The sequence below is a fragment of the Sarcophilus harrisii genome, chromosome 1 (assembly GCF_902635505.1).
Source record: "Sarcophilus harrisii chromosome 1, mSarHar1.11, whole genome shotgun sequence".
Classification (NCBI taxonomy): domain Eukaryota; kingdom Metazoa; phylum Chordata; class Mammalia; order Dasyuromorphia; family Dasyuridae; genus Sarcophilus; species Sarcophilus harrisii.
The window spans coordinates 339,434,904-340,011,619 of NC_045426.1; the positions used below are offsets into that span (position 1 = coordinate 339,434,904).

Consider the following 576,716-nt stretch of genomic DNA (forward strand, 5'->3'; position numbering starts at 1 on the left):
ATATAGGCATATAGAATTATCTTGCTGCACAAGAAAAATCAGATCAAAAAGGGGGAAAAATGTGAAAGAAAATAAAATTCAAGCAAACCACAACAAAAAGAGTGAAAATGCTATGTTGTAATCTGTTATGGGCCAGAACTCTGAACTTGAAACAAAGGATTCTTACAAAGTACTAAGTCAGTGGAATTGATAGAGAAAATAGTTATCTAATTTAGCATGATTCAGTATGACTGATTTAATCCTACAAGGAGGTGTTATGGGCCAGAACCTGAAAAAAGGTACTAAGTGGAATTGAGGAGACAATGATTAAATCTAGTTTAGCACTGATTTAATCCTACAACAAATAATGGTTTCCTAGTGATATAATGATTGGTGTATACTCAATGTAGGGCATATAAGTAAGAAGCTCTCAGGGCCAGAGAGACAAACACATTAGAAGCTCTTGGAACCTCAGCCAGGATTCAGTCGGGGAGATTCAGAAGCCAGAGAAGGCAGGAGGGAGTTCAAGCTCTCAGAACGAAAGCCATACTGAAAGGCTCTCCAGAAAGCTGCCCAGCCCCAGGAAAGAGATAATAAAGGATCTGGACTATAAGAAAGCTAACCAGGCCCCAGGAAAGGAGAAAAGACTTGGAAAGAGACAATAAAGGATTTGGACCTAATCCCTGGCTGCACTTGTGGTGATTATTGAACAGAAAAGAAGGCTGCCTCCAGAGACCCCAAGAAAACCTCAACAGAGAACATTACATTTTAGAGCGAATATTGTAGTAATCACACTCAGTTCCCACAGCCATCTCTCTGGGTGTAGATGGTTCTCATCATCACAAGATCATTGAACTGGCCTGAATCATCTCATTGTTGAAAAGAGCCATGTCATCAGAATTTATCATTGTATAGTCTTCTTGTTGCCATGTATAATGATCTCCTGGTCCTGCTCATTTCACTTAGCATCAGTTCATGTAAGTCTCTCCAGGATTTTCTAAAATCATCCTGCTGCTCATTTCTTATAAAACAATAATATTCTGTAACATTCATATACCACAATTTATTCAGCCATTCTCCAATTGAAGGACATCCACTCAGTTTCTAGTGTCTGGCCATTACGAAAAAGGCTACCACAAACATTTTTGCACATGTGGGTCCCTTTCTTTTTTTTTTATGATCTCTTTGGGATACAGGCCTAGGAGAGACATTGCTGAATCAAAGGGTATGCACAGTTTGATAACCCCTAGGGCATAGTTCCAAATTACTCTCCAGAATGGTTGGATCCATTCACAATTCCACCAACAATGTATCAGTGTCCCAGTTTTTCCATATCCTCTCCAACATTCATCATTGTCTTTTCCTGTCATCTTAGCCAATCTGAGAGGTATGTAGCGGTATCTCAGAGTAGTCTTAATTTGCATTTCTCTGATCCATAGTGATTTAGGGTACTTTTTCATATAACTAGAAATTATTTCAGTAGACATCATCTTTCTTTCTTTTTTTTCATAATTATAACTTTTTATTGACAGAATCCATGCCTGGGTAATTTTTTACAATATTATCCCTTGCACTTACTTCTGTTCTGACTTTTCTCCTCCCTCCCTCCACCCCATCCCCCATATGGCAAGCAGTCCTATATGTTAAATAAGACATCATTTTTCAAGCAATTATCAAAGGCAATTGTCCTGATCTTCTGGTACCTGGGGGTAAAATAGAATTGAAAGACTTCACTGATCACTTCCTGAAAAAGATCCCAAGATGAAAACTCCCGGGAATATTATAGCCAAATTCTAGAACTCCCAGGTTGTGGTGTTCTTTTTCCAAAACACAGCCAGGTGATAAAAGTTTAGATCTTTTATTGTGCCCTTCAATATGGCCCAGTTAGCTCAGAGGCCTATCTCTCTGCTTGGTTCTAAGAGCTCTTGCAGCTTTGTCCTTTGCTCCTGCCTCTGCTTTCTTCAGCCTCCAGCCAGCACCAAGTTGGAAGATGCAATGAATCTCTTGCCTCGAAGATAGGGCTTGTGGGCTTCCTCCCAGAGTGCTCCTCTCTGACCCCAGTTAATTTTGCCAAGAAAAACTCTCCCCAGCTCTAAGAGCTTCCTGTATATATATGATCTCCCAAAGGTTAACTCCTCCTTCTGGAGAGAGAAGAATTCTGGGTTATCTCCTAGAGTGCTCTCTGGCCCTAAGGGAGATGTGAATTCGGATATCTTATACTAAGCCTGAAATCTCCCAAATGTGTGAACTCCATTGAGTTAAATACTTCTTGCTTCTATGAGCTCTCTAAAGGTGTGAACACAAGCATTGTTTCTATCAGTTGTACTTAGTACCTTGTTTCAAGTTCTGGCCCAAAATATCTCCTTCTAAGATCAAATCAATCATGTTGAATCATGCTAAATTAGATAATTATTGTCTCTATCAACTCTAATGGCTTAACACTTTGTAAAGATTGCAACACCAGGTCAAGAAAAAAATACTGCAAACATTCAGAAACAAATAAGTGGAATCACAGTCAGAATAACACAAGATTTAGCAGCTTCTACATTAAAGGATCAGTAGTGGGTTTTGGAATGTTTTGGAGAGCAATGGAGTTAGCATTACAACCTAGAATCACTTATCCAAAAAACTGAGTATAAGTCTTCAGGAGAAAAAGTGACTATTTAATGAAATAGAGGACTTTCAAGTATTCATGATAAAAAGACCAGAGTAGAATAGAAAATTTAATTTTCAAATACAGGACTCAGGAAAACCATAAGGAGGCAATCAGGAAAGTATCATAAGGGACTTAATAAAATTTACCAGTTTAAATTCTTACTTTGGGAGGTTACTTGTAACTCACTAGAACTTTCTCATTATTATAGCAGTTAGAAGAAGTATATATAAACAAAGGATACAAATGTGAATGAATGTAAGGGACAATATCTAAAAATAAAATAAAATTAAGGGGTAAGAAATGAATGTACTGGGAAAATAGGAAAGGAATTGGTAAATTATCTTCCATAAAAGAGGTAAGAAAATGCTTTTGCAATGAAGGGGAAGAGCAGGAGTGAAGGAACACTAATCTCATCAGAATTGGCCGAAAAAGAACATAATATATACACTCAATATGGGCATAGAAATCTATCTTATCCTGCAGGACGGTAAGTGGAAAGTAGATACAGTAAGGGGAATGGGTGATAGAAGAGAGACATACTGGGGGAAGGGACAGTCAATAGCAAAACCCTTTTGAGGAGGGTCAGGATGAAGGAGAAAGAGTATAAGATAAATGGGGGAAGATACAGTTAGCAATATTAATAATTGGGGAAAGAATTTTGAAGCAAATTCTCTGATGAAAGCCTTATTTCTCAAATGTATAGGGAACTATACATTTATAAAGTGTCATTAAAAAAAAGAGCCATTCCCTAATTGATAAATAATCAAAAGATATGAACTATGCCCAAAGGGTTATGAAATCAAGCAAATCCTTTGACCTAATAGTCCTACTACTAGGTGTGAATCCCAAAAGAGTTTCTAAAAAAGAAAAAGAAAAAGGACCTATATTTATGGCAGCTTGTTCTGTGGGAAATGATGAGCTCTCAGAAAAACCTGAAAACTCCTCCATAAACTCAAGAAAAATGATATGTACTGTATAGAAAATAATAGCAATATTGTATTAATAATATCAATAATCAGTTGTGAATGAGTCTGTTATTTTCAGCACTGAATGATCTATGACTATTCTTAAGGATTTAGGATAAAAAATGCTATCCATACCCAGAGAAATAAGTGGTTGTTTCTGAATTCAGATTGAAGCATAAAACTTTGTTATTTTTTTGGGGGGGGGGGAGAAATCTAAGTTTTCTTTCACAACTCGACTTAAATGGAAATGTTTTACATAACTTCACATGTGCCTTCTTAATGGATGGGGATGAGGAAGAAGGGAGAGAATCTAGAAATCACAGTTTTTAAAAACAAATATAAAAATTGTTTTAAATAAAACTGGGAAAAATACAAATATTTTTACATGTAACTGGAGAAAACAAAAATATTAAATATACAAAAAACATCATCTTGATGCCTTTTTCTTTTTAAAACATTATTTCCCAATGTCTCTCCCTTTTCTCAATAGAACTATCCTTTGTCATAAAGTAAAGCAAATAACACTTTGGCTATGTCTAAAAATGCAAGCCTCATTTAATACCTATAATTCACTACTAGGAATCAGAAGGATTTCTTTAATATCAGTCTTCCCAAGTTCTTGTTGAATACCTCATCTGCTGAGATGTATCTAAAACGGTTCTCAGAGGAAAAATAATATCCCTAAAAATAAATGTTAACAAAATAGGGGAGAAACAGGGTTAGTGAACTGTGTATGGAAAGTCACCAAATTAAAAATAAGGGCAAAATAAGAAATTTTTAATTTAGAGAAAAAATAAACTAGAAACTAAGAAAAAAGGCCAACTATAGCACTAATAAATAAAATTAACATCTGGTTCTTTCAAAATCAACAAACCTTTAGCCAACTTGATTTTTAAAAATATGGAAAACCAAATAAAATAAATGAAGCAAGATTAAATCATAACAAAACCCAAAGAAAATAAAAAGAATGACAGAACCCATTATGTTCAGTTATAAACTTATGTCACTAAAAACTGAAAGGAAACAGAGGCTTACTTACAAAAATACAAAGTATCATCATCTTAAAAATTACAGAGTGCTTAAACTGACTAATTAAACATTAGGTGGTTTCTAAAATCCTTTCCAGAATGATTTTTTCCTTTTTTAAAAATTAAAGTTTTTTTATTTTCAAAACATATGCATGGACAATTTTTCAACACTGACCCTTGCATAGCCTTGTGTTTCAGATTTTCCCCTCCTTCCCCCACTGTTAAGGACCATGCCTAAGTGAAGGGGTGTGTCAATTCTCCGAGAGCCTCCATAGCTGTGAATCATAAACTTGAAGGGGATGCAAAGCAGCCTTCGAAGATGTTTCTTGTGGATTGGGAATGAAGTGAACTGGAGGGAAGAGGGAAGAGGAGAAAGGTCAGAGAACAGCAACGGCCTCTCAGTCACCTCGTCTCCTCCTCCTCCTCTTCCTCTTGTTCTTTCTCCTCCTCCTCCTCCTCTTCTTCTTTCTTCTTCTCCTCCTTTTCCTCCTACTCCTTCTCCTCTTCCTCCTCCTCCTTCACCTCCTCGTCTTCCTCTTCCTCCTCCTTCTTTTTCTCCTCTCACATGAAGAAAATCCATTCTACAGGTCTGAGTTAGAATTCCAACAGCCATTAGCAGGTGGCTCCCATATCACAACACCCCACCCTTCCCCTACAAGGCAAATAATTCAATATATGTTAAATGTATTGAAATATATGTTAAATCCAATATATGTATATATATTTATACAATCATCTTGCTGCACAAGAAAAATCAGATCAAAAAGGAAAAAAATAAGAAAGAAAACAAAATGCAAGTAAACAACAATAAAAAGAGTGAAAATATTATGTTGTGATCCACACTCAGTTCCCACAGTCCTCTCTCTTCTGAATGTCTCTCTTCATCACAGGATTATTGGAACTGGCCTCAATCATCTCATTGTTGGCAAAAGTCATGTCCATCAGAATTGATCTTCGTATAATCTTGTTGTTGCCATGTATAATGATCTCCTGGTTCTGCTTATTTTACTCAAGATCAGTTCATGTAAGTCTCAGAGTGATTTTTCAAGATCCTTTGATGTGAAGATGGGACCAGTGATCTAAATGGTATTATAAAATTTCTGTTGGAGATTACAACTTCTTCTCATCCTGTACCATTCTTGTTTCAGTCATTCCATAAATTCTCCATAGAAGAGAGTTCTTTAACCTTGTGTATGTGAACTAGTTTTTTTTTAATTTATTTTGACAATTATATTTCAGTATAATTGGTTTCCTTTGTAATGCTATATATTTTATTGTAAACATTTAAAAATATGATTCTGAGAAAGGGTTCATGGTCTTTATCAGCCTGCCAAAGGAGTCCAGGACATAAAAAAATTTAGAATCCATGTCATAGAGGATCTACTTAACACATTGGAATTTGTCATCTGATCTTTTCTTTTAATAGTTCACAGGTAACAGTGCAGCACCTGGGCTGTCCATCTGTTATTCCTTTCTCTCCTTAAATAACTAGTTCATCTTTTCTAGCCATACATGTCCTTGATGCTGTCCCTAATGCCATTTCTTAAACATGCAGTACCTTTGTTGAAATATGGTAACCATATATCATTTTGTACATCTTTCTAGTGCTCTCTAGGTCATTCCAAATCCATATCATTTGTAAAAGGTATTGACAGAATTAATAGTGTTTAAAACAAGAGAAGATTTATTCTGGACCTCATTCCACCCCTGGAATATTATCTTTAGAAGGAAATTGATTTTTAAGCATGACCAAGGGAGGACAATCAGGATGGGGAAGCATGTGAAACAAATGAAGATCAGTTTTTGGAATTAAATACATTTAACCTTGAAAGAGAGACTCATGTTTGCTGTATTTAAAACACTTGAAATGTTCACAATATCATAGAATTTTAGTTGAAAGTCAAACATGAATGAATCTCTTCAATAAAATGTCCAAAACGCAGAAATAAGAGACTAATTTCAACAAAAGGAAGACTTAAACCTATCTAGTCTTTATTTGAAGCTAGTGATGGGAAACCCATTATCTTCTGAACAAGAGATTTCATGTGGGGTTTTCAATTGTTGACTTGTCATTCTCCTCACTTTGGCAATACTTTGGACAACCACAAACAATTTCCTTTCCCTTGTGTTAGTAACCTCTACTTAGTCTATTATCAACTTACCTTGTTTTACCAATTACTTCCTTTTCCTTTGCCCTTCTTGACTTCAAGTCCTTTTACTCCTCCTTTTACTCTTCAGGTTCTTATTCTCAAGTCTTTCTTTTCATTAAATCGTTCAGCTTGAATGTTTCACCCTTAGCTCAAGGGCTCCTTCTGCTCTAATCCTTCTTTCAACTTGTCCTTCCTCCTACTTCACACCCTCAACTCCATTCAGTCTCTGGCTTTCTTCACAATCCCAAAGTCCACCAAACCACCTTTACAATTCTTTTTTAAATAGTATTTTATTTTTCCAAATACATGCAAAGGTGGTTTTCAACATTCATCTTCACAAAACCTTGTATTACAAATTTTTCTTCCTCTCTCTTCCCCTTTCCCCTCCCCAAGTCAGTAAGCAATCTGATACAAGTTAAACACATACAGTTTTGTGTATTTTTCTTTTTTGAACTCAAAAGTCTTATACTCAATCTACTCCCATTGGATTGTGAGTTCTTTGAAGGCAGAGACTGTCCCTTGCCTCTTTTTGTATAGTCAAAATGCCTCACATATGATAGGTGAAGAATACATTTTTAATTTTTGACTGACTGAAGCAGTCTTTTTATGAACATACCAAGGCATGATTTTTCTGGTCCCAGTGGGCAGAATTGAATTGGGGTGGAGAGAGTCCATTCAACAATGAAATGAACTGCTTTATAATGTGATAAAGCATCCAAATAAAAACTGAATGACCACCTGTCAAAAATGCTGTAGAAAGGATTTTTTAATTGGCTAGAAGATTAGACTAGATGCCTCTTAAAGTCCCTTCCAGCTGGAAGCTTTGGATTCCAAGTTAGAGGTCAGAACACTGGAGTAAACAGATTTAGCCCTTCCAGAACACAAACTCATTGAATAAATTCCCTCTCCTCAGAAAGGGTTAGAATGCCCCCTCTTATATTGTCCTCTGCTTCAGAGGAAGCAAAGGTAAGATCCAAGGTAATGGTAAGGGAAAGCTTGAAGTTGTGCACACAAATCAGGCAGGCAGAAATGGCTAGGACTCTCTCAAGGTCTGGATGTTCATCTAATTCTTTCTTTTGGATCAGAGCTAAGGCTCATCAGTTTTCCTCTAGTTCTTGGAATGTAAAGAAACAGTCCCTCCTGCAGATATTAGTTACTGCGCAGTTTCCGGTGAAAGAAGAGTGTGAACTAACCATGTGACCCCCACCAGCGGAGGTCCAAATCAGTTCTAGACCCCCCTTCTTTTTAAACAAAGACAGGGAAGTGTCTAATCCTAGTGCAACTAGCCCAGTCCCGCCAATCACTTAAGTGTGGGGAAAAATACAAGAACGGCATATCAGTCCTTTTCTCCCCATCCCATCTCCCCCAAACCAACAAAAGTCAAATATTACACACGCATCCTCTTTTGACAAAGAGAACTTTTGTTAACCTTCCAGCGTTAAGAGGTCTCTGCTTGTCCCTTAGTTACAGATCTTTATTAATATTGTGCGGGATCAGGGAGGTCTCGGGAGTGGAGGGGGGAGGTTGGGGAAGATCCTCTTCTGTTGTATACAAACTGATTTCATCTTTCCGAGTCCCAGTGTCCTCGGTTAATTATGGATAATATTTCCATAACTCACTTTCGAGGATTATTGTTACTAGATTGAGCGCAGAAGTCCTGCCCCTATTCCTGCTCAAAGACCAGGTGTTTGGTCGGGGAATAGAAAAAGCTTTAAAGATCTAATCTCCAACTACTTTTAACTTCTCTCTCTCTGTATCTGCTTCTGTCTGTCTTTGTCTCTCTGTCTCTCCTCTGTCTCTCTCAGGTAACGGAAGGGTTTCTGTCCCCAGACTCCTCTCCATCCCACAATTCGTCCTATTCTGGACAATACAAAAGAGAGTGGGAGAGGCTGAGTTGGATAATCAGACCCAATCCTAAACCACAATCACTAAGGAGAGGGTTTTGGGATTGGGGAGGCTAGGGTACTTAGGTGGAAGGGACAACAGCCATCCCTAGAGAAGGAAATGAAAAAGCTATTTCAAAGGGGTGGGTCTGAAACTTGAAACTCGGCTTGTGTTCCCACCCATACTCCATTCACTCCCCGCCCCGCCTCCCACCCCTTTGGGATGGAGGTGGGAGGCTAGTGCTTGACCAGGCCCGCCCAGGTCCCTGTCCGTCCCTTCCTCCAACTCGCCCTTTACTTGGGGTCCGGGCCGGGCTGAGGGCGAGCAGCCCGGCCGCCCGGGGCTCAGGGCTAGGGGCCGGACATGGGCTTCTTCCCACGCTGCGCGCTGCGGAGCCTCCTGGCCCTCGGCTGCGTCCAGGGGAGTAGCCCCAACTCGGGTACGAGGCCGCTACTCCGATCCCTGCCCCACCGAGGAGTGCCTAGTTCCATTCCGCACTGCTACAGCTCTGGTGAGTGGGAAAGGGAGTCCCCGGCCGCCCAGGAGGACGTGAAGGAGCTGCTGGGGTGGGGATGCAGAAGCTAGGGTTCTACCTTCCCTCCACCAACCGCCGCTCCTTTCCCTCTACCGCCTTACTTTCTGGAGAATTGCGAAGAGCTCCCGACTCAAACTCTATCCAATCCCTCCCCTTTTCCAGGCCCACCCAATCTTCCGGGATAATTGCAAAACCAGCTAATGGGCTGGCCGGCCAGCATCCTTCCCTGTGGCCTGCTTCACTTTCTTAACCCAGTTAAGTCATAGGGAGAAGTCTTCTGCGCTGGGCTCTTTGTTCCCTGGTCTGCATAGGCGCCCACGTGGACAGTGGACAGTGTAGAATATAGGCTCTCACAGCCAGCATTATAAATCGAGCCAGAAAATTAGTTCCTTCTCTCCAAATCCTTGCCCTATGGTCTTTGCAGCCTACTTTTCAGCACCGAGTCAACCATACCTCTCCCCCTCCCCAAATCTGCTGTTTGTCCTTTGTTTCGGCTTGAATTGATGACTCTCCCCTTTTCTTATAGCACTGCACCCCTGTTTTATTGCTAGATTGGAGGTCTGCAAACCTAATCAACTTGTTGAGAGTAGGGGAGCTAGGTAATAAAGTGAGCAGTGAAAGGGAAGCAGGGCCAGGTCCCTGGAATCACAGTAGCTCGAAAATTGGAAAGAACCTGGAAGGACATCTGGATTCGAATGAGAAATTTCTTTACAACACATTCAATAAATTACTTCGATTAAGTCCTCTAGAGAGGAAATGTTCAGTATCGCTGAGGAGGCCCCTGTCAGCTTTTGTATAGCTCTAATTGTTAGGAATTATTCTTGTTCTCAAATTAAGCCTACATATGCTTTTCTAAAAGTTTCACTCATCATTCCTAGCTCTGCCCTTTGGAACCAAGCAGAACAAATTTAATCCCCTTCCCACACTAATAATAATAATTGCTGTTGTAATTGTCCAATTGACTATGTATGATCCCATTTGGAGTTTTCTTGGTAAAGATACTGGTTTACCATTTCCTTCTCCAACTAATAAAAATAACTAACATTTATATAACACTTAATTATTTATATGAAACATTAATTTCTATTACATGCAGTTTGTTTCCCAAAAGTGTAGGTTAAATTTAGCATGGTAAAAACAAAATTACTCAAAATTTTCGAATCCTTCCAGGCAACTTTTGTCTTCTTTTCTGTAAACAGCACTTAAGGACTACAAAGCACTTTACATGTTATTTTATTTGATTTTCACAATAAATAGAAGTAGATACTATTATTATTCCCATTTTGCTGGAAACTAGAGCTGAGAGGGATTGTCCAGGATCACAAAGCTGAGATATGAAGTCATGTTTTCTTTGAGCCAAGTCCCTCACTCTATCTACTGTGCCATTTTGCTGCCTCTTGAAGGCAGATATATTTTCTCTTAATCTTCTCTTCTCCACACTATACAACTTTGGTTTTTTTAACTGGTATGTTCTCAAGATCCTTCATCATCCTAATCAACTTGCTCTCTTCTGGATGAGTTCTACTTTATCAATGTTCTCCTTAAAATGTGGCACCCAGAAGTAAACACAGTGTCCTAGATAAGGTCTGAGCAGCGCCAACTCCATTATCACCTTAAATCATCTTGAGTACTATATATCTCAAGAAGACTGAATGTCGAATTTGGTTTTTGGGGTTGGGTTTTTTAGTGGTTACCATATGGAGCTTGGGGTCTATTAGAGCTCTCAGGTCTTCTTCATAGCAACTGATTTCTAGCTATGCTTCTCTCATATTATATTTCTTTTTTTTTTTTCTTTTTCTTTTTTCTTTTTTTTTAATTTAATAGCCTTTTATTTACAGGATATATACATGGGTAACTTTACAGGATTAACAATTGCCAAACCTCTTGTTCCAATTTTTCACCTCTTACCCCACCCCCACCCCTCCCCTAGATGGCAGGATGACCAGTAGATGTTAAATATATTAAAATATAACTTAGATACTCAATAAGTATACATGACCAAAACATTATTTTGCTGTACAAAAAGAATCAGACTCTGAATTATTGTACAATTAGCTTGTGAAGGAAATCAAAAATGCATGTGTGCATAAATATATCACCTTATATTTCTTAAGTTACCAAATGTAAAGTATAAGACTTTATATATATATATATATATATATATATATTTCTTTTAAATTTCATCTTCATTTTTTTGCTCAACATTCTAGTTACTTGGATCCAAACTGTCATTCAACTTGTAAACTAGCTCTCTGTCTCTCTATCTCTGTTTCTCTTAGAATATAAATTTTTAAATATTTTTTTAAAACTAAAAAATTACTATCACTTCCCAATAACGTCTTCTCTTTTTTCCCCACTATGGAAAATCTACTTTATATCAAAGAACTATAGCAAAAACAAATCAACATATGGTCTTATCAGATAGTACATGCTTCATTGAACTTTTGTAGTCCACAACTTCTCTTATTGAGGCATGTTTTATTATCAATTATCTGAAGTCACTAGTGGACTGAGAGATCTGAAATCTGATGATTATTGATTCATGTTTTTCCATGGTCTTTTCCTTTACATTAATTGTGAAATTGTTCTCTTGTTTCTGCTTGCTTCAATCAGTTTATACAAATCTTCCCAAGTTTCTCTAAACTCTTCATGATCATCATTTCTTTTCTTTTCTTTTTTTTTAAGCTTTTTATTTACAAAACATATGCAGGGGTAATTTTTCAAACACTGACCCTTGTAAAACCTTGTGTTCCAACTTTTCCCCTCCTTCCCCCCACCCCCTCTCCTAGATGGCAAGTAGTCCAATACATGTTAAATATGTTAAAGTATATGTTAAATACTATATATATATATATATATATATATATATATATATATACATACATATTTATACTCTTATCTTGCTGCAAAATAAAAATTGGATGTAGAGAGAAAGAAAAAATCTGAGAAGGAAAACAAAAATGCAAGAAAAACAACAGAAAGAGTAGAAATGCTATGTTGTGGTCCACACTCATTTCCCATAGTTCTCTCTCTGGGTGTAGCTGATTCTCTTCATTACTGAACTATTGGAACTGGTTTGAATCATCTCATTGTTGAAGAGAGCCACATCCATCAGAGGTGATGATCATCATTCTTACAACACAATAACAATGTTACATTAAAAAGAGAACACAATTTGTTTAGCCATTCCCCAATAAAGGAGCATTTGCTTTTTTCATTATTTCTTTGAGCTTCTTGTCATTTGCCCATTTGATAAGCATCTATCTATGCCTTTACTCAAATTACTGATAAAAACTTTCAACAGCACAGGGCCAAGGATAGATTCTTGGGACATTTATTTTATACCAACAGCCCTGGGAAGTGGGTTCTGTAATTATCATTTTACTGATGAGGAACCTGAGGCAGACAGAGCTTAAGTGACTTGCCCACAGTTACCCAACCAGTAACAACAAGACAGATTTTTCTGGCCCAGATTTCATCTGTTGTGTCTCCTAGTTTCCTCTAAACATAATCTAAGGATTATAAAAGGAAGGGACTTTAGAAGTCATCTAGTTCTTCTCTTTTATTTTTAACAGATACAGAAATTGAGGTATATAGAAAGGGGGAGGTGATTTGTTTAAACTCAAATGGTTAGTAAATAGTAGAACTGGGAATGAAATCCAGATTTTCTGATCCTAAGTCTAATAATGTTCCACATCTGCAGAAGCTACTCTTCTACCTTATCCAGCAGGTTGGATGAATCATTCATCCATTCCTCCCTAACTGTCTATAAAATGAAGACAACATCATTTGCTAAGAAGCTGAGCTGCAGAAAGGCCACATTATTGAGGCTCTCACTTTGAAGATTACCAGGTGTGGTTCTGCTTTTTTTGTATCAGGAGAGATAGAGGTCTCCATAATCTGACAGATGGTTTGCTTATTTGGAGTTCTCAAGGCTTTCACCTTACTAAAAGCGTAGTAGATTCTCACCTTTGTCTGCCTTCTTTGAATTGAATTGAATTTAATATCTCTAATTTCCTTTTCCTTGCGCCAAAACACAAAAAGACATTGGCCTTGAGATCCAAAAAATGCTGGAATGCTAGGGGAAAACAGGTTGAGACTGGGCAGGTTTAGGGGAATAGAAATGCTGTTATTGTGAAGGAGCTGAATTTTATAACCTTCTGTGGATGTTCTGTCCCTTATATTAACTCAGCTGCCTCTTCAAGACCAGGAGATAGGATCATATAATCTTAGAGCTAGAGCTAGAAAGGACCTCAGAGGACATCTAGTCCAATTCTCACTGTAGATTAGGAAACAAGCCCAGAAAGGTTAATTGTTATGCCTAAGGTTATAGTATTGCAATATTGCAATTCATGTCCTTTGACCCCAAAATCAGTACTTTTTTTTTTTTTTTTAACACACTGCTTCTCAACTCTGAGACTTCATGGAATTTGGGAATTAGGGCAGTATACTGTAATACTTACATACTACAAATCATGGTATAAGCAATGCAAAGGATTCTGGAAATTATACAATCCAACTTCTGCTTTTTTACATATGAGGAAATTGAGGCTCTGAGGAAGGAACCCACATTAGTGCCAGATTTATATAAGCCCTCAAATTTATATAAATACTCATCTAAGAGTTAAGAAACTGGAATTTCAGTTATCAACTTATTCACTAAGTAGCTAGCCACAAAACATGATCTTTGAAAATTTTCCTAACCTTTATGCCTCATTTTCCTCATCTGAAACTAGGAGAGGAATAAAATCTCAACCTTGCTTCTTGCCTAATATTGTTGTTGTGAGGATCAAATGAGTTAATAGATGAAATGTCTCCTTGAAAAGTTAAAAATTATATGCAAATTCAAAGATATTATTTCCCAAAGCCGTAAGCAAAAACTGGGTCAAACCCCACACATTCTGTCATAGTTCCCAGTTTCTAGTCCTTTGGACCACATACAGAAGGCTTTGTGTCCTCATTCTTGCCCTTGACCGTGACAGGTTAGTTCTGTGTTGGGCACCTTGTAAAGGTTCTTAGAAAAACTGTTTGGACCCTTATGCAGAATGGGATATTGTACCTTTAGAATAGATCTGACCTTTTTTCTTAATTGAATATTCAAATGGATTTGTTATCCCTTCAATTCACATATCCTCTCTAAACTTATAGATTGAAATCCACCAATGTCAGTTCTTTTTGTGCAACTCTTTTTCATTTCCTCCCATAAGACCTGGTACAATCTTTTTTTGTTTTGTTTTGTTTCTGGACATTTTTATCAGCATCTCTCATTCTTGTCCTGAGACCATCCCATAGATTTCTTTGATCATAGCCTTTACTCTAGTTTGATGGTATTTTTCATAACTTCTTTACAATGTCCATCACTTCCTCCCTCAGAGATGCTTAGGATACAATCTTTCTTTGTAGATTATGCAACCTTATAAAAAAAAGATAGTTTTGTTTCAGAGAGACACTTGGGGTCATTAAAAGACCTCTGCATTTTCCAAAGACAATTCAGCCCACTACTCCTGTTCAATTCTGGGTTTTTTCCTCATAGCTGTTTTTTTTTTTTTTTTTTCAACCACTTATCTCTTCAAACTGCTTTCAGACAATTATGTGGTAATTCTTGTTATGGAGGGTGGGGCTTTAGGGGAATGTTGTATGATTAGGTTCAGTCTATCCCTTATTATCCCTGTTCATCTTATCTCCAAGTTGCTGTTTGGGGGGCCTAAAGAATGCACAGGAGGACTTGATCTAAGACAGCCTGGTTTGGAGTAGCAGAAGGGCAGTTAATCTAACGCCATTCTCCTTAGTATTTCCTTGTAGTTTTGCAGATAAACTGTTAAATCCTATATGCTGAGAGCTTCCTCTTAGTTTCCATTTCACACTTACCAGTCAGCTTAGAATAACAGAAAGAATAATAACTTTCAAATCAGGAGACCCAGCTCCATCACTTACTGGTTTTGTGACTGGACAAATTGCTTCAACTTCATCCACTTCTTCATGTATAATGGGGATAATGCTGCATGACCTTAAAGGGCTATTAGTGAAAGCTCTCATCTGTATAGTACTTGCCTCACAATGACCTTGCCAAAGAGGTAGTCTAAGTACTATTAAACTCTTTTTATAAATGAGGAAACTAAGACTCAGAGAAGTAATAATAATAGCTAACAATTATATAGTACTTTAAATTTGTAAAGCACTTTACATAGAAAGTAATTTGATCTTTAAAATTATCCGACAAGGTAAGCGCTATTGTTACCCCAATTTTATAGATGAAGAAACCAGAGCATTAGTAATAATAATGTTGTTGTTCAGCTGTGTTCAACTCTCTGTGACTCCATTTGGGATTTTCTTAGCAAAGCTGCTAGAGTGGTTTGCCATTTCCTTCTCCAACTCATTTTACAGATGAGGAAACTAAGGGAAACAGGGTTAAGTGACTTGTCCAGGGTCATACAACCATAAGTTGTTTGAGGTAGGATTTGAACTCAGGAAGATGAATCTTCCTAATTTCAGGTCTTGTAGTCCATCCATTGTGCCACTTTAATAATAATAGCTAATGTGCATATAGCACTTTAAGATTTGCAAAACACTATAAATTCGTTTGAACCTTGCAACTATCTTGTGATGTAAGTATTATTTTTATTTTACAGATTAGGATGTGAGTAGTTAAATAACTTTTTCAACATCTTACAGCTAGTAAAGATTTGAATTGGTGTCTTCTTGACTCTGGGTCCAGCACCCTATTTGCTTTACCACCTAGCTATTTCACCTGTAATGATTTACCTTATCAGGGTGAAATATAAACACATGCAGATAGGTAAGAATTGGGTGGCAGGATGATGCCATAGAATACTCTAACCCTGAAAGAAGACAATCGTATTTTTAGATACAATTAAAAGCTAGTATGGTAAGCTAGTTTCTTCAACAAAAAGCTAATGAAAATGGGGATTTGGGATAATAAGTTGGGTTGGACTGGCATTATATAGTCCCGTTTACCTTCATCTGAACTTGGACCCAGGAAGCTAAGATTGAGGTATGGAAAAAGAGGAACTATCATCTTAAAGGAGATAATCTTTGCATCTGCTTCAGTACCTATTACACTTCTTAAAAAGATTTTCCCTAATTAAGGAACTACAGTTCTGTATTGATATTAAAATAATAAGGTTTTAGGAAGAATTTTGCTTTAGGATTTGACATAATGTTAGTGGATGAAAGAATAGGTTTTGGTCAAAATGGAAGTATCTGGGCTGAGTCACTGAGTAATCACTATGACTTATTTACTTGTATTAAAGAGATAATATGGAGAAAGAAGAGTCAGGAGCCAAGAACGAACTTCCATGATGGGGGGGGGGTATCCCTATGCTCAAAACCTCCAATCTATTTCTATTTTGAGACAGCAGGACCAAGTGACCCAGTGGACAGAGCACTGGGTTTAGAATTAGGAAGATTCATCTTCATGAGTTCAAATTCGCCCTCAGATAGTAGTTATGTGACCTTGGACAAATCACTTAACCCTATTTGTCTCAGTTTCCTCACATATAAAATGATCTGGAGAAGGAAATAGTAAACCACTCTAAGATTTCTGCCAGGAAAACCCCAAAAGGGGTCATGAAGAATCTAACATGACTGAAATGACTCAGTAGCAAGTCAAGAGTAGAGCTTTTTGAGATGAACTCTGGATGCTTTCCCTGGTATCTATAATAGCCTTTTCTTTAAATCCTGCTGCTAACAAGTCCCTAAGAAGTTACCCATTCCTGTAGCTTAAGGTGGGATAAGTTATAAGAGTATAGTATAGTCCACAGGATTTAGCAAGCCAAAAGAAAGCATTATACAGTGAAAAGGGCAGTGGTCTTAGACCTTTGGGTCTGAGTACCAACTTTTCCCTTATTTGCTTATGATAGTGGGTAAGTCATTTAATTTCTCTGAGCCTTGATGTCCTCAATTGTAGAGATAATGATATTTGTCCCATCTATGTGAAGATGTTTTTATGGAATCATGTTTTATAAACTGTTTAGTATAGAAATGTGATTATATTAGTGTCTTAATATTTAGTGGTATATTTTGTTTTTACATCACCTTTATTTCAAGATACTGTGTATCTTTTTCTCCATCTTTACCCAGAAAGCCATTCCTTATCAAAGGATAAAAAAGAAAGAGGAAAAAAAGCAGTTTAACAAAAATTCATCCAAACAGCTGTGTAGGTTCTGCTCCTCTAGTTTTCCAACTCTGCCAAGGATAAGGAAGAAGGGACATTTTTCTCATTTCTTCTTTAGGGCCAAACATAATCAGTCAACAAGCATTTTTCTTTTTCTTTTTTTGGCTGAATCAGAGTGTAGCTTATTTATTTAATTTTAAAATTTTCAATAGTATTTTATTTTCCAAATACATGTAAAGATAATTTTCAACATTTGTTTTTGTAAGATTTTGTGTTCGAAATTTTTCTCTCTTCCTCCCTTCCTCCCTAAGACAGCAATCTGATATAGGTTAAATATGTGCAATTCTTTTTTTTTTTTTTTTTTTAATTTTTTTTTAATTTTTTTATTTAATAGCCTTTAATTTACAGGATATATACATGGGTAACTTTACAGCATTAACAATTGCCAAACCTCTTGTTCCAATTTTTCACCTCTTACCCCCCCCACCCCCTCCCCTAAATGGCAGGATGACCAGTAGATGTTAAATATATTAAAATATAACTTAGATACACAATAAGTATACATGACCAAAACATTATTTTGCTGTACAAAAAGAATCAGACTCTGAATTATTGTACAATTAGCTTGTGAAGGAAATCAAAAATGCAGGTGTGCATAAATATAGGGATTGGGAATTCAATGTAATGGTTTTTAGTCATCTCCCAGAGTTCTTTTTCTGGGCATAGCTAGTTCAGTTCATTACTGCTCCATTAGAAATGATTTGGTTGATCTCGTTGCTGAGGATGGCCTGATCCATCAGAACTGGTCATCATCTAGTATTGTTGTTGAAGTATATAATGATCTCCTGGTCCTGCTCATTTCACTCAGCATCAGTTCGTGTAAGTCTCTCCAGGCCTTTCTGAAATCATCCTGTTGGTCATTTCTTACAGAACAGTAATATTCCATAATTTTCATATACCACAATTTATTCAGCCATTCTCCAACTGATGGACATCCATTCAGTTTCCAGTTTCTAGCCACTACAAAAAGGGCTGCCACAAACATTCGTTGTGCAATTCTTTTAAACATAATTCCTTATTAGTCATGTCAACAAGCATTTCTTAAGCACCTTCTGTGAGCTAAGCACTTTGCTAAATGGTGGGGATACAAAGAAAAGCTAATAATCATCCTTGCTTTCGAAGAGTTCACAGTGAATTGTGGGAGCCAACTATGTACAAACAAGTTAGGAAATTATCTCAGGGGGAAGACATTGAAATGGAGGAAGATTGTGAAAGGCTTCTTGCAGATGTGACTTTAGCTGAAGTTTGATGGAAGCTAGGGGAGCTAGGAGGTGGAGATGAGGAGGGAGAAAGTTACAGGCATTAGGGGATGGCAAGTGAAAATACTGAGTCAAGAGATGGAGAGTCCTGCATAAGGTGAGTGGAAAGTGTTGAGGGCATGGGCAGGAGGTTATGATGAGCTTTAAAAGTGAAGCAGAAGATTCTGTATTTGATCCCCACAGTAATAGGAAGCTGCTGAAGTAAATTAAATGCGGGTGAAATGGGATCACATAAACTTAAGGAGGATCAGTTTAACAGTTTAGTGACAGATGGACTGGAGTGGGATATCTACCAGGCTACTGCAAGAATCTGGGCATAAGGTGATGAAGGATTACACTAGAGTTGTGGCAACTTAGAGGAAGGAAGAGGCTATATAGGGGAAGTATTATGAAAGTAGAAACAACAGGATTTGGCAACTGATTGGATATGGGAAGAGGGTTCAAAAAGAATGAAAATTTGAGGATGTCACCTAGGTTGTATCATGTGTGACTGGGAATATAGTGATACTTTTGACAGTGATCAGGAAGTCAGGAAAAGTGGAAGATGTGTGTATGTGTGTGTGTGTGTGTAGGGGAAGATGAGTCTAGTTTTGTTCATGTAATATGTTCATGAGACATCCAAATTGAAATTTCCAATAGTCAGTTGGAGATGAGAGACTGGAGGATCAGAGAGAGGTTAGAATTAGACAAATAGATCTGGGAATTATCTGCATAGAAATAATTGAATTCACAGAAGCTAATGAGATCACCAAATGAAATAGTACAGAAGAAGAAAAGAAGAGGACCCAGGACAAAAGCTTTATGGGCCATCCAAGATTAGTAGGTATGACCTGGATGATGATCCAGCAAAGGAGACTGAGTAGGAGCAGACAGAAGGTAGAAGGAAAACCAGGAGAAGAATAGTGTTACAAAAACCTAGAGAGTAGTGTTGAGAAGAGGGTGATAATGGTATCAAAGGCTGCAGAGAGGTCAACAAAGATGAGTTTTGAGGAAAGGCCATTAAATGTGGCAATTAAGAAATCATTGGCAACTTTGGAGAGAGTATTTTCAGTTGAATGATGAGTTCAAAAGCCAGATTGTAAAGACTTAAGAAGAGAGTGAGGGGCAAGAAAGTGGACATGCCTCTTTTGTAGATGGACTTTTCCGGGAATATAGTCAAAGTGGACAGTTATTGTTCTAAAACTGGGGAAAGATGGAAGGGTTTTTTAATAGCAGTTTATTTTTCCAAATACACGTATAGATAATTTAACATTCATTTTTGTAAGACTTTGTGTTCCAAATTTTTCTCTCTCCCTCTCCCCCTCCCCAAGACAGTGAGCAATCTGATACAGATTAAATATGTGTAATTCTTTTAAACATATTTCCATATTTGTTGTATTATACAAGAAAAACAAACAACAACAAAACATGAAAATATTATGCCTTAATCCACTTTGAGGTTTTTTGAAGATGGGGAGACATGGGCATGTTTGCAGGCATTTTTAAAAACTCTTCTTCAGGAATGAGCTTGGTCATTTTGTTTATATAATGTTCAAGATTTTTTCTTGTTATTGAAGTTTATATGTAGCTATGATGTAAACTATTTTCTTAGTTATAACTTATTTAATTTTTCATCATTTCATATAATGCTTCTCTTTTATGTAATGCTCATGCTTCTCTGATTTTGTCATATTTCTCATTTTTTATCATGCCTCATAATTTGTTTAGACATTCCCCAAGTAATGGCCATCTATTTGTTTCTAGTTCTATAAAAAGTGCTGCTATAAATATTTTAGTATGGATTGGCCCTTTCTTTCAATCATTGACCTCCTAGCGTATATGCCTAGCTGTGTGGTTTCCGGGTCAAAGAGTAAGGACATTGAAATAAGACAGTATTATTGTTGGTTCCCAGCATTTGCTGCCATGCTAGTTACAGTAAAAATTCCCTGAATCTATTATTATTTCTCAGAGATTAAGTACACATGGAAAAAACTACATTCCATTTTCTCCTGTGTTCTTGTTCTTTCCCTCCCTCCCCTCTTTTTTTTCTCTCTCCCCCTCTCTCCCTCTCTTTTTCTTTCCCTTCCTTTCTTTCCCTTTGCTCTCTCTGTCTTCTCTGTCACTCTTTACCCTTCTCTTTTCCTCTCTCTTCCTTCTTCCCTTCTTCTCTCTCTCCACCTACTCACTCTGCCTTGTGCTTTGTTGCCTGTTTTGAGATGAACTATTTATTAGGGGATAATCTAGTTGATTTTCCTCAACCCCCAACATTGGTCTCTACCATTCTTTAATTTTAAAAATACTGATTCATTAAACAGTGATAAGGAAACTGAAGGATAACTCTCTGTCTCCTTCAGTATGTTGGAATATAGTACCTTTCCCTCAGTCTTGAGATACAGGACACAAGTATAAAGAGAAGAGGCAGAGATTTGGCTTTGTTCTACTCTGGGGAACTGTGCTACCTCTGCATAAACCTCCAGGTCTCCCCATGGATGTGTTCCTAATTAGCCTTCCTCTTTCCCAGCAAAGCTGTCTTAGTAACTGGGCAGACTACGTCATTGGATGGTATTTTTAGGACTGCTGGGTTGCTCTGGAAAAATTGTCGTTTTGTGGCTGTGCCTTTTGCCCAGCTGGGAGCCCTAGACTAGCATGTAATCAGTTAACGAATCAAAAAACATTTATTAAGCACTTACTATGTGCCAGACATTGTGCTAAACATGCATGTTGCTGTCACAAGCATCTGGACTCTAGACATTCTTCTTCAGGGCAGTCCCAGATTGAAGTCTTCTCAAAATGACAGTGAGATGAGAGAGATCCTGAAACATCTCAGCAGACTTTAGGCAATATTTCTGCTTCCTTGAGATGTAGCCTTCCACAGTGGAGTTTTCCATGGACATTGAATAGGTTTCCTGAAGAGAAGGAAAAAGAGAATTTCTTTGTCAGAAAAACTGAGACCAAGTAGCTCAGCCTATGTCTCCCCTTCACTCCAGGCCAGTGGGAGAGATGAAGAGACTTCTGGTCCTACAATTTCTATTTGGGGGAGGAGGGTTGTTCAGGAAGACTAGCATCTCTGGTGTGAGGGCTTCTGGTTTTAGGGTTTCTCACCCACTTTTGGTGTCCACCTGATTCATTCACCTCTCACCTGTGGCTCCAAGTAACTGTAGCATGTTCAGTGACTGCACCTCAGCAAACATCTGGGTAGATAGGCTAAACCAGTTTGAGGATAACCAATAAGCCTCAGATTTGTTGGTGAGTTAAAGGGACATACTTCAAGCATGTGAAGACTTCCTGGGGGAATGGGCAGATGAGAGTAATTTGTTCCAATTACCATGAAGCTGGAGCAGGTACTGTGGAGTGCCTCGAGCTTGATCAGATTTAAAAGATGCCAAGGTCTTCTATTACATCTCAGGCCATTGCCATTCACCTTGATTTTGGTCCTGCCACTGGACTTTGATGACTTGGGAAGAAAAAGTGAAGCAGATGACTTTTTTTTAAGGCATTGAGATAAAATGACTAGTTCAGAGTCACAAAAATAGTTAAGGCTAAAAATTTTGTGCAACTCTGATTCATTTAAATCCAATTCACATATAAGTCAAGATATCTGTTTCCCCTCTCCCAGCCTACAGACAATTGCAATGGATGTAATTGATTCTCTTTGAAAATGAAGAACAAATGACAGATTTTCTGAGTAGGAAAGAACTTTTGATCGCATCTCATCCAACCCATACTTGAATACTTGAATATTTCCAATTTGTTGTTTGTCCTCTGCTTGAAAACTCAACAATGTGGAATCCAAGATCTACTATCATAGTCTCTTTTCTTTTTTTCCCTCATTAATATTTTTTCCCCAAGTATGTGTAAAGATAGTTTTCAACATTCTTCTTTATAAGGTTTTGAACTTCGAATTTTTCTCCTTATCTCCCTGTCCCTAAGATAGCAAACAACCTGATATAGGTAACAAATGTTATATATTTCCATATTAGTAATATTGTGATATTAGACTCAAAACAGAAAGAAAAACCATGAGAAAGAAAATCAACAACAACAACAACAATAAAGGGAAAATAGTATGCTTCGATCTTCATTCAGACCCCATAATTCTTTCTCTGGATGTGGTCAACATTTTTTATCATGAATCCCTTGGAATTGTCTTGAATTATGGAATTGTTGAGAAGAACCAAGTCCATCACAGTTGATCATCCTATAATCTTGTTACTATGTACAATAAATATTCTCCTGGTTCACAGTTCCCTTTCTCTTTTGGACAGCTCTCACTGCTGACTTGATATTAGCTTCTTTGCTATTTCCACATATGATTTCTAGTTCTTCCCTGAGGTCAAGCAGAACATGTCTACTCTTTTTCATATGATGCCCCTTTGAATGCTTAAAAGTGTTCATATCCCTGCTACCTTCCACCACTTACTTCTCTCCTGTCTTCTCCACAACAATGGTTCTCCAAGTATGGTCCAGAAAATCTGGGGATCTCTGAACTCCTTTCAGAGGGGTCTACAAATTCATAATTAGTTTTTATTTCTTATGTGGTAAATATCTATAAATATAACCCACATAAACAAAAACTCTTTGGCCAGATCCTCAATAATTTTTAATAGTATAAAGGGAAATTGAGGACAAAAGTTTGAGAACCACTCAAACTTTGTTCTAGAATAAATTTCTCTTTAACTGCTTCAAGGATTTTCATATGATATGGTTTTCAGTTCTCATACTATTCTCATTATTCTTTTCTATCTTGTTAGAAAGTCTCTAGAATCCAACATTCCAGATGTAGAGAACAGTGGGAATATTTGACACTACTTCTATCAATGCAACTCAAGATGGCATTAGCTCTTTTGATTGCTTTATCACATTGTTGGATAATGTCAAACGCATTTACTAAAATCTCTAGATCCTTTTTATTTGTAACATTATCTGATCACATTGTACTTGTATTTTGTACTTATGCAGTTGATTTTGTTGAACCCAAGCATAGGACTTTACTTCTCCTCATTGAATTTGATCTTATTCAGACCCCAGCAGGCCCAAGAGTTCAGTCCTGGTGATGATTTTCTGTTTCCTTTTCCTATAGGGGGACTTACTAGAACCCAGGAACGGACACTGATTGCAGTAAAGCCAGATGGTGTTCAGCGGAGGCTGGTTGGAGATGTCATCAGGCGCTTTGAGAGACGAGGGTTCAAACTGGTGGGCATGAAACTCCTACAGGTAACAGTGCCTGCCGTGGGTGGGTCTCAGAATCTCCCTGTTGGGGCTCTGTTACTTGCTTAAAGGTGGGAACTTTAAGTTAAGTCTCCAAAGCAAAGCACCAGTACTGGCCAAAGCCAGACTTTCCTGCATGATGCCCCAGCCTCACTTGCCAGCTTAGCCTGCCATCTTCAGAGACTCTAGGTCTTTATGCTGACTTGATATTAGCTTCTCTACAACTTCCACATGTGGTTTCTAGTTCTTCTTTCTGAGGTCAAGCAGAATCTCTTTTCATGTATTTGCCCCTTTGAATATTAATGACTTTCTAGTTGCTATTTCAGCACTCCATTCTCCTTGGTTCCAATGAAGTCCATCATTTCTGGTACAAGTGTCAGGGCTGTGTGGAAGAAATATCATGGAGTCTCTCCAACTTGATCCTTTTGCTTCTTTTTTATGCCTGCAAGGGCCAACGACATTTAGTTTTCCATCAGCAGCCATTTTTAGCTCCCGTTTCCCTCATTGGCAAAACTGATGTGTTCTGGGAAGGTGTGGTGTTGGGAAGAGGGGTTGCTGGTATAGGAATCCCCTGGCTTTTTGGAACTTTGGAGGTACTACCATTCAATCAATCAACCAGCATCCTTGAGATACATGGATCAGGTTCTGAGAAGGCTAATCCTCTACAAGTTCTCTTGTTGCTGTCTGGTTCCAGAACTCTTCCCAGTTCTCTCTCCATTGCCTTCCAGGCTCCAGAGAAAGTTCTTGCTGAGCATTACCATGACCTAAAGAAGAAGCCCTTCTATCCAAACTTGATCAATTATATGAGCTCTGGTCCCGTGGTTGCTATGGTAAGATTAGACTGGGTCTGGGTTCTACTAAGAGGGAAAGTGAGAAGAAGTGGGGCTTCCTTTGGGGTGCTGGAAGTTCAGCCAATGCCACTAATGCCGATGGAAGGGACACAACTATGCTCTTTTGTTGGTCTTTTCCCATATGTTTTAGTCCTCCTTATTTGTCAAAAAGAGATTGCGTGGTGTGAGCAGGTGCACTTCAGTCAGTCAGTCAGTCAAAAATATGGTAAGTTAAGTGCTTAGTATGTGGGCCAGGCATTGTGCTAAGTTCTAATGATACAAAGATAAGCAAATACATGATTCCTGCCCTCAGGTTGCTTGCAACATGCAAATGACTATCTTTTTTAAAAATTTCAATAATGTTTTATTTTTCCAAATGTATGTAAAGATAGTTTTCATTTTTATAAGACTTTGTGTTCCCAGTTTTTCTCCCTTTCCTTACTTCTCTCCTCTTCCCAAGAAAGCAAGCACTCTGATACAAGTTAAATATGTACAATCCTTTTAAACATATTTCCACATTTGTCATAGTATTTATTTATTTAGTATTTTCCCCAATAACATTCAAAACAAAAATAATTTTTTACATTTGTTTTTAAAATTTTTGAGTTCTAGGTTCTCTTTCTTATCCCCACCCACAATTAAGAAACCACTTGTGAAATTATACAAAACATATTTGTCATATTGTGCAAGAAAAATAAGACCAAAAGGGGAAAAAACCATGAGAAAGAAAAAAACAAAACAACAAACAAAAGTGAAAATACTATGCTTTAACCCACATTCAGTCACCATAGTTTTTTCTCTAGATGTGGTTGGCACTTTCCATCACAAGACTATTGGAATTTTCTTGAATCACCTCATTGTTGAAAAGAGCCAAGTCCATCATAGTGGATCATATAGTCTTAGTGTTACTGTGTACAAAGTAATCCTGGTTCTGTTCTCTTACTCAGAATCAGTTCATATAAGTCTTTTCAGCTTTTTTGAAATCATCCTGCTTATCATTTCTTATAGAACAATTAATATTTCTTTTTTTATTATAATAACTTTTATTGACAGAATCCATGCCAGGGTAGTTTTTTACAACATTATCCCTTGCACTCACTTCTGTTCTGATTTTTCCCCTCTCTCCCTCCACCCCCTCCCCTAGATGGCAAGCAGTCCTATATATGTTAAATATGTTGCAGTCAGTATATCCTAGATACAATATATATGTGCAGAACCAAACAGTTCTCTTGTTGCACAGGGAGAATTGGATTTAGAAGGTATAAATAACCCAGGAAGAAGAACAAAAATGCAAGCAGTTTACATTCATTTCCCAATGTTCTTTCTTTGGGTGTAGCTGCTTCTGTCCGTCATTGATCAATTGAAACTGAATTAGGTCTCTTTGTCAAAGAAGAACAACAATATTTCATTACATTTATATACTATAATTTATTTAGCCTTCCTCACCTGATGGGGATCTACTCAATTTCCAGTTCTTTGCCACTACAGAAAGAACTGCTACAAACATTTTGCGCATGAACATTTGTCTTTTTCTCTCTTTTATGATCTCATGACCTAATAGTGAGACTGCAGGATCAAAGGGTATGCACAGTTTTATAGCCCTTTGGACAGAGCAAATGACTGTCTTTACATAATATATGGAATCTTTATACAAGATATGGAAAGTGAATCAAAGGTCTTAGGAAAAAGGAGTAAAGGTGGGGGGGAGCAGGGCAGGGTTGGGAAAGTCCTCCTGAAGAAATTAAGTTTTAAGGGAAGCCAGAAAGTAAAAGTGAGGAGTGAAAATATTCCTGGCAGTGGTATGCTGATAAATGTTTAATAACTGGCTCTCCAAGGGGAAAATATACCCAGCACACACTTTTAAGTTGAATTTGCATCATTAACATTTTGTCTATCACTTTCTTAAATCTAGACCAGGGTTTCTTAAACTTTTTTTATTTGCAACTTCTTTTTACATAAGAAATGTCTATTTGACTGTGGATATACAGGTATATTAAATAGGGATACAAACATTTACTTATAATAAATCATAATGTCATGATCCCCACTTTCAGTTAAGTTACTCATAGTATATGAATGTTTGGTCTAGACAATCAATAAAAGAATTGTAATATTTGCCACGTTTTGAGATGTGAATGTTCACTTTGAAAATTTAACAATTAGAGGCCAGTTTCAATGATCTTGTGATGAAGAGAGCCATCTATACCCAGAGAGAGAATTGTGGGGATTGAATGTGGATCACAACATAATGTTCCACTCTTTTTGTTGTTGTTCACTTGCATGTTGTTTTCTTACTTCTTTTCTTTTTGGTCTGATTTTTCTTGTGCAGCAAGATCATTGTATAAATATATATACATATATTAGATTTAACATACATTTTAACATGTATAACATATATTGGATTGTTTGTCATCTAAGGGAGAGAATGCAGGGAAGGAGAGGAAAATTTGGAACACGAGACTATGCAAGGGTCAATGTTGACAAATTATCCAGATATATGTTTTGAAAATAAAAATCTTTAATAAAAAAAAGAAAATTTAACAATCAGCTCTTGAGAGTTGTTCATTAAGCTGACTATAGCACACCCCTGATGTTACGGGAGCCACTTGCTAGAAGCTGAGAGAGAGATAATTCTGATCAACAGAACAGCTCCCTTCATATGAGAGGATGATAACACTACAGGGAGGCTGAGAGGCAGTTGCATTCTCTGACTTCTCTCCTTTCCCTCTTCCCTCTGATTTATTTCATTCCCAATCCACAAGCAACATTTGCGTCAGTAAAGGCTGATTTGCAGTTCCTTCAGGGGTGTTATGATTCACAGCTGTGGGGCTCTCGGACAATCGACCTGCTCCTTCACACTTAGGTGTGATCCTTAACACCCTGATTCCAAGCATGGGACATAGTAAAAGGCACAGGGTTGGAAATCATGGTATATGAATGTGATGGAATGGAATATTATTATAAGGTGAGAAATTATAAAAGAAACACTCTCAGAGATCCAGAAAAACATAGTATGAATTAATGCATAGTGAAGTGAACAGAGCCTGGAGAACAATTTATACAATAACATCCAAAGGTCAGACAACTTTGAAGAACTCCAAGAATTCTAATTAACATAATACCCAATCCACAAGATTTATGAGGAAACATGCTCCTGATCTTCTGACAGAAGTGATGGACTCAGGGTAGAAATTGAAACCTATTTCTTGACATGACTGGTACAGGAATTTATTTATCTATACATCTTTCTTACAAGGGTTTTGTTTTGTTTCTTTCCCCTTCCCCCCTTCAGTTGGAGGAGGGAGTGTAGTAAAAAGTAGGAAGTAGAGATTTTTATTTGTTGGAAAAAAATATTTAAGAAAAAGGGGGAAAAAAAGACACCGGTTTGGGAGATGTGAGGAACAGCAAGTAGGCCAGTATAGCTTCAGCAAAGAGTTCATAGAAAGTAGTAAAGCATAAGCAACATAGAAAAAAGGAAAAGGGCAGGCTGTGAAGGGCTTCACATCCTGAAGAGAATTTTATATTTGATTTTAGAGGCAATCAGTTCTTCTGGACACCAGAGTAATTGTTTCATTCACCAAACATTTATTAAACATTCATTATATGCAAAGCATTGTACTAGCAGATGGGCAAAATGCAAAGCTCAAACAAAACAAGGTCCTACCATCAAGAAAATCAGTCTATGATTAACTATGATGGACTTAGCTCTTCTCAGCAATGGGATGTTTCAACACAATTCCAATAGACTTGGGATGGAAAATGCTATTCACATCCAGAGAAAGAACTATGGAGATTGAAGGCAGATCAAAGCATAGGATTTTCACCTTTTTTGGTTGTTTGCTTGCTTTTTCTTTCTCATTTTTTCTCTTTTTGTCTGATTTTTCTTGCATAACATAATAAATATGGAAATATGTTTAAAAGGATTGTACATATTTAACCTATATCAGTTTGCTTATTGTCTTGGGGAGGTGGGAGATAATGGAAGAAGGAAGAAAAATTTGGAACACAAGTTTTACAAAAATGAATGTTGAAAACTATCTTTACATGCGTTTGGAAAAATAACATGCTCTCGAGAAGAAGTGAAAAGAAAAATCACAATCCATACTCTGAAGGATTTTTGGTGAAAAAAATGCTGTCCATGACCAGAGAAAGAACTGATTGTGTCTGAATACAGATTGAAGCATAGTTTTTTTTAACTTTATTTTTCTTGAGGGATTTTTTTTGGTGGGAGGGAGAAATCTATGTCTTTTTCCACAACATGGCTTTTATGGAAATGTTTTGTAGAACTTCATATGTGCCTTCTCAATTCGAGAGGATAAGGAAAGGTAGGAGGGAATGTGGAACTCAATTTTAAAAACAAATGTTAAAAATTGTTTTACATGTAATTGGGGAAAAATAAAATATTAAATAAAAGAAAAAAAAGAAAATTGTAGTCAAATTAGGAGGGAAAAATACAAATATGGGTCATTCTAACATACACAATTATATGATGAGTATATTGGACAGGTGTAGAACAAAATTCCTTCCCTACTCCAATGTCCTTAATTTTTTTTTGTCTTCCATATTTCTACCTGCTCTTACTGGGAGTGTTGAATTTGGTTAGTTTTGGTCAACTACTCCATGAAGATATGCTCAATTCTATGATTCGACAAACATTTATCTCTCACTTAACATGTGCTAGGTGCAAAGGGTATGAAAATGAAAAACAGCAGCATCTCAGTGCTTTCTTAACACTGGAATTTATTATACATATAACCTGGCATATTGTATGTGTCTAATGTGCAGTTGCTAATTTATTGATTGCCTCAGAGCTAGAATGTATGAAGTAAAGGATGATGATGATGATGAAGATGGAGCAAAATTACTGTAGGAGAACTTCAAGGGGAAAAGAATCCACTTTAGTTGGCAGAATCAGAAAAATCTTCACAGAGAAAGTGGAACTGTGAAGGCAGAAAACAGGCTGAGGGGAGTGCATCTTAAATTTTCTGTGGAAAATTGTACAAATCCATGGAAATAAGAGACAGATATTGCAGACATCCAATTTCCTTTCAATTATTGATTTTGATTTTTTCAATATTATTTTATTTTCTCAAATACATGTAAAATAGTTTTCAACATACATTTTTGTAAAACTTTATGTTTTACAAAGTTTTGCAAGGGTCAGTGTTGAAAAATTATCCATGCATATTTTTTGAAAAAGGTGAAAATACTGTGTTTTGATCCAGTCAGTCTCCACAGTTCTCTCTCAGAATGTGATGAACATTTTCTATCCCCAGTCTATTGGAATTGCCTTATTCAATTCCCTTTTATAGAAAAGAACTTGTGGGTCTTTTTGGTGTTACAGGTCTGGGAAGGCTACAATGTGGTTCGCACTTCTAGGGCCATGGTAGGAAACACTGACTCAGCAGAAGCTGCCCCTGGAACAATCCGGGGAGACTTCAGCGTTCACATCAGCAGGTACTGATGGGGAAGCTCTGGCAGACTGGGCAGTTTGAAAGGGGGGAGACTGAGAAGAAGCAAAGAAAGAGAGCAATATCACCAGCAAACCTAGGGAAGAAGGGGGTGATTGATAGCATCTCAACTAGGTGGCCCCATGAGTAGAGCACTGGCCTGGAATTCGGATTCAGTCTTAAACACTTTCTAGCGCATGACTCTGGATGGTCACTTAATCTCTCTTGACCTCAGTTTCCTCATCTTTAAAATAGGGATAATAATAGTATCTACCTCCCACGCTGTGAGGATCAAATGAGAATATAGCTTAAAGCATTAAACATAGTGCCTGGTACATAACAAGCACATAACAGATGTTTGTTCCCTTCAAAGCTTCAGAGAGGTCCACGAAGATGAGGAATGAGAAAAGGCTATTCAATTTGTCAATTCAGGGATCATTTGAAACTTTGAAGAGAGTAGTTTGAGTTGAATGCTGAGGTCCGATGTTGTAGAGAATTAAAAAGAGAGTGAGAGGAAAGGAAGTGGAGACACCTGTTGTAGATGGATTTTTCAAGCATTTTAGCCACAGTAGGGAAGAGACTCTAGGTCTCTAGCTAAGACAATAATTGGTGGGATGCATGTATCATGAGGGTTTTTTGAGGATGGAGGAATATTATGTAAATATGAATTATTCAAATTACTTGAAGGAAAGAAGTATAGCTATTCTGGTGAGCTGAAGACAATACCAAAATGGAGTTTAAGTGGGAGAAAACAATGCCTTGTTTTTCTGACCATTTATTTCTCCATCTGTTTAAGTTGATGACTAGTGTAAAAGAACCAAAGGTCTAAGGGTGGGTTAGGATTGGGAGTACAGGGGATAATACCAGCCAGCAGCTACATGAAGGCCCCCAGACTTGTCATTTATCCTTGTTGCTTGTTTCTCTGGTACAGGAATGTTGTCCATGCCAGCGATTCTGTGGAAGTGGCCCAGAGAGAGATCAGCCTGTGGTTTCATAGCAGTGAGCTGGTGGACTGGAACTGCTGTAGTCACAGCAACCTGTACCATGTGTGAGGGAGGGTCTCAGCCCACCTCCCACACACACTGACTACAATCCAGGAGCAACTACCTCTGCCAATGAGAATGCTATATTCCTTCCTGTTGAAGCTACCTGCCATTCCCCTATGCTAACTTCCTCTCCCTGCCCCCCTCCCTCCCCCAGACCTCTCTGATACTAGTTATGTGCCTTTTCATTCTGTGCCCCAAACCTCGAAGGATTGAGTCTAATCCTTCTCAAGACCACAGTGCCAGTCAACCTCGGGGGTAATTGCTTGTAGCCAGAGATAATGATGACTATTAAAGGAGACACATTAAAATTCAGTCTTGTTTCTATAAATGGGCATCAAGTTCTTCCTTCACATTTTAAAGTGGGGGAAAGGGGAAAGGAAGAAGCATTTATTAAGCACTTACCCTGGGTCACATACCATGCTAAATGCTTTACAAATATTTTCTCAACCCTTTGAGGTAAGTGCCATTATTATTATCCCCATTTTACAGATGAGGAAACTGAGGCAGATGGAGATTAAGTGATTTGCCTAGAGTCACACAGTTGTGAAGTATATGAGGCTGGATTTAAATTCAGTTCTTTTCCTAACTTCAGACCCATTGCTGTATCCATCCCAACACCTAGGCGCCTCAATGTCCACAATTGCATGTTAAACTTCTTTGTATCCCCAAGAGCTCCTAACAAATTACTTTGTGAGTGGAAAACACATACACATCAGAGTTTGTGGAATGAAGCTAAAGCCCCAAATATTCTCTTTCCTTCTCTCTGATGGACTGAGGGACTCAGCCTGGGAACCCAGATATCACAAAGCCAAGTGACTGAATTCTCAATTATTTTGTAGTGCAGTAGACATTATGAAAAAAAGCAAACTCAAGTAGCATCTGAGCTCTCTGTGACAGTTTACATGCATTAATTCATTTATCTGCAACAAAAAACCCAATATCCAATTTCATATCCTTTGATTTCAAGTCTAGGTCACTTTGTGAGATACCCATATATAAGAGGCAACAAGGTGGTTCCTATGGATGGAGCTCTAGGCCTGGAGCAGGAAGACAATTCAAATGCAGCCTCATTCACTTCCTAGCAGGGTGACCATATGAAAATTACTTACTGTCTTTTTTCTTCTATTGTTTCATCTGTAAAATGAAGATAATAGCCCATGTCTCCCAGAGTTATGACAATACAAGATATTTGTAAAGTGCTTTGCAAGCTTTTGAATGCTATGTAAATGCTAGCGCTATACCATGCTACTCCCTGAATTAGGGTTGTTACTTGTTATTTAGAAAAAGGATTATGTAGGAATGAGCGTGATAAGGTAGCTTTTACCGTACCCTGAATGCAGATATACTAGACAAGATGATATTTTCTTCCTAAACATGTGACCATCTAAAAGAATTGAGCCAATTGAAAAAATAAAATACTATTCAGAGAAAGAGAAAAAAAAAGTCAATCCCTTTTCTTAATATTTCCCTCCCTACCTCTACACCATCTACCTCCTACCTGGACCGTTACTAAGTAAAGAAGGGATTTGCTAAATTGGAAGAAACCTCAAAGGGCATCTAATAGATCTGCAAAGTATGTTCATCTTACTTAATCCTCATAAACAATCCTCTTAAAGATTCCCTCACTATCCTGGTTGCCCTTATTTAGGCATTCTCCAATTTGTCAATATCTTCCCCAAACTGGAGTGCCCAAGAGTAAATGTCAATTCCAGTTGATATATGTTCCAACAAGGCCAGAGAACAGTGTGGAACTATCATCTCTCTTCCCTTCTCCTGGAACTTTCTTAATATAGCCTATTTACATATAAAATATAGCATTCATTTTTTGGGGGGGAGCTATCATATCACATTTTATATATATATAAAATCTTCATTAAAAAGGGGAAAGGACCTATTTGTCTAGAATATTCATAGCAGTTTTTTTTTGTTGGTGGCAAAGAATTAGAAATTGAGATGCCCATCAAATGAGGAATAGTTAAACAAGTTATGGTATATGAATGTAATGGAATATTATTATTGTGCTATAAGAAATGATGATCAGACAGACTTCAGAAAAACCTGGAAAGACTTGCATGCACTGATGCAGTCAGGATCAACTATGAATGACTTAGCTATTTTCAGTACTGCAAAGATCCAAGAAAAGTCCAAAAGACTATGATGATAGAAAATCTTATCCACATCCAGAAAAACAACTGATGAAGTCTAAATGTAGATTGCATACTATATTCACTTTGGTTTTTTCCTTTTTTTTCCTTTTATACTCTTTCTTCTTTCACAATAAGACTAATATGAACATATGCTTTACATGATTGCACATATATAATCTGTCAAATTGATTGTGGTCTTAGAGAAGGGGAAGCAAAAAAAAAATTTGGAACTCAAAATTATTATTATTTTCAAGTAATAGCTTTTTATTCTCAAAAATATATGCAAAGATAGTTTTCAACATTCACCCTTGCAAAATCTTGTGTTCCATTTTTTTCTCCCTCTCTTTCCCTTACCAACTCCCCTACACAGCAAATAATCCAATATATATTCAACAATCTATGCAATTCTTCTATACATATTTCCACAATTATCATGCTGCACAAGAAAAATCAGATCAAAAGGAAAAAAATAAGAAAGAAAACAAAAAGTAAGCAAACAACCACAAAAGGTGAACATACTATGTTGTGATCAGTCCCCACAGTCCTCTCTCTGGGTGCAGATGGTTCTCTCCATCACAAGTCCATTGGAACTGACTTGAATCATCCCATTGTTGAAAAGATCCACATCCATTAGAATTAATCTTGGCATAATCTTGTTGTTGCTGTGTACAATGTTCTTTTGATTCTACTCACTTCACTTAGCATCCATTCATGTAAGTCTCTCCAGACCTCTCTGAAATCATCCTGCTGGTCATTTCTTACAGAACAATAATAATCCATCATATTCAAATACCATAACTTATTTCCCTTCATCATTTCTTATAGCACAATAGTACTCTATCACAGTTAGATGCCACAACTTGTTGAATTATTTTCCAAATGATGGGAATTTCCTCAATTTCCAATTCTTTGCCATCACAAAAAAGAATTGTTATAAATACATAGAAGTTGCTTCCCTTTTTCTTTGATCCTTCTTGGGTAGAAATCTAAGTAGCATTATTGCTGGATCAAAGGGTATATACAATTTTATAGCTGTTTAGGCATAGATTCAAATTGTTCTCCAGAATGGTCAAACCAGTTCACAACTCTACTAAAAGTTTATTAATGTATCTATTTTCCCTAATTCTTTCTAACACTTGTCATTTCTGATAGGTGTGAGGTGGTACATCAGAGTTGTTTTAATAGGCAATTCTCTAATCAATATTTATATGGAACATTTTTTTTCACATGACTATAGATAGCTGTGATTTTTTTTCTTTTGAAAACTGCCTATTCATAGCCATTGAAAATTTATCAGGGAATGGCTCTTATTTTATAAATTTGACTCAACAAAAATAATTCAAATATGGAGGAGTCACAATTAAAATCACGGAAGATCTAGCAGCAGCTACATTAGAAGACCACAGATCTTGGAACATTATATATTGAAGAGTAAAAGAACTGGAGTTACAGCCAAAAATATCACACCTAGCGAAGTTAAGTATAATACTGAATTTTAAAAAAGGATATTCAATGAATCACCAGACTTTCAGGATTTTGTTGCAAAAAGACCTGAACTTAATAAAAAATCTTGACATACAAGATCCAAGAGAAATATCAAAGACTAATTACAAGGGACTCAATAGGGAAAAACTATTTTTATACATGAAAATGTAGACAATATATCAAATATTATCATTAGTAATTGGGTAGTTCAAAAGAAATATTGGGGTTGAGCTGAGTATTATGTGATTCTAAAAAAACCAAGTAGGAAAAGGTGAAAAGAGTAATTATCCTATATGAATGAGGTACAAGAGGAAGAATTGATTTAGAAGAATTAGATGGGGAAAAAGGACTGATTGTTTTGGAATCCTGCTGTCATTGGGAATAGGTTAAAGAGGGAATCTCTCTCTATATATACATTTACACAGATGTATATATACATATATGTATATATGTACATGCATAAAAATCTAAATTCAGAGAGAAATGAGAAGGTATGGGAATAGGGAGGGGGGGACATGAAAAAGGAGGGATTTTTAAAAGGAATCCTACTCACATCAGATGTGGATTAAAGAGAGAACAACATATACATTTAGAGGGGAATAAAAATCTAAACTCATAAAGAAATAAAAGGCTAAGGGAATAGGATAACAGGAGAGTATAGAAGGATGTATAGATTAACAGGAATGGGATAAGATACTAGATTACTGGGAATATATACATGGGTATATAAGAGAGAACTATATATATTTGGAAGGCTATAAAAGTTTTCTACATTCAGACAGAAACAAGAGGGCAAAGGGAAAGGGCAGGAGGTTAGGTTAAGTAATAGGAGGAAGAAGTAACTAATAGAAGTAAAGCATAGAAGTCAGCAGGAATAGGAAATAAAAGATACACTCAAATATAAAAGAAAGATCAAAAATAAAATTTAATATGTAAAAAAAGCAGAGATAATAATCATTATTCAGACAAAGGTAAAGAGAAAAATAGGGAAACTACACTATATGCTGACCATATTGAAGTTTTAGATTATTTAATATAACTAGATAGTATAAGATTGGAATATTGCTGTGGTGTATAAGAGAGGTATGGAAGGACTTGAATTTGTGAAGAAAAATGTTATCTATCTTTAGAGAACTAAGACAAACAAGTACAGTATGGTGTTACATAGATGTATATGAATGTATATGTGTACAATAATAGATATCTCTATATACATATGTACGTGCATATTTTGTTTGTGTATATATATTTATGTATATGAATGTATGTGAACACACGAATATCTGCACTTAATTTTAACCTTGGGAGGAAGAGAGGGAATGAATAAAGTAAAAAATACACAGCAAAGAACAAATGAAATACAAGAAAGCAAAGAAAAGATGGACAGCTCTGAACACAATGTAGAGTATACTTGAAATGGAAATTTATTGCTTTATATTTTGAATACTCTCATGTTCTGCTGTTAATATGGCATTTTTTTCTTTTTTTCTATTTTGTATGTAAGTTTAAAATAAGAAAATAAATAAAAAATATTTGACTCAATTCCTTATATATTTGAAGAAAAAAATCTTTACTGAGAAAAATGCTATAAAAGAGTTTTTTGTTTTTTTTTTAATGTTACTTCATTGTCTATGGCCCAACTTCTTATATAGTTCATGATCCCATATAGGGTCTTATAATTGAATGTGGGGATTACAAAATCATGATTTATTATAAATAAATATTTAATTTATATGCCTATGTTACATAGCTATATATGCAGAGTAAAAAAGAATTGCAAGTGGAAAAAGTTTAAGAAGCCCTGATTTATGGTACCTTTTATCAAAATGTATTTTCCCTGATTATTTCCTATAATGAGGTCTATTTTTGCTTTTGTTTTGTCTGAGATCATGATAGATCATGATTGCTATCCCTGTCTTTTTTATTTCAGCTGAAGCATAATATATTTTGCTCCATCTCCTTATTTTAATTCTGTATGTGTCTCTGTTTCAAGTGTATTTCTTGTAAACAACATATTGTTGGACTCTGGCTCCTAATTCATTCTGCTCTCTGCTTCCATTTTATGGCTGAACTCTCATATTCACAATTATGATTGCAAACTGTATATTTCCCTCTATTCTCTTTTCTATTTATATTTCTCTTTTTTTATTCTAGCTCTCCTCAAAAGTCTGTCTTCTTTCTAATCACAGACTCTCTTAATCTATTCTCCCTTTACCATTCCTCCTTTTCTTTTTCTAATACCCTTCCCCTCCTATTTTCCTGTTGGGTATGATAGATTTCTAAGTCCAACTGAGTGTATACGTATATGTATGTGTACATCTCTCTTTGTGTGTATATGTATTTCTTTCCTCTTTGAACCAATTCCAATAAGAAACAGGTTTGAGCATTGTCTGCTACTCGCCATATCCCCCTCTATTGTAAAAGCTCGTCCTTATGTACCCGTTTATTTGAGATAATTTTCCTGTTCTGCCTCTCCCTTCCTTCTCCCCTTGTACTCTTCTTTCTCAACCTTTTGTTTTTCTTAAATTATCCCATATTGAGTCTGTTATAATTTCTCTTTCATGTTTACCTTTTTATGCTTCTTTTGAATCTTGTATTCAAATATCAAATTTTCCGTTCAGTTCTGTTTTTTTTTCCATTGGCAATGCTTGAAAATCTTCTTTTTCTTTATTGTTTCTTTGTTCATATTTGTACAGTTTCTGTCTTTTTTGACAGATATACTCACAAGAATTTTACACTGTCTAGTTATATTAAATGGTACAAAACACTATTGAATAATTTGACATATAGTACAGTTTCTTTATTTTTCTCCTTTAAATAAATTTATTTTAGCTTTAACTTTGTATGAAATCATAGTTACTACTATCCTTGCTTTTTTATATATATTTTTTTCTTCTGAAGAATTATACTCAGTTATGCTATGTGGGTTATTATTGGTTTATAAGCTCTTTGTTCCTTTAACATGGAAGCTGTTAAATCTTATGTGATATTGACAGTGATTTTACAATATTTGAATTGTTTCTTTCTGGCTGCTTGAAATATTTTTTCTTGAGATGGGAGCTCTGGAATTTGGCTATAATTAATATTCCTGAGAGTTTTCATTTTGGGATCTCTATCAGGAGGTAATTGGTGGATGCTTTCAATTTATATTTTATCCTCTGAATCTAAGATATCAGGGTAGTTTTTCTTTATAATTTCTTGAAATATGATGTCTAGACTCATTAGCTTTCAGTTACCCAATTCTAATTTTTAAAAAATTATTTTCTTCAGTGAACTTTTGTACTTCTTTTTCCCATTGGCCAATTCTGCTTTTTAAGGAACTTTTCAGTGAATTTGTATACCTCGTTTGTGGCAGCCCTCTTTGTAGTGGCTAGAAACTGGAAACTGAGTGGATGCCCATCAGTTGGAGAATGGCTGAATAAATTGTGGTATATGAATATTATGGAATATTATTGTTCTGTAAGAAATGACCAACAGGATGATTTCAGAAAGGCCTGGAGAGACTTACACGAACTGATGCTGAGTGAAATGAGCAGGACCAGGAGATCATTATATACTTCAACAACAATACTATATGATGACCAGTTCTGATGGATCTGGCTATCCTCAGCAATGAGATCAACCAAATCATTTCCAATGGAGCAGTAATGAACTGAACCAGCTACGCCCAGAGAAAGAACTCTGGGTGATGACTAAAAACCATTACATTGAATTCCCAATCCCTATATTTATGCACACCTGCAGTTTTGATTTCCTTCACAAGCTAATTGTACAATATTTCAGAGTCTGATTCTTTTTGTACAGCAAAATAACAGTTTGGTCATGTATACTTATTGTGTATCTAATTTATATTTTAATATATTTAACATCTACTGGTCATCCTGCCATCTAGGGGAGGGGGTGGGGGGGTAAGAGGTGAAAAATTGGAATAAGAGGTTTGGCTATTGTTAATGCTGTAAAGTTACTCATACATATAACCTGTAAATAAAAGGCTATTAAATAAAAAAAAAGAATTTGTATACCTCCTTTTTCATTTGACCTATTTTTCTTTTTAAGGAGTTCTTTTAACCTATATGATAAATACTACACATTGTTTTTAAGATCAGCTCTTCTTTGTTTCCTCATTGGTTTTCTTTTATTCTCTCCTGTATACTTTTTATTTCATTCCCTCCTTGCCCCAAGATAGCTAAAATTCGGTGTGGAGATACACACACACACACACACATTACACAGACATATACACACAAATATATACACATAGATAGCTATAAACATACATATATATGCACATATATGTCCATGTGCATATATATGTATATAAATAGATATCTGTATATATGCATATGACTGTACTATGCTTATTTCTGTCATCTGTTTCTCTGAAGGTGGTAGCATCTTCTTTCATAAGTTCAAGTCTTTCCATGTTTTTCTAAATCAACCGACTTATAATTTCCTATACTACAGCAGCATTCCAAGCTCATCACACTCTGACAGATCGTCTATCAAAGTTTCCCCCAAATTTCTTGCATTCCTTTTATTCTTAGCTGCATCGGTTTTATTTTTGCAAGAAAATTTTAATTTAAAATAATCAAAATTATCCATTTTATACTTTGTTGTGATATAGGAGTCACCTGCTAGTGGCTGCTGGAGGTCTAACTCAGACCTGTAGAATGGATCTCTTCATGTGAGAGGATGATGATGATACAAGGAGACTGAGAGGCAGTTGCGTTCTCTGACCTTTCTCCTCTTCCCTCTTGCTTCCAACTTATTTCATTCAATCCACAAGGAACATCTGTAAAGGCTGCTTTGTAACTCCTTCAAGTTTATGATTCACAGCTGTGGAGGCTCTTGGAGAATTGACCTGCACCTTTACCTAGGCATGGTCCTTAAAAAGACTTCAACAATACTTTCACCTTATGATTTAAAGTCTGATACGACTGAATTTACTTCCTTTACATCTTTTCCCCCTGTTTTTTTTTTTTTTGGGGGGGGGGTTTGGAAGTCTTTGACCTTTTGTTCTTCTAAATTAATTTTGTTATTTTTTTCTAACTTAGTAAGATAATTTTAAAGTAATTTAATTGTGGCGTTATTACAGAAATAGATTAGTTGGATAAAATTGTCATTTAAAAATTTATTTGACTTTACTTACCCATGAATAATAAATATTACTTCAATTATATATATAGCTTTATTTCTATTAAAAAAAGTGTTTTATATTTATATTTATATAGTTCCTATGTCTGTTTTGATATTTCCTACTGTCTAGTTATGTTAAATAGTCTTAAACAATAATGAATTTGCTTAACACATAGTATAGTTTATTTTCTCCTTTGATTAAATCTATTTTAGCTTTAATTTTGTATGAAATCATAATTACTACCCTTGCTTTTTTTATATAATAAATTCTTCTCCAGTCTTTTTTAAATGTTTTTGTCTATTTAGTTCTCGATTTTATAGCATTTACTGAAAGCAACGTATTGAATTCAAATTTTTAATCTGCTATAACTATCCATTTTATGAATGAATTTATCCTATTCACATTGTAAGCCATAATTACTTGTATGGTGTTTTTTCTTTAGTGAATTTTTGTGTTTCTTTTTACCATTAGGTCATGTCTATTTTTTCAAGTGCTATTTTCTTCACTATATATTTTTTTTCATTTTACCAATTACCTCGTTTTACCAAATTGTTATTCTCTTTTCATAATTTTTTTTTTGCATGATTCATTCTTTTTCCAGTTTTTCCTCTACTACTCTTATCTCTTTCTTTAACTCTTTAAGAAATTCTTGTTGGGTTTGTGTACGGTTAGCATTTTCTTTGAAACCTAGTTGTAACCATTCTCAAATTGTTGTCTTCTTCTGAGTTTGTGTCTTCCCTGCCATTATAATAGCTTTTTATTGTCAAGTTTTTTTTTCTTTAGTTTGCTCATTTCCTTTGCCTATTTCTTAACTTTGAACTTTACATTGAAGTTGAGCTGTGCTCACCTGAGGGTGGGGAGGAATTCTTCCTTGCTTCAGGTTTTTTGTGTTGTTTTCATAACTAGTTCTGGGAGTCTGTAAGCTTTTGGTGCTTCCAAAGTAGTGTGATCCAGGGAGAGGTGTGGTCACTGCTCTCCTGGGCTCCAATGTGGTCTTTACCCAGGAAAGACCTACTCTGAGGCTGTAAGCCATAGAGCTGTTCTTGACCCTGGAATTGTAACCAGGTCCCTTATTCTCCTGCAGCCAGCCATAAGTGTTGGTCCTCCTCTCTAACTTGGAATTGCAACCAGGGCTCCTACTCCCTTGTAACTGATGACAAGCACTTCTCTCTACCCTAAAACTGTGATTTAGATCTATATATGGGCAACAGAGTTACCACCAGCATCAGCTATTCCTAGAGTCAGCAAAGGCTGAAATCTCTTTCTGAGCTCCTTACTATCTAGAGGCTGAGAGCTCCTGAAGCTGCTGCTACTATCACCAACACCTTGCAAGTCCATAATGGTGTTGCCACTGTTGTGCTCCAAGCTGGCTCCTACTCTGGTGTCATAAACTGACTTCCTAAATTGTCTTAGGTTAAAAATAATTCACCCTGACTTTTATTACCTCTGCCACTCCAAAATTCAAATTAAAGAATTATTTTAAAGTTGCATGGAAGAAAATGTTGGGAAAAACTGACTGGATTGTTGACTCTAATCTGTCATCTTGGCTCTGCCCCACTTACACTGATATTGAGATCCTCTAAAACACCCAGATCAGTACCAGTCCTGAAGTCAGGAGGACCTGAGTTCAAATCCTGCCTCAAACATTTAATACTTCCTAGCTATATGACCTTGGGCAAGTCACTTACTTAACCTCAATGATCGCAACAACAAAAAATAAAATATCCAGATCTTTTTTTTTCAAAACAACTTTTATTTTTTCAAGTTAGACATGAATGCCCCATCTCATACTTGTGAAATTAATTTTTGAACCTAAGTATTTATTTGAATTGGTCCTTTAATCTAGCCTATTTGACCCTGATTCTGTTATATATTATGTTAGTTATTCCTTTGAATTTCCATTCGTTTGCAAATTTGATAAATGTCATTTGTATCTGTATCCAAGTCATCACAAAAATCTCAAATGGTATAGGACCAAGGACGGAGCTCTGGCTCACTCCATCAGAAATATCTATCCACATGAACATTGTGAGTAACATTCTATGTGTCTCTATGATGATGTTAAACATTTCTCAAGCATTTGGATTAATATTAGCATTTACTATTAGCATTATTTCCTTATAAATGTTGACTTATCCAAGCATAGCAACACTATCTATACCTATACAAAAATAAAGCGTTGGCCCAGGTATCTATTCTGACATTCTCTGTACTAAAGTCCTTTATAGTTATGATAAGTTATTTTTAAAGTTAAGATAATATGTTTTTAAATTTTAAAAATTAAGGATGTCTTTTGTTTTAACATAAGACTAATTTCCAAATGTATCCTTTCCTCCTCTATTCACCTTACCACACACACACACACACACACACACACACATTCCATATCATCCCCCAATTTCTGTACTTCACAGATAAGATATACTTTTGAAATTCTTCTCTGAAATAATCTGGTAATTTTAATTACACAGATTACACAGAATTCAATTATCTTTTATTGTTTTTGTTCTGTTTACATTGCTATATTGTGTCCATTATTCTCCTGGTTCTACTTACTGTATAATGTATAAGATCATATAATTCTTCCCATATACTTTTACATTTTTTCAGAATCCTCATTTCTTATAACACTATAAATATCCCATTACCTTTATATACCACAACTTCAGTCACTTTCCAATTTGAATTTAGTCCAATTTCCAATTCTGCCACTTCTCCATTTTCCATATGCCTACTTTGTTTCCAGTTCTTTGTTTTCATTAAAAGTCCATTTCTGATTATTTATGTTTCTATGATTCATAAGTTCAATGTTGTATTTACATACACCAAGGGTCCTTTAAATTCATTTTGTTCATGAATATACTACAGTTTCTACAAATATCCACATGAGGGCAGTGTTATCCTTCAACACTATCTATTGAGACTACTGCAGTCTCTAAGAGGTGAAGGGGTCTGCCCAAATGTGTTATTTGCAGGGCTTGGAGGAGATACTTAGTTTCTCTGAACACTGTCCTTGAAATTCCTGGAATTGTTAGTGTGAATGGGCTCCTCATCTTAAATCAGTTTAGAATCCACCTAATTATATTATCATTTGATTCACATCCTTCCACTTTGTCCACCCGTATAACAGGAGATTTCCTTTCCTTTTTCTCTCCTTTCTTGCCTCCCTCCCTTCTCTATCTCCCCCACTTCTTTGTCCCCATAGGGTATTATGCCTTTACTTGTGGGTGCTCTGCTCCAAAGAAATATAAATTTTGATGATTGAAACTAGCAACATGTCTTGAAGCTTATGAACTAGATTTCTTTTTTATGGACCAAGCCTTGACCCCAAATCATAAAATAGGTTCCAGTCCAAAGCTCACCCCTGATCATTGTCTGAGCTGAAATGGTTTAGAGTGAGTGTAAATAGCAATTGTTTCTGTTTTGGCCAGAAACCTTGAAGGTCTTTCTTCCTTAGATTGATTTTTTTTTTTTTTTTGATTAGGTGAAAGAGGCCATTCTTTGCCTCATTTTTTACCCAGCCTTAATCACTGAATGGATATTGCCCAAGACAAATTGAAATTTAGGAAAGACCTTAGCTTAAAAAAGCCAATGCTTCCATTTGCCACTTGACCCATATGGCTTTGAAGGAGAGAATGAGAGTGGTGATTTTGTATAACCCTCTCTCACTTAAATAATTCACTTGCAAGACATGACATCTCCTACTTGGCCCTTTTTGAGAATAAATGACATAAGAAAAGGTGCTCTAAATCAGTTTTGATCAGAGAGATGAAAATTAAGAGAACTCTGAGATTCTGCTACACATCTCTCAGATTGCCTAAGATGACTGGAAAAGATAATGATGAATGTTGGAAGGGATGTGGGAAAACTCGGACACTGATACATTGTTAGTGGAATTGTGAATACATCCAGCCATTCCGGAGAGCAATTTGGAACTATGCTCAAAAAGTTATCAAATTGTGCATACCTTTTGATCCAAGCAAGGTTTCTATTGGGCTTATCTCCCAAAAAAAAAAGATCGTAAGCGGGAAAGGGACTCACATGTGCAAAAATGTTTATGGCAGCCCTTTTTGTAATGGAAAGAAACTGGAAACTGAGGGATGCCCATTAACTGGAGAATGGCTGAATAAATTCATAAGGTATATGAATGTTATGGAATATTATTGTTCTATAAGAAATGATCAGCAGGATGATTTTAGAGAGGCCTGGAGAGACTTACATGAACTGATGCTGAGTGAAATGAGCAGAACCAGGAGATCATTGTACACAGCAACAGCAATATTATACAAAAATCAATTCTGATAAATGTGACTTTTTCCAACAGTGAGATGACTGATGCCAGTTCCAATCATCTACACCCAGCAAGAGGGATTGTAGGTTGAATGTGGATCACAACATAACATTCTCACTCTTTTTGTTGTTGTTTCCTTGCATTTTGTTTTCTTACTCATTTACTTTCTTTTTTTTTTTTTTTGATCTGATTTCTCTTGTGCAACAAGAGAATTGTATAAATATGTTTATACATATTGGATTTAACAAATATTTTAACATGTATAACATATATTGGATTGCTTGTCATCTAGGGGAGGGGGAAGAGGGAATGAGGGGAAAATCTGAAACACAAGGTTATGCAAGGATCAATATTGAAAAATTATCCGTGCATATGTCTTGAAAATAAAAAGCTTTGAAAGAGAGAGAGAGAGAGAGAGAGAGAGAGAGAGAGAGACAGAGAGACAGAGACAGAGAGAGAGTGAGAGAGAGAGAGAGAGAGAGATTGAGAAAGAGAGAAATGACAAAGCAACAAAATGAGATTTAGTCAATTAGTCAACAAGTACTTAAGTGCTTACTATATGCCAGGCACCATGTTAAGTATTGGGGATTCAAAGAAAGGCAGAAACATTGTCCCTTCCTCAAAGAGTTCATGCTCAAATGGAAAAAACTACATATGAATAACTATGTACATACAAGACAAATAGGGAGTATTTGGAAAGCAATCTTGGGCAGCAGCAGGGTGGGGTGTAGAAGGAGTTGGAGAAGCTTTCTGCAGAAGAAGGAATTTGAGCAGTCTTAAAGGAAATCAGTAAAACTAAGTGTAGAAGGTGAGGAGGGAGAGCATTTTAGGAATTCCAGGCAGTGCAGATGGATGGGTCAGGAGTATCTTATGTGAGAAATAGAATTAAGCCAGTGGAGTTAGATTGTAAGAAACAAAATACCTTACCAAGAACTCCACTGACTAACTGATAGGAAAGATTTATTTCACATTCTTGCAAGAATAGATGCCTAGGTAAGTGGATACACCTTTAAAACTCAAAGGCAGCATTTTATCTCCCATCCTGAAGCACAAGTCCCTCCCCTGATTCCTCATTAATTGTATGTTTCAGAAATTATTCCACATGAATCTCCACCCTTCATTACAAAAGCTAGTCCCTACTCCCAAGGAGCTTACATTCTTTTGGGGGAAGATAACTAACCTCCACTCTTGACTAGTCTTTGATGTCCTTGTGGGTTTCAGTTTTCTAATTTGCTTTCATTTCTCCAATTTAATTTTCTTAACTGTGGAAACCAAATAAATACTCATCCATTTCTCACAGATTATAGAGTAGGTAGACAGGAAAGTGCAAGAAAACTGGAAATGTAAGAAAGTATCAGTTTTTGACAGGTTTTAAACAAAGAACTTTATATTTGATCTTCAAGATAATAGGAAGTTACTCGAGTTGATTGGGGAGAAATATGGTTTGACCAGTGTTTTAGGAAAATCACTTAAGCAGCTGAGTAGAGCAAATAAATACCCATACATTTTTTTCAGAAAAGGAAAAGATAATGATAAATGTTGGAGGAGATGTGGGAAAACGGGAACACCAATGCATCATTGATAGGAGTTGTGAAATGACCCAACCATTCTAGAGAGTAATTTGGAACTATGCCCAAAGGGCTATCAAACTATGTATGCTCTTTGATCTAGCAGTGTCTTTACTGGTCTATATCTCAAAGAAGTCACAAATGAAGGAAAAAGGACCTACATGTGCAAAAATGTTTATAACAGCCCTTTTTGTAGTGGCAAAAGGATCTGGAAGTTGAGTGGATGCTCATCACTTGGGGAATGTCTGAATAAGTCATGGTATATGAATGTAATGGAATTTTATTGTTCTATAAGCAATGATGAGCAGGCTGATTTTAGAAAAATCTGGAAAGATTTTCATGAACTGACTCTAAGGGAAGTGAATAGAACCAAGAGAAGATTGTACATAGCAACAGCAAGATTATGCAATGATCAGTTCTGATCGATGTGGTTCTTTTCAACAATGAGGTGATTCAGGCCAATTTCAATAGACTTGGGATGAAGAGAGGCATCTGCACCCAGAAAGAGGGTTATGAGGGCTGAATGTGGATCACAACCGTAGTATTTTCACCTTTTTTATTGTTGTTTGCTTGTTTTTTGTATTCTTTGTCATTTTTTCCCTTTTTAATCTGGTTTTCCTTGTGCATCATAATGATAGAAATATGTATAGAAGAATTTCATGGTTAACATATATTGGATTACTTGTCATCGAGGGAAAAAAATGAGGGGAAGGGAGGGAGAAAAAAATTGGAATACAAAATTTTGCAATGATTAATGTTGAAAACTATCTTAGCATATATTTTGAAAATAAAAAGCTATTATTAAAAAAAGAAATAATGAGCAGGCTGATTTCAGAAAAGCCTGGAAAAACTTATATCAATTGATGCTAAGTGAAGTAAGCAGAATCAAAAGAACATTTTACATAGCAACAAGATTATGGGATGATCAAATGTGATGAATTTGGCTCTTTTCAACAATAAAGTAATTGATGGTAATTCTAATAGATATGTTAGAAAACGCAATCCACATCCAGAGAAAGAACTATGGAGACTGAAAAATTTCACACACACGCACACACACAGACACACACACACAGAACTCCAACAGATAGATATCTGGACAAATGAAGTCCATTATCATGAACAGGTTTTTGGGAGGATCAAATGAGACTTATTTTTTCCTCCTGAGAGGCAAAGTACTATAGTATTAAGAGTACGAGAGATGGATTCAAGAAAAATTTATATTCAAATCCTTCCTCTGGTACTTAATAACTGTGGAAATATAGGTAAGTCACTTAACCTTTCTAAGCTGCAATTTCCTCATTTTTAGAATGGGAAAAATGGCCCTACTACCTCCCTTATAGCATTGTTAGGAGGAACAAATGAAATTCTGCATTTAAAATTGTTTGTATAGCTAAAGTGCTATATAAATGTTGGTGTTATTATCATCATCATCATTGTTGTTGTTGTTGTTATAATTATTACTTTATATCTTTATGCCAGATGTGTGATCTGTTTCCTGAAGCCTCTTATATTTCTTCATTCCATACACTCCAATGACTGTATTGTTTCTCTCTTTAACACAGTTGTTACCCAAAGGCACTCCTCCATGTTTTTCCCTTCTGCTTCTTTCATTTTGTCACCAACTCGTGTTCTTTGTATCTAGTACTGGTCCTATGCCTCCTACTTCATCTATTGTGTTCCTTTTGAGATCGATCCCCTTATGGAGCCATAGACTAAGTCATGTATCTCATTCCAACAAATTTTGATGATGCATATGAGATAAAATTTGCTTCTTTGCATTAGTATCTCTAGTTTATCATGGTTGTTGCCCATACTTGGTGTAGTTGTAATTGTGTATTAAGCATTACTGATGAGGGAACTAAGGCTGAAAAAAGTGAAGTGCCTATGGTCTGGAACTACTGAGAGTCTAAGGCAAAATTGTCATGTTAGCTCCTTTCCTGGATTTTGTCATCTGTGAATTTCTGGGTGTTGTAGGGCTTATATTACCTTGGCTCCATTTACCTCTGAAAACATTTTCCTATGCAGCCAGAGGTAGTAGTGGCTTTTCATAGCTAATCTTGCCACAATGATAGGTTCCTCTGGCCTAGATGGTGAGCTCAGAGGTAACATTGAAAACCTGAGATTGAGTTCTGGTTCTGCTACTTGGTAATCTAACACTAGACAAGTGCCTGAACACCTCTGAGCCTCAGTTTTTTCATCTATAGAGTGAAGGGGCTGCAGTAGATGGCATTTAAGGTGTTTTTCAACTCTATAACATCTATACATTGTTTGAGTTGTTTAATTTGTTTCACTGAACATTAATATTTATTTTAGTATTAGAATGTATTTGCATCCAAGTACAACAAAATTCTCCTTTGCCCAATTACACAAAATTGGGGATGAGGGGTTCACAACATCTATGCACTATAACTTATTCAGTCATTCCCCAGTTACTACTCAGTAATAATCTCTTCATGTTATTGATCCTCTTCAAAAATGAAGGATGAATAACAAATAAGTTCTTATTTCTATGTTCTAAATCCCCTCTAGATCTCTTATTCTATATCCTAAGACCCTGTCAGCTCCTATATTCTCTGATTCCATGATTTAGAAGCTGTTCATGTCTTTACAAGCTATTTTAATGTCCAGTTGTGACTCATTCCACAAACACTTTGTAATTTCTTCAAACTTCCTCACGAGGGCAGTGCTATCTTCTAGGTTTTATAGAACACATCCATAAGAGGGAAAGAGGGAAAGAGGCCTATTTATCTCCAAAAGTATCTCAACTGTAACAGAATTAATTCTCTTACTCCACATCCCCAATCCACTGCTTTTTCAGGAAACTGAGATGATATTAGGGTTCTCTCATTTTTTTGCACCAAGGATTAGTTTTCCCTAAAAGGCAACAAACCTGTCCCTGGAATGTGACTGTCAGAGTTCCCTGACACAACTTCCTGGTCATCTAAAGGTATAAAGAGTTCTACCCACCATTATACCATTGAACCAAGCTGCTATCATATCTGAAACCATATGGTTCCCTCTCCAGGAAATCCTTCCTTACTTTGCTAATGCCTTGCCAGAAGATTTTACTTTATGTACTGAATTGTTGTAATAGTAAGAATATCTTAACTTTTGTATAAATAGTCTAAAAATCCTAATGTTTTAGTTTGTTCTATCTGGGCTTCATTTCTTTCCTCTCCTTTGGCTATCAACAGCAATGGCAAATGATACCTATAAGGTATGGCTACCTGCTTATAAATTCTCTAAAATAAATTAACTTTTAAGAAAGTCAGTGATGATTTACCTTACAGTGCTTCAGCTTTGTAGTCTTTTACTTTTAAGTAGACATTATAATTAGTTTCTCTTGAATTGGATTGGATTGGGATTGGGAGACAGCAGAGATTCTTTTGATCTTATATGGGAAAAATTATTTACTTCTGGAAATCCTGTTAAGCTTATTTATGAATATGTATTTGTTTACTAGTTTTTACTTGTGTTTATTTTAAATAATCAGATCCAGAAAAAATGTTGAAAGAGAAGTTAATATCAACACAGTCTTTTTTATTGACTGACATGAACTCACCATATCTTTTCTTCCACTCTTCATTAGAGATAACAAATAATGAAGTGTTCTAAGTATAGAAGCAGCAGGAGACAGATCAAGTATCTGATTTTTTTCAAACTATATTATTGGATGCATAATAGATATCTCCTTTTTTCCTTTTAAGTTTTTATTAACTTTTCTTCTCCTTCTTTCACCTCTCTCCCAAATCCTTACTGAATTCTAATTAAATAAATAAAATGCAATGTTTTCCAATTAATAGTCTATGTTAATAATCCTGAATAGGCTGAGCAGACTACCAAGAAGGTAATTAAAATAGAAGTCATATACCTTTAAATAAATGTTTGATGATAGTCGTTTGAGTTTGTAATGGGTTTTTTAAAAATAGTATTTTATTTTTTCCAATTATACATAAAAATATTTTACAGAAGTTTAAGTTCCAAATTCTTCTTCCTCCCTTTTTCTTCTTTCCTCTTCCTAAAACAGTATGCAATTTGATTTAGGTTATGATGTGGTTTAGGAGAGCAATTGCTAGTTCCAAATGATGAGTTTAGCACCAAATGATAACATTGTAGGCACTAAATGGTGTTTGGTAATGTGACGAATTCACAATGACCATTCTCTTTGGCAATAGGTAGGTTGATTTAGAAGAGGTAATAGACAAAATGAAGAGATACAATAGACACCAGGAGTGGTAAATATGAAATAGAGTTGGGAGAATATATAGTTAGCAAAGAAAGGGGTTTTAACAATTAATGATGGAAAAGGCAAGCTTCTTAGTAGGATTCACAATTAACCAGAAGAAAGGGAACAGTCCATGAGGTGGGCCCTTGGCAGGCCAGGCTAATTAGTGAAAGATGTTTAGAACCCTAAAAGAGTTATTTAACTATAGAAGGAGAAAAACTAGAGGCATGGTAGGAGATGAGAGGAGAGATACCACATAGTATGGGGGGGGGGGGGGGGGGGGGGGGGGGGGAGGGGGGGAGGAAAAACACCACAAGGCAGAGTGTTGTGGTGGGCTATTATCCAAAAGGGCTTCAACAAAGATGGTGTGAGCCATAGACAGATTTATAGAGGAAATTTAACCTCAGGGGTTTGGCACAACTTGGATTTCTGACCCGACATAGCAAGGAGGCTGCCAACAACCTCCACAGAGAGTAGGACTACTTATAACCTCATTAGTGCCCTTCCCTGCCTGCCCTAGGGAGCAATTCTAACAATTCTCTAGTCCCTCTCTGTCAACTGCAACCAGTTACTCAGGATCTTATCATTTTATATGTGCAATCATAGAAAACATACTTTCATATTAGTTATGTTGTGATGTTATGCCTCAGTTCTCTTTAACTGTTCTGACTTGGTTTCCCTGAACTAGTTTCCTTTGTCTCAGTTTCCTTAACTGTTCTGTCAAATCCCCTTAGTCTTAAAAAAACAAACAAACCCATTCTGGTCCATTAAGATTGGGAACCGTTTACTCTAAGGTTATAAATTGATAGCAAGATAAACGAGAGCAGAACTCCTGACCCTTTCCTGTCCTCAAGAATTTACAATATCCCTCTAAATTATTCCAAGATACCTCACTGACATCTTTATCTCTGGGTATTCAGACATCCTGTCTCTGGGCTTTTAGGATTTATGGTCTCCCCCCAACCTGACAGAAACTTTGGCGCACTTTGGGTTCTTTGTCTTTAGAGAATATTTAAGAGGATGGCTTTCTCCTATTCATTGCTGGAAGAGCCTGGCTGCTAGATGCAGCAGGCTGGATTCTTTGAGATGACAGTCTCCTCAGCCCTGGGACCAACATGGTTTCCTTGGTCCCAGTATATCTTTATCTCTATCTGACTGGATAATTTGAGACGAGAGTCCTGTCCAGTCAATTGTACTCTCCAATTAATAAAATATTGGAAACTCTCTAATCTCTCTCCTGCCTCAGTTTCTCCGGCATTACAGTGAAAGAAGAGACAGAATGAAAGGGAAAAAACATGAAAAGATAAAATCAAAATAGTATGCTTCAGTCTCCATTCAGAGTCCACTAGAGTCTCTAGGTGTACATAGCATTTTCCATTATGAATCTTTTGAAACTGTCTTAAATTATTGTGTTGCTAAGGAGAATTAAATAATTCATAAATTAGAACACAATGTTGCTGTTACTGTGTAGAATGTATCCCAGGTTCTGCTCATTTCAGTTTTCATAAGTTCATAAAAGTCTTTCCAGGTTTTTCTGAAATCTGCCTATCAAGCTTGTAATAAAATTAAAAAATTTAATTGAGAAAAATAAATATAAAAATAAAGCAGAATGTTAAGTTCTTTGAATTCAGGAAATGTATTTTTTTTTTTTTATCTTTGTATACCTAGAATGTAGCAACATTTTTTAAGATGTTTGGAATTAGTTGAATTGAATTGTTGATGGTGGCTCTAGGAAGAAAGGGAATCAACCTCTTCTATCTCTTAGAGTAGTCCTCTCTAATATTAATTCCCCAGAAAGAGTGTAAGAGCCATTATAATACCAAAAGAGAGACTGACATTTTAAAATAGGTAATTGGTGTGAGCGATTGATACTTTCAGGATAATAATACTCTGATGTGGATGGATTATCTGTTAGTTTTAGTCGATGAGATGTGGAGTTTGAGATATCAAAGAATCCAGAGGAAAATTTAAAACAATAAAAATTTTTGAGAGTCATTAGTAAAAGGTGAAGAGATATTTTACCTCTTCTGGTATGGGTGAAAAAACAAATTGAGTGACTTTTCTGAGATCATGAGATTCATCAGCAGAGCTAGCAGATGATCCCAGTCTCCTGACTATACTTCTCTTTCCAGGAAATCATGCTGCCTTAACTTTCTGTTAATACTAAACTGTACAGTCATTAAATGGAAATTATGTTGTTTTTACTGATTAGGTAATATGCTTACTTCAATATTACTCTCTAGGCAATTATTGAACAGAAAAGATATTTTTAGTATTTACGAAATGCTAGGTAGCTTGGTGGCACAGTGTGAGGAGCTCTAGACCAAAAATCAGGAAGATCTGAGTTCAAATACAGTCTCAGAAACTTACTCGCTGTATGATCCTGGGTAAATCATTTAACTGTTAACTGTCCTCAGTTTCCTCATTTGTAAAATGGGGATAATAATATTTACATCCCAGGATAATTGTAATGATAAAATGATATGTTGTTTGTAAAGTGCTTTGCAAATTGTAAAGTACTACATAAATGCTAGGTATTATTATTATTTAAAATATGAAAAGTAATGTTTCTTTTTGGTAGACATTGACTTTGTTCCATCCACTTTCAAATTGTACTTGAGCACATTTCCACTAGATAAACTTACTGATGCACATTAATATAATAATATAATATGAGGATAAATATTATTAATTTAATAAAATTAAATTTACTAAGTAATTTAATAATAGACCATCCTGTTTTAAAAGCCAAAAAAAATTTTTTTTGTTTATAGCTCTGTTACTATGGATTAAAAAAAAACAGATATCATATATGGATTGTTAAATTCTTTTATACTCCAGCAATTATTTTATATTCTTTTGTTTATTCAGCAAATATTTGTTGAGTATTCAAAATATGCATATCCATTATTATCCTGGGTATAAAGACAAATGAAATATGGTCCTTGATCTTGAAGCTTATCATCCTAGGTTATGAGATACTTATCTCAAAATTATGGGAGATAGGCAATGCTATCTGCATTTCTCAGGTGAAGAATTTGATGTCCAAAGAGGTCAGGTGGGAATGTCAAAAATGAGACCCTGATCTGCTGACTCCAAGGCTAACTTTCTTTGTATTATATCACAGCAGTGTGTGATAAATGCCTTATGATTTATGTGGGACAAACAAAATGCTGTAGGAGTTCAGAAAAAGCAAAGATTACTTCCAACTAGGTAGGGCAGGGATTTTTTTTTTAAAACATCTTCTAGGAAATGGCATTGAGCTGTCTAAATGGATGTTGATGAGGTGAGGTGGGGTGTAGTAGGGGAGATTATTCCAGGCAGGGAAAACAGCACCAATGAAAGGCCAGACAGAGGCAATAAAATATGGAAGATTTTTGAGAAATAGCAAATTGTATAAATTGTCTAAAGCATAAGGTTAGTATGGGAGATGGGTCATGAAAGTTTAAGATGGTAGAGGGGGTTAAATATGAAATTATAGACTTTAGACTTTTTTTGCAGTACACCAAACATTGAATTAGTGATACTATGTGCAGTCACTGTGCTAAACACTGGGAACAATTTAAAACCCCAGACAATAAGAAGCCACTGATGGATTTTGGACAAGAAACTGCAATGTTCTGAGCACTGATTTAGAAAGTGTGCAAGGTAAATTGGAAGGAGAGGCTTGAGGAAAAGAGACCGTTTAGGCAAGACTATCAGCTAACTGATAGTTACAAAACCAGTTAGTTTACAAAACTAAGGATTCTATTTTCTGCCTCCAAGCATTTTAGCAAACTGTCCTCCTTTCCTCCCCTCCACACCCTTGCTTGGAGGACACTTCTTCAAATCAAACTCTTAGAATCTTCACCTTCTTTACGACTCCGATTAAGTGCCACCTCCTTTATGAATCTTTTCAGATCTTTCCAATGGATGCTGTCTTCCTTTTCCAATACCTTGTGTTATACTTATCTGTGTATATGCTATATTATCCCTCTTTCTTAGTACAATACAAGCTCTCAGAAGGTAAGGATTTTTTCCTATCACACAGGAGACACTTAAAGTGGTGGGAAAAGATTAATGTCTATGAAAATCAGATTCACACGCTCATTGCTCTGGCACATTGGAATACTTTTAGATCCTGTTTTAGGTTTACTAGGTCATAGATCTGGAACAGGAAGAGGCCTTAGAGACCATTTAGTCCACCCCCTTCATTTTACTGTTGGGGAAACTGAGGAGCAGGGAGTTAAGTAATTTTCACAAAGTTAGCAGTGGACAAACTCCCTCTCTGGGATTGCTCCCTTGGTGATCTGGGGCCGGCAACCTCTTTGCCCTCTCTAGGTCTAAACAAGCTCATAAGTTAGAAAAGAGGTTTGTGCTGCAGCCCGGACTGGTTGGTTCAGGGTCACCCAGGGAGCTAGCCGGTTAGCTGTTCCTTTCAACTTTGCAAACTAATCCTCGGTGATGTTATCAGCCACAGCAGGACAAAGGGCACAGTCTCTGATCAGCCACAGCAGGACAAAGGGCACAGTCTCTGCTAACCCCTCCTCTAGGGATCACTCTGCAGCACGGGTTTCGCAAGCGGGAGATGCCCAAGATTCCAAAGGTCCGGGTGTGAGTAGTCGGCATCCTCCTGCGCCTGCGCCTCTCTCTCTCTTCCGTCCCGGGAAGACTATAACTCCCAGCAGTGACCAAGGCTTTGCAGATGCTTAAAAGAACAAGGGGGCGGGGTCAGAGGAAGCCTCGTCCAGTTCCGCCTCTTGGGACCGTTCTGCTAGAAGGGCAGGAAAGTGGGCGCGTGCAGTCTGCCTCGAGGCTCCTTAACTACGTTTCTACAGGTCTCTTGGTTTTCTTGAGGAATTCTCAGCGGTGACGGGCCTTCCCTTCTTTGCATCACATTGCCCTTCTGTCAGCTCAGGGGCAAAGGAGCCTCTCCACCTCCCCACCCCCACCCCCGCCATTCCCTACCAAGATCCACCTGTAGCACCCTGAGATAGACCGTCCCCTCCCTAACCCCCGCTCTCTGCCCCCCCCCCCCCACCTCTGTGCCCTCTAGCCCCTCTCCCCAGTCTGGGAATCTTTCCTTGTCCCTGGGTTCTGAGGGGTGGAACGGACGGTGCTAGTTTAATGTTGGTTGTCCCCTCTCCTGGGATTTCCCCTCCCCCCAATTCCATACCTCCCCATTTGCGGAGCAGTGTGGGGACTGACCCTGCTCTTTCATGGGGGAACTGTTCCCAGGTTGTTGCAGTGTCCCTTCTCCTAAGTGACCAGCAGCCCGGTGCCATGTCTCATCCACCCCACGACGTCTCCACTGATGACTGTCTCGGAAGTTATAGCTACCTCTTCTGCCCAGATATCCTTCGGTGAGCCCTCCTAACAATCTGCACTCCCCCACCCCAAGAATGGGCGGGTGTTAGGGAGAAGTGGAACATCTTACCTAAGACTGGGAAAGGATGAATGGCCTCTTAGAATTGGGGAATGTTATAGAAGGGCATCTGGCAGAAAGAACTGATGGAGTTCAAATATAGATGGAAGCAAACTCTTTTCACTTTATTTTTTTCATGATTTTTTTTTTATTCTTTTGGTCTATTCTTTCACAACACGATTAATATGAAAATATGTCTTATAATTGATATACATATATCTCATATTAAGTTTCTTTTATCAAATTTCTTACCAACTTCGGGAGGGAGAAAATTTGGAAAAGTGAATGTCAAAAGCTGTCTTTAAATATAACCGGAAAAAATAAAACTATTAAAAAATAAAATTACTACAGACAAAAAAGTGAAAAGGATTTCTGGCTGGAAATGGAAGTAGAACTTTATACTCTTAGACTGAGACTCTTAAATTGTGCCTCTGGAGAGTCATATAGAAAGAAAGAATTTCTGTGGCTATCAAACCTAAAAAAAAAAAACCACTTTTTTATTTTATTTTATTGAAAGACTATCAGTGAGGGAAAGAGTAAGGTAATGATTCATTTGATATCTTTAATGTAAACAACTTTAACTTTGGGTAAAAGAAGGTGGTGAAGTGGATAATATTTGGCTTCAGACACTTACTAGCTGTGTGATCCTGGGCAAATCACTTACCTCTGCCTCAATTTTTAATAATACTACCTATCTACCAGCTTTGCATACTTTTTTTTAATTTAATAGCCTTTTATTTACAGGTTATATGTATGAGTAACTTTACAGCATTAACAATTGCCAAACCTCTTGTTCCAATTTTTCACCTCTTACCCCCCCCACCCCCTCCCCTAGATGGCAGGATGACCAGTAGATGTTAAATATATTAAAATATAAATTAGATACACAATAAGTATACATGACCAAACTGTTATTTTGCTGTACAAAAAGAATCAGACTCTGAAATATTGTACAATTAGCTTGTGAAGGAAATCAAAAATGCAGGTGGACATAAATATAGGGATTGGGAATTCAAAGTAATGGTTTTTAGTCATCTCCCAGAGTTCTTTCTCTGGGCGTAGCTGGTTCAGTTCATTACTGCTTCATTGGAAATGACTTGGTTGATCTCATTGCTGGGGATGGCCAGGTCCATCAGAACTGGTCATCATATAGTATTGTTGTTGAAGTATATAATGATCTCCTGGTTCTGCTCATTTCACTCAGCATCAGTTCGTGTAAGTCTCTCCAGGCCTTTCTGAAATCATCCTGTTGGTCATTTCTTACAGAACAACAATATTCCATAATATTCATATACCACAATTTATTCAGCCATTCTCCAGCTGATGGGCATCCACTCAGTTTCCAGTTTCTAGCCACTACAAACAGGGCTGCCACAAACATTCGTGCACATACAGGTCCCTTTCAGCTTTGCATACTTTAAACTGATGTGTAAATGCTATCTGTGATGATGGATCAGGAAACATCCTTATTCTTGTCATTACTAACAGGCCTAGCCAAATTTGAAAGGATTATTGAATCATAGACCTAGAGCTGAAAGCACACTGCCCCTCTCCCCCCCCTTGCTTTATGGTCCATTCCTTCATTTTACAGATAAAGAAACTGAGTTCCGGGGAAGTAAAATGACCTGCTCAAGGTCACACAGTAATTGTCAAGAGATAAAATTTAAACCTAATTTCTTTAAAGACTTAATATTTTTCCTGCTCTTCCATGATGCATCAAATATAAGACAAATGAGGGGATGTCTCTCTGTCATCCAAGGACCAATCTAAGTTCAGAGAGGCTTAATATCAGTAAATTGGCTATCTTTATTTCTTTTTGGTTTCCATCCACTAAGGGGGTAGTAACTATGGGGCTTATAATCTGTATTGTTGGAGAGAGGCTACATCTTAATGAAATCATAGATCCTTGTGAAGTATTTTTATTATTCAGAAGGCTTAGGAAACATTTAAAATTTTTACTATTTTAGATTTTCATTTTTTTAAATTCAGAATTTAATAATCACCAAGCAAATGAGTATTTCTGTACATATACATTGTCAAACCAAAGAAGAGATTGTGCATGAAACTACAAATTTCTGTTATGGAGATCCTGCTTTTCTTCTTAAAAACTTTTTAAACTTAAATACAGCATTAGAAAAGAAAAAAAAAATTACAATGTATACAGCAAATCAAAAGAGAGCATTCAATATAAACTAATAAATTTCCTTTTCAAAAAAACCTAGATAATAATTACTACACATTCTTTTCAAAGCTGCCCTTCTTTTCTTTGCTTCCTTGTTGGTTTTCTTTTGTTCTCTGCTGTGCATTTTTTACTTTGTTTTTTCCTCCTCCCTAAAGAAGGTTATATAATTAAGCCTGGATATATACATAGATATCTATAAGCATACATTCACACATACAAATAAGACTGTACTATGCTTATTTCTATCTGTCATCTGTTTCTCTGAAGGTTCTCCTATCTTCCTTCATATGTGGAAGTCTTTCTAAACCAACCAGCTCTTCACTTCCTACACTACTGCAGTACTTACTATGCACTCTTATCACATCCTATCTGATTGTCTACGAAAGTTTTTTTCTCCAATTTCTACATTCTTCCTATTCTAGATTATCTAGATTTGATTTATACAAGAAGATTTTCATTTGAAATAATCAAAATTGTTCTTTTTACCAAAATACTGGGGAGAAGAGAAAGGAGAAAGGAAAGAGAAAAACATAACTTGGGGTAAATAAGATGGCAGGAAATACAGACTTAGTTATTTTAACTGAATGTGAATGGCCATCTTACCACTTCCACTTTAGTGGATAGCAGACTGGATTAAAAGCCAGAATCTTGCAATTTGTAGTTTACAAGAAACACATTTAAAGCAGATACATACAGAGTAAATGTAAAAGCCTGGAGCAGAATCTATCATGCTTCAGGCGAAGTAAAAAAAAGCAGGGATAGCGATCTTGATCTCAGATTAAGCAAAAGCAAAAGTAAATCTAATTAAAAGAGATAAGGAAGGAAACTATATCTTGTTAAAGGATACCATAGATAATGAGGCAATTTCAATACTATACATATTTGCACTAAGTAGTATAGCATCCAAATTCCTAGAGAAGTTAAGAGAACTGCAAGAAGAAATAAACAGCAAAGCTATACTAGTGGGGAATCTCAGCCTTTCTCTCTCAGAACTAGATAAATCAAACCACAAAATTTTAGAAAAGTTAAGTATGATAGATCTTTGGAGAAAATTGAATGGAGACAGAAAGGAGTATACTTTTTTCTCGGCAGTTCTGGAACCTGTACAAAAATTGACCATGTATTAGGGCATAAAACCCTCAAAATCAAATGGCAGAAAGGTAGAAATAATAAATGCATTTTTTCAGATTATGATGTAATAAAAACTCATGCAATAAAAGGCCAGGGGAAAATGGACCAAAAATTAATTGGACACTAAATAATCTAATCCTAAAAAATGAATTAGTGAAACAACAAATCATAGACACAATCAATAACTTCATCCAAGAGAATGACAGAATACCAAAATTTGTGGGATGTTGTCAAAGCAGTCATTAGGGGAAATTTTATATCTCTAGAGGCTTACTTGCATAAAATAGAGAAAGAGAAGCTCAATGAATTGGATTTACAACTAAAAAAGCTAAAATAATTAAAATTATTCTTTTTACACTCCTAACATGTTCTCTCTTATAGTTTAAAGTCTGATACTGTTGAATGTTTACATCTTTTTTTTTTCCTGGATTCTTTTGCTTTTCCAAATGAACTTTGTCCTTATTTTTAGTAATCTAATTTGATTGATATTGAATAAATAGAATAGTTAGGTAAAATTGTCTTTTTAAAAATTTCATTGGCTTTACCAGCCCATGAACAATAAATAATAACTTCAGTTATTTAGATCTGAGTTTGTATTAAAAGTGCTTTATGTTTGTGTTCATATAGTTCCTGTGTCTGTTGCTTTTCTTTTTTAAAATCTTTTTTTATTCTGAACCTAACACCAAATAAAATGGGAATTTCTATATACATTTTTAGAAAAGGAAAAGGAGTTGGTATATAACACTGACTCTATTAAGTGCAGTTAGCACTTTTAAAATGTAGCTTTAAGCTTTTCTATTTGTCTATGATTTTTTCTGACTTTTCATGCATTTTTAAAATAAGATAATGAGCCTCTCTTTTCTTCTTCTTTCCTCCCCTTCCCTCTTTCTTTCAACTTTTCTTCCTTCTCAAATCTATTGTTATTCCTCTCCTTCCCTTTTAATTAAAAAATTAAAAGCCTTTTTCTAACAGATTTGCATAGTCACTTGCTTTTCTTTTTAATCATGATAACTACAACATGCGATTTTCAGTGACATTTATTTGTTTTTTAATTATTAAAGCTTTTTATTTTTGAAGACATACGCATGGACAATTCTTCAACATTAGCCCTTAGAAAACCTTGTGTTCCAATTCACCCCTCCCACCCCTCCTTTCCCCTCTGTGTTGATCATTGTATAATCTTGTTGCCGTGCATAATGATCTCCTGGTTCTGCTCCTTTCACTTAGCATCAGTTCATGCAAGTCTCTCCAGGTCTCTCTGAAATCATCCTGTTGGTCGTTTCTTACAGAGCAATAATATTCCATAACATTCATATACTGTGATTTATTCAGCCATTCTCCAGTTGATGGGCATCCATTCAGTTTCCAGTTTCTTGCTACTACAAAAAGGGCTGCCACAAACATTTTTGTACATGTAGGTCCCTTTCCTTCCTTTAAGATCTCTTTGGGGATATAAGCCCAGTAGAAACACTGCTGGATCAAAGGATATGCACAGTTTGATAGCCATTTGGGTATAATTCCAAATTGCTCTCCAGAATGGTTGGATCAGTCCACAACTCCACCAACAAGGTAGTAGTGTCCCAGTCTTCCCACATCTCCTCCAATATTCGTTATTATCTTTTTCTGTCAGTGACTTTTTTTTAAAGAAATTTTCTTTTTTCTACAGTGACAAAGTGGCCTTTATCACTGGAGGAGGTTCAGGAATTGGGTTCCGAATTGCAGAAATTTTCATGCGGTATGTCTCTGTTTATTAACTTCCCACCTTCTCTGTCTTGACTAATTTTGCTGCCTAGGATTGGACAGAATCATGTTTGGTGGCTGGCTACTTTTTACTCTTTGACTAAATGTCCATCCCTCTGCAGGGGCTTCCCTCAGTGTCCACATGTTCTAGTCTTTCCCAGCCATTGCCCTTTTCAAATTATGTCAGTTATCAAATCATTGTAATTCTATTCCTATAGTATATCTACATTTGACTCATTATCTCTTTCCATTGTCTTCATTACCATCTGCCTGCCTTATTGCAATAGCTTCCTAACAGGGCTTCTTACCCTTTACTTTCTCCTTCTCGGTATCCTTTTTCCACATCCTTAATCATTTTCATTCATATATGTGATCATACCACTCCTTCCTATTGCTTCCCTGGAAAAACTTATAATCCTTTGCCTGCCATTGAGACTCTATACAGTCTGTCATCCTGTCATTCTAGTTTTACTTCCTACCACTTATTTTTTCTTTATAATAGGATGACTCTTTCCTGAATTCTCTTTGTGTTCTGTCCTTTTTGCTCATATTGTGCATGGAATGCCTTCCCTGACCACTTTCATGTTCAATTTCCTAGCATTCCTTTCCAAGCCAGATGAAATGCCAGTCCCCCTCCAAGAAGTTTTGCATAATCTTATGCCCCCTGTCACCTTGTTGATAAATGATTTTTCTTCCCTTTGTTCTCATGTAGCACTTTCTCTTTTATGTATTTATCATGGTTTATTTTATATTCCAATGCTTTATGTGTTTTATATCTCCCTACACCACTGTAAACTCTGTGGCTGCAAACTTAGTCATTTTTGTCTATTTGTCAGTTTGAAATGTGGTTCTCTGCACTTAAAAGATATGATGGCCCTTGCCTTACTTACCTCATAGGCCTCTTGGGAAGATCAAATAGAATAATGGATGGAAACAGTTTGTAAGCCGTAATATGATGTGCAAATCTTCTCTGTACTGTTATTGTTGTGTTGTTCTTTGTTTTTTGTTCTCAATACCTTGAATTGGGAGTAAATTGAGTTTAAGTTAGGCAGAACTGTGTAAAGTCTCTCTTCCAGACATGTCAGAGTCCAGGGCAAGATGAAAGTTAAGATGCCTATCTATGGTCCAGTGGAATTTAACTAGCCCAGGAATTCAAGTGTCAAAACTTAAGAACTACATGGTAACTTGGGGGCAGGAAGGACATCTTAGTGAACTTGTAAAGAGGGAAGAGAGTTTTGTAGCTTCTGTACCTGCTAAGTTCCCTACAGTTACATACAGTGTTGATGCAGATTATTTGTATCTCACATACAACAAACATTTATTAAGCACCTTCTGTGTTCAAGGTATTACATAAAAATCCGTGAATATAAAGACAATGAAAAAGGGCTCCTGCCCTAAAGGAGCTTGTCTTCTAATTAGGAAGGAGACTACATGTAAATAGATAAATATGTGCCTGACAGTTGGAAGGGAGACAGCACTATCAACTTTAAAGAAGGATATCCTGGAGGAGATACAACCTGAGAAGCCTTGAAAGGACTTGGGATTCTTGAGTGCATTCCTGACTTTGGGAATAGCTTCTGCAAAGGCAGAGAGGACTTAACCTGCTCTCTAGATTTGAAACAAGTTGGATTGGTCTCTTTCATCCTGTTGCTTGCCTTTCTTCCCAGGGGAAGAAAAAAAAGAGTTTCCCCCTCCCCCCTCAGCTACTCTGAATACAGACTGCTTTGAATCATGCCAGCAGGGCTAAGTTTTCCCCTTCCCTATCTCTTCCAAGTAAGATAAGGAGTTTTATTAGCAGACCTGTGTGTAGGCTGTTCTATATGTTGAGTTCTTGGTGCAAGTAATGTGTGTTGGGTATTTGTGAGGAGGGGGTCAACATTTGTTTATTTCTGAGCAGCCCTGGGAATGGGGATGGGGTTAAGTAAAAATTGTCCTGGATGATGCAGCAAATGTGGATACATTGGGAGCTGTAATCACAATCCTGCATACAAGCAGCCCAAGCTACAAGCTTGTCTTCTCACTGGAAGCAGCAGTGAGATTCGGCAAACCTTTGGGTGTCTGAGCAGCCTTTTAAAAGATCACACTGATCATTTCCATGTGTGAGGAAGGGGCTAGAAAAAGTCCCTTCAAAATTGTCTGTTTACCCAACTGTGGAGTGATTACCATAGCAGTCGGGGATCCCACTCTATGGTCAATACACTAAAAAACGAGCAAAAACTTATGAAAAGCTGGTTCCTCTCATCATTAGTACATGGAATATGCGTATGCTTATAGACAATACAAAATCTAGTAGACCTGAAAGAGAACAGCTCTTGTTGCAAGAGCATTCAATAGGTAACTCATTCAAATAGCAGTCCTGAGTGAAATAAGGCTGATAAATGAAAACCAGCTTACTGATGTGGAAGCCAGACACATATTTTGCTAGAGGGGCTCAGTGAAAGGGAGTGCCATGAAGCTGGTGTAAGTTTAGCAATCAAAAATAGTCAACAAGCTCCCTTGCTTTCCAAAAGGCGTGAACACCCTGCCACCATCATTAGTGCCTCTGCTCCCACCATGACCAACCCTGATGAAGTCAAAGAAAAATTTTATGAAAACCTGAAGACCCTTATCATTAGTGTACCAAAAGAGGACAAGCTTATAAAGCTGGGTGATTTTAATGTTAGAATAGACTCAGACTACCAGACATGTCAGGGAGTTCTTGGGAGGAATGGAGTTGGAAAGCAAAAGCAATGGTCATTTCTATTAAAGATTTGTGCATCTCATGACCTTTTCATCATCAATATTGTATTCTGTTTACTTAAACACAATAAAATTTTGTGGATGCACCCTCACAGCAAACATTGACATTTAATAGACTATGTGATTATAAAAAGAGACAGGATGTGAGAGTGATCAGGGCAATGTGGGGTGCAGGGTACTAGACTGATCATAAATCTATGATAAATCTTCTTCAAGATGAGTGTTGATATACCGCAAAAGTAGTGACCCTTGGGCAAAAAGACTACTAGAAGAATTAATGTCAACAGATTAGAGTGCTTCTCTGAGAGGGAACAGTTTGTTGCCAACTTGGAGGGTACGTTGAGCCAACACACATTTGGCAACAATGGAGTAGAAAAGGAGTGGGCAGCTTTCAGAGATGTGGTATACAACATTGCATTTGCTTATCTAGGTCAGAACACTTGCAAAAATCAAGATTGGTTTAATGAAAATGATTTGAGAAATTTAGACGCTGCTAATGAAAAATGAGAACTCCACAGGGCATACTAGCAGGATAGTTCATTCCTAAGAAGGTAGCATTCAATTTCATCAAAAGTAAAGTACAGTTGAAATTTAGAGAATTTCAAGATGAAAATGTTTTACAAACTTTAAAATGAATTAATAATATAAAAGTAGACATCTGGAAAAAAAAAAAAAAAAAAAGAATCCAAGGATAAGCAGCAAGGTTTGGCGTCACAGTATTTTGAAACTAAATAAAGAGAAAACAGCCAGGTGGGGCACCATCACACTATCATCCCTGATCCTCCAGAGGCCACCTGCTAATCCACAGTCCAAGAACACAGTGCTACATCCAAAGCTTTTTTACTGAAGGCTATTTATGGGCCAAACACCTATGGTGCATCTCATCTACTCATTGCTGATTCAGGTGTCACACTAAAAGGACATGATTCTAGAGAGATGGGTCAAGCATTTCTAAAGTGTTCTCAACAGATCATCATCAATGAATGCTGAAACTATTGACTGTTTACTTAAAGTTGAAATCATTCACTCCCTAGATGAATTTCCAACTGAAGAAGAGAGCTGGGATTTACAAGGTAGAGGGTCCATTGCTTATACAAAAACTGACTGAAATTTTCTATATGGCAAGAAGAAGTTATGCCCCAGGAGTTCAAGAATGCCTCCATTCTTCATCTTTGTAGAGTTAAAGGAAATAGATTGGCTTGTGACAATCACAGAGCAGGGGGTCTCTCTCTTAATCACTGCTGGCAAGATTCTTGTCAGAGTCCTTCTTAATAGGCTGACCCTACACCTAGGAAAAAAGTCATTTACCTGAGAGCCACTGTGGCTTCAGAAGGGGCTGGGAGACAGTTGGTATGATGTTTACTGCCTGACAACTTTAGGAAAAATTACAGGAGAAGAAAAGAGGTCTATATACAAAATTTGTAGATCTGATGAAGGCCTTTGATATTCTCAGTCATGAGGGCTTTTGGAAAATCATGTTAAAATTCAATTGCCCAGAGAAGTTCATCAGTATAGTTCATCAATTTCATGATGGCATGCTTGCCCTGGTTCTGGACAATGGGCAGTGCTCTTGAAGTTTCCCTTTCACCAATGGAGTGAAACAAGGCTGTGTGCTTATTCCCATGCTTTTTAGCATGATGTTTTCAACGGTGTTGTCCAACACCTTCATTATGGACAAACATGGAATCAAAGTCAGCTACCTCAATGATGATAAATTCTTCAACTTGAAAAGGCTACCAGCCAAAGCTAAAGTAAAGAGAATATTGGTGCATGATTTTTTTGTTTACAGATAATTGTGTAGCCTCCGAGGCTGAGATGCACCAAAGTATAGATCAATTCTTTACTGTTTGTGCTAATTTCAGCCTAACAATTAATACAAAGAAAACACAGGTCCTCCATCAGCCTTCACCCCACCATTAATATGTAGAACCATCAGTTATAGTAAATGGTGAAGTTTTGAATGCTGTGGATAAGTTTGCTTACCTTGGTAGTATATTTTCCAGAGATGTCCACATTAAAAATGAAATTGAATATGCATTGCCAGCACTAACTCAGTGTTTGGGAGGCTCCAAAGGAAAGCATGGGAGAAGAGAGGTATTAGACTGACTACCAAAGTGAAGGGCTTCAGAGCTGTTGTGCTAACCTCATTGTTGTATACCTGTGAAACCTTGGCAGTATACTAGCACCATGCCAGGAAACTGAATCACTTCTGTTTGAATTGTCTTAGGAAGAGTCTGAAGATCACCTGGCAGGATAAGATACCAGACACTAAGGTCCTTTTTTGAACTAAACTGCCAAGCATTCCAACTCTACTGTGGAGATTGACCACATTGTCTGAATGTCAAGTATATTCTTGCCAAAACAATTATTTTATGGAGAACTCACAAATGAACAAGTTCTCACAAGGTGGTCAGAAAAAAGTGTATCAGAACACTCTCAAGATTTCTCTTAAGAACTTTAGAATTGATTATATAACATGGAAGACACTGACATGATACTGCCCAGTATGGTGTGTCCTCATCAGAGAAGATGTTGTGCTTTTTGAGCAAAACAGAATTAAATAAACCCAAAAGAAATGCGAGATGTGTAAAATTAGAGAAGCTACCCCTAATGTTCATATGGACTATTTATGCCTGATGTGTGGCAGAACACTCCAAACTCATATTAGTCTGATGAGCCACAGTTGGACACACTAACTCAACTCTAATATAGTGATGTCATTTTTGTTCTCTTCAAAAATGAAGCACAATAACCAAGCCCATGGAACAAGAGATTTAATAATTATGAGGATAGTGCTCAGAGGCATGGAGCTCAGAACAATGAGGATAGATTTTGGTAGGCATTTATATGAATCAAAGGAATTGAATTCGTTTCATAAATGTTTATTAAGTACCTAGTATGTGCTGGAGACTGTGCTAAGTGCTGACATATCCAAACTTAAACGTCATGGTTCCTGTACTCAAAGAATTTACCTGTCTCTAGGGTGATGTGAAATCTATATAAATAATTATAATAAAAGTAGAGTATGATGAATGCCCAAGAGAATGCTAGGGGGCATCTCCTATATTACTGGCCCAAGGTGGCAAGGAACATTGTGGGCACATGTTCAAATCAGATGTGATGCAAATCTCTAAGCCTCCTTTGAGCTCTAAATTGATGGTACTTGTGTTGCATGGAGCAGAAAGCAGTCTTTGCCACTGAGGTGTTCACCATTGTGTTTTGGTAGAGGATGTATCTTTGTATTGACCAGGACAGCCCAAATAAGGTGGACATTTAACTGAGGATTCCAGATGCAGGGAACTCTTCCTAATCAGGACTGTACTTTAACTCCTAGCCCACTTGACCCTAACCCAGACCCTAGCCCTTTTTTTGCCCTACCTCCCTTGCTAAATCCCTTTGCTTCTGGGTGATGATGTATTTAATTCATTAGATCCTTTTCTAAGAAAGGATACCCCATATGCCCTCTTAGATAAATGATAAAGAAGGAATCCCCGAGTATGTTTTGTTTCCTGCTCTTTATTGTTCAGTCTTATCCTCTTGGTATCTGCCCCTGTATCACTGGTATTTGTTGACTTGAATTGTTTGTGTTTTATAGTCATGGATGCCACACAGTCATTGCCAGCAGAAACCAGCAAAGAGTATCTGATGTGAGTAGGATGTTCCTGACAGTTGGGACTTTTCTTTCTTCATTCTCCTTATTGATGGGGCAGGCATAGTGCAGTAGGTAGAGCATTGACTCCAAGGTCTTGACCTTGACCAAGAGCATTGACCTTGGAGTCAAAGGACCTGAGTTCAAATCCAGCCTCAGCATTGATCCACACTTAACACCGTACACTAAGATAAGGTCAAAATGGGTTCATGACCTAGGGATAAAGAATGAGATTATAAATAAATTGGAAGAGCATAGGATAGTTTACTTCTCAGACCTGTAGAAGAGGAGAGAATTTGTGACCAAAGAAGAACTAGAAATCACTATTGACTACAAAATAGAACATTTTGATTATATCAAATTGAAAAGTTTTTGTACAAACAAAACTAATGCAGACAAGATTAGAAGGGAAACAATAAACTGGGAAAACCGTTTTACAGTCAAAGGTTCTGATAAAGGCTTCATTTCCAAAATATATAGAGAATTGACTCTAATTTATAAGAAATCAAGCCATTCTCCAATTGATAAATGGTCAAAGGATATGAACAGACAATTCTCAGACAAAGAAATTGAAACTATTTCTAGCCATATGAAAATATGCTCCAAGTCATTATTAATCAGAGAAATGCAAATACCTGAGATACCACTACACACCTGTCAGATTGGCTAGAATGACAGGGAAAGATAATGCAGAATGTTGGAGGGAATGTGGGAAAACTGGGACACTGATACATTGTTGGTGGAATTGTGAATACATCCAGCCATTCTGGAGAGCAATCTGGAACTATGCTTAAAAAGTTATCAAATTGTGCATACCCTTTGACTCAGCAGTGTTTCTACTGGGCTTATACCCCAAAGAGATACTAAAGAAGGGAAAGGGACCTGTATGTGCCAAAATGTTTGTGGCAGCCCTGTTGGTGGCTAGAAACTGGAAAATGAATGGATGCTCATCAATTGGAGAATGGTTGAGTAAATTGTGGTATATGAATGTTATGGAATATTATTGTTCTGTAAGAAATGACCAACAGGATGATTTCAGAAAGGCCTGGAGAGACTTACACGAACTCATGCTGAGTGAAATGAGCAAAACTAGGAGATCATTATATACCTCAACAACAATACTATATGAGGATGTATTCTGATAGAAATGGATTTCTTCGACAAAGAGAAGCTCTAACTCAGTTTCAATTGATCAAGGATGGACAGAAGCAGCTATACCCAAAAAAAGAACCCTGGGAAATGAATGTAAACTGCTTACATTTTTGTTTTTCTTCCCAGGTTATTTTTACCTTCTGAATCCAATTCTTCCTGTGCAAGAAGAGAACTGTTCGGTTCTGCACACATATATTGTATCTAGGATACACTGTGACATATTTAACTTGTATAGGACTACTTGCCATCTGGGGGAGAGGGTGAAGGGAGGGAGGGGAAAAATCGGAACAGAAGTGAGTGCAAGGGATAATGTTGTAAAAAAATTACCCAGGCATGGGCTCTGTCAATAAAAAGTTATAATAAAAAAAATTAAAAAAAAAAAAAACAACAAATCCATCCTCAGACACAGAATACTTACTAGCTCCAATTGCCTCCTCCCCCCTGCCAAAAAAACACCAAACTATTCTTATTGATAGGAAATCTATTTCTCAGGGGTTCATTGTAGATGTGACAGTGTCCTTTTCAGGGATGATGGTATGATGATGCCATCACCTGGCTGTTTTCTCTTTATTGTGACCCCAAATCTTGCTGCTTATCCATGGATTCTTCTTTTCTGGATATCCTCTTTTATATTTATAGTTATATTATTTTATATTATATTTATATATTATATTATATTATATTTATTAATTCATTTTTAAGTTTACAAAACATTTCCAACTTTATAGCCCTGTCAGGTACATATTGCAAACATTCCTGCCAGTTTACAGATGAGCTTCTAGAAGTCAAATGACTTATCTCAGCAACACAACTAAAGAATGTTGAAATGTGGCTAAAACTCAGGTCTTTTGACTCCCAAATCCAGTGTTGTTGTTTTTTTCCCTCAGTGCACCTGGTTGCCTCACTTGCCATGTTTATTGAGTTACTTGTATGCTTTGTAGTAGTTGTAGAGTAAAAAAAATGTGGGGAAATAGAGATCATTGAAGCCCTGTGGGTGGAAGAAGGTAGATGAAACCATAGCACTCTCAGGCTGGAAAGGGAAAACTTTTTCCACTGAGTCCAGTGTCCTGGGTGCTATCAAACCTGTTTTATTGTAAGGGAAACAAAAAGGAACTTGGTATAGCCTCCCTTAGATTACTAGTAGAGTCAACAGAGACTAGAAGTATCCTTTTCTACTCTACTGCTTCTGTTTCCTCATGGATTCCTTCCTGGGATGAAAATTCTAATTTGTGTAGAACTTTACAAGCATTACTTAAAACTTGTGAATTAGTCACATGTTTCTAAGCTACTTTTATTATCCTATTTTTCTGATGAAGAAACAGGTTTAGAGAAGTGGAGGGATTAGTGAGTAGTAGAGCCATGACATGAAGGCAGGTCTTTTGGTTCTTGTTCTTTTTGCTATTCCAAGATCCCTCTCAGAGGTGTCATTGTGAATACATCATGGTGTGATAGAAATAAATAATAGGCCAGTGCCCAGATATTTTGTGTTGTCTTCTGATGCAGGCTGCCAAGAAATTGGTTGGTGCTACTGGTCAGCAATGCCTTGCTCTGTCTTTGGATGTCCGGGAGCCTCAGACCATTACTGCTGCAATTGATAAGACTCTAAAGAAATTTGGCAAGATTGACATTCTCATCAATGGTGAGTTCCCATGGAGAGAAGACAAAGGGCCTCAATCTTCAGTGGAACAAACTGAAGGAGGACATTCTTTGTCTTCATAAGGATATGAAACAATAGATAAGATTTAGGGATTGTATTTAGAACTTAAAAAGAGATCTAATGAAATTATCTAATCCAGCTCCCTCATTTTACAGAGGGGGAAACTAAGGCCCAACATTATATAGTTATTAAATAGCAAAGTCAAGATTTCAACTTGAGGTCTTTTGACTTCAAAGCTAACAATTTTTCCATTGTATTATACCCTGCTTTACAGAGTACCTAGTCTAAATTATATCCATGTAAGAATCCCTTTTAAAATTTGCTACCTCCATCCCATGCACCTAGTCATTCAGTCTCTATTTGAAAACTTTCAGTGATAGGAAACCACAGCTTTCCAAGGCAACCCTTTCCTTTCATGCTTTTAATTGTTGAAGAAGTTTGTTCTTATAATAGCTTTCTGGGAGCAAGTAAAATAAATCTGACTTCTATTTGATGGACCTTTAAACCCATTAGAAGAAAACTATCATTTCCCCTTAACTTCTTTTTAGGTTGTCACTCCCATTTCTTCCATCCATTCTCTGCCCTGGTCGCCTTTACCTAAAACTTTCTAAAATATGATAATCAAAACTCTCTATGATACTCTAAATGTAGTTTGACCATGGGAAAGTATAACAGAGTTATCTATCATATTTCTCCTTTTGGATACCTTGCCCTTTTCTCGTGAAATTTAGGGCAGCATTTAAAATTGTTAACTCATTTTGAGTTTGCAAGCTATTAAAACACACAAGCTATAGTCTAGGTACAGAGGACTTCCTTCCATCTTGTACTTATAAAGTTGATTATTTGAACCCAAAAGTAAAATTTCATATTTATTCATTTTCACTTTATTCCACTTGTCCCATGGGTTTTAGGGTGTCAAAATTTTTTTGAACTTTGATTCTGTATTCAATGTATTAGCTATCCTTCCCAACTTTGTGTCATAGTCACATTTGACAAATGTGCCTGTGATAAAAATTTTAAATAGCATAGGGCCAGAAACCCTGAGAGTCTTTCCCTCCCAAATTGATTTTTTTTAACTAGGTAAAAGAGGCCATTCTTTGCCTCATTTTTTACCTAGCTTTAATCACTGAATGGGCATTGTCTCAGTCAAACAGACCCGGGAAAGACCTTAACAACAGCAAGAAGTTGACATCTACCCACTTATGATTACTTTTTGAGTAGTCAATTAATTGTGCCAGCTAATATTTCGCAGGTTCTACCCTCTTTTTCTTTTAAAAATCTGTACCTCCAGGCCTTTGCACTTTGTTCTCGAAAATCCTTCAGAAATCATCAGTTCTAGCTCATCATGATGGCTGCTAATTCTTTCAGTACTCTAGAAGTGATTTATTTCATTCAGGTCTGGTATTATGGACATTAAAGGCACCTGGTCAAGCCAAGTAAGTAGTTATAAATGCTGACTATGTTCCAAAGAAAGGCAATAACAGACCCTGTCTTCAAGGAGCTCCCAGTGTAGTGGAAGACACAACATGTGAACAAGTACATATAAAAAGCATACAAAATGAATACAATCTTCAGAGAGAACGGCCTCGGCCTTCTATACTTTCTCCTTAGTTATCTCCCAGAACTTTATATAGTATCTGTGGTCCAGCATAAAAGCCACCTTGACAAGACTGGTTCTAGATCATAGGCAGATGATGCAGATATACCAAACTGCTTACCTGACTGGCCTATGTGGAAGGCTGAGGCTAAGATGAGGCTCCTTTTAGAGTAAGGTAAGATAAGAGCCCATGGAAAAAAAACTAAGGATCTGAAAGTATTTAGGAAAGGGATGACTATAGAAGCCACAACTATCAATGAAGGGAAAAATTGTTGGCAAGTTTTCTTATCATAGGGTTAAATAAAACCTGATATAAAGTTATACTTGGGCAAAGAGCATATGGCCCAATATCCTGCCCTTGATCTCCAGAGACTATTTGTGTTCTTTTGGGGGGGATAGTATCTAAGGGGACTGACCCTTGATCAGGAAGCATTTTGTTTTTATTAGACCTATGATTTCATTGGTTTAGGAAACTGCCTCTGCTTAGGGCTATCAGTAGCTGTTCTGTAACTTATTATCTTAAAGCAGAGGTTCTTACTTTTTTTGTGTGTGTAATGGATTCTTTTAATAGTCTGATGAAAGCTTTGAACTCATTAGAATAATATTTTTAAATGCATAAAATGAAATGCATAGGATTACAAAGATAACTGTTTTGTTAAACAGTAAAATAAAGATATAATTTTTTTCCCATTCTATTTCATAGAACCTCTAAAAATCAACATAGAGATGGATCCAAGATACAAATAGATAGGTCTTTAGGACCTTTAGGTCCCAGGTTAAGTATCCCTCTCTTTTGAGAGTTACCTCTAAGCATTAAGTTATTTGTTCAGGGTCAAATAGCCAGTATGTGTTAGAGCTGGGACTTGAACTCAGCTGGGACTCTGAGGCTATTCTTCTGTTCACAGTACTATGATGTCTCTTAGTATTTTAAAGTACTTTTAAGTAGGTATACTTAAAAATTTGTAGTTTAATATGTGCTTATTAAAATGATTGCCTAAGATCACCAAGAAAGGAGATCCACATTTTCTTACTTTGTTCAAGAATGCAAAAAGAGTCTTACAAACAACTTCATTCTCTAGGAAGTGATTTATTAATCTAATGATAGATATCATTAGATATCTATCAACAGCAACTTTCCTACTCTAGTTTGTTTTTTATTTTGCATTGAGTTCATCCAGAGATAAAAATTTTTCCTGATTCTTAGACCTGAATCCACAGGTTCATTTTCTAGGAGTAAATATTTGCAGATTGAATCCAGTTCAATACTGGCAAGATACACAGATGCCAGTATTGATAATTGCTCTTTTGGGAGTGTGTGTGTGTGTGTGTGTACCTTGAAATTTGTCCAAATTATTCCTTCTCAGTTTATTTTGCACTTATCTGTGCAAATGTTGTGTCTTCCCAGTAGAATCTAAGCTCCTTGAGGGCAGGGACTGTTTTTCATTTTGTCTTTGTATTCCTAAAGAGTTCGTAGTCTAAGAGAGACCATATACAAAAAACTATATATAAATAAGATTATTTCTTTATATTCTTTTCTCTAGCTGGCTAAATCGGTCTACTAAGAGTGTCTCAGACATCTCAGTGTAGTTTCAAGCTTTCGTAGTTTAAAACTGCACTGAAGACTTTTGATACACTTTTGAATATAGCTATAGGATAGATTGGAGGTAATCTCAGAGGGAAGACATTAAGATTAAAGGAGACTGTGAAAGACTTCTTGTATAAAATGAGACTTTAACTGAGATTTGAGGAAAGCCAAGAGTTGAGGAGGGATGTAACTCTAGGCATGGAGGACAGATAGTAAAAACATCCTGTGTTGGGAGTTGAGTGCCTTATTCAGGTAAGGGTTAGAAGACCAGAGTCACTGAATTGCAAAGTATGTGGAATGGGACCGAGTTGTAAAATCACTGGAAAGATGAGGTAGGACTTGGTTGTGAAGGACATTGGAAGCCAAACAAAGGATTTATATTTAATTATGGAAGAGGGAGCCATTAGAATTCATTGACTGGGAGGTAACATTGTCAGACTTGAGCTTAAGAAAGATCGTTTTGACAGCCAAGTGAAGAATGAACTGGAGTAGGAAGAGACTTGAGATGCCCACCACTGGATAGTCTAGGTATAAGGTGATGGGCGTCTGTGTCCCTGTACTGGCAGAATCAGGGTGGGTAGTGTGTGTGTGTGGAAGGAAAGGCTATTCAGGAGATATTACCAATATAAAAACAATGAGACTTGGCAACTGATTGGATATGGGAGGGGTGAGAGTAATTGGGGAAGACACCTGGGATATGAAACTGGGTGACTGGGAAGATAGTGATACCTTCATTAGTAACAAGGAAGTTGAAAAGAAGGTTTTTGGGGGAAGAAAATGAATTCAGTTTTGGATATGTCATGTAAAATTTCTTATCAAACAACATAGAGGGACCTGAAGGATATGGCACAGTGTGTTTTTGCTCTCCCAGAGGGACTGCTTGCATTTTTTTTCCTTCTTCTCTTCCCCAACTTTTCTCTCCCTTAGGTGCAGCAGGTAATTTTTTGTGTGCAGCTAGCAGCTTATCCTTCAATGCATATAAAACTGTGATTGATATCGATACAATTGGCACCTTCAATGTCTCCAAAATAATGTTTGAGAAGTACTTCCAGGTAGGATTTTGTTTATCTTTGATACATTATGGTCTTTAGGGGTTTTTCTGGGTTTTGCTCTCACTTTCATTCCCCCATCTTGTTTCAGGACCATGGTGGTGTGATCATTAACCTCACTGCCACTCTGGACTACCGAGGACAGGCGTTCCAGGTGCATGCAGGCACTGCCAAGGCAGCTGTTGGTATGGCCATCTCCTTAGGAGGATTTTCCTCTCTCTCATCCCACATTCCCTGGCTCCTCTATGATTGTCAGCCAGAGCAATAACAACAATCATCACAGTTCACGCAAGGTGTCCCAAAAGTGCATTTGCAGTTTTAAGCTCAATACCTTAAAATTTAAAACTTTTGGGGCACCTCCTTTAGTGCTTTAAAATTCCCAAAATGCATATAATACGTGATCTATGATCCCCTTTGATCCTTATAGCAGTAGTTGAAGATAGTTACCGCAAGTATTATCATCCCTATGGTACAAATGAAGGAACAGAATCAGAGAGGTTAAGTGATTTGCCTATACTGCTACAACTAAGAAGTGTCAGAGGTGAGATTTGAACCTGTGTTTTTTTGACTTTAGTCCCAGAACTCTTATCTCCTCTCGTAAGATTTCTTCTAAAAGAAAAGGTTGCAGCCTGAAGAATTTGACAGACCTGAGCCCCTTTAGCCATGTCTCACCCTTTTTCTTCCTTCTTTCTTTTCTTTTTCTTCCTTATAATATTCTTTTTGTTACCCTGTGTGAGAGTTTGACAGAACTTTATTTCCTACCCTGACTTTTGTCTTATGTTCCCCCTTGCTGTGATATAGTCCCTTTTCCCCTTCTTCACCTATTCTCTGTTCCCCTTGAGGTATTCTTGAAGCTTTTTTCATCTCAATGTTTTTATCCCTTTGCAGATGCAATGACAAGGCACTTGGCTGTGGAGTGGGGTCACAACAACATCCGAGTTAATAGTCTGGCACCAGGCCCCATCAGTGGCACAGAAGGGATGCGTCGACTTGGTAAGGCAAGGCTATGGGAACAACATCTTTCCAGTTTTATTGAATCTTCTTCTACTTATGACTTTACCCATGCTTGTTGAGAGGCAGTATGCTATAGTAAAAATCACTGGGAAACCAGAAGTCTCTGTTGAAGTCCTGACTTTGCCTCTTTCTCAGAGATCTTTTTTTTCCCTACTAACTTCTAAATAAAATTGAGCATTTGATCCACTTATGAATAAAAAAAAATTCTAGAAAGAGATCTCATAGGTTTTACAAAACTGCCAAAGGGAATCATGACATTAAAAAAGGTTATTAACCCCAAATTTGGGGGATATGTTCTTCTATTTTCTTGGAAATTTTCATCTGGCAAATTATAATTTTCCACAGCCTTTTAATGAATGCAGGTGAGTCTTTTCTTTATGCTATAGGCTTTGAATATACTTCAGTAAATAGCCAATCTTGTTGGTGTGAATGCTAATTCTGATGATATAGGTCATCACTTTTCTGTATTTCATTCTGTGTGATATTTAATTTTTGGCCATGCCTTTCCATATATCTTTTACAGATAATCTGTCAAACATTCTGGAGTCCTTCCTCTTGTTCTTTTAATATGTCATGAATACCAAGGCAGCACATGGTTATTATTATTTCTTAAACTTGCTTCATGATTTACCTGCTTTCTTTTCTAGTCATAAATGGTCTTGACAGTATTTTTTTTTCATGACACCTCTTCTATAGAAGTTACCCTTGGGAAGCTGATGAAATAGCCCTAAACTAGTATCTAGAAAGGTCCCTGACAAATGTCTGACTTATGTAAGGGTTATAATCCTGTTTTGGTTCAATCACATTATTATTTTTCATTCCTTAATATTTAACACCTGTCCTAGACATGATTCAATATGGAACTGTTGACAATGCAGAGAATTCTGCCTTTGTGTTCTCTCCCTTCCTCGGCCCACACATTTTTCAGCCTTACTGTTGAATTTGTGACTTGGACCCCCTAATTCTTTGTCCTATTTTTCTTTTCAGGTGGCCATCAACCCAACTGGGATAGAAATATTTTGAGCAGTCCTCTCCAGAGAATGGGGAACAAGACTGAGATTGCCCATGCTGCATTGTTCTTGGCTAGCCCCTTAGCATCCTATGTGACAGGCACAGTCCTAGTGGTAGATGGTGGGAGCTGGCTGACTAATGTCAATGATTACATGAAGTTGTTGGGGATTGATACTTATTACCCTTCCAAACTCTAGGTAACGTACATCCCTGCCCTTTCATTTCCCTTCTCCCTCTCCTACCCAGGTCCTCCTTGTAACAGACTGCCCATCTCATTGGTAGGAGAGGACGACACTGGTTTCTAGCAGCTAGTTGTTTGGAGTAGGGTTGGCCTGAAAGATCTGTTGAGGAAATGGGATGGCAGTAAAAAGAACCCTGAGAGAATATCACAACTTGGGTTCTAGTCTGAGCTGTATAATCCTGGGCAAGTCACTTCCCTTCACATTTGCCTCCTTTCTACGATGAGACAGATTTATACCATTGTCTAAAGGTCCTTTTCAATACTGACATTCTTTCATTCTATTTCTAAGTTGCCTTCTATCCCTCCTGTCTCTTAAGCCTCTTAGTTCACTTAAAGGTGTTCATAGACCACAATCTCTGGGGGTCTGTGTGTGTGTGTGTGTGTGTGTGTGTGTGTTATGTCTTTGGGGGTAGAGACTGAACAGATAGTTTGTTGAACTGATAGAATACTAGTAGGGGGAGGAGCCATAATAATAATAATAATAAACAATTGTATATCACTTTCTAATTTACAAGGTGCTTTAAGTGAGGTGAGTTAGCTAGAGGAAGTATCAATATCTCCATTTTATAAATGAGAAACTGAGGCTTATAGAAGAAAAGGTTTTGCCCAAGGTAATTGGAGCTGAGACTTAAAACCCAGGTCTCCTTCCCTCAAGTACAGCCTGCTTTTTACTCTACCACACCTAGTTCCTTTCCTGTTTAAGTTGGCAAGTTTACTTTCTGTGTTGCAGCCAGAAAATGGGGAAACATTTCTTAGTATATAGACTCTTTCATAACACTTGTTGGCTAGGAGCTTCTAATTTTCTCTGTTCAATCCTAGATTTAAGCTGATGGTTATTTGGGAAGAGTGAATGGCTGCTTTCATTGAGTTTCATAAAGGATGGCCCCTTCCTTTATTCATTTTCGGGGCTGCTCATTATTCATTATAGCTTAAATATCTAGAGTCCTTTTTTTTTCCTTCTTAAACTTTTGCCTTTTGATTTCTCAGAAGGGTCATTGCACTCACCATAAATTAACATTAAGAATTAGCATAATTTTAACATTACAATTCTACAGTAATTCTATCATTGCAAGTTAAAGTTATTAAACTTAAATCAATATTGTATCAGTAGAATATTTTAAATTAATATTAGTTGTTATATTAATATTATTCTTTATATGCTCAGATATTTCAAGGTATGTCAGCTAACAAAAATAGGAGATTATTGTAGTAAGAAGTGACATTTACATAAGAGCTTTAAAGTTTACAAAAAACTTTCTGCATCTCCACTCACTTGAGCCTTCTTTCAACCCTAGGAGATGTGTTCTACAGCAGAAATGTCAGATTTTGGGGGCCACAGAACTCTCCATTTTAGCCAGAACAGATTACAGTATAATTAGAAAATGTTTAACAAAACAAATAAAAATAGAATACAACATAGATAATGATATGTTGTGGTTTTCTAAGTATGCTGCATCAGGAATCAGGATTCATTTTTCTTTTGAGTTTGATACCACTTTGTATAGTTATTATTTACTATCTTTTTTTTTTTTTACAGATGAGGAAATTGAGAGCTAGAGAAGTAAAGGGGCTTATCTATGGTCACCTAGTTAATAAAAATACCTAATCAAGGGCAGGATTTTTTTTTTAATTCTGAGATTAGTAAGTACCCCCCAAAAGAACAGTTGAATATTCAAAGTGGAGCAAAAATACAAGATTATCTGTAAAAACATACATGGCCATTAAATGCAACTTCCTTTTTTTTTTTTTTTAAGTCTTTAATACCTTAAACATATTACTTCCAAATATATCTTGTTTGCTTCTTTTGAGTTTCCTTCATTTCTCTTCTATGTGTTCTAAAACATTCCTTAATGACCTCTTTCCTTTTATGTTTTGAAAATCTTATTGTTAGCTTTCCCCTTGAATTCATCCTCCCCAAATAAAAAATAAAAACACAATCCTTTGGAACAATCAAGTATAGTCAAGCAAAACAAATCTGCTTGTGTGTCACATTCAAAAATGTGCATCTCTTTTGGCACCTTCAGTCCTTCACTAGAAGCAGGATTTGAACATAGTTTCTCCAAACACTAAGTCTAGTGCTCCCCCCTCTGCAGTGTTGCCCCTGTTGTTCGTCCTTCACTCTCAAACAAGATCATGACATATTAAAAGTGATTCCATGATATGCAAGTGAATTGGATATAAGTGAGAGAAGGCTGTGTAAAAGGACCATAGATCTCTGGACAAAACTGAATGGGAATAAAAAGGAATATAACGTTTTTCTCATGAGGCATTGCATGGCTCCTATATAAAAACTGACCGTGTATTTAGGACATAAAGGCCTCATAACCAAATGCAGAAAAGAAGAAATAGTAGATGCATCCTTTTCAGATTACAATGCAATAAAAATTACATTCAATAATGGATAATGCAAAAATAGGTTAAAATTAATTGGAAACCAAATTATCTAATTCTTAAAAAATAAGTGGGCCAAAGAACAAATCATAGGAAGAATAGATAATTTCATTAAAAAAAATGAAGAGACAACATGCCAAAATTTATGGTACATAGTCAAAGTGTACTTAGGGGAAATTTTAAAATTCAATAAAATAGAGATATAGCAGATCAATGAACTGGGCATACAACTTTTTAAAAGGCTAGAAAAAGAACAAATTAAAACTCTGCAATTAAATACCAAATTGAAAATCCTGAAAATCAAGAGATTAAAATAATTGAAAGAAAATCATTGAACTAATAAACCTAGAAGTAGGTTTTATGGAAAAAAATAAAATAGATAAATCATTGCTAATTTTTTTTAAAGGAAATAAAACCAAATTGCTAGTCAATGAAAAGGAAATTAAGACAATTGTTAGGAACGGTTTTGCCCAATTATATGCTAATTTAACAATTTAAATGAAATGGGTGAACAGCTACAAAAATACAAATTATTCAGATGAACAGAAGAAGAAATAAAATAATTAAACCCAATCTTAGAAAAAGAAATTGAAAAAAATCATCATAGCACTTCCTAAGGAAAAATTCCCCAGGGGCGAGGTGGATTCACAAGTAAATGCTACCAAACATTTAAAGAATAATCCCAATACTATATAAACTATTTAGAAAAATAGGCGGCAGAATCCTACCAAATTCCTTTTATGACACAAATATAGTATTTATACCTAAACTAGGAAGAGCCAAAACAGAGAAAAGATATTATAAGACTAATTTACTTAATGAAGATTAATGCAAGAGATTACAGCAATCACAAGGACCCTATACTATAACCAGGTGGAATTCAATATTAGGTTCAATATTAGGAAAACTCAACATAATTGACCAGATCAATAACAAAACCTTCAAAAGCTATATAATGATTATCTTAGTAAATACAGAAAAAGCCTTTGATAAAAGACAACACCCATTCCTATGAAGAACACTATAAAGAGCATAGGAATAAATTTTACCTTAAAAATAATATTTATCTAAAACCATCAGTAAACACTATCTGTGGTGGAAATAAGCTAGAAGATTTCAGGGGTGAAGCAAGGGTGTCCATTATCATCACTATTCAATATAGTACTAGAAATGTTAGCTATAACAAAAGAAGAAAAAGAAATTGAAGGAATTGGAATAGGCAATGAGGAAACTATTTCTCTTTGCAGATGATATGATGGCAAACTTGGAGAATCCTAAAGCATCAACTAAAAAACTACCTGAAATTATTAACAACTTTGGTAAAGTTGCAGGATACAAAATAAAACTGCACAAACCAGCAGTTTTTCTATATTGCAACAACTCATTCCCAATTTATAAGGACACCAGTTTCCCCACTTTAAAAAAGAGAGACATAGTTGAACTGAGAACTGGGAAATCAGATTCCTTTTTGTCTCTGATTGGCTATCTGACACTCAAATATCGCCTCTCTCTGTCTGTGCCTTACCTCCTTCATTTGTTTGGGATTATATCAAGGGGCTGTGGAGTTGCCTGCACAAAAAGTTCATTAAACTGCTCACCTAGGGATTTGTTCATGGACCTAAGAACTCTTCTAAGCTTGTACCCAAGTAATCAGTCTAGATAAGCTCTTAGAGGAGTATCCCTAAGCCATCAGTTGCAATTCTTACCTTATGACCCACTTTAATGTCTGGGATAAACAATAGGTTTTAAGGATAACTTTCCCCTTTATCTTAGAAGTGTTTTTTGCAAGGGGAGAAGTGTTTTTTGCAAGGGGAGATGGGACTAGATTACCTTATTCATGTGTGATTTGTCTTAGTGCCATGGCTGAGGACTTTTCCAGAGGTGAGACTCTTACTGGGTCATTTCCCTCCATGGGCAAGTATGCTATGGCCCAAAGGAAGGATGAAACTTTTTAAAAGTTCGATTCTCAAGGTAATTTAGTTTCTACACTAAAGGAAGGAGTCTCTGATCCTAGTGCTCTAAGGAATACAAAGTAGAACTTGGCGTTCCCTTTCCTAGACACAAGTATACTCCCTAAGACAGAAGGAGCTACTGCTTGTCTTGAGAGTAATTTTCTGGTTATCCCAGGAAAATGCTGAGCATCATGGTAGTTCCCACCTCTTTGTAATCCTCAGGATGAACAGAAGGGCTCTATCACCCATAAACTCCTGAGTCCCCACCCTGAGGACTTTGCCAGCTACCTGGCTCCATCTGGCTGCACTTTCTGGACTTTGAAAAGAATAGATTGCTCTGACTTTTCATGTTCCCTAGCTCTCTGTGCTAAGGGTCACTGATTCTTTACCTTTCATCTTAGCCAACTCTGCCAGCTCTGCCTGGCTGAATTTAATCACTCTGGAACCACAGTCCAGTAAAGTATGCAAAACATTAGTGGTCATTTTCTTTTAATGCTTCCCAATTCCAGTTGTCACTTAGATCCTAGTTGTACAATGTAATGCTGACATTTGTCAACGTTTCTTACAGGTAGCTGCTCTGCTGAGATAAATGAAGGATTCCTAGTTCAGACCTACTCTTTGATCCAGTGCTACAGCTTTCTCCTGGAAGTCTGTCTTGTCCTCCTTTTTCCTTGATTCCCTCTGGCATGCCAAGCTATTTTGAGGCAAAGCTGCAAAGTGCTGAATCTAACAAACCTATTTCTCAGTCCTTCCACTCATAGGAGTTTTCTGGCAGAAAAGCTTGATGAATCTACAAATATCCCCTCTGCTGTAGTGGCCCTACTGCTGATTCTACCAGGCAGGTTATGGGTGCCAATTTGTGGAGCTGTTGACAAGATAAATTTGTATTAGAGGGTAGCATTGAATTGGATTAAAACAAACAAAACTCTCTTGAAACAAAATGTTGGCCATTCTAAGGATGTCTTTCATTAGCTTATGCTTTCAACAAATAGACACTCAGATAGGAAGTATATTAAATCTGTATTTTCTATGCCCTTGGAACAAAGAGCATTTATGGGAAAGATATCAGCCTCTTCTCCCAACCTTTGGTGCTGACTTCACCGTGCTGGGAACATTGTTCAAAACTTGCCTAATAATAAGAACCTCATTTTAACCTGGATCATCTTTGTCCTCCCTCTAAGGATAAATAGGGTGATTGATGAAATGGCCAAAATGGCCAGAACTTCAGGCTCCCATGACACTTGAATTCCCCTATTCCAAAGACCTATTGTTAGCTCTTGAATTCACTTCCTAATCCAAAGAGTGGGGCGTTAGGTTTTTTCTGCTGCCTGATAAGGTGGAAAAGGTTATTAAAAAGGAAAGGAAAGAGTTATTAGATTAGATGCTACCATAGACAAAAGGAAGAAGAAAATTGAGGTTGTAAGTAGCCTAGATGCAAATCCCACTGGAGTATTGCTTCAACTGTTCCCTTTGCTTAGTGTTGTCTTGAGATATTTCTTTGGAAGGAGAGAGAATGGCAGGAAGGAATGAAGTGTGACAGGATCTGCTGTGACCTCACAGACTCACCTGGAGCGCTTTTCCCCATTATTCAAACACTGTCAATTGAGAAATGCTTATGTCAAAGTGAGACTTAATACACAGTGGGTTTTTTTTTTTAATAAGACTTTGAAGGTGGTAATATCTCTTCTTGGGCAGAATCTACCCATTCCTTGAGTATATTAATAATATATTAGCAGAGGCACCCCTGGATTGCATATAGATTTTGCAAGGGGTTATTCACATGCTCTTGGTAACTGGGAGATGCCAGCAGCAGATAGATTGCTCTGACTGGAAGCTAATTAGAGCCAGGTGTGAGAATGAGATAAGAGTTAGCTGGTACACTATGCGATTGCACTGATTGCCTGGAATGTTGAGTGCTTCAGACATTATAGTAACAGTCTTTTCAAATGTAGAGAACTTTTGATTATTCTGGGACCAGTTACCTAGACCTGTGTTGTCTTATTCTTCTAGCTTCCCACTGCTTGCTGTTTTCCTACATATTAACACCTCTACCATTGTCTGGGTAGGAACCAAGAAAATAACCCTTTGATTTAATTGCAAATAGTTTAATATTGAAACTATTAACTACAGTGGCATTTTACAGTAACTTTGGAAGTTTTTTATCCATAAAATCCTGTGTGAAAAACTTAACCAAGGGGGAACTGAATTTATACTATTTGTTTACATGAGGCTACTTATTTAGGGAGTTGGGGGATAGTTATTGATCCCTTTTACTCTGGATGGCAGTCTAAGACTATTTTGCCATCTCCTTTTCAAATCCTCTTTTTTTCCTATTTATTTCTATCCCCTAGTACTCACTATTTATTCTCAGCTCCACTGGGGGCATCCAGTGCTATCAGCAGTAGATAGGCAATGGGTTTCATCCACTGTGTGTCACTGATCTTTGCTAGAAATTTTTCAGAGATTTTTTTCCTTGGTGCCATATACCACAACTATCAAGTACAGGGTATTCTATTAGTAGAAAGCATATCTTCCCTTCTTAAGGTGCAAGGTTGAATTATGAAGCCTCCCTGAGGTCTGATATTTTATTTAGGAAAGATTCAAAATGTTGGATAAGGAATATATATATAAATGATTATATATGCTGTTTTTCTCTTTGTAAAGAATAAAATTTTGTTTTTGAAGTTACTTAATAAATGTCATTGCATGAAAAATCATCTTCTATATTTTGTTCATAAGTTTAGATTTCCTTTTCTTTGTCTCTATCTATCTCTCTCTTTCTGCCTGTCTGTCTGTCTCTGTCTCTGCCTCCATTCCTCCCCTTATCCCCTAATCTCCCCACCATGGCTTTCATCTGTTTTAACTTCTGCTTAAAAGTTTCCTTCTCATAACATCCAGAATGAGTGATCAGTCTGTAACTACAAATGAAATTAATGGAAATCGAAGTAAAATGAATTGAAGTAATGGAAATCTGTATTATTATACAGAGGATAGAAATGGAAATCTAGCAGATTGACTCAAAACCAAGGGTGAACACAACTCAATCAGTTGCAAATAGTCCAACTACAAAATCCCATTTCTACTTTTTTCCAAATTTGTGCTGAACTAAAATACCCAACAGTATGTGACTGCCATTGGACTCTCCTAGTGTTTCCTTGGCATCTTTTTCAGCAATTCCCAACTGTCCCTTATGATTGGAACTCTAAAACCATCTTTTTCTGTTCCTTTGTCAGGAAATATTAAAACCAGCCCTTCTTGCTCCTTTTGTCAATCGCAATCAGTATACAAAAGGGTTAGCTTTACTACACTCTTCTTACCAAAATCAAGACAGTCATAATGTGAACTCTGTCAAACATAATTGCATCCAGAAAGAGTTAGTTCTCCCAGATTGTCCTGTTGGCATATTTAAGATAACCATGATAGAAACTCAGTTTTTCCAGGCAACCTTGTTGGAAATTCAGTTTTCCTAGATTGTCTTGTTAACATTTTTAAGACAGTCTCAACATCTCAATACTCATCCTTGTCACTCAATTCTGCCTTTCTTTCCCCCTCCACTCTTTGAGTTATAAAAAATCTCCCTCAAAAGCATGTCACAAAATTATCTTTGGATTTTGTTTGTGACTTTCTCATGAATAAAGGTACCTTTTGGCGAAAGAGAATGGCATTGTGATTTCATCACATGGCCTTGGATCTTTCGAATCAGAAATTGCTTTCCCTGATCCCTAACTTCTGATAATTTTCATCACTTACACTAAACATTCCTATTATTGGTCTCTAACTTTCTGGAACAGCCTTCACAGTATATTCTTAACACCAGCAACAAAAACAACTTTGTAATAATATCATTTTTTCTGTTGAATCAAGGATCATTGCTTTTAAAGACTCTTATTATGCCCTCTTTCTAAATTTTCTTGATATCTTCCCCTGCATTCCCAGCACCCCTTTTCCCTTAAATTATAGTCAACTGGTCAAACTCCCCAAAGTTTAAGTATTTACTTCTTAAGAAGAAAGGAGAATTTAACAGTTTATAATCAAGGTCCAAATAAGTAAGCAAAAATTTATCAATAGAGAATGAGTCTTTTGAAGAATGTGATAACTCTATTGTGATTCCTTCACTTATGAAATATATATATATATATATATATATATATATATATATATATATATTTCATAACATTTTCCTTAAAGGAAACTAAAAAGTGTGTTATTATTCATAAACCTGAAATACAATACCTATGCTCTTGGTATACATAACTACCGCTACATAACTACAGCTAGACTACAACAAAATAAGGTGTGGAGATTAAAGAATTCCTGTCCTTCAACTGTTAGTGTGTAAATGTTAGACAACTATTTACAATCCATTAGGATCACTAATCAGATGAAAATAAGCCTTTTATAAAAGCCTTTATTATTATAACTTTGTATAGCATTTTACGTGATAGTGGTGACCTGAACTGGGACTAGATTGGACCACACAGCCTAGTGAAAATGATGCTAAATTCAAAATCAAGAAGAACTGGATTCAAATTCTGGGTGTCTCACTTGCTCACCAGATGTTGGGGATTGGGCAAGTCTCTGAACCTCAGTTTTCACACCTGTAAAATCAATGATTCTATACCCTCCTGTAAAATAAGGATGAGTAACAAAACAACCCAAAAGCTTAAGTGACACTCCAAAGTATAGACCTCTATCAGAAGAGAAAGGAATCTTTTTCTTGTGGTTGGAGGTGTATAGAGAAGAAAGTTAAAATAGTCATTGTTGGGCCTTTTTGGCAATTTAGATGTTTTGACTGGATTGAGTGTCTAGATTAGTGGTGTCAAATTCAAATGGAAATGGAGGTCACTAAGCCTCTAAGGGCCTCATCTTGAATTAGTTTTAAAATATGTTATATGTATTTTTATTTTGTATTTATTTTATTATATTTCCAAATTATATTTTAGCAGACTGTGGGTTTGAAACTAATGATCTAACACCTCTAGTCTAGAGCTTCTAATTTCCAGAGTCTAGCCCCTTGAGAGTCAGAATGTGGTACTTTCCGTGGTTTTTATTATTTGGCACTGGACTTTACACATAATAGATAACAATAAAGAATTGTTGAATGCAAACAAAAGAAGGAAATTGAAAGGTGTATTCTAGATTGAGGAAAGTAGTTAACGATTTTGCTTAAAAATTGTCCTTAATTCGTATTTCTACTTGTATGTTTAAGTACTGGCCCCAGATGGCAGCACTAGACCTAAATAGTCTAGGAAAATCCTTGGTTTTCAGTCATTCGAGGCTATTTTTGTTTAAGAAAGTTTTGATTCCCTTCGATAGTACATTTTGCAGGGAGTCACAGTCATTGATAGTTTGCCATTCAACTAATCTTTCTCCAATAGTTCTACTTACTAGCACAGAAATTTAGACATAGGGCATAGAAAAAGAACTAAACAGAAAATCTGAGTCCTGGATCTTTCACTTAGTTGTGAAAGAAGCAAGTTTCTGAGCCAGTTTCTCCATCTGTAGAATGAGAATGTAATGAGACTGTAATCCTTTCCCTGTACTTTGCATTGTTGTAGCGGTCACGTGAAATAAAATAGGCACAGGGATGAGAACTGGGATTTCATTGGTATAGAGAACTCTGGGATGAGGAAACTCCCTCCACTAATGCAGCTTCACAGCTTCTATATGACAGAGAGAGCTACCCAGAACCCACAGACTTTTAGCCGACTTACTTAGGGTCACACAGTCAGTGTGGGACTTAAAAGTATAAACTCAGGTCTTCTTGGCTCTGAGGACAGCTTTCTATGTAAGAGCTTTTGCAGAGGTTATATGCTATATTAATGTGAATTGAGAACCATAAAATATAACTGTAATACAGATCATCTAGTCTACCTGTGACCTGTAGGTCATGCCTATGACCACAAAAGTAGTAAGTTGAGAGAGCCAGAACTTGTCTCTTGGACAAATTTGATGTTCTTTTTTGTTCCTCTTTTAAATTTTTTTTTATTATTTCTTTTTTTCTGATTATACATGTACATTAATTTTTTAAATACATATTTCTTTATGAATCATGTTGGGATAGAAAAATCAAAACAAAAGGGAAAAAACATGAGAGAAAAAAAGTGAACATTATATATGTTGATTTACATTCAATCTTCAAAATTTGATGTTCTTTCCAACATTCAATACAGCCAATGTATGGATATAGCTAACATTAATGGAACTATTAGTTCCATTATCATGGAAATGTGATAATCATGATAATCATGATAATTATGAGTATGAGCAAGAGGTGACCAATACATAGCCCATATGCTCTACTGGTATCCATGTAACTGGAAAAACAATAGGAAGACTTACAGTATAGTGAGTGGACTCCTCCTGTGACAAATTTATGGGGAGACAGGAATGAATCACACAAGTTAGGCACTAATGGGTTGCATTAAAGGAGGCAATACTTAATGCTCCCAAGATCACAGAACCTTTGGAGTATATAATAATAGTAATATTAGGTGATGTTAGAATCAAGAAGACTTGCCTTCAAATCCTGTCTTTTGTACATGCAGGTTGTATGACTGGGCAGGTGACAAAACTTCTTAATGCCCCAGGCAAGCCTCTTACAGCTCTTTAAGTTGCAAAGTAAGAAACTGGGCTGCCTTAGTGGAGGGACTGCCTAGTAGGAGTTCTGTAAACCAATGAAATCAGAAGTCCAGTCTAATATAGAAAGAATGAATGAAAGAAATATGTGTGCATATATGTATGTATATGTATATGAGAAATTGAAAAAATACATATATATACATACACACATATAAATATTTGTAGCTATGTATATATGTTACTGAGTAGCAGCAAGAGTAGCAATGTTGCTTATGGCAATAACTAACCCAAATCATTCACCAGAATGCTTTTGATAACATAAATGCTATGTATTCTCAATAAGAAATATTTGAGTTATTGCCTATGCTGTTACATCAGTCCTAATGGTTAAGTGGATTTTCTCTGACTTGAAAAACAGAGACATGTTCCAGGGAGAGAGCCCTGTCGCAAAAAGGCACCTTGATAAACATTGAAACCAAACAACTATTGGTAGTTTTCAATCAGGCTGGCAGTCGCTGCCAGGGTTTTGTTACTGCAGCTTTCTAAGTACTATTTTGGGAATAGGACCACATCCAGGTGGGACTGTGCTAAGGGATTTTATTTTTGAATTTGTTGTACTTGTGACTTAGCTCTCCATCCTCCCATCACACATACTGTTTAATGTCTCTGTCACCCCCAATAAGCATTAAAAGTGGTGGGCTGATGGAGGCTGCTCAGATGCTTTAAGAATAAGGAAAAAGAGAAAATCCATCATTCTTAGTTATGGATTTCAGGATCTACAGTCCCATTGTGAAGGACTCTAAGACTCTTTGATCATCCTACATGGCATCCTGGAGAAAGCCCTGACCCTAAAGTCAGGAAGACCAGAAGTCAAATGTGGTCTCAGACACTAACTGTATTATCCTGGGCAAGTCACCTTGTCTACTTCAGTGAAATGGGATAATTATAGAAGCTACCTCCCAGGATTATTTTGAACATTAAATGAAATAATATTTACAAATCTTAAATATCTGCAAACTCTATTTGCTATATAAGTGCTATTATTATCATTATTTTCCAATTCCAATTCAAAATTCAAATATCATTACGTTCTACCTAGTAAGCATTGACTTTGACCTTTTTTTTTTCCAGGAAAATGATGATTTGCTTATTACTATCTCTAGTTTAAAGGGAAGTTTCAGGTTTCTTATGTCTAATTTCTGGTAATCAAATGAAGGCATACAGGTTCTGAAGTTGGTGACAGTGGCCAGCAACCACACAGAAGATAGTGTAGGTTGATCAAAACCCCCAATACATATTTTAGCCCTAGATTTTAGGCAAGATTACAGAGCCTCTGATTAAGAAGAATGCCCTATACCTGGGTAAGACATCGAATGCAGTACAGACTTCTTAAGAAGACCCCAGCATTCCTTTGACTCCTAAGTCTGGGGAAAGTGCTACAAGAAATGGTTTTTTTTTCTTTTTCTTTTTTAAACCAAACAGAAACAACAAATATAGATCAGATCTTATTGGCTGAGCTATGCTACTCCCTCTGCCTGGAATGTATTCCCATCAATGATTCACATCCTTCCCATACTTAAAGTCCCAATTTAAGAACCATCCCTTTAATAAGAACCTTCCTGGACTCTAGAACCCCATGTTGACTCCACATTTTTCTAAACTTTGTCTCCACAGCTCATTTTCACTCTAAAATATTTCCTTTCCTCAACTTTCACATGTGTATACCTTGTGTCCCCAATGGGATTTTAAACTTTTTAAGAGCAAGAACATGTCTGAGGCTTCCTTTGCAACTCTAACCCACCTAAATGGTACACAGTAGGTGGTCTATTAAATACTTGTTGAATTGAAAAATTATCAAAGGGAAACATGAAGCAGTTACTTTGCCCACAGGCCAGAAATGAATCCACCCCACACACTTTGTTCCTATGCAAGGCATGTTGCCTCTATCCTTTAAGAATCAGGTAAAGGAAAAATTCTGAGCAACTCTGCCCCTGGAAAAGGATTTGACTAGAAGAGTCATCGCCTGGTTTAACATGAGCTGCCTGGTAGCTCCAGCAATTTGCCATAATGCTTTTGCTCATTTGACTCATTTTCATTTTAGGTATGATCCTGACAGAGCCATCTTATAACCACAGGCAGTAGGGAAAAAAAAAAAAGCTTTTTTTTTTTTTTTTTTGGCAAAGTGACTGTTGTCCTATACTTCTAAGTAATACATCTCTGTTGCTTAACTCTTGCCATTAGTAAATGTGTATCAGATGCTGTCTCTAGAAATGATTTAAGTTAAATTTCAAACACATTACAACTTCTGGACTAAATCCTGTATATGGAAAATTCCAGTTTGTACTTAGAATATATATTCAATTCAATCCAATGAACATTTTAAAACACTTTCTTTGTTCAGAGCACTGAGTTGGATAGTGGAGGGAGAATACAAGTTTTTGTTTTCATAGATCTTAATCTCTTAGAAAAATTTGAAATACACAGATAACTATAATGCATAATAAGTGCATAATACAGATATGAGACAAGTTCTAGTGAAAAGAAATATCCTTATTAACCATGGGAGTCAGGAAAGGTTTTGTGAAGGGAGGGGCATTTCATAGGATCTTAGGATTTGTAGCTAGGAGGGACATTAGAGATTTAATTGCTCAACCTCATTTTATTGATACAGGTGATAAATAGCAAAACCAGGATATGAATCCATTTTTTCTTCTAAATTCTGCACTTTTTCTACCTCAGACTATAAAGTCTAAATAGAAATTCAACAGATGGAATTAGAGAAGGCAAGTAAAGATTCTAGCATGAGCTAGTTTATGGAGAAAAGCAAGTAGAAGGTATGTATAGAAGGTAGTAAATTGTCCACTTTGACTAAAACTTAATAGTAGATGAAAAAGTGGCATTAGACCATGAAAGTACTTGACTATTAGACTGAGTTTAAACTGTACTAGAGCAATTTGTCTAGTTTTGAGCAAGAGAGTTGACATAAAGAGATATATACATAAGGATAAATTAGAAGTGAATATGAAGAATGGATTAGAGAAGGGAAAGTATGGAAGTAGGAAGACAGTTTTTTTCAGTAGTCTAAAGGGATAGCAATGAAGGCATGTACTAGAGTGGAAGAAGTGAGAACTGAGAGGAAGCAACAGATGGGACAGATATTTTGGGAAACAATTCCCTGGACTTGGTAATTGCCTGCATATTTCTCATTATTTGGGGCAGTCTTGAAGTTAACGAAAACCTGGCTTCAAACCTCTGAATGCCTTAGTTAAATCTAAATTAAATTCCAGAACTGTTTGACTTGCATAGAAAAAAAAAGGAAGCTCTCTATATAGGTATAAAATCACCTTTGGGCAAAAAGAAAATCTGTTTAGGAAATGTTGGATTCAAGGTGCTGAGCAAGATATCTAAGTAAATGGGCATTTTGAAGGGCAAATCTAGAGTTTGGAAGACAGATCAGGATAGACTTGGAGAATTGTGAGTCAATTATAGAGGTTGAAGCTATGAGTTCAAAAAGAGTATAGGGGGAAAAAAGAGTGTAGAGAGGGAGGAGAAAAGGGCTAAGTACTGAACCTTGAAAAATGTCCTCTCCACCTCCTTAAGAGGTCAGGAAAAAGACTAGAAAAAAGGAACTCTGAAAAGAGTAGGAGAAACAGAAAAAGGTAGTCTTTTAAAGGCTAAAGAAGAAGAAACCCTCCAGAAAGATATCTAATATATCAAAGAGTGGAGAGAAGTCAAGAAGGATGAAGACAAAAATGTTCATTGAACTTGACTATTAAGGGGGCATGGTGACTTTTGAAAGAGCAATTTCAACAGAATGGTGGAAACAGACATTTGACAGCAAAGGATTAAAGATAGAGTAGTAAGGAAGTAGAAGCATTAGATTTATACAGCATTTTCAAGAAGTTTGCTACTGAAGGAAAGGAAAAATGGGATGATAGGTGAAGTGGGTAGAAGGGTCAAGGAAAGACTTTTAAAAAAAATTTTAGAATGGGAGAAATTTGAGCATGTTTGTAAGCATACAGAAGGAACCATATTCAATTATTCAATAAACATTGTGCCAACTATATATGAGACTTTGATATGCACTGAAGGGACAAAAAGAAAAACAGTCTTTTAAAAAATTACATTCTACTGGATAATAGGGAAGACATCATCTACTCAAAGAAATATAAAGTATACACAAAGGAATACAATGCCATTTCAGGAGTAGAGGTATTAATAGGAGGATCATGGAAAGGCCTTATATTATATAGAAGAAATCAGGTTGAATTTTGTTTTGAAAGAAACTTGAGATCCTTTGAGGTCAAGATGAGGAAGGAACATATTCCAGATTTGGAAGATAACTTGTACATAAGGCATATATAGCAGCTTCCTTTATGCTTTGGGCATAGTGAAAGATCCTCAGCTTTTCTGCTATAGGGAGAATAATTGTAAACTCCAGCATAAATTCCAGCAGAATATAAGCAATTTGAGGAAAGCCATTATTAATTTTTGTTATTGTTCTTCTTTGTATCCTTAGTGGCCTGAAGTCAGGAAGACTCATTTTCACTGAGTTCAAATGTGACCTCAGATACTTACTAGCTTGGGCAAGTCATTTAATTCTATTTGCCTCAATTTCTCACCTGTAAAATGAACTGGAGAGGGAAATGGCATATTACTTCAGTATCTTTGCCAAGAAAAGTCTAAATAGGGTCATGAAGAATAGAACACAATTCAAAACAGCTTAACAATATTCCACATAGAGCATGTGCTTAATGTTTGTAGAATTTATGTGAATCTAAAATAATAAAGAAAAAAATTATTGTGGTTTAGTCTGGTTTTTTCCTATCTTTTAAAATCAAGTTCATTTAAGCAGGTAACAAAGACGATATGATTGTTACTGCCAAAGAAAGCCAAGCTCTGGACTATATCAGCCATCCACATAGTACTCACTGAGTGGGAGCTCTCACCTCAGACCGGAAATATAAACCTGCTATTTAAAAGTGCTTCTTGTTGTCATGGGAACCAGCACATTAGTTGCATCAGGGACTTTTCAGCATGCTCTTGTGATGGGGCTGCTGAGAAAACCGATTTGAGAAAATCATCACTTTAGGTAGTGAGGGTTGCTGAGGGGGAAAGCAGAGGCAGTAACAAGAACATTAGAAATACTACAGAGGCCATCTGGCCTGCTCTTTTTGTACCTCTGCTCTTCCCAGAAAAATAAGGATAATTATTTATATGGAATACCTGGGATTTGAGAGCCACCTCCACCAAAGATAATCTCAAACACCAGCAAATGACATATCTTTCTTTCCTTTGAAGACTGATGGTCAAACCCAGAAGGGAAGGTAGAGTTAGAGACGTGTTTAGCGCAGAAGTCAGAAGCCTAAAACACTTAATGCTTAATTACCACCTCTTCCCTGAAGGCTTCTGGATTTCTTCAGAAAAAAGTGACTTCTTCAATTGCCTTTGTTATTTTCGGGTTTTTTTTTTTTTTTGTTTTGTTTTTTGTTTTTTTGGCATCACCTATATTTCCTTGTATATCCCTCTCTTTTCCCCTTCCCAGAAAGCAAGACTTTAACATTAAGAATAAAAAAAATGAGGAGTGGGGGAGAATAATTCAGCAAAATTAACCAACACATTAACCAAGTCTAACATTTTCAGGGCTCCACACCCATAGTCCCTTACATTTGCAAAGAAGAGAAGATGATGCACTTTTTAGTCTCTTCTTTGAGACTAACCTTGGCAATTAGAATTTCATAGCGTTCAGTTTCAACTGTTATGTTGTTAATTTGCTTTCACAGAAACGTTATCACACATTTTCAGTAGAGTATGACCCCATATGGATTTTTCTTTGCAAAGATACTAGAGTGGTTTGCCATTTCCTTCTCTAACTTATTTTACATATGAGGAAACTGAGGCAAACAGGGTTAAGTGACTTGCCCACGGTCACACAGCTAGTGTCTGAAGCCAGATTTAAATTTATGAAGATGAGGTTCTATCCACTGTGCCACCTATATGGTGGGATGAACCCCAGCAAGACACCCTCGCTCCTTGGTAGCTCAGTGGATCATAGGGAGGGACTTTGACAGGAGAAGACTGTTGAATTTAAGTGGAATTTAAATAGACCTTTAGTGTATTAGGCCCTAGCTGAATTCCCAAAGCTACTTCCTGAGCAAGCAGGGAGGAGTTTGGAAAGGTACTGGCACCCCTCTTCTTCACTAACTCCTTTTGGGAACTTAGCCCACCATTTGGTGCAAACCCCTACTAACTCCTTTTAGGGTTAGCCTGCTTACTAAGTGTCACAATGGCTAATTCGTTAGGGACTTAGCCTGCCATTAAGGCATCTCCCCCCTCATTAATGGTGAATTTCACTAGAGAATTTAGTCCTCTAGTTCATCTCTGTTCCTTTGTTAATTGTTAACTCCCTTTTGGAACTTAGCCCACCAGTCAGTGGTGCTATAATACAATCTTTGCTTCTTGATTTGGCGATGTCTAAGCATGCAAATTCTTTTGAGATACCTTGTGGCACAAGCCCCTAACCCCACTATTTTTGGGGGTTGAACACCACATCCCAACACTGGTGACCTCTACAGGGAGAGTCCTGGAACCCCAATATATTTTGGGGGTTCAGTGCTTCCATACCCTGATACATCATTATAGATGCCCCACAAAACTTTAATACATTTATTCTAATTCACATATTTGTCTGAACATGTACATGTCTTATCTCCTACAGCTTAATTTGAAAGCTCCTACTTGACTGACTGACATTTATCTTGGTATCTCCCCTACATCTGGCACTATATTATAGGTAATAAGCATTTAAAAAAATTTTTTTAAGTAATGGCGTTTAATAAAATGTTTGTTAAATGAATAATGATCACCTGAGGCAACTGTAAATGGTGTTTTCCCATGGTGTTTTACTATATGTACCTCTTTTCTCACTCTTTTTTCCTGCTTTTTTCATGCCTCTATTTCTTTTATGCTACTCAAATTTTTTTCTCCTCCTACCTATGCCTTTGGTTTACAAAAGACACCCAAAGATACTGCTTAGCTCTGTCAGCTCTAAAGAGATTGTCAGTATCTAGATTGGTTAGTCTGTGTCCCTTCCCACAGTAGCTAGTAGCTGAGAGTTCTATGATTTGTAATCCTTAGGTGTACTGCAATGATCAGCCTATGACTCAAGCCTGGTAATTAATAATAGTCTAGTTACACAAGCCAAAAAGATAGGGTAGTTAGTTTATTGCAACTGGAAATTATAATGTACAGATGTAGAATGCTTCTGTAGAATAGGGAATATGGACTAAAGGATTAGATAAGGAATGAAAGAAGTTTGGAGACCCTTATTCAAAAATTGTGGTTTGGAGAGAATATTTTGACTTCTTAAGGTATCTAAAGTGATAATTGTCTGTCTCAATTAGCTCACAAAGCCGTATTCCCATGAAATCTCTCCTGATTAAGCCAGAATAAATCACTTTTTTAAATAGCATAATATAGTATAGTGTAGCATTACAGTAAAGGACATCTTTATTTAAGACAGCATGCAAGGTAAATAAGAAGAAATTAAATCAAATAGCGAGCTCTCTCACCCCTCATTTCCTAGTGTTACCTACTGCTTTCCAGCTTTCCAAGGAGTGAAGGCGATGAGTTCATTTATATTTTTAATACAAGATGAAGGAATTTTCAGTTTCACTAAGGCATACTGGTTGTTTCACTCACAGCCTAGTCTGTTAAAAAGATTGGGCTCCACTCTAATTTAAAAGAAATCAAGCCATTCTCCAGTTGATAAATGGTTAAAGGATATGAACAGACAATTTTCAGATGAAGAAATTGAAACTATTTCTAGTCATATGATAAGGTGTTCCAAATCATTATTGATCAGAGAAATGCAAATTAAGACAACTCTGAGATACCACTACATACCTGTCAGATTGGCTAGAATGACAGGGAAAGATAACATGGAATGTTGGAGAGGATGTGGGAAAATCGGGACACTGGTGCATTGTTGATGGAGTTGTGAACTGATACAACCATTCTGGAGAGCAGTTTGAAACTATACTCAAAAAGTTATCAAACTGTGCATACCCTTTGATCCAGCAATGTTACTACTGGGCTTATATCCCAAAGAGATCTTAAAGAAGGGAAAGGGACCTGTATATGCAAAAATGTTTGTGGCAGCCCTGTTTGTAGTGTCTAGAAACTGGAAATTGAATGTATGCCATTAATCGGAGAATGGCTGAATACATTGTGGTATATGAATGTTATGGAATATTATTGTTCTGTAAGAAATGACCAGCAGAATGAACACAGAAAGGCTTGCCTGAACTGATGCTAAGTGAAATGAACAGAACCAGGAGTTCATTATACACTTCAACAATAATACTATATGATGATCAATTCTGATGGATGTGCTGTTCTTCAACAATGAGAGGATCCAAATCAGTTCCAATTGATCTGTAATAAACAGAACCAGCTACATCCAGAGAAAGAATGCTGGGAAAGGAATATGGACCACAACATAACATTTCTACTCTTTCTATTATTGTTAGCTTGCATTTTTGTTTTTTCTTCTCAGGTTACATTTACCCTCTTTCTAAATATGATCTTTCTTGTGCAACAAGATAACAGTATAAATATATATATATATATATATATATATATAGTATTTAACATATACTTTAACATATTTAACATGAATGACTACCTGCCATCTAGGGGAGGGGGTGGAGGGAAGGAGGGGAAAAGTTGAAACAGAAGTTTCAACAAGGGCCAATGTTGAAAAATTATCCATGCTTATGTTTTGTATATAAAAATCTATTATTAAAAAAAAATTGGGCTCCAGAAGCGATATTCTATCTGCTTTCCTATCTTTTCCTTTCTTGCAACATACTCTGTTTCTGTTTCTCTCTTCTCTCTTCCCCTCTCTTCTTTTTCTCTCTCCATCTCTTCCCTCTCTGTGTATCTTTCCAGCAATACCCTCCTCACCTAGATCCCCCTTTCCTACCACCTATTTTACTTGGGAGTGCTAACTTCATGATCTAGAAATTAATCAGGGGTCCTTAAACTTTTTTAAATAGGGGGCCAGTTCACTGTCCCTCAGACTGTTGGAGGGTCAGACTATATAGTAAAAACAAAAACTTTGTTTTATGGGCCTTCAAATAAAGAAACTTCATAGCCCTGGGTGAGGGAGATAAACATCGTCAGTTGCTGCATCTGGCCCGCGGGCCATAGTTTGAGGACCCTTGAAGATATTGCTGAAGAGAAAGAGAGTCTTCCTTTTTCTCTCAGCTTCTATTGCCCAGATTTTCTTTTCTTTTCTTTTTCTTTATTAAGGCTTTTTATTTTTCAAAACATATGCGTGGACAATTATTCAACATTAGCCCTTGCAAAGTCTTGTGTTCCAATTTCTTTTTTTTTTTTTTTTTTAATTTTTTTATTTAATAGCCTTTAATTTACAGGATATATATACATGGGTAACTTTACAGCATTAACAATTGCCAAACCTCTTGTTCTAATTTTTCACCTCTTACCCCACCCCCCACCCCCTCCCCTAAATGGCAGGATGACCAGTAGATGTTAAATATATTAAAATATAACTTAGATTATGTTCCAATTTCCATCCCCTTCCTCCATGCCCTCCCCTATATGTATTGCCCAGATTTTCAAACAAGATTTTGGGAAATCCCCATCCCCCTTTCAAAGTAGATTTGATGAAAACTATTGAGTTCTGCACATGATTAGCGATAATATATTTTCCCTAAGACATATATTGTCTTATATAAAATTGACAAAATATTTTTTCAGAGGAGTAAATTATTTTTTCTCCAAGGGCAGGAGAGCAGCTGAGTCATTTATAGTGTGTTATGAAATCTTTTTAATTAAAGTATAGTCTCATATGTTTGTACAAGAAAAATGAGCTTCTTTTTTATCCCAACATAACTCTATTAAACTTATTGGTACCAAGTCTCTGATTTTGTCTTTTTTCTCCCCCTTCTACTTACATTAGTGGGAATTAGGAAATGGTAGCAATGGTAAAGTATGACAGAATATATCCTGTTGTGGCTCTAACTCCTCACATTTGTTGAGAAAAAGTAAGCAGCTGGAGTACTGGTCCTAGATTCAGGAAGATCTAAATTCAGTTTTGACCTCAGGCACTTACTAGATTGTGACCCTGAGCTAGTCACTTATTCTCTGTTTTCTTTGGTTTTCTTAACTGTAACAGTTTTCTTAACACCTACTTCACAGGGTTGTTGTGGTGAAGATCAAATAATAAACTATTTCTACTATATGTGTGTGTGTGTGTGTGTATCTATACACACACACAATAAAAGTGCAAAAGATGGGGTTGGCATAGTATGCATTATACCAATGTTTATTCTCCCTTCTCAGGCAGTACTGATCAATAAAAAAAAGCACTACTTAGAAACTTGGATTCAAATCCCAGCTGTGCACTTACTGTGACCTTGAATGTGAGCAAATCAATTAACCATTCCCGGCCCTGGTCCATCTTCATCTATAAAATGGGGTAAGACCATATGGTCTTGTGTGGAAAGGTGAAGAATTTACAGATTAAGCACATATTGATCAGAGACTGTTAACTAAAGTAGCTCAGGCCTGTAGGCCCCAGTCACATGATTTTAAATGAGACCTGGACTGCATTCCATTGTCCAAAGAAGGAATTAAGTGGCCGAAGCTGTATATCACCTTTTTCACTGCATTCCACTGACCAAATAGGGAGATAAAGGTTTATGTGACCAATCATGAGATTTTGGGGGTTCTTTGTCTGAAATGTATAAAAGTTGTAAGCATCTTCAAATGAATGACTCTCCTCCTGTGGGTATCTTTGCTGTCCTTTCGGGCCCACAGGCCAGGACGATCCACTTCTCGAGATTCTCATAAATTCTTTCTGTACATCATTTGGAGTGACTCCTGAGTAGTCAGTTTGGGTAGGTGCAATTGCCCCAAACAGTCTTTAAAGTCTTTCTTAGCTCGTCATTTATAATCTTGTCTACCTAGATTCTTTCCCTTAAAAGTGTTCTTTATTATCAACCTTAGTTTCACTAAAGAATGAACCAACTAGAAAGAGAAAGTCTGAGCTAAGAAAATCTTTGATGTAGTGTAAAAAGGATGGCAAAATAACTAGGTTTTGTTCTTTTCTTTTATTCCTTTTTAGATAATAGATAAAATAAAATTTTATTCTATTATAGACTGATAGTCAATAATCATTTATAAGCTCCTCTAAGCATCAGCCCATTGGGTTAAGCTTTGTGGATACTAAGAGAGAATGAAGGCAGCCTCTTCTCTCTAGGAATTTACAATCTAACAGAGGAGATAAAGCAAATAAATGCAAACAAGCTATATATTGTTCCTAAGGTTCCTTTTACTGATAGCATTCTAATTTCAGGATCTTTGATCTTTCATTTTCTTTTTTTCTGCGCCTCTTTTTCAAAGGGAAAGACACTTTGCAACGTTTTTATACACTTGATATATACAGTATAAATATGAGGTTATTTTAGCAAGACTGCACTAGCAGTGAGAGAGATTAGGAAAGGCCTCTTGCTGGAGATGGGAATGTCTAAAATGAAACCAAATAAACCAGGAGACAAAAGTAGGGAGAGAGAGAGCATTCCAGGCATAGGCCATCACTTGTAAAAAGACATGAGAAATTGGAAATAAGAGTGTCAGTGTGCAAGGAATACAAGAAGGGCATTGTTACTGGATTATAGAATACATCAAAGGAAAGACAGTGTTAGAAGGCAGGAAGGGACCTCACAGAAGATTTTATATTCTATCTTGAAAGTAAAGGAGTCATAAGAGTTTATTGAGGAGGGGGAGTGGCAAGGTCAGATTTACACTTTAGGAAAACTGATTTGGCAACTGAGTGGAGAAATCCTTAGGCAGGGTGACTCACCCACAGGCTATTGCAATAGTCAGGTTTGAAGTGAAAAGGGCCTGCTCCTGGGTGTAGCAATAGCAGAGGAAAGAAGGCCTTCATGCAAGAGATGTTAAGAAGGAACATCTGGTCTGCTCAGGATCTCTCATTTTATAGATATGGGAATGGAGAAGGCTAAAGTAATCCTATCAAAAAAGCATTTATAAGATTGATATAATAAGCAATGCTCTGGGGCAAAAGAGAGGAAATGAAACATTCTTCATCAACCAAAGTGATTTTTCTAAAGTCTTCTCCAAGATTACCTCCCATCTACTTTACAGGTATCTTGTATGAACCTATTTCTTTATATTTTTCTCTCCTCCATTAGAACTTCTATTCTGGAAGTCAGGGACTGTTTTTGCCTTTCTTTGTATTCTGAGTATTTAGTGAAATGCCTGAAATATAGTTAGGGCTCAATAAATGCTCACTCACTTACCGACAACATAAAGAATAAAATGGAAAATTTGTATGTTAAGAATTTTATGTTAAGTTGGGAATGTCTATTATGCTGTTTGTTTTTTAAAAGTGAATATTAATTTTTTTGGTTCTTCTATTGGTTATCTTTTTTTTTTATAATAATAGTCTTTTATTTTTCAAAATACATGCAGAGATAGTTTTAAACATTCACCTTGCAAAACCTTGTGTTCCAAATTTTTCTCCTTCCTTCCTCATCTTCCCCCTCCCCTAGACAGCAAGTAATCCAATAGAAGTTAAACACATTAAACATGCAATTCTTTAAAACAGATTTCCACATTTACCATGCTGCCCAAGAAAAATCAGATCAAAAGAGAAAAAATGAGAAAGAAAAAAAAACCAAGCAAGCAAACAACAACAAGGTTAAAATACTATGTTGTGATCCACATTCAGTCCCCATAGTCCTCTCTTTGGTAGTAACAAATTCTTTTGTCTCTCTCCCCTTCCAAACTTTTGTTTTCTTCTGTATAGTTTTCTTACTTTTGATGGCATTTTTCCTTCTCTATCACATGCTCCAAAATTGAACCTCTTTTCCACTTAAATCTTCCCCCTTCCAAATTTTGCTGTTACTTGAAGTGGCATTAAAAGTACCAGAAGAAGTAATATAAAGAAGAAATATGAAATAGATTTGGGAGAGCATAATTGTAAAAGAATATTAGATTTGGTCTGCAACATAGAACAGCCATCACAGATAACAGAGAGTTACTATTTTACTACATGAATAGCACACTTGCTCAAACCAAGCAAAACAAAGCAAGGCAGAGTCATAGTGATTTGAGTAATTTGCTTTTGGTGGTGGGAATCATAAATTTTAAAGTCTCAGAGGAAGAGGGGGAAATAAAGGCAGGATCCAGGGAGTAGTGAGGATGGGTAATGAGATATTGGAACTGTTTTAAAGACAGTCTGGAAAACTGAGTTCTCAGCAAGGTTGTCTCAAAGGTTGGAGACAGGATGGATGAATTAACAATAGCATCTACCTTCCCATCTTTCTAGACAAACAAGACAGACTGGGAGAACTGATCCGATAATGATTCTTGTTTTAGCCAGTTCCTTAGAACAAATGGTTTAGGGTTGTATCATTACTGTTGAAAGCACAACCATCCTCCTACTCCTTTAGGCTTGTAACCTAGGAATCCTTGACTTCTTACTATTTCTTATCCCCACATCCAATGCTAAGGCTTATTGATGTCAACTTTACAACATCTTCTCTTCTTCAATATTGCCACAATCCTTTTGGCTGATCAGCTCACCACAAGTTTCCTGGTTCCAATCAAGTCTCAATTTAGCCACCAAAATGATAAAACAAATGATAAAACACATTTCACCTTCATATTCAATAAACTCCAAAGGCTCCCTATTACTTCCAGGATCAAATACATAACCCTCTGTTTGAAATTTAAAATCCTTTATAATCTGCTCCTCTCCTCCTTCCAGTCTTCTGCCTCAAACCTCTTTGCATGCTTTTTGATTCAGTGAACCTGGCCTCTTTGTTCTTCCACAAACAAGATAATCTGTATCTTGGCTCCAAGGCATTTTCTCTGGCTGTTCCCCATTCCCTTGAATGTTTTCCCCGCCTTCCCATATCTGTTTCCTGGCTTCTCTTAAACTAAACAGTTCTCAAGTTTCAACTAAAATCTTACTTTCTATAAGAAACCTTTACTAATCTTTTAATAGTCACCCCTTTTATTTGTAGTTTTTTTTTTTTTTTACAACAAAAGAAATGCTACTGTTAATTATTTTTGAACATTTGAGGGTTTTGCTCCCACATCTTTCTGTCTAACCTCTTCTGTGTTATTACCTCGAAACAATGTTGCTAGTCAAAGGATGTGTGCTAATTTTTCCCCAAAATATTTGAATCAATTCACAGCTCTACAAATAGGACACTGTTCTCTTTTCATCTTTTGTCATCTTTGCCAAACTGAGGTTTCAAGGTGTTTTAATGCTTAGTTCTCTTATTATTAGTGATTTGGATATTAGCATATGGTTGTTCCTACTTGAGAACTCTCTGTATTCTTTTACCATTTATTCATTAGAGAATATATTGTCTTAATATTTTTGCATCTATTTCCTCCATATCTTGGTCATCAGACCAAGGATTTTATCCTTTTTTTTTTTTAATCAGGGAAGTTTGCTGCAAAAAAAAATTTTTTTGTCCAAGTTAACTCTTTCCCTTCTAATTCTTATTGCATTGATTATGCCTATGCAAAAGCCCATTTTATATAACTAAAAATGTCTATTTTATCTTCTGTGATCACTTCTATTCTTTGTTTAGTTAAGAATTCTCCCCCTATTCATAGTTATAAAGGGTATTTCCTTTTCTTCTCTAATTTAAAAAAAAAAAAATCATGTACTTGTGTCAGTTGTTTGCATGGAGAATGAAAAGAATGCTGTGAATAGGATCTTTACCCTCATAAAAAATTCAGCCTGCTACAGATGGAAAGCTTGCATTGATGTGGAAACTGTCTCCCACATAGTCTTGTAGCACCCTAATATAATCCATATGTGATAGTATGCTGTGTCTCTGGTTTTATCTACGTGGTAGCAAGAGACTTGTCCTGATTTTCCCTTTCACTAACATTGGTACAGCAGGAAACAAAAATCATGTGGCTTCAGGGATGATTAGAAGCTACTATTCTGCAAAGATGTTTTATCAGAGAACAAGAAAATATAAAACAGGACTTTCACACTTTCAAAGTGACATGTTAAAATGGGAAAATCATCAAACCTGAGTCAGGAGGACTTATATTGTTCCCTATAAACTCAAATTCTATTTTTAGTTGAGAAATGTATTTTAATTATCAAATCTAAAGCTGAGAAAAAAAAAAATTCCCCCACTGAATAAAATGTCAGTAAATACAAGTAGGTAACCACACTTTCCAAAATGGTAGTACCTTGGGAAGATGGTGTGATTTAGAAGTAAAAATAACTTTTTTTTTTGATATTTGTTATTTTTTTCACTCAATAGTATTTTATTTTTTCAGTTACATGTAAAGATAGTTTTTAATGTTCATATTTGTTAAGATTTTGAGTTCCAAATTTTTTCTTCCTTCCTTCCCTTCCTTCTCTCCCTTCCCAAGACAGCAAACTGATATAGGTTTTACATACATATGTGTGTGTGTGTGTGTGTGTGTGTGTGTATATAATCATTTAAAATGTTTTCATATTAATCATGTTGAAAGAAAATCAGAACAAAAGGGAAAAACCATGAGAAAAAAGCAAACAAAAAAAGATGAAAATAGTATGTTTTCTGTATTGGTCAACCTGCCATCTGGGGGAAGGGGTAGGGGAAAGGAGGGAAAAGCTGGAACAAAAGGATTTGCAACTGTCAATGCTGAAAAATTACCTATACATATATCTTGTAAATAAAAAGCTATAATAATAATAATAAATAAAAAATTTTTAAAAAGAAAATAGTATGTTTTCAATCCATATTTAGTCTTCATAGTTCTCTCTCTGGATGCAGATAGCATTTTCTATACCAATGCTATTGAATTGTCTTGGATCACTGTATTGTTGAGAAAAGTCTATCATAGTTATCAAGACATAATCTTGTTACTGTGTACAGTGTCCTGGTTCTTCTTACTTCATTCAGCATCAGTTCATGTAAGTCTTCCCAGGCATTTCTGAAATCATCCTGCTCATTATATCTTTTTTATGATCTCTTTGGGATACAGATGCAGTAGTGACACTGCTGGATCAAAGGGTATACATGATTCCAAATTGCTCAGATGGCTGGATCAGTTCACAAGCCCACCAGCAATGCATTAGTGTTCCAGTTTTCCCACATCCCCTCCAACATTTATCATTATCTTTTCTTTTGTCATCTTAGCCAAATTGATAGGTGTAACATGGTACCTCAGAGTTGTTTTCATTTTCATTTCTTTAATCAATAGTGATTAGAGCATTTTTTCATATGAGTATAAATGGCTTGAATTTCTTCATCTGAAAATTGTGTGCTCATATCCTTTGACTATCAGTTAGAGAATGACTTGTGTTCTTATAAATTTGACTCTTTTCTCTATTTATTTTAGAAGTGAAGTCTTTATCAGAAACGTTGGCTGTAAAAACTGTTTCCCAGCTTTCTGCTTCCCTTCTAATTTTGGTTGCATTGACTTTGTTTGTGCAAAATTTTAAAAATTTAATGTAATCAAAATTACCTATTTTACATTTCATAATGTTTTCTATTTCTCCTTTCTCCAAAGATCTGACAGGTAAGATTTGTTATTTTTAAAGATAAAATATGAATCTGACTTTCAAGGTTGAAAAAAGTCAGGATAATACTTGGCAACAAAGTATAATTCTTAAAATCATTCATAGTATATGGGAAAGACAAGGGAAGAATAGAGGAATGTGTCATCCCAGAACACTATCTACACACATATTTATGTAGTGCCTACTGTATAGGGTACTGGGGATTCAAAAGGATAAGAGGGAATAAACATAAAAACTAATTAAAAATGAGGTAAGAGAAACCAATCAATTAACCAGCCTTATATTCAGTCAAGGCATAAAATCAGTCAGATGATAAACTCTAACTCAAATACTTTCTAAGTGCCATTAATGTCCAAGACACTGTACTAGATGTGAAGTTGCAAACACAGAAATGAAATCACTACTGTCTTAAGGAGCTTAGGTTATATTGGGAGGAGAGATAAAACTATATGTCTATTAAGTTTTTTAAAAAAAGTAATTCAAGGAGGGAGAACCCATTAACTTCCCCCCAATCACATCCTACTAATGAGTGACAAGTGAGTGATAGATAATAAGCACAATAGGTGTTGAGGGTTAAGACAATTGGTGAAAAGCCTTATGGAAACTAAAACTAGATCCCTAAGGAAGGTAAGGTTATGCATAAGTTAAATTTAATAGGTAGGGCATTGCAGAAGACAAGAATTTGATTGAGTTTGTGCAGGTGGGGATGCATATCTGGGGAACAATGAGCAGAACTGAGATTTGGTTAAGGTGGAGGTTTCATTGGAGTATAGGAAAGGAAGGAGGTAAAAAAATAATGGCAGATTGTAGGGCCCTTCCTAGTTCTCAGAACTTATCAGTCACACACTCCAAACCTGTGACTCATTTCTCCTAGAACAGATTCCCCACTGAGATGCATATCTCCAATTTTCTATTCTCCCAATCCCTAACACTTCCTGGAATCTTTGTTTTGGGCTCACCAACATCATTCTGCTCTTCAGCACTTCATTTTGAACTGCCTCTTATGTTTCTTGTCTTAAATGTACATTAAGTTTCAACCAGCTACATCCAACAATAACAATGATGATGACGATGTTGGTGTTAAAGAATTACCTTTGAAGAAATTGCACTGCTCTCCTAGTTTGATTGCCATGATGATTCTTTTACTTTCTACCCATGAGGTTTTGCTGACCTACATATGCCTATCCTGGCAGGAAAAAGTCAAATTATGTTCTGCAGCAAATCTGCTGATTCATTGCCCCTATCCTTCCTGAATAGCCCTCTCTTCTAATATTTTTCCTTTTGTAGGTCATATTATCATCTCCAAGAAAAGGAGGCAAAGAAAGTAGCTCTTTCAATCAATTAATCAATAAACATTTATTAAATGCTTACTAGGTGCCAGGTATTGCAGTAAGTGTGTAGCATACAAAAAGAGTCAAAAGGCAGGGCCTGCCCTCAATGAGCTTAAAATTTAATGGGAGAGATAACATATATAGCAAACGATATGCAAGATAAATAGGAAATAATTGATAGAGGCAGATGTAGACATCAGATAGCAACTAATACTTAGTTTCCACTCTCTTTAGCTGTGCTGCCAGCCTTGCCCTACCCATGACCCAGTCAGTTCAAGCTCTAGTACTCTACTTCCAGTGTTAGAAACTGGGAGAAAGCAGGGCCACCAAGAAAGGGCAGCATAGCTCTATTCTGTCTTTATCTAAGTTCCATCTTTCTCCTCATGCAAGGCCCCCAGGTCACTCAGGAGTGTGATTGGTGGGTTCTATGAAAAAATTTCCAAACTGACATTTAGAAGAGCTGGGTTTTACTTCTTACTTTATGTGACCCTGGGCATGTTAGGCAATTTCATATTCATTTTCTCATTTGTAAAATGAGGACAACATAACTGGAAAAGATTATCTTCGTGGGGAAGAAGATTAGAATGGTGCAAATTGGGTTTTCCTCTGTTTGCCATCTCATTAACTGGGAATTCTGTGTTCCTTGTTTCCCGTCCAAGAAAAGAACAGGGAAGGGAGTATCATAAAGATAAAAGCAGATACATATAAATATGCATACATATAACCATATTACATTTCAGTTTAAAGCTTTATTTCATGTTGCTCCCTAAGTGATTGTAATCAAGAAGTCAATGTGTTTGTTATAGATCTGTTGGGAAAGGAATGAAGGTTTGTCATATTCTTGGGGGAAAGATTATTTGTGTGGCTTCCCATACTTTTTGTAAAATGGGGAGCCCCATAGCTTCTATGTGCCCAGCTCTGTGCTATACATTGTTATAGGGACAAAAAAAGAACAGATCTAGACTGTCCTTGGTTGCTAATATTCTAGGGACTTAAGCCCCTGTCTTTGGGGAGCTCAGTTTAGACGAGGAAACAAAAGTCACACATTAACATATATGCTGTGAGTATATACCAGATGAGGGCTATAAAGAACAAGTGAATTAGGAGGAAAATAAAACCACTTTAAACTCAGTTCGTGGTAGTTGTTGTTTGTCCTTCATTCTTAAAAAGGACATGATGTCAGGGAGGTTATGCCATGACATCCAAGTGAATTGGATTGAAGAGGGAGGCGACTGTGCAAAATCACCAACTTTATTCTCTCCTCTGGAACCATCTGGGTTCAGTGCCAAGACATAGATCAGGACAACTGGAAATGCCTCTATGAGATGATCAGGGCCTAAAAGAATTGGCCAAGTAGGGCTGAGTAGAAAAGAGAGAAGACATTTCAGTCAAGGGAAATGATATGAGCCGAGGCAGTGAGGTGAGAATATGCATGTTCAAGGACATTAAGGAGACAGGCTGTAGCAAAAGTGTAGGTGAGGGAAGGTGGGGGGGGGGGGGGGGGGATGTAGTCTTTTTCACCTGGTAGAACAAAGAGGGGTTGGAAAAGGCTTTCTATAAAAGACACGTTTTAGTTTAGTCTGCTCAATAAACACAAAAGGAGAAAGACCTTCCCCACACTTGCATAAGTAGAAATTCACATGTAGATTTAAAAAACAGATAAACCATATATTCTCAAGCCATGAAACCTGTCAAGTGATGAACTCCAACTCAAACACTTCTTAAGAATTCTTAATGTCCAAGTACATACCTGTACTAGGCATGGAGATGAAGTGAAATCTTGCCTGTCTCAAGGAGTTTAGATTCCATTGGGAGAAGAGTTAAACCTGTACTATATAAGTAAACACAAAGTAATTAATTCTAGGAGGAAAAAACCATTGGACTCCACCAAGTCCCCATCCCATTTTACTGGGGTGGATGTGGAAAGGCTTCCAAAAATGAGGTGCACAATTAAGACTTGCTGGCTTCCTTCTCCCACAGATCTCAGTCATTCTACATCTAAAGGAGAGAGTGATTCTTGGCAAAATAGTAGTAAAGGATTCTCTGCTACTGGTTGTTGGCAAGACTTGGTTAATTTAATTTGGTTTAGAATGCAACAAATTGAAAAGTTGATTACAATATGCTACAAAAATGATTCATTTGGAATGAATTGCTATTTTAGTTTTCTGTTTAAGGTAGAATTTTTTTTTTTTACTAAGCAGGAAAATTCATGTTTATATTGTTGTAATTTTATACCTTGACATTGGGTCAGTCAACAAAATAAGTTTTAGTAACCAGAAAATTATTCTTTTGGTATGTCGTAGAGGAGATTCTCATTTAGGTTCAGATTGAACTAGATGCCCTTCAAAATTCTGAAATTCTGAAACAATATACTATAACTGCACATTTATACATCAAACCAGCTTTCCCACCTTTCACAGAGCTCAAACATGAAACCTTTCTAATTGTGGTTATTATATCATTCTACACAAGACTACACATAGAGATAAGGTGAGGTAACCTTTCCTTTAATAGTTTGGCCTATTCTCAAGTCTGATGCTCTTCAATGGTTAAGATAAATTCATAATTATATAAATTATGCCATATGCTAATTTGTCAACACTGCCCTCCTGTTGAATAAGTTTGACACACCAACGAAATTCTTGTGAAAAGCTTATGTGGCCAAAGTCAGGAGCCTATTTTCAAATCCCTGGTGAAATAAGAAGCAGGTTTTTAGCTCCTTTGAACACAATAATAATTCACTTGTTTCAGTACTTGGCTCTTAAAACTTACAAAATAGAGAGAACATTAGCCCTGAAGTCAGGAGGACTTAAGTTCAAATCTGGCCTTAGACACTTAACACTTCCTAGCCGTGTGACCCTGGGCAAGTCACTTAACCCCAATTGCCTCAGCAAACAAATCAAAATAAAACAAAAACTTATAAAATAGTCTTGGGGCTTTTTCTATTATATATATAATATATAAAATTATATATATAATCGCCCATGACTTTCTGTGTCCTTCCTGTGATTCAAGGATGGGAGATGAGTCAGTTAATTATGAGGACTACACATAGAGATAAGGTGAGGTAACCTTTCCTTTAATAGTTTGGCCTATTCTCTTTTTTTTTTTTTTTAAATTTAATAGCCTTTTATTTACAGGTTATATGCATGGGTAACTTTACAGCGTTAACAATTTTGGCCTATTCTCAAGTCTGATGCTCTTCAATGGTTAAGATAAATTCATAATTATATAAATTATGCCATATGCTAATTTGTCACTCTGCCTGAAGCTGTCACAACCTTTTTTCTCTACTTACCTACCTTTTTCTTTCTAAAATGCCATACAACCCAGGCAGTATCTTACATGTTTCCCCAAGTTAATAGGGATGGAAATTCTGCTGGTCAGGGATTCTGTCATTCTTCATGTTCATCTAGTGCTAGTACAATACAGTGTGGTTATCCAACTACACTCTCATTGTTGTACTGAAAAGGGCTTTGGAATTGGTGTCAGAAGATCTAGATTCAATTATGAACTCTGTTGTTTCCTGGCTCTGTGCTTGGGGCAAGTTATTTAATCTCTGTGCTTCAACTTCAACTGTAAAACGGGGTTAATAAACTCTATCCAGTCTACTCCCACAAGATTGTGGTGAGGATGAAATAAAAATCACAAAAGAATCTCAGAATCCCAGAGCTGGAAAGGGTCCCTCCTAGGTTATCTCTACTGGCTGAACAGAATTTCTTCTTAATCTTTATGTGGGCTTGGCTTGAAGAGCTCTGGAAAAGGGGAACTCCTTATTTAATGAGACGTTCATTCCACTTTTTAAAAAAACAGTTCTGTTGGGAAGATTTTCTTTATTTTGTGTCAAAATTTACCTCCAAAGGACTTAGACTTATGTATTTCTAGTTCCGACTGTTGGGACTAAGCAAAAGTTGAATCCTTCAATTCAATTCAGTAGTCATTTATTAATGCCTACTTATTAATGCTTATTTATTAGTGCCTGTTATGTTCCAGGCACTGTGCTAAACGCTGGGGTGACAAAAATTAGGCAATAGACCGTCCCTTCCCTGTTGCTTGTTTGGAGACAGAGTTGCACAGTGGAAAGAATCCGGTGGATGTGAAGACCGGCGGGCAGGCAGCTCCCTTTACTGCTTCTTTCATCAGAGACGCCTTTCTCTAAGTCTTTTCCCTCATGCATACAATAGAGAGAACCCTGCTCACCTTATTACAAGGTAATTATAGAAAAGCTAAATTAAAATAATGCTAATAAGAACAGGAAAAACAAGACACTACCCTGACTGCTAGGTCTTCATTTAATAGACATTGACGACAGCACCTCCTCTGTGCAAGGCACATCCCCAGTTCTTCGTTTTGGAGAGTTTCTAGTTCTTTCTATTCCCTCCTGTTAGCCTCTTCTGTGTGAAAGCGCTTTGTAAACTTGTCAAGCAGCGGGACAAAGATGCTTTGCTATCTCAGGACCGGCAGCGGTCCGAGAGATCCCGGCAGCGCCGTTGTCTCGCCACCGTGCGGATTCCCGGTAGCAAGACCTTGGCCGTGACCTGCTCCCGGGCGCTCGAGCCAATAAGCTTCCGTGGCCCAGCCCGGTGCTGGGCCGAGGGGAGGGCGAGGGATGGAGAGGGAGGAATGCGGGCCGCCTCCCACGAGACCAGGGCAGAGCGGGGCGTGTCTGTGGTGGGGAAGGCGGACTCGGAGCTGCGGGGCCCGCCAGGACTTCGGAGGTCCTCTCCGTCTGCGGGGCGCCCGTGACGTTAGCGGAGAACGGGTGGTGGCGGGGGTTACTACGAGGGGGAAGCGGACCACAGACGCTCCAGCTGGTCGGGGCGGTCCTAGGCACTGAGGCCACGCCGCGCCGCACACCATGTCACTACAGAGGGAAGGCTGCCTCTCCTTGAGGACGGGGACAGTACCAATCCTCTAGGGAGGTGTGGGGGAGGAGGCTGGGAAGCAGCACGGTCCCGCATCTCCTATGCCTCAGCACCACCTCCGCGCACCCCAGCGCAAGGCAGTGAGGTGACGTCATCGCCCAGGCGGCGGCGGCGGCGGCGGCGGCGACCCCGCAGTTCTCACTTTCCTCCTTTCCCAGAGGGAGAACCACAGGACCGACTGATGGGTCCCCAGGGTCCAACACCTGGAGCAGCTCCATTTCCATAGTCCAACCTTCTTTTTCTAGGGCGTGGAAAGAAAAGCCCCGGTGTGTGAGGAAGGAGCCCTGTCAAAACTCTCACGTTTCCCTGTACCCCCTCGCTCGCTCGCGCCGGAGCCCGCCGCAGCAGGGCCTAAATCGTTTTCTCGCGCCGCTCTTTTATAGTTATCCTCGGAGGGGGCGGGGGCAATCCCGACGCCCATGAACGTGCTGACGCCACGCGGCCAGGAAAAGGGGCGGGGCTAAGATCGAGCTCCGCTGCCTCCAGACTCTCAGGCTACCCTCCGCCCCCTCAGCTTCGGGGATCGAACCGAGAATACAGCGGCCAGGTCGGTGGTCCTCTCCTCGGGCTCGTGGGCCCGCCACCGCTCTCCAAACCGATCTCGCCCCAGCCCTTTGCCTTCCTCCCTAGCCGTGGGCCGCCATGGGCCCCCCCCTGCCGCTCCCGGCGGGTGTGGAGAGATGAGGGGCGTCGGTGGTCAAGATGGATGCGGGGGCCCGACGGCCCCACCAGCGGCATCGCCTGCTCCCGGCGCTGGGGGCTCGGGCAGTCCCCGCAGGACAGGGACGCCCGCGCGGATGCAGTGATGCTCTCGGCGGCCGCCGCCGCCCGTCCTCCTTCTCCTCCTCCTCCTCCTCCTTCTCCTGCTGTGTCTGAGGAGGTCTTTTGTCTGCGTCCCGAGCCGCAGGGAATCACCCGCCGCGCTGAGCCGCCGTCGCGGGCCGCAGCCTCGCCTCGGTTGTAAGGGGTGGGGGCGGGGTGGGGGCTGCTTCTCCTTCGTGGGCCGCCCTGGCCGGTTTCCTTCCCATGAAAATGGAGCCGGATTTATTTGTGACTCTGTCTGCATCAGCTGGGACCACGTCGGACTCCTTGCTTACGTTTGGGGACCTGTTCCCGGAGCAGAAGGGGAAATACTTCCTCATGGACCTGGAGCAAGTGTCGGAGGAATCCCGGAGGCAGGTGCCTGGTCCCGACCTGGTGCTGCTCCCTCCAGAGACCCCCCCACAGCCCTCGGTGCTTCTAGGGCCTGTTCTGCAGGAAACGGGGTCTGTGGCTTTCCAGCAAGTTTTGGGGGAGGTGAAGCTCCACCAAGACTTATTTCCTGAAGGATCCATCAAATATTTGTATCGATTAGAAAATCAAGAACTCTGTCTTTTGGACCAAGAGACCAATAATACTTCTGTCCCTGATATCGATCAGGATTTACCTGTTAGTGACAAGCAGATGTCTTTGCTAGGTGTGGTTAATGACTCTTCTGAAGAGGGTTTTAATACAACTCTTACCTTGGTGCAGGATCCGGTAGTCTCAGACAGATTAACAGGTCCAGAAGAGCAAGAGCGGGAGGACCTTTATGCTCTTGATTTGGGCCCACCTCAGTCACCTCCACATGATTTACAATTGAGCATCGATTTTAGGGAGCAGGAATCATGTACAGAAAATTGCCTTCAAGAAAGTGATGATATTCTTCAGGATCAAAGAGATTTTTACTTAGGCATGGATCAGGCTGCTTGCCCGGATCCCAAAACCCAGCTTTCAGGACTTGATCCAGTTTTTTCCTGGACTAAAGAGCCAGAGGATTATGTGCCCGGAAGATGCCAGAAAAGTGTTTCATTAAGTGCGGAGGATTTAAATCATAGTTACCAAATTAGTAATGAAATAAACTTCTTTCCCTCTTTCACTACTTCCACTTTGTGTGATCTGAAGTTAGATATAGTTCAGAATAACCTAGGCCAATCCTCTGATTTCAACCAGACTGAAGCTATTCCAAATGAGCCTTCAGGGTGTCAAGAAGATGGCCCTCGCCTCAGAGCTGTATTTGATGCCCTAGACAGAGATGGGGATGGTTTTGTCCGTATAGAAGAGTTTGTTCAATTTGCCACAGTTTATGGTGCAGAACAGGTAATCTAAAATTTCTCTGATTTGGGTAACTGTTTGTATGTCCTTGAATATGTCTTCTTTTTGTTTTTATTTCATCTGAAAATTTATCCCTAGAAGAGCTTCTTCCATCATGAACAAATAATGTCACTAGTATATCCATTGACACTAAATATAGGGCAATCTTGAAATATATGTAACCAAGATAATAGCTTTAGGAGTTTTTTTCCTCCCTTCAAACTGGAGTATCCTTTATCTTTGATCATACTTTATTGAATCCTTTTCACCTTTTCCCCTCCCCCATCTTAAAATTTGGTTTTGTATTTTTCTCCCACAAATACAATAAGTATCTTCTAGAGCTAGTGAGAATAATTTTATCAACTTCAGAACACAAGGGTCTTAGATATAAAGTTTAAAGAGCCAACCTGAACCAAAAACCTGAAGTTAAATTGCTGTGTTTTTTTTTTTTTTTTGGGGGGGGGGAAACTGCGCTGTGAATTAATGCATTAAAATCTAGGACCTAAAAAATTCCAATTCTGTTGGAGCAGTTAAGGACCTATTAGTAGCTTCAAGTTTTGAACAGTTATTTAAAATGTATGGGTAAGAATTTTTCTAAATAATGGGTATTTAAATTTTATTTTGAGCCAAGAAAAAATAGAGTAATTTCCCCCTAACTTGTAATTTATTTTCTGTTTATGGGCCTTTGAATTAATTAGTAAATGCACAAATTAACAGATGATTAGTGTTGGAAGGGAAGGTTGAGTTTGAACCAGCTACCTCTGGAACCTCAGGCAAACTCCCTCTGCCTGAGCTACCAGGCAGGAAGCTCAAGGGCTCTGTACAGTCAGCAAGCAGCCTTTTGGCTTGGCAGCTACAGCCTGCAGTGATGCTGCTGCTGGGGGGGATTCCTCTTCCTGCCTGTCAGTTCTTCCCTCTTCTCTTCAGCTTAAGCCTCCTCACAGGGCTTTTCTCCAACAAGAGATAATCATGGCATATTGTAGATCCAAAGCTGGAAGGAACCTCAGAGACCATCTAGGGTGACTCCCTCATTTTACAGATGTGGGCACTGTAGCCCAGAGAATTTAAATTACTTGCCCAATCTCATCTAGTCTAACTCCCTCTTATTTTACATCCAAGGAAACTGAAGTCAAATAGTTATTTTTCTCCATGACTAAACTGGTCACTAATCATGGTATTTACATAGGCTCTTAGCTCACAGCAGATCTGTGAAGTAGGCTGTACAAGTATATCACCTTCAATATAGATAAGGAAACTGAGGCCCTGAGCAGTGAAGTGACCTGACCATGATCACATAGATTAGGAAGTATCATATGTGGGATTTGAATGATTCCAAATCAAGTAATGTATTACAACAATCTCCAGTGCTTCATATGCATACCTTTTATACATGCTTCTAGCTATAAATAGGAGTTTTCTTGTAAGTTTTATTGCAAGATTTTGTTAGTGATAGATAATGAAGTTTTTAGTTTACCTTAAGAGTTCCACTAGTTTTTCCAGAAACTTCTCATTAAACATTGCATATTGATTACATCTGTTGAAATTTTTTTAACGTTATTACCAAACCTTAACTTAAGTGGTTCTTAAGTTACCAACCTTTTCACAACTTAAAGCTCATCATTTCCAGATACATATTATGATTTGTGTATAAAGTACAAGATGTCAGTTCTTATGTGATCTTGCTAATAGCAGTGGTGTTGATTGTCTACCCACTTTTTTTTTTTTTTTTTTTTTTTTGTAAACTACAGGGTAATGATAGATAGATGGTATTGATAGAATTTTATATTTTGCTGGCCCCTTGTTCGGATGTCAGCATTAAGTTGGTCATTAAAGAATATTCACAATTTAAGCAGAAATCCTTTTGAATATAAAATATAATATCAACTATTCAGGAGGCTGTTTACTTACTGTAATAATCTTTGTAAATCAGCCCTACCTATAACAATACAATATTTTTGATATCTGTTGTCTAGAACATATTGTACATATAGGGCAATGTAACTATATCATGGTTCCTTGAGTAGGAAAATCTTTATGATGTTGTTACTTCTAAATGACATCAGACTCCCCTCCCTCAATTCCCACTCCTAACACTCTATGTGACAAAAAAGTATATTTAGATAAAACAAACTAATGCCTTGGCCATAAACCTCATTTCATACTTGGTATGATGGATACCTCCTATGTGTATTACTTTAAGTGATCTTAGGTAAGTCACAATCTCCTAGGGCCTCATTTTCCTAGTCTGTAAAATGGAATACATAGTTTTAGTGGCTCTTTCTAGCTCTAACTATATAACCTAAAAGACTCCCGATTAATCTTTGGGCCTAATAGTACATAAAATTTAGTGCCTTTTCTAGAATAGTTATAGATTGTGTTCAGAATGGTCAGATAAATTCTTAATTCTAACAATAGAGCATTGGTGTGCCTATCATTTCAAAGCCCCTAATATTTACCATTTTTGTTTTCTGGTACCTTTTTACATTCTGGAAGTATCTATTAATTTCACTATTATTAAATGACATATATCTGCTTTTGATGGTCCTCCTTGTGTAGTATTTCTATCTAGAATGAGAGTATAGCTGAGAAGCAACACATCTGCCAATTCTACATTTATCATATTGGTTGTCTCTATTAATAGTGTTGTGGTGTTTTTATTTTGAAGCCTTTCTCTTTTCTCTTTGCCATGTGGACTTGACAATGTCTTTGGTTTCTATATAATTGTGTGATGTTTTACTTTAACCATTTTGCCATAGAATTTAAGAATATTAGATAGGTTTCAGTTTGTACTTATGATCTTATACAGATCATTAATTTGCAGCATTGTGGGAAATCTTGGTGTATGGGAGTGAACATAACATAGAATGCTGACTTAGAGTCAGGAAATCCTGAGTTCAGATTCTGCCTCTAACACTAGCTGTGTGATCAAAAGCAAGTCATTTGTAAAATGAGGATAACAATATCTGTAATATTGTCTTACAGAGTTGTTGTAAGGCTCAGATGAGTTAATGTGTATAACTTGCTTTGTAAGCTTCAGAACAAAATATAGCTATTTTTCAGTTATTTTTATTATCAAATACGTCGATAAAATTTTCTTACATCTTTTTCTGACTTTAGAACTTTCTTATTTATCTTATTTGATTTCTGTAGATTATGTGTACTCATTTAGTAGCCAGAAAATACGTTGAGCAAAGTTTCATCTTATTGACTTCTAGATACTTAAAATTATATCCATTTGAAGGACTGTTTGTGTTCCTTATTGGTGAGAAAAGTTTGAATTGCTATTTGGTTGGTTAAAACAATGAATCAATTCAATAAATATCTCATAACCTAATTTGTGCAAACCTGAAGTATTACCTTCTTCATGGCATAAAGGTGACTCTGGGTTCTTAAAAGATGTGCCTGTGAGGCAAATTATACTAAGTTGGAAGACTTCAATTATAGACAGTCCTTGATAGTGTATATCTGTTGTCCAAAGACCAGCCAAGTTAAGTTCAGATAGGTTCACCACCAGGAAAATCACATGATGATGAATCTTTTAGCCATTGAACTTCTCAAAAATCATGTCTTAAGAGTCAGTTGTAATCTCTGTTGGTGAGGATCATCTGATGAAATTACAGTAATGAAATACTGAAGTATTTGCCAGACATTATGCTAAAATCTGAGAATATAAAGATAAAAGAAAAATACAGTTCCTTCTCTCAAAGAGTTTAATGATAATAAAAGAGATCAGATATGTATATAGATAATTATTATACCAGTTATACAAAGAAGGGAAAAGAAATTGTATATAGTGTTATAAGACTTTTGAAAAGGGAAAAATATGAAATATAGGGAAAATATGAAAATGACCACCAATACATTTTTCAGTTTATTTCTTTTGACGCAGGCGCTCCACATCTTTGCCTTCTGGTAAAATTTGAAGGCTGGTCTTGACTGTTTGTTGGGAGATTCTATTAGTGGCTACTTCTGCATTAATTCAGATTTCATCAAATTTCAGAAGTTAAAGATATTTCTGTGGAACATCATGAAACTCTTTAGGAAACATAATCAGACTTTGATTTTGGTTGATACTCTAAGTATATTCTGGTCAGGTTGCAATTTTAGAAATTTATTTATAAGTTTGGCTTACTAAGGTTGACTTCTTTGGGGGAAGGGAGCTAATATGGAGGCATAAGCAAAATTCTACCAGCTTTTATACTTGTCCTTGCCCTTCCCTTCCTATAATCCATTCATTTACCAAGAATCCAAAAAAGCTAAAAGGAAAGCAAGAGTGGTCTTTGAGTTGGATGGATGAAGTGGCTGTTATCTAGTCTTATAATCACAGAGAAAGCAAAAAATAGCTGATATTTACATAGCAGTGTTTTAAAAAGGTCAATCCTTACAACTTGGTAAGGTAGCTAATAATACAAGGGTTAGTATACTCATTTGATAGATTAGAAAACAGCAAGATTAATGACTTGGCCATGGTCATATGGCTAATAAAGGGCTTTTGATTCCAAGGTCATTGTCATTTTCATTGTAGCATGTTCCCCTTTACAAAAATCATTTTGGGCTTTTAATCTTGGATCTACTTTTTACTTGACAGTTTAACCAACACTGTTCTATAAACTGATCAATAGACAGAATAATGAAGGAAGTTTAGAGCTTACTTTAATCCATGTAAGTAAGTTAAAGGAAAAAACAAATATTTAAAGAGTTGCTTTTTAAAAACCAAGTCTTTCTAGTGCGATTTCATAAACAAAGTCTGGTCAAATGATAGACTAGGTTTATTGACTGTGACTCAAATTACTGGGTTACTTAATAGTTAACTTGATAAGTATTTTAATATGTAGACTCTAGCAAGTATCTTTTTTTTAAAGTTTTTTTTACCATTTTATTTTTGCCTCTCATTTTTGCTTATCCCTCCCATCTCTCACTGACTGAACCCTTCCTTGTAACAAATAAAAACTTTTAAGTGAGAATAATTCACATAGCATCTGATAGTATATATCAATTCTACCAAATGTTACATTTATTCATTGTTGGAGAAGATAATTAACTTTATTCACCTCTGTTACTGAAGAGCCTTGTATATGGTAGGCACAAATAAAATAAATTTCGAATTGAATTAGCATGTAAGTAATCTGAATTTGCAGACATCATGTTTATTATCTGATATAAGCAACTTTCTGAGTATATATATATATATATAAAATGAATGTCTTTTACTGTTTTCTTGACAATTTTATGCTGCATTTGAATTTTATTATGTCATTTTGTAACAGATTTAGTGTGGTATAATGTAACAAAGTTTCAAAAGAAATTAACACTTGAAATCGTGAAAAGAGAGGACTATAAGTGAACCTTTTAAAAAATAGATGGTATGATTTCTTCAGATTATAAATTGTACTTGTTTACTGTAAATTATGAAACTATGTTATAATAAAGGTTCACTTTTCTGATCCAGCCATTCTGGAGAGCAATTTAGAACTATGTCCAAAGGACTATAAAACTGTGATTGCCACCCTTTTTTTTTTTTTAATTTTTTTTTTTTTTACATTTTACTCAGTAGTATTTTATTTTTCCAAATATATGTAAAGATTGTTTTCAGCATTAATTTTTGTAAGACTTTGTGTTCCAAAATTTTCTCCCCTCTTCCCTTACCTCCTTACCCAAAACAGCAAGCTATCTGATTTAGGTTAAATATGTGCAATCTTTTAAAACATATTTCAATAACTGTGAATACTCTTTGATGCAGCACTACCACTATTGAGTCTGTATTCCAAAGAGATCATAAAAGAGGGAAAAGGACCCACATTAACAAAAATATTTGTAGCAGCTCTTGTTAGTGGCAAAGAATTGGAAAATGAAAGGATACCCATCAATTGGGGAATGGCTAAATGAGTTATGATATATGAATTTAATGGAATATTATTGTTCTGTAAGAAAAAATGAACAGATTTCAGAAAAGCCTGGAAAGACTTAAGTGAATTGATGCTGAGTGAAGTGAGCAGAACCAGGAGAACATTGTACACAGCAACAGCAAGGTTGTATGATGATCAGCTATGATCATAACTCATATGGAAACATGTTAAAATAATGTACATATATAATTTGTATGATTACTTGCTAGCATGGGGAAAGGGAATATAAAGGAGGAAGGGAAGGAAAAAATTAGAACTCAAAATCTTACAAAAATGAATGTTGAAAATCATCTTTCATGTAACTGAAAAAATAATATACTATTAAAATAAAATTTTAAAAAAAGTTCACTTTTGACCATTGGAATATATAGTCAATCATAACTTCTCAGGAAAAAAAACCGAGATTGAATATAAATTTTACTTAATTAAAAATACATGTAACCTGACAATCAGCATTCAACAAAGAAGGTCATATATATATAAGAAGTATTATGTGCTTTCCAATGATTTTGTTTGAAAAGTATTAATCATTGTCCTTTTTAATAATTATGGGAATGGAGCTACTATTAGGAACAATTCTGTTTATGCTCACTTCAGCAACACCATGTCTGGGAGTAAAATAACTCATTTTCCTTTCCTACCCTGCTAGGGTTTCTTTGCTACCAATATTCTAAGCCTTTCTGCTTGCATAATTCTTTTTAAAAAAATTTTGCCAAATGCAACTTAAAAATTTAACATTAATTTTTTAAAAAATTGAGTTCCAAATTATCTCTCTCCCTTCCTTTCCTATCTCCCATTGAGAAGACAGATAATTTCCTATAGGTTATACATGTGCAGTTATACAAAACATATTTCCATTAGTCATGTTGTGGAAAAAAAAAAAACAGCCTTACTCCTCCTCCCCATCCCCCAAAAAATAAACAAGAAAAATAAAATCAGAGAAAGTATACTTTCATCTGTATTCAGACTCTTATCAGTTCTTTCTCTGAAGGTGGATAGCATTTTTCATTTAAGTCCTTTGGAATTGCTTTAGATCATTTATGGTTGAGAATAGCTAAGTCATTCACAGTTGATTATCATACAATGTTAATATCACTATGCATACTGTTCTGCTCACTAGGCTTTATATCAGTTCATCTAGATCTTTCTAGATTTTTCTAAAACTATTTTGCTCATAATTTCTTTTCTTTTTTCTTATTCTATTTACATGCAATTTTTAACATACATTTAAATTTTTTTTTTTTGCATTCCAAATTCTCTCCCTCTCTTCTTCTCATTGAGAAGGAAAGAAATTTGATAATGTATTTGCAGTTATATGAAACATAATTCCATGTTACATTGTGTGAAAAAGCATAGATTAAAAAAAAAAACTAAGAAAAATAAAAAAGTAAAAAAAAAAGTATTCATCAGTCTATATTTAAGTTCTATTAAGTCTTTCTCTGGAGATGGATAGCATTTTTCATTACAAGTCCTTCAGCATTGTCTGGGATCCCTGTATTGCTAAGAATAGCCAAGTCATTCACAGTTGATCTTTGAACATCATTGCTGTTACTGTATACAGTGTTTTCTGGTTCTATTCATTTCACTTTGCATCAGTTCATATTGTCTTTCCAGCTTTTTCTGCTGCTCATCATTTCTTATAGCACAATAGTATTCCAGCACAATCATAAATTACAACTTATTCAATCATACCCCAGTTAATGGACATCATTTTATTTTCCAATCCTTTGCTAGCCTAAAAAGAGCTGCTATAAATATTTTTGTCTATATAGATTCTTTTCCTTAAAAAAAAAAAAATTTCCTTACAGAGCCAGTAGTAATATTGTTGGGTCAAAGGATATGCATGGTTTTATAGCTTTTGGGGCATAGTTTCAAATTGTTCTCTAAGGGATTGGATCAGTCATAAATCCACCAATGTTTTGGTACCCCATTTTCCACATCCTTTTTAATACCCTCCCCCAACCCTTTTTCTTATCCCCTTCCTGTTCTAATTCCCTATAGGGTAAAATTTCTATATCCCATTGAGTGAATATATTATTTCCTCTTTGAATCAAGTGCAATGAAAGGTAGACTAAAGTTGTCCACAATTTCCCTTTCATCTTTTTCTCCATAATTTACCCCATTCTGCTTCTCCTTTATCCCTTCTCCCAGTGTATTCCCTCTTTCCTGAATCTTAATTTAGTTTTTTTTTAATTTAAAACCTTAAATTTAGGTTTTACCATCACAATCAATTTACACACATACCCTCTGCTTTTGTATATATTCTTTCTAAATGCCTTAATAATGATGTTCTTAGGAATTCTAAATATTATCTTCCCAAGTAGGAATGTAAGCAATTTAACCTTATTGAATCCTTCTTTTCTATTAATCCTTTTATTCTTCTCTTGAGTCTGATAATTAAAAGTCAAATTTTTAATTCAGTTTTGTTCTTTTCATCAGGAATGCTTGAAAGTCCTTTATGTCATTAAATAAATTTCATTTCCCCCTGAAGGATTATACTCTCATTTTTATTAGGTACTTGATTCTTGGTTATAATCCAAATACATGTAATATGTAATATCATATTGCAGGTCCTCCAATCCTTTTATGCAAAAACTGTTAAATCCTTTGTTATCCTGATTATGGCTCCATGATATTTGAATTGTTTCTTTTTAGCTGCTTATAATATTTTTTCCTTGACCTGGGAGTTAGAATTTTCATTTTGGGATTTCTTTCAGTAAGTAGGTGAATGGTAAATCCTTTCAATTTCTATCTTACCCTCTAGTTCTAGAATATCAAGGCAGTTTTTTCTTTTTTTTAATTATAGCTTTTTATTTACAAGATATATTCATGGGTAATTTTTCAGCATTGACAATTGCAAAACCTTTTGTTGCAATTTTTCTCCTCCTCCCCACCCCCTTCTCCAGATGGCAGATAGACCAATATGTTAAATTGTTAAAGTATTATTAAATATGTTAAAGTATAGTTAAATACAATATATGTATACATGTCCATAGAGTTATTTTGCTGCACAAGAAGAATTGGACATTGAAATAGTATTGTACAATTAACCTGTGAAGGAAATCAAAAATGCAGGCAGAGAAAAATAGAGAGATTGGGAATTCTATGTAGTGGTTCACACTCATTTCCCAGAGTTCTTTCACTGGGTATAGCTGGTTCAATTCATTACTGCTCTATTGGAACTGATTTGGTTCATCTCATTGTTGAAGAGGGCCATGTCCATCAGAATTGATCATCATATAGTATTGTTGTTGAAGTATATAACAATCTCCTGGTCCTGCTCATCACTCACCATCACTTCATGTAAGTCTCTTCAGGCCTTTCTGAAATCATCCTGCTGGTCATTTCTTACAGAACAATAATATTCCATAACATTCATATACTACAATTTATTCAGCCATTCTCCAATTGATGGGCATCAGCTCAGTTTCCAGTTTCTGACCACTACAAAGAAGACTGCAGGGCAATTATTCTTGATAATTTCTTGAAATATGTCTAGCCTCTTTTTTTTAATTATGACTTTTAGGTTGTCCAATAATTCTTAAATTATCTCTCCCGAAACTATTTTCCAGGTTGTTTTTTTTTTTCCAGTGAAATATTTTACATTTTTAAATTCTTGTAATTTTGTTATATTATTTCTTGATGTCTCATGGAGTCATAATTTTCATTTGCCCCATTTTAATTTTTAAGGAATTATTTTCTTCAATGAACTTTTGTGCTTCTTTTCTCATTTGACAAATTCTACTTTTTAAAGTGTTCTTTTCATTGAGTTTTTGTGCAACTTTTTCAACTTGACCAACTCTGCTTTTTAAAGAGTTCTCTTTCATGGATTTTTGTGCCTCTTTTATCATTTTTCCTATTCTGTTTATTAGGTGCTATTTTCTTCAGTGTTGTGTGTGTGTGTGTGTGTGTGTGTGTGTGTGTGTGTGTGTATGTGTGTGTGTGTTTTGCCTCCTTTACCAAGCTGTTGCCTTTTTTTTTTCATTTTTTTTGTATCATTCTCATTTATTTTCCCAATTTTTTTCTCTGCTTCTTTTATTTGGTTTTTAAAATCCTTTTTGAGTTCTTTCAGGAATTCTTTCTTTGGGGACTGAAACCAGTTCATATTTTTCTTTGAGGTTTTACTTGTAGCTGATTTGACTCTGCTGTCTTCTTTTGAAGTTGTGTTTTGACCTTTCCTGTCACCATAGTAACTTTCTATGGTCAGTTTCTTTTTCTGTTGTTTGCTCCTTTCCCAGCCTGTTTCTTGACTTTTAACTTTATATTAAAGTTGGGTTCTACTTCTGATGTGGAAGGGCTACTATCTCAAGCTTCAGATTTCAGAGATAGTTTTTTTGGGGGGAGAGGGCGCGGGGGAGGTCTTGCAAATTTTTAGTTCTTTGAAAGTGGCATGATTTAAGGAGAATGTGTTTATTGCATAACTGGCCTGTGCTCTGATCTGTGAACAACCACAAGCACTATTTTCTGCCCTGGAAATGTGACCAAGATCCCTGCAGCCCTGCAGCCACATATTCTAGTGTACTTTTACTCCTCCTCACTGTAGGACTAGGACTTAAAATGCTAAGTATGGGTAATGCAACAGAGGCTAGTATCCAGTGCCAACAAATCTTTTTTCTCATCAGTTGTTTGAGCTCCTTACAGCCTATGGCCTGAGACCTGCAGGTGCTAGCTGATACATGTGCCCCCAAGGCCTGGTATTGGCTTGCTAAGATGTGGCCTGTGCTTGCACTATGCTTTACTCTCATCTTTCTGACTTTCTAAGTTGTTTTGGGCTGGGAAATGGTTTCGTCTCATCTCTTTATTGGTTCTGCTACTTCAGAATTTGTTTTGAGGCATTATTTTTAAAGTTGTTTGAAGGGGAATTTGGGAGAGTTCAGGTGAATACCTGCCATTACTTCATCATCTTGGCTGTGATCCCCTTTCATGATTCTTTGGATAAGAGTTGGGACCCTTCTTTGTTCTAGTATTATAGATAGGAGCTCTTTTGACTGATGTAACTAAGTTCTTAAAGGTTTTTGAATGTTGCATGTTGCTCCTTGCTATAGTCATAACCCTTGGCAAATAATAGATAAATACTGTTTTGGTCTAGAGACTAAAATATAAGGGCAATAAAGTGTGCTTTCAATGCTTAAAATTCAATATATAATTTTTTTGAGGGAGTCCAGACTTTAGTCATAGTAGTATTAAACTCAAGTGATATTACAGCCAATTCTTTTCTTTAGATCCCCAAAGCAGTCTAACTATTAATACATTTAGTCATTAGCTAACAAAATAATTATGGAGAAACTTAGGATTTTTTTTCTGTTGCTAAATTTCTTGAACCTTATACAATATTGAATTAATATGTTCAGTTGCCTGCTGTTACAAGATTGGTTATTCTTGTTAATTGCATGAATTTTCATTAGAAAATGCTTATGGTTTTCTTAAAACTTTGCTACTAAGACCATAACATTCTCCATTATCTCAACTACTATATTTCTAATTAATTTCCCAGGGAGAAATATGATACCATAAATAAGAGGGAAAAAGATTAAATATTTCAAGAGCTTTATTTTACTTATGCAAGAGCTTATGAAGGAAAAAGAATAGTAGAGAAGACTTCAATGAACTCTAAAGCTGATTGTTTTTTAGCAGAAAGAAGTTATTTGAATATCCGTTCATTAATTCTAGTCAAAATGCTTGGTGTTAAGTTTTACATAGTATTTCTGATGAATTTGTGACATCTCAAAAGGAAGAGTTGTTTCTTTCTTGAGTTGGCATGGCTTTGGTCACATTTTTGGTGGGATGCTTCTGTTTTTCATAATTTTTAGAATCAAAACAAAAATTGAGCCCAGCTGTGCTATCTTGGTTTAGTGCAAGCACTAAACTACTACTGGACTACTGGACATGTATTCCAGCTGCTATTTTGTACTGAAAGTTTCTTTAAAAAGTCCATAGATTGGGCAGGGCATGTTGTATAATACTGGGACATTTAACAGCCTTAAGATTTAAATTTTTAAAGATTTTAAAAGATTTAAAGATTTATAATATTGATGATTTTAAGGTTTTTTCTTTTTTTAATTAAAGCTTTTTATTTACAAAACATGTGCATGGGTAATTTTTCATTGACCCTTGCAAAACTTTTTGCTCAAAATTTCCCCTCTTTCAACCTACCCCTTCCCCTAGCTGGCAGGTAGTCCAATACATGTTAACATATGTATACATATTTATACAGTTATCTTGCTGCACAAGAAAAATCAGATCAAGAAGGAAGAATAAAACTGAGAAAAAACAAAATGCAAGCAAACAAAAACAGAAAGTGAGAATGCTATGTTGTGGTCTACACTCAGTTCCTATGGTCCTCTTTCTGGGTGTAGATGGCTCTCTTCATTACTGAACAAGTGGCACTGGTTTGAATTATCTCATTGTTGAAGAGAGCCATGTCCATCAGAATTTATCATTGTATAGTCTTCTTGTATAATGATCTCCTGGTTCTGCTCATTTCACTCAGCATCAGTTCATGTAAGTCTCTCCAAGCCTCTCTGAAATCATTTTGGTGGTTGTTTCTTATAGAACAATAATATTCTATAACATTCATATACCATAACTTATTCAGCCATTCTCCAATTGATGGCATCCACTCAGTTTCCAGTTTCTTGCCACTACAAAAAGGGCTGCCACAAACATTTTTGCCCAGGTGGGTTCCTTTTCTTCATTTAAGATCTCTTTGGTATATAATCCCAGTAGAAACACTGTTGGATCAAAGGATATGCACAGTTTATAACTTTTTGAGCAAAGTTTCAAATTGGTCTTCAGAATGATTGGATCCATTCACAGTTCTACCAACAATGTATCAATGTCCCAGTTTTCCCACATTCCCTCCAACATTCATTATTGTTTCCTGTCAGATGATTTTAAGTTTTAAAGGTGTGATAATTTGGAGAATTTTTAAATAATAAAAAACAAAGGTGATGGATTATTCATTATAGACTCATTATTGCCACAATGTGTTAATTTAGACTTTCTACTCACAGCATTTCATGACTTGAAACCCAGATAACACTATTTCTAGTCTTTTTCTTTTGGAAAGGAAAAGGATAAAAGATCTTGTTGAAATACTGTTTTGTTAAATGATCTACCTCCTTCTTCCTCATTTTTTCTCTTTCTCCACCCCCCAGCGTTTGGGATTTTCTCCTTTTAATATTTACTGAAATTTACATATGGTCTCAAAGCTGCTGCTTCTCCACTGGACGTCTTCAAAAAGAGACTTCATAATTTGATGTCGGGGATGTTGAAGAGGAAATTCTTTAAGTTAACATTCTCTAAATGTTAACCTCTGAGGTAGATCATTGGAAATGATCATTGCAATGGAAAATCCCTTCCAACTCAGAGATTAAGTATGAAGCTTATTTACTAAGTGATAAATATTTTTTAATTTATAACAGTATATGCTACTAAAATTACAAATCACCCAAATCTAAATCTACAGCTAAAAATGACACAGGTACCGGCAACAGATGTACAGATACTGTTGGGGAAATTCTGTTCCACATCACTAAGTAGATGCAAGAGGTACTCTTTGACCAACTCTAGGACAGTAGCTAGTGAGTAAAAACCCATTCCTCCCTTTTATATTTTTGATGGGACAGAGACACATAAGTAGACATAAATTGGTTGTAATTTACAATGCTGTTTTCTCCAAAAGTCAAAACTCTGTTGAACTTCCATATTTCTAGTGTCCTTTAGACACTACCGTTTATCTAGTCAATGAATTTTGTCACCTCACTTCCTCAAGGTTACTTAAAGTCCATATAACAAGTTAATAGCTAAATCTTGCTTATTTCTGCTTTTCTCTGATGTCTGTCTCTTTCTCTTTACTGACATCATAGTCATTACCATACTTCAGGCCTTCATCATCTCTCAACTAGGTTGTTAGAATAGTCTCTTCTCTACCCTCTCGAATTTATTCTTAGCACAGCTGTCAAAATGCTTTGCTTAATGCCAAGTCTGACCTCATTTGCCCTCACAATAAATTCCAATAACTACTAATTGAGTGTAAAATCAAATATAAACTCTTCTGTTTGGCATTTAAAGCCCTTTACAATTATGAACAATCTATCTTTCTAGCATTACATTCATTATCTTCCTTTCTTCATTCTATGGTTTAAATAAGACTAGACTTCTAGCTATTTCACATACATTTTCCATCTACACACCTTTGCACCAGTTGCCCCATGCCTTTAACATACTCCTTCTTTATCTCTGCCTCTTGTTTAAAATCCTTTGTTTCTTTCAATACTCAGCTCAGATATTGATTTGTACATGATATTCTGATCCTAAGCTCCAAAATGAAAAATTTACACATCTCCCCAGCTCCTAGTGCCCTCTGACTCCAAATTACTTTTCCTCTGTGTATGTGTGTATGTATTCTATTATATATTTATGTACATATTGTTTCCTGTAACAAAATCTATGTTCTCTGAGGGCAGGAATTGCTAGCACCTAGTACAGTGCGTGACACGTGATAAGTACTCAATCAGTGCTTGTTGCTTGAGTGTTGGAAGATACCCCAGAATTGATGAGATCACAGATACATCTAAGTACTTGAGAGATTGATTGGCTTGTATAATTGCAACATCTACAGATTTGTCTGAATCTTCAAATTCATGAAATAAGCCACAGGAAAAATAAAATAAGTATTTGGAAAAAGGGATGAAGAGTTGTACAATATGTTATGATAACATTTGCAGAATTCTAGAGTCAAGTATTGGAAAAAATGCAAATATTTCATCATGAAATTTTCATTTGACAAATGCTACCCTTCTCCCATATACAACTTGCTTTTTTTTTTCTTCCTATTAGTGATTTTCTTCCAAATCAGAGGTTTTGGTGTGTACTTTTAAGAAGTCATGGGATGACCCATTGGGCTGCAGTAACAGACAAAAAAACCTACAAAACCTTATACCACAAAGATTATATATGCCAGTGTTTTCTGTATGCAGAATTTCTCTAGTTATTCCCTGGCAAAGTATTTAAAGAAATTATCAAATTTAAAGATGCTAACTTTCTTTTATAAAAAAATAAATGCACCAAGTGTGATGACCAGTGTCTATAAATAGTATATTATCGAGAAGATATTTTCAAATAAACTTAGTAACTTGTCTTTCAAAGTAAAGCAAATTTATTTTTTTGCTATATTTTGTTTTTTATATTACCCCTTTCCCAATATATCCTTCCCTCTTCTCCAATCCATAGAGTCATTATAGCAAAGAATGAAAAGGGAAAAAAAAGTTTAGGAAGACTATGACTATGACTATCTATGGACTAGCAAGACTATGTCAATAGAGTTCTATAAGATATGCAGAATTCCATATGTAGTCAGTCATCCATTTTTGGCCAGAAAATAGGGACATGATTCTCATATCTGTTTTCTGGAGTTAAGCTTCGTCATTATAATTATACAGCATTCTTTCAATTTTCTTCTTTCCAAGTCCATTTTTGGAGCCATGTGAATACTGTTTTCTTCATGCTTATTTCACTTTATATCAATTCATAAAAATCTTTCCTTATCTCTTTATATTTTTCATATTTGTCTCAAATGGCACAGTAATATTATGTTGTGTATATGTACCACAACTTGTTCGGCCATTCTCCAGTTGATGGGCATCTACTTTATTTCTAATTTTTTGTTGCTACAAAAATACTGCTATAACTATTTTAGTCTATATTGTACCTTTCTTTGTATCCTTGATTTCCTTGGAGGTATCTATTTATGACTGGGATCTTTGGGTTAAAATCTATGACGTTTTAGTTAATTATCACTATAATTTGAAATTGCTTTTCAAAATGGTTGGATAAACGCACTATTCTGCCTTTTACTATGCCTGCCCTTATACAACCTTTCTCTCATTTATCATCATATTTCCTTTTTTTTTTTTTTTAACACCATCAATACCTGGATATGAGCTGAAACCTTATAATTTATTATTAGTAATTTGGAGAAATCTTTCATTAATAGTTTGCAACTCTTCTTTTGAATAGTTTTCTTATATTCTTTGATCCTTTATTCATTAGGAGAATGCTTTTGTTGTTATTATATGTTTGTGTCATTTCCCTATGTAGCTTGATATCAGATAAAGGTAATATTGTAATACTGAGTGAGAAAGAAACTATTTTTAGAAGAAATTTGTGCCATGGACATTTTGAAAATGAATCTTTGTAAATACTTCTATGGTTATGTGACTTTGTTACTAAAAATGTATGACACCTATGTGAATTCTCATATCTGTATAATTAAAACACATGGAAATAGATTTTTCTAAATTATTTAAAATCTTGCAAGTGAAGACTTTCAATGGACTTTGTGCCTATTTGTCAAAATATAAAAATACAGCACCTTTAAAGAATAACTGACATCCGGCAAGGCAGAAATTTATGAACTGAATTTCAACACAAACTTTGCATGATTGGTGGGTGTCATTATTTAGTAAACACAGCCACTCTTTAAATGAAAGAAGCTAGATTTCTTTCATTTAGAGCAGTGGTTCTCAAAGTATGGTCTAGAGAATCCTGGGGATCTCTGAAACACTTTTAGAGGGTCTACAAATTCAAAAGTAGTTTTTATTTCCAATATGGTAAATGTCTATAAATATAACCCAGATAAACAAAAACGCTTTGGAGAGATCCTCAATAATTTTTAATAGGATAAAGATACTGAAAAGAAAAGTTTGAGTACCACTGATTTAGAGCTACCTAGCTTTATAGAATACCTTTTTTTAATGAATGACAAACATGAAATTATCAAAATAAAATTAACTTAGACTCATGCACAAGTATATAATTTACAAATAAATATGAATAGATTAGGGTGAGAAGCAGCAAGTTGAAATGGATAGAGAGCCAGCCTCAAAACCAAGAAGACATGGATTCAGATACCACATTGGCAACATATTGAATGTATGATCCTGGGCAGTTTGATTAATCTTTCATTGCTAACCTTAAGTTAACAATCTTAAAACTGATGTTTTCCTGAAGATCCAGGAAAACTCCATGAAAATAATAATCTTATTTTCTAGTAAGCAGATTATAATTATATTTTTGGATATTTAGTTATATATCTTGAATAGAGATTGATGATAATTATAAGTGATTTTATAAACAGTGTTGTTGAAATAATTACTTAGTAAACATCTGAAAAGTCTAGGTATAATATCTTTTAAGGAACTGCTAACTGGAAAATTAGGCATTCTGAAAGACCCATTAAAACTTTTGAACATTATCCTCCCTTGCACCAGACTCATGTTTCAATTTGCTTCCTCACGTTATAGAATTAGGACTCTTGAGGGAAGAGCCTCATTTTTGTCTTTGTATCCCTAGTACCTAGCACAATACTGGCATATGGCAAATATCACACATGATTACTAATTAGCCTTGATTGTACATTTTGTTTTCCATTTTGGACCCCAAATTCAGCATGTCCAAAATAGAATTCATATTTCCCCCTAGAAAACCTTTTCCACTTTAAAAGCTTTCCTATTAATTTTGCTGTTTCTGTTAATTGACATCAGTAACTTGGGCTCAAAAACCTCTTCAGTACAGAAATTGACCCTCTCCTTTGTTGTCCTGATATCCATTTGATTACTGAGTCTTGTTTTTATCTCTAAAAAATTTCCTCTTTTCCAGGCAGCTAGGTGGCACAGTGGATAGAGTACTGGGCCTGGAATCAGTAAGACCTAAATTCAAGTAGACCTTGTGACACTGTGCCCCTGTGCAAATCCCTTATGTTTGCCTTAGCTTAACTACAAAATGATTTGGACTACCTTTCAAGTTTGTCCTGAAGATCAAAAGAAATATTTAGCACAGATTCTGCCACATAAGTAGGCATCATATAAATACATATTCCCTGCCATTGCTATAACAACCCTAGTTCAGGCTCTTATTACCTCTAAACTTTGAGGTAACTTAAGTTTCTCATTTCTCCAGTCCATTCTCTGTACCACTGCCAGAATGCTTAATGCTTAGCTCGGTCATGTGATTCCCCTGTTTAGAAACCTTCAGTAACTTCCCATTGCCAACAGGAAAGCACAGAATTCCTTTGCTTGGCATTCAGGACTTTTTACTGTCTAAACTCTGATCTGACTTTTTGAGCCAACTTTGTACTTTGTATCTTAGCCAGATTTGACTGCTTGCTGTTCCCTGAACTAACCTGGCCTTTCCTGTCTGTTTTTTCTTGCTCTATTCCCTGTGCCTTTAATCCCTTCTTCCTTCCTACATGCCCTATTTCTTCCCATTAAATTTTATCTAACCTCCTAGAATCAGTGGAGTTCACCTCTTTCCTCCTTTTCCTTCCTCTCTCCCTACCATATCGATGTTTATATAGCATTTTTATAATTCTCTTTTCTACTTTCTACTTTACTACATTATCATTGGGATTGTATTTATTTGTACATATCTTCTTATAAGCTCTTTTAGAGTAGGAGCCATGACTTATCAAGCATCTACATCACTTGCTTATAGTACCTATTACAGTAGATAATTAGTAGACATTGATTGAATTGAATTTTTGTTCCCATTGGATTTTTGGTGCCTTCATTTTAGCAAGTAATTTTAAATTTTAGGAGAATTGAGTTTATTGTTTTAAGGTTTGGGATTGTATTTATCTAGAGATAGTTTAGTCAGGCTTCCTTATAGTTCAGATCTTTTCTACATTATCCAAAATAGGCAATAAAGGGAAGAGACTGAAAGTACTTGGAAACACTTTTTGGAAATACATTATCTGCTTCAGGAAAAGCTCCTCATTAACTTGTTCCAAAACACAATACTTAAATTTGTAATCCCGAACTGCTTCCTTTCTTTTACCTTTCCAATTTTCTTTGGCTTCCTATTTGGCAGGGTGAAGGATAATTCCGTCATGTAGCCATTTTATAGTGTTGGAAAAATTATGTGAGACTCAGTTTATTCTAGTGATTCTAGTATATATTTAGAAGAACATGTGAAGAAAAAACAAACTACAATTGATGACATTCTGTTTTAATTTCTCCAAAGGAGTATATCATGAATGATATTTTTTTGAAAATATTTTTTAGGGTGTATGTAAGACGTAGCTAATTCCTATTTGTTTTATATTTACTAAGATACTTTGAGGATAAATTAGTGAAAATGCCTGGAGATCTTTGGAAGAATGATATTGCAGATTCAGAGCATAATTATTTCAAATAGAAATTTTCTATAGAACACTTTTGTGGTAGTACCTTAAACACAACTGTGTCTCTTTGCAGAGAACTACTATCTAGATTAAGATCATGTTTCATAAAACATTGGAGAGAGTATTTGGAGATTAGAAGAAATGAATTAATTAATATTAATCATCACAGTTTATTGAGCAGTTACTGTGTGTTGAGGATATCAGTTGTGCCAGGGGATTGCAATAGAAATTTAAACTAGCTCTTAACCTTAAAAACTTTATGATTTTAAAATGTTTGTGAAATAGGGGGAGGGAAAAAAATCTTTCTTTTTAAATTTTAGAAGAGTACACATAGAACTCTTTCAGTACTTTGAAATATTTGTCATTTTTCACTTTTTTTTGCATTGAAAATATTTCTTTTACAATAGTAGTTTCAAGTAGTTAATTTAACAATATCTTAAAGGATATTCAGATATATAATACATAAATTACCATGCTAAATCACAAAATTCATTTTTCACTTTAAACCAGTATTTAACAAGTTAGACTGAACTTTGCATTAATTCCATTTGAAGTTAATATTATCTAAAGATTGTCTTTGGTTCTTTCTAGGAGAGTAAATTGTTGTAATATAGCTGTAATATGTCTGTAATATAGACACAAAGCTATATTCTGATGTTAGACACTAGTAGTCTTATAAGTACATAGTGATAATAGTTTACACTTATATGATGACTTATAGTTTATTAAGCATATTTTTCTCACATGGAGCCTGTAAGTAAATAGTGTAAGTATTATTTTCTCTTTTAAAATTAGGACACTGAAGCTCAGCAAGTTTCAGTGTCTTCTTGTCTATGGTGATTATTAAGTTTTTAATAGTTACTATGGCTATTAAGAAACATTGGATCTGGGACTTGGGTCAGAATTTCCTAGCACTGTTCTCTGTTCTATGAATTGTAATATTAATTATTAAACATTGACAGATGTTTTTAAAAAAAAACCCTTTCTGAAATATTCTGGCAAATTCATCTACACTACCTTTTTTTTTGTTTGTTTGTTTGCTTAAAGACTTGCCTTTCAACAGCTAAAAGAAGAAAAAAATAACAAGTATGTAATTGCATTTTTTAGAGAAAACTAAATAAGCAAGTTATTTCTACAATCTAAGAAATAGAAGATTTTGCTTTATATTTATTGCAGCTAGGTAGTCCAGTGGACAATGCTGACCCTGAAGTCAGCAGGAAGCCACTAATTCAAATCCTGCCTCAGACTCTTCCTAGTTGTATAACCCTGTCCATATTGCTTAACTTCTATTAGCCTCAGTTTTCCTTTTTTGTAAATAAGTGATAGCACTTATCTCATTGGGTTGTTGTGAGGTTTCAAACACAGTAATTTATAAAGGTCCTACATAAATGCTCACTATTAATTATTATTAACAATTTTTTGCATTGTTACAATTGTAGTGATGCCCTGACTCTTTGGCGTGAATAGTCCTAAAATCACAATACCTTTGTTTTGTTTCACTTTCTAAAAGTTACATGCCTCCCCCTTTTAAAAAAGTTAACCAGTTTAAGGTACTTAGAACATTTTAACTATTTTGGAGCATTTATATTAACTCCCTTTTTATATTGGAAGCTAGAAATAGATTGTTCTTTTTATATCATATGGAAAAAAATTGTTTATTTTTGGAAGTTTTTTCTAAGGAGTTTGTGAATATATCAGAGTTTGGCTTTGAGAGGCAGCATTGGCAGAATGGCTGGAGAGCTGGCCTCAAAAATTGGAAGAACTTGGCATCAAGGTCCTCCTTTGACTGACATAGACATCTGGACTTTGGACTAATCACTTGATCTCTTAATGTTCAAGGCTACTCTCTGAAGGTAGAAAATGCAGAGAAGCTACTTTTAAAAATCCCTCTTCTAGTGTTTGGTTAAAATAATCACAAATAACTTAAACAGTATTGTTCAAAAGGAATAGAAAACGTTGAAGAGTCCATTTAAAAAAAATCAACATGGCCATTTCTTGTTAGGGGTAATGGGGCTGAGATAACGCATATAATGTCATTATAATTCATGAATATAATATATTCAACATGAATCCACTTGAACTCTTTAACTTAATACTAGAATGCCTAGGAAGTTTTAAAATTGACTGATAGGAATTTACTTCATCTTTAAATCTATCCTCAGACAAATGTAAAGGGCTGATAAGTAATAAAATGATCAAAACAGCAGAGTAGATATCTTCTTTTCATCAATTTGTGAATAACCTATTATTTGTATTTTTTGAATATTTAATAATAATTCTTTCTCTCCACTGCAATCGTCACATAATTCTTATCAAATATATAAAAGGTAATATTTTTCAAAAGAGAGAGAGAGAGAGAAAGAGAGAGAGAGAGAGAGAGAGAGAGAGAGAGAGTGTGAGTGTGTATGTGTGTGTGTATGTGAAGTATGCAATTAAAACCAGAAATACAAATCTCCAAATAGGTGTTTGGTGATAGGTGTTTGAGTTTGTAATTATTAATGGAAAATACAATATTATGATTTAATGTAGAATGTAAACTATTGTCCTAGGTTAGGGCTTTTTTTCCCTTTTGTATCTACAGTGCCACCCTATAGGTATTTAATAAAAAATAATTGAATCAAATTGGTAATGGTGACTTTAGAAATATTGTGAACTAATTTTCTCTGCCTTGTGGAGCCCTTCCCTGCACTAAAACTACAAGGTTTTTAAGTACTCCTGCAATAAAGGGAAGCAGCTAGAATTATAGAACTTTAAACAAGTATTTAGTGATGGAAATACCTGTAAGATTAATTTCTCTGATACATAATTTAAGAAAGTATTTATGTTCTTTGTTGTTGACTTTTTCATAATAAATTCACTTCTGAATATAACTCTTCCTCTCTTAGCCAACTTATTTTTTAAGAATTTAAAAGGGAAAAAAAAAAGCTTAGCAAAATCAACCAACCCCTCCACTATCTAATAGCATGAGCATTATTCTGAACTTATTGGATCTTCATTCCTTGCATGGAAGGAATAAAGAGAAAGAGCATTTTCTCATCTGCATTTCAGGAACTAGATCAGGGGTCCTCAAACTTTTTATATAGGGGGCCAGGTCACTGTCCCTCAAACTGTTGGAGGGTTGGACTATAGTAAAAACAAAAACTTTGTTTTGTGGGCCTTTAAATAAAGAAACCTTATAGACCTGAGTGAGGGGGATAAACGTCCTCAGCTGCTGCATCTGGCCTGCAAGCGTAGTTTGAAGACCCTTGAACTAGCTTGATCTTTAAAAATCCACAGAATTCAATTCAACATATTGTTCCTTCTGCTTACATTGAAAAACCATTATATATGTTTTCCTGATTTTCCTTATTTTACTGTGGTCTTAGTTCATACAAATATTTCCAAGTTTCTTTGCATTCTAATTATTTATTGTTTCTTATGGACCAATAATATTTCTTCACATTCATGACCATGTTTTGTTTAGCCATTTATCCAGTCAGTGGGTACCTCTTTAATTTCTAATTGTTTGCTTTGTGGGACGTTTTGAAAAGGTAGCATACAATTTGAGCTATTATGAGAGTCTACCTGGGTTTTATCCAGTGAAAATTTTAACAATTACTAGTGTAACAGTTAAAAGGCATTTTCCTTTCATTGTACAGGTGCAAAAACATACTAAAGGACTTATCCTAGGTCATGGGATCTATCTGCTGATAGATGATAGGGCTACCAGATGACTCTAGTCTCCTGATTGCAATTCCCTTTCCATAAATCTAGTTGTCCTGGACATCTGTAAATGTTATACCATGTAGTTCTGCCAGAGAAATAATCTTGTTCTCAGTGATAAGATAGTGTGTTCAATTTACCATTACCCCATAAGAAATCACAAAACATACTTTAAAAATTATTTCAAGCATGTTTTTTTATGTTTCTTTCCTTGTTTTTGGTAAACATTAACTTTCTTTTCAGACTTCACTTTAAAAATTTCCTACAGCATATTCTACTTAATAAACCTGTTAATCCACATTGTAATCTTAGAATAATTCTTACTAATGTGTTTTGTTTTATTGTACAGCACACTGTCTTTTTTAATGGTATTTTATTTTTCCAAATATGAAAATTTTCCATATTTTTCCATGTATTTGGAAACCTTGTATTTGCAAAACCTTGTGTTCCAAATTTTTCTCCCTTTCCCCTCTCCCCAAGACAGCAAATAATTTGATACAGTTAAACATTTTCAATTCTTCTAAAGATATTATCATATTTGTCATGCTGAACAAAAAAAATCAGATCAAAAGGGGAAAAATGTGAGAAAGAAAAAAAAGCAAACAAAAACCAAAAAGGTGAAAATACTATGCTTTGATCCACATTCAGTTTCCACAGTTTTCTCTCTGGATGTGGATAGCACTTTACATCATAAATCTATTGGAATTGCTTTGAATTACCTCATTGTTGAAAAGAGCCAAGTCCATCACAGTTGAACATCCCGTAATCTTGTTGTTACTGTGTACAATATTCTCTTGGTTCTGCTCACTTTATTCAGTATCAGTTGATGGAAGTCTTTTCAGGCTTTTCTGAAATCAGTCTGCTCGTCATTTCTTATATAACAATACATCCATATACCATAACTTATTCAGCCATTCCTCAACTGAGGAATTTTTAATTCAGTTTTTAATTCCTTGCCACCACAAAAAGGGCTGCTACAAACAGTTTTGCACATGTGGGTCCCCTTCCCCCTTTTGTGATCTCTTTGGATTACAGAATCAGTAGAGACACTACTGCATAAAAAGATATACATAATGTTATAGCTCTTTGGGCATAGTTCTAAATTAACACATTGTCTTAAGAGTCATGGACAGAGAGTATTTATTTTCAAGTGAAAATACTTGAATTTATGGGATACTTTTATATTTGGGCCATTCTTTAAAAGTATTTTGTTTATATGAATGTTCATTTTTTGGTCATTGAGTGCTTGCTATATGTAAAACACTGTGTTGTATTTAAAGATAGATATATGAGGGGCAGTAAGATAGCTCAGTGGATAGACCACCAGCCTGGAGTCAGGAACCTGAGTATCAAATTCAACCTCAGACATTGTGACCCTGGAGAAGTCACTTAATCCTGATTGTCTTACCAAAAAAAAAAAAAAAAAAAAAGGTGTGTGAGAAATTGGCTCTGAATTTGAAATTTATAGTACTTGCAAGGGGATCACAACTAACTCCAAGAACAGTCACATATTTGTAGTCAGGAAATAAAAGCATTATCTTCATTTTATTATAGAGGAAACTGAGGCTCAGAGAGATCAAGGGATTTCTCTTATTCACATAGCTGGTAAGGTAGAGTGCCAAACTGACTCAAATGCTGCCTTTCTGACAATAAGCCTGCTTTTTTTTTTTTTTTTTTTAAAGTTAAGTGCCACAGAATTCTTTCTTTTACTGTTATAGATAAAATGTTGGTGGAATTCAGAAAAATGAGAGATTACTTCCAGCTGAAAAAAAGGGATGGGGAAGGATAAAGAAAGGTATCTTTCAGGAAATGGCATTTAAATTAATGGGGCAAATGATGTTAGCATGTGGGAGATCATTTCAGGCAGAGTGAACAGCTGCAAAGATGCAGTGTTAGGAAAGCAACATAAGCTTTGGGCAAATGGATTTTTTAGGAAAGTAGTTGTAGATAAGGCTTGAAAAAGTAAGGTGGTTTTAGGTGAGATGGTTGAGTTTAGATTTTGCTATAATACAATGAACACTTATTAAATAATGATTACTAATGTAGTCATTAGTAATTATTACATGTAATCATTAGTAAGTAATCATAATTATATGGAAAGCCCTACACTATGGGGAAAAGACAAAGTTCATATAATAGGGAGACATGGAAGGATATTGAACTTGGCAAAAAAATAATCCAAATAATACTTTATTTTAAAAAATTTTAATAATAGCTTTTTATTTTCAAAATACATGCAGAGATAATTTTCTTTTTAAATTTTAAGTCACTTTTAATTTTTAAAATACATGCAAAAATAGTGTCCTTTTCTTTTCTTTCTTTCTTTCTTTCTTTTTTTTTCCTGAGGCAATGGGGATTAGTGACTTGCCCACGGTCACACAGCTAGGCAGTATTAAGTGTCTGAGACCAGATTTGAATCAGGTCATTCTGACTTTAGGTCTGGTGCTCTATCTACCTCGCCACCTAGCTGCCCCCAAAGATAGTTTTCAACATTCACCCTTGCAAAACCTTGTGTTTCAAATTTTTCTCTCTTTTCCTCACTCCCTCCACCAGACAGCTAGCAATCCAATATAGGTTAAATATGTCCAGTTCTTCCAAACATATTTCCACATTTGTCATGCTGCACATGAAAAAATCAGATCAAAAAGAGAAAAACAAAAGCAAACAAACAACAAAAAATGATGAAAATACTATGTTGTGATCCAACATTCAGTTTCCATAGTCCTCTTTCTGAAATGCAAATGCTTTCTATTTTTCAGAATAGGGATCTGTGGATGGGAGTTATGAGCCCTGCTAAAAGATAATTTTCAATATTCACTCTTGTAAAACCTTGTGTTCCAAATGTTTCTCTCTCCCTTCCCCCATTCCTCTCCCATAAATAACAAGTAATCCAATATAGGTTAAACATGTGCAATCCTTCTAAACATAATTTCTACACTAAATAATACTTTAGACATATTAATATGGCAGGCTATTTTGGGTAAATTAAAAGAGAGATACTTGAGGCAAAGAGAACAGTTGGTAGGCTATTGCTAAACTTCTTAGCCAGAAAGTAACAGTTTGGACATGTATACATATATTGTATTTAACTTATATTTTAACATATTTAACATGTATTGGTCAAATTGCCATCTGGGGGAAGGGGTGGGGGGAAGAAGGGAAAAAGTTGGAACTGTCAATGCTGAAAAATTACCTATGCATATATCTTGTAAATAAAAAGCTATAATAAAAAAATAAAAAATCATTAAGCCAGAAAAAAATAAACTTTTTAGCTGGTTCTCAAATTGGACTTTCTGTTTGAGCTTTCATCATTTGAATGGTTGGTATCCAAGCCTAGAATACAGCTCTTTCCTTGCCTCTTTTCTTAGAATCCGTTTTTCTGAGACTCAGCTGATAAAGTATCTTTTCTACCTGAAGCTTTCCCTGATATCTTTCTCTTCTTCAAATTTCTTGTATTTACTTATCTGTGCACATGTTATATTTGTCCTCTGGTAAATGTAAATTCTTTGTTGATAAGAAGCATGTTATGCTTTTGTTTTTGTCTCAGCGCTCCTAGAACCATAGATTTAGAGCTAAAAGAGATGTTAGAGGTCATTTCAGCCAAACACTCCCATTTTATAGATAAGGAAAGCAAAGTTCAGAGTGATTGAATAATTTGTCCGAAATCACAGAGGTGATAAATGCCAGCATGTTAAATGTGGAAATGTCTTGCCAAATCTATTACACTTCTTGTTTCTTACATACAGTAGGTGCTTAGATACTTCTTAAATTTAATTTAATTTAATTTAATTTCAGCGGCCTACATTATATGTTAAGTGGATCTGAATTGTGCTGGTGATATTGGGGATGAATGTTTTGTCTTAGAATCTAAGTTGCTTTAAGTACTCACTGAGGGAGTGCTTTTTTCTGTGTAGATGCTTTAATATTGGCCTTGTGCCCCCAGAGTACTGAGATCCTTTGTTGTGTCAATTCATTTAACAAACATTTATAAATGTTTTAAAAGTTATATTCCTATATTCAGGCCAGGTACTTACTATTACGTCTGGATTCCATCCTGTTGTTAGTAGTCTTTCTTTTCTAATGGTCATTTTAGTAAGCTTAAATGAAAGGGAAGAAGTTGGGAGAGATGACTTATATACTATATACATTGAGTTAATAATTATCTCTGTTAATCTGCATTTCATAAGTTATACCTTTTAAATAGTCCTATGAAGGATGCCAATACTTAAAAGTGAATTGAAAGATTTTGTATAGGAATAGGCAAAAGTCTACCCTAGATTAGTCAGGAGCTGATTATTTAATAACTTGGCATCTCTACATGTATATTCTAATTCCTAATGTATTTTGAATGTTTCAGCAATTTTTGCTTTTGTACTTCTGCACCTGGAGCACAAGGCAATCAAATAAAAAAAATGCAATAAATCATTTTTTCCTCTGTTCTACTTCGGTATGTTCTAGCTGAAGAGCCAATTTTTTCCTTCTGTGCCATCCAAAATTGTGGAAAAGTTATAACAAAAAGGTGTTTTGTGTATGCTTTTTTGGCTTAAAGTATGGTATCTGTGTCCAGAGCTAGCTGTTGAAATCAGCCTGATACTAGAGTTTCATTTGGCTACGTGATCAGAGAGCTCCTTTGAATGAGAAAAGGAGTTGTATGGTTATTTTTTCTGTGTAAGAATTCGCTTGAGGATCAAGAGAGACTGAGTCAGTCTCCTGACTAAAGTAGTTATCTCTGGAATGTCTTTTCCCCACTTCTCTCCTATCTTCTCTTCCTACCTCCATTTTTTCCCTTGCTGTTTACAGGGTTTAATTTCATTCCAATGTTTTGATGGTTGGTTAATCAGAATAAAACTTTTAAAAATATCTTGCATTTTATGGTATTGAAATGAAAGATTTACTGGGAAAGTCAATTCTGTGAATGCCAACTTCTCTGTAATGGTGACGACAGCAAAGAAGAGATAGCTAGACATTTTTTCTAGATATTTGTTTTTCTTTTTTGTTTACTTGGTCATCTTATCATGTAAAACAATTAATCCTATTCATTTGCTTGTTAGCAAAAATTTACATGATTATTTCTAATAAATCTTTGTTTTATAACTTATAGAATTTATTGTTTTTGTTATTAATATAATGTATATGATAAGATTTATAATGGAAAAGTGCTGTAACAATATAATTTGGTATCAGTTGTTCATAGAATCATCTCATTAAAATGGGAAGGAATTTTAGAGATACCTAGTCTGGTTTTTTTGTTTATTTGTTTGTTTTTTGTTTTTACAGTTGAGAAAACTGAAGCTCAGAAGAAGTATTTTTCCATCCAGACCTGTATTCTTTCTACCATATTACTAGTAAAATTTTTTAAGATAAGAATTAATTCAATGTAATAAAACACTTACTATATGTAAAACACTAGGCTAAGCCTTGGGGCTACAAATGTAAGCATAAGATAGTCCATGATCTCAAGGAGCTCGCAGTCTGTGGGGAAAGTGACATATGTGGGAGATTTTAGCTGTGTTGCTGGGATCAGGTTTCCTGGTCCTTTTAGTGTTGTAGCAAAGCAGATGCCTCTTCTTTAATGTTATTTCCACTGATCAAATCTTATCAATTTGTGATACTGAACCATTTGATTAATCTAAGGACTCTCTTGAGAAGAACTTTCTTTTCTGAGTCTTTCTTTAGTAGCTATGGCTGCAGCTCCTGTTGAAGCAGCTGCCAGGCTGTGTCTCCAATGGAGCTCCCTCCAGTGGCTGAGGGCACTGGGCTGGATTTTGGGGCACTAGTTTTTGGATTCTAGGTTCTGAGCTAGGTTGGATTCAGAGTCTGAGAGGAGATGCTGATCAAAGTGGAGATAGTGATCTGACTAGTTTGGCCCTTGCTGCCGCCTTCCCTCCCACACGTGCTTTGTTGCACCAGCTAATCTGGCTGGCCTGGCCTGTGTGTGTGTGGTGGTTGGTTGTCAGTTGGTGGGAGTGGCTGGTTCCTTCTCTGCATAGTGGATGATAGTTGTGAGAGCTAGGCTAAAAACAAAATTGGTGATATGAGAGGGTTTTGCTACTCCCAGGGCTCCTGGGCCTGTCTAAAAAATTCTCATTGAAGAACAAATAAAATATTAGAATGAAGAAAGTGCTTACCTTATCTGTTTGTCTAAATTTTGAGTTAATCAAGTTATAGATAAATGGGTTATTCATCCCTACACTAATCTGTCTGCTGACCTTAAGTTTTGGGTCTTCACTTGGCTTTTAGATATCTCAAATCAGAGGTTCCTTAATATGCCCCAAACTGAACTTTCTTCTTCTTTCCAAACTTATTCATTATTATTAAGAGCACTACTATCTTCCCAGTCTTCTAGGCTCACCACCTAAGTGTCATCTTTAATGGCTTGCTGTTTCTCATCTCCCATATCCAGTTTGTTGCCAAGGTTTGTCAATTTCACCTTTGCAATATCTCTCTCCTTGTGTTCTCTTCTGTCATCTGATACTGCTGCCACTTCGGTAAAGGCCCTTATCTCCTCATGCTTGCACTATCATGCTAGCCTCCCGGTTAGTTGGCCTGATACAACTCTTCCCCTACTCTACTTTGTCCTCCATTTAGCCACCAAAGTAATTTTCCTAAAGCCTGGGGTCTGATCTTGTCAGCCTTCTCTCCCTCATACTCAACAATGACTGACTCCCTGTTACTACCGGGATCAAATGAAAAAAAAAATCCTATGGAGTTCAAAGCCCTATAAGCTGCTCCCCCTTTTCAGTTTTCTTATGCTTTATACAGTACCACCTCATTTTCAGTTCATTGACATTGACGTCCTTGCTGTTCCCTGAATGAGATATCCATTTTTCAACTCTAGGTATTTTTACTAGCTGTCCTCCATACTACAAATGTTCTCCCTCCTTATCCTGGTTTTCTTAGCTTCCTTCAAAATCTCACACTCTATAGGAAACTTTTCCCATTGTCTCTTAATTCTAGTGCCTTCCATCTGTTCTTTTTTCCTATTTTACCTGCATAAAATTTGTTTTATATAGTTTTTTGCGTATTGTTTTCTTCACTAAGATTATGAGCTCTTCAAAGATAGGGACTATCTTTTGCCTTTCTTTATGTTCCCTGGATTTAGTTTAGCACAATAGTTGGCACATAGTAGATTTTGAATGAAGATTGATTATGGCCCTTTGATAGCTTAAAATTTTACATTTAGGCATTCTTAGAGCTTCATGGCATGCCATAGTCAAAATTCACCTAGGAAGAGAATTTTATATAATATGAAGTCATTTAATGTCACTGGGTCTATGACCTCATCATTGTGATGACTCTTACTCTTTTTTTTTTTTTTAATTTAATAGCCTTTTATTTACAGGTTATATGCATGGGTAACTTTACAGCATTAACAATTTTTTTTAGTTGCAAGCCCAATTCATTAATCTTTTCTTTCTCTGTTTTATTCAAGTAAGCCTCTAAGGATATAAAATTCCCTCTTATTACCGCTTTGCGCATCCCACAAATTTTTATTGTTCATTTTAATCTTGAGGGAAATTAAAATTACTATAATTCTGCTTCACCCAATCATTCTTTAAAGAGATTGTTTAGTTTCCAATTACTTTTGGGTCTATTTCCCCAACTTTTGTTGAATGTAGTTTATATTGATCAGATCTGAAAAGAAAGCATTTACATTTCTCTTTTTGCATTTAATTTTAGGTCTTATGCCCAATATATGGTCAATTTTTTGAATAGGTTCCATGAATGCTGAGAAGAAAGTATATTCCTTTTATTCCATTCAATTTTCCAAAGATCCAAATACCTAATTTTTCTAATATTCTATTTACTTTTTAATTTCTTTCTTATTTGTTTTGTGGTTTGATTTGTTAATTCTGAGAGTGCAAGGTTGAGATTCCCAGTATTACAGTTTTGTTGTCTATTTCTTCTTGCAACTCTCTTAACTTCTCCTTTAGGAAGTTGGATGCCATACCACTTGGTACAGCATTAACAATTGCCAAACCTCTTGTTCCAATTTTTCACCTCTTACCCCCCCACCCCCTCCCCTAGATGGCAGGATGACCAGTAGATGTTAAATATATTAGAGTATAAATTAGATACACAGTAAGTATACATGGTCAAACAGTTATTTTGCTGTACAAAAAGAATTGAACTTTGAAATATTGTACAATTAGCCTGTGAAGGAAATCCAAAATGCAGGCACGCAAAAATATAGGGATTGGGAATTCAATGTAATGGTTTTTAGTCATCTCCCAGAGTTCTTTCTCTGGGCATAGCTGGTTCAGTTCATTACTGCTCCATTGGAAATGATTTGGTTGATCTCGTTGCTGAGGATGGCCTGGTCCATCAGAACTGGTCATCATATAATATTGTTGTAGAAGTATATAATGATCTCCTGGTTCTGCTCATTTCACTCAGCATCAGTTCGTGTAAGTCTCTCCAGGCCTTTCTGAAATCATCCTGTTGGTCATTTCTTACAGAACAGTAATATTCCATAATTTTCATATACCACAATTTATTCAGCCATTCTCCAACTGATGGACATCCATTCAGTTTCCAGTTTCTAGCCACTTCAAAAAGGGCTGCCACAAACATTCGTGCACATACAGGTCCCTTTCCCTTCTTTATAATCTCTTTGGGATATAAGCCCAATAGTAACACTGCTGGATCAAAGGGTACACAGTTTGATAACTTTTTGAGCATAGTTCCAAACTACTCTCCAAAATGGTTGGATTCGTTCACAACTCCACCAACAATGCATCAATGTCCCAGTTTTCCCACATCCCCTCCAACAATCATCATTATTTTTTCCTGTCATCTTAGCCAATCTGACAGGTGTGTAGTGGTGTCTTAGAGTTGGATGACTCTTACTCTTGACATAAGTAACCTTTATCCATCTTTTTTTATGCTGTTCAGTTCTTGTCTTTTTCTTTGCATAAATCTTTAGAAGATGTATTCCAATGTACTAGGTACTTTCTTTTGGGTCTTTTAATGTTCTGTGTATTAACTAGTATTTATACTAACATGATATTTGCTATCAATACACGATCAGCCCATCTCTTCCAATTATATATTCCCTGGATATCTTTTATGGCACTTCCTGTGTTCACTTTTGTAGTGAAATCATATTTCTCTGTTTGAAAAGTACTTTTTCAATGGCATAAAGTTTGAGGTTATTAGCCTAACCTATCTCATGCAGTATTTCCTTTTTACTAATAACAACTTAGATTTACATATTGCTTTCTGGTTTGGAAAGCACTTACTAAGGTAAGTGGTATGATTTTTATTATGTAAGTGAAGAAGCTAAAGCAAGTGATTAGACCTAGTCACATGACTAATGAATATTTAAGCCAGAATTTGAAGCTGGACTTTTTCTGACTCTCAAGTCCAGCCTTCTTTCTGTTTTATCATCCTGTAATTCCCTAAGAGGTAGTCATCTATCTCTTTCTTCAACATCTTCAATGAAAGAGAACTCACTATCTCATCTATTGTTGGACAGCTCTTGTTGTTCATTATTGTTTATATCAAACTGAAAGGAGCTTCCCTATAACTAACTTCTCCCCATTTGTCCTACCTAGCTTTACCTTCTGGTAGCATTTAGAACAAGTTAAATCTTTTCTTCCACATTACTAATTTTTCTGATCCAGTTCTTTTTAAAAATCTATTATCTTTCTAACTAGTTTTTGCTAAAGATCTGTCACCTATTCCTCATGTAATATGATTTTGTCATTCCTCACTATTCCAGTCATGCCTCAGTTTTTGAACATGTCCATCTTAAAATTTGGTACTTAGAATTGAATACAGTACTTCTAGTGTCTCTATTAATGATTATTTTGCATGTTACTTCTCTAGCTCTAGACATTATGTTTCTTAGTATCATAAGATTGTATCAGCTTTTTTTTTCCTGGTCATGCTTTATTCATGGTTCTCTGACTCTGTAGTCAGCTAAAACCTCTAAACCTGACTTTTTCTTAATGGGAGGGATATTTCCCCTGGGAAAGAAAAATAAAGAAAAAAAAATTCTGCAAAAGCAGAGTTTTGGAGAACTTTTCTGCAGGTCAACCCTTGGTTCTCCACCCTTGGTTCTTTTCCCTTGTGGTAAAGCATTGTTTTCTCCAGGGCTTTTTTTCTGGAAGATAGTAAGGAAGAGAAGCTAGAGAATTTTTTTTGGTATAGCTTTATTTGCTACAGAGAATTTATTGTAACAAAAATTGGCAAAATACTAATATTATAGGTCATTTGCCAAGATATGGACATATTTATATATATATATATATATAATTCTTTGTAATAGCATTCAATTTTTTTGGTACTTTACTTAAAATAACTTGTTTATATACTACCTTTTTTATTCAATGATTTCAGAGCTTTTATGTGTTGAAAAATAGAGATCTTGATTAGCATGCTTTGCTTAGAATCATAGACTCTTAGGGTCAGAAGGGACATTAAAGATAATTTAATCTCTGAGACATGTTCCCCTCTATTGCATCACCAACAAATGATTATTAATCCTCTACTTGAAGATCTCCAGTGATCAGAATTTTACTATTTAGGAAATTATCATTCCATATTTTTGTAGTTTTAATTGTTATTCAAGTGCCTCTGTTTTTGCACAATATGATTGTACTTTTTTATAACTTCTACTTAGTGGTCCTGGTTCTGCCCTCTAGGGTTAAGCACAATAACTATAATAATATTCATTTTCTCTGAAAGAGTTTCAACTGCTTGAAGACCTTAATCATGTCCTTTTACATTTTCATTTTGAGACTTAAAAAATCACCAGTTGTTTCAACTGAGCCTCATGTAATATTGTTGCAAGCCCTCTCACAATTTTGCTTGGACAAATCACCATATTTTGGGAAGGACATAATTGAATGCTGTGCCCAACATGTAATCTTACCAGTACAGAATTATGTAATCAGTATCAGTCATTGTGAACATTGCTCTTTGGTGCTGTTGTCCTAATTAACTAATATCACCTTAGCTTTTTTGACAGCCACATTATTTTGTTGACTCATTGAGCTTAGTTTTTAAAAATTCCTTGGTCTTTTTCATGTGACTTGTCTAGCCAGTTCTTCTGCATTCCTGTACTTGGTAGAGTTGACATTTTGATTTGAAATTTATCCCTGTTAAGTTTCATCTTAATAGCTTTGGCTCATTGTTGCCATTTGAGATATTTTTCAGATTCCAGCCCAGTCATCCAGTGTATTATTAGTTATCCCTCCCAAATTAATGTTACTCACAAATATATCCCTATCCCAATGTCTTGTACTGGTGGTTACAGATGTTAACTATCCAAATGTCTAATATAAGTATTCATTTGTTATATAGAAAGTTTTTCCCTTTAGACAAAAGAAAAGGAGAGGAAGTGGTGGAGGGTTCAGAATGGGAGTGGACCTTTGTATACCTATATTAATTACTGTGCTATTTTGGACTTTGAAACCTTCAGAAGAGTAGAAATAAGGTTTCCAACATAGTATAAGATGATGTCTTAGACATATAGGCATTCTCATAGACTTTTGAATTGTAAAGTATTTTAGAAATTATTCATTTAATTTCCCCTACACCCATTTTCCTGAAAGAAAACTGAGTTCTATGCAAAGGAAATGATTTTTCAAGATCACATGGCTAGTTTATGGTAGTATTAGGATTTGAACCCATTCTTCTGACTCCTAGTTCAATGTCCTGCTTTAGAAATACTTTTTTGGTGATGATATTCCCTAAGGGGGAAAACAGTTTTCACATGCAACAGGACAATGACAGAATGTCAATTGGCTTAGGGGGAAAGGGATTGGACCAGTGATTTCACATGTATAGGGAACTCCCAAATTCAGGAAACTTCCTCTGCCAATGAAGGTTAATATCTTCTCTGAGACATAGAGTCATGGACAGTGAAAGACTGACACTACTTTTTAAAGCATCTAGACTTATGATTTCATTTCTAGAGAGAATACCTTCTAACAAGAGAATACCTTCTAACAAGACTCCCCCAAAAGACAGGCAGGCGAATATTTCTGCACTTTGTGATCTTAGAAAGTTGCCTTTAGTACTGAGAGATTAAATTACTGGCCTTGAGTCAAAGGGAGAATATGTCATTAATAGGACTTGAACTCAGTTCATCTTGACTGCCAGGCTTTCTTCCATGCCAGGATGGTTCTTATTTACACATTTTTACTATAGATGATTACCAAGACATTGATGTCATCAACTAACACTCTCAGTTCAGCTTTTAGGAAGAGTAGGATTTCATGACTTAACAAATAAGTTGTGGGAATCAAAATGTAAATTAAGTTTTTCAAATAAGTCGAGATTTTGTTTAGAAATAGGACAAATTAAAACAAGTCGAGAAAAACAAAAAGATATTTGACTCAAGAAGGGAAATAGCCATAGATGAAAATCTGAATGTCACCTGATAAAAATGTGACTTGTTTTAGTTGTTCAAGGCTGCTAGACTTTAAAAATATCCAACTTTTTTTTCAGTTCTTGTGAAAGACAGCTGATATAATGTGAATAATGGGTTCAAATACAGTTTCTGAAATATAATGACTGAGTGACCCTGGACAAATCACTTTAATTCTCAGTGCATTCTGGAGATGCTCTTTTCTGATGCTAGCTTTGTTGGTATGGGACCTGCTAGATTTTTTGTACAGTTTAGGGATAGGAGTCTCTTGTAATTTCTTATTGAATTTTTTCATTATTTAGGCTGATGCAAACTTCAGGGATTTGCTAGAGAAGGTATGTGGGAGTTGGGTGAATTGACTCCCATTCAGGTGCCCATCTTGACAGGAAATGTACCACATAAGGGATAACTTGATCCAGTTTGGGAAATTTCATATAATTCAGATACAGAAAAAATTGATGGAATGTTCAGTCAAGATATATACTCATTAGATTTTTTTAGTTAGTAGTCAATATCAAAGATATTTTGGATTTTAACAATAACAACAATAATAGTTGCCAACTCTTAAGTTGCTTTAAGTTTTCAAAATTCTTTGCACATGTTAGCTAATTAGGTCCTACAATCCTGTGAGGTCAGGGAAATTATTATCCCCATTTTATAGATGTAGAAATTGAGGTTACAGAGATTGTGACTTGTTTAGGGTTATACCCTGTAGTGTTTTAGGCAGGTTTCAAATTCAGGATCTTCTGACTTCAAATACAGCATTCTGTTTATTAATCTACTTAACTGATAGGCCAAAATGTAAGGGAAAAATTTTCTGACAATTAGAGGTGTCTAATAATGGAGTGAGCTACTATAGACGGTAGTTGATATTTTAACTCTTAAAGCTTTAAGATGAAGGTAGAAGAATCCACTTTTACAAAAGTTGTTTTGGCTCAGTTTCTGACTTTGTGGACTATATCTACCTTAGATACAATCTTAATCTTGAATTTCTTCTGATGTCCCGGCCTTCTCACCCTGAAACATTCATTGTTTTTTGTGACTTTCTTGTCCTGACACATCTCCCTACCTTTTTGGCTCTCATCCCATTGGTGAGTCCCTTTCCAGGTCTCCATTTTGGACATGCGGTCTAAGTGGCTAGGTTTCATTCCCTTCCCAAGGCTGAGCTTTTGACCTTCTTTCTCTTCTTCCTGATTTTCATTTCCCTTTTGTATGATCTTCCCCCAATAGAATTCAGTGGTCCTCAAAGTGTAGTCCAAAGAATTGTTGGGGTCTCTACAAATTCAAAATTATTTTTTATTTCTAATATAGTAAATAGCTATAAATATAACCCATGTGAACAAAAACTCTTTGAACAGATCCTCGATAGTTTTTTTTAACAGCATGAAGATACTGAGAACAAAGGTTTGAGAACCCCTGGAATAGATAATCCTTGAAGGGAGAACTGTTTTTCTTTTTGCTTACATTTGTATTCCCCAGTGTTTTGCACAATGCTTGGCATATAGTAAGTAACAGTGTTATATATGAAACCATGTAATGTTTCCTTATAATGTACAGCTTTTAAAAAACATATACTAGATTCAGCATGTTGACTCCAAAAACTGCTCCCTCTAAATTTCTTTTCTCTTCTGTGTACTTTTAAACAACTTTATTGAGCTACTAAAGCCTTTCTTAATATCTTTAATGATATATCACTTTTATCTTTTTTTCTCCCTTCTTCCTTTTAATAATGGAAAATAACTATTTTTGGCTGTAGTTATGAGACAGAGCTTAATAATATCACTGGTGAATATTACTGGTATGGTCTCTGGTCACACCAGACAAGCAGCTGGCATCCTAATTCTCCATTGAGCTTTACAAATGTTTACCTCCAGTTTCTCATGCCTGAAACTAATTTGTGTTTTAGTCACATGTGAAATTAAACTGAAACAAGGCCTCTGCTTTGTTTGAGTAATAAATTCAAGGACATTTTCATCTTTATGATGAAATACTGATTTCTCATTAAAAAGTAAAACCACAATCCAAAAGAAAAAAAACAAAAAAACAAAAAAGGTTGCACAGACAAGTCCTTGAAAATAATTTCAATGATTAGAAATCTGAAAAACTAGGAGAAAAAAGTCTTTAGCATTATATACCTTTCATTTGATCATTAAATAGCTTTTCATTCATTTTAAGTCTTTTTGCCTCTTAGAGATTCTGAAACAGATTTTTAATGAATAGGCTTGTCTCAGCAACTTTTTTTTAAATTTTTTTCACTTAAAGACAGTTGTAGACTTGTGCCAGCTAACCTAATTTTCTAAATTTACATAAGAAAATTTAATAATTTCTTATGTGGTATTAGTACTTTGTATATCAAACTGGTCTTTATTTTGTAGACTATTTTGGAGCTGTATTTGATTAATTTAGGATAAGGATTTTTCATGCCTTTAATTTTGATTCATACTTCAGTTTCATAATTGTTCAACATGTTCTATTTTGTTGCCAAAGAATTAAAGTTCATGATTTTACCATGATTATATAACCATATGTTATTCACCTCTATCTTAAAATAATTTGTTCTTTGATATGCAGATTTTAATACGAACAATTATTTTCTTAATTTTCCATAGTCAGGTTAAAATTACATGAAGAGAGATTTTATATTTTTAAAGTACTTCTCTTCCCCTTCTCTATTCCTTCTTCATCTTTGCCCTAAGGCCATTTTGTTGGATTGTATATTTCATGTACGTACTCTCCATACCTCACTGAAGAAATATTTGTTATGTGGAAATACAGATAGAGGAAAAGAGAACTAGGTAATTTGTTCAAGTTGACATAAGAAGCCAGGGACAAAGCTGAAGAGAACACTGCCAAATCTTGATTTGATTCGTTTGGTGTAACCACTTCTTCTATTTTTTTGAAGGTATCAGTTTTAATGAGGCCACATCCATTCAGTGATTAAGGCTAGGTAGCAGTTGTGCTGATCTATTTTTGGCCACTGGTTCTGGAGGAGAAAGTTAGGCAGGTGATCTTATACAACCCTTAAATCCAATTCACTTGCATGTCATAGCATCACATCCCTGATGTCATGGTCTTCTTTGAGAATGAAAGACAACCAACTTTTTTCTGTTCAGTATTTTTTTATTTTTCCAAATATATGTAAAGATAGTTTTTTAACATTCATTTTCTTTTTTTTTATTATATCTTTTTATTTACAAGTTATATGCATGGGTAATTTAACAGCATTGACATTGCCAAACCTTTTGTTCCAATTTTTCCCCTTCTTCCCTCCACCCCCGTCCCCCAAGATGGCAGGTTTTCCAATACATGTTAAATATGTTAAAGTATAAATTAAATACAAAATAAGTATACAGTTAACATTCATTTTCATAAAACTTGCTGTTCTAAAATTTTTCCCCCTTTTTCCCTTACTTTCCCCCCTTCCCAAGACAGCAAACAATATGATATAGTTTAAATAAGGCTTTTAAATCCCTTTTTAAAAAATCCTTTAAAACATATTTCCATATTTATTATGCTGTGCAAGAAAAATCAGACCAAAAAGGAAAAAAAACCAAGAAAGAAACAAACAAAAAGGTGAAAATACGACCTTTCAATTCATATTTAGTGTCCATAGTTTTCTCTCTCAATTCGATTGTCATTTCTATCCCAAGTCTTTTGGAATTGCCTTGAATTACCACATTGTTGAGAAGAGCCAAGTCCATTAGAGTTAATCATCACATAATCTTGTGTTCTTTTCTTGGTTCTATTTACTTCACTCAGCATTGGTACAAATAAGTCTTTTTAGGCTTTTCTGAAATCAATCTGCTAGTTATTTCTTATAGAACAGTAATATTCCATTACCTTCACATACCATTCTTCTGATGGGCATCAACTCAATTTCTAATTCCTTGCTACTACAAAGAATTGCTGCAAATAATTTTGCACACGTGGGTCCTTTTCCCTTTTTTATTATTTCTTTGGGATACAGACCTAGTAGTAAGACTGCTGGATCAAAGGGTATCCACAGAACAACAACTTTTGAAGGATAATTTTTTTTTTTGGCTGAGGCAATTGGGGTTAAGTGACTTGCCCAGGGTCACACAGCTGGGACGTGTTAAATATATGAGGTCAAATTTGAACTCAGGTCCTCCTGACCTCTATCCACTGCGTCACCTAGCTGCCCCTAAAAGATAAAATTCAAGAAATAATTTTTTTGCTCTGCTTTGATCAGAGTTCTAGCAGATATCCAGATTTGTAATTGCTATATTATTTTTCTGTGTTAGTTTACAGTCTGTTTCCCCAAATTTTTATTTATTTCTTCTTTCTCTCTACGTAGTTTGTAGTATGCTTCAGTGACAATATTGCTTCTGTTAAAACTTTCTTGGATCTTTCAAATGTTTTTCTCTATACACACCTTCTTGGTCCTAAGATTTCCTCATATATCTTCTTAATACACAATGCTGGATCTGTCCTTCTGGAAGCATATTCTAATTATGGGTCTTTATCTTACCAAATGTTATTGGTATCTGAAAGACTCTTAAGAGTTGGTAGAAGCATTAGAGACAATCTAGTTGAATTCATACCTGATCGAGAATTCCTTTCTTTCTTGACAAGTGTCCACACATCCTCTAATGAAGATTTCTAGTAGCAGAGAAAATACTTCCAAGTTCTAACCCATTTTACTCTTCAATAGTACTGTTAAATTTTCCTCTATTCAAGCCTCTATCTGCTTTTCTGTAACTTGAATAGTTCTGCCCTTTCAAATATATACTTCAAGAAAACTGTCATATCATATTGCACTGTAAGTTTTCTCTAGCTAACCATCACTTCCTTCAACTAATTCTTGTATGGAAACTTTTCTAATTGTTTCAGCATTCAGGTCACCCCCTTCTGAATATTCTCTAGCTTGCTTACTTTTTTCCCTCTAAAAATGAGAATCCTGAAACTGAGCACAGTTTTCCAGATATGGCCTGGGTAAAATATAGGGATGGGGGTGTATGTGTGTATGTTTATGTGTGTGTGTGTGCACGTGTGCATAGAGCCTGGGGAGAATATAGTAGAATGATTACTTCCCTCATTTTAGACACTGCATTTCTAATGTAGCTTCTTTTTTTACTGCTCTATCTTACCTTTAATTTATAATGATCTTATATTTCACTCAAATTATTTTTCAGATCTTTTTCACAGGCCAGTATTATCTAGCCATATTTTCTTATATCTATGAAATTGATTTTGGGGGGGAATGATTGATATATAAAATTTTATATTTGTCCTTATTAAATATAATTATTTTGTATTTAGCCCATCGTTCTAGTCTGTCAAAATTTGTTTGGATCCTGACTTAAATGACACACAATACGTAGCTGTAGCACAGGACATATACTTTTTTTGGAGGGGGTACAATTGGGACCTAGAACGGAAAGTTAAGAAGTTTTAAAGACTCTTGAATCCATTCTGAAGGAAGTCATTAGTGATGCAATAGCTAGTATTCAAGCTATAAAAATTTAAAGTATAATACTTTTCAATTTAAAAATCAATATTATTAGTTCAAACATTTCTGAGAGGACCTTAGGCATAAGATGCGTGTATTTTAAAATGTATTTTTCTTTTATGATAGCTAATCCACCTCCCCCCACATTTTAGTGATCTCTTCCATTTTCTTCTTTAGTTTTAAAAAATAATACAATATTCCTCAAGTTATTCTCTGCTCCTTATTTTTTTAATAAAAAATTTTTTGTGAAAGAACTTTTTTCATTGAACAGTATTTTTTCCCAATTACATGTAAAGAGTTTTTTCAACATACATTTTTGTAAGATTTTGAGTTCCAATTTTTCCCTCCCTCCTTCCTTTACTTTCCTCTGTCAGAAGATAGTAAATAATTTGTTATAAGTTATACATGCAGTCATTTTAAACATATTTTCATTAGTCATACTGTGAAAGAAAAATCTGAACAAAAGTAAAAAAACCACAAGAATGAAAAAAAAAGGTGAAAATATAAGGCTTTGGTCCCTATTCAGTTTCCAGATTTCTTTCCTTAGAGATGGATGAATTTTCCACCCAAAGTCTTCTGAAATTGTCTTGGATCACTGTAGATCTCCTTATTTGTAAGATTTTCCTTGAAATATATTGAACAAATAACTATACTTGAATATGTATTTTATATTTTTGAATACCAGAATGAGTTTCCAAAAAAGGTTATGAAATATCCTTCATTGGAAATCTTTAAAAAATTATCCAGTTTAGGATGAGCATTGCAAATGAACAAAGCAAATGTACACAGTAGGTATCTAATTGTAGAAGGTGACAGCATCAAATGTTTTCTGACCATTCAATGATAATTTATAGGTTTGAAACTGAGACTATGAAGTCCTCTATCAGACTCCTTGAGAACTGAAACTGTCTTTTTGCCTTTCTTTGTATTATCAGAGCTTAGCATAGTGCTCAGCATAGAGTTAGGTGCTTCATAAATGTTTGTTGATCTGATTGTACCATGATTACTGCACTCATTTGCTCACTCACTTATCTGACTCAGGTCAGATACCATCTTTTTATGAGAATTCTTTCTTATCCCCTTAGTTATTAATGTTTTCTTCTTACTCAAAATAACATATATATAATTATTTGCTTATATGTTGTATTGCCCCAGATGACTTTAAACTCCTTGAAGGGAGAGACTAGTTTTTGTTTTGTCTGTATCATGTCTTGTTTGTAACAGGTGCTTTTTAAATGCTTGCCAGCTATTTCACATTAGCTATCCCTCCCAACTTTGTATCGTCTCCAAATTTCATATACATATCTATACCTTTGTCTGAATCATTGACAAAAATCTTAAACAGCCCTTGGGGACAAGGACATATCTGTAGGCCTTCTATTTGAGAATTCCCTCCAAGGTAACATTGACCCATTCCTTAGTAAGCGTTCTTTGTGTTTAGTTATTCTGCCAGTTCCAAATCTATCCCATATGAGTCATGTTGGGAGAGAAAAATCAGAACAAAAAGGAGAAACCACAAGAAAAAAAACTGCAGGGAAAAAAAGTAAAAATAATATGTGTTGATCCACCTTCAGTCTCTATAGTTCTCTCTCTGGATACAGATGGTGTTTATTGTTTTGGATCACTGAATTGCTGAGAAAAATCAAGTCTATCATAGTTGATCATCACACAATCTTGTTGCTGTGTACAATGTTTTCCTGATTCTGCTTGCTTTACTCAGCATGGGTTTATGTAAATCCTTCCAGGCTTTTCTAAAATCAGCTTATTCATAATTTTTTGTAGAACAACAATATTCTATTACTTTTACATGCCATAAATTATTCAACTATTTCTTAATTGATGTGCATCTACTCATTTTCTAAGTCTTTTCCACCACACAAAGAGCTGCTACAAACATTTTTGTACAGGGGGTTTCTTTTTCCCTCTTTTATGTTTTCTTTGGGATATAGACCAGTAATGGAACTACTGGATCAAAAAGTATGCTCAGTTTGATAGTCCTTTGAGCATAGTTCCAAATTGCTCTCCAAGAATGGTTGAATCATTTCACAATTCCACCAACAAAGCATTAATATCCCAGTTTTCCCATATCCCCTCAAAGATTTATCACTGTCTTTTCCTGTCATCTTAGCCAATCTGACAGTGGTCAGATTGTGTGTGTGGTAAAGTGGTACTTGAGAATTATTTTAATTTCCATTTCTTTAATCAATAGTGATTTAAAGCATTTTTTCATATAACTACAAATGGCTTTAATTTCTTCACCTGAAAATTGTCTGTTCATATCCTTTGACCATTTATTAATTGGGGAATGACTTGTATTCTTATAAATTTGACTGAGTTCTTTATATATTTTAGAAATGAGACTTATCAGAAACACTGGCTGTAAAAAATTTTCCCCAGCTTTCTGCTTCCCACTTAATCTTGGCTGCATTGGACTTTTTTGTGCAAAACCTTTTTAATGTAATGTAATCAAAGTTATCTGTTTTGTACTTCATATTGTTCTCTGGTTCTTTGGCATAAATTCCTCTTTTTTCCAAAGATCTCATAGGTAAACTACTCTTGCTTATAACATTGCCCTTTATTATCATGTACTCCTTTTGACCTTATTTTAGTGTGGGATTTGAGATATGAGGTCTACACTGATACCACTAAGTTTTGAGGATGCTATGATGCCTTTTGGAGAGCACTGCTTCATTTTCTAAATAATTATGAATAATGTATTCTTGAATGTTAGCAATAGCAGTTAACAATAAAAGTATCCAAATTGGACAGTACTTTGAAGATGCCATTTTTCTTTCTTTTTTTTTTTTTCAAGGATTAGGACATCATTTGCCCTTTGCTACCCCTAATCTTCTCTCCTGTTCTATAATATCTTTCAAAAATCATTGACAATGGCTCAACACATATCTGTTTCTTTAGTACTCTGTAGCCAAGGGGTAAAAAAGTTGAATGGTTCAGCCTCTCATTCTCATAAGTTATCATACTTATTCATTTCCAGTAGCGCTTTCATCTCCCTTTTCATCACTGTCATATTTTAAACAAACTAACAATTTTTTTTACTATTTATTATTTATTTACTTGTTTATTTTTTATTATTTATATTTTTACTATTACTATTTATCTCAGCCTCATTCTGTATTGGTGTTTAATTGCACTGATAGAATTTCCACCAGACTGCCACTAAGTTTTTGTATTCATGTGTAGTTATTTGTCCTTTCTCCCATCACCTGAGAGGTTGCTTGACTGTACAGAGCTGGATTGGAAACCCAAACTTCTTGGTTTCTGTCCTCCCTCAGACACACCAGGGCTGTGTTATTTGAGACAGTTCACTTCCTCTTGTGAACTTCCTCATCGGTAGCCATCAAAGAAATTAAGTTGCAGAGAAGATGCTGATCTGCATTAATTATAGTTCATATCAGAGAAATCACAGGCCTAGTCACTAACATTTATTCCCTACCATCTCCTAAATATGTTTTTGAAAAATCTGAGTTTACTTGAATTTCCAATACATTTATAGTTGGATTTTTTAGGAAGTTCCTTTCCTCCTGCCCCCCCCCCCATCCCTTCCTTTTGATTAAAGTCATCTTCATTGCAGCTTAGAGAGACAGAGATTGTCTAAGGTCACTAATATCTTGAATTGGTTTTCAAGTGTTTGAAAAACCTTTCATACATAATTTGACAATTTCCTGAGAGTTTTGTAAAATAAGAAAAATCCTAGTTACAGCCTTTTCATTTTGAAACTCTATGAATAATAATAAACTCCAGCAGAGGCACTCTTTCTCTCGGCCTTCCCATTGTCACCTTATCTCCTACCTCTGAGCAGTCAAGACTCCAGCCAAGCTGGTAGAAGCATTGCACAAAATGCTTTCTCCCAACCCTTGCCTTTATTTCGCCCTTCTCCCTGCCTCAGACTTTAGCCTCATGAACCTGTCTTGATGGCAAGAATCTTCTTGCCAGCTACATGCTCTTCCCTTTGTCCTTTTCCCATCTGGCCCTCATATTCCATGGATTATGAAACAGAGGTACACTTCATATTACTTGGATAAGTAATGGATAAGTTGGGAGTTACCAACTACAAACTTGCTAATGAGATGGAGCATTAAGGTCTTACTATATGTTGTTTCAATCTATCCTAAAATCTTCTAGGTCTTTTTTTTAAACTTTTTTTTTTTGAACTAACAGCAAAATAAGAAAAAAAAGAAAATAGAAAGAGAAATATGGGAAAGAAAAATAAAAACAGAACAAAACATTATTATGTGTCTAGTAGAACATCAGGAAGGATTCAAAATATATAATAACAAATTTTCATTTCAAGAAAGTATATTTAATAATAGAAGAGATTATATTCATGAGTGCCCATCTTTACTTTCATGTAGGTAATTCTTTTGTTCTCTGCTGTGCACATTTTACCTTATTCTTTTTTTCTCTCTTTCATTACCTCCCACCTACCCCAAGAAGGCTACAATTAAGCACAGATATCTGTCTATCTATCTACATGCATATATACCACATATCCTTAGAAACATATATATATATATATATATATATATGCCTTTACCCTTATGTAATTATGCATCTAAAACAATATTAATATGGCTGACACAGGTAGATTTTTCTCTCGATTGAATCTTTAGTTTTACTTTGTCTAAGATCAGTGATTGCTAGCCCTACTTTTTTTTCCTAATAAATTCTACTCTTAATCCTTGTTATACTGTTTATGTACATCTTTTTTTTCTGTTTTTTTTAAATTAAGCTTTTTAATTTTCAAAACATATGCATGGATAATTTTTCAACATTAACCCTTGCAAAACCTTATGTTCCAATTTTCTCCTCTTCCTCCCACCCTCTCCCCAGATGACAGTAATCCAGTATATGTTAAACATGATAAAAATACCATGTTAAATCCAATATATCCATACATATTCATACAATTATCTTGCTACACAAAAAAATCACATCAAAAAGGAAAAAAAATGAGAAAGAAAATAAAATGCAAGCAAACAACAACAAAAGTAGTGAAAATGCCATGTTGTGATCCATACTCAGTTCCTACAGTCTTCTCTCTGGGTGTACAAGGCTTTCTTCATCACAAGATCATTGGAACTGGCCTAGATCATTTCATTATTGAAAAGAGCCATGTCAATCAGAATTGATTATTGTATAATCTTGCTGTTGTTGTGTACAATGATTTCCTGGTTCTGCTCATTTCACTTAGAATCAGTTCATGTAAGTCTCTCCAAGCCTCTCTGAAATTATCCTGATGATCATTTATTTTCTTTATTTCTTTTCTTTTTTTTCTAAGGCAATTGGGGTCAAGTGACTTGCCCAGGGTCACACAGCTTAGACGTGTTAAGTGTCTGAGGTTAGATTTGAACTTAGGTCCTCCTGACTGATCATTTCTTACAGAACAATAATATTCCATTACATTCTTATACCAGTTTATTCTGCCATTCTCCAACTGAGGGGCATCCATTCAATTTTCAGTTTCTAGTCATTATGAAAAGGGCTGCTACAAACATTTTTACATATGTGGGTCCCTTTCCTTCCTTTAAGATCTCTTTGGGATATAAGCCCAGTAGAAACATTGCTGGATCAAAGGATATGTCCATTTTGATAGACTTTGGGGGATAAATACTAAATGTTTAATAAATGCTTTTTTATTCACACTTAATAAATATTTTTTTTCATTCATTCATTCAAATAAACAAAACTATATGTGATTTTGTTGCCTTTAGAGTAAAACTAAAAATGTTGAAACAAAGACTCTAACTGTTTTTAAATTTTGTTACACAATTGTTTATAAAAAAAAGAAAAATAAAGACCTGAGTATTTTATATTCTTGACAGGTTATCATAAAAAATAGGAAATAAAAAGTGTTGTTGTTTTCTAAAGTTACATATATTTTTTAAAGTATATATATATATATATATATATATATATGAAAACTCTTTTACATTATTTCATTATGAGACTCATTATCAAGGAATCTCTAAATGGATTGATTGTAACAGGTTTAAGTATGCTATATTTAGTCCTTGAACAATTGTTTTTATCTTTTCCATGGCCAGAAACCTAGTATGATATTTGAGTAGCTAAAGCAAGCCCACTATAGCCCTTTTGATTGCTAGCAGTTTAAATTTTACAGTGAAATGTGATAGTAAAAAATAACCTACAGTAACTACCCTGATTTCTTCTTTTGTTTGAAGTAATTAACTAAAAGCTAAAGTGGCTTTGATTTGTTGTCAGCATGACTACCAAAGAATTGAAAGATTTTTTAATATGCTTTCGCTTCCCTTTTTGAGAGATGTAATTTAACATAATGTGACAAATTTAGAGTAGCCTATTTAGCAGCAAAATCATTAGCTATATAAGATCAGTTTAAAAAATGTGAGTTTTTCATTAGAAAATCTATTCAATTTATTGTTTTAGTTAGTTGGAAAAGATATTGACCAACTTATTATGTATATGTATGTATTTTGGCTTTAGTTATTGTTTTTACTGGTAAAGTTTAGACTTTTTAAAAAATGTGCAATCTCCTTTTTCATATTTTCAACAGCCTTCAAATAAATTTTAAGGACAGAACTTCCCATCAAATCTAAGTTAAAATAATATAATTAAATAGGTAAAGTAAATAGATAAGTATATTCATGACAATTTGAGGAACAAAGGAGAAAGTACTGACAAGTAAGGGGTCAAGAAATGATTTCTTTAGGAGATGAAACAGAAATGAATAAATAAGTTAAGATACAAATTTAACTTTTCAGGTCACTCCTAATTATAATGCCTCCATCCCTTATCTCCATGAAAAAGAACATTTAATACTTTTATAGCTAATACCCAGAGTAAAACATTCTGCACATAGAATTGCAGGACTAATTCCAAATGAATCAGCTATAAGAACACTTTTTTGTCTTTGTAGATCATTTAAAATTTGATTCCATCTCCCAAATTCTTTTGACTCACAAGGCCTTTAAAATATTATTAAATTACTGTTTCACTCTTTGTACCTCAACAGCTTTATTTTGGATTTCCTGATTTGTGTAAATTAAGATTTTCATAGAATTGCTAACTATATTTTAAGCTATTATTCCCAGAAACTTATTCTGACAATAAGCATTTGTCCTAAGACAATATTTATTTCATAATTATCAGTATTTGTATTTTTATAAGTGTATAATTATGTCAGTATCAACAATTCTTAGTACTAAATTTCCATTATAGGAAGAGTACCTTGAGTATTCAAAAGGCAATGCCAATGGAGTTTAAAATCTGGCACTTCTTACTGTGTTGGAAAGGTTTTGCTTTGGGCCATAGTGTGAACCAATTGGTTTTTTGTTGCCTGATTACTGACTTGGCTAACTTGGAAGAGGCTTATTCTAAAATTTTGGATATCTGGTAACATTTTTTTTTTCGCCACCACAATACATTAATAATTCTGAAAGATTATGATATGCCAGTGGAGTTAATAGTCATACCAACAAACTTATAGATCTTCAAATAATATTTAACCCTAAATATTGAAATTCCTAGGAATTCTTAGTCATAGTTTTTGCTGTACATAGGTTAAATAGTATGATTTAAGTTTTAGATAATACTTTAGGTGTGTTCTTGAATTCTGATGATACTCTTATCTCTACCTGACTTGCTTTTAAGAATAATGATTTGATATGGATAAGAGAATGATACTTTAAAAAGAAATCCTAGTAGTTAAGAAACCAGCTGGTAAATGGACTTTGAATTCCTGTGTTAGAATGTAAGAAGTATAAGTTCGGGGAGAAGATTGAATTCTGTATTAGAAAGTGGTTTTGTTTTAGGATTCAGCACTTCAAAAATCCATGATCTCATTAGTATAGGTAAATCCACCAGTGGCCCAGATTACAACCCCTCTTTAAAGAAGGTTGAATTCTAAATTGGTTTACCACCATGCCTAAAACAAAGGTTTTCTAATTTGATAGAAACTTTCAGAATTTGCAGTCTTGGCATAGCCTTCAAGGACATAGATCACCTCCATGCTGCAGGGGAGGTATTAGAAATAAGGCTACAATGGAATCTATTCTCCTATAATTGGTTGAAAAATTCAACTAATCTGTATTTCAATATTTTATATTAATTTTTCTTTATATGTCTCCTTACCTATAAAATAAATCAAATATTTTCATATCACATTATGGTGCAGAAATCTTAAAATATTGTTTATATTCATCACTACTAGAAATTATGATAGTTATTAACTTACTATTAGATAACTTTGTTATTCTGTATATTTTATTTCATGTATTTAAAAACATTATTCTGAAAATGTCATAAACATCACCACACTTCCAGAGGAATCCAAAAAACAATGAAAAAATTGAGAACCCCCAGAGTAAATGATTTCTAAGATCTTTTCCAGTCTAGATCTTTGATAATAGTTGTGGTCAGTTATTTTTTAGAATATTTGGCCAAAAGTTCAGTTTTTACACTTAGAATGGTTTGACAAACATTCATGAAAAATATCTCTTTTATCTTCATTTAGATATAGCTACATCTCAAAGATCACCAGAAACTCTTTACTTATTTTGGTTTCATGGTTCTCATCAATGAACATTAAAAGAGTATAGTTTACCAATTTATGGACTATAGTCACTGGATATGGGGGGAGAAGAGAAGGAGTTCTGTTGCAGTTCTTGATTGAAATCTTGGCCTCTATATGAGTTGGCATTTAATTTTTTGAACTAACCCACTTTTTAGATGGAATTTTTAAAAGCCTAGCTATTATTTTTGGATTATATGACCAACAAGATGGAGGACTAAACATTTTTTTCTGAGCCTCACAACCTTTCAAGCCTCTCTAAAGTAGGATTACTATGCAAGAAATAGAATATTTTCAACTCTTTCTCTCTGTGTCTAGGATACCAAGAACTCTAATAAGATAGCAAATCAGTAATCTAACAGCAGAGAAGGTAAAGGCTTCCAAAGTACATATCATTTTGGCCTCCTTAAAAGCACATATCATTGCCTTACTACTACCACCTACTATGTTCTTTCATCCGAGTTACACAAACTTACCCACAGGCTTACAATAAAATTCAACTTTATCCTTCTTCTCCCAGTAGTAGAAAATTAAAAGGCAGAATCTTGCTTAGATTGGGACAGTTAGAAGAGAACTGAGGGACAGAGTAAACTAGGACAAAGACATGTGTTGAGGGATTGTGTGTGACAGTCTATTAAGCCTGAGGGAAAGAACTATCTAATTGAAGTCAGTCCTGTCCCCCCAGAAATCACGTTGGACAGAAACTAAGAGATATGGAATGTGGGAAAAGGCTGAAAATGTCTTTGAGATCCAGTCCCCAAAGGAACTGTCATCAAGGGGAAAGAGTCAGGAAGTAAACAATATGGGAATAAAAGAAATTGTCATCACCAAAGACCTCAGGAAGAAAAAAATCAAATTAAAGGCCTTGAACATAAAATAATAACTGAAGGGAATATTTCTTCCAGATTAGCTAGAAGAATCCATATATCTGTGAAAAATATAGCAAGAAAAAGGAAAATGAATCATTACCTGATAAGATGGAGGACCATATGATTTCCCAGGAGAGGATGTTCCTGAATGATTTAAAAGAGGGAAAAAAAATTGTGATTTATGGTTTGCAAGCAGAAATAATTGCAGAATAAAACCAAAACAATAAAATGAACCTTGATTTTGTGGTGGCAAGTTTGACCAAAGAAACAAAAGAGAGTAATTGTTTGTAAATGAAAATGCAAGGGAGAGAAGGACATTCTGGAAGAAGAGAAGCGAAAAGCATCATCATAAAAGAAAACATCTCCTTGCAGACAAAACATACTGATGTTGAAGATCAAATGTATTATAGGTCTTCTAGAAGAATACTACAAGCTAAAGAAACCTGAGCATCATAATGGAAGAAATAATACAAAAAAAAAAAAAAACTGCTCAGAACTTCTAAATATAGAAAACAAAGTACCAATAGAAATAATTCATTGCCTCTTGAAAAAAAATCCTGTACCATAAATTCTGAGATATCTGGTAGTAGCTGAATTTAACAGATCCATTAACAAATGATAAATTCTGCAAACAGGAGAAAGACCTTCAAATATAAAGAAAAGGAAATTAGAATAACTCAAAAATGGTACATTCACCAGAAATTATAGGAAGGAATAGCAGGTGAGCAAAGGATCTCAAGATGCAAGCCAAGGTGACAATATCTTACAAGCCTGGACTTAACCTTCCCCCTCCCCCCCAGTTATATATAAAACATTTGTTTGGTCGTATGTGTACATTCATTTTTTGCATATTTCCATATGAATCATGTTGAGAAAGAAAAATCAGAACAAAATGAGTAAACCATGAGGAAAAAAAGAACAAAAGGAAAAAAAGTGAACATAGCATGTTTTGATTTACATTCAGTTTCCATAATTTTCTCTCTGGATGTGGATAGCATTTTCCATCCAAAGTTTATTGGGATTGCCTTGGATCACTGAACTGCTGAATAGTTGATCATTGCATAATCTTGCTTGTATACAATGTTTTCCTGATTCTACTTATTTCACTCAGCATCATTTCATGTAAAACTTTCCAGGCCTTTCTAAGATCAGCCTATTTATAATTTTTTTAATAGAACAATAATATTGCATTGCTTTCATATATCATAGCTTATTCAGTTATTCCCCAATTGATGAGTATTACTCATTTTCCAATTCTTTGCTACCACAAAGAGCTGCTACAAACATTTTTGTGTATATGGGTCCTTTTTCTTCTTTTATGATTTCTTTGAGCTACAGACCAATAATGGCACAGCTAAATCAAAAGATATGAAGAGTTTTATAGCCCTTTGGGCATAATTCTAAATTGTTATCCAGAATGATTGGATTATTTTACAACTCCACCAACAATACATTAATGTCCCATGGATTTAATTATTAATTAAAAAAAGAATTCAATGAAGAAGAGATGTGGGAAGTATTCCTACAAATTAAAATAGACTTGGTCAAATTATTTGCAAAGACAAAGGCAGAAAATTTAAATGGGGGAAAAAAAGAGAGTAATCTTATTTCAGTATTGGGAGGAGATATCACTGATGAATGCTTCCATATAATAAAAGAAATAATTTATAAAGAGAGATGTAGGCCTTGTTTATTCTGCTTCAGGTAATGGGAAGATCAGAGGTTATGGTGGCAACTGACACCCAGAAGGGTGGAAGGGTATGGACTCAGAGAGAAGTCTTCGAGGCAAATGAGGGTGAAATAATCCTGGTGAAACAGGATGATTTCAGAAAGGCCTCGAGAGACTTACATGAAGTAATGCTGAGTGAAATGAGCAGGACCAGGAGAATATTATATACTTCAACAACAGTACTATATGATGATCAATTCTGATGGACATGGCCCTCTTCAACAATGAGATAAACCAAATCAGTTCCAATAGAGCGGTAATGAATTGAACCAGCTACACCCAGCGAGAAAGAACTCTGGGAAATGAGTATGAACCATTACATAGAATTCCCAATCCCTCTATTTTTGTCCACCTGCATTTTTGATTTCCTTCACAGGTTAATTGTACACTATTTCAAAGTCCGATTCTTTTTGTACAGCAAAATAACTATATGGATACATATATATATTGTATTCAACTTATAATTTAACATATTTAGCATGTATTGGTCAACTGCCATCTGGGGGAAGGGGTGAGGGGAAGGAGGGAAAAAGTTGGAACAAAAGGATTTGCAACTGTCAATGCTGAAAAATTACCCATGCATATATATTGTAAATAAAAAACTATAATAATAAAAAAAAGGTTAAAAAAAAAGAAATAATACTGGTAAGAGCAAAAGAAAATAGTGAACTTTACAATCAAAGACATAAAAATGTACTGTGAATTTTTTTAATTGAGCCGCAACAGAAACTGTTTAGAAGGAGATGAAAATTATGTAGAAATTTTCATTTCATAAGGAATATGGCTACCAAAGAAAGACTAAACAAATATGAGGGCCATGAATCAAAGAATAAAAGTCTAGAGTAGACAAAAGGGAAGACAAATTGAATGAGAAAAATGGAAATGAGAAAGAGAAAATAATGAGAAAAGGGAATACTTTTAAGAAGAAAGCTACAGAAAAAGAAAAATTTTAAATTAATAAAACAAATTGAAGTGGAGAAAAAAGGGTTTTTACTTTGCTGATAAAGAAAAGGAGAGGCAGCTAAGTGGCACCAGTGGATAGAGCACTAGCCCTGAAATCAGGAGGACCTGAGTTCAGATTTGGTCTCAGATACTTAACACTTCCTAGCTGTGTGACCTTGGGCAAGTTACTTAATCCCAATTGCCTCAGCAAAAAAAAATAAAAAACAAAAAACAAAAAAAACCAGCAATGAGAGGAAGAATTAAATAAAAACTAGATAAAAGGAAGAAAGAAAAATAAATTGATAAGTTATGCAAAACTCTGGAGCTAGGGAAAAGAAGTAAGGTGAAGGGAAGAGAGGCAATGAAAATGGAGTTTCCTTAAAAGCAGGTTAAACTAAAATAACTGAAGAAATATAATACTGTGCATACTGTAGTATCTTCTATAGTTTCTACAGAGAACGAGAAAAATATTCTAATTTTTAGGGAAAATAATTTTATAGATATGTAGAGGAAAAGAGAAGCCTATTATAACTTTAAGTTTGAATGGATTAGACATTTCAACAAAATGAAAAAGAATGAGAGATTGGATGAGAAAAGAAAACCCCACAACTTGTTGCTTTATAAGGAACATATTTAAAAAACAGACATACACAGCATAAAAATGAGGGGCAGAAAAAATTATTGGGGACCATTCTGGTTGAGTAGTTGGTAAATTTCAAGTTCTCAACATTTCCCCCAGAAATAGAACAAATTTGCACCTCAGGGCAAACATAAACTGGTGAAAAATCTAGATTTGGTGCAGAACTGGGATCCTTCTGGTACAACCACCAAGATCTGAAGAAATGCAAATATCTCCTGGGGGACTGAAACACCAGATGGCTACCCTCAGGCTACACACCTTCAGGCTAGCTAGGCATGGCTGGAGCCTCAGCAGGAAATAGAGACTTTCATCTCTCAGACTGTTTGTGGAATTGGAATTTGAGTCCAGGAAGAAGGAATGAACCTCTGCTGATTAGGAATACCAGGGCCAGCTGTGCTGCTGAAGACATGGCCATGGCTGAGAGGGAATCAGCATCCAGTGAGTGCAGGAGGATGGAGCTCTTAATTTGGGGTTCCTGGTTAGAGGGGAGAACTGAAAGGAAGCTTAAGACTCCTTCCCTGTAATGAAGAGGGAGCCCAAAACTCTCTAAAACTCCTTCAAGGAGAAAGTCACCTTGAATCTGGCCTCTGTAGGGGACCCCACCCAAGAGAAACATCCTAACAGCTTCATTCTGTTTTCCTGAGAGAGGGCACCACCCCAATTGATAACACTCACTACTGATTAAGCTTTCCATTGAATTAAAAGATCAAGCCTATAAAGACTCATTCATTTCTATTCAAATTCCAGCTCAAGCTGACCAGCCCCCATCAGGAACAGGCCTTGGCTTGTAGTTAAGGCTTCTATTATAAAAAGAGCCAAAGAGCCAATTTTAAACTCACTCCTTGCAGAGGACCTAACATGCCATGCCATGCCATGCTATGCCAAGGAAACCTCTGCCTGCTGAAATAATATTCTCTTTCAGTATTACCCTTTCTTTATCTCCCTCATCTATTTCCCTAACAAGACTTTATACCTCTCTGTTAGAACCTTGCTGCTAAAGAATTCAACCTTTCTATTCATGCATAGCAAAGGCTGACTTCCTTTTACTAATCTAGGTTTTGGGGTTTGTAAATTCCTTTACAAAGGATCCATGCACTTCCAGAAGGGAGTTTCCACAACTCTCTACCTTGTGCCAAATCTGAAAGGGAGTGTAGGGGAACCAAACCTCTCCATTTGGTTCCCTGAACCCCAAACCTGCCACTAACCTTATCATTTAACTCCCTGACCACCAGGAACCCTAATCTCATCATTTTGGTTCCCTGAATCTAACCTCATCAGGTTCAATAGGCAACACTACATATATACTATAAAGGGTATAGCACCCTCCAAAATCTATTAAAAAATAAGGGTGAGGGAAGACGACAAGGAAGGAATCCTTGGGTGGGGGAAGTTAAGTAATAATGAAGCAGTTGTGAAGCAGAATTTAAGCAAGAGTCATCAGGGATAGGAAAGGCATGTGTGTGTGTGTGTGTGTGTGTGTGTGTGTGTGTGTATGTATCTACATATGTATACATAAATACATCTTTTCTTAACTATATAGCTTGCTTAGGTGTGAGGTGGGAATGAAAGGGGGGAAAAGAATAAAGTTAATAAAGTGTGCAGCAGAGAGCCTAAGAACAATTTACAAGGAAATAAAGAAAAAAATGGACATTCATGTATATAATTCATGAATATAATCTTCTACTAAAATATATTCTGTCTTGATCTGGTAATTTGTTGTTCTATATTTTGAATCCTCCCTGATGTTCTGCTGGGCACATAACAATATTCTTTTTTGTGTTGGCTTTTTTTTTTTTTTGTATTCCTTTTTTGTTTTTTCTTATTCTGTATTTTTCAAATAAGATAAGAAAAAATTATTGGACAATGTGGAATCTAAAAAAGAGTTATAATTATGCTATAAGACAAAACAAAACCATTTACAGCAAAAAATTATATTATAAAAGCTGTATTATACTGAACAAATGTACAAATAAAACAATATCAATATTAAATTTATATATACCAAAAATGTTTATACTAGCACTTTTGATAGTAACAAAAACTGAATAAAATGTCCATCAATTGGGGGATCACTAAACAAGCTGCAGAATATGAGTGTAATTACTCCTCTGGAAGAAATCATCACTAAATAGAAACAGGGAAAGATCTACATGAACTGATACAGTGAAATAAGCAAAGCTAAGAAATCAATATGCATAATGATTCTATCAATGTGATAATATATGGAAAGAATAACCATTAAAAAATGTTGCGGTCATCTTGATTGAGAGCTCAAAGTATCTGAGCCCTTTGATCTCAGAGGCAAGATGAATGAGGTGGGAGATTCATAGAGTGTGAAAAGAGCTGCAGTTTATTATGCCTTACAGCCTTGTTGATATACATTTTTGGAAGTGTGATCAGCACATGAACAATAGGCAGTCCCCATTCACCATTCAGAGAAGCAATTCGTGGCCTTTTCATATGTATAATATCTGCCAATGGGATGGGAGCCAATCCAGCTACATCAGCAACCTGCTTACAGGTGAGAGGTCCTGTTAAGGTATCTCTGCTTATGAGCAATTGTATGGTGATTTCCCATGACACACATCAGGGCTCCTTGCTCACCAAGGGCATTTCTGCAACGTGGCAGAAAACTTATTGTGCACCAAAGATCAAGATGGTCTCTGTACCCTCTTTCAGCAGGGTCCCATACCCTAGCAAAAATAATCACGTATTTGTTGCAAAATTGTAAAAAGTAAGTAGACCTTGAAAGAAGAGATGCCATTCCTACCCCACACTTGACAATTCCACAATTATAACATCTCTGTGCATATGTATATGTACGTTGTAATATATGCATATATACATTGCATATATTTTGGGTTTTTTGGATGTATTAATCATATTGTGTTTTAAAAAAATATTTATTATATGGAATGACTCTCTGGAAGGGAAAAATGAATAGAGAAATTATGGTGATATATAAAAATATTAATAAAAAGTATTATTTTTTAAATATCTGACCTTTGACTATTAAATGTACAGATCTAATTTTTGAAGTAGCTTAAAAATGCCCATAACTATTTCCTCAATCCAACTATGTCAACAGGGTTTTTGCATTTAATAAGAAGAATTTCATTGATGATGAAAATAATTAGAGGTTTCAGTTATGTTTCCTCCATTATAATTGGCTTATGACTGAACTGGTTCTCTATATTGAGAGTATTAGCACCAAAAGCAGTTCTGTTATGTGGGGATAAAATAATGAATGGTGGTTAAATTTATAAAATATACAATAGGATATTATATAGACTAAATTCAACAACTAGAGGTAAATTGTCTTTACAGTTTCATTGGTTTTATCCGTTTGTTATATGTTCTGTTTAGGAATTAATTCTGAAGATCTTCAAATTAAAAAAAAAAAAAACAGTCATTAGGGTTATTTTTTAAATTAGCAAAATTCTTTAAGGCCTAGCTTTTTTCTTTAATAACAAACGGTCCTATTTTAGTCATTGTGAGAAAACTGCTTCATGTATAAAATACAATAAAATTCTATTTTTATATAATATTTCTCTATATTGAAAGTATTAGCACCAAAAGCAGTTCTGTTATGCGGGAGTAAATAATGAATGGTGGTTAAATTTATAAAATATACAATAGGATATTATATAGACTAAATTCAACAACTAGAGGTAAATTGTCTTACAGTTTCATTGGTTTTATCCGTTTGTTATATGTTCTGTTTAGGAATTAATTCTGAAGAACTTCAGATAAAAAAAAAAAAACAGTAATTAGGGTTATTTTTAAATGAGCAAAATTCTTTAAGGTCTAGCTTTTTTTCTTTAATAACAAATGGTCCTGTTTTAATCATTGTGAGAAAACTGCTTCATGTATAAAGTACAGTAAAATTCTATTTTTATATAATATTTCAGTAGAAATGAAGAGTTTTACAAAATATAAGTAGTAAAGAATGGAATGCTTTATGAATCTTTTATGTAATGTAAACTATTTGATGCCTCTATCCTTCCCTCTTAATTTGTTAATAAAAAGAAAAAGGAGATATAATATTAATAATTGTATTATATAATGTCTTATGTTTTCAAAATACTTTTTATATGTATATATTTACCTATGTGTATATGTGTACACACATACATATATCTATATCTAATCTCATTTGATCTTTATAACAGTCTTGCAAAATATCATCCTCATTTTACAAAGAAGGAAATAGACTTTGAGAGGTTCATTGACTTGCTCATTATCACACAGTAAGAGAGTGTCTTTCTGGATTTTAAACTAAAGTTCCTTTTCCCAAGTTTGGCAGTTCATCCATCATGTCACATAGCTCATTGATATTCAGAACTGTTACTTTGGCAACTTACCTAAAGTTTTTTTAAGTGAAAAGTTTTTTTTTTTTTTTTTCCGACCCAATGAATTTGACTCATAATGCTTTCTATAATTATTGACAATATATTATTTATTGTTTGAATTCTTTTTACCAAAGATGTGCAATAGAATTTTTTTTCCTAATTCAATTAAGCACAACTTGTAGAAAAGAATTCTGTAATTTTTAATTCTCATAAGCCTACCTTATGAGGCTTTTACATCACTGCAAGTGGTTTTGCATATACTTTAAACTCGTTATGTGGTAGGAAGGACCTGTTATTGAAGGGATGTTAAAGGTGAATAACCTTGTTAAGGGTTCTCCGAGAGCCTCCACCGCTGTGGATCATAGCATCTGAAGGAGTCGCAGGGCAGCCTTTGCTAACACAGGTATTGCGGACTGGGAATGAGATAAATTGGAGGCAGAGGGAAGAGAAGAGAGGTTAGAAAACGCAAGGGCCTCTCAGTGGAGAGGTCAGAGAACAGCAACTGCCTCAGTCTCCTTATATCATCCTCTCATAAGAGGAGATCCATTCTGGGTTGGATCACTAGCAGCCACTGTCAGGTGTTCCTGTGTATTTCAGCAGGTCTCCTGTGTATATCCCAACAATTCTTTCTTTCTCTATTGGATTGGTAATCAAAGCATTATTCCAGTCTTGTTTAAAATGTGAAATGACAAGGTTTTTTCTTAATGTTAGTGGCTTTCCTTTGAGACTATCCCCCAGTTTATCCTATGTATATCTTTTTTTTGTCCATTGTTGTTTATGTATTATTTCCTACCTTAGATAGCAATTTTCTTGAACACAGGACCTTTTTTGTTTGTTTGCCATTAATCAACAATGCTTAGTACAGTACTTAGGAACATAGTAGGCACTTACTTAATGCCTATTGACTTACTATCTGGAAAATGTTTTTCAACTTATTTGTAGAAAATAGCATTTATGTGATATTTGTTTTAGTATCCTTGATTTTTTTCTTCCTATGATTCATTTTCTATGAAAATTACTAGTCTTGCTAAAATTCTTATATTTATGCATAAATAGACAATCTCCAAATATTCATCTTCTTGCCAGTTGCTAGGCTACTGCTGTTATAGAAACTTATTACTTAAAACAGAGTCTTGCAATCTCAAATATTTTATGCAAAGAAACATGATACTCTACTCTTATTTTTATTTTGCTTTGTTGTTTTTAAAAAAAAAACTTTTAAAAAATAGGATTCCTAGTAATTAACTAAAGAAGATTATAAACGAGGTTAAATAAAATGAACTAATATGTCTTTGAATTTAGAAGAAAAAGGTTTGTATTTATAAATAAAAATACAAATAGTATTCCCCATGCTTCCTTAAGAAATTATGTAGCAGCATGTCAGAGCATTTAGATTTATGTCCTAGCTCTGCTACTTATTATCTGAATGAACTTGGACAAGGGTTTTCACATCTCTGCTCAGTTTCTTCATCTGTAAAATGAGATTGGACTACATTGCCTCTGAAGTCCCTTTTAAAATCAATAACCTTACATAATCTTTGGATCTTGGACAAGTCACTTAATTTATGTGACCCTATTTTATTTCTATAAAATGAAGAGGTTAGATTAGGTGATGTCCAGTATCTTGGTTACAAATATACACAAATTACTATAGAACCCTACAACTTAATTGTGATTAGATAATCTGCCACTTAATCTGCAGTAGATACATAGGAAAAAAGCCTAGATATAAGAAAATTTTTGTATCTTCTGTGTCCACTTCCTCTTTTGTTTAAAATTTTAAAAAAATTTTAACCTCATTCTTTTTATTTTTCTTGCCTTCTCAATGGATGGGAGAAGAGTTAAAGGAATAAAGAGTTCAGAAATGAAGAAAAAAGAATTAAAAAGTTTCCTTGCTTAAAAAAAATAGATTTAAAGTTTTAAAAACATGAGAAAACAAAAAAATCATTTAATCCATTTTCTCATTTTATAGATGGGGAAATTGAACTAGAGATAGAAAGTAACTTATTCACGATAACACAGTTGTCTCCTGATTATTTGTCATCTCAAATAATGCTCCTATAGTCCCACCATAGGAATATGTAATATTTTGAAAGGAAATAAGATTAGAGTGGAATGTGGGATGGTAGGCTATAATAAAGACTGAAGGGAGTTGTTTCTAGGATGTTTTTATGCTTTGTCTTTTTCATTCATTGTTCCTCTCCATACCCTTTTCTTAACCCTTTCTTACAGTTTGTTAGAGTACTAAACTTGGATAGTGAGTAATTGTTACACTTTTTTATATTATATATGTAAGTTGTGTGTATAAATAAAAGGAAACATAAAGTTTTTCTTTTATTTCAACTCAATATTTACTATAACCACTGAGTAGCCTAATAAGATCAAATATGTGTATAGTATATGAGTTAATATTAGACTTGTATACCTATGTACAAACTCAGCAACTTTAGAAATGACTTCTGACTAGAATATTAAATTGAGATCCTAATTAGTTCCTAGCACCTATGGATGTTGGGTAGAATAATGTATGTAAACTACATGAGATGGAAAAGTACTTTTAAAATTATTAAATCTGTCATTGTTCTGAAGAAGAAAATATATATCTTAATCTAAACTGCACAATGTGAGGAACTGGATCAAGAATCAGGAAATACAAGTTTTGTTTTAATTTCTGGAAATAACAGTGTTGTACTAGTCAAATTACTTTCTTGCTCTGGATCAGTTTCCACATTTGTTAAATGAGATATTTGGATTAAATGATTCCTACCCCCCACCTTCTTTGTTTTTAAAAAGTAATGATTTTTTTTACACAGATATTCCCTTCCCCGCCCCCAGTTCCAAATTCTCTCCCTTATGAAGGCAAGAAAAATATAGTCCATTGCAAGTATGTATAGTCATGCCAACAACAAATTTTTGCATTAGCCTTTTTTTTTTTTTTTAAAGAAATTCTTCAGTATGCACTCTAAATTCATCACTTCCCTAGCTGGAAGTAGATAGCTTATTTCACCATGAATTTGTTTGGAATTGTGGTAGATCATTTTGTAGATGAGAATTATGAAGTCTTTCAAAATTGATTATCTTTACAATATTCCTGTTATTATGTAGATTGTTCTCCTGGCTTTGTTAACTTAGGACCCTTCTAATTTTATTAATTCTGCATTTTAAAAAAATAGCTTTTTACTTTCAAAATACATATAAAGACAGTTTTCAACATTTACTCTTGCAAAACCTTGTGTTTCAAATTTTTTCTCCCTCCCTTCTCCCCAACCCCTCCCCTAGACAGCAAATAATCCAATATGTTAAACATGTGCAGTTCTTTTAGACATACTTCCACAGTTATCATGCTGCACAAGAGAAATCACATCAGAAAGGAAAAAATGAGAAAGAAACAAAAAACAAGCAAACAACAAAAAAGGTGAAAATACCATGCTGTGATCCACATTCAGTCCCCATAGTCCTCTATCTGATTGCAAATGGCTCTCTCCATCACAAGTTCATTGGAATTGGTCTGAAACAGCTCATTGTTGAAAAGAGCCACGTCTATCAGAGTTGATCATCACATAATCTTGTTGTTGCTGTGTATAGTGATCTCTTGGTTCTACTCACTTCACTTAGCATCAGTTCATATACATCTCTCCAGGCCTTTCTGAAATCATCCTGCTGATTGTTTCTTATAGAACAATAATATTCCATAATATTCATATGTTATAACTAATTTAGCCATTCCCCAACTGATGGGCATCCATTCAGTTTTCAGTTCCTTGTCATGACAAAAAGGGCTAGTACAAACTTTTTTGCACATGTGGGTCCTTTTCCCTTTTTTATGATCTCTTTGGGATATAGACCCAATAGAGACACTGCTCAATCAAAAGGTATGTACAGTTTGATAGCCCCTTGGGCATAGTTCCAAATTGCTCTCCAAAATGGTTGGATCAGTTCACAACTTCCCCAACAATGTATTAGTGTCCCAGTTTTCCCACATTCTCTCCCACATTTATCATTATCTTTTCCTGTCATCTTAACCAATCTGACAAGGGGTACCTCAGAGTTGTCTTAATTTGCATTTCTTTAATCTATAGTGATTAATTCCACATTTTAAAACAATTCTTAAGACTACTTGCCTCGTATGTAAAGATTTTCAAACATTTCATTGAACAAGATTTTCAGAAAATGTAAGTTTATCAAGGATCAAGATATAATTTCTTGACATTTTCTTGTTGTAGTGAAGCCTCAGCACCCTTCTTAACACTCCAGCCACTGTCAATTCCCACATATCCCCTTTGTAATACTTTGTCACCTTCTTATCTCTTTGAAGCCTTCTAAATACCTTGGGCCTCTAGTTACCTTTGATTTCATTTTTTATTCCTTTGCCCCTAATCTTCTATCCTTATCTTGCTTTCTAGTGTGGACACTGACTCCCCACTTTTCTTTCTCTGATTTTTTTATTTATTCAGAAAGTCACCATTATTCTTGATAGTCATATTCCAAAAATTTGAGTTAATGTGTTAATCATTTTCTTGTATCTATTAATCTTATAAGACAGAACTTTTAGAGTATATAAATGTTGGACAAGATAGATTATCTTCTTTTGTGTAAACTTATACCACTTTGTTTAATTTTAATAGTTTATGTGGATTTATTTACAATCAGCTTAGTTGATAAATTCAAGAATTGGACTTGGGTCTGGAATATCTGAGTTTGAATCCTTTCTTACTAGCTACATGAACATGAGCAAATCAATTAACCTTAACTAAATGACTGATAAACAAATAGTAATAAAATCAGGCATGATGTTTAAACCAGTTGTATAGTGAATTTTTGCCACTCATGATCTCTGAACAAGAGTTACTATAACTTGTAAAACTTCAAAAGTTTTATTCTTCCCCTCAAGAAATGTGACTTATTTAATTAAGAGTATGTGGCCAATTTCTTTTCCCTAAATTCCAAGGAATTCAAAATTTTCAACAATTATATGAGTATGTTACTTGTAAAATAAAGAAAAGGCTATATAACATGGAATACAAAGAAGTATAAGTCACAATTATTATCTTTATAAAATTTATTTTTTTCTAGATTCTATGGTAGTGCTTATGGCCTCTTCCTTCTAACTTTCTCTATTCAAAAGAAAAATTTATTATTGTTTCAGAATAAAAGCATATTTTATAGGTCAGATTATTATTTTTATATAAAATGTTCAGATGCATAATACATATCTACTGAAAGTTTTTTCATTGTAATTTGTCAACACAAACAAATATAAAATTTTTTTAGTAAAATCATTTCCAAGCCTTCTAACCTTTAATTGAGCAAAAGCAAAATAATAAACAGCAAATAAACAGATAAGATACTTTTACTGTCACATTTGACCTTGCTCTTTCTTCTTTTTATCACCTCTTTCCTTATTTATTTCTACTTTACTTTCTAAAAAAGTACTTAATTTTTTATCACGTATTACTGATTTTATTTTATATCACCCTATATAGGTTTTCTAATGTTTACTTGTCTGTTTCATATTTATCATTTAAGTATTCCATTATAATATTCCATTATAATTATGTGTCATGATTTATTCAATCATCTTCCAATTATTAGATTTTAAATCATCTCTCATTTTTTGTTAATACAAAGCAGTTTTTCACATTCTTCTACATGTGTCTCTTTTTTTTCTTCCTCATAATGTTTTTGGTATAGAATCCTAGCAATGAGCTTCATATAGTTGAAAGGGTGTTGGTTCTAGAGTCAGAGAACCTGGCTCTGAATCCCATCTCTAAAACTTCCAATGTGGCTTTGAACAAGTCAATTAATCTCTATGGGCCTCACTTTCTTCATATTTAAATTGGAGAGGTTAAATTAGATAAACTCGGAAGTCATTCAACTCATTTATGATCCTGTGATCTGTCATCAGTTTTATGACTTATTACATAAAAGCATGCTACTCTCCAAAATATTTGCAGTAATTTGGTCCTATTAAAGATGTATTCCTATTTTCCTGCAGCCCGCCTCCCCCCCCCCATGTTGAACTTGACCATTTTTTATATTTTTTGATGTAATAGTTGTCAGATATTATAAAGTTTCTTGATCCTTACTTCTTTGATAATTAGGCTTAGAGAGTTTGAAATCTTTCTATGTGACTAGTGACAGTTTGTATTTTCTCTTTTGTAACTTTTCTATTTATGTCATGCATAAGCTATAGCTTTTTATTGACAAAACACATGCATGGGTAATTTTTCAACATTGATCCTTGCAAAAACTTCTGTTCCAACTTTTCCCCTTCTTCCTTCCAACCCTTCCCCTAAATGGTAGGTAGTCCCATACATGTTAAATACATGCATAACTTTTTAAATGAAATAATTTTGGTTAAGCTATAGTTCTCATTTTTGTGATTGCAGGTGAAAGACTTGACTAAATATCTGGATCCCAGTGGACTTGGAATCATCAGTTTTGAAGATTTTTATCGAGGGATTACAGCTATCAGCAATGGAGGTTAGTTTTAAAACTGTATTTCTAATTATCTCTTTTCTCATACTCTGCTTCTGTCACATTCCTTCACCTTTCAGGAACTATGCCTAAAGTTCTTCTGTGGTTAAATCTCATCCTACATCCCTCCAGTTTTTCTAAGCCTTACTTTAACATCAACCTCAGCACCATTCTTAACTATCTTCTTAACTACTCAGCCGCTGTCATTTCCCATATACCTCTTATGCAATACTTTATCACCTTCCCATCTCTTTGAAGCCTCCAAAATACTCTGGACCTCTAATTACTTTTGGTTTCATCCCTTACTTCTTTGCCTCTAACCTTCTATCACTATCCTGTTTTCCACTGTGGACATTGACTCACCACTTTTCTTTCTCTGATTTTTTTTTTTATTCAGAAAGCCACCATTATGTTTGATGGTCATATTCCAAAGATTTGAGTTAATTTGTTAATTATTTTCTTGTATCTGTTAACCTTATAAGAACGAATTTTTAGAGTACATAAATGTTGGACAAGATGGATTATCTTCTTTTGTATACACTTATATCACTTTGCTTAATTTTAATAGTTTATGTGGATATATTTACAATTAGCTTAGTTGATAAACTAGAGAATTGGACTTGGGTCTGGAACATTGACAAATTGATTAACCTCAACTAAATAACTGATAAACAAATAGCAACAAAATCAGAGAGATTATATATATATATATATATATATATATATATATGGGTCTAGATGTTAGACTAATAAGAAAAAAGTCAGAATTTAACTTTCCTCATCTTTAAAATGGGAATAATATTTGCTACTTAACTCATTAGAATGGTTATGTTGAAAGTAAAAGTAGATCTTAAAGCATTATAGAAATTTGATTTAGTTCTGATTATCAGAGTGCTTCCTGTACCCTCCAAGCATTGACAGCAGCATTGTGGTGGTAAAAATAACCCACATTCAGAAATGTGATCAGAATATTAGAAAGAGAGCCAATAATTTGTCTTTTTCAGGAAAATTCTACTGGTAGGAGGGGAAGTCCAAACAGTTTCCTATTGTTAATAATATATGTTTTTGAAACTCTCATCCCCATTCTTAGTCAGCCAAGGTAAGTTTGCTATACTAGAAGGAGTGCTGGATTTAGAATCAAAGGATTTAAATTTAAGGGCCTTTTTGACCTTGGGCATTCCACTTATCCTGTTTGGTACTCAGGTTTTTATCTGTAAAGTGAAGTGATTGGACTAGATAGTTTCAAAGGTCCCTTCAGTTCTACAGCTGTGATACTCAGTTCAGAGAGAGTACAAAGAGGAAGCCACCAGGTCCCTTGAAAAGGAAAAAGAAATCTAATTTTAGGTTGGCACATTATTTTTCTCCATGGAAAAGTGATTGCTCTCTCCTTACACTCAGGTCAGCTTTGTGAAGACTAAAGCATGGTTTATTTTTATAGAGCAACCAAATGAAAGATCTAGTTTAGAAGACTTCTTTTCTCAGTTATGTTTTACTTAACTAGAGAAAAAATGTTTCAAAGTAGAGCATAAAAGTATTTTCAGAATTTGTGTTATGATCCTCAGGAATGAAAGGAGAACCAGTGTTTTCTTAAAGTGTTTTTTAGATAAAGTAATCTTGATGATTTTGATAGTGAATCATTAGTTATCAAGTTGGAAGAATGGATAAGCCTTTTGGTGAGGGTTTGAATTTGAATCAACTTGAAAAAAGTGAGATATTGATAAATACTAGGAAATCTCATGTAGAAAGGAACATCCCAATTCTAAAAATGCCAATATATACTCAGAATTGTATGTGATTTTAAAGGAAGATTAATCATGAAAATATTGAAGTATAGTGTAATTCTAGCCTTTTGAAATGTTTTTCAGCTCAGATGGACTGATTTTTTTAAAATGCCTGTGATGTTCTTTATGCAAAAATGAAAAACTATTTAATCTCAGTAAAGTTGACTGTGGGGTAGGAAAGAAAGAAAAAATTAAAGCAGCTGAATAGGAAAGCTATTGATTAGATTTCATCTAAGGACTTTAAAATGCTTCACAGACTAGCATTTTTAGCATACAAAGGACAGATGGTATTTACAGTAAATTATTGCAACAAACAGAGAAAAAAGTGATTCATTTTACATTGAACTTTAAATCATTTTCATGAATAAAAGGCAAAAGATTTTTTTTTTAATCTTGGATTACTATAGTAACTTTTAGAAAAACAAAAATGAACCTTAAAACTCCTTGGGATTGGTTTTGTTTGTTCATTTGATTGATTTTTTTTGATACTAACAGAGCTAGGAAACAAAACTCTGAATTTGTGACCACTAAACTTGGTCCTGACCCATCTAATCTAGTCATTTCAATAATCTTTATTAGTTTCTAATGGTGGCCTCTATTGAGCTTGCACATGATCTAAGCAATCAAATTGACCACATCACAAAAATGCATTACATATAGAGTTGTTGTCTTTTTGTAGGGTAGTAGGAGCTAATTAATTCACTTATAGCTTAATGGTTATTAGGAAAGTTAAACATACATACCATAAGAGATTATGTCTAGAAAACAGATATTTAAAAGAGAATTTGAGCTTTAAAAAAATGTAGGTAGTGAAGGTTGCCAGCTATTAAATCAGTGAGGTTTTTGTCATTGTTGAAAAATAGCTATATTTCAGTTAAGGAAATTATAAACTGATAGATCACAGTATAAATTTGAGGGGAGATTAAATACTCAGTCACCTTTATAATAATTTGTAATATTTTATATATACTAGTTTTATGTTGAGTCACAATGTTCTGGCATCAGAGGTCAGTAGCAGTTGCTTCTGTGATTTCATCCAGAGTCATGTAATCCTGAGTCTGGCTCCTAGTATTTAACTTATGTTAATAAAAATCACGTTGCTAAGGAGATAATTGTAAGGTAAATTAAAGAAGAAATAGCAAAAGCTATAAATGTAGAAGACTTTTCTTGTAATATCCCTCCCTCCCTCCATCCATCCCTTGCTCTTTTCCTCCCTTTCTCCCTTCTTCCCTTCCTTCCTTCCTCCCTTCCTCTCTTCCTTTCTTCCTCCCTTCCTTCCTCCCTTCCTTCCTTCCTTCCCTCCTTCCCTGTTTCCTTCCTTGTAGAACAGGGATTGAATTAAGACAAGAAATCCCTTGGATAACTTGAAAGAATTAAAACTATCAAATAAACTTAATCCATGTAATGACTATTAAGTGATGGCTGTCCTGGAAAGGTAGGCTGGATTCAAATTATGAAGGGCTTGAATGCCTGGAAATAATATGAAGCCATGGAGTTTTTTGACTAGAGGAGTTAGATCTATATTTCCTGAAATGTCTCAGGTGACTGCCTATCTTACTTGTTCCAATCTCTATTTTTTAGAGTTATGAGAAAATATCTTTAAAAATTATTGAATTCTGAAAATATTATTCAAATTTATTCTCACCAGACTTAATCTAATTGAATTCAGGCTCTTCTGATTGAATAATAGAAAACTATATTTGTGATCCATTGAGAATATTTATGAACATTCTGTCATTTAAATTACATAAAAGGCATTTGGTATTGTGGGACAAATACACTGCACTTGAAGGAAATCTTGAAGAAACTTAACATTAAATCTTAGGATAGAGCCTAATCCTAAATTGTCTTCATAAAATCAGTAGCAAAAGATTATTGCTCCATAGTACCTTTTGTGTTGTAGAGTAGATTTACTATGATGCCAGTGAGTATAGGTAGTTAATATAGTGTCTGTGAGCATAGTATGGGTGAATAGGATGGTAGTGAGAGAATGCTATAATTAGAGAGGACATAAAGCGGAGAATTTCTGTCTTGTATTGTCTATTTCCTCCTATATAATTTTCCTGCTGGACTTCTGGGAGCCAAGATGGTGGAGTAAACAGTAAATCACTGTAACTCTTTGACAATCATTTCTAAACAGCCATAAAATAGCACCCTAAAACACTGGCAGACCACTGGTGAAGAGCATAAAGGTGAAAGACGAGAGAAAGCAAACTGTTAGAAAAATAGGATAGAGGGAAATAGTCAATTAGTAATCATAATTGAGCATGAATGGGGTGAACTCTCCCATAAAACAGAAGCAGATAGCAGAGTAAATCAAAAACTAGAATTTTTACAATATGTTGTTTATAAGAAACACTCTTGAAGCAGAGAGGCACACAAGAGATTAGAGTAAGGCACTGGAGCAGAATTTATTATGCTTTAAAAACTTTAAAAAAAAAAGCAGAGGTAGCAATGTCGATCTCAGACAAAGCAAAAGCTAAAAAAATAGGCCTAATTAAAAGAGATAAGGAAGGATACTAATCCCAAATATATCAAGAATTTAATTTATAAGAATGTAAGGCATGATCTAACTGATAAATGGTCAAAGGATATGAACAGGCAGTTCATATAGACATAGGAAGAAGTACACTAAATCATTTTTGATTAAAGAAATAAAAATTAAAACAACTAACGTACCATCTTATACCTATCAGATTGACTAATGTAAAAAAAAATGATAAATGTTGGAGAGGATGTAGGAAAATTGGGTTTCTAATGAACTGTTGGTTGAGTTATGAACTAGAGAACAATTTGCAATTATGCGCAAAGAGCAACCAAACTGTGCATACCATAGCAATAGCACTACTTGGTCTGTATTCCAAAGAGATCATAAAAAGGAAATAGAACTTATAAGTATAAAAGAATAATGGACTTTGAATGAAAACTGAAGCATCCTATTTTCCATGTACTTTATTTTTTTTTTCTTTTGATGTTTCTTCTTTCACAACTGTGACTAATATGAAAATGTGTTCTACATGATAATACATGTATAACCTATATCAAATTGCCTGCCATTTTAGGAAGAAGGGAGGGAAAAGAAGAAAAAAATTGGAACTCAATCTCTTAACAGAATAATTGCTAACAATTGTCTTGACATATAATTGAGAGAAAAATAAAATATTATTAATAATTTTCCTTAAAAATATTTTATCTTTGTTACGTCTTGCAGTTATGATATGTATAGAACCTTGAAAGCTTATAATTGTAGATTTAAATTTTTTATTAAAGGCACATTCTACTTAAAGCTGTTAATTGAATCTATAAAAAAGTGACTTTAGGAGAAATAATACTGAGCCAGATAGTTCCATTGGAACAGAGATAATAAGAGGAATTTACATTTTTCTATTTCTCTATTATTTTCTATTTCTATTTCTATTCTCTTTCTCTTGTTTGTCATGAACTCATTTAACTTCTTTAAGAAGTTGGATGCTATGTCACTTAATTCATTGTCTTTTAGCAAGATGTGGTTTTCTCTTTTTAACTCTTAATTACATCTCTTTTTGCTTTTGTTGCAAACAAACATCCTCTTTTGGAGATATGATTTGGTTATTGCTTAAGTCAGAATTCTTTTTTTAAATTAATGTTTTGCTGAGTTTGGGGGAAGTTTTTTCTTTCTTTTTTTTTTTTAACATATTTATATAATTATCTTGCTGCACAAGAAGAATCAAATCAAACAAGAAAAAAAGGTAAGAAGCAAAATGAAATGCAAGCAAACAACAAAAAGAATGGAAATGCTATGTTGTGAACCAAATTCACTTCCCACAATCCTCTCTCTGGGTGTAGATAGCTCTCTTCATCACTAAACAATTGGAACTGGTCTGAATCATCTCATTGTTGAAGAGAGCCACATCCATCAGAATTGATCATTTTATAATCTTGTTGCCGTGTATAAAGATCTCCTGGTTCTGCTCATTTCACTTAGCATCAGTTCATGTAAGTCTCTCCAGGCTTCTCTGAAATTATCCTGCTAGTCGTTTCGTACAGAACAATAATATTCTATAGCATTCATATACCACAATTTGTTCAGCCATTCTCTAACTGATGGACATCCACTCAGTTTCCAGTTTCTTGCCAATACAAAAGGGGCTGCCACAAACATTTTTGCACATGTGGGTCCTTAAATCAGAATTCTAAAGTCTTTTTCAACTAGACATTCAAACAATGATTATTTATTAAATGCTTTCTATGTGCCAGGTACTCTGCTAAGTGCTGGCATGTAGTTATTTAAAGTTGTTTTTCTATACAGTTTTCTTCTGCTCACTTTACTTTGCATCAGTTCATACTACCCAAAATTCTCAGAAATTATCTCTGTATTATTTCCTAAGATACAGTACTAGTAGTAAGGTATAGTCATTCCCTAATTATCTAAGAGGGCAGTACAAGGCACTCTCATAGATTCTAATTCTTGTCTTGTCTTTTTCTAATTTTTTTTTCTTTTCCTCTCTCCCAATTGCCACCTTAATTACCCTTCAGGAAATGTGTTTCACTTTCCACTATGCCCTTTCCAGCTATATCCTCCCTCTTTAACTACCTCAATCTCCCCCTCCTTGGTTGACTCCCTCTTTAGATTGATATATGCCTATATCTACATGTTTCAACATTTAATTATTTGTGTATGGATTTGTGGGTTCAACCTCTTTTTGCCCATTTCATGTAAGAGTTAAGTCCATCTAATGTCCACTCCAACTCTTTCCTTCATGTTTATATATTCTTCTCATGCATTCACTTATAAGGTATTGCAATTTCTTCCCCTTTCTCCTTTCTAAACAAGTGTATTCAGAACCTTCTGGTGTCTCATGAAAGAATGTTAGGAATTTGAGCTTCTGGGCCAGGGCTAGCTGAGTCTGAGTACTATATATTATGCTGATTGCCTTCTGGGGCTTTTCAAGGTCCTTATCCTGGGGCTCTTTCAGGAGACCTCTCCTTTCTTGCTACATATGTCCTTTTTTGGTCTCTTTGGGCCCCTCCTTGTTTGAGGCAACCTCCTTCCTATTACCTGTGACTTTTTATGCAGTTCTGATGGAAGACTTCACTTACTGCCATTTCTCATTACATTTATTGATTATTATTGGATTTGATGTGAACCTCATAGTTTTTATCTTGAGTAAATATGTGGGAGCTGAACAGCCTGCCTTCTGGTGAGGTAGCCATCTTGGTTAAAAGTTCCTTTTTTCTCTCTTGGGACCATACTAAAGCCAACTGCCTGTCCCTTCCCCCTCCTCCTCTCCTTTTCAAAGAATATCTATAAGGCATTTTTCCATTTAACTACAACTCTTGTTTTCTGGTTTCATTTATAGTGAAAGTGCCCATGATTTATTCCACTTATAAAATATCAATTTGTTAGTTGTTGTACAAGGATTTCACATTTAAAACACCAACAGTTAAACATATTCATGAATTGTATTAAAACTACCATATTTTTTAGTAATTCCCTCATTTCTTAATAATGAAATACTAACCTATAACTTATAAATACTAACATAACTTACATACTAACTGTAAACAGTTAGTTTGTAAGTAAAAGGTGATTCTAGGGGCCCATGACTCATTTTGTATTTTTATCTATTTCAGGGTTGCTATGCCCAAAGAATTTCTGACAGTGGCTAATACATGCCTATCTCCGTAAGACTGACTATCAAGACAACAGTTTTTATTGATAATATAGTCAGGGTCTTTTCATTTTATTGGAATTTGCCAGATCCTGTTCTTTGTATCTCCAGTTTTTATCACAATGGCTTGTACATAGTAGGTACTTAATATATGTTTATTGAATATTGATGTCAGAGTTTGTGCTTTGTTGATAGAGCCCTCAAGAACTTAGGTATCATCATCTCTGTATTTTGATGAAATCTTTAAGTAGGAAATCACAACTGTCATACCAAAAGGCATATGTTTAACTGTAACTACTAAAATCTATAATTTTTCCTACAGATCCTGAGAGCCAGTTGTATGACATCGGATATGTCCAAGAAGATCCCCCTGCCTGCCCTGATGAATTTGATGACTTTGTTACTTATGAGGCAAGTATCATGAAAAAATCAGGGGCTTGTGGTAGGAGGCATATTTAAAATAGCTTGGTGTCTGGCGTATAATAAGAACTTAAAAGTGGTTATTGAATTGAGTTTAGTGTTAAGTAAGGACTCCATAATTCAGTTAATGAAACAGACCAAACTGTGAAGAATGTTTTAATTAATTTGTTTGTTTTAAATTTGCTTTAACAAGAGTTTAATTTTAAATGTGAATGTGAATTGTTTTAGTACACAACTTAGAAAAACTTTGTTGTCATAATGTTTTTTGACTTTCATCAGCAGTGACTCTGTGTCATTTATCAGATTCTGATTAAGTACCTTCCTTGTGGAAGGTGTTATGCAGAAGCTTGGAGAGGCATAAAGATCTCTGTCTTACAAAGAGGAAATGTGGTCTAGTATCTGAAATGCTGGACTTAGAGTCAGGAAGGATCAGATTCAAATCACACCTTATGACACTAGCTATGGTATTAATCAGAGCCAAATAAGCAGATTGACCAACATTAAACTAAAACTTTGTGGCACACCAACATTGAGGTGGTGATTTATAGATGAGTGAGCAAAGATTATTGAGAAGTGTTCAGACAGGAAGGAGGAGAGAACCAAGACAAAATATTGTCATAAAATGTTAAAACAGAGAAAGTGGCCAGGGTAGTCAGTAGTGTCAAATTGTAGCAGAGAGGTCGGGTATGATAAGGACTGAGAAAAAGATCATTAGATTTGGTGATTCAAAGATCATTGATAATTTAACAACCAAGCTATTTAACTTCATTCACTTAGTCTGTTTCACCATTTATAAAATGAAAATAATAATACCTCAGAAGGTTGTGGTGAGGGTTAAGTGAAATACTGTATATAAAACATTTTGCAAGTTTTAAAGCACTATAATTACAGGTTGGGATTGAGAGATGATACATGTTTATATATAAAATATATCTATATATAGGTATGTATATGTATATATATACATATACATATGAATAAAATGCAAATTTGAATATTAGTGCTGGACACTAATCATTAAAAAGAATTGGGATTAGCTACATAGGAGGAATACAAAGTACTGTGTAATCAAATGAGAGCAGATTGATTTTGTTATTGTAGATCTAATTGAACCCTCACTAAAAGACTGAAAATATATGTGATATGCTCTCCTGTAACTGCTTAATTAATATTCACAATTTTTGGAGAAGAACATATAAGAGCTAACTTTTATAAACCCATGTTTTGAGATATTAATGAGATACCTTGTGTAAACTAATGTCTGTTGTCAATAGGATAGAGCAGAATGTTGTATTCTGTGATGTCAGAATCCCTTTTCTATTAGGTTACCAGAAAAGGGCAGCTCAGAGGACTGTGAGTTTTTATTTTATCAAAACTTTAAAACAAAAATTTCAACCATGTTAGGAAGATTAACTAATCCATGCTTTTTAACTTTGCCTTCTCTTCTCCTTCCACATGTAACCAGGACTATTGTTATAGTGAATTGTCACCTATAATTGTAGGCCTTTTGTTCTCTACTAGTGTTGAATTTTACAGCCTGAAAGCATAGTTACTGAAGATAAGTTATTAGAGTTATTCTTTTACCAAACTCTGCTGGCTCCATAGAATAAGAATAGACACAAGGAGAATTAATATCTGGCTGGCTTCAAATGTTTTTAAGAAAGACTTTAAAATGTACTTCATTTTGAAGATCCTTTAAGTTGTAAAGATTAACTTGTGATGTGGAAAAAGCATGAGACTTGGAGCTTGACTTTGGAACTAGTTCAGAATTTGCTGCATTCCAGGGCTATCTCCAATCATCCTAATCTGTATCTGGCCACTGGACCTAGGGGGAGAAAGTGAGACTGATGGCTTTGCATGACCCCTTTTCTAACTCACTTGTTTGTCATGGCATTACCTCCCTAGTGTCATGGTCCTCTTTGAGAACAAAAGACAAACAGCAAGTTTAGAATTTGCCATTTCCTGGATTTCTGATGTTGACAAATTATTTAACCTTAATTGGACCTTATGACCATCATTTTCACAATAACCATTTGTATAGATTTTAGGAGCAGATATGTATCTTTGGGTGGGGCATGGGAGTGAGAGTAGGGTTGAAAGAAAGCTGGTCTTTGAGCTGGGAAACCTGTGTTCCTGTCCCACCTCCAACACAGACTGGCTTTGTGGTGCTGTGAAGGGGATGCCTGGCACTGATAGGGGGAGTTTTCAAATTTAGGGGTTCCCTATAACAGTGATATTGCTGGGGCAGTCCCTCTTTATAGCTTGTACAGCTTTTAATATGCAAAGTACTTTATCTGCATCATCTCATTTGATTATTTTCTCATCCTTGTAAAGTAGTTACTCCTAGTGTGATTATCCCTGAGGCTGAGAAGGGTTAAGTGACTTGTTCATGGCCAATCAATCAAGTGTTTATTAAGTGCCTACACTTTGCTTGGCACTGCTGGTGTAGAGGTGAGATTTGAATGCAGGATTCTCCTGATTACAAGCCCAGCACTATTTCAGCCAGACTACAATGCCTCTCAAAAGGACCCTTCCAGCTCCCTGATATAGTTGTAACCAATATCCTAAATACTTAGAGAAGCCCCATATTTATTACTGTCAGGATTCAGATATCTCTGTTTTCATGTTCCAATGAAAGTGACATCACTTAGACATGCAGTTATTAAAAAGTCTTATGGAAGCTAGAGAAAGGGCTTTTAAAAATTGGTTATCCTGATTATCATAAGGAAACCAGAGGGTCAAAAAAGCTCATGGTGATTGGATTAGGCATTTAGATTCATCAGTCCTATGCTATCTCTGGATGAGAGTGAATTGAATTTCTTTCCCTAAGCACTGTCTTTAGAGGGAATCCCTATGCTACTACACCTGGGCACTAAGCTAGGAGATAGTCCTTTTATTGAACACTTTCCTGGTTCCATAGTATAAGAATAGACCCTTCACTGAAGAAGGAAGAATATTTAAGGACATCACAATAGCCTTACAATCAGAAAATACTCATTAAGTCTCTTCATTATATCAGACACTGTGCTACATGCTGGGTATAAATAGAATAGTGAGAAAGTCTCTGCCCATAAGCAGCTTCCATTCTACTTAGTGGATATAATATATTCACATGTAAGTAAAAATATGATCTCTTAAAAATAAATACAAAAATGATTTGGGAAGGTGGGGTTCTAAAACCTAGGGGAATCAGGAAGAAGTTCTTAACAGAAGATGGCACTGCAGCCAGCCGTGAAAGGGCTGGACTTTCACAGAGAGCAGTAATGGTGCATGGAGACAGCAGATGGAATGTCATGTATTGTGAGGAAACAGCAAATGAGCCAGTTTGGCCAGAGTGCAAAGTGTATGAAAGAGAGTAATATGTAATCTATCTAGGCTGGAAGGAGATGGAGCCACATGGTGAAGGACTTTAACTGCCAGAGGAGTTTGTATCATAGCTTGGAGTTCATGGGGAGCCCTATAAACTTCTTGAACAAGGCAGTGATAAGTTAAGAGTGGAAAGACTATTTTGGTAGCTGTATGAAGGAGGGTTAGATGTGAGCAAGACATACACATGAACCCAATTATTGAAGCTCTTAGTCCAGCCATAGATAATGAGCCTGGTTGAAGGTGGTGTTATGAATATAGAATAGGAAACAGTTGAGAAAGATGCTGAAGTAGAATTGATAAATTTGATGGATGTAAACTAATACCTCACCCCAAATCACCAAGGTCTAGAGGTAGGCTCTCCTCTTATTCTTTGACCCCTTCCCCAAAATACATAACTCTGTAGGTTTTTCCCCCCAGTCTGCCATTTTATATCTTGTTTTCCTCTGCAAACTGGTCCTTATTCATTTAAATCTGATTTTGCCTACATTACAATATTACATATTCTGCCTCTACCCTCATAAGATACACTGGTTTCAATAGCATCACCCCTTTCTTCCAAAAACAGCAAATCTCTACATTTATTGACCACTCATTGGCTACAAGTACATTAAAAGCATGAGTCATCATGCTTTGATGACTGAGTTGAGTCATCAACTCAGGCTTTAAAATAAAAAAATCCTGATGCCAAATAAAAATTTGGTTCCTAAGTACTGGTAGCTTCTCTTTTTGAAGTATTGCTTCCCTGAAATCTTAACAAGGGTAAAAAGGAGTTAAGCAATTGTTGTGGTACATCTAAAAAATAATATAGAATTGTTCTGGGCTATATAATTAATATAAGTGTAAATATATATGTATGTATTTCAGATGTGTATTTGAATTATCAAAATATTGGTTTGGTACTAGTGTAGTTATGTATAATTATATTTAACTATCATATATATACATACATATATAATTAATTATATATACAATTTAGTTGTATACATACATAATTTTATAATAGGTTCCATTCTTGAAATAAAAAAGAAAATGAGGGGTTTTTGGGGAGAGGAATGGGGAAATAGGCCTATAATTTTACCAGTATAAGGATTTCCCTGTATGAAAATTCTATCTATTGATGAGGATTGGCAGCTTTTTTGCTACTTAAAATTTTTGGTTAAATGACTTTTCTTATATAAAACTATTATTGTATGTCAGTGACAAAACTTGATCTCATGTTTTCCTCACTCGAAATCAGGTCCTCTATTTCTTTTAAGGAGTTGAAATAAAATTTTAGACTTAAAATAATTTAAAGTAACTCCAGAAAGAATTATCTTTCAGTGGAGCTAACCTTCTTCATTTTGAATCTGGATATTTAAAACTCTATTATAGCTAATTTTTTTTGTTAAATTTAATTTAGACTTTTGAAATGGTTCTTAAATGATATCTAAAATGTACAAGCAACCCACAATAGTGGTCTCCTAATTTTGAGAGAAGGAATTATGATATTTTATTATTTCTTCCTTATATTTTTTTCTATATGGGTTTTGGTGTCACAAAAACCTAACAATCTTATAAATTAAGATTTTCAGAAAACAAATCTCTTGAAAACAATATAGCATATTTTGAAAATTTAATTTTTATTTTCAGTCTATGGTTAAAATAGACCAAATGGATAAAATGCATTTCCAAAATATGTGGCAACAGAAATGAAAAATGTTCTCATTCTTACCATCTTTTTGATCCTCTATATTTAAAGTCTATGTTTTAGAGTCTTTTTCAGTAGATACCAAAGATCAGGACTTTTTAAACTTTTTCTACTTGTGACCCTTTTTCGCCCAAGAAATTTTTACATGACCCTAGGTATGTAGGTATATAAACCAAACATTTGCTGATAATAAATCATAATTTTGTGACTTATACATTAGTTACAATATGGAGTTGTAATCTATAGTTTAAAAAACTGAGCTATAGAGTAACTATATTGAATTTGACTTTACTCATAGACTGTATAGAGGACTAAAAATAAATTGATTTCATTTGAGCACTTATTAAATACCTACTACATACAAATTATTGCGTTGACTAGTAAGAAAACTAGTAATTATGACATTTCTGTCACTGGCTAATGAAAGAAAGATTTTATGACATGTAAGATTATAGGAATTAAACCTTAAAGATTATTCCAATTTTTTCATTTTACAAGTAAGAAAATTGAGGTCCACAGAAATTAAATGACTTGTTCAAAATAATAGAGCTACTACATAGCAGAGCCAGGATTTTATCTGATTGCCTGACTCCAAAGTCAGCATTCTCTCTATTCTTCCACGTTTCTCAGAGGAACAAAATGAGATCTAGAGGGTTTATACTTTGCCTAAGGTTATATAGATTATAGCTAGCAAGTCTTAAGGAATCTATCTTTTTTCATTTCAGCAAATATTTACTAAATAACTACAATGTATACTATAGTGGATGAGATGTACTATTTAGAGCACCTGTTCTCATGAAATTTATCACCCACTGGAAATATGTCATTCTTTTTAATAAACATAGGACAAAATAAGCATAAATCAATGAAAGAAATGTTAGATCAGGTAGTATATGATCATTCACAATGGAGGGAACCAGGAATGTGATGTGGTTATCCAGGTTTATGCCTAAGAAAGATGTCTGGAGTTGATATAAAAATGGTTTGAAGGAAGGAAAGTGAAGATGGGAAGGTATGCTAGGAGACTTTATATATAGTCCAGATGGATGGTACTGACAATCTTTTAGTTAATAGGATGGTAGCAATGGAAATAGACAATATGGAATGGATGTTTTATAGTAGGATCAATAAAACTTGATAATATATTGCATATGAGATAATAGAAGAAACGTTTATGGTAGCATTAAAGCTATGAGCTTGGGAGACTGAGTAATTAAATGGTGTTATTCCTCATAGAAATAGTGAAATCAGGATCAGGTTTGGGAGGAAAGGTAGTAAATTCAGTTTGTATTGTTGCATTGGAACTACCAGTAAGGCAAATCCTAAAGGCAAGTGAAAAATGTGAGCCCAGAGTTTGGGATAAGGCTCAGAGATCGAGATTCAGATTTAGTATTCCCGGTATAAAGGTGATAGTTTTAACAGTATGAGTATAATAAGGTCGCCAAAGGAGAAGATGGAAAGATAGAAGAGAAGTTGAAGAAAGGACATTTGGTAATACTTACCTTAACCCTTAAGAAAAGGAAAAGGAGACATTGTGGGATAAGGAGCATTTAGAGAGGAATGAGAATCATATGAGTGTGTTATGGTGTCTTAGACAGCTGGAAGTTTCTGTTCATCCTTTAAAATTCACTTCAAGTGCTACTCCCATAAAGTTATCCTTAATTTTTTTTTTATGCCCCAGCTCCTCAAATCAGTAGTGATCTTTCCCTCCTTAGGTGGCTAGTCTTTACTTGTATCTTCTTAATATATTTCTTATATATTATTTATTTGTTAATAATTCATATGCAAAATTCCTCAGAAGTAAAAAAACAAAATCAGACATCTTTCATTTAATTGCATTCCTTTCATCCATTCCTGAAGATTAAGATCCAAGTCAAACCAAAGGCCTTGTAGTTAAAATCTAGAACAGTTTTCTAAAAAAAATCATTTAATATTGGTTATTTCTAAGAACAGTAAAAAGATCCATTCTCTCTAGAATAAATTACAAATTGCCTTGACAAAATACAGGCTCTTTCAAAATACAAGTCCACTTTCTTCCATTACTTATCTATGTCAAAGTAATGGTAAATTGATTATAGGGAACCATATTGCTTTGGAAGAGTATGGTGTCAATATTACAGGTTATATTATTAGTTTATTTAAATTTTTACTGATTTCCTTTAGGCCCAAATTCCTTTAAGCTTTACCTGATTTCTTTTGAGTTTTTTGGGGGCTTCTGTTCAAGAACTAAATTTGCTTATCTTAGTGTAGTAATAAGTGTGTTAGACACTGCAATGCAATACTTCCCTCTACTGGTTACAAAGTGCTTGTTTTTAAGCAAGGGCTCATAGAAGATTAAATTTTAAGATTTTCTCAAATTTTGGGGAATAAATTGTATTCCTACAAAAAATTTGAAAATAAATTTTATTAAAAATATAGAAATACCTTTTTAAAATTTTGATTATTTTGAGTAGAATTAAGGAGAAAGCTATTTAGTAATGTATTGAGAGAAAAAATTGTCTTTTTGAAAGCTTTAAAATGCAAGCCTAGCTAATATCCTTTTATCTTTTAAATTAAATAGTAGTTATTTAGATAGAAAAAACATATATTTTATCAAGATAATTTGTAATTTATTATAGACAAATTAGGTACTTTACTTCTTCTTAAAGATGACCAACAAAGGAGGTTTTAAATTTTTATAGAACTATTCTGGTATTTAACAAGCTACTGGCTTTTGCTTTGACTTATATCATAATAATCAAGAACAAATTCAGTGAAATATACCTGATTTTGGTTATTTATTTATAAAGAATTTGTTGGAGATGCCCTGACTTGGTCATTTTTTTAAAGTATGCCTGATTATAGTATGATCATAATCTGGTACACTGGTTTCCAGATATTCTCTATTAAAAGAACCTTTTTACTACTTCTTTAATTATAGATTTCCCTGTCCCTAAAATAATAGTTCTTCACACCCTTCATATAAGAACTCTCATAGATACCAACAGAGGTAAGACTGGACAGCAGGAGAAGAAATAGATGATGTTGTTTAATCCCTTTTGGCACCTCACTTTCATAGCTGTGGTAGTTAAGGGGAAAAATTCAGGTTTTCTAAGTATGTCAGCAGAGTGGCAAGGTTGGAATGGTGAGAGTCATCTAGAATGTAGGAGAAAGAAGGAATTATCTGAAAGAGTTTCTGAAGGGAGTAATTGGCAAGGCACAAAGAGATCCAGGTCAAAGCAGAATTAATAGCATAGATAGCACACAGAAATTGTTTCTATTATGCTTTCTTTCTTCTTGACTCTCTCACTGCTGCTTTCTTGGTTATAGGGGGTGGGGAAGAATGTTAATAAAAATGATAGGGAAATGTGTCTTTGCTCACATCTTGTTACTTGAAGGTTAGTAACTCAAGAACAGAAGTCTTTCTGTTTTGAGTGCTGAGGCTAGTTTGTTAAAACAAAACTCAACATGGAGTACTTCCTGAACTTTGCTTCCCTCCTCCTTTGGTCAGAAATAGCTGGATGTTTAATAGAGCGTAACTGGGAGCAGATTAAATTTTTTTGAGGTGGTGATTCACCTTCAGGTGAACACACACGTTTCATATGGAAGAGACTCCAACACTACTGCCCAAAAGAAAGGCTAATAAATTCATGTTAGCTCAAGAAATCAGAACTTAAGTGCAATTGGAAATCTCCTAATGTTGCAGGTAAGAAGTTGTATCTGTCTTTAATAGAAAATAATTGATTTTGAAATAAATACTTTGTATAACCATTTCAACTCTCTCAAGTGTATAGTAATTTAAAAAAAAAAATCAATAACTGCCAAGCTGTAGGTGTCTGGAACTAATTACTGGGATTCTTACTTACTTTAGAAAAAGAGAAAAATTGTATATTATCTTTTCATACACAAAATATACTGAACCAGGATCACAAAATGTTCTTATTTTTAAATTATTTATTTGAAGCTTCTAACTCTTAATATTTATGGTTTTTTGAAGAATGAGCTAATAATGTTAACTAATTAATTACATTTTATCACGTGGCATACTAAATTTGTCCAAAATCAAGATAAATTGGGTCATGTGAAGAAAAATCTTAAAAGGTAGTAACTTGTTTAGTCAGCACTGAGTTTAAATATATTCATAAGTTTCTAGACATTACTAAATCTTAGCTATTCAAAACTCAATTAAGTTACTTTAGAGTTCAGAATATAGCCTATTTAAATACACAATATATTTTAAATAATTTTTTTCTACATGAAAGACATGTATCTACTTAGTTTGTGAAAGAGTTTTCCAAGTAAAAATGTATAGAGGGCAACACTTATTAACAAAGGTCTAAAATTAATTCAGAAAAGATAGAGGTTTGAAAGACTTCAAGGAAGTAACAAAAATAATCTTATTAGAAAAGTGGGACAAAAACATTTCTCTAATGTTAATTGGTTTGAAACTCAGGGGCTTTCATTAGGCCAATTATTAATTTTGATGCCCACAAATAAACTCTCTTCTCCTTTTCCAGCACAACTCATTTTAGACCTTGCACCTCAATCCTTTCATTCTTTCCCTTCAGTTTGTTGTTTCCTCAATTTTTCAAGGGGACTGTGGGCACCTTTTGTTATCTGATTAAATTTCCTAGACCTATTGTTTATGTTTTAATATTTGTTTCTCCATACTTGATCCTTCTGTCTCAGCTTTATATATTTATATTCCCACTGGAAGTGCTTTATCATATTCAGAAAGCATCTAATGTGGATATTTAATAAATATTTATGACAATTCTGGATTTAATGATCCCTGTGATGCTCATTTATGATTCTGAGGATTGATAAATGTGAAAGTGAATTATTTTGTAAATGAAAAGAAAAGCATTATATCAAAAATGTAATTTGTATTTAATTTAACTTTTTTGAATGGTAAGAAATAATGAAGCTTTCTATAAAAAAAAATGTGGAATTATCATGGGCAGAAATTAGTATTTTTTTTAACTTAAGAATTTACATTTATTGATATTCAAATGCAAAGAATTAGATTCTCATTTATGATGCTTTGAATCATGGTATCATATTGTGTTAAAGCTGGAAGGAACCTTTGCCCTTATCTATGCTTGCTCCTTCATTTTGTAGATGAGGAAACAGAAACTCAGAGATACGGTGTTTTGCCTAACGTTACAAAGGTAGGATGCAAAAGAATGAAGATTCCAAGATTTCTGCTTCAGATTTTGTGTAGAACAAGTCAAGATTGACTTAAAAAAAATTCTTACGTTGAAATTATTTCTGCAGTTAGCTGTTTCTTTTAAGATGTAAAGTAGATTAAAGTGTTACTTTTTAGAAGAACTCCAACTCAAAGTAATACTGGTTATTGATTGAATAGTTAAACATGATGTACTTGTAATTTGAATAAATACATTTATTCTTTGTCACATCTACTTGTGGAGAAAAAAATATTGTTTCAATAATAAAAATGATCTTTTCTTAACATATTCTTTGAGTTTATATGTTACTAAACCAAGCAAATGCTTATCTTGGCATCAGAGGTAGATGAGAGAAGAAAATATGTCATCAGTTTATTATGAAAAGTACTTCAATCTATAAACTTAAATGCTTTTAATTTTAAAAAATCTTTTAAGAGAACCATAAAACTATTCTTTGTTTCTGGTATTTGGAGAAAAATTGCCAAGATATCTTTTATTAGCTAGCTACTTTTCCCTTTCTTGATCAAGTAAGAATAGTGTTTAACGTCTCAGACAAAATTCCTGTAGCTTGTCTGAGGGTTTATTAGTTAATGTTTGAAAAGGAAAACAGTTCTGTTCTAGGGATTGATGTACTTGCCAAACACTAGGTGGGAAAACACAAACATGGTTTGTTAAGAAGGTTCAGATTGTGGGGTAGCTAAGACTTGTATTAAGTGGTGTTTTATAATTAGGTTTTGGGGGAACTTGAAAAGTTTGTTAAAATCTCTTCTAGCTCAGAATTCTATGACTGTAGTTCTTAAAAGCTTCCAGTAAGTGAATTATATTGAATATTTATCATAAGTACTTATAAAATTATACTTTAAAAAACAATATTCCCAAGAAAATGTGATGTGTTATCTACTATGTGGAAAGGGGGGAGTATTTCAAAAGTATAAGTGGTTTCTCAAAACAATTTTTAAAATTCCCTTTTCATTGAAATCTTATACTTTTTGTCCCCTGCTTCTATGACTCTAAATTTTTTTCTTTTAAAAAATTTTGAACTTAATTGCCAAAAAAGAACATTTTCACCCACATAGCAGAATATAAAAGAAAATTCTTAGTTTTTGCACAAAATCAATGTAACCAAGATTAGGAAAGCAGAAAACTGAGGGAAGATTTTTTTGCATAAAGTGTCTTTGATAAAATCTCCATTTCTCAAATATATAGAGAATTGAGTCAAATTGATAAGACTACAGTTGATTAATAGTCAAGGGATATGAACAGTCAGTTTTCAAAGGAATCAAAACTATCTATAATGATATAAAAATACTCTAGACCATTATTGATTAGAGAAATGCAAATTAAAACCACCTCACACCCATACAATTGGCTAATGTGACAGAAAAGAAAAATGATAAATGTTGGGAAGATATGGGAAAATTGGGATGCTAATGCACTCTTGGTGGAGTTGTAAGCTGATCCAACTATTCTGCAATTAGTTTGGAACTATATTCAAAGTGCTTTAAAACTGTGCATACTCTTTAATCCCACAATGCCACTATTAGATCTGTATCCCAAAAAGATGAAAAAACAAAAGAGGAAAGATCTATTTGTATAAGTATATTTATAACCACTCTTTTTGGGGTGACAAAGAATTGGAAATTGAAGGGATGTCCAACGATTAGGGAATTGTTGAACAAGTTGTGGTATATAATTTAAATGAAATATTGTAAGAAATGACAAGCAGGATGATTTCAGAAAAAAACTGGAATTAACACAAACTGATGCAAAATGAACTGAGCAGAACTGGAAGAACATTGTCTTCAGTAACATCAATATCATAAGATGCTCATCTGTAAGTGATTTGGATATTCTCAGCAGTACAATAATCTAAAACTGTTCTGAAGAATTCATAATGAAAAGTGCTAACTCCAGAGAAAGAACTGATGTATACACAGATGGATGAATCCAACCTGAAACATACTGATTTTCATTTAATTGTGTGTGTATATGTGTTTTCATTCATAACATAACTAATGTGGAATGTGTTTTGTATGATTATACATGTATAACCTATGTCAAATTGCTTACTGTCTTAGGGAGAGTGGAGGAGAGGGAGGGAAAAAGATAATTTGGAAATCAAAATTTTTTAAAATGGATGTTGAAAATTGTTTTTACATGGTAATTGGGGAAAAATAAAAATGCTATTTTTTTTAAAAAGAGTGGATTCTATAGGAATCTTGATCTCCAAGTCACACGATTTGCTTAAAATTAAAAAGTATATACATACTACTTTCAAAACTGTCCCAGTTGTCTGTTTCCTTCTGAATTTCCATCTGTTTTTTTCTGTGCATTTTTTTAAATGTTATGTCTCTCATTTTTAAAGATACTATAATACTCCATTATATTCATATACCATAATTTGTTCTCTATTCCTAAGCAAACTATGGCACTCTCTGTAGTTCTCATGTTCTTTTCCCCTTCATTTTTTCTTTCCTCTTCTGCATCAGGAAATTGGTTTTGCTTATCTCTATTCTTTCCTTGGTATTATACTCCCTCTTAAAACATCATTATTCCTGCCATCCCTGCTTGGCTCCTTGTTGAGATTCACATATTTCCACATAAAACTTTGTAAATATGTTTGTCAGTTCAACCCTCCTTTGTCCATTTCAAATAAGTATTAGGTTCATCTGAGGCCCACTTTCCCATCTCTTACTCATGGTTGTATATACTTCTTCTCATGCAACCAATTATGGGAAATGGTATATTTTCTTTACTGGTATATTTCTTCATTTATTTTTCCTTTTTTAAAATTTTCAGTTCCAAATTCTCTGCCTGCCTCAACCCTTTCCTTTACTCATTGAGAGGGTAAGAAATATGATACCCATTCTACATGTGGAATCATTCAAAATGTATTTCTATATTAGCCATGTTACAAAAAAAGAAAGAAAGAAAAGAGAAAATAAAAAATATACTTTAATCAGCAGTTCAACAGTTCTTTCTCTGGAGATGGATAGCATTTTTCATCATGAGTCTAAAATTGTTATAGGCCATTGTATTAATCTAAGTAAGTTAGTCACTTCACTTAGTTCTGCAGTTTTATTTGCATATAATTTGGCCAAATAGCTCCTAATAATTGCTTTAATTTCATCTTCATTGGTTGTGCATTCACTCATTATTATTGATACTGGTAATTTGGTTTCTTTCCAAGGCCTTGTGTTGGTATCCATCTCTTTGGGTTAGCCCTGTGTTTTCAGTGCCCTTTTTCAAGACATCTCAAGACAGTGTTAGGGCTTTCAGAAACACTGCACCTGGGCTGTCCTGGTCTGAATGTTGCAACAGCACTTAGCTTTCTGGTTATTCTGGCCCTTTCTTCTGAAGTCTTTTGCCCTTTCTGTGTCCAGACACATAAGTCTGCAGGTACATGATGAGTCTGTCTTTTTAATCTGCTGGATAGCCCAGTGATGGCACTCACTTTATTGAATTGGGACCACTTTCTTATTGTCTTAGGTCTTCTGGCTGATTTTCTTATATACTTCTAGGGTAGAAAAAAATTACATATGGTGTTTTGTCATTGGTTTTCTTGATTTTTATTCAGTTTGGTGTTAATATAAGGTTTTGTTGGAGTGTGTATGTGGGAGTTGGGCATTTTCTCGTTCATGTATTAATTTTGGCAGGAAGTAATAATTTTTTCTTAAAACCTAAGGATTGCTTTTTTCTTTATGGTAACATTTATTTTTCTCATATGAACTTGTACCTTCCTGGTTTTTAATGTATGACCCTGCTTCTTGGCATAGAATTGTTTCTCAATTTACTCATTTGACTGGCTATTATTTTATGGTTTGTCTCTTCTGCTCTGCCCATGTATTTCTAAGATGATTTTATTGTTTTCCTTTCCTTGAGGAGTCAGGCATAAGAAATAGGTAGTTAAATAGGGCAACATTGCATAGAAAGATTGATATGTTAAAATAATTAAATAATAGCAAAAAGTCCATTAAAAAAAAACAAACCTTTAAAAGACCAAACATATTCCTTAAACATTTGAATATTAGAGTGATAGCTGACCTATTCTAAAAGTTGTCATAAATGGTAATTGCTTGATTGCTTTTGATTATGAGAAAGAGTGAACATTTACTTAGAAACAGAGTAGAACAATAGCAACACAAGGGGAATATGTTTAAAACTTGCAGTTTAATAAAACTATTGCTCTCTTAATTAGCCTTTACATTGAAAATCCCCCTCTCCCCTAAAAAAAAGTACAGGTGCTTGCCTGGAAAGGAAACTTCATTGCTGTCTCTGAACATTAAAAAAAAAAAAAATTGTCCCAGATGGGTGTTTTCAGAGCTAAGTAGTTCTCTCACAAAATAGATTTTAAAAATCACAGAATGGTAGCACTAAAAGTAATTTTAAGGATCATTTGGGCCACCCCATCATTTTACAGATGAGGAAAAGAAGAACAGGAGAGACAGATTTACCCAACTCCATGCAACTAGAACTAAGTCCAGAACATATATTTCCTAATTTCCTGTTAGTGTATTTTTCATTATATCAATTTACCTCTTTTAAATACAATGTCTAGGTGATTCCTAAATTTTTGATTTTTAAATGAATTATGTATTTACTCTTTTTATTTAAAAAAAATGGGGGACCTGTACTGGACAGGTAAATCATGGAAATAAAAATTACCATTACATAGCTTGAGTGTATTTTAAAATTTGTATTAATATCTTTTTATTACCTCTATTTCCAAATATATCATTCTCTTCTCCAATATTAGAAAATTTACCCTTGTAACAAAAAGTAATAAAGGAGAAGGGGAGAAGCAATTCAATAAGACCAACTCATCAATTGAATCTTGTAGTTTATACAGTGTTCTACACTCAAGGTCTCCCTCTCTCCCACCTTATAAAGAAGGAAATGTAGTACATTATAAAATATCTTTTTCAGAGCCAAGTTAAATAATTATGATAATACTATATTCAATTTCAGGGTTATTTTGGCTTTTTTTTTTTTTGATGTTATTTTCCATTTTGCATTGTTGTAATTGTATACATTATTTTCCTGATTCCACTTCCTTTTTTTTTTTTTTTTTTGGCATGTTTAAATATCCTCTTATGTTTCTCTGTATTCTTTATAATTTCATAAAGTGTAGTAATATTCTAGTTCTGTGGTATGCTCATATACTTCACTTTATTTAGCTTTTCCTGGTCAATGGCCATCTACATTGTTTCCAGATCTTTGCTATTTAAAAATTCTGCTTTAAATATTCTAGTGAATATGGGATCCTTCTATCTTTGACTTCAGGGTTGTATAAACCCTAGGAATGGAATATCTGGTTTAAAGAGCACATAGAATATACTTAGATTTTAGCAAGGCATTTGACAACATTTCTCATGATACCTTTATAGACAAGATAGATTTGATCTTGATGATAATTAGGTAGGATTAGAACTGGATGATTAACTGAGAGTGTTCATTAATGAAATAATATCATGGTTTGAAGTGGTATATTACTCAGTTCTATCCTTGGCCTTGTTTTGTTCAGTGTTTTGTTATGTTTTTTTGAATCTTGCTCATCAAATATGAATGATACAGAACTGAAAGGAATAGGTAATTTCACTTCAATGACAGAATTGAGATAAAAAAAATCTAGATATGCTAGAACCATATCTAATAAAGTGAAAATTATTGAGGATAAAGTGTAAAGTTCTGTATTTTGGTTCAAAAACTCAACTTAAGTACAAGTTAGAAGTAGTATGATCAGAAAGTTATTCATAAATTATGAGTCAAGAGTACAAGGTAACCAAAAAAAGGCATGCTTTTAGGCTATATCAGTTAATCCTTAAGTTCTTACTGTATATCAGACATTGCAGTACATACTAAGGATACATATAAAAGCAAAAGATAGGCCCTCCTCTCAAAGAGCTCATAGTCTTATTAATAAGGAGAAAACATTCAAACAACTATGTATAAATAAGATATATACAGGAGAAATAACACTAGCTTTGAAGGAGTTTTTAACTTGGGGTGTAAAGTTTTTAATATCTGAATAAAATCTAGTATTTCTTTCAATTATTTAAAAATATTTTTCTGAGAAGTGCATAGGCTTTTGTGCCATGGGACTCATTGCACAAAAAAGTTTAAGATTTCTTTTTTTAAATTTCTTTTTATTTTGTAGTAGTAGTTTATTTTTCCAAATATATGCAAAGATGGTTTTCAACATTCACCCTTAAAAAATCTTAAGTTCCAGATTTTTCTCCCTCTCTCCTTTCCTTCCCAAGACAGCAAGCAAACTGATATAGGTTAAACATGGGCAGTTGTTGTAAACATATTTCCATGTGCTATACGAGAAAAATCAGATGAAAAGGGGGGAAAATGAGAAAGGAAAAAAACAAACAAAAAAAGCTGAAAATATATGCTTTGATCCACATTCAGTCTCCACAATTTTCTCTCTGGATATGTATGGCACTTTCCATGGCAAGTCTATTGGATTTGCCTTGAATCAAGCTTAAAGTTTCTCATTCATATTTCTGGATTGCATTAGAGAAGAAGAATATTTATGAATGAGGAAAATAATAGCCTTTGTTACTCTAATGTAGTTGGAGCTAGATCACCTGGAACAGGGGTCCTCAAACTTTTTAAATAGGAGGCTAACTGTCCCTCAGACTGTTGGAGGGCCGGACTATAGTAAAAACAAAAACTTTGTTTTGTGGGCCTTTAAATAAAGAAACTTCATATCCCTGGGTGAGGGGGATAAATGTCCTCAGCTGCTACATCTGGCCCACGGGCCGTAGTTTGAGGACCGCTGACCTGGAATATCAGCTTAATTTCTAAATACATTACATATTAGAGAAAACACTGATAAATCAAAATGTGTGTAGAGAAAAGTGACCAACATGTTTTTTTTTTCTTTTTTTAATAGCCTTTTATTTACAGGTTATATGCATGGGTAACTTTACAGCATTAACAATTGCCAAACCTCTTGTTCCAATTTTTCACCTCTTATCCCTCCCCCTCTCCCCCAGATGGCAGGATGACCAGTAGATGTTTAATATATTAAAATATAAATTAGATACACAATAAGTATACATGACCAAACCGTTATTTTGCTGTACAAAAACAATCAGACTCTGAAATATTGTACAATTAGCTTGTGAAGGAAATCAAAAATGCAGGTAGGCATAAATTAAATATAGGGATTGGGAATTCAATGAAATGGTTTTTAGTCATCTCCCAGAGTTCTTTCTCTGGGCGTAACTGGTTCAGTTCATTACTGCTCCATTGGAAATGATTTGGTTGATCTCTTTGCTGAGGATGGCCAGGTCCATCAGAACTGGTCATCATATAGTATTGTTGTTGAAGTATATAATGATCTCCTGGTCCTGCTCATTTCACTCAGCATCAGTTCGTGTAAGTCTCTCCAGGCCTTTCTGAAATCATCTTGTTGGTCATTTCTTATAGAACAATATATTCCATAATATTCATATACCACAATTTATTCAGCCATTCTCCAACTGATGGGCATCCATTCAGTTTCCAGTTTCTAGCCACTACAAAGAGGGCTGCCACAAACATTCGTGCACATACAGGAAGTGATCAACATATTAAAAGACATGTGAAACAATGTTATTTGAAGATCATTTGTAAAAACAAAACAAACAAATATCAATGTTTAATTTGAAGAGGCAAAACTTTGGGGAGATATTTCTAAATTCAAGTATAAAGACTGTGTCATAGAAAATTAATTAGATAAATTATGTTTGGTGCCATCCAGGAGGCAGAAACTGGAGGAAGTTGGAGGGAAGCAAATTTCAGTTCAATATTTAAAAAATTCCCAATAATTAGAATAATACAGCAATGAAATTGGTATAATCTTGGTTTATAATAGCTTTTTTTTCTTGTTCCCCTAGACAGCAAATAATCTCCCTCCCTACTCCTCACCCCCTCTCCAGACAGCAATATAGGTTAAATATGTGCAGTTCTTCTAAACATATTTCCATATTTATCATGCTGCACAAGAAAGATCAAAAAGAGAAAAAATGAGAAAGGTGAAAGTACTATGTTGTGATCCACATTCAATCCCCATAATCCTCTTTCTGGATGCAGATGGCTCTCTCCATCACAAGTCCATTGGAATTGGCCTGAATCACCTCATTGTTGAAAAGAGTTGAGTCCATCAGAGTTGATCTTCATATAGTCTTGTTACTGTGTACAATGTTTTCTTGGTTCTACTTGTTTCACTTAACATCAGTTCATGTAAGTCTCTCCAGGTCTTTCTGAAATCATCCTGCTGATCATTTCTTATAAAACAATAATATTCCGTAACATTCATATATTGTAACTTATTCAACCATTCTCCAACTGATGGGCATCCACTCAGTAGGAATTTGTATAGTCTTAAAGTAGCTACAGTTAACTACTGTTAGTTAACTAACAGTTAGTTTGTGATTTTTCTCTATTGTGATTTTGATATGTCACAGTTGACTTATGAAATTAGATGGGCATTTTGGAGGAGTTTGGAGATGACATAGAAAAGGTTTAGAAATTCAGAAATGCATAGAAATGTATAGTATTATATAATATAGCCTATGACCAAATATTAACCCAAATTTTACAATAAGGTACTGTAAACCGTAAACCATAAAAGAAAAAAAATTCTTCTTTGGCATAAAGGAATAACTATAGTTCACTGACACTGAAGGTTTTTAAACAAACGGGATAACCACTTGAAGGTTTTTAAACAGACTGGATAACCACTTGTTAGATACAATAGAAAGGAGTAGACACATTATGCTTCAGATGTAGATTAACTTGATGGCCTTTGAGGTTCTTTTTAACTCAAAAATGTGATTCATTTTCATATATATATACACACACACACACATATACACACATATTATGCTACAATAACAACTACTTTTTAGCAAACCAGATTTTTTCACATTTTATACACTTTACAAATTTATTAAAGCCAACAAACTTTCAAACCATAAAATAAATATTGATTGCTTTTTCTGACCTACTAATGATCTCTTCATTAAATTAAAATTTAGGCTGTAAGCAGAGCATATCCTACTTAAGGGTTATTTTCAGCTTTGTAGGTGGGTGGTAAAGGCCAAGTACTAATTGTACTTTTAGATAGCAACAGGACAACTCTGGTTAGGAATAGTCAGGAAGTGATACAAGAAAATACTTTGTCATCAAGCTTTCCGACCACAGAACTAAAGCATTTTGAAGAGATATTTGAAAAGGAGTGCAAAAATTTTAAAAGGTAAATAAAGACATTTACACCCACTCATTCCCCCTCACTCTTAGATACATTTTATTTCCATGGATTTAGATTCACTTTAAAAGAATTTCAACATTAGGATCTACTCTGTGTACTATAAACTATTGTTTTAATGTTCTCAACATGTTTAACTTTTAAAAATCCTCTTTGTTTGGATTCTGCTTTTAATCATAGAATGTTGGAGTTGAAAGAGACCTTAGAGATCATTTAACCCATTTGTATTATAAATAAGCTGTCTGAAATCCAAAGAGGAGGATAGACTTGGCAAAGATCATCCTGCTAATTAATAGTAGAGTTTACTACTACACAATTATGTTTTCTGTTGTACTGTATATTGTTTTTTATTCATACATACTCCAAATCATTTATATACTGGTTGGCTTTTTTTTTGGTTCTGTTTTTTTAAAAAAAGAATTTGCAGGTGATTTGCATAGTTGACCAGTAGAAAGCATGATGTCCTCTTTTGGACAACTGTAGGTTCTAAGGCTTGATCCTGAACAAATCATTTTATAGCTCTGAAATGGAATTTTTGTCATCTAGAAAACACGATTAATATTTCTTGGACTACCTCACCAGATAGTTATCAAATAATTCTGTAAATCTTAAAAATATCAACTACTCTTATTTCCTCATCCAATTCATTCATAGCTATTCAATAATTAATATTGATTAAGTTCTTACTATCTTTAAGGCTCTGTTCTAGCTACTAGAGGTAAACAAATACTTAAAACACAAACCAGATCTTAGAGAGTTTATATTCTAATAATTCAAATTTATGAACTAGCTTTTAGTACCATAAATATTGGAGAAGCAAGTAACACTTTTTAAAAAGTTTAAGCAATTATTTTATTTCTTTTGCATGATATGTTAATGTGTATATTACCTTATTTCCCCAATGACATTGTAGTTAATTTTAGGATAAAAGCTGAATTGTCTTCTGTTTCTTCAGGATACCCAGCACAATGCTAGTTAGGTACAGGATCATTTTCCTTCATTTAACAAATACTTATATGTCTATCATATTGTAAGACCTTCTTCAAAATGTTAAATATGGCATGAAAATAAGTATAAGGCATGGTACTTGAATAAACTTTGTCCTCACTCTAGAAACTTTCAGCAAGGTTATGAATAAACATGTAACACATTTATTAAGAGCTTACTGTGTGTAAAGCACTATGCTGAATACTAGGAAAGCAAACGAAAAGAGAATCCCATTCTAATGGAAGAGAGGTCACAAATAGGGAAAATTTCCATCTTAAGTCTAATGAAAAAACCCCTGGTCCTTAGGGCATAATGGCAAAGCAGATTGTGCCTCATAACATTTCATTTCAGCCATTTGATAGGACAAAGGATTTTGGTGGCAATAATTTTCCAGGTCTTCAGGAGCAGTTGCCACACTGCATTTCCACAGGGGTGGCTTCCTAGGATGATAACTATGGGTGCTATATTGGAAACACTGCAATTTCCAAAGTTCTTGGGTTCAAGGTCTGAGGAGAGTCATGGTCAAGGTAGTAGTGGTGGTGGTGATGGTAATGGTGTGACTTGTTTGGCCAGTTGTAACCTTTTCCCTCTCTTTCTCAGAGTTAACCTGCTGCTTCTGTCAAAATCATTTGCTTGTGTAGATCAACTGGTTGGCAGTTGATGATGATGATGATTGGCCCCTTCTGTACAGGAATTGCTTCCCTAAGAGCAGTTTGGAACTATAGCCAATAGGCTATAAAACTCTACACATCCTTTGATCCAGCAGTGTCACTACTGGGTCTGTATCCCAAAGAAATCGTAAAAGAGGTGAAAGGATTCACATGTGCAAAAGTGTTTGTAGCAGCTCTTTTTGTGGTGGTAAGGGATTGGAAATTGAGTGGATGCCCATCAGTTGGGAAATGGCTGGATAAATTATGATAATGTAATGGAATATTATTTTCTATAAGAAATGATGAGCAACAAAAAGTTATCAAACTGTGCTTACCCTTTTATCCAGCAGTGTTGCTACTGGGCTTAAATTCTAAAGAGATATTAAAGAAGGAAAAGGGTCACACATGTGCAAAAATGTTTGTGGCAGCCCTTTTCATAATGGCTAGAAACTGGAAATTGAAGAGATGCCCGTCAATTGGAAAATGGCTGAATAAATTATGTTATGTGAATGTTATGGAATATTATTGTTCTGTAAGAAATGGCCAGCAGGGTAATACAGAGAAGCTTGGAGAGACCTACATGAACTGATGCTAAGTGAAATGAGCAGAACAGGAGATCATTCTATACTTCAACAGCAATACTATATGAGGATCAATTCTGATGGAAGTGGCTATGAGAATCCAACGAGAGGATCCAATTTAATTCCAGTTGATCAGTGATGAACAGAACCAGCTACACCCAGTGAAAGAACACTGGGAAATGAGTGTAGACTGCTTGCATTTTTTTCTTCCCAGGTTATTTTTATCTTTCTAAATCCTATTTTTCTTGTGCAACAAGAGAACTATAAATATGTACACACATATTGTATTTAAGATATACTTTACCATGTTTAACATGAATGGTTCTGCCTGCCATCTGGGGGGTGGGGGAGATGGAGGGAAGGAAGGGAAAAGTTGGAACAAAAGTGATTGCAAGAGTGAATATTGAAAAATTATCCAATTGGAACAAGAGGTTTGGCAATTTTTAATGCTGTAAAGTTACCCATGTATATATCCTGTAAATAAAAGGCTATTAAATAAAAAAAGAAAAATTATCCATGCTTATGTTCGTCAATAAAAAGCTATAATTAAAAAAAAAAGAGACTCAGTTACTATATTTGTATTTCTAGTGCTTGGACACATAGGAGGCACTTAACAAATACTATGTATTGATTAATCGTGTAATAAAACTTGCTAACAATAGAAGATATCAAAAAGTGAAATGAGATTCCTGAGGAGGAATCTCTGTGTGTGGGGGGAGGGGGGAAGGGGGGGAGTATCTTCAGATAAATGCTGAATAATCATTTTTCAGATATATTAAGAAAGGATTCTTGTTGAAGTAAAGGTTATGTTTCATAGCAAAAAAAAAAAAAAAAAAGAAAAGAAAGAAAGAAAAGAAATGATGAGCAGGATGATTTCAGAAAACTGGAAAGACTTACATGAACTGATGCTGAATGAAGTGAGCAGAACCAAGAGGACATTGTACATGGTAACAACAGGGTTATGTGATGATCAACTGTGATGGACTTGGTTCTTTTCAGCACTACTGTGATCTAAGAAAATTCTAATAAACTTAGGATGGAAAATGCCATTCACCTCCAGAGAAAGAACTATGGAAACTGAATGCTAATCAAAGTGTACTATTTCCTTCCTTCCTTCCTTTCCTTATGCATTTGGGTTTTACAAAGTAGTAAATGTTAAGTGCCTGAGGCTGAATTTGAACTCAGGTCCTCTTGACTCTGGAGTCAGTACTCTAGATACTCCTGAAGTATACTATTTTCAGGTTTTTTTTATGTTTTTTTTCTTCCTTGTGATTTTGTTCTGATTTTTCTTTCATAACATGGCAATATGGAAATGTTTAAAATGATTGTACATGTATAATCTATATCAGACTGCTTCCTACCTTGAAGAGGTGGGAGAGCAGGGAGAGAGGGGGGAAAATTTTGGAACTCAGTCTTACAAAAATGAATGTTGAAAACTATCTTTACATGTATTTGGAAAAATAAAGTGCTATTGAAATTTTTTAAAAGGAATTGTTTCCCTGGATGATGATGATGAGGCCTGAACTAGAAGTAAGACTAGTGGTCTGAGAAGGCAAAACAAAGGGAAAGATGGAGGGCATCCTAACAGTGGCAAGTCTTCCTGCTACCTGGCTAGCCTATATGGGAAACCTAAGAAATTATTTAAGTCAGTAATGAAGTATATCTGAGCAAGCTTTGAGCATTTATATGAGAAATATGAAAAGGCAGCATGATATAGAATTATCTTAGAATCTAGGAGGCCTTGCTTGATTCAGCTCCTATCTAGCTAGACTGTGGGCACGTCATTTAACTTTTCAGTGTTCTCAGGCAATGGCTCAAGACTCTAAGATACAATCAGTCATGAAATATTTTAAGTGCAAGCTATGTTCTAGATCCTGTGCTAAATGCAAGAGATAGAAAGTAAGACAAAAACCCATCTCTGCTCAAGGATTTCACAGTCTAATTAGGGACATAATTGGCAGATAACTATGTATTCACAAAATATATGTATGGTAAATTGGGGGTTGTTCAAAGGGAAGGCACTTAAGATTATGGGGTACTAGAAAAGACTTCTTGCAGAAGGTGGGAATTTAACTGAGAACTGAAGGAAACCAGCAGGAGGTAGAGATGAAGAAAAAGAATTCCAGACAGCCAATGAAAATGCTTGATTTGGAAATTGAGTGTTATGTTTGAGGAACAACAAAGAAGTTTGGGGTCATTGGAACATAGATTACATGGCAGCAAGTAATATGTAAGAAGACTGGTAAAGGGAAAGGATCAAGTTTTGAAGAGCTTTAAAAGCCAAACAAAGCATTTTTATATTTGATTCTGAAAGTACTAGGGAGTCACTGAACTTTATTGAAAGGGATAGGGTAATATGGTAACACTTTCACTTAAGGAAGTGGAGAATGAACTGAAGCAGGAAGAGACTTGGGGGCACCAACCTGCAGACTATAGCAATAATCCAAAAGTGAAGGGATGAGAGCCTGCACAAGGATGGTGGTGGTGTCAGAGGAAAGAGGGAAGTATGTAGTAGAGATGTTATGGAAGTAAAAATCAATAGGGCTTGGAAACAGATTGGATATAGAGGAGGTGAGTGATAGTTGAAAATGAAGCCTACATTTTGAGCCACAGGGATTGATAACATAGTTGTGCTCTTGACAGTAATACGGGAATTAAGAAGAAGGAAAAGTTTTTGGGGAAAGATAATAAATTCAGTTTGACACAGTTGAGATGTTAGTGAAATGTACATTCTGAGATATCTCGTAGATAGTTGAAAATGGAAGATTGGAGGTGAGAAGAGAGACTGGAACTGAACAAATAGATTTGAAAATCATCTACATAGAGACTGATAATTCAGTCTTTGAGAACTGATGAGAATATTGTGTGAAAATATATATAGAGAGAAGCATCGGATCAGAGGTCAGAGCCTTGGGAGACACTATTACAGTGACTTGGATGAAGATCAACAAAAAAGAATAAGAAAGAGCAGTCAGGCAGATAGGAGGAGAACCAGGAGACTAGTATCATAAAAACCTGGAAAGAAGAGATTGGCAGTGTCGATTGGCAGTATTGGAAGCTACAGAAAGATCAAGAAGAAAGGAGATTTTTTTTAAAGACCATTAGATTTAGCAATTAAGAGAGTGTTGGTGACTTTGGAGAGAGGTATTTCAGTTGAGTGAAGAAATTTAAAAATCTAACCGCAAAATCAAGAGAGTGAGAGGAAAGGTAATAGAGGCATCTATTATGGATAGCTTTTTCAAGCATAATCATAAAAGGGAAAGATATGGGACAATTCCTGGGGGGGGGGGTGGACAAATAAGTGAGGATTTTTGAGGATAGATGAGAGTGATATTTATAGGTAGTAGAGAGGGAACCAGTAGACAGGAAGATATTGAAGATTAGTGAAAGAGTAGGAATTAACAGATGTCCTAGAGAAGATGGAACAGAATGAAATTTCTTGTATGTATAATGAAGTTTGCCTTGGCAAACACAAGGGCTACTACTTCATGTGAAAAGGGTGAAGGATCAGATAGTAAAGGGAGAAATCTGAATGATGTGAGATGGAAGGGAGAAGAGGGAGTTGCCCAGGGTCACACAGTTAGGAAGTGTTAAGTTTGAACTCAAGTCCTCCTGACTTAAGGGCTGGTGCTCTATCCACTGCACCACTTAGCCATCCCAGAATGGTTGCTTTTTAATGAAATAAAAAGGCAAAGCTTTCAGAAGGGAGAGTCAGGAGAAGAAATTTATAGGAGGTTTGAATAAGGATGAAGAGGTTTGGAAAAGATGCTATGGTGAGTGGGATTGTGTATCATTTAAGGAGGTGTAAAAAGATTGTCTAATGCTGCGATGAAAATAATGAATCCAGCCAGCATATTTTCATGATTTTCTCCAGCTTTGTCCAGAGAGTTTGCACAGTATTAATTTAAGTTCTCTATCCTGATAAAATCGTGAGAAAGGAAAAAGAATGAGAAGAGAGGGGAGAGAACAAATGAGAACGAGAAGTCTTACTAGAGGGATACTGACACAAGGTTAGCCTGATAAATGGGAACTTCCTTTTTTTTCTAGTCAAGAAAAATACTAATTTCCAAGTTACTGAATATTCATTGTTAAAAGTTTTAAAATTATATTTTGACTTACAAACTTTAAGCCCCTAAAAAGATGTAATGCAATTCTAAAATGACAAAAATCAAGACAAAGTAGGGAATAGAATTTTTTTCTTGATATTTTCTTCTTGATACATGATAAAAAAAAAAAAGAAAATTTGAATAAGGGTTATAAACAAAAAAGAGATTGTATACTTAATTTGTGTTTATGCGTGATTTTTTTGTCACTTTAAATAATTCATCACAATTCAGAATGTTTTTAAAAAGTAGTTACATTTTGTTTTTGACATAACAGATACTTTCCAACAGTGAAATAACTTTGCCTTCAAAGTACATAATCCCTAAATAGTTTACTGGTTTCAATACAAAAATAGATTCATTGAAAAGTAACATAGTCATTGATCTCAAACAACTTATATTCTGGTGGAAGTGAAGAGATGTACAGAGAAATATAATACCAATTAGGAAATTATTGAGTACCTGGAAGAAATCAAAGTCAAAGCAGCTTGAAAGTTAGTTAACTTATCTGTTTAAATTACAAAATTGTGAATTTGATATGAGATTTGTGGATATGTGGATTTGATCCACTGGATATTTGATAATGCTATATTATAAGTGTAGAGAAAATATTGGTGGTAGTTTGTTTTGAAATACATGTCATGCTAAAAACCATTACATTGAATTCCCAATCCCTATATTTATGCGCACCTGCATTTTTTATTTCCTTCACAAGCTAATTGTACAATATTTCAGAGTCTGATTCTTTTTGTACAGCAAAATAACATTTTGGTCATGTATACTTATTGTGTATCTAATTTATATTTTAATATATTTAACATCTACTGGTCATCCTGCCATCTGGGGGAGAGGGTAGGAGGTAAGAGGTAAAAAATTGGAACAAGAGGTTTGGCAATTGTTAATGCTGTAAAGTTACCCATGCATATAACCTGTAAATAAAAGGCTATTAAATAAAAAAAAAAAGAAAGAAAGAAAGAAAAATACATGTCATGGCAGAATAAAAGCTTATTTTCTAACATATAAAAATTGAGTTTCCAAATGCTTGAACAAAGAATTTGAAAAATTATATTATATTGGAAGATTATTCCTTTGAATTAAGTTTATGGAATTAAATTGAATGATTTGTGTAATTTTTGTTTATATGTTTTAATAGGCAAATGAGGTGACGGACAGTGCTTATATGGGTTCAGAGAGCACTTATAGTGAATGTGAAACCTTCACAGATGAGGATACCAGTACACTGGTACAGCACGAAATGCACAATGAAGTAGAGACAGACAGCGCTATTGATTCTGCTGGTCACTCAGAGTGCCCAGATGTCATGGAAGAACCAGAGAATGGGCCACTTCTCCTCACACCTGACAAGTATGTATACAAAATTTCTACAAATTTTATGAATACTTTAAATAGTAAAACAGGTACATTGAGTATTTGGTATTAATAGCAAAATTTTATTTAATAAATAGGAGACTCATCAATTAAATTTACTTGGCAAGGAAGTTGTCACTAATTAATATGAAGAATCCCACAAAGTAAGATATCTTACAGATCTCACATACAGATAGTGGGTCCATACAAATAAGTTTGTGGTTTCATGCTTTTTGCCAATATTGATTTATCTGAGACAAATGGCAGTACTTTTCCTTCTACCCCAGTTCCCATGATTTCTTTCAATATTAATTTCTCCATAAGAGGAATTCAAACAACTATATATTAAGCACCTACTCTGTGCCAAGTATGAACTGTTTTTTGCTCTGGTGATTCCAAAAAATTGATACTATTATGCATGAATTTTGTCACTGGGAGGTCAAGAAGAAATGTAAGCAAAAAGAGAAACACACCTTTTGGCTGTATTCTTACACTTATGATGAAAGGGAGAGATTTCAGTTCAGCAAATATTAAGTGCATTGTATAGACAGTGCACTGTGCCAGGCAATAAGAAACAAAAATGAAATAAAGCAATATGTCTTCCCTCTAAGGGTTTAACAATTTTATGTCAGTTGCTAATTTCTTATTTCATCTCTGACATAGTCATAAAGTCCAAGACCTTTTATTTGGAGATGGGGATATAGAGAAGGTTGCCAACTAGAGATAAAAGATGACTTTATTTGCTGCAGTTAGTACAAGGAAAAACTATGGACCAAATAGTACCTTAGTAGCTAAGGGTTTACTACTTTGACATGCTAAGATGTCTCCTTACTGCATTAGATTCTACCATTCCATATAATGTAAATTCTAACCTTCCTGGTAAGTTATAGCTAATTAATGTCTGGCACATTTGTGCTGCTTAGTAATTGTTTATTTGTTGATCAATGGATAGAGAGCCTATAGTATAAGTTATCTTGCTTTTCTGTTGGAACTTGCTATCAAGAATCTAACCTTATATAAACAATGTGATCTTTATGTAACACATTGGAAGATTTGTAGGGACTATTAGGTTAATACTAGGGTCTTAAACCTTTTACTAAAGTCCTGCTTCATGCTGCACTGTAGTATATAGGTGCTAGGAAACTAGCAGTAGGAGTTTATCTACTGTTGTTTAGTGAACCTTATTGGTCATGAAATGATTATTTTTAGACAGCATTTCATGAGACTGAGAAGTGGAGAGGTTGTGATCTGAATCAATAGAAGGAACAGATTACAAATCTTTTTTTATAGATTCCTTTTTATTTCTTAATCATAAACTTAACTTTGCTGTGTAGCCAGACTTGTGGAGCAAAAAGGTAATGTAATCCAAAAAGAATTGCCACAAATGGAAGCACAAGGATTGTAGGGTAATTACAGGGATATAAATGTAGAGCGCTGAACTTTGGAGAAGTATACTTAAAACAAGAATACTTAAACAAGATGTTAACTTGATGGAATTGATGAGATGATGGTTCTTTAGTATACATACACTTAGTACTTAGCATGGTGATGTAATGGTTCTCTAGTTCACACATATATAGTGTACTATAATGATGTAATTATAGTAAGGTATATAAGAGCTAAGAAGAACTGGAAAATAGACATTCTATCTTTGACCACCCTCGTGGTGGCTCTCCTGCCTCCTGCACTAAGACCAAGACTGGTCCTGAGGTCCTCCAGAAAACTAGCCCAAACGTTACACATAAGGATACTTTCCCTATCTCCAGAGGAATGTTTGGTGATTGAGACAAAAAACAAAATCAAACAACAACAACAGTAACAAAAACTCCAGAAGTTATCCATAATGAGCAATAGTGATTTTTTTTGCTGGTTTTGCCAACTCAGGATATAAAGTACTTCATGGCTTCTATGATGTTCTTGCCTTGCTTCACCTGGTCAAAATATCGTAGGCTTGCCAACCAACCAATTAGTTGTAACTGTACAGAGGAAAAACAACAAGCCGTTTCTTTTGGACACAACATTTGCAGTGGATCAGACAGTGAGATCTAATGTGCTCCAGGATGAAGTTCTCACAAACAAATTTCTTCCCATAGGTGAACTTGCCAACAGTGCTGTTATGGTATGTGAAGTCACAAGCCTGACATTTGAATCCAGGAATGATTTTGAAAAGCATGTTCCTTTGTAACCATAGCCCTTCTTTCCATTACTATGAGCTTGGAAGTTTGGAACACTATCTACAGCTAGCTGAAAAGTATCAGTACAGGGGTTCATTATCGATGGTGATGATGAAAAACATAGTGAGGTTGGCCATGGCCATGGATAACTAAGCTGGAGGATGGGGGTGACACCAGAGGTAATGAATTTAGAGTCCATTTCTGCTAGAATGAGCAAAACTGAGGACTCCCACTAAAGACATCTGCAAAACCTGGAATCATGGTAGAGAGTAGGGTACAGTGGAAAGAGTACCAAATTCGGTTATAAAGAACCTCCTTTTAAGTCCCAGCTCTTCTTGTTCTACTTTGTGATCTTGGTCAAGGCTCTTTTTCTTTTTGAAAGTCTTAGTTTTGTTGTTCACAAAATGAGGGAGGCTATGCTAGATGATCTCTAGGATCCCTTCATGTTCTAAATCTATGATCATTTGAACCACTAAAGTATAATCTTAAAATTATTAATTCAGGGATGAAAATAATAGTTTAATGGAAAAGAAATTCCTTTGGAGAAAAAAAGCAAGGTAAAGAAAGGAAGAAAGAAAGAAAGAAAAGGAAAATCTTTTTTTGCTTTTTAGTAAAAGTTAAATAGAGTGCCATCTTGGCCTTCTTAGCTGGTGCTTCTTGGGAGCTATGCAATCTTCATGCAGCCCAAGAACGTCCCACAGGAATGTAACCAATTAATGGTCTTTAGAGTATTTACAAAATAAAATTAGTTGTGTTTTTCTTTCCTGAAAATATAGCTTTATAATGATTAATTCTTAGAATGTAATTACCCATTGAGCAAGACCACAAGAAAATGCTGGTTTTAAATAAGGAAGCCATTAAAATATATGAGAATATTCTTCTTTTTCTTGGAATCATCATCATCATACAATCTTATATTTCTGTAAACTAAACCTTAAAAGATATCCTCCATATTTTAAGTTGAATGGTGATCAGGAAGAAGTATTTTTTTAAGAGTGAGAGAAAAAATAAACAAATACCACAAGGTAAAAAACTCTAGTAAAGTTTTTGTCTTCTTACATTGTAACTTTGCATTGTAATTTTCTAGTTTATTATCTTTAAAGCACTTTAACAAAATTCTACAGCTCAAATACTCTTTGGATTAAATAATGGAATAGAATTAAGCACATTATTTGTTAGAGACCTTGTGAGAGCAAGGACCCTTTCCTTCCTAAGTATAAATTTTCCCTCATACCCATGAAAGTCTTTTCATAACCAGCTACACCCAGCGAAAGAACTCTAGGAGATGACTAAGAACCATTACATTGAATTCCCAATCCCCATATTTTTGTCCACCTGCATTTTTGATTTCCTTCACAGGCTAATTGTACAATATTTCAGAGTCTGATTCTTTTTGTACAGCAAAATAACAGTTTGGTCATGTATACTTATTGTGTATCTAATTTATATTTTAATATATTTAACATCTACTGGTCATCTTGCCATCTGGGGGAGGGGGTAGGGGAAAGAGGGGAAAAATTGGGACAAGAGGTTTGGCAATTGTCAATGCTGTAAAGTTACCCATACATATAACCTGTAAATAAAAGGTTATTAAATAATAATAATAATAAAAAGAAAGTCTTTTCATACATTAGGCACTATATGAAAAATGTTTCTTGAATTCATTTGAGAAGATGAAAGAAGAATTCCAGAATCTCAGAATAGAATGTTACTCAGAAGGTGAAGAGTTAGAAGAGATTTTAAAAGGCCATTTGGTCCAATCCATTCCTGAGGAAACCCCTTTATTCCTGAAAAGTGGTATCAGGCTCCTACTATCTTAAAAATCCAGTCATGAAAAATTTCTTCAAAAAGATACTCACTTTATGGCCAGAAAGGAACTAGAGATCATTACTGATCACAAAATAGAAAAATTTGATTATATCAAATTGAAAAGCTTTTGTATAAACAAAACTAATGCAGACAAGATTAGAAGGGAAGCAATAAACTGGGAAAACATTTTTACAGTCAAAGGTTCTGATAAAGGCCTCATTTCCAAAATATACAAAGAATTGACTCTAATTTATACGAAATCAAGCCATTCTCCAATTGATAAATGGTCAAAGGATATGAACAGACAATTCTCAGACTAAGAAATTGAAATTATTTCTAAGCCATATGAAAAGATGCTCCAAGTCATTATTAATCAGAGAAATGCAAATTAAGACAACTCTGAGATACTACTACTCACCTGTCAGATTGTCTAGAATGACAGGTCAAGATAATGCAGAATGTTAGAGGGGATGTGGGAAAACTGGGACACATTGTTGAATTGTGAATACATCCAGTAATTCTGGAGAGCAATTTGGAACTATGCTCAAAAAGTTACCAAACTGTGCATACTCTTTGATCCAGCAGGATTATTACTGGGCTTATATCCCAAAAAGATCTTAAAGAAGGGAAAAGGACCTGTATGTGCAAGAATGTTTGTGGCAGACCTCTTTGTAGTGTCCAGAACCTGGAAACTGAGTGGATGCCCCTCAATTGGAGAATGGCTGAATAAATTGTGGTATATGAATATTATGGAATAATATTGTTCTGTAAGAAATGATCAGCAGGATGATTTCATAAAGGCCTGAAGAGACTTACTTGAACTGATGCTGAGTGAAATGAGCAGGACCAGGACATCATTATATACTTCAACAACAATACTATATGATGATCAATTCTGATGCATGTAGCCCTTTTCAACAGTGAGATGAAACAAATCAGTTCCATTTGTTCAGTAATGAATAGAACCAACTATATCCAGTGAAAGAACTCTGGAGAATGAGTATGAACCACTATATAAAATTCCTGATCCCTCTATTTTTGTTCGCCTGCATTTTTTATTTCCTTCACAGGTTAATTGCACACTATTTCAAAGTCTGATTCTTTTTGTACAGCAAAATAATTGTATGGACATGTATACATATATTGTATTTAACATATTTAACATGTATTGGTTAACCTGCCATCTGGGGGAGAAGGTGAAGGGAAGGAGGAGAAAAATTGGAACAAAAGGTTTTGCAATTGTCAATGCTGAAAAATTCCCATGCATATATCTTGGTTTTTTTTTTTTTAATAGCCTTTTATTTACAGGATATATGCATGGGTAACTTTACAGCATTAACAATTGCCAAACCTCTTGTTCCAATTTTTCACCTCTTACCCCCCCACCCCCTCCCCTAGATGGCAGGATGACCAGTAGATGTTAAATATATTAAAATATAAATTAGATACACAATAAGTATACATGACCAAAACGTTATTTTGCTGTACAAAAAGAATCAGACTCTGAAATATTGTACAATTAGCTTGTGAAGGAAATCAAAAACATGCATATATCTTGTAAATAAAAAGCTATAATAAAAAAAATTCATAAAATCTTTAAGAAAAACAAATGAGAACCTAAAAGTAAAATTTAAATTCTGGTTTCATTTGAATCAAACAGTCTTTATAACATATGGCTCTGGCTGTATTTTAAGTAAATTTCAAAATTCAAAATTCAAATTTAAAGTCACTGATTTAAAGCTGGAAAGGACCTTAGATGTCATCTAATATAGTCCCTTCATTTTATAGATGACTGAAATGACCATAGAACAATAGTTATTATGCAGTTTTCTATTTTTTTTTCACTTACTTCTTTCCCCCTCCATACCACACAGTTCTGATAAGCAGTGTTTTATAGTATGGTAGTATTAGTCCCTCTTTACAACTTTTCTTTTTTATCAGTCTCATCAGTCAATTTTAACAGATTCTTTCCACTTAATTATATGATAATGTAGGCTTTATTTTTCCTTTCCTTCAATTGCTTTTTGTTGTCAGAATATTTTTATATAATCAAATCCATCAGCTTTGTCTCCAATAATTTTTTGCATAAATAAAAATATCAATACTCTTAATAACTGAGACAAATATATTACTTCTTTTTTGTTCCAGTTTTCTAAGTTTTAAAAGTAAAAGGTTAGTATTTTTTAAAGCACTAAGGAAGAGAATCATTATTCCATAATAGTGATTGGAAAAACTGCATAGCTGTGTATATGGCTTTAAAAAAAAAAAAAAGATTTGAATCTATACCTTATAAAAAACATATGCTATGTTAATCTCTAACTAAATCATTGATCTCTACCTATAAAATTTGTATTTATTGGTATATATTTTGTATTCAAAGCAGAATTGGCATCAAGGCTTGTCTCACTTACAGTGACTGTGACCTGGGCAGCTAGTCAAATGCTGTCAGGCACATCTTTAAAAGAAGTTACAGAACAGCTATAGATCAATATCGGTAGAAGGCATTTCCTCATCAGGACTTTGTTATGCTAATGAATCCAAAAGACTAGACCAAAAAAAAAAGTGTAGTTTCTTTCTATTATATGTATACATGTTGTTTTACCACAGTAAACCGTAAGATCCTTGAAGATAGGGCCTATTCTATTTTTTTAAATAACCCCATTAAATGGGGATATCAGTATCTAGCCTATAATGTCCAAGATCCTTTCCAGCTTTACATTTTTTATTTTTTGGAGATAATTATGTAAAAGAAAGAAATAAAAATTCAAAGATAAACAACTTTATTGACTTGAAAAGGAAGACCCAACCAAAAGCGTTATTATTATTATTATTATTTTGCTTTTGTACTATATTAATTCATTTAGGCTTTTGATGTCGAATGTTGAGTTTTATCTAAGAATTTATCCTTTGTTTTACATAGTTATTTCATTATTTCTCATAGTAGTTACTGTTTATAATTGAAAATTTTGTAGAGGGGTCCTCCCACTCAAAGAGATTGGGACACACTGTATTACTAAATTCTCATTTATACTGGAATGCTTTGAAAATTCTTTCCAAGAACTAGCATATTTCTAAAATAAATGCTTTATCTTAAGATAAAGAAATAATATGGTTAAATGGAGTGTTTTTCTCTAACCTTTGATGTTAAAAAGAAGCACTTTGTCCTTTTGTTAACATTGAAGACAGCACCTTGTTAGATATAATAGTATTTATCCATAGATTGTTGTCCTTTGTTCTCAAAGAGGACCAAAATGACATCACTCACTATGTTAGAATTGCATTGCTATGTGTCTGATTTTGGCTGATCACAGCATTACTTTGGAGTGTTCTGCCACAAGTTGGATACGAATAGTCCATATGAACATTTGGAATAGCTTCTCTAATCTTACACATTTTGCATTTCTTTTGGGCTAATTCAGTTCTATTTTGCTCACAGCACCTTCTCTGATGAGGGCATGCTATGCTGGGCAGTATTGTGTTAGTGTCTCCCATGTCATAAAATCAATTCTCAAGTAAGAGAAACCTTGAAAGTATCCTTGCATCACTTTTTCTGACCACTTTGTGAGTGCTTGTCCTGTGTGAGTTCTCGGTAAAATAAGTGGTGGGGGGTTGGAGGGGATGGCAAGCATATATTTGGCAATTTGGCCAGCCCAATGGAGTTGTGCTCTCAGCAGTAGAGTTGGAATGCTTGGCCATTTAGTCTGAGGAAGGACCTCAGTGTCTGGTATCTTATCTGCAAGGTGATCTTCAGAATCTTCCATTTAAATGGAAGCAATGCAATTTCCTGGCATGAAGCTGGTTTACTGTCTGGGTTTCAGAGGCATTACAACAATGAGGTCAGCACAACGGTGTAGAACTTGAGTTTGGTAGTCAAATACTTCTCTCCCACACTTTATTGTGTATAACATTTTAAATATGATCATATTCTGATCCATTATTTCTTTATTCAATCAAAAGTTTCAGGGTATTAGAAATTAATTGAACATAACCTTTTCATTTCTTGTTAATAGTACATTTTTAAAGGTAATGGAAACATTTTAAGTCATGTTCAGTGATGGTGGATAATACAACTACATAATTTGTAACCTTCTGTCATTTCCACTGGTTACCTTGAACAAGCATTGAACCCACTGTAGTTTTCTGTCAGATTTTTAAAAAATTGTTTGTTAGAATAATTACTTCATGATGATACTGTGGATTTACAGATCCTCAAAGATTCCAAATCTTACCTTTACTTGGTAGAGATAATTAAAAGGGTAATTACAGAGTGGATGCCTATCAATTGGGGAATGGCTGTATAAGTTATAGTATTTCAGTGTAATGAAATATTTTTGTTCTATATATTAGAAAAATTATATTGTTCTAAATCATCCTGATGAGCAGACTGATTTTAGAAAAGCCTAGAAAGACTTTTATGAACTGATGCTAAGTAAAGTGAGCAGAATCAGAACATCATATACAGTAACAGCAAGATTGTTTGATGTTCAACTATCACAAACTTCTTAGCAGTACAGTGTGATCTAAAAAAAATTCCAATAGATTTGGGATAGAAACATCTGCATTCAGAGAAAGGAACTCTGAAGACTGAATGTGGATTGAAACATGCTGTTTTCACTTTTTTTTCTTTCCCATGGTTTTCCCCTTTGGTTTTGATTTTTCTTTTACAAATGACAAATATGGATATATAAAATGATTGTACATATATAACCTATATCAGATTCCTTGCTATCTTGGGGAGGAGGGAAGAAAGGGAGAGAAGGAGAAAAAAAATTGGATCTCAAAATCTTACAAACGTGAATGTTGAAAACTATCTTTACATGTAATTGGAAAAAAAATATTAAGTGGAAAAATAAAAAAATTAAAGGAATAATTATATTAGACAACATTATGCAATGAATGAAAAGCACACTAAATGGGCACTTAAAAACCAAATTCCTCTTTGTCCTGAGTTTTCTGAGTTCACATCTGTTTCTTGACCTTACCAATGGCCATTTTCTCTTATCTCTTAAATTCAGTCTTAAGAAGTACAAGTTCTTCTAGCAACTTGTTCCAAAAGGCTCCTTCTTAGAACAGTAATACTTCCTTGCTTTTTACTCTTTGCTCTTTTAGATCCCGCCCACATGACCTATCCTTGAGCTCCGACCTGAACAACCACTCCATCGTTACAGTGATTAGTGGGGAGGAGCATTTTGAAGATTATGGAGAAGGGAATGAGGCGGAATTATTTTCTGATAACTTGTGTAATGGAGAAGCCAGCTTTAGCAGTTCCTTTCTTTCTCCCAGGTAAAAACATGTACAGTAGTGGTATTGCTTTTGAATTTCCTTGATTTTGTTGTCTTTAATCACCAGGGATGCCTTTCCCTTTTTGGTTTGTAAGAGGGGGAGGGGGAGAAGATATCTAAATGTGGAATAATTTCACAGATTTTTTGGAATCATAGTGACTTCCCTGAGTGAAAGATGAAAGAAGGGTCACTTAACTAGTTATATCTACAAATTGACACAAAAATTTAAGGCTTAAATATAATAATATAGCTTTTTTACTGCTATGAAATCATGTATTTGTAAGTTTCTAATCTTGAATCTTGTTATGTAACTATGTGCTAAAGAGCCGTTTTTGAATAAGGATTTCATTAGATTCTTTGGATTTTGTAATATTGTATAGACTCTTCCATTCCAATTTTCTGTTATTATTTCTGACCATGAGTTTTATTTCTGATATTTATAGTATTCCAAGAATAACCCTTCAGAAGTTTATGATTCATAGTTCTTAGGTAATATTTGCATATCATATATATGTGCATGTATTTTATAATATGTACACAGCTGTCTTTGAAGACTTATATATGTAGCTAAAAATCACCTTTTTTTGTCAAATAAGTTCTAACATATCATGTTTAAAGTAATTATCATATGTACTCAACTCTTATAATTTGTAGTAAACCTTGTTAACTTTCCAGTTGAAGAAAATGCAGTTAAATTATATCTGACTTAATTGTTATGATCATAAATAGTATCATGTCCATAAAAACCAGTTTTCCCTTTACAAATTCTCTATTCCTTTTGGTTTTTGGTAATAATAGCACTTTGTGCCTTAAACAAATTAAAAATTTTACAGTCGGATTTTGAATCATTACTGCCTAAGATTTTTCTACAAATGCTATTTGGCATGGCAGATTTCATTATTCCCAGACCCTAAAATGAACTATATCTAAAACCTGAAAGAAATACAGTGCTTTTCTGTTTGCTTTTCATGAAACTTATTTGATATTTTAAAATTTATTTAATTTTTATTGATAACTTTTTGTTTTTCCCTCACTTTTGGGGAACATCCCCATACCTAGTAATCCACTTCTATATTTATGCTCTCTTGAAATGGATTCTGGAAGAGCAAGGTTAGAATTATTACTATTATTGTTAAATGTGGTCTGATAGAAAATTGTGTTTCTACCAAAAATTTGTAGGACTAGGAAAGAATATACAAAAACACTCTAGCTCACTGTTCACAAAGTTGATATTAATCTCATGGAACTCTACTTAGCAAATAGATAGTTTACTCACCTTTTAAAAAACACTTTATTTAGGCTTTTAAGTTCACTCCTTGTATCTCACTTGTTGCTCCAAGAGTTGTGTCACCAAGAGTTAAGTGATTTGCACAAAACAAGTCAGTGGCAGAGCTAGGAGGACTTAGTACTGTGAGGAGTTAGGAAGCTCCTCCTACTTGTTAGAAGTGGGACGAACTTGAAAATTGCTTTATTGCATTTCTCTCAGTATTAAAGCTTTTTTTCAAAGTTTTGTGGTCTGAGAGTACCAGACTTCATTAAGAAATTTTAACCTAAAGACTACACAACAAACTACTATGACATTTCCCCTCCATTGTTTAGATATTTTAACTAAGAATAAGATTAAATGTGTTCTAAAAAGTATTAAGTATTTTAAAATGGCTATATCAAGTTAGGATCATTTTAAACAAAAATAAATGTAGGACATTGTAATGAAATGGACTGTTACTTCAGGTCATAAGTAGAAAAAATGTTTTAGGTTTTGCTTCTCTATTATTTACTATATAGTATTTTCTATAGTGCAAAACTCTTGACTTCTCAGAATTCATAAATTGAAGAATTCGTATCTAAGGGCCTAAATTTTTCCTCTGGTTATTCTTCACATTTTTATGCATTTTTTTCCTATTTGGGCAAATGTTAATTATTTCCATTTATGATATTATTTGTAAGAAAATTGAAGCTTTCCTCAATTGGCCTTGTTAGCTCAAAAGTGCCAGGAAAAGAAATTGTAAGGAAGTATTTGGAAATAAAAAGGATGTCCGTATCCTGAGAGAAGGAAAGAAAAATTAGCTCTAATATATAATTTTATTAGACTTTTGGCTTGCAAGGTACCAGAGGTATATAAGAACTTGAGAGTCTACTTTCTGTCCTCATATATATTGCTTTTCATGATATCATCTGTGATATCATGGGGACCTGTTATGACCATCCTCCCAATGAATATAATGAGTATTTTCATCACTCAAGCTGATATATATAATGGTTCTAAAATGAAACCAAGTTTAGAATCTGAATTGTAAAATTAGTCCAGATTTTTTAAAAAATTGCTTTTATTGTGGAAGTTATAATTAACTTTTTTTGGAAGTACTAACTAGAAATGTAAATTCTAGTTTAGAAATACCTATATCTATATAAAGATAAGTTTTATCTTATTTTTTCCTGGGTTGTGTTATATGTAGTGGTTTAGAAATCTTGCTTGAAAAAATATTTTCACTTTTTACTACTGAAATCATATTCCTCTTAATAGCATTGCCACAATGCATTTCCTTTTAGAGAAATTATTCTTTTCTGTCACATTTATATTTTATGAATATAAAACAATTTATAGAATTTCATTTAGCTTATGTGACTAAGGAGATCAAGTATATGCTGTAAAATATGCTGCTACTTTGATAGCCTATTTCTATTTGTTCACTCTGCCTCTTATCTTCTTATGTGATTTTTTCTTTTTTTTTTCTATTTAGGTATAACTTCTCTTGTCAAACTATATTTCAATATTAACCATCATTTATATTAAACTCGTGGCTTCCAAAAGGTATTGTGTTTGGAGGTAACCCAGAAAAGCTCCATTATAATCCTCACTGTCCAAAATGCTCCATAAAATTGAAAGTTCAATTAAAATTAAACCATGGGCAATTAGCATATGATTCACAGAAATAAAACATTCTGATTTTTTAACAATATAACATAATTTAATTGGTAAAACTATTCTTTGTAGGCCTTTAATATTAATGATTTATACAATAGCTATTGAAATAGTTGTAAAGTTGATTTCAGGGAATTTATGATTAAACAGACCACCTCTATGACTAAACTTTCTTCTTGGCAAAGAAATAATAAACTCAGAGTACAAATTTAGACACTTTTTTTTTAGAAATGGTCAATATCAGGAATTTGTTTTGCTTGACTGTGACAAAGGTTTTTTTTTTTTTCTTTCTTTCTTAATAAGGGAAGGAGAAAGTAGATTTTCATTGATTGGAAAAAATTTAATTAAAAAATTAGTTGTAAAGTATTATTTGATTTCTTCAAAAGATCCATTTCCTTGATCCGAGCTTGATGCAGATTGAAAACCTTCAGTGCTTTAGCAAACAGTTTTCATTAATTACTGTGGCCAGTCATGTAGTGATGAGCTTCCTTTGTAGGCTAATTGTTGTGGGACAAACCAGTAGGTAAAGTTGTCACTGGATAGAGAAGTGACTTGGCCATTATCTCCCAATAATATGTGTGTCACACACAGGACTGGAATGTAGCTCTTGGTGCCTTCAAGGCCAACTGTCTATACATTGTTACCTCCCTCTATCCCATACTTAAGACAGATCCCTTTGCATGCATATGTATGTGTTTATATGGCAGCTCTCCTAGTCCAGCCACTTAGTAGCTATTAGACCTTGCCTATGTCATTTAACTTCCTTGTTTCCGTTTTCTCATCTATTAAATGGGAATGATATTCTACAGTCAAAAGATATGGGTTCAAGTCCCACTGTTGACATTATTTTTATGAGGTTGGCCAAGTCACTTAGCACCCTTGGGTCTCAATTTCCTCATCTGTAAATTGAAGGGTGGGGTCAAATTCAGTGGTCTTCTAAGGTCCCTATGGGCTCTTTATGGATAATCTTACATTCTACTCATTACTTCACAGGTTCTTGTGAGGAAAAATGAATTAATGTCTCTAAAGTGCTTCATATATTAAGTCCTTTATAAGTGTCTGCTGCTATTTATATGTGTGCCCCTTATGTTACATATTATCAAAATTCTATACTGATGACTCATCATGACATGGAGGTAACTGGGTTCTCAGTCCATCCTGACAGAGTACAAACCAAGCTCACCAGCTGAAAGCCAGTTTGTACCTCTTATCCAAGGACTGGGCAACTAAGTTTAGGGCCTTTTCAGAAACTTTGGCCACAACAGTGCATGAAGATAGACTGCTAAGTCTATTAAAGGCACTGCAGATCATGTGCATCAGTGGAGAGAATGTAGACACTGGCAAATGATGGATCTTTTTAAGTATGAAAGTGTGGGTGGACATATGTGTAAGTGTATAGGCATATATATGTATATATATACACACACACATACCCATATATGCATTTACATGTATTATGTAATACATGTGTGTTTTGTGCATATGTGTATACACACACCTACACACATCTGTTTTCCCATTAAATTGTAAGCTCTTTGAAAACTGTATTTTGCCTTTTTTTGTATCCCCAGCACTTAGCACAGGGACTGGCATATAGTATATGCTTAATAAATGTTTATCAATATGTCATTCTCCAGGATGATTTCTTCATCTTGAAGCTGCACATATTCCATACATTTTTATACATTATATGCTATCAGGAATTACTAGGTCTATTAAGGACAACAGACTGCAAAACTGAAGTGGGTTATAGTGTCTATCTTTTTATTTCTTTCTATATCTTTTAAAAAATAATATTGGAGAACTGCAGAATGTTTTATTTTAAACAACTTATAAAAATTAGATACTTTTTATAAATTCCTTTGTTATTTATTAAACTATTTTACATACCGCATTCTTATACTAATGTTGTCTCCCCCAAAAAAGTAGTTGCTTAAGAAAAAAAAAATGTAGCTAATGTAAACCCAACTGGGAAAAATGAGCATTTGCTGTAGTTTTTATTACAAACCAACGTTTTCATGTACTTGCTCCATTGTTAATCTTCAGACACAAACTTGTGAAAGCCACAATTCTAAAACTATACTCGTCTAAACTCTTCTCCTAAACTGATACTTCTGATTTCTCTAGTACCAACCCACTTGCTGCGAAACTGCACAGCATTCTCACTGATGAGGCGTTTGAATTTTACTGTAGCCAGTGCCACAAACAAATCAACCGCCTTGAGGATCTTTCTGCTCGCCTGAATGATCTTGAAATGAATAGGTAATTGGTTCAGTGAGTGGCATGGTATTTAGTTTCTATAAGGAGAAAGGGATATATGGTCATTGTCTGTTGTTTACACCTGACTTGGCATTTTCTCATCTTAGTCTGTTTAAATTGAGATCAAAATGTCAGCTTCTGTGACCTCACTGTAACACTGATTTCTTGTTTATGACACTTGAATTTCTGAATTTCCAATTAAAGAGAAAAGTATAATGGGTGATGAGAATCTTCCTCTTACACCTGAGTAGTATCTTTGCATGTTGTTGGTTCTGTGTCCAGTGAATTCTTTGTTTCTTCATTATACTTTGCATGATGTCCCCAAACAGTTATTGGGGATAACAGTTATTATTGGATGGTTCTTCTGAAGTAAATCCAATATAGGCAAAATTGGACTTGCAAAGAAGATAAATTATGGAGTTATTTCATTTATTTGAGTTGTTTCATTTTTCACATTATTTTTATATAGGATTCATTTAAATAACTAGCTAATTAACATACAACAAAATTATAAATTAATTTATTTAACTGCTTTGCAAACCTTGAAGCACTATATAAACACTAGTCATTATTATTATTAGCAAAAATTCTAGGGAATGTACTCATGCAAAATATATATGTTCTCAAAATTAGATCTTTTTTTGAATAGATTTTACTAAGATTGCCTTTGGCTTTAGTCAGTTACTATAAAAATTCAGCTTTGTTTTCTAACCTCTATGTTTAAAAAGAAAAAGTCTGAGTTTAAGCAGAAAATCATTGGTACCAGATTCAACTTTCCCCTTTTATTTACAAATTATCTGTTTTCTTCTTTCATTTCTGATTCCTGACTCTAGTTCAAATCAGAACTTTCCTGGTTTTTAATATCTCCAAGTTAGATTTCTTTAGACCTTTTCCTTTTATAGGTATCTTACAACTTCAAAAAAACTTGTTTGTGGTTAATATTTTAGGTTTAGATTTTTGTGTGCAAGAACATTTCTGCTAATGATGCTGAAGTCAGGTAGAGTCAATTCATGTATACTGAGCCTCAAATAAAGATAAATTCTTGCTGAGTATAAAAATATTAGCAGTCATTCAAAATGTTTTCTTAAATACATACATATATTTTTTTTCTTTTCTTTTCTTTTTTTTTTTTTTTTGAAAAGCACTCCCAATTTCTGTCTTACTACATCCTTTTGGTTGTTCTTTGTTAGACGAAAATGGAGTCATTTGTTGATCTTTAGTTGCAAATGAATTGATATAATTAAATTTAGTGCTAGAACTCTGTTTAACTCCTAGCCTACCTGTAAATTTCTTCTAATTACTTATAGCCCTTGGCCTTTACCTATAGCAGCTAAGGATTTTTTTTTAAAAGTTAAAGTCTTAACTCTGATACTATGATTTATACAGGAAGAGTCATGAAAAAAAAATTTTTTTAATGGGTTGAAAAAACTATAGCAGGATAATAGGGGGTAGTAATAGTATGAATATTTAAGTTCATGTGAATATTTTTACTAATCATATATAGAAAGAGTAAATCTTTTTGGGGGAAAGAAACAGGCCAGGCCATTGGAGGATAGAGATAATGGATTACATAATGAGGTGAGCAGTGGATGAGGAATCATGTGCAAAGGATGGGAATCACAATATTTGGATTCCAGGAGCAGTTCTGACAGACTTGTCATAAAGATACAGCATCAAAGATTAGGAAATTAGTAGTGGAAGGTATCTATAACATTCTAATAGTATTGATGAACATTATTTGGGGAGTGCCTATAAAATGAGAGTCTGAGATTAGATGGTTTTTTCCAGTTTCAACAGTTCTGTGAGTTTGACATTTCATCAGAAAACCCTTAGTGATTCTGCTGGCTTATATGGGCTATAGGAGTAGTAGATATGCATGGACAACAGGATTTGAAATTTGTGGAAACCTGAGGCATGAAGAATAGGAATATGATCCACTGGGCACAAGTATCTATTAAAGAAATAGATGGCAGAAAAGAACATGAACCTTACTTAAGTGTTCATAAAATAATATTATATTTTTATAACACTTAGAGGTTGGCAGAATGCTTTACTTTTTTATTTCATTTGACTCTCACAACAACTGCATTGTTTTTAAGTGTTGCAATTACTCCCATTTTCTAGATAAGGAGGTTAATTGATTTTCCTAGAGTCCCATAGCTAGTGAGTATCAGAGACAGAAATGGAAATCAGATCCTCCAAACCTGAAGTCCACTGTGCCATGCTATCCCTGGTAAAGTGACCTAGTTAATCATGCCATGACTGTGATGAACTGATTTAGCAAAAAGATTCACCCAGAGAATCAAGAAAATAGAAGCTGGAACAGTTGATTTAAGTACAAAATTAACTATTTGTTTTAGTCACCAAATATGTTCCTACTGCATGTAGACCACAATGCTGGATTCTATTTAGTAATTTCTAATCTAGGTATGTCAGTTGCCTTTGAAAGTAAAAACAGCATTCTTAAGAATTTGAAGTTGAAATCCTTGCTATTATATGCAAAACTTAAAGCTTTTTGATAATTTTTCTCTACTACAATTGGAATAAAATTAAATTAGAGTCTTAGCTTGTAAGATAGTTATGAACACCATTATAGCATTTGTTTACAAGTATACAATACTCAGTCATTTACAAATGGCTTTGCCAAACTCTGAGAAGAACAGAACTAGGCAGTAAGACATAGCTTTATAAGAAGTAAATTGGGTTAATTTAATATAATTTGATTTACAAATTAATTTTACTTAACTTGCATTAGAATTCTTTTCAACCACATCTTTTTAATTCATGAGAATAGGTTAATGATCTGTTCAAAATAAAATATTAGAAATAATGCATTTTGCTAGCAAATACACAGTCAAGATTAAAGACATTTTTAACAATATTGTATTATAATTTCCAACAAGGAAAGGATCCTTAAAAAATAACCTTCTCCTCAATACCTAGGATAATAGCATTGCATGTAGAATAGATGCTTAAATGATTGTCCTAGGCCAGAATTCCATTTCAATGAATTTTATAAAGAAGCATAATTTAGTCTTAATTCTGTTGTAGAATATTTAAGCTCTATTCTAACAATGGATGTAAACTCAAAAAATAACTATAAATTCTATTCATCTTATTGATACTTTGCAGAAATATTTGCACTCAATTTTAAAAGTGATAATATACTTAGAATAGCAGCTTTAAATATTAAAAAACTTATAATGGGATGGCAACCAGTTTATTGAAGTATAGTGATTAGTAAATTACATTTGTATTTTTGATGTTGTTATATTTAGGGAGAATAACTGCTAGTCAGAAGAAAGGTGGAAAGGCAGGCTGGTAGAAAAATTGGCATATAAGTTTTTAAAGGTGACATAAAAGTAAATTCCCTAAATTAATTTGTGACTTGATCTTTATATAGGTTGTATCTTAAATAATTATCGATTATTAAATAAGTACCAGTAATTTATTAAATAAATATCAATATTATATCTTAAATAATTAATGCAAAAAATGATATGGGATTGTGTGTAGGTCTTTTTGTTCATGTAAATGAATTTCATAAGTGCCAACTTCTTAAGATCAATAATCATTATTTTCATCTTTCTAGATGTTAGAGATCACAAACTTTTCACACATACCAGAATTAGAAACTATCAATAAATTATTAGACTTATAATAAGTGTTGTTAGTTATTAAGATATTTAGAAGAATATTTAGTTAAATGGCAAAAGAAGAGTTTAGAATGGAAGAAACACCAGCCATGTGGGAAAGGTAAGTTTTAAAATGTTGATAGCCTCCTTCATGTTAAGATGAGAAAGAAAACCCTCTCTGACACATAAAATCATTTGGTTTGAGTAAAATGGGTAATGGTCTTTAGTTGATAATTAGCTGTTTTAAATGCAAAATTATGTTGGCATGTTTTCTATATTCTAAATAGCAAAAATGATTAGCAATTAAAAAACCATCATAGAGTTATGCCAACTTACTGTGAAAAACCAGTGGTTAAGTTAGACTAAAACAAATTCTTTTAAATTGATAAATTATTTGAAACATAACACTCCAGTCATGGTTCACTTTTTTATTTTTAATACTCTGTGTTATCATCTATTCTGATTATCTGGTTTCTCACAACCAGAATATTTGGAAGACTTTCCTTTAAGCTAAGTATTTTTTGAGTATTCTATCAGGTGAATTAGTACAGCCAGTAGCCTTACTTGTCCTAACTTGGTCTTGTTATTGCTATTTTGGGTAAAGATCTATTTCAGAACTAAAATAACCCAGCCATTAATGCTTGTGATAACTGCAGAAATCTCAGGGGAATTTATTAAAAAGAGTTTTTTATGCTTATATGTAAGAGGGGGCCTAGCATAGGACTTTGCATGGATACAGTCATTGAAAAGCAAGCTGAGTATGCATGCTTGTGTTTTCACAATTTGCTAAGGATGTGCCCCTATCCTTATATCTTTTTAGTCTGAATTTCCTGTTTCCTTTTGCTTTTCTCTGTCAGTTTTCCTGACTCTGTTTTCCTGTTGTTTTTGTTCATTGCACAGTCCAAATAAACGACTCTCGAGTAAGAAGGTAGCAAGGTAAGCAAATACTTTATTTCATTTTCAAAGAAAAGTTTTTCCTAAAATTCATTGTTACTTAAAGTGCATGATTTCTCCTTTTTTAAAAAAAAATTTCATTTCTCACCCCTGACCACTAGAAAACTGAAAAGGATTTTAAAATTTTTAATTTTTTCATTTTTAGTTTAATTTGGAAAAACTTTTGAAAGATATTTCTAAATATTGTCTGTTTAAATTTGAATTCACCTTTAGTTATATGTGCATACCCATTTAAAGAAAACATGTAAAATATTTTCTCAGGTAAAATGGTAACAATAATATTTACTCCCAATTTTCTTAGCATTTAACACAGCAGTCTAAAGAATTGAAATTTTAGGTTTGCTACCTTTGTACCAAGAACTATATAGAAAAAAAAAGAAAAAAATGATGATAGAATAGCATATCATTCCATTCTTGGTTTATATTAATCTCAGGATCATTTGCCCCTCCAGGACTACTTTCTTCAGTACTACAAGGACTATATCTGTCCTACCTCAAGTTTACTTCTTGGGTGTTATAGAAAACCTCAGTAAAAATTTTTTGCCAGTTTAGAATGTAGCTTAATGGTGTTTCTTTCCTTTGACTATCTGTCGTGGTCTATCATGTTTGATTTAATTTTACTTCATAATGAACAATAAGATCTACATAGACTCCCCTTACTATAACATACAGCAGGGGCAACTGATTTTTTTTTTTAATTTTAGAACTCTATTATTGTACTATTGAGACTATATATCATTTTAATTTTAAAATTAATATCATTAGGATTTTTTTAAATTAGGCATCACCTTTCTAATAATCTCTCCAGGGAAATTTCCTGGAATTTAGGGTAGTTATACTAACATAGAAACAAATAATCATAGATTTTCATGTTGAGAGTAATTTCATTTGGATGTTAACATTCCTTCAGCATTCCTAAGATAGTTACTCAGTTTAGAGGTGATTATTCAAACTATGTGTTTCATTTAAATCAGTTAATGGAATAACATCAAAAATTTAATTCTTACTTTTAAGAACAACTTTTGAAGTAAATAGGAAACTTTTCTGTGGGTATAAGAGACAATAAAGAATAGTAAAAAGAATTGATATTTGAAAACTATCTGAAAACTTTTATTTTGTCCATATCTTCAACCTTCACTTTTTCCCTATTACTACCCACCAGTGACTCCTTTTCACCTGAAATGTCCACAAATAGTAAGATTGAAATGAAGTAATAGTTATTTAAGTTTTGTTCTCTACCTCTTGTGAAAAAAATGTTAATGAATCAATAAAAATATGGTTAGTAGGAAAGAGAAATAACCAGGGCCTAGATGATCCATAGAGTGATTTATTTATGGGGAAACTAATTCAGAGTACATGATGAAGGTGGAATTCAGTCCACTGTACTACACTGCCTCCCAGTTGTAGATGAAGAATAAATAAAATATAAAGTTAATAAAAGAACAAAAGTTCTTATTGCATGTATCAAAGATCAGAGGTATATTTTTTTATTTTCAAGAATATTAACTTTTAAAAAAGAAAAATTATTTGATGTAATTTTCAGTAAAGCAATTGTAAATGTAAAGTTCTTTTTCCTTTGTCTTCTCTGATCCCTAGGGACCAGAACATAGATTGGATTAAAAAAAAAAAATCCAACACCACCAAGTGATTGTAAACTTGATAAACAACTTTATCCAAGTAAATCCTAAAGAAAAAAATTTCAATTTAAGATTAGTTCTGTCCTAATCTCATACTGGCAGCTCAGTTTTCACTGCTCAGCTGCTATCTGTCTCCTCAGAATCTAGAGGTTGCCCTGTGGGATTAAGGAATTATTTTTCTTTTGCTATAGTATACAATCTCTAAACAGTATGCTTTCCCTCACTGATTATTACTTAATATTGGTCAATCATATTTAATTTTTTTTAGAAAAGGGTGTTTTGTTTAAGTCTTATAGAATGAACTCTTGGTACAAAATTTCCCCCCTTTCCCCAAGTCTATGACACACTTTCTCACTAGTATATACAGAACTTATGACAAAGGATAAATGGTTAACTTAACTCGGATTCTACAAGTTTTTCTGGTATCCTCAAAATGTTCCTTTAGATATAAAGTAACATTTCTGGGATCACCATTAAAGAACCTATGTCTTTCTTTTTTGAGTCCAGTCTGTTATTGTTGTCTAGCAGTACTTTGGGACTGCTAGAATGCCTGGGGAAAATATTCTAACTCCAAAATTCATAAACTGCTACTCTGGTCAAGGGAGAGGGAAGAGACTGAGGATAAGGTGTTTCTTCCTCCATCCTGCTAATATTTTCTTCCTTTTCTTGGTTAGGGGCTTTTACCGTTAAGCTTCTAGAAACTTGAATTCCTTTGGTTCTAAATTACTAAGAGAGTACTCATCAGATCCAAATATACTTCTATGCAACATCACTCCAGTTCATCCAATGGCTTTTAAGGATATCTAAATTGATCAAGGACCTTTTTTTTTAGACTAAGGTCTAATGGCTATGATTAATTCAATCAAGCAACATTCCCTCTTAGTGAGGATATCAGGGCAGGGTATATTGTTGATTATTGTAAATTGGATGAGATAATTTTGAGGTCTGTGGTTTTCCTTTTATAAGGAAACTTCTTTAAAAATTAGATTGTTGGGGCAGCTAGGTGGTGCAGAGCACCAGCCCTGAAGAAGGACTTGAGTTCAAATTTGAACTCACTTAACACTTTCTAGTTGTGTGACCCTAGGCAAATCACTTAACCCTAATTGCCTTAGCAAAAAAAAAAAAAAAAAATTAAAAAGTTAGATGTTGTAACATGGTTTATGATAATCATAAGATTTAAAATTGAAAGGAATCTTAGAGATCATATAGACTAACAATTGGGAAGTGTCTGAACATAGGAATGCAGTAGAATACTATAGCAATTTAAGCAGTGATGTATATGTAGCGTTCATATACTGCTTCAAGACTTGAATAAGTAATGCAGAGTAAAGAAAAAGACAAAAGAACAATAGAGATCACTACAACAAAGGAAAAAAGGCATCTCTAAGACGTCATAAAGCTTGGGTCAAATGCAACAGTGGCAGCACCATATTTTTGAAGTTATAGGTACATATCTTTTCTTTTTTATGAATACTTAATCCTTAAATATTTTAGGGGAATATACTTTGTAAGGAGATTTGGACGGTGTTCGGAAGTGTTTATGTCCCCCAAAAAAGTATCAATAAATTAATTTTTTTTAGTATCAATAAATTAAAAGAGAAACATAAGACACAATCTGTGCACTCGAAGAATTTTGCTATCTAATAGAGGATACTGGTGTAAAAGCATGGAGATGGAAAGTGGGATAAAAGGTTATATGTGAGGAGCAGCAAGGTCACATAGAGAGTATCAGAAACAAGATTTGAATCTAGCTTCTCTGAATCTAGTGTTCTTTTTTTTGTATCACACTACTTTCCAATCAGAATTTCTTTATAGCAACCTTACACAGTGTTAGAAAACTATTCCCTACCAGACTCTTCCCTAAGTCTTGATTCCAAGACAATGAAAAATCATGAAATCTTCCTATTGTGATAGAGTAAGAAATCTGTTAAAGAAAAAATAGCTTGCTAAATTCTAAATTAAACCTCATTAGAATTATATTTCATTATGTCATAATTTCATTCTTGCTGGCTTCCTTTATAAACTGTTAGTCTCTGGGACTTTTTGAAATCTCCTCTCCCCAAATCTAGGATGCATGTCAAACAATGTCTAACTTTCTTCTTCTCTGTAACACATTTTAAGATGGACTATTCACTCATTCCTCCACCCTTAAGAAGGTACAATATATGACCTGCAGAAATGATGAGCTGGAACTTACATAGACTGAATAGTAATGGAGCTGGGATTGCAGCCAAAGTCAATCACAATTCCAGTATTTTCCTGATAGATTACACTATCTCATACATTACATGACCATAGCTTTGTGTAAATAAAACTGTTTTGTAAAATTGGTTAACCTCCCTCTAGCATTCCTACTGAGGTGTAAATATTACTTTTTCAAATAGGCAACTTGACAAATATATTAAGGATAAATTTAAATGATAAGGTTGTGTACAAAGTACCATAAGCTTAAATTAATGTTTTACTAGTTGGAGGAGTAATTTCATAATATAAAATGCGTGTTATTTTTTTTTTAATTACACCTGAGCACAAAGTTCTTTTATCCCATCAATCTGACAGAACAAGTTGGAGGAATAAGAACTTCATATTCCAAAGGTTGCTAGAAAGGTTGTACAGGATGATATGTTAATGAGAAAGTTCATTTTCTCTTTTATACACTTTGGGGAAAGAGTTTAGTCCGAAGAAAATGCTTCGTCTCTGAATGAGCTGGAAAAATTCTGGGAAATAACCCCTATCTGTTTTTTCTCCATTTAATAATAATTAGGGAAATCTAATGCTTAAGAAGTTATTTATTCAAGTAGCATCTGTATTTTCCATCTTTCTAATGAATAAGTATTTCCTTTGGTTTGGTTTGGTTTTTTCTTATTATAGACATCTCCATCAGACGGGGACCTTGACTGTTGAAGCTATGGAAGAACCTTCTAGGGATCCTATGGACTGTACAGATGAGGACATTGCTGACAAGGTAATTACTGCTCCTGGATGTTTGTTTTCATCAGAAGACCAGCATTTGAGAGAAACCTGGAGTAAAACTTGAAATGTCTATGTTCATAGAAATTGCATGTTCTGTTATCTCATAATTTAAGGTTTAAATATCTAATTGCATTGAAACACTGACTTTATGCTCAGTTTATCTACTTCTGTCCATATAGACCATTCAGACAGGTATTTAGTAAATAGTAAGAAAGTATAAGAAGGTATAGTGAATGATAGGAGCAGCAGGATGGTGCTGTAGATAGCATCAGGCCTGGAGTCAGGAAGATCTGAGTTCAAATTTGACCTCAGACATTTGCCAACAATGTGACTCTGGGAAAATCACTTAATCCTTATTTGCCTTGGTTCCTCATCTGTAAAATGGGAATGTGCTGAGGAAGGAAATGGCAAACCATTCCAGTATCTTTGCCAAGAAAATCCCATGGACTTGGTCACCAAGAATCAGATGTGGCTGAACAAGTGAGGTGATGCTTTAGGATGGTGCACTCACAACCCACATTATCTTGAAATGTGTGCTCGTAGTGCGCGACTTAATGTAATACATTCCTTCAAAGTCTCTTCTCTTTTTCATCAAGCACCCAGCTTTCCTGTAGTAGAAAAGAGGCACAGAGATGAGGGGGAGCTCAGTAGCAAGGGCAGCAGGAGCCAGGAGCAGGCTGAGGAAGGCTGAGCCTAAAGGGCCAGATTCCAGGAAGTGGGGTGAGTTATGAAGCCACACAGTCTGTGACTTTGGACAAGTCACTGAACTGCTGTAGGGTTCAACTAGATGTTATGGGATCTTTTCTAGCTCTAAATAAATGTCTTGATACTACAACCAGACTGACTTTTTATCAGGACATTAGGTTAAGAGAGCTTCTCCCCATCCTGTGGCCTCTGGGTCTCTGAGAAAGGGAGCAACAGGACTAGAGCTTTTTCCAAATGATTCAAGTCTCCTTACTTACTGATGCCACAAATCTTTTAGCATCTCTGAACCTCACTTGCTTTCTTTGTAAAATTAGAATAATAATAGCATCTTTCACAGAGTTGTTGTGAGGATCCATTGAGATATCATATGTCATTCACTTTGCTAGCCTTAAAACGCATATATAAATGTGAGCTATTTTTATTCTGTTCACAGTTTAGTTTAAAATCCTAAGCAAATTAAAGCTTGAAGAAGATGACTTATCTTTGGTAACCCTCAATGCCCTGTGTGTGCCACATACACGCACTCTCACGCACACATATACACACACCCCAAATTCAGGAGTCCAGTGCTTTCTACCTGTTTTCTGATTGCTGTGAACTTGCTACTCCTGTGCTTCACTCAAATGTGCCTTCCACTAGGGTCTCCTTCCCCAAAAGTACTTATGCCTCCCCTCAAAATGCCCATTTTTCAGTGAAGCAGATCATAGTTATTAAAAAGGAAGCAAGATATGGTGGAAGGAACACTGGATTTGTTAGAGCTGGAAAGTATCCCAAAGTTCATCCAGTCCACATATATCAAACTTGGACTGCAGAGTTAGTTTCTGTTGAGTTGGACACCTCTCCTCTTGTCCAGGCCTTTCATTTTTTAATGAAGTACAATTCAAAGTCATGAAGTGATTTGATCAAGATTGTATAGCTAGTTAACAGCAGACCCAGTGTTGGAACCAGGGCATCTCACTCACTGTTCAGTGTCCTTTGTACCATCTCATTGCAATGTTCTATAGCAGTACAATGTTTCTCTTTAAAGGTAGCTATTCTTTAAAATGTGGTCTAGTACCTTTCTGTTTTTAGCAGTACAAAGTGTTAACATATTGTTCTGATTTTGCATATTACATTTTAAAAATTAAGCTTAGATAAAATGATATTACTCTTGTATTTTATATACTTAATGAAGCTTAATTTAAGTGTTTTTTCCCTATTCCCATTTTTACAACCTTTTTTTTTCTTTTTAAATCAAATAACTTATAATGGTTAAAGAAACTTAATCATTGCTCTGCCCATTCCTAATAATTGTGTTGTCACATTTTTCAGTAGTGCATTGTGAAGGAAATTATAACCATTGTGTAAAAAAGAAATATTTGTTTTTGAAGGATAATGACAGAAGTGAAGCAGAGCTCTTTCCTTAGCCTTGTTCTGTTTGTCATTTTAGGAGGAAGAGATAATGAGCTTATCAGGTTTATAGATGACATTACAACCGTCTGAAACCTTGACAGATAGGATTAAGAAAATAGGTTTTATGTTATGTTACAGATTTGATATTCAAAAATATTTTGTCAACTTGAAATAGTGGATTGAAACTAACAAAATGGAACTTAATAGGATAATCATTCGGTTCATCAATGAGCATTTATTAATCATCTGCTCTGACCAGGTATTCTGCTAGATACAAATACAATAAATGAAACAATGCCTATTCATAGGAAAAGCAAAGTCCTTCACTTGGATTGAAGCTTCAGTTGGACAAGTTGAGGTGGGGAAGCTGTGGCTTAAAACCATTTCATGTGAAAAAAGAAAAATCTAACAGAAAATTCAGAAACAGAATGGGCTGCCTTGGGAGGTCATAGCTTCCCTTTGACTAGGTAGATTATTGTAGGAAGGATTCTTATTTAGGTATGGGTTGAACCCTTGGAGTTACTATAGCCAGTTTGTAAGATTTGATTATTAAATTACTATTCAGAGTTTGATTTAAGTTAAACTTAAAAGTGTGTCATGGATACTTTTTTTTTTCCTTCCAGAGAGCCCATTGTTAGATACTTTCTAGCACACTGTTCCATGGACCACCTATCTCTTAAAGCCCCCTTCGATGCTAGATTCTCCAGTGAAGGAAGGAAAATAGAGGAGAAAGGAAACATTGTATGAATTCTTTCCTAGATACACAGTACTAATTTTCCTGTGTAATTTAATATTTATCAGTTTAAGTTTAAAGAGTTTATAACCCTTTTATAGACCAGTTACATTACTTAAAGTTAGTATAAGTAGATCTAAAATTTTAACTCAAAAAGAGTTTTGTCATAGAGGTCTCACTGGAATAAGAGAAGTGAAAATGAAAATAATTCTGATGTTTCATCTCTCCTCAAATTTGCAATGATAAAAGATGGAAATAATCATTTTTATTGTGATTATGGAAAGATACACTGTTGTTATATGCTGATATTAGATTAATATAATTGATACATTGTGATAGAGTTGTGAATTGGGCCTAGTAGGGTTGTAAATTGATCTGACATTTTGTGTAAAGAAATGTGCAATTAAGCTTAAAAAAAAAAAGACTAAAAATAACCATATCCTTTGATCCAGAGATCCTTCTAGGGAAAAAAAAAGCCCTAAGGAAATCAAGGACAGAAAGTCTTGTATACAATAATAATCCTAATAATAGAAATAGTAATAATAATAATAATAATATATTGCTTTAAAGTTTACAAAGTGGTTTATATAAAATCTCATTTTATATTTACAATCACGCTGTGAGATAGTTACTATTATTATTTCTATTGTATAGATTAAGAAACTAAGGCTAAGAGAAGCTAATATTCATAACAGCCTTTATGTGGCAGAAAATTTTTAGAAACAAAGCAGATGCTTATCAACTGGGGAATGAATAAACCAACTGGGGTACATTCATATATGAAGAAGTTGGAGGAGGAAAAGAAGGTGAAGAGTCAGAGGAACATATGTCTTAAATGAGTTAATGCAGTAACCTAAGCCAGGAAAAAACATACACATTGACAGCAATGTAAATAGAGCAGTAACAACAACAAAAACAGGAAGCTGAATGTTATATAATTATAATGACCAAGCTTGACCTGAGAAAGAGAAAATTCACCCCCCTTAACTTCATTGCCAAGGTGTGAGACTGTGGACGTGGAATAGAGCATATGCTGTCAGCCATAATCTATTTGTTGATGAGTTTTGCTAAACAGCTTTTTCTCCCTTTTTTTTTTTTTTAAAGTTTTTGTTAGAAAGCATAGATTATTGTGTGACAGGAAAAGGTTATACTTGTAAATGAATATGATTTTAAAACAAAAGATATCAATAAGAATAAAATTTAAAATTTTATAAAGGAAATAGCACTGGATTGAGAGGTAAGAGATGAGTCTAGCCCCAGCTCTTCAATTATTTATCTGTATGGTGCAGCACATGGTACTTGGTCCCCTTTGAAACTCGGTTTTCTCATCCATAAAGTCAAAGAATGTAGTGGATGATCTCTAAAGTTCTATCCAGCTTTAATAGCCTAAAATAATCTCTTTCAATCTCTTCTTCTTAGACTAAAAATTTTAAGAATAATAATCATAGCTTTGTATAATAGTATAAGGTTGGAAATGCTTTCTTTAAATAGGAAAGCTTATAATCCTAAAAAGAAAAAAGATATTTTCTTCAGAGCAATACTCTGAAATAGTAAAGACAAAGTATTATATCATTTCACAGTTGAAGAAACTGAAATTAGGAAGCTTGCCCATGATCACAACACAGCCTTCTTAATGCTCAAGTCCACTGCTCTTTCTACTTCACCATGACAATCTGCTTTCACATGTATATGCAAGTCAAAAAAATGTTAATTTGTAGATGAAATACATTATTTCTTATGAAATTATCATTTTAAAACTTTTAATTCAAAAAGATAGCCATGGTAAATCTGAAATGATCAAATAGTTATAGTAATAATAATAGTAATAACATTTCATGTTTTATGAAGCACTTTATTAAATAATCCTGTGAAATAAACAGTGGAAAAGTCTCATTTTATAGATGAAGTAACTTGAGGAAGTTCAAAATAGTACAGTGGCTTGCCCTTGGGCATATGGTTATTAAAGGCTAGAGTTTTGACTAGAACTCTAGTCTTATAATTCCAAATCAGAGCTTTTTCACTGATACCATGCTACTTATTTAATAAAGCTAATGGTGAGCTATAGTTGGCTTATACTAGCTTTTAAACTGGTCTTTAATTTTTGATGCATATATTTACACTTTGGAAATCTGTAAATATTACAAATTAGGAACTGAATTATTGTTTTGTTGATTATCTAAACCTAAGAAGATGATGGAAAAAATACTAATAATGTATATTAAACTTAAAAGTGGCTCATATATACATTTTCCCCCAGGAAAGCTATTTGTTAAACTTTTACCAACACTCATGCTAAGAGAATGCAGTATATGATATGCACTACCATAGTATTTGGGTGTTTGAAAAGAACTCTTATGTTAAAATATGAAACTAGCATAGTGTATGCACTCTGGAAAAAAAAAAAAAGAAGTTGATGCAAATATAAAACAAAAATCACCCACCCTTCCAGATAAATGGTCAAAGCCTATGAATAGATTATTTCAAAAGAAGAAACTCAAGCTATTAACATATGGAGAAAATGCTTTAAATTACTAATAAGAGAAATGTAATTTTTTGTTTTACTTTATAATATTTTTATGATTTAGTTGATAAGGAACTGCCAACTTTTTAAAAATATATATGCATTGATACATTTTGTTTTTATATTATTTAAATTATCCTTTTATTCCTTTGCTTCTCCTAAATCTCTTCCCAAAGAGCCACCCCTTATAAGAAAAAGGTTTTTAAATGGAGGAAGAGAAAAAAAATCAGCAAAACCAGTAACTACATTGAAAAGTTTGACATTGTATGTAGTGTTTCACGCCCCCATTTACCTCCATGGATCCCCATCTTTGCAAAGAAGTGGGTAGAGGTATCATCTTCTCATATCTCTTTGTGAGGACTAAACTTTATCAATATAATCTCACAGATTCAATCGTGACACTTTTATAGATGTTGTTTCTTTTTACATTGTTGTAGTCATTCTGTATTCTCCTTGTTCTTACTTCACTTTGCATCAGTTCATATAGATATTTGTAAGCTTCTCTGTATTTATCACTTTCTCTAAGGTCTTATAGCACAGTAATATTCCATTTCATTCACATAGTACAATTTGTTACAAATTTCTTAATTAATAGGCCTTTGTTTCCAGTTCTTTAAATATTTTGGAATATATGGAACCTCCCTTTTTGGTTTTTTACCTATTTAGGGTATATGCCTAGCAATGGAATCTCTGGGTCGAGTTTATTTCATTTAATTTTTAAAATTTATTTTATTCGTAGTTTATTTGATCATGTATTAGATCAAAAATCCTTTATCAGACATGTTTGACATAAAGATTTTTATTTCTCAGTCAACTACTCCTCTTCTTAGTTGAATGCATTAATTTTATTTGTTCAAAAGCTTTTCAGTTTCATTTAATCAAGATTATCTAATTCATCATTTATAATGACCTCTATTTATTGTTTGGTTAAAAGATTATCCTCTATCAGAAATGCATTTTAAAACAACTCTAAATTTATATTTCAACACATTAAATTTGAAAAAATGACAAAAGTCAAGAATAGTAAATCTAATGGCTATGAGAAGACTGACATACAAGTATATTTTTTTTCATATGATGAGAAATGGCTTTAATTTCTTCATCTGAGAATTATCTCTTTATAACCTTTGACCATTTATCAACAATTTGAAGTTTTGGAATAAAGTCATTAGACTTTTTTGATATGCTTTTATACCCTTTAGATGCCTTTATACCCTTTTTTATACTCTTTGAAACAATGATTCCACTGCTAAGCATATCCTTCAAAAAGGCAGAAAATAAAAAAACCCACCAAGTAGTAGAATATCCAAAGCAGGACTTCTCATACTACCCAAAAGACTAGAAACAAATCCATTGTTCAACAAATTGGTTGTAAATGGCTAAACAAATTATTTCATTTGCATGGAACAGAATCCTGTTATACTATAAAAAATAGTAAATATGAGAATTCCAGTGAAACACAGAAAGGCTTATAAATTAATACCAAGTGAAGTAGCAGAATCAAGATATTATACATGGTTACTACAGTAATACAAAGAACAACACTTATGGGAAATTGAACTTGGATTAATTGTAGTGACCAGATTTGATCCTAAAGAATAGAATCCCAAACTGCTTCCCTTGCTGGAGAGCAAGAGACCTGTAAGAGCAGAATGTTGCATGTCCTGGCAAGGGGTATCATTTAGGTCCTTTCTTTTTATTTAACATTTCTCTTTTAAATGGGAGTAAAAGGATATACATATTGTGAAAATGATTATGGTGGAAAAAATAAAAGGCATTGTTAAAATTTTATACAAAGAATAGAGGAGAAGAAACTCAGAAATTCTTTGTTAAATTTTTTTTTTACATTCATTAAAAAAATTTTTTTTGGAGAGGCAGTTGAAGTTACGTGACTTGCCCAGAGTCACACAGCTAGTAAATATTGTGTCTGAGACCTCATTTGAACTCAGGTCCTCCTGACTTAAAACCTGGGGTTCTATGGCACCATCTAGCCACTCTGTTTACATTCAGTTTTTAAAATTTTGAGTTCTTGAGCCTCTCTCCCAATTATTGAAAAGACAAGCAGTTACATGTTAGATGAGGGACTCAGCAAGAAAAAAAAGCAAAGAGTATAGCTGATAGACTAAATTGTGTTAGGTATTGAAATTAGTTATTGCTGTGGGAACCTGAATCTAAGACAAAAGGATTGGATACTTTGGTTTTATGGTTCACTGTGGATATTAATTTCTGTGCTCTACTTTTTTTTTTAAAGTTCTCTTGTGAATAGGCTCTGTTTTACTCTTCACCTCACATTACTCTTATGCCTCTTGTTGCAAAGGTAATCTTCTTGGAGAAGAGAGTGACAGAACTAGAGAAGGATACAGCAGCAAATGGAGAGCAACATAGCCGATTAAAACAAGAAAACCTACAGTTAGTACACAGGTAAGTCTGGTTTGATTTTGTGGATGGGAACAATACTATTGGTAGTAGTGAGAAGGTGGAGTTCACTGTGGAAACTTCAGAACAATTATTAAAATATCTAGACTGGTCTTGGTATCAGTCTTGGAGAGACCCTGTTGTTTATACTACTTTCGCATCTAATCCCAAACTTTTGCAGATGCAGAGAAACCTTTCTGGGGCCACTTCATTTTTTATAGAGCGTTTAATACAAGAAAGTCTTGTAAATTGAGAAAAGCCCTTTATTGATCTATAGATTATGAGAAAATTTTTATGATATTAAAGGATTAAGCTTGGTTGGGCAATACCCTTTTTTAAACAAAGCAATTGGGGTTAAGTGATTTGCCTAGGGTCACATAACTAGTAAGTATTGATAGTCTGGGGCTGGATTTGAATTCTACTGACTTCAGAGCTGGTATTCTATGCATTGTGCCATCTAGCTGCTCCTATCAGTCAATATCTTTTGAGCAATGTAGGTCTGTAGCTTGCAAGTCAGCAAATATTCAGTACAGTTATAATGATTATCTTATTCAGTGTCTTCATTTTTACAGATGAGGGAACTAAGGTTCAAAGAGATGAAGGCTAGATCTAGCAAAAATGAGAAGTGTATATAAGTATGTATAATAGGGGTAGTTCCTGAGGAATTTTATATGAATGATATAAACAGAAAATATTATGAATATAAATACTAGAAGGGCAATCATTTCTGGTTGGGCCCAGAAAGTGTCATAGAAAATTCTTGAGGTCAAGAGTTCTCTCACTTTTGTCTTTGTATCCCCAGTGCCTAACAATGACTTCTAAAATGCTTGCCATTTGATTGTCTTATCTCGAGCGTTGAGTAGCTAAGATTTCATTGGGCAAAGATTATGGGGAAGATATTCTTGGTGAAGGAAATACCTATCTCTATGTCTTTCATCATTGAAGTATAAGGTTTGTGTAAGAAACAACAAGTAAATGAGATTTGCTGGACTGAGAGTTCACATGAGAAAAGAAAAAAAACAAAACAAAACATTGATAAAGCCAAAGATAAATTGTAGAGGCTAAAGAATTTAGACTTTGTTTTAAGTAGGAGAGAGACATGGGAGTGATATTATGAAAGCAATGTCTTAGCGAAAATATTCTGCCATTAGTGTGCAATTTAGATTGGCCTGAGAAGAGATTGGAACTGGGGAGATAAGACTGCTCATGACAGCAGTTCACTCATAAGACTAAATTTTAAACTATAGTTGACGATTGCCCCAACTGGAAGGTGTTCTTTCTATCATTTTCATGTACCCCATAACTACTTCTGACATCCCATCAATACAGAATTCCTATATAGAATCCTGACATGAATGATTTGAATTTATAACTTATAACTTTATTACTACTTAGTTGTCACCCTTAGTGAGGAAAAATTAATTTCATATGAAAAATTACAGCATAGAATCATCGAATAAAATTTAAAAAAATAAGACTTTGCATATGTCAGGAAAAACTTTAAGTTAATAGAAGTGATTGGTATCATTGAGAGATTGGAGAGTTTTATAAGGAGAATAGTAGAACACCAATACCAAGATAGGTCAGATTTTAGGATAAGTTGGAAGAGTCTATGAGTCAAAAGATTTGTTTACTTTCTTTATTGCTTTATACATGAGTCTATCATGTGTAAATGGGATCTGTTTTAAACAACCATGATGCGTAAAAATATTTTTTTACCCTTACATTTATATAGAGAATATTTCCTTTATTATATCTCTCCTCAACTCACACTCACAATTTGGATTCCCAGGAGGGACAACTGCTACCTCTGGTTCTAGGGATAGTCTGGTGGTCGACAATCCCAAAATGATAGCTCATGAGCCCCTACCAAAGAGCTTTTTCTTTAACAGCCAGTAGAAACAATTAACTCAAACTCAAACATTTGCTAAAATGGCATAATAAGAGCATTAGTTACAAAACATTGTCTTCCACAAACCCAGGATGCACTGTTTAACAAATGCATAGTTTAAGTGAAAAGAGCTGGAACAAATCTAAGGTATCCCACACCTCCAATGTTGTAGAATCTCAGGGTCCTTTCTTTCCTTGTGGTGCTCTCTTGCTCTTCCTCTTTTTAGAGCACCATTTTTATTGGATGAGTCACTCATCAGAGTTCCCTAGACTTACTTCTTTCTGCATTTTAAATCCCAACTCCTGGGGCTGATTCTTTCTTCAAAGCATAATTGGCTCTTTTCTCCGCTGCCAAAGGTTATACTTCTGCCTTGAATTCTGCCTCTTTGAACTGTTCGGTTCTGCACACATATATTGTATCTAGGATATACTGTGCCATATTTAACATGTATAGGACTGCTTGCCATTTGGGGGAGGGGTTGGAGGGAAGGAGGGGAAAAATTGGAACAGAAGTGAGTGCAAGGGATAATGTTGTAAAAAATCACCCTGGCATGGGTTCTGTCAATAAAAAGTTATTAAAAAAAAAAAAAAAGAATTCTGCCTCTTTGTTACTCTCTCCCCAGAGAGGGTGGATTTCTGTATCTCTGTACTTTTTATTGGACATAGTATCTCTAACTGAACAAGCTGCAAGATTCTATGGCTAATTATGGGTGTGAAGAAGAGAGAAAATCCTTTGCCCTCTATTACCATTCTTCTCTTTCATAGAGGCATAAGGATCACACTACACAAAGCTGTTCTCTGTCTCAAACTTCTTATAGGAGCAGTAAAGGGCAAGCCTAGAACTCTAAACCTTTTCCATGTCAATATAGGATGCTACCACCCAGTACTTTCTCTAGCATCTTATCTATTTGAGACAAAACTTACTCCACTTTCTTCCTTCCTCCCTTTACCTTCTTCAGGTGAAGTATCCATTTTATCCATCGGATTGCCTCCGCTATCATCCTTACTCTACTGGCCCTTTCCCTTCTACCTACAAACATACCCCTGTGTCCATTATTCTTAAAAAAAAAAAAAGTCTTCATCTGATTCTACAATCCTTGCTAGTTATTGTCCTATATCCCTGATCTTTTTTTTAGTTAGATTTCTTGAGAACCATCTCCATGAAGTGCTTCCACTTCTCTCCTCTCAGTAGTCAACTCTTTGCCATCTTGCCTCCAATCTCAGCATTCACCTGGAACTTCCCTCTCCACAATTGCCACTGATATAATTGACAAATCTATTTTTTCAATCCTTATCCTTCTTGTATTCTCTGTAGCATTTGACCTTGTTTATCATCTTTTTCTCTTGGATCCTCTATTCTCTCTATAGTTTCATGATACTGCTCTCTTTTTGATTCTCTTGTCAGACCACTCCTCAGTTTCCTTTGTTGAGTCTTCATCCATGTCACACCCAGTAATTGGATATGTCCCTCAAGGCTCTGTTCTGGATACTTTTCTCTTTTCCCTTCATATTACTTCACTTAGTGATTTCATCAGTTCTGATATACATAGTTATTATTTCTATATACCCAATTCTAGCCAATCTCTATCCTGTCCTGAGTAACATTTCTGCCTTTTGGATATTTTGAATTGGATATTTCATAGCTATTTCAAATTTAAAACATCTAAAACAGAATGAATTATTTTCCTCCTCTCTCTCAATTTTCTGTAACCATAGATGGTATCATCTACTCTCCTCTAGACTATTGTATTAAGTTTCTTCTATTTGGTCTCAGCTTCAACTAATTGTTCCCCCAATCAGTTGCAGTCATTTTCCTAAAGCATAAGTTTAACTATGCCACCTTTCTCTCCCTCTTGTCTCCTTCTTTCCCTTTTTCCCTCCTCTCCCTCCTTTTTCCTTCCTTTTTTCCCTCTCTCCTCTCTATGTCTCTGTCTTTGTCTCTCTTCCTGTCTCTGTCTCTCTTTCTCTCACATACATCAAATATATTTTGCTGGGGTTTAAAACTTAATAACCTAGTTCCTTCTTGCCTTTCCAGTTTTCTTATACCTCACATCCTTCCATATACTCTATTAGCACAGCTATCCCAACCCACTTAATATTCTTCACACACAACATGGCATCATCTAACTTCACATCTTTCTCTGGTTTTCATCAAGGCTCTTGTCCAGTTTTTCATTCTGAAATCCTATATTATATTGCCCATTCTTTTCTAGTTGCTAATTTATTGTCTTTCTTCCTGAAGCTACCTTCTACTTATCTTTGTGTATATTGTGTGTAACTAGCTAATTCTCTTATATCTTCATTGCTTATTTAGTTCGGTGCCTGGCATGTAGTAAAGCAGTGAGTAAAGCATTAAGCTGACTGATTTGTAACTCATACAAAGTTGATGTACACAGAGCTTTTCAAGAGCATGACCATGGAACAAACTGATCTGCTCATTCATTAGCATTTTAAGTGCTTTTAACCAGAACTTTAGAAACTGATTGCTATCAATCTCTCTGTAGTTTGGAAGTATTCCCTATCTAGAACAGTGCACTATATTGAATCCCTTGGGAAATTGCCCCCCAAAAAACCATTTTCTTTATGCTCTCCCCAAAGAGTATATTATTTAGTGATTATAAGTATGAGGATTCACCCATTCAAATTCAGTTGCTTCCATAACAAATGAGGTTTTAGGAAAACTTCATTTTTCTTTGCAAGATTATCATGGAACCACTTATATCTTCCCACAAATATTTTTTCCCTTAGTGTCTGATTTCAGGTCAATTTGTTCTTCAGTCATTGGAGAATTGGAATGCATCATACTATTATTGATATATGAATGTACTATTTCAAGAAATTTTTAAAAAAATTTTTCATCCCTCTGACCTAGTTCTCCCTTCCATCTCACACTCTGTTATATCCCTTAGTGGAGAACATTGTAGATGCACATTGCAGATTATGGTTCAGGAAACCATGTACATAAACAGCTAAGCAAAGGCATTCTTTGAAAAGGAAGAATAAGAATAGTGGTGACAGACTATTTTCCCCAACAGCCTCAGTCCTGGACACACCGAGTTCACAGAGGATGGGTACTTAAATAAAGAACACATGTGGCTCCCACCTCTGGAGCTACCCCTGATGTCCTCAAACTCTTCCCATTCACAGCCTCTTCTAGAACCTGCTCCCTTGGATCTTGACAAGAGACTGCTGGGGAAGGAGGAGGAGAGAAAAAGTAGGAGTGGTTGCTTCACTGGTACTGGCTTCTACTTTTTTTGTAACTTGACTCTGAAGCTAGACTCTTTCAGACTGAGTACGGACATATTTCCTATGGCAATATGCTTCTGATGGAGAATGCTATGGTTAGTGAAGGAGAGAGAAAAAAGCAATCCCTAAGAAATACACACACACAAAAGCTGAAGGGCAGAGCTTCAAAAACTTTCCTCAAGAGCTGAGTTCTTCCTACAAAGCTAGCTCTTTTTTTTCTTCTTCTTTTGGACTGATTCTACAACTCATTTTCCTTGCTCTTAAGGAGTCTGACTAGTCCTTAGTCTTTGTCAGTCCTTAGTCAATTTTCCTAATCCTTTCATGTATAGATGAGTCAGTCAGAGTCTTAAAGGATGATGTTCTTACATCCTGTTAATTTTATTCTAATGGGTTGGAAGGGTAGCAGACATAATTGATTGGGCTTTCCTAACCTATCCCTTGTTACAAGTGCTTGTTTTCTTTCCCTTCTATAGAGAAAAATTAACTCAAGCTCAGAAGAGAATCTAGGGTTATGAGTCTCAAAGCCTGTTAACAATCTTGTTAGAACCCAGTTAAGATAATATACAACTTTGGAATTCTAGCTAGAGGAACTCCTGTCAAGCAATCAAGCATCCATTTAGCAACTATTCTATGTCATGTACTATACCACAGGAGATACCAACACAAAATCAAAACAGCTCCTGCCTTCAAGGAGTTTATCTTCTCCTAGGGCAACAACATATACTCACGTTTGTAAGTACAAAATATTTATGAAAGAGTAAGGCAGAACAACTAGAGTAATTAAGAAAGGTCTTATGGAAGTTGGTAGCTGAGTTGAGCTTTGAAGGAGACTGGAATTCTATCAGGCAGAGGTGTCTGGACAGAGCACAGAGGCAGGAGCCCTAGCATTAGAAGGGAGGGGTAGCAGGAAGGTCAACATTGCTCTAATGTTCAATACATCAAGGGATAGAATCATGCAGTGACCTGAACACATAGGCTAGAACCACATTATAAAGGGTTTTAAATATCAGTTTGTGGGGTTTGTTTTTTATATCATAGAAACAGAGCCACTGGAGCTTTTTGCGGAGGCAGTGTGGTCCAAGTGGTACTTTAGGAATATCATGTTGGCAGCTCTGGGAGGGAAGGTATGGAGATGAAAGAGATTAAGTCAATAGGATATCAGAAAGTTCTTATAATAATAGTCTGAATTAGGATGTTTCTGGTGTGAATAGAGAATATGGGAAGGATATGAACCATATTGTGAAAGAAGAATTTATTAGACTTTCCAACTAAATGGAGGTCATGGAAAAGGAAGAATCACAAATAATTCGGAGGTTATGAACCCCCAATGACTGAAATGTAATGACCTTTGATTTTCAGAGAGCTCTCTCTCTGCTTCAGAAAAAATTATTTATGAAATTGTATTTTTTAGTCAAAAGTGGTTTTTTTTTTAACATGTCTAGGCACAGGATTTGTTATAGCACAATTGCTTTTTAAAATCAAAATAAAATCACAGAAAAACGGTTTGGTGTCTTTGTTTTTAAAGAGCCCGAATGACTAGAAGATTAGTGACAAATATTCTTATCAGAAACTGGAGTTAACAAGAAAAGATAATGAATTCTGCTTTAAGAGTATTTGGTCATTGATTTTTTTATTATATTTTCCAAATCACAGTACTGGACTCTTATTTTTTGTATCATCCTCATTTTGATTTTGAACTGAAGCACTTGAAAACATAGCTTCCAATCTGCTTAAGAAAAGCCTTGGAAGCCCATCAAATCCAAAAGAAGTTATATATTGTTTTCATTTATCTTAAATGCTCTTTGCCACAAGCTGTTTTGAATTATAATGGTTTCTCTTTGACAAGGTAAATATTTCCTTCTGAGTTCCTGGTATAGAGAAAAGGATAAGGAAACAAGTTCTGTAAAAGCCAGGGGAACTAAAATGAGATTTTTGAGAAATGTTGATCTTCTCTCCTCTCTGTTTCTAAAGAGCCAATGCCCTTGAGGAGCAGTTAAAGGAGCAAGAATTGAGAGCTGATGAGATGATCCTTGAAGAAATCAGAAAGCAGAAGGAACTCCTGTGCAAGATGGAGAGAGAAAAAAGTATTGAGATTGAGAATCTTCAAGCCAGGTATAGCATGACAAAAACTAAGAGTTTTGATAGTAAGAGTTGAAACATAAATCAGATCTGTATAACAAAAGATCTTAGTTCAGTGTATGAATTACCTTGAAGTTCTCTATATGCCTTTCAATACAACCATTTAATTGGGATTCTTCACTAAAATCTTTTAATTTTATTTAAATAAAAGAGTAGGACCCTAAAATTTGCATTCATGGTTACCCTTCCCATCTTGATGAATTTTTTTCCAACACATGAAGGGATTTCTTCCTGTGAATTGAAATAGCCTCAGGACATTTGCAAATGATTTTATTTTTGCAGTTTTATAGAAAAGGAATTGATAAGGTTTAGATTTAGGGAACCAAGATGAGATTAGGGTTTCTGGTGATCAGGGAGTTAAATGATAAGGTCTAGTGGCAGATTTGAGGTTCAGGGAAATAAATGGAGAGGTTTGGCTCCCCTGCACCCCCTTAGGATTCGGCGCAAGGCTAGGGAGTTTTGGGGACTCCCTTCTGGCGGCGCAAAGATTCTCTGTAAAGAAATTTACAGACCCGAAAACCTCCATTGATAAAAGGGTTTACTATGGGGATTGGAAATAAGGTTAAAGTCTGCTTTGGGAAATAGGTGAAGGTAAAGAGAGGATAACATTGGAAAAGAATATTATTCCAGTGGGCAGAGGTTTCCTTGGCATAGCCTAGCAGGGTATAGTATGGCATGTTTGGAACCTCTGGAAAGAGAGGGTTTTAGTTTGGCTCTTTTATAATGGGAGCTTCAGCTGAAAGGAACTCCTGAGTGGAATCCCAAGTTGGTTCCTTGCTAGGTTTCAGCTTGAGCTGGAATTTGAATTGAATTCAGTGAGTTTCAGGACAGGGCGGGGTCCCTCACTGAAGCAGAGTTGAAGGAGATTTTCTCCTTTAAGGATTTTTAGAGTTTCGGGGTCCCCTCTTCAGAATTGTCAACTGAGAGTTATGACTGAGAATCATTGTAAAATATAGAAGGGAGAGAGCAATTTAAAATGTGTTTGACTAAGTCTGCTTCACTAAAGGACAATGATGATTTGTGCTTAAACGATCTTATGTGAGTCTGGGTTAATCAGGAAGATAGTGTACTCAACCTTTGGCCTTTATCCCTGGTGTCAAATTCTCAAGTCAAGTTTCCCAGGCCCCTGTGTTAGTCTCCCCTGAGAAGCAGTGTTTCTTATAAGAAATACAATTAAGAAAACAACAAGGAACAGCTTTATTTCTGTAACTGTGCAAATACGAAACTCCAAATATGCCTTTTTCTAAAAATGTCAAATAGCATTTTATTTTTTGATAGTCTCCACATGAATATGATTTCATAAAAAGGAATATACCATCTGAGTTATAGGAGCTAGGTTCCAAGGTTGACCACATTTTGCTATTCTCTACATATATTGTGTTGATTTGCATCTTTTTCAAATCCTATCACTAGAGATATAAAAATAAAAACAAAGGGATTTGAGTAAGGAAGTACCTTTTGTCTGTAATCAAAACTGTCCAATTTATAGTGTTCATACTGTTGAGGTGTGAGAAATGAGTGAGAGAAACCCTAATAGCAATGGAGTCCCCACGCCCTGTGTCACAGGTTTTTGCTAAAGAATTCACAGTCCCAATCTGCAGGCAAGGTTTTTGGCAAAAAATGGGTTTATTACACTGAGAACAACTTCACAGAGGGCCAGATCCTGAAAGGAATTAGCAAAGGTTTGGGGTACAGTCTAATTATATTAAGTCTCTATGTTTTGAAACTAGGGAGCCATTAGGGACTAATTTCCAATTCAATAAAGGGTGATGATGGTGATTATGCCCCAGGTCAAGATCTCCAATTGAATTGTAGGTGGAGATCACTATGGGAGTTTCCCCTAGGAACAGGAGGGTGGAGCCCCTCCCAAAGGTCGGGAGGGTTTGAGATTTTAAGGTTTGTCTAACACAGGTCCACCCGCCCAAAAAAAGATCAGGGGGACACAGTTTACATCAGTACCATATTATCAGAGTTAAAACTTGTATCCTTCCTTCTGTTAGCAGTCAGTAAACTACAAAAATAAAAAGCAACACTTGCCATCAATAGAAATCATACTTTCAATCAGTTTGTATAACTCTTGTCAGGGAATGTACTCTATAGGAGAGGGGATTGTCTGGTTGCTTGTTGGGAAGTGTCTGTTGTACCAAAACAAAATATATCGATAACTTTTTTTATTTTTAATTTAAAAAATTTTAAATTTAAATTAAAAAAAATTATATCAATAACTTTTTAAAATAATTCAGTTTGGAGACTGATACAAGTCAGTGATCTGTCATTATTAAGAAAAAGAGCATCCCTATGCATTTGAATTGGAAAGCTTACCACTGAGGATTCAACAAAAGTCTCTCTTCAAACAATGTTTACATACCCCTTGGTGCTAATTTTTTTGCTTTTCCCTCAGCCTTCTGATTATTTCTGATTTGAATACTTAATATATTTTGATCCCTGTGAATTGTGATTGTCTTTGTGTAACTAATGCTATCTATATTGCCTTAATATGTTTCCTGTGGCTGCAAACCAAGTATGGGATCACAAAAAGACCTTTTATTGAGCACCACATTACTTAGTAATTCATATAGCCATGAAAAAGATTTCACATTAAAAAATAAAAACAAAAAAGGCAGGGGGATAGTCTTTTTACACTGTTGGAAACCTAAAAACTTGCTTTTCTATGTTTATGAATTGGGTTAAGGGGTGGAAGATGTGGGAGGAAGTGAAGGAGAAAGGGGCAGCAGAAGACTATCCTAAATCTCAAAGGAGAATTTATAGATCCAGTTGGAACTTCTTAAGATAATGACTTGAGTAACAGCCTCCAAACATGTTCTTCAGATGCCTTCAGTAAAGATAAAGCCATTTATGAAAGTGTTCAGATCAGCATAGGGTCAGTAGTACTGAAGAGGTTCTGGGTTGTGTCCCCAAATGATGAGGTTCAGCGCAGGGCAGAGAGTTGTGGGAATCTTTAGTCAGTGCAGAGGTCCTTCGTAAAGGAATTTATGAACCTGAAAAGCAAGACTGGAAAAAAGAAGCTTATTATTGGCATTGGGAAGTCAGCCTTTGCTAGAAAGATTGAATTCCTTGGTGGCAGGTCCTGACAGAGAAGTAAAGCTTCTAGTGGAGGAGTCGTGGCAGAGAGAGAGAGAGAGAGAGAGAGAGAGAGAGAGAGAGAGAGAGAGAGATAATGTTTCTAGCAGAGAAATCCTGACAGAGAGGTAAATAAGGTCTTGTAAGGGAAATAGGTGAGAAAGATAAAGAAGGGATAATGCCAAAAGAGAATATCATTTCAGCGGGCAGAGAGTTGCAGCTGAGCAAGCTACTTTAGGCCTTCTGCAAGGAGTGAGCACTGAGTTGCCTTTTTTTGTAATTGAAACCTTGGCTAGAAGTTAAAGGCAGCTCTTGGTGGGGGCTGGGAGTAGTTTGAGCTGGAATCAGAATAGAAAATCTTGAAATTGAATGAGTCTCTGGACTAATTTCCAACTTAACAGGGTTAGGAGTGGTCCTGGACTCAACCAGTCCCACCTAGATAACAGAATGAAACCACTTCATCTTGATTCCCTGGGGCGGGTCTTTCAGGGGAAAGCTTAGCATTCCCACCCCCCATCCCCACCCCAAAGTCAGAGAAAGAGAGAGAGAGAGAGAGTGAGTTTCAATTCTCCCCTCATCAGTACCCTGGTCTCACTTTTTTCTGTTAGTTGCCAAGAATTTTGACTTACAGACTGTAGCTCTTTTGTAAATTTAAAGCAAAAAAACAGAGAGGAAAATATATTTATTTTCATATTAGAGTTTGTAAAACATGTAGAGGTCCACATAGCTTTATGCCATGGTAATGATGAGGTTTGGTGCAGAACAAAGAGTTGTGGGAACCCTTTTTGGCGGCACAGATCCTTTGTAAATGAATTTACAAACCCAAAAAATTAAACTGGCCAAAGAAGTTTATTATTGGCATTGGAAAGGAAGGCCAAAGAAAAAAGAAATAGGAAGGGCCAAAAGCAGAAATCATGCCAAGGAACCTTTCTCTCTCTCTCTCCTTGGCATAGCTGCCTGTGAGGACATTCTCTTTTCAACGTTCACTCCTCTTTATCTCTTTGTCGGGATTTCTCTGCTATGAACTTTACCTTACCTCTGAGGAAGTCAGCCTTCCTCCATCAATAGTGGCTATAATTTGTTGAGGGAACAAGAATTCTGAATTCTGGAGTATATTATGTTCCAAGACCAATGAAAACCTCTCTGAAAGAGCTATGTTCCTGAGGCTTTTGTCAGAAACTTCTATTGGTAACCACATGATGAAATTCTAACCCTGTGCTATTCTCTACCAGATTACAGCAACTGGATGATGAAAACAGTGAGCTGAGATCTTGTACCCCATGTTTGAAGGCCAATATTGAGAGACTAGAAGAGGTAAGGAATATTCAGCATGGACTTCCTCATTCATGTTTCTCTTAAGCCCAGGAACAGATTCTTTCCTTGCCTAAGGAAGTTAGTTTGAAAGTGGTACTTCACATTCTTCTGATACAACAATGACTTAGCCTCATTCATCTACTCAGCAAGTGATCAAATGCCAGGCACTGTGAAAAATACAAAACCAAAATGGAATTGTCCCTGTCTTCAGGAAATATTCATTCATTGAAAGAAATAGCATGAATTATGGTGCTGATACCCAAATCAAGAAGAACCAAAACAGAGAAAGAAAATTACAAACCAATATTACTGCAAACATTTTAAATAAAATATTACCAAATAGATTACAACTTTTCAATGAGATATATACATATTCAATGAGATACACTATGATCAAATAGGATTTATATCAGGAATGCAAGGCTGGTTCAATATAAAGAAAACTATTGTCATTGACCATATCAATAACAAAATTAACACAAATCCTGTGATAATCTCAGTAGATGCAGAAAAAGCTTTTGACAAAGTATTGCACCCATTCCTATTAAAAACACTAGAGAGCATAGGAATAAATGTAGTTTTCCTTAAAATGATAAGCAGCATCTATGTAAAATCATCAGCAAGCATTATTTGTAATGGAGAGAAGCTAGATACATTCCCAATAAGATCAGGAGTGAAACAAGGATACCTGTTATCACCACTGTTATTCAATATTGTGCTAGAAATATTGGCTCTAGCAATAAGAAAAGAAAAAGAAATTAAAGGAATTAGAATAGTCAATGAGGAGATAAAATTATTAGTCTTTACAGATGATATGATAGTAAACTTAGAGAATCGTAGACAATCATCCAAAAATCTACTTGAAACAATTAACAGCTTTAGCAAAGTTGCAGGATAGAAAATAAACCCACACAAATCATCAGCCTTTCTATATGTTCCTATATAGAACATATAGACAGTAGCAAGAGATAGAAAAAGAAACTCCATTTAAAAGTAGAAAAACTGTAGACAAAATAAAATATTTGAGTATCTATCTGCCAAGACAAACTCAGGAACTATATGAACACAATTACAAAACATTTTTCACACAGTCAGATCTAAACAATTGAAAAAATATCAGTTGCTCCTGGTTAGGCCAAGCTAATACAATAATGACAATTCCACCTAAACTAGTCTTCTTGTTCAGTGCCATACCAATCAAACTCCCAAAAAATTATTTTATAGAGTTAAAAAAAATTAATAAAAAAATTCATCTGGAAGACAAAAAGGTCAGGAATACCAAGGGAATTAATGAGAAACATTATGTAGAGAGGGCATAAATAGAAAATATATACAAAATAAATGCAAAGTAATTTTGGGAGACAGGAGGATGCTAGCAACTGGAGAGAACAAGATAGAGTTTGTGTAATAAGTTGGCACCTAAGTTGAATTTTGAAAGGAATTCAGGGTTCTAAAAGCCAGAAATAAGGAGGAAATTCTTGTCAGATATGGGGCATAGCCTATAAAAAAGCATGGATCTAGGAGATGGAATATCATGTATAAGGCTAGAACACAGAGTGGGTGATAGGAGAGTGCTACACAGTAATCTTGCAAAGTAGGCTGGACTTCTATTTTGTTCCAGTGGCAATAGGAAGCCTCTGGAGTTTTTGGAGCAAGGAAGCAACATGTATTTTAAAAATTTCAATTTAGCTGATGTGTGAAGGATGAAATGAGGATGGAAAAACTCAGATCAGTGAAACAAGGGAGCAAAGGATACAATTATGGACAGTATGTGGTTGAATTTTTTACAGTGGTAGGTAAGGGATTACTTTGGGTAAAACTCATTTGGAAGTAAGTACTTTAAGCTCCCAGAATATACTCTGTTTATAGGACTTCCCTCTCACCTCTGCTACAGCCAAAGGGCACAGACTTTGGGGTAGAAGCAATGATTAAGTTCTGTACATTGAGAGGTACTAAATAATGGATCCCCATGAAAAGGTTCTACTAGCTAAACAGCTTCCTCATACCTATTTGTTTTGTAGCTAATGTTGCCTGGGCTAAATCACTCCTTTGGTTTAATCATGGAGCAGATGGTTTGAGCCCAATAGAAGCCAGGGAGCTTCACACAGAGAATCTTTTTTTGTTTGGGAGCTATAGGTACCTCCTTAATTCAGACCAGATGTGTCACTAATTCATGTTCTTGGTCAGAAGCGTAGATAAGTGTACTTTGATACAAACCAAAATCTGTTCCATTTCTTTTGGGATCCTCAGTTTACGCTATTTCACTTCTGAGAAATGGAGTAAAGTCCTGCCATCTCATGATATACTTTAACAATAAAAGGGCTTACATTAGGCATTGCTTTTGAAAACAAATTAGTAATGTGAAATTCTTATCCCCATTTCACCCACCCTCTTAAAAGTTATTATAAATAATTATATTCATCATCAATAGCATTTAGATTCCATCTAAAGCAGGTTATCTTGCTTTCTGGGAATCTTCAGCTACACACACACAAATATGTACATCATGGACAAATTAATGAATGATATAGTATATAGTGAAAGTGAAGAAGACACGATATGTTAGTGCTATTTTATTTATATAATGCTTCTCCTAGAAAGGTTGCGCCTTTACCAGGCAAATATTAGCCTATCTATGAGCAAAAATTCAAGAAATGTTTATGTTTCTATATGCAAAGCACTGTACTAGATGCTAAGGATAAAAAGATAAATATGGATTCTACATTCGAATGTCTATAAAAGGAAGAATGAGATAATTGTAAGATAGAATTGTAAGATAATCGTAAGAATTGTAACCAAAGTGATGTGAAAAATGTGAGGAAAGAGAAAGCCATTTCATCAATTCAGAGCAGAGGGCAAGGGGAGGCTTTATGAAGCAAGTGGCACTTGAGTTAGGCCTTGAAGGAGGAAAGGCTTCAGCAGACAAGTGATAAGGGAAAGGTGGGGAGTCCATTCTAAACATGGAAAAACTTAGTAAAGGCATGAAGGTAGGAGAGAGGGAGTAAAGAAGAGTGTAGCAGATTAAAAGCAGTCCAGATACATGAAGGGGAGCTATCTTAAGTGTGACTGAAAAGATAGATTTAGAACCATATTGGACAGAACCTTGAAAATCAGGATCATCTGTTTATACTTGAACTTCATTGGATAATAGGAAGCTGCTAAAAATTTCCAAGCAGGAATGACATGATTAAAGAAGACCTAGGAAGATTATATTTGAAGCTCTGTGAAAGATGGTTTTAAGGAAGTAGTAGAACAGTTGAGAGGCTATTACAGTAATCTTGGTGAGAAGCAACAAGAACCTCAATAGGGTTGTTTGTGGAAGTTGAGAGCAAAGTTTAAATATAAAAGATATTGTGGAATTGAAAGCAACAAGGCTTAGATGATTAGATTAGGCTGCTACTGACTAGATATAAAGGAGAGAAAAGAGACAAAGGTGACTCCTAATTACAAGTCATTGATATAATTTAATCAAGAAATCATTTCCGGTAAATAGAGAAGATGAAGAAATTCTAATTGGACACATCCTACTAGGCCAATAAATAGGTTCATATTTGATGAGATGAAGATCACTTTGACCAGATTCAAAGTTTTAATGTGGTATGTGGGGAATGGGGATTTTACTTTTGCATTGTTTTTCAGGAAAAGCAGAAATTGCTGGATGAAATAGAAGACCTAACCATTCAACTAAATGAAGAACAGGAAAACAAAAGGAAAATGGGAGACAAACTGAGTCATGAAAGGCATCAGTTTCAGAAAGACAAGGAGTCAACACAGGAGGTGAAAATACTCTAGAATAAGTCGTATATGAATGTTGCCTCCATGAAATCTGGCAGACATGAAATGTTAATACCCCAAAATGTATCAGTAAAGTATTGAGTGATGATTGTCATCTGTAATAGAAGCAGGAATAGTTTTGGCACTGACATTTAGCTGATTCATGTAGTTCCAGACTAGTAATTGTTTTCTATCCATGCATTATTGCCACTCCCTTTCTCCTGTTTTTACCTATCAGGTCTAGCCTCTTCCTTTGTTGGAACCCTGCCTATTTCAGGATCCCAGCAACAGATGCCTGTGCTCTAAAAACAAGCTCTCATCTTTCCCTTTCAATGCCAGATGTGGACTTAGTAAAAAAAAAAAAATCAGCAGGCACAAATCTGAGATCAGCCATGACCTACTAGTAGTACTACATATACCTAAAAGGAATCAGAGCACAGGCATCTGCGCCAGTGTATCTTCTTACGTTGTCAACTAATGTTAACTGGTATTAAAGCTAATTCAAATTTGTGATGTTTTATCTTTTAATACAAAAAATAATTAATTTTAGCCAATGTTTACTACATCTCATATTCAGGATGCTATAAGTAGGGACACTTATCTTTCACCCCTGGAAATTTAACATTGAAAGCAAAAAATGAGTAGAGAGAAATCCAGTCAAGGTTTATTTGAATTCACTCTGAAAAGCCTCCAAGGGCCTTTAAAGACCCATCTTCCATGAACCATTCGTCTTTTTGGTTGCCTTACAGCTGATTGAGGATCTCAGGAAACAGTTGGAGCATTTACAGCTGTTTAAGCTTGAAGCTGAGCAAAAACGAGGCCGGAGCAGTAGCACAGGGCTCCAGGAATACAATAGCAGGACACGTGAGACTGAGCTGGAACAAGAAATCCGCAGACTGAAACAGGTATTGAAGCATGCAGGGCAAGTACAACTTTGTCACCAAAAACAAGAAGGACTCTCCACTAAAAGCTCATGTAGAAATGTCTGTCTTCATTTGGCCTCCCCACTAGTGATTTCAGCCCTACATTTCAGGATGGGTGCCCAAGATGTGCTCCAGAGTAGTGAAGAGACCTCTTCAGAGGATCAGGACCAACATTGTCCCACAAGAGGAGTTAAGAGCAATATTATGAAGCTAAAAGTGCCATTCGTGAAGTCTGTAGTTGTAAACCAAATGCTGGATTTTATCTTCTTCCATCCATCTATTCTTATCAAAAAAGTATTTCCTCCTCATATATAGACTTCCCTGCCTTTTGACAACAGAGATGGAGAGTTGTGGAAAGCTCTACCTAGGCAGATCTCACTCAGGACTTACCTCTGTAAAGTAACTTGGGGTGTTCATTCTTATTCTGTGTATGTGTGTCTCTTTCTCTTTCTCTGCCTCTTTCCCTCTCTCTTTCTTTGTCTTTCTCTGTCTCTGTCTTTGCCTCTTTCTTTGTCTCTTTATTTCTCTCTCTCTCTCTGAGTCTGTCTCTGTCTCTCTCTATCCCTGTCTCTGTCTCTGTCTTTTTCTTTGTCTCTTTCTTTATTTCTCGCTATCTCTGAGTCTCTCTGTCTCTCTCTATTCCTATCTCTGCCTCTGTCCCTGTCTCTAACTCTCTCAGTCTCTGTTTTTCTACCTTTATTTCTGTCTCTGTCTCTGTATCTTCTTTGTCTCTGTCTCTCTGTCTCTCTCTCTTTCTCTCTCTGAAAGCACTAATTTTCTCCCTCTAGACAATGTTTGATTCAGATCCCGGGAAATTGCTCAGCAAAAAGAATTATGTCTATGCTAGCCCTGTTCTATCAGTGATTAAGTTCCCAAGACTTCTTTCTCTCTAGGACATAGCGTTAAAGATGCTTTTGGGACTGACTCAGTATCTCAATCAGGATCAGGATTGATGGCTTAATGTTTTTCTTACCAGGATAATCGGAATCTAAAGGAGCAGAATGATGAGTTAAACGGGCAGATTATAAACCTCAGCATCCAAGGCGCAAAGAACCTCTTCTCTGCCTCTTTCTCCGAATCCCTGGCGGCTGAGATCAGCTCTGTCTCACGTGATGAGGTAGTGAATCTGTTGTAAAAAACACTCTTGGAGGTCCAGCTCCCAAAGTCCCTTTCTTCCTATCAAGCCTTGCTACAACCTGGAGTGGGCCCTGGGAATGGTTCTGCTGGTCCCCTCACTTTTACCCGTGAGGTGATTAAGGACCTGCCCAAGGTTTCAGTGCCAATAAATGCTTGAGAGGAGACTGAGACTTAGGCCTTGCAGATCCACCTCTTGCTGCCCCCACTCACTAGGAGACTTACATTCGTTCCCATGAAACGACCTAAGATTGTTGAGGATTGGATGATGGTGTTTGTAATCTTGGTCTTGAGTCTAGTGGGTGTCCTGCTTAGTTTGTGATTATGACCTTAGATGCAGTTTGTCTTAGTCTTTCATTTACATGGGAACTGGTAGAATTACATGAAAATCATCATCAGTAAACATTTATTAAGTGCCTACTGTGTGCCAGGCACTGTTCATTGTGGGTAATAAAAAGGAAAATAAAAGACAATCCCTGCCTGGAGCAGTCTAATGGGGGTGACACATGCAAACAACTGTCATAGACAAAAAAGCAACAGGATAAATTGGAGATAACAGAGTTTGGGGTCCTTTAAAAGATGGGATTTTGACTGAAAGATTTGAAGGAAGCCAGGAAGCAGACATGAGGAGGGAGAGCACTCCAGGAGTAGGGGACGGCCAGCCCCTGTGGTGGGAAGATTAAGTGCCCCAGTCGTTGAACAGCAAGAAGACAAGTGTCACCAGATGAAAGAGGGGGGAGAGGCGGGGAGAATGGCAGCATGAGGTGTATGAAGATGAGAAAAATAGAGGAGGGGCAAGTTGTGAAGGGTTTTGGACACCAAAAAGAGAATTGTGTGTTTGATCCTGGGGGTGACAGGGGGCCGCTGAAGCTTATTGAGTAGGTGACAGTGGATGACATGGTCAGACCTAAATCATGGGAGAACAGCTTGATATGGCCCAGAATGAGGCAAAGAGTTGTAGCAAAGAGACAACTGGTCTAGATAAGAGAATGAGGACCTTGCACAGGAGGGTGGCAGTGTCAGGAAAGAGGAAAAGTGTTATAAAGGTCAAATCTAGAGGCTTTGCCACAGATAGGTTGGGGCTAAAAGAGTAAGGAATGGAGAATGACAGCTTCAGGGGAACACAGTGAGTTCAGTTGTAGACTCATTGAGTCTAAGGTGTCTCCAGAACATGACCTTTGGAGACAGTAGGTTAAAGGTCACCAGTTCCCATTTCCTTTTTTTATACTTCTTACATTTCTGGCTGCTTTCCAGTATTGTTGATGGTGTAACCATTGGAGAAGAGAAAAGGCAGCATAAATAAAACTGCAGGAATGGAAGAGGATGCTATGTGGCCACTTTTGGCCTTACATGCCAACAGTTTCCAAACTGTATTTCCCCAAACTTCTCTGGAATATCAACATGAATGGGAATTCCAAAGATTTCTTTGTCATCATCATGGTCAGATTTCCAGTGAGTTTGAGATGAGAAGTTACCTTAAAGCCAAATTAATTATGATCATTTTGGTTATCCATGAACACCCTTATTGAATGTATTTGTGTACTGGAGAAAGAAAGATAGTGAAATGCTTTGAGGATAATTTAGAATGACCTATGTGAAGGGTTCCTAAACATTTTTAATCCAATAAAACTTCTCCCTTTTACCACTCTTTCCAAAACTCCTCCCCGAATCTCAGAGATCTCAAAGAGACAGAGAAGTCTCTGGACTTGGAGCCATAGATACTATGCTAAAAATTCCACCTTTGACACTTACTAATTATGTGACCACAGGCATTTTGGTTCTTTCCCAACTTTGGTTTCCTTGTCTGTAAAATCAGGAGAAGCAATATGGATTAGTGGAGAGAAAGCTAAACTTGAGTCAGGAGAACCTGGGTTTAGATCCTGCCTCTGACCCCTACTACCTATGTGACATTGGGCAATTCACTGAATCTCTCAGTATCAAGATGAGAGGTCACAGAACAATTGCCAACCTATGTTCTTCACTGGAAGTTCTCGCTACCAATTAAGTCATGGGTCTGGTTTTAAAAATGGGGATAATAATACTTATAGTAGCTTCCTCATGGTTATTCTGAGAATCAACTCTGTTAATGAATGTAAAATGCATTCTAAACCCTAAAAATGTTACATAAGAATATTTATAATATTCTATATAATATATATAATTCTATATAATATAATAATTTATAATACTACATAAGAACTATTATAATTAATGTTGTCGGTGGCATTTCACAGCTTCCATTTCTTTATAAGCTCTATAGTCTAGGAAGCCTTTTAAGCAAGGACAAGGAAGGCCTGAGGGGAAGGGAAGAGACTGAGCCTAGTGTCACAGTGGACCTCCATAACTTCACTAACTCCTCTGAAATCCTCTGTGACCTACTGTGGGTCACAACCTGTTCTCCCAGCATGAAAAACTCAGGCTCATAGTAATCTGCTTCTTCATTTTCCCTACAGCTGATGGAGGCAATTCAAAAACAGGAAGAGATCAACTTCCGTCTCCAGGACTATATTGACAGAATCATTGTGGCGATCATGGAAACAAACCCCTCTATCTTAGAAGTGAAGTAAAAGAATGAAATGCTGCCCCTCCAGTCCTGGTGACCTGGTGTGACCTTGCTGCTCTGAGCTTCAGGAGGCCCTGCTAAGCTCTCTAGACCACTAAGGTCTCATCTCCATCAAGGGGCAAGGAGGATCACATCCCATTGCCTGAACCAGCCCAGAGCAATTGAGAGAAAAGCAGATACAGCTTTGGTTTGGGGTACTACCCTCGCTTGACTTAGCAGGGTGCAAGGGAATATAGTCGAGCAGAACAAGAAGCTGGGGGAAGGTGGAAAAATGGGAAGGAGGAAGAAAACTGCCTCCTTGCCAGTGGAACCGTCTGAGTACGAGGTTAGAGAAATAGGCAATGATTCTATGAGTGTGATTTGATTCTCCATCTTTATTCTGGCAGATTCTTTTCAATCTTGAGAGAGAAAGGTTCTCCAAGTATCTCGCCATATTAGATAGACTAGTTAGAGAGATTCCTTCTGACTCCAGCTAATCAATCCACTATGAATCCCTCAAAGCCCATTTTAATTCTGAAATGCTTATGCTTCTGTCCAGCTCTTTTGGTCCCAGTCTCTCTCACGAGTGATGCTCGGGCAGGTCTGCAGGTAAATTGTGTTTTGACTCAGTGCTCTTAAGGTGCTTGTGCAAGTAGTTTACTCCCTTAAGCCTTGCTTGGCTTCTGCCTCTACACTTCATGGAATGCTCCCAAAAAATGACTAGCTGATTTTTAGCAGAATAAAAGGGAAAGGAAGCTGTTAAAACTTCTTCAAACATGCATTGTTAGACTTTGTGAACCCATCTGGGACACACATGATCCAGGCTGTTCCTATTTGAAGTCAAGTTGATTTTATTTCACACCAGATATAAAAGTGTGTTTGCAGCTGGGTACCCAGCTTCTTTTTCTCTGCTTTGAACAAATGATTGTAACCATAAAGGAGAGGGATGAGGCTGATTTATAGGTGACTAAAGAGTATTAGAATGGACTGGACAGAAGAGTGAGTTAAAATAGAAATGTGGTTATGAACTCTTGTGAATGGCCTTTTTTTTCTCTTGAGGTAGAATTGAGAGGAGTTAGGCTTAGTTTACTTCTATTGGAATCAGATTGGTAGCAGTAGCAGATTCCCCCTCCCAATTCCTTTCCCAGCCTTCCCCTTGCCCGTGTAGCCTTAGAATTGCTCAGGCATGCATTTCACAGCAAAAATTGGGCACATTGCACCTTAGTCAAGGTTCTGCCTCACCCTGTCCCTTGCTGTAGTGTAGACAAAGAAACATCATGAGGATGTTCAGGATTCAAGGATTATCGGCACTTAGTCAGGAATCCTTCCAAGCCTTGGTAGCTGAGATCTTCTTGGGGGCAGGTGTGACTTATTGCAATAATCCTTTTGGGGCAGGCTCTGTTAGTAATATTTTGAAACTATTCAGAAAAATCACCTTCACTATTTCTATGATATGAAGCTTGTATTCCTCTCAAAATCAGTTGAGAAAATAGGCTTTTGGTTTTTAGTTCTTTTTGAAAGTACCTCCATTCTACTGGTTTGAGTACTATAAGTACCTTGATATCCCCTGGATAATAGGAACATTAGGGATTCGGCCTTATCCAGCATTCCAGTGGATTGATGATGATGGGAAGATAATTTATTGAAATTAACTAAAGATATTTAGGAGACTAAATTATTTCCCCTAACATTGGACATTTTGGTATTAATCATGGCTCAGTTGTTTTTTAAGTACAAAAAAGGCTCGGAGAGAGTCATCTGGGATCCCCTCTTAAATGAAAGTGGCTGGCTTTTAAGATCTTATTTTGACTTTTGAGTATCTGCATAGTCAAATAATAAAACGCCAGCCTCCCAGCAAAGCTTAGGACAGCATTGACACACACCTTGAAGAAGCAATGGCTAGTGTGTATTATTATCCTGCTGCTTGTTGGATAACCACAGCCACTGCTGTTTTGGGGAACACACCCATGTCTAATTTACATAGTGTTTTTTCAGTATGAACATGGGAATTTTTTACACCTGCACCACAGGAGAAGTGTGGACCATTCTTGGCTTCATGTTCATCACTTTAAGGTGCCATAAGGCAGATCAGCTTTCTGAACTGGGTTGCCTTACCACTCATCCACCATGTGATTGGTTTTTGTTCTTGTTCCTTAAGAATAGCTTGTTCCTTCACCATGATATGTCTTTTGGCAAGAGGAGCGGGGAGACCAGAGTTGCTCAAATCCCTGCCTTAGAAAGTGCTGGGTGACTGGGAGTCATTGACAGTGGTATTCCAAAGGCAGAAGTTGAATGGAAAAAATGTCATCCCCGAATATTTGTGAAATGTACTTTTTTAAAAATTTCCCCTCCCCTGAGTTCTTCCTTTCTTGGGTCCCTTCCATTTCTCTTCTTCCTATCCATTCCCTCCCCAGCTCCCCTTTCCCCATTAACCTGGCCTGGATTGTGCTTCCAGATTTTTTAGATTTTTTTTTGTGAGCTTGCCATCAGATCACCTGCTGCTTTGACGTGTCCCCCTGGAGAATCCAGGTGTATTCCCCAGACTCCACAGGGGAGACCAAAAACACTTAGTCCTGAATCTGAGCACTGAGATATGAGGCCTTTCCTTTTTCTCTTTCACAAACTTGTCCTGTTCCCAATCACTATTTCCCCCTCCTGTGAGTATGGATATGTGTGCACACCCCCTTCTTTCCCACCAAGATTTAAGATGTTGCCTCGTACATTTTTGGAAAAGCTTTGGGTGTAAATCAGTATATACTGGGAGGAAAGATTTTTCTATCTTGTAGAGTAGGTATTTTTTATAGACTGAAGGTTGATCAATTTTTTAATACTTTCAAGAGAGAAAACTGTATCTGTGTATACACATTAAATATATAATATATATATATATGTATAAATATATAAATATTGAAGCTCAGCCTTTCTCCACTTGGGGTAATGTATCCCTGTGACACACAGCCTTTTTGTTTTCTGTTGATCACTAAGAGGTACTGTAAATGTAAATATGACTCGCCGGGAAAAAATAAAGTTTAAAGATAAAGCAAAAACCAACAAGCAAACAAACAAACAAAAATAAATAAAGCACTGACTTGACCACTGACAATGCTTTAACCTCCTATCCCCCCCCACCCCCATGGAAAATGGCTTCCAGATGAAGTTCCTGGGCCCCTGTATGTGAAAGGAATGCCGAAGAAAAGGTGACCATTGTGGTCTTCAATGATGCACCAATTCCTGTCCGATTAAAAGCTGTTACCGTCAATGGCTGGGCCCTTCTCGTCTTCTCTGGGGGGAAGTGGGTGACTGTGTATGTGTGCATGGTGTGGCTGGTGTCCAGCCAGCTTGTCCTCCCTTAGTCCCCTAGTTCCTACGGGGACAATAGCAGTCCTTCCCCCAGAGGGGGACTCAACCCCTCCAGCTCCTTAGTCCCAAACTGCCCTGCTTCTCCAGAGAGTGAGCAGCTCTTGCTGGTGGAGTCCTTTTAGGTACGAAGCACCTCACCCTCACTTTCCAAAAGGCAGGTGCAAGATCTGCTCAGGCATGATCCTGGGCAATTTCTTTAATCTCCCTGGGCCTCAGTTTGCTTCTCTGGAAAATTAGGGGTTGAATGGATTCTAATTTTTCTACCAATTCTGATTCTGTGGTGTTAACAGTTCATCACAAGGGTTGTGTGAACATCAAATGGGATTACATAGAGCTCTTTATGAATCTTAGCCCTTAACAAAAATGTTATATAAATGATAGTTGTTATAAACAACAATGATAGTAAATGAGACTAGATGAAAAGTATTTCTCCAACTCTCAAGCTTTGCACTGTGAAATATAAGATATAGTTATTAGTTGAATGAACAATAGAATCTGAGGTCAACATAGCAATGATTTTATCGCAGCTATGTCATTGAAGATTTTTTTGGTATTTTTACACACGGCTTGATGCCATATAACATACTGTAACACATGATGTGCTGTGTGAGGTGACATGAAGTTGCATGTGGTGGCTTGTACCATGACATGTGACAGTCCACTTGATTAAATAAAATATAATTTGATAATTGGAACAGGGTACAGGTCTTAGAAAAAGTTCTGGGTTTGCAGTCAGAATGATGAGTGAATGGGGCAGATCCTTTCAAAGGCAGGGTCTTAGTTTTTCTATTGAGGACTCATTGAACATTATTTTTATTTTATTTCATTTGCCCCCATGAACACATCACTACAATGAAAAGGTAGCCATGCCTGCTGCAACATAACTCATTGGGAAGCTTGTAAGGGGCGGAGAAGAGAGGGAGCTTCACAGCTGCCTGACTTCCATGGAGTGACATAATTACATCTGACAAAGTTTTCTCTAGGCTAAGGATTTTAAACCTGGAGTCAGAACGTTTTGAAAAATCTATATTTTGATAGGGCAGCCAGATTTTACAGTGGAAAGAGGACTAGGCTTGGAACCTGGAAGACTCATTTCCTGAGTTCAAATTTAGCCTCAGATATTTACTGGACCCTGGGAAAGTCATTTCAGTCTGTTTACCTCAGTTTTCTCATCTGTAAAATGAGCTGGAGAAGGAAATGACAAACTACTCCAGTATTTGCCAAAAAAATTCTAAATCAAATCATAAAGAATCAGACACAATTAAAATAACTAAGCAATAATATTTGATAACTTTTTCAATACAATTGGCTTCCTTTGTAATCCTATGTACTTTAATATTCTTATTTTTTATATTCATAGTTTCTTTACTTTTAATGATGAGAAAGAAATTGTTAAAAAAAGAAAAAAAAAAAGAAAAAACCTATAATATCCAACCACTGGAAAATGACTTGACAAATTGTGGTATTCCATGGAATATTACTACCTATTTAAAAATATGAGTGTAAATATTAAAAAAAACATACAAAGTGACGTAGAGCAAATTATGATTGGGGGAAAGTTTTTAAGTCTTTATATGAGAAAGTTGATCTATATGGAACATGTCTGGCTAATATGGTGATTTTTATGTTGAGACCACAGGTATGTTTGTTGAATCCATTGCAACCGGGGTTCTCACTGAAACCAGTTTCAATAAAGGGAAACTGAATCATAAATTCATGTGACACTTTTTATGATCACAAATATTTTATTTTTGACAACATGTTTTGGTTCTACACTGAATGTTTTGATTGCTTTTAACGTATCAAAATGCGTAGCCACTTGAGGAAAGCAATGTTCAAATTACATCTTGGGTCAATTTGAAGTGAACTAGAGAAAAATCATTTTAAAACATTTTTGCAGAGAAAGGGTCCATAGTCTTCATCAGATTGCCAAAGGGGTCCAGCACACAAAAAATTAGGATCCAAGCCATTTATTTTCTTCTCCATTCTCCTTAAGACTTTATAGGTCCCAGTACCCTCAACAGATGTCTCTTTGGACCAATGTTGGAAGGCAATACTTTTCTTTCTTGAAAAACACTATGATAATTTACCATGTATTAAGACTACCAACCATCAAGGAGAGGGAGGGGGTGGGGGGAAGGAGGGGAAAAGTTGGAACAGAAAGTTTTGCAAGGGTCAATGCTGAAAAATTACCCATGCATATGTTTTGTAAATAAAAAGCTTTAATAATTTTTTAAATTTAAAAAACACTATGATACCTGAAGTGTTCTAGTTAAATAAAACCTGACAAGGCTAGCATTCTGTTGCATGACCTTGAAGACCCTTGGGTCATTTTCATGCCACAATGAAGCATGAATTTTAGCCCAAGGGTTTGCTAAAACACCCAGGGTCACATGTCTATAAAGCAAAATCTCAGAGAATTCTCCTGAACAGAAAAAATTCAGTTATGTTTCATGTCTAGGTCTCCCCAACTGTAGTAAAATCCCCTTCTCCAAAAGTGCTCAGTGTACATTAACGGGTATCAAATTTGGGATTGTTTTAATTTCAGGTACCACAAAAACACATTCGTATTTAAGTATGCGGGAGACAAATATAGTTAACATACAAAACATTCAAGTAGCTAATACATACAGCTTTGCAAAGGGTTTTACCTCATTTTCTTATTTGATTCTCACAATAATCCTGGGAGGGGTGTGTTTTTATAATCCCACTTTTACACACAAGAAAGGAAATGGAAGCCAAGAGTTGGACAGATTTGCCCACAGTCACCAAATTGTTAAGTGCGGGAGGCAGGATAGTCTTTCCCAGAAGGTAAAGATAGTCCAGACCAAACAAATATTCTCCATTTCAGACCGCCTCATGGGAGCAGCAGTGATACTGTGGAGGCTCTTGACCCCTTACAGTATGCCTTTGATCCTCCAGCTGCAAAACCCTTCCACTGATGCTCCTCTGAGAAGCAAAAAGGAATAAATGCTCCACAACAGCCTTTCGGATACTTGGAGATAGTTCTCATGTTTCCCTGAGTCTTCTTTCTCCCAGTTAAACATACCCGACTCCTTCACCGATAGTAATATGTCATGAACCAGAGACCCTTCAGCATCCTGCTTGCCCTTCTCTGACCACTTCAGTTAATGATGTCCTTATACACTGATGCCCAGAATACAGATGAATTTTCATAGACATAATACAGTGGAATTAGATTTTTTTTTTGCCTGCCCCATTATAGTGTTCACTCATATTAAAAAACCCCCAGATCCTTTTCAAAATTGTTATTCATGCTTCTCCCATCATATATTTGTAGAGCTAACATTTTTTTTTTTGTACTCCAAGACTCTTATTTATAGTTATTGGATTTCATCTTACTGGATTCAGTCTGTTGTCACACTTTTAAATCCTCTCTTCCAAGCTGTTAACCATCCCTCCCAACTCATCTACAGATCTGAAGAACTATTATACCTTTATCTAATATGCTGATTTTTAAAAATGTTAAATAGCACAGGGGCAAGAAGAGAATCTTGAGGTAATTGTTTGCCCTTAAATCTTGAGGAAGACTATGACTTCAGGAAGGTGACATCCTGACTTACAAGTGAATTTGATTTAAGGGGGAGGAGCTGTGCAAAGTCACCAGCCTCTCTCTTTCCTCGGTCTAGTAGCAGTGGGTCAAGAAAATTGGAAATAGCCCTAGATGTAGTGAGGGTACCTTGGCCTTTTTAAACCTAAGATCTTTTAACAGGTCTCATTTTGACTGAGGCAACACCCATTCAATGCTTAAGACTAGGTAAGAAATGAGGCAAAGAATGGAGGCTTTTACCTAGTCAAAAAAAAGAGGGAAGATCCTCAGGGATTCTAGCCACTGGGGCAATTTGAAGGTGCAGAGAATAAGTTTACTTTGATGGGACAGCATAAAAATAAAGATAGTCTCACCCTCTCTTTTTCTATTCTTCTGACCCCTTTCCTTTCCCCTCAGTATACCACAGAGAATCAAGGAACATAAGGGGCTTTGGGATCCCAGTTGTGATGAAACCAGTATGAGTCTGAGCTCTCCCTCCAATTGATACTCTGTCCTCCCCCTAATCCCCTCTCCCTAAGTGACACATTATCTAAACAGATTGTGAAGAAGGGGAAATTGGGGGAAGGTCTTGAATTGAGCCACCAGGCAATGACCAGAGGAAGCCTGAGATTGGGAGGCAAAGTCCAGTCTGGGATTCATCCCTCAGGCAGGGGGCCTGAGGGCTCAAAACACTTAAGGGAGAGAAGAGTTTTGGTGGACAGCTACCGTCTTGAATCTCTCTATAAGATAGGGAGAACTCTTGTGACCTTCTGGTAAAGCTTAGGTTTAGAATCCCTACAGAGAGACTAGAGCCAGGGATAACTGAGATCTGATAGGAAAACAGCCCAAGAGCTGCAGATCCAGATAAGGAGGGACCAGGTAACAGTTTTACTTTCGGCATCCAAGGTAGGGTCCTGAGGACAGAAAGGCAGAGCTTGAGGAGCCTTATAGGGGTCAGATTTGAAGGCAAACAATCCATTAAACAGGAGCTGAAGGCAGAGATAGGACACCCGGGTCATGAGGAGGAGGCAGAAAGTGGGACTCTCTCAGGTTCTTATGGGGAAAGTCCAAATTTTGGGATACCCTATTGGTGACCTCCTGCCCTGTTATTATCAGTCAATAAATATTAAGTACCTACTATATGCAGATGCATCTGATATTTAGGTTCCAAAAAGACATCTGTAAGAAGCTCACAATTGAATGGGGGAAATAAGCAAATAAGCACAAGTCATATACCGGATAAGGAATGATTAAGAAGGAAGACACTAGAAGTAAGAGGGGTTGGGAAAAGCTTACTAGGGAAGATTTTAGTTGGGATTTAAAGGAACCCAGTTAATCTACAAGCAGAGATGAGTAGGAGTATACTCAGGCAGGGGTGATGATCAGCAAAAATACCTAGAGCTAAGGGCAGCTAGGTGGTGCAATAGATTGAGTACCAGCCCCGAAGTCAGGAGGACCTGAGTTCAAATCTTCCTAGCTGTGTGACCCCGGGCAAATCACTTAACCCCAATTGCCTCAGCAAAAATAAAAACAGCTGAGAAGTGGAGCGTCTTATTTGTGGAACAAGGAGGTCAGTACCACTGACTTGAAGAATAGAGGACTAGAAAGGTAAGAAAAAAGTAGATTATAAAAGGTTTTGAATGCCAGAGGATTTTGTATTTAATCCTGCAGATTGGTGTTTTGGGGGAAACGGGAAAGGGGGTAGAGTTTGAGTAGGGAATGATATAGCTGGTCAGATCTGCACTTTAGAAAAATCATTTTGGGGGCTGAAGGGAAAATGGATTGGAGTGGGCAGAGACTTGAGACAAAGAAAGCCACTAGCAGGCTAATGCAATAGTCTCAGTGTGATGTGATGAGAGCCTGCACCAAAATGGTGGCAATATCTGGGGGAAAGAAAGGGATATATTCAAGAGATATTGCAAAGGTGAAATGAACAGACTTGGACAACGTATTAGATACAGGGGCTGAGAGATAATAAGGATGACACCTGGGTTTTGAACCGGAGGGACTGGGAAGATGCTAGAGTCCTTAACAGCAATAGAGAAATTAGGAGTTTGGAAGGACTTGGGGGGAAAGATGAACAGTTCTATTTCGGACGTGTTGACTATAAGATGGCTGCTGGACACCTAGTTTGAGATATCTGAGAAGCCAGCTGGAGGTGTAACTGTAGGTCAACACAGAGGCTAGGGCAGGATAGTTTCAGAATATGCAACGGGCCATACCACAAGTTGTAAATCCATCTGATTATATTATCACATAATCACATCTCTCAATTATTTCCAGAACAGTATGAGGTATTTTACTAAAAGCCTTGCTAAAATCTAGGCAGATTATATCCATGGACTTCTTTTTTATATGTTTAATATTCTTGTCAAAAAAAGAAAATGAGTTTAGATTCCCATGACTTGTTCTTGATGAAATCAAATTAACTTTATAATCAGTGTTTCCCTTTCTAGTTATTCTCCAATAATCTTTAATAATCAAGAATTTTTCCAGGATTAGAGTCAAACTCACTGAAATATAGTTTGAAGACTTACTTCTCTCTCTTTTTTTTTTTTTTTTTGTCAAAACATTTGTTGTTCAGTTTTGTGGTACCTCTTCCAATTTCCATGATTTCTAAAGGGTTTTTCATGTCTGATATTTTTTGAGAGCCTATTATCTTAGAGGCAAAGCAGTCATTTTGAAACTGGAGTAGTCTTGCATGTAGATGAAGAAATTATACCTTAGCTTGAAAAATTCATTTGAATGTTTTTTTAATTGGCTCATCTTCTTCCCTCCTAGTTCAAAGTTCCTACTACTACACAATATTACAAGATTACAAGATTAAATCTGAATTGACTCATATGGATTCTTAATGTATGGGAAGTCCAGATTCCTTTCCTTACTTTACCTCTTTAAGGATTCTTAAACATCATTCTTGAACTGTCCTCCACCTTCCCACTCTAGCTTCCTAGGTATTAATTGCTACTATCTTGAGTTTTAATTCTTCTTTAATCTTGAGTCCTCTTAAGTCCAGGGTTGGTTGTTCTATCCACTACGCCATTTAGCTGCCCCCAATAAGTATTTGTTAAGCATGTATTATATACCAGGCACTGTGCCAAATGCTGAGGATGCTAAGACAAAAACTATTCTGTCCTCAAAGCACTCCCAGTCTAATGAAGGAGACAATATGCAAACAACTAGGTACAGAAAAGATATATACAGGATAAATTGAAAATTATCTTAGAAGCAAAAAGGACTAAGATTAATGAGGATTTGGAAAGGCTTCTTATAGAAAGTGAGAGTTCAGCTTAGATTTCAGGGAATCCAAGAGAGGGAGATGAGAAGGGAGAGAATTTCAGGGAACAGGGATAGCAAGTGAAAATACACAGTCAGGAAACAGAATGCCTTTTTTGAGAAGCAGCAAGGAAATTAGCATCAATGGAAGTGGAGTACATGGAAGGGAAGGAAAATGTAAGAAGACTGGAAAGGTAGGAAGGGCCAGGTTATGAAGGATTTTAAAAACCAAAAGTATTTGCAAAGAGTAATGAGGATAGTGAAGAAACCCGAAATTATCTCATGGGAGAATCAAATGAAAGAAATAGATAAATTTATGAAGAAGAGAAGACTTAGGGTAAGGGAAGCAATTTCTGAAAGATAGTCATATGGAAGAGGAATTTGACATTCTGCTTGGTTCCAGAGAGAGATGAAAGGAGGGCAGTTACAAGGAGACAGATTTCAGCTAAATATTAGAGATATTTTCTAACAATTAGAAATGTTCAACAATGGAATGACTTTCCTCTAGAGCTAGTGAATTCTCTTGCTTACTGTTCAAATACAGAAAGATGTCCCCTTATCTAAGATATTATCAGTAGCATATACAATGTGAGTGAAGTTTAACTAGATGACTTCTTAGGCCCTTCCAGCTATGCAAATCTTTTAATTTACTCCAAGGCAGAAGGGATTTCAATCTCACATTCATGACACCAAGGGCAGCTTTTAGAAAAATTTAAACCTGCTCCCACTTACTAGTCTTAGTCTAGTAATTTTGTTATTAGGATGAATTAGCATGGAAGGAAGGAAGGAAGGAAGGGAGGGAGACAGGGAGAGAGAGAGGGAGGAAGGAAGGGAAGGAGGGAGAAAGGAAAGTAAGAAAGACCTTTGTGGGATTATCAACATTTTGCTACTAAATTAAGTTCTATGATGGCAAGAACTATGTTTTATTTATCTTTGCCTTTTCCCCAAATGACTTGTGGGATATATCCATAACCAAGGCACTGTTCTTTATACAATAGTTGTTTAATAGAAGGAATCATACTAGACTTAATATCAAAGACATCCTCGAAGGGGAAGTTATCCTTGACTTTTTCCCTGTTGCATGCCCTCCACATCCATACATTTGCTGATTTTTGTCAATTTTAACTCCTCAATATCTTTTCCTCCCTCCTCCCTATTTCTACTACCCCATTAGCTTTCATCTGGATATCTATACTATCCTCTGTAATATCCTTCTAAAGTAAAGTGTCTATAGTGACTAAAATCTTTCAATCCATTCCCTCTTCCTAAGCCTGGTATTTTTAAGGCTCTTTATAAGCGATCTCCAACATATTTTCCCAATATATTATATTTTATGTCTCTGCATTCTACATTCCAACCAAATGGAATTTCCCTTTGTCCTTTCCTTCATTCATACCACTTGTGTCAAGCCTTGGAAGAGATTCCTTCTCTCTACCCTGGCTTCTTCCAGTCTCAATCTACTGATGTTCTTCCTTTTTGCCAAAGCCAATTTCAGGGCCACCTGCTTCTCTAATCCCACCTCAAGTTCCCTTCCTTCTCTAAATTTCTCATAGTACTTTGTATTTATCTTTTCAGTTTATCTTCTTCCATAAATAATTATTTGAGTGTGTATATATAAGTACATACGAACTCTCTATCACACACACACACACACACATACACACACACACACACATCAAAGCAAAGCTCCACTAAAAAATTAAAAGTTAGTACAGGACAGAAATTGTTTTATTTAATCCTAATATCCTCCATGTATAGCAAATAGCCCTGCACCTATTTAGTATTTAATAGTTTTTCTCCTAAGAAAAGGATGAGAGGGGATGATTAGCAGAAGGTTTTAAGGACATGAACAAATTAGGAAGGGATTTGTGGGGAAATAGTTGAGTGATTGTAAGTAAGGCTGTAAACTAAGGGGGAAAATGGAGAAAGCAAAGAAATCCTCACATTAAAACAATCATGTAGCAGAGCAACTTTTTAAAAAAGCAAACCATATTAATAATAAAAATAAGTCACATAATTATGTCTATATGCAGAAAGAACTTTTTTATAATAGCTTTTTAATTTTTTTTTCATTTTTTTATTATAGCTTTTTATTTACAAGACATATGCATGGGTAATTTTTCAGCATTGACCCTTGCAAAACCTTCTGTTCCAACTTTTCTTCTCCTTCCCCCCACCTCCTCCCCCAGAAAAATCCCCCAAACATGTTAAATATGTTAAAGTATATGTTAAATACAATATATGTATACATATCCATACAGTTATTTTGCTGCACAAGAAGAATTGGACTTTGAAATAAGGTAAAATTAACCTGATAAGGAAATCAAAAATGCAACCAGATAAAAACAGAAGGATTGGAAATATTATGTAGTGGTTCACACTCATTTCCCAGAGTTCTTATGCTGAGTATAATGGATAACTGTTCAACATTCACCCTTGCAAAACCTTGTGTCCAGATTTTTCTCTCTTCCCTCATCCTCCTCTCCTAAACAGCAAGTAATCCAGTATATGTTAAACTTGTGCAGTTCTTCTGAATATATTTCCACATTTATCATGCTGTATGAGAAAAATCAGATCAAACAGGGAAAAAATGAGAAAGAGGGGGAAAAAAAGTAACAAAAAGTTAGACAAGATTAAGATATGGGAGAAAAGAGAGATATTAAGGAGGGATTTTGACTCTAAGGTATTTTGGAGAAGAGTAAGGCAGAAAAAAGTCTGTAAAGGAGTTGGTTCTTTATCCCATATTTCCCTCCTATCTATGCACAGACATTATAATATAATCTATTTTTGGTTACCCAATCAATTCTAGCAAAATCCCCTAAATTTTGCCCCAAAGACAGAAAGATAGAAATAGATATAAATGTAAAATTAGGCAGAAAATCCAACCTTTCCATAAATGCTAGGAATTTTCCTATCCAAATTTCCTAAAGTTAAAGAAGAGGAAGCCACATGAACATTACAGGTTATGATACTGATCTTAAGTTTAAATTATCTAATTATTTTAACAGGGTGTTACAGTAACATAATTTAGTAGCATAGTTCAATAAACCCCAAATTTCAACTGGTAGAATAAAACCTAATTAGACAAAAACTCTTGGGAAAACTACAAAGAAGTCTGGCAGAAATAAGATTTAAACTAACACTTCATACTATATAGCAAAATCAACTCCAGATTGATATATGACCTAGATATAAGAACTCACATCATAATCAACACACATAAATTAGAGCAGAGAAAGAGATATTTTCCACAACAGAGGGAAAGTTCTTAACTAACTAGCAGATAGAGATGTCTACAGGGAATAAAATGAGCATTCTTGACTACTTAACTAAAAGCTTCCATATAAAAATCAATGCAGTTAAAATTAGAATGGTAAGAGGCAAGAAAAAAATCTTTATAATTAATGTCTCTCATAAAAGTCCAGTATTCAATGTGTGCATATACATAGAACTAATTAAAAATATGTAAACAATAGTCATTTTCCAATATGGAAATGACCAAAAAGCATGAATCACCAGCTAAGGGAAGAAATTTAAGCTATCAACAGCCTTATAAAAATATTTTAAATCACTAATAACAAGAAATGCAAAATTTTTAAAGAATTCATGTTATTCTGAACTTTACAAATCCTTAGGATTATGAATATTTCCATATGAATATTTTGCAAAAATAAAAAAGGATTGTGTGTATAACTCCAAATCTCTATTATGCACAGCTTGCTTTAAAAAAAAAAAAGTTGTAGGTTCAGTGTTAGTTTCAAAGCTGTCCTTGTTCATCATTCTCTAAATTCTCTTCTGTTCTTTTCTGTATATATTTCTTTAAAATGCTTTAATTATTCCTTATTTTTTGTCATCACTATTAATTACCTGCAACTTCCCTTTCTTCACTAAGAAATATAAATTAAAACAGTTCTGAGGTTCCATCTCACATTCATTAGATTGACAAAGAAGACAATAAAGGAAAATGACAATTGTTGGGGGATCTATGAGAGGACAGTCACATTAATGAACTTTTAGTGATGTTTCAATTTGGTTCAAATTTTCTGAAAAATCATTTGGAATGATGCCCCCCAAGCCACTAATTTGTGTATACCTTTTGACCCAGTGAAACCATTATAGGTATATATGCCCAAAAAGATCAAAGAAAAAGGGAAAAGATCGCAATATACAAAAATATTTATAAGAGTATTTTTTTGTTGTAACAAAGGACTAAATTAGGGATACCTCTCAATTGGCAAATGATTGAATAAAATAAAATATAAAAATAATGAAATTTTGTTTCATAAGCACTGATAAGGGGAATAAAGAGAGATCTGGGAACACTGGTAGGAACTGATACAAAGTGAAATGAGCAGAAGCTGAAGAATGATCATTTGTATGACATGTGTACAGCACTGTAAAGAAAAACAATGGTGAAAGACTCCAGAATTCTGACCAATGTGATTCTCTTCACCTGATAGAATTGTGATGGACTTCACATGAGAAATGAGATGTACATTGTCAAACACAAACAATGTGTGGGTTTGTTTCTCTTGACTATGCTTATTTGTTATAAAGGAGAGGGGTTTTTTGTTTGTGCTTTTTGAGGGAGAATGATTTGGCAGACAGAAAGGGACAAGTGATAGTAATGTCTAAAAAAAGGAAAGGAAATATAATCACAGAAGCACTTTTTAAAAGAACAGAAGAAAGTTCACCTGGAGTTATGGACAGTTTTGAAATGAATGTTGGATTTATTATATAGTTTTTTAAAAAGTCAAGCTGGATGTAATAGAGATTCATGGTTTCACATACAATCTTCTTTTGTTTTTTGTACATGGAAATTCTAGTGTTTGTTGATGTTTGTCAATTTCAGGATAATAAAAAAAAATTAGTACGCAAGAAAGTAAGGGAAAAAAGTTCCCACATGATGAATAAATATGGGGCAAGGAAGGGAAGTAAGAAAAAATGAGGTTTTCAGAAGGAAAACAATATATGTAACAACAATGAGATGGCAGTTAAGAAATTCAGTAAAAGAAAGAAAGATTTAGTTTGATTAAAAACAGTGATACATTCAGTGAAAGAACTGGAAAAAAAATGAGGAAAGGGGAAATGAGACTTGAAAGCTTAGAACAATCAGTGAATATTTTAATGGTATTCTCTGAGGAAAAGAATGACCTGATGAAAGATAAAAATGCAGACATAAAAAAGAAATTTTAAAAGTCAAATCACCAGATTATCTACAAACTAAGGTAGCATGGTGTAGAGATTAGAAAGATAGCCAAAGAGCCAAGAAGGGCTGGATTCAAGTCTAACCCCTGACATATACTAATTTTGTAAATATGGGCAAATCACTTGATCTCTCAGTGTCCTGGAAAATTTGCTAAGACTACCAGTTACCAATAAGCTAGCAATCTACATCAGCAGAGGGAGTCTACACTGAGAGCACAATATTGATAAACTCACAGCTCTGTATCAAAAGAGGAAAAAAAAATAAGATAATGGAGCTAGAAGACTGGGTTTATGAGACAACTAGGAATTATTAGGTCCCATAAAAAGCTGAAGAAAAAATAATTTAAATACCATATTTCTTTTTTTCCTCTTTTTTCAGGTTTATTTAATTTTATTTTGTAATAGCTTTTTATTTTTAAATGCCAAGATAGTTTTTGACATTCAACCTTGCAAAAATCTTGTGTTCTATATTTTTCTCCATCTCTCCCCTTTTCTCCCCTGCCCTAGATAACAAGTAATCCAATACTGGTTAAACATGGGCAATTCTTCTAAACATATTTCCACATTTATCATATAACATAAGAAAAATCAGATCAAAAAGGGAAAAAAATGAGAGAAAAAACAAGCAAGCAAACAACAACAAAAAGGTAAAAATAATATTACTGTGATCCACATGAAGCTCTCATAGTCCTCTCTCTAGATGCAGATGATTTCTCTATCACAAGTTCATTGAAATTGCCCTGAATCACCTCACTGTTGAAAAAAGCAAAGTTCATCCCAGTTGATCATCACATTATCTTCTTGTTACTGTGTGCAATATTCTTTCACTTCACTTAGCACCAGTTTATATAAGTCTATCCAGACCTTTCTGAAATCAACCTGCTGATTATCTCATATAGAATAATAATATTCCATTACACTCATAAACCATAACTTATTCAGCCATTCCTCAATTGATGGACATCCCCTCAGTTTCCAGTTCCTTGCCACTACAAAAAGGACTACTACAAATATTTTTGCACATGTGGGTCCTTTTCTTTCTCTTTTTTTAATCTCTTTGAGATACAGACCTAGTAGAGACACTGCTGGGATCAAACTATATGCACAATTTGATAACTTTTTGAGCATAGTTCCAAATTATTCTTCAGAATGGTTGGATCAGTTCACAACTCTAGCAACATGTGTCCCAATTTTCCCACATCCCCTACAACAATTATCATTATCTTTTCCTGTCTGAAAGGTGCCCATCTGAAAGGTGTAAGGTGTTACTTCAGAGTTGTCTTAATTTGGATTTCTCTAATCAATAGTGATTTTGAGCATTTTTTCATATGATTAGAAATGGCTTTAATTTCTTCAACTGAAAATTCTCTGTTCACATCCTTTGACTTCGAATACTATATTTCAAAATACCAAGAAATAAAATTTCTTAAAAACTTTAAAAAATACCAGTAGATGGGCTTATACCCCAAAGAGATACTAAAGAAGGGAAAGGGACCTGTATGTGCCAAAATGTTTGTGGCAGCTCTGTTTGTAGTGGCTAGAAGCTGGAAAATGAGTGAATGCCCATCAATTGGAGAATGGTTGAGTAAATTGTGGTATATGAATATTATGGAATATTATTGTTCTATAAGAAATGACCAGCAGGATGAATACAGAGAGGACTGGCAAGACTTACATGAACTGATGCTAAGTGAAATGAGCAGAACCAGGAGATCATTATATACTTCAACAACGATACTGTATGAGGATATATTCTGATGGAAGTGGATTTTTTTGACAAAGAGAAGCTCTAACTCAGTTTCAATTGATCAAGGATGGACAGAAGCAGCTACACCCAAAGAAAGAACACTGGGAAATGAATGCAAACTGCTTGCATTTTTATTCTTCTTCCCGGGTTATTTATACCTTCTAAATCCAATTCTCCCTGAGCAACAAGAGAACTGTTCGGTTCTGTACACATATATTGTATCTAGGATATACTGTGACATATTTAACATGTATAGGACTGCTTGCCATCTGGGGGAGGGGGTGGAGGGAGGGAGGGGAAAAAATTGGAACAGAAGTGAGTGCATAATGTTGTAATATGTGAGGATAATGTTGTAAAAAATTACCCCGGATGGGTTCTGTCAATAAAAAGTTATTAAAATAAATAAATAAATAAAATTTTTTAAAATACCAGTAGAACCAAAATGGTGCCGAAAAAAGCCAGGAAGGTGCCTGAGTTCTTCCCAGTTTCCCTCAGAATGGATTCTGGAGTGACAGAGCCTACAAAAAGACATAATGAAACAAATCTGCAGCTTAAGATAATTTAGGAGTTCAGGAAAGGTCTGTCTCGCTTGGGTAAAAGTACAGATGGTATCTGGGCAAGCCAGTGAAATGCTTTTAACCATAATACAGATCATCAGCCTAGGTCTCTTGGTCCTGATTCAGCAGGCCAATGGCATAGCAGGACAATTGTGAAGTCTATAGCCCCAGTGCAGAACTCAAATTGCTAGTCCTGGAAGCCAGGCCACAACAAGCATGAGTAGGCCAACCTATTCCAGTGCAGTGAGCAAGCCACCAACACCTGAGTCTGCAGCCCCAGAAGTTGATTGACCAAGCTCTTGGCTCTAACAAACTTGGGACAGTGTATCCTGTGCCTCAGGAGCAGATCTCAACTTGAAAAAAGCATGAAATAGGCTTTTAAAAAAAGGGGAGAGGGGGAGACAAAAAAACAGAAAAGAGCCCTGATCATAGAAAGTAGCCATGATGATTTTTCTTTTTCTTTTCTTTTTTTAAATTAAAAATCAAATAAGAAAGGTAGAAGAAAAATTGAAAAAAGACATGAGAGGTATGGAAGAGAGAGTCAGCAACTTAGAAAAGTACAAAAATTGACTGAAGAAACCAATTTCTTTTAAAAACTACAATTGGTCAAATGGGGAAAAAATTCACCAAAGAAAACAATCCCTTAAGAGGTAGAATTGACCAAATGGAGAAAGAGTTACAAAAGCTAACTGAAGAAAATAATTCATTAAAAATTAGAATTAGGCAAGTGGAAGCTAATAACTCTATGAGACATCAAAAAACAGTAATATACTGTAAAATCAAAATAATGAAAAAAATAAAAGAAAATGTAAATTAGCTCAATGGAAAAACAACTGACCTGGAAATTAGATCCAGGAGAGATAACTTAAAAAAGTTGTTGGACTACTGAAAGCCATGATTAAATTAAAAAAAAAAAAAAGAACCTAGATAGTATCTTGAAAGAAATTATTAAGGAAATTGCCCTTGGTATCTTGAAACCAGATGGGTAAAATAGTAATTGAAAGAATTCATCAACCACTTCCCGAAAGAGATCCCAAAATAAAAATTCCAAGAAATATTGTAGCCAAATTCCACAACTACCAAGTCAAGGAGAAAAAACTACAAACAGTCAAAAAAAAAGAAACTCAAATATCAAGAAGCCACAGACAGGATTACATAGAATTTAGCAGCTTCTACATTAAAGGATCAGAGGATTTGACATGTGACATTCTAGAAAGCAAAGGAGCTTGTATTACAATAAAGAATCAACCATCCAGCAAAATTGAGCATAATTTTTCAGGGGGAAAGATGGATATTCAATAAACAGGAGACTTTCAAACTTTCCTGATTAAAATTCCAGAGCTGAACAGAAAATATGATCTTCAAATACAAGACTCCAGAAAAGCATAAAAAGATAAGCAGGAAAGAAAAAAAAAAGTTATTCATTAAGTTTAAACTATTTACATTCCTATATGGAAAGGTGATTTTTTTCTTTAAATTTTTTTAAAAATTATTTTAAGTTTTTCCTAGTTATATTTAAAATATTTTTTACATTTGTTTTTAAAACTTTGAAACAACAACAGGAACATCCAGGAAGATGTTGTTTAAAACTCTTGACAATTTTATCTTTATTAGGACAATTAAGGGTATAAACAGGCAGATGGTTTGGTATAAGTTGATTTTGATGTGATGATATAAAAAAGGGAGTGTGAAAAAACAGACTGTCCTGGAAGAAGAGGATAGGGGAGGACAGAGTAGGATAAATTACATCACATAAAGAGGCATAAAAACCCATTACCATAGAAGGAAAGAAAAGGGAGGAAGGGGAATGAGAATTGTTTGAAACTTACTCTCATTGGATTTAGTTCAAAGGTAATAATAACATACACAGTCAAAAATTTATCTTACCCTGTAGGGAAGTAGAATGGGAAAGGGGAAAGAAAGAGGGGGGAATTGATATGAATTATTAATTTTGTATTTTTCTTTCATCTTATTTTCCTCTTTTTATACTTTTCTCTCTCCTTTCACCCTGTCCCTCTTCACCACTGTTTTGCTTCTGACTACTACCTCTGCTCTCCTTTCTACCTGGCTCCCTCTTTTCTTTTTCTTTTGCCCTTCTGCTTCTCTATATTTTGACAAAATACAGCATCCATTTCTACTAAAAACACTACAAAGTGTAAAAATAAATGGAATTTTCCTTAAAATTATAAGTAGTAGATATCTAAAACCATCACCAAGCATTATATGTAAGGGGGATAATAAAAGCTTTCCCAGTAAGCTCAAGGGTTAAACAAGGATGCCCATTATGACCATTATTATTCAATATTGTACTAGTGATATTAACGTTAGCAATAAGAAAAGAGAACTAAATTGAAGGAATTAGAATAGATAAAAAAAAAAACTATCACTCTTTGCAGATGATATGATGGTATGCTTAGAGAATTCTAAAGAATCAACTAAAAAACTTTTTTAAATAATTAACAGCCTTAGCATAATAATTAAGGCTATAAAATAAATCCACATAAATCATCAACATTTCTATGTATTACCAACAAAGTTCAGCAACAAGAGGTAGAAAGAGAAATGCCATTTAAAATATAAAATATTTGGGTGTCTATCTACCAAAACAAACCCAGGAAGTATATAAACACAATTACAAAACACTTTTCACAAAAATAAAGTCAGACCTAAACAAGCGGAAAAATATCATTTCCTCATGAGTAGGCAGAGCTAATATAATAAAAAGGCAGTTCTACCTAAATTAATTCACTTATTCAGAGTTATACCAAGCTGGCATTTTATTGTGCTAGAAAAAATAACAAAATTAATCTAGAAGAACAAAAGGTCAAAAATGTCAAGGCAATTAATGGGAAAAAATGCAAAGGAAGGTAACCTAGCCATATCAGATCTAAAATATATTATAAAGTGATAATCATAAAAAGTATTTGGTATGGGTTAGAAAATAGAGTGGTAGAATAGTTATAGGTGTACAAGATACAGCAGTAAGTGATTATAGTAATCTACTGTTAGATAAACCCAAAGACTCCAGCTTCTGGTTTACAAACTCACCATTTTGACCCCCCCAAAAAAAAAAAGAAAAAACCTGCTGGGAACAGTTGGTGGCAAAATAGTATGGCAGAAATCAGGCATAGACCAACATCTCACACCATATACCAAAATAAAGGGGTACATGATTTAGGCAAAAAAGTTGATACCATAAGCAAATTAGGAAAACAAAGAATAGTTTACCTATCAGATCTATGGAAAAGGGAAGAATTTATGATCAAATGAGATAAAGAACATTATGAAATGCACAATGGACAATTTTAATTACATTAAATTTAAAAAGTTTTGCACAAACAAAACTAATGCAACCAAGTTTAGAAGGGAAGCAGAAAGCTAGGAAACAATTGTTTATAGCCAGTGTTTCTTTCTTTCTTTCTTTCTTTTTCCACTCAGTAAGTATTTATTAAGTATCTACTATGTCTAGGCACAGTGCTAACTACTAGGGATACATAGGCTCCTTCCCTGAAGGAGCTAACAATCTAATGTCTAGTTTTTAAATTTCAAAAGACCTTTTTTCTTTTTTCTTTTTTAAAAACACTTTTTTATTATACCTTTTTATTTAGAAGTTATATGTATGGGTAATTTTATAGTATTGACAAGTGCCAAACCTTTTGTTCCAATTTTTCCCCTCCTTCCCTCTCCCCCCCCTCCCCAAGATGGCAGGTTGACCAATATATGTTAAATATGTTAAAGTATAAATTAAATATAAAATAAGTATACATGTCCAAACAGTTATTTTGCTGTACAAAAAGAATCAAACTCTGGAATAGTGTACAATTAGCCTGTGAAGGAAACAAAAAATACAGGTGGACAAAAATAGAGGGATTGGGATATTCTATGTAATGATTCTTAGTCATCTCCCAGAGTTCTTTCGCTGGGTGTAGCTGGTTCAATTCATTCCTGCTCCATTGGAACTGATTTAGTTCATCTCATTGCTGAAGAGGGTCACATCCATCAGAATTGATCATCATATAATATTGTTGTTGAAGTATATAATGATCTCCTGGTTGTGACGACCACATATTTTAAAATCAGCCTGAGTCAGGAATTCAGGTTAAGGGAAAATCTTCAATCTTTATTCTCAGTAGAGGTGAAGAAGGATCGGAGGTAAAGGGGGATCGGCGGTAAAGAGAGATTAGCAATGTCAGCAGCTGCATCAAGAAGCCACCAGACCAGAAGCCACCAGACCAGAAGCCAGCCACCAGTCTCTCTCCGCCTCTCTTCCTGCCCCTCTGCCTCCACCCATCAAAATCGGCATTTCTTTTTTTTTCCTTTGAATTTGTTTTTTATTTATTTATTTATTTATTTTTATTTAATAGTCTTTTATTTACAGGTTATATGTATGGGTAACTTTACAGCATTAACAATTGTCAAACCTCTTGTTCCAATTTTTCACCTCTTACCCCTCACCCCTCCCCAGATGGCAGGATGACCAGTAGATGTTAATATATATATATATATATATATATATATATATATATATATATATATATATATATATATATATATATATTATTTAATAGCCTTTTATTTACAGGATATATGCATAGGTAACTTTACAGCATTAACAATTGCCAAACCTCTTGTTCCAATTTTTTACCTCTTACCCCACCCTCCCTAGATGGCAGGATGACCAGTAGATGTTAAATATATTAAAATATAAATTAAATACACAATAAATATACATGACCAAACCGTTATTTTGCTGTACAAAAAGAATCAGACTCTGAAATATTGTACAATTAGCTTTGAAGGAAATCAAAAATGGAAATTGGGCATAAATATAGGGATTGGAGTTCAATGTAATTGTTTTAGTCATCACCCAGAGTTCTTTCTCTGACGCTAGTTCAGTTCATTACTACTCCATTGGAAATGCTTTGGTTGATCTTGCTGAGGATGGCCAGGTCCATCAGAACTGGTCATCATATATGTTTGTTGAAGTATATAATGATCTCCTGGTCCTGCTCATTTCACTCAGCATCAGTTCGTGTAAGTCTCTCCAGGCCTTTCTGAAATCATCTTGTTGGTCATTTCTTATAGAACAATAATATTTCATAATATTCATATACCACAATTTATTCAGCCATTCTCCAACTGATGGACATCCATTCAGTTTCCAGTTTCTAGCCACTACAAAAAGGGCTGCCACAAACATTCGTGCACGTACAGGTCCCTTTCCCTTCTTTATGATCTCTTTGGATATAAGCCCAGTAGTAACACTGCTGGATCAAAGGGTATCACAGTTTGATAACTTTTGAGCATAGTTCAAACTACTGTCCAAAATGGTTGGATTCGTTCACAACTCCACCAACAATGCATCAATGTCCCAGTTTTCCCACTCCCTCAACAATCATCATTATTTTTCCTGTCATCTTAGCCAATCTGACAGGTGTGTAATGGTATCTTAGAGTTGTCTTAATTTGCATTTCTCTGATTAATAATGACTGGGAGCATCTTTTCATATGACTAGAAATAGTTTCAATTTCTTCATCTGAGAATTGTCTGTTCATATCCTTTGACCATTTTTCAATTGGAGAATGGCTTGATTTTTTATAAATTAGAGTTAATTCTCTATATATTTTGGAAATGAGGCCTTTATCAGAACCTTTGACTGTAAAATATTTTCCCAGTTTATTGGTTCCCTTCCAATCTTGTCTGCATTAGTTTTGTTTGTACAAAACTTTTCAGTTTGGTATAATCGAAATTTTCTATTTGTGATCAGTAATGATCTCTAGTTCTTCTTTGGTCAAAAGTCCTTCCCTTCCAAGGTCTAGAGGTAAACTATCCTGTGTTCCTCTAATTTATTAATAATTTCATTCTTTTTGCCTAGGTCATGAACCCATTTTGACCTTATCTTGGTGTATGGTGTTAAGTGTGGATCAATACCTAGTTTCTGCCATATTAGTTTCCAATTTTCTCAGCAATTTTTATCAAATAGTAAGTTCTTATCCTAAAGCTGGGTCTTTGGGTTTGTCAAAGACTAGGTTGCTATATTTGTTGACTGTTTTATCCCTTGAACCTAACCTATTTCACTGATCAACTAATCTATTCCTTAGCCAATACCAAATGGTTTTGGTAACTGCTGCTCTATAATATAGTTTTAGATCTGGTACAGCTAAGCCACCTTCATTTGAAAATTGGCATTTCCTATACAACACATCAGGACTTGCACAGAGAGTGGGCAGGGGCCATTTTTCTCCAAGCATATATATTAATAGAGTATGGTCCAATTATTATTTAGCCTCACGTGCTTGGGACCTCAGTGCATCAACTCAAGCCTCAGCCCATTACACCTGGTCCTGCTCATTTCACTCAGTATCAGTTCATGTAAGTCTCTCCAGCCCTTTCTGAAATCATCCTGTTGGTCATTTCTTACCGAACAATAATATTCCATAATATTCATATACCACAATTTATTCAGCCATTCTCCAATTGATGGACATCCACTATAGCCAGTGTTTCTGATAAAGGCTTCATTTCTCAATTTATAAGAATGTAAGTCATTTCCCAATTGATAATTGGTGAAAGGATATGAACAGGCAGTTTTCAGATGAAAAAATTAAAGCTTTCTGTAGACATATAAAAATGGTCTAAATAACTATTGATTAGAGAAATGCAAATTAAAGCAACTTGGAAGTACTACCTCATACCTACCAGATTGGCTAATATGACAGAAAAGGAAAATTAAAAATGTAGGGAAACCTTTCAATTATGAAAGTATATACAAAGTTCTACAATCAAAGTTCTGTACTTCTCAAAGAAGTAAGAGAGATCTTTGCTACTGTAAAAAGTGCTGTCATGAAACTTTCTATCTTTGACCTCTTTGTTGCATATTCCTAACAGTGGGATTGTGAAGTCAAATGACAGGGACATTTTAGGAGCAAAGATCTGGAAACAAGATAGATGCCTATTGATTGTAGAATAGCTAAATAAATCATGGCACATGAATGAAACTGAATATTATAATGTAATGAATATGAAATCTTCAAAGAAGCAATGGAAAGACTTATGGGAACTGATAAGAGGAAAATAACTTGAACTAGGAAAATAATATATAAGACTGCAGTAATATAATTTTTTTAAAAAGCCCCCAACTGAATCTGTATAATGAACAGGCTTAACCCTAAAGATGAAAAAAAAATGTATCTCTTATTTCTTTGAGAAGTACAGAACTATGATTGTGGAACTTTATATATACTTTCATAATTGTTGAATAATTTTACTTTCTTTTTGTATTTCTTCTTATAAAGGAATGGTAACAACAAGAAAAGGATAAATTTGGAAATGCAGGTCATATAAAAACGAAAAGTCTAAATTTAAAAAAAAATAATAAAATAGGAATCTATCAGGTGATACATTTCCAATGGATTTGGGGTGTCTTGGATCCTTGCCTTTGGGGCTTTATCACCTAAGATTTTGTTTCCTTGCCCAGAAGGTGCTTTGCTATGCTCTCTCCTACCAAGTCTTGAAGACTTCACTCAATCAAATTTATCTTTAAGAGTAAATTTGTATTTGGAAAGGGAATTTTTAAAATCTCTTTCCCTCTCTTTCTCTTCCTCCCACCATGAACATACCCATCACCTCCATCAGACTGGGGACACAATGAGGATAAGGACAGACCACCTATCATTTTTTCAGAGATCACAGGGTTTTGTAGCCAGTAGTTGTTTTTTAAAAGATGTTTAGAGAGCATGAGTTTTATTGTGCTTTGCTAGTTGTTATTTGGCTTAGTGGTGGGGCCAGATTAAAGGGAATGGTTTGCCCAGAATTGGAATTCTGAGGATGAACCACCCTTTCTCAAAACCCAATTTGACGCTAGGTGGTGCCAAAGAACCACTGAGAAAAGAGTGAGAGGCAAGCCTGGAACAATCTTTCCTTCAGCCTCCAGTTCTGTTGCAATCACTTTCTCATATTAGAATGATCCCCTTTTTCCTCTCTTATTACCCACACTGTGAAGGACTGTGGGAAGAATTTAAGAGTCTCATTTCAGTACATTGAATAGACTCTCAAACTTGGAATCAGGAAAACCTGAAATTCTAATTCTCCCCCAGATTCTTACTAGCTATGTGACTCTGGGCATGTCATTCACCCCTGGGTTTTTCATCTGTAAAAAGGATAATCTTTTTAGATGTACATATAGCATCTGAGAATAGTAGCAATTTCTTAATTATTTCATCTTGGTTACAGTTGTGACCTTCTAGGTCCGCCCAGAATCCCCATGCCAGAGCTAAACCTCCAAGGTCTAGGTAGTTAATACCATATTCCTATTCCTAAAAATGAGGATAGCATCTCTCACAAGATTGTTGTGAGGATTAAATGAGATTACATTGTAAAACATTTTGCAAACTTTAAAGCACAAAACAATTGTTGTTGATACTGTTGTTATCCCCAGGATCTCAAGGTAGACTGAGCAGTAAAATGTGCATGACATTTGTATATGAAGATTGGGAGTGGAAGGGGAGAGTGTCAGAATATAGGTGGGGGAATGGGTGCCAGCCACTAGCTTCTGACTCCTGAGATTTGCATAGCAGGAATTTCTTCCTGAGTCATTCTAGCTTCAGCTTCCCCCAGTTCTTCCTTTCTCCTCTCCACCCTATTCTATTCCTCTCAACCCTGGTAGGGGTGTGGTAAGATACCTAAGGGCCTCATGGATGAGAAGGAAGAAGAAGGTCAGATTTCCTTCCTGTGACTGCCTAGACTCTGGGCTTCCTGTACCTCTGTTTTCCTGTTTGCAAACTTGTTGTGATTATAGAACCCTTTCCAAGTCACAGAATATCAGAGCTGTAGAGGACTTTAGAGATCATCTAATTTAACTCCCTTTATTGTACAGAAAAGAAAATTGAGTCCAAAGAAAGTAATTTTGACCAAAGTCATATGTAAAGGCAGGAATGAGACTACAGCCCTATCTCCTATTTGTTGGGCTGTCTCCCTCTACTTTTTACTTTGAATACTCAATAAGGGATCCATAGAGCCCCTTCATCTCAGGAGAGATGACACAGGAGATTTGGCTCTGCCCTCCTGATACCCCTAAGCTAAAGGGAAATTCTGGGCACATTCATGAAAAAAAAAAAAATGAAGAAAATTCCCTTCCCAAACAAATGTAAATCATACTAATAGATGGGAACCCAAATCTCCTGACCTTTTACACTGTTACAGTGTTTCCCAACCCTCTTGAAAGGAGTTTTTTAATGTCAATTTTTTTTTTTTTTTTTACATTTGTGCCCCTACACACAGGAGAGTAGTTATGCTACTAATTTCAATTGATTGGGGGAGAACCCACAATGACAAAAACCTGCTTTGATTTCAGTAATGTTTTGAATTGGTATCTTTTCTTATTGGTAGATTTAAGGCCCCCTTGCCAAAAAAAAAAAAAAAAAAAAAGTTATTTCTAAAAGTTAGTTAAAATACTACAGAATTTCAGAATGGGAAGGGAAATTGGTAGCCATGTGGTTCGACTGTGTAAAAATAAGTAATCCCCACTATATATAAAACACCTGATAAATGGTCAATCATCCTCCAGTGGAGGTCAAAGACCTGCAATGAAGATGTACCCATTGCTTCCCGAGGAAGCCCATTTTATTTTTGGATCATTCTGGGTGAAGTTTTTCTTTAAATCAAGCCTAAAAAAATGTCTCCTTGCCCCCAATTCTGCCCTCTGGAGCCAAATAGAACAAATCTTTCCAGAACTCTCTTCTTCTTCCAGCTAAACAGCACCAATTCAGGAAAGGCTTTTTAAAGGATGTGAGTTTTAAGTAGGTTTATAGGGAGAAATCAGAGACTGTAGGCTCAGGGAGGGTATTTGAGATGGAGAGAATGCTTAGATGTAACCTTTGAGTAAGGGATGAGCAACAGGTCATTCTTGTGGAAGCTTACTGGGTTTCTTCCTAGTTCAGTAGGGGTTTATCTGGTTTAACCAGCTTCTCTGTGTTAGGGAGGAAGTAGAAGAGAGGAGGGAAAGCCCAGGATGAGGAGCCTTGAAAGCCTTGATTAGAGTCATGTCAACAATATAAATCAGCCACAGTCTGACTTCAGTCTATTTATGAGATGATCCCTTTTTTAATACTCCAATGTGCCATAGCTGCCCATTGACTGTTCTTTAATTCAATATTCTACCTCCTCTTCCAAGTCTTTGCTCAAGAGGTCACCCATTTCTAAAAAACAGTCTTTCCTTACTTCTGCCTCTTGGAAGCCCTGACTTCTTTCAAGGCTCAGTTCCTAGAGCACACCTCCTACCACACAACTTTTCTCATCCCTCTAGTTAACATCCTTTCTCAACCTCCTCCTGTATTTCTCTGGTCATAAGTTATGTTTCATGTAGAATGAAAGCTTCTTTTTTTTTTTAATTTAATAGCCTTTTATTTACAGGTTATATGTATGGGTAACTTTACAGCATTGACAATTGCCAAACCTCTTGTTCCAATTTTTCACCTCTTACCACCCACCCCCCCCCCAGATGGCAGGATGACCAGTAGATGTTAAATATATTAAAATATAAATTAGATACACAATAAGTATACGTGACCAAACCGTTATTTTGCTGTACAAAAAGAATCAGACTCTGAAATATTGTACAATTAGCTTGTGAAGGAAATCAAAAATGCAGGTGGGCATAAATATAGGGATTGGGAATTCAATGTAATGGTTTTTAGTCATCACCCAGAGTTCTTTCTCTGGGCGTAGCTGGTTCAGTTCGTTACTGCTCCATTGGAAATGATTTGGTTGATCTCATTGCTGAGGATGGCCAGGTCCATCAGAACTGGTCATCATCTAGCATTGTTGTTGAAGTATATAATGATCTCTTGGCCCTGCTCCTTTCACTCAGCATCAGTTCGTGTAAGTCTCTCCAGGCCTAGAATGAAAACTTCTTGAGGGCAAAGAGCTTTTTTTTTTTTCTTTTTGTCTTCTTATCATTGCTCAGACCTTTATTAAATACTTGTTTAATAGCATTAAGCTATCTAATAACTATTTAATAGCATTGTAAATAGTATCCCAACTTTCTGCCTTTTTAACAGCTGTCCCTTATATCCTCCTTATATCCACCTGGTCTTCCTTAGTTCTTTTCATGATTCAGCTTAAAGCCTGTGTCTTTCAGGAGACCTTTGCCAAATTCCACCCACCCAACCCAAACCCCACTGCTAGTTCAGTCCCTCTAAGAATACCTCTTTTTTACACTATCTATCTATCATCTATTTTGCATGTACATGGTTGTTTGCATTTTGTCTCTTCCATTAGAACATGACTTCCATATGGATAGAAACCATGTTTTTGCCTTTCTTAATATTCCCATTTTTTCAGCACAGTACCTGGCATGTAGTAAGCCTTTAAAAAATGCTTGTTGACTGACTGTTTAATTGAATTATTGAAACAAAGGGGTAAAAAAGAAAAAGAAAAGAAACAAAAAGGTAACTTGAATTTATTCTTCTCTTTGATTTTAGGCTGTTAGGGCTTCCCAATTCAGTTACCCTCCCCAATCTTTCTATACTTGGGTAATATTCCAGGATTCTGGTCCGAGGTTATAGGATTTAGTGGAAGAAAATCTAGACAAGGATGCAGAAAACTTGGGTTCTGAGTCTGGGGTTGCTGTTGTTAGATCATGCCCTATTCTTTGTGACCTCTATTTATGGTTTTCTTGGCAAAGATATTGGAGTAGTTTTACATTTCTTTCTCCAGCTCATTTTACAGTTGAAAAACTGAGGCATCTGTTCAATATTTTGTTGCCCTCTAATGGAGGCCATGTCTGCCTCTTTCCTTGTGAAAGGAAGAACTTGGGTGGCCCTGATCCTAGGGAGCCTAGGAGAAAGGATGCCCCAACTTTCACTGAAGTTCTACAACCTCACTTCAATTAAGGCAGCAGATATAGTACCTTTTAAAAATGCATAAATAAGAATGTACCTTGTAATCTCTTTTTCCTCTTTAATTGGGTTAAAAAGGTAACATCATGATTGCTCACCAAATAAGCTAACCATGCTTTGGGGGATTTAAATAGCAGAAGAAACTTTGACAATTATTCGATTGAGTTAAGCAATGGATCAGGTTAGTGGTGAAAGAGCCCCAGCTAAGTGTGTACAGCAAGGTAACCCTGCAAGAGAGGGAACAAACTTTAAGGAACATATCCACTTTTACCAGAAAACAATGTTGCTTATGAAACTGAGAAAGGACTTCTGGTAACCAAGAGTTGTTTTTAGCCTTTGGTCATAAATGTTACTACACACATGCCTCCATCATTTTTTCAGCCTATTCTTCCTATAGATTTCCTATGTATATATGTGAGAGAACAAATCTCAATCTTTCAGGGAATGTTCCGACACCTTAATAAATACTTTTTTTCTAAAGGGTTATCTTCACCCTTCTATTATAAGTGGGAATTGGATGAATAGTCCTGGAAGGGATATTTTCACAACTCTGAGGGAAGAACCATTTCTACTGACTGGGAACTTTTAGTCCCAATGACCAGTAGATTGAGGGGCTGGTGAAGATACCTGTCACTGAGTACAATTTATTTACTGGCCTCACTAGAGCAACTGAGGCTTGGGATAAGACATATACCACTCTCTTCTACTCCTAGGGAACTGGCCCCATTATAACATAAAAAACTTTGGTTCCAAGTTTTTGAAGAATAAGATATATCCAAGCCTAAAGCATTTGGTCTATGCTCTTAAGGACCACTGGAACACAATCTTCCTTCTTAATCCCCCTTGGGTCAATTTGGCATTCCTCCTCCTTTCTTTTTCCTCTCAAACTCCCTTAATATGAATAAAGCACATTAGGAAGCTGAGGGAAATAATGGAGTCTCCTTCCTGGAATCTCTTTGGGATCAACCCCAGGAAGGAGAGACTTTTTTTTTTTTTTTTTCCCAACAAACACATAAGGAAAGTGGCCCCTCAACATTCAGCTTGCCTCTCTAGAGACTTCAGAAATTTCCCTTTGGATGAGATTAGTATCTCTTTGAGATCCTTACACCAGAAGAGCTTATTCACTCTGGGCATTTTCTGGTATATTCTAATCTATATAACTTCTTTGATTTCTGTTCACTCTTAATTTGGGTAAATAGATTTATTCATTATTTGCCATTTATGAATGTTTTTCATGTGACCTGCATTTGGTGGTTAAGAGACCAAGCTGGAGAGCCAAGTTTGATACAGGTGAGTTTTATTCTGATTCAGTCCTAAATTTATGACAGCAATACTTAGTAAGGCAGATAGATATGTTTCTAGTGTGTTACTCCTCTCAAAGAAGAGGAATTCTGGCACTACAATTTAATGTGTATGAAAAAAACACTAAGATGTGAATAATCTATTCACAGTTTCATATGCAGTCCACTCTCTGGCCTTCTTTATATAGTATTTATTGATGATTTTCTAGTTCATAATAAAAAAAAACAAAAAAAAATGAAAGGTGGTTGAAAAGTCAGGAGAAAGCTAGGAGAGGTTCTGAGCAAATGGGAATTGAGGGATGTTTGAGGTATGATGAAGTTTAAAGCGTTCCTCCTAAAATGCTAACACGTTTAGCAGAAGGGGATCGAGAAAGGTTTGAGGCAGAAATCCTTAGGGAGGCAGAATGGAAATGCAAAATGACCCTGAAGAGATGAAGGGCCTCAAAGAAGTAGATGTATTTTGGGTAAGGCCTGAAAAAAATGAAGACTGAGGAAGATTGGGAGAATGAAGAGAAGGGATAGAGGCTTGACCAGGCAAAATGAGGAGGTTGAGGAGAAACTGGGAGGAGTTTCTGAGGAGATAGGATATCCCTAGGGCTGGGAAAGTGGGAGCACTGAGGAGGCAGGGGAAATCCTTGGGGTTAATGAGAAGAGGAAGAAAGGCCTAAGGGAGTTGACAAGGGTGGCCACTATAGTTGGAATGAAGGTGCAGGGAAACGTGGGGGTGCTGAGGGAATAGAGGGGTCCTTGGGACTGGGGATGTGTGGGCTCAGGGAAGAGAGGGGGAATCCTTGGGGATAATGCCAAGGAGGAAGGGGACAGTTGGGATTGAGAAAGCAGGTCTGTCTCTAAAGCTGAGGTGAATATGGGAGGGGGCTAAGGAGATGGAAGTCCCTGAGGCTGGAGCAAAGGTGCTGATCGATGTGGGAGACTTTCAGGAAGCAGAGGATCCTTGGGACTGGGGATGTGGAGGTGCTAGGGAGGCAGAGAAGTCTTTGGGGCTAGAGAAGTGAGGGTGCTGTCCCTTGGGGCTGGGGCAAACGTGCAGAGAGCGCTGAGGAGGCAGAAGGTTCCTGAGGGATAAGTTGGGGGAGGGATGCCTTTGGAGCAGGGTCGAATGGACAGGGTATCCCGTTGGGATGGTGAGGCGCTTAGAGCTGTCCTGCTCCTCCTCACCCCATCCTCCACCCCCAAAGAGCATCCTGAGCTATATAGTCACAATCTCACCACATGAACTCCTTAAGTTCCAATCCTGGACAGCCTTGCTCTCCCTCTACCAGCTCCTTCCGCACCTAGAGCTCTGTAACGGGATGGAGAACATCCATCCCTGCTCGGGAATTTAAGAGAGGCAACCTGCCATAAGAACTACAACTCCCAGCATGCCTCGACAAGTCCTAGGATGGCCAGCTTCCGTTCCGGCCCCCCCCTAGCTTTCTGGGGTTTGTAGTCTCGGCGCGCGATTCACAGATCCGCTTTCGCTCCCGGCGCGCCGTAGTTGCCGGACCCCTTATGGGGGGCTACGCTACGGAGGCGGCGTAAGGCCGGGTTTCTGGACTCCCGAGCGCGCTCTGCTAGGCTCCTCAGGCTGAGGCAGAGGAAACAGTTTCCAAAACGGCCGGACGAGCGGCATCCAGCCGACTTGCGGCGCGGGGAGGCAGGCGGGCGGGCGGGCGGCCGGCAGGGGCGGCGCTGCTCTCTCCGGAGGCAGAAGTTGTGGCGCGGCGCCCAACCGCTGGGAGAGGGAGGCCCGGGACCGGGGCCGGGCCCGGCTGGGCTGGGGGGCCCGGGGCCGCGGGGCGTCCGCAGGCGCCTCCGGGCTGCGCGGGTGAGTGCGTTCCGGAGCCGGAGCTCTGAGGGCTTCAGGCGGGGCCTTCGCCGGCCGCCGCGGCTCCCCCGGGGGTCCCAACGCCGGGCCGCCGAGCCCAGCCTTGTCCGACGCCGCGCGCCGGGGCCGGGCCGGGGAGGAGGGAGGGAGGGAGGAAGGGAGGGAGGGGATCCGCACCGCAGCCAGGCCCCTCCCCTCCGCACCCCCTCCCCGCCCCCGGCCCTCCCTCCGGCCGCCGGAGCTCGGGACCTGGGACCAGGAGGAAACGCGGGCTAAGTGAAACTGTGGCAGTCCCGGCCCCGGGCAACCCCGCCCGGCGCGAGCTCCGTCCAGCCCTCCGTCCGTCCGTCAGTCCGTCTCGCCGCTCCCGGCGCTCCCGGGCATCCCGAAAAGTCGGCAGGAGGTAGTGCTCATTTATTTATGACCCGAGCCTGTTGTTACTGTTGCTGTCGTCTCGCTGAACTTGCCCGTCTTCTCGGGAGAGAGGCAGAGGAGGGAAGGGAGAGGGGAAGGATGCCCCGGAGCTGGTGGCGGGCAGCGGCCGGTCCCCGCAGCCCACGGCGGGCAGGGGAGGGCGCCTGACTCCGCTTCGGGGATCTGGGTCCCCGAGGAGGCAGCAGATGCTTCGGCGCCCATGCGGTGGGCAGAGCGGGGCAGGGCAGGGGGCCAGCCCGCCCTTTAGTAACCCTGGGCTTCCAGGGCAGGGAGCCGGGGGCAGACATTTTTGAGCTTGGGCCAGAACAAATGGCCTGGGGGAGGATTGTTGTAGCCTCTGACTAGATGTCACCTGGAAAGCTCCAGAGGCTAGACAGAAGGTGTTTCTCCTACCGGGTGCTCTCACCTCTTTCCTGTCCTTGGTTGTCCTTATTCCTCAAATACTGTTTTTATTTATTAATTTATTTTTTGAAGAAAGGGGGAGGGGAACCAGTCAATCTAGATTTATAGTTCCCTAAGTCAACATAAAAGGAAGTATCAGCCTTCTTTCCACGTCCATAGTCTGTGACTCCAGGAACTGTTGGAGGCCCCACAGGCTAGGGGGCCCATCCTGTGTGGTGACTTCCAGTTCTTCCTCTTTTCTTATTTCCCAGTTTCTTTGCGGACGAAGGGCACCTTGCAATGTTTCTGAAGAACTTAGTATTGATTAAAACAACATTTACCAGGGTCATGGGGGTAATGCCATAGCCCTTGGGCTTCAGAGTTCTTCCGGGATAGCAGCATAAAGAGGCCATTCTAGTGGAGAAAGGCAGAGAATGAACTATCTTTGTTTTAGGAAGGGTAAATCAGGCCTGAGCCTGACTAGATCTGGAAATTCAGCTAGAGAAGTGAAGTCCATTGGTTTTTACTGTAAATGATGGGACTAAGTAAGTGGTGTTAGGGACCCCAAAAATGAACTTTTGGTCTAGAATGGATTTCCCTGGAAATGTTTGGAGTTTGTGACTTGGACTAGTGAGGTTTTATGTAGGAATCTGTGCTAGGACAGGGTGAGGAAATGTATACTCTGATCTGGGTCACTGATCTCTATGAAACTGGGTCTCTACTCAGAATATTTCATTTGTGGAACCTCAGAAGTAATTTATTTAGCTGCTTCCTCTGAGTGGTGTGGTGGAAAGAACACAGGATTGTGAGTCTGAAGATTTTCGTGCAAGTCCAGCTTCTGCTACTGACCCTCAGGGGGACTTTAAATGAGTCATTTATCCTCTTTAAGACTCAATTTTCTTATCTCTGAAAGGGGCCCTCCCTGGATCACAGAGTTTTTGGTCTTTTTTTTTATTGTGTGTGTGTGTTTTTTTTAAGGAAAGTTATTTATAAATCATGAAGTCCTGTATAAATTTGAACTGCTATTATGATTGTTATTATCTTTACCTTGGCAAATATGGAAATTGCCCCTCTAATACCAGCATCAGGGTATTAAGTCAGTTTAGTTTGTGTGGAGGAGAGTCGGTAGGGGAGAATAGGGAGTAATCATATCTTTTGACTCATGTGGGGAGAGGATAGAGAACAATATTATTTTCTAGTGCCTTACAGAAAGAATGAACCTGCCATCCAGTAGATGAGGTTAAGATGACTCCATAATGAACAGATGCCTGATGGAAGCTGATCTTGCAGGGAATCAACTTAAACCAGGTCTTAGGGTCATGTGTGTCTTTGTGCTTCACTTGTCTAAAATTTATCCTCTTCTTTCCCTTCCAAGTCTGAGAATCCCCCAAGCTGCTTATCTTTTCAACCTTCTTATTGTTGAGCAGACTGGATTGTATTATACTTGGTGTGTGACCTAATGGAAAATGAGTTGTTTGTGGAGAATCAGGACTTCTTCCTTCCTAGACTCAAGATTCAATGGCTATATGATTTTATGCAAGGAGGCATGACCTCTGTGTTCTTCAGCCTCTCTGTTAAGTAGAGATTTTAATACTTGTTTTTGCTCTTCAAAGACTGAGTTTTAAAGATCCAAAGCCACCCATTTGACAGAAGAGCAGACAGAGGACTAGAAAGATAAAATCTCTCTTCAGTTATTGCAGAATCATGTCTCCCAAGTCTCAGCCTAAAGATCTGTTCTACTATATCTTGCTGCTTTCTTATTAGGAATGGAGAGATGTTGAAAAGACAAATGAAAATAATTTGAATTCACAGGGGAAAAAAGTTCTTACATTCATGCAAAGTGGTAGTACCATTACTACCTGTTAAACATCACACTTGTGATTTAATTCTCTTCTGATCTTGGTATGTTCAGTGATACAATAGCAAGAATAGTATTTTATGCTCCTAAATTCCCAGCAATAGCTACTACAGGCATTTAGTAATTCTCAGCTGAGATCTGTTGAATGAACAATTCACTTCGTGGTCCCTGTTTGGTCTAGTTATCTATTAAATTAGAGAGAATTATAATTTAGCAAATACGAATAATTTCTGAAAAATTTGTTTCTCTTCCCCGGGGATACTTGGAATCTCAGGTGCTACCTTTTACACATATGATTACCTTGTATACATTTTGTAATTATTTAATTAGATACATTGTGGTGAAGTGAAAAGAGTAGAACTTAAGAAATCAAGGAGAACTGAGATGGAATCTTTCCTTTGATGCTTTATAGTTTTGTGATCCTGGGCAGTGTCAAAGTGGAACTAGATGATTCCCTTTCAGCTTTCAATCTGTGAACTCATTTATTTTGGACATGTTGTATGTTCCATTAGAATGGAAACTATGAGGGAAGTTGAGTTTTGTCTTCATATTCACCATTGTCCAATGCTTCACGGGGCATATTAGGTGCTTACTAAACTTTTGTAGAATTGACTTCACATTTGTGAAAGATGTGGGACCAGGGAAAGAGATTAGGTTAGGAGTCATAAGACCCAGTTTCTAGTGCTACTCATGTCATTAATTGTATAATGTTGAGCCAGGTGGGTCACCATTCAGGACTTGTGTTTATTTCTTCACTTATCAAACAGGTCACTTCTAGCTTTAATAATCTGTGAACTTCTATGAATATATTACATGTTTCTGGATTATAGTAAATTATGATTTTGAAATGATTTGGAATGCTAGCATTTTTATTCTTTAGGAGTGATTATCTCTCTTTTGGAACTCAAGGCAGATCTGGGCCAAGCAATAGTTCATTCTTTTTTAGGATCATTTGTTGGCATGAGAGAAGTAAATGGGTAGAAGGCCCCATTCTTTGTTCTGAGGGAAATAATGAAAAATGACTGCTTTTGTATCTCTTGCGTCAGGGTAGATGTGTCTGAGTTGACTTTGCTTTGTCCATTTTCTGTCCCTCCTACTTTAGCTTTTTCTAGGTTTCTTGTCTTACCTGATTTTTTAATTGTAGACTCAAAATGAGTTAAGTAGGTAATGGGGAAATACACAGATACATAGTCTTGCCCACTGAATATGTAGATATCAGCTTGCCCCTTTTTATTCCTTTTCAGGGAATTGCTGTGTGTTCCTTTTTATTCTTTGAATCAATCAACCAACCAAGGTCTAGACCTGGAATTGAAAGGGCTTGGTTATGCATTCTGCATACTGGCTATGACCCTTACACAAGACACTTGACCTCTCCAAAGCTCAATTAGCTTTTCTGTAAAATGAAGATAATATCTATTTCACAAGTTTTTCGTATGGATCATATGAAAAAGTACTTTCCAGTCATAAAATACAATATAAAAGTCAGCTGCTATTGTTTTAGTGCTGGACATGGCACTCTAGGTGAATCACCTTTTTAGTCTATAATTGTTTCTTTGAGTTCTTCTGCTTGGTGTTGAGATGTTCCATGTATTAAATAGCATGCTGAGTGTGGAGAAGCAAGGTCAGACAGAGGAGCCCATTCCAGTGCAGGGATTTTGCTTGTATTTCATTGTTCTTTGGCCTAAAATTTTTACAAGATTGCTTCTAGAATTCCCTGTGTTGTTTTCGAAGATGTAGACCTTTCCCAGGTATTAGGGTGTTGCTATTCCTCTTTTGCAATAATGGTGTATTTGGTAGGAGGGGAATCCTAATTTGAAATTGCTGAAGTAGCATATCTAGGAACCAAATAGTCCTAATAACAAAGTTATGCCTAAGAAAAGGGCTAAAGTTTGGGCCTATTAAAGGATAAATCTTAAATGTTAAGACTTCTTGCTGTCTTCTCAGCATGCTGACTGCTCTGGGGCTGTTATCTTTATCCCCTCTCTCAAGAACTTTGGACTCCACACCTGTGAGTCCTCCATACCCACCATCCTGATAGGTGTATTTTCACTCTGATAGGTGTATTTTTGTCAAGGTCTAGGCTTTCGTGTTATTTTTGCCTGTGTTTTCATTATGGCTCCTCTCCAAGGTCATTTCCCCATACTTCTCAACACTCATCTATGTATCTGTCTATATCTAATTTTTATAGGATTGAATGAAGATTTGCAAACTCTCCTGCTCTTGTCACTGTTAATTATCTGACAATTTTATTCAGTTTGGTTTTGGACTTCTTTAACACCCCTTCCTCCTTCCCCTCCCTCCAAGTAGTTGAAAGGAAGCCATGATGGCTGCTTTCTACCAAGTCTTTCCCCAGGATCTAGGACTTTGATGTTGGTTGTTAGTAAGAAAGCCTGAAAGACATGCTTGAATGGGGACTGGAAGATATCACAAGGAAAATAAGTCGATAATGATTGTTTTAAAGAGATACTAGTATGTCTGCACCCAATTGAAGACAATCCTTGTAGGCTTCCTGATTTCTTTGACTTTATGACTCCCATAAAGTGACTGAGTGGTCAGTTGCTATAGGAACTTTTCCTGCTGTTTCTCTTGTTCTGCATTTCTCAAAAAAATTGTCAGTTCCCATCCTTATCCTGCAATCCTCACCCCCAGGTTTCTTGAGCTTTGAGGTAATTTTAAGATATTTATTTTTCTCTCGTGGGTTGAATGAAAAAGGTAATCAGGTTTCAAAACTTGATCTGGAGGAGAGGTGTGGGGAGGAGTATTTAACTTTGGAGCCAGTGGATCCAATCCAAGTTTGAGGCCTGGCTGTTAAAGTTCACTACATTATCATATCAAAGTAATGAAAAAGCACTGGACTTGAAACCTGGAGACCTAGTACTTCATTTTCCTTTTTTCTTTAAATTGTGTGGCCCTTCCTGTATTAGACCTCTCTATGGGATGAGTCAGAAATCTCAAGTTCCATCTCCTGTACCTTCCTCTAACTATTTTCTGTGAGTTCTAAGATTGTAAGAGAAATTGTAGATGGGTCCTGTTTACCTTATAGATTTTTTTAGTCATTAACAATTCTAGACCAGAAAAGCAAAACTTCTGTCAGCTCCTCTGAGTCTTCACAACTTAGGACTAGGTTTCAAGTTTCATTTTTGAGCTTCTGAGAATGCTTTCCCTGCCATTGTACCTATTATTTCAAAGAGACCTATTTCCTCTTTCTTCCCCAGCCCATAAATCCAGATGACTCAGTGAATGATTTGAGAAATCCTTGCCAACAGACATTGCCTGTGGGCTAACCATAACTAAGAGAAATCTCAGTCTCAAAGAAATACTTGGAGTAGAATTATTTTAGCACTGCAAAGAATAATAATTTTATTGGTATAGGTTCTCACTCCACCAACATAGGTCACAATCCCTTCTCACCTTCATACATAATCTTGGTAAGTTGTTGTGGCCATAAAAATCTTGGTTTTAGACAACAGATGTACCCTTTCCATCTTGGTAGAATCTACTGGCATAACCTTTAAGATCTCAGGGTCACCTCTTACCTCCATGGCACAAAGCACCAGAGTGGACTTGAGTAGAGATTGAAGATGATTACAGGGTTGAAAATTGATTCTGAGAAGGTAAGTCTGGTTTCACTCAGACTCAAAAATTTGGGAGAAGTTTTGGTTTGATCCATTATTTTAAAAGACATTGTGACTCATGGCACTTAAGTCTCATAATGTTTCTGGGTCTCAGTTTCTCCATCTGAAAAATGGGATTAAAGAGCACTGATCTGACTCATGTTGTATTTGCAAGGAGACATTAATGATTGTAAAGTGCCAGGCCAATAAAGAGAACTATAGAAGTGCCGGATAAGAATGGTGATTGTCTTGTAAGTTGTTTTAGTCCAGCCACCAGCTCTGAACCTCAAGGATTTGGATGTTTCTGTTCAAATTTATTAACAAAAAATGCTAATTAGTAGTTTTTCAAAACCACAGCCATCAGATTTTATTCTTTCATTTTGATCTTAGGTAGCCAGTTTTCAGCAAAACCTCTAGACTTCATTCTTCCAAGGTAAGACAGAAGTTATCAGATGCTGTGATTTTCTTGACATTATAAATAATCCAATTTTTTTTTTAAATTAAAGCCTTTTTTTTTTTTTTTTTCAAATCTTATGCATGGATACTTTTTCAACACTGATCCTTGCAAAACTTTGTGTTCCACATGTCCTCCCCTTCCCGCACCCTCTCCCCTAGATGGCAAGTAATCCAATATATGTTAAATATGTTAAAAATATATGTTAAATCCAGTATATGCATACATATTTATACAATTATCTTGCTTCACAAGGAAAATCAGATCAAAAAGGGAAAAAAATGAGAAAGAAAAGAAAATTCAAGCAAACAACAACAAAAAGAATGAAAATGTTATGTTGTGATCCACAGTCAGTTGCCATAGTCCTCTCTCTGGATTTAGATGGCTCTCTTCATCACAAGATCATTGGAATTGCCCTTACTCCTCATTGTTGAAAAGAGCCACGTCCATCAGAATTGATCATCATATAATCTTGTTGCCATGTACAATGTTCTCCTGGTTCTGCTCACTTCTTCTTAGCATCAGTTCATGTAAGTCTCTCTAGGTCTCTCTCTGAAATCATTTCCTATAGAACAATAATCTTCCATAATGTTCATATACCATAACTTATTCTGCCATTCTCCCACTGATGGGCATCCATTCAATTTCCAGTTCCTTGCCACTACAGTAAGGGCTGCCACAAACATTCTTGCACATACAGGTCCCTTTCCCTTCTTTAAGATCTCTTTGGGATATAAGCCCAGTAGAAACACTGCTGGATCAAAGGGTATGCCCAATTTGATAGCTTTTTGAGCATGGTTCCAAATTGCTCTCCAGAATGGTTGGATCAGTTCACAATTTCATCAACAATGCAAGCTTTCCCACTTCCCCTCCAACATGTGTCATTATCTTTTCCTGTCATCTTAGCCAATCTGAGAGATGTGTAGTGGTACCTCAGAGTTGTCTTAATTTGCATAAATAAACCATTAATGAGTACTAGGTCTCCAGGGTTCAAGTCCAGTGCTTTTTCATTACTTTGATATGATAATGTAGTGAACTTTAATAGCCAGGCCTCAAACTTGGATTGGATCCACTGGCTCCAAAGTTAAAGTTTGCATTAATAAAACATTAATCTACTTTACTTCCCGATAAAGATAGTCTATATGATTTATCATTGGTAGTTTTGTATCTCTAATTATTCCTGTATGGGCTTGTACCATCCTGCCTTAGAATTTGACCTCATTTGCTTAGAGTGAAGGATGGGTGACATAAAATGAAATAGATTTTGGATCTTTTTTTGTTGTTGTTAAAGAAGGAAATGGATGAGGAACATTGTAAGGAGCAATACATCCTCTTCCAAACTGAGAATGAAACCATTTATGCTTTTGTTTAATGTCATTTAACACCTAAATAAAAGAAAAACCACCTTCATCCATGAAGTATCATTTATACTCAGCATTGTGACAGGGGGAAAATCTTTGACTCCAACCAAGATAAAGTTATGTTTTATGACAGCACCAATATCAGCAAACAGTATTTGTTCCTTTATCTATAGCATGCAGTTAAGTTTTATCAATGCCCTTTGTCTTTTATATCAATTTCTAGTTTTTCTAAAACCACCATTAAGCACTCTTGTAATAAAGGAAAAAGTTAAACAAAAGCAACATTCTTGCTGCAAATGCCACGTTCTTCACCCATAGTCCCAGACTTCTCCAACAAAAGGTAAGAAGTGTTTCGTCATCTACTAGGCAGGTTCAAGATTGGTAATTATGGTTATCTCAAATTCAGCTACTTTTAATTGTTCTTTTTATTTGTATAATTTGTAGCTGTTACTTTTCTGATTCTGCCTACTCTGCATTAATTTATTTATGATTTCCTTGGTTTTCAAAATTACTTGTATTTGTTATTTCTTATGGTGCAATACCATTGTTGCACTTATATGCCACATTTTGTTCAGCCATGCTCCAGTTATTGGATACCCATTTGGTTTCTATTTTGGGAGAAGTTTTCATTTTTAAAAAAATGTTATAGTTATTTGTCCTTTGTTCTAGAAGAGGACCATGACATCAGGGAGGTGATGCCTTGAACTGGATTTAAGTGAGGGGAGGGTTGTGCAAAGTCACCAGCCTCACTTTCTCTTCTGAAGCCATGTGAGTCCAGTTTGGGGGGAGTTTTCACTTTTAAAAATGTAATCTTTATGGAAGTCCCTATCTTTGTTCTTTTTTGTCTTTCACCTGGAGTTTATAGTGCAGTCACAGCTGGCACAGTTCTCTTTCTCCTCATGGATTTTGTCCATCGATGCCTTACTTGGTTCTTGGTGATAGTATGTAGATGTTTTGGCAAATCAGGCCTGTTAGTATTTGTAGACTTGAGATTCAGAGGTCATCTAGTCTAATCCACATCCAAATCACAAATCCTATTTACAAGGACTCTGACAGGTATTCACTTAGCCTCTGCTTGAAGATCTCAAAATTGATTTGGACCTGACTTCTAATGCTAGATAGAATTGAGTTGATTTGTCATCCATGGCCCATACCTCCTTTTTTTTAAAAAAAATTTTCAATTATCAGGCTTTTTAAAAAAATCTCCCTTCTGTCCTCCCTTCTTCAACTTCTCTCTTCCTCTCTAACCAAAAAGGAAAAAAAAAAAGGAACAAATGTGCATATTCAAGCAAAAACATTCCCATATTAGCCATGTTATGACTCTGTTTCCTGTGGAAAGAGTGAAAGGTATTGCCTATTCCCTTGTCATTTATGTTAGATCTTAGAAACTCTCACCAAGCCCATTGTATTAATTCAGGACCTTGCCCTTGATCTTTTTGGTCTGGGACACTGAAAGATTGTGAGTATAAAACTAAAGTAGTCTATTTGGTTCTTAAACAGGGGCAGCTGTGTTTTCTTGGAATGGTTAAGCCAAAGCTGCTGCTGTTCCGAACTACTTTTGTGTTCCCCTTGGTCTTCTAGTCCTCTCTGGTTGGCTGAGGACAGATTGAACTTCAAAAGACAAAGTCCCCAGGAGTGCATGTTCAGCTTTAGTTTTGCATATCTGACTGCTGCTCCTTCCTTTTCATTAGGCTCATTTACAATGCCACCCTCCCTAAAATGGGTATGAGTGAATTGATTAAGTTTTTTTTTTTTTTTAAGCACATATTGTATCAAATCTTTAGTTCTTTCTGAAAAAGGATCTTGTATTCATTGTACTAGCTTGTTCCACTAGTTGAACACTCCCTCTTCCAATGTCTCTGTACAGGCTATCCCTAGGACCTAGAATACATATCCTTCTACAGCTTCCTCCCGGAGTCCCTCTCTTCCTCTAAAATGTAGCATAGACTTCTCCATGAAGCCTTTTCTCATCCCACAATTGGTAAAGCCCACTCCAGCCTAACTTATATCTACTTTACAAATATTTGTATTTATTTACTTTATATTTATGCCTTTTATATACCTTTCCTATATGTATTTATTAAATGTCTTATTAGAATGGAAGCTCATTGTGAGTAGGTATTGTTTCATTCTTTATACTTATGTCCTCAGAACCTAGTATAGTGAGTGGCAGATAGTCCATGATTAGTAAATTGCTGTTGATTAATACTTTAAAAAAATTATAGAAGGCTGATGAAAAAGAGCTCAAGTTTATGCTTTGCAACTTTGTTCATTTAAATGGAATTGGAAAAACGTTCCCACAGGACTCTTTCTCCCTGATTTGAGTCCTGTATTCCCTGCAGCATTGTTTTGCTGTCAGTGAAATTTACTTTAAAACATTCACTGACTTTTTAAGAATTATTAACCTGGGAGTTTAATGTGTTTCTGTCCAGAGTCAACCTTGTATCTGGAATAGGTAGTTGCTTGCTAAGATGTTTCATGCCCTTTCCCTTAAGTAGATATGGTATACATTAGGTAGAAAAAATATTTTGTATGCCTTACAGTATGTGTAATATGCATGTGCATGCAATGTGAGAAATCATGTTGAATTTATATGTGTCAAAGGTTTGACATATATAAATTCAACATGATTTCTCACATTGCAAAATACTCTGTTTTGGGGTTTTTTTTGGTCAACTCCTTAGTGCATTTAAAATGTTTTGGTTTCTAAAAACAGGAATTTCAGAGTGGTCCAGGTAGTATAAAAATGGCTATTATAACAATCTCTTAACCATTCTCCTTGCTTCTCACCTCTTTCTCCTGTAATCTGTTTTGTTGATAGCAAATTAATCTTCTGATCTCCCTGTAGCCTGCTATATTAAGACCATAATAATACCTGATATCCTAGGACCACTATGTTTGACTTTAACCTAGTTTTGCAATTTTATCTCATACCATTCACCTTCATTTGCTACATACTTCATCCAAACTGAATTGCTTATTGTTCTGAGAACATATACTACACTTTCTTGTCTCTTGAATTTTTGTATCTGCTACTAGATTCTTCATTTACTTCTATTGTAAATCCACCAATCCTTTAAAGCATAGATAAAATGATACTTCTTCAATGGAATCTCTCCTCATCCTCTCTACTAAAGAAATAATTTTTTTCTTTTTCCTCAGTACTATCATAGCACGTAGTACAAACACTTATTTTCTGTTTTTTTTTTTTTTTTTCCTAAAGTTATTTCTGTATGTCTCTTCATTTCCCTATTGGCAGCTCTTGAAAGCAGGCACTATGTTTTCTTTATCTGTCTCTCCTAATAACTGACTATGCTTTGTACTGGAAGTGTCACACTTGCCTACCATGTGACCCACAATACTCCTCAGTGCTGGAAGAACCAATTATAATGTGATTGGGAAATATTTAACAAAATTAATAGAAATGCAATAAAATGGAAATAATGTTATATTTTAAAATTAAGTCAACAGATGACCTGCAGGGATTCTTATATACAGATTAGTGACCCTGTTTCTATTGGAGTTTGGTGCCACTGAACTGCAGTTAATATGTTTATTGTTGAGTTGATAGAAATTACACCCTGATAGTGGACATTAGGATTTAATAAAAACTTATACATCAGCATCAAGCATCTTCTTGACTGCTCTGCTGTTGAGAGATTTTATTAGCTTATTCTACAACTTTCAGTAGCAAACAGGGAGGTAGTGAGATCCCAGTTATTTACTAAGATTTGTCAATTCTCTTTTTCTGTTTTTCTCCTCTTTCTGTCACATAGCTAACACATGTTTAGCTCTGCATGATGTCTCTAACATTTTCAACAGATAGTTGTTTTTCTCTGCTCCTTTCTACCTTAGAATGCCTCAACTGGGCCCATTCCTTTTTTGCCAGATTCCTTTCCAGCTGTTACAGTTTTTAAGACCCCCAAGTGAATGACACCAGATGGGGGGACTTTAAGAAACAGGTCTCATAGACTGAGTACAGGCAGATAAATTAAGGGACTGGGATTCTCTTCCTTAATCTGCCACTGATGTGCTGGGTGGCTTTGGACTAGACTTTATAACCTTTTGGTGCCTTGGTTTTTCCATTTGTAGCATGCAGCTTCTATTTGTATCCTATTTCATAGGGGTGCAGGAAGAAATCATTAACTGAGAAGTACTTTGAAACAAAGTTTTAAGTAACTCCCTGTGGTCCTGCTTCTATTTTCTCCTACTGGTTGACTGTGCATGTACAATCCCTTCTTTCCCACTCCATTATTTTCCTTGTCAGGCCTGAAGCTTGCATCTCCAGGAGAAGGGCTAGACTCTCTTGCAGTGGGGTTATAAAACCTCTAGTCTAGGTGGCATCAGCCTGCTCCTCTCTAACAATAGGCTCTTGCCTTTCCATCCAGTGTCTTCTCTTCCCAGGAAGATGGGTGTTTTGAGGATGTGATTTGGATCCGAAGAACTAAGGCTAAATTGGCATGTCCCCAGGCTTCTTCCTTTTCAGAATTGCCTGTTGGCTGGGATTAAGTGGAGGAAGAATGCTTAAACAAGTAGGATTTCTAACCCTGGTTATGTGTGATATTGGTAAGAGGTAGAAAAATCCTAAAGAGGCATTCTAGCAGAGTATAAGATTATGAACTGGGTAAAATGTGACAAAATTGAACAAGAGTCTGTGATTTGACCTCAGACAAAAGCATGGCATGTGTTAATTGGGCTAACATGGGAGAACATTTACAGGATCCCTGGAGAAGGCCTGAATAAATCCTAAAATTCTGTCTTATGCAAGGGATAGGACTTCAAAAGTTCCCTTTCCCAAGAATGTTGTCTAGCTGTTTCTGGTTCCTTGGAGGCCAGTTGAATTTAGGGCAGAGTTTGAGGGTCAGTCCATATGGTGATTTAAAAAAAAAAAAAAAAAAAAAGTACTGTTTTAGAATTCTCTTGGCTTTCACACCAGTAGTACATAATTCACACTTCCAAAGCTCTTTCCTCATAGCAACCCAAGGGAATAAGTATAAGTAATATTGTTCCTATTTTGCCTGTGAGGAAACTGAGGCTTAGAAAGGCCAAGTGATTTTTCCCAAGAACAAATACTTGATAAGTATTATAGCAGAAACTTTAACTCTTCCAGTTAACACACTAATTAATGCTCAGTCCCCTACATTGTGCTGCCTTCCTACATAATCATAATAACTTATCGAATATATAACGTTGGAAAGTTTACAAACTATTATTAGGGCATTGGCTTACATCTTTTCCCATCATAGTCTAGGGGAAAAAATCTGTTAAAGCATGCTGAGGGCACTGTGAAGTTGGCAGAGAGGGCTGACATTTTTGGCCCTGGGGCTGAAGGGAGCAACTTTTTGAGGTTGAAGTCTGCTGTTGGTGATCTAAGTGAAACACATTTTATCCTTCTGTAGCTTCTCTCTTTCTCCAAAGTGGGACTTTGTGTGGGATGGTGAAAGCCTCATTAGTATTCCTGAAGCCATTTGAAAACATAAATGTGATTACTAATTATTGTTGTTGTGACTTTGGCAGTGGGCTTGTTATTTTAATGATAAGATTTGCTTTTTTTGAGATCCTTGGAGAGAGGCAGTGTATAAATACAGTGTCATTGTTGTGGTTGTCATCCTCATTAACTCTTCTCTTTGAATTCTAGGTGGCTAACAAAATAACAGCAATAACTAGCATTTATATAGCATTTGAAGGTTTGCAAAATGCATTACATATATTAACTCTTTACCACTCTGGGAGGTAGGTGCTGTTACTATTCCCATTTTACAGATGAGGAAAGGAAAGCTGACTAAAGGAAAGGTTAGTAAATGTCTGCAACTGGATTTTAACGTAGTTCTTCCTGACTTCAGATTCAGTACTTTTTCTACCACTTCACTGACTGCCTCAATTAACTTAATTAAAGCAGTAATTAAATATGACTAGGTACTCACTAGTGCCAGACGTTATGCTTGGTAGGTATCTATCAGAGATTCATTCTGCTCTGTCTGTATTTGTGAATTAGCTTAAAATCAAGAGTGCATTTATGCCTGCATATCTGAAGATGACCTGCTGATCACCTTTGGAAGAGCTTATGCTTTAGATTGAATTTTTAGTAATATGACTTTGTTCTGTCACAGCTCTAAGGAATTAGAGCCCAGGATAATAAGAACAGTCCTTGAGAATCATTGAATAGAATAATTTCTTTCAAAGCCACCTATATATACGTTCAGCAACTTGGGCTCAGTTAGAGAAGAGTACCATGGTGATAATGATCTGTAGGGTAACAAGTTCAATTTCCATGTTAGCCAGATAAGTTTATACTAAAACTTCTGTTCTGTGACTTCAGATTATATAAATGTTATTGCCAAGAAATTCAGGAATGAATAGTAGCAATTCTTAATAGCAATGTTAATAGTAATAACTAAATGGCAATAACAGTAATACCTGACATTTATATTGCTCTTAAAGGTTTGAAAGGTGCTATATGTGTCTGTCTCATTTGATTAGGGAAGTTATTTATAGTGTATATCCCTGGACAATGGATAACATGTTTTGAGATTACATGGCTGTGTTGCCAAAGATTTTTGGAAAAGTTAATTGCCTTGATGTCACTGACAACCCTCTTGTGGTGAGAATAGTTGTGATGTATAGGTATTTTAATAGAAGCAACTTTTTACTGACATCCTGCATCTTTTAGAAATAGTAGGTGGGTCTCAGTTTCAGTTCACCTAGAAGCTGTATACTTGATAATGTCTCTTTTTTTTTTTTTTCCATGAACAACTCCTCAGGTGGGTTACATTTCTACTTTCACAACAGATCATTTGATTATCTGCAGGTACTGAGCTATCAATGAGTTCTCATGTTCATTCTAGGTCCATTTTAATTAACATCTTGAACATATGCCACAATGATGGTTCTACGTCTGTATTTACTTGAGTCCAAATCTGGGCCACTGGTCCTATGAAAAACTAGGACAGTGGCTCTAGAATAAGGATATAAAGAATAGCATTTCAGGGAAGCACCAGATTCTGTGTCAATAAAGAGACTTTTCTATAATTTGAAAACTCATGATGCTATGTACGTCATAGTTTGTGGTCAGTAGTTGAATCTCTCCAAAGTAGCCAAAGCTGTTGATTTTGGCAGCACAGAAGGCTTGGCATTATAGTTTGAATGATGAAGCACAAATCTGAGCATTGACAGTCCTGTAGGGAAGAGAAGAGCATATGCTTTGGGTAAGATGTGTTGCACAGTGGTCCTCGAACCCAGGCGGTTAGTGTCACTACTCTTGAAAATTCATTTCTGCCTAAGGAGACTTTCTCATGTGGGAATTGTGGGAATTGAATGAACTACACTGACTTCATCTTGTGACTCAATTCTGGATCCAGCACAGTTCCTTTTCTATTCAATTGTGGGTCCATTCCAATTTCTTCCTTATGAGAAAACTGTTTTCAATTATAGGAATTGTAAAAAAAAAAAAAAAAAAAAACTATTGCATTGTCTCAACTAGCTCTCTGTGGCTGGGAAATTGGACCACCTCAACCTGTTGCTTAAAGATCCTTAACTAGGGACCTGGATTATGCTGACCAGAACCCAGTCAAATTTAAAGATTGCTGAAAAGAGTTTTCTCACAATTATACTCTCAAGCGACATATATATATATATATATATATATATATACATACACACATACATGTCTTATCTGAACACTGGCCCCATTTTGTACCTTGGATGGAATATAGACACTTGGAGAGAAATGGGACCTCTTTTTCTGATTTTAGGGAATTGCTATCCTACTCTCAATTTGGAATGTTCCTAGTTTTTCCTCCAATTAGAAATCATATGATATAATCTTGTATCCTGATTTATATCCTGTTAATTGTTTTCTTTTAATGAATAAAAATCTAGCTTCCTCTTTTATTTGGGCTCCAGTGTCAAGCTGTGAAGAGTCTTAGTCTCAATTTTTTATGTAATTAACATACATTGCTTAATAAATTGATATGTTCAGAAGCTCAAAACTTTGAGTCCTCAGTCATTTTAATCATCATCACATTTAGCTTTGCATTTGAGTGGTTGTTGGCCGTCACTCTTTTATTTCTCCAAACTGGTGTGAAAGTCTGAAGATAGAAGTGGCGATATGCACATCAAAGCATTCTAACTCTATCTTCCAGTTAAGATTTTGTTCTTAATTGGGTTTCTTAGTTAAGTAAAACTTCTTATGAAATAGCATTGAATAGTATTAAGAATCTTTTTGAGAGACATTATGTGAGATACAAAGATAAGGCATACTCCATTTCTCAAGAAGTAAGACATATACTCAGATAAATATCTCTAATTGTAATATAATTTGGCTTCTGGAGGGAATCCTTTATATATTGGTCTTTAAAGAATATTAGTAACTATCTGACTGCTGAGAGCTGATGCTGCTGGTTGAATTAGAGCTGTGCCTTTGGAAGAGAATTCATATTGATAGACTTGGAGGTAAAACTCTTGTTTGATGAAGTTGCAACATAAATGTTTTGTTTTTCCATATGTACTTCATTTCATTTAATATTTGTATTCAGGCATGCGTACTCTGTGTGTGTGTGTGTGTGTGTTTAATGTCCCTTGTGTATTGATTCCCTTTTTAAAGTTCATTGAATATAGAAGTGACTCTGATTTCTCAAGATATACCAGCCGGGAGAAACCTCTGGGAAATCTTCCCAAAAGACGTTGAATATGGGTCCAACAGTGTACTGTGTTTATCAAGAGATCATCCCAAAGAAGTTCAGAAAGACATATCAGCAAAAGATTGGCCAACCAATGCTGCTTTTTTTTCCCCCAACCACAGCATTTCATGAAGATGCCAGGCTAATAAGATATAGAGAAGCTCTATCTGTATTAATAGGGCGAAATACTTGAAATAATGATTCCATTAAGTATTAAATTCTGTGTTTGGTTAGGGAATCCTCAGTACAATTCTATCTGTGGGTCAAAGAGTATGCATCTTGTTGCTCTCTGTCCAAGACTGTGGGTTTAAGGTTAACATGGACTGTTTATTAAATATATGCTTGTGGATATTGAATCCTTTATAATAATGATCCCATGCTGACATAACTATTAGTCAAGGATGCCTTCTGAAGCTTTGTGAGATAAAGATGAGGTTATGGGGGAATGCTGTTTGGCTAGATAGGGAATAAAAGTGATTTCCTATTGGTACAATTTTTGTAAAGTAATAGGACTGTTTATACAGTTATTTGCAAGTTTTCTTCCCCATTATATAGTGTGTTCCTTGAGAACAGGGATTCTCTTTTACTTTTTTTTCTATTTCCAGTGTTTAATACAATACTTGGCATATAATAGGTACTTGATAAATATTTATTACCCAACATACTAATTGGATAAGATTTTGAAGGAATATTCTAGTCACTCAGTTTGTTTTCTAGTAACAGTCCATCTAACCTATCTTGTGTTTTTAATCTCATTTTTAAAGAATCCTTAGAAGATTCCATCATAACCCACATAACTTGCTATGGTATTAAATAACTTTCTTTGTCAGAGTTCTCCCATATCTATTCTGAATAAATCCATCTTCTATATGCTATAGACTATAAGTCTATTCTTCATGTTTTTTAGTGGATATGGAGAACAATTGGTTACTATTTCTTCATGAAAATCCTTCTTAGATTTAGGATAGTTAAACTTTCCCACTTCTTTATTTCTAGTAAAATAATCTCAAGTCCTTCCTCCTTTCCCCAGAGATCTTATTTTGGAATTCTTCAATCATCTTTGTAACCCTTTTCTGAAGCCTTGCCAAATTTTCCTTTTCATTCAGTGTTGATATCTCCAGTTGTTCAAAACAGATTAGATTCTGGAATACCAATCTTTTTTAGGCTGAATCTCTTCTCAATTGTAGTATTAAACTCTGAGTAAATAATGCTTATTTTGATTTTGAAGTAAGACATTTCCATGAATTGTTTGAGAGAGAAAGAGCAGAAGAGAGATTGTAAAAGAAGGTAGATTTTCTTAAGTTAGCAGAATTAAGTACGCATTTCTGTACTAACTTGTACCAACACTTAGAAGGCATTTAATAAACGATTGTTGATTGGTTAATTGTTGTAGAGTGGACCGAAAAGGGTCGATTATTCTTTCAAGAGTTTGTATAACAAAACTTCTCACACATCACATATCTCATGTTCTATGGTGAGAGGTTCCCCTCTCCTCATCCCAAATTAAGATTACCTGCTTTAGATCATGTTTATTAGCTTACCTATTGAATCTGGTTTTGGTCTTGCCACACTAACTGTGCTTTCAATCCTGACAGCACTTTTTGCCTTTGATGATTCAACTCAGCTCTCTGTATCCTAGTTATTGATTCTAACTTATTGAATATGTATCTGAAACTTTCTTGCTCGGAAACTTCCTGACTATGGTCTTTCCATAGTCTCCAAACAGAAGTTTCAACTTATGAAATTGAAAATTCTCAACTTTAATTTATGGTAGATCATATGCACCTAGGAGTGAGGTGGAAGGAATAGTACCTTCATTTTATACTCCCTTCTTTATCAGTTTTATTCACTCCTATGACTTCTATGTAAATAAGTTCCAAGTTTGAATTTCTATCCCTAGCCATTTTCCCTGAGGCAATTGGGATTAAGTGACTTGCCCAGGGTCACACAGGTAGGAGGTGTTAAGTATCTGAGGTCACATTTGAACTCCGGTCCACCTGACTTCAGGGCTGTTCCTCTATCCACTGCATTACCTAGCTGCCCTTCCCTAGCCGTTTCTGAAGTTCAGTCTTGCATTTTCAATTGTGTTTCAGAAATTTTTATTTATAGGTTCTGCTGAGACCTCGAACTCAGTCTGTCCAAAACAGATTTCCTCCTAACATCCCTCTTGTCATTAATTGTATCTCTACCAGCATTCACCTCATTATCCTAGCTGTATACCTTGGAGTTCACTGCTGCTTCTTCCCTCTCCTTAATCCCCTACATCTAAGTCAATGACCTAATGATTCTACTTTCAAAATATATCTCACGTCCAAACCTTCCCTTCCATTATCATTATTTCTACTTAACTATTTTAATAGCCTCCCAACTGGCCATCCTTCCTCCAATCCCTTCTTCATCCTCCATTCTTTGCCAAAGTAATCTATCTGGTATATAGGTCTGATGACTTAATGCCATTGCTTAGTTAAACTCAGTGGTTACTTGTTGCTTACAGACTCCTCATTCTGACATTCTGAACCTCTGCAGAGATACCCATCCATATTTCCAGTTTTATTTCACCTAGCTTCCCTTTGAGTAAACTATAGTGCAGTAAGCTGTATTGCTGTCTCCTTATTCTGTCTCTCTGCATTTGTTCACATCATCATCTGTGGTCACAAATTATTCCCTTTCTTCAAAGGGCTAGTTCAACTGCTGTTACTTTTAGGAAACCTTCCCAGTTTTTGTTTTTTTTTTTCTGCTAGAAGTAATCCTGTGTTCCCTGAATTCTCATACTTCTCTCAATTTGTATATATTTAACTTGTGAGTATTTTATCTCCTCTGTCATATTGTAAGTCTGTAAGGTCCTTTACATTTTTTTTCATCTTTGTAACCCCAGTACTTATCATGATATCTTGAACATAGTTGAATTGAATATATTGGTTATAGTTAGGGTGTTACTTTATTTTAACTAGGGCAGAAGACTTCTTTTCCAATATAGTGCTATCAGATGAGAGGAAAAATTTGTTAACAATTCATCAGAGATGATTGGAATCTTGGATAGGAAGATACTCATGCTATGACCCAACGGTGATAACATCTGGATCACACTGGTGGAAGGTATTCACTAGCTGACCTGGCTTAAACCAGGAAATGCTATAGTGAATTACACTTTACTGGAACCTATCACCAAGAGGAATAAATTCTGTAATAGCAGAAAAGAAGAACCAAGGCTCTTGTGTCATTCAAAACTTGTGAAAATTACTTTTTTCATATAATAGATTAGTCATTATTAAGTTATTTTGTCTAATACATAAGAATGATTATAATTAAATTATAATTTTTATTAATTTTCTGGATTGGGCCGACTTGAAGTTAGAAGATTAGAGTTTCAGTCCTTATTCTGACAATTACTAACCTCATGTTAACTGTGGATGAGTCATTTAACTCCTCTGGGCTTCAGTTTATTAATATGTAAAATGGGAATGGGAATAATAATAATAATACTTGCAGCTCTCCCCCTCAGAGTTTTTGTGAGGAAAGCATTTTGTAGAACTGTGAGATGGATTATTATTATTATTAATGGAGCATTAGATGGAATGAAATGTTTGATATCAGATTAGTTCCCCAAGTTTATCAATTTTCTGTTGCCCTTTCCACATAGAAGTACTTTAGTAATTTGTTGTTTAAATTTCTTGAGGGTAGACTATATTTTTATCCTGCTCAGTGCTTTTATTTATATTTATGTATATATATATTTACACACACAGAGACATTTATATATCATATAGTAAATGCCCCATAACTATTTATTAAATGATTGTAATGATACATTGGTGATCAGTGAACACATTTCCAGTTCTAGTTTTCCTAGGATTTGGCCTCTGTGCAAATCAGGACTTTCTATTGTTTCTGACCTTTTTTTTTTTTTATCATGGCTACATGTTTAGTTTAAGTATTGGTCAAGCTTTGGTTTGTAGTTTACTTGCAGCAATTCCCCCCCCTCCCCTCCCCCCCCCCCCCCCCCCAGTCATGCCTTCTCAGCTGGTCTAACTAATTCATCAGTTGTTTCAGCTTTGATTTAGGAAATAGGATCATTCATAATTCAGGCCATAGTATCTATAACCTCTCAGATGGACTTATCACGTTTTTAACTTGTATTATTAGTGTGTATTTTATCTCCCCTATCAAACTGTAAGATCTTTGAGGTCTCTTTTTTTTTTTCATTTTTGTAATCCTGATACTTATAATATCTCTCACATAGTTGAGTTGAATATGCTGGTCATATTTAGGTGTTACCATATTTTAACTAGGACAGAGGAGTTCCTTTCCAGTAGAATACTGTAGAATGAGAAAAGAAATTGTATAATAATTCATCAAAGATGCTTGGCAACATAGATATGAAGAGACTACTGTTATAACAGTGATAACATCTAAATCACACTAATGGAAGGTCAAGCCTACAGATCCTGGTTCCAGTTACATTTGCAAAGAGAAAAACAAAACAAAACAAGACAAAACTTATCTGTGGCTACAGAATACACTCTTTGATCCAGGCCAGCTGTCTGTGAAGAGGATGAAACTGCAGTATGCAATGCATCATTACTGATAAAGGCCAGTGAGAAGGAGCACTGAGCTGGGGGCCAGAAGACTATAGCTTTGCTCTAGCTCTGAAACTTAACTAGTAGAATGACCTTGAATAAGTCACTTCCCCTAATCTTGGCTTTGCTTCCCTCCTTTGCAAAATGAGAGAGTTGTGAAATGATCTAACCGTTATGGAGAGCAATCTGGAATTATGCCCAAAGGGCTGTAAAACTGCATACTGTGCCACTACTGGGTCTGTATCCCAAGGAAATAATAAAGGAGGGAAAAGTTTCCACATGTGCAAAAATGTTTGTAGCAGCTCTTCTTGTGGTAGCAAAGAATTGTAAAATGAATAGGTGACCATCAGTTGGGGAATGATTGAACAAATTGTGGTATATGAAGGTAATGGAATATTATTGTTCTATAAAAAATGATGAACAAGCTGATTTTAGAAAGGCTTGGAAAGATTTACATGAACTGATGCTGAGTGAAACAGGCAAAACTAGGAGTACATTGCACAGTAACAGCAAGAATATAAGATGATCAACTATGAAAGATTTGGTTCTTTTGAGTGGTTCTATGATCTAAAGCAATCCCAATAGATTTTTGGACAGAAAATGCCATTTGCATCCAGAAAAAGAACTGTGGAGATTGAATATAAATCAGCACATGCTGTATTCACTTCTTTTTTCTGTTTTTTCTTTTTGTCTCCTATGGTTTTTCCCTTTTGCTCTGATTTTTCTCTCCCAATATGATTCATAAAGCAATGTGTATTAAAGATAAATTAAAAAAAAAAAGAAAATTGAACTATTTGATCTCCTAGACTCTTTCCTTCTTTAATAGCCTAGGAGCCTAATCTAAATTTCAGTCCATTTTTAAGGCATGGAATTTTGAAATCCAGCTAGCCCATATTTTTGATCATGAGTTAGTAGTATCATCTTATAGAAAGTACAACACTCTCCTTATTACTTGCCTGTATGGAGAGGATTATCTATATCTGTAGTCATATCTGAATAATTATATTTTTACTGACAGTTAATGGCACATTGTCACAGGACAGAAAAAGATAGACATACTCTGAAAATGATAGCATGTAAGTTACTATTTCTCACCTTCATCCTCTCAGCACTCTCTGGTCCAATATTTTCATAATCCTTTTCTAAGGTAACTCATCCTTATGTGCTTCAGAGACCTTTTTTCTCTGTCCCCTCTTCTACACACCATATTGAACAATGGTATGCTTAGCATACATCAAGGAAAATGACATCCAGTCATTTTGTGATCCAAGAAAGCCCACTCTCAACAGCTGAAGAGATGTTGTTCAACATGCACTCATCCCTGATGTAGCTTGGCCAGGTCTACTAGGAAACCTAGTGTGATGCCAACCTTGAAGCAAGTTGAGCAGAGCCCACAACTGGACAACAGGTAGCCAGCATGTATTTACTGTGGTCATATGTCACCATTTAGTAAGCTGGCTCAGAGAAAGCATTGCTGGTCTCTGCTAAGGTCAGCTGCTCAGGGTCACTTTCTCAGCAGGAATAATTGGGGCTTCTGTGATCAGAAGAAAGAGAATCTGGGGATGTAGTCTGAGGTTGGTCTCAAATTGGCCTGGAATTCTGTCAAATTGAAATTCAGGACACAAAATTTTGAGGCAAGCAGTTATGGAAGACAAAAATTGATTAAAGTGGCTCAGGTTAGTGTAGGTTGGATGTTTAATATCTAGATAGCCTGATTGTCTACCATGAAGGCACAATCAGTGCTTCAAGTTGGTGTGCATGATCAGAGTGAGTGGTTGTAGGGCTCAATTCTTGCTATGGAAACATAAGTAAATGAAAAACGTTAGCTTTCACTTCTTGCCATAATCAAGGAACACATAGCAGACAGCGGAAACAGAACCAGTCCTACTTTGAAAACTCTGGAAAATTGAAGCCTTGAAGACCTATGCACAAATTAATTAGCATCTGAATCTGCTCCAGAACCAGGCCAATAATGCCAGTAGTGGAGGGACTTCAGGTATAGTCAGGAGCAGACTCTTCCTTGTTGATGATCAGTTGCTGTAGGTTCCGGTTTGAATTTCATTAATGTTAGTTTGTTCTATTTCTGCAAATATTGCTGTGGGGCCCTGTTGACTAGAATCTGTTTCACTGACAATGGTGAAGGAATCATCTCCTCCTCCAATGGTCTTGTAACTTGGGTATCTCACAATTGGATTGGATGTCTTTTTCCTACTACTACAACTTCTGTCAGGTCTCACCAATTTGGAGAGAGGCCAGCCCATATATAGAGATAATCTCCTGCTTGGTCTTTGTCAAGTGAGCAGCAGGGCTGCTGGAATAAGAAAAAATGGAAGGGAAGACAGGTTTCTTACTGACCAACTCTTGGGTGGGGTCTCAAGAAGAAAAGTTAGTGAGAACCATATTTCTCTCTCTCTTCCTCTTCATCCCTCTCTCTTTATTTCTTTCTCCATATTTATACACATACACACACCATTTAGAAACCTTTAAGTACTGCTTATGTTACATTTGTGGGGGAGTGTGGGGGAATATGAGGGTGTGAGGGAGGGGGGTGGTATTGGCCCAGACCTGGATTTTATTAATACAGGGAATTCCTATAAAAAGAGACTCCCTTTACCTGATGCTGATTAGTAAGTATGTTGCAATGGGCATAGAGAAGCTAAGTGGTTTGCCCAGAATCACACAGCCATTATATGTCAGAGGTGGTACTTGAATCCATCTTCTTTACTCTGGTTGATCACTCTGCCAGTTACTATAACTGACTTATAACATGTTTGCATATTTTACTCGAGTATAGATCTCCATTCTAAATGCAAGTGAGTAGTAATAGGTTTTCATATGGGTACTGTGTGATAGGGTTTTGTGAAGATGCCATGCAATTGATACGAGTTTCAGTAACTGGAGAATAACATAAGGACATACTATTCAGCTGTCTCTACGATGTTGAAATTAAATTGATAAGTATTTGGACATTAGAAACTTAGGTGAAAGTTTATGGTAATTAGACATTGTTGGTTGGCATATTGGCTTTTTTTTTTCTCCTTTTCTGTGATATATCTTTCTAATGAGGCATATAACACCAACCCACACTTGTTTTTGTTAGCACTTTATACAATATTCATATGCTGTAAGTCAACATTACTAATACCCACACCCTCATGTATTAATATTCCCTCCTAATGACCCAAGTGGCTGTTAGATTATGAAAGTGCTAATCTTTTAGGTCAGATGTGGTTGGCACAAGTTAACTCATCTGCCCAAACCTTGATGACTTTGTATTCACCACAAAGAAGCTTCAATATTGTTATTCTTATATTCTTTTATATTTCTGGGAACATTGATTTGTGTGAATTTGCAAAATACATCATTTTCTCTTTAGTTTTCTTGGGGAATGATCTATTAGTTTCATTCCAAACCTGACGTTTTGTATGACTGTTGGAATCATCCTTACATTGGGTCGTAAAGAGTATAGAATTGGTGGAAAAATGTAAGAGCAAGCCAAGATTTCACTTTCAAGCTCTTTGTTGGCTTTTTGGCCTTTATGCTCACTGGACATCCTTCTTTGTTCATGAATTGATTTGAATGTTGATTGCAGAGAAGTGCTCAGTTTTAATACTCTTTCTGCTTTGAGCTTCTGTTGAGGATATCAGACTGTCAACCAGGCATATGAAGTTGGTCATAACATTAAGAAAGAAATTATTGTCTTCCTACAAGAAATCAGTAGTTCATAATTAAAAGGTTAGTGATTTAATGTGATGACCGCGTTTAGCACCCAGAGTATATTAAAATCAGCCGGAATCAGAATAAGGGAAAATCCTTGATCTTTATTCTTTGTGGAGGTGAAGGGGAATGGCCATAAGAAGTGAGAGCAGTCGGACACGAATCCAGCCCACAGTGCCTCTGGCTCTCACACTCCACCCACCAAATCCTCTCTACGTCATCTCATATGCAATACATCAACTTCCACAGAGTGAGCTGGGCCATTCTTTCTCCGAGCATATATTAATAGAGAATTGTCCAATTGCTATTTAGCCTCATGTGCTTGGGACCTCAGTGCAACGACTCAAGCTTCAGTCCATTACAATTTAACATCAATCTGCTATTTTTTTATCAGGTAGGGAAATCATTTTGTACATACTTTGATCCTCAATTTCATTGCTTTTTGTCCTGAAGTGTATTGGAATGGTAATTTTTCCCTTTGATCCTGGTTTTTGAACATCTAATCCAGTGACTAAAAAAAAAAAAAAAAAAAAACCACCACCACCACAACACAACACAACAACCACCAAAAAAAAAAAAAAAAAACCACAAATGCAAAAACTTTTTTCTTTCTCCGTTCTCTAGTGACAGGTAGTGTCATTCTGTTTCTGTTTGTTGTATCCCCAAGATTTGCAAACAAGGTATTTGCTACTATGGATATTATATTGATGGGGAATATGTTAGATTTTGTGGACATTTTTAAAGAGGATGTTCATGGAGCGATTTCTCAAGCCCTAAGGTTAGAGTTTTGTTGTTAAAGGCATCTAGGAGAGTGAGTGTTTGGAGTGAAGAGTGCCTCATTTTCCTTCAGACAATGGATTTCCTCAGCAATCTCCTCTTAAGAAACTAGAAAGAAAATAGGAAATGAGTACGATTCAGTTCTAAATAGGCAGTGTGTGGCTCATGAGGTCTCCAGTCTTCCACTGTTTCCAGACATCTTAAGTCTTAATTTCTTTTTGATGGAAGACTCTTGACCATAAAGTCATCTCATTTGCATTTGTCAGTATTCTTTAGATGTTTTTTTCTTCCTTAGAGCCCTTGTTTGCTTAGCCTGGCAACCTTTACCTCTAATCTGTTTGCTGAGTAGGGAACTGGTAGAGCAGTTTCTTACAGTTCTAGCTGTAGCATTATGCAAAGTAAGTTCCTCTTTTGGAGGTGACAGGTTGAATTATGAAAAGGGTTGATGAGAAAGATCAAGACCTCTCTTTAGGGGCAGAATCTTCTTATAACATGAAAACCCTTCCATGAAAGGACTATGGGGCCTCACAGTGGAGCTGCCTTAATTTTGTTATATCTTGTTTGTTGACATAGACTCTCCTTATGTCTTAGAGATAGTGAATATCTATCTGGTAATAGGTCTCTTTTCCAAGTGAAATAATGAAGTGTCCATAGTAGGGAGCTCTACTGCTTGATTTCTGCTGTCACCACAAACCAGATTTTTGAGATGACAGTTGTGTTGGTGTATATATTTTTTTTTTAACTTTTCAAGGAAAGGTCTTTAGAAGCATCTCTAATTGGATTTTTTCCCCCTCCAGTGTTTCCTGACTAGAACATCTCCCTCCTCTGATTTCTTAGCTAGAAATCTTCTTTCCCATATCTCTCCTCTGAGTTCTGGTATAAGGTGTTTGGTTTAAAAGCCTGTAGCCTCAGAGAAAGCTTAGCTGGAAAATAATGTTTTGGTCATGTATACTTATTGTGTGTGAAAAATTGGAACAAGAGGTTTGGCAATTGTTAATGCTGTAAAGTTACCCATGTATATATCCTGTAAATTAAAGGCTATTAAATTAAAAAATAAAAAAATAAAAAAAAAATAAAATAAAAAAAAAATAAAAAATACTTTAGGGAAAAAAAAAAAAAAAAAAGAAAGCTTAGCTGGTATGGGGCCACTTAAACCATTTCTCCTCTGGGAAGTGGATTTAGGAAGATTAAATATCAGTGTTATTCACAATAATAATAATAGCCCAGATGTCTAAAAAGTATTACAAAGCACTTTTCTCACAGTAGCCTTGTGAGGTAGATAGTTCAAGTAGTAGCATTTCTACTTTATATATGAAGCAACTGAATCTCAGAGAGATTAAATGACTTATGCATAGTCCTAAAGCCCATGAGAGAGAAAAGGTTGCTGCTCTTTTTCCTCCACCAGGTTCAGGGGGAAAAGCTTTGTGTTGCTCTGGTTTCCTGGAAACGTGGGCTGTGGAGGTGGAAGGGACATAAGAACCTAGTGAAAAGACTAGAAGTATCTATTGAAGTTTGCCAGAGGGGAGAGAACATTCCACTCCCTAAGACACCCTTTTTACTTCCCACTCCCTTCCTCCCACTGGGGGAAAAAAAAAAAAAAAAAAAAAAAAAACTGGTCTAAGGTTCATTTTTTTTTGTTTTTTTTTTTTTTTTCTCTAAGGAGAAAGAGAAAGGAAAAAGAAGTGGCAAATCACTAGGTGCTTGAAAGTGGGGGAGGGAATAAAATTAATTTCTTATTTGGAAAATAACATTTCAGAAGCAATTAATGAGAACTCGTGAAAACCAGTCATTATTATGTTCAGAAATAATAAAAGAAAGGAGCTCTCCATGTTGGTTTGTTAGGGTTTTTTCCCTCCCATTCATCTCTTCTTCTTTCAAGCTCTCCTAGAGCCTTCTTCCTGCTACCTCCAGCCAGGGATCCTGCCAAGCTGGGGCATTTTACTGTTCACCATTTATGTGGTGATTTGTTGGAGGAGGTGGAATGGAAACTGGGAACATGCCCACCCCAAACCCCGAACCTTGCCTCTCACTCTTTCCCACTCCATTGCTGCTCTGAGATTGCTACTCTGAGAAAGCATTTCTGCTCAGAGATTTCTGCATCCTCTCTTATTAAAACATAGCAGTGCTGTTTGTCTCTGTTGAGAGCAACCCTCAGGTTCATATAGGGAGGGAGATGGGTGGGGGAAGAGAAGCTTCCTGATCTGGGAATTGTATAAACTGGTGAATGTGAGGTGCTTCAGCACAAATTCTGCCTTGGTTTTGCTTTGTGAGAGGCAGAAATCAGGTGATGAGATGTTCTCTCCAACTCAGAGTAATTTAACTCTTTATTCTCCAGTAGCCTTGGGCTTAGGGAATAACTATAAATTCTGTGTGATCACCAGTTTGTGGGACAATTTAGCTCATTTATTTGTAAATTTGAATCGTTTCCTTCTCGAAGTAGATCGATCTCATTCATTCAGTAAATATTTATTAAGCATCTATCATGTCCAATGTTCGCTGCTGGGAAAAGGACGGTTACCAAGAAAAATAAAGCTATCTTGAGATTAGGAACAATTTGTCAGTTTGATAGAACAGTCTTGTTGCAAGATTTAGACTGATCAGAGATAAGTTATACTGACCAGTGAGCTGTCTTTGTTTTACAGAACAATTGCTAGTGTGAAACTAAATCTCTCCCAATAGTAACTCCGGCTTAGCTTGGGTTATCCTGTATCTATTTATAGCTTTCTTTCCACACCCAGCACTACCACAAGCAGAATATTGTTCCTAAGCAGTCTTAAAGCAGGCCTCCTGGCCAAAGTCTCTTTTTTGGCTGGAGTGATTGACTTTTTTTTGTTTTCTTCCTCTTGGGCTGACTTTGTAAAGCCTGATGATATAGAAAGTCAAGGAATAGGTGAGTAGCCGGTATAGGAAAGGAAGCAAAGGGAGAGGAGAGTCCAAGAGGAGATCACAGCAATGTGTTTGCCAGCAGTGTCCTAAATGAATCAACTTGACTTTCACATTTATTCAGGAGATTTTTATCCCAGGGGAGCCCTTCTCTTGTTCTTCAGTTTTGCAGTGTGTGATCCTTGTAATATACTACTACTAAATAGAGTGCCTGGAGCTCAAAGTATAGCAATAATTTTATATTCCTAATTTTCAGTCCAATTTGACATTTGTTAAATTCTGATAAAGCGTATATGCTCAAAAATAAAACAAGGCAGCCATTCTCAAGGAGTTGACAGTCTATTACAAGAGAAATAAGATATATCTGTGTATGGCTGCAATACAAATTAGAATGTGGTAAGGAAAAGTTCAGGCAAAATATTAGGAGAGATCACTCCTAACTACAGGGGTGAAGAAAGGAGGTTACCTGGGTTGGTCCTTGGAGAAAGGAAAGGATTTCAGAGAGATTGGGAAGGGGAGATGTGAAATGGAGGAGGTCCATTTTTTCGGTCTGGGGATGATATTAACAAAGTCACAGAGATGGGCAGAGGGCAGGAAAACGGATGACTGCTAGTTCAGTTTAGAATATAAAATACATCCAAAGATATAGCTAAGACTGTTAGAGTGGCAACAAGATCAGGGCTCATTTTATTTTTTTGCTTGCTTTTTTTTTCTCCCTCATTTTGATCAACAAAACCAGGAGGGATTTTTGAAATCATCTACCTCAAACTTTTTCTTTTCTTTTCTTTTTTTTTTTTCCTTTTTGCTGAGGCAATTGGGGTTAAGTGATTTGTTCAGCAGCCACACAGCTAGGATGTATTAAGTGACTGAGGCCAGCTATGAACGAAGGTCCTCCTGACTTCAGGGCTGGTGCTCTATCACTACACTAATTAGCAACCCCAAACTTTTTATTTTTCAGGCAGAAAACTGAGGCACAGGGAGGCTAAACAAAAGTCACAAGGTAGTCACAAGTAGAAGAGTTTGCATTCAAACTCAGGTCATCAGCTTTCAAATCCAATGTGTCCATGCTTTTTTTTTTTTTTTTTTGCTGAGGCAGTTGGGATTAAGTGACTTGCCCAGGGTCACACAGCTGGGAAGTGTTAAGTATCTGAGGTCAGATTCAAACTCAGGTCCTCCTGACTTCAGTGCCAGTGTTCTATCCATTGTGCCATCTAGCTGCCCCATGTCCAAGCTTTCTTTCCCTCCCCTCTCAATTATTTTCATTTTCAAGAGGGGAACATCAAAGTACCCAGATAGGATATTACTTTCCAAAAATTAATGTAGTTATGAGAACTGCTGGTTTTTCTCACTTGGAACAGCTGTGCTGCCAGAAAGTCAACTTCTTTCTACTGTTGGAAATGGCAGCTGATGTGGTGCTCTTCTAGAAGAGAAGGATATGGTCCTTTTAAAATAAAAAAAATTTTTAACATACATTGCTTTATGAATCATGTTGGGAGAAAAAAAATCAGAACAGGGAAAAACTATGGGAGAGATTAAAAAAAAACAAAAGAAGTGAACATAGCATGTGTTGATTTACATTCAGTTGAGGAGTTGAAGTCAGTATTGTCCATGAACCAACCTTACCTGCATACCTTGACCATTAGCAGTTTATTGGGAAGTAAGTTGGGAAGAAAAAGGCACAAGTCCTGGGTCTGATATTTTATTAACTTTATCACCATAGGTGGGTCACCTGCTTCTTTAGACCTCAGTTTCTTTAGCTCTAAAGTGGTGATAGCAAGTCATTGTCAGGAAAGTGCTTTGTAAATTGTAAGCACTCTATAAATGGGAATTGTCACATTAATAATAATGTCAGCAATGACTGCCTCTCATGCCATGGACAAAAAGAAAAAAAAAAGGACTCTTGACACCCTTCACAGTTTTACTTGTTCCCTTAGAACTCAAAGCACTACAGTTTCCAGGTTCTTTGGATCTTTGATTGCATTAAATAGCTTCTATATAAAGATCTTCCTGAATCATGATGGGCAGTTTGATAAGTTCAGCTGTGCTAGTTCCCCCCTCTTCTTTCTCCTTTTTAGCTCAAATTTATATTCGCTTGATCCTTTATTCTGTCATAAATCTAAATATGATTCCTTTTTTCCCAGTCAGAAAAAAAATGTTGCTTCATTTATTCAGACTCTTTGTATTCACCTATTTAGGAAGTCTGATGTATGGCAGTATTATTTGAAACATAGTAAGAAAGGACACTATTGTCATTCTTTTAAGGTTTGCAAAATACTTTACCTAGAACATTCATGTTCTAGAAATAGACAAGAACATTTGAGTTCAATTTTCTGATTTTATAGATGAGAAAAGTGAGTCCTAGAAAGGGAAAGTGACTTTAAAAAATCTGAATTAAAATCTTCTAAAACTAATATACTTGCCGCTGTACCACACTGTCTTTATTACATATACTGTATTATCTGATTTGGTTCTCGAAATTACTCTTTGGAAAGGCAGCATAGTATAAAGAAAGCTAGCATCAGTCAGGAAAGCCTAGATTCAAACCCTGCCTCTGATCCATGCTGGCTGTGTGACCTGGACAGGTCACCACCTCTCAATGCTCCAGGCAACACTCTTAAGACTGAGTTGCAAATTCATTGATAGTCTCCATTGGTACATGAGTTTACTCACTCACTCTACAAAGATGAAATCATAGATCTGATATAGGTCTGTCTGTCTCCCCCCTCTCCCCTCTCTCTTTCTCTCTCTCTCTCTCTCTCTCTCTCTCTCTCTCACACACACACACACACACACACACACACACACACACACACAAACTTCCTTGTGAGGTAGGTACTATAAGTATTCTTTCTCCTATTTTACAGATGCAGAAATTTAAGCTTAGTGAGCTTAAGTTAACACTTGCTTGTCTCTTGTCTGTCACGTAGCTGGTAAGTATCTAAGCCAGGATTAAAACCCCAGTCTTCACATTCCAAAGCCTGGAATTGTACTATCTCACTATAAAACAGAGGATTGGGTCATATTTTTTTATGGGAGAGAGTAGAGTGAGAGGATGGAGAAATTAATGTTTTTGTCATTTTGACTGTCCCTGGAGATGAAGGATGTATCTTCAGTGAGTTGGAAGCATTGTGTCAAATGACAGGTTGAGTTTGATTGGAAGAATTTACATATTCCATGAATTACTCAGTTTGTCTTGGGTTGATCTTGCAGTTGAATTTTCTTTGGATCCTGCTACTTGCCTACTTTCAACATTTAATATCCCACTCTTGCTGTAGAACCAGCTGCTATTGGGTTTGAAATGGTTCTGGTTTTGAACTGTTATAAGAGATAAGAATTAATTTAGTAAGGAGGGGAAAAAATGTATCTACGTACACATATATGTATACCCAGATATTCATATGCATTCATGTATAAACATGTGTATACATATTCATACACATGATGTACCAAGTAAATATTGAAATAATAATCTCCTTACACTGGTCCTACTGCCTATACTATTGCTAGTGTTAGTCATAAGAACTAGTAGCATGAGGGCCCATTGCCCTGGGATATAACTCATTGGCTGTTCAGGACTCCTATGTCCACCCTTCTAGTCACGTGCTTTTATCTTCACTACTTCAAATCTTAAAACTTTGACTTATCTAGTCACCTTTAGAGCCTTAGTATGCAAGCAAGGTCCCTTCAGAGAATTCTTCATGAAGCTTCTGAAAACTTTATTCGTTTAAATCATACTTTGTTTCTTTTCTCTTTTTTCTTCTTTTTTTTTCTTTTCTTTTTTTCTTTTCTTTTCTTTTCTTCTTTTTTTTTTTTTTTTTTTAACTTTAATCAGAATCGACCTCCCTTTCTCCAGTGTTGGGAACTTTCTGCCTGCCCATGCCTCCAATCCTCACCCTTTCCACCCGACTACACACGCCTGGACCTAATCTGGGATAATTCTTGGCTGGGCCCAGGTTGGGGGTAACATGGGGAGCTCAGCTTCCTCGCTGGCTGCAGAGACGGAATCAGACCATGGCTTCACTAGCCCATCCTATCCGGGGCACCCGGCTACAGGCTGGTATAGAAGTAGCCACAGTGGTCCTGTGTGGGAAAGTGCCCTAATAACACGGCAGCATCAGCACTTACATCCCAGGGCACGAAGGTAAGAAAGTAGGGGAAGGAGGTTTATGGCATACCTCTCAACTGGCCCTGGTCCCCAAGACATTGGGACAGCAGGAATGGAACCAGCTTCAATCTTGGGGGGAGGAGGATCTGTTCCAAAAAAGAAGACCACAAAAAAAGATAGAACAAGAGAAATCCCTTAGAACAAACTGCTCACAAAGGAAGTTTTTGTATTTTCCTTTGTGCCTCTTTTTCTTCCTTGTCATCAAAGTAGCTATAGATAAATAGTGTTTCTATTTCTTGAGGTCTATATGTATTGACTTATTTTCAGGCAACAAGATAACTGATGCATAGTTCTCCATTGTTATCTCCATCTTGCCCAAAGGAAGTCTGGGAACTCCCTAAGAAACAGTCATGCTATTTTTTCCCCTGGCTATTTTCTTAGGATTTTCCCACCAGAGATGCCTTTCAAGTCTTACCTTCCATTAGCTTACTGGCTATTTTAAATCTTCCCTGCATCCCTCTTTCCCCAATCATATCATTTGAGGAAGCTGGTTCCTGGAGATTGTTTAATCCTCCATATCATCCCTAGCTAGTTGAGAGATATGTTGAAGACATCTGAATATGCTGGCCCTTGCTGATGAGGCTGCCATGTTTGTACTCACCATCTGTGGGGCATAGAATAAATGCCTGCTTTTTTAGAGCTGCTTAGTTCGAGAGAGAAGACTGGTTCTACTTAGATCTTTGAATAGTGGGAATGCTTTTTAGAAATAGCAGCTTGCTTTCCAGTGTTTGGGCACTGCTGTGGCCTTATGTTGAGACTGCTTACTGTCACTGTCTGAGCATTCTGGCTGAACGTGTCTTGTTGATATAGTTGTTTTGCCTTTTCTCTCAGCTGCCGACATCATTGCATGCTAGATCTCTTCAAGGGTTAACTGTTTAGACGTGATCAAATCTATCTCTGCCTTGTTTCCATGAAGAAATATTTTATTTAAAGATTTTAACCATTGATGGCTCTACATCTCACTTTGTCTTTCAATTGATAACTTATGCCATTCATTCTCATCTTTTTATTTCTTTGTAAGGATAACTGGTTTTATGCTCTTCTAGATTCTTAGGTTTTATTTAAACCTTGGGAAGAAGCACAAACTATTTGCCCTCATCCCAGTGGGAATGTCCTGTAACTGAGGGCTGTGCCCCACAAACCAGTCCTGGGATCAAGTAAGAATTGCCTGGGTGAATATCTCCACAGCTGGAATCAATCAATAAACATTTATTAAGTCTGCTATGTGACAGGCACTGTTCTAGGTGCTAGGGAAACAAAGATGAATAAAATGAATCTTGTCCTCAAGGATCTTATAGTTTATACAAACAAATATAAAATATATATATACATAATTGGGAAATGGGGCTGCTAGCATCTGAGGGGATCCCAAAAGACTTCAGGTAGACGTTAGTATTTGAGCTGAGCTTGAATAACTATTAAAGAGAGGCAGAGGAGAGGAAGAAATCCATCAGGGCTTTAGAGCAATGCTTATACTTGGAGACCACCTACGCTAGATTGTGCTAAAAAGAAGAGTGATGTTGATTGGGCCTTCTTAGAATTTCTGAAGAGGGCTCATTTTTACTTCTTTGAAATTAGAGTTCTGGGTAAAGCTAAACCAAGAGGTTTTCTAGAAGTTCCCTCCTGAATTAGGAGGAAAGAAGATACTACTGGATTGTATGCTGTTTTAGAACTCCAGAGAAATATAAGGCTTTTTGTTGAAGGGTACATTATTTTCGGCTATTATCTCATCAGCATTGAACCCCACTGCATCAGAACTACTGTGGTCCCACTGCAGACATTGAAGATCTTAGACAAGTGAAGGGAAGAAGCAGAACAAATAGCCCTTGAGTTTCTTATCTTCTGTTTAGCCGACTGAGCTTCATTGCTGATATCTGACTTCTCTTTGGAGCAAAGGATACAGAGTGACTTTTTAGAAGCGTCTGCAGTGCATGTCATCTTTTTAGCCTATCTATCAAAGAACTTGCTGTTCCCAGGTGAAACAATGCAGAATGAAATTTCAGCCAAACCTGTGCTCTGTATTTAGAAATAAGTGGTTGTGCGTTTCTTTTCTTTTCTTTTCTTTTCTTTTCTTTTTTTTTTTTTTTAAAGTTAATAGAAAGAAAAATGTTCAGCCCTGTTGATTCTTGTTAGCTTGGCCTTGCATCCTGCTGGTCCCTGGGGCACATTGAGCAGGAAGGAAGTAGTCTAAGGTACAGTCAATTTGAGACTGCTGCAGTGTTCAGGGATTGATTTGGCTTTTCCTGCTGTTTTCCTGTCTGTGCACCCAGCCCCCAAGATAACATTCCTGCTGATCTTTCAAATGATTCTCTAACAAATAAAGTATCAGCTTTTTAGCCTGCTTTTCAAGGTCCTTGACATTCTGAACCTAATCTAACTTCCTTAATCTACTATTCCTTTTCACTTACTGTGAAACTTACTGTATGATGTAAATAACCAAGCAAAACTATACACGATTTTATTATGTTATCTGCTTTTTAATCTCTTTGCCCTTACCTGTACCATTTCCTAGGCTTGAAGTTTTCTCTCCTGTATTGTAATTGTCTTATTTTGCAAGGTCCTTATCAGATACTAAGTCCTCCATGAGACTTTTTCTGATGCTCTCCTAATTGGAAGTAATCTCTCTTGTCTTTAAACTAGTTTCTTGTGTGCCTGCTACAATCTTTACTCACTTGTCTTATAGTCTGCTCAGAGGACCTGAGTTTAAAACCTGGGTCTGCTGTTTAGCAATGATTCTGGTGAATTCCTTAACTTTTTTGGACTTCGGTGTCTGCCTTTGTCAAGTGGAGACTATACTCAGTGCCCTCAAAGGCTGGCTGAGCACTTTTTATTTATTTATTTATTTATTTATTTATTTATTTATTTAATAGCCTTTTATTTACAGGATATATGCATGGGTAACTTTACAGCATTAACAATTGCCAAACCTCTTGTTCCAATTTTTCTGGCTGAGCACTTGTTGAGTCTGATGTAGAGGACTAGATGGCTTCTTAGATGCCCTCCATTGCTGAAATTCGGTGATTCTTCTTCATCCCTGTCTCCTTCAAAACATCTTACTTGCAGAATAGACCCTGGGTAAATGTTAAATGCTGAATGAATGAATGCTGCACTTCATTCTAGAGTCCACATGTCTTATGGAGCACAGGTTAGGGATCTTTGGCAACAGTGATAGTCTATGTAAGGGATTATTCATTCTACTTTGCATACTCATGGCCTATTGGCTGTGTATAACTTTAGTCCATGGATACAAAGTGAAGTAAATTGGTGATTGCATGAGAATGGGATGTTCTCAGAAGAGAGGGATAATTCTTCAAAAGTCAGTGTATTTTATTGTTCAGGCTAGAAGACAGATTCCACGTTCCCCTGAAGTCAAATTTTTGATATATTGATATGCCCAGGACTTTATACAGGCCTGCAGCTGTGTACTTTCTCTCAGTGAGAACTAAGTGAATCATTGTCTACTGTTGCTTAAGTGAGAGAATTAAGTAGGAATAAAGATGATAATAATAATAATAATTAGAGCAGTGGTCTTTGATTCCAGGTTCTTTGACCTATATTCTTTCATAAACTTTGACAGTTTTTGAAAGAACTTAGATGTATCTAGCCAGTTATCCCCAATATTTTAATGTACTAACTTTGGTAGGGATTGAGGTAGGAATTGAATATTAGCTCAGTTTATATGACAGATAAAGGCCAGGAAATGTCACCCTTAGCTAACCAAACCATGCTGCATATTGCATCTTTACTTGATTTCTGACAAATATATATATTGGAAGAAAAAGGAAAGTTGGTTGATTATTTGTCTATTTATTGACTTTGGTTTTAGGTTCTTGTCTTTACTCCACCATCTTGGCTTCGCCTCCCTATTGGCTCTGTTTGGGGTTCTAAAACAGAGGACTAGGAACTGGGACCTTCTTTCAAAGGAGTCCCCAATTAGCAGCACTGTATCCTGTTGTAATACGTGGGAGCCACCTGACAGTGGCTGCTGGAGATCCAACCCAGATCTGCAGAATGGATCTCCTCGTGTGAGAGGATGATACAAGGAAACTGAGGGGCCGTTGCTGTTCTCTGACTTCTCTGACTGAGAGACCGTTGCATTGTCTGATCTCCTTCCTCTTCCCTCTGCCTCTAATTTATCTCATTCCCAGTCTGCACACCTGTGTCAGCAAAGGCTGCCCTGCAACTCCTTCAGACGCTATGATCCCCAGCTGTGGAGAATTGACCTGCCCCTTAACAGTATCGTAGGCTGAGCAAGGCACTCCAAGCAGGATGATGACGATGACAACACATTTGTCAGTTTCTTTACAACAATCCCATGAGGCAAAGTAGTATAAGTTTTATTAACCCCATTTTCTAGATGAGGAAACCTTGAAAAGGTAGTGGCTTGCCTTTAATCACAAAACTGTCTGAGATATGATTCATTCAATATGTTATATGTCATATTGTTCCAGGCTAAAGGCTAAATTGAGTCACAGTGAAGGAATAGGAAATATCCTCTTAATTTAGATAAACATCTGATCATGTGTTCATTGAGACATTATTGGATATTGATAAAGATGATCTTAAAAGAACCTGCTCTTGCCACTGAAAAAAATGTAAGATTCAGGACTTCCTCTGGACATAGGAAAGGAAAGATTAAATGGAATCTGGTCACCTTTTCTGTGTGGAACCAAAAGTCAAGATGGCATATGACATCTAGTGTTGTTCTTGTAATTAAAAGACTGAGGTTCAAATCTTACTCCAGACAAACTCAACGTAATCATGGGCATTTAAACCTCTGAGAACCTCAATGACCTTACTTGTAAAAATAGAGATATAATAGTACTTATACTCTACATACAAGACAAGCTCTTTAAGGTAAGAGACTTGTGTTTTTATACTCATAGATATTTTTTGAATTTTTAAATACCTGAACTTTTCCTTCAAAGAGTTATTGTGAGGAAAACATTTTTTTAAAAAAATTCTTAAAGTGCTATATAAATATATTATAATTAATGGAGGTAGGGAATTGTTTCTGCTTCAGGCATCTCATTGTAGTACTAAAGTATTCATTCAGAGACTGGACTAGACTGCAGGGTGCAGGAGTGGGGAGGGGGGGTCTGGAAGGGAAGGAGCTCATCTCTTGCTTTAGAGCTAATCTTGGATTTGGGGAATAACCCAGATTAAGATAGAGAGCATAGAAGGGGTAATCTAGGATTTTCATTTCAGTTGGAGGGTCAGTTTTAGGTCAGAACATAGGGGTGTGTGTATATATATAAAAGCATTCAAATAACTGACTTTTCACCAGTAAACTTTTTCTTATTATTTGTAGTTTGGTTTGTTAAATCATAATTTAAGATTCATCTTTGATTCCTGGAGGCATTTATTCAGTATCTGAATATAAAAATTTATATACACACACACACACACACACACACATAGATGTGAATTATATATATTTAACAGTAAACAAACAAGCATATGTTTGTTACATGTGGTGTGGAGAAGCTATAAGTGCTAAAGGGCCGCAATAAAATAATAGTACAGCCATTATGGCCTTTGTAAAATTGAGAAGCTTTCAATACTAAGGTGTCATAGTAAATGTGTGACCTCCTAATATTGAAAAGATCTTGTTCATGGAGTCATATTAAGGTGGGTAGTTTTATGCCTGGACTGATAAATTCTTTCTCTGTCTCTCTGTCTCTCTCTCTCTCCCTCCTTCCTTTCCTCCTTCCCTCCCTCCATCTCTCTCCCTTCTTTTTTTCTGTCTGTCTTTTTCTCTTTTTCTGTAGAGGACCGAAAGATATTGTGGAGCTCTGGAAAAGTATACTCGAAGCGAAGATACTTACAGCAGGTTGTTTACTCAGTGTGATTGATGAGATAATGGTTCTCTAGTTGACATATACTTAGTACTTAGTGTGATGTAATAGTTCACTGTTGGCACATGCTCAGTGTGCTGTAGTGATGTAATTGTACCAACGTATATAAAGGCTGAGAGGATTTGAAATAAGCAGACTTGAGTGTGTGTGTGTGTGTGTGCGCGCGCATGCGCACGCATGCTCAAGCTCAGACTCCAGACTCTATCCCTGACCATCCTCGTGGTGACTCTCCTGCTAAGACCAAGGCCTGTCCAGAGATTCTCCTGAAAGCTAGCCCGGACATTACATTTTTCCACCTTCCCTCCACAGGCTTTGCATCTCTGATTTACTTCTCATATCTCTGACTTAAATCTAGGTGTCACTCAGGCCAGTGACAATTCACCAAGCAGGCCCTGCCAGATTGCTGTTCTCCTAGAGGACATGATAGTACCCATTTGGGCTTTTCAGAGATTCATTTATCTTTATTTAGCACAGCTCACATAGCCTTATAAAATATCTGAATTAGGGCATTTCTGGTCAGTCAGCTGATGGAACTCCAAGTGGTGGGCTCTGACCAATGAATCAGGGAATGAGAGAGGCAAATGCCCAGGGGGAAGTCTACCCCTAACTAAATTGAATTTGTGAACATCAAAAGCACTGAAGTAATAAAAACGTGAGACCCACTTAGTTTATCTATCCAGTATAACTTCCCTGCTTGTTAACAGGTTAAAAATGGATTTCCTAAAAGCATCTGAGAAAAAAAAAAAAAAAAGGATCTGAGCACTCCTTAGATGCCTTTATGGGGCATATCACCTAGATTCTACTTCAATATACTTGAATGATTTTGAAAAATGGGACTGAGAGTCACCTTGCCCCTTAAGAAGAAGTCTCTGTTTGGGGGACTCTTCTTTTGGTTAGAACTTCATAAGAAGCTAGCCTATCCATCTCTTTTCCTTTGGTGATGAAAACTGATATGAACTTTCGTTTAGTCCCAACGCTGTCACTAAATTCTGGACCTCAGTTCTCTCTTTCCTTGCCTGCCACAACAATAAAACTTTTCCAAGCTTCAAGCTGAAGTTCTCTGCTGCTAGTAATCGGGACATAAAATAGGAAGAAAACACATGTTTCTTGATGCCAGATAAAGAAAGGTTTGTGGAAGAAGTAGAAAGGAACTTTCAGGGCCTCATTGGCTATGAAGGAGTCTCCTTTAGAACATGGCTTGATGGCACCTTCTCTCTGCAGTGCTTTTGTTGTGTATTGGATTAGTAGAATGATTCAGGCTCATAATCATGTACCAAATACTCATTCTATTGGGAAACAAATTGGAAGCATCATTCTACCTCTTATACGTTTGTGGAGATGGAATTATCATAGGAACGTAGATCATTTAATCAGTAGAGCCAAGAGAGATTATAAACAAAGCAGAACTGAACAGTCCATCAGCAGTTTCTCTTTTAGTTTATATTCTTTTTTTTCCTTGCATCCCGACAACTGATGTCAATGTAAATGATTGTGTAACTGGCCTTTTTTTTTAGGGGCAGGAGGGTTTTACCCCCTTTGGTTCAAAGTGTCCTAGGCATGTGTCATGTGAAGTAGAACTAGGTTTGAGTGGGATATAGGAAAAATAAGTAGTTGGAAATGTTTCTGTATTATTAGATGGAATCCTGAGTGATTGGAGCAGACATTTGAGGAATTACACTGCAAACAGTGGCCCATTTCCCCCTCATTTTCTCTTGCAAATTTTTTTTAGCAGCATGACATATTTCTCCTTTAACCCCAGCAACATAGAAAGTAGTATAGCCCATGTCCCTCTTGCTCTCTTCCTTGTGAAGAAGGCTCTAGAGCCAAGATGTGGTTCTCCTTGAACTAAACAGAGAAGGAGTCTTTTTTTGGTGCCATTTGGGAGACTCTCCATCTCCTGTGATTTCAGGTCTTCTGACCTTTCCCCTTGTTTTGACTTGACTTAGTCCATTTTGCTGAGCTTTCTGGCCACACCTCTGTAACCTGCCTGTCACTTTTGGCCCTGACTAACTCAACAGATGACATTTTCTGCTTCTGTGTCTTCAGTTATGGTATTACTGTTATTTTCTCCTCATTCAGATGTTGAGAGACACACAAATGGACTGGGGAAAAATAAGGAAGTGAGCCAATCGGGAGTCACAGAACCAGAGATTGGAATCATCCTCATCCCAGAGACTAATTGCCCCAAGATTAAGTTTTTAGTTGATGTCCATTGTTGCAGGAACAATAAAAGTTCTCCATCACTGGAGATTTTCAAGCAGAGGTTGGTTGTTTGTCAACAATGTTGTAGATCAGATTCATGTTTTAGATAAAACCTGGACTTTGGTGACCTGTGAGCTCTTAGAACAAAGATGCCTCAACTCTGGCCCTTCTCATAGACTGCTTCTCTTTTTGTTCCAGCTTGGGCCAGTCATTTTATTCTCCCCATTCGTAAAGTGGAGCTAGAAGTATGGCCCTTTCCTTTGTAGGCATAATATGAAAAAAAGAATCTATAATGCATTTTGCAGAAGATAATGGAAATGCTTATTAGCAGCCTTGATAATAGTGCAACAAAATAGCAAGTGATGTGGAGTAGAAGGAGTGGTTCTAAGCAAGGAATATTGAATGATGGGATGCAGTGACTCATAAGGAAGGGTTATCATTACCTCTCTTAAAGCCTTTTCCCATCTCCACTTAATTATGGCAATAAACCATATGTCCATGTTATTTAAATAAAATAAATAAAACTAAAGGAGCCTCCTTAGAGCGCCTGGGATTTCACTCACCATAAAAAAATAAGTGACAAAAGCATGCTTGTGTAATGTAGGGGGAGATGAAGGAGACAAGGGGTAGGTTTGTGCCTCTTTAGCTTGGGTCCAGAGGAAGCTTAGATGTTGCTAGCCACTTGAGTAAATAGAAGTCTACTTAGAAGCTATGGACTTGGTCAGAGAGGGGAAGGCTTTTTGGCAAGTACTTTTTGAAAATATCCCATCATGGTAGGTGGACATATCCCAAACCTGCAGTATGGTCTGTAGGGAGATAATCAGTAATAGATTCTTCAGGCCCTAAGATTTTGTCAAGTCTAACGAGAGTAAAACCTGATTGAGCCTAGCATTGGTTGAGGATGTGGGGAGAAAGACATTTTGAACATAAATATAATTCCGTAATGTCCAAAACCTTTTGATTTAGCACAGGCACTACCAAGTGATACGGAGATAGTGCTTTTTCCCAAATTCATGTTTGAAGAACCTAAGTTTAAGTTTTAGTTTAAGAGTTTGTGCATATTGTGTTAATATGTTCCCTCCTCTTCCAGAAAGTCATTGATTGGCTTTCTTATTTTCTAGCCTTTTTCATGAAGTTATTGAAATAGGCATGGTACCCTTACCTGCAAGTGGTGGCATCCTGGGAAAGCTGATCAGCATAGGCAGATAGATCCGGGTGCCTCTCTGACAGGCACTATCCCTCAATATTTATCAAGTATCCACTCCTTGCAAGGGTTGGTGGGGAGTGGGACTGGGGAAAGAGTCTTCTGGGGACTTCAGATTTAAACAGATTCATGACCTTGAACAGACTTACTTGAATGAAACTAACCAGTACTGTTAAAGATGAGGAAAAGAACTAGGAGAAGATGGAAGACAAATAGATAAATTAAAGAAATCAGGGAATTGGAACATATATAAGAAAGGGGGATGAGAGAATCTGTTATAAGGTGGGGGGGGGGGGGTTGGGGGGGGAATCTGTTATTTTTCTCCAACTTCCTGGTCTACCTGCTTTATTTCCATTGTATTTTGGGTAGTCCACCCTGTGGAGTATAATGACTCTGTCTTTCCTTTTGGCCACTCTTTCTTTCATCAAACCTATGGTCTATCCACTGAGTGAGTCAGAGGTAATTAACAGGGTTTTAGAATTTTATTTGTTTGAATATCTTTTTACTTAATTCTGGAATGTGGATCTGGAGGCTTTCGGTTCTTTGAGCTTCCTTACAACGTTGTTGTTTGTAGTCTGATACACTGTCCGTTAAATTTCAGTATTTTTAGTCCTTCCCTATTTTTCTGCCACCTTTGTGAGACAAATTAGAAAAGGCGAAAAAACTTCTTGGAGAATGGTCATGTGTAAGTGTACATACTGCTCTGTTCTATTCTTTCTTGATTCTTTTTCCAGAGCTTCATTATCTGCTCCTCTGCTTCTTTTCTGTCCCTCCCTCCCCCCAGTGAAGCAGTAATTGCTGTATGAACAGAGCTCTCTGGTTTGATGATTCCATAAAGGCAGAAATTGGGTCTTGAGCCTATTACAGCCTCAGCACACTCTATCGAAGCGTAAGTGCATACTCCCTACCATTCTCTTCCCCGTCAAGGGCTCATTCATTGTGCTCCATCATCACCCTGATCTGACTGAGCTTCATCACTTTTGCCACACAGAGAGTTAGATGAATTTCTGAGTCAAATTTGCCTTACTCCTATCCCTGGCCTTAATGTCCATTCTGTTTGTTTATTGCTCCTGCTCTAGTCTCCTCTCCAGTTGGTTGTTTTCTTCTGATCCTAATGGCCTCTGGTGGTTTTGGTTGTTAGTTACTGGTCAAGGGAAGTATGTGGTTCTGAGCAGATCATCTACTCTCTGAAGGCCGGCCTCAGTTTTTTCCCCTGTACAATTAGAGGGTTGATGTAGATAATAATCTCAAATTGCTTTAAAATTTAAAATCCACTTTTAGTCCAGTATGTCTGGCATGTATTAATCATCTACTGTCTGCCAAACAATGTGGGTCAATACTGGGATAAAGAGACCAAGTTAAAAACAATAACCTCACAATAATGTTAGTTATAGCAGGAAACTGAGTCTCAAAGATAAATGTGGTCACAGAACTAACTAGGACTAAATCTAATTCTTCTCTGATTCAAAGGCCTCTGCTACACTGTCCTACTTTTCTAATCCATAGAGTCTCTTCTCCCTTCCTACTTTCATATCCACAGGCCTGATGTAACTACTTGTTTCCTTTCCCTCTACCATGTCCAGAGCTCCCTTTCCTTTTAGCTTTGAGTACTGTTATAGAAATTCAGGGGTTAGTGGAAAGACTTAAATGAACTGATGCAAAATGAAGTGAACAGAATCAGGCAAATACTATATACAGTAAGAGCAATATTCTACGATGGTCAACTGTGAATATCTTAACTATTCTTAGTTATACAGCAAACCAAAACAATTCTAAAGGACTTAGGATGAAAAATATACTATCCCTCTCTAGAGAAATAACTGAGGTAGTCTGAAAGCAGATCAAAGCATGTTTTGTTTTGTTTTTCAACTATGTTCTTTTTGTGGGGTGGTTTGTGTTTTCTTTCATAACATAATTAATATAGAAATAGATTTTGCATGATAGTACATATATAATGTATATCAAATTATTGTCTCAGGGTGGGGGAAAGGAAAGGAGGAAGGACAGAATTTGGAACTCAAATTTTTTTTAAAAAGTGAATGTTAAATTTGTTTTCACACATGATTGGAAAAATAAAATATTATTTTTAAAATTCATAATTTAGTGGTATGAACATAAAACATGGAGTAAGTTGGCATGCATTCAGATCTTAGTGCCATTACTTTTTTTCCCCCTGAGGCAATTGGGGTTAAGTGACTTGCCCAGGGTCACACAGCCAGGAAGTGTTAAGTGTCTGAGGCCAAATTTGAATTCAGGTCCTCCTGACTCTTATCCACTGCATCACCTGGCTGCCCCAGTTAAATCATGGGGTAGCTAAGTTGTATAGCGTAGAGATTTGGACTTGGAGCAAGGAAGACATGGTTTGAATCTTGCTTGTGTCTATGAGTCAGGACAGATCACACAACCCTGTAAATTCAGTTTCTTCATGTCTAAAACAGGTTAATAACAGCTACTTCATAGTGTTGTTTTAAGGATCAAATGAGATAAAGAATGCTTTGCACCATTGCATAAATGTTAGTAGTAGTTTATTATCATCATCATCATAGCATACAAGCCATTTCACTGCTCTGAGCTTTAGTTTCTTCATCTGTAAAATGGAGATGATTCTTGTACAACTTGTACAACTTACTGATATCACCAGGACTGTTGTGAGGGCAGTGATACAAAGCATTATGGCGAACTGGAAAGAGCTGTGGGCTTGAAGGAAGATTGGCAATTCAGTCCCATCTCCAGTCCTTTTCTCTCATGTACTACCTGACAGAATGCTTCTGATGAAAGCATTTTTTCTTCAATAGTATTTTATTTTTTCAAATACATGTAAAGATAGTTTTCATTCATTTTTGTAAGATTTTGTGTTCCAGATGTTTTCTTCTTCCTTCCCTTCCTCTCCACTTAAGAAAAGCAGAAAACTTGATATAGGTTATACATGAACAGTCATTTTAAACATTTCCATATGAGTCATGTTGTGAAGAAAAATCAGAACAATAGGGAGAAAACCATGACAAAGAAAAAACAAACCAAAGCAAAGTGAAAATAGTTTGCTTTAATCCTCATTTACTTTCCATAGTTCTCTTTTTAGTTGCAGATGGCATTTTCCATCCCAAGTCTCTTGGCATTGGGTTGAATCACTGCATTAACAAGAAGAGCTAAGTCTGTCATAGTCGATCATTACATAATCTTGCTGTTACTGTGTACCATGTTCTTCTGATTCTGCTCACTTCACTATGCATCAGTTCATCTAAGTCTTCCTAGGCTTTTCTGTAATAAGCCTGCTTAATGAAAGCATTTTGGAAACTGTGAACATGTTCCAGGCACCAATAAAGAGAGGTCAGATTGGTCCTTGAAGAAGGTATTTGTTGGAGAGATACAAGATGAACCAGCATGTTCTTTAATCGTTTGGGGAACTGAATTACTATTCTTTCTTGGATTTCTTGGATTAATTCAAATTAATATGTGCAAGTATTTTGGAAACTAAAGGACTTTAAAAAGTATAGGTAAGGAAAGGGAACAGAGTAGCCAAAGACACACTTATGCAATGTCTCGGGGAAGTGAAGAGATGGGACCAACTCACATAAAGCCAGATTTTGTCAGTTTGGGTGCTTTCCTTCTGGAGTTGCTGATTATGGAAAGCCATGGGCTTAGGGCTGACCTACTCACTAGGAAGAAAATTGTCACAGATTGTTGCAGCCAGAAAACAGCATAATAAAATTCAGTGGGCAGAATGTGTTTCTCAGGTGATGAGCAGAGGCTCTGAGGCACCTGTGTCTACTAATACTGTACTGCACTACCTACTTCTGGAACTACCTAACTCCAGGTCAAGTTATAGAAGTCTTTGGCACTTCGTTTTTTTTTGGCAGAAAATTTCAGAAGCTTGAGATTTCTTTCACCCAGACCTAATGCCTGTTCAAAACAACAGTTTAATGACGTTGTTTCTTCTTAGGGCAAGGAGATGGCATGAAATCTGTTTTTGTTTGTTTTTTAAACTAGGGTGGAACAAGCATATACACATTGGTGAAGATGGGAATATTAAGGCCAAGAGAAATGAGAGAAGACAGCTTATTAGATCTGTCATAGTTATTAGATCCTGTCCACAGTACTTACAAAAGCCTCAGATCCTCACTCTTAGGACTTGGAACTGAATGTTATCAACTCCCAAACAACTGAGGGAAAAACAAATGTTTTCTGCCTAGATTTTCTGATTTAAGCTTTCTCTTTCCTTTTCCACTTCTACACCTTTGTGCGTGCTATATCTACCCCATGCTTGGAATGGTCTTCCCCAACATTTTCTGCCTATTAAAATCTATTCCTTCCTTTCACCACCACTTCGAGTGCTATCTCTCCCACAATGTCTTTACTGATACAAGCCCTCCCCTACCCCTACTTGTCCTCTATTGCATGTAATAAGTTATTCTGATTCACCTTGTATTTATTTCTGTTTGTGTCCCATCCACTTATTAGGTTGTAAGCTCCTTGAGGGTTTATTGTCCTCATTATCTATTGCACAGTACATTGAACACGGGCACTTAATAAAATGTTTATCAAATTGAGGTATTATCTTACTTTGCCATTTAGCTAGCCTTGTTTTGCAAGGGGCTACAGACCAGTTTTCTTTTTAAGTGTATTTTCTTGTCCTGAAAAACCTCATGATTCACAACTGATTTTTTTTTTTTGTTAGTGTCAGTGTACAAATGTACCATTTCAGAGCATTTGCATCAAAAATTCTGTAAACGTATTCGCTGACTCCTCTGTAATGTTGATATGTATGTTGCCCAGGTTCCTGACACAGCATTTTCATTGCCAGACTTCTGCAGCTTCGTTTTCTAGTCTGACCTCAAAAGTAGACCTGTGAATACTTCAAGGAATGTCATTTCTCAGTGCTCTAGCCAATTGTCTCCAAAGTCCCCCCAGCACCCACATTTTATCAGAGAGATAAAATGAGAATTTATAGAATTTGAAGCAAATTCATTATGGAAGATAGCAGGAGATGTAAGTTGGAGAACAGTAATGTGATATTTCTGAAGATTTAGGGGGGTTGATTTGGTAGTAACTTAATTATATAGAACTTCCTCATACTATTTTGTTTGGGAGAATCAACTCTCCCAGACTTAGAATTGTTGTGTTCTGGTCTTTTTCTTTTCCTTTTGTGTCACTCATAGTCACCTGGAACCTCTGATAGAAAAATTTAGCTATAAAGTTCTTAGAATACTTTATTTCATCTGTCCCATTGGTGTGAATGGTGTGATTAAATCAGAAAGCTTTCTAAGGTATAAACAACTTATTTATTGATAATCTTAGTAATTGCTGCAAAAAGTTTTATATTGGCTATCTCATCTGCATACATGTGCCATCTATGCTTGTCTTTATTTGGATAGATGGCTTCTTAAGTCTTTGTGATTCGATGAGAGGGAAGTTTCCTTTTGCCCAAAACCAACTTTACTGACCGTATTTTCCTATTGTCAAATTTGATTTCTTAGACTTTTTTTTCATTCTTAATTTTCCTGCCTTGTACTATTTTAATTTGTTTTTAAATGTTTTTATTGATAAATTATTTCTTACATCTTCATAATTATGCTAGTATCTCTTTCCCTTTCATCCCTAGCAAACTATCTCATATAACAAATAATATTTTTTAAAAAAAGGAAAAAAAGTTCAACACAACTGACCAAGACAGTGAAAAGTCCTGAAAATATGTGCACTGTATAACACTTGTTCTCCCATCTCCCCCAAAGGTTGAGTAAATTCTCATATCTCTTCTTTTAAATCCTGTTTCATCTTTATGATTTTGTTCATATACATCTTTCCATACTTCTCTGTATTCTTCACACACATCATTTCTTACAGTAATACTCAGCTAATGTACCAGCATATGCATAATCATTTTCCAATTAATAGACATCAATTCCAATTCTTTATTATCACAAAAAAGTGCTACTATAAATGTTTTAATGTATATAGGAACTTTCTTTTTATCAGCGATTTCCTTGGAGAGAGTCTTTAGTTAAGAATATGGAATTTTAGTTCCTTTAGTTGTGTAATTCCAAATTGCTTTCCAAAAGGGTTGTACCTTTTCATAACTCCACCAACAGTGTATTAATGTCTATCATACTACAACTCCTCCAACATTGACTGTTTCCAATTTTTGTCATTTTTGTTAATTTGCAAGTTGAAACCTCAAAGTTGTTTTGATTTGCATTTATCTTATTATTGGTGATGTAGAGAATTCTTTCATGTGGTCATGAATACTTTTCAGTTTTTCTTTTCAAAACTGTTTTTCTTATCCTTTAACCACTTATCTTTATCTTTGGGATAATGACTAGCAATCTTATACATTTTTGTTATTTCTTTATATAAATTGGATGCAAAACCTTTTTTGGAGAAATTTGACACAAGAATTTCTCCCCTTCCTCCATTTAAGCACTTCCCTTACTATTCTTACTAATGTGCCTATAGATGCTTTTTAGTTTCATATAATCAGTTATCTGTTTTATCTTTTATTATTGTCTCTATCGCTTCATCCTCTACCCATCGCTGTGAGAGATATATGATCTGCTTCTCTTCTCATTTCTTTAATAGTATGATCTTTGATATTAAGGTCATATCCATTTGCTATGTGGTACAAGGTGTGGATCTAAGCCCAGTTTATACTAGCCTGTTTTCTAGTTTTCCCAGCAGTTTTAATCAGATAAAATATTTTTCTGCAGGTAATTTGCTTTCTACTTTTGTCAATTTTTTCCATTGGCTTATGGAGTTTCATTGTTACTGATTCTCCCTGGTCTAGTCTATTCTGTTGATCTCTCTTTTAACCAATACCAGATGATTTTGATGACTTTATAATATAGTATGAGATCTAGAAATGCTGTTCTCCCTTCATCTCTATTTCTTTTTTCATCACTTCCTTGATATTCTGTCTTTTGTTTTTTCAAATGAATCTTATTATTTTATTAAGTTCTGTAAAGTATCCCCTTGGTAATTTAATTGATATAACATTAAAAGAAAAAATTATCTTTGTAGTCTTGTCATGGCCTAGTCATAAGCATTTAATATTTCTCCAGCTATTTAAGTTGTACTTTTTTTTTTTTTAAACAGCACTTTGTAATTGAACATATACAAGTCTTTTGTGTGCTTTGGTAGATTGATCCCTAGATATTTTATGCATTTTGTAGTTCAAAGGAATGAAATTTACCTTTCTACTATTTCTTCTTATGTTTTTATTATATAGAAATGCAATTGATCATTGAGTTATGAAATAATTTGCTACTTTGTTGAAGCTATTTAGTTTTCTCAATTGAGGGAAGCAAATAAACATTTATATAACACTATGTGCCATGCACCCTGCTAAGCATTTTTTATGAATGTGATCTCATTTGATATTCATAATAACACTGAAAGGTAGGTATTGTTATTAGACCCATATTACAATTGAGAAAAACAGAAATAAATGACTTGCCTGGGATCATATAACAAATAAGTATCTAAGACCAGATTTGAACTCTGGTCTTTCTCACTCCACATCCAGCATTCTGGATCAGTGACATTGTTTTGCTCATTCCTTGAGATTTATCAACTATGTCATCATACCATCAGCAAATAGGGATAGTCCTGTCTTTATCTTTACTTAGCTTTCTAGTTTTAATTTCTTTCTTGTTTTATTGCTGTTGTTTGCATTTCTAAAACTATATCAAATAATATCAAGCAGAGTAGACATTCTTGTTTCATTCCTGTATTTATTATTAAAGGTTCTAATGTGTCTTTATTGAACATGATGCTTGTTTTGGGTTTTTAATAGATGCTTTTTATGTTATGCCTATACTTTTAAAGATTTTTTTGCATAAAAGAGTGCTATGTTTTGTCAGAAGTTTTTTTAATAATCTATTCAGATTATAATGTAGTTTGGAATGTTTTTGTTTTTAATATGATTAATTATGTTAATGGGTTTCCTAATGTTGAACTTCATTTCTGATATAAATCCCACTTGATCATAATGAATAATTTCTTGGATAAATCACTGTTAGACAGGATTAGGATTTTGCTTAAAAGTTTTGAGCTTTTTTTTTTTTTATATGACCCTATTCCCTTATTTTCCCCTCATCCCCATACCCCTTCTCTTGTTTGTAACTCTTTTCTCTCTCTTTTGTTTTTTTTGTTTAAGTCCTTTTTATTTTGTACTTTTATCTAGTTATTTAATTCTTCCCTTTGTTTCCCTCAAGTAGATTTCCTTTTTTTTTCTTTCCCTTCAATTTTTGTTCAGTGGGGTGTGTTGTGTGTGTATAAAATTTTTTGCATCGCTTTCCAAAGAAGACTTTCCAAAGAAGATCTGAGAGGTAAACAAACTATCCTTTGTTCTTCTAATTTGCTTATAATATCACTCTTTGTCTCAATCATGAACCCATTTCAACATCTTGGTATATGGTGTTATGTGTGGATCAATGCCTAGTTTCTGCCTAGTCATTTCCAATTTTCCCAGCAGTTTTTGTCAAATAATGAGTTCTTATCCCAAAACTAGGGTCTTTGGGTTTGTCAAACACTACATTGCTATAGTTATTGCCTATTTTGTCCTGTGAAACTAACCTATTCCACTGATCAACTACTCATGTTTCTTAGCCAGTACCAAATGATTTTGATGATCACTGTTTTATAATATATTTTTAGATTTAGTACAGCAAGGTTACCTTCATTTGCTTTTTTTTTTTTCCATTAGTTCCCTTGGAATTTTTGATCTTTTGTTCTTCCAGATGAACTTTGTTATTACTTTTTCTAGATCTAAAATAAATTCTTTGGGAATTAGATTGGTATGGCACTGAATAAGTAGATTAATTTAGGTAGTATTGTCATTTTTATTATGTTAGCTCAGCCTACCCATGAGCACTTGATATTTTTCTAGTTGATAAGATCTGACTTTATTTGTGTGGAAAGTGTTTTGTAATTGTATTTAAATAGTTCCTGACTTTGCCTTGCTAGGTAGACTCCCGAATGTTTTATATTATCTACAGTTATTTTAAATGGAATTTCTCTTTTTATCTCTTGCTGCTGGACTTTATTGGTAATATATAAAAATGCTGATGTTTTATGTGGATTTAATTTGTATCCTGCAGCTTTGCTAAAGTTGTGAATTGTTTCTAGTAGTTTTTTAATGGATTCTCTAAGTATACCATCATATCATCTGCAAAGAGTGATAATTTGGTTTCCTCATTACCTATTTTAATTCCTTTAATCTCTTTTTCTTCTCTTAGTGCCAAAGCTAACATTTCTAATACAATATTGAATAGTAATGGTGGTAGTGGGCAGTCATTGTTTCACCCCTGATCTTATTGGGAATGGTTCTCTTTGTCCCTTTACATATGGTACTGATGTTTTTGGCACATAATTTCTGTTTTAGAGGATTTGAGAAGTCATGGGCATCAGAAAAAATGTGTCATCCACCATCTTGTTGGTCACATGAATCTCTTCCTCCACCTCCCACACTACTTGTGAAAACTGTGCCCATCTTCTTGTACTTCAACACAACCACAAATTATTACCATTTTAAAATACCATTTCACATTCAGATTCTTACAGTAGATGAGTAAACACAATATGCCTTGAACTCAATTAACAACATCCTGGGAATGGACTTTATTATGGTGTTGATTGCCAAGAACTAATGAATAGGTTCCCAGGCTTCCCATGCTTTCAGAGGTTTTGTGGGCATCATTCACTAATTTATCCTGCACTGACTTGCACACAGTGGGTCCTGTAGCATTAGTGCATGTAAGTTCATAACTTAATAGTGAATTTGATATTGCATGGTTGTGGAGGAAGGCTACTTTGGGCACCTATTTCATATTCCCATATCCCTATGATCAGCATTCCCTGTCTTCGCATTGTTTTCACATGACAGATTTGTATGCCTTTTAAAATATTTACTAAGGCTGCCCAGTTCATTTTCCCAACACATTTAAGAGCTTCAACTTGTTCTCACATCCTTATTGATCAAGTTAATGGATGTTGATCATTTAAAGCCACAAATAGTTCAAAATTCTTTCTTTATCCCATATTGTCAACTTTTTCTTTCTTCTAATTTATTTGAGACAATAGATTGTAGAAAGAGCAGTAGTCTTGATGACAGAAGATTTGAGTATAATCCTAGGTTTACCACCTAAAAGCTATATGAGTTGTTAAACCCTTTAACCTATCTGAGATTCAAACTAAATTAGTTGAGTTCTGTTGAGTTACAGAGTTCTGCTCTGTAAATGATGAAAATGTCAAATGAAGTATTTTATAAAGTGTGTCTAGAAATTTGAGAATGTTTTTTGTTGGATTTTTTTACTTACAGGAGTAGAATCAGTTATTTTTATTTTCATTTCCCACCTCTTTTCTCTCTACTGTCTAGTCAAAATGGCAAAGAAATGGCTAAAAATGATGGAAGAACTAATAATAACTCACATTTCTATGGCACTTTACAATTTACAAAACACTTTGGAAAGAGTCTTAGAACATTTGTAAACTATATTGTGAAGCCTAAGGTAATTGAAAGTTGACATTAATTAGAATGAAGACTGATAAAACTGAATCCCATTGAAGAAAATGACTTGCCAGTCATGGGGGTTAGGATTAGAACCTAAATATTCTGACATCTGAAATCAGCATATATACAATACCAAACTCAGAACATGAACATTTCTTCATCCTTATGGATGCTCGGTTCTTTCAGGATGGGCATGGTGGAGAGGAAAGAGACTAGTTTTGGTGTTTCTCTTCTTTTCCCATTCTCTGCTTAATTTGAAGTTGGCTACTTGGAAGCAGGAATCAGAAAGGCAGTAGTTCTTTCTTAGAACTTTGTAATCTAAGAGGCTGACCACCAAGATCTTTTGTTTGACCACAGGGAGTGAAATGATGCTAGTTCTTAATCAATAGTCCCTGTCCTTCCTGTTTCATTTCATTTCTCTTGGGAGTCTTCTGACCCTTATAGGAATTGTGGGAAGATCCCACATGCCACTCCTGTTTTTGCTGAGCTGATAGTTCCTAAGGCTTCTTATTATCCAAACAAAAATTATATTTTTTTTAGCCATAGTGGTAGTTCTTCAGTAGAACTTGGCTGTGATGACTAAACATTGAATGGCCTACCCCTGAAGGCTTGAGCCCCCTTGTTCACAGTTGATCCTGGCCACAAGTGATAGCCTTAGAAAGTTTGGGATCCTCTTTGTGCTCTCCCCAGGAGATACTGAGGACATTTTAAATTTAGTTTGATTAATACTTATTAAGTGCTCTTGGGGCATATAGCATATTATAATATGCTATCCAATTTTAATTCTAGGCTAAAGAAGAGAAGGTCACTATAGGAAAATCTAATTTTCCTTTAGTAGAGAATCCAGTGTTGTAGCTGAATTTTTTTGTCGTAAGAGGTCTTGTTAAGCATTTGAGTCTTCCACCAGGAATCAGAATAAGACTGCCCATGCCATAGTCTTAGAGATTTCCCTTAAGCTGTCCCAATAAAGGGTCTTTGAAGACTAATTGCTTTTTTATTTTATTTTTTGTATATAATTTTGTGGGCATTTATGAAATTCATCTAGGTAAAGCCTATAGAGAGTTATTTACATAGACCAGATGTGTTTCTAGTTCAATTCCAGATTAATAATGATGTTATTTCCTTAGATATGGTCCAAGAGTAAATTGTTGCTAACCAAAATACAACATTATAGTAATTTATCACTAGAGTCTTTTGCTACAAAATAATAAGAAGTTATAAAGATATGATCTTTCTTGTTAGGGTAATTTGGTGGTGAGGAAATAGAACACCTTGAATATAGACAACCAAAGCCAGATATTGCCTATTTCCCATGAGCCAAAGCTATCTCTTTCCTGTTGAAAAGTTCAGGAGGGCTATGGATTTGTACAGTTGGGGTGAACTTATGTTGCTATGTAGTTTAGTGTCAGAAAATGTCTTTTTGAATCTTTCTGCTGAAAATTATTTCCTAATTTTTAATTCTTTTTAAGTGTTTCTCTTCTAAAGATTATTTCCTGATTTTTTTTCTTTTCTGTTTTCTCTTTTCTTTTTTACTTATTTACTGAGTCACAAAGCCATGTTCCAGAAACATATAGCAGAGAAGAGAGTTCTCAGAACCAAAGCATAGAGAATGCCAAGACCCCATCCATAACTTTACCAATCCTACAAACATTCTGGAGCCACAACTTAGAAAGAAATTTGCAAACCTGCCTTCCAGGTCCTTGAGTCCTGAAGTTTGAGCCTGGGAAGGTTTATCACAGCTGTCCACTTCATTCTGGCTCCATACATAGTAATGCTTCTCTCCATTCTAGGTTTTCCCCATCCTCCCTCTGGGATAATGGTGGTTACACTGAATGAGGCCCAGTAATGGTTTTGCAAAGCCTGTGTGCAGAACCTGAGGAGCCATGGGAGAGACCTAGACCCGAGTATTATATCTTGGGATTCAGCAAAAAAGGGATTAATTATCACAGGGGTTTGCTCTGGAGCTCTGGGAAATAATAGTGTTGCTTGAGGGGAAAAACAAATAAGATTTTTTTTTTTTAAAGAAACAAGTTTTCTTTCTTTGTGAACCAGAAGGATTTGTTTGGAATGTATCATGTTAGACAATTCAGTCTTCATACCTTGTTAAGATGAACAATTGATTTTTCCACCAGAGAGAATGACTACAACAGATTTAAAGGATGTTTTGAGGTATGGAAGGCCTTTTTCTCCCCTTTCTCCTCTTCTCCTTATCCTCTTACCTGAATTTTACCATAGAAAATAACATAGAGAATAATTTAGCAAAATCTGCCGTACTCTAGGCAAATACACATTTTGATATTAAAGGTAAGAATCCCTTGATTTTGGATCCCCTTTACCCCCCTGCAGCTCTTTCATGGTTCACCCTTTTTTCACTCAAATTATAAAACTAACATCCTATGAGAACCTATCATGTTCCAGAGCTGCTTTGACAAAGAGTGTATTTGACCAGCTGGTCTCCCTATAAATTGTCCTTATCTGTAAAGAAGTTATACAGTGGAAAGCTCCAGTTCCAGGAGAGAACTTTGTTCTTAGGTCCTTGTAGGTGAAACTGGCATGAGTAAAGAAAAGCATATTCCTTGCTTAAAAGAGAGAAATTAATTCTACTATTTTTTGTCTCTGAAATAAAAAAAAAGCAAAATTTGCAGGAGTTGGACCAAAGGGCACATGCTCCTAACTTTGCCCATAGCTCCTCTTTTCACCTAAACACTGAAGATCTGTGGAACCAACCTATATCTTAATTAAATATAATGGTGTGTTTGTGATAAGTCTCTGTTAGCAATAGAGCAATACAACTGGGCTTAATATTGTTTTCTTTTCCCTGGGAAGTGAAACCAGGTCTGCCCCCTTGTTGCTTTGCTCCTGGCACCACCTCATCCTGTCCCTTCCCACTGAGGCCAGTCTGTCCTGAATGAGTCAAGGGACGTTTGCAGGTATTGATTTGATCTCTACTTTTGTACTATTTTTTCTCTCCTCCCCCACCTCATACTTTTGTTAGATTTTCTTGATACATGGCAAGGCCCTTGGGTTAGGTGGCATTTGTGTTGAAAGCTTGTTATTTCCTCATTAGTTACCTTTTTTAGTCAAAATACAATTGCCTTCTGAAACCTCTGGATTCTAAGCCAGAATGACGAGGATATCTGTCAGTCAGAGATCTAGGAGTATCTAAAAGAGAAGATGGGCTTAGTTAGGTTATGTTGTTTGTTGTCACATCATGATATTATTTCATTTGCTCTTGAACATGAACCTCATTGAGGCTCTGTCTTTACTTGTTTACTCAAAAACTTCTCTGATTACAGAATACTAACACTAGCCTGGATCTCCCGTGACCCCTAGATCATAAGGAAAAAATATAGTCTCAGGGAAATTTAATCTTAATTTCCCAGAAAATTCATTGTAGTTCCCATGTCCTGTTGGATCAGTATATAAACAGAGAAGTCCTGTTCCTTGTTTTCTTTTGCTTTCCAAATGATGTTCTACTTTTCTAAGGTCATTTCCAGATTCATCCTGCTAGATGATGGGAAATGTTAGGGACTGAACAAGCAGTAGTCTCATTTAAAGAAAGGGGATCATTTAAGCTTTGGACACCTTCTGGAGTTATATTGAAGCCATTATAAACAACTTCAAGGATTCCACCCTCAAACCTACATACAGTATGTTCCTTCAGCAAATTCCCTTCTGCCTTCTCATCTTTCTCACTGCTCCAGGACCAGGATTTCTTTATGGTCTCTTGGACACAACTTCAAAGACCTTATGGAATTAAGAAAATATTGGCAAATTAGACTGGTTCTCTGGGCCTTGGAAATTAGCTGACTTATGAGGTCAAAATTGGACATTAGCCATATAGCACTCACCCCAGTGCCTCCTTTCAAACTGAAGCTCTATAAGTGTAAGGGGACCGGGGCTTCATAAAGTGGCAGCCTGATAGGAAGATACAAATTCTAATACTGATTTCCTGTGAGACCTTGGGAAAATGAGGCTAATAACCCTTATATTTCTTGCAGGAGTGTTGTATTCCAGACTCTTAGATCTCCTCCTCAGTATGCATTTGCTTCACTAGTTCAGATTGCTGCTCATTTATACTCCTATCATGGGATTCTTGTCCTGTGTGGTTTCACAGATCCTGCTGTGAGGAACCACCTAATGTATTAGAGGCCTTTCTTTATATCTTTTTCATTTTGAGGGTATCAGCGGAGTCTTTGGGCTAGGTATCAGTACTCCTTCACTTTTGTCTCATGATTAGTTCAACTTCTTTACTAATTGCACATTTCTTAGATGTGAGGGGAGCTCAAAGTCAAGAAGACCCAGATTTTTCCACTTATGACATGCTGATTCTGTAACTTGAAACAAATTATTCAGCCTCTCAATAACTGCTAGGCTATTCTGTTAAAGTTATGGACTGCAGACCAGTTGCCTCAGCTACACGGTGGAGGAAGTTTCTTCCTTAGATGCATCGCACCAATGAAATTATAGATCTGAGAGGAAAAATCCCTTATTTCACTTGTGGACTGTAAGTAATCACTGAAAATACTCTGTAGCATAATATTTTACAAATATACACATAATTATTATTAAGTACTGCATAATTCCCTAAATGCTGGCGTACTCTCTGCTATTCACTTCATTGGTTATCTGTATTGCATCTATTTGCTGCCCAATTATGTATTGATGTCTTGATTCAACAAGCTGACCACCCATAGGTAGCCAGTAGGCATTTTACATCCATTTAGTTGGTTCTGTATGGATTACGAGGTAATCTTATATTTCATCATGGGGACCTTTTCATGTTCTAGAACTCAGGGCCATCAGAACAATATTATTTACAAACAAAATCTAAGAGTCATCATCCTATTCCTTTTGGATCTTTGTAAGACATCATTCATGATGGAAGTAAACACCTTTAGTAAATATATATATCTATGCCTTCTTCATGTTAAAGAGAGTCCCTGAACAGAGTGATCTTCCTCTCTATCCTGTACTACTCCAGGTGCTCCAGAGACCTTGAGAGGGAATGAGCTTTCTAGTGAGACTGGATAACTGTTTTTCAAGAGTGTAGTAGAGAGCACATGTTCTACTTTTCTAAGGTCATTTCCAGATTCATCCTGCTAAGTACTGGTAGATGATGGCCAGACAAGTCTGGCTTCCCTCTCGGAAATTAACTTTTTACTTTTCAATAGATCTAATATCTCTTAGGATTCCTACTTTATCATATATCTCTGTCATCCCTCTTGTAACCATCCCTTGACTATAGGTAGGAGTGGTGAAGAATAGAAGAACCATTTCTACACCTTTGACAGTAATAATTCTTTCATCCTACTAGTTCATCAAGCTCATTCACCATTAGCTTAGAATTGTGGTTTAGGTTAGAGTTTTTGCCATAGACTCTGTGTGTCTGTGTGTGTGTAGTTTATTAGGTGAGTGGCCAATATTTCAAGTAAAAGAGGCACATAAAAAGCCAGCATCCAAAGTAATCACAATAATAACACTGGTCACTGGCCAGGGGATTTTCTTTACTTTGAATATTTGTGTCAAGTGCCAAAAAATAAAGGAAATTCTTTTGTTCCCAGAACCAGAAGTATTGAAGTGAGTAGCCTCCCTGTGGAGTTGCTAAGCAGCAGGTTTATGTTCTTGGAGAGATCAAAAGTGGTGAATTTTGTTTTCCCTCATTCTGTCCCGAAGAAGAGGGAGACTAATCAGTTTTTCCAAGTTTGCCCAGTTGAAAAGCATTCTTGAAATGTATATATATAGGCTTAGTAAATGGGTTCATATAAGGAACTGAGTCTTAAAGCATTTTCATTTTGTATTTCCATAAGAAGTAAACCCTAATTTATCTCTCTCCATCTCTCCCTAAAAGAAATATATATTACTGAAGAATTAAAAATTCATTTTATCACTCCTATCCATTAAGATTCTGTTCCATTGTTTCATTATAGTATAAAAGCAATCATGGCTTCTAGAAGGCTGTGCCAGTAGAATACTCATTCTGGAAAAGCTTTGGCTGTAGATTGGGCAGCAGACAGGTGTGTCTGTCGTTTGAGGACTAGTCTAAGTTCATTCCCAAAAGTATCAGTGAGATGCTAAGACTTTTCTGCCATAACATTATCATACAGTTATCAAAGACCATCTACAGCATTGTAGATTACTTATAATCTGCACAAATTTATATAATACCCACAACAATGAAATCCTGAATCCCTAAGTTACTATATAATTTCTTCTCTGTGATAAGAGTCAGAATGGACCCATACAAATTCCATTGTGTCCCCCTCCCAAGTTTAGAAAGAGAACATGATACAACTGTAGTAAACATCTGAGTCTCGTTGTTTGTTATGATGTAACCAGTACTGATACCACATTGAACAGTTCTCTCTTTGTCCAAATAATCATACCATTGGTTCCTTTCAAGTCTTCTCCCCACTTGTAACCAGCTGTTTGTGGTCTAATGGGATCCAGTCTATAAGTTGAACACCCCACTTAATGGAAGGTTGTTTGAAGTCTATCTGCCCTATAATGTGTCTCATTTGCAAGTGATCCTGCATTTTTTTTTTTTTTTTTGCTATGTACTCCCTGTCTTCAGATTCATGTTCCCTATTTTGTCAACATGAATATGGAGCAAGGTACTTAGAATTTACCTTTTAGAGTTATCCATGACCTTTGACCACAGAATGTCAGAATTAGAGGGACTTGGTTATTTTACAGATGAGAAAACTGAGTCACAGAGAGGAGAAAGGCGATCCTAGTGCTTTGGGGACAGTGCAGTAATAGTTGAGCTCTGTTCTCTTGGCTCAGCAACAATATTAACTTACTACTAAGTAAAGGGAGGCCTCCAGGAGGTCATCATTATTGCTGTTGTTTTGTTATTGTTTATGGTTAAACATTTATTGAACATCAGCTAAGTGCTGTGTAGAATGCAGAATCAGGCACAGCACTTGCCCAGGGGAGCTTTCATAGGATGTAACATTGACAAGGACCTCAGAATTCATCCAGCCCAATATTCTCATTTTGTGGATGGTACGTGAGGTCCAGAGACATTAAATAACTTTCCCGATGTCATACAGGCAATAAGTTGAGTCAGGATTCAAATCCACATGCTCTTGACTCCAGTGTTCTTTTCTAACTCTGCCATGCCAGCGGGAAGATCTAGGGAAGGAAAAGAAGGAGATAGGCTGAACAGGGGGCATCAGGAAGACTCAAGAAAGGCAGTGTGATTTGATGTAAAGAGTACCAAATGTGGACTTAGAAGTTCTAGGTTTGAGTTCTGGCTTCACCACTTTTTGTATGATCTCCGATTTATTTTTCATCTTCCTGAATCTTAGTTTTTTTATTTATAAAATAGAAGGAAATACTTTCACTTTTCCTACTTTGTTGGTTTGTTCTGAGGAAATCAGCTTATAAAATTATTAACATTATCTTAGTAGACTATGAGATTGGATGTGACATTGTAACGTTATCATCATCCAGCTCACAACAGTACAAACCTTGAAGCTACCACTTGGGCCTGGGGTTTGAATAAGAAAGAGCTGGGGAAAAGTCAAGTTAGAAATATCTTGGTCTCTGGTGAAGCATCAAACTAGAACATAGGTGTAGGAATGGGAACAGATTGACCTGGGTTTCTCCTCAGAATGGCAGCTGGGGCACACCTATCTCTTCCTCTGACCCCGTTTTTAGCTCTTTTTTTCTTTGATGTTTCTTTTATGTTCCCCCACTTTGAGTTTCTCTAATTATACTCCCTCTTTCATATCTTCCCCCTTCTTTTACTTGTTCCTACCCAAACTCACCTTCTCTTTATCTCTTCGATGCACTTTGAACTTTGAGTTAGCCACAGCATCTTCCTTTTCCTATCTCTGTCATCTCTAGAAAAACATCCTTGGATCCACAGTGAGGTTGGTAGGGTGAAGGAGAGTGCTGAGAAAAGGAACACGTGGCTGCACCTTGTTGAGGCTTTTGGTCCTGCAGAGAGGCTTCTGCAGCCTTATGGTGGATTGTGGAAATATCATTCAGCCTCTGGTAGATTTAGGGTTTGACTTCCAAAGAGTAGAAGAATCAGAGATTTAGAACAGGAAGGGACCATAGAAGTCCCCAACTCCTTCATTTTATAGGTGAGGAAACTGAGGTACAGAGACAGAGTTTATGACTTGCTTAATTCATACAGCTTTTATGTGCCTGAGGTGGGGGAAAGTGGGCAGCTGAATTGGTTCTTAGTAGAATTAAGCAATTTAATCATGAAGTTGGAAGGGACTTTAGAAATTATTTAGTTAGTAATCTCCCTCCTTCTTCCCTTATGTGATTGTTCATCTTTTCGGTAATCCTTATACATAATAAGCACTTAATAAAATGCTTGCAAATTAATTGATTCTTGAAGACCTCCAGTGACCAGGGAAATCATAGTCTTAGTGAAACAGATTGTTTTGCTTTAGAATAGCTCTAATGGTTAGAATGTTTTTTCTTATGTTGACCTGTTTTTCCCCTGGCCACCCCCAACCTTCCCTTCGGTCTCCTCAAAAAACAACAACAAAACCCGTCTACTTGTTGATCTTAGAGTTTCCTTCTGGTACCAAGCAGCACAAGGGCAGACAGTCCTCCAGCCTGTAATCTCTTCATCTTATTGTCCTTTTCTTCCTGCTAATGTGAATTGGATGTCCTCAATTTTCCTATCCCTAAAGTGCAAATTGAGTTGAAGACTGCCCCCGAACAGCCTGGACACATCTGGACTCCCATCCCTTCAGAATCTTGGGATTGGAGGCCAGCAGTAGGTTGGGAACTGAGTCCTTCCCATTTCCACCATTCACCTATGCATTGGAAATGACCCCTGTTCCTTCTTTTGCAGCCACACCCATTCGCCTGGTTCTATGGCCGCAGTCCGGGAATGGTCCTGTACCCGGTGCACTTTCCTGAACCCTGCAGGCCAGCGCCAGTGTTCCATCTGTGAGGCCCCCCGTCAGAAGCCTGACCTAAACCACATACTGAGGCTCAGTGTGGAAGAGCAGAAGTGGCCCTGTGCCCGCTGTACCTTCAGAAACTTCCCAGGCAAAGGGGCCTGTGAGGTGTGCGGCTTTGCCCCAGATCCTCTGCCAGGAACGTCCCCGCTCCCCATCATCAATGGGGTCCTCCCCAAGCCCCCCACAATCTCAGTGGAGCCCAGAGGAAGCTGCAAGGAGGAAGCAGTGCTGAAGGTGGAGGCTGGGGAGTCGGGAGGAAAAAGCCCGGAGGAAGTGGAGCCAGAGGGTGGCTGGGCCTGCCAGCGATGTACCCTCCACAACACCCCAGTCGCCAATTCCTGCTCTGCCTGTGGAGGCCCACGAAAGCTCTCGCTGCCCAAGATTCCCCCCGAGGCGCTGGTGGTCCCCGAGATCATTACTCCTGCGGGCTTCCATGTTGCCCCTTCCCCTCCACAACCCGGCCTGCCCACAGATCTCTCTGACGCCGACTCCATCTCAGCGAATCAAGATCCAGCTGCTACTGAGCAAGAGCTCCCCAAAATGCCATCATTCAGCCCCTTTTCCCCGACCCTGCAGAACAACCCCGTCCCCAGAAGCCGCAGGGAGGTGCCTCCCCAGCTACAACCACCGGTGCCTGAGGCTTCCCAGCCCACAACCGTCCCCGGTCCCAAAGGGTCCCCCCAGGGGCAGGTCCGAGCACCCCCCACCACCCGCTTCCAAGAAATCCTTGCTAGCAAGCGCCTGAGCGTGCTGGAGGAGGAGGCCGAAGCCAGCCCGCCTCTGTGGAGGTGCCTCTCCTGCTCCCAGCACAATTCCACAGGCAGCTCCAGGTGTGACAACTGCGGTGCCCCCCAGGGCAGTGACGTCATCGACCTGACGGGGGACACCGTCCGCTTCACCCCCGCCAGCCCCTCCAGCCCTGACTTTACCACCTGGTCATGTGCCAGATGTACCCTTAAGAACCCCACTGTGGCTCAGAAGTGCAAAGCCTGTGGCTCCTCCAAGCTGCACGGCTTCCAGGAACATGGGGGCGGGGCCTCCACAGGGGAGCCCACCGCCCACTGCCCGGACTGCGGCGCCGACAAGGCCGGGGACTGCTGCTGCGGCCGAGCCCCCTCTGCCCGGAAGGCCGCTCGGCTCTTCCCCGCCCAGCCCCTGCCACCCCCTGAGTGGGCCTGCCCGGCCTGCACCCTGCTCAATGAAGCGAAGACCAAGAACTGTGCCGCCTGCCACACCCCGCAGGGCTGCGTGGCCCAGCGCAAGGGCGCCAAGCCCCTGACACGCAGGGAGAGCATGCACGTGGAGAAGCGCCGCCAGACGGACGAGGGCGAGGCAAAGGCCCTCTGGGAGAACATCGTCTCCTTCTGCCGGGAGGCAAGTAGGGGGCAGCCTGTGGGCTGGGGGGGGAGGGCAGCCGCCTGCTGGGGCCTTCCTCTTTCCTTGGTCTGATGTCTGGGTTTCTCTTGCTTCTTCCCCCCCTTATTCTTCCCTTAATGTCCCCACTTCTGCAGCTGCCACCCCTTCCTTTCTCTTCTCTCTATCTTCCTGGGCTCTGCAATCTGGCGCTGTCGGATGGGGCTTTGCCTTTGTCTTTTCACCACATTGTAGTTTCACTAAGTGCCCACCTTTGGCTCAGGGCTTTGACCGAGTCACAGAGAAACACCTGAGGTCTTTGGCTGGGTCGCGCAGCTTTCCGAAAGGCAAGGCAGTTCCACCTGTCAGGGACAAGTCCTTGTGTCATTCATAGCAGGTCGAGGTCACATGTCTACTTTTTATCTGGACTGAATGTCCACTGTTGATTTCCATGTGTGAAAAGCAAGCTTTCCCCATTCAGGTGCCCACAACTCACATCAGACTTGTAATATATTCCTGTCACCCCTGGGGATAGTGGGGGAAAGCTGATTTAGTCCCCTAATCTTCCCAATCTCTAGTCACATGGAATCAGAAAGAATCATGAGATCAGAGGAAATTTAGAATGGAGCAGCCTCCAAGTCATTTTAGCTAGTCAACCCTCAGCTTTGGGGGGAAGGGTCTTTAAATATCCCCCAACGTCAGTCCTTGGAACAATTACCAAGCCCTGCCAATCATTCATTTTCAAGTCCTGCAGCTGCAGCAGTTATTTGACTGCAATGTCTGCATTGGATTCGGCCCTCCCCCTCCTGGTCACCCACTGCCACCTCTTCTTACAGGGATGAGTCTAAGAGAACAGAAGCAGCTGTCAGCAACGCACATGCTCAGAACCCCTCCCTACACCCTGACTCACATTTCCATGGAAACAAAACCAGAAGGGAATAGAAGGGAGATGCAGAGTATGATTTTCATGAAGTCCAGTGACTGATTTTTCATGAGCCCGACTGCTTAATTTCCACTGGGCTTAACCCAGCTATATCTGCTTTGGCCCTGTGTACGTCAGCTGAAACTCAGTGTAGTGACTGATCTGCTGTGAGGGAAGTCCACTGTGGGTCCCTAAGGTCTCTCCCTGCCTGCTAGAGTCCCTAGGGAGTGAGGTGCAACAGGGGGCTCCATGACAAAGCCTACTCTGCCCCTGTGACCGGCCTCCTTGCCTGTTTGGCAGGTGCAGTTTTGCTCATCTGCAGCCTAGATATCATTCCCTAAAAAGCTGATCCTGACAGGGATTAGGTCATGTATAGCTTGCTTCAGAGAGAATTGTGGGATTCAACATCTGTAACTGTTGGAGTCAGAATGAGCCGCTCAGCTGAGTTATTCTGTCCTTGCCATCACTCAAACAGCAAAAGACTTTTTTTTTTTTATGTGCTTAATAATTTATTTGAAGATTAGTCATATTGCTACCCTGTTGGTAAGTCAAAATCATTGCCAAGAAAAAGAGCTTTGAGGAATCAGGATGCAGTGTCAGGCACAGCCTGGAAGGGAGAATGTGGGCACCTAGTGTGACTGAAGGGCTTTGGACAAGGTAAAGACCAGTCAAGAAGCCCAGCAGGAAAGCAATTAGAGTCCTCTCAGTTTGCTTTTGACTTTGTTCTTGTGCTAAGAAGGAAATCTGGGGAAATAACTTGCTCTTGGGTATTCTTAGGCATTTGTAGTATGCTGACCTAAAACAAGGCCTGGAATGGGTTCAGCTTTAACAAAAGAGAGATTTTGTTTTTGTTTTGTTTTGTTTTTTAATTCATTTATTTATTTTTAATTCACATTGCTTTATGAATCATGTTGGGAGAAAATAATCAGAACAAAAGGAAAAAACCATAGGAGAGAAAAAAAAAGTGTTTTTGTTTTGTTTTAAAACTGTTTTGGAGAGGAGGAAAATCAAAGAAAGTCTGTGATTCAATGAGGGTGAGACTGATACTAGAAAAAAGGCAGACTTGGCTCAGCTCTCATTTTGCTTATGTATTCTATGCCAAGGACAACAATTTTTTGATTGGAAAGATTAAAGCAAAGATGGCTAATATGAACTTGATCCCAAAATTAGTATAGATTAAAGCCAGAAGGAATTATATCCTATTGGATGAAAAAAAAAAAAACTGGAGGATGTGATTGCTGACCTTTAGCCCCAATCTTTAAAAGATGATGAGAAGGAGCAAGGTGAATGATATCTCAGTTTAAAAAAAAAAAGAGGAGGGAAGAACAAACTTTAGGTTATTGAAGCTGACTATACTTTCTAACAAAAATTCTGGTATATTTTATTGGGGGAATGGTTAGTGAACTTGTGGGAAAGGAAATGGTGATGAATAAATCACCCTAACTTCATCCAGAACAGATCACATACCAAATATCTCCTGTTCTTTTTTTTTTTTTTTAACAAGATTACTACATTAGACTTTAGCAAAGAATTTTTTTTACTTTTTTTTTAGTATTTTATTTTTGTCCTTAGTTACATGTAAAAATAATTTTTGACATTCGTTTTTAAAACTTTGAGTTCCAGATTCTTTCTCTTTCACCAGAATTCAGGCAATTCAATATAGGTTATAAATCTGTAATCATACAAAACATCTCCATAACAGTCATGATGTGAAAGAAAACACAGCCCAAAAGAATGGAGGAAAAAAAGCCCAACTCTCAAGAAAAATAAAGTGTTAAAAAAAGAAAAAGGCATGTTTCAATCTGCATTCAGACACTCTAAGTTCCTTCTCTGAATATGGATAGCATTTTTCTGGATAGCATTATGAAGTGCCTTAAGGATTTTATGATTGATCTCTGAAGATGAAAAGGTTTATCACTGGTATGTTTATAAAATTTATAGAATAAACACAAAGCTGGAAAGGAAAGCTATCTTATATTGGGTGGAATTAGAATACAAAAGATTTATATACTAGAACATTGGAGTGAATCTAATAGAATAAAAGCAACATGAAGATGGGAAAGGTGTTTGACTTAGAGGAGTCAAGAAGACTGAGCTTCAAATCCTACCTCAGATATTTACCTGTGTGACCTTAGTCAAGTTCCTGACTTTGAGTTAATCACTTAGTTTCCTTTTTTATAAAATGGATATAAAAATAATAGTACCTCTCACAGTTGTGACAATCAAATAAAATATATAAATTTATTTGTGCACCTTAAAGCACTATTAAATATCACTACTTTAACTTAATAGCAAACATAAAGTCTTACACTTAGGTTTAAAAAAAAAAAAAAATTCACAAAATAGGAAGGTTTGATTAGTAAACAGTACATTTAGAAAATCTGAGTTGGTCAGCATGTGATAAAACTTCCAGAAAAAGTGAATGCAATCTTAGACTGCATTGAGGAGAGGTGATCACTACAGAGGTGATAGTTCTGCTATCTACCTCTGATCAGACTATATCTAGAGTGTTTTGCTAAGTTCTGTGTACTCTGCTTGAGAAAGGATGTTGACAACCTGGAGATTTTCCAGAAGTCATTGACCATGATGATAAGCGACCTTGAGAACTCTGCGATATGAGTCGACTAAAGGATCTGAGGAAAAAAGAAGACTTAGCTAGAATAGCTCTCTTCAAGTATCAGAAGAAAGAACTGTGATACAGAAAAGGTATTAAATGTGTGGCCTCAGAAGGCAAAATTAGAATCATTAATTAGAAGTTGCTAAGAGGAAAATTTAGGCTTAATATGAAGTAAACTTTTCCAACAATTAAACCTGTTTTGGAAGGTTGTAGATTTCCCCTCATTGGAGGTCTTCAAACAAAGATCAGATGATCATTTATAATATGTTATACAGAGGATTCGGTTCAGACATAGGTTGAACTATATTGCCTACTGAATCCTTTCTAACTTTGAAATTATATTTCTTTGGAGTACCACATCTGAGATCTTCTACTTTTCAGAAGAAAGTGGATGGTAAGTTTTGCTTCAGAGTGTGGGGAAGCCAGAACTCATCAAGTTACAGATACAGTAAGGCAAGATCTCTTGGACTCTGAGGTTCATCAGTAACCTATAATGTTGGGCATGTAAAGGGCCCATCATTTATGGAATGGTTTTTCCCATCCTCCAAAGAACCTACTGAAAGAACTTAAGGCTAACAAAATAAGTGATTCCCCCAATATCATTCAGAAAACCAGCGGCAGAAAAGTTGACTATAAATGTGATTCCCTCTCCACTCCGCAACAGGAGGGCTGCTCTCCAGGATCCTGCAGCTTCCAGAGAAGATCCAGATGAGAAAAGGGCCTCAGGGTCTGGTTATCCAATATAGCAGCTCCTGTGGGGGAGAAGGAGTGAAGAGACTTGTGTTTATTTGTGATCTTAGGCTATATGAAATAAAATAGAAAAAAAAATTTTTAAATCTTATCTATATAGTGGTACCTGATTTGTGCTTTGAAAAGGTAGAAATTTTTAAGAGGAAAGGAAGGAATACATTCCAGACACACACAGGGAACCACTTCTGCAAAAGGAATGGAGGCAAAAAAACAGACTGCTGTGTAAATTAGGGAATACCTAGCAGACCTGTTTAACTGGAATGGAGAGTAGATTAATAATGATGATGATGGTGGTAGCTGACATTTTTCGTGCTTACTATGTGCCAAGCATTGTGCTGAGTGCTTTACAATTATAATCTCTTTTGACATTCACATCAACCCTTGGAACTAGGTGCTATTATTTTTCCCATTTTACAAATAAGGCAAATGGGTTGAAGTGACTTGTCCATAATTACACAGCTCATAAGTTTCTTTTTCATTTTTTGTTTTTTTTGTTTTTTGCTTCTTTTTTTCCCCACATAGGTATTTTATTTTTTAATATATATTAACTTTTTAAATACACATTTCTTTTTTAAATTTTTTTAAAATAATTATAACTTTTTATTGACAGAATCCATGCCTGGGTAATTTTTTACAATATTATCCCTTGCACTCACTTCTGTTCTGACTTTTCCCCTCTCTCTACCCCCTCCCCCAGATGGCAAGCAGTCCTATACATGTTAAATGTATCACAGTATATCCTAGATACAATTAAATATACATTTCTTTATGAATCATATTGGGAAAGAAAAATCAGAACAAAAGGGAAAACCATGGCAGAAGAAAAAAAAAAAACAGAAAAAAAGTGGGTACAGCATGGGTATAGCTCTAAGTTACAGAGGCTAGATTTGAATTTTGATCTTCCTGACTCTAGGCCCAACACTATATACTGCACCATATAGCTGTTCCATAAAGAGGAATCATATAGCTTGAGACTGAAATGGGTAGTTGGCTACCAGACTACAGAGGGCTTTAAATGCCAGGCTAAGAAAAGTGCATTATGTGCTAGAGAGAATAAGGTATCATTGAATATTTTTGTGCAGGGAAAATGATACGATCGTGTTTATGATTGAGGAGTATTGATTTGGCAGCTGTTCAGAGGATTAAGTGGAGAAAGACAAGACCAGATGCGAGGTCAGTCAGTAGACTAATGCAATTGTCCAAACAAGTAGTCCAAGCAAAAGGTAACGAGGGTGTGTACCTCAGTAAAGACAATGAAGGAGGAATATATGTGAGAAATGTCATGGACGTGGATTATTAAGACTTAACAACTGCTTGGATTTATATGGAAATGTCTAACAGGCAATGGGGGACTGGAGTTCAGGAGTGAAACTTGGGTAAATAAACGGATATATAATTTGGGGAGTCAGTCATTTACATGAAGGTGATTATTGAATCCATAAGAGGCAATGAGGTCAAAAAGAAAGAGGATGTAGAGAGAGAAGAAAGCCTAGGAAAGAAAAGGAGAGCCTTAGGAGGGGGAACATGGATGATTCAACAAAGAAGACTGGAAGAGAAGCAGTCAGACAGGTAGGAGAAGAAGCAAGACACAACAGGTGTCACAAAAGCCCAGAGGAGAGGTGCTGCTCAGGAGGAAGATACAGTCAGCAATGTCAGGGGCTGCAGAAAGTTCAAGAAGGAGGAGGACCAAGATCTGTCATTGGATTTCACATGTAAGAGAACAATGGTAACCTTGAAGAAAATGGTTTCAATTGAGTGGTGGGATTGGAAACTAAATTGCATACTATTCAGATAATAGGCAGTCCAGGGGGGCAAGTCTGTGTAAACAATTTCCTTTATACCTCTGCTATGGATGATAAAGGTTAGATCTTACTAAAGATTTGTCCAGGTAAAGCACCTGGGTAGGTCCCACCAAGACTGGGGACAGATACTTGGTATCTGAAAAGAGCTTCCTAGATATCCTGACAACAAAGAGTAGCAAAGAGCACTCGCATTGCTGGAGTTACAGAACCTGAGTTCAAACCCTATTCTGCTACTTAATATATTATTGCTGTCCCTTGTAACCTAAAACAAACCAATTTACTTTTCTGGGCCTCCTTTTCCTAGTGTCTAAATTGTGGAGAGTTGAACTAGATAGTTTCTAAAGTCTCATATAGCTCTTGAGGTGAATAAAAAGCCAGAAGACACATTTTCTGGGTAATTAACAATCAGTTTATTAATTAGATAGCTGGTAATCAATAAATTAATGCTCACTGTTTGTCTCAGTAACCAAAGACAAAACCATGGAGATCAGTAAATGCTTAAATACCTTTAGAAAAAGAGGTGCCCTAACAAGTGAAAATCAACCATGATTGGTGAACAATTAATGAGGGGGTAGGCTAAAAATAGAGAATATGGTTTGGTCATGAGATTCAGCTGCCTCCAAAAATCTGGACAAAGGAATCCATTTTTATCCAGACCACTCTGGTGAGTTTTTCCTTTATAAACTGGATCACCCTGAATTCCTATGGAGGGGAACAATGACCTAGACTTATTTCAGGGCAAGAATTTACCTAGATTAAATTCTGTTTACACTCTAAAACAAATGTAAGGACTTCTAGTTGGGTGGGGGTCCCACCCACGATCTGGGAATTTGGGCAATCTCATCTGTCAGCAATGTCCTTCAAAGATTGATTGACTGGCCTCCTGAGGTTATTCCCTGAATGAGAAAATAGAAGGGAAAAGTCTTAATTCTAATTTAGTAATTAGTTATTTATATAATAGAAATTAATTTTTTTCTCTAAATCCTATTAACAATCTTGAAGTTGAGAGGGGTCATACAGATTCATTCAGTTATTGAAACAATATTAAGAGGAGAACTTGGAAAATCTATCAGATTTACACAAGAAGATATGAGTTCCATTTAAAGTGGGGAGATTGATAGGTTTTATTCTTACTTTTCATTTAATTCACCAAGCTCTAAAGCTCCATGTTCCAGTGGTCAGTGCTCTTCTGATAAATTAATCTCTTTGTGCCTCACCTTTTTTTTTTTTTTTTTTTTTTTTTTTACTTACAAAATACAGCTGGTGATACAAAAAAAGAATTGTGAGGAATTAAAAATAATAAAAGGGCTAAAGAAAGCCCTTTGCAGTTACTGAGTGCTCTAGATGTGCTCGTGTTCAAGAGGCGCTTTTGCAGAAGTGGTCACAAGAGCCTGCATGAAGAGTTCCCTTGCAGGTGGGGAAGAACTCTCTTCCAATATTTGGTCCACATGTGACAAACCCAGGCAAACCCAATTGAGTTTCAGCAGCATGGCTCCCTTGAGACTTCTTTCCCTTGGAAGAGCTCTCTTGTGAAACTGAATACTCCACCCTTGTTCACCCCCAGAATCCTGACAGGAAGCTGCACATTCATCATCCCACCTCCCGGAGCCTAGGGGTGACTCATGTTTCATAGCCTTTTTTACATGTAAGTAACCTGAAACCTTCTCAGGGAAGGTGACTGGCCCTGGAAGAGATAGTGACGGTGGTTGAAATGGAACACAGGTATCCCAACTCTGAGATCCACAAACTTAAATCCTGGGGTCACTCCCTCACCTAGCTAGGATTTCCTGGAAGGCTGTGTGACCTGACTATTAAGAGGTTCATGATCAGCTACCACAAGCTAGGAAGATGGGTCATAATCCACCCTCTCCAGGATTATTATTTGTGTGATTGGTCTCCAGTACCACCACATGTGTTCTCTTCTCCTCAGGGACTTGAGCACAATTCAGGTGCCCCTAAGAACCCCCACCTGCACTCTCTAGCAAGACCTATCCCAGCCTGCCACGTTACCTTGCTCTGACTCAGAAGGTGGTGTAATCTGGCTTCAGAGCAATAATTAAAAAGTAATTGAAAAATAAAAAAAAAAATTTTTTTTTAATTCTTTCTCTCTTCCTTTTTTTGTGAAGTATTTCGGGTTAAGTGACTGTGGTCACATAGCTAGTAAGTGTAAAGTGTCTGAAGTCGGATTTGAACTCGTGGCACTCTATCCATTGCAACATCTAGCTGCCCTATTAAATTCTAATGACTCCCTATTGACTATAGGATCAAATATTGTTTCATATGTATGCTATCCTTTTACAATTTCTATTTTTAAAGTTTTATTATGTACATAATTATTAGAACAGTAATGCATTCTGTAATTGGCAAACAAGTAAATATGCACATTGGGAGTTTATACTAAAAAAAAAAAAATTGTTGATAGGAGTATACAGTCAACACGTTTGGAATCATAGTTTAGTGACTATCATCTCTTGTTCTAGTCCCTTTTTTGTATCAAATAGTTGTCCTTCATTCTCTGTGAAGACTGTAGCATGCCAGTCCAGGATGGCTGTCACAGAACAAGCTTTTGTTTAGAATAATCTGGGATTATGTTCCATGTAAGTGTTTCTGATTTCTAGTGACTGGTGTTCTCTCAGTCACCATATGTGAGAAGGCAGGACTTAACCTTCAGGATGAACAAAACTGTGTTGAGGTGCTTTGTTTTTGTTTGCTTCCCCAGGAAGAGGGGATGCTGTTAATAATAACTTTGGGATTGAAAGCATCCACTAGTCTACCTCTAGTTATTCCTTTCCTGGCTTATAGCAGATGTCTGGCAGCACTTAGCATATATAACTTGAAGAAATATTGTCTAGTCCTGATGGTTGAAACCATTCATATTCTGACCCATTTTTATTTCTCTGCCCCAGTTTATTTTTTTCATTATATTATATTTTCATAAGAAAATATGAGCACAGTTTTATCCCTAACCTGATACAATTTTAAAGTCTCTGGGTCAGAAGGATCTTCATTTCCACTGCAGTAAGCACTTTGCTTCACACACACAATAGGCACCGAATAAATGTTAATGACTGATTACTGGATTCTTCACTTTTTTCTTTACAAAGTAATGAGTCTTGATTGATGGCGCTGTTCTTAAGGGTATTTAAGAACAAGGCCTATTGCCTTTGTGCTGAGCCATTAGTCATTTGGGGCCTTCCAGAGTCGAGGGCTTTCTTAGAATCCACCAACAAGATCCAGGAAAGCCCAGATTGAGATAATGTACCTGACACTGATCCTTAAAACTAAAACTGAAAAAATGAAAACAGTCCCTCTAGTTCACTTGGTATAAAAGAAACTTTCTTTCCAGTCCCCAAAGATGCTATAAAGGCTTCTTTAGAAGAATTATTGTTACTAGAGTTAAAAGGAACCTTGGGGTCATTTAAAACAACTCCCTCATTTTACAGATCAAAAACTTGAAGTCTAAAGAGGCTTGGGAAGTGTTTGGGAGGAGCGAGTGCTTGTATGTTGTGTGCTCATATGTACACACTCACTTGAATGAATGTGTCACAGTTTGAAATGAGAAATTCTTCAGTTCCTGTAGACCCTAAAGGGAGTGTGGAGAGAGGGAGGGAGAGAGAGGAAGAGGGAGATTTCCTTGCAGTATTAAAAAAAAATGATGAAAACAGATTCAAAGTTTTGCTTTTCATTGCCAAGTTCTTCCTAGTGTGTTGGCAATAAGAGACAGCAAGACTTAAGAAAAATCAAGCAATCTAACTCTCCCCTAAATTAGACTAAATCTACTTTCCAAACTACTGTGATTTCTTATAACTGTAATTTGACCTCATATGCAGACTCTTCAGGGCAAGAGGAATGGAGCAGTTAACTCCAAGGGCAGTTTTAATAGCTAGCATTTGTAAATACCTAACATTTATATAGCCCTTTAAGATTTGCAAAATGTTCATTGTCTCATTTTTTTTCTCACTACAACCCTGGGAAATAGGTACTGTTATTAATCCTTATTTATAGCTGAGGAAACTGAGGCACAAAGAGATTAAGTGACTTGCTTGCCCAGAACCCCAAGTTCCTTAAGAGAATGTCCATTCATCTCTGAAGTGTCAACCCAGCTGACTGGTAGAAAATGTGAGCTGCCCTTTCAGCCAATAGTGTCTCATGGCTGATTTTGGATACTAGCCCATATTTTATCTTCATATCCTATTCATCCATCCAGAACTGACCCAGGATACTCCATCTCTAAGTATGTGAGGTCACATTTGAACTCAGGTCGTCTTGATTGCAGGCCCAGCACTCTAAGGATGAGCTACTAGTTGCCTATATTTTGATGTATTCTATTCTCCCAGTAGAATATAAGTTCCTTGAGGGCTGAAACCCTTCTATTTTTGTCTCTGTCCCCAAGATCTAACTTAGTACCCCTGCACATAGTAAGCATGTAATATGTCGCTAAATTGACTTGAAAGGGAGCATCTTCTCCATTTGGACCATATGATATATATTTTAACAATTGGCAATATTTGGCCTGGTAAAGAGATTTAAGCAATATATGAGTGAATGAAAAAGCATTTATTAGGTACTTAACTATATCCAAGCCAGGGCAGTTAGGTGATACACAAAAACTAAACAACAACAACAAAATATCTTAGCTATTAGGCTAAGTGCTGGGGATACAAGACATTAAAAAACAAAAAACAATCCCCATACTCAATGAACTCATGTCCTAATAAGGGAAGACAACATATATGGAGGAGTAGTGGCCAGGTAAGGGAGTTTTAGTCTTTGATAGTCACAGAGATAGTGAGTTTATTTTTTTTATATGATAGAGCAATAATAATAATCCATAGTTAATAGATTTAATTACTGTTCTCAGAGCAAACAGTAGGAAGGATGGTAAATGGCTAGATGGTAAATACATGGTAGCAGGCAGATAGTGGAGTATCCTGGGTCAGTTCTGTATGGATGAATAGGATTTGAAGATAAAATGTGATCTAGTATCCAAAGCCAGCCATGAGATAATATTGCCTGAAAGGACTAGCTCACATTTTTCACCAATTAACTGGGTTGACACTCCAGAAATGAATGGTCCACTTCTCTAGGGACTAGGGACACAGACTTTGGAGAATCAAAGTGTTGTGTCCAGGACCACATGATAGATGCTGACCCAGATAGAGAGATTCAGAATGGTGGCTTAGGTGAATGAGTGAATGAAGTACATGTCCCTTTCTTCAAATACCTGAAAAGTTATTCTAATAGTCCCTGTGTTTATCACATTTTGTGGATTACAATTCAGTTTAAGAAGGCAGGAAAAACAAGGGAGGGAGAAAAATGAATGTTAATTGAAAAAAATTATTAAGGGCTTCTGTTGAATATTCATTCCTTCCTATATGCCAAGGCACTATACTCTGCAGTGGGTATATAGCACAAACAATTTTTGCCTTCAGGGAATTTCCCTCTGCTCATAAGTAAATATGAAGGGATCTGAGAAGAGCAAGGTCATTAATCAATTGGAAGAACCCAGAGGCCAAGAGATAGCCTGATCTGATCTTTGAAGGAAGTGAGGGATTCCAGAAAAGTGAGTAAGAAGAGAATTCTGGGAATAGAGACAGACCTGCAAAGTGGTTTACATGTTTGATACCTTTTGTCAGAAAGATAAGACTTGACTCTGCTTTCCCCTGCAGGACAGAATCAGAGCCAAAGTTAAAAGTTTTCTGCCTGATAAAAGGAAGAACTTGGAGTTATGTCAAAAAATAGAATGTCGTGCCTCAGGGGAATAGTTAAGTTCTTCTTCTGGAGGGATTTAAACAGAAGCTAGATGACTACTTTCAGGGTCATTGTGGAAAGGCTTCTTCATTTGATTAAGATGACCTCTCATTTCATCTGAAAGTTTTTAAGATTTAATGGTTTTAACTAAGTTGTTGAATGTATCTAGATTTTTAGGCAAACTTTTTTTTTCTTGCCTGAGGATACAAGAGGACAGGCTTAAATTGTAATCATGTAAGGATTAGGTTTAAACATCAGAAACATTGCAATGGTGTCCAATGCAGACACCAGAATATATTCCTAAGGAAAACTTATAGTTCCATGAAACAGATGTTCAAGACAGGCAGCTTGCTTGAGAGGACATTTTGAGTGGGTTTTTTTGCCCTAGGTTTAAGGGATAGACTAGATCCTAGCTTCTTAAACTATGGGTCCTGACCCCATATGGGGTCTTATAACTGAATGTGGGGGTCACAAAATTATGATTTATTATCAGTAAAGTTTTGCTTTGTATCCTTTTATATCCCTATATCTCCAGGGTCATGTAAAAATTTATTGGGTGAAAAGGGGTCACAAGTGAAAAAAGTTTTAAGAACTCCCAGCTAGATGATTTCCAAGTCTGCATTTTACTTTATCCCTTTCCCCATTCCAGGCCCTCATCTGCTTTGACAATGTTCTTGGCACTGAAGATCGAAGAGGCAGGTTAAACGAGGGAAGGATGAGTTCCGATCTCATTGTCCAAGGCAAGCAAAGCCTCTTTAAGCCCAGAATCTTCTCCTTTTCTCTGCCTCTCCCAGTAAAGCAGTCACCATCCCTGCTGCAGCTTTTCTCCTGTCTGGATGAGGGAAGACTCAGTAAAGCTAGGAGTGTTATTCTAACTTTATGAATCAGCTTTCACCAGGGTGCAGTCAACCCCTGTCATCTCAGAAAGCTCTCTTTGAAGAACGTCAGGCAGCAAAGGGAAGATTGTCCCCACAGGCAGGGTTGGGAGCTGCTGGAGCCAAAGACCAAAGGAAAGTATGTAAGTCCCTTTGCAAATCTATATAAAACAAGAATGATTTTCATCTCTTTTAAGTATGGCCTTGTTAGCAAGCCAGTGATGTGAAGAGGTCTTTCTGGGGATTTTCAATCTGTGATCCTTACCCCTGAGTTCTTTGAGCTAGAAGCCTCCTTGGAAGCCAGAATATTAGGGGACAAATGGATAGGATGGAGTGAGGTCCGGGGACTCCTTCTTCCTTGTCAGTAGAAAGCAGCTTGTTGCCGGGATTCCCCTAGTTCAACAATTGTTATTCCTCTAGTAGGCTATTAGCTGTGATTGCTTTAGCCAGTGTTAAGGCTATTGGTCAACTTAAAGGAAATTAAACTATTTCTATAGTGATAACTTTGGAAATTTTCATTTGTATTTCATCCAGAAATATTGTCTTCTTTTCTGTCCCTGCCATTTGATATCTGGCTTTCATCTTTGTATTGATCACCCCTTGAGTCACTCATTTGCAGCTGCAAAAATAATTCATCTTCATCTGACCACTTGTGTCCAAACTCTAAGTTTCTGTCTTGTGAAATCATGGCATGAAAGAAAGTTGTCCTTGGATCCAAGAAACTCAGGGTTCCAGTCATGGCTTAGCAGCCTCTGGCTGTGTGAGCCAAACAGCCTCTTAAAGTCCTTTTAAGAGTATATTTCGTAGAGAAGTTGCTGAAATCACAGGTCTTCATCCTGCCCTCATCCCCCGTACTTCCCTTTCTGACTTGCATTCTTTTACTCAGGCCTCCCAATTGGTCCTGTAGTTTTGAGGAGAGAAATTGGAAGATGGAAAGGGAGGTGGATTTTATGGAGCTAAAATTGACAAATTTTGGAAAGTTGGATATGGGTGGTAAGGATAAAGAATTGGAGATGACATTGAGTTTGAAAATCTGGATGAGGAGGAGGATTTTGCCAGATATGGAGAAATAGAGGAGAAAGTGTGGGGCTGGGAGAGAAGGCAGGAAATGAGTTTAGTTTTAGACATATTGCAGTGACTATGGACTCTTGAAGATATCCATCAGGCTTTTGGTGATGTAGGACTAAAGTTTGAGAGATACTGTGGTCATTTAGATACATAGATATAAATACATACATACATACATACCCACATACATATATATGTACATACATGTATACATAAATCTGGCAGTCACTTGAATAGAGAGATGATGGTTGAATCCAAAGTAGCTAATGGGATCACTATTAGAAAAATGTAGAAAGCGGTCTTGGGACAGAATCTCAGGATACATGCATAGTTAGTAGGTTGGCATATCAATGATGATCCAGCAACAGACTTAAAAGGGTGTTCAGATAGAAGAACAAAGAAAGAGCAGTGTCATTTAAAAAACAAAAATACAGGAAGAGGAGAGTATCCAGGGGAAGGAGGTATTCAGCAGTATCAGGTGCTTTAGGAAGGTCAAAAAGGATGAGGACTGAGAAGAGCTTTTTGAATTTGGATATTAGGCAATTAAGAGATCGTTTTTAACATTGGAGGAGGCCGGTTTCAGTTGCATGGTATAGGAAGACAGATTGCAAGGAGATGAGAAGCTTGTGTAAAGTATAAAAGTAAAGATTATGAATGTAGACAGTTGTTTCTAGAAGGTCCATTCTAGAGAACTTTTTTTCCCAACTTGTTACATTGTCCAAAGAAGGAGAGGTCTTTAGGACAGTAGCTTAAAGAGACAGTAACAACAAGTGAATTAAAAAAAATTTTTTTTAAGGATAAAGGAGATATGTATAAATAGCAAAGAAGAAGCCAGTAGATAAGGACAGGCTGGAAATTAATCAGAAGGCAAATGATTGGTTGAAATTGTCTATTTGTGAGCTTGTTAGCTCAGGGAAGAGCAGCAGGATTATAGGAACAAAGGCCTGAGTGGAGGAGTTGTTATTTGCAAAGAAAAAGGTCACTTTTTCTTCTGAGCTTGGAGCAAAGAAGGAAAGAGTAAGAGTTGTTGTAGAAGTAGTTTGAAGTATAGAGTTAAGGAAAAAAGTGAGCTTTCGAAGGATGATCTCAATATTTACAGGGAAATTAAGACCTGCAGGAGAGAAAACAGTTTAGGTAGATTGAGAGAAAAGAATATCAAGAACAAATATTGAATAGCATACCATATCAAAGTCTCTTCCTACCAATATTCCTTCTATAAAATGGAGATGTGACTCCTTCATGTAAGGAAAATTACAGTTTAGGTCAAAACCTGTTGGAATGCCTCCAAGATTACTGTGTGTCTGAGAGAAGAACTTAACAAGTATTATTATAATATCTGCCTCCTGAGTGATGCAAGGAGAACAACACTAAAGTGCCACTACTAACTTATGTATAACTTCAGGCAAATTATTTAACATTTCTTCATCTTAATTCCCTATTTGAAAAATAGATATAATATTTGCAATATTGTGATGTTTAAATGGAATTTTGGATATGTCACTGCTATGAAAAGTATAAAACTGTATAAACACAAATGATTATTGTTTTGAACCATCCTACAGCCAGTTTTTGTTTCAAACTTTTTATCGAGTGCTTACTAGATGGTAAGTGCTGTCAATCTCAGCAGATCCATCAACTCTGCATTAGAAAATCTGCTTCCTCTCTGTCCTACCTGCCCCCTGCCCCCCAATATCCCAGGGCACTACTCATGGTGCTTTTTGGCAGGGACTGCTTTGTTTCCCAGTGCATGACAACCTACTGTTATATCTGGCTTGGGATTCTGGTGTCCAATACTGCCAGCCCCTTAATGTAGTTTTGTTTGGGTTGCTTTTTTTCTTCTCAGAACAAAGTGAACTTTGTGGATGACAGCTTCCCCCCTGGTCCAGAGTCTGTGGGCTTCCCTGAAGGAGACAGTGTCCAGCAGCGGGTAAAGCAATGGTTACGACCTCATGAAATCAACTGTAGCATTTTCAAGGACCAGACAGTCAGTTGGTCAGTGTTCCGGACACCCCGGCCCTCTGACATCCTTCAGGGACTCCTAGGGAACTGCTGGTAAGGGGCCACATTCCCAGATGGTCTTTGGTATTGGAGAGGAATACTAAGTGTTATACATTCCCTTCCCATCACCCAAGGCTAAACAGATCTTTCTTGCTACATTAGCTTCAAGGTTTGTCAGAGTTTGTGATCCTGAGAGATGAAATATAAAGTGATAAAGAAGCCAGGAAATTAAGATAGCTTTTGCTCTCATGCTGGCAGTGATCTTCCTTCTGGCACTCCAGAGTGAGAGATCCACTTCCTCTACATTACAATGAAGAAGATTAAATGACACTTGCCAATAATCTGACTCCTACCCAGCTCACCCCAACAACACCCTCCTGGTGGGAAGAGTCAGCCTTCTGATCTCTTGGTCTTGAAGTAATGTGGAGTAAAGAGCGTATGGGAGACCTATCTTTTGGGGACCTTGAGCAAGTTTTTTGATCACTCTTAAGACTTGGTTTCCCCCCTCTGTAAATGAGGAGAATTAGATGATCTTCAACGTTCCTTCTGCTTCTGGCATATTATGATTCTAGGCTACAAGCTGGAGGCGACCTGTCAGCCTCTCACCTCCTGAAGACTTGTTTGAAAAAGATCCACAGACACTATCTTGGGCTGGAATGACTGTGGCTCTGGAGTGTGTGTGCTTCCACAGCCTCTGGGTTCAGTTGGCTCCTGAATTCCTAATCCAAAGAGGAAGGGGTTCTCCGCCTGTGGTCTGTGAATTTAAGGGGTCTGTGGATAAATAGATTTTGGGGGTCTCTGAATTTGGAGGGGAAAACCATTATGTCTTTATTTTCACTAACTTCTAACCAAAATGTAGCACTTTTTTCAATTAAAAAATCTTTTTTAAAAACTTATTCTGAGTAGAGGTCCTCCATGAATTTCACCAGACAACCAAAGGGGTTCACAACACAGGGGATGCTGTGGTTTGATCTGAAGCGTTCAGGGCCCCTTGTCATCTTCCCCCTTCCCCCCCAGAAGCTTAGGCACTGACCAGGACCTGCTCCTTTGGAGGTGGAAGAACTGGTTGGGGGTGGGGGGAGAGGTGAAATGTGCCCAAGACTGGCATAGTCAGGGTTCTGCATCTATTCTGAGGGACAAGGGAGTGGACTAGATAGGCTCAGGGCGATCTAGTTTGAGCTATCCCCTTTTGACAGGTTCCTCAGTGCCCTGGCAGTGTTGGCTGAGCGTCCAGAGCTGGTGGAGCGGGTGATGATCACTCGTACTCTCTGTCCAGAAGGAGCATACCAGGTTCGGCTGTGCAAGGATGGCACGTGGACCACAGTGCTGGTTGATGACATGCTGCCCTGTGACGAGTGTGGGTACCTTCTCTTCTCTCAGGTCAGTGCTTCCTTCTCCGCTCCTGCCAGGCCACTGGGCAGAGTGGGCTTCAGAGGTCAAAATACTAGGCTGCACAAAGCTCTAAGAGCTGCCAAGAGGGGCCATCCCTCCCTGGGCAGGAGCAGCAGAAAGAGCAGGTGAACATGACAAACAGTGGCCCGTGGCTGCCCACTGGGGGTGGATTCTCTGGAGTCAGGGGAACTTGGCGGATGGAGGGGAAGCCAACACTTTGGCCCTGGTATGCCATTGAAGCCATCATGCTCATCTTTCCATTCAGGCCCAGCGGAAACAGCTGTGGGTTGCTCTCATGGAGAAGGCTCTGGCCAAGCTGCATGGCTCATACTTTGCCCTCCAGGCTGGGCGGGCCATCGAAGGCCTGGCCACACTCACTGGTGCCCCCTGCGAGAGTCTGATGCTGCAGGTCAGCTCCACTAACCCCCGAGAGGAGCCCATTGACACTGACCTCATCTGGGCCAAAATGCTGAGTTCTAAGGAGGCTGGGTAAGAGGAGGTGGGAGGGGCTGCGTCTCGGCAGTCTTAGGAAAGTTGGGAGGAAAGGGGGCCCAAGAGGACAGTAGACCCTCCCTGTCTGAGGAGCTAGAGTGACTACTCAAGATCTATAAATCTGGATGTGGCAGGCATTTTGTGAGCCTTGGCAAGATGCTCTTTGGACCTCATTTTTTGTGTTTTGTTTTGTTTTAAGGAGAGTTATTTTGCTTTATTTGTGTTCTTGAACCATTAATAGCTACAGTTTCCAACTACCGTGAAGAAACAGATCACGGGCAAGTTTCAGAAAGAGCCAATAGTACATATGCAGGAGACAAAATGAGGGCTTCTTTAGCTAGAGTCTCATTCTCTTACCTGAGTGTGGACTTGGCAAAAACCCTTAACCTGGAGATAGGGAGAAGGGGAGGAAACTGGTATTGCTTTAAAATCTTGGGGGTGTCCCCTACTAGCCAAAGGTCAGATCCCTCACTTGAGATTGTGGGACTGGTGCTTTCCCAGGGCAGCAGAAAGGATGCAGGCCGATGCTCAGAATGTATTGGATCAACAGCATGTTATGGCCGCCTTCTTCTGTTCATGTCTTCTCTTCCAAAGAGTAGTGGGAATTTTAGGGCTTTATACTCACTTCAGGCTGTTGAAATCTCAAGATAAAATGCAGAAAATTCCTATATGCTGAGTTTGCAAAAAAGAGAAGAGCAGTCAAACATTCCCCTAACAAGAAGTGCTGCCTTTTGAGCAGCCATCTACCTATTTTAGTGGCACCTGGTTGCTGCCTAATTTGTCAGGGAGTTGAGACATTTGGGTTGGATTTAGTTCCTCTTCCTCCTGGCGATGTGAAGGGAATTACTACTTCTATCCCTCAGGACCTCAATTCTGCTGTCTGCTAAGTGTTAAGGGAGGGCAATGTTCTTTGGCTCCTTGCTTGGGGGGTTTTTGAGGGGGGGAGATGGTGCAGCCTTTCCTACTGCCTAGAAAAAACTTGGAAACTGGATTTCTGATCCTCCTTGTAATGTTTCCTATGTGAGTCAGAACAAATTATACATTTCTTTAACTTTTGACTTTCTTTCACTATAAAATAAGGAGGAACTGGCTTTAGTTGAAGTATTGAAATCCTTCAGGGACAGATATTTGTACCAGTCCAAAGAGAGCTAGGAAGAGTGGTCTAGTAAGGCATATTCTACTTGAGTACCACCACTACTGCCATTTCCTACTTTCTTGCTTTATGCCTTTCCCAAACAGGCTTGAACTTAATTATGTAACCCTGGGAAATTTCCTGGGCACCAAAATTGCTTCATAGTTACAATATGACTAGTGCTAACTTTTGGATTGGGGAGAAGTGGCTTAAGCAATAATTAGGCTCTGGGAATCCATCGGGACCCCCTCTGGTTGTCTCAGTGTTGGAGCCTATATGCAAGGATTCCTAAGCATTCTTCTCCCCCCCGAGTCTGGAGGTTGGCATTCTCCATTCTGGAAACTCTTTGGAAGTCAATAGTGAATCTTAGAAAACTTTTATCTGAGGGAGTTGGGAAAATGCCAGCTATTACCATGCCCAGCTTGTCTTATAGGAGTTAGAGGAATGTGTATTAAGTCTCTAGATTCCATTTTAGAACTTGTGCCCTAACAAGTGCCATCCCATAGACCTCAGAGTGCTGTCTCAGTGTTATGATTACTATACAGATAGCTTCCTCTTGTGGAACAGCACTGCATCAGAAAGTCTGCTGAGGGCTGGGAAAGGTGGAACGGCTCCCACTGTGGGGATAGAGAGCACTTGTCCAAGGGCCTGCAGTCTCCCCTGTTCCCCAAAAGGCTCGTTCTCAGCTGCCCGTCCTGGCTGAGTCCGGCGCTGCCCCGTCAGCATGGGCTGTGCTGTGTGTGTCCCTGCTCACAGGTTCCTCATGGGGGCTTCTTGCGGAGGGGGTAACATGAAGGTAGATGACGCAGCCTACGAGAGCATGGGCCTCCGCCCCCGCCACGCCTACTCCATTCTGGATGTCCGAGATGTCCAGGGCTTCAGGTGAGCGCCTCGCCGTGAAAGAAATGGCCAAAAAAGCCATGAGCTTAAGCCTGCAGAGCTTCTGGAGTCCTGAAGGTACCCGAATCCTGTCGCCAGGGAGCAGGGAGGGGAAGGGGGGCCCCCCTAGACTGTCCTGAAGTTCTCTGAAAGGCTATTAGCTTGTCTCCAGAGCCTGGGACATTAGTGACCGATGACAGCTTCTGGAGGCCTGCTGCCGGGCGGGGGTGTCAGGTGGGTCGCAGCCCGGCCCTCCTCATCTGTCATACTGCCTGCTTACAGGCTGCTCCGACTGCGCAACCCCTGGGGACGATTCTCCTGGAATGGCAGTTGGTCAGACGAATGGCCTCACTGGCCCGGACACCTGCGTCACGATCTGATGCCCCACGGCAGCAGCGAGGGGGTCTTCTGGATGGAGTACAACGACTTCATGAGGTGAGCGGGATGCTGGGATGGAGGAAACTTGTCAGGCCAGACGGCACGGGGCACTGTGGGGCTGTTACCTTGAGAACCCCACCTCTTGGGCAACGCCCAGGACGGGGGCAGGAGACTCGCATCACATTGTATCAAGTTGGCAACATTGAAACAGAACTTTGGGGAAGCTTCCTCTGTCTGTGGGGCAGCTTGCTCTCCATCTGAGAGTGAGGCCCGCCTGCCCCCAAAGGCTGCCCTGGCCTTTGACCTGGCCTGCACACTCAGCAGGGGCCGAGCTGCTGGCCAGAGACTCGGCCTGTGGTTCAGAACTGGCCTGATTATCAGTCTTCCTCTTTGCCCAATGAAAACAGCCCTTCTGCCCTCCCTTAGAGCCTTTGTGAAAGGCTGCCTCCCGCACCTCTGGTGCAGGGGTTCCCCCCCTCCCCTCCCCCCGGACCTCCCTCCCCTACCCCATTGGGCCCGGGCCAGGGCCAGGCCCTCCAGCACTTCATAGTGTCCTGGTGCTGATGGAAATGGCCTGTGGCTGAGAGTGAGGGCTTCCCCCGGGGGAGCTGTAGACCGTCATCAGAGCCGCAGGGGGAACCCGACAAGCCATGGCAGCCACTGTTTGTGGGCACAAACCGGGCCTTTCAGGCGTAGGGCGGGAAAGGGGGTTGCAGCTCTGTGCACAAGGCCGGCTGTTTGTGAGCCAAGCCTGGCTCCTGTGACTGTGCAGTGCTGTTAAAGGGGGCAAGACCCAGGACCCCTTGGGGCCGGGAAGTAGGTTGCATGGGGGTGGATCAGGATGTTTCCACCTGGTGTGAGTTGGGACTCAGCCATAGGACTGAAGAATGGGAGAGAGCCTCCTTCCCAGGGTGGGGCAAGAAGGGAGCAGCATTTAGCCTGTTTCTCCATCCATCCACATGAGGAGTTCGGTTTTCCTCAGGGTAGGGAAACAGGGGCCTCTGACCTGCAGGCCACCAGACGCGGCACTGGGGTACCTGGCCGAAGTCTCCCTCTGCCCATCTCCCACGAGCCGTCTGTGTGGGCGCCTTGCACCACCTGGTGGTGAATTGAAGCATCTACAAAAGGTCAGAAAGACTCAGATTTGTTGGGCACCTATTCTCCACAGGAGTCTAGGCTTGGAGCTGCTGGGATAGAGAGCAGAGAGGGGTACGGCAGAGCCCTTGCCTGCTTGCAGCTTGAAGTCTATGGGAGACATAGATTTCCCACGTCTCCATTGAATGCTTTGTACAGCCTGATGCTTCCAGGCATATTTCATGTTCTTGTCCATGTCTTACTTCTAGCCAAAGTGTTCTACTTGCTGTTCCTTGAATCCTTAACAGTCCATCTCTAGCCCCCTTGCCTGGGTGCCACCTTTTTTGATCCCTTGATCCATTTAAAGAATCAACTCCTGAGACCCTCCCCCTCCCCATTTCCTACTTGTTAAATGTTATTGTGTGTTCCTCCCCTATTACCTTGTGTTTACTTTTGCAGGGTGCAGGCCCCTAAAATTATAACGAGTATAAGCTCCTCAAGGGCAAGCACTGGCTTTCATTTTTGTCTGGAGAGCTCCAGCCCCCAGCATGGTTCTGTGCTTACTTAGTGCTTATTGAACGGGATTGAAAAAGCGTTGTGGGTCTAGCTTCATGCCGGTGCCCAGCAGGGTGAGGGGCTTTGAAGAAGACAGGGAGGAAAGGGATGGGATCCCTGCCATGAGAAAGCTAAGAACTTATTTAGGCAGTGGAAGCAAAAGCACAGAACAGAAATTAGCCTGGCATAGTCAAGAAACAGGATAGAATATGGCAGGGGAGGGGAAAGAAAGAGAGAAGAGGAGGAGAGAGGGGAAGAGAGAGACAAAAAAGAAGGAAGGGAGGGAGAAAGAAAGGAAGAAAAAGAGAAAGAAAATATAGGTTTGCTGAAGTAAAGAGTCTGAAGGAAAGAATTTTGCATCTGGAATCACAAGATTTGGGGGAATTTGAATTTCACTTTTGCCATTCCCTAAATGATTTCTTTTTCAGGTGTGAATTGGACTGTATGGCCACCCAGGTTCCTACAACTCTGAAATTCTGGGGAGGAAATTCTTATTCTTTGACTAGCAAGTTCCTTAACTTCTTTGTGCCTCAGGTTCCTCATCTGTAGACTCAAGGTTGTACTTCCCAGCTCATGGGGCTATGGAAGAAAAAGTGCTTTATAAATCTTAAAATACTATATAAATGTGAGTTAAAATAGTTATGTAAAGCTAGGTTCAAAGGTCTTGAAAGCTAGGCTGAGGACTTTGCATATAGAAAGCCACTGAATACTTAAGTCGAATAAATAAGTCAATTAGTAAAAAAGTATTTATTAAGTGTTTATCATACACAAAACTATATGATATGCACTGGAAGTACAAACACAAAAATTAGATAGTCCTGGCTCTCGAGAACCTACTTTCTTGGGGTTTGGGGTTTTTTGTGTATGAGGGTGTGAGGCATTTGGGATTAAATGACTTGCCTCAGGGTCATGCAGCTATTAAGGGCTAAGTATCTGAGGCCACATTGAAGCAAGTTCCTCCTGGCTCCAGGACCAGTGCTCTGTGCTCTGTACCAACCAGTTGCCTCAAGAACCTTATTTTCTAAAAGGAAGAGATATACATACATGAAACTGCTATGCAAGCGGGGATTCTTTGATTTAGAAAGTCATAAGAATGCCTTTTGGAGCCTTTGAGGAATAAATTGACATACTCTTTTTAATAGCAAGAGCAGTATTGATTTAATTGCTTACAGAACTAGAGGGGATGGGGAGGAAGAACTGAAGGAATGTATGAGAAATTAAATCGGCGATGTGTGCAAGATTGATTGAAGGCCTGTTCACTTGGTAGGAGGCTGTTATTGAATGGTGTGAAGTGGTAGAGGCTTGGATTAGCTGGGTGGTAGGTAGAAGGGAGTAGCAAGGGCAGTTTTAAGATCTCAGTATTATGGAGACTCCCGCTTCCCAGGGAATGAAGGGTCTCTGTGGTCAGCATTGCCGCAACCTCTAGGTTGCCCTCTCTCTTCAGATTCTCTGAAGAGCCTGAGCTGAGTTTCCAAAGATGGGGAGCCTGGCGCCCAGAGAAGTGAGCTGTAGCCATCATCCCCATGTAGGAAGGGCCAAGGGTCTTTGTGATTTTACTGTCAAGGTTCATCCAGTGAGTTGTATGGTCAACAGATTAGACCCCAGAAGATTTTACCTTCTCCTAATCTCACCTTTCTTTCTGCAGGTACTTTGATTCTGTTGATATTTGCAAGATCCACTCAGACTGGCATGAAGTGCGGGTGCAGGGTGCCTTCCCCAATAAGGCAAGCGGGCCCATCATGGTGACCTCCCTGACTGTGCTAGAACGAGCCACCCTGGAGTTTGCTCTCTTCCAGGAGGGGAGCAGGTAGGTGCCAAGCCAGTGGGTAAGGGAGGAGCTTAAGGGTTGTCTTGCTCTGGGGTTAGTCTGTACTCCTGCTTTGTTAACACTACTCAGCCCTCCCCAGAGGCTCAAGAGCAGGCTAAGATAGAGGAAGATGGGAAAGATCTTGGGCACCTTTGATTTGACTTTTGCATGAGAGTTTGGGAGGTAAGAGTATATCTAGGAAGATTTCAGGATAGAAAACAGTATTGAGAGTAGGCAGACAGAGAGCAGAATGAGCTCTGCTCTGGGCTTCTGCACCTTTCCAAGATACTGCTATGACACAGCAAGTCCTGTTTGGTGAGGCATTCTGGGTGGGTTTTCCTGCAAGATTCCTTCCTCAGTATGGGTAGCATCATTACACCCATCTCTACATTATGACTGTTGGGTCTACTTTGGTTTGTCTTTCCTTAAGCCCCTTAGTATGGCATTCCTCTTAGGAGAGATGGGCTTTAAGATTCCGACCAAAGCCTCCCCTCCCTACCCCACTGCAGACGGTCAGACACTGTTGACAGCCATCTCCTGGATCTTTGCATCATGGTGTTCCGAGCAACCTTCAGCAGCGGGAATAAGCTAAGTCTGGGCCGGCTCCTGGCCCACAGCAAACGGGCAGTGAAGAAGTTTGTGAACTGTGACGTGATGCTGGAGCCGGGGGAGTATGCGGTTGTGTGCTGTGCCTTCAACCACTGGAGCCCTGCCTTGACAGCTCAGGGTAAGGATGGCCGGGGCCGGCTCAGGCACTCAGCAGCCAGGGAGGGGGCACGGGCGAGAGAACACAGGGAGTGATGAGAATTTATCAGTGACTGAGTGACCGTGATCAAATTCTGTCACTCATCTGTGACTCTGTGTCCTCTTTTGTGAAATAAAGTGCTTAGACCAGTCAGTCCCTTCCAGTTTGAAAATTCTGCGATTTTTTTTTTTGAGGAGATCCATCTGGTTTTGAATCTAGCTGTGCTTCTCACCAACTTTATGTTGTTGAGCAAGTCATATCCCCCTGAGTCTGCAAAATAAAAACAGTAATATTTTCACTACCTTTCTTGCTCTATAAACCACAAAATGCTACGTAAATCACATGAGCCAAATTCCTGATGATGTCATGAGCATCTCCTGAGCATTGGCCCTATGCTGAGTGCTGTGTGAGAATCCAAGGGTGTCAAAAACCCTTTGTATCCTACTGGTCAGGTCGGGAAATACAACATAGTGAAGATATCCACTGGTCCAAATAACAGGATTTGAAACTGCCACGTTGCCAACCATTCTCATAATTTTCTGCCTGGAAGTTTCTAGTGATCAAAGCCGGGGACGCAGAGTAAGACCTTAGCATAGACAGATTTCATTAAGGAGATGGAGGCGACTTCCAGGGTCCTTTCTGGACCTTACTCTCTAGTTGGAAGTGGTTGAGACTGGGAGTTGTAGCTTTGTCTGAGGGGCTGCCTGATAAAGGGCCAGGAAAGGTGAGTGCTTAACCTCTGCCGCATGGGATGGATTAGGCTCAAGGCCCCTGCTGGACAGACCAGGGGGAAAAGAAATCCTTGGGGAGACCCTGTGCTCTTGCTTTCTTTGTGGACACTTCTCCCTGCGCTCCCCTTATATCCCAGCGGAGTGGGCAGCGTTCTCGTCCGCTCAGGGAAGGGGGCAAAGGGACCCTGTCCGTGAGAACCGGCTTCGTCCCCAGTGGCAGTGGGGAAGTTGTGCAGGGGATGGAGATGCTGCGCTGTCGGCCCTCACTCAGGCTCTCCCCTCACTGCTTTGCCCCTGCCCAGTTTCCAGCCCGACAGGAGGAGCAGGGCGCAGTGCCCCAGAACCTCCTGGACACATATTGGCTATCTACAGCTCGAGACTGGTCATGGTGGAGCAGATTGAGGCCCAGCCCACCACTCTGGCCGACGCCATCATCCTCCTGACGGAGAACAAGGGCGAGAGGCACGAGGTAGGGAGGGGGCCGAGCCCCGGGGGGGGCGGCCCCTCAGAGGCACCCTGGGATGAGCGCCGGCCAGCACACGGACCCGGGCCCGGCCCTTCTGTAGGCCTCAGGTCACTCATCTGCAGGATCAGGAGGGGGGCTCACTGATGGTCCCTGGCTGGGTCTGCTCTGCCTGCATGCGGCTCTTTGGAAGGCCAGTAGAGGGCACCGGCTGAGCGGCCATGGCCCTGTGAGCGGCGGCCCAGCCTCCCTGGGCCCTCCTGGGAAGGAGCGAGAAGGGCTGGGTGGGCCCTTTGTTGGGGGTGGGGCAGGGTGCAGGGAGCAGAGGAGGACTCTGTGACGCAGCTCCCCTTTGCCCTAGGGCCGGGAGGGCATGACCTGCTACTACCTGACGCATGGCTGGGCGGGCCTGATTGTGGTCGTAGAGAACCGACACCCCAAGTCCTTTCTGCATGTGCAATGTGACTGTACCGACAGCTTCAATGTAGTCTCCACCCGAGGCAGCCTCAAGACCCAGGACAGTGTCCCGCCCCTGCACAGGTGAGCCCCCCTCCTGCTCTGGCCCCTTCCCTGGGCACGTGCCCGGCTGCAGGGGGCTCCAGCTGGCTCTGGCGGGGTGGGGGCAGGGCCTCCTCCCTTGTGCCTGGCTCCATCACCGGTCCTTCTCCAGGCAGGTGCTGGTGATCCTGTCCCAGCTGGAGGGCAACGCCGGCTTCTCCATCACACACCGCCTGGCTCACCGAAAGGCTGCCCAGGCCTTCCTCAACGACTGGATGTCCACCAAAGGGACTCACAACCCCCTGCTCACACCCGAGGTGGCTGGGCTCCACGGCCCCCGGCCCCTCTGACCCACGCCCTGCCCTGGCAGGGGCACCTCCCTCTCCACCCACCCAGCCCCTCCTCGCTTCCCGCCTCCTCAGTTCATTTGGGTTCCCAGCCCCTTCTGCCCTTCATGGCAGCCGAGCTTACCGCCTGACCTCACTGTTTCCCACCCTCTCACCTGCAGCCTCCCCTTCCTCTTTTTAATCACTCTAAGGGTTCTTCTGGAGTCTCTGCCTTGGAGCCAGCACACCTGAAGTGAAGGCCCAGGCCCTGGGTCTTTCTCTCCTGCTTCTGCCCTAGGGTGGATAGGGAGAGACCCAACTGAGTGGGCCTGGGGCTCCGATCACTTCGCCTCCCCCCAGTTACATGCACTTTATGAGGGAGACTCGGAGGATGTAGGGGGCAGGGACTTAACAATGCTTGAACCTTAGAAATCTCAGGATCCCCATCCAAGGGACATAGCCCTGCAGCCTGAAGTGGCCATTACCCACCTCCTAATTCTGACATCCTCCCGCCGCTGGAGGGGAGAGCCACGTGGTGGCTGGCCCCAGAGGCGTGACGTCGGGCCGAACCCTTCTGGTCCGGAATCCAGTCACGGCATCAGCTTCGGCAAAACAAAATACCTCTCAAGAAGACACTGCTTGTCTCCACTGTGGCCAGTCCCTGGGAAGCTGCTAAGAGAGCTAGCTGGGTGCAGAAAAGAGGGTGTGAGGGCTGGGGATCAAGAGAGGGTTGGAGGCGAGCTTCCTCTGAACCCCTCTTTTTAGATTCTTCTATCATGGGAATTTTGGGGTCCTTCCCCTTGAAAATATTAGCCAGGATTTCAAACCACAAAACCAAAATACTCATGGGGGCAGGATCGGAGGCATTTGTGTTGATAGAAGGAAGGCTTCCAGTGGAGGCACCTGGCTCAGAGCTTTCAGGTCCAAGTTCACCTCTTCCTTCCCCTTCCCTGGTTCATCTCCTTTCAGGGATACAGCAGCCATCTCCCTATTCCCACTTCCCCACCTCACCCAGGGTCCTTCAGGACCCTGGTTTTTCATGTGCTCTAGGAGGACGGTTTGTCCACAGCTGAGCAGGAAGACAGAAACTAGGCCTGAAACTGTGTTTTGAACCTTTTAATAAAACGGAGACAGGAATGAAAATGGGGAGTCCCAAGGCCTGGATTTCAGCAGAAGGCCCCCCCCCCCCCAATGATTCTATGCAACTCCTGGAGAGAGCAGTGCTAGGATAGAAGCCATGCCCTTAGGGCAGAGACGGGGCCTCCCTTCTGCTCCCACCTTCCCTGGGGTGGGAAGAGGCTGCAGTGGCAGGGAATTTCACTTTGGCCCCTTTGTGGTGGTGATAACTCTTCTTTGTCCAGCTTGGCCTGCGATGGGGGTGAAGAGGAATGTCCACAGGGTCCCTAAGTGGCCATGCTGCCCGTTGCCGATCGTTTGTTTTTTAATGGAATTCCCTCTCAAACCTTTAAGCAAACCCTTCTGCCTTGTGAGCCCGGGATGTTAGGGCTGACAAGTTTGTTCTGACCTTCTGGGGAAGGAGGTGAGTTGGAGGGGGGGAGGAGACCATGCTCGCTTCTCTGGCCCCAGAGGCTCTTGATTTGTTCAGTGTGGCCTGGAACTCGGCTGGCACCAGTGAATTCCAGCCTATCCCAGTCTTTGCCTCCAGCCCCAGGGCTGCAGCCTCTAGTGCCAGGCCTGTCTCCAGTTCAGAACAATCTGCCATCCCAGAGTATCAGGGCCATCATTGTCCTAACCCCCATTCTGGTTCCCAGGGGGCCCCAGAAACCCATCTTCCTTTTGGAAACACAAAATAGATAGGGCCACCAGTCCCATGAGATTAAACTTTTATATGAAGTGAAACTGGCACTTGTGAACACTAGGATCCCTCCCCTCCACAACTCCATAGGTGCTAAGTTTTTTAATCCAGGGTCCTCTCTGGGTATTGTACCCCAGCAGCAGGGGCAAGGGAAAGTCCAGTTTGAGTCATTGTTCCCACTTGGCTCTGGCTCCGACTGAGACCAGCCAGCCTGGCGTCCTGTTGAGCAGGGGCCTGATTTAGTGCCAGGCTCAACAGAGACTTCAGAATAATAATTCAGGTTTCAGAAAAGTACTAAATAGAAGCATGTCACAGTGTAGCATAGCTCCCAGCTTCACGCATTTGGATATCCCCCAGGTCCAATCCCATCTTCACCACCTCGCCGTTCCCGGCAGCCAATCCCAGTGCCAGGTGGGTAGCCTAGTACCTACATTAATCTTTTCCTCTGCATCCATTTTTCAGAGGACCCTTTGCTATCATTAGGTTACCAAAATCCTCTCATTCTCAAGCCCCAGATCTTTTTTCGGAAGCCCAGGGTGAAAATCCAGCCTCTGGGGTGGGGATGGGGATAGAGTCTCAAACTCGGGGCCCAAGTGGCTGGTAGTGCCCCAGCAATTGTTTTCCCTACCACCCTCCCTATTTCTGTCCCCCCCAGATGTACCCTTTCCCCCTCCCTCACATTCCCTGTGCTCCCAGAGTGGGGTGCAGCAATGGGATGTTCAATTCTTTGGTGTCTGTTTTGTGAATGTCTGAGCCCGGGCTCCCTGCAGGAGGGAAAATTGGGAAGGAGGCTCACCAATCCTGGGTGCTCCTGCCCCCGGCCCTCCCGCAGGACCCCACCTCTGCACTGCCTCATCAGACCTGCTGCCCCATTCCCCTGGCAGCGGGGAGCCAAGCTCATCCAGCCCTTTGTTTCTGTGGTTACCCTTTTTTAAGAAAAAAAAAATCTGTCAAAAAATACCTAAAACACTATACTCTGCCCTTCCTTTTCTCCTTTTTATTTCCTTTTATTCTCTCTGAGCTGTGAATATTTTTAACCCTGTAAATACTATCCAGCTCTTATGAAACATAGGCTATTTTGTCAATTGTAAATCAGAACTGTAACCCCTGTATGATACGAATTCTCCATGGGTGGTTTTCAGACTCAGGCTCCAATGGACCAAATAAAAAGTTTTGTTTTTTAATGAACCCCCGGAGTCCGCTCCCCCCCCCCCCCCAACTCGAGGTTTGCCCCGGTCTCTAGCTCTGGACAGAACAGCCTGTGTGGCGAGAAGGAAAGAGCGAAGAGGGGCCAGGCTGTCCCTGCTTGGAGCTGGTCTCTGCCTGGGACATCGCGAGTCCCTCAGGAAAGGCTCCCTCCTGCCGGGATATGGGCCCCTGACCTGGCAGCGGCAGACTGGGTCTGGCTGCCACCCAGGACGCCGGCAGGTCGCCGCCTTTGCCAGCCTGGGCTTCCTCACCGAGGGCGCTTCCCAGGGTTACTGCGTGGACACTGCAATCCTTAGAGCACCCCATAAACGTCGGCGGCGACCCCCATCATGGGCCTGGCCTGGCAGAAGCTCCAGCTGAGGGGACCTGGGCCCCTCACTGCGCCTCTGTCTCCTCTGTAAGAGAGCCGAGAGACCCAGGAGCTGGCCAGGGCGCCTCCAGCGCTGATCACTGCGGGGACTCGCCAGCTGGGCTCCTTGGTTTTCTCCTCCATCTAATGGGAATACAATGCTTCCACTGCCTGCCTCGGGGTCCTCAGGAGCACCGAGCAGGAGTTGCTACTGCACCCAGGGCAGAGGGCCCCGAGCCCCCCGGTAACTGTTCCCAGCTTGGCTCCCCATGGCAGAGGCACTCGGGGGGAAGGCACTGAGCCGGGACCGGGAGAGCCAAAGCAGCGAGCACCGGGGACCAGAGCCCAAGAAGGCAGGGCCAGAGACCGGGGGCTCTTCCTCCCCGGAAGCTGGGGCCAGGAGCCAGCCGCCAGCAGCAAAGGGGGAAGCCCGGGACCCCTCACAGACTAAGGGCACCCTGCCTCCCTCCTAGCGGAGAAAGAGCCGAGAGAAGGGCCCCCACCTTCCCTGGCTGCAGGAGAGCTGCGATGGCTCGGGAGCACAGGTAGTGCCCCAGCAGGACAAAGGCTGCCCAGAAAGGTCTGTGCCGGCTTCAGTTACCGGCGGATCCGGAGAGCGGGAGGGGGGTGCCGAGGGAAGGCGTCAGAAGGCCGGCCTCTGCCTACCTCTCAACTGGCCTGGGGCAGAAACCTCGAGAGACCCGCGAAAGGAGACAGAAGGAGGAAATTTCTGCCTTTCTCATAGCTACTTGTAATAGATTTTTCCAGGCAAAACATCTTTGCATTCAGGAGGCCCTGTCTAAAGCGATCAGAGTCACCCAGGAAGGAACAGATGGAGGGGGGTGGGGGGAGAAAAGTTTTCCTCTCCATCCCCACCCCCCTTCTCCCAGCCTTGTCCCCCTCCATCCTACTTTCCTTGGGAATCGGGTATTACTTCTCTAAGGGAAGAAACATGACAACAGAAGAAGGTACCGACTCCCCTGCTTCTCTGCCCCTCGCCCCGCCCTTGGCTAAAGCTGGGGTACCACAACTGGCGCCATTCAGGCCCCCGCCCCTGCCAGCTTCCTTCCGAGGGCGTCCCCATCCAGGGGCTGCTCCCCAGGAAAGTCTCCCTTCCGCACGCCCTGCCCTGCCCTGCCCCCAAACCTCAGGGGGGCTGGCGAGAGTCACCTGCACCTGGCGGCTCTTCTCCATAGGCCCTGCGATTGAAGCACGTTCCGGGCCGGCTTCCAGCTGGTGGAACCTTTCCTCTACACACTAATAGGGCTGGGATCTCCATGGCCCCGGGCCCAGAGGTACCCAGGCCACGGGAAACCACACTCCCTTGGGGAGGTATTTGTATTGGTCTGAGAGTTCCATTGACCCTCAAAGAGGTCATTTCTGCTGGTCCTCAAGAGTGGGGTTTTTCAAGGGTCAATGTTGAAAAATTATCCTTGCATATGTTTTGAAATAAAAAACTTAAATTAAAAAAAGTGGGGGCTTAAGTTAAGGCTTAGGATGGGGAAAGTGAGGGCTGGACAGCTCCACTGGAGATACTCTCATTCTTAGACATCCCAGGACCCATCTCTCAGGACCTCCCCCTCCCCCAACTCGAACCATCATCCCCAGCACGGCTCACCCAGAGGCTTCTGCCCCTCTCTGCCCACGGCACCCGGGCCTCCTGGCCTGGCAGTGCCCTTGGCAGGGGCACACACAGGAGGGTGACTAATGAGGGAGGCGGGGGCTCCCAGCTCCCAGTTCAGAACTGAGAAGGCACGGGCAGGGCCCAGTGGGCGGCGTGAGGCCCTGGGCCCCTGGGGGGTGGGATCTGTGTGGGTGCGGGGCACTGGGGTAACCCAGGTAGCCGGGGAGGGCAGTTCAGTGGGTGGTGGGCTACAGATGGGTGCTGGGCTCTAGGGACGGGCGCTGGGCTGGGGAAGTTGGGCAGAGAGCAAGGTGCCGGGGAAAGGGAAGGTAATGGGGGTGGGATGGGAAGTGGGGGTCAGGAAGGGAGGGGGCTGAAGGCCAGTGGGCTCCTCTGCAGCTGCTCAGCGGGTGGCACCGCGGAGCCTGTCACGGGCTGGGCTATTGAATCTGAAAGCAATTAAAGCCATCAGCAGTGTTCGCTCCGGGCTGGCTCCAGGCAGCGGGGGACCTGCCATAACATATCAGGCCCTGTCTGCTCCCCTCCCGAGGACCCAGGCGCAGCCACACGCCCCGAGTTTCCTCCCTCCCCCGGCCCAGGCTTGTAGGGCCACCTGGACTTCGGCTGCCCCAGCTCCCTGCTCTGCTCCCGACACCTGGCACCCGCGTCCCCGAGTGAGCAGGCGGGAGGTCCCCGGGGATCGAGGCCGGAGCTCCTAGGGCCTTCGGGCTCTGGAGGGGCCTTTCACCCTTGGTTCCCAGGGTGCCTCAGGCTTACTCTCTGCCCACGTGTCTCCCCTGGGGCAGCCACTAAGCCCTTAGCACGGTCTGCCCTGGAAGTTCCCTTCACTGATTTCCCTGTTATTTTCCGTCGTCCTGGATTCCCCGTTTCGGGTTTGTCCGGCCTGTTCGGAGCCATCCGTCCCCAGGTCCTTGCACGGAGACCACCCATTAAAGAATGTATCCCCGGCATTCTGATGGACCATCCCCAGGCTCCAGCAAGCTTAGCCAGCTGCTCAGCCATTCCCAGGGAGGTCCCTCTGGGGAAGCTGGTCATGGGCTAAGCCCAGCAGGGGGTCTCGCTCAGGCACCCAGAGGTGCCCCCCAGGGCCCCCTCTTCCCCTCTGCTCGGCCCTTCTTCCTAGTCTGGGGTGTCCCACCCGGGGCACCTCCCACCTCAGCCTTTGCCAAACCTCCTTAGCTCATGTAAGCCACTCCTCTGCTTCTGGGCAGGTGGCTCCGTCCCATGTGCCATGTGAGCACCGAACCAGCCCATCTCTGCCCCTCTCTGTTCAAAGCCCCATCTTCCCTCAGCCACAGAAAGGAGTGAGCTAGAGGCTAAGAAACGGAGGCTCAGATGGGAGGCCCAGCAGACAGACAAGGGGGAGTAAGGAGATGAAGGTGGGCCACGCGACCTCCTCCCCTCCGCCCCCGGCCCTCCTGATGGCCGACCCAGCCCGTTCTCAGGACATCCCGACTCTGCCAGGGCTGTGCTTCCCCTTCCCCCGGCCACGCGGCGTAGCCCTGGGTATGTCCTTATCCCTTGGGGGGCTGGAGGGGCCCAGCACTGCAGAAACATCAAGACACAGTGGAGAAACCCCGTGCTCTGGAAGACACTCGCACAAGTGGCCGTCGATCACACTGAGTTCTGACTCTGAGGAGAAACCCTTCAGAAATTCAGGAAAGAGGCTGCAGTAGGGGGGAGTTCCCATGGGAAGCCTGGTCCAGTAGCCAGTTAAATGAAAGAAGACCTGCAAATGGCCTCCAAGTGGTGCGCTGGCGACCCAAAATGTGGCGCAAGCTTCGGGATTCCTTGGAACAGAGAATTTCCCAATGAGGAAATGACCTCAACCAAGGCAAATAGGAGCCCCTCTCTATAGTCACCTGGAGCCTGAGAGGTTAACCAACTTGTCCCTGAAGCAGGGCCTGAGCCAAAAGGCTCCGGCGCGGCCCGGCCCTGCCAGGCTCCAAGAAAAGACGTAGGGAAAATGTAGTCTTTATTTTCAAGGATCTGAAGACTGATCAAAAGGAAAAAGAATAGACACTCACCTCCCATCACAGGACTGTGAGGAAGATGGGGTGCAAACATTTTTGTTTCAGTCATGTATGTCTTAGTCTCTGTGACCCCATTTGGAGTTTTCTTGCTAGAAATACTGGAGTGGTTTGTCATTTCCCATTTTACAGAGGAGGAAACTGAGGCAAATAGAATTAAGTGCCTTACCCAGGATCACACCATTTATAAGTGTCTGAAGCTGGATTTGAACTCAGAAAAATGAATGTTTCTGTGTACTAAGACACCTCCTAACCACCACATGCAAACCTAATATATAAATAAGAGTTGCTTGTATTATGAATAGCTAGGGTTTATATAGTGCTTCAAAAGTTGCTGGGTACTTTATAAATATCTTATTTTATCCTCACAGCAACCCTGGAGGTAGTTGCTATTATTGTCCCCATTTAACAGACGAGGAGACTGAGGCAAAAAGTTAAGTGACTTGATCAAGCTCACACCAATAGTTAAGTGTCTAAGGCTGGATTTGAAGTCAGGCACTGCTTATATAGCTCCAAGTGGAAAACGAGGAACAGGAGGTGGATTTTGTTAAAAGTTGCTGAATTTTGGTTTGATATTCTTTAACAATTAGAGCTAAGGGTTAGCAAGATGGCACAGTGGGTAAGTGGGTAGAGTACCAGTCAGTTCAAATCCAACCTCCAACATTTAACACTCCCTAGCTGTGTGACCCTGAATAAGTCATTAACCCCAATTGCCTTACCAAAAAAAAATTTTAATTAATTGAACGGAGCTAACCAATGATGAAATGGATTTCAAAATTTCCCCCCAAAAATGGAAATGAAAATCTTATTTTAAAAACATCTTAAATTAAAATAAATAAAAATTAAATTAATAAATTTAAAATAAATTTTTAAAAAAGAAAAAGAAATGTGAGATAATGAGCTTTCTTTCACTGGAAGTGCCCAAGTACATGTTAAGGACAATGTCAGAGAGATTCCAATGTGCTTAGGGTGGAAGGCTGAGCTAGATATACTCTCCCAAGTTTCCTTCCAATTCAATCTATGATTCTTTGAGATAGGATTTGAATCTGAGAGGGTGAGTGGAATTTGGAGAGGCAGAAAGGAGGAGGTGAGCCCTTCCAGACCAGGGGGACAGCATGAGCAAAGACACGGAGTTTGGAATGAATATGGCCTTTGAAAAGAACGAGCCATGTTGGTCTCCTTGGATTGCTCAGCTCTTGCTAGGAGGAGGCATCAGTATAGTAATAGCTGGCATTTTAATAGTTCTTTTAAGTTTACAAAGCATTTTACATACATAATTTCACTAGGTCAGACTTATTTCCATAGAAGAGAAGCAATATTGACTACAAAAAAGAAACACACAGGGGGCTGCAAGCAGTGAGTGACAGGTGGAAGTAATCTTAAAAAGATATTAAGCAGGACCAAGATCTGGGAAAAGTCTGCTGCTCCTCTGAAGGGGAAAAGCCCTAGGACCAGATAGGGACATCGTGTTCTAGATGGTTCTTAAACTGTGGTTTGGACCCCACATGGGGTCTCATAACTGAATGAAGGGGATCCTGAAATTATGACTCATTATAGTAAATGTTTGATATTATAGCTGTAGAGCCAGGGTCACATAAAAACTTCTCAGGCAAAAAGGGGGTGCGAGTGGAAAAAAGGTAAAGAAGCTCTACTCTGGGCTACTCTGGATTTTTTGCTATCTTCTGAGATATCCTCATTGCATAAAAGCACCAGCATTGGTTCCCGCCTCTCCCTTCAGCGGATATCCCAGGAGATAGCCCAGATGGGGCCCCTGAAGGAGCAGCAGAGTGATGGTGCCTTTGTGGGGAGAACTAGTGATGTGGCACAGAAGTGGGGACTGGAGGAAGGGTTGGAACCGATGACCAAGCCAGGTTCTTGGCACTTCTCTAGAATGATGAATCATGGACTGTGCAGGTGTGGGGGGGGGTTGGACAATGGGGGTAGGAAGACGTCTAGGATGCTCTTACATGAGGCTTGTGCTTCTCACCAGGACTCCTGGGTCTGTCTTCACTCCATAGAACAGAGCATTTCCAATAGCTCTGGGGTGATGTCTCACTCCAGAGTGTGAGTGTGGCTCAGGAAGGAATAAGATCCTGCTTTCAATGAGTCTACTTGGTTTTCCACCTCTGAGGTCAAGGGGGTCAAGGGTCTAGAAAACAAGAAATTTCTGTCCTGGAAGCTTCCAGACCTAGAAGAACTAGACATGAGGCAAGATAGAGGAAGAGAGAGGTAGATGAGAGGAAATCAGGAAGCAGTGGACAATGTATTGGACAAAGGAAAGACTAAGCCAGAAAAAAAAAAAAAAATTTTTTCTGCACTACAATAAATAGTGCAACTCAGAAGAACTGTACAAGTCCCAGTAGAAAATATGTTTCTTGACTTTCTCTGGATTTGAATGTGAGTCCTTTTTATAGTCCTTAGGGGGGAATTTCCTTGATTATTTACAGGCTTCGTAAGAGTCCTTTTTCATGTAATGGGAGCCCTTCTCCACCTTGGAGTACGTGCAATCACCATTGGTGGTGACTACTTGGGTGGAAGCTTGGGCTGAACCCATCTCACCTGAGTCATGCAAAGCTCAGGTATTTGCAACGAGAGGTGATGAAGAATGCTTTAATTAGCTCCTGAGCCAGAGCAGCTAAAAATTCAGGGGGTCTTTTAAAAGAGGAGATCATTTCCATCCTTGGGGACTTCTATGCTGTACCTTCCAGTGACAAGATGATACATGGGCCCTTCCTTGTCTGCCCCAAAATGATGGCAATCCTATCAGCATGACAGCTAGTGTTGAGGACACTTAACGAAGTAAGTATATGCAGGACCTGGCTCTTTCTACATCTTTTTTGTGTCAATGAGCACCTGACCTTGTGAGTTTTAAAAGGTCTGGATTATAACAGCAATATCATCTCTTCTCTGGTAGAAGCAAGACAGCAAGATCTACCCAAGTAGCCACCGCTGACAGCAAGGGAAAGAGCCACCAGAAATAAGAATTGCCAACTTTGCCACTTTGCTGTAAGGATGCTACCAGGAGATTGCAGAGCCAGGGTGAAATGTAAAATGTCTACTTTTAAATTGTTCTACATCTTCAAGAGGCTTATCTCCCAGTTAGACTGGAACTATAATTCTAAGTTTCTGAATATTTTTTAAATTTTTCTGTTAAGGTGTGTTGTGATCTTGTAGATTTAGCATTATGTTCTATATAGGAAAAAGCCTCCTGTCCTACAACCAATTCATGTTCTACACAAAGTACCACCTTTCCTCCTTCCTCCTTCCAAGATTTGAGCCAAACTCCCCCACCACCACCACCACCAAAACTGATGCATTCTGGCAGGGTAGTGAAGAGGTTTTCTGGGGGCATTGTTATGATGGAACCCAGTCCAAGGAGTCACACTTTTTAGTTTAATTTTAATTTTTCCTCCCTCACTTTCTTTAGACAATCATCATGAAAATAATAAATCAGAGTAAAGGATAGTTTACCTCTCAGACCTGTGGAAGAGGAAGGAATTTATGACCAAAGAAGAACTAGAGATCAGTATTGACTACAAAACAGAAAAATTAATTATATCAAATTGAAAAGTTTTTGTACAAACAAAACTAATGCAGACAAGATTAGAAGGGAAACAATAAACTGGGAAAACATTTTCACGTTAAAGGTTCTGATAAAGGCCTCATTTCCAAAATATATAGAGAATTGACTCTAATTTATAAGAAATCAAGCCATTCTCCAATTGATAAATGGTCAAAGGATATGAACAGACAATTCTCAGACGAAGAAATTGAAACTATTTATAGCCATATGAAAAGACGCTCCAAGTCATTATTAATCAAAGAAATGCAAATTAAGACAACTCTGAGATACCCCTACACACCTCTCAGATTGGCTAGAATATCAGGGAAAGATAATGCGGAATGTTGGAGGGAATGTGGGAAAACTGGGACACTGATGCATTGTTAGTGGAATTGTGAATACATCCAGCCATTCTGGAGAGTAATTTGGAACTATGCTCAAAAAGTTATCAAACTGTGCACACCCTTTGATCCAGCAGTGTTACTACTGGGCTTATATCCCAAAGAGCTCATAAAGAAGGGAAAGGGACCTGTATGTGCATGAATGTTTGTGGCAGCCCTGTTTGTAGTGGCCAGAAACTGGAAACTGAATAGATGCCCATCAACTGGAGAATGGCTGAATAAATTGTGGTATATGAATATTATGGAATATTATTGTTCTGTAAGAAATGACCAACAGGATGATTTCAGAAAGGCCTGGAGAGACTTACATGAACTGATGCTGAGTGAAATAAGCAGGACCAGAAGATCATTATGTATTTCAACAACAATACTATATGATGATCAATTCTGATGGACATGGCCATCTTCAGCAATGAGATGAACCAAATCAGTTCCAATGGAGTAGTAATGAACTGAGCCAGCTATGCCCAGAGAAAGAACTCTGGGAGATGACTATGAACCACTACATAGAATTCCCAATCTCTCTATTTTGTCTGCCTGCATTTTTTATTTCCTTCACAGGTTAATTTTACACTATTTCAAAGTCTGACTCTTTGTACAGCAAATTAACTGTTTGGACATGTATACATATATCGTATTTAACTTATACTTTAACATATTTAACATGTATTGGTCAACCTGCCATTTGGGGAAAGGGGTGAGGGGAAAGAGGGGAAAAGTTGGAACAAAAGGATTGCAACTGTCAATACTAAAAAAATTATTCATGCATGTATCTTGTAAATAAAAAGCTATAATAAAAAAAAGAAAATAATAAATCAATTGCAAATGTGTCAGTGATATCTGCCAATTTCTGAGATGCAAAGCTCACACTGAAAATCAGTTCTCAGAAGTTGGTTCAGGGTGGCTCCACTATAATATACCCCTGGCATGAGACAGATATTAAAGTTTCCAGGGTCTTCCTGAGTGGTCCATGATTCAGAGAGATTCCTGTTTTAAGGCACAGCCGACTCATACCCAAGTTCTTGGGTCAGAAGGGATTTACAAACACCCAAGTTTTATATCCAGAGTACTTTGAGACAGTCCCAGCTCTCCATGTCTGTGGGCAAGTGGCTTAATTTTTATTTCCAGGTAGTTTGTCCCAGGATAATGGGAAACTCTCAAGAATGGAATTCCCAAGTTATAAACAGAAATGACTGATTTTAATGAGGAGGAAAATAATTGCTTAAAGAGACCAATTTGGCTTAAAATATATGATGGGATGGAATGCACCTAAGGAGAGCACCTAAAAATATGTCTGTCTGGAGTCTTGCATATTTAATGAAGCAGGATTCAAGCTGAAAAAGAGGGAGAAGTAAGAAAAGTGCACATGTAGACCTAACAAAACTGGTACCACACAGAGAGTAGCAGATACAGTATAGCAGGGAGAATAGAAATCGGGAGGAACAGGGAGATAAATGAACATAGAAAGAGATGAGGTAACATTATAGAACAAGAATACCAAAAAAACAAAAGTTTTAAGGTAATAAAGTATCCAAATACTTTGATCCAGAAATCTCACTGCTACACATAGAGTCCAAGACAGTTCAAAATATTGATACTTTTTGTGTTAACAAAAACTAGAAACAAAGTATGTTCCTATTGACGAGACACTAAGTTCACATTTGTGGTATACAAATGTACTGAAATATAACTATGATACAAGAAATTCCAAACATAAAACATTTAGAGAAGCATGGGAAGATTATATGAACTGATAAAGGATAAAGTATATAAAACTAGAAAAACAACATACACAACAATTACATTTACAAAGAAAGAACAAAAAACAGTAACTGGATACTACCTAATATACTTCTTTCCCTTCAATGCTGAGGTAGGTGAACATGAATGTTCAACATTGCCCGTGCTATTTAGACTTAGTTGACATTAATTTTGCTAAACTGCCTTTCTTTCTTTTTTTCTCCTTTCTTAAGTTTTATTGTAAGCAATGGCTTGTGAGAAGGGGAAGGGAGAAATGAAGATTTAGAAAGATTTAGAAATTTAGAAATAAAGATGATGAAAAAACAAATGACATCAATAAAAAGGAGATTTTTTTAAATAAGATTATATATTGACAATAACTAACATTTATCTAGTATTTTAAAATCTGAAAGTTCATTTTTTTATAACTTCCTTTCTCCTTTTTCTTTCTCTTTTGTAAATAAAAATTACCTCATTTTATCTTCATAATAATCCTGGAAGGAAAATGCTTTTGTTATTTTCATTTTATACAGATGGGGAAACTGGAGGAAACAGAGACAAAGTGATTTGCCCAGAGTCGTATAGCTAGTAAATGTCTAAAGCAAGATTTAAACTACATTGACGCTACATTCATAAAGGTAAATCCAGGAACCTGGGAGAGAGGGAGAAACAAGACTAATAGAGACAGACTAATAGAAATAGAAACAATATTTCTTACCTCCCTGTTTCTCCCTATTTCTATTCTCCCTATATTATATCTGCTACTCTCTGTGTGGTACCAATCCCAGTAGGTCTATAAGTGCAGTTTTCTTACTTCTCCCTCCTTTTCAGCTTGAATCCTGCTTAATTTAATGTGCAACACTCCAGACAGACATATTTTTAAGTGCTCTCATTAGGGGCATTCCATCCCTGGCCAAGAGTCCATCATATATTGTTCTGAGCAGAACAAAGTATTAAATGAAGTATTTTTTTTAAGAGATCACAAATTTGGTAGAGAATAATGATGTTGTAGTGTCAGGGACACTTCAACTAGCTGGAAAATCAATGATTTGCCTTCATGATAATTTCATCCTTTAAAGGATGGAGAAAACAACATGGAAAATGGCTATTCTGGACTTATTTCTAATCAACAAGGAGAAGCTAGTTCCCAAAGTAAAAATGATAGGTCCTTTTAGGGCAAATGACCACTCTAGCACAGTTTGTGATAGAAAAAGAGTAAGAAATCCTGGTAAAATCTGACGTGATCCTAATTAGGTACCCTGAATTTAAGGGGAGCAGATTTCAAAGGGCTTAGAAATGTGCTGAAGCCAGCTCTAACCTGCTTGCTAGAGCTCATTGTTAAATTTTCAGCTTAAGCATTTACATCTTAGAAATCTCTACAGATCAGGGCTTGATTTATTGTTTTATTCATTGTCTAAATTTAAGAGAATATTTATAATGCAGATTAAACTTAAAAATGTGTGTGCATATATTCCTTTTCTCCAGAGCCTGATTGTTAAACATTTACCAGTACAATCTTCCATTGCTCTGTAAACATTGTTCAAGGTCATCAAGAAAGTAGTAGAATGGTCAAAGACTGAAATCATTATCAAAACCTGATGATCAAAGGATAAGAAAAAATTACAATAGTAACATGAAAAACAATTGGCCTTGATATAGTGTTTTAAGGTTTGCAAAGTGCTTTGTATCCATTGAGTCACTTGACCCTGATAACAATCCTATCCTATCCTTAGATCTGTGCAGGCCTCTTCCACATCTGCAATATGATGAGAGATCAGCAAGACAAAAGAAAGTTACTGAAGCTAGATCTTATTGTTGTTGCTGTTGTTACAAATAACTCAGCAGAGTTTGTTTTATCTTATATCCAGAAGGAGCAAGAAAATTCACTTAATAGGTTCACTGTTGATTTCATATTACAATGATCATAATGAATATCTGGGAAAAGACCATTGTGAATATAATTCGAATAGAATACGAGCTCCTTGAAATCAGAAACCGTTTCATTTTTGCCTTTGTATCAGGGACCTAAGATATAATAGGTGCTTAGAATGTTCGTTCACTGATTGAATTAATTGACAATTGCAACCTATGCAACAAAGTCTATTTCAGAGAATAAAGGGAAAGAAGAATTCAGTAAGACCTTTTAACATATACTTTGATATTTGGCAACTCTAAGGAATAGATGGGCATAGGAAAAGACAGATATAGATATAGATACACACATATATGCATATACATATGTGTGTATTTGTATGTATATATACATAGATATGAAATGAGACTACAAGTTTTTCATACTATTAGAAACTTCACTCATATAGCAGAGATACTTTCTATTAAAAAGAAGTCAATGTGACTTTACATGCATGACTCCACATGTATAACCCATGTAAAATTTTGTGCTTCCTCAATGGGGGAAAGGAGGGAAAGAATTTGGAACTCAAAATTTGAAAAAAAAAAAAAAAGCCTTAAACCTGTTTTTTCATGTAATGGGAGGGGGGAATAAAAAAATGTAAAGGAGTCAAAAGGTGCTAGACATGATGACCATTGAATAGCCTTCAAAAAAACCAAATTTGATTCTATTTTAATAGAAGATGACTGGATACTGTTTTCTGAATGAACTGTCAGGTGTGTATTCAAAGCTTGTTAGATAAAAAACAAAAATCAATACCCAATTAGAACAAGGAATAAAATGAGATGATAGAGAGTACCATTAAGGCAACTTCCATTTGACCTTTTTAAACATGATATTGATGCTGAAAAATGGGCAACAGATAAAAGTTATCAATATGGACTGTCACGATTTTCTGAAGAAATTTAACCAGTGTAAATCAGTCAATACTATAAAAAAATCTCCAAATAGTCTAGAAACAGCAAATCCAAGCATTATCCAGCAAATATGTGATTTCCTTGCCAAATGGAGAGAGATGGCAAGCAAGTACAACAGCAATTTAGAATAGAAACTTGTTTATGGAGGAGGATGGTGGAAAGTTTTCACCAGTATTGTAAATAAAACAGCAGGAACAGATAGAAGGAAGAACAAATTTGCAGAAAAAGACCCAATTAAACCAGAGCATCCTGAAAGCATTTAAGGATGAAATTGGAAAAAGGACAAAAAATTCAGGAAGAAAATAGAAACAATCTGTCAAGATTATTATAACAAACTATTCTCTCCATCAGTGACAGCAGAGCCGTCATATTTGGACTCTTCATCTCAGTCCCTAGTGTGCCATGTGAGGAAGCAGAGATGACACTAATGAAAACAAAGATAGAAAGTCAGTCAGTCAACAAACTTTGGTTAATAAGCACTTACTATGTGCCAGATGCTATCCTAAGGGCTGAGGATAGGGGAAAAAATCATTGCTTTCTAGGAGCTTACATTCTAACAAGAGAGACATGTGAAGCCCTAAGTAAATATAAGATATGTACAAAAGTAGATGGAGAGTTATCTAAGAGGGGAAGACACTGGCAACTGGGCAGATCAGGAAAGGCCTTCTGCAAAAGGGGAGATTTGAACTGAATCTGGAAGAAAGTCAAAGAAACTAACTATTATCAAGGGAAGTAGAGCCTTTCAAACATGAGTAAGAGCCAAAGGAACAGGTAGGCTACTGAACCATCTATTCATGGAGGAGGTCTATTTTGAACAGGAGAGAATTTTGAGGCTACTAAGAGATCGCATCTACAAAATCAGATGCTGTTACTATCCCCAAAAGGGCGATTGAGAAAACATCAGTAATTAACAACTTATATACTTACTTCCACATCTCTACAAAATCTTTATGAGAATGGTCCATATGTCTATTGAACATATTCCTGACAAAGGTCACTTTGGCAGCTGTGTGAAGGATATTTTAGGGAGAACAATTAGGATTTGAGTACAATACTTCAAACAAGAAATGAGGGTATGAACTAGGGTGATGGTGATATGAGAGGAAAAATGGGCACATATGAAGAAATGGAGCTAAGAACAACAAGAATTACAAACCATTGACTACGTGGGGTGAGAGTGTAGGATTGTCAAAGATGACAGACTTGGGTGATAGGAAGAAACAGGGAAGAAGAAGGAATTTGAGGAGAAAGACAATGATATGTTTTCTGGGCATATTGAGTTTGAGATGCCTATGGAAATCCAGTTTCAAATGTTCAATGCAAAGTCAGACAATCAGTCAGCAAACATTTCTTAACTATGTGTCAGGCACTGAGTTAACTTTTGGAGGTGCAAAGAAAGGCAAAACAAACAAAAAATAAATCAAAAAGAGAAAAACAAAAGACAGTCCTGGCCCTTGAGGAGCTCAATGGAGAATACATTTGTTTCTACAAAGCAAGGTATATACAGGCTAGATAGAAAATCAATAGAGGGAAGGGACTAGAATTAAAAGAGACTGGGAAAGTTTTCCTGTAGAAGGTGAGATTTTAGCTTGAATTTGAAAGAGGCAGGAGGCAGAATTGAGAAACAATATTCTATGCATGAAGGATAGGCAGGAAAACTGCCTAGAATTGGAAGATGGAGCTGTCTTGTTCAGGTTAGACAGAAGAAGCCAATGTCATTGCATCAGAAAGTACATAGAACAGGGGAATGGGAGTAAGGTAAGGGTGGGGTAGGTTATATGGGGCTATGGAAGCCAAGCAGAGAATTTCATATTTGATCCAGTTGGGCAATAGGGAACTCTTTACTGAGTTGGGGGATGGCACAGTCAGGCTTGTGCTCTAGGAAAATCAGTTTGGCAACTGAATGGAGGGTGGACTGGAGCAAGGAGACTTTTGTCTAGCAGACCAACTAGCAGGCTATTGCAGAAGTCCAAGCATGAGGTGATGAAATCTTTACCAGGATGGTGACAGGATCAGAGGCAAAAAGGGGGCATGTTTAAGAGACATTCCAAAGGTGAAATCAATAGATCTCAGAACCCTTTGGATATGGGGAGTGAGAGGGAATGAGGAGTCAAGGATCACACAGCTGGAGAACCATGAACCTCATGGTTCCCTCAAAGGTAACAGAGAATTTGAAAGAAAGGAGGGTTTTTGGAAGGGGAAGATTTTGTGTTCGGTTTTGGACACGTTAAGATTGAGAGGTTTACTGGAAATCAGGTTTGCAATGTCTCATAGATAGTTGGTATCCAGATAATTAGGAGGTACCCTGTTTTCCAAAGCTAAGACCCAGCAAGCAGGCTGTGCCCTGAGCTTGGTATAACAGCAATCCTTTGCCCTCTCACCCTCTGGCAAAATCACCTAATTATTGCATTGTTTTGACCTGCATCAGGTATTCTCTAAACTGAGTCAAGAACTGGGGGCAAGTGCCCATATTCTGGTCATAAAGCCATATGTAAATCAAAGTTGTCTCATTGTTGCTGTTACCCCCTCAATGTCAGGGCTATAGCTCACTGTAGCCGTTAGTTTAAGTACTGAGCTCCCCCCCACACTCCTTCCCATCCCCCTACTAGGGACAGGCCCCAGCACATGTGTCCTTGTGCAAGCTATTTCCCTCATTTTGAAATTACATTCCTATTTGATTCTTGATTCCTCTGTCTCTGGCCTGTTCTGTTTGGCTCCAGTCATCCCCAGGTAAGAGGCCAGCCTGGTGTGGTTGACATTGAAAATGTGAGAGTAGAGGTCAACAGAGAAGTTCAAGTTAGATAACTAGATTTGAGGATCATTAGCATAGTGGTGTGAGTGAAGCTCAGGAGCGAGACTAAGGATGGATATATGAGCCACCAATATAAAGGTGATAATTGAACTCAAGGGAACTGATTAGATCATTTAGTGACACAGTAGAGAAGGGGAGGGAAAGACTCTGGACAGAATCTTGGAGATTTAGTGAAAGAAATCTAGCAAAAGATATTAAGGAGTTGTTAGGAAGTTGGGAAAACCCAGAAAAAGAACTATGCCATAAAATCCAAAGAGGAGAAAATATCCAGGAGAAAAAGGTCATTAACAGGGTCAAATGTTACAGAGAGACCCAGAAGAATAAGGATTGGAAAAAACCATTAGATTTAACAATTAAAAAATCATTGGTAACTTTAGTTTCAATGCATAAGCCTAGGAGCTCCTAATGCATCAGATTTAGAAGTAGTTGGATAGGGGAGAAAGTTATTAAATTTAGCTGAAGAGAGGGAGGATATATATGATGACAGCTAATGGGCATTGGAGACTCCAGCACAATTTTTTTAAGGATGGTGAAGACTTGGGCATGTCTGTAGGCAGCTGGGATGGAATAGGTATAGGTTAAAAATTAAAGAGAGAATAGGGATGATTGTGAGGGAAATCTGCTGGAGGAAAAATGGCAGCAACGAGATGATAGACCCAGTGAAATTATTAGTGGGGCAGGAGGATGCTACAGACCTAGCTTATATGCTGTGATTTCAACACTGCATTTGACAAAGTCTCTTGTTATCCACAAGTGGATAAGGTGGAGCTAGGGGCTAGATGTTAGTACAGTTATCTGCCCTTGGACATCATTAAATGACGAAACCCAAAGAATAGTTCTTAATGGGTCATTGTCAACTTGGTCTATAGTGCAATTTCTCAGGAACCAATCTTTGGTACTGTTTTTCAAAAGTAAATTTTTGTTGATAACTTGTATTTCCCATTGGATTACACCTTCCTGCCCCTTCCAGAGAGCCATTTCTTATAACAAAAGAAATAGAAAGGAAAGGGAAAAACAGTTCAACAAACTAGTCAATGCATCAAAACAGTGACAGTATTCCACACTTCTAATCTTTTACTTCTGCAAAGAACATGGAGTGATTCCTTACCTCTGACATCTCTTTTGGAGGGTCAAGTTTAGTCATCACATTCAGTTTTGATTATTTTGTTGTTCTTTCCATTTATTAACAATAATATTATAAATTGACGATATTTTGTCATTATACTGACATCATTGTTATAGTTCCATCAGTTCATATGACTTCTCGTGCTTCTTATCATATTTGCTTCTTACCACACAATGATATTCCATTACATTCATGTGCCATAACTTGTTTAGCCATTTCCCTAATTGACAAGCATCTGTTTTGTCTCTATTACAAAAAATACTGCTATAAATATTTTGGTGTATGTGGAGCCTTTCTTTTTGTCATTGACTTTGGAGTATATGCCTAGCAGTGAACTGGGACAAAAGGTATGAACATTTTAGTTACTTCCTTTGTATCTCTGGGTTATTTCACAGGATAATTGAACCAATCTTTTGCTCCACAAGAGTACCCTCTTTCCACTTGTCCACAGACCCTTCAACATTAACTATTCTCATTCTTTGTCATCTTTGCCAATTTGTTGATATGAAATCAAACCTAAGAATTGTTTTGATATGGATTTCTCTAATTATTTGTCCTTTGTATCAGTGTCAAACTCAGATGGAAAGTTGGAAAAACTTCCTAGAAACATATCAAATGAAACTAGGAAATTTTTAACAAAAGAAATAAAATACATCACAACACAGGTAATGTCAATTTGTAGTTTTCTCAGTCAATATGGAGTAGGGTGGGAGTAAGGATGGAAGCAGGGATCCATTTCCATTTGAGGTTGACACTGCTATTTTGGAACATTCTTTCAATCAGTTGTTAATGATTGGTAGTTCTTTTGAGAACTGTTTGTTCATATCCTCATCTACTGGATTCCTTGGGACTACATAATAGGGTAAGTGACTTGGATAAAGGAATAAATGGCACACTTATAAATTTTACAAATTTCACAAGGCTTGGGGAGAAAATTAACTCTTTAGATAACATTTAAGTACCAAAAGATCTCAAGAGGTGAACAAGGGCCTTTTAACTCAGAATCTGTGAATTTTCTGAGTATCAGGTCCATCTATAAAATGAAGGTAATGTTTGCCTCATAGCATTTTTTTTCCCGCAATGATGGTGGGTGAGCAAGGGAGAAATAAAATTAATTTTTGTTCATTGAAAATAAAAATTTAATTTAAGAAAGAAAATTACACACATAGATTTTCAGTATTAGTACAAGAAGAGAAAGAAGAAGAAGGAAGAACAATTTGCAAATAAATAGCATTTGATTGTTGTACTTTCATTTCAAAATAATTACATTTTTTAACCATGGGAGTAGATGAGATCATGTCAGGAGAGTGAGGGGGGGGAGAGAAATAAAAAGAGGAACAAGAGAAACCAAAGAAAGATGAGAAAGAAAAAGAGGGAAGGGGAAAGAGATGAATAAGAGAAATAAGAGAGGAGAGAGAGAAGTGAAAGAGAAAGAAAGAAAAAAAGAATGAGAGAGAGAGAGAGAGAGAGAGAGAGAGAGCGCAAAGTGCTGGGAGCAGCAGGGGGAGGGGAAGGAGAAAGAGGGAAAGAGAGAGCACTGAAGTTTGGGGAGGACCCAAGATTGTGCAAGAACAGAAAGACAACAGGAGCTGTCCCAAAGATATGAGAAAACCCAGAAGAGCAGTGTTATAAAAGTTGAATGAGAAGAATGTCATATAGAAGGGGATGATTAACAATGTCAAATAATGAAAAGTCAAGGAAAATTAGACTTAGAAAAGGACCTATGGATTTGGTGAATAAACGTTTCGGAGGATTTTAGGTCTAAGAGACCTTAAAAATCAGAGTGCCACAGAAGACAAGAGTTCAAATCCAACCTTACCTACTTATTGGCTGTGTGACTTGGAGCAAGATCCTTAACTGCTGTCTGCTTCAGTTTCCTCATCTGTAAAATGGGAAGAAGAATAGCATCTCCCTCCATCAGTTGTTGCATTCAAAAGAGATAACACATATAAAGTACCTTTTTGGCATTTAAAATTTTTTTCGATAGTATTTTATTTAGCAAATTCATGTAAAGATAGTTTTCAACATTCATTTTTGTAAGACTTTATGTTACAAATTTTTCTCGATCCTTCCCTAATCTCTCCCCTCCCCAAGTCAACAAGTAACTCGATATAAATTAAATATGTGCAATTTTTATTCATTAACTTTTTTTTTTGCAAATGAAAATCCCCTCTCCCTCATATATCTTTCCATTATGCTACTTGAGAAAGCAAACAAAACCTCTGTTGTAAACATGTATTGACAAACAAAAACAAATTCCTATATTGGCAGTGTCCAAATATTTTTTTTTCCCAATCTGTACCCTATGTCTGAACCCAAAGGAAGAAACTACTTTGAGGTCTTCCGAAGGGGTCTGTGGGAGACAACCTGCAGATAACTATAGAGAAACAAGATAAGTACAAGATAAATTGGAGATGATCATAGAGGAAAGTTGGCAGCATTAAGGAGGAATGGGAAAGACTTTGTGAAGAAAGTTGGATTTTAGCTAAGACATGAAAGAAGCCAGAAGGTAGAGACGAAGAGGGAGAGAATTCCTAGAATGGAGGACAGCCAGGGAAAATGCATGAAGTCAGGAGTGTCTTGAAGTATCTAATAAAATGAGTTAGAGAGATATAGGGGGAGGGGAGAGAGGGAGACAAAGGTAAAAGAAGATTTTACAAGTAGGAAGTAGACCATGGTATGAAGGGCTTTAAAAGCCAAATATAAAATCTTATTTTTGATCTTATAGGTAACAGGGAACGAGCCCCTGGAGTTTGCTGAATGGAGGGTGGAGAGTAGGGAAAGATATGGCCAAATTTGTGCATCCTGAAGATCAGCAAAAACTGATATTTTCAAGGGTTTTTGAGTCACTCTTTTTTTTTTTTAATAGCCTTTTATTTACAGGTTATATGTATGGGTAACTTTACAGCATTGACAATTGCCAAACCTCTTGTTCCAATTTTTCCCCTCTTACCCCCCAACCCCTCCCCCAGATGGCAGGATGACCAGTAGATGTTAAATATATTAAAATATAAATTAGATACACAATAAGTATACATGACCAAACCGTTATTTTGCTGTACAAAAAGAATCGGACTCTGAAATATTGTACAATTAGCTTGTGAAGGAAATCCAAAATGCAGGTGGGCAAAAATATAGGGATTGGGAATTCAATGTAATGGTTTTTAGTCATCTCCCAGAGTTCTTTCGCTGGGCATAGCTGGTTCAGTTCATTATTTGAGTGACTCTTTCAACCACATTGGATAAAGCCAGTTCAACTTCTCTCAAAGCCTCTTGAGCTTCTTTTGTAAGCTGACGTGGTGAATTTAAAGCACTGTCTCCTTGAAATGTCATATAACGATTTCAATTGATAGGTAGTCAAGCCTAACACTGGTTGCATTCATTGGATGATGGGGAGGGTGGGCTTGAGTGGGGAGAGCCTTGGGCCAAGAGACCAACCAGAAGCACTGGACTGCAATAATTCAAACATGAAATCCTCAGAGATTGTGGAGGTATCCAAAAGAAGAGGGTGTAGACAAGAGATGTGGAAAAATAGAATCGACAGAATTTGGCACAGTTTGGATATGAGCAGGGAGAGAGTGAGGAATCGAAGATGGCACCTACATTTCAAGTCTGGGTGACTGAAAGGAAAGGAGGACACTTTTAAGGAAAAGATCATGAGCTCGGTTTTAGGCAAATTTAAGATATCTATGGGTTCAAGATGTCCAGTAGGCAATTAGAGATGCAAGACTGGAAGTCAGGAGAGAACTAAGGGCTAGATAAACAGATCTGAGAATTATCTGCATAGATGTCATTATTGATTCTGTGTTAACTGATGAAATCACCAAGCAAACCAGTGTAGGGAGAGGACAGGACAGGAAAGAGGAGAGGAGAGGAGAGGGAGAGGAAGGGAGAGAGGAGGCGAGGGACGAAGAGGGAAGGGGGGATAAGAAAAGGAGAGGAGAGAAAAGAGGAGAGGGGAGGGCCCAAGACAGAGCCCTGAGGGGATACTCATGGTTAGCAGCCATGACCTGAATGAAGATCTGGAACTCTTGGTCTGCCCACCTGCCAAAAAGCCACAACCTTTATGTTGTGGTTCTGAGAGCCTCTGGCTGGGGAAGTAGGACAGAGGCAGAAGGAGCAGAGATAAGAGGGGGAAAAGAAAAGAAGAGGGAAAACAAGCCAAGAGTCCCTCAGGGACCACCATCATACCACTACCTCATCTCCTGTCTGTCTATTAGTAATGGTGATGATAATAATAACTGACAATGTATATACATAGATACACATATGTGTATATATATATTTTTGTTGTTTAGTCATTTTAGTCGTGTCCAACTCTTTGGGACCCTATTTAGGGCAGGGGGTGGGGGTGCAATATCTTGCTTTCTTAACAAGATACTGGAGTAGGTTGCTATTTCCTTCTCCAGCTCATTTTACAGATGAGGAAACTGAGGCAAAGAGGATTAAGTGCTCAGGGTCACACATATAGTATCTGGGCACATTTGAATTCATGTAGATGAATCTTCCTGATTTCAAAGTTAGTGCTCTATCCAGAACAACACCTAGCTTACACACACACACACACACACGTGTATTTATAAACATGTGTGTGCATATGTAAGTTTGTATAAACATATATGTTAGTGGTCATACATGCACACATAAATGCATGTCATCCTCTAAGGTTTACAAACATCATCTCATTTGATCTCATAATGATCAATGACCATTTATTATTTTAATAGTATTTTATTTTACCAAATATATGGAAAAATAATTTTCAACATCCACCTTTGTAAACCCACGTGTTCCAAATTTTTCTCCCTCCTTCCCTTCCCTTTCCTCCCCCGTCCCTAGGAAAGCAAGCAATCTAATATAGATTAAATATGTGCAGTTCTTCTAAATATATTTTCATATTCATCATGCTGTGCAAGAAAAATTAGATCAAAAAGGGAAAAATATGAGAAAGAAAAAAACAAGCAAATACAACAAAAAGATGAAAGTACTAATTGAGCATTTATTATTAATAATAATAGCTAACATTTCTACATTGCTTCGAGGTTTGCCAAAGCACTTCACATATGTTTTCTTATTCTACTCTCACAATAGACAGGTGTTCGTTATTAGCTGCATTCTATAGATAAGGAACTTGAGGCTGAGAAATTAAGTGACTTGTCCAGGGTCACACAATTAGTGAGGAGCTGAGTCAGGATTCAAAGTCAGGTCTTCCTGACTCCGAATCCAATGCTCTATCCACTGAACCATGTAGTTGCCACAGTGCTTGTGCCAGGAACTGGGCTAAGAGCTAGGGATTCAAAGATAAAAATGAAATAATCTCTGCCCTTAAAGAGAATACATTCTCAGAATCCTGTGTGGAAGGAAAGAAAGAAGGAAGAAAGAAAGGATAGAAGGAAGGAAGGAAGAGAGAGGGAGGGAGGGAGACCGAGATGGAGGGAGGAAGGGAGAGGGGAAAGGAAAGGAGGAAGAAAGAGAGAGAAAGGGAGGGAGAGATAGGAGAGGGTAAGAAGAAGAATGGAGAGTATGTCACTGTTTTGTTGTTTTGGAATTTTACCTAATTGAGGACTATGATACTCTCATCACCTTCTCTCCTAAACATTCTCCTGGATTTTTCTCTTCTTCATTTTTTTCCTTTATTTTGTCCCTTTCTTTTTCTCCTTTTTCCCTCTCTCCTTTCTCCCCTCAAACTAACCACCACCACCTTTCCATTTTTTCCTTCTTTTCCCCTAAAGGTTTTCTTTTGGATCTCAGCTTCTTCTTTGTCTCTGTCTTTGTCTTCCTTTCTGTTTCTGCATTTCCTCTACATTTCCTCATCTCCATTCTTATCACTTCTTGTCTTTCTCCTTGTTATTTTCTTTTCTAACTTTTCCCATGTCACTGTTTTACCCTCTCCCCACTGCTCTCCTCTAATTCTGACTCTTCATTTCTCTTCCTGTCTCCCTATCTCTTCTCACAACTCCATCTGTGTGTGTCTCTGTCTCTTTCCTTCTCTCTGTCTGCTTCTTTGTCTCATTCTCCACGTGTGTCTGTCTCTCTATGTGTCTTTTTGTATCTCTGTCTCTCTTACCTTTCCTTCTCTCAGTCTCTCTCTTTCCTTCTCTTTCTTTGTCTGCTCTGCTCCCCCGTGTGTGTGTGTGGGGGGGGGGTCTGTGGGTCTGTCTGTCTCTGTTACTCTCTCCCCACCTCTTCCTCTCTTCTTTTAATCTGCTTCCCTTATTGTTTCCTCATCTTCCTTTCCTTAATTCTTTGGAATCTTTTTTTTTAATCACATCTTGTCCCTATATTTCTCCTTTTCTCTTCCTCTCCCTCATCTCTTTATCTCTTTCCCTGTTTTCCTTTTCCTATCTTATCCTCATCTCCTTCCCTACCTTTCTCTTTCCCACATTTCTTGCCATGTTTCTCTCTCGCCATTTTGCGGTCTTTAATTTCTCCTCCATCTTTCTCCTTCCCCATCTCTTTGTCTCCCCCATGACTGCATCTCTGTTCCCACCTTTTTCTCCACTTTCTCAGCTATATTTCTTCTCTTTTTGTTTGTCTCTCCTCTGGATTTCTCTTAAATTCCCCATTTCTCTCACTCCCCCATCTTTCAGTGCCCCATCTTTCTCTCTCCATTTTTCTTTTTAATAGTTTTCTCTCTTCTGGGATCTCTCTCCATTTTCCCTCATCTATCTCTCATTTACCAATCTCTTTTCCCCACTATCTCTCTCCCTATTTTCCTTCAACTATCTCTTTCACTTACCCATCTTTCCCCTTTCTCCACATTTTCCCCTCAATCTCAACCTCATCTTCCCCCACCCTTATTTCCTCCCCGTCCTTTTCTCTCTTTCTCCATCTCTCTCTATTCCCTAACAGCCTTCCTCCCCCACATTTCCCCTTGCTCACTGTCACTAGGTCTCTTCCCTGTCTCCGCCTTTCTTCCCCACACAGTGACACACCAGTTGGGCGGCCTGGTTGCTGAATGTTTTCTCCAGGCACAGTTTCTGTGTTTTCACTTGTGAAATATTTCTGTCAGAACCAGTTAATGTACAAATTAGCCGCGGTGGCCTCCCTTACAGCTCTGGGCTCGCTAATTTGACAGGGGCGGTGTGTCTGGGTAGCAAACTCTTGACAGGCAAATAGCCGGTTGGTCATCGGCTCTTACCAGCCCGGCCGCAGGTTAGAAGCACTGGAGGCTGCCGAGGGGCTGGAGGGGCACTCTCCGGTCTCCTAGTCCAGCCAGGACAATTAAGGAACCTGCCCTGGGGGTGGGGGTCGAGAGAGAATTCTAGGTATGAGGGACTTAGGGGGATGGGGAAACCTGCCATCTCCAGGTCAGCAAGGATTGACCTTTGAGAGACTCCGGCCTGAAATGTCACATCCCCCTCCTCACTATAACACATTTTCCCCCTTCCCAGCCATTCCTCCAGGATGAGAACAGAAGGAAATGGGTGACTGACAGGGATCCTCCAAGAGTATCAGAGAAAGGGGACAGCAATAGAAGACAGAAGCAGAGGTAGCCCTGTCACAGTCCAAACTAGGCAGCCATAAACAGGTGACATCTGCTTTTACAGATGGGGAAACTGAGGCCTTAAGGATTCCAGATAGCTGTCTCTGTTTATGCAGTTTTTGCTTTCTTCCCCAGAAACACTGGAGTCCTAGCTTTTATTGGGAGTTTGGGAAAAAGTTTGGGGCAGAGAGGGGATTTGGGGAAAGGTTGAGGGAATAAGGGGAGGGAAAATTTGGAGAGAATGAAGTTTGGAAGTCTTGATGAGGGCATATCTAGAAGAATCTAGGGCTACAGAGTGTTTGGGGGATCAGAAGTAAGGAAAGTTTGAGATGGCCTAATGAAAGAGAAGTGTGAGGCCCCTGAGGGGAGGGGAAATTTAGGAAGTTGGAGGTAGGTTGAGGGGCAGTTGGGAGATCTGGTAGGAGGGGGGATTTTAAGGGCTATGGAATCAGGAGAAGTTTGAGGGAGGGTTTGGGAAATCCGAAGGGAGGCTGAGTTTGGTGTGGGCTGAGGTGGTACCCCCACCCCTGACAACTGCCCACCCGCCCATGTACAGGGCCGTGGAGCTGGGCGGGCCTGCCACTCAGGCAGGGAAAATCATCTGTGACAGGCCCATGAAGGCTGGGCCCCGGGGGCCGCAAAACGACAAGTGAGTTTCCTCTTCTCGAACATATGGTCCCCGTCAGCTGGGAGCAAAGCAGCAATTGCTGCCTAGGCTGATTCCCCACCCCCCCATCTCGGCCCTAGAAATGGGGGCCACGAGGGAAGCCTGATTCTGATCCGAGGATCTTTCCGTACTCCACTCCCTGCCTGGGGCTCAGCACCCCCATCTCAGATCTCGACATCAGAGGGCAGGAGGGCTGCAGACCCTGAAAACTGTGGTGCTGGGGCTGTAAGGGCTCACAGCCCCCTCCCCATACCCTCGGGAGGACCCAAGAGCCCCTGCACTAAGGCCCGCAGACACACTCACACACACTGCACTCACCCTCTCCCATCCAGCTGGCCAGCGTCACACTAATGGAATGCTAATGAGGTAGACTGATCCCTCCTAATCCGCGTCAGTTTAGGAAAGCTTGCCAAAGTCTACAAGGCAAGATTAGCAACGTGCTCTCCATGCTCCATGGCTTTTAAGTCTCACAACAACTCTGGGAGGAGGGTATTATGGGTATGATTGTACAGATGAAGAAACTGAGGCTGATGACAGAGTCCATAAATATCAGAGGTGGGATTCAAATCCGGGCTTAGATCTTCCAAACTATTCCCCATTGCCAGGTGAGTATGTTACTGATTTCATGTGTACCAATGGACTTGCATGCCAATGGTATATTATAGAATAATACTGATCTAGGATGAGCCCACTTTGGTCCTTTAATGGACTTGTAATAGCACTCGCGTTAATTCTCTCTGAGTACTTTCATTTAAAAAAAAAAAATACACATTGCTTTATGAATCATGTTGGGGGAGAAAAATCAGAACAAGAGGGAAAAACCAAGGGAGAGAGAAAAAAAAAAAAAAAACAACAGAAAAAGAACGTGAATATAGTATGTATGGATTTACATTCAGTCTCCATATTTCTTTTTCTGGATGCAGAGGGAGTTTTTTTGTCCAAAGTCTATTGGGATTGCTTTGGATCATTGAACCTCTGAGAAGAACCAAGCCTTTCATTCATAGTTGATCATCTCACATTCTTGCTGTTATTGTGTACAATGTACTCCTGTTTCTGCTTGTTTCCCTCAGCATCAGTTCATGTAAATCTTTCCAGGTCTTTCTAAAATCAGCTTGTCCATCATTTTTTTTTAATAGAACAATAATATTACATTACCTTCATACACCACAGCTTATTCAACCATTCCCCAATTGATGGACATCTGCTCATTTTCCAATTCTCTGTTACCACAAAAAGAGTTGCTACAAATATTTTGCACATGTGGGTCCTTTTCCCTCCTTTATGATTTCCAAAGAAATCATATATGACCTTTGCTTTTTTATCCAGAGAATAGAATTATGTGGGCAACATGTATGCTTTATCACTTTGATTTTCCCATGTAGATGGACTATACTACTATGGATTTCACTGAGAGCTATTTATATTTTAGGGCACAATATAATTACTATAATTCCTTTGTGAATAAGAATATTTAGAGAACTACACTATCAATCAGGGATTCTTCTTTGATTCGGATTCTGAGCAAGACATCTACCATTATACTGATAGATGCCCTAAGTGAACAGATGTTTTTCACCTTGCCTGATATCACTTATTAGCAGTTTGTTGAACAGACATCTTCAGTTGCATCTATCACAGAAAAATATAATTTTAAAATATATATGAGAGTCATCTTAAGAAAGGATAATCTTCAAAGCAAAACAAAATTTTGTTTTACTAAGTAAAGCTTTTTTTAAAAACTCAAAATATAAGCAGCAGCATCTGGTATTTTATATATCTCCAGTCACTTGTGTGACTGTAAAGATTGTGATCTGCTATAGAAAATCATCTTCAAAAGTCTGCCTGTTCTTTTCTTATGTTTCTTTAAAATGCTCTTAATGTATGTAGGCCATTCTAATAAAGAGTTTATGCTTATTATTCAATACTTCAATAAATCTGTGATCTCACTGAAGGAGTGGATATTTCTTCCATTCAGTTCTTCTTCCATTCTTCTTATTCTCATTCGTGTTAATGTTCTTGATTTGTCCACATAAAAATAAAAATTTTACAAAGATGAAAATAAGGTATTCAGATAAATATATCTTCCTAATCACTCCCTTCTCCCCAAATAAAAAGCTACATATATAATTGCTTCCATTTTCAAAATCTTCCCTTTGATATTATGTTACAATCAATACCTCTCCTTGACAAATGAAGAAGCATGGGCAGCCATGGTCAACTATGATTTTGAACATAAGCTAATTTGAAAAATATCACAGGTAGAATACAAAGACTGGTGAGTGTTCCCATATAAAACAGTAAAAAGCAATAGAGGAGAAAATGATCCTGCAGTGGGTTTAGTAGGAGATCAGGCTAAACCAGATCTTCTTGGAAGTATTTGTAGATGGAATCAAGAAGACAATAAAAAGATGTGAAATGGAACAGACATGCCAGCACCTGGATAACTGATTGGCAATGATAGTCTTTTGGACTCCACCACCTTACTATCAGCTGAAATGAAGAAGGAACAACTGAACAATTGACTTCAGGACTCAGTTGTGAGATCTTGATTTATCATGGACTTATTCACTAAGGATATCTGGAAATTCCTGTGCCTTGAAACAGCAAGATTTATGGAAAAAATATTTCTTTTGTTCATGGAGGGAATCTCTCTCTCTCCCTCTCCCTCCCCCTCTCTCCCTCTCCTTTCTTCCCTCTCCCTCCCTCTTTCTTCTTCTCTCTTTTTCCCTCTCTCTTTTTCCCCTTCTCTCACTCCCTTTCTCTCCCCTCTCCCTCCCTTTCCCTCTCCCTCCTTCCTTCCCACTCTCTTTCCCTCTCCTATATGGTCACTATACTACTTTCTAGTTGTGTGACCAGGGGAATGAAGTCTTCTTTGTGAGTCTCAGGTCCTGCCTACTTCTATAAAATGAGGGGGTTGAGTGACAACATCCCTTAAGAAAATGAAATCAGAAAGATTAACTAGATTTGATAAAATCTGAACACAATAAGGACAAACTGGATATTTTACAATTTTGTGTGTGGTAATTGTAGCCCAGAACTTCAGACTCTGGATTAGGACAGACCAGCTCCAGGACCAGTCTTGAGGATCACCCAAAAAATTGCTCTTTTGCTTAATTTGGCCTAGAGTTATCCTGAGAAAACCTCCCAATATAGTTCAAATATAAGTTGTATTTAGGTCTGTAAAGATGTGAATGAAAAGGTACAGAAATCCTGTACAAGCATTTAAGGTAACAATGTATATTGGGTACAAGAGAGCCTTTATTCTACTCTACAGAAAATATAGACTATTCAAAGAACTGAAAGAAGCCATAAACAATGCAGATAGCACCTAAAGGACTCACAATAGCCCCAAATAATTAATATAATTCTAGTTCTTCTCATGAGAGTCCCACTTTTCCTCAGGACCATACCATCCTTCAGACTCATAATAGCATGATAGAGTTTGGAAAACAAACAGGGTTGCTAGCAGAATCACTTTCTGGCATTCTGGCGAGTCCTTTCACTCCAAAGACCATATAGTTCTCTAGCCTAAGGACTTGCACTCCCCTTGGAAGGAAAATACACTTAGAGAATGTCCAAATGGTAATAGAAAAGAGCAAGATCCAAGTCTTTTAAACCTTTGTGTTGTGTCTTGTTGATACTCCAGCTTTAGGGATCACATATATAATCCTCTTTTCCTTTCAAGAAACTGGCTCAATCAAGGACCTTCCCTTCTCTTTCTAGTAGGCTGGATAGTGGAGTTGCTATGCCCAAGAAATCCCCTTTTTTCTCCCGAGGAGTTAGGGCTCAGTAATTACCACCATTTGGCTACATGGTTCTCCTCTTCACAGACACCATCTCTTACACTGGAAGACTATATAACTAGTTCTCCAAGACTGGTGCAAGGAAACTGAGGTCCAGCAGCTTCCTCTTGGGCCATATGAATGAGATACATGTAACTCCCATGTTCCTTCTGATCCAACACAGCTATTAGCAGCTCCCAGAGAGGTGGAATAATTATTCCGGGGTCTAAGTCTGCTCTTAATTCTGGTTTTTTTTTCCAAGATTTGAGCGGGTTGAGTAACAACATGGATGAAATGAGCCAAATGTCCAGTTCTTTGTAGCACCTCTTCTGAGGCTATTCACCCAAATTTATACTCATGCTCATGTACTGACTTCCTAGATAGTGGCTATAACTTAAGGTTTAAGAGGTATCCTATAATTCTTCGTAAACTGTAGTTCATGAGCCTCCACTGGTACACTTCCCTTTAATAGTCAACCAGTAGACAATTATCTCAAAGCAAAGGCATCTATTAACATAGCATAAGGACATTAATTATAAGACATTCTCTCCATAAAACTCTCTCACAGAAGCATAGATTGCCTATGAGAAGAGTGGGCAAAAATTAGAGCACATTAGTAACAAGGCACACCTGTAGAGAAAATGTACAGCTTCATGCTTCTGGTACTGCAGGGACCCAGTGTCCTTTCTTCTCTCATAGAGCTCTCACCTACTCCTTCCTTTAGTACACCATATCTGTTGGACTCTTAAGATCTGTTCATCTCCACAGTTTTAAATCTCAGCTGTCAGAAATGAGTTTTCTTTTGAATCCTGAATCAGCTCTTATTAAGGGGCAGGTTAATTCTCTGAGAGCCTCCACAGCTGTGGATCATTGCATCTAAAGGAGTTGCAGGGCAGCCTTTGCTGATACAGGTGTTTGCGGACTGGGAATGAGATGAATTGGAGGCAGAGGGAAGAGGAGAAAAATCAGACAATGCAACAGCTTCTCAGAGAGGTCAGAGAACAGCAACTGCCTCTCAACCTCCTTGAATCATCTTCTCACACGAGGAGATTCATTCTGCAGATCTGGGTTGGATCTCCAGAAGCCACTGTCAGGTGGCTCCCACAACACAACAAGCTCTCTTCCATGCTGCCAAAGGTATATTCCCTCCAGAATCCCTAGTCAGCTCTCCTCCATTCTGCCAGAGGTGAGTTCTCTCTAATCCCTACTCAGCTCTCTTCCATGCTGCCAGAGGTGAGTTCTCTCTAATCCCTACTCAGCTCTCTTCCATGCTGCCAGAGGTGAGTTCTCTCTAATCCTTAGTCAGCTCTCTTCCATGCTGCCAGAGGTGAGTTCTCTCTTGAATCCCTAGTCAGGTTGCCAGAGGTCTCACTCCTCAAAGCTGCTTCCCACCTTATTTGCTACCTCTCTGAAGCTGCATCTGTCTGAAGAGTATGTACTCTGCTCCCTGCCTCCAAATAACTGTTCCCTCTAGGATGTGGTAAGTAGATCTAATGCTAAATATCATGGTCAATAGAGAAGGTGGTCAAGGAGGAGAGAAATCTCCCTCTTCCTGCTGTCTCTGAGAAAGGTGAAGAAGTCACATTCCACAAAGCTGTTTCTAATCTCAAACTCTCCTGAACTCTCAAATTGTTCACCTCTTTTCCAGGGCTTAGCAGGCTTTTTAAAATGCCTCTAGGGACAGGTCCAATCTTCACTAGACCAATAACCATCTTGATCTCTTTAAAGGAATGATAAGATTAAGTTATATCTTTATACTTCTTTAGCATATTAATATCAGCTACATAACTCTTATTTTCTGCAACAACAACAGCTAGCTGGAAGGGAAAGACCAAATCCACCCCCCTTTGTTTATAGATAGACCTAGCACAAAGGCATAACTCTTCCTACAACAATATACATTAATTCAAATATGGGTACAGACTGGAAAATGGGCCTGTCCATACAGCCTTGAATCTCAAATATAGGCTCAATTCTTCTTAAGTTCAGAACTTTTTGAATCAACCTACTACTTAATAATTATACCTTGCAACCTTCTATGTTTTTATCCAACCATCCACTGACATATCTGCTGTCCCATAAATAAGACTCTCCATCTCTTAGCTCTAGGCATTTTCTCTGGTGGTCCCCACCACTCTTCATATCTCTGCCTCTTAGATTCTCTGACATCTTTCAAGTTCCAAATAATATCCCATCTTCTATAATCTTTCAACAACTTTTCTTTAATAAACTTTTCCAATCCTTCTTAATTTTAGCGTCTTCCTTCTGTTGATTACTTTTCATCCTGGACATAGCTGGAGGAGAGAATGAGGCTGATAACTTTGCACAGCCCTGATTCACTTAAATTCTATTCACTTACAAGTCAAGGTATCACCCTCCTAGTGTCATTGGTCCTCTTCAAGAACAAAGGATGAGCAAGAGCAACAAGTTTGTGCATATTTGTTTACCTATTGTCTCCCCCATTATAACATTATATAGTGAGCACCTTGAGCACAAGGACTATATTTTGCTTTTTTTGGGGTGTGTGTGTGTATATATATATATATATATATATAGTCTTCCCAGAATTTACCACATTATCCAGCACATAGTTGGGGCTTTTTGTTGTTCATTATTTTGTTGTTGTTGTTCAGTTATTTCAGTCAAGTAAGACACTTTGTGACCTATTTGGGGATTTCTTGGCAAAGCTACTGAAATGGTTTGCCATTTCCTAGTCCAACTCGTATTACAAATGAGGAAATGGAGGCAAACAAAGTCTCTCATCCAGGATCACAGTGTCCGAGGCCAGATTTGAACTCAAGAAAATGAGCCTTTCTGACCTCAGATCTAATATTCTATGCACTATGATGTCATCCAGCAGTCCAAACTTAGGGCTTATTAAATGTTTATATTATATATTGTATTATATAATTAATAAATATAATAAAAATAATAAATAACATAATAAATGTATTTATTTATTTTTATTTATTTATCAATTAATGGCTGAGAACTCATGGATTGAAACCCCCCTAGCAGAGAGATCCAGGGCTCTTGGCCAAGTCCTCTGAATCTCAGAAAACTAGATTTAACCTGGTCTCCTACTCCTTTGATCTAACACACACCTCTTTCTCTTTTTTACCAGCTGTCCTTCCTAAATACTTGAGTTTCTCTTTTCCGCAGTAATGCTGATCTGTGGGCACAAATGGGCCCCCCAAAAGACAGGAGGAAGTCAGTTGACCACCTCCCCCACATCAGACTCCGTAGAATGACTGTCTATGGACCACTTCTATACCTGTAGGAGACATTTGTCCTATACATCCCAGTCTAGGGGCTCTCATGCACAGAATGCATCACCAGGATCAGAATCTGAAGGAAGATCCTTTACATGAACATTTTGTAGTGAATACACATAGACCCTGGGTGCACATGTATGTATAAAGAAATAATTACCACTAGTCTCCATTTGTATAGTTCTTTATGTATGGGTCCTCAAACTTTTTAAATAGGAGGCCAATTCATTGTCCCTCAAACTGTTGGAGGGCCAGACTATAGTAAAAACAAAACCTTTTTTTGTGGGCCTTTAAAGAAACTTCATAGCTCTGGGTGAGGGGGATAAATGTCTTCAGCTGCCACATCTGGCCCAAGGGCCATAGTTTGAGGATCCCTTTCTTAACTGAGCTTCACACTACCCATAAATTCATGAAGGTCATTATTATCATACCCATTTTACAGATGAGTAAACTGGAGCTCAGAGAGAACTGAATTGTTCAATATCGCACTAGTCAGTGAGTTGGTGATTTGGGAAATTAACCTAGGTCTTTTAACACTCAGTTGAGAGATCTTTCTAGGGACAGAAAGAGCCCTTTCAAGGTCATCTAGTCTTAATTCCTCATTTTACAGATGAAAACATTAAGGATGGGGAGATTGAATGACTTACTCAACAGGTTAAAAAGTATCAAGTTCCCTAACCAGAGAGATTTCATTCTCTTTCCCATTATGTAATGAGAGGAAAGCATCTTACTTATTTCTATCCATACAACCAATATTCTATTCTTCATCTCTGAACCAGAGATGTAACAAGGAAGTCTTCCATGGAGCAAAAAGCAGCTGCAAGAGGTGGTAGTTGTGTACTTGGATACAGTCTCTCCAGGAAAGTGAACAGCGTGTTCTCCAAAGCTGCTCCATGGAGGCAAAGAGAAAGCTTGGGTCTGGGATCCTGGGGATGACAATCCAGCATATTGATGAAATTGCACAGGGTGTCAGAGGACCAGGAGACATGGAGACTAGATTTCTCTGGAAACACCTCCTCACCCCAGATATTGATACCCTGGGGCAAAGTCCTGGTTGCTTTGCCCTGGTTTTGGCTCTGTACTGATTGTTAGGTGGAAGGGAACATTGGTAGAAATAACATACAAAGTGATGGATGGTCCAAAAGTGTGTAAAACCCAAACTATTCCTCCCCGACTTTAAAATGACTCTAGATGATTTTCTGGTGGCAAGTTTTCCCTCAGTGTATTGTTTAGAGATGAAATTGAAATGAGTAACTAGTCAGTGAGCCCACACTGAGTTGGCGGTGAGGGGAGGTGGCCGGAGGGGAAAGACTTTATAACAGGCAAGAAGTCCTGAGTGGTGAATGGAGCAGAGTTTGTGTGTGTTCGCCTGTGGGTGTGGGGTAAAGGGCTCTGAGTGCTTACCCACATGTGCAGTACAGGCCCCTCAACCTCTTCCCCCCATTTGTGATTTAAGTGTGTATATAGGTCTGCTCTGGGTACCTTTCCATGTGAACACAGGTTCCACCTCCGATATATGTTCTCTGAGCTCTTCCCCCAGAAGCATGGAGAGAAATGCTGTGTCCAGGCCCTGAGGGAGACTCCTAGGCAAAGCAAACCGGGGCCGTGGCCTGGCTGGGGACACTGATGTGATGTGACAGGCCTCCCCCCACCACTCTGCTCCACCCCCACCCTCTTCTCCCATCCCTTTCTGGCTCTTCCTCAAGCCTCCTCAGCATCCTTCCTTCTCTCCTCCATCTCCCTGGCTTCCTTTCCTCTCTAGAAGCTGTTTTTCTAATAAATTATAGGCAGGTCACTTTCTCTTTCTGGTCCCCAGTTTTCTACCTGAAAAATGAAGGGGTTATACTAGGTGATGTTTTAGGTCCCCTCCAGATCTAAGATTCTATAAGTGTGACACCATTAATCCCTTTACACTTCCCTCTCCCACTTGGCTTTCTCATCCCAGGCATTAATGGAAATGAGTGGCTGGAGAGGGTTAATTGCCGAGATGAGCAGCAATTAACTTTCCCATAATCTGAGAGAAGGGTGGGGAGGTGATAAGAGAAGGGGGTGTTGGTAGGGAAGCTAATTGAGGGTCTTTAGAATGGAAGAAGTTCCAATAATAATCAGGCACTGAGCCCATCTCTGTCCATAATTCCCCTTAATACCACTCAGTAGGACATGCATTCATGTATTCATTCAACAAAATACTTATTATGTCAGGGTTCCCTAACAATCTCTAAATATCAACTTCTCTGCTGAAACTTGACATAATCTGAGACATCAAGGAGGAGGAGGAAGATGAAGAGGAAAATACATTTCCCTTGGGTTCACAACCTAGTTTTCATTGAATAAAGGAGTGTCAGAAATGGAAGAGACCTTAGAACAAAAATGTTAGAACATAAGATATTAGGACTGGAAGACATTATTAAAAAAAAAAAAAATAGAACCTAGAATGTTAAAACTGGAAGTGACCTTAAGAACCATCAATCCAAACTCCTTCATTTTACAGATAAGGAAACTGAGGCTAACAGAAAATGGCTTGCCCAAAATCTAAAAAAAAAAAAAAAAATTAATGGTCAAGTCCGGACTAGAACTCAAGTCTTCTGACTCCCAGTTCCATCCAGAAAAAAGTGCTGCCCTTCATGAACAAAGATGGCATTCCTGATGTCAGTGTGATATGGGTTCTGAATTATATTCTCAGCAGGGGGAATGGATTTCACTTAGTCATCCACACTCTCTTGTCCTCTCTTCCTCAAGACTGACATTTGTGCATGCTTGTAAGATGACTGAGATAATCAGATTTAGGATTAGTGGTTGGGGCTCAGTCCAGGTCCTCCAGAGGAATCAAAATTCAGCCCTATGCTATAATCCTTATGCTGAGTCCTGGAGAAAAATAAGGATTTCACAAGAAAAAAGAAAGAGGATGGTTCCAGCCCTGGAATGGCTTTTGTCATGCACAGGGCAATTGAGGGTGGGACAAGATCAAGAGACAAATTAGGGTCTCATTTGGTTAGAACATGGAGTTCATGAAGAAGAAGAATGTGAATTAAGGTTAGAGAGGTGGATGACATCCAAATCATGGAATGCTAAACTAAGCCAGCTAAGGAGTTTGGACTCGGCTATGGGCAACAGGGAGCCAAGGAATATTTTGAACAGAGCAGTGAAAAGGGGAAAGAGGGGAGGCAGGGAAGGCCTTGAGGAGACTCCAGACCAGAGTGCTTGCAGCAGAGATGGGAACAAAGGAATGAAGACTAGACATGTTGCAGAGGAAGAATCTCAGGAGAACTGTAAGAGATCTAGTAGATTACTTAGTTGAGTGTTCTCTTTTTATAAATGGAGGCTCAAGGAAACAACATATAAATGGATGAATATACAGATAGTCTTCCTCCTTGGGAGATTTTCACAGAGTAGGAAGGAGAGAGGGACGAAAGACAGGCATTATTGATGTCATCATTTTGATGACCGGGAGCTGTCCAGCAGAGTGTAGTAAACAATTTTTGGACTGGAAGGCAGAAGACTTGAATTCTAATCTTATCCCCTACTTTTCTTCTGTGAACCTCAGTTTCCCCCTCTGTAAATTAATTCACTCAGATAATGTCTTCCATTCCTTGACACTAAGGGTTTATGGATCTGAATCCAGCAGCTAGGATCACCTTTAGCTTCTCTCTTTTCCCCTGGCACAGAGGCAACAGGGATTGGCATCTTAAGGCTTCTTACCTCTTCTTCTGTGCCACCTTAATGCCTGTCTGTTGATGCTGGCAAGCTTCCTTCTTTCTCTTATTTGCGAGTTTTGAACAGGCGTAGAGTATTACCTACCAAACATATGAACCCCAATATATAAAACCCTCTCATGCCATGGGATTATTCACCTGGAAAAAGAGGGGACCATGTATAAAGTTCCAGCTCTATGCCACAGAGGGGAAAACTGGGTACTCCCTGGGCAAAGGGAGCACTTATTAGCCAGAGTCATCCCTAAAGCTGGGGAGTGGGGAATAGTCAGGGAGCTGCAGTTATTTTTATTAGTCATACCCTCCATGCCAAAGTCCTCACACCTAAGTGAGGAGTGGGGCAGTCAATCCTGTCTTTACTACTTGGGCTGGGTTTATCCACTACCCCAACCACCAACAGTAGCAGCAGCAGCAGCAGCAGCAGGCTGAGGTTGGCAAAGTGAGAAGAAATGGAACATGCTTCAGGGCACAGATGTTTACCAGCTGTATGACCTCCAGATTTGCCAGGGGGCTTTAAAAGGAATAGAGGTGGGGGGGGGAAGAAGGGAGAGATGGAGGAAGGGACAGAGACAGAAACAGAGAGAAACACATAGAAAAACATTCAGAAATGGAGAGTGAAAGAGACAGAGACAAAGAGAAAGGAGAGAGAGAGAGAGAAGAGAGGGAAAAAAGGAGAGGGGAGAGAAAGAGAAACACAGAAACAAAGGCAGAGAGAAAGAAACAGACAAACAGAAAGACAAAGACAGAGAGACAGAGAGAAACAGAGACAGAGATGGAGAGAGAAAGAGACAGAGACAAAGAGAAAGAAAGGAGAGGGAGAAAAAGGAGAGGGGGAAGAGAGAAAGAGAGACAGACAGAGACAGAGAGAAAGAAAGAGAGACAGAGACACAGAGAGATATGAGAGAGGCAGAGACAGGGAGAGACAGAGAGAGGCAGAGAAAGACAGAGAAACAGATACAGAGAGACAGATTGGGGGCACTATGTATATTGAGATGAGGAGTAGGGTAAATCTAAGTGTGTTTAAGTTAACTCAATAAATATACTTGGAAAAACGTCAGATTTTTAAAAAAGGAAAAAATTCAATCAATCAATCAATGTAAAAAGGTATTCTCTCAGTTCTGTAGCAGACTCAGTGTTTTAGAGATCTCAATAAGGAATGGGCTGCCTCAAAAGGTAGAAAGCTCCCTGTCTTTGGAGGTCTTCCAAGAGAGGCCAGATGGTACTTGTTGGGGATATTGTAGAGGAGATTCCTGTTTAAGTCCAGATTGGACTAGGTGACCTTTGAGGTCCCTTCAGATTTTAAGGTTCTGTGATTCCAACAATTGTGTCTATACCTCTTTTTCTGAATATTATGTAAAAACCCACCTAAACAATTACAGAGATATTAGTGTTCATGGATAGGCCATGCCAATATAATAAAAATAACAATACTACCTAAACTAATTTACTTATTCAATGACATACCAATCAGATTCTCAAAGAATAATTTGATACAGAAAAATAACAAGAAAGTTCATCTGAAAAAAAACAGAAAGTGAAAGAAAATGATGAAAAAAGTGGGAAGAAAAGGAGCCTAGCAATTCCAAATCTCAAACTGAACTACAAAGCAATGATCATCGAAATTATCTAGTATTGATTTTAAAAATAGGAAAGTTGTTCCATAAAACATATAAATTTCAAAACATAGACAAATAAACAGATGTGGTAGCAGTGTCTGATAAAACCGAAGACCCCAGCTACTAGAAGAAGAATTTTACTATTCGTAAAAACTACAAGGACGATGGAAAGCAACTTGGCAGAAACTAAGTTTAGAGCATTATCTCACACCATATTCCAAGATAAACTCCAATATATGACCTAGCTATAAAAGATTACATCATAAACAAATTAAAAAAGGAAGGAAGGCAATACCCTTCACATCAATGAATAGGAAGATAGTTCCTGACCAAATAGGATCCTAAACAGGAATAGCTAGGAAGATAAAATGAGCAGTTTTAATTACTTAAAATTGAAAAGGTTCTGAGGCAGCTAGATGGCCCAGTGCATTGAGCACCAGCCCTGAATTCAGGAGGATCTGAGTTCAAATGCAATCCTCAGACACCTAACACTTCTGAGCTATGTGACACTGAGCAAGTCACTTAACTCCAATTGCCTCAAAAAGAGAGAGAGTCTATACCAATCAAACTACCAAGAAACTATTTAATGACCTAAAAAAAATAACAACAAAATTCATCTGGAAGAACAAAAGGTCAAGAATTTCAAAGGAACTAATGAAAAAAAAATCAAACAAAGGTGGCCTCACTATACCAGATCTAAAACGATATTATAAAGCAGCGGTCACCAAAACCATTTGGGACTGGCTAAGAAATAGACTACTTGTTCAGTGGAATAGGTTAGATTCACAGGACAAAATCATCAATAACTATAGCAATCTAGTATTTGACAAACCCAAAGACCCCAGCTTTTGGGATAAGAATTCATTATTTGACAAAAACTTCTGGGAAAATTGGAAATTAGTATGGCAGAAACTAGGCACTGACCTACACTTAACACTGTATACCAAGATAAGGTCAAAATGGGTTCATGATCTAGACATAAAGAATGAGATTATAAATAAATTAGAAGAACATAGGATAGTTTATCTCTCAGACCTGTAGAGGAGGAAGGAATTTGTGACCAAAAAAGAACTAGAGACCATTGATCACAAAATAGAAAATTTTGATTATATTAAGTTAAAAAGTTTTTGTACAAACAAAACTAATGCAGACAAGATTAGAAGGGAAGCAATAAACTGGGAAAACATTTTTACATTCAAAGGTTCTGATAAAGGCCTCATTTTTTTTTTTTCTTTTTTTTTTTTTTTTTTTTTTTTCTTTTTTTTTTTTTTTTTATTTAATAGTTTAATTTGGATATATAATGGGGTAACTTAAGCATTAAAATTGCCAAACCTCTTGTTCCAATTTTTCACCTCTACCCCCCCCCACCCCCCTTAAATGGCAGGATGACCAGTAGATGTTAAATATATTAAAATATAACTTAGATACACAATAAGTAAAGACCAAAACATTATTTTTGAAAAAAGAATAGACTTGAATTATTGAAAATTAGTTGTGAAGGAAATCAAAGATGGGAAAATATAGGACTAATTCAAAATGGTTTTGTCATCTCCGAGTTCTTTTCTGGGTATACTAGTTAGTTCATTACTGCCCATTAGAAATGATTTTGATCTCGTTGGAGGATGGCCTGATCCATCAGGACGGTCATCATCTAGATTGTTGTTGAAGTATTAAGATCCCTGACCTGCTCATTTCCCTTAAAGTTCTGTAAGTCTCTCCAGGAAAGGCCTCATTTCTAAAAATGTTTAGAGAATTGACTCAAATTTATAAGAAATCAAGCCATTCTCCAATTGATAAATGGCCAAAGGATATGAACAGACAATTTTCAGATGAAGAAATTGAAACTATTTCTAGTCATATGAAAAGGTGTTCCAAATCATTATTGATCAGAGAAATGAAAGTTAAGACAACTCTGAGATACTACTACACACCTGTCAGATTGACTAAGATGACAGGAAAAGATAATGACAAATGTTGGAGGGGATGCGGGAAAACTGGGACACTGGTACATTGTTGGTGGAATTGTGAGTGAATTCAACCATTCTGGAGAACAATTTGGAACTATGCTCAAAAAGTTATCAAACTGTATATACCCTTTGATCCAGCAGTGTTTCTACTGGGCTTATATCCCAAAGAGATACTAAAAAAGGGAAAGGGACCTGTATGTGCCAAAATGTTTGTGGCAGCCCTGTTTGTAATGGCTAGAAACTGGAAAATGAATGGATGCCCATCAATTGGAGAATGGTTGGGTAAATTGTGGCATATGAATGTTATGGAATATTATTGTTCTGTAAGAAATGACCACAGGATGAATTTAGGGAGGCCTGGAGAGACTTGCCTGAATTGATGCTAAATGAAACGAGCAGGACCAGGAGATCATTGTACACAGCAACAACAAGATTATACAATGATCAGTTCTGATGGACATGGCTCTCTTCAACAGTGAGATGATTCAAACCAGTTCTGATTATTCAGTTATGAAGAGAATCAGCTACACCCAGAGAGAGAACACTGGGAAATGAATGTGGAACACAACATAGCATTTCCACTCTTTCTGTTATTGTTTGCTTGCATTTTTGTTTACCTTCTCAGGATTTTTCTTTCTTTCTAAATCCGATTTTTCTTGTGCAGCAAGATAACTATATAAATATGTATATATATATATATTGGATTTAACATATACTTTAACATATTCAACATATATTGGATTACTTGCCATCTAGAGGGAAGGGGAAGGAAGAAGGGGAAAAGTTGGAACACAAGGGTCAGTGTTGAAAAATTACCCATGAATATGTTTTGTAAATAAAAAGCTCTAATAAAAGAGAGAGAGGGAGAAATCTGAAAAGGTTCTACAAAAACTAAATCAATGCAGTTAAAATTAAAAAGGAAATTATTAAAGAGAAAAAGCTTTGCTATAAATTTCTCCGATAAAGGTTTGATATTCAAAGTATATGAGGAATTGATTTGAATTTATGAAAAAAGATCCATTCCCCAAAGATAAATGGTTAATCATATAAAATCTCATCAAAGATATTCAAACTATCAATAGCCAAAAATTCTTAAACTCATTATATAGTAAAATAAATACAAATAATAACAGCTCTGAGTTTCCTCCTCAACCCCAACACATTGGCAAAGATGACAAAAAAGAAAAATGACAATTGTTGGAGGAATTGTGGAGGACAGGCACACTAACTCTTGATGGAACTACAAATTGATCCAAAATGAACAGCAATTTGGAATTATGTCCAAAAAGACACAGTAATGCCATTATTAGGCAAATACCCCAAAGGAATCAAAGAAAGAGAAGAGGACCCAAATATACTAAAATATTTATAGCAACACTTTTTATGGTGGGAAAGAACTAGAAATGCATGGAGTGAGGCAAGTGACACCAATTGAGGAATGAATAATTTAACATAATGGAATATTATTATACTGTAAGAAATGATGAAAAGGGTGGATTCATATAAACCCAGGGAAACTTACATGAATTGATTCAAAGTAAAATAACTGATACCCAAAAAAAAAAAAGCCAAATTATATAATAACCACAATATTGTAAAGAAAAAGAATTTTTAAAGAACTCCAATCAATCAGATCACTTCCAGTGGCCTTGTGAAGAACAGAGTCATTTGCACCCAGAAAGAGGACTATGGGAACTGACTGTGAATCACAACATAGTATTTTCATTCTTTTTGTAATTGTTTACTTGCATTTTGTTTTCTTTCTCATTTTTTCCTTTTTGATCTGATTTTTCTTGTGTAGGAAGATAATTGTACAAATATGTATACATATATTGGATTTAACATATACTTTAACATATTTAACATATATATTGGACTACTTGCTATCTAGAGGAGGGAGTCGGGGGAAGGAGAAGGAAATTTGGAACACAAGGTTTTGCAAGAATCATTGTTGAAAAATTATCCATGCATATGTTTTGAAAATAAAAAGCTTCAATAAAAAAGGAAATATGTATAGAAGAATTGCATATGTTTAGCAAAAAAAGAAAAAAATTCCAATCAATTCAATGACCAAACACTGCTCCAATAATGAAGCATGCTACCCCACTACCTAAAAGAGAAATGGAGGATTTAGTGGCAAGATTGAAACATATGTTTTTGGATCTGGCCAAAGTATGAATTTGTTTTCTTTGATTACATATATTTATTGCAAGGAAGGGTTTGTTTGCTTTTAAATTTGGTGCAATTTGGAAGGGAGAGGGGGATTAGCAATAAGGATGCCCCTCAAAAAATAAAAAGAATAAAAGAAAGAAAAGAGGGTCATTGACGCATTTTTTAAATATACAGCAGTGACCCAGAAGGATGTTTAGAAGGAAACACAGACAAGCAGGGCTGTTTTGAATCTAACATACTATATTTATATATTATTTTTTAAATGTAAACTGTACATGGGAGAGATTTGGAGTTTCATCCTTAGGTTTCTGTTCTCTATATCTGGAAAACTTTATATTTGATGATTTTGATAAGTACAGAATAACAAACAAAAATTGTAATTTAAAAATTGCCTACCTATACTTTTGAATTTGGCAGCTCAAGTGTCTTTTACATTGGTTCCCTAGGAGAGCCTGCATCTCTTCCCCACCCCCCAACCCTCACTTCCTTAACCAGAACAGAGCAAGGACCCAGATGGCCCAGAGGATGCCCTGCATAAAGAGAAGGAAATAAATCCTGGATCGAGGCGGGCGGAGGAAGGATGAGAAGAAGCAGGAGGGACTCGGAGCAGAATGGGGGAGGGCTAGAGGTGGTGATGGGAAGCATCAGGTTCCACATTGGCTGCACCTATTCTGAGTCCTCAGGGGTCTCGATGCCCACCTGCCCCACCACCTGGGAGTAGGAGAGTTCTCCAGGCCTGGAGACATCCAGGATCAATTCATTCCAACACTGCAAGGCCTGGCCAAGACCACCTAAGGGGCAGAGAGGAGTGGAGGGGGTGGTGGGAGAGCAAATCTGTGGTGTGGGCTGGAGGCTGACACATTTGCACCTTTTAAAGGATAACTTCAAAGGATTTAGAAATGAGTTTAGGATGGCTAAATGGCACCGTGGATAGAGTGCTAGGCTTGGAGTCAAGAAACCAGGAGTTTCTAATCCGACCTTAGAAACTATGTTCCCCTGAAGAAGTCATTTTAACCTATCTGCCTCAGTTTCCTCATCTGTGAAATGGGAACGATAAAGCACTGAGGGTCCATAATAGGTGCTTTATAAATGTTATTATTATTATATTATTCAGGTGAGTAACTGAGGGGAGTAGAGGGGATCTCGGGTCTTCCCCTGCTTCAATCTCAGTTCCCTTATCAAGAAATTATAGGATTGGATTTGGTAACTTCTAAAGTCCCTCCAGCTAAATTCTGCCACTGCACTCCCCAGTGACCTCAGGCCAGTCATTAACCTGGTCTGTTATCAGATTTCTCCTGTTGAGGGTCTGGGCCCGGGGGTCTCTGAGCTCTCTTCTAGCTCGAGATCCAAGATTCCAGACGGGAAGGCCTTCTTTCTCTGAAGGTGCCTCCGAAGGGGCTCCGGGTCCCTCGGGGCGGGGGGGAGAAGCCTGATTTCCATCCAAGTGAGAACTGAGTGACTGCGTAGTCCTCCCCCCACCTCCCAGGGCTGAGTCCTTCCCCCACCCCCCCACCCCCAGCCCTCACATAGCTCCTTCTCAGACTCTGAGCTGCTGGCAGGGGGACGACTCAAGCTGTCTCCAAGGCCCGGGGCCTCCTGCATGGTCAGCTGGGCTGAGCCAACTCAGGCAGGCGGACAGGCAGGCTGGGCTCTCTGCCCAGCCAGGCCCCAGCTCCTCCCTCCACCTCCCAAGCGCCCACTCCGTGACCTTGGACAAGCTAGTACTTTCTCCATCGCAACTCTAGGAGCCCCAGATCACCTGTGGGCCCACGGAACAATCCCTGATTTCGGGCCTCTGGCCGGGTTCTAGATCCGGTTCTAGGCTAGATTCTAGCCTCTCCTCTTAGGCTGGAGAGGGCAGAGGACAGACTGAAGCACGGACTTTCTGAAGGTCATGCAAGGTGATAGGAGACAGGCTGGAAGAATGGCGGTTGAGCACACTGAGCCTCTTCCTAAAGAAGAGTTTTTCCCTTGTATTTTGACTCCATCCGTACCCCCTTATACCATCTTGTTCTCCCCTGCACTCCCCACACACATGCAACAATCAGAGAATAGCTCACATTTACATAATGCTTTTGAAGTTCTCTCACTTCTGTCAGGTAAGAGACTGCAAATATTACTATCCCATTTTACAGATGAGGAAAACTAAGGCCCAGAACTATGTTCCCAGAGTCAAGAGAAACTGAGTTCAGATTCTTCTTCGGTCATTTACTACCTAAGCAAGTCATTTAACTTCTCAGAGACTCAGTAAAATGGAGCTAGACTAAATGCTTTCTGATTTCCCTTCTGGCTCTCAATCTATCTCTTCTTCCATGATTTTAGTGTATTTTCTGCTGGGTCTCATTATCTGGTACCCCACATTCTACGGTGATAAAAAGAGACTTGGATTTGAGCTCACCAAATACAGTTTGAATTAACTGAAATCAGGTCTCTTGTCAGCTCTACATCCCTTTATTCTTAGAATCCTCCAACCCACCATCCTTTGCTCCTTCAACTACAAAACAAAGCTAAAATAAACATTTATTAAACACCTACTATGTTCCAAACTCTATGCACTTTACAAGTTTATTATATATAATTTGATCTTTACAACAACCCTGAAAGGTAGAAGCTATTATTATCTCCATTTTACAGTTGAGGATTGTGTTGGTAAAGTGACTTGCTCAGGATCATATTGCATTTAACACAGCATCTATTAAATATTTATTGATTGGAGTGTCTGAGGCTGAATTTCAACTCAGCTCTTAATTCTAGTCCTAACACCCTGCTCACTACATGGTCTAGTAGCCTCCACTACCCCACCGAAGGTTCTAGGACGGTCCTCTGTGGCAGAAAACTGTAAGTAAGAAGGCCTGAAAATACTTGCCCATTGATCAACTTAAACGCCTGAAATTCCATCATCAGAGCTTTGTTTTGTTTTTTAGAAGCTCATTTTTTAAAAAGCAAATCCCCAATAAAGGATCACGCACTAACCCCTCAACAATCCTTGTCACCCAAATGATTTTCCTACAAGAGCCTGGAATGAGAATGGATGCAACCCAGCACTGCAGGTTTTAATAGGAGGGAATGTGGAAAGAAACAAGCCAGATCAGGCAGCACAAACCTGCCTCCTCCTTTACCTCCTTTTGGGAATTAGAATTGAGATGAAAACTGGTTTAGGGAATGTAGCAAGAGATCTGTATCATGAGTTCGATTACTGATGCATTATATGACTTTGGTCACATCAATTTCCATCAATGGGCCTCAGTTTCCTTATCTGTACAAGGTGGTTAGAATAGATCAGGGGGTTTTCATTTTTGGGGGAGTCATGGAACCCTTGGACAATCTGATAAAGATCGGACCTCTTCTCAGAAGCATCATTTTAAACTCACAAAAATAAATAAAATCCTAGGATTACAAAGGAAACCCATTACCCTGAAATAAAGATGTAATTTTTTTCCCATCTAAATCCACGGATTCCCTGTAACCCTAAACTCCTCAAAAGGACCTTCAGGGGTCTGTGAACCCCAAGTTAAGAGTCTTGACTAAATGATCTCTAAAGTCGCTTCAGACTGACTTCTATGGCCTAAGGCTCTTTTTAGGGGCAGGAGCCTATAATTCAGGACTCCGGAGAAGCCAGAGAACTCCAGCCATCGGGTAGACCCTCCCTTTCAGTCTATGGGAATGTATGCAAATTGCACACAAATCTATGCATGAGCAGAGAGCCCTCCAAATTCTGGCACTTTGCTTGGCCCTAGGAGAAGCAGGAAGATGGAACCCAAGGTGAGAAGATAGGGCAGCTGTGGCCAGCCTGAGCCCGGAGCTAGTGTGTAATGTCTGGGCCAATCAGAGCCAGCGGGCTGCAGGTCAGCAGCCCAAGCCCGCAGAGAGGATGCTTAGGGCTCTGGGGAGGTCCAAATTAACTTGCAAAGGGACTTCCCTTAACCCTTTCCCCACCAGCATGGTAGGGGGCTCTGTGCTCCTTTGTGTTTGCTTCCATTTTCCCCATCCTGCTTTAAATCCCCCTCTTCCAGGAAGCCTTCCCAGTTTAGCTCCGTTAATCTGCAGTGATTTCAGCACCCACTCCCCTCCCCACTGCCTTACCAGCAACTCTTGGGTTCACAGGATATCCCGTTAAAATGTTTCTTTGTCGATCCCAGCTTTTGGGATAAGAACTTACTGTTTGATAAAAATTGCTGGGAAAATTGGAAATTAATATGACAGAAACTAGGCACTGATCCATACTTAACGCCGTACACCAAGATAAGGTCAAAATGGGTTCATGACCTAGGCATAAAGAATGAAATTATTAATAAATTAAAGGAACACAGGATAGTTTACCTCTCAGACCTGTGGAAGGGGAAGGTCTTTATGACCAAAGCAGAACTAGAGATCATTACTGATCACAAAATAGAAAATTTCGATTACACCAAACTGAAAAGTTTTTGTACAAACAAAACTAATGCAGACAAGATTAGAAGGGAAGCAATAAACTGGGAAAATATTTTTACAATCAAAGGTTCTGATAAAGGCCTCATTTCCAAAATATATAGAGAATTAACTCTAATTTATAAAAAACCAAGCCATTCTCCAATTGAAAAATGGTCAAAGGATATGAACAGACAATTCTCAGATGAAGAAATTGAAACTATTTCTAGTCATATGAAAAGATGCTCCAAGTCATTATTAATCAGAGAAATGCAAATTAAGACAACTCTAAGATACCACTACACACCTGTCAGATTGGCTAAGATGACAGGAAAAATAATGATGATTGTTGGAGGGGATGCGGGAAAACTGGGACATTGATGCATTGTTGGTGGAGTTGTGAACGAATCCAACCATTTTGGAGAGTAGTTTGGAACTATGCTCAAAAAGTTATCAAACTGTGTATACCCTTTGATCCAGCAGTGTTACTGCTGGGATTATATCCCAAAGAGATTATAAAGAAGGGAAAGGGACCTGTATGTGCACGAATGTTTGTGGCAGCCCTTTTTGTAGTGGCTAAAAACTGGAAACTGAGTGGATGTCCATCAGTTGGAGAATGGCTGAATAAATTGTGGTATATGAATATTATGGAATATTACTGTTCTGTAAGAAATGACCAACAGGATAATTTCAGAAAGGCCTGGAGAGACTTGCACGGGCTGATGCTGAGTGAAATGAGCAGGACCAGGAGATCATTATATACTTCAACAACAATACTATATGATGACCAGTTCTGATGGACCAGGCCATCCTCAGCAACGAGATCAACCAAATCATTTCTAATGGAGCAGTAATGAACTGAACCAGCTATGCCCAGAAAAAGAACTCTGGGAGATGACTAAAAACCATTACATTGAATTCCCAATTCCTATATTTATGCCCACCTGCATTTTTGATTTCCTTCACAAGCTAATTGTACAATATTTCAGAGTCTGATTCTTTTTGTACAGCAAAATAACGTTTTGGTCATGTATACTTATTTGTATCTAATTATATTTTAATATATTTAACATCTACTGGTCATCCTGCCATCTTAGGGAGGGGTAGAGGGGATAAGAGGTGAAAAATTGGAACAAGAGGTTTGCAATTGTTAATGCTTAAAGTTACCATGTATATATCCTGTAAATAAAAGGCTATTAAATAAAAAAATAAATAAATTTTTAAAAAAAATAAGTAATAAATCATCTTAGAAAAAAAAAAAATTGGAACAAGAGGTCTCTGCCAATCATTTAATCTGTAAGTCTGCCTGTATTCATGATGTATATAAGGCTATTAAATAAAATAAATAAATTGTGTAAAAAATGTGTTCTTGTCAGGAACACTATGTCTCTGCCTATTTTCGGTAACTACTTGTTTAAAAAAATTATAATATTCATTTTTTTAAAATTAAGTGTCATGTGTGTTCTAAGTGTGTATATATTGTTCCTATACTACTTGTCTTAAAAAATTCATAATATCACATTTTAAAATTGAAGTTCAAATGTTTTCCTAAGCAATATACAGGTTCACATATAAGTCGCAAAGATTTCCCAGTATACTCCACCTTGCTGAGAATTGACAACACATAAAAATTAAGTAAGAACCCAGTATACTCCACCTTGCACCGAGTTCCCTTCCAGGCTATTTCTTGATGTATCGTCCTCTTCCCCTTTCCGTCCCTCTAGGACTCCTGCCCTCTGTGCCTGGGTATGTATTCGTCTCTCTTGTCTTTGCATTGCTGTCTCTGACACTACCTTTACGTCTCTTGTGCCTTGTCCCTGTCTGCCTTCTCTCTGTCTCTATTTCTCTCCTCCTCTCCTTTTCTCTCTATTTCTCTCCTCCTCTCCTTTTGTCTCTCTGTCTCCATCTCTGAGTCTCCGTGCCCGTGCATCTCCTTCTCTCAGGATCCCACAGGTGGGTGCCAGCCTAGAGTGGGTGCTGAGGATTATGACCTGGGGATCAGTCTCTCCGTGGGGCCCCCTTTTCTGTCCCCCCCAGGCCCCAAAGCCTCCAGAGCTGGTTCAGAAGGCCCCCGGCGGGCCCCGCCCCAGAGGGAGTCCCAGAGGGACGCAGCGAGGAGGGTCCTGAGGTTGGCGACCCTGGGGCAGCCTGCACGCAGTTTGTGCTCTGCAACATCAGTATTACTGGTGACAAGCGAGTGACTGATGGCTCCTGATGGCCCTTCTCCCTTGCCACCCTCCCCCCACACATACACAGAACCACTGCCATTGGCCCCACAGATGCCACTACCAGCCCAGGAGACCCAGCCCACACTGCTCCTCCCCCCCCCCCAGCAGCCTGCAGGCAGAAGCACAGTCTCCTGCACTCATCCCCCACAGCCACATCCCACGCCCCCACCCACAGACGCCCTCCCATACATGTTCGCTTGTGTGCACACCCTATGCTCGCGGATGTGTGCGGGAGCCGCAGATTTGGGGGCTGGGGGGGAGCTCAGGGGCATCCAGCTCAAGCCCTGTGCTTTATGAAGCCATCGGGCCCAGCCCCCTACATCGCTGTGTCAGAGATGGGATTTGAGCCCCCTCCTGGTCTCCCACACTGAGACCCTTCCCCTGCACCGCCACGCATCCTGGGCACGCACACAGCCACGGATATCTGCACAGATACATGTTCAGAAACCTGCTTCTCCCCACCTCCAGCTCCATCCTTGCCAATATTCCCCCAGAGGATGGGGAGAGATGGGGAAACTCTCACCAGTGGCTTGCTGAGTTTCCCATAATAATCAGAAGAGTATCTTCAGCTACAAGAAGGTAGGAAGGAGTCAAAGTAGAACTGAGGTTGAATTCCTCCAACTCCCCATCCCTACCACAGCCTGTCCATCCCTTCTGTTCCAGTGCAGAGGCCAGGCTCTGCCCAACAGGGAGCAGGGTCAGTAGAGGCTGAAGACTGAGGAGAAAGAAGAAGGGAATAAGCATTCATTGAGTTCCTACTATTTGCCGTCACTATGCCAGTGCCTTACTAAATCTTATATCATTTGATCCTCACCAACAACACTGGGAGGTGGGTGCGATATCATTTCTATTTTGCAGATGAGAAAACTGAGGCAGATAGAAGTTTAATGACCTGCCCAGGTTCACACAACTAGTAAACACCTGAGGCCTTTCTGACTCTATGCCCAGCTTTCTATCTCCTGTGCCACTTAGCTGGTAGGGAGATGGGAAAGGGGAAAGGAAGGAGAAGTGGTGACTCTATGCCTTGGTGAGCTTATGCTACAAAAATGTAGCTGCATGTGTGATAGAAAACTGTACTAAATTATTTATTTACACACACACACACATATATATATATATATATATATATATATATATATAGAAAGAGAGAAAGACAGAGAGAGACAGAGAGAGAGACAGACAGAGAAAGAAGAAGGGAGAGAGAGATAGAGACAGAGACAGAGAAAGAGAGAGACACAGAGAGAGAGAGAAAGAGAGACAGACAGAGAGAGAGAGGAGAGAGAGACAGAGACAGAGACAGAGACAGAGACAGGGCTGGGAGAAAGAAAGACAGAGAAAGCGAGTTGTTTTTTTTTTTTCATCTGCCTGGTGGAGGTAGAAAGTTCAGCATGAGTGATTGAGGGAATGCATATATACCTGTGAGAGCAAGGCTGGGGAGTAGAAATAGAAAGGAAACAGAAAGACCAAGAACCTGGGGAATGTATAACCCCTACTCCCATCCCCCTTTCTCCCACTCCCCCCTCAGGGCTCTTTTTTGCTCCCCTCACAATTACTCATTGCTAGTTACACATATCCCTGCTCCACCACCATATCCCTAGGCAGGAGAAACAATCCCAGCATGAACTCTGGCCACATTGCAAGCTTCCTTCTCCCTCTGGGCTTTTCAGCACCCAAGCCTGACCCCCATTTCTCCCTGTTGGATTCCCTCCCTGACCTGCCCCTGAAGGACTAGCAGCGGAGGCAAGCACCCATGAGCTCTACCCTGTCCACTTAAGTGCCCGTACCCCCAGCACAAATGCTGCCTCTATACGTGGCGGGCACACAGCACATAACTCATCAGAGCACATCCCCTTTGTGGGCACAGTGCATATTCAGTGTGGATGGGAAGCCAAACAAGCATGCACACACATATACACGTAATCTCACTGTTCTCTGTTCTCTGGAGGTTGGTTCCTGGGGAAGCCCCAGAGGGTTCCTCGGGGGACACATAGAGAGAGAGCCCTTCCTGCAAAAGTCCTGCCTGGAAAAGCCTTAGCAAGAGCACAGGAGGCCCCCTTACACCCCTTTCCTTTCCAGGCCTCAGCTTCTCCGTCCTCAGGAAGGAGAAATTAAGATCCCTGTTCCTCTTTTGCAGGACTGACATTTGGGCAAAAGAGAGGCTGGGGTGGGGCAGGGTGGAGGGCACAGTGTGGACCTTAGAACAAACACAACATTTCCTCCCCAAAAAGAACTTTCAGATTTTTATGTCCATAAGAAACCATAAACCTTCCTATATTAAAAATAGACAAAAGGGGCAGCCAGAGTGGCTAGAACCTGAGTTCAAATGTGGCCTCAGACACTTAATGCTTCCTAGCTGTGTGACCCTGAGCAAGTCACTGAACCCCAATTGCCTCAGGGAAAAAATTAATAAATAAACAAACAAACAAACAAATAAATAAAAATAGACAAAAGCAAGATGTGTGGACATTGGACAGAGAGACTAAATAGTTAAGAGCAAGGATTGTTTCATTCTTTTACCCCCAGTGCCTGGTGCGTAGTGGGAGCTTTATAAATGCATGTTGACTCATGGATTGATTGAAAATGTGAATGACTCATGCCATCAAGGCAAAGCTCATTTGGGGGTGGGAAGTGGTACTGACTACACAGTCTCTCCCAGAGACATTTAGCACATTTTAGAGGAAAACTTGAGGGGGGGGGGGAAGGAGTGTATATTTGTTCTAGTAAGGGCAAGAAAAATGGGAGAAGGGACTCCAAGCTGAATCACAGAAGAAGCAGTTTGAAAGAAATGGAAGCTGTTTAGTGTGGAGAAAAGAAGATTCAACAGAACTAAGAATTGTCTTTTTAAATGGATTAAAAGGATATCACATGGGAAAGGGATTGCATTAATTCTGTGGCTCCAAATGACAAAATAAATACCCTTTGGGAAAAGTTACAGGAAGGTAGATTGGGCTCAATATACAAAAAAGCTTTCTAAGAATCATCTGTGCAACAACGGAATGGGTTGCTTTCAACAATAGTGAGCTCCCCATCACTGAAGGTATTCAAGTAGAAGTTGGCTCATCATTGTCAAGAATGTTATAAAAAATTGGGCTTGAGATTTTTGAGGTCCCTGCCAGCTTTGAGGTTCAATAAACAATAAGAGGTCTCCTGGACCTCAAGAACCCAGCAACTTCTATCATTTTTCATATCCTTATCCCTTCCCTCTCCAAATCCATCTTTCAATACTTATTAAATCTTTATTAATGCTTGCCATGTACACATGCCCAGTACTTGTTTTAGTTCTTCAGAAAGAAAGAGAAGGGGAGAAAGAAAGGACCCTACTCAAAGTCATGGAATCAAAACTAGAAGCAATCTGTGCCAAAGCATGAATGATTTTTTACATGTAATTGGAAAATATTTAATACAATTAACAAAAACATTTTAAAAGGACACAGAAAGTCATTGCTATGGGAATTCAGAAAAAAAAAAAAGATCTTTATACTGAAAGATAGTGGGGCAGGATTTTGACAGGCAAGAGGACCAGTATTAGCAAAAGTACAGAGGTAGGAACATGTAAGATATAGTTGAGGAGAACATGAAGAGACTATTCTGGTTGGAGAAGAGTTTATGGAGGGAATCCATGTAAGATAAGGTTGAAAATCAAAGAAGACCTTGAATGCCAGACTGAGTTTAAATTTAATCTAGCAGACAACAGGGGGCCTCGAAAGGATTCTAAGCTGAAAATAAAGAGTTCCTTAGATTTGTAATGTGTCAAAGCTGGAAATGATCATAAAGACCATCTAGTACATTCTCCTTTATCTTACAAAAAAGAAATTTCATAGGAGTAAATTGATGCACCTACCCAAGGTCACACATCTAATCAGTATTAGAACTATGACCAAGATTTCTCTCAGGACTCCAAGTCCAGTACTTTACCCTGTTGCCTCCTTCCTACTCTAAAGTCCTACTGTGAAGACCTACTTTGACCATGAAGTGAGTTCATAGTTCACATGTCAATCACTGGGCAAAGGGATGGAAGGAATTTGTAAATGCCCAGAACTAGTTGAGGGAGGAAGACCTGAATTCTTCATCCTCCTCAGAAGCTTAGGCCATATTCTGTCCTAGTGCAGAACAAACAGGCCTTGGGCTGGTGATTTCATGGAGTTCTGTAAGGATTTGACTTTGTAGGGTTGTGGAGAGCCAACAAGCAGAGGATAGAAGTACAGAGAGGTAGGGGATAAATGGCATCAGGAGGTATTGATTGAAAATGGGAAAACTTCCTCAGAGGTGTCTGGGGTCCCTGGAGGTGATAGGACATTCTTCTGTGCAGAAATATAACCAGTATCTCTTCTTAGTTGGATACAAGCAGAAATTGCCTCAATAGTTGTCTAGAATGTTATAAAAGATTTTTGCTCTGGAAAGGGTTGGACTTGAAGATTCTGAGATCTCTAACAGCTCTGAGAAGCTATAAACAATGGGAGGTGATTTCTATTTGTACACAGATAGAGGGATGAGTTGAAAATCATATCATGATTCAGGCCAGTTCCAATAATCTTGTGATGAAGAGAGCCATCTGGACCCAGAGAGAGACTATGGGAACTGTCTGTGGAACACAACATAGCATTTTCACTCTTTTTGTTGTTGTTTGCTTGCATTCTGTTTACTTTCTCATTTTTTTTTCTTGATCTGATTTTTCTGGTGCAGCATGATAATTGTGGAAACATGTATAGAAGAATTGCACATGTTTGACATATTGTCAAATTATTTGCCATTTAGAGGAGGGTGTAAGGAAGGGGGGTGGGAATTTAGAACACAAGGTTTTGCAAGGGTCAATGTTGAAAAATTATCCATACATATGTTTTGAAAATAAAAAGCTTTAATAAAATATTTTTTAAAATCATCATAATGTAAGCTCCTTGGGGGCAGGGACTGACTTTTGTAATCAGGGATAGTGACCTGAGATTTGAAGACTCTTTTGTTCTTTGCCTTTAGACTTTCTCAGTCACTTTCCCCCTTCTAGAATGAAAGCTTCTTTGGGGCAGGGACTGGCTATGTAATGAGAAGTGGAGATTCATGTCCTGTAATTTCCATAACATCCAATTAATGGGGAATCAAAGAAGGGACTTGTGCTTCAGATAAAAAATAATATGCTGCCTTTGGAGTTTCAAAGATGTCTCCCATCACCTAGGCATCCAATTCTTGCAAGAATGTAAAATAAAATTTTCCTGCATTCAAAAAAATTATATCATAACCAGCTGTACCAATGGATGAGGAGGAAAAGGATAGAGAGCAAGAGGGGGCAGAATCCCAGGGGAGGGCTGAAAGGACTGTCCCTTTCTGGACTAGAACAGTTGTGGATTGGGAACCTAACTCAGAGCTTTTCAGATGTCTTTCCTTCAGTACAGAACAGATAGACACGGACCAGAAGTCAGAACCAACTGTCATTCATCCTCTGCCCCTTACAATATGTGATCTTGGTCTAGTTGTATTCTTTCTCTGAACCTCAGTTTCCTCACCTGTACAATGAAAGGGACGAACTAAATGACCATTTCTAGTTTTGACATTCTGTCTTCTATGATCCCTTCTTGCTCTAGTATTCTGTTCTAAGGTCTTTTCCAGTGCTGGCATTCCGTGCTCTACGTTCTAAGGTCCCTTCCAGTTCTAACATTCTAAGATCCCTTCCACGTCTGACATATTCCATTTTAGGTTCTTCCACAGCTCTGATCTTTCACGACACAGAGACACTCTTCCCCGGCCCCCCACCGTGGGGACTGCCCCCATGCAAACGGACGTACCTCCTGACTGGGTTCAATGCTTCAGTTCTGCTTTCCATGTGCCCTCGACTAGGCCATAAGTTCCCGAGAGGTGGACAGGAGGACTAGCCGGGTCTCTGGGCATAATTCGGCGCCCACGGGCACTTAGAGGCCAGGTTAGAGGGAAAATTGAGGGAGGGGGAGGAGGGGATGGGGGCCCTAGAAGGCACTGAGTCTCGAGCCCCGATGCTCGCCAGGCTCTTCGTTAACCCTCCGCGCCCCACTTCTCCGGCAGCTGCTGCGTGGGAAGAAGGCATCAAGCGAATTTCTTGCTCCAGCACCACATGAAAGGGGCAGCCAGGAGCCAGAGACACACAAGAAGCTGGAACGGTGGCGGGAGGAGAAGTTTGAGCGCGGGGCAGGTGCGAGTCCGGCGGGGTTTGGCGGGCGGGGGGCTTTCGCGCCCGGTTCTGAAGTTGGTGCGCTTCCCCGCCCCCGTGTTGCCACCCGGCCCCTGGCTGGGAGCGGAGAAGCATGTGATGGCATCTTCCATATAGGGGCAGGCACGGCACCAGACCGCCCTGCGGAGGCCCTAAGGCCACACTCCCAGACAATATATACCTAGTGCTCAGCCCGAACCGCTCCTCACTCGCTCGCTGGCGAGAAGCTCGGGAGCCTGGCAGAGCGCACGCAGCCGGAGCCCGAGCCGAGCCGCCCGCCCAGCCGACCCACGGCTGCCCTGCGAAGGAGGGAGGGGCTCCGAGCCGGGAGGGCAGGCCCGGGGGGACTCAGGTAAGACAAGACGGGCACCGGGCATGGGAGGGCCGGCCAGGCTTCAAGACCGGCCGGCGGGCGGGCTGCGGGAGGGCTGGAGGAGTGGGGCTTGGGAGCTGGAGGCTGGCATGGGATTACGTGTGCATGAAAGTGCCCAAAGTGAGGGCAGTGGGGTTTGCCGCCCCATTCTTAGCTCCTCGACAGTGTAGATCAACGGCCGAGACGGGGAGAGGCAAGGGCTGAAGGTCCCTGGTCAAGGTTTCTCACCGTAAGAGCGGAGCATCGGATGGGCAGGTCCGGGAATCAGCCCCACTAGAAGGACCAGGCAGCCCACTCTCTGAGGCAAGACCGGGGGCTAAAGAAGTTTGGAAGTCCTTCGGCGCTGGGTGAGAAGTAGAGGAATCTGGCCAGGCAGGGAAAGGGAGGGTCTGCGCTTGTGTCCGAGTTTCTGTATTTCAATACCTTCATGCACGAATATATGTGTAGGTTTGCCTGCGTATATGTAGTTTATATTGTTAATTGTCTCTTTAATTGTCCTATTTGAATAAGGGAGTTAGGGGGAACAGAACGGAAATAAACAGTAACTCCCAGACGAGGCAGTAATATGTCAGTACAAACCCCCTGACTTCTGTTCCTGGAAAGTGACTGGTCTTTTCCAAACCAGGGAACCCACACACCTATCCAGCTTTAAAAAAGTTAGCTTAATTACCCGATGCCCCTCATAAAATCCATAAAAATGTGTGGGCTTTTGGGGATCAGATTGACCTCTATCTCTCCCTTACTGGAGTACTGGAGGAGAGAGAGGACAGGGATGGCAAAAAGCTCCTCCTGGTGCTTCAGTCCATGACCAGAGCTTTTTGGCCTGCTGTTCACCAGGGCACCCACTGGGGCAGTGACTTCTGTCAAATCTTCCTAGGCAGTATGCTTGGAGAGCCTCATCAAAGTAGGGCTTCAATAGGTCAATCCCTAGATTTGCTCCTTAATCGAGGGCTTTAAAAAAAAATCTTTCAGCTCTCAACTATAAGTACTTGCAACCCCCAAAACTGAGAATTTGGGATAGCACTGGAAGTCAAGGTCTAAGAGCTATCTGCCTACCTATCTGTCTTTATAATCCTAAATCATCTAAAGAAAGGCATTGTGGTTACTGAAAATTGGCAGTGTCCTGTGGTGAAATAATACTAAATATGAATAAATGTGTATTTAGCATCTTAGGGTCCTCAAGTTGCTTTACATAGATTATCTCATTTGAGAGTCTTAGATTAAGAGTCATGATACCTCTCTAGATCCAGCTCTACCTCTAATTCACTCTGGACCTCAGTTTTTACCCCTGTAAAATGGGGGTGGAAAAGGCAAGAGCAGGGTCCGCTAGAAAATCTCTAAGGTTTCTTCTAGCTCTGTCATTCAATGTTGTCAGAGGTGACAGGTGGGGGAAGGAAGACTTGCTCGCCAGCACTAGGGCTTGGTTAAATCTATCACACTGACAAATGCAGTGGCAGAGGAGTGTCAGGATTGGTGGGGACAGAGGAGGTGATCTCTCCTAATGGAAATAAGCAATGGGAGTTTCCTTGCGGGGATTGAGTCTTGTTGGTATCAAATTGCTTGGTGCTAAGATGAATGAGGGGCTATTTCTCCCACCACCATCCCAACTCTCCCCACTCTAGGTGGGGTGTCACTTGGACCATCAACTGAAAATGGGATCTGGGCTGCCATCAAGATGGAGTCTTTGCCTGACACCTGCAGAGCCAGCTGCCTGTGGGGTCTTTCCTACCCACCATTCCTGAGAACATCTAGGCTATTCCAAGGCATGGGTCTGAATTTTTATCTCATTTACATGAGGGACAAAATCCTTTCCTTGGCATGGGTTTATGCACCGAATCTCATCCTGATCCCAGCTCCCCTCTGCCAGCTACACCCTTTATGTCTTCCTCCCCACTCCTTGCCAAGTGAGGGTCTCCTCAGAGATTTCTCCATTACTATGAACAGGTTACAATTGCCCTGGTTGGGAATCAGGAGCTCTGGATTCTAGACTCAGTTTGCCCCTAACTTGCTTCCTTTTGGAAGAAGGCCTTCTTTGAGGCTCAGTTTCCTTCCCTGTAAGATGAGGGCATTGAACTAAGTGACTTCAAAGGCTACTGCAGCTCTCATGGTGTCTGTGACCCCCTTCACATCTTTCTCCATCTTTGAGTTGGGGCACAGAAAGCCACAGCCAGTTGAGGAGGGTGGAGGATGTTTGTGGATGACTTCCCAAATATTATAGGACTGTTCATCTGTTTAGATTTTCACGGTTCATACCTGCAAGCTCCAATAACCTAGAAGATAGAATGGTAAAATGGCCAGAACACCGAACTTAGAATCACAAAGAGCTGTGTTCAAATACTGATATAATTACATGACTCAGGACAAATCACAATCTTTCTGCGCCTTATTCCTTAGTTTTAAAATGAGGGTGGTTTCAATGGTCTCTAGGATTCCTTCCAGCTCTAGATCAATGCTCCTGACCCCATTCTTGAAATTGTCAGTCTTGGGGGAAATCAGCTGGGTACAATGGCCCGGCAAAGGCCTCTTCTCTTTGGTTCCATCTCCCACTTCTCAAGTTAGCTCCCCACCCCACCCCAGGTTAGAATGTAAGGGACTTGGAGCTTTTGCTTCCCAATCTAACTCTAGCCCCAGTACTTCCCTCCTCCCTCTACCCTCCCAGCCTCCTGTAAGTCCCACCTTACTGGAAAAAACAGCTGTCAATCACTGACTCAGCATCATCCCACCCCCACTCCTGGTAACCTTCACTGGGAATCTCTATTCTCAAGGGCTGAGGGGATGAAAGAGGGGAAAGGAAAACAGACTGGAGAAGAGGAAGAAGAGAAGAATGGGGAGGGAGAAATACTAGATGCAGGTGCTAAGGTTGCTTTCACAGAATCATCCTTTGGGCCCCTTGGACCTTCAGATCCTTCCCTTCTTCTTCCCAAACTTACCCTGAAAACCTGCATTTTTTGAGTTTACTTCTCCTTTTTCACTAGCCCCCTTTAGGTCTTCATCTCTTTCCCTGGTTTCCAAGCAGCTTGTGCAGAAAGGGTCTGACATGTTACGTCTTTGTCCATACATCTAAAGAACTTACACATGTGTGCATTCTGCCATGCATACCATAAAGCCAAAAGGGGATCCTAGAAAGCATTCGGTTCAACTCCATCATTTTACAGAGAAGATAACTGAGATCAGGAGAGAGTGACCCTGCCAGAAGTCACCCAGTAAGTTCAGTTCAATTCAGCAGATAGTTGATTAAAGGGCTTTTTCTGTGCAAGGCCCCAGACCCAGGATCTGGTCTCCTGACTCCATGACATCGATGTGTGACCTGTTTGGGTAGAGTAGGATGAGTGCAGATATAGAGTGGCGGCCAAGCAGATAGTTGACTAAACCGGGAGGGAGCACCAGTCGTGGGTTTGGATTCCTGGGTACTTGTCTGTATTTGTGTTAAGGCGTACACACAAATATCTCTTTAACCACCAAGATGTGTGTGCTTGTTTGCCTGTTCCCTTGAGTACATGTGTGTGTATATGGGAGTGTGCTGGTGGGGGGGGGGGGGATGCCAGGCTAGCAATCACCGGGTCAGACAGGCTGCTCTGCCGCTGAGCCAGACTGTCCTGAGGATCTTCTGGAAAAGGGTCCCAGAGGAAGCCCCCAGCCCAAGCGAAGCTTTGAACTCCTGGTAGAAGTAGAGGCCAGTGGGTCACCTGGGTATCACCAAATTCCAGCTCCCTCTCTCCCCCACTCCACTATACTGTGCACCTCAAATATCTCTTCTCTCCTCAGGGGCAGTTAAAGAAAGATGTCCCACTGGCTCAGCTAGAAGCCCAGCTCCACTGCCTTCCTCTCTCAGATCTCCATCCACCCTCATCTTCAGACAGACCACAGCCCCGCAGTCCCAGGCTAGACTCCAGGATTCTACCCCAGGTAGGTTCCTGTCTGTCTTTCTTTGCTCCCCAAGAATAGGCATAGACCCCTTCCCTATTCAAGCCTGGGGTTATGGTGGGAGGAGGACCAGGATGGAGAGGGAGAAGCGGCTGAGGGGGGCAGGAGGCATCAGGGCAGGCACAGCTGTGCCGCTGTGAGTTCCGCTTGATAGATGGTCTCTGTGCAGCCGCAGCCGTCGCCCCGACCCACATGAACATTTTTCATCCTCATCCCTCCTCAGGGGAGCCTGTCTGTTCAGAGAGAAGCTTACAGAACCCAAACATCGACTTCCAGGACAAGCTGAGAATTGCAGGCTAGGTCCCGGGATTTGTCCGGGAGTGGCTGAATGCCTGAGCAGTAGTGAAAGGGTTGACCCGCCTCCCCTCTCTTTGAGCCCCCATCCTCTCACTCATCTTTCAGAGAGCCTTCAATCACTCCCTGAGCTCCTGGTCCCCTCAGGGAGCTTCCATCTCCTTCACTGAACCCACTAACCTTTCACTAAATCCCATTCTTCTCAAAGAAGCTTTGTTAAATCTCCAACCAACCCATTTCTTCTCACTGAGTCCCTATTTTTTTCTGAGTCCCCAGATCTCCTTATTAAACCCTATTTCTTTCTCTGACTCCCCATTCCCTTCTCTGAGCTTCCATTCCCTTTTGAACCTCATTGCCTTCTTTGAGCCTTCATCCCCCTTTTGAACTTTTGTTACTTTAGCCGATCTCCATCCCATTATTGATTGTTCTTCTCTCTGATCTCCCCCACCCCCATTCCCTTCCTTGTGTCCCAGTTCCTTTACTGATCCTCCTGGCTCACTCTCTTGGAGCTCTGCATCCTCTGAGTCCCATCTTACCGCTCCATCCCCATCTCTTTCTCCCTTACTGAACCCACCCTCTGGAACATTTTTGACTTTTTTAAGTGGCTCAGATCCTAACACAATTAGAATCAAGTCCATGTCCAGCATCACCACGCAGTCCACCATGACCATACCAGGAGTGCCCTTAGCTACCGCGGCCCGTCTAAGATAGACCGCCATAGAGCCAAGGCGGTGCATAAGCAGAGCTCCTCGGGAGAAACGTTCCCAGTCAGGGCAGCCTCTGCCCCACTTGGCTATCCCTTTAACAAACGCCCAATCAGTCTGAAGGATCTAAATGAGAGCAGAGGTAATTGTCCTGGGTAGCTCCTGGTGGTTGTGGGTTTGAAGTGTCCAGAGACCGGCTGGGGACTGACAGGGCCGCCCGGGTCTCGATGTCTCCTTGGGCCGGAGCTTGCCCTTGGTTCTCCCTTCTCCCCCACAAAAAAAAACTCCCCACAGGGCTTCAGACTGGGGAAAGGACTCCAGTCTCCCCTTCTGCTGATTTCCCAGTTGGAGTGGGATCTGGGAGTGTCTTCTGCCCTCACCCCACACACACAAATGGAGTAAAAAGGAAGGGGAATGAGTGCTGTGAGTGTGACTTTGCCTGTGTATAGAGACTTTCCTACTGTGTCCTTGCTACATAACAATTGCTGGGCATTATCCCTTGTGTTGAACTAGGTGGGCCTCTGTTTGGGGGGAAGCTATTGTGCTTGTGCCTATTATATAACATTAAGACCCTACGGTGTACGAGTTCTGGGTGATCGAGTTCTGGGTGATGGCAGCCTTGGAGGAGGCACATAGCACACAGTCACACACGCACATGGAGCACATACAACAGACACCCACAACTCCAGGCACACGTGCAGGAGCAGCAGTAAGAGCAAACCCCACACAGCAGGGGCGGAGATGGGGGCAGTAGGAAACAGAGAGGACAGAGCCAAAGTCTCCATACTTGGTAGACAAAGCAGCTCAGATTCCTGCACTCTTCCCTCTCCTCCCCTCCCCCTAACATGTCAGCTCCCCCTGGCTCTGGGCTGACCCTACTCGGGGACACAGGAGCCCCGCCCCCCCATCCCTGATCCCAGATGGAGCCCTGCTGCACAGGTGGCTGCTCCCACGGTGGCAGATTGGGGGCGAGGCCAGCCGCAGGGAGGCTCGGGGAGGAGAAGGGAGGAGCAGGGACCTTGGACTCAACTCAGCCCCCAGATTCCATTCCCCACCCCTCATCGGCCCCCAGCTGGCCCAGGGACCAACCAGGCTGACCTGACAGCATTATCCCCAGAACTGAGCCAGCTGGTAGAACATGGGCACCCTACTCTGCAGGCATTTCTTTCAAACTGCAGCCCCCCCCCCCAGTCTCCTCTTTCCTCCTTTTTCTCCTTAATCCCTTCTCCCATTCCCAGATTTTCTCCACATTTCCACGTTCTCCCCAGACTCCTTCTTCCTCTTAGTCCCTGACTACCTTTTTCTTTTTCCTGACCTTCTTCTCCCATCTCTAACCTATTTTTTCCCATTCTTTGACCCTTTCTTCCTCATTGACGGTCTCCTCCTATTCCCAAATCTCTGGTTCCCTGATCCCCTCTTATTCTTCTGCCATGCCTTATCCCTTATCTTATTTCCATTCCTCATTCTCCCTTCTATTCTTTGACCTATTGTCCCATACCCTAACACCGTCTCCCAGGATCCTCCACCATCCTTGATCCTATCTCCCATTCCTTGGTCTCTTTTCAGTTTTCTTCTCCAGCCCTCTTGTCTTGGCCTCCCTTGCTCCCCATCTCTGCTTCTCCTGAGCTATCTCCATTTTCTCCATTTCTTCCCAACCCCACTGAATGATTCATCCTGCAGCTGAGGACAGAAGGACAAGAAAACCACATGGAAAAGATACACATGTCCATATAGGAATAGGCACATATGTAGATGTGAGGGAAAAAATAGCCATAGCAGCACACATGCAGGGCACTGAGATAGAGCATACATAGCAAGAACACAGAAAGATATCAGAAGCTTTGGAGCCCAATCCCCTGACTTAAGAGATGATCCTAGATTTAAATCTGAGAGAGAAAATAGAAGACATACATTGCACCCCCTTCATTTAATAAGTGAGGGAACCGAGACTTTCCCAATTTTAGAAGGTAGCAGAGGGTTGGTTGGAGAGGACCACCAAGATTCTAATTCTCCCCCTAGACTGGAAAGTACTGCCTTGATATGTGGTTCTTAGCTCCCCAGCAGAGGCAATTCATTCTTTTTCTTTTTTTCTTTTTCTTTCTTTCTTTTGACAAACTGTTTAGAGTTGGGAATAGATTGGCTGGGATTCACCTGCTCCCAAAAGGACAGGATGTCTTTTCTACCCCCCCTTTCTTTCTCTGCTCCTCTAGCCTCTGCCCTAAGGGTAGGCCGAGGAGCTGAGAGGGTCCAGAGTCTCATACTATTAGCTACTGGAACCTCCTGGGAAGGACCCCAGGTGAGAAATGAATGGCTTTCTTCTTAAGAACTCAAAGCGCTTTCTCAGTTTAGTCTTCTGGGTAGTTTTCTATTTTACAAATGGGAAAGCTGAGGTCCAGAACAGGTCTCCCAAGCATTAGACCCAGACTCTTCCCCCTTACCAAGAAGCTGCCCTACCTCTATTCCATTCTCACAAGATTATCGAGTCCCTCTGCCCAGTGAGTCTCAGGAGGAAAACCTTGCTCTGGCACAATTGGGGGCTGAGGCAAAGGAGAGAAGGTTTCTAAGGTTTTCCCCACCCCAAGATCCTTTCAAGAGCAGTTTCTTCTACTAGGGACAGATACTTGCTCCAGGGCAGGCCAGTCTCTAGTTTCTTGCTGGAAGCCCCAGATTGGGGTGGTATGGATATTTTCCTATGGTGGCCCACTTTTCCCCTGAGGTCACTGGCTCAGTGGGGAGAATTTTAAGGGGAAGAGGGAAGAAGGAGGTGAGAAGGGGTTGCAGTATTGCAGCGGATCCAGTTTCCATACCCCTCCAACCTCCGACAACATCCCCTTGGCCCCCAACCTCAATAGCAGAGAGGCATGAGGGAGACAGGGGATGAACATCCTCCACCCCAGTCAGCAGCCAGGGACACCTGCACATGCATGGTGCACTCCTGCCCCAGCCCCTTCCTAAGGAAAGTAGCAGGGGAAGAAGCCAGGTGTCTGCAGGCTTCCCTCCTCCACATCATGCATGTGAGCCCCCTTATGCAGCGCGCACCCCCGTGTGCCCCTACCTGTGCACAAGCACAGACCCCACTCCTCCACCCGCTCCCAGGAGAGCCCGGGGCGAAGGTGACAGGTGTAGGAGGCCGCCTTCCTCCGCCACTCTTACCGGCACGAATACCCGTGTATGCAGTGCGTACACATGTAACGCACACACACACACACACACACACCCAAACCAGCCTCTCACTAAGCACATTCTGCTCCGCCCCAGCTGGTTTTGCTCGGAGCCTGCTCCGTCTGTGCCCGTTCTGGGACTGAACCGCTTTTGGCAAGCGGAGCTTCTGTCTCCCCGGTCTACCCCCCTTCCTTCCCTCCCCTCCCCAAACTCAGCCCTTGGAGGGACGCTGCAAATCAGAAAGCCGCCCCCAGGGCAAATCGGTACAAATGAGAGAGCGCCAGCCAGCCAGCGAGAGAGCGAGCGAGCCAAGAGGAGAGCGGGCGGGCGGGCGGGCGGGCGCGGGGAAGGGGGGCGCGGGCCGGCAGCTCCAGCCTCTGTTCTCGAGTTTGATGTGTCCCTGCTCAGCGGCCGGCCGGCCCGCCAGGCGGGGGCCTTGGGGAGGAGGGGAAGCTCGGCCCTGGGCGCCGGGCTGCCGGGGGCGCCCGGAAGGCCCTCGAGGTCCCGGGGAGGGCGCTGAGGTCCGGAGGGGAGCCCCCCACGGCTCCCCTCGCCCCACCCACCCATCTCCAGGGTCCCCGCACAGGAGGTGGGCTCGAGCAGGCGGTTCCGGGGAACGTGAGTCCTGAAATTTTTATTGTTTCTAGAGGCTCGAAGTTAAAAGGAGCCAGGCGAGGGGAGGAAGCTTTGATTTTTCTCTCTCTGGGTCCTGGCCCAGGTGGACTAAAGAACTGGGGGAAAGTTAGGAGGAGAAAGAAAACGCTCCACTAGCTACTTGTCCAGGCTGGGGAGGCGACGAAGAGTGCTTCTCCGGTCGGATCGCCCCCTCCTTTCTAAGATGCCCTCTCCCGTAGAGAGAAAAGTCCCACGGAGTGAGAGACTGGGGGATTGGCGAGGGGGGAGGGGGACCCGGCCGTGAGCTCTTGCTTCCCTTCTCTCGTTCCCCCGCTTGGCAAGTGAAGCCTCTGGACTAGCGGGCGCCTGGCACACGCTCCAGGCAGTGGGAGCTCTGCGGGGGGACCCCCGAATACCCAGCGGAGGTGGACATTGCTTCCGTTGCCCCGATCCCTGGTGCACTCCAGGCGGGCAGCTTTCTGCGAGGACCTGTGGCCGGATGGCAGCACTTGGAGATGGGAGGGGGTCAGATGGGGTCTTTCTGCTCGGCTTTATGCCCTGGCATTGTGTCCAATTGTTTTAGTTGGCTATTTGCTCATTCAGTTCTGTGTCTCCGGGAGAAAAAAAAAAAAAAGACATTGGCAGGGAATGAGGAGAGATGAGGATGCCTTGTGCATGGGTTGGGTTGATCCGATGATAAAAGGACTCATTGCCCTGTTGGATGACAGGCTCTCTGTCCAGTTCATCCGGACCAGCTAGTCTCGAAGTCTGTGGATAGGAGGCTCTTTGGGGAAAGGGCAGCTCGTAGACTTCGGTAGCAGGTAACTTTCCCTGGGGAGTAAAATCTACCTGGCAGGAGAGCTCTTCTTTTCCTCTGTGGGAGCTGTACCAAGCTGAGAATTTTTCCTAGATCCCTGATAGTGGAGGGAACTATCTGTGAGGAACTTCCTTTTACCAAAGCTAAGTTACAACTTCTATAGTCTTAGAATTGTTTAGTTTAAGTGACTGATCCAGAGTCACAGTATGGGTTTCAGAGACAGGATTTAAATGCACCTGTTCTTGACTCCCACATTACTATCCACTATGCTGGGGCTGACTTTAAGTACTTAATCTATGCTTATTGTACTGTGAAGACTGACCTTGAAGTCGCTGAAGTTTAGAACAGGGATTGTAATTTGAGTCTCTCTAATATCTAGACCCAAGTTTTTTTCCTTGGTTCAAGAAGTGACCAGAAGGATAGTATTCCACATCCAAGAGCCCCAGTGCTCAACAATCCCCATTCTGTCTTCAAATTTGAATCCTGATTTTGCCTCTTACCTCTATGACCTTGAATGAATCCCTTTTCTTACCCTTAAGTCCCTCAGGGAAAATGAAGAGGCAGGACAAGGTGACCCTTAAGGATAAGATTCTATAAATTGAACTATCAGGCAGGGACCAGGATCTGTTCTGGGGAGGCAAGGCAACAAGAATAAAGAGGCAACTCAGAAGTTTCTGCCAGGTCCGCAGTTGGTTTGGGCTCCACCCCTGCCCCAAAGCAAGGACTGATCAAGATGATTCCTAGTCCTCAGAGTAGTAGAAAGAATCCAAATTTAGATATCAGAAGACCTAGGCTGGAATGTCCATTCTGCTATCACCTCCCTTTGTGACCCGGAAATCACTTCTTTCAGGGCCTCAGTTTCTTCATCTGTTAAATGAGGGGGCTAGATGGTTTCTAATGTACTTCATGGCTCCTTCTGGTTCTGTCATCTTCCTTCCAGCTTCCCCTACCACAACTCCTTCAGGCCTAAAGGTGGTAAATGTTTAACAGAAAGTTGGGGGGATGGGGAGAGAAAGGCCAGGAAAGAGACTGTATGTACAAGACACTTTTAAGTTTAATCTGCAACATTCACATTTCTTCCATTACTTTCTTAAGTTCAATCAACAAAACAATAAATCAAGCCTTGATTTGTAGCACTTCCAGAAGACGTGATAATACGCTCCAGATGTAGAAGAAGCTGGATCCAGCTCACCCCTGAAAGTTTCTTCCAAGGCTATAGGCCAGACCTGATGACTAGTCAGTGTTAAGGCTGTTAGTCTATCCCTGCGTACCAGGATCCCTGACAGAGTGATAAAAATTAAGGGTCCAATACTGTCCCTGTCCTATTATTTCTGCTACGACCTTTTTCCAATTCCAGGCACTTAGCATTATTTAAGCTTTAGGTTTTTTCCTTGGGGTGGCTTTCACTAGTAATCCCAGTAGTTATTTACATGGAAGTCTTAGATGGATGGACCTCCCTACTTTACATTGAAGAGACTCAGTTTTCTCATCTGAATAATGGAAAGGTTATAGTGAGTGACACATGCTCTTTCTCCTTCTCCTGCAGATTATACTCCCATCCCCTGTGCCAAAGAAGATTGTAGGATAGAACAGAACCAGAGTGGTGACCCTGTCCCTGGGGTAGGATGCCTCAACCAAAGAACGAACACACACACACACACACACACACACACACACACACACACGTATATACATTTATATAGTATATTTCTATATACTTTATCAAGTATGGTATATACATACATATGTTTACATATACAAAAGACCTTTCCTAACCATTCACTCTGGGCCAAAACTTTGATTCTGTTCTATCCTACAGCTTTCTGGGGTAGAAAGGAGTAAAATATAGTTGGCAGGAAAGGGAGACATAGTTTGTGCTACTGTAACCCTCCCATTATCCAGATGAGAAAACTGAGGCTACATATTTAAAGTCTTGTCCAATATACTTAGGTTTCCCATAATCTTCCCAACCAGACACCCAGGATACTTGGAAATTTAAGAGTTCTTCCCCTAAGTGATGGAGCTGAACATGAGTCACAGCTGATGGGAGTAAATTTATACTCTCAGATGTAGGGTCAAGACTAAATAAAGTTAGACAAGGTCCCAAGGGGCTGGAACAAACCTATGCTTTAAGCTATACTGGGGTTTCCCTCCCCAGAGACATAAAAGTCCCTCAGGAGAAGCAATTGAGACAGCCTGGATTGGAGGCAGGGGGAAAAAAGGAAGGGAACGAAGTCAGAGAGGTAACAGGACAGAGAACATTCCCACAGCGAATTTGACTTGGGAATATCATATGTGATTTTAAATATGAAAGTGGTTTTCTCTGTGAAATGATCTGTTTCTTCACTCATAGATGTGTATGTATGAGTTTGCCTGCATCTATGTGTATTTGTAAGTGTCTTGGTAAATATGCAAATATATATATATATATATGAATGTGTCTGTGAGTATGTTCTGGGAGCACACAGTGAATGTGTCTGTGTGTGCCCTTCCTTCTGATACTCCTCCCTTTGTCCTGAGTCTGAACCACCGCATTCCCTCTCAGTTCCTATCCTTTGTCTCTGTCTCTTATACATTCTCCCCAATTCCAGTGCCTCTTTCTTTTTTTTTTTTTTTATTTTTAGTATTTTGCTTTTCCAGTTATATAGTTTTCAACATTCATTTTTATAAGATTTTTGAGTTCCAGATTTTTTTTTCCTTCCTTTACGTCCTCCCTCCCCAAGAGAGCAAGCAAAAAAACTTAGGTTAATACATGTGCAATCATTTTAAATATATTTCCATATTAGTCATGTTGTGAGAGAAAAATCTGAACAAAAGGGAAACATTGAAAAAAAAAGCAAACAAACAAAAAAAGGTGAAAATAGTGTGTTTCAATTCACATTCAAAAAACTCTGTAGTTCTCTCTGGATGCAAATGGCATTTTCTATTCCAAGTCTTTTGGAATTATCTTGGATCTCCAGTTCCTCTTTCATAGTGTCTCTGCCTCTTTCCTCCTTCCCTCCCCTATCCACATCTGTCTCTGTCTCTATTCCTTTCTCCACCTTAACTCTCCCCCATTCCCCATGAAAAAAGATAGGACAGCAGTGTGGGGCAAGCCAGTAGGGAAGGGGAGGGAATTACTTGTGTCTGGCCACCCTCACTCTCAGGATCCCTCCAAGGAACTGGAGATGTTTAGCCTGGAGAAGAGAGGAGTTATCAGGGACATGATAGCTGTCTGCAAGTATTTGAAGAGCTGTCATTGAAGGAGGGATTAGACTTGTGCTGCCTGGCCCCAAAGGGCAGGACTAGATGCAATGGGTGGAAGATAGAGGGAGGAAGCTTTCAGCTCAGTATAATGAATTCTTTAACAATCTAAGCTGTATGACAATCAGCTGAGCTGTTTTATTAGGTAGTGAGCTCCCTCCCTCTCAAAGTGTTCAATCAGGAATAAAAGGTTTTTTTTCTACAAAGTGAGATATTGGACTAAATCCTCTCCAAGATCCCTTCTGAGCTTCTAATGGTTTGATAATTCCTAGGGCCTGTATGACCCACTCCCATTACCTGGCTCAATACAGTTCCCCTTTACACTGTACACATGGAGAAGCTGAGGTCCTTATGAGTGAGAGTGGTGGATAAAAAAAAAAAAAAGGATTGACACCTAGAGCAAAAATGACTAAATGTCACATACACAGTATGGGGAATGGGAGGCAAATGAGGTATCTGTGACTTGGGGGAACAGTATGGAATAGGTTGAGGGCAGGGTACCCTGCTGAGCCAGATATAAGGGGAAAAGAGGAGATATACAGATGGGAGGAACAGAAAGAGAAAGAAAGAGAGAAACAAAAAGGAGACATAGATGGGGGAACAGAAAGGCAGAGAGACAGAAACAGTGATAGAGATACAGAGAGAGACAGAATAACATAAACATCGAGTTAAGAAGATAGAAACATAAAGAAATATTAACAGAAAAAGAACAAAGAGAAAATAATGGAGACACAGAAAAACTGATAGAATGAGAGAGATAGAGGAGCACAGTCCCAGAGAGAGACAAAAATGGATGGAGGCTAAAACAGACAAAAACAGAAAGACAATGACTGGCAAAGACAGAGACATAAGAGAGGTAGGGACCCACGAAGACATGAAATGGGGAAAGATAGCGAGCCTGTAGGTCCTTTTCTTGGAAAGATGAGAGAAAAGGAAAAAGAGGTGGTGAGGTTTGAGTCCTAAGATAGGGATCGAGGGCCGCTGAGAAAAGTCGGCCATTCTTGGGGCTGGGGGCACTGAGCGGCCAGCAGGGCATGACCCCCCCTCTCTGTCACACACAGGTGGGCCCATGATCTCCAGGGAAGCCTCTTAGAGCCGCGCTGCCTGCTGCCATGTCCAAGGAGGTGGGGAGCTGCCGCCTGGGCGCCTCCTACAAGCCCAAGGAGCGGAAGCCCAAAAAACCCCATTACATCCCCAGGCCTTGGGGCAAGCCGTACAACTACAAGTGTTTCCAGTGCCCCTTCACCTGCATGGAGAAGTCCCACCTGTACAACCACATGAAGTACAGCCTCTGCAAGAACTCCCTGTCCTTGCTCATTGACTCCTCCGACTGGGCTTACAAGAAAGGCCATCTCCTGCAGCCTGAGCTGCGGCTCTTCCCCACCTCCGAGGGACCCCGAAGCCTGCCCAAGGGTGACGCTTCAGACCCAGCCCCGCCTAAGAGGCCCAAACTGGGGCCCAGGCCGGGAAACAGCTCCCCAGCAGAGCCGGGGCCGCCCGGTGAGGATGGGGGTGCTTTCCCTGAGGATGACGACGAGGAGGAAGTAGCAGGGGGGCTTTTGAGGGCCATGGACCCCAGTGAGGGCAGGAAGGCCGGGGCCTCAGCCAAAGCCGACATGGGAGCCCTCCTCTTCGGGTTCAAGGACAAGATGAGGGAGCCAGAGCCTGACTTCATTATCACCGATGTCTTCTCTCTCCGGAATGCTGGGGGCAGAGGCCGGGAGCCGCCCTCACCAGAGGCTGACCCCAAGCCAAAGATGGGAAGGGGGGCCAAGAAATCCCTGAGCACGGGTGGGCTCCTCATGGAGCAGTGGCGGCTGGTGGCCGGGGGCCAGAAGAGCCGAGCCAGCGTCGATCTGGCCCCAGTGGGCACGGAGGGCAGTGGAATCATCCCTTGCTATCCCCCTCCAGCTTATGGAGAGTTTCAGGAGGCCCAAGGCCTGAATCTGTCGCTCTTGGGCATAAACTACCCCCTAAGCCCTGGGCTCTTCTCCTACCTGGGACCCACACTCACGGCTGGTGCTGCTGCCACTCATGCCCCCATCACTCAGATGCCCTTTTTGGCATCAGCTGCCCAACTCTTGCCCCCACCAGCTGCCACGACCGCTGCCACCGCCCCCTTCCAGACTCTGCAAGGCCCTGAGCGCTCAGCCTTCCTCCCACGGTTCTACTACCCGCTGTTGTTCGAGCACGCCCTGGGGACCCCCGGGGGGAAAGCCTCTGATGCCCCACCTGCCCCAGCAAACCTTGCTCTCCCAGCCAAGGCCCCTGGAGAGATGCCCGCGACTCTAGGGCTCCTCAAGGTGCCTGTGTCCAAAGCAGCGGCTTCCTGGCCCCGGAGCTCCCACAGGGACCCGGGCCAGGAGACAGAGCTCCAAGCAGGGCCTCTGGGGACTAAGGAGGAGGAGGAGCAAGAGGAGAAGGAAGGCAGGTATCCGAGTTCCCAGAAGGAAGGTACTGGGCCAAGCCAAACACCCTCATCGGAGATCTATCGGAGCCTGCTGGGGCCCAGTGCCAGGAGGACCCAGGGGACTCTGGCCAGCCCCCCAGCTGTGAGCACTCTGAAAAGAAAGCCCTTTTTGGGGAGTGGAGTGGACTTCCCAAAGGATCCCACAGGTGTGGACAGCCTGCCCCTGGGGAAGTTTGACTACCAGAGGAGGTGAGTGGGGGGAGGTACTGGTCAGAAGGTGGGGGCCTTCCATGGATCACTGTGGGACAGCTAGTTCTGGTGGGGTAATGACCCTACATAATCCCCAGAGCTGCCCCACCCCCAGTGTAGAGTGGGGGGGTGTGCTGCAGGGCTCTGCTGTAGAGATGCCTGAGGGGCCCCTGCGAGGCTGGGGGAGGGACAGCTTCCCAGTGGAAGGAGCACCAGATCCAAGATGCCAAAGGTGGGGGCACCATGATGCAGAGTGCCAGGCCTGGGGTCAGCTTCCTGATTCAGCCCCGGCCTCAGACCCTTACTGGCCGTGTGACTGGATACATCACTTAACCCTGTTTGCCTCTGTTTCCTCATCTGTCCAACGAGCTGGAAAAGAATATGGCAAGCCGCTCTGTGTCTTTGCTAAGAAAACCCCAAATGTAGTCAGAGAGAGTCAGACGTGACCGGGTTAAAAACAACTGAGCAACAATAGAGAATGGTTTCTGGGGGCTCTTAAAAATCGAAGCCCATCCCTTGTACTTTTTAAAGGCAGAAGCTGGAGGCAGCAGGGCAGACGGGATTTACTCCAGGCCTTCTTAGTAAGGACCGGGCATAATGCAAGCTTCCGGGCTGCCAGCCCCCATCCCTCTGCCCCGGCCACCTTTACCTTTTCCATACCCACCAGTCACCCAGGGCAAGAAAGCTTTGGATGCCCCATCACCAGGGCACAGTTCTGGGCCTCTCTCTGCCTCTGTCTGCTCCTATCCCTCACCCACCTATCCCCGGGCCTGGAGCCTGACCCACGTCCCAGGTACAAGGTCCCTTAGAAGGTAGGGGTGTGGGGAGGCTTTGGCTGGCATGGACTCATGAGCTCTAAAGGACCACAATCACCTTGGTCCTTAGTCACAACCCCTTTCCTTCTCATCAGGGAAGAGGACAAAGATTACTGCAGGAGACCTTCCACTTATGCATTGTGTAATCTTAAGCCAATCATTTCTGCTCTCAGGGTCTCAGTTTATTCATCTGTATAATGGGGGTGGGTGGATGGATTAGACACCCAAGTTCTCTCCTGACACAGTTCTGTGATTCTTCCCTCTGCAGTGTGTCAGCTGCTACATCCCTGCTCTCATGGCCCAAGGACTCTGATACTGTTGGCTCTGAGGCTACTTCTCCCACTCTCCAGGCCCTGGATGGACCTCCTAGCAAACACCTGCAGGGGTACAGGCCAGTGAGCCCGGGTCCAATCGGAGAAGACCTGTCCAAAGCCCTGGGAGACTATGAGAAAGTGGAGAGACGGCTGGGTCAGCTGGCTACCGCAGGTGGTCCCACTCAGGGGCCGCTTCGGGAACAGCTGGGAAAGATACGCCGGGAGCTTTACCACATTCACCAGGCCCTAGAGAAGGCAACCAGGCCTCCTGAGGGGCCCCTTGACCTGTCTGTGAAGAGAGTGCCAGACAAAGGGCCCTCCCCTGGGCCCTCCCCTACTGAGTTGGAGCTGGAGGAGGGTGGCTGGGAGGAGAGTGGGTTGGAGACCACCAAGACACCCTTGGATCTGCTGCTACTGCAGCTGAGCCAGCCAGAAGGGAGACAAGGCTCCTCAGAGTCCCCCGGGGTGCCCATTACAGTTCTACCCCCAACACTGGCCACAGAGCCCTTCTATGGCCATACCACTAAATGTGAGGCAGACTCCAGCGTCTTACTGGGGGCTGATGGGAGAGCTCCTGGGGGGTCTGGATCTACTCCCGGGGGCCCCCAGCTCCTGGCTTCTGAGGAAGGGCCTCTAGGTAGTTGGGGTGGAGGACCCCGAAGTGGGTTAGGCGTCCTTCCTGGGGATCCAGAAGCCACATGTCTCCATAGTCCTGAGAACACTGAAGTCTGACTTGGTCTTCCCACTCCCTCATCCTCCAAACCACCCTGGACTTGTGTTTCCTGCCCAAGTTCCCTGTCTCAGTCCCAGAAAACGAGTCATCTCAATCAGGGAAATTCCCCAGGTGGGTACCAAAGCCCCCAATTTTTCCTTCCTGGGGCTATGAGTCAGGGAGGGGATGAAAACAGAATCCCTGGGAAGAGGAAACAACTATGTCCCTCACGAACCAAAGACTCGGTGTTTTATCTGAACTGGGTTGGCTCTGCCCTCCCCACCATGAGTCCCCAGGAGAAAGGACTCTGGCAGAAGCCTCTCCCTCCTTCCAGAAAGAGCAAGATCCTCTTGGGCATTGCCCTCCGGAGAATCCTACTTGGATGTACACCCCAGCCACAATCCCTTCATTGCTTCCCCTGGTTCTCAGCCCAGTAGCTCTTTCTAGAATCCCAAGCCCAAATGATGAGGGCCTTGGACACCTCCCTCACCGTGCGCCCCCAAACTGCCAAACCTTCCCAAGCTGGTCTTTCTTCTCCACAGCGGTTCCCAGCTTCGGTCCCTTCGCATCACTAAGGGGATGTCATCAGTGATGGCGGGGTTTCCTCACCGTGCTCACTTTACCCCTCTGTGTCCCAGACCCGCCTTTCTCTCTCTCTCCACTGGCCTGGCCGGCTTTCTCCCAGCCCCTCCTCCAGCCTACCTTTCCCCTTGCCCTCACACACTTGCCCCTCCACCCTCAGGCTGAGTCAAGCCAAAGCACCCTCTCTCCAGATTCTGTCTCTACTACCTCCTCCCTGCCCAGGGCTCTGGAGAAGTAAACGCCCCTTCCCTTAAAACTGGTAGGAGGGCTTCCTGTATGAGAAATCTGGTGCTATTGTAGATTTAGAATGAGTCTGATAAATAGCTCCCCATATAAGGGATCTAGGGGAAAAAGGGGGATAGCTTCCTAAATCCAATCTCAGCTGAAGGGTGTCTTCCTCTCTCTTTTCTACGTTTCTCTGCCTTATTCCACCTTTCTACCCAGCTCTAAAGCAGCTCCATAGCCTAATCTCTTGATTAATCCTGGCCAAACCTGGATCCCATCCCTAGAATTCGAAAATCACAGGATTAAGGGATAGAAAGGACCTTCTGTCCACTGGGTGTGCCCTGGAAACAAACATCAGCTTCTTTCTAAGGAGATGCTTGGAAAGTAGAGACCTAATCTTAAAATCCAGGAAGACCAGAGTGCAAGTCTTACTTGACATATCTCAATGCCTCAGGCAGCTCTCTAAAACTAGAAATACTGCAGAGAAGATATGAACCCAGATTGGTAGAGGAAATTTCCTTATCTGGGAGTTCCCTGTACTCATGAAATTAATCCCAGATCCAGTCCCTCTCCTTATCCTTTATTAAGGTTAGACTTTAAAGAAAAGAGTACAGAGATCTGAGAAATCTAGAGATCTTGTATTCTAACCCCAGAAGCAGGAACTTCCCCACACACACACACACTCCCTGCCCAACTGGTATGGCCCCTGTGCCCCAGAACAAAGACTGCATGTTGGTGACTAGACCAACTATTTGTTAATGGTGAGAGGGAACAAATCAATTAATCTTTTGGCTGATGCTATACACATGTAAAACAAAGAGATTGGATTAGATGGATGTTAAGGTCCCTTCTAGTTCTAAATTCTGTGATTTTTCCTTGTCTTCCCCCCAACTTCTGGAGCTCCACTTCAAATCTTTATTAGTCCAGCTTATAAAGGCACTATCCAGAACCACACTAGCTCCCCACCCCTACTAGGGAAATGTTTACTGAGTTCATGAAGAAATTTCATATACAATTCTATATAATCAGATCTGCACATAAGCCACACCAAATGTAGTTTAAGAGAAGTATTCCCCTTACCTCCATCTGGGTGAAGGAAGATGAGACCCCATTTAGGAGGCCAGGAGAAGGGTCCCTAGAGAAATGAAGGCTGAGCTATGGTGAGAATTCTTCCTAAATCTTGTCTCAAGCAAGCTCTATCTGCCTAAGGTTGCCTGAGAAAGTTCCCCAAGCCTTCCCTCACTCAGGTGGACTAAAACTGACCTCAAGTCATACCTTCCCTTCTTGATGTCCCCGGGGAAAAGTCCCTCCATGGCCAAGGAAACTCTGTGGTCTTTGGCACTGGCACAAAGGGAGAGGATATTGCCTCTGAGTAACCCTCCCTCCCCCCCCTCCCCGACCCGAGGACTTTCTGCCATACATCAGAATTCCTAGATGGGGCTTTTATTTCCCTTCACCCTCCTGCAACTGGTATGATGACTCCCCTCCCACTGTTCCTCTCAGAAAGGGGACAACTTCTTGGATATCCTATACTGTGCATGGATAGAAGGACAATCACTTCCTGGGTTCTTAGTGATTATTCATTTCTGGGGAAATGGGAAGAGGGCAGAGTAGAATAATGGGGGTGGCAGGGGTTGGGGGGCTGCACAGTCACCTTTATTTATTGTTCATAATTTTGCAAATATAAAAATATAAACCACCTTCCTGCCCAAGTGGGCTCTGGGAGTTCTTTATTATTCAGACAGCTTCTCTTTTTCTAGGATATTCCCCAAATAGGTAACATGAAAAGCCCACAGATAATTCAAAAGCAGGTAACCCTCAAAACAGGTAATATAAAAAAGGATCACCAAAACCAGAAACAAACTACAGATAATCTCAAATGGTAGGTAACAGCAGGAAAGGATAATAAAAGCACACAGATAATTTTTTTAAGATGAGAAATATCAAAAATTGGAAGGAGCAGATAATTCCGAATCACAGAGCTCTGAAAGTGGATATTCTAAAAGAACATACACTTCTTAAAAACTCCACAGTCCCTACCCTGTCCCACAGTGTTGTAATCCACAAAGCATCCCTTAATCCTTCCCTAGCAGAATTTGTAATGTAGCTGATTGCAAAGTATCCAGATGTGGTTCCTGATCTAAGCTGCCCATTTATCACCATTCCCCATCCCTTCCCAGCTCACATGAATTTACCAAAAACATTTTTAGGGACAGGGCCAGTTGATCTAGAAGGCAGGGTTGCGTACTGCGAAAAAATAGGAGTTTAAGGACCTTCCTTTGAATCCTAGCTTTACTACTTACTACTTAAGTGACTATGGACAAATTTTTCTCCTCTCTGGGCCTCATTTTTCTATGTAAAAGGTGGGGTTGAATTGGATGCTCTCTGAGGTTGCTTCCCCCTCTACATTTTACAGTTTTGTAAGAATTTTCTCAAGGTTATTTATGGAAGTCCTGCTTCCAAGGTCAAAATCTTTCCTTTGCCATTAATGTATATGTCAGTCTTCTGGGTGAGGAAGAGCTGGGATGAACAATTCTAAGGAGCCCCATCTCCCTGGAAACTGAGGCGCTTTTCACCCAGTTGTTTACCTTGTCTTACAAATGCTTTAGGTCACTTTCTATAGGTCCTACCTTGTATTCTACACACTCCCATATTCTCCATTGCCTCCTAGATAAGGGGAGGAAGGTAAAGATAATTATTGGCCTTTTTTAGGAGAGGGAAAATCAGACACAGAAATAGGATTTCTTTTCAGTCAATTTCTGGTCGTGTCTGTTCTTTTTGACCCTATTTGGGGTTTTCTTGGTACAGATACTAGAGTGGTTTGCCATTTTCTTTTCCAATTCATTTTACAGATGAGGAAATTGAGATAAACAGGGTTAAGTGATTTGCCCAGTCACACAGCTAGTAAGTATCTGAAGCCAGATTTGAAATTAGAAAGACGATTTTAGGTCTGGTATTCTATCCACTGTGCTACCTAACTTCCCAGAATTAGGACTGGATCTAGGAATTGCTGAATTTGATATAAAACTATGTTTCTTGGCCTCTTGAAGGAATACCCTTCCTCCTCCTCTTTCCTAAAGGTTCTCTTGGAGCAAAGGGCATGCAGGCTGTATGCTTGGGGGGACCTATAAAAGAAAGGGTTTGGGGGAGCCAACGAGAAGGGAAAGAATGAATGTAGCTCCTGAGCTCTCCCAGCCCCCTGCTTATCCTGATGCATCTGTGCCTGGGGCTCCCCAGCTCTGGCCACGGCACCAGATGGCCATGCATTCCGGCCCCTTTACGGACAGGCAGTCTGATAGACATCGGCAGTCACAGCCGGCTGACCCCCAGCCTGCCTGGTCCCCACCAATCCTCTCACTTTCCCACAGTGGGTGCTACCAAGCTCAGCCATCAAAATTCTCTTTGGGGGAAGTGGGGAGAGGGCAGGTAGAACATATTCCAGGTTTGAGGAAGAACAGAGATGGCACATAGTCCCTGCTCCAAGAAGAGACCTAGGTACCCTACCCTTCTCAGGGAAGCAGGTCTTACTTTCTGATACCTATTTTTCTAGCTATGAATTTCTAAATCCCCTTCCCTGCCCCTTGTCTTCTGGAATTCCCTTTCCCCAGTTAAGCTCTCTCTCAGCCTGAGTGCAAACCCTGGCAGGAAAAGATTTTAAAGGCTTCACAAATCTCGGGGAAGAGAAAAAAATGCAATCTCAGAATTAATGTGACCATACTTATGTCCTGTTCTGTCTCTGGACCCTTCAGTTCCTTCATTGAGTCTCCATTTCCCCTGACCATCATCCTCTTCTTTGAGTTCCTTCTCTGGGAGCTCCCATTCTCTCAATGAGCCCCTATAACTCCTATTCAGCTCCCCATTTTTTCACTGAGCACCTCTTCCCTCACTAAGCCCCCACATCTCTAACTATGCTGTCTTCTCACTGACTTTCCCATCCCCTTAGCTGCAGGAATCTCCATTTGGTTGGGGAATTGTCCACATTGACTGGGAATGAGCCCTCACCACCCTCACCTCCCTCCCTGAATTTCCCCCTTCACTGAGACTCCATCCCTGTTCCCACCCCCACCCCCATAATGAGCTTCCCCTCCCTCATTGTGCTTCTATTCCTCTCAATGATGCCCCATTCCTCTTTAATGAGCCCACAGCCACTCACTGAGCTCCTAACCCTTCATGCTATTTTGCCTTACCATTGACCTTCCATTCTCCCCCACTGAATTTCCCATTCCCCTTTTCATCTTATTCCTGATTTTTATCCTCTCACTGATCCCTTTCCCTCTGACTGAGCCTACCTTTCCTGGAAAGGATGAAAGATTTCCCATGAACTAGCAGAAAATGGAAGCAATCAACATCCTAACCAAATAATCCCAGCATATTCCAAATGATTTGGATGTCAGCTAACAATGTTCCTAAAAATGAAGGAAGCATGATGACCTTTAGTTATAGGACACAGGATGTTAAAGTTAGAAGGGAACTTCAAGGTTATTTAGTTCAACTTCCTCATTTTTGCAGTTGAAGATATTGGGGCCCAGAGACTTATCCAAGGTTGCCTCAAAAGTTAGCAGCAGAGCCAGAATCCAGATCCACCTGACTCTAAGTCCAGTGTTTTTCTTACTACAATGTTCATTTAACAAACATCAGTTGCCTACTGTGTGCAGAGCCTGAGATACAAAATTTAGCTAAGATATTGTCTCTTCCCCTTAGAATTTATCACCTAGTTAAGAAAGTGCCCCCATGAAGTTGGGCATGAGTGAAGTGGGGGGAGGAGAGGAGGAAGGTGGGTGTTCCTGTGCTGTTTCTTTCTTTGTACAAAAGGGAAGGATGAGGGAATGGGAAAGGGACTGGGGAAGTAAATCAATATTCCTATTACAAGAGAGCTAAGAGGCTGAAACAAATTTCCTGCTGGTGTACAGAGTGACCCTTAGGTAAATTTGAGTTTTTATTTTCCTCCCAGGGGAAAGATTTGCCTTTCAGGGGACTACAGTGGGGTGGGAGGGTTGAAAGTCAGTGTACAAAGCTGCCCCTAGGGCCTGAGGTCCCCTGGTGGGCCGGCCTCTGATGGTCCTCAGCCTTGCCGCCATGCCCACCACCAGCCATTTGGCTCTGACTGGTCTCATCAGGTCTTGGCCCCCTGCTCCTGCCGCCCCATTAAACATCTGTGCCGGGAGGGCGGCCGGGCCCCGGGGGGATGGCTTCTGGGGAGATAGCATCAGCACCAAGGGCTCAGGGGGTCCCCTCTCTCAGCCCCCCCTCTCTGCAGGCTGGGCCGGCAGGCACTTCAGGGCCACTGGAGCATCCCTCGCCTCCAGCGCTGTGTTATGGGATGGTGCATATTATGGGATTGACTCCACCCCTAGAGAACACAGCCCCACGTAGTGAGCAGCCCTGGGAGCGAGGGTCTAGTCCCAGCACTGGAGGGAGAATCTGAAATCCAGCCGGGAGTTTTCTGGCATCAGGGACTTCCCCGCCATCCAAAGGCCCTAAAGGGTCAGGCTAGGGCTGAGGCAATCACGGGCTGCCAACTTCCTAATCTTACAAATGAGGAAACTGAGAAATGAAAACACTTGCCAAGGTCACAAATATAAGCAGCAGAGCCGGGATTTGAACCCTGATCCATTGAAAGGCTTAAACCAAAACTACCCCCAATCCCTTCCTTTCTCCTCAGACACGCCAGTCACTGATAGGTAAACCACCAGTCCGCCATTTAGGCGCCTTCTCAGACCTCAGTCGAGGGGTAAAGAATGACATTTGTCCACTCCCCAGGGCCATTGAACCTCAGGTCACTAAATATGGAGCTTCAAATTCTGCAACTTCGGGCCATCTTTGGCTTTTAAAGGACTCCATTGGAGGCCATGATCCAGTGGGAAGTGAGAAGCCCAGGGTCCGAGCCGCCGGCTGCCCCCCAAGACCTTGTGCCTTTCTTGGAGATGTAAATGCCGTTCTGCCTCTCTGGCCTTGCTCTGGCCAGGACGCATCAAGAAGGGCTTACTCAGCACCTCACCAAGAAGAGGCTCCAAGGTGGGGAGGACTGGCTGGGGAGAAGGAGATGTATCAGACGTGATTCCTTCCGTAATGAGCTCCCCATCTAAATGGGGAGACCGGGCAATGTAGGGAGTGGCAAAGGCTTAAATTGGATGGATTGTTACATTCTGTAACAAAGGAGAAAGAATCTATTCTCAGGATGAGTAAATCTGAGGCAGTAGAGTTAGAGTCAGGGAGACCAGAGTTCAAATTTTTGCCATAGATATCTCCAAATTGTGGGATCCTGGGTAAGTTACTTAATCTCTGTCTACCTCAGTTTCATCGACTGTAGAATAGGGATATTAGCACCTACCTCTCAGGGTTGTGGTGAGAATCAAATGAGAATATTTTTAAAGCTTTTTGAAAACCTGAAAGTGCTAGATATTCCTGATTTCTCTAAGTCTTAGAAGGAGAATAACATTCTTTTAACAATCCTGGAAGCAGAAGAAATGTGAAGAACAACTCAAGCTTTGTAATTTTTGAGGGCTGTTTTAGCTTGTTTTTAAAATGGTGAGAAAATAGCCTTTTACTATTTGCATTTTTTTTTTTTTTGTATGTAGGGATAGTGTTGCAGAATAGAAAGAACTGTGGATCTGTGATCAAAGGGCCTGGATTTGAATTCTAGTTTGCTGTTTGCCTGTGTAATCTCAGACAAATTGCTTCACCCCTGCCTCTTTAAATGGAAAGGTTGATTAGATGAACCATAGTTCATCATAGGACCTTTCCAGCTCTCAATCCACGATCCTGTGACCTCTCTGGTCTGTTTGGTCCTCTGTTGGGGTCAGATATGATGATTCCGATGGTCCCTCCTACATTTAACTCCTATGATTCTGTAAGTTTCCTTTGCTCTCTTTTATGGAAGCAAGGGGGAAAGCTTAGCAAGTCAGGAGTTTATGAGAATCTGATTTCAAAGACTTTGTTCTTTCTGAGCTAGAGGGATTCTGAGACTAGTGGATTGGGTATCTGGGAATGCCCTTTGAACTCAAGAAGCTCTGCTGAAATGAAGAGTAGAACCAAGAGCCATCATATTGATCTATATTTCTTCTGAATCTGACATGGTCACTCCCCTAGAGGGGGGTTACAATAAGGCAGCCAATCTGCCTGGAAAACTGGGTATAGAAAAAGGGCATCCTCATTTTCAGTTATGCTAGAGAAGGATACATCAGATCTCAGAGAATCTGAGGCCAAGGATTTAGTCTGGGACCTATAGTTAAGGAGGAGGGATTAATAAATTTTGGTGCTTTCTCTGCTGTGCTGAGCAGAAGCTTTTATTTATATTAATGATTAACTTTGCTTTTCTTTGCAGATTATTTTTTAATTGTTCTCCCTTTTTCTTTGTGAATAAGCCCTAAGAAGAGAAAAGATGAGCTTTAAGGAAATTTTGGCAGAAAAGAGGAAGTGAGTATTGGAGGAAGAGCACTGGGAATGATAGCAGCTGCAGAAAAGAATTGCAGGTAATCAATGATGTCTGAACCTGGGAAGCCAAACCAGCTCTAGGATTAAGAAAGTCCAGGGATAATTATGCAAGCAGAGTTACTAAATTTTTCATACCCTTTGGCCCAGAGATCTCACTACTGGAATTATATGCCAAGAAAAAACCCATTACTTAAAAAAATATTCATAGCAGCATTTTTTTTTTTTTTGTGATCAACAAAAAACTGTGAAAGCAAAAAAGGTACACAATTTTATTAGAGAATCATCTAATCTACTGTAGCATATGAATACATTATTACTTTAATGTAGAATTTAGCTAAGCATTTAATATTTTATTTTTTATTTTATTCTTGTGAACAAGATAAAAAAATATGAGCTAGTGAAAGGTTGGCAAATTACTGCCCAAGAGCCAAATCAATCTGCTAATGAGGTAAGAATGGTTTTTATATTTTAAAACACAATAAAACTTTACTTAAAAATGTAAAAACCATTTTTGCTTCATAGGCTATATGAAAAACAGACACTGGGGCAAAAAGACCATTGGCTGTAGTTATCTGAGCCCCCCAGTAAATAATAGCAAAATTTGATGTTTTAGAACAGTTGGAATTCCAAACAAAAGTACAGGTATTAAATGAATTAATGACAACTTGGAAGGTCTCCATTGTGCCCCAAGCATGTGTGCATGATCCCATGCTGTTTAACATTTTTATCATTGACTTCAATAAAGGCATAGATAGCAGTTTATCTAATTTTCAGATAATAGGAAGTTGGAAACAATAGCTGAGATGGTGAATAATATATCTAGGATCCAGGGATTTATTTTAATATTATTTTGCTGAGGCAATTGGGATTAAGTGACTTGCCCAGGGTCACACAGCTAGGAAGTGTTAAGTGTCTAAGGTCACATTTGAACTCAGATCCTCCTGACTTCAGGGCTGGTGCTCCATCTACTTTGCCACCTAATTGCCCTCCCAAAATAAATCTTTATAAGCTAGAGAACATTATGTCAAATCTAATGAGATGAAATTTAATGGTGATAAATGTAAAATCATAGACATGGGGCTCAGGAAATCAACTTTACAAATACATGATGGGGAATTCATGACTAGATACATTTTTCTGGAGATTTTTAGCATACTGCAAGCTAAATATAAGTCAACAATGTGATGTGACAGCCAAAATAAAAAGTTAAGAGATAGCTTTCAGAAATAGAGTATTAAGAATAAATGAATGAATGAATGAATCACCTACTATGTGCTATGTACTATGTTAGGTGCTAAGGATACAAAGACAAAAGTGAAAACTATTTTCAATCTCAAGTAGCTCCAGCTTAGTCAGGAGAGACAAAGGGTACATTTATGAAGTCAGTCAGTCAGTCAAGAAGCGCTTATTAAGAACCTAGTATGTGCCAGGCAATGTGCTAAGCATTAGGAGTACAAAGAAGATACAAAACAGATGCAAGCTGGGAAGGAGTTGAAAGGAAAATACTAATTTATTGGGGTGGGGAGGAAGGGAAGATGAGGAAAAGCTTAAGAAGAGGGCACTTGAACTAAGGTTTGAAAGAAATTGAGGGTTTTAAGAGACAAAGGTGAGAAGGGAATGAATTCTAGGTATGGGAACAGACAGTGCCCAGAGGCACGAGATGGAAAGTCATGCATAAAAAATAGCAAAAAAGCCCATTTGGTTGGACTGCATTTTGGAGTGGTGGAGAGGGAAGGGCAGAGAATAAAGTGCAATAAGGCTTGAAAGGTGGGCTGGGGCTAGGTTGTAATGGGCTTTAAATTCCAAGCAGAGGAGTTTATGTTTGATCCTTCAGGTAACAAGGAACCTCTGGAATCTATTGAGTATATGGCATTTCTATCTGGGGGAAGGGAAGGAGGGATTTATATAGCACCTACTATGTACCAGACACTGTGCTAAGAGCTTTACAAATATTATCTCATTTAATCTTGGTTGGATCACATTTGGAATATTATATTCTGGGCCCCACATTTTTGTCATCGATAAACTAGAAAATTGAAGAGAACAACCAGGGTGGTGAAGTTTAAAAGTCACCCCGTACACAGAGCAGAGCTGCCAGATGGGGCCATAATGCACAGAGGACTGGGTTTAGTGGCAGGAAGACTCATCTTCCTAAATTGAAATCTGACCTCAGACACTTACTAGCTGTGTGACCCTGGACCATTCACTTAACTCTGTTTGCCTTGGTTTCCTCATCTGTAAAATGGTCTGGAGAAGAAAATGGCAAATCATCTCAGTTTCTTTGCCAAGAAAACCCCAAATGGAGTTGCTAAGAGTTAGACACAACTGAAGATGATTGAACAACAACATGTAGAAAAGACATTTAGCACATCCTATTTTGGATTACAGAGGGAAGAAATAGGAGCAGTGGATTCAAATTGCAAAGAAGTTAATTTAGGCTTAATGTCTGGAAGAACTTTCTAACAATTAGAGCTGTTCAGAAAGAAATGGCCTGCCATTTCCTTCTCTGTGGAGGTCTTCAATTACAGGTTGGCTAATCAGTTAGAAAGTTATAGGATATATTCTTCCAGTTTGGGTTGGGCTAGATGTTCGCCCATCTAAGGTTCTTTCCATATATGAAAAATTGTGATCCCATGATTCTGTAATAATAGCAGCTAACTCAGTTATAATTTAACTTAGTTTATATACCTCTTACTATGTGTCAGGTATTGTGCTAAGTATTTTATAATTATGATTTCATTTGATTCTTACAGGAACCTAGAAGTTCAGCACTATTATTATCCCCATTCTACAGATGAGGGAAACAAGGTGAAGCGATTTTGCCAACAGTCACACAGCTAGTAAATATCTAAGGTCAGATTTGAGCTCGGGTTTTCAAACTCTAGGCCCAGCCCTCTATTTACCTAGTGGCCCCCATGGCAGCTTTTTGTGAATGAGAATATGAAGGACTCAGAGAAATGTTGAAAAGGTCTTGGATGAAGTATTACAGAATTGCTATTATACACAATGATCACCAAAGACCAAGACATACAGTGACCAGAACAATAGAAATAAATTGAATACCAAAAGGCTGCAATGGTCAGCGTTAAATAATTTTCTCATATCCTTCCTTTCTATTAGCAGTCAGGCAATGACAGAAGTGGAAGGAGGATCTGGGTTATTAGTAACAGTCATACCATTAGACAATTTTGCTTAACTGTTTTTAAGAAATGTACTTTTGAAAAAAAAAAAAAGATATGTACTTTTGGGGTACTATTTGGGTTTGTTACAAGTGCATGTTGACCTGTCAGATTGGCTAAGATGACAGGAAAAAATAATGATGATTGTTGGAGGGGATGCGGGAAAACTGGGACATTGATGCATCGTTGGTGGAGTTGTGAACGAATCCAACCATTCTGGAGAGTAGTTTGGAACTATGCTCAAAAAGTTATCAAACTGTGCATACCCTTTGATCCAGCAGTGTTACTACTGGGCTTATATCCCAAAGAGATCATAAAGAAGGGAAAGGGACCTGTATGTGCACGAATGTTTGTGGCAGCCCTTTTTGTAGTGGCTAGAAACTGGAAACTGAATGGATGTCCATCAGTTGGAGAATGGCTGAATAAATTGTGGTATATGAATATTATAGAATATTACTGTTCTGTAAGAAATGACCAACAGGAGGATTTCAGAAAGGCCTGGAGAGACTTACACGAACTGATGCCGAGTGAAATGAGCAGGACCAGGAGATCATTATATACTTCAACAACAATACTATATGATGACCAGTTCTGATGGACCAGGCCATCCTCAGCAACGAGATCAACCAAATCATTTCCAATGGAGCAGGAATGTACTGAACCAGCTACGCCCAGAGAAAGAACTCTGGGAGATGACTAAAAACCATTACATTGAATTCCCAATCCCTATATTTATGCCCACCTGCATTTTTGATTTCCTTCACAAGCTTTGTACAGCAAAATAACAGTTTGGTCATGTATACTTATTGTGTATCTAATTTATATTTTAATATATTTAACATCTACTGGTCATCCTGCCATCTGGGGGAGGGGGTAGGGGGTAAGAGGTGAAAAATTGGAACAAGAGGTTTGGCAATTGTCAATGCTGTAAAGTTACCCATACATATAACCTGTAAATAAAAAGCTATTAAATAATAATAATAAAAAAAATATTTAAAAAAAAAGAGTGCATGTTGAGTAGAAACAAAAAATAAAATATATCAATACTTGATTTTAAAAAATAATTCTAGGGCTCAGTGCTTTGAGGAGGGCTTTGGGACAGGTAGGTAATACAGTGCACAAGAATCCCAGATCTGGAGTCAAAAAGACTCATGTTCCCGAGTTCAAATGTGGCTTCAGACACTTATTATATGAGCAAGTAATTTTGTCTCAGTTTCCTCATCTGCAAAATGAGTTGGAGAAGGAAATGGCAAACTACTCTAGTATCTCTGCCAAAAAAAATTCCAAATAGGTTCACAAAGAGTTGAACACAACTGAAAAAAATGATTGAGTTGGAGATTATTAAGAGTGAGGTTACAGAGGAAAGGATTCACTACTTGGGTAGATAGGAGCTTTCCCCTAGATTAGCTATCCCTGCGAAACTGAAGTTCTGACCAGGTGGATCTTGCCAGTAAGAGGTAATGCAAGGGTCATGGGACCCCACAGTCTAAAATTAGAAAGGACTAAAGAGACCATCTAATCCAACCTCCCCATTTTATAGCTGTGGAAATAGGGGCTCAAGAGGGGAACTCACTTGCCCAAATGTTATCCAAATAGGAAGCTGAACAGGGTTCAAACATAGGTTCCCTAGGTCCAGATGGAGTTCTTCTACCACAGGACACTGCTATCTCCCTTACTTTTTCACATAGGGAAGCTGAACATGAGTTCAGCTGGAACTCTGAGTATTACCTCAGAAAAGTTATACATTCTGCTCGAAGCCACAGCCACTTAGTGGGCTAGAGACTAATTTAAGTCTTCCAAACTCTTGGACTCCTTTTTATAGAACAAATTTTTCTTATACATAATTGTATTAAGTGACAAGAAACTTCCACCTGGGAACTTCCTGTGGGTGCCACAATGGATAGAGTTTTAGATCTCATATCAGGAAGACATGAATTCAAATTCAGCTTCAAACATATTGGATAACTGAGTGAGTGATTTAACCATTGTCTGCCTTGGTTTCCTAAACTGTAAAATGGGGGAAATAATAGCACCTACCTCCCAGGATTATTGTGAGCATCAAATGGGATGTTTATAAAGCATTTTGCACAGGGTCTGGCACTTAATAATTACTTGTTCTCTCCTCCCTCTACAATCCTTACTAGGGTCCTGGAATTAATATTCAAAGGATGTTCTAGGTGTGAAAGTGCTTTGTGTTTCCCAGGCTTCTCAGTCTTCTCATAGGAGCCTCTTCTACTCAATACCCTATAAGAAGGGAAGATTAAACAGCATTCCTCTCTTTCAACACACCTGTATTCCCTTTGTTACTTTTCTTGCAGAGTGCTAGTAATAGTCAAAAAATCTAATCCCACCTCTGACATTTGCTAGCTCTGTGATGCCGAGCCACTCATTTAAATTTGTGAGAACCGTGCTCTTCACCATTAAAGTAACATCTACCCCCATGGTTGTTGTGAGGAACAAATGAGTAAATGTGCAAAATACTTTGTAAATTTTAAAGCACTGTAGAAATACATTTTAAGAAGGTGTAGTATTCATCCTGCTGGTCATTTCTTACAGAACAATAATATTCCATAACATTCATATACCACAATTTATTCAGCCATTCTCCAATTGATGGGCATTCATTCATTTTCCAGTTTCTAGCCACTACAAATAGGGCTGCCACAAACATTTTGGCACATACAGGTCCCTTTCCCTTCCTTAGTATATCTTTGGTATATAAGCTCAGTAGTAGCACTGCTGGGTGAAAGGGTATGCACAGTTTGATAACTTTTTGAGCATAGTTCCAATTTGCTCTCCAGAATGGCTGGATGTATTCACAATTCCACAACAATGTATTAGTAACCCAGTTTTTCCACATCCCCGCCAACATTCTGCATTATCTTTCCCTGTCATTCTAGCATGAACAGATGCTAAGTGAAATGAGCAGAACCAGGAGATCATTATATACCTCAACAATGATACTGTATTCTGATGGAAGTGGATTTCTTCTACAAAGAGAAGATCTAACTCAGTTTCAATTGATCAATGATGGATAGAAGCAGCTACACCCAAAGAAAGAACACTGGGAAATGAGTGTGAACTGTTTGCATTTTTGTTTTTCTTCCCGGGTTATTTATACCTTCTGAATCCAATTCTCCCTGTGCAACAAGAGAACTGTTCGGTTCTGCACACATACATTGTATCTAGGATATACTGTAACCTATTTAACATGTATAGGACTGCTTGCCATCTGGGGGAGGGGTGGAGAGAGGAAGGGAGAGGAAAAGTCGGAACTAGAAGTGAGGGCAAGGGATAATGTTGTAAAAAAAAATTACCCTGTCATGGGTTCTGTCAATAAAAAGTCATTAAAAAAAAGAAGAAGAAGAAGAAGAAGAAGAAGAAGAAGAAGAAGAAGAAGAAGAAGAAGAAGAAGAAGAAGAAGAAGAAAAAAAAGAAGAAGAAGAAGAAAAAGGTGTAGTATTGTTGTGGGAGAGGAGACTTGACAACTGCCCTCAGAACTTGACATGTCAAAATCCTGAAAGATTAGAAATGATTTTTCTTAATCTAACCAGAAATTTTTAACCTGGGACCCATGAGCTTATTTTTAGAAATATTTTGATAATTGTATTTCAACAGTTATTTCCTTTTGTAATGTTATATATTTTATTTTATGTGTTTAAAAACTAAGAAGAGGCCCATAGGTTTTGTGTCTATGATACAAAAAGATGACAAACACTGGGTCTAACCCAAATCCTGCATGCAATCAAAACCCCATTCTTCCTATTTGGTCTTTATCAGAGAAAAGGAAAAGTTGATCCTGGCTCTCAATTTGCTTCTCTTAGTCACCCACGGTTTGTTTTCCCCTCCTTAAAGCCACTTGGTTCTCATCCAATTTCCTTCCTATCTCTCCACATTCACGGAAGAGGCTCCTCAACATTCAGGAATGAACAAAAAGTTCTCTTTTTGATTTTTAAATACCTGTTAAAGAACCTTAGCATGGGATGTGCTAGACCATCTCCATCTTTCTGATGACAGGCCACTTTCTGCCAATCATTCAGTCCTTTAAAAAAAATTATTAAATACTATATAAAAGACATGAAAGTACTATGTGGTACTAGGGAAGATGTGACAAATGAAATACAATCTACTAATGAGGAACTTTTTTTTTTTTTTAAAGACTATAGAGCTGCAAGGAACTCTAAAGGTTTGGTCCAGTCTCTTAATTTTACAGATTAGAAACTGAGGCTCAAAGAGAGAGGAAGTTTCTTGCCTAGATAAAATCAGATTTGATTTGAACTGAGATTCTTGCCTCCAAATCTAAGACTGGTTCAACTACATCTGGAAACCATGAAGCATCAATACCTGTGATAAAAGAGACAATGACGTATATGCCGAAAAAGAAAGCTCTCTATGCTCTGATTTGGGGATTGTCCATGGCAAAGATTTCCATCTATACCTAGAGCTGTTGATGTGTATCCAGGAAATGGGAACTCACCTCAAAAGGAGAAGCAGGACCTACCCAGGAAAGTAAATATGTTTATCTCCACCCCTGCCAAAGTCATGGGATGCATTCCAAAGTCAAAGAGAAATGAACTTTGGAATTCCACACTGTTTTGGGTCCCAAAAAATCAGAGTTGGCTATGTTATGACTCAGTAAGGGTCCATTCTTTTTTCTCCTTTCTGGGTCTTTATTTTGATCTAGATTTCCCTCTGGTGGCTAAAACAAGAAACAGCAAGAATCCCTGCATCATCAGCTTAAAGAGATATCTTAAAGATCATTCTCATTTTGGCAGTCGGAAAAAAGTGAGACCCAGAGAAGGGAGGCCATCCACAGTGAGTAGCAGCAACCCAGGGCTCCTATCTCTTAATCTCAAGTTTTCTCTCAGCCCACCCTGCAAATTCAATCTGTTGCCAAGACTTATCAATTTTATCTTGTAACATTTCTCATTACTTGCCCTCTCCCCTTCTTTCTGCTGACACTGTCACCAGTCTTTCAAATAGTCCAAAACTGCTATATTCTTGATGTCTTTTCTGTTGTGCCACAGTTCCCTTTTGATGTCCTGTCCTAGTTTCCCCATTGTCCTATCTGCCTCAGGTTATAACCTTTCCCTCTTAATGTTTGATAGGATAAAGGTCTTATATCTTAGACCTTAGGCTATAATCATTCCCTCTTAATGTTTAATGGAATAAAGATCTTTATGCATTTTAGACACCATTAGAATATCAGGAACCTCTCTAGTACCTCCCTCCATTGTGTCATCCTAGGTGCCTCCCCCCATTAGGTTATCCCCATCAAGGTACCTCCCCTATTATGTCATTGTTCTTGTTATCCTATAAAAAAGCTTGCCCTCTGATACTTAGTGCTGGATTCTTTGGGATGATAGTCTAGTCCAGCCCTGGGATCAAGATCCATTTGGGACCAGTATATCTCTCCATTTAATAAATTATTAAATTGGTTTCTCTGTCTTGCTCAGTTTCTCTGGCATTACATTTTGGAGCTCCCCAGCGAGATATTGGGAACTGAGAAGAGGACTAGGGGTTAGAGACATTTCAAGTCTCCATTTTGGGCCTGGAAGACAGTTGGGAATCTGGGTTTTCTCTTTCTTGGAAAGGCTAGCCCTTTGGATTCATCCAGAGGCTCCAGGAAGAGAGTGGTTCACCAGCTGGGGCCACACCTGAAAGTGGATACTTTAGATTCCGCCAAGGTAGAGTAAGTCCAATCTGATTTGTTTTTGTTTATCTGTGTTAGCACTTGGATTCTCAGAATATTGGAATGCTGACAGAATGACGGGCATTGAATTCTGAGGAGGTTATTATTCAGGACGGTGGAAAACACCCTCTGGTTTTGTATCTCCTAGACACCTGGTCTGATATTTGCTTGTGCTCACACCTGGATTATCAGAATAACAGGACACCAACAGATGTTAAAATTCTGAGAAGTAGTGTCGAACTGCATGCAGTTGGCACTACCTGAGTGTCTCCTAAGACACATCTGGTTCTGTGTGCCAGTTGGCATTCCAGAGTATAAATCTGGGTGTCTTTTAAAGACATTTGGCTTTGGTTCTTGATTAGTGTCAAACTGGACGCAGTTGTCACTACCTGGGTGTCTTTTTAAGATACCATTTGGCTCTGGTTTCAAATGTTGTAATTGTACACTCTATGTGTGTTCTGTGTTCTGTGTGATTTGTTTTGTTAATTTTAAGAGCTCCGTTAAATTTAAGATGTCAATGTCTTACTGAATGTTGTAATTGTGCAGTCTAGGTGTATTCTGTGTTCTATGTCATTTGTTTAATCTCTTTTGTTAATTTTAAGAGCTCTGTTAAATTTAAGAACAATGATCAAATTTGGGAATTGGTTATTTCAATACTGAACTCCAGCTGGGAAAAAACATTTGATTAGTAATTTTAAGATGATTCAAAATTTGGAAAATAAATTTTACTGTTGCCTATGCAGCACAAACTTAATTATGTTCAAGTATAAGATCTTAAAAGAACAATAGCTTGTTAAAGAAGTTCTGTTAACTTGCTTGAAAGGGGTGATATGCCTCTAATTAGGTAAAGTATGTAGCAAAAAGGATCTAATTTTTCTGAAAGCTTCAACTCTGGCCAAGTTGGAGCTTAGGAGGAGTCCATTGGGAATAATGGCCACATGGGGCCAGAGGGAGAGAAAGAAACTATGCTGTTTCATTATTTGAAGTGAGATAGGAAAAGCAGTTTTATATTATTGGGAATTTAAACTGTATTTGGTTCAGAATTTGTTACCTATATTATAACATTGTAAATTATGCTTTAAATCCAGCTCTGCTGGACATGTCTGGTCATCTATTGGTTACTAGATATTGTGTCTGGATATTCAAGTTTTTTTTTTAAGGTTTATAACTAATGAGAGGCAACATCTTGTAGCAGTCCTTGTGGACAAGTCTTTCTGTCTCAGGCTGTTCTAACTTTTCTTTTGTTAGATTTTTGTTTCTAAATTCAGATATATTGACTTGCTTCTGGGACCTAGATCAAGCTTTGATTGTCAGCAAGCCACACCATACCCATCCCCCCCTCGCAGGACTGAGCATCTTCACCCATTTTCAGCAGGAAGCAGCTTTTGAGAACCATCGCCTCTTCTCCTGATGTAATTTGGACTGATAAGGGGGAGTGGGAAAGTGGTTGACTTGTTAGAATTTTAACTGTATTACTGTGTTTAAGACTTGGGATGGAAATTGTTAAACTTGTATAACTATTGCTGTTATGTTTGAGGAACTTTTAGTCTGTTATGTATATGCATATGTATATGATTTATATGTGGGATGGTTATTTGATAATCCCTTTCCAAGAAAAAAAAAAAAGGGAGGAGAAGAAATAGGAAATTGAGAAAACTGGTGTATTTTATTAGGTACTTCTGCCCTACCCCCTATCTTACTAGTTCAGATTTAATTGGAAATCCTTTAAACAGTCCTTTTCATTTTTTACTCCTTGCTTAAATTTACTGGACTATGATTTGCTAGTTGTGCTTTAACTTTGAAATCCCCTATTCTGTTGGAATTGCCCTGGCAGACTCAGTTTTGGGGATTGTTTTTTAGAAACAAGCAGAAATTGGATACCTATCTTGGAACTGTCAGTCTCTGTGATTTGTTTCTCCATTCCTGTTACCCCAACTACTTAATTAGTATTTCAGCGTACTTAAAAGGACCTTATAATTTGATATCAGGCCTCTAAAAGTCTGGGGTTTGCCTGCCTTGGTCTACCTATGCATAATCTGCTCAGAAATCTGATCCTTTCTACAACTCTGTCTGTTCCTCTGAGCGGGGACAGGTAGAGCTACTCCAAGCCTCACCCTTCTCCCCTTCGGTGGGTTGCCCCTCTGAACAGGCAGCATGACTGTCTTGAGCCCTGCTGCTCTGTAAGCAAAGGCCGAGTCATGCACAAATGATCACAGACCTAACTCACAGTGAATTGTCCATATGCTCCCCAACTGCAGCAAACCTGACATGATTGAAATAAGGAACTTTGTGTATTGCTGATTAACTCTGGGGTTATCAGGGAGAGACTTGATCTTGCCATAAGTCCTTGCATTGTTCTAACTTTATTTTGGTTTTTATTTCATCTATTTACTTCACATAGGGTTGTTCAAAATTATGGTGCTAAGACCTTCTAGAGGAAAGTAATTCAAAGATTTGAATAGTTAGAAAAGAGAGAGTGTGGAATGTTGTGCCACAGTTCCCTTTTGATGTCCTGACCTAGTTTCCCCATTGTCCTATCTGCCTCAGGTTATAACCTTTCCCTCTTAATGTTTGATTTAGCTACTCTGCCTCAAGTTATAATCATTCCCTCTTAATGTTTGATAGGATAAAGTTCTTATATCTTAGACTTTAGGCTATAATCATTCCCTTTTAATGTTTAATGGGATAAAGGTCTTTATCCATTTTAGACATCATTAAAATATCAGGAGCCTCTCCAGTACCTCCCATTATGTTATCCTAGGTGCCTCCCCCCATTAGGTTATCCCCATTCAGATACCTCCCCCATTATGTCATTGTTCTTGTCCTATAAAAAAGCTTGTCCTCTAATACTTAGTGCTGGATTTTTTAAGATGATAGTCTCGTTCAGCCTTGGGACCAACCATGGATCCATTTGCTCCTCCCAGTATTTCTCTCCATTTAATAAACTATTAAATTGGTCTCTAATCTCAGTCTTGCTGTTTCTCCGGCATTACATTTTCCTCAAATTTCTCCTCACTCTAGCCTGTCCCCACTCAACTGTCAAGCTGATCTTAAAGCCCAGACCGGCTTTAATCAATAGTCAATAACCTTGGGTGGCTCCCTGTTACCTCCAGGATAAAATAAAAGGTCCTCTCTTTGGCTTTTAAAGTCATTAATAACGTGTCCTCTCCCTACCTGTCAAATCCTTTGTGATCTAGTGCTTCTCTTCCACAAGACACATCTTCTCTTAGACATTTTCAATACGGCTCCAAATTCCTTTAAATAATGGCTCTAGACATTTGCACTTACTGTTTTCCATGCCTACAATTCTTTCTCCTCAACTCCATCTTGTTGAACTTCCTACAAATGCCACATGAAATGCTACCTTCTATAAGAAGCCTTTTCCAATCTCCTTTAATGCTAATGCTTTCTATTGATTATCTCCAATTTATTCCTTATATAGCTTGTTTTTACATAGTTGTTTGTGTGTTCTTTCTCCTATTAGACTATGAACTCCTTGAGGATAAGGATTTTTTTCCCTTTGTCTCCCCAGTCCTTAGCATGGGGCCTGGCTCATAAAAGTCCCTTAATAAAGGCCTTGTTGACCTGATGTGCCATCTTTGCTCAGCTTAAATGCTGCTGTGTAGCCATATTTCACCCAAAACTTCCTCCCTACCCAGCCTTACCGGGATTTACTTACTCTCCATTAAAATTCAGAATTTGCCTTCCCCAAACCTCTACTTCTCTTTTCCAGTAAACTCCTCTAATTGCCCAGCCCACGTGTTTTTCTTTGGAGACACTTATTCAAGGTTTTCCTATGGCCCTGGGGGCCCTGCAGGGATGTGAGCTGGGAACCCATCCAAAGGTTTGACTCTTTTCTCTCTCTGCCTTCCCAGGCCCAGAATGGATACAGCCCAGGGGCAGGGCTCCTCCAAGCTGTGTCAACAGAAGTCTGGTCTCTAACAACAGAAGCCTCTCTTTCCTCTCCTTCTCCTCTGTGAAGTGTGTTGAGCCGAAATAGAGACTGAGGTTCCCCAGTGGCCCTGAAGAGGTAGGAGGAACTGACCTCTCCCACCCACCCTCTATGCCCCCCCAACCTAGGGCTGACTGGGAGCCTCTTCGGAGCCAGAGAGCTTAGTCTGACCATTGGCAAATGAATTTCAGGATAAAGGGGGGGAGGGGGAGAACTCCCAGGGTATTTGGGTCCCAAAACTGTGCAGAAGATATCGCCAGAGTGATGATGACTAAATACTTCCCTGGAGTATTAGTCTTGGATCTGGGGGGCTTCCTTTGTGATCTCTTTACAGTTTCTTAAGACTCAATTAATAGTGCTTTAAAATCTATCCTTTCCTCTGGGATGGATACTAAGGTAGAGGGAGTTTTAGGACAAAAGGCACAGAGAATGAAAGCCTTCTCCTGCCTCAGAGTGCCTCATAGGAGGTTACAGCATGGGGTGGGGCAATGAAATATTGGCAATTTTCTTGAGAGCTTCCAAATTAAATTGATTCCACTGAGGGGAAGGAGATTGAGTGGTAAACAGCAGTTCTGGGGGTGAAGGAGGGAGAGAGGTTCTTGGGAAGACTTCATTGAGTAAGCAAGGCTTGAGGGGCTTTTGCAATACAGGGACTAAAAAAAAAAAAAAAAAAATCACTTTAGTTTCTTTTATACCATCATAGAGTCTCAAAGCTGAAAAGGTTTAACTTAGATTAAATTTAGAGGTTAATCTAGTGTAACTTCCCACCCCATGCAGGAATCCCCTCTACAGCATGTTTGACAAGAGGTCAAATAGCCTCTGAATACTTCCAGAGATGGGGAACTCAATGCCAGCGTCTGATTGTTAGGGAATTCTTCCTTCGGACTCCCTTTGGCTCAGAGGAGCAGAAATGGCACATGCCTCGGACACAGGTAGGCAACCAAAGGAAGAGTTCCTCAGGGCCATGCATGCCCTCCAAGCCATCTCTGATCACACCTTGCAGGTGGCCAGCCCCATCCTGGAACACCCTGGGGGCCTGGGCCTGCTCACTGGCTCTCACCTTCACCACCTGGCCCGACAAAGCCGCGGCCTGTGTGTGGAGCTGGACCATGTGGGCCAGCTCCTGCAATTCCAGCAGGACCGGCTCCTAAGGCGGATCCCCACTCCGGGAGGAGTCAGAGGCTTGCACTGTTCCCTGGATGGGACACTCTACCTGACCTTTGATGAATCGCCTTGCATCCAAATCCTTGACCTCTCTGGCCACTCTCTCCACTCTCTGCCCTGCAGCCTGCCGGGTCCAGGAGCCTTTGTGTCAGAGGATGTGACTGTGACGGGCTCAGGGCTAGTGTTGGTCAGCAGCTTGGTCCATAGAGCAGTTTTTGCGTTCCACCACTTTTCTAAGGCCTCCAAAGGCGAATGGGTGAAAATCTTGACCTTTGCATCCCCCAGAGGGCTGGGAGTGGATGCTCTGGGTCGCTTCCTGGTAGCAGACTATGCCTCAGGCTTAGTCCATAGCTTTTCACTGAGCTCATCATTCAAGGCCCTTGGTCTGACCACTGTCTCGGGCCTGTGTGGCCCCCGTTATGTGAGTAATAGCCCAGACGGGGGCTTTGTGGTCAGTGAAGAGTGTGGAGATGTCCGCCTCTTTGGCCATGCTCACCAGCCACTGGGCTCGCTGGGCAGCCGCTTTCAGCACCCGTTTGGCAATCCTGCTGGTGTCTGCACTGATGCCCAAGACAACATAATTGTTGCTGATGAACAGCACAAAGAAGTAACCCTATTCCCACCGACTGGAGCCCCAGTCAGACTGGTATCTAAAGGTCTACAAAGGCCCACAGGAGTGGCCTGTGCCTCCCATGGCCGACTGTTGGTAGCCGACAATGGAGATAATTGTGTCAAAATCTTTAAATATCAAAGGTAGCCCTTAAGATAGTCCGGGGGGCACTGGAGGAGGGGGAGATTCTGTGTCCCAGACACTAAGGTGAGTATCAGGACGTCATGAAGCAAAGGTTAGGACTCCTATGTTTTTGTCCTGCTAGTATGGTCTGGGACTGTACCTCATTTTCCCTGTGTGAACCATGAGAAGACACTCCTCTCTGCAAAAGGTTCTTTCCAAATGGAGTAAGAGGGACACATTGTGGAACATCCAACAGCTGTTTACTGACCTGCTTCATGTTTCTGGGATTCTTGGTCCTGACTCCCAGGCCCCCAGGAGTAGGGGCCTGAATAGCTCCAGATAAAGATTCTGGGACTGAAGGTTAACTCTGCATCAACCAATCAAGTCTTTCCCCAATCCTGTACTGTGCTACATAAAAAGTTATGGTATTGGGGGGTAAGAGAGAATAGGAAACTGGGGCAATGGAAGAAAGGAGCAGAGAAAAGGACTTCATAGCCTCTGAAGAAAAGTCAACAACTAACATGGATATCCATGTTCCTTTTGATAGTATTTACTTATAATAGGACAGCTAAGTGGCACAGTGCATTAAAATGCTGGGCCTGGAGGCAGGACTCATCTTCCTGAGTTCAAATCTGATTTCAAATACTCACTTAGCTGAGTGACTCTGGGCAAGCCAGTTAATCTTGTTAACCTGTTTCTCATCTGTAAAATGAGCTGATGAAGTAAAAGGATTCTGGTATATCTACCAAGAAAACCCCAATGGGATCATGAAGAATCAACTCAATTTACTTATCATTTATCTGTTAGATATAGAAGATCCTTATTGATAATAGATCTTTAGCCCTATTTTGAAACATACACTCATTTGATTTAGAATTGGATGGGACTTCATAAATCTAATCAAATTTCATTTTAAAGAGGAGAAAGCTATCTATAAGACTCAATTTATGCCATAAAAAGTTGAATTTCCCCCCCCCCCCTATTTCTGAGGTGAAGTATTTTGAGGAAATTAAGTTACCCCCTAGAGTTCAGAGTTTCTTAACCTCTCTTCTGTCAGGGGCCTCTTTGACAATCTGATGAAGTCTATAGACTTTTTTGATGTGGGATTAAGCACCAAAATGATGTGACAGAAAACACAAGATAATGGCAGGCACCAAAAGTTGGGTTTTGGTTATGTGAAGAATTCACAGTGGCCATTCTCTTTGGCAAAAGGTAGATTTATTTAGGAGATAGATTACAGACAAAATGAAGGGATACATAAGGCATCGGAAGTGGTAAATATGAAATAGAGTTGGGAGAGTATATGAAAGACAAGTTTCTCAGTGGAAACTCACAATTTGCCCAATAGAAAGAAAGCACCCCACCAGGTTGGGGCATACCCTTAACTGTCAGTCTAAATTCTGAAAAGGGCTTAGCACTATAAAAGAATTAACTATTAGTGGGAGAAGTGGGGTTGGGAAGCACAGTGGAGTTAGGAGAGATACAACACAGCAAGGGGAGGGGGAGAGAGAAGGGAAGGTTGAAAGGAAAGATACCACAAGGCTAAGAGAACCAAAGGAAGGCAGCAACAGTGGGATGACCCATAAGTACATTTTTTTTTAAGACTTTTAAATTTTTTTTCTAGTTATACATGTGTACTAACTTTTTAAAATACACATTTCTTTATGAATCATGTTGGGAGAGAAAAATCAGAACAAAAGGGAAAACAAATGGGAGAGGGAAAAAAAAAACAGAAAAAAGTGAACATAGCTCTTCTGTACCAAATCTCCTCTCCTCTTATTTCCTTCTGTTGTAATGCCGGAGAAACTGAGCAAGACAGAGATTAGAGACCAATTTAATAGTTTATTAAATGGAGAGAAATACTGGGACCAAATGGATTCATGGTTGGTCCCAGGGCTGGATGAGACTATCATCTCAAAAAATCCAGCACTAAGTATTAGAGAGCAAGCTTTTTTATAGGATAACAAAAAAAATGATATAATGCGGGAGATACCTGGATGGGGGTAACCTAATGGGGGGGGGGAGGCACCTAGGATGACATAATGGGAGGTACTAGAGGGGCTCCTGATATTCTAATGATGTCTAAAATGGATAAAGACCTATATCCCATCAAACATTAAGAGGGAATAAGTATAGCCTAAAGTCTAAGATATAAGACTTTTATCCTATCGAACATTAAGAGGGAATAGTTATCACCTGAGGCAGAGTAACTAAATCAAACATTAAGAGGGAAAGTTTATTACCTAAGGCAGATAGGACAATGGGGAAACTAGGTCAAGACATCAAAAGGGAATTGTGGCACAACACTGTCTCCTGCTTTCTGATGGAAGAAAATGAGAAACATAAACATTAAGAACACCAGGCAGTTCATAAAGGCCAAATTAACAATTAAGGAAAGACTACCATGAGTTGGAGTAGTCAGGGACAACTTCCGGACAGAAACTGAGCTGGACTCTCCTGGTAAGATTGTCTGCAGGAGATGAATAGCAAAGGAAGGTGGGGAGGAGAGCAGGTATTGTACGGCAGTGGGTCCTGGAAGGTTGTATAGTAGTAGAGTAGAAAGTCTTGGGAAGCGATCATTATGGTCAGAAAAGGGGAACACATTTGGTTGCAATATTGGCTCCTTTTCAGCTCATCCATCCATCCTTTGCTGCTGACTTGTGGGAGAGAGAGATTAGTGGTTTGCCTTAGATTTTCCATAACTTCTTGAACATGTTACCAATCTGATCTTGGATAGTTTGGTTCTAAAGCAGGTCTCCCTCCAGAAGGGTCAAGAAAGTTACTAACCAAATTAGAGGCTCTGCCATAATTTAGCATGTAACTTTATACAAATCACTTCCTTTCTATGGGCCCTAGTTTTCTTCTATGTAAACAAGAGAATTTAGACTCGATGACCCAAAGTTCCTTGAAATTTTCATTCTGCATACTGAAGTTTTCCAGTTTCCCTCACTCTGCCATACTAGAGCTGAGTCTCTTGTATCAACTAACCCCTTGCCTGGGTCTACCTCCCCAGGAAAATTCTCCAGCTTTCTTATCAGCCCTCAGCTGGCCTGAGGGTAGGTGGGGCCCAAGGGAAGACAGGAAGGACCTGGTTTTCAGCTCATTCAATTTGTCTAAGCTTCTAATGCTGCTGCTGCTCTGGTCCCAACAAGACTTCCCTTGGCTAAAGATTCCCCGGATCCATGACCCAAAGTTCCTTGAAATTTTCATTCTGCATACTGAAGTTTTCCAGTTTCCCTCACTCTGCCATACTAGAGCTGAGTCTCTTGTATCAACTAACCCCTTGCCTGGGTCTACCTCCCCAGGAAAATTCTCCAGCTTTCTTATCAGCCCTCAGCTGGCCTGAGGGTAGGTGGGGCCCAAGGGAAGACAGGAAGGACCTGGTTTTCAGCTCATTCAATTTGTCTAAGCTTCTAATGCTGCTGCTGCTCTGGTCCCAACAAGACTTCCCTTGGCTAAAGATTCCCCGGATCCAGCCTACATAAGGTGTGTTTGTATATTTTTGCTTTGGGTGGTAGGCTGGACCAGGAACAGCGGCTAAGAGCAATAGCACTAGGAATCCTTATGGATTTAAAACTCTTGTTCTTTGGGGGTGGAGGAATCATGGAGAGCACTAATCTCTGTAGGACCCCATTTGAGACTTTTATTAGCAGGGTGAATCTGGGCACACCTCTGTGAGCCTCACTTTCCTCATTGGCAAAATGTGGAGACTAGACTTGGTTCCTTTCAGCTTTAATAAATTCATGATCCTTTGATCTTTTCATTCCATCTCTGCTTCCAGACCAGAATGGGTGGCCATACAGTTCTCCATCGGGCCAGGTCTACACTTAAAGCACCTGGTCACTGTTTAGAAGGTTTAGGAGGCCCAGATTATGATTGATACTAACCAAATTAAAATTAACTCACATTTCCGTAGTACTTTAAAAATTTTCATAGCATTTTCTAATGAGACAGATGGTATAAATATCAGGATGCCCATTTTATAGAGGAAACTTGAGTGGTAGAATTGGGATTCAAACATAAGTATGTTGAATTTGTATTACGTACCCTTCCCATGTCTGCACAGCGCAGGGTACACTCTATTCCTGTCTGTCAAGGTCAGGACATGGAGCACATCAGAGAGTTTTGAGCAGGGAGGATTTGGATCTGAAATGTTCAATAGAGATGAGTCACAAACCCCTTTGGGAGTACTAAATGTTCTTTAAAGGGGAGGCATAAAAAGTGTTCTGTTGTTCAGTGGCCACTTCTTTGGATCTTAACGGAGACTGAGAGCAGCTGTTCGGTTGGGCCTCCCTCCTGACAATCTTAGGATAGCATTAAGTACTGATGTTGGGTGGGGTGATTATCAGCAGGGTCAGAACACGGGGAGGGTTTAGGGAGGGTCCCCTTTCCCGCCCACCTCCACCCTAGGAAAGTCTCCCCATGCCTTCTGTTCTGAAGTAATATAAGAGAACATGGAGCAGATGACTTAAAGTAAGCTATAAACTAGAGCCTGGACATTATGAGTTACCCAGCATCCCAAAAATATATACTTCCCCTATAGAAATGGTTGTTTTTAGGCTAATCAAAAAATACAAAGGATGAGTTTGAGTAATGGTGAATATTTTAGAAGCCTGACTTTAGTAAGGGTTTCCGGCTCCTCTGAAGACGGACAGAAATTATGTTGGACCTTTAAACCTAGCCCTAGCCCTAAACTGATGTCTGAATCTATCCCTAACTCTAAGCTGACCCTAAATTTTATCCACAGCTGTGACCCTGGCCACAGACCCCTTATTCAAAGCTCAGGATGACCCTGAACTTCATTCACAGATTAATGACCAGCCACAGATCATCAGGCTAAGTCTGGCCTTAGTCTGTGGAAAAGGAACTCTTTCTTCTAGCAGAAAAGAATGATGGAGCATCATTATCTGCGCATTCCCTCCTGATCTTCCTTGTGACCAGGGGTCATTATTTGTCAGCTGGTTCACAAGGGGGTCCTGAGGTACGGTGAGGCTCCTGTGATTCGAGGCAAATTTGGAGCTTTAGGGGAGAATCTGGGATTGAGTTTGGGGTCCCTCTGGGATAGGATTTAGGGGTCTTTCCAGCGTTAGGTTTTGGGGGGGTTAGGATTTAGGGGTCTTTCCAGGGTTAGGTTTTGGGGGTCCCTCTGGACTAGGATTTAGGGGTCTTTCCAGGGTTAGGTTTTGGGGGTCCCTCGGCTAGGATTTAGGGGTCTTTCTAGGGTTAGGTTTTGGGGGGTTAGGATTTAGGGGTCTTTCCAGGGTTATGTTTTGGGGGTCCCTCTGGACTAGGATTTAGGGGTCTTTCCAGCGTTAGGTTTTGGGGGGGTTAGGATTTAGGGGTCTTTCCAGGGTTAGGTTTTGGGGGTCCCTCTGGACTAGGATTTAGGGGTCTTTCCAGCGTTAGGTTTTGGGGGGGTTAGGATTTAGGGGTCTTTCCAGGGTTAGGTTTGGGGGTTCCTCGGCTAGGATTTAGGGGTCTTTCCAGCGTTAGGTTTTGGGGTCCTCGCAGATTTAGGGTCTTTCTAGGGTTATGTTTTGAGAGTTAGGATTAGGGGTCTTCAGGGTTAGGTTTTGGGGTCCCTCTGACTAGGATTTAGGGTCTTTCCAGCGTTAGGTTTGGGGGGTTAGGATTTAGGGGTCTTTCCAGGGTTAGGTTTTGGGGGTCCCTCTGGACTAGGATTTAGGGGTCTTTCCAGGGTTAGGTTTTGGGGGTCCCTCTGGACTAGGATTTAGGGGTCTTTCCAGGGTTAGGTTTTGGGGGTCCCTCGGCTAGGATTTAGGGGTCTTTCTAGGGTTAGGTTTTGGGGGGTTAGGATTTAGGGGTCTTTCCAGGGTTATGTTTTGGGGGTCCCTCTGGACTAGGATTTAGGGGTCTTTCCAGCGTTAGGTTTTGGGGGGTTAGGATTTAGGGGTCTTTCCAGGGTTAGGTTTTGGGGTCCCTCGGCTAGGATTTAGGGGTCTTTCTAGGGTTATGTTTTGGGGGTTAGGATTTAGGGGTCTTTCCAGGGTTAGGTTTGGGGGTCCCTCTGGACTAGGATTTAGGGGTCTTTCCAGCGTTAGGTTTTGGGGGTAGGATTTAGGGGTCTTTCCAGGGTTAGGTTTTGGGGGTCCCTCTGGACTAGGATTTAGGGGTCTTTCCAGGGTTAGGTTTTGGGGGTCCCTCGGCTAGGATTTAGGGGTCTTTCTAGGGTTATGTTTTGGGGGTTAGGATTTAGGGGTCTTTCCAGGGTTAGGTTTTGGGGGTCCCTCTGGACTAGGATTTAGGGGTCTTTCCAGCGTTAGGTTTTGGGGGTTAGATTTAGTCTTTCCAGGGTTAGGTTTTGGGGGTCCCTCTGGACAGGATTTAGGGTCTTTCAGGGTTAGGTTTTGGGGTCCTCTGGACTAGGATTTAGGGGTCTTTCCAGGGTTAGGTTTGGGGGTCCCCTTGTGGGATTTAGGGGTCTTTCTAGGGTTAGGTTTTGGGGGTTAGGATTGGGGTCTTTCCAGGTTATGTTTTGGGGGTCCCTCTGGACTAGGATTTAGGGGTCTTTCCGGTAGGTTTTGGGGGGTTAGGATTTAGGGTCTTTCCAGGTTAGGTTTTGGGGTCCTCTGACTAGGATTTGGGTCTTTCCAGCGTTAGGTTTTGGGGGGGTTAGGATTTAGGGGTCTTTCCAGGGTTAGGTTTGGGGGTTCCTCGGCTAGGATTTAGGGGTCTTTCCAGCGTTAGGTTTTGGGGGTCCCTCGGCTAGGATTTAGGGGTCTTTCCAGCGTTAGGTTTTGGGGGTCACTCAAGGCTGGGTCTTAGACTGGGGCCAGGGTGAAAACGGGCGCCCTGTGGGGGCTCCCACCCAGACGCTGGGGAGCCCCTAAGGGGGCTCGGAGATGGGGGGGTGGTGATCATTTAGGGCTCCTCCAGCTGCATCGGCCTCCCTGAGCCATCTGCGGCCTTCTCCTTGGGGATGGGGCCGGGGCCGTAGTTTGAAGGCACGCGGCACGCCCAGCGCTTCGGATTCGGCCCGAGGCGGCCGAGAGCGGAGCGCGGAACGTTAGAGCCGAGGCCCGCGCGCGGAGCCGAGCGTCTCTGGGGGAAGGACCCACCGCGTAGTCACTGCCCAGCAACGGGCGGAAATGGGGCCCCTGTCAGGAGACGCGGCCGTTGCGGGACGAGGGCAGGCCACGCCAGGCGGGCTGCGCGGGGCGCCGAGGAACCGCCGCCTGCAGCCCGAGGGCCGGCCCCGGGAAGCCGGTGTGTACATGTCGCCGTGAGGGGCGGGCGGGGGCGACGCGCGAGCTGGGGAGGGCGGAGAGGAAGGGAGCGGGGGCGGGCGGGGGTCGCGCCGGCGCGTTGCGGGCGGCTCGGGGCAGCACCCGCGCCCCGGAGCTGGGGGGGCTTGGGCGCCGGACCTCGTGACCCGGAGGGCTCGGGAAAGGCTTCCGGCCGGCCGACTCTGCCGCCCGTCGGCGCTGGGACCTTGGTGGCAGGGCGGGAAGCTTCTGAGGCTGGGCTTGGAGTTCTAGCTCCGCCACTTAGTCCCTCTGTCGTCATGGACCAGACTCCTCTTCCCTTTCCTGGGACTCGGATTTCTACCTATGAAACGGAGTGTGGAACCACATCAAGGGTTCCCGAAGTGCCTGAAATGTTCAGCAATTAAAAAGAAAATTAGATAGTGAAGATTTATTTATTTTGAATGGAGATTTATTCATTAATTTAATTCATTATGAATTAAATAAATTCATAAATTTAAAATTTATTAATAAATTAATAAATTTAAAATTTATTAATAAATTCATAAATTAAAATTTTATTAATAAATCCATTAAATCACATTAAAATGTAATTTCTCTTCTCCAAAAGAAAATTTGTATTATGTATTTTTATTAAAATTTTTAAAAATATAATTCATTACATGCGACATAATTATACAGTATATAATTATGTGCAGGCAGTTACAAAATATTTTATTATACCCATGATTATAAAAATTAAATTATAAAACTAATTTTTTAAAAATTACAAAATATTTTATGTAGGATTTTCTGGTAAAAAATTAAAAACGCTTAACTATGTGACGCTGGGCAATCATGATTGCCCCCCAAAAAAATTTTGAATGCCTTAGAAAAACTTAAATTACTTATAAAACTTATTATGATTGGCAGTACTTAATATTAAATTTACTTTAACAAATTTTTGTTGAATATACATTTTTAAAGAAATAAATTACAACTTCCAAGTTATCATATAGTAATCACGTTCAATTGTGCCCAATTCTCAGTGACCCCATTTGGGGTTTTCTTGACAAAGACACTGCAGTGGTTTGTTTTTCTCCAGTTCATTTTACAGATGAGGAAACTGAGGCAGACAGGGTGAAATGACTTGTTCAGGGTCACACAGCTAGTATCTCAAGCCACATTTGAATTGGGGGTCTTCCCATCTCTTATTCACTTTCAGTTAAAAATCATACATAAACTTAGTTTTGATAGTGGATTTTTTTTTTATTTGAACAAAGATTTGCAATGTTTGGCTCAATACTAAAGGGGGAGGATATATAAAAACATAATTGGTCAATTATTTACTACTTTTTTGTGCAAAGAGAAAATTTTTTGTGAATCCCTTGAATCTTTTCTTTTGGAAAGGTCAGAAAACTATTCCACACTGCCTCTCCACTTTTGAGAAGATTATGTTCATTCTGGAGGATTCCTAGATATGTTATGAAGTCATGATATTAGATATATTGTAGAATAGAGAAGTCAACACCCAGTTCCCAGGCCATAATGACCTTCAACTCTGAATGCAATTGGGAAGTATTTGACAAAAGAAATAAAAATACCTAGATAATGTTAAATATGTAGTTTTCTAAGTCAGTGTGCTGCTGGAAGGATTGCTATTTGAGTTTGACACCATTGCTCTTGAGCAGGTTTCAGAATTTAACATAATAATACTTAATAACTTTTAATAGGTAATTAATAAATTAAGAATAAAGCCATATTAAATAAACAAACATCTATGTGCTAAGCACTGTACTAAGGGCTTTATAAATATTATTTGGGGGCATTTGAATTAAATTTTTAAAAAAATTTTTATTGATGCCTTTTTTTTAACATTACCTTAATTTCTCCCAGTATCCTTCCATGTGCCTTATAGAGAGCCACTCATTCAATATAAATAATTTTTTAAATTTCAATGGTATTTTTCCAATTATCTGTAAAGATAGTTTTCAACATTCATCTTTGTAAGATTTTTGAGTTCCAAAATTTTTTCCTTCCTTCCTTTCTTTTCCCACTCCCCAAATCAGCAAGCAATCTGATATTATAATGTGATATTGTATTTCTATGTTAGGCATGTTGTGAAAGAAAAATCAGAACAAAAAAGAAAAACCAGGCGGGAAAAAAAAAGCAGATAAACTCTTAAAATGGTGAAAATACAATGCTTTGATCCACATTCAGTCTCCATATCTCTCTCTGGATGTGGAGGGCATTTTCATCCCAAATTTATTAGAATTGCTTTGAATCGCCACATTGCTGAGAAGAACCAAATCCACCACAAGTTTCACTACATAATTTTATTACTGTGTATAATGTTCTCCTGGTTCTACTCACTTTACTAGTGTCACTTCATGTCTAAACAGGTTTTTCTGAAATCAGTTTGCTCATCATTTATAATAACAATAATATTCCATTACATTCATATAACTGTGTTATTCAGCCATTCCCCAATTTGGGCATCCCCACAATTTCCAGTTTCTGGCTACTACAAAAAGGGTTGTCACAAATATTTTTGCAAATGTGGGTCCTTTTCCGTCCTTAATGATCTTTTGAGATACAGACCCAGTAATGGCACTGTGGGATCAAAGGGTATGCACAGTTTTATAACCCCTTGGGCAGAGTTCCAAATTGTTCTCCAGAATGGCTGGATCAGTTCATAACTCCACCATGTCTATATTTTTAAGACAAAAGAAAAAGAAAAACAACTAGTCTGACCAGTACATGAAAAAATATGAAAATATATGCAACATAACACTTGTGCATCTCCCATCTCTTCATAAGGTGGGGCTGGGGTGGGGGGATGTCTTCTCATATCTCTTATTTCCAGTAATGTTTATTCTTTGTAATTTTCTAACACTCACTTTTGACTTTTTTGATTGGTTCTGTTTACATTGTTGAAGAATGGGAGTACATTGTTTTCTTGGCTCTGCTTACTTTGCATCAGTTTGTTGATTAATTTATAAGTCTTCTCAAGCTTCTCTATATTTTCTATTAATATTCTGTTAAATTAGTGTACCAGCTTGTTTAGACTGTTATAATCAGTGGACATCTATTTTGTTTCTGATTCTGTGCTTTCACAAAAAGAACTACTTATAATTATTTTAGTGTATGTGGGGGGATTTTCTTCTTATCCAAGGTCTTCTTGGAGAATAAGCCTAGTATTAGAATATCTGGATCAAAATTGTATGGATATTTTAGTCACTTCATTTGCATAATTCCAAATTGATTTTCAAAATAATTGTGTTGATTTATAGTTTTCCTAACAATGCACTATTGGGCTTGTCTTCTCACAACCTCCCTACAATATTAACTATTCCCATCTTTTATCTTTGCCAATTTGTGGGGTAGAGATGGAACTATATATATATGTTTTGTTTTGGATTTCTCTTATGAAGAGTAATTTGTAGTATTATTTCCCATAGCTTAATAGCTTGTAAGTCTTCTTGTTTATTCATTTTCATTGATCAACTTTTCTACCAGAAAATGGATTTATACACACACACACACACACATATACAGTTGTATATTTTGATTGTTGATACAAGATGTCCCAAAAGTCTTAATGCAGCTTTAAATGTCAATTTTTTGGATACCTTGTATTACAGATATTTTCTGCCCAATCAACAACTTCCCTTCTCATCTAGGTGAGTTAATCTGTTGTATGCAGGAGCTTTTCAAGTTGATATAATCATAGTTCTCTCTTTTATCTTTATTAATTACCTATGTCATATAAAAATACACCTCCTTCAGGTATCTGTGAAAGGTATATATGATATACTTCTCTTATAATTCTTTTTTAATAGTGTGATCTTTAATATTATGATTATACATCTATTTAGAATATATTGTGCAATATAGAGTAGTTTTAAGATATTGGTACAGGGAGGCAGCTAGGGTGGTGTAGTGGATATAGCACCAGCCCTGAAGTCAAGAGGACCTGAGTTCAAATGTGACCTAAGACACTTAATACTTCCTAGCTGTATGACTTTAGGCAAGTCATTTAACCCAATTCCCTCAGCAAAAATAAAAAAAGAAGATATTGGTACAGGCTTCATTTCTGCCAGGAAGTTTATTCCCAATAATCATGTGTGGTTTTAAAAATGATTAAAAATCTCTTTGGGATACAATTTCTTCGGGGACAATAATTGGGACAGAATAATTTCTCTGGGGATTGAGATGAAGAATAAATTAGGGGAGGAATAAAAGAACTACCTTGCTTCAGTGAAGCTCCAGTTGAGGTTGAATAATATAAATTTTAAAAATTTTATTTTTCAATTAAGCATTTGATATTTGATAACCTGAATTTGTAATGTACCCAATTAGCATGATTGTGAGATGTATTCTAACAAATAGGATTAAAAAAGATGAATATTTAGAGTAATTAAGGCTTAAAGTTTTATAAATGTCAAGCTGAATTCTTTATAACTATAACAGATTTGATTTGAACCCAGTGAAACCCAGAACAGAATAAAAGATCAAGAATATCAAGAGAATTAATGAAAAAAAAAATTTGGAGGAATGTGGCCTAGCCATACCAGATCTCAAACTGTATTTATTATAAAATGATAATCATCAAAACAATCTGGTATAGGCTAAGACATCTAATGTTTGATAAACACAAAGATCCTATCTCTTGGAGGATAAGAACTCACTATTTGACAAAAATTTCTGGGAAAACTGGAAAGCAGTTTGGCAAAAATTAGGTATAGACCAGCATCTCATAACCATATATTAAAATAAGGTCAAAATAGTTACATGGTTTAGACATAAAGGGTTATACTTAAAGCAGGAATAGTCTATCTGTCAGACCAATAGATAAGGGGAAAATTTATGACCAAATAAGAGATAAAGAACATTATGGGATGTAAAAATGATAATATTAACTACATTAAAAGGTTTTGCACAAACAAAACCACTTTAGTCAAGATTACAAGGAAAACAGAAAACTGGGAGGAAATTTTTATAGCAAGTTTCTCTGAAAAGGCTTTATTTCTCAAGTGTATAGAAAACTGAGTCAAATTTATAAGTCAAATTTATAACTTATAATTTTATAAGTCAAATTTATAAATCATTTCCCTGTTAATAAATGGTCAAAGGATATGAAAAGGCAATTTTCAAAAGAAAAAATCAAAGTTAGCTATAGTTATATGAAATAATGCTCTAAATCACTATTGATTAGAGAAATACAAATTAAAATGACTCTGAAATGCCATTTGTAGCTATCGGATTGACTAATATGGCAGAAAAGGAAAATTATAAACATTGGAAGGAATTTGAGAAAATTGTACACTAATGCATTGTTGATGGAGTTGTGAACTGATCCAACCTTTCTTGAGAGCAATTTAGTACTATGGCCAAAGGCTTTATAAAACTTTGCATACCTTTGACCCAGTAATATCACTATTAAGTTTCTATCCCAAAGAGATTTAAAAAGAAAAGAAAAGGAAAAAGATATATATATAAACATGTACAAAAAAACAGCTCTTTTTGTGATGTCAAAGAATTGGAAATTGAGGGAATACCTATCATTTGGGGAATGGCTCAACAAGTTGTGATATATGATTGTGGTGGAATATTACTGTGCTATAAGAAATGATGAGCAGAATAATTTCAGAAAAAATCTGGGAAGACTTACATGAACTAATAAAATGATGTGACCATAATCAGAACACTGTGCGCCACAACAGCAACATTATAGGATGAACAACTCTGAATGATTTAGTTTTTTAATATACAGTTTTAAAGGACTTAAGATGAAAAATGCTATCCACTTCTATTGAAAGAACTGATGGAGTTTGAATATGGATCAGAGCATATTAAATTTTTTTGTTTGTTTTTATCCTGTTTTCTTTCACAACATGACTAATATTGAAGTGTGTTTTGCATGACTGCACATCTATAACCTATATTAAATTGCATTGGAAAGGAATTTGGAATTCATTTTTTTTTTCAATAAATAAGAACATTTTCACTTGCTCATTAATAATAGCCCACACTTTTTTTTTTTTTTTTTTTTTTAATAGCCTTTTATTTACAGGATATATACATGGGTAACTTTACAGCATTAACAATTGCCAAACCTCTTGTTCCAATTTTCACCTCTTACCCCCACCCCTCCCTAAATGGCAGGATGACCAGTAGATGTTAAATATATTAAAATATAACTTAGATACACAATAAGTATACATGACCAAAACATTATTTTGCTGTACAAAAAGAATCAGACTCTGAATTATTGTACAATTAGCTTGTGAAGGAAATCAAAAATGCAGCTGTGCATAAATATAGGGATTGGGAATTCAATGTAATGGTTTTTAGTCATCTCCCAGAGTTCTTTTTCTGGGTATAGCTAGTTCAGTTCATTACTGCTCCATTAGAAATGATTTGGTTGATCTTGTTGCTGAGGATGGCCTGATCCATCAGAACTGGTCATCATCTAGTATTGTTGTTGAAGTATATAATGATCTCCTGGTCCTGCTCATTTCACTCAGCATCAGTTCGTGTAAGTCTCTCCAGGCCTTTCTGAAATCATCCTGTTGGTCATTTCTTACAGAACAGTAATATTCCATAATTTTCATATACCACAATTTATTCAGCCATTCTCCAACTGATGGACATCCATTCAGTTTCCAGTTTCTAGCCACTACAAAAAGAATAGCCCACACTTCTATAGTACTTTTTGGTTTATAAGTTTTGCCTGTTCCCTCTGTACATACTTGGGAAGACATTAATGGACTCCAGGAGAGGAGGTGATTTGTCCAAGGCCAGAGTAATAACTGATAGAGCCTAGCCTTGTGCTCGGGGCTTCTGCCTCTGTTTAGTGGTCTTTCCACAGCATTGCAATTTTCAAAATGAGCTGAAAAAGACAAATGTGCCCTAAATTCCCTCTTTCCTGTTTCCTATTTCTTCCTTATCTTAGCCATGTACTCATAGGAATTTGTTGTCTTTTACATAAGATGCTGTAGTATAATTCAACGATTAGTAAATGGTACCATGTGTAAGGCGTTGTGTTAGTTGCTGAAGGAGCTACAAAGGACAAGACATCCCTGCCCACAGAGCTTGCAGTCTGGAGGCAGAAGTCATAAGCAGAATCAAAAAATCTCCAAGGTAGAAGGGACTTTAGAAACCTCATAGTTCAATGAAGACCAAAAGAAGAATCCTTGCTGCAGCATATTCGACAAGTAGTTATCCAGCTTTTGCTGTAATGGATCTAGTAAGGAAGGAACCCACTACTTTTAAAGGAAACCCACTTTAGGACAATTTAGGATTATGAAGGAGTTTTCTACTCTGACCTATATTTTTCTCCTAGTTTTGCCCTTTAGGGCTAAACAGTACAAATCTTTTCTCCTTTTTATATGATGGTCATGTAGTTATTTAAAGTTCTCTTTTCAAACTAAATACCCATAGTTTCTTCAGTGATCTTGAATGGTGTGTCTTGAGGCCCTTCACTATTCTTGTGAATTTTCCCTAGATGGTGCAATTCCCGCTTATCAGTGTCCTTTCTAACATGTCATGCCCCATATTGAACACATGTGGTATGACCATGGCAGGGTGCAATGGAATTATCAATTCCCTAATCCTAGGCACTATACTTAATTTAAGATCAGTCTTTTTTTTTCTTTTTTCTTTTTGACTGCTACATTAGTGTTGATTCATATTGACCCTGTGGTCCACTAAAATTACCAGATCTTTATCAAAATATTCTCCAATCACTTTTGGTCTTTTACCTATGATTTGATTTTTTAAAACCATAGAATAAGACTTCTTTTATTTTTATTAAATTTTATCCGTTTTGGACCAAAAATTTAATATCAAGATTATTTTGAATACTGACTCTTCCGTTCAGATGTTTTCACCAATTCATCTTTGTGTCACCTGCAAATTTGACAAGCATGTAATCTATATCTAAACCTTAGTGAACAAATGTTAAACACCACAAAACAAACATGATCTTATGCTAGGGGCACTTCATTAGGGAACTTCAAGCTGACAACAAACTATTAATCACTACATTTGAGGTCCTGACATTCAAATCTATTCAGAATCTTCCTAATTCTATTATTTTCTAGCTATCTTGCCTACAAGAATAACATAAGATATTTTGTTAAATGCTTTGCTGATTCTGAGTAAATTATATTGATGGCATTCTCCTGATCTGCCAATAGTAACTACTGAGATTTTTTTGATGATGATAATAACCAGCATTTATATAGCACTTTGAAGTTTACAAAACACTAATATGTTATCTCTTGTGATTTTCACCACAACCCTGGCAAATACTCTTATTTAAATCTCCTCTTATTTAAGAGGAGAAAAGATTTGCATAAGGTCACTGACACAGCTCTGTCAGCAACTAGATTTGAATATGAGTCTCTTCATTGGTTCTATCCACTGTGCCTCCTAGTTACTGGCATCACTTTCAGTAGTTTTCTAATATATATTTTATAATTTCTCCATGAATTGAAGTCAGTTCACTGGCATATAGTCGGCTGACTCTATTGACTTTTTAAAAAATTGTCCATATCCAATCCCAAGACTTTACAAACTTTAAAGACTCACAGGTAAATGATTCAGCTGTCAAATCTGGCAATTGTTTGTTACCCTGGAATGTAGTATCTATGAACTAGTCAACTTGAACTTCTTAAGTTCAGTTAGATATTTTATTATATTTCATATATAAACTCCTTGTTATTTTTATGTCCTTTCAAATACAATCACTGTTCAACTTGGCAGTGAAAACAGAATTAAAATAAGAATTGATTCACCCTTCTTTCTGTAGTTCTTTGTGATCATTCTGCACACCCCAAACAACATTCCCCTCCCTTCTTTGATCCTCTTCCCCCCCTCCCCCATTATTACTAAACAAATAAACTGTATTCATTCTTCATCATCTTCCCTCCCTTCCATCTTATGTACATGTCTTCCCAAAATCTGGATGAGTTTTCACATTTATCTTTCTTTAGATAACTTATCCTCATTAGAACTATTGGGGCTTTTTTTTTTAATCAGAATTTTATTTTTGAAAGCTTTTAATTTCTCTTGGGATGACTCCTGTGTAACTGTAGTCTGTGAGATCTTTCCAGTTCTTTCTCTGAGCCCTTTGAAATTTGATTTCCAAAAGTCTTAATTCTATGTCAGTTACAGTATCACCCTGCCTTATTCTTCCTCCCTATCACAAATCCTAAAATGGATTGATCAACTTATCTCCAGGATTACATTATTTCCAGCCCATCAACTTGTTTATTTTTATGTTGCTAAGCATCACAACCAAATAACAGTTCTCCTTGTTAGTTCTTTAACCTTTTGATGGATGAAATTATAATTAAGGCAAATAAACAAATTATTAGCTGCTCTGTTTTTGGCAGAGAGGGAGCTCCAACAGATGTCGGTATAATTGAAGTATCTCATCAGGGCCATTAAAGCTTTAGTGTCAAGCTTTTGATTTGTTTCTGAAACTCCTAGTATATATACATTGTGTATGTGTGTGTGTGTGTGTGTGTGTGTGTGTGTGTGTCTATACATACATTGTATATGTAAATATAAAAATAACTATTATATAAAACAGAACATAAGTGCATTAGATGCCCCTACTCTATGTGTAAAAGCATTAGATTTATTTTGCTTGGCCCCAGAAAATAGAAATAGGACCAATAGGTGAAAATTATAGAGAGGCTACTTTTGAAAGAATTTCTTAACAATCAGTATTTCTCAACAACAAACTGAGATTTCTTGCAGGTAGGGAATGCATTGTTAAGAGTGGTCTTCAAATGAAAGCTAGATAAACACTTGTTGGGAACATCAAAGATAGGAATTTATACTTCAGGTAGGGGCCTTTAATGCCCCTTCTAATCTAAAATGCTTTGATTCTGGGTTCAATCTCAGAAGAATATGGACTTTGAGGGTTTTTTTTTTTTTAAGTAGTGTTAAAAAATATATTTATTGTCCTCACATTCTCTTGCATAGTTCATTTCCCTTCTGAGCAAGGACATTTTTGTGCAAAGCAGGTAAGATAATGGTATAATTTGTGACTGTGAAACAGAGAGTAGCTTAGTGGCCCTGACAGATTTTTGAAGCATACTTGTTTCTAATCAATTATCAAAAAGCTAGAGATGCGAGTCTTACTGATATTGTTACTGACAATAATAACACTCCATGTGCTCAAATGGTTGTTTGAAAAGATAAATGCTTGGTCCACAAGTAATATTTTTCTCATTTTTTAAACTCTCATCTTAGCTCCAAGGCCTTGGGAAACAAATACTACTAATACTAATAATAATTCTGTTACATATTATTTAAGGGTTTTACAAAGCACTTTCCTCACAACAACCTTATAAGATAGATGTTACGAGAATTATGAAAAATCACTTTGTAAAACTTTGAAGGTTTTTAAAAATATTGACTGTTTCTTTTTTTTTTTAATTTAATAACTTTTTATTGACAGAACCCATGCCAGGGTAATTTTTTACAACATTATCCCTTACACTCACTTCTATTCCAATTTTTCCCCTCCCTCTCTCCACCCCCTCCCCCAGATGGCAAGCAGTCCTATACATGTTAAATGTCTCATAGTATATTCTAGATATAATATATGTGTGCAGAACCAAACAGTTCTCTTGTTGCACAGGGAGAATTGGATTCAGAAGGTAAAAATAACCCAGGAAGAAAAACAAAAATGCAAACAGTTTACATTCATTTCCCAGTGTTCTTTCTTTGGGTATAGCTGCTTCTGTCCATCCTTGATCAATTGAAACTGAGTTAAATCTCTCTGTCGAAGAAATCCACTTCCATCAGAATACATCCTCATACAGTATCGTTGTTGAGGTATATAATGATCTCCTGGTTCTGCTCATTTCACTTAGATCAGTTCATGTAAATCTCTACAAGCCTCTCTGTATTTATCCTGCTGGTCATTTCTTACAGAACAATAATATTGACTGTTTCTAAGAAATCAATATTTGGAGAGAATTAAACCCTAACCCTAACTTTATTTTTCCATGAAGGAAAATCAGATGCTTAGGAGGACCACCCCTTATAAATTAGAATGAAAAACAAACAAACAAAAAAAGAATGCTTTATTTCCTGACTGATTCCATATTTAACTCTCAGGTTTTAATAAAGACCAGACTCATTGGACTGATGTTCAAGACTATTTTTTCATCTTCCATTATTTTTTAAAGCTTACGTACCCTATACTCCCAACAAACCTCGCATTAGATGATCTCTGAGGCCCTTTGTACACTCTTCCACTTTATTATCTTATTTGTTCTTTACATTTTTTATGATTACAATATGTTTTTCCTATCCCTTCTCCACTTGTTGAAGTCTTACTCATTCTCTAAGGACCATTCAATCAATTTCCATTAATTAAACATTTACTACATGTATATACAAAAAAGACAAAAAGAGGTCCTTCCCTCAAGTAGCTCACATGCTAATGGAGGAAGCAAACATGAAGATTATTAGATAGATAGATATAAAATATATACAGAACATATAGAAATTAATTTCAGTAGGAAAAGCATTACCAGCTAGGAGGCCTGGGAGAGGGCTCCTGCAGAAATTGGGATTAAAGCTAAGTCTTTTTTCCTGATCCAGTAGAATTTTATTTTTCCAATTACACATAAAGATAGTTTTCAGCATTCATTTTGTAAGATTTTGAGTTCCACATTTTTTCTCCTTATCTCCACCCTCTTCAAGACAGCAAACAATCTGATATAGATTATACACACACAATAATTTTAAACATATTTCTGTGTTAGTCATGTTAGGAAAGAAAAATCAGGGGGAAAAAATGATAAAGAAAAGACAAACAAACAAAAGATGAAAATAGTTTGCTTTGAACCAGATTCAGTCTCCATAATTCTCTCTGTGGGTATAAATAGCATTTTCCATCACATGTCTATTGGAATTGCCTTGAATTATTGTATTGCTGAGGAGAGCTAAATCTGTCATAGTTGATTATCACAAGTCTTGCTGTTACATATACGATGTTCTGGTTCTGTTCACTTTAGTATCGAACCATGTAAGTCTTTTCAGAGTTTTCCGAAATCAGCCTATTCATCATTTCTTATAGAATAATAATATTACATTCATATACTATAACTTATTCAGCCCTTTCCCAATTGATAGGCATCTACTCAAATTTCAATTTCTTGCCATCATAAAAAAATCTACTAAAACATTTTTGCATCTATGGATCCTTTTTTCTCTTTGATGATCTCTTTGGGATACAGACCAAGTACTGACATTGCTGAATCAAAGAGTATGAATAGTTTAATAGCACTTTGCTCTCCAGAATGGCTGGGTCATTTCATTGCTGCACCAGCAATGCATCAGTGTCCCAGTTTTCCCACATTCCCTCCACCATTCATCATTATCTTTTTCTGTCATCTTAGGTATGAATTGGTAACTCAGAATTGTTTTAATTTACATTTCTCTAATCAGTAGTAATGCAGAGCATTTTTTCATATGACTATAGATGGCTTTAATTTCTTTTCTTCTTTTTTTTTTCCTGAGGCAATTGGGATTAAGTGATTTGCCCAGCATTACACAGCTAGGAAATGTTAAGTGTCTGAGGTCATTTTTGAACTCAGGTCCTCCTGACTTCAGGGCTGGTGCTCTATCCACTGCACCACCTAGCTGCTACAAATGGCTTTAATTTCTTCTGCTGAAAATTGTTCACGTCCTTTGACCATTTATCAGTTGAGGAATGACATATTCTTTTAAATTTGGCTCATTTCTCTCTATATTTTAGAAATAATGCCTTTATCAGAAACACTGGCTGTAAAAATTGTTTCCTAGAATTTTGCATTTCATAGTCTTCTTTTTTCCCTTAGTAGCATTTTATTTTTCCAAGTACATGTAAAGATAGTTTTCAACATTCATTTTTGTAAGATTTTGTATTTCAAATTTTTTCTTCCTCCTTTTTCTACCTTTCTCCTTCCCAAGATAGCAAGTAATCTAATATAAGTTCATAATATTATCTTTGGTCATAAATTCCTCCTTTTAGAGCTGAGGCTTAAAGGAAGGGAGAGCATTCCAAGAGTGAGGGACAACCAGAACAAAGATGCAGAGACAGGAAATGAGGTGTTTAAAAAAAACAAAGGAAATAAGGTGTTGCATGCAAGGAATAGCAAGCACCAATAGGTTGGTGTGGCTGGATTGTAGAGTTTGTGAAGGGGAGTAAAGGACAAAACTTGAAGTACAGGAAATGGCCAGATTGTGGAGGACATTAAATGCTAAAGAGAGGACTTTTTATTTGATCCTGAAATAAGGAAGTTCTTTGACTAGGAGGTGATGTGTGCACTTTGGATTGAGGAGAGAGAGACATGATGCACAGAAACCAATAAGTTTATTACAAGCAGGAAGATCAGTTAAGAGGCTTTTGCAGTCATCCAGGCAAAAGTGATAAGGACCTGAATTAGAGTAGTTGCTTTGTGAGTTGAGAGAAGGGAACAGAATAAGGCAGGCAACTCACTAGTTATATAGGTTAATAAAATGAAAATTTGAATGAAGTACTTAAGCTTGAATAAATGGGAACTAGTGTTGTCTTCAGTAGTAATAGAAAAAAATAAAATAATTTTTTTTAAGTAAAAAAATAAAATAAAATTCCCCCCAGGATTGGGGGAATCCTAGGTTTCTAAGGAAAGGCAAATAGCTCAAGTTGGAAATGGAAGAGGTTAAAGTTCTCATGCTGATCAGGATCAAATCAGGCCTGTGAGCAATCTCCTCATTTTCAGCCCAGAAAAATTAGGGAAACCCAGTCTTTAAAAAAAAAAATTAACTGTTTTAGAAATGAACATTTTGATCACAAAATTTTAAAAGTTTTGCACAAATAAAATCATTGCAGCAAAATTTAAAGAGAAGCAGAAAAATGAAGGGAAAAATCTTTTGTAACAGGTTTCTCTGATAAGTTTTATTTTTAAGATATATAGCGAATCCATTCAAATTTATAAGAATAACAGCTAATCTTCAATAGCTATTCAAAGGATATGAACAGGCAGTTTTCAGAGGAAAAAATCCAAGCTCTCAATAGCCAAATGAAAAAGTATTCTAAATCATTTACAACTGGAGAAATGTACATCATCAGATCAGCAAAGTTGACAAAAAAGGAAAATGAAAAATGTTTTTAGGGCTGTAGTGAAACATGTACATAAAGTGTTATAGGTAGAAATGTGAACTAGGTCAGCCATTCTGGCAACAGTTTGGAATTGTGCCCCCAAAGCTATTAAATTACATTTATCTTTTGACCCAGCAATACCACTACCAGGCCTATATACTCCAAAAAAATTGTATCTATTATACAGAGAGAGAGAGAGAGAGAGAGAGAGAGAGTTAAGGTTGCAAGGTGCTTTATAAACATCTCATTTGATCCTCACAACAACCATAGGTACTATTTTCATCCCATTTTACAAATAAAAAAACTGAGAGCAAGAGAGGTTAAATGACTGCTAGAATCACACAGCTAGTAAACTTCTAAGGTTAGAATTTAAATTCAGGTCTTCCTGACTGCAGGTCCAATGCTTTATCCACTGTGCCACCTGACTTTCTGATCAAAGAGAAGTATCCTTATGTACAAAAAATATTTATAACAACTTTTTGTTGTGGAAAAGGATTGAAAACCAAGAAGATGCTCTTCATTTGGGTACTGTATGGCATATCAATGTGATAGAATACTATTGTGCTGAAAGAAATGATGGAGATGGTTTCAGAGAAACTTAGAAGAGTTTGATCGCTCCCACTAGACTGTAAGTTCTATGATGGTAGGGATAAGACTATAACTTGTCTTCCATGTAGGAACAACTTTTTAATATACTAATGAACTGTAAAGCAGAAAGTTTTTTGTTGTTGTTGAGTGTTTTCTGCTGAGGCAATTGGGTTAAGTGACTTGCCCAGGGTCACACAGCAAGGAAATGTTAAGTATCTGAGATAAGATTTGAACTCAGGTCCTCCTGACTTCAGGCTCTATCCACTGGGCCACCTAGCTGCCCCCATGAAATAGTTTAAACTTTAAAATTCATATTAATTGTATTTGCTTAGATCACCCAAGTCACACCTTTCTCAGCTTCTGTTTTCTCTCGGACTCCTTTGAACTCAAAATCTATGTCTTTTGGTATGATCTTCTATTACTTTTTAGGACATAGCTAAAAATCAACTTTTGAAAAGGTGAAAATAATGGGCATTTTGGTTTGTTTTTAAGCTATTTATGTAAAGAAATTTCATGGAATTCTGTTCTTATACTCAGTGCTGCTCTTTATATTATCAATCTTCTCCAAGATGTATGGAATCCTTGTTTCAGAGACAAAGTTTAATCAACAGGAAATGGGAATCAAAAATTACGGTCTCTACCTACTCTAAGAAAATTCCAAACAAGCCTCATGTGAGCCTTGGAACTCTCATTAGGAAAAAGAAAGGCCTACAGAAGAAAAGTTCAAGATAATTTATAAGTCAATCACTGTAACTGCTCAAGACAGTTCTTTCTTCTGGTAAAAGGTCAAATTGAGGATAGAAAAACAGGAATTCTCCGCAGCATGTGAAATTTTTAAGGGCATTTCTCTCAAGAAGGAAACTGAGTACCTTATTTTTCTTCATCTTTGGGGATACTGGTATTTTTCCTATCCCAATTTCTATACTTGATAATAATTTTATTTTTTCAATTACATGTAATAATTTTCAACATTCATTTTTGTAAGATTTTGAGCTCGAAATTTTTCTCCCTCCCCAGAGCACAATCTGATATAGATTATACATGTTAAACATACTTCCACATTAGTCATGTTATGAAATAAAAATCAGAACAAAAGGAAAAAACCAGGAAAAGGAAAAAAAAAATTAAAAAGTGAAAATAGTAGGCTTTGATCTGCATTCAGACTCACAGTTCTTTTTCTGTCCATTCCAATTTCTAGCATGAGTTGAAATGAACACTTAATAGTGTTCTGGATGTAAAACTGAAAAGATTTTTAGCTACAATTAATAATTCACATTTGTGTAATATTTTAAAGTTTCTCAGAATAATGCTTTGAAGTACATAGTTCAAATATTATATGTCCATTTTGCAGATGAAGAAACTGAGGCCCAGAGAAGTGAAAGGACTTATTCAGAGTCACATAGCTAATTAGTGGCAGAGCTAGTACTCAAACTCATGTCTCTTGATTCATAAACTATTGTTTTTCAGAACTGATCTCAGACGGGTTTTGAAGTCAAAAGTTATTCAGTTGCTTGACTGGGATGTTAACCATGAAATATATGCATGGGTATCCTTAAGGTTTTTGAGAAAATAATCAATTCTTCTCAAAGTCCTGTCTGCTAGAATATAAATGGAATGTTTGTATTTATGAAATTGAATAAGTGCTTTAGCTTTTTATCAGGAAATATGTCTACTTCCTAGCAAGTGAATTCAATAGATGTTTGTTAAGCATCTATGTATTGGGCCCTGGGCTACAAATGCTTCTATAAGAGCTAGAAAACCTTTTGTCAAGAATATTTCTCTTCCATGTACTAATATTTCCTTCTGATCACATTTTATTTAAGTTTGGAGCTTTCCAATCTTCTTGGTTGTGTTTTCTTACCCTCCCTTCCTCTATTTCTTTTTTAACCCTTCTCATTGCTCTTCTGATGGACTCTGTGATATTGAAAAAGTCATATACCTTTTTTGTCTCATTTTTCTTGGTTTTGAAATTGAAATATGCACCTTGTACTGTATTACAGCTGCTTCATAGAATAGTGAATTGAATATTCCTTAAAATCAACTAAAGTAACTTAGGCACATTGACCATCGCAACAGCTCGATGTAGTTAATTCCCCAGATGCCTTGTCAGGTGTAGTTTTGAAATGAAAAAATGTCAGTATTTCTACATGTTCTTCCTCTGGAGAGCAGAGCATCCCTGAAAGCTGCTGGAACATTTATAATCTCCTGTACACAGAGAAGGCTCTTGAATCGAGTTTAATTTTAACACTCTGGACTTTGGTTTTCATAATTATCATTGTTTCACATTGGAAGTTATTTTTTTTCCTCATGACTTTGGGAGAAGGTCCTAAAGTGTGCTTTGTTGTCTTTTTCAGGATTCCCACCATGGTACTCAAGGTCTTCTTCCCTTCTTGCTGTTCTTCAGCAGACAGTGGCCTTTTGATTGGCCGATGGATACCAGAACAGAACTCTGCAATTATCTTAGCTGTTGTTCACTTCCCTTTCATCCCTTTCCAAGTAAAGCAGTACCTCTCTGAAGTACAGAAGGTGAGCCAGATAGAAACTGTTGTGCTGGGCACTTGGTGTAATAACAAGCAGGAGAAGGAAGAGAGCCTGGGCAAATTTTTAGATGACCTGAGCACCATTTTTTCTCATGAGCCTTGGCTCCAGATTAGCAAAGAGAAAGGAAGTAAGTTCTGGAACTGCCATACCCTTTCCAGACAAGCTGGCACCCCCAAAGAGGATCAGATCATTTTGATCTATTATGACCAGCGCAAAACCATGCTGTCCCGATTGCATCCCCCTGAGACATCTCTGGATAACCAGCCAGGAGTTATCACCGCTCCAGATGCTTCAAAGCTTGCAGCTGTGTTTGACACTGTGGCCAGAAATGAGGTGCTGTTCCTGACAGACAGGTACGACGAGGGCCCCATCAAACTGAGCCACTGGCAGTCGGAGGGCGTGGAGGCCAGCATCATCGTGGAATTGGCAAAGCAGGCATCTGTGCCTGTGTGCATGCTGCTGACATGCTTGCTTTCCCTTGTCTCTGGACTTTGTAGGAGCAGGTAGGTAACTCTAATTGTTTCCCCTTTATTGTCCTTGCACTAGGTCTGTGAGGCACTAAACACAGTGCATGAATATGTGTTAGTCAGAATATGTGATTAGACTCCAGCCATATGTCTTATGTTGCTAATATCAACATCATCTCTATGAAGAAGGGATATATGCCAGAGCAGAGATGATAACACAGGACTTGATGGAGTTATAGCGTGTAATAGAACTGTAGAAATGGAGCAGCCATGGAGTGGTACTGGGCTGCAATAAAAAGAGCTCTAGACTTGAAAGAGCACAAATCCAGAACATTCTCTCTCTAAGTGACCACGGACAGGGGACGACTCTTTCCTTTTCTAAACTTTTGTTATCTCCTCTGTAAAACATTGATGATGATATTTGTATTAACTACTTCTAATATTAATTAAGATGTGTGTGCTCTATGCATAGTAGCTGCTTGATCATTTATATAAGAAGAAATTTTTGGTAGACTCAGTTGCTTATGATCATAGTCATAGAATGAATAGGACTAGAAGTTTTGTACTCTGCCGCCAAAAGCAAGTGAAAAAGGGCATTGGGATGGAAGTCGCCACCCCATCTACATAGTATAACACCACCAGGAAAAGGGCCTGCTTACCAGGACCAGGAAGCCAACTGGTAGCAGAGCCAGGACAAAACTCCAGGTCCTCTGAGCTCTGGTCTAGTGCTCTTGTGCCTGTGCCACTCTTCTGCCAGGTGGGCCTAACCAGTTTCCAGAGCTCAAGCACACTGGTCATATCAAATGATGGTTATAAGTTTGGGCACGCTATTGATATTTTGGAGATGTTCCCTAAATTTGTCTATCTCTTGTACAGTAAAAATAATGCCTTCTGTACTATAGTACAGTCTAATGCCACAGTGGGATTTTAGATTGTAAAACTGATAGTGTGATACAATAGGCAGTCTACAATTTTAGGATTTCTAGAGCATATGTGTGTGTGTGTATACATAATTATGTGTGTTTGTGTACTTACACAAGCCAGGATGACTAAGGAGGAAGGTAATATTTCATCCATTCCTGGCAGTGACTGACTGATCATCTTCAAGGTAGGGTGGTGTTGAAAGCTTATAGAATCAGGCATTAAGAAAAGTATGTTCAACATAGTTTATTTCTCTAGGAGCGTATAATTTAAGATGACTAAATTATGTTCCAAATACCATGAGCACATCAACAAATGAAAACTACTGGTATTAATATATGTTAATCACTTCAGTGACTCAGCCCTCTTAGGAAGAATCTTAAAGGAAAAATTCTATGGAAAACTTACTCTCTTGTCTGTTGCTTCTATATTACTATTTCCCATTTGGAGACTTGAATTTGACTTTCCTGCTGCTATGGGGTGAATTTGATTTTAGTTTGTGTGATCAATACCAATTCATGAATACATTTTCTCAGAACAGGCTTCTTTTGTAGGGATAGTCTCTATATTCAACAAACATTTCTGAGCACGTTATAGGTACTATGGCTTAGCACTTAGCTCTGTTAGGATAGATATGGATAATTAATGCTAGTCTTTGCCTTCAAGGAGCTTGTCATATTGTGTGGGGAGAAGGGAGAATAAGGTATATATACATAGATATACATATATGTATACATATATTAGATGTACATATATATCCATATGCCTGTGTGTGTTTGTAAATACAAATGAAAATAATAGCAAATACATTAGAAGTATGTAAAGTATTTTGAGAGATGGCTTCCAGCTGTGAGACTCAGAATTCTTAAAGGATACAGCATTTAATTGGGCCTTCAAAGATGGGTGGGATTTCAGCAGGAAGATTTAGAGAGGGCATTTCAGGAACAGGATATAATCTCTAACCCAAAGGACAGAGGTTAGGGAGTGAATCATAGGTCTGGGGAAGATAGTTATTATGTTATTTTAGCTGGAGCTAAAATAGTATATTAAAAAAAGGGGGTAGTGTGAAAGTTTACAAAGGTAAGTTGAAGTCAGAGGGGTGGAAGGGTACCAGGTAATACTATCCTTTAATTTTGCCTTTCTTCTATTCTCTTCTTATATGCAAAGTAGGATTTCCCAGGCAAACGAAAGGAATCATTTAACACTACATGCAGGAAATAAAAAGAAAGATATTAGGAATAAAATTGGAGGAGAAAATTCATGGTGAAAAAATATACATGTATGCATATAAATATTTTAAAATACTGTTCTTTTAAATAAGAACTGGATGAATTTTCCCTAGGGAAGTTAAAGAAGCAGCTTCTGTTAGAACATTTTAATCAAGGGGGAATCAAAAGGTCCAGGAAAATATACTTTAGACAATTTCCCACACAAAGAAAGCCCTTGAGTATAGAACTGAATATATTTTAGAGTCATTTCCTTCTCTCTGGATGTATAAAGTACCCCTAATGACTATAATGGACAAATGCATCTGGCACCACCTGGTGGAGAAAATCTGTAATGGCAGAATATTTCCAACTCAATTTCCTTTGGGGCTTGTGTAACCTAAGGGAAAAAGACTAAATTGTGTGATTAGCATGCTTGTATCCAATTGAAAAGAATCTTTCTAATCAGCTTCTCTGCCAACATGCCTGCTTTGAGCCAGTGGCTGGCCAGCAGAGAGAGCAAAAGATGACTGAATTGGTCAATCAATTGCTTGAATTGTATGTGTGATTTACTGATATAGAGAACTCCAAGGATCATTACTATCTCTGAAATTTTGAGCCTTGGAGAATTGCCTGGGCCACTGAAAGGTTGCATGACTTGAGTAGGGTTGTACAGCCAGTATGTGTCAGCAGGATCTTGAATTCAGGTTTTTCTAACTCAAGACTAGTTCGCTGTCCATGTCAGCACATTGCTTCTCTCTCCTCTCTCCCATTGGATTGAACTCTCAACTTCTTTGAGTAATTATGAATTTTAGAAGGTTTCTCAATATTCCACAATTTGATGTAATCAGGACAACATAATCCACAAATAAGCATGTAGCAAAACACTTTAGATGGCACAGTGAATGGAGTCCTGGTTTCAAGGACGGCCCTGTGGCACTTAACTTCTGCATCAGTTTCCTCCACTGTAAATTGGAGATGATATATAATAATAGCATTTACCTTCTAGCATTGTTGTGAGGAGCAAATGAGGTAATATTTGTAAAGAACTTAGGGAATTGCCTGGCATATAAGAAACACTTAATAAATGCTTGTTTCCTTCCTTTTCTGGGAAATTGGGGAGGTGGAGAGACAGGCAAGTCAAACCACCACCACCTTGACCACCATCTCCCCACAAGTCCTGAGATAGTCTAGGAGCCTAGATCCAAGAGTGTTGAGTGTCCCCTAAAACACCAGGCCCACTTCCAGCTCTCATACCCATCATTGAAGACAGAGATCATTGTGGAGAAAGGGTTCCTCATCACCACCAGCAACAACTGCTAACCAACTGCTACCATTGGGAGATAAGTACAAGAGCCCTGCAAGTGACAGTATCCCGAGATTGCCAGTCTGATAGCAGCTAGAATCTAGGGAAACTCCTCCTGTGGAGATGGGCCAGCCATCCCAACAGCTGCCACCCACAGAGCAGGCAAGCCAGCTTACCTGAAGCAGCAAAGGCACTTGGGGGAATGCAAAACCTCTACAGTCTCTCCCCTCATACTCTATGGAGGCAACCCAGGATTTTGAACTCAAAAGCCTTGGGAACAGTCATGCTTCTAGCTCCATGGCCTTTCCTCAGGCATCATCCTGAAAGGCATCCCCTGTGGAGATGCAGCCTGGAAATTGCCCCTGCAGTTGCTGTAGCCACGGCTCCTGAAGACCCAGAAAAGAAAGCTCATGTCACCAAAGTTCCTGGCACCAGCAAATAGTCCACAAGCAGAAACTGATTTAATTTTATCTGTGAAAATGACTTTAAAGCAGAGTAATTACCTTCTGCTTGGCTATTATACCTAAGGGATCTTTTTTATCTTGACTGCAGCTGAAACCTTTCACATGTGTTGTCTTCCCCCACAGACTGTGAGCTCCTTCACAGTAGGGACTTTATTTTCTATTTATGCCACTAAGTATAGAACTTTCCACATAGTGCTCAATATTTTTTTTCCCATTCACCTACACTGGACAGCCTCAATGACAATGACATGTACCTTTGGGGAGTATAACATATTAAGTACATGCTGGGCACTGTGCTAATAAGAAAAAGAGACAGTCCCTGCCCTTAAGGAGTTTACAGTCTAAAGGAGGAGACCTTATTGAAGAGGAAGCTGAAGGACATGGGGCAGGGCACCAAGAGAGGTATATGCTGTTTCTTGGAGTGGAAGCCAAGCCCACCTGCTGATGGAGAATACTTTCCTTGATATCTATAGTTAGTAGCTGGTCAACAAAGTTATTTCAATTGTTACGTCTTTTGAAATTTCACATATGATTTTGATGTATATATGGAAGATAGCTTGCTGCATAAGAGCCTTGTAAAATATAAGCATAAAGGGATTTTAGAGTCTAACTTAAAGTCATATGACTGTAAGGGGTATAGTCTGCCATAGAATATTATTTATGAAAGCTTACCTGTTCCTTTCTTGGTAAGAATTACTTCGTTTTTTTCAGAATACTGAAATTCAGGAATCATTATCATCATTTATTGTTCATCTATCAATTCCTGACCCTCAAAGAACTTTGTTTAAGTGGGGTATAAGACATTATTACATTAAAATCTTTATGTAATATACATAATATGTAACAGCAAGTTTTTGCTTTGAGATGAGCAAACGTTCCACGGTCATTCAAATATTCAGTGATCTTGAAAATAACACCTACCTAATGAATGTGAGTATACCTTTTTGATTTTGCAGTTTTGTACTTCCTGATTTATTTGGTAAGTTAAATTTTTAACCCCTGAGGAGAAACAATTTTCTTTTGGTTTAGTGTAATAAATAAATAAATGGCCCATTGATAAATGTTAAATATTAGCTAATTCTAACCATGTACTTGTTGATTATAACATACCAAGAGTGCAATCATTTCATATTTCTTTTGGAGTCCATTTCATTTAATTATTTATCCTTCATATATCACATATCATATCTATGGAACTTTACCATTTACAATGTATTTTCACCTACATTATACTACCTCATTTTAATTTCATAAAAATGTGAGAGAAGTAGGAAATATAACCATTTTATAGATGAGTAAATCAAAACTTAAAGAGGAAGAGTGATTTACCGATGTTGGCAGAAATGAAACTAGACCAGGATCTTCTGGTCCTGAGTCTGAGAGCAGTCACTGCTCACTAGTGCAGGTATATAGAAATAGATAGATAAAGATGTATATACTCATACTTAACCAGTTATCTTGGGATAGTAGTAGAAAAACCAAGGTTTATTTAGTTGGAGACATCCTTTGAAAGAAGTGTGGTAAGGGGTAAAGAAGGCTATGTATGGGAGGAAGGAAACAACTTTAAGCTAACTAGGATCTGAATCCTAGTGGAGGTTAGGTAGGGGATTCCAATCTATGCAATTCATATTTTCATACAAATCTTCCTTGGAAATTGTTCAGTGTAATTAATGTAATACAGAAACCTTTAAAATCTGCCCAGAATTAAGACCCCTTTCTTCCTGAAGTTCTAAATTCAGGCAATTGACAGCAATGCTTTTTTTTCCCCCTGAACTGAATCTGAGGTACATCTGCCTGCCTGCAGCAAATATTTTGAACTGAAAAATGAAAGTCCTGAGCTCTCAGTTAATGGGATCTAGAAATACTAGGTGTTAAAAACCAGCCACATGTCAGTTTTACTTTCTCCCCCTGGGAAGCCATCTTTTCTGTACAATAGTCAAATGTTTATCAAAAATAGCTCATGGAACTGTATCTCAGAATTTTTTTTTTCCTTTATAAAATGTCTTGTCCCATTCAGTAAATTTTATAGACAATAGGAGGAGATTCCTGAATAATGCAAGGATAATAGCCAAGGAAAGTAGGAAGTCAACTTTGTCATCCAAATGATCTTGGCCATTTCCCATTCTGAATCTAGAGAACATTGTTGATTTTATCTTTCAAAGAACTCAGCAAGTTGAAGGCTTTTTAGAAGTTCATTTTTGGGGAGCTGGTACTGAAAAAGATAAATTTAGATTAATATTAAAAAGTGAAGCTGATGGGCCATTAGTATAGTTGGAACAAGCTGCCTCTCTTAAGTGTCCTTGACAGTTACTCCCAAACAGCCCTGGATACCACCTTGTCTACTTGATCAGTTCTGAAGTTATTTAAGTCCTAGTAGCTCTCATCTACGCCTCTGCTAGTGCTTTTGCATTCTGTATAGTTGACCTACAATGGGCTCACAGGAATGAGTGCTGACATTCAGGACCTCAGGTTACTATATAAAACAGAAAAAGCTTAGTAAAACAGTAAGATTACTATCACATTCTTTTCATTACTAGATGCTATTGAGGGGCTCATAGATCCATGATAGAGCATTTTTTACTCCCTATCTTCTAAGACATAAAAATTCAGAAAAATAGGAATTATTAGGTAGTGTTAGTGCTGACATGTACATTCTGTCTGTTTTCTAGTGGCAGAAATGTATTTTTCTATTTTATTTCTGCAGAATACTTAAGTTTTGGCCTTTGTCCTTCATATGGAGCAAACTCTCGACTTGTGAGCAGGTTGGATATCGACTAGAACATCTCAGATTCGTCTTTAGCAACCAAAAAGCTGAGAACCATACCCAGTTCATGAGGTACAATATTCTTACTTTTTTGTTTTTCATCTAGGGTGTTGATATAACCTTTCCCTAGTGGACTTTGGGATTTTCACTAATAATAAATCATAAAGAAAACCTATTGGCATAGAGTTCTATTATTTCACCAGCTGCCTCTCACTCTCACTGTCCAACTTTAGGAATTAACAGACAGTAAAGACAGCCTACTTTCATCCTAATAAGTAATTCCCATCTAAACTCTTTTTAAAGGTCCTTCACAAAAGTGGTGCAGTAGGAAAGAGTACTGACCTTGGTGTCTAAAGCCCTTCATTTGGATACTGCTTGCTCCTTAATGCTTTTGTGAACCCTGGGCAGATTTCTCTGCTTAAAAGTTCTTACCTTGTCTAGCTCATAAGCTTGTAATGAGGATACAGCACAAGGATAGACAGAAAAGTGTTTTATGATGCAAACTCCTTACATAAGTAAGTTGTTATTGTTATTGAGTCAAACTCCTCTATGTATTTTAGGTGCTAATTGAAACCATCCTAAAACCAAATTCCACCTTTCATAGAATTTTACAGTAGGAGATCATCTAGTCCAACTGCTCCATTTTGCAGATGATAGAACTGAAACCCTGGACAATGGAAGTGACTTTCTCATTTTGTCCAAGGTCAGCAAGCTAGTAAGGAACAGAATCAGGATTTGAACTTGGGACTTCTCACTCTAAATACATCCCCTACTATATTCTACTACTTTACTCTTCTATTTGCATTCTATCCCTCTCACAGGAAAGCCAACATCTTTGTTTCACTTCTTCTTGACATGGCTCTGGGAATCATGCTGCTGTCTTGGTTATATAGGAAGAATCGGATTGGTCAGCTGGCTGAGGCTCTCATCCCAGTTGCAGATGTGAGTTAATTTGACATTTTAGCCCTGAAATCTTCTTTTTTTTTTTTTTTTTAATTGAAGTTTTTTAATTTTCAAAATATATGCATGGATAATTTTTCAACATTAACCCTTGCAAAACTTTATGTTCCAATTTTTCCTCACCTTCCCTCCACCCTCTCCCCTAGATGGCAAGTAATATATATGTTAATATATGTTAAACTTAGCAGGATGAATACAAAGAGGCTTGGAGAGACTTACATGAACTGATGCTAAGTAAAATGAGCAGAACCAGGAGATCATTATATATTTCAACAATGATACTGTATAAGGATGTATTCTGATGGAACTGGATTTCTTCAACAAAGAGATCTAACTCAGTTTCAGTTGATCAATGATAGACAGAAGTAGCTACACCCAAAGAAAGAACACTGGGAAATGAATGTAAACTGTCTGTATTTTTGTTTTTCTTCCCGGGTTATTTTTACCTTCTGAATCCAATTCTTCCTATGCAACAAGAGAACTGTTCAATTCTACACACATATATTGTATCTATACTGTAACCTATTTAACATGTATAGGACTGCTTGCCATCTGGGGGAGGGAGTAGAGGAAGGGAGAGGAAAAATCGGAACAGAAGTGAGTGCAAGGGATAATGTTGTAAAAAATTACCTAGGCATGGGTTCTGTCAATAAAAGTTTATAATTATGAAAAAAATAAAAATAAAATATATATATATATATATGTTAAACATAGTAAAAAACATATGTTAAGTCCAATATATGCATACATATATATACAATTATCTTGTTGCACAAAAAAAAAAAATCAAAACAGGAAAAAATAAGAAAATAAAATGCAAACAAACAACAGCAAAAAGAATGAAAATGCTATGTTATGATCCACACTCAGGTCCCACAGTCCTTTCTCTGGGTGTAGATGGCTCTTTTCATCACAAGATCATTTAGCCCTGAAATCTTATGACTAAGCCAGGATTGGTTCATCTTGCTTCCTACCTTTAAAGAGAAAAGCCCTTTCTACTTCAATTTCTTTGTATTCTCTTAGAGTAGATGGAACAATGCCTTACTTCAGAAAGATCTTTTGGTCAGTTGGTTTTTCCCAAAGCTCTCCTAGTGGCATTGAATACTTAAAGCTAGCTCTGGTAACCGTATGTGGGGAGGGGAGAGCAGGGGAGAGAGTAGTAGCACTCCTTATACAACCTGTGTCCTTTATTCTGGCCTGATGAAACTTGGAAATCAAAAATACCATTACTCTTGAATAATCTAGAGGATTATTCTTTGCTGCTGCTGCTACTAAAAGATGAAGTAATTATAGAAACACATGCAGATTTCATAGTAAAACAGCCAATGTTTTAAAATTTTGAGTATATTCAATAGTTAACACCAACTTCCTCTGAGGCAATTAAAAAGACTCAGAAAGTAAGTTTTTACAGTAAAAAATTAATCTCTGCAGTCATGTGACTTGTGGGAGAGAACATAGTAGTAATGGAACTTGAGATAGAATCAAGAAGGAATAAAATATTTGACTCTCATTCCAAATTCGAAATCCAATTTGTGCCATTTTGCCTGTCTTTAAAGACCATATTTTGGTCTTAAAATTAGATTTTTTTTTTATACCGCTTATTGGGATACCCAATTTAAAAATATTTTGACAAGAGGATGGTGTTTCCATATAGTAATTTGTTGAATTAAACAAAGTTAACACTTCTCTTCCATTTGATCAAATATAGCTACCTCCTTCTGTTACTAACCCAGTATTACTATTTATGATTTCTGAAAGGACAAGTAAACTCCCTGCCCTGGTCTGATTCTCTTATAATAACCTTAGAAGCAGCAGGATTTTGGCTAGAACCCATTATATAAGCACAGTGAAAAAATCCTCCATCTGCCTAATATCACAGGCAGATGGACACATAGTACTCAAAGGGCATTGAACCATGGCACTTGCTTTTGGCTCTGCTGTTTATAAATGCATCTCATTTTATGTTCCATTTCTTCCACTGTATAGGGTATCTACTGCTTTGTTAAAATTTTCCACTTTCTGCTCTAAACCATTGATTCTCTTTTCAAATTCTTTTAAGAGCCATTTTTAAAAATTATCTCTTCCTTCAATTTTTAAAAAATTAAGCATTTCAGCTACTCAGGAGTTCCTATGGTTATTTTAGTCTCTTTAAAAAGTGTTTTTATTATGACTTCAACAATCATTAACAAAATCATTTCAACCAAAACTATTACAAAAAAGAGAATAGGTTAAGAAATTGTTACTTCTGTGCAGCTTATTTTTCTTTCTTTTTTTTTTTTTTTATTATAGCTTTTTATTTACAAGATATATGCATGGGTAAATTTTCAGCATTGACAGTTGCAAAACCTTTTATTCCAATTTTTCACCTCCTTCCCCCCACTTCCTCCCCAAGATGGCAGGTAGACCAATACATGTTAAATATGTTAAATACAATATGTATACATGTCCATATAGTTATTTTGCTGCACAAAAAGAATCAGACTTTGAAACAATTAACCTGTGAAGGAAATAAAAATGCAAGTGGACAAAAATAGAGGGATTGAGAATTCTATGTAGTGGTTCACACTCATTTTCCTGAGTTCTTTCTCTGGGTGTAGCTGGTTCAATTCATTACTGTTCTATTGGAGCTGATTTGTTTTATCTCATTGTTAAAGAGGATTACGTCCATCAGAATTGATCATCATATAGTATTGTTGTTGAAGTATATAATGATCTTCTGGTCCTGCTCATTTCACTCAGCATCAGTTCATGTAAGTCTCTCCAGGCCTCTCTGTATTTGTCCTGCTGGTCATTTCTTACAGAACAATAATAATCCATAACATTCATATACCACAGTTTATTCAGCCATTCTCCAATTGAGGGGCATCCACTCAGTTTCCAGTTTCTGGACACTACAAAGAGGGCTGCCACAAACATTCTTTTTTTTTTTAATTTTTTAATAGCCTTTTATTTACAGGTTATATGTATGGGTAACTTTACAGCATTGACAATTGCCAAACCTCTTGTTCCAATTTTTCCCCTCCTTCCCCTCCCCCTCCCCCAGATGGCAGGATGACCAGTAGATGTTAAATATATTAAAATATAAATTAGATACACAATAAGTATACATAACCAAACAGTTATTTTGCTGTACAAAAAGAATCGGACTTTGAAATAGTGTACCATTAGCCTGTGAAGGAAATCCAAAATGCAGGTGGGCAAAATGTATCAGTGTCCCAGTCTTCCCACATCCCCTCCAACATTCCACATTATCTTTCCCTGTCATTCTAGCCAATCTGACAGGTGTGTAGTGGTATCTCAGAGTTGTCTTAATTTGCATTTCTCTGATTAATAATGACTTGGAGTGTCTTTTCATATGGCTAGAGATAATTTCAATTTCTTCATCTGAAAATTGTCTGTTATATCCTTTTACCATTTATCAATTGGAGAATGGCTTGAATTCTTATAAAGTTGAGTCAACTCTATTTATTTTAGAAATGAGGCCTATATCAGAACCTTTGAATGTAAAAATGTTTTCCCAGTTTATTGCTTCCCTTCTAATCTTGTCTGCATTAGTTTTGTTTGTACAAAAACTTTTCAATTTGATATAATCAAAATTTTCTATTTTGTGATCAGTAATGATCTCTAGTTCTTCTTTGGTCATAAATTCCTTCCTCTTCCACAGGTCTGAGAGTAAACTATCCTGTATTCTTCTAATTTATTTATAATTTCATTCTTTATGCCTAGGTCATGAACCCATTTTGACCTTATCTTGGTGTACAGTGTTAAGTGTGGGTCAATGCCTAGTTTCTGCCATACTAATTTCCAATTTTCCCAGCTGTTTTTGTCAAACAGTGAATTCTTATTCCAAAAGCTGAGGTCTCTGGGTTTGTCAAACACTAGATTATTAAAGTTATTGACTATTTAGTCCTTTGAACCTAACCTATTCCACTGATCAACTAGTTTATTTCTTAGCCAATACCAAATGGTTTTGGTAACCGTGCAGCTTATTTTTCAAAGTTGGCTATCAAATTTATTAAAAGTGGTAACAATTAACCATTTGTCCTGTCTTCTGAATTAAAAAAAATTTTTTTCTGTGTATTTTTAAATGTTTTATTGAATTTTTTTTTGTTTTTAAAGTTTTTTGCATCTCTAGCAATCTTCTTTAATACATAGTTCTCTGAACTGAAGCCCTGCATTATAACAAATACACATAACTAAGAAAAACAAATTAATGCATTTCCCTTATCTGAAAATGTAACTCTAGTCTAATGATCTCTAGTCTGTGATTTCTTTACCAAGCAGTAGAAGGTATGCTTCATCATCAGTCCTTTAAAGTCATGTTTTGATTTGACTAAAGGTCACTGTTTTGATTAGAATTCTGAAGATTTTTTAGATTGTTCTCCTTTACAGTATAGTGTAATATTGTGGTCGTCCTGTAAATTGCTTTCCTAGACCTGTACCTTTCACTTGGTATCAGTTCTTATAAAACTTCCCAAATTTCTTTGAATTCATCATATTCTTTTGTGTCTTACAACCACAATAATATTTCTTTACATTGATGTCATAGTTTGTCTAGTAATTCCCCACTGGAGGGGTAGCTACTTTGTTTCCATTTCATTGATATAACAAAAACATACTGCTACAGATATTTTTGTGGGTACCGATCCTTTTTCTTTTTGGCATCCATGGCATATATGCTTAAAAATGCTTTCACTGGATCACGAAGTATATACATATATTAATGCTTTGGGGACATAGTTACAAATTGGGCTAATTCACATGTCCAACAGTGTATCAGCATGACAGTTCCACCAACAATTGCCATTTTCTGTTTTTGTCATCTTATCCAATATGATGAGGTAGAGCCTCAGAGTTGCTTTAATTTGTATTTTTTTCATTATTGGTAAGTTGAAGGCTTTTTTCATTTGTTTGTTGATAGCATACATTTCTTCATTTAAGAACTGCTTATTTTATTGATTGAAGAATGTGTGTTCATGTGTGCTCTTGCTTTTTATATTTGTATCAATTCCAAATATTTCTTGTCTATGGTACCTTTATGAGAGAAATTTGCTATAAAAAAATTTTTCCCCCAGATAACTTTCCCTTCCAGTTCTACATACATTGATTTTTCTGGTACAAAAGCTCTTCATTTTACATAATAAAAATTGTTCATTTTGTCCTATATGATGACTGCCATATCTTTTTTTGGATAAAAATTCCCCCTAGCCAAAGTTGTAAAAAAGATATCTATTTCCCTTCTCATCCAACTTCTTTGTCATATGATTTTTTCATATTTAGGGCATATGTCTGTGTGGAATTTATTGTTATATGATATAAGATGTTGGCCTAGACATAATTTCTGCCAGAGTGCTTTTTAATTTTCTCAACAATTCCTGTCAGATAGTGACTTCTTGCTTTTAGTTGGTATCTGAATTTATTGAACATCTACTACTATGTTCTGTTGTATCTGGACCTTATCTATCTAATACGTTCCACAGATCAATTTTCCTAAATTTTTTTTAGCCAGTATCAAATTGTTTTTTATGATTACTGATTTATAGTAGTTTAGATCTGGTCCTTTAGAATGCCTTCATTCTTTTTTTTTTTAAACAATTTGAATAGTTTTTTTTTTCAACTGTATGCAAAATAGTTTTCAGAATTCACCTTTACAAAACCTTGTGTTCCAAGTATTTTTCCCTCTCTCAACTCTCCACCCTCCCCTAGACAGCAACCAATCCAATATAGGTTAAGCATGTGCAATTCTTTTAAACATATCTCCATATTTGTCATGCTGCACAAGAAAAATCAGATCAAAAGGGGGAAAAAACATGAGAGGAAAAAAATTAGTAAATAATAACATCAATAAAAGGTGATGTTTTGATTCACATTCCATCTCCATAGTTCTCTCTCTGGATGTGGATATTATTTTTTTTTTTTTTTGAAATTCTTGTTCTTTCAAATTAATTTTACTATCCTTTCATTTAGTTATTTAAAAACTGCTTAGCAAAATCCCCTAGAAGTTCCTTAATAATCTGATTAAAATGACACTAAATCTATAAATTAATTTATGTATTATCATCATTTTTGTTATATTGTCATAGCCTAACCATGAAAAATATAATACTATTCCAATTACTGAAGTCTTCCTTTATTTCTCTTAGGTAGTCTCTGGGACCCTTGGTCATAGTTATTACATTATTACTCTTTCTGGAGATTTCAACTTGTATTATTTTACTCCATATCATTAAAAATCTATTTTGTTTACTCATTTCTTCAACCTGAGTCTTGGTTTTCCTCATGAGAATTTCCTTTCTCCTTTTTGTTGTAGTTGTTTTTCTCCTCCTTTATTTGATACACTTCTTATTGTTTTAAGATAATAAAGGAGAGCCGTACTATGAAATGACCTCTTGGCTATCTTACTAGAAATCCTAATAATATCTCCTTTCTTCCATATCCCATGGGAATAATTTTTTCACTCACATCACTTCTGTATCACATAGTTTGAATGCATAAGCTTATTCTCTGAAGTCGTGACGAGTCATCTCACAATTTCTGGGGACTACATTGCTTAGAAGATCAGGACTATATCTCTGCCTTATTTGATGAGAATGCAATGTGTTATATGGATATATACATAAATCTGTAGTAGAAATGACAAAATTGCAAGAGTGATGAGGTCTTAATTCACAGGTTATCTGAAAGGATATGGAAATGCCAAAGATGTAAGAGAGACGAGGAACAAAAATGGTGACTGAGAAAACATCTGTGACTAACAGTTTATGCAGTTATATACAGTTTATACACTAACAGTTTATTCCCATCTATGCAAAATTTTTATGAGAACAATTTATACACACACACACACACACACATACACATAAAGTAAAGTCATTAGTAAAGAACAGGGCAGGTTATTAAGAGTGGTATTCTATAATTCACCACATCTTTACCATCATATAGTTGATTGAAGGAAGTAGAGAATGTAAGATTCCACCATTGCTGCATTGCTGCTGTGAATTACGAAAAGGCATTTGAGGGCAAAAAGCCATGTAAAATGCTCTCAAAATCATTCAAGATTCTTTAAAAGTTATAACAATAGAATAGACTTGTTCAGTGACTTTCTGGTTATAAATATCACATAAGTTTTAAAACAGGGAGATGTGGTCTTGCCAAAGGTATGTGTAGAGTTCATGTCAAAGAGGAATTGTCTATGGATGATCAGGTACTCCAGAGGTTTCTATTTTGTAGATGACATCATGCTGGTCATATGAAATCCTAGACTCTTAAAGACACATAACCCCTCAAAAAAGTTTGCCTGATTATCTATAGAAGAAGGGCCAAAACAGTGTCTGTTAACCGGGTTATAGCATTGGTAGAACAGTCTCAGTATTCCTCAGTGCATATTTTTGGGACAGATAATACACTTGGACAATGACTTGGGCCTGGAATTAAACAGGAGGAAGTGAATTGCTTTCAAAATATTGCACAGCTTCTTTAGTGAACTCAAACTTCTCTCAGAAATAAAGGCCCATCTTTTAAGTATCAATATTCTCCTGCTCTGATTGTATGGTTGTGAGATAGAAATCCAAAGAATTGAAAATGATTCTCATATAGAAGTCAATGCAGATACGTGGTGATGGATAGGTCATAAGGTAAGGGTGGGGGGAGGTGACAGGTGGACAGAGTATCCTCTCAAAATCCTCTGGATGTTGTCCTCAGCATGTTAGAAGGACCCTCTGAGACAAATGAGAGAAAATGGACAGGAGTTGGCCAGTCTGGATAGACATGACTAAATAGAAATCAGGTCATAGATGTTTTTGAATATTTCAGAGGATAGTGTTGGCTCCACTGCATTTTCCCATCCAGCCACCATGAAAATTCCTTATCCTCGCTGTTGCATTTCCCTAGAAAACTACTAGGAGTGATCCATTTTCATTAAGAAATATGTTTATAGTATTGTCCTTTGGGCCTTTTAAGCATCATAATAAGCATCATAAGCACCTAGGAACCTTAGAGAGTACGTTGTTTTAAATGATTTATATTCTTTCTCATTCTTTGTCCTTAATCATGGTGGTATGTGAAAGATACTCAATACTGGACTGAGCATCAAAAATATGATTTTAGTTTAATGATTTGATGAGATAGTGCCTCTCATTTTATCTTTAAACTCTGTGTCAGCTTTCCCATTGGCTAAATGGGGACAATATATCTGTTTATTTTTTACATCTCAGAGATGCTATGAGAATTTATAAAATAATGTTTGGCATTTTTTTTTTTTATTTAATAGCCTTTAATTTACAGGATATATACATGGGTAACTTTACAGCATTAACAATTGCCAAACCTCTTGTTCCAATTTTTCACCTCTTACCACCCCCCCACCCCCTCCCCTAAATGGCAGGATGACCAGTAGATGTTAAATATATTAAAATATTACTTAGATACACAATAAGTATACATGACCAAAACATTATTTTGCTGTACAAAAAGAATCAGACTCTGAATTATTGTACAATTAGCTTGTGAAGGAAATCAAAGATGCAGGTGTGCATAAATATAGGGACTGGGAATTCAATGTAATGGTTTTTAGTCATCTCCCAGAGTTCTTTTTCTGGGTATAGCTAGTTCAGTTCATTACTGCTCCATTAGAAATGATTTGGTTGATCTCGTTGCTGAGGATGGCCTGATCCATCAGGACTGGTCATCATCTAGTATTGTTGTTGAAGTATATAATGATCTCCTGGTCCTGCTCATTTCACTTAGCATCAGTTCGTGTAAGTCTCTCCAGGCCTTTATGAAATCATCCTGTTGGTCATTTCTTACAGAACAGTAATATTCCATAATTTTCATATACCACAATTTATTCAGCCATTCTCCAACTGATGGACATCCATTCAGTTTCCACTTTCTAGCCACTACAAAAAGGGCTGCCACAAACATTCGTGCACATACAGGTCCCTTTCCCTTCTTTATAATCTCTTTGGGATATAATCCCAGTAGTAACACTGCTGGATCAAAGGGTATGCACAGTTTGATAAATGTTTGGCATTTTGAACTCTTGGAAATAAACAATTTCTGTGTGGTTATTGCTTGCCTCATATCCTCACTTCTGAAAGTAAAGGAGTTTTGTTGGGATTTAAGCTGATTTTGCAGTTTTTCAGCATGACACAAAAGAATGAGTTTGGTAATGTTGTTTTATTCCCTCTCATAGGCATTCTGTCTCATTGATTCTATTTTTTCTTTACCTTTATGTTTCTGGAACCAGCTTCCCTTTCTCTCATTTAGTTAAAATTGCTGTTTTGATTTTCTTATTAGAATGTTAGAATTCTATAATTGGAAGGGACTTTAGAGGTCATCTAGCCTTAGCAATATTTGACTCATCCTATCTATAAAATCCCTGACAAATGGTCAACTGGCTGTTGTCCAAGAACTTTCAATGTTGAGAAGTTCACTCTATCAAGAATCAGTCCTTTCCATATTCAACATGATAGGAAATTTCTTCCTTGTAAATCCTAAATCTGTGCCTAGACCCTTAATAACTTCTATCCATTGGAGAGCAAGTAAAACCTAAATTATTTCTCCTTCCCTTTTCCTGATTGTCTGCATGGCACTCTCTTGTAAGCATCTACAAATTACATCAGGCTTTTCACATTATTCCTTATCCCAAGTTCATAAAGTAATATACGTGCACATGGCATGTCAAAAGAAAAAAGCCAGTTGACTTTTCAGTAATCCTCAGATTAAGTGAGTTTATTCTCCATAGAAGGCAGTTTAGATCCGTAAAGACTAGCTGACATAGGAACTTGTAGTTATAGATTCCTATTTTTCTTCATGAAGTATCAATCTTCTACTGTACTGTAGAGTACTGTAGAGTACACATCTACAATTCTTGGTGGTCTATCTATCATATCCTTAGTCTTATGATCTGAACATTTTCATACTTGTTTTCTCATTAATTTATTGGCTTTCTTCAGATGATTCCTTTTGGCCTCAGTATGCTGATATAGCACTCATCTTACAGAATCTCACATGAGAATGAAATCAGATGTAGGTAAAGTGCACTGAAAATCTTATATGAACTATGATTTTTCTTAGTGAGGCACTACCTCCCTATTCTCTCCTGTCTTTTCATTTTTTAGCAGAAGCAGATCAAGTGTCTGAGTTCAGACGTTTTATTCTGTTTGTTCTAAAAACTAACAAAGTCTTTGGAGATCTGGAAATCCACATTGAGGCAAAAAAGGTCTATAAACCAACATGGCTGAGATAGTTGGGCATGGCCTATACCCAAAATTGTAGTACTATGTCAGATTCAGGGATTAACTTCTCTAATCATTGCAAAACTCCCTGGACACCCTTGACAGGAAACCTTTTGACTCCAAAATTGCACAGATATATAAATATTTAATTTTAAAAAGAAAATCTCTTCCTGTTGCCAGGCTCTTATGCTTTAAATATTACATAAGTTCTATTTATAAAGTATGTTCTGTTCTCAGCTGCAAGGGCAAAATTTGTTGGCACAAAGCAGTAGTGCTTTCATGACAGTTACTGATAAGGTAAATGTTGGAAGAGTTGAGAAACAAGTATTAGACTAGGAAGATGGATTTTTAGAGATTGTGAAAATGAACAGAATGAATACACCTGGTAAGCCAGAATTCCATAAGTTTCCAGTGCATCTCTTTGAAATGTGAAGTCACATTTTGTACTTTCTTGTCAAATTTAGAATTAGTAACAAAGCTAAAAATAAAGGATTTTTTTTCCCCCACAAACTACTTTTTAGAAATTGGTTCTCAGATTCTATTTTTTCTCATATTAATTAATACTTATCCACTGATAACTAACTCCTCCATGTGTATGGCTGTTTGATCCAGAGGTCATCTATCATAGATAGTGACATGGCAGGGTTCTAGTATTGGTCCTCAGCATTTCAGGGAGGGGAAGGAGAGAGGGATAAGATAGACATATGTCTATTCCTGGGACAGGAAGGGAATATTGCTATCCAGATCTCTCTAGGGAATGGTGGCTGTCTTGCTCTGCTAACTTTTATTTAAGTTTTTGATACCAAAAGAAATAAATGAAATTGCTTTCATATCACTTACTAGGAACTCTCAAAGTCCTTATAAATTTGAGGAATTTGAGGTCAAATCTACATGTATATGTATACAAATGTGGATGTATTTTCACAGACACACCTCACTTATGCATTGCTACCACTTAAATGGCATTGAAAAACTGTCAATATAAGAAGGTTGAGCAATAGTAATACAAAAATAGTGATCATGTGTTATTCAAAAGCTGTATGTAGCTCTTGCATATAATATTGGAAAGATACCCATCCAGCATTATAGGATGGGTGATCTTCTATCTAGAGTGGTGCTTCCTCAGACAGTACTTAGCAAAGCTTTATGTAAAACAGTGCCCTAGATTCCATTCTTTACATCACTGTCATACTCTACTCTGAAGACACGGTAAACTCTGGATCCTTCAGGATTCACGGACAGGTATACAGAAGATAGTGTTTCCTAGCTAAATGTACTGACTGGGCTGTTGTATCCATAGTCTTCCTAGAGGTCATGGCAATACTAATTTAGTCTTTTTAAATATCCTTTACCCATTTATTGATACAGTTCATCCCATGCTTGTGGAATATCCTTATTTGGAAAATATCAATCAGATTTGTGATCTCTCTATTGTAGGCCGGTCAGAGCTGGGAAGATAAGGATGGGGGTGAAGATGTCTAGGCAGGATTCCCATCGTATTTGGGAGCAACAGAAGACTATGTAATAAGTATCATATCACAAACCCAGTTCTTGTATTCTACAATACAATAGACCTTAAATATAGCAGGCCAGTTGGTGGGCAGAGGGAAAGTGGCTCTCACAATACTTAATATTTTACTTCTATAGTAAAGTAATAATGATTTTTAATTATTAACTAAAATAATAAAAATCATAATAATAAAATACTTAATATTTTATAGTAAAAGAAAAACTTTTGAGTGAAAGTGGCAATGATTTTACTACCAAAACTCACCTTGTTTGGAAAGATAATGTCTAGCCTAAAGGATTTTGAGAAGTGCTTGAGGCACACTAGCCTTGAGAAGCAGGTAATATAAGTATCATTATCCCTATTTACAGATGAAGAAACTGAAATTCAGAGAAGCTCAGTGACTTACCCCAGTTGCACAGGCAGACTCTTCTGATTCCAAGTGTATCTCTCTGTTTACTATATCATATTATTCTGCATGGGGCAGTTGGATGGTGCAATGAGTAGAGCACTAGCCCTGGAGTCAGAAGGATCGAGTTCAAGTCCAGCCTCAGACACTTAATACTCATTAACTGTGTGACCTTGGGCAAGTCACTCAACTCCAAGTGCCTCAATGCACAAACAACAACAAATGAACATCTGGTCAAGTCTAAGGCAGCACCACAGTTAGGGATGCGAGCTGCCATCAGGCTCTTCTGCCTGCTCCTCTCCAGTTTCTTTTGCTGGGTCATCACCCACAGGCCAGATGGTAAGATCAAAAGCCCAAGACTCTGTCCTAGACCCTTTTTTCATTTTCCTGCCTACTCTTGGTGACTCCATAGGTGCCTATAGATTTAATTATCATCTCTATGAAGAGGACTCCAAGATTTATATATCCAGAAGGACTAGTCTGTCTCCTGAGCACCAGTCACACATCACCAGCCTGTTGGACATTATAAATTGTACATCCCATAAGCATCCCCAAAAGAAAACTTATTAAATTCTCCAGAAAAATCTATTTCTCTTTTGAATTTTCCTGTTACTGTCAAGGACATCGCCATCCTTTCAGTTTCCAAACTCACTTCCATCCCCAACTCCTTCTTCCTTCACACCATTATCATTTCTCTCTCCAGTGTTTCTCACTCCACTTACACAGCTGCCACCCTAGTTAAAACCCTGATCTCCTCTTGCCTGGTCATCTCAATAGCTTCCTGATTGTTCTCTCTATCTCATACCTCTCCTGATTCCAGTCCATCATTTACTTTTTTCTCAGCAGTTCATGGAACCTATATAAAAATTAACCATGTACTAGGGCATGAAAACCTCAAAATCAAATGCAAAAAGGCAAAAATAGTAAATTCATTTTTTTCATATCATGATGCAATAAAAATCTCATGCAATATAAGGCCAAGAGAAAATAGACCAAAAATTAATTGAAAAGTAAATAATCTAATCCTAAAAAATGAGTAGGTGAAACAACAAGTCATTGACACAATTAACAACTTCATTCAAGAGAATGACAGTTCTCATACCAAAATTTGTGGGATGCAGCCATACAGGTTTAAGGGGAAATTTTATTTCTCTAGATGCTTATTTGCATAAAATAGAGAAAGAAAAGATCAATGAATTGGGCTTACAACTAAAAAAGCTAGAAAAAGAACAAACTTAAAACCCTCAAATACCAAATTTGAAATTCTGAAAATAAAAGGGGACATTAATAAAATTGAAAGTAAGAAAACTATTGAACTAATAAACAAAGAGTTTGTTTTATGAAAAAACCAACAAAATAGATAAACCTTTAATAAATTTGATTAGAAAAAGGAAAGAAGAAAATCAAATTTAATCTCAAAAATGAAAAGGGAGAACTTCCACCAGTGAAGAGGAAATTAGAGCAATAATTAGGAGTTATTTTGCCCAACTATATGCCAGTAAATTTGATAATTTAAATGAAATGAGGAATATCTACAAAAATATAGATTGCCCAGGTTAACAGAAGAGGAAATAAATTATTTAATAGTCCCATTTTAGAAAAAGAAATAGAACAGGCTATTATTCAATTCCCTAAGAAAAAATCTCCAGAGACAGATGGATTTACATGTGAATTCTACCAAACAGTCAAAGAACAATTAATTCTAATACTATATAAACTATTTGAAAAAACAGGGAAAGGAGGAGTCCTACCAAATTCCTTTTATGACACAGATATGGTGCTGATAGCTAAACCAAGTAGAATGAAAACAGAGAAAGAAAATTATAGATCTGATTCCAATCCATCCTTCACACAACTACTAAAGTGATATTTTCTAAAGTCCCCCCCACTCCACCCCCAATCAACAAATTCTAGAGCCTTTAAATAATTTACTAATTAATGAAAATGTTGGAATTCAAACCCAAGTCTTCCATATACAAGTATACTGTTATTTTCATTGTGTCAGAATAACTCTCTGAAATTACATCATTTGCTTGCCCTCATTCTATCTGTGTTGAATTGAATCAAATTGTTCTATGGGTTGATTGTTATCCATTGTTCTTGAAGAGGATTAAAATAGTATCACCATATTAGAGTCAAATTACAGTATGTCTGACTAGCTGATTAGATCAATATGAGCTCAGAATGCTCTGCTACAGATCAGACACAAATAGTTCATGTGAACATTTGGGGTGGACTCTTTAAATCATCTTTGCAGGAGTTTTTGTACATTTTTTTGTGTGTTTTGATCACAGGGGTGGTTTCTCCACCTGCCACAATAATTAGGCCTGGTTGGGGAAGTAGACGATTTTTAAGGTATCTTTTCTGACCCCTTCCTTACACCCAAAGATGAGCAGTGTGATCTTTAAAAGGCTGCTATCATAGAGGTAGCTGCCGAATCTCCCTGATGCCTGTGTGTAGGATTGTGACTACAGCTTCCAGTGCATCCATACTTGCTGCATCCCACAGGACTTTGAGATAGGTAGAAATGGTAAATTATTATGGGAGATGTCTTTTGATTCAAATATTAATTAAATTCAAGTGAGACAAAGTTGCACAAAGTCATCAGGCTCACTCTCTCTTCCAGCATCATCACTATCCAATGGCAGGACAGAGTCAAGATGACTTGGTAATGACTCCAGAAGCAGTGGATGACCTTGGGGTCTTTGATGTCTAACCAAGCTCTAAGTGCTCCACAACACCTGCTTCAACTACCTTCATTCAGATTGTTCTTATCCGCCCATTCCACTGGGGGAAGCTTCTACATGCTTGGGGTCGACATTCCCCTTGCCCCCACTCACTAGAGGGTTGAGACCTCTTGGTTATTCTCAGTTTGGTTTAGCCCATTTACCAAAATGGGTTCCTAGGGTATGACCACTGTACATGCTACATATAGCATTGGAGTCACAGGTGAAAATTAAGCAGATCAAGTGGACACCAAAGGTGGAAAGCCTCCTTCACCCCAGGGGTACTACTCTTCCCTGAACATACTCTGTCATTCTGTAGAATGATTACAATAGCATAAATTAAAACAATACTAAAAGGCAGCTAAACTCAAATTCACTTTTGAATTTGTGATCACTCTTGGTTCCTGAGAACAAATGATGAACCAAACTTTCTCCTCTCAGAGATGTGAGAAATTATGGAGACAGAAAGTGGTACACCCAGTGGCTTTGTCAGTTTTGATGACTTTTTCTTTGTTACAACAGAATGTTCAATTATTGGGGGGTGCCTCTGGCAGCAAGTGAGCAAAGGGCTAGAGAGTCATTTACTAAGAAACAAATTTGTAACAAACAAAAGTCATCAATAAAACATTTTAAGAGATTAAATTGTGCATCTATATTTTTAAATGAAAGAATTGAATATGTGTAAGGAAATGTTTCTTTGGTGCTGATGGTCAACAAGACAGAATACAGAGATTGATGGCCCTGTCTGTCCCATTTCACACTTGTATTTGGTCCTTTTTCCCTGACCCTGTCCTGCTTTAACTTGCTGTGGGCCTTTGGGCAAATTCTTTAACCTCTATTTCTTTTGGAAAACTAACATATCTCCCCCCTGAGCTTGTGTTGCTCTGTTAGTGAACTCCCCAGAGCTAAGATTTCAGTGACATTCTTTCCTATGGGTTCTTTGCTTTATGTTGACAGCATGTGGCCCGGGAACTCCAGGACTTGCTGCAGTGGCTGATGGGAGTTCCTGCTGGTCTAAAAATGAACCGGGCTTTGGACCAGGTGTTGGGTCGTTTCTTTCTCTACCACATTCACCTCTGGATTAGTAAGTACAGATCATCCTTGTTGTCTATGCTCTTTTGTCAAATGATGCCCCAGTCAGAAATGAGAAGGCCGTAGGTAGTATTTGTAGGAAAGAGTGAATGAAAGTAATTCATTAAGTGTTTGCTCTGTGCCTAAAAAATGTGCTGTGTTAGGGAGATACCAAAAAATGTAAAACTTCCCTGCTCTCAAGAGCTCAGACTGTAATTGTGGGAAGCAACACATATGAAAGAGGAAAGGCCTGAAAATCAAATTTAGAAATTCTGAAAAGATTTACATTGATTTTAGGAAGACAGGATGAAATTTGCTTGGCTACTTTTTTGATAGGCTATACAGCTTCACCCATTCTTAATCTTATTAGTTAATTATATAGTAATTATAAGATTAGGTTATGTTATGCACGTAAAGAAATTTTACTTTCCTTATTGTTGGTGAAAATTTTATATGGAAATTACAACATATTGCTTCATAACAAGTATTACTTTATGTGGAATGCAATTGCATAAAGTGTTTCAAGTTTGGTGGGGAAAGAGATAATCTGTGACTTAATCCGAATAGATGTTTGTGGATGTTGCAACTAATGGCAGCCAGAAGTAATGGCCTGGAAGTTGGAAGAATTCAGAAGCCCTGCCAGTTTTGAACACAGGACTTGGGTTGGAGGAATAGCTGGAATAACTATAGTTTTTCCAAGACAATATGGGGGCTGAACACATATAAAAGCTAGGCTGAAATATAAGCTATATGGGAGAAGGTATTAAGTCAAGAAAGTTGGTGTTTGATCAGTTTGGACAGATTTGGAGGATCACAAGGAAAGAGCTGTGTACTCTCTGTTTGTTTGAGGGGCTAATAAAGCCCTTTTGGTAAAAATTTATTTTGTTTCTGGATGAACTAAAGGATGAATAAGGAAACACTGAGGCCAGGTAAGGCCAATCTGGGTGACAGCAGCAGAGAAAGAAAAGAGGCCTCCACCTCAGGCTCTTTGGGTTGATCAAACATGAGGCTAAAAAATGAGTACAAGTGTGGAGTAAAAAGTAAGAAAACCCCAAGAACAATCAGGTCTGACCGGTCTCTGTTCTTTTCTGAGGTTGTATTAACTCATAGTTCCCAAGGAAACTAAGTGTCATTAAATTAGAAATAGCTGATGCTTCATTTTCCAGATTTCTTGAGAAGCTCCTGTGGTTCACTTTGTTTTCCAACTTGTGCTAAATTTTCAGCTATGCCCATTCCTTAAATGTTATCTTAGAAAAAGAAACTGGTGGGTATATATTCTCTCTTTTTAAAAATAATTATAATTTTTTATTGACAGAACCCATGCCTGGGTAATTTTTTACATTATCCCTTGCACTCACTTCTGTTCCGATTTTTCCGGAACAGAATTCCCTCCACCTCCTCCCCCAGATGGCAAGCAGTCCTATACATATTAAATATGTCACAGTATCTCCTAAATACTATATATGTGTGCAGAACCGAACAGTTCTCTTGTTGCACAGGAAGAATTGGATTCAGAAGGTAAAAATAACCCGGGAAGAAAAACCAAAATGCAAACAGTTTACATTCACTTCCCAGTGTTCTTTCTTTGGGTGTAGCTGCTTCTGTCCATCATTGATCAATTGAAACCGAGTTAGATCTTCTCTTTGTCAAAGAAATCCACTTCCATCAGAATACATCCTCATATAGTATTATTGTTGAAGTATATAATGATCTCCTGGTCCTGCTCATTTCACTTAGCATCAGTTCCTGTAAGTCTCTCATCCTGCTGGTCATTTCTAACAGAACAATAATATTCCATAACATTCATAGACCACAATTTAGTGGTTGTATATTCTCTAGGAATCCTTCCACACCATGCCTTCTTCCATTCTTGTCACTGATTCTCAGTTAGAAAGCCAATCTTTTTTGCCCTCAGGATCTCTGTAGTTGTGTGCTGATTCAAGTAGAGTTGTCGGTTTTAATTCATCTTAATCTTTGCTGTTGGGGACAGTAAGCTTAAGTGAAAGGATCAAGAATTCATAAATGTGGCCTCCACAGAAACTATGGAGAAGAGAAAGTCAGACCTTGCTCCACAAATTCTAGAGGAGCTCTAGTGCCTAAAAGATGATTTGAAGCCTTTTGTTAGATAAGAGACAGAAGCCTGTCTTCCCTGGTGTGTGACATGTATTAATTACTGCTTTAGGTGATTCCAATTTTTAAAGCTGCTCCAAGAGAAACAGACCAACTGATGTTATTCAGATATTGTGATAAGGGAAATTATTTTTTTCTTCTAGGTTATATCCACTTGTTGTCCCCATTCATTGAAATGATCCTGTGGTACGTAGGTCTTTCAGCCTGCCTGGGTCTGACAGTGGTGTTGTCCATACTTTCAGACATCATTGCCCTCCTCACTTTCCACATCTATTGCTTTTACGTCTATGGAGCCAGGTGGGTACAATTAGCATAATTATTCCCCCAAGGAACTAAGCCTAGATCTCTGACCATGCCTACAAGCTCACTGTAGAGAAAGTTAAACTCACTTCACACCATTTCTTCCAGTTCCCCTCCTTAATTAAAATTCCCCACAGAGAAGTGTAGGTAAGCAGAGTATAGACAAGGTAGACCAAAATCTTAAGCAGCCAGTACAAGGTGTGATCTGGAAAATCGTACTCCACAGCACAGAACAGTACTCTGAGAGTCAGCTTGATGTAGTGGAAGGAGCACTGGACAGGGAATAAAGTCTGAGCTCTGGAGAGTTAGAACTGGAGGAGACGGTAGAGACAGCTAGTTTAATGACTGCACTTCTTAGTTGACAAACTGAGACCCAGAAACACCTTGGTAGTCATCTATCTATCAGAGCTGGAATCTGAATGTGGTCCTTGCACTATGTCCACTTGTCAGTGCTGGGATCTCAGGTAAGACGCTTATATCCTCTGGGCTGCTGCTTACTCTGGTTTAAAAATGGGGAGATTAACACAGTCGTCTCACAGAGAAAGCACTTTGTTAAGATCGAAAGGGAAATGTGAAATTATACTACAAGTGTCTGAAGACTAGAATAGGACAATAAGTAGGAGGAGTAATTTATTCCTCTGAAAATAACCTTCAAGACTCAATATACCATAAAAGATAGAAACCTGTCTGCATGACCTTGGGCAATCACTTAACCTTTCAGTGCCCTTCTTCAAGGCTGTAAGTTGCATAGCAGTTGTCGATTTGCAGTGGCAGAAAATGATCCCTTGCAAGACAACTCCCTACTTTAATAAACTCATATCTTTGAACAAAAAAAGGGGGGAAGGGAGAGATATAACTTAGCCTGAATAACTAATGAAAAATATCCATTAACCTAATCATACTACTAAGCATCTTGAATTACCTCCAAAAAATACTTTTATTGTGGAATCCCCACTTTTTTTCAGCTCTTAGAACCTATGAATCCCAGACAAATGTTACTTGAATTGATCCTTTCTTCTGTAGATTGTATTGTCTGAAGATCTATGGCTTGTCTTCTCTGTGGCGCCTCTTCCGAGGAAAGAAATGGAACGTCCTGAGACAGCGAGTGGATTCCTGTTCTTATGATTTGGATCAGGTATTGGCAAAAAAAAAAAATTCAGTTCTTGTTGTCTCATCTTTGGAAACAAAAATACAATGTAGGTTGTTCTCATCTGTAGTTTCTAGCATGTGGTGTACCACCTAAGTTCCTTCTTAGACCGCAGTATAGGCCAAACCCATTGTTCAAAGATTAAAATAGGCATTAGTCTAGGTCATTTTGTCAAGTATATCAGTTCTTTAATGTGGCCCAAACAGAAATCTTTATCCCCACTACTATCTCAGATTACCTACCACTCTTCTCCATCCATCTCTGATTAGGTTATGCAAGCACAATGATAAGATACTCTTTTAAGTGCCGGCACATGCAGTACTCATCTTCCTGGAGCCACTGCCAAGCATCTAACAAAATCTTTGCCAATGCTTACTCTAAGCATTCATTCATTCAGTAGCAATTTATCAAGCACCTATTATGTTCAAAGAATTCTAGAAGCATTTTCTCTGTTTTGTTATAGAACTTTGGTATTTGGTGTGGAAATGAAAAAAACAGCTAAAAGAAAAACTACTAAATATAAGAATTCATATTTAAAGGAGCTGTTCATTCCTTTTGCCATAGTTCTTATAATAGAAAACCCTGAACTCCTAAAAAAAAAAAAAAAAGTCTTGTTTTCCTTATTCTTCATAATGTTTACCATTATTTATACTTTGAATAAATACTTAAGTAATAAAATACGAGCAAACTTGTAACCAACAGTCATGAAACAAAAGATGACAGCTCTCTCAGCTTGATCTAAGCCAACTGTCTTGTGGGGAGCCTTCTGAGAAAAAGAACCAGAACCATTTACCAGGCTGCCTACAGTTTTTCTGTATCCCTGTACCCCATTATTTTCCATGTAGCAGTATAACCTGCTTTGAACATCTCACCTGCCTGATTTATCCTGGTCCCTGCCTTTAACCTAGTAATTTCAAGTAGATCAGCCGGGTGTTTGGGTTTTTTCTTTCATCTTCTAATATCATTAGGCCATCCTGCTTATTTCCTGTGATACAGTTTCAGAATAAACCATAGTGGTTAAGGCTATGAGGCAGTATCCAGTTTTCTAGAGTAGTAGAAACCTTAAATAAGCATAGTCATGAAAGTACTGAGTCATAGCAGGAGTCCACTCTTTGCTACATTAATAATTAACGAAACTGTTATGGGTCAAAAGTATAGTCTTGAAAAAAGGTTTATTTATTATGATTTGAGATATGCCTACAAGGGAGAACTGGTTTATACAGGAAGATTGTTCATCCATGCATCCAAGATAGAACAAAATAACATTGGGTATTCTACATATGTTTGGGAGGAAGAAAGGAGAGGAGAAAAGATTAGATGGGATTCAGGAGTTACCAGGGTGTTTCAGTAGCATCTCATATAATCACAGAACATTATTGATCATCTAGTCCCACTCTTTATTTTGCAGAAGAAGAAACTGAGGTTTAGATTGGTGATGTTATGTGCTTAAGATCACATAGCTAGTTAGTGGTAAAGCCTAGCCTGACACTTTTAATCCAGTAAGCTTTGGGAATAATTTTTGAGAATAGTTAGTTTTCATATATTGTGAATTACTAAATGGTTGAGAATCCAGAATAGAAAGCTCCTGATAATGCTCACTCGCCTTTTTCCTGTGGAATAGTTTTCTGTTTCTCACTTATATTTTAAGTTTAAGCCTAATATTTAAGCCTCACTGATGAAGTTCACTGCATGATCACAAGCAAGTCATTTTCATTTTCCCTTTTCTATTTCTTTGGCTCTTCAATATGGTCAGTGGTATTGAACTAATTGTCAGGACTGGAGACAGTTTTTTTTTTTTTAAAGCTGTTATTCAGTTGTGAGGAGTGCGTATTGTTGACTTTCATTTATTTTATTTTTAATAGTTATTTTTCCAAATACTTGTAAAGAGAGTTTTCAACATTGATTTTTATAAGACTTTGTGATCTAAATTTTTCTCTCTCCCTCCCTTATTTCCCACCTCTCCAAGACAGCAAGCAATCTCATACAGGTTAAATATGTGCAATTCTTTTTTTTTTCTTTCTTTCTCTTTTTAATAATAGCTTTTTATTTTTCCAAAGACATGCAAAGATAGTTTTCAACATTTACCTTTGCAAAACCTTGTGTTCTATATTTTTCTCCCTCCTTTCCCCCTCCCTTATCCCCTAGATAGCAAACTATCCAATATAGGTTAAATATGTACAGTTCTTTTAAACATATTTCCATATTTGTCATGTTGTTCAAGAAAAATCAGATTGAAAGAGGAAAAACTACAAGAAAGAAAAAAACAGGAAAACAAACAAAATCAACAAAAAAAAGTTGAAAATACTTTGCTTTGATTCACATTCAGTCTCCATAGTTCTCTCTCTGGACATGATTGGCATTTTCTATCCCAAGTCTATTGCTGAAAAGAGCCAAACCCATCACAGTTGATTATCATATAATCTTCTTGTTATTGTGTACAATGTTCCCTTGGTTCTACCCATTTCACTCAGCATAAGTTCATGTAAGTCTTTTCAGATTTTTCTAAAATCAACTTGCTTATTATTTTTTATAGAGCAATAATATTCCATTTCTTTCATATATCATATGAATTATTCATATTCAGTCATATACCAATTCATTCAATCATTCCCAAGTTGATGGGCATTTACTCAGTTTCGAAAAGGACTGCTATATACCTTTTTGCACATGTGGGTCCTTTTCCCTTTTTGTGATCTCTTTAGGACACAGGCCCTGTAGAGACACTGCTGGATCAAAGGGTATGTATAGTTTGATAGCCCTGTGGATGTAGTTCCAAATTGTTCTCCAAGATAGTTGGATCAGTTCACAACTCCACCAACAATATATTAGTGTCCCAGTTTTCCCTATCCCTTCCAATATTTATCATCATCTTTTTCTGTCATCTTAGCCAATCTGAGAGGTTTATAGTGGTACTTCCTAGTGGTCTTAATTTGCATTTTTCTAATCAATAGTGAATTAGAGCATTTTTTTTCATATGACTAAAAATGGGTTTAATTTGGAACCATGCCCAGAGGGTTATCAAACTGTGCATACCCTTTGATCCAGCAGTGTTTCTATTGGGCTTATATCCCAAAGAGATCTTAAAGGAGGAAAAGGGACTCACATATGCAAAAATGTTTGTGGCAGGCCTTTTTTGTAGTGGCTAGAAACTGGAAACTGAATGGATGCCCATCAATTGGAGAATGGCTGAATAAATTATGGTATATGAATGTTTGGAATATTATTGTTCTGTAAGAAATGACCAACAGGATGATTTCAGAAAGGCCTGGAGAGACTTACACGAACTGATGCTAAGTGAAATGAACAGAACAAGGAGATCATTGTACACAGCAACAACAAGATTATATAATGTTCAATTCTGATGGGGATGGCTCTTTTCAACAATGAGATAAGTCAGGCCAGTTCCAATGATCTTGTGATGAAGAGAGCCATCTACACCCAGAGAGAAACTGTGGGAACTGAGTGTGGATCCCAACATAGCATTTTCACTCTTTTTGTTGTTGTTTGCTTGCATTTTACTTTCTCATTTTTTTTTTCCTTTTTGATCTGATTTTTCTTGTGCAGCAAGATAATTGTATAAATATGTATAACATATTAGATTTAACATCTATTTTTACCATGTTTAATATATATTGGATTATTTGCCATCTAGGGGAGGAGGTGGGGGGAAGAGGGGAAAAATTGGTACACAAGGTTTTGCAAGGGTCAGTGTTGAACAGTTATCCATGCATATGTTTTGAAAATAAAAAGCTTTAATTTTTTAAAAATGGCTTTACTGTCTTCATCTGAAAATTGTCCATTCATATCCTTTAACCATTTATCAATTGGGAAATGACTTGTATTCCTATAAATTTGATGTTAACTTTAATTTCTCTTCAGTTCTAGCATTTTTTCCCTAGATCACTTCTGATTTCTTTTTACCTCTTGGGGCACCTTTCCTAAAAATCCCTTTCCTGTCACCTTATTCTTGTTTTTTGGGATAGGTTGAACTGGACAATAGGTTGAAGCCAAAAAAAACAAAAACAAATATCACAGACAAAATCTAATGAGCAGAGCTGGGGGAGCAGGAGAACTTCCAGAAATAGAGGCCAAGAGATTGAAAAAGAAACAAGAATGATCTAGGGAAAAAGTGGAGGATAGCAAAATACCTTATTCATAACTGAGTAATACTCTTTAAAGTAAGTTGCCCCCCCCCCCCCAAAAAAAAAAAATACTTTGCATTTCCAAGTCATCTTACTTCTAGGAATTAGCTTTATACTAACTATCTACCTCCTTTACCCCTTTCTTCATCTAGAACCTATTGGTGTAGCAGGTTAGCTTGTAGAGACCCCAAGGCCCTTATGTGGTATATCTTCTCCATAAAGCCTTATTCTGCACTTTTACTGTAAAACAATTTAATTACTTTTACTAGGGTCTGGAGAATGAATTTTGATTCTAAACTCCACCATAATGAAATTTAGAGCTTTTGACTTTTGCCTTTTTGAGCTTTTTTCAAGTGCTCAGGAACTAGGGTTCTTAGCAACTGAACATTATAATCTAACTTAATTAGGACTATTAAATAAAGCCCAATGTAGGCCAAATTTGGGAAAGGGGCGTATTAGTGTGGTGATGATACCTTATTGCTCTTGATGTGCTTGTTAATTTAACCTTAAATCAGAATTTGATTGTTGGTATCCTTGATACTGAATGATAATGTATTTTCTCCTTTCTATTGTGCGAGAGGTTTACTGGAAAGACAAGTCCTAGGAATCCTAATAAAAAATAATCAACCTGGAGACATTTCTAACTCCTGACATAAGTGACATACCCCTGGCACAGTGCCTGGCATATAGTAGGTGCTTAATAAATGATTACTTTAGCTTTTCTCTTTCCTTTCCTTGATATAAATATTTCCTTTACTTTGCCAAAAGAAAATTGATCCCTCTAGCTTTGTATCACTCTTTGCCATTCTTTTGTCTGTAAGTGTCAGTAATTAAATTGTGATACAGTTAAAATACAACACACTGAACTGAATCAGGCAACATTATTAGAAGGAAGCTTTCAGAGAGAATGAATTGTTATTGAATTTTCTTGTGAAAATAAAATCCTTAAGATTAGCAGAAGTTCTTTTTAGTTATAGGATGAGTTCAGAGCAAAGAGAAGGAACCAGGAATTTCTCCAGTTTAGTAAGAAGATAACTTCTAGTGTAGGTCCTTCTGCCTGCTGTTGATGTTCAATATGTGAATGTATGTTTTGTCTTACAGCTGTTTATTGGGACTTTGCTGTTTACCATTCTGTTATTCCTTCTGCCCACCACAGCCCTCTACTATTTAGTCTTTACTCTGGTAAGTGGATAACCCTGATATCTTCTGCTATTCATCTAATATATGAGTGAAGTCTGAAAATTATCCATAATATGTTTTTCTTTTTTTTTTTTTTTTTTTTTTGCCCCATTTCAATTTAATATGCTGTTCTCCCTGCTGGGACCACAGGTAAAAGAAAAAAAAGTACATACTGCCAAATTCTATCTTCCTCTAGGGAGTTTTTAAAACAGACTCAATTAAAACCTGGTTTATGGTCTTTCCTTAAGATTCTCCTTAATTTCTAAGAGAATTGCTAAGATAACCACTTAACTGCTTTGATCCTTATCCACCAGGCAGATGGTCAACGTCTACAGTGCCTTATTTGATGCCAAAAAACTTAAGATTGGGCTTGAGACTGAAATCAGTAGGCATTCTTGTGGTTCAAGTCTCATTCATTAGCTGATAGGTGTTCTTTAAAACAATGAGAAGGGAAACATAAGATATAAATAATAATAGCAATGCGATTGCTTTTTCTTTCTTTCTTTTCTTTTCTTTTTGCATATGAAGAGAAGAAAAGGTATAGAGTATGTAGTGGGCCAATCTCCAATGATTATAAATGCCCTGCAAATAGTGAAACCAATGGTAGAAAAAATATCTAGCAGAAACTTTAAGGGAGGACACAGTAGGCGGTCAAATAGCCTTCTATGCTACCTTCTTTCATGGCAGGGATTTTCCACTTTTGATTTAGTGCATTTCTGCTAGGGTATCAATGATTCCTGAGGGACCTTAAATACTGATTATCTCTGAATACTTCTGTCCTTAGAAAGGATTTAACTACAGGGCTAATGGAGTTACATGTCTCTTTGAAAGATTGGCTCACAAGTTATCTCTATTTCTCTTCTAACAAAGTTTCCTATTAATGATAGTTGTTATTCTAAAATTACTTATGGGTAAGGATCATGATTGTGTCCTATGCCAGACAAAACTTTATCCAAGTAACCATGTTATATCCTTTCTCCTTATCAGCTTTGACCTACGTGGTTGCCTTCCTTTTCAAGGAAAGTTATAGAAAGCTTGCTAAGAAACCTCTAGTTTCATCTAGAAAATCTGGCTCTATTTTTGTTCCCTTCATACTTGAGTTTCAGAATTAAAATAGGTAATTGTACCCTAAATCTGAATTCAGTAAAAATAATGTAAGTATTTTGCAAACCTTAGAGTGCCATATAAATGCTAGTTATTGTTATTAGTCTTCATAGGCTCCAACAATGTACTTTTCACATTTGCTAGATCAGAAAGGTTCAGTCCCAGGTAGATTTTTAGTTGCATAGACAAAGCAGAGATTTTTCATGTTTCCATGATGGCAGTGGGGTGTCCAAGAGTTAGGTTGGATTCGGCAGCATTGCCAGAGAAATGAGTTGTTTAAGCTGATCTGCTTGTCTCATCTAGAGGCCCTTTCACAATGCTGTTTTTCCCATTCTAGCTTCGTCTATTGGTGGTGTTTGTACAAGGATTAATCCATTTGCTAGTGGACCTTATAGACTCCCTTCCCTTCTATTCCATTGGTCTTCGACTATGCAGGTCCTACAGACTTGCAGGTAGGTACTATGTCTGGGTACTAGTTTTGCTGTACTAGTAAGAGAATTCAATAAGTATTAAGTGCTTACAGCACTTAGTACTGTGTGATTTCTGCCATTATTACACTCATTCCAAAGTTATTCCTTAATTGGCTGAATGCTAATGTACTCCAACGTGAGCCTGGACTTTTTGCTTTCTAGTGCAAGTAAAAGTTATACAGTTCCTAGACCAAAAGGGTGAGAGGGCAGGTCACCTGAGGAACTTCTCAAATCTGAGCCAAACCTTTTTCAGTTCATCCATTAGCAGAGTCATTCTTGTCCTGGCATTAAAGCTCTAAAAAACTATTGACAATTACTTTCCATCTCATTTTGAAGAGAGAGCATTAGCATGATTTAATTTGAAACTAACTAAAGTAACTGTTTATTGTGGACAGATAAGTTCTGGCCAGATCGGATTTCCTTCATAATGCCCCCTCACTTCTCCCTTCACATATAGAGTGCTATCATTCAGTTTGACAATAGGCAAAACAAGTACCTGCAGACCCAACAGTTTTCATGCAAAACAGATGAGGTATTAATATGTGCCAAAGTGCTATAATTTTTAGCTTTTAAGGCAGTGTTAAGAAGAAAAGGAAAAAATTAATGCTAGAATGGATGACTTTGGAACTTCCTTCAGCTCAAAAATATGTGATTCAGCAACATTTCTTTAATGTAGGAATTAGGACAAAGGCCTTCAGTATAACTGATCTGCTAGGATCTAGTTAAATAAAATGAGCCCTAATCTAGACCTGCATCCCTAGAACATTCATGTGAGTGATTGGAATTAGTTCAAGACCCCCGCACCAGCCTGGCTCACATAACTAAGTGGCTGTGTCCCAGGCATCGTGGGATCCCTTCTGATCCAGTATTCACTGGCCCAATTTTTGCCTATCATTCAACCTTTCTTGCCTTCTGGGTGGTCCTTGTTTAGATTGGGTCAGACTCTGCACCAAAAACACATTCATACTTAGGTCTTCATTTTCAAGTTTAATCTTGGATTAGCCTGTGTGATAAATGAATTTATCTGCCTGATTTACCTGATTAGATGATCAATAGAAACTGATAAGAATAAACTTTAGAAGTCATCTTATCTAGCTTCCTACTTGGTGTATAATGGCATCAAAAGAGATCTTGTATCAGACCTGAATTTGAATCCTGCTTTACCCCTTACTGTGGAATAATGGACAAATCATTTAACTTTCATACACTTCAGTTTTCATCTATAAAATGGGCACAATAACACTTGCATTACCTTTCTTACGGTATTGTAAAGAAAAAACTCCTTGCTCCAATACAAGTCTACACTGCTGTAACTAGTATCAGAGTTGCCTAAAGCACTGAGAAGCTGAGTGATTTGCCCTAGATCATTTACTCAAGATGTGTCAGGGGAAGGACTTCAGTTTCTGAGACCAGTTCTTTATATAGTCAATATGTCAACAAATTTTGAAAACTTAACAGTGACCATTGGATTGGAAAAGAGTAGTTTTGCTCCAGTCCTAATGAAGGGCAATGCCAAGAAATATTCAAATCACTGAACAATTGCATTCATTTCATATACCATCAATAGTTATGCTTAAGATTCTGCAAAGTTGGTTTCAGCAGTATGTGAATCAAGAATTACCAGAACAGGCTAGTTTTCAAAAAGGAAGAGGAATTAGAAACCAAATTGCCAGCTCTCCCTGGATTATAGCGAAAGCAAAGATGCTCTAGAAAAACATCTACTAATGTTTCACTGACTGCACTAAAGCCTTTTTGTGGATCACAACAAAATATGGCAAGTCCTCAAAGAGATGGAAGTACCAGATCATCTTACTTGTCTCCTAAGGAATCTATATATGGGCCAAGAAGCTGAACTGGTTTAAATTTTAAAAAGAATACAATGAGTCTGTATCTTGTCATCTTATTTAACTTATATTCAGACTACATCATGCAAAATGGTAGGCTGGATGAATTACAAGTCTGATTTAAAATTTTAATTTAAAAAATTTAAAAGCTTAAAATTAAGGTTACTGAGAGAAATAGCAACAATTTTAGAAATGCATGATACCATTCTAATGGCAGAAAATGAAGAACAATTAAGAAGCCTCTTGAGGGTGAAAAAGGAGAGAGTATAAACTGGCTTGAAGCTTAACATCAAAAAAACTTAAGATCTTAGCAAATAAAGGGAGAAGAAATGAAGCAGTATTAGATTTAATATTCTTGGGCTTAATTAAAATCATCAGATTTAAAAAGCTCGCTTCTTAGAAGGAAAGCTATGACAAATTTGGATCGTACACTAAGGTAGAGACATCATCTCACCCCCATAGATCTGTACAGTCAAAGTTATGAGTTTTTCCTGTAGCAATTTATGATTATGAGAATTAGACCACAAAAAAAGCTGAACACTACAGAATTGGTGTTTTGGATTGTGACGCTAGAGAAGATTTTTGAGAATCCTTTGGAATGGCAAGGAGATCAAATTGGTCAATATTTTTAAAAAAGAATTTGGGTTATTCATTAGAATGCTGAAACTGAAATACTTTGGCCACATAATGAGAAGTCAGGATTCATTGGAAAAGTCCCTGGTGTTAGGAAAAATTGAAGGCAAAAGGAACACGGGATAGCACAGAATGAGAAGGTTAGGGTGTCATGGAATAAATAAACATGAACTTGAGAGAATGGAGGATAGAAGAGCCTTGTATGCTGTGATCTGCGGGGTCAAAAAGAGTAAGATAGGACTGAATGACTGAGCAACAATTCTGTCCACTAGACCATGCAACTTAAATTGGTATATTGTAACTATACAATAGCTGTACATTAACTATGTAAAAATTATAATTCATCAGAATCTATAAAAGCAGAAGAGAAGTATAATGCTGTACAAGAGAAGACATGGACATGTGGGGAAAAAAAGGCATAGAAATGGGAATTTGTGAATAGTTCAGTTGGGCTAGGACTGACCTGCTGGAGAAGAGTGTGAAAGAACCCCAAAAAGCAGGTTGAACTAGATTGGATGAAGAGTTGTTTCATTAAGTTGAATTGAATTGATTTGGTAGTCAATAGCAACAAAAACCTTATCACCACACTGGCAGCCCAGCCCAACTGTGAAAAGTAACCATTTTCCCCCTCCTTGTTAAAAATCTCACTTTTCTTTATTTTAGTAAAGTTCTGTGAGATTCTTTTGAGAATCAGCCCTTCCAGCCCTCTTTGTAGTGGCTAGAAACTGGAAAATGAGGGATCCCATGTTGAGAATTAATAAAATTGTTATATGAATATTATGGAATATTATTGTTCTGTAAGAAATGACAACAGGAAGATTTTAGAGGGCGGAAAGACTTAATGAATATTGAGTGAAAAAGATAAGAAAATATTATATATTTTTTTTTTTTTTTTTTTTAATTTTAGCTTTATTTAAGGTTTTATTATATGGGTAATTTTGGTTTATTAAATTTAAATAAAATTTAGGACCAAGAGAACTTGGCCACCTAGAATGTGATCAACCAAACATTTCCAATGGAGCAGTAAGAAGAAAGCCCCCAAGCAAAATCTGGGAGATGATAAGAATTTACATTGAATTTAACCTCAAAAACCCCATTTTGATTTTTCAAGGTTTGTTACAGAGCGATTCATGAAAAAAAGTTTAAATTATTTTTGGTTTAATTTAATTTTAATATTTTTTTCATCTTTCACTGGGAGGGGAGTGGGGAAAAGGGAAAAGATTTTGGAAGTCAATGCGAAAGACCCAAATAAACCCAAATAAAAGGAAAATAAAAAAAAAAATAAAAAAAGAGACAATCACCCTTTTTCCCCATTCAAAACAAAAAAATAAAAAAACCAAAAAAACATCAATTAACACACACAAAAGAAAAGAAAAGAAAATTCAGAAAAAGGAGACAAAAAAGGAGGGAAAAGTGGACAAAAATTATGTGTACTTCCCAAATGGGCTTTTAAGTCCTGAAACTGAGTTTTTTTTTTTTTTGTTTTTTTTTGTTTTTTTTTTATTTAATAGCCTTTTATTTACAGGATATATACATGGGTAACTTTACAGCATTAACAATTGCCAAACCTCTTGTTCCAATTTTTCACCTCTTACCCCTCACCCCTCCCTAAAATGGCAGGATGACTAGTAGATGTTAAATATATTAAAATATAACTTAGATACACAATAAGTATGCATGACTAAAAATTATTTTGCTGTACAAAAAGAATCAGACTTCTGAATTATTGTACAATTAGCTTGTGAAGGAAGTCAAAATGCAGGTGTGCATAAATATAGGGATTGGGAATTCAATGTAATGGTTTTTAGTCATCTCCCAGAGTTCTTTTTCTGGGCATAGCTAGTTCAGTTCATTACTGCTCCATTAGAAATGATTTGGTTGATCTCGTTGCTGAGGATGGCCTGATCCATCAGAACTGGTCATCATCTAGTATTGTTGTTGAAGTATATAATGATCTCCTGGTCCTGCTCATTTCACTCAGCATCAGTTCGTGTAAGTCTCTCCAGGCCTTTCTGAAATCATCCTGTTGGTCATTTCTTACAGAACAGTAATATTCCATAATTTTCATATACCACAATTTATTCAGCCATTCTCCAACTGATGGACATCCATTCAGTGAAACTGAGTTTTTAAGAGAAAAGTTTTCTTTTTATATCTGTGAAATTTCTTCCATCTACTCATTCCCTTTGTTTACATGCAGAGTAGGGTGACTGATATTTTTAGTTTTTTTCATCCATACAGTCAGGTGATTTCAGTTTGTGTTGACTCACCCTCTAGAATTTGTCCTTCAGTACCTAAGACTAGACCACAATAAAGACCAGAAATGTTTCTTCTTTATTCACCCACTTATTTCTTTGGTTTTCAGCTGGTGTAAAGTTCAGAGTCCTTGAGCAGGAAGTGGGCAGGCCTCTTCGACTGTTGATGCAGGTAATACCAGAACAAATCACGCTTGCTTTCAACCTGTGGCTATGACCAGGGCTAACATAAGGATACCAGCTATATTAGCTACATGTGGGACCACTGGTAATTTTACCTTCTCTAATGACTTTTATGGACAGGGTAAAAGAGAATAGAAACTCATTTTGTTCTGCTTCAGTCTTCTCAGAAATGTCCATTTGTCATCCATATGCCTATTCTCATAATGGGTACATAAACTGGGCTCACTTGCAGCATTGCTGAAATAGCTTTGGTTTTGCTTCTCTATGAAAATTCAGCTGCTGATAGGGTCATTTTCCCTCTCTAGAAAGTAGCACCCATATAACAGTGACAAACTCGTATTGAAATGTTCTTATTGTTTCTTTAGTAGGGGCTATTTAGATGGAAATAGAGTGGAACCTGTAAGATTTTGAAGTCCTTCAAAATCATAATTCATATTCTATAGATTTTCTGGTCCCCTGGCCAGTTAAATCTTTCTTTTTACAAAGTTACCCCAACTTTCTTGTTAAAAATGTATTTTTAAACCACATAGCAGCTATTTCTTAAGCTTATTCAGCAAACCTATTGAATCTCAGCCCTAAATCAAGAGTGTGAACATATTGTGCATAGCCGAGTTATGAAAGGACCTGTGGGAATGTGATCTTTTAAGAGTTTAGAGCCCCACCTGCCATTAGCTTCTAGCAGATTAATTTTAGACAGTGACCCATTTAGAACTGGGAGAGGGAAGCAGGAAAATTTGCTATTCTGTAGGAGAGGATCTGTTAGTGCCAGGTCACAGAAAGCTCACCATTCATTTAATTAAGGAAGTTGATCCTCATGCTTTTAAAAGTGTACTTCAATATAAAATAGCCTGCAGCAAGACTACATTGTTCAACTTAGTCTAAAATACATATTCCCTTTGGTTTGTTCTCACCAATTTTCCTTCAAATGACTTGCCCTACTAGTTGTAGTGTCTTAAATAAAACTAGCTTCTATTTAGAGGAGGAGTATTCTAGATCATAATTAAGAATGAGAATCATGACTGCATATAAAATCTTTTAAAAATATGCCTGCCTTTTAAAACTCCAGGTTGGTCCTTTTACCTCAGAGCAGTCCATTTGGGAAATGCTTTGTTCTTATTTAACAATATTGAGTCACCAAGTAACTCAATTGAAGCTTCAGACAAGTTGGAACTATTATGGGTTTTTACAGGTCTGGCTTTGCCTTGACAACAACAAACATCAGAGTTTCATGCTTCATTATTTAAAGACCATTCTCTCTGAAAGAACATATGAAAGATGACTAATAAATCTTTTAGTGGGAGTAACTTGTCACTAACAGTACTTTCTCATTGGAAATCACAAAACATGGACTAAGCAACATTTTTGTCTCATGTGTTTTTTCTCACTGGTGGGTTAAATGAAGGTTTAAACACTGAACAGTAACTCTGAACAAAGAAGAAAAGTTTGAAAACATGTAGAAATGGAATGAAAAGAGTCCAGTGTTAGGGACCAGAAGACTTTTGAGTGCAGGTGTCTGTTCTGCTATTTACTAGCTGGGTGACTTTGAACAAGGTTTAGACAAGACAGTCTCTAAGGCCCCTTCCAACTCTATCATTCTGTGATCCTATACAGGAGGGAAAGTTGAGAAATAGCAAGCTGTTATTATAAAGATGAAATTTCCTTTCCTTGAAATCAGCTCATAGCATGGCCTATATTATTCATAGATGCATTTCTGAAATACCATCACTTATAAATAGGAACACTACATAAGTAAGGTTCATCTTGGAAGCCATCCAAGGAAATTTAGTTTCTAAGATCTTTTCGGAATTCAGTAAAATATTTTTTTAAGGACCTGAATTCTTGGATGACTTTATAGTGAGGGATAATGCTGGGGAAACTGAGATCCTGAGGGTTCAACAGAATTAGCTTAGAAGTTCAGAAGATTTCTTCCAGACTGAATCAAATAGCCTGATTCCTAATTCATTTAGTGTTCCATATGTCTACAAATTAGGACTTAGGTAGGACTTTATATTTGGTTTTCAGAAACTAAAAATTGTTCAATGAAAAGGTACAGTTTTTGCATACAAGTCTCACTGTAATCCTTTAATCTAGTGTTCTCTTACAAGAACTTAGTTCTTTTAATTTCATAACAAGAAAATAAAGGGTGGATAGGTTCCATCTCCTATATATTATAGCAGTGCCCATGTTGCTTATTTTGTTTACAACCTGGATCATCCTGCTGAAAACTCCTCATTAGTGGGAGGAAGTGGGACACAGGAGATTTCAATGGATCCATTCTTTTCCCTTCTCCTCTGAGCATGTCTAAATAAAGAAATATAACATTCAAGGACATACCATAGCTTAGGTCATGGCAAATTTTTAGTTCTTTCACTTCTGATTTTAGTTCTAGATTATCCCAGAAAGTCTCCTAAAGATATTCTGTTTTTTAAAAAAAAAAAGTGAAGGGAAGTTTACAAAGCACTTATAGCATGGGGGTAGCCTTTAATCCACACAAAGAATAATTCTAGGTTAAAGTACTATAAGAGGTCTTAGAGGTGACCTGCCACCCAAACAGGGACCTTTGCTACTTCTTCTATATCTGCATTCAGTACCTCCCCAAGGGACAGGGATCATCTAAGATATCATGCATATATAGCACTGCTCTGAATTTTCAGCATGCCTGTATCTTTTACTGCAAGACCATTTTAACATGGCAGTATTCATCAGGAGGAAACCTGGCAATGAGCCCAAAAACAAATTCCTCTACCTCTTGTAGATCCCTTGAGGTGTATCCGGCAGCACAGTTGGGAATATGTGAAAAAGACCAAGACTAAAGTAGGGAGGTAAATACATGCATACTTTATGCTCTCCCTTTCTGTCTTTAGCTGAAGTTTAAACTTGACTCTCATCCTTGCTCTGGCCTTTCCTGGTTGTATATTTACAGATCAACCCTTTGTCGTACAGCAGTGTGGTACAAACCTACCGTCTCCCCACCTACAGCTGCTACCCCAAAGACTCCTGGGGCTCACTGTGTAAGAAGCTTTTTTTTGGTGAGCTCATCTACCCCTGGAAGCACAAAGAAGACAAGCAGGACTGAAGGGTGGAAATCTGCCAAATGTGCAAGCCCAAGCCAAAGCCAATGTTCTAACTCACTGTTCTTGGGCCAAAATCAGCATGAAGCTCACAGCTGCTGGCTCACTGTCGCCTGAACTCCCTTGGCCCAGAAGCCAAGACTTTAGCAGGGACAGGACTGGGCTTAAAGTAGGAAGGACTTGTGGAAGCTCTTTTAGCTTTTCCCTTTCTGTCTGAGCATTTAGGCAATATTGACTGACTGGAGGGAAGGGGGAGGGGTTATAATGCATCGTAGCTCTGTCCTTGATGGCTCTAGCTACTCCTGAGCAGGCCACAGATCAGTAGCTCTTTTCAAGGAAAGCTCAGTGTCTTGAGGGCCTCGACATGAGATGAGGATGGCCCTGCATAGTGGTACCCACAGATACCACACACTACCCCATAGTGTGACCTAGTTCTTATAACAGAGATCAGTCTCTAAGAGGTAAGTTTTGTTGAACATGAGCAGTTGCTACTGTCAGTCGTGACTGTGATGAGAATGTGTGTTCACCGTGGGCTGCCTTCCCACTCTCCTTGACTGAGTATGTCACTGAAGATCTCAGAAGCATTCAGATCATGTGCTGACAAATATAAGCTAGGAGGAGGTGCTTATCTTTTATATCATTTCATGTGTTCTTGATGAAAAACTGGCCTTTCCTTTTCCTAAACCACCCAGGAGGCTGGTAGGTGTGCTGAAGAGACAGTTCTGCCCCCAGAAAAACTGCTCCATTGCCGGAAAGAATGGGCTGCTGCTGGACTATTCAATTTCTCCTTTCATTGTTTTCCTTTTTGCCAAGACAGTTCCTAAATGTCATAGCCTATGATTTTGCTGTATGTATACTGTTAACCTGATGGGCACCAACTCCTCCTGATTGTTAACAAGCCTCCAGTTGTCACCATAACTCCCTAATGTTTGTTTTCCCTCTTCCGGGTATGTTTCGAATCCTCTGCATTCCTCATCTCCACAACTATATATGTGTGTGTGTGTATATATATGTATATATATATACACACACACATATATATATATATTTACAGAGCTCTTTGTTGTTTTCTTTTCAAAGATTGTACTAATAAAAATTGTGTAAAATCGATCTTTCCACTCGCCAAGAATTTAAAGGTAATAGACACCAATGGAATTTCAAATTAATATTTTCATTATAGGCAGAGATGCAAATTTTGGTCCTCTTCCTGGATACCACCTCCTTTCCATCTTGCCACAGGATTCTGAAATCCTGACTCTCACTTCTATTTGTACAAAATTTCTCTTTGGAGGACAGAACAGAGAGAACATCCTTTAAGGATATTCTGCTCCCTATAATTATAATCTCCTTGGTTAGCTTATATGGTCAGACCTAAAAATATCTCATTTCCTTTGCGTGCGTGCATATGTGTGTATGTGTGTGTTTCCTGCTAAAAATAACATTTCCTAGAGCTTTTCATAAGGGTTTCTTCTGAACTGCCCTAAGATCGTCATTTATAAACTCAATTTATAAACTCATTTATAAACTCAAAACAGCTACTATCCCCTCATTGGGCATGACCTATCCAGCCCAGCATTTACTTAAGATCCACTTAATGGGAGGCTCAGAGAAAATGGCCTAAATCTCTTGCTGATCCAATCCAAAAGAACTTTCCCCAACTGCTAACATTTCAGAATGAGCCACCATGGGAATATGAATGATGAAAGTTCCATGTGAAGCCAGGCCTCTATATGGACAAGAAATGACAGGTTCAATACATTACAAACCCCCTTCTGTTTGTATTTTGGATTTGCACACACAAATGATCATTTTTCAGCTACCTCCAGTGATATGGACTATAGTTTTCTATTAGAGTGCCTCAGATTCCTAATTAGAATCTTCTAAAACCTTGTTCCTAACCTTGCATTTACTTCTCTGGATGGAGAATATCAAATAGTTTTTATATTCATAGGTCTACCTTATACTAACAAATCTTGGTGAGGAAAAAATAATTTGTCTCCTTAAAAGATATGAACTGAGAGAGGGAAGGATGGAGGGAGAAAAATTTGGGACTCAAAATCTTACAAAAATGAATGTTGAAAACTATATTTATATGTAATTGGAAAAATAAAATTCTCCCTATTAAGTAAAGGGAAAAAATTACATGAAGTGGTTAGACTATAAGTTTCTTGGGGACAGGAATCATGTCTTAATTTATCTTGACCACATCAGTGCTTCTATATCATCAATCTTAATTTAAGCTTGATAATGTAGTTAGCATTTATTTGATGAATATTTGTCTCCTTAGAAAGTCAAACAAAGGAACTGGCAAAATTGGTTTCATCATGTTTATAAAGGCAATTAGAAACATAATTTAAATTAGAAACATAAACATAATTTATGGTTGTCTTTTGTTATTTATTATGAGCATAAGCTAAGCCCACCATGAAAATAATTACAGTTTACGTATCAGCATCCATTGCAGAGAATAAAGACATTGAAAAAGTCTACAAAGAATTAGATAAGATCCTCCAAACCAAGCCAGTACTCTGATACTTAGTAACTTCAATTAGAAAGTAAGAATGGTGAAAATATGTTGAACAGTATGATGTGTGAGGGGCAACTAGGTGGCACAGTGGATGGAGCCCCAGCCCTGAAATCAGGAAGACCCAAGTTCAAATGTGACCTCAGATACTTAATACTTCCTAGCTGTGTGACCCTGGGCAAGTCATTTAACCCCAATTGACTCAGAAAAAAAAATTTAAAAATAAATAATAAATGTGATATGTTACTAAATAAGTAAATGGTCAAATGACAGTTTCAAAAGAACATTCAACAACTATATGAAAATCAGTAATAAAGACAAGTTAAAACATTTTTGAAGTTTCACCTCATATCCATTAAATAATTAAGTGTTTTAAAAGACAGTCAATTTTGGAGGGACTATAGGGGGAAAAGGAATACCAATAAACTGTTGGTAGCACTATGATTTGATCCAACCATTCTGAAAAATAACCTGATATATAACTTACGCTGTTCAGATGCATGTAGTTTACCACTTCATCTATAATTTGACCTATTCAAATAAGTCATTGATGCTGCAAAAAAGGGAAATGGAAAAATGCAAATATTACAACTTGATTATTATTTCCTGCAAAAGCAATTTCCATAACAGGGAGGCCAAAAGAGCCACAAAACTGCTTTAACTGCATGATCTTCTTGGCACAGTGCCTTATGTTTAATAAATGCTTTTTCACCATGTCCTTGACATGTGTAAAGACATGGGACAAAGGAATATCAATTTAGAATATAAAGTCTTTTGTTTAAAAACTATAAAGGATGATAGATTATAAGCAGTATTATTGTAACCTATGCTCAGAATTTATTAGAATGAGGTAGCAGGCAAGCTTGCCTTTGGAAATTATTCAGTGTTTTTTATTGGTCCCAAAATTCTTCCTGAAACAAATTCCTATATTTTTAACTAATATTTTTTTTTCTAGTGGAACTGTATGACATTAAGTCACAGAATACCACAGTCACTGAAGAATTAAAGTTAAAATTACAGAGTATCAGAGAGATGCATGGTGGTCATGAGCTGACCACATTGCCAAGAATTCTACAGGATAAACATAAAGTCATCACATAAATGTATGACTGGGAAAAGAAAGTGGACCAAATGTGAGTGAGGGATAATTAATAGGTAGCCTGTGTGCTTCATTACTATCAAAAGACCTAGAAAAAGCCCCTACCTCTCCCTATAGAGAATTTACAGAAGGATGTGTCCAAGACTTTTAAGTGATGAAAAGACATAGATTGGTTGTAGTCATTGTCACTGGAGGAAGTACCCAGAGAAGGGAGAATCACAGCTTAGCAAAAGAAAGATCAAATATAACCTCATATGATAAAAAACCGATGAAAATAAAGACAAGCAAGATCAGCAACCTAAAAGCAGAGCATTCATTAATGAAACAGGCAGGAAACTAGCAATAGATGGAACAAATTTTTCAAATTTCCATAATCTGTTTTCATAATTGGTGATGGGAATTCTCATACGTGAGTCTGAATGCCCGAGTCCCTGATGTTAAAAAAAAATAGTTGCACAGAGCCACACCGGTCCAGACTGTAAACATATTCAAGAAATCTAACAGTAAAGCAACCATGAAAGATATCCTAAGTAGGCAAACATACTAAACAATGGGGGAAAATGAACTGTATTTTTACCTAAAAGATTGAGAAACCATTAATAACTAGCAAGCTACATATATACTTTCTCTTTGTACAGTCTTTCTATAAAGAATATCTACTGAATACTAAAGGAATAAGCAAATTTTCACAAATGTTTCTCTAAGGCAAAAAATGAAAGGGGCAAAGAATGCAAAATCCCATTTTAGATTTTTTTTTTATAAAAAAGCATTTGACTTGACAGATCAATAGGGAGTCTAATGTGCATGTTAAAATTTTAATCATTGATAAATTTAACTACAAAAACTTGTTTTATTAAGATCAGAGAGGCACAAAGAGGAAGATATATGTTTGATAAAGGTATTTGCCACTGCATGGAAGATAGATATACTGTGAAAGATCCAAATGGAAGAGACATTTTTCCCTTTGTTAGTGAAATGTTTCTTTTTGCAAATAACATTGAAATAATTGTATCAAACTCCAGATCATTACCTTGTCAGTAAGACCCATAATTTCCCCAAAGAGATTGCCTGAAAAATCTATATAGGAAAAACTAAGCTCAAAATTACCATTGTTTTGACTATGATATATTGTTAGGTGACTGTCCATTGAGTTGAAGTGTGTAGATATGTGTGTGTATTTGCGACACTATAGATCACTGATAACTATAGATCATAGTTATACAGCAAATAGGCTCCAAATTGAATGGGAGTGCAAAAACAATGTATTGGACAGGAAGAAGAGAGCAAAGTAGATTATTTTTGAGGAATTTTGTAATTCTTTTAATAATTCCAAACTATTCCATAGCATAAAAACCATTCTCTTACACATATTTTCCATGTAATACAATGTCATCAATTATGAAATATTAAAATGTTAAAAGAATCCAAGTTGCAAATGACCCATAAGACAATGGGCAAAAAAGTAGGCTATAGCATATGTGATCTGTGTGTAAAATGGCATAAAGGATATGTGATTGGTATGGATAGGAGCTTGTCATGGGGTGAGACCAAGGATGGCACCTAGAAAATGCAAAAAAGATTTTGATAAAGGGATCTAGCATATTTGAATCCTTTTTGGAGAGTATGTGGGGAAAACATAGACAAGAACTGAACAGGTCAGAGTCTGCATCAGTAGTTCCGGAAAGCTAGGATCTTGGAAATAAATCACTTTTCTTGGTCTCTATTGCTTTATTTGTTTAAAAAAAAAAAAAAAAAAGGAAATGTAGGAACTTAGCTCTTGGAAGCTGTTTGAGGTCTACTAAAAAGCTTTAAGTATCAAGGAATTTTCTTAATAGTGTTCAAAGTTTTGGGGAGATTTTTTTGGAAGAAAATACTGATTTTTGCTCTGATTTTCTTAAAGGCTCTGGCACCCTCCTGTACTTTTAATAAAGGCAGCTCTGTAGAATCCTGCATCCAACCAATTGCCCTAGCAGTCAGTTTCCATTGTATTCATTTGTCCCTTTTTAATGTATCTGGAAAATGGTGAAAACTGCATGACTGATTCTTGCATATCTCTAGGCAAGAAAGAATTCCTCCTACATTCCTCTGTTGTTATCCTATAAGCCAGTGGATGTTGTCAAAAGCTTGATGTAAAAGCAAGGTTATTCCTTTAACTAGTAGCATTTTCCATTCTGCCAACTAAATGAATACTTCTGAAAGGATGTACTCAGTGGGCTACCAGGCTCTAGAATATTCACTGCTTTTGTTCACAATAGAGGTGGGTGTGTGTTCAGGCTTGTCAGCCCAACCCTGAACCTTCTATCCTCCTGGGAGACAGTGGTCTCTTCTCTATTGCCTCCTGTCTCATGGGTATCAACAGTAGGAAAACCCCCACACAAGAAGCTTGCTGTTCTAATTGCTCATATGTGTGGGAAGCATAGGTCACATTTCACTGATTAGCATCATAATGCTGTTGAGTCAGTACCCCACGGTACACGATCTTATTCTGGAATGAGGGAATAACACTCCTTTACAGTGGCCTAAGTTTCAGCTGTGTATGTGAGGGGTAGAGGGGAGAAAAAAGAAGTGCACTTTCTAATTGCAAGCAAAATTTTCCAAAAGGATCTCTCTTGTCTGTGGCCAACTGCATGGTGAACAGAGCCCTTATAAAATATATTATTTGGTCAATAAAGCTTTTGCAAATGACAATTAGCACACACACAGAGAGAGAGAGAGAGAGAGAGAGAGAGAGAGAGAGAAAATGATGTAAATAGATCTTTTGGGGGGGGAAATGATGTAAACCGTGTACCTTTTAAAAAAATTTTAGGGATACAAAAAAAAGATCTGTTTACTTCAAAAAGAAATAAGATTTAGTAAAAGAAATCAGAATAAGGGTATTTCACTATAACTGATACGTGCATGCTTGGGCCTGATTTCCCACTTGGAGTTTTCTAAAGGAAGGATTCTGATCCCCCAGTTTCTGGTGGAGTAGCATAAATCCAAGAAAATACCATAGTACCCAAGCCCATACTTTATATTCTTAGAAACTTACTTTATTGTTTTGCTATCAGGATCGCTGGGATAAACAAAATTGAGACTAGTTTTACATGTCATTTGCAGAGGGGTGCTAATTGGGGGAGCACTTTCTAATATGAGAAAAGGAGTCACTCTACTACTTTCCTACCTTTCTGTGCAGCAGAAACTATATTATTTTGATCATCTGACAAGCCCAAAGGTTTGTCTTTTCTGTCATTTCTAGGTTTGGCCCCAGAAGGGAAAGGAACATTTCACATCACAAATAATTTTTCCACAGATAACACCTGGCCAGGTAGTTGATTATATGTGATGATTTCGTGGTCCACCATGTTAACCAATCACCTTTTAATTTAACCCTTTTTTTTTCCTTCCTTGAAAATAAATTTTTTGTAAATTGTTTTGGAGGACAGTTCTGCTTTGTCGATCTTGAGCCCTTTAAGGAAAGAGACAGTAGTGAGTGTATGCTTCTAACCATTTCTCTATTCCCCGCTTCAGCCCAGGACTGGCAATCTGGAGGGGATGAGTAAGGAAGCTATGATAGTAAGGCAGAAAAACAGTTCTCCATCTCAAGTCCCTTCCTTCACCACATAATGGTAGCTGTGGAGTCATGGATCAGGCCCTCTCCATCAAAACATTTAATCCTACTGTAATGTGATCTGGGATATATCAAAGGTGAGCTTTTGGTGGTTTCCCCCATTCTAGTGGATTATGACCTCCTGGAAGCTTGAAAATCCCTTTGTTCATAATCTCCCAAATCTTTCCCATTTTACATATACTGATAACATTCTCTAAGAAACATCCAGATAACAATACCTGAACCAGTAACTAGTCAGTCATTAGATACATAACAGATACCTTCTTTAGATACAGCAAATCTGCTCTTGCCCTTGCCTTTTCTGTCCCTTTTCTAGTTCCCAGTTCTCAATAAGGAGGGGGGCCTGGGTCCATGTTTCCTGGGGAAGGAAAACCTGCATATGGTAGGTGAATCCTGGGAGACAACTAGAATTTATTGTTTCTTACTAGGAGCAGTTTAGCCCATTTGCACTCCCATTCCTTACCAGGAGGGCTTCTGCCATTGGAAGCATTAGTCCCCTAATTGGCCAGCCTCTGAATTACCGGAATATTAGTCCAGGCTTAGAGGCAGAAGGGGAGCAGAAGTGATTGCATGAAGATGGTGAAGGATAATTTTATGCCTTCCCTTTGGATCCTTCCTGCTTTTTAATCCCTGATTCTCTGGATGGAAGAATTCGGTAAAACAGACCTGCCTAGACTGAATCAGGAACCAAGAAAACAGTCTTTCTCCACTTTCCCAGATTCAATGTAGAAACATATCTTTCCTTGTCTTCTGAAGAACCAAAATGGAACTCTGAACAACCAAAAAAAAAGCGCAGTCTAGTCACTACCACAGCATTCATATACTCTTTATTTATGGAAAGAGTTCTAGAATTAGAGTTAAGGGATCTTTGCCATTTCCTATTTGTGTGACCTCACTGAGCAAATTACTTTCTTTCTATTGACTTTGGTGTCCTCATCTTTATTTTTTTCCCATCAATAGTATTTTCTTTTTCCAAATACAAGCAAAGCTAGCCTTCAACATCCATTCCCACAAGATTTGGGTTCCAGATCTTCTGTTCTTCCTTATCTCCCCTACCTACCCAAAATAGTAAGCAATCCCATATAGGTAATATATGCACAATCCCTCTAAACATTTCCATATCTACCATGCCATGCAAGAAAAATACAACCCAAAGGGGAAAAAACTATGAGAAAGAAAAAGCAAACAAAAATGTGAAAATATTATGCTTTAATCCACATCAAATCACATAGTTCTTTAGATGTAGATAGCATTTTCCATCCCCAGTTTATTAAAACTGCCTGGAATTACTTCACTGCCAAGAAGAGCCAAAAACCCATCATAGTTGATCATCCCATAATTTTACTTTACTTTATACAATGTTCTCTTAGTTCTGCCCATTCCATTTAGCACTAATCCATGCAAGTTCTTCCAGGTCTCCCTGAAATCAGCATGCTCATCATTTCTTATAGAACAATAATATTCCATTATATTCATATACCATAATTTATTCAGTCATTTCTTAACTGAGGGATATCAACTCCATTTCCAGTTCCTTGACACTATTCTTTTATGATCTCTTTGAGATACGGACCCAGTAGAGACACTACTTCATCAAAGAGTATGCATAGTTTTGTAGCCCTTTGGGTATAGTTCCAAATGTCCAAGAACCTTTTAATTTAATGTAATCAAAATTATCCATTTTGTATTTCATAATGTTCTCAGCTTCTATGGCCATCAATTTTTCCCTTCTCCACAGATCTGACAAGTAGACTATCCCTTGCTCTACCAGTTTGCTTATAATATCACCCTTTATGTCTAAATCACAAACCTATTTCAACCCTGTCTTGATACAAGGTGCCAGATGTTATTGATCAATGCCCAAAGCTTCCATTACTTCATTTTCCAATTTTCCCAGCAATTTCTGTCAAATACTGAGTCCCTATCTCAAAAGCTGGGGTCCTTGGGTCCATCAAACAATAGATTACTACAGTCATTGACTACTATGTTCTGTATTCAAACCTATTCCATTGATCCACCACTGTCTTTTAACCAGTACCAAAAGGCCTTGCTGACCGTTGCTGTTCTAGGTCTGGTATGGCTAGTATGTCCTCATCTTTAAAATGGAGTGTTTAGATCAAAGTCTTTGATCTAAAGTCTTTTCATCTCTAAAGTCCTATGACTCCAGGAATGGGATACATCAATGTAGATGAAGTGGGAATTGTTTGGAATCCAAGTACTATCCCTAAAATGGTAGCAGATGTCCCAACTGAGAAGGGCGCCCATATTCTGTATCCTGGCTTTAAAGCTGGAAGGGACACTGGAGTCCAGTGTACAGTCTCCTCATGGTACAGAAGAAGAAACTAAGGCACCTAGTAGTTAAATGCTTTGCTGTCATCTAAGGCAACATTGTTTTGTATTTTCACACACTGTACCACAGACATTTCTAGGGGAGAAGAAAATAATATAAGGTCCTTCATGCCCTTCTTCTGTCTCATGTAGTTGACAGTATAAGGTAGGACCAGGATACCCTGCATAATTAAAGCACTTTTCTTCCTCAGGTGCTTTTGTATCCATCATCTTAGGTACTTTCCTTTGCTGTGATTCAGTTTCCCTGCTTCCAAAATGAAGCCCTTTTTTGAAAAGGGCTAAAAAATCTTTCAACCCTTTCTCTTTATGATTTCCTGACAAGATGATCTCTAAAGTTCTTTCTGGCTTTCAAAATTATATGACTATAGTCAAAAATATAAATGTAAAATGGGGATTTAATGCCAGAGATTATGTCTATTTTATAGATGAGAAAATTTGAGAAATTAGATGTTCTGACAGCTAATTATAGGCAATGGCAAATTAGAACCCAGGTCTCATTACTCTGCAAAGAGTGATTATCTTTATACTACAACCATTTCCTTTCAGGATCACAAGGTGCTGAGCCTTGCAGCCAGATTTTTAAAGCCTCTTTCCCTCCAAGCCATCTACGGATGCAGCCCTTCCCTTGGCGTTCCTTCCCACGTACATTGGCATTATTAGCACCATCTTCAAGTTTCTCTGGGTTAATGCTTTTTCTAAAAGGCTTTATTTCCCTTAGGAGATAAAATGAGTAGCTCTCACTAGGCTGGGCTCCTCTCTTCCTCTCATGCCCTGGGCACTTACCTCCCCAATCATGAGAAGCTCCATTGCAATACATGCTCAGCTAGTGATTTTAAATCAGATGGAAGGGTCTGTTAATATGGATGGCATCTGTGCAGTTATTCCGTGAGCTCTCTTGGGCCTCCAGCCATAGTCCTTTGGCTGCTCATGTGTCTAAATGGCACTTCTTCCAGCCCAGGTTAGGAGCTACCTCCCCAAGGCTATAACAGAACAGAGTGAAGGCCAAGGAGGAGTAAGGGTGACACTTGGAAGCTGGCAGTCTCCGTGGCATAGCAGGTGAGAAGGAGGAGGTCTGACTTTTCCCTCTGGGCTGAAGATCTTGACCCAGAACCTGCCCGCTTCTGCCTGGTGTCGAGGGCTAATGGGACTTGAGAGACTTTAATGGGAAAAGGACCCTGAGGAACGGCACATCTGCCTGCAATAACTGCATCAGCTGGTGACAGGGCTCTGAGTCCATCCTAGTGAAAATTGTACTTCATTCTACCCACTATGTTCCCCCTTCTCCCTCCCCAACTGCTGTAAATGTAGTAGTACCTTATGGATCTCCCTTTTCCCTGGAGCCACTGGCAGAACTAGTTTTTCTCCTCTTTGGTCACATTGGGCAGATGGTGTGATTCTCACCCCCTCCTGCCTGATGAGGGTTGGGGCTTCAGTAATCCTCACCAAGGCCACATGGGGCATGGAAATGATGAGAGAGAGCAAGGCTCCTCATCAAAGGCCCTGATATACACTGATAACACAAGATGTGGAGTTTTCTAACAAAGAGAAGGAATCCCTAGGGGCTGAGAGGGGGAGGAGAAGAGCTAGGATGCTCCAGGCATCTATGAATATTTCATTAAATAAAAACTAGAGTGAAGTTGGGGGGAAGGGGGGGCAGTGCTGAATAAATGATGTGATCCTTTAGGAAAGTGCCATTCCCTGGACTGAACTGTGGGTGTAGGGGCTGAGGGACATGCAGAGAGGGAATTGGTTGGGTGACCCAGAGTGGCCCCTGTGCTTCAGTTTCCCATGTGTGAAAAGTGAAAAATCTCCCAGTTCACAGTTAAAATGAAGAAGGAGTTGGAGCATGTGAAGTTGGCCAAGGCAGCACATCAGAAGTCGGTAGCTTTTTGGCTTTTTTGGTTTTTGGGTCTTTTTTTTTTTTTCAATTGACAAGCATTTATTAAGAATCAGCTAGATGATAGGATGGGAACACAAAGAATGGGAACCAAGAAGGTCAGCACGCACATAAAGATAATCCAGTAATGTAGGAAATCGTTATGCCAGAGAATGAGAGGGTTCTTTCCCTAAAGTGCCCAGGGTCAATCAAAAAATTTCAGGATGATCACTTAAGGCTAGCTCTCAACTCCTGACCAGCACCATGACTACTTACAATCAAAGCTGTACTGGGGACACAGCTAATATATAAATAACAACAGGTGCTTTACTAGGGCGATGCCCCTCTGTCCGACTTTTTTAGTCCTAAAATATTGCTTCCATGATTTTGTTTACTTGCTCAAAACCCTCTCATATATCCCCATTGCCTATAGCAAAGTTTCTTAAACTGTGGTTCAGGACCCCAATTGGGGTCCTAAAACTGAATGTGGGACCTTTCGTATTGGCTAAGATGACAGGAAACGATAATGATAAGTGTTGGAGGGGATATGGGAAAACTGGGGTACTAATATGTCGTTAGTGGAATTGTGAAGTGATCCAACCATCCTGGGGAGCAGTTTGGAACCATGCTCAAAAAGTTATCAAACTGTATATACCCTTTGATCCAGCAGTGTTTCTAGGTTATATCCCAAAGAAATCTTAAAGAAGGGAAAGGGATCTGTATGTGCAAGAATGTTTGTGGCAGCCCTCTTTGTAATGGCAAAAACTGGAAACTGAGAGGATGAATACTCATCAATTGGGGAATGGTTAAATAAATTATGGTATATAAAGGTAATGGAATATTATTGTTCAATAAGAAATCATAAGCAGGTTGATTTCAAAAAACCATTGGAAAGACCTACATAAACTGATGCTGAATAAAGTGAGCAGAACCAGGAGAATATTATATACAGTAACAACAAGATTTTATGATAATCAACTGTAATGGACTTGGCTCTTCTAAAAGATGGCAATTCCATTTTAAGGCAATTCCAATAGATTTGGGATTGGAAACTGTCAATAGCATCCAAAGAGAAAACTATGGAGATTAAATGTGGATTAGAGCAGAATATTTTTACCTTTTCACTTTTCTATCTTCTTTTTCATTGTTTTTTCTATTTTATTCTGGTTTTTCTTGTATAACATAACAAATATATAAATATATTTAAAAGAATTTCACGACAATTCTCAGATGAAGAAATTGAAACTATTTCTAGTCATATGAAAAGATGCTCCAAGTCATTATTAATCAGAGAAATGCAAATTAAGACAACTCTAAGATACCACTACACACCTGTCAGATTGGCTAAGATGACAGGAAAAAATAATGATGATTGTTGGAGGGGATGTGGGAAAACTGGGACATTGATTCATTGTTGGTGGAGTTGTGAACGAATCCAACCATTTTGGAGAGTAGTTTGAACTATGCCTCAAAAGCTATCAAACTGTGATACCCTTTGATCCAGCAGTGTTACTACTGGATTATATCCCAAAGAGATTATAAAGAAGGGAAAGGGACCTGTATGTGCACGAATGTTTGCGGCAGCCCTTTTGTAGTGGCTAGAAACTGGAAACTGAATGGATGTCCATCAGTTGGAGAATGGCTGAATAAATTGTGGTATATGAAAATTATGGAATATTACTGTTCTGTAAGAAATGACCAACAGGATGATTTCAGAAAGGCCTGAGAGACTTTACACTAACTGATGCTGAGTGAAATGAGCAGGACCAGGAGATCATTATATACTTCAACAACAATACTAGATGATGACCAGTCCTGATGGATCAGGCCATCCTCAGCAACAAGATCAACCAAATCATTTCTAATGGAGCAGTAATGAACTGAACTAACTATACCCAGAAAAGAACTCTGGGAGATGACTAAAACCATTACATTGAATTCCCAGTCCCTATATTTATGCACACCTGCATCTTTTGATTTCCTTCACAAGCTAATTGTACAATAATTCAGAGTCTGATTCTTTTTGTACAGCAAAATAATGTTTTGGTCATGTATACTTATTGTGTATCTAAGTTATATTTTAATATATTTAACATCTACTGGTCATCCTGCCATTTAGGGAGGGGTGGGGGGTAAGAGGTGAAAAATTGGAACAAGAGGTTTGGCAATTGTTAATGCTGTAAAGTTACCCATGTATATATCCTGTAAATTAAAGGCTATTAAATTAAAAAAAAAAAAAAAAACTAATTCACTAAAAAAAAAAAAAAAAAAAAAAGAATTTCACATGTTTAACCTATATCAGATTGCTTGCTGTCTTGGAGAGGGGGGAGGTAAAAGAGAGAGGGAGAAAAATTTAGAACATAAAGTTTTACAAAAATGAATGTTGAAAACCATCTATGTATTTGAAAGAAAAAATACTATTGGGGAAAAATAGAAACTGAATTGGGATTCATAAAAAAATTGGCAATAGTTAAAGAGATCAAGTATTCTGTCAAGATTTAATTCTTTATGTAAAAATAAAAAAAGCACATCTATCTCATTAGTATGAATTTTGTTTTCATCTTTTATAAAGGGTAAAATTATATGTATACCAAACAAAAAATTGTTATAAAACTAATTTCTTTATTTTTTATCTGTAAATGTTTGACTTGTATATCTTTTTTTATATCTTTCTCAAGGGAAAAGGGGTCAAAAGTGGAAAAATTTTAAGAAGCCCTGGCCTACATGATCAAACCCAAACCTTTCTAGGTCTTCTACAACTTAGTCCCAAACAATCTGTTGTTCATTAATACAGTCAACAAATATAACTTTCCCAAACCTGACTAGTCAGATTAGCCAACTCACTGTCCACTAAGCACATTTTGTTCATTCCTACTACCATTCTTTAATTTCCTCCTGAAATTTCTTCTCCAGTCTCCACTTATCCAAAGTCTATCCCTTGTTTCAAAACCCAGTTTACATCCTTCATACTTTAGGAAGCCTTTCATAATCCCCCTAATCCACAATAATATCTTTTTCCTTTGAATTCACATAGCATATTTTGTTTATCCAGCTCATTTGTCACTTTTTATGTCAATAGTATGTAACCTGTATAAGTTATGTTTCTGTCCACAAGGGTTTGTCTAAATATGGTTCACAGGAAGGCATGAATAGATAGCTCCAGAATCTTGCCCACTGCTGTCCCCAAGTTCAATTTTGATTCTTGCCTGAAATCGAGGGTGAGATTGGGGCCACAAGGCTGATCATTTTGTTCTCTTTAGGTTAGGACCTGACTAGTAGTTCAAGACTAGAATTATATCTATTTGTTCACGTAAATATTTTTAGTTTAGGTAAAATGATTTTTAGGTTCAAATTGTTTCACCGAGTGCTAGTTCTTAAAGAGTAAGAAGTATCTAAGGCTAGATCCAAAAACTTAACTACCTTCTCATCAAATATTAGTTACAAAAAGACCATCACATCAGTTGGGGAATGACTGAATAAATTATGGTATATGAATGTTATGGAATATTATTGTTCTATAAGAAATAATCAGCAAGCTAATTTCAGAAAAGCCTAGAAAGACTTAGATGAACTGACACTGAGTGAAGTGAGCAGGACCAAGAATCTTTTCAATGTACATAGTAACAACAGGATTATCTGTGATGGATCAACTGTGAGGGACTTGGCTCTTTCAATTCCAATGGATTTGTGATAGAAACTGCCATAGGCATCCAGAGGGAGAACTAGGGAGATTGAATGTAGATCAAAGTATAATATTTTTGCCTTTTTGTTTGTAGTTCTTTGCTTGGGTTTTGTGTTGATCTTATTTGTGTGTGTGTGTGTGTGTGTAGCATGACAAATGTGGAAATATTTTTAGAATTACACGTTTAACCTATTTTGCTTGCTATCTTGAGAAGGGAAAGAAAAAGGGAGAAAAAATTGAAACAAAATTTTTCAAAGGTGAATGTTGAAAACTATCTTTGCGTATATTTGGAATAATAAAAAACTATTTAAAAAATAAACCAAATTAAATCTAAAAAAAAAAGACCATAACAAATGGTGAATAATAAATAAATACAAGAAGTACACAAAATCAGGTAATCTTTTCAGATTAAAAAAAAAACAATAGACAATACATTGAATGAGTGAGCTTTCTTACTGGGAAGAAGATATCTCTGCTCCCCATTCACAATAGGAAATTCCCAGAAGTCTCTAAGGAGGAAAGCTGAAAATTAGGGATATTCAATAGATCAGTAAATAGAAATGATTAACAGAGGGAAGGTATTGGAATTAACAGGGATTAGGGAAGGTTTACAATAGAAGATGTGATTTTAGTTGGAATTTAAAAGAAGCCTAGGAAGTCAGTAATCAGACCACAAGAGAAGGAGCATTTCAGGCATGGGTGAAAGCCAGAGAGAATGACCAAAACAGAAGTATTTTCAGTCTGTCTGACTTTTCTTGGCAAAGGCACTGGAGTGTTTTTCTATTTCCTTGTCCAGCTCATTTTACAAATGAGAAAAGTGAGGCAAACAGGATTAAGTGACTACTAAAGGCCACAGAGCTGATAAGTGTCTGAGGCCAGATTTGAATTCAGGAAAGTGAGTCTACCTCACTCCAGACAGTTCTCCAGCCACTATGTTATCTACCTTGGCTAGAACTGTTATGCCACAGTTCCCTTTTAATGTCCTGACCCAGTTTCCCAATTGTCCTATTCTCAGGTTATAACCTTTCCCTCTTAATGTTTGATAGGATAAAAGTCTTATATCTTTAGGTTATAATCATTCCTTCTTAATGTTTGACAGGATAAAGGTTTATCCATTTTAGATGTCATTAGAATATCAGCAACCTCTCCAGTACCTTCCTCCATTGTGTCATCCTAGGTGCCTCCCCCCATCAGGTTATCCCCATACAGATACCTCCCCCATTATGTCATTGTTCTTGTTATCCTATAAAAAAGCTTGCCCTCTGATACTTAGTGCTGGATTCTTTGAGATGATTCAGCCCTGGCACCAATCATGGATCCATTTGGTCCCAGTATATCTCTCCATTTAATAAATTATTAAATTGTTCTCTAATCTCTGTTTTGCTCAGTTTCTCTGGCATTACAGAACCAAGAGACAGAATATGTTATTCCTGGAATAACCAGGAAGCCTGTACCAAGGATCTAGGTGATGAAGGGCTTTGAATACCAAACTGAGCACTTTGAATTTGTTCCTAGAGGCAATAGGAAGCCATTGAGGTATATTGAATATGGGGGTATGTGCAACATAATTGAACCTGTGACTTATTATCAGTAAATATTTGATTTTATATACCTATATACATGTAAAAAGGCTAAAAGGGGTTACAAGTGGAAAAAATTTAGGAAGTTCTGGTATATGCTGTAGAGAGAGAAGAGGGCCCAGCACAGAACTTTGAGGGACCCCTACCTTTTGGAGATTATACGCTCTTTGTGATAGGGTACAGATTCCCTGGCCACATGTCCCATTACCCTAGGGACTTAGCATCCAGGGAATTTGCCCAATGCTTTGAGCAGAAACAACAGAGAGGGCAGGGGAGGCTTCTTAGAAGGGAATGTTGCATATTCCCAGCCTACCTGATTGGAGAGAGGGAATTGAAACTTGGATTCCAGGGGACAGATCTATCTGTTTTGAGGAAAGGTACCTTCCTTGGCAAGGTGCCTGGGAAATCCTTTCAGCAACTCCCCAGTAGAACACAACTACTCTTTGACACTCTCCTCTACCTATCTCCTATTCCCTGACATGTTTTGGAAAATCAACTCTCAGATCAGTAAGCAAAGGAGGTTCATAAGTAATTTATGTTAGCAGGTCTCTTCCCAGTTGGAGTAATAAATTATTTACTCCAATGACAATGTTTATCTTCCAAAGATGCCCCCTGTTGCAGAGCCTCGTGGCCATAATAGAAGAAATTCAGCTTGGCTGCTATGAGCATCTTCAGTCTATCCCATCAGGCTCCAGTGCTCTGACCTGCTGCTTCAGACCTTAGCTGGAATGGGACTGAAGGTTCCTTTCTGCTTCTGGACTTCATAGGCCATTTAGAGATCACCACAGAGGGAGGGCTCCCACCTTGGGGAAATCTTTCGTCTTTACAATTCCCATGTCCACCAGTTCTACCTAACCTCTGATGTCCTACCTTGCCTCTCCCCCACTTATGAAAATAACTTTTCTGAGAGCTTTTCATCAGTAAGATACATGTCTGATCTGTCTCACTATCACTGGGACTGGATTTTTCTAAGCCATCCATGCTCTCCCTGCCAGTCCTTATGATGGACAGCACATATGGCTTATAATTGAACTATGACTTTTCAAACAGCTAGTGTTGCTAAATTACCAATAGGATTAGGGGTTAGTACTAGGATTCAGGTTTCCATGTGAGACCCAAATCAGGACTTAGTCTAAAGTCCACTTGAAGCTTCCTATGACAAATGAGACTTTCCTTTTACCTTAAACAAAATGTAAGGCCCTTGCCTCTTGTCTCTGGAAGACAGGATAGGTAAAGAAAAGATTTGTGATGACACACGTGATTCTCCCATAGCCAACTTCTTTCTTTTGAAGTTTCCAGTTTCCAGCCTAATTCAGGGTCAAGCATTCTTCCTGGTGTCCTATCTCCTCCATTCAGAGGGCTTTGCCTAGAAAGTGAAAACTTCCCAGTAACTAAAGAGATCTGGGATTGGAAGACTGGCGCTTCCAGGATTAGCAGTTTTAGATTCAGCTTTAAGAGTCTGGAAAGAAAAACAGACTCAAGATTTCAGATCTTTATCTGGATAGCTCTGAAGGTAATTGAATAGGAAAACATGTAAAAAGTTTATATGGATGTGCTCATATTAGAGATGAAAAAACTGAGGGCAGGGAAGGGAGGGAATGAGAGGAGATGAACCCACATTCATTCCCAATTGACAATATTATAACATCTAAGCGTTACAGTTGATTCCCAATTTCTTTGGGATGTTTGATACTTCCCCAGAAAATGAATACAAAAGGGGAAAAGGAGGGAAGGTAGTGAATGAACAAAGATCCATAGCAGTCCCTTAGATCCAATTTTGTTCTGGGAAACTCAGGCCACTGAGGCTAATGTGCTCTTTATCTCTCAAACCCTCTCTCTCATACTAAATTGTGGCTATCTTTACATATTCCCTTCATATACAACATATATTCCCTTCATATATCCCAAACATCTGTCCTGCAAATCCTCCTCTACCCCCCCCCCCAAATGTAGATATTCCATAATGACCATCCTAGAGCACTCTTGGAAATTGGCATGATTTTGTAGTGCAGCAAACCAGACACTTTTGTCTTGTGCCAACATACATCATATATTTATTTCTCAAGTGTTCTCAAGAGTTGTGAGTAACAGAATAGATGAAGACACTGGAATTCACCAAATTTTCATGAAGTTACTGGATCCTCAGATTCTAAAATTAAGCTTTGGTTCTTCAACAGGATAAATATGGAAAGAGAGGAATACCTCTAGAGAGAAAAACAGTGGTAGAACTCCCATTTTCTGGGCCCTTTCTTAGAGGAAAGTTCAAAATAATGGCTGTTAATCCAATCTAAGACACATTTAAGTGCCTATTATGTTTGAGGTTAGTGCCACAAACTGAAGCTACAATTAATGAAAAGACAGTCCTTGCCCTCAAAGAGTTTACAACTTAAAGGTCTACACCTTTAAACACACAAAAAACAGGAAAACAGGGCAGGGCTGGAGGAAAACACATAGGGGTGCTGTTGGAGTGGAAACAAGGCAGAACAGCAGATGCAAAGTGGAGGGAACCACAAAGTCCAGTCTCTGCCCACTAAAAGGAAGTCATTGGGAAGTTTTTGGATTGCCACCCTCGAGTCCTTCTAAGGGCTTGAATTGGCTCTTGGAGTGATGAGGGTAGAGGTGATAAGCTTAACCTGAAAAGGGTATCTGGTTAGGTAATCTAAAAGCTGGAGAGGCTGAATGGAGTGAGTCAAAAAGTGAAGCCTTTGTAATTTTACCCTCCAATCAAAGAGAGATGGTATCTAGGTTCGAGTTATCAACAGGGCGATAAGATTAGAGGTGATGAACTTAACCTGGGAGGGGCATCTTGTTCTGTGGAGTTAAACCAGGCAGAGTAGCAAGTTGGAGTGACAGAGTGCCTCTCTAGGGAGACAAGTAGGTGGCAGGGTGGATAGAACATTGGACTTGGAACCAGTTTAAATATGGCCTCAAATTTGTCTACTTGCTATGTGACCCTTGGCAAGTCATTTAACGTTCCTGTGTCTTAGTTGCCTCATTTGTAAAATGAGACAAAAATAGCACTATCTCCTGGAGTAAAACGAGATATTGTACTTTGCAAGCCTTAGAGTTATATATAAATGCTAATTAGCATTTACTATTGGGATTGGGACATTCTGGGGCTGGGGTGATGGTGGGGGAGAGGAGGAATGGCATATATGAAAATATAGTCAATATGAAGCCTCAAGGTTTTTAATAATAATAATCTTGTGGAGCAGGAAGGGGCTGGAGAAAAAACATGAAGTGTTGACTATGGAGCAGAGAGGAGACAGACAAAAAAGAACCAAAGAAGTTATGTTTCGTGTCCTTGGGAGTTTATAGCCTACAAACTCTTTCCTAGGTAGCTACACTGGACAGAGTACTGAGCTGGGACTCAGAAGATCCAGGTTCTTAGAATCAGCTATACCATTTACTAGCCATGGAATAGGGGCAAATTACTTCCCTTCACTGGGTTTCAGTTCCTTTTCTTATTTGAGGATAATAGTCAAAACTCATCTGGTATCCTTAATTAGTTCCCTTTTTTTTTTGAAAGGAACATGCAACACAGTACTACATAGGGCCACGTTTTTTGAAAAGTTTTACCCCAGGAATGTAATGACTAGGCAAGAAGTTGAATGAGAAGAAATTTTGTAAAATTATAGTGGGTCTTGGTTACAATGTGTCAATCCACCTGTGCCAAAACTCTGATAAAAGGGCTAGGGATACAAACAAAGGAGGAAAAGGATTTTCTTTGCTCAAAAAGCTCCCGTTCTAATAGGGAAGAGAACACAGGCAGGTTACAATATGTGCCTCTAGAGGGAGGGTGAACTTAAAGGGGAAAATTTTGAGGTTCTCTCCTTGTACCACTTTGACTCTCAAGCTCCCCCCTCCCCCACCACGCCATTCTACTCACTCACAATCACAATGCTAGATCTTTAAAAAAAAAAAAAAAACTTTCAACAGTATTTTATTTTCTAAATACATGTAAAACTAGTTTTCAGCATTCATTTTTTTAAAAATTTATTTAATAGCCTTTTATTTACAGGTTATATGCATGGATAACTTTACAGCGTTAACAATTGCCAAACCTCTTGTTCCAATTTTTCACCTCTTACCCCCCACCCCCTCCCCTAGATGGCAGGATGACCAGTAGATGTTAAATACATTAAAATATAAATTAGATACACAATAAGTATACATGACCAAAACATTATTTTGCTGTATAAAAAGAATCAGACTCTGAAATATTGTACAATTAGCTTGTGAAGGAAATCAAAAATGCAGGTGGGCATAAATATGGGGATTGGGAATTCAATGAATGGTTTTTAGTTGTCTCCCAAAGTTCTTCCTCTGGGCATAGTTGGTTCAGTTCATTACTGCTCCATTGGAAATGATTTGGTTGATCTCGTCAGCATTCATTTTTGTAAGATTTTGTGTTCCAAATTTTTCTCCCTCTCTCCTTTATACCCTTTCCCCAAGTCAGCAAGCAATCTGATGTAGGTTAAAAATGTACAATTCTTTTAAATATATTTCCATATTTGTCATGTTGTGAAAGAAAAAATAAGACCAAGGTGAGGGGAGGGGAATCATGAGAAAGGAAAAAAAAAACAAACAAAAAAGATGAAAATACTATGCTTCCATCCACATTCAGTCTCCACAGTTCTCTCTCTGCATACTGATGGTACTTTCTATCCCAAGTCTATTGAAATAATCTTGAATCAATGCATTGCTGAGAAGAGTCAATTCCATCACAATTTATTGTCACAACATTTTGTTACTGTAGATAGTGTTTTCTTGGTTCTGCTCACTTCATGTAAGTCTTTCCAGTCTTTTCTGAAATCAGCCTGCTCATCATCTCTTATAGAACAATAATATTCCCTTATATTCATTCATATACCATAACTTATTCAGCCATTTTCCAAATGATGGGAATTCACTCAATTTTCAGTTCATGAATATAATTAAATCTTAATGACTTACTGATAAATCAAAATTAACAATAATACCACAGATATTCACATATTAAAACAAATGCATGATAATACAAAATAATTCACACAGAACCTGGACTATACTTTCCAACAATGTACTCTGTATTTCTGGGAGTAGATACACACTTGAAGTAAAATCTATGTCTCCTGGATAACTCATAACTTTGGGATTATAAATTTTGATATCTTCTATCTCAGGAACTATCCATATAAATTCCTTAATAAATCTACCTTCTGTATTTGATAGATGCTTCTTTTGTTGGGTTGAGTTAATTCATGTTTTACTTAACTTGCACCTCACTGCAAGCAGCAGAGTAATTCTACTGATTCTTTGCTTCCAAGCTCTTCCTTTCTTATCTGGATTTATTCAATAGCAATTATAGTATCCATCACTTTAGCTTTAAGTTCAGCTAATACAGTAATCTGTCCTTTCTCCTTTCTTTTCTTTCCCCCTTTTTCTCTTTATTTTCTCTTTCCCCCTTATATTTCTGGGTTCAGAGTCTGTCTCTGCAAATGATCTCATTTTAGTTTAAGATTAGAAACAAAATTCTTATCTTCTGTTTATAATTAGAAAAATCATATTTGTCCCATAATAATAAAACAATAGTTCTGGTGTCCATATTATTCTAGTGTATTACAATTTGTCATATTCAAAAGTAAGAACTGTCTTAGAACTCAGATTCAGAGTAACTGTTTCTCTTAGAATTATGATCAAATTTACAAGAACAAGAGTCATTTTCCAGTTGATAAACAGTGAAAGGATTTGAAAAGACACTTCTCAAGGAAAGAAACCCAAGCCATGTATAGTCATATAAAAATATTTTGAATCACTATTAGGTAAAAGCAGATTAAAAGAAGTCTGAAGTTCCACCATAACCTATCAGATTAACAAAGTTCACAAAAAAAAAAAAAAGAAAATGACAAATGTAAGAGAGGCTGCAGGAAAGCAAGTACATGGTGAACTCTTGGTGAAACTGTGAATTGGTAGTCATTCTGGAAAGCATTTTGAAACCACAGAGAAAAGTTACTAAGTTACTAAGTTGTGCTCTTTGACCCAGAAATATCACTACAAGACCTATTAAAAGATAAAAGAAAAAATAACTACATCAACTCTTTTTGTAGTCACAAACAAATAGAAATTAAGGAAAAGCCTATTAATTGGGAGTTGGTTGAATAAATTATGGTAAATGAATGCAAAACTATTAAGCTTCAAGAAATGATGAAAGAGAAGTTTTCAGGAGAAACCTGGTAAGACTTGTATGAAATAATAAAGTCTGAAGTGAAAAGAACCAAAATGAACAATTCTGAAAGACTTATGATCAGTGTAGAGACCATTTATGATTCCAGAGGCCAATGAAGAAGAATGTTACCTATCTACTGAAAAAAACAGTGATATATTAATGAGCAGAATAAGAGACACATTTTTGCACATGGCCACATGGGAATTTGTTTTGCTTGACTATGTTTATGTTACAAAAATTTGTTCTTTTGGATGTAGAAGGAAAAGATAGGCTGGGAAAAAAATGCTTGATAATTGAGGGCAGGGAATTAAAAAAAGAGAGAGAGAGAGATGACTAGACCTATGTCCCTAGACAAATGAAATTTCAAAGCAAACAAATCAGCAACTAATTTTTTCAGAAGTATAATTATATGTGAAGTGTTTCTCCACCACTGGTAAAGGCTCTCACATCACCTCCTACCTGAGCTATTGCAATGATTGCTTTCTGGACTTTCTGGCTCACTTTACTCTGCATCTGGTCTGGCTTGCTTCTCTGGCAGGTTTCAACTTGACAAAACAAGCAAATTAAATTAAAGCTTCCAAATTAAACTCATCACCTCTAATCTCATCATTGCTAACTCAAGCCCTACCACCACCTCCCTCAGCCTCCTTTTCCCTCAGTTTGAATGATGAAAGGTGGAATAACAAACTACTCTCAATGTCTTCTTTTGTAGAGAGGAGAAACTGAGCTTTTCATAAGCTGCTTGCAAGCAGAAAATATCTTTTTATTAATTGTACTCTCAGTGTTTAGTGAAGTTCCTGGCACTTCACTTAATTAATGTTTATTAGATTGGTTTGGATTAGATAGTTTCCCTGCCACAAGTCTCTCCCCAAGTCAGTTTATCCTCTACTTGGCTCTCAAAATGATCTTACAAAAGTATTATTTTGACTGGAAATTCAGTGGATGCCCATCAGTTAGAGAATGGCTGAATAAGTTATGGCATATAAGTGTAATGGAATATTATTGTTCTATAAGAAATGATGAGCAGGCTGGTTTCAGAAAAACCTGGAAAGACTTAGATGAACTGATGCTAAGTGAAGTGAGTGGAACCAAGAGAACATTGTAGGGGCAGCTGGGTGGTATAGTGGATAGAACACCAGCCCTGAAGTCAGGAGGACCTGAGTTCAAATTTTACCTCAGACATTTAACATCTCCTAGCTGTGTAACCCTGGGCAAGTCACTTAACCCCAATTGTCTCAGTAAAAAAAAAAAATAAATAAAAAAAAAAGAAGAAGAAGAAAGAAAGAAAATGAGGTGTAAATATGGCTCAACTTCCTGGATCTGTTTCAAAATTAAAGTTTCCTTCCTGGAAGGACAACAGCCAATCGCTGCCTGAAGATTGGCTGAATCCCTAGAGTTCAATGGTCCTTAAAAAACTAGCCAGCTCAGTCTGAGTAGGAGTCAGAAGTTTAAAAAAGAGGCCAATGTGTTCTTACACATTCTTACAATTGCTTCTTAGCAATTGCTTTGTGAGGTAAGGGGGGAATTTTTATTCATTTCTTTGAAGCAATTGAGTATGAGGAAGAAGGGAGAGGATAGAGACCTATATTCTTTGGATAGACACAGACAGACATAGACAGGCAGTAATTATGGAAGGAACAGCTTCAAGGAGACTTCTAGCAGCAAAAAATAAGAGTTCACTACTGATTCAAGAGCCTGTTTGTCAAGAATCAAATTTCAGAAAAATCAGATATAAAGAGCCCAGCCCAGCCATCTTCCAGCAGAAATGCTATGCCTTGGGGATGGGGTGGAATTGGTGGTACACAAAGGAAAGCAGACATCTGGTCCCTGTAGTACTAAGGGGATGGGATGTCTTAGGTACATGCGTTTCCAAAAAGCACATCTCATTACTTTGGTACATCAAGAATATGCCAATTCTTTTGTGTATATTATAAGAAAGTGTGCCCTAGGTTTATGGGGAAGAGGGAACTTCTTTTAGGTACTGTTTTTACTGTGCCATATTGATGAGAGCGAAACCAGACAGCCCTGTAAAATTATGTAAAATCACCAACAAAAAGTTATACAAATTTAAAGGGACTTACATTCTCTGGAACTAGGAAGGACTTTCAGAGAATGATTCCTTTCACATACAAACCTAAATGGTCCCACATCCTCTGGAGCCAGGAAGAAGAATATCCAGAGAATATGCCCTTTCTTATACAAACTTAAGTAGTCTTGCCTATTCTGTTCTATTGTTCTATCTCTGTATAAAGTAGGCCTTCAGAAAATGTCTCTTTGCAAAAATCACTTCTCTCTTGAGAATGAAAATTGCCCATCAAGAGCGTTATTTTGGTGTCTAACAATAAAAGCCTTTTTTATCACAGCCTTTTGAGTAAGCGAATTTCCTTCGCAGAGCCCACCCATACCTTGGTGCCACAAGACCCTATTCTCCTCAGTATTAGTAAATGTCTTTACTTTGAATCATTTATACATAGTTTAGTATAGATAGTGATAGAGTTTATTTATTCCCCCATTTTAAACCATGCATATGTACACACATATTTATGTATTATTCGATAGGGATAAAATGACAAAAATGAAACAGCTCTCAAGAAACTTACATTCTAATAGGATACAACTTATACACAGATAAACAAATACCACACACACATCATACATATACATATGTTATTTGATTGATTCTCAAAGCAATACTGTGAGACAGGTGTTTATATTTTTATCATTCTCATTTTACAGAAGAGGAAATGGGCTCCTGGGGTTTAAGTGATTTATCCATAGCCATACAGTTAATGAGTGTTGGAATGGAAATTTGAAACCAGATCTTCTTGACTTCAAGTTCAGTGCTCTAGCAGACATTTGTGAAAATAGTTTATAAAAGCTTTTGAAGAAAAATGTCTTCAGGAAGGCAGTCATTGGCTCAGACTACCTCTCCCCATCCTATAAGTTGTCTTTGAAAGCCTACCTCAATTCAATCCAACATTTTAAAGTGCCCTATTTAATGCAAGAAACTGCTATGCTCTGTCAATAGCAAAACAAAATCTAAGTCCCTGTCTTGTTCTGAAAAAGCTTATAATTTCATGGGGGCAGAAGGAGCGGGAGAGGGGAACAGAAGGGCAATATCCAAAATAATGACATTAGGGCAAAGGAGAGGTTCAGGCAAAATGCTGAGAAATTTGGTGGAGAATCTCCTTTTTTGAGGAGGTGGACTTGCAAGAAGGGGAAGCCTTCATGAAGATGACTTCTTTTAGGAAGCCTGGAACTGATCTAGTGAAGTTACAATATCTCCCAACTTCATTCTATCTAAATATATTTCAATTCATCTATTGCTCCAATAATGCACTTTGCCTTATATTTCTCCTTTGTTCATGATTTAATTCTTAGTTTATTATTTCGATTTTTTGCAGTTAATTTATATTGAAAAAGACCATTTTTAAAATGTTTGTATTCCCCTTCCCCTTTAACAAGTAGGCATCCCCACCACATAGTACATTCACTTTGCCTGAAGGAGCCACTTAATGAAGTCTATAAAATTACTAGTTAGACTACTAAGATCTAGCTCTGGCTGTGTCTCAGATTCAAGGTGTGACCTAAGGCAAACCACTTATCCTTAGTTATATATTTGTATAATGGAAAGATCAGTTGCCTCTTTACCGCCCCACAGAAAAGTTCTGAAAAATAATGAGGCCCAGTGCTTTGAACTCTCTGAAGGAGGGAACTAGGCTGTTATTACTCTTAATCAAGCATTGAACCCTTTTGGTAAAGGTAATTCACTGGGGAAAGCAAAAATCCCTTTTAAAGTTTTCATTTATATATTTTTTGTTGTTGAAACATTTTTATTTAAAGAAACAGCTCTGCTACTTACTTATCTTTATGACTTTGGACAAATCACTTAATCTAAACCTCAGCTTTTCACTTATACTACCTACCTCAATGGTTGTGAAGAATATACTTTATAAACTAGAAAAGGGTTAAATAAAGAGCCATTTGTAATGTTTAGAAGTCCAAACTATGGATTAAAGTCACTTATTTACTATAAATCTTACTGTTTTTAAAGCCCTTAGGGCAAAGTTCCCGCCAGAATCCAGCAAAGGTATTTGTCATATTCTAAAATTCATAGGGGACAGCAGAATCATAGAAGTTGACCCTCAAGACATACTCCACCTTTTTCTTCATCTTATTATATATATAATATAACTATATATATATATATATATAATATAACCTATTGAAATATCCTTTGGGTTGGTCTTCCTGCCCCAAGTCTTTTTTTTTTTTTTTTTAATTATTATTATTTTCCTCAGTTACATGTAAAATTTTTTCTTTGTTATACATGTGCATTCATTTTTTACATATTTCCATATGTATCATGTTGGGAGAGAAAAATTCGAACAAAAGGGAAAAACCACAAGGAAAATAGTACCTGTTGACCAACAGTCTCCATAGTTCTCATTCTGGATGTGGATGGCATTTTCCATCCAAAGTTTATTGGGAATGCCTTAGTGGACCAAGTGTA

The 576,716-nt window shown here is 37.8% G+C and overlaps 7 protein-coding genes across 18 annotated transcripts; all 7 read left to right on the plus strand.

The window, feature by feature from the left end:
• The first annotated feature begins 8,886 nt into the window (after positions 1-8,886).
• NME4 (NME/NM23 nucleoside diphosphate kinase 4) lies at positions 8,887-31,475 on the plus strand. Its single transcript, XM_003761950.4, has 5 exons — positions 8,887-9,173; positions 23,710-23,843; positions 24,566-24,667; positions 30,012-30,124; positions 31,049-31,475. Exons 1-5 carry the CDS (start codon positions 9,026-9,028, stop codon positions 31,167-31,169), a joined length of 618 nt encoding a protein of 205 aa, XP_003761998.1. The 5' UTR covers positions 8,887-9,025; the 3' UTR covers positions 31,170-31,475.
• A 23,171-nt stretch (positions 31,476-54,646) lies between these two features.
• DECR2 (2,4-dienoyl-CoA reductase 2) lies at positions 54,647-82,698 on the plus strand. Of its 2 annotated transcripts, none has more exons than XM_023497761.2 (10): positions 54,647-54,837; positions 55,239-55,361; positions 60,403-60,471; positions 66,811-66,862; positions 69,520-69,655; positions 73,783-73,907; positions 73,996-74,089; positions 74,793-74,897; positions 75,906-76,126; positions 81,082-82,698. In XM_023497761.2, the coding sequence occupies exons 1-9, from the start codon at positions 54,704-54,706 to the stop codon at positions 76,124-76,126; spliced, it is 1,059 nt and encodes a 352-aa protein (XP_023353529.1). In that variant the 5' UTR covers positions 54,647-54,703; the 3' UTR covers positions 81,082-82,698. The 2 variants fall into 2 exon arrangements, with proteins under 2 accessions (XP_023353529.1, XP_023353530.1); XM_023497762.2 differs by lacking the exon at positions 81,082-82,698 and adding an exon at positions 77,466-77,622.
• A 28,253-nt stretch (positions 82,699-110,951) lies between these two features.
• RAB11FIP3 (RAB11 family interacting protein 3) lies at positions 110,952-266,022 on the plus strand. Of its 3 annotated transcripts, XM_031945704.1 has the most exons (15): positions 110,952-112,069; positions 176,194-176,287; positions 184,036-184,124; positions 211,094-211,305; positions 220,401-220,574; positions 225,624-225,758; positions 230,291-230,326; positions 234,853-234,946; positions 242,623-242,726; positions 249,828-249,968; positions 254,309-254,390; positions 258,030-258,167; positions 258,914-259,069; positions 260,064-260,204; positions 262,675-266,022. In XM_031945704.1, the coding sequence occupies exons 1-15, from the start codon at positions 110,978-110,980 to the stop codon at positions 262,786-262,788; spliced, it is 2,802 nt and encodes a 933-aa protein (XP_031801564.1). In that variant the 5' UTR covers positions 110,952-110,977; the 3' UTR covers positions 262,789-266,022. The 3 variants fall into 3 exon arrangements, with proteins under 3 accessions (XP_031801564.1, XP_023353534.1, XP_031801565.1); XM_023497766.2 differs by lacking the exon at positions 225,624-225,758; XM_031945705.1 differs by lacking the exons at positions 220,401-220,574; positions 225,624-225,758.
• Positions 266,023-271,239: 5,217 nt separating this feature from the next.
• On the plus strand, positions 271,240-385,879 carry CAPN15 (calpain 15). Of its 4 annotated transcripts, XM_031945706.1 has the most exons (13): positions 295,037-295,887; positions 328,052-328,360; positions 356,977-358,462; positions 374,070-374,278; positions 375,421-375,604; positions 375,882-376,105; positions 377,997-378,122; positions 378,402-378,554; positions 381,772-381,933; positions 382,443-382,660; positions 383,712-383,878; positions 384,234-384,412; positions 384,543-385,879. In XM_031945706.1, exons 2-13 carry the CDS (start codon positions 328,185-328,187, stop codon positions 384,718-384,720), a joined length of 3,462 nt encoding a protein of 1,153 aa, XP_031801566.1. In that variant the 5' UTR covers positions 295,037-295,887; positions 328,052-328,184; the 3' UTR covers positions 384,721-385,879. The 4 variants fall into 4 exon arrangements, with proteins under 4 accessions (XP_031801568.1, XP_031801566.1, XP_031801567.1 ...); XM_031945708.1 differs by lacking the exons at positions 295,037-295,887; positions 328,052-328,360 and adding an exon at positions 271,240-271,281; XM_031945707.1 differs by lacking the exon at positions 328,052-328,360.
• Positions 385,880-441,775: 55,896 nt separating this feature from the next.
• PRR35 (proline rich 35) lies at positions 441,776-462,933 on the plus strand. Of its 4 annotated transcripts, XM_031945711.1 has the most exons (5): positions 441,776-442,046; positions 442,222-442,414; positions 445,833-445,973; positions 455,888-457,485; positions 458,569-462,933. In XM_031945711.1, exons 4-5 carry the CDS (start codon positions 455,939-455,941, stop codon positions 459,344-459,346), a joined length of 2,325 nt encoding a protein of 774 aa, XP_031801571.1. In that variant the 5' UTR covers positions 441,776-442,046; positions 442,222-442,414; positions 445,833-445,973; positions 455,888-455,938; the 3' UTR covers positions 459,347-462,933. The 4 variants fall into 4 exon arrangements, with proteins under 4 accessions (XP_031801571.1, XP_031801572.1, XP_031801570.1 ...); XM_031945712.1 differs by lacking the exon at positions 442,222-442,414; XM_031945710.1 differs by lacking the exons at positions 441,776-442,046; positions 442,222-442,414 and adding an exon at positions 444,435-445,270.
• A 17,383-nt stretch (positions 462,934-480,316) lies between these two features.
• NHLRC4 (NHL repeat containing 4) lies at positions 480,317-482,897 on the plus strand. Its single transcript, XM_023497780.2, has 2 exons — positions 480,317-480,468; positions 481,168-482,897. Exon 2 carries the CDS (start codon positions 481,301-481,303, stop codon positions 482,309-482,311), a length of 1,011 nt encoding a protein of 336 aa, XP_023353548.1. The 5' UTR covers positions 480,317-480,468; positions 481,168-481,300; the 3' UTR covers positions 482,312-482,897.
• Positions 482,898-484,582: 1,685 nt separating this feature from the next.
• PIGQ (phosphatidylinositol glycan anchor biosynthesis class Q) lies at positions 484,583-550,573 on the plus strand. 3 transcript variants are annotated; one of them, XR_004230820.1, is made up of 12 exons: positions 484,583-485,773; positions 506,593-507,282; positions 513,847-513,978; positions 514,728-514,848; positions 530,704-530,830; positions 533,091-533,244; positions 534,271-534,382; positions 539,638-539,718; positions 541,157-541,271; positions 546,132-546,193; positions 548,960-549,026; positions 549,128-549,220. XR_004230820.1 is itself a non-coding variant. In XM_031945714.1 (11 exons), the coding sequence occupies exons 2-11, from the start codon at positions 506,603-506,605 to the stop codon at positions 549,278-549,280; spliced, it is 1,737 nt and encodes a 578-aa protein (XP_031801574.1). In that variant the 5' UTR covers positions 484,584-485,773; positions 506,593-506,602; the 3' UTR covers positions 549,281-550,573. The 3 variants fall into 3 exon arrangements, 2 of the variants coding, with proteins under 2 accessions (XP_031801574.1, XP_031801575.1); XM_031945714.1 differs by lacking the exon at positions 548,960-549,026 and having other exon boundaries at positions 484,584-485,773; positions 549,128-550,573; XM_031945715.1 differs by lacking the exons at positions 484,583-485,773; positions 548,960-549,026 and adding an exon at positions 489,366-489,514 and having other exon boundaries at positions 549,128-550,573.
• The last annotated feature ends 26,143 nt before the right edge of the window (positions 550,574-576,716 follow it).

Bases quoted from the DNA above. Each gene is read 5' to 3' on its own strand.
- NME4 (XM_003761950.4), top strand. From the start codon at position 9,026: ATGGGCTTCTTCCCACGCTGCGCGCTGCGGAGCCTCCTGGCCCTCGGC. The intron at 9,174-23,709 runs GTGAGTGGGAAA...CTTTTCCTATAG, and splicing joins TCCGCACTGCTACAGCTCTG to GGGGACTTACTAGAACCCAG. The intron at 24,668-30,011 runs GTAAGATTAGAC...TTGGTGTTACAG, and splicing joins CTGGTCCCGTGGTTGCTATG to GTCTGGGAAGGCTACAATGT.
- DECR2 (XM_023497761.2), top strand. From the start codon at position 54,704: ATGCTTAAAAGAACAAGGGGGCGGGGTCAGAGGAAGCCTCGTCCAGTT. The intron at 69,656-73,782 runs GTGAGTTCCCAT...TCTCTCCCTTAG, and splicing joins GATTGACATTCTCATCAATG to GTGCAGCAGGTAATTTTTTG. The intron at 74,090-74,792 runs GTATGGCCATCT...ATCCCTTTGCAG, and splicing joins CACTGCCAAGGCAGCTGTTG to ATGCAATGACAAGGCACTTG.
- RAB11FIP3 (XM_031945704.1), top strand. From the start codon at position 110,978: ATGAAAATGGAGCCGGATTTATTTGTGACTCTGTCTGCATCAGCTGGG. The intron at 112,070-176,193 runs GTAATCTAAAAT...TTGTGATTGCAG, and splicing joins CAGTTTATGGTGCAGAACAG to GTGAAAGACTTGACTAAATA. The intron at 260,205-262,674 runs GTAGTGAATCTG...TTTTCCCTACAG, and splicing joins GCTCTGTCTCACGTGATGAG to CTGATGGAGGCAATTCAAAA.
- CAPN15 (XM_031945706.1), top strand. From the start codon at position 328,185: ATGGGGAGCTCAGCTTCCTCGCTGGCTGCAGAGACGGAATCAGACCAT. The intron at 374,279-375,420 runs GTAAGGGGCCAC...CCCTTTTGACAG, and splicing joins GGACTCCTAGGGAACTGCTG to GTTCCTCAGTGCCCTGGCAG. The intron at 383,879-384,233 runs GTAGGGAGGGGG...CCTTTGCCCTAG, and splicing joins ACAAGGGCGAGAGGCACGAG to GGCCGGGAGGGCATGACCTG.
- PRR35 (XM_031945711.1), top strand. From the start codon at position 455,939: ATGTCCAAGGAGGTGGGGAGCTGCCGCCTGGGCGCCTCCTACAAGCCC. The intron at 457,486-458,568 runs GTGAGTGGGGGG...TTCCCTCTGCAG, and splicing joins AAGTTTGACTACCAGAGGAG to TGTGTCAGCTGCTACATCCC.
- NHLRC4 (XM_023497780.2), top strand. From the start codon at position 481,301: ATGGCACATGCCTCGGACACAGGTAGGCAACCAAAGGAAGAGTTCCTC.
- PIGQ (XM_031945714.1), top strand. From the start codon at position 506,603: ATGGTACTCAAGGTCTTCTTCCCTTCTTGCTGTTCTTCAGCAGACAGT. The intron at 530,831-533,090 runs GTAAGTACAGAT...TTTTTCTTCTAG, and splicing joins CCACATTCACCTCTGGATTA to GTTATATCCACTTGTTGTCC. The intron at 541,272-546,131 runs GTAGGTACTATG...TTTGGTTTTCAG, and splicing joins CAGGTCCTACAGACTTGCAG to CTGGTGTAAAGTTCAGAGTC.